This window comes from Mirounga angustirostris, unplaced genomic scaffold (assembly GCF_029215605.1).
Source record: "Mirounga angustirostris isolate CCGP_5_RB_7025 unplaced genomic scaffold, mMirAng1.0.hap1 SCAF_5, whole genome shotgun sequence".
Lineage (NCBI taxonomy): Eukaryota > Metazoa > Chordata > Mammalia > Carnivora > Phocidae > Mirounga > Mirounga angustirostris.
Window position 1 is genome coordinate 138,759,749 of NW_026991713.1, and position 473,181 is coordinate 139,232,929.

The 473,181-nt window shown below is 47.6% G+C and overlaps 1 protein-coding gene across 11 annotated transcripts; it reads left to right on the forward strand.

Annotated features, from left to right (window-relative positions):
• Positions 1-45,698: 45,698 nt before the first annotated feature.
• On the forward strand, positions 45,699-444,545 carry DIP2C (disco interacting protein 2 homolog C). 11 transcript variants are annotated; one of them, XM_064592166.1, is made up of 40 exons: positions 45,699-45,924; positions 248,035-248,106; positions 249,689-249,856; positions 258,954-259,064; positions 288,367-288,492; positions 299,123-299,332; positions 307,383-307,517; positions 308,921-309,040; positions 310,058-310,255; positions 319,614-319,705; positions 325,669-325,779; positions 339,402-339,525; positions 339,827-339,936; positions 340,034-340,136; positions 341,805-341,869; positions 344,205-344,298; positions 344,399-344,518; positions 345,751-345,865; positions 357,684-357,823; positions 359,451-359,587; positions 360,716-360,924; positions 361,827-361,941; positions 362,436-362,637; positions 367,231-367,340; positions 368,528-368,608; positions 374,163-374,286; positions 374,741-374,862; positions 375,711-375,822; positions 375,910-376,019; positions 385,906-386,036; positions 391,871-392,039; positions 393,866-394,036; positions 416,237-416,266; positions 417,709-417,770; positions 424,595-424,753; positions 433,109-433,166; positions 434,997-435,071; positions 436,981-437,155; positions 438,576-438,699; positions 441,192-444,545. In XM_064592166.1, the coding sequence occupies exons 1-40, from the start codon at positions 45,840-45,842 to the stop codon at positions 441,442-441,444; spliced, it is 5,028 nt and encodes a 1,675-aa protein (XP_064448236.1). In that variant the 5' UTR covers positions 45,699-45,839; the 3' UTR covers positions 441,445-444,545. The 11 variants fall into 11 exon arrangements, 9 of the variants coding, with proteins under 9 accessions (XP_064448236.1, XP_064448237.1, XP_064448238.1 ...); XM_064592167.1 differs by having other exon boundaries at positions 249,692-249,856; XR_010411754.1 differs by lacking the exons at positions 438,576-438,699; positions 441,192-444,545 and adding an exon at positions 434,313-434,722 and having other exon boundaries at positions 436,981-437,025.
• Positions 444,546-473,181: the final 28,636 nt, after the last annotated feature.

Below are 473,181 nucleotides of genomic sequence, written 5' to 3' on the forward strand. Positions count from 1 at the left end.
ATGGCAAGGAGAATTCGCCTACAGATTTAAGCTAAGGGACAGAGAGAGCCAAAGAAAGAGCACTTGTAGGGTCAGGCCAGGCCTGCTCCCCAGACCAGCACCCAGAGTGGAAAGAAGGTGGGTTTGGGGCCGCTGCAGTCGGCTGGCCCACTGTCCAGGTCTCCAGCCGCATGCTGAGCCCCCAGAAAATGCCCCCAGACAGGGCAGGTGGCTTCACCTGGAAATGCAACTGCAAGTGGCAGCGTGCAAGCCCCCCCACGCCCCCCAGGGCCAGAGAGCCCACTGCCACGTGGCCATGCATCCAGCAGTACCCGGCTGGCCGCTGGTCGAGCTGAGAATCATGGTGCACAGCATATCAAACTTGCACTGTCTGTTTCTTTAAGTAGAATCCCGACTTAAAGCACCAGCAAGGGCAGCCGAGGGCAGAGTCCCTGACCTCTGCATGTTATCTGGGCCAGGAATCGGCAGATTTTTCTGGAAGGGCCCAGAGAATAAATACGGTCTCTGTCACACCTCTGCTGTGGTGTTGTCCTGCAAAAACAGGCGTAGATGGCACAGGAATTCATGAGGTGGCCCCGTGCCAATGAGGCTTTATTTGCAGAAACAGGTGGTGCCCGGTTGGCCGGCGTCTGGTCCCCTGCGTAGTGAGTGAGTGACGCTTGCTTCCAGCCACCGCCTGCAGCCAGGCCTTCCAAAACACGGGACTAACTTTGAAGGAAACCATTTCATCCTCCCGGTAAATGACAGTTCTGTTTTTTAGCTGTTTAGGTCAAAAAGGCTCAATTTCTCTTTCCGTCATAGCCCATATGCAATCTGCCGGCAGGTGATGTGAGCACAGAATCTGCCGCTTCCCCCGCCTGCCTGCCCGCCTGCCCGCTGGCACCGCCCTGACCCCCCCACCCTCCCCGACCACCGTGGTCCTCTGAGGCCCGGGACACTCAGGGCACGGGGGGAGCTGCCCCCCTCACCTCCTGCAGCCCTGTGCTCCCACGCCTCTCGGCCACACCTGTCTTCTTCCTCCCAAAGCACCTGCCGCCGCCTCTGTGCGGGCTGCTTGTTCAGTCCGGGGTCACTTCCCACACCTCATTCCCTCCCTCCCTGTGGAGGCTACCCCCCACCCCCCGCGCCTTCATTCTGTGTTGCGTTGTCTGGTGTATTGGTTTGCTCCGCTGTGTAACAAAGTACCACCAATGCGAGGCTTAAACAACAAAACCTCATCCTCCGTCAGACCCAGAGGCTGGAAGTTGGGGACTAAGGCGCGGGCGGGGCTGGTTTGTCCTACGGCTGGAGGGACAACCTGTCCGGAGCCTGGGGGGCCTCAGTCCCAGCAGCTGGTGCTGCTGGAGGTCCTGCGGTCCCTCTACTCTGTCTTCATACCGTGCTCTCCCTCTGCTGAGTCTGTGTTCAGATTCCCACTCTTCGTTAGGATGTCGCTGGGTTCGGGCCTAACGCCCTCCTTCGCACTTGTTTGCCTCTGTTGGACGACATGGGTCCAGCAACATGTAAAGTGACCCGAGGGAGCCGGTTAGCGTGACTCCGGGTGCGCGTCTGCGGGTCGGAGTTCTGTGCCACGGGGTCAGCCAGTGGAGCTTAGAGGGGAGCGCGGAGCTAGGTCCGCTGACACGGGGCCAGGAAAGACCGGGTAGCTCAAACTGCATGACTGCAGGGAGGCTTCCTCAAGGGTTTTTCACAAGGGGTGGTACAGGAGCCCCAGAGTCATCAGGCCCCTCAGCAGAAAGAGCTGCATGACAAGGACTGTCACCTCTGGGGGACACCTGGCAGGACTGCCCAGCCTCCCACTCCTGCCTTCCAATCTGCTGCCCTTGAAGCCAGGCCATGAGCCAGAGGGGCTGGCTGGTCCAACCCACTCCGGCTAGTGTCCTGGGGTGCAGATCAGGAAGCAGGAGAGTGGAGAGAGTATTTGGGGTTGGGGACAGGGAGAAAATGTCATACAGAAAGGAGGTTGTGGGCATTGAGTTTGGGGAGCCCATGAGACAGCCAGGCGGAGACCCAGTGGGTGGCTGGACGGGGAAGTGTGCGTCCTCTGTCAGAGTTCTGAGTGAGAAGTGTAGACATAAATCCAGGATGTTGCCAGGGTCGGTGGAGACGGTGAGAAGTCAAGAACTTCGAGGAAAGCCCCTGGGGACCACACACACGTAAGGGTCAGGGCAGTAGGATTTCAAGGGAAAAGCCAAGGCAGTGGGTCACAGTCTGGAGAGGCTGTGGAAGGAAAGCCAACTGGGGAGGAAGCTTGGCAAAGTGGGAGTGGTCAGTGGTAGTAAATCGAGCTCAGCGGTAAAGACAGTCGCAGCTCAGTACATGTCCTGTTGGGCGCGTTCCCCCCCCCCCCCCCCCCGCAGAGCTCCTTTTCTTGCAAAACCAAACCTCTGTGGTCCCGAACGTCTAGGTCCCTGTCCTCTCTACTTGCTGCCTCATGTAAGGGGAATCCTGTAGTATTCGTCCTGTTGTGACTGCCCGGTCACTCAGCAACATGGCTAAAGCCTCATCCCTGTGCAGGCAGGAGCCAGAATTTCCTTCCTCTTCAAGCCTGAACACATGCCAGTGTGTATACATGCCACACTGTGTGTATCTGTCCGTCTGCCAGTGGACACTTGGGCTGTTTCCACTTTGGGGCTTCATTTATTTTGAGGAGGTGGGTCGGAGAGGATTCTTCCTCTCTGCTGCTACAAAGCTCAACTGAGCTCAGTAACGAGAGGCAAGTGTCCTTTAATAACTGTGGCCTGCCTGGTTTGCATTTCCAAGGAACCTTGTTTTTCTTCTCTTACGTCTTCAATGTGAATAAATCATAAGTCAATAAAAGTGTTGGTCAAAACCATCTTCTGGACAAAATTGATGTTTATTTCTGTTTTCAGGGTTTTTTTTTTAAGACTTTGTTTTTAGAGCAGTTTTACATTCACAGCAAAATCGAGAGGAAGGTACAGAGATTTTCTACATACCCCCCGTCCCCCCACACGCACCGCCTCCCACATTATCACCATCCCCACCAGATGGTACGTTTGTTACAACTGATGTGTTGTCAGCATTCAAAACTAATCACCAAAACTAAACATACTCTCACCATATGATCCAGCAATTGTGCTCCTCAGTATTTACCCAAGAGTTGGAAACATGTGTCCACCCAAAAACCTGCCCACAGGTGTTTACAGCAGCTGTATCCAAAGCTGCCAGAACTTGGTAGAAACCAAGATGCCCTGCAGTAGGTGGTGGACATGTCAACTGTGGTCCATCCGGACAAACAGAATGTTATTCCAGTGCTAAAAAGAAAGGAGACTTCAAGCCATGAGGAGACACGGACCAACATAAAATGCATCCCCTAAGTGGAAGGAGCCAATCTAAAAAGGCTTCATACTGTGTGATTCTAACTATGACTTTCTGGAAAAAGCAAAACCACAAAGACAGTAAGATCAGGGGGTTGCCAGGTGTTGGCAGGGGGGGTTGGATGGTGGAGCGTGGAGGGTTTTTAGGGCAGTGAAACCACCCTGTGTGATACCACAATGGTGGACACATGTCATCATATGTTTGTTGAAACCCATACAATGCACAACACCAAGAGGTTGGTCCAATGTAAACCATGGATTCTGGTGATGTTTGGTCTTTAAGAATATCTTTTAAAGAAATCAGTTGTGTTGACTAGTTTAACAGAGGAAATACTTGAAAACTCAGGAGGCCACATGCACAGCAGAGGCTTTTTACTTGTGCTAAAACGAGTTCAGGATTCTAGGCACGTCCCCTCGCTCCGGCTCGAGATGGGGAATATTAATTCATACTGTCCCTCCAGGTCCTCCAGGTCCGCATCCTACACAGATGAGGCATTCTAGAAACTTTAAAGCCAAATGAAAGTATTCCAAGGATTCAGGAGCTTTCCAAGGTGACTGTAACAGCTGCTCACGTTTGGCAGAGGTTGGAGCAGACAGGCCTCGTCAAAATCAGGGGACACAACTGGACACAGACATCATGTGACCATGCAGCAATGAGTCAGCGCCAAAATTAGAAAGACGCCTGCCAGAGGAGAAGCAGTTTCTCTAAAACCATCCGCCAATATTTGCAGAGTGAGGTGCCATGCGCCCATCCCTGTGCTAGAGACCGTGGGGCACAGAAGGTAAGTCAGTTCCAGGCCAGGAGGACGAACCTCTTCCTGCAACACCTAACCGAGGAGCAGAGTAGTAAAATCAGCCTGCCAAAGAGAAAGAAAGTGGACCCACCTGGACCCATAGATGTGAACAACCAGGGCCCAGGACAGAGGGAGACATGTGGCACAGCCTCTGATTCTGCCCTTGTCCCTAGATGCTAAGGAGCTACCCAAGATTTCTCGCTAATGTCCAGCGACTGTGGGGAAGTGGGCTGGCCAGTTGAGCTGACCATGCAGGAGAGGTGAGGAGCGTCCTCCGGAGGAGGAGCCCTGGGTGCCACTACCAGAACTTGTCCACCCAGGATGAGCTCTAAGACTTGCTGGCTTCCAGAGCTTTCTGCTGGGTTAGAGAAACGTCCTGACTCACCAGAGTGGGCCAGCATCTGGCTGGAGGCGGGGGGGCCAGCCCTCACAGAGGCAATTACCTGGGTATCAGAAGAGAACACTGGGCCCGGGCCTCCAGGATGGGCCCCCAGGAAGGTGCCTCAGAGCCCACAATGAACCCACCGAACCCACTTGCTCTGCACATGCTCACACATACCCCTGGGCTGGAACACAGCCATGTCTCATGCTCCGATGCAGAGAAAACTGGTCTCAGAGAAGGTTGGAAGGACGTCAGTAACTCACCGGCATGAATGAGAACAACCACAAAGCCGCCCGAGTTCACGGTGAGCAAGGTGGACAGCAGAGCCCGGCATGGAAACTGGGGAAGGGGGAATTGTAGTGTGCAAAAGACCAACAACCCAGGCTGGGAAAAGCACCACAAAAGCGAAGAAGTAAATTCTTGCTTACTAGGGAAATATATAATTATATGAATTCAGTAAAACAAATGTTTGAAAATGAGATGGTAAAGCAACAGGAAGTGTTACAGAGCTGAGAAACGATGAATCGATGAAGCAAAACTTTGCAGAGGAGTATCTTTTATTCACAAACAAGGGAAAGGACCCATGTGACTGAAAAGCCAAACTTGATGGCATGGGGAAAGAGCTGAGATCATCAGACGCAGAGGGAAAAGTCCAAGAAGTTCGAGCACTAGTGACGATGTTGTAGGGAGAGGTGTGCGTCCCTATACCAGGCTTAACTTGTGTCCCTAAACAGCGATCCCATAAATGGAACAGAGAATGGACTTAGTGACTTAACAGAGGAAAGCTTTTCTAGAGGGCCCTAAAATGATGTTCACCAAATATCAGTTCTGTTTCTTTTTTTTTTTTTTTTAAGATCTTATTTATTTATTTGACAGAGAGAGAGATACAGCGAGAGAGGGAACACAAGCAGGGGGAGGGGCATAGGGAGAAGCAGGCTTCCCGCTGAGCAGGGAGCCCGATGCGGGGCTCGATCTCAGGACCCTGGGACCATGACCTGAGCCGAAGGCAGATGCTTAACGACTGAGCCACCCAGGCGCCCCAGTTCTGTTTGTTTCTTAATGGTGGGATTTGGGATGACATTTTTTTTTTTAATATCACCTTTTGGTAACCGCCACAAGTTGTTGATGTGCATAAATCAATTTTTTAAAAAAAATAAAAGTTTCATTACCTAAAAACATGTGCAGGGTATGGAAATAAAAAGCAGACTTTGGAGGGTGCTTTGGTGGCTCAATCGGTTAAGCGTCTGGGTTTAGCTCAGGTCATGATCCCAGGGTCCTGGGATCGAGTCCCGAGTCGGGCTCCCTGCTCAGTGGGGAGTCTGCTTCTCCCTCTGCCTGCCGTTCCTCCTGCTTGTGCTCTCTCTCTGACAAATAAATAAATAAAATCTCTTTAAAAAGCACACTTGGGTTATGAGAAAAGATTTTTGCTTTTTATTTATCCCAGAAGATTGAACAGAGCACAGACTGAAAATTCTATCTCCGTTAGTGCTGCTCAAAGCACATAAGAAAGCCAGTAAGGAAAGGTTTCCATTTTTCATGGAATCTAAGATGGCTACAGCCACAGGCACACCAGTGTGAGTCACAGAGAAAGGAAAAATTCTGCCAGCCAAACTTATGACAAGTTATCATTTTAAGATACAATGTATTACAGAGGAGTTAAAATGTGAAAAAATGCACTTAGAGAAATAAAGTATCAAATTTGTAGGTCAGAGTAAAATTTGTGTTGCCCATCCTTGTATCTTCCTTCTGCGTAACACAGTACCAGTGTATCAACCACCTTTCTAACATGTTCATCGACATCAAAGAGTTTAGTGACTTGTGGAAGACAAGACACTTAAAAAACAAATAATTGGTAGGTATGTATTGAGTGGTGGTTAGTGATTTTGACGACTGAAAGAACAATTTATGTGAGCAAAAATTTCCATGAATGTTTTTTCTAATTCCTAATGTATAGAGAATATCTATTTATCAAGCATCTATAATGTGGACACTGGAGGAAAATCTTGACAGTGACTCACAGGGGCCAAATAAGGCCCCTTATTGCTCGTACCCCTGTCAGCAGCAACAACTCAACATGCATCATGGACAAGAGTGCCCTGTGGTTGCTGGGGATCCAGCACTGTCTGCAAAGGGACCCTGGGGAGCCTCAGGTCATAGGCTCCCAGACCTTGGTCCCAGCTGTGGACCCTAAAGTGGCCTGTGACCCAGCTCCAGCCCCTCTTGGCCATGGTCCTGGGGCCCCTGGAGAACACTGTCTTAGACAATCACCCATGCATGAAAGAACCTAGTGGACATCCAGGAGTCCAGCGGAGAAGCTCCAGATACCAAAGGAACAAAAGGATCTGAGTCTGGTGTCCTGGGGAAGGACACCAGGAACAGTTTAGCTGCATCATGACTACCCAGCAGCACAGCTCAGGCCAAGATAGCCATTCTGAGCCATGGTTTCTCCTGGGGGGGTGGGGAAGGAGAGTGTATGAGTGAGATCTGGCTCCCCCAGCTGTGTGGATGCTGCCAACGACGCCCATCTCCCTCTCACTCCATCCAGAGTGCTAAGTCGTGAGCTGCATGGCTGGGGGTGGTGAGTGGCTAGGAAAACCACAGCCAGGGCTCAGATGGTATCAAAGAGAAATAGATCCTACCAACCATGTCAGGTTTTCACCAGGAGGCCTGCCTGCAAACTGCTGGGGCACCTCATCCATGGATCCTCCAACTGGCCCATGGGTACTGCCAGCACTCTATCTGCCTCTCCTTCTCACATCCCTTCTCCATGGCCAGTTCCCTGGCCACACTTCTAATGGGGAGACTGACTCTTGCAGATAGCTAGTGAGCATGTACAGAAAGCCATCCTGAATCTGCAGGCTTGGGAGAGACCACAAACCTTAGAATTAGCACCACCTTTGGGAAAGCAAAAGAGAGACTGTCAGCACCTGGCCTGGTGCACAGCAGGATGGAGAGAAGGCATACAAGCCTAAGAATATTGCCATTAGAGGGATCAAGAAATATGGAGCAGGTGTATGCATAGAAGGTCTGAGAAAGCATCAGAATCCCTAGCAGGGCTGACAGAAGGTATTTCTCTCCCAAAGGCAGTTAAAGAAGTGACTACTTCAAATATGAAGACAGCAATGCAAGACCTCAAGGAACATGAAAAATCAAGGAAACATGACACCACCAAAAGATCACAATAATTTTCCAGTAATCAAAAGATGCCACAGACATGGAGATCTGTGATTTACTTGATAAAGAAATAAAAATAGCTGTTTTAAGGAAGTTCAATGAGCTATAAGAAAAAACAAAGACAATTCAATGAAATCAGGAGACTACATGAGCAAATTTAGAAGTTTAAAAAATATAAAAATCATAAAAAAAACCCCAAACAGAAATTCTGGAGTTGAAGAATTCAATGAATGAGATGAAAATACAGCAGAGAACACCAACAGCAGACTTGATAGGTCAGGAGAAAGAGTCTATGAGTTGACGGTGGGAACTTTGAAATTATTCAGTCAGAGGAGAACAAAGAAAAAAGAACCAAAAAGAGTGAAGAAAACTTATGTGAACTATGAGATAACATCAAGAAAAGCAATCTGCAAATTACTGGAGTCCCAAAGAAGAGATGGAGAGGGGGACAGAAGCTTATGTAAAGAAATAGTGGCTGAGAACTTCCCAAATCTGGGGAGAGATAAGGACATCTGAGTTCATGAAGGTCCTAGGTCCCCAAACAAATTCAACTTAAAAATATTTTCTCCAAGACACGTTATAATAAAATCAAAGTCAAAGAGAGAATCTTAAAAGCAGCAAGAGAAAAGAAGCTTACCTCCTACAAGGGGAACTCATGAGGCTCTCTGTGGATTTCTCAGCAGAAACCCTGAGGCCAGGAGACAGCAGGAAAAATGAGGTGCTGCAGGGAAAAGCTGCCACCAAGAATACTCTACCTGGTACAGCTGTCCTTCAGAAATGGAGAGGAAGATGTGCCCAGAAGTAGAAGGAGACCTCCACCAGACTTGCTTTTCAAGAAATGCTGAAAATTCTTCAGGCTGAGATAAAAGGACGTTAGTTAGCAACATGAAAACGTGTGAAAACACAAGATATGCTGGCAAACACAAGTATGGGGTCATATCCAAAACCCTGTTGTACTGTAATATAGTTGTATGTTAACTCTAGCAAGGAGTTCTCACTCCAGTAAAGAAGTGAAAAGATGAAAGTATTAAAAATAACTAAGCTACAATGATTTGTTAATGTATACGCAATATAAAAAGATACAAATTGTGACCTCAAAAACATAGAAGGAGAGGGAATAGAAGGGCAAATGTTGGATAGTATCAAAGTGAAGTTGTTTTCAGAGTATGGCTGATTGTTAGATCTATGATTTTTTTTCTGTAAGCCTCATATTAACCACAAAGCCAAAACCTATAGTAGATAAACAAAATAATTGTCTGTTCACAAAGGAGGGTACCAAGGGAGAAAGAAAGAAACAGGAAACTATGAAGCATCAGAAAACAATGAATAAGATGACATTTGTAAATCCTTACTTATTAATAATTACCCTAAATGTAAATAGATTGAATTTTTCAGCCAAAAGTCACAGAGTGCCTGAATGTATTTAGAAGGAGACCCAGCTATAGGCTGCCTACAAGAGACTCACTTGAGCTTCGAGGACACACACAGGCTCAAAGTTGAGGGAAACAAAAAGACTCATGCAGGTGAAAACCAAAGGAGAGCAGCGGGTAGCCCTACTTACATCAGACCAGATAGACTTTAACACAAAAGCAATGATAAGACAGAGGTCCTTGTACAACGATAAAGGGGCCAGTTCATCAAGAAGATAAAGTAATTGTAAATATCTTTGCACCTGATATTGGAGAGCCTGAATATATTAACCAAACACAAACAGATCTGAAGGGAGAAATAGACAATACGATAACAGTAGGAGACTTCAGTACCCCACTATCATCAGCAGACAGACAGAAAATCAGGGAAACATTGGACTTAAACCCTACTTTAGAACAAATGTACTTAACAGATGCATACAGAACATTCCATCCAACAGCAGAATCCACATTCTTGTCAAGTACACATGGAAAACTCTCCAGGATAGACCATATGTTAGGTCACAAAAAACAGTCTCAGCAGATTTAAGAAGATTAAAATCATACCAAGTGTCCTTTCTGACCACAATAATTAAAATTGGAAATCATTTAAGAGGGGGTGGCTGGGTGGCTAAGTCAGTTGGGGGTCTGCCTTCAGCTCTGGTCATAATCCCGAAGTCCTGAGAGTCTGCTTCTCCCTCTGCCCTTCACCCTGCTCATGCTCTCTCTCTCTCTTGCTCTCTCAAATAAATAAATAAAATCTTTAAAAACAAAAAAAGAAATCATTAAGAGGAGGAAAACTGGAATATGTACAAATGAGTGGGAATTAAACAACACACTCTTAAACAACCAATGACTCAAAGAAGAAATCAAAAGGGAAATCAAAATATCTTGGAGCAAAACCAGAAACACAACATATTAAAACACATGAAATGCAACAAATACAGTTCTAAAAGGGAAGTTTATAGTGTTAAATGCTTATATTAAGAAAAAAGAAAGATCTTGGGGTGCCTGGGTGGCTCAGTTGGCGAAGTGTCTGACTCTTGATTTCGGCTCAGGTCATGAACTCAGGATCATGGGAAGGAGCCTCAAGTCAGGCTCCTTGCTCAGCGGGGAGTCTACTTGAGATTCTCTCTCCCTCTGCCCCTCCCCCCGCTCACACACTCTCTTTCAAATAAATAAACAAATCTTTTTAAAAAAGAAAAAAAAATATCTCAAACAACCTAACCTGGGACCTCAAGGAACTAGAAAAATAAACTAAGCTCAAAGTTAGCAGGAGGAAGGAAATAACAAAGACTAGAGCAGAAATAAGTGAAATGGAGATCAGGGAAATGATAGAAAAGAGCCACAGAACTAAGAGCTGGTTTTTTGAAAAGACGAATAAAATTGACAAACACTTAGCTAGACTAAGAAAAAAAGAGAAAATTCAAATAAATAAAATCAAAAATGAAAGAGGAGATCTCACAACTGATACCACAGAAATACAAAGGAATGAGTCTACTGAAAACAATTATATACCCCAAATTGGACAACCTAGAAGAGAAGGATCATATCCTAGAAATACACAACCTATGAAGACTGACTCATGAAAAAATAGAACATCTAAACATACTGAAAATAAGTAAGAAGATTGAATCAATAATCAAAAACCTCCCAACAAAGAAAAGCCCAAGCTCAGACAGTTTCCCTGGTGAATTCTACCAAATATTTAAAGAAATCATGCTAATCCTCAAATTTGAAAAATTAAAGAGGAGGGAACACTTCCAAGCTCATTATACAAAACCAGCATTACAATGATACCAAAGCCAGATAAGGATACTACAAGATAAGAAAGCCCTTTAAGATAAGACCAGTATCCCTGAAAAATACAGGTGCAAAAAAACTCAACAAAATATTAGCAAACCGAATTCAGCAGCACTTTAGAAGGATCATACACCATAATCAAGTGGTCTTGGCAACATTTTTTGGATATGACACTGAAAGCACAGGCAACAGAAGCAAAAATCAACAAGTAGGACTTTATCATACTAAAAGCTTCTGCACAGCAAAGGAAATAACAAAATGAAAAGGCAACCTATGGAACGGGAGAAAATATTTGCAAACCATGTATCCGATAAGTGGTTAATACCCAAAATATAAAAGGAACTCCTAACAACTCAATAGAAAATCAAATGGTCCAATAAAAATTGGGCAAAGGACCTGAATGGACATTTTTTCAAAGAAGACATACAAATGGCCACCAGGTAATGCTCCACATCATTAATCATGGGGAAATACAAGTCAAAACCACAGTGGGCAACCCTGTTTGTTCTCTATAGTTAATAAGCTCTTACAGTTTGCCTGCCTCTATCCCTTTTTTTTTCTTCCTTCCCCTATGCTCATCTGTTCCTAAATTCCACATATGAGTGAGATCATATGATATTTGTCTTTCTCTGATTTATTTCACTTAACATAATACCCTCTAGTTCCATCCACGTCATTGCAAATGGCAAGATTTCATTTTTTATGGTTAATACTTGATTGTATATATACACCGCATCTTCTTTAACCATTCATTAGCTGATGGACATTTGGGCTCTTTCCATAATTTGGCTATTGTTAATAATGCTGCTGTAAACATCGGGGTGCATGTGCCCCTTTGAATCAGTATTTTCGTATCCTTTGGGTGGAGGTGAGGTGGACGGGGGATGGGATAGATGAGTGATGGATAATAAGGAGGGCACTCGTTATGATGAGCACTGGGTGTGGTATATAAGTGATGAATCACTAAATTCTACTCCTGAAACCAGTATCACACTGTATGTTCACTAACTAAAATTTAAATAAAAACTTGAAACAAACAAAAAACCCACAATGGGCTATCTACCTCACACCTGTTAGAAAGGCTATTATCAAAAAGACAAGAGATGACAATGTTGGCGAGGATGTGAAGTAAGGGAATCCGGTGCACTATTGGTGGGAATGCAAACCGGTATAGCCATCATGGAAAACGGTATGGAGGTCCATCAAAAAAAATTAAAAATAGGGGCTCCTGGCTGGCTCAGTTGATAGAGCATGCGACTATTGATCTCAGGGTCATGAATTCAAGCTCCACATCGGGCATAGAGATTACTTTTTAAAAAATTAAAAGTAGAACTACCATATTATCCAGCAATCCTACTTCTGGGTGTGTATCTGAAGGAACAAAATCATGACCTTGAAGAGATACCTGTATACCTGTGTTCATTGCACCATTATTCACAATAGCCAAGATACAGAAACAACCTGAGTGTGTGTCTGTGGATGAATAAAGAAGTTGTTGTTGTTGTTGGTGGTGGTGGTGGTGGTGGTGGTGGTGTGTGTGTATGGAATGGAATGGAATATTATTCAGCTAATGAAGAGAAAGGGAATCCTACCATTTGTGACAACATGGATGAACCATCAAGGCATTATGCTATGTGAAGTAAGTCAGAGAAAGACAAATACAGTATGATCTCATATGTGGAATCTGAAAAATACTGAACTTTAAAAATTAAAAAGGTGGACTTGTAGAAACAGAGTAGAATGGTGATTGCCATGGGCTTGGGGTGGGGAATTGGGGGGATGTTGGTCAAATGGTACAAATTTCCAGTTTTTAAGATGGATAAGTTCTGGGGATCTAATGTATAGCATGGTGAATCTAATTAACAATGCTGTATTACATACTCGAAAGCTGTTGATAGTGTAGATCTTAAATGTTCTCACCATATACACACACACAAATTGTAATTATGTGAGGTAATAGAGGTGTTAACCATTTCACAATACAAATGTGCATCAAATCATCCCCTTGTATACCTTAAACTTACACCATGTTATACATCAGTTATATCTCAATAGCGCTGAAAAAAAAGGAAATCCTCCACAATATTTCTTTCCAATTTCTATTTATTTATTACAATTTTTTAAATATATGACTATGTATTGTAAGATTATATAGTTGAACTTATACATGGAATTTTATATATTTTGAGCACTTCCCGTGTTAATAAAAATTCTTCATAAATATAATTTGGTTGCCATTACACTTTACACTGTATGAATATATCATAACTCATTTAACAACTACTCTACTATTGAGAATACATGTAGTCTCCAATTTTCCTCTCAAAATAGGCACAGATAGACACATACATAATTTCCCTTGAGGGAAGCCCTCGGATACAGACCTAGACCTTGTATAGAATGTCATTCTGGAACCTCAGTTTTAGTAGATAACCAGTTTATAACATACATATGATGGAGCAATGAAATTTAGTGTCCTAACAAAATAGCAAAATACTGATCTGTATAAATTTTGTTATTTCCTTTAAAAATAGTATAGAGCATACACAACAGATAAAGAAGTTGAATCACTATGTTGTCCACCGGAAACTGATGTAACATTGTGTGTTGGTTAGACTCAAATAAAAAGGTTAAATAAAGAGAACAATAGTTTGAGTAGGGGCTTTTCTTAAGTTGGAGGTCAACTCCTTCCTATTTCTATGGGTCAGTCATGCATGCCACCTGTTTCATGGTCAAAATGGAGGGAGATGTGGATTCAATATTTATTGCACTTGTACAGGGAAGCTAAAGATCAATTGTGTGACTACATTCTTCCCCATCTTCATGGCTTTGAGGGAGGGGGTCGGTGGTTGGAATAGAATGTGCCCACGTGCAGGCGCACATAATGATTGTCTGTCCACTCTCCCATGTGACATGCGATCTAGTTTCTTTTCTTCTAAGATTAAAGAGAGGTCAAGGGATGGGAATTACAAGAACGTTGTCAGGGTGTGAAGGTTGACACAGAAGATACTTGTCTGAGTGTTTTGGGTATGTGTGAAAAACTATAGGTATTGTGGTGAGAAATTAGTTGATACACTTTAAATTTTTATTAATGGACAAATCAATATTAAAGAGCTGATTATTACTAGTTAAACATTCAACATTAAATTTCAAATGAATTTCATTTCTATCCACAAGTCTAGTATTAGTGAAAAGAGCAGTGAGAAGGAGGAAGGGTGTCACAAATTCAGTTCTTTTATGCACTAATATTGCTGTTGACATATCTGACCCTTCCCAACACGGCCATTGCCCCTCCCTACTGAGGACATTATCTGTTCAGTCTTTGTTTGAGGTTCTGTCTACACTGGAATGGCAGAAGTGACAGCACATGTCTAAAAAGGAAAGGTGGTTCCTCCAATGACTTTGTCCTTAAGTGTCCAAGTAAGTTTTAGAAATTCTGCTTTTGATGTGCCCCTCTCAGAGTTTTCATTTTAGTTTAGTTTAGTTTAGTTTAGTTTAGTTTTAAAGATTTTATTTATTTGCGAGAGAGAGAATGAGAGACAGAGAGCATGAGAGGGAGGAGGGTCAGAGGGAGAAGCAGACTCCCTGCCGAGCAGGGAGCCCGATGTGGGACTCGATCCCGGAACTCCAGGATTATGACCTGAGCTGAAGGCAGACGTTTAACCATCTGAGCCACCCAGGCGCCCAACATTTCACTTTCCATGAGCTTTTATTGTTCCAATATCCCCAGAAAGTAAGATATTACTTTCTTTAAGGGAAAAAATGTTGTTTTTTGAGAAGTGTATAGACGATGTGAAACACAGGGTTGTGGAAAGTGCGCTTGAGCTCACGCTGGTCCTCAGCTGGGGGAGACCAGATGTCCCCCACGGCCCATGTGGTCCAGTCGTGGCTCATCAGCCCTGCATTTTATTATTGCTCCCCAGTCTGTGCTTCTTCGAACCCCACGGTTTTTACATGGACCCAGGAGAAAAGGGCAGCTTGGGTAGATGTGTCCTGTTCCTTCCATCAGTGGGCTTTTCTTCCTTTTAATATTACCTTTCAATCTGTCTGAAATGTAATAAGGTAAAAACAAATTTTTTTCTTCCAAATTGATACTGAAAAAATAGCACAAGGGCAGGAAAGTGCCAGAGGATTTCACATATCAAATAAAGAAATATGGTTGTCTAAAAACCCCCATAAATCTCTTCCTTCTTTCCGATGGAAAATTATTTTAAGAACAAGGCATAATAATCCTTGTAAACTGTCTCAGTTAACTGCTTCTCGTCAAGCTTGTGAGGCGTTCCACCAGGAGTAATTTTAGTCCTAACAGCACGTTAACACGAATATTTGACAAATCAGAGCCAAATGCACTTCTTGCTCATGCTGAAATGGGAGAGAGGAACACTGATGTGAGGGCTACCACTCCCACCTGCATCACAAGAAGAGAACTCTTTATCCAGGAGCTTTATTTGTCTCGGCTTCAGAGCAGGAGAGGACTGAACGTCGGCTCTGGGTGCAGTTCGTTGGTCAGCCACGGAAAGGACCGGCCGGCGGGTTCTGGGGAGTGTGTCCCCGGGTCAGCGCTCTGCGGCTGTAAGCACAGGGAGATGGTCAGGAGGTTCCAGGATAGAGAGGCAGGGAGAGACCAGCTGTCTCGTGGACAACGGCCTCCTCTGGAGAAGCCACCTCTCAGGTTCTACTCTTGTGGGTGCAAGGAGCTTCAGGAGCTTGGATCAATGAATTATTTGGGGTGTGAGCGGCCGGCATCTCCTGGCAAGGCCCCTGCTACGGTCTGACAGGCATTCCTGTGTCCTTTGCTGCTCACACACCCGGGAAGCTTCTTGCTTCGTGGACCCTGGGTCCTCCGTGGCGCCTGCACACTCCTGGGCAGATGGTGGGCGTCGGGAGAATTCATCATTTGCCATCACTTGATCGCTGTTCCAAGCAGCCAGGAATGATCCCGAGTCGTCTTGTACCTGGTTTAGAAGGTTCTAGTTCTGTGGTTTTCGAACTATGTTCTGCAGAGACTTATGGAATCTTTGCTCAGTTTGGGGGCTGGTGAGTAGAATGAGGCTGCAAAACAGGGTGCTCAATCGCAGCAGGTGGCAGCCCTGCACATCGAGTTGTGCAGGTGTGCACCCAAAATCCCACAGGTGACATTCACCTTACAGATGTCACAGGCCAGGCCACGTTTTGTGACAGTTTCCCAGAAAATTTCAGTGAAGGCTTGTTGTAATCAAAGCAGTTCATTGCAACCCTTTAATGCACAATGCAGGTGTTGTCTGCAGGAAGAGACCCATGCACTGAGCCACCTCCCTCCCTGTGTCCATGCCCTGGTGGAAGTCCCTCCTTCCCACGCTGGGACGTGGCCATGGAACAGGAAGGGGCTCGCCCTGTCTTGGGGCTTCTAGGGTCCAGAGCCCAAGCTAGCCCTCTGGACACATGTGGCCCCTCCAGCAGCCAGAGCCCATGCAGCCACGTCCGTGCCTGGATGCCCGAATCACGGGCCGCAGCATCGAGAGTAGATACGCCGCTCGGCTTTGGGGCTGCCGTGCAGCAGGGGTCAGGTGTCTTCTCTGACTTGCGCCGAGGCGCTAAGTGGACTAGAAATGGACATCTGTACAGGCTGGCCGCCTCTGAGCCCTTTAAACACATGCTCTGCAGCTGAACTTCCGCCTGGAAAACTGCTCGGGTCACACGTCGTGCCTACGTGGAATTTCTAGTGTAGATAAAAATGATCAGCATTTTGGAGAAGCTGAGAATTTGTAATACTCAGATCCAGTGAAGTACATGATCCTGATACCGTAGTAACGGGCGCTCTGGTTCTGTTCGATGCATCAGAACTGGAATTGTCACTGGCTTGATTTCTTATTCATTTAGGTAAACTTTCTCTCATTTTAAACCTTTTTCAACTTCAACTTTGTGTTTATTTGTTTGCTTTGACCATTTAGTTCACTAACGGCTTTTTGGATTCTTTGGCTCTAACTGAACGCATTTTCCCCACATCGGTGAGGATGTCCCCCCGGACACTTGAATAGCTTAACTCCACCTGTTTTTGTCTCCCGGCTGACCCCACTGTGGCCCCTCTGAAGGTATTCCTCGTATTTCAAAAACTTCCTGCACCAATTCTTGCTTTAGCTCTGATGTCTCGGGTGCAAGTTGTCTGCACCGAGCTTGTGGTTCGCTGCTTCTGCATCTGCGTGGGACTCGCTACCCCAAGAGAGGCATCCGCCCGCCAGGAGCCACACGGGGGAGCGTGCGTGTCTATGGTGCCTCATGGGGTCTCGCTGGCTTGCAGGGCCCCCAGGCCCCACCGAGTGGTCTGCGTCTTCCAGGTGCCTCCCCGAAGCTGCAGGGCTGTTCCATGCTTGTCCCTGGCATGCCCGGGGTTACGTGTGCCCACTGACAGCCGTGTTACTGGGCACCCATCACTTTTCTTTCAAGTTAAGTTAAAATGTGCCATTCTGACTAGAAGAGCATACAGAGTCGGTGTTTCCATTGCTGTAGCAGGAGGAGAAGTGACATGAAGGGTGAATGGTCACAGGAAAGGCAGCGTGTGGCAAAATGGGTCCAGGAGGGGCCCGCGAGGAGGAGGGCAGTGCCCACGGGCAAGGACGAAGCCGGGGCCACTGTCCCTCATGCTCAAATCTCTTAACTCGCATTTTTCCTTTGGAGCAGTACTCTATCATCAGTATTCTGTTAACATGCAACATCCCCAGGAGAGGACTACCTTCCCAGGGATCTGAACGCAGAACACTCGCGTCCCCAGGGGGCAGGTGCTTGAGAGGGGGCTCGGGACACAGACTCCGGCGGGCTCGGAGGGCCTGAGCGTTTGGACAGTTTTGCTGGGTGGCCCCAAGAATGTCTGGGGGCCCCTGGGGCCAACTCCAGGACCAGGACCGAGAGGAGAAAGAGCTGCGGAGGATGCAGACTGTGCTCGGCGACCAGGGCTGGCACCTGCCATAGAAAGTGGACGGGGCGTGCGTCAGGAAGGCCTCGTGTCACCGACACACACCCAGTGAAGGCTCTGATGTGGCTTCCATCCACAGCATGTCCACTATGTGGCTTCCATCCACAGCGTGTCCACGATGTGGCTTCCATCCACAGCGTGTCCACTATGTGGCTTCCATCCACAGCGTGTCCACTATGACATGCCCACCTTCCCCCAAACCAAAACTGGTCCTATACTCTAGGACTTTCCACAGGAGAACCAGAGATAACTTCTCTTCTGCCCAAGGGTACCGTAGATTTCTAAATATAGGGGCAATGGGCCCACATGTTTCCCTTTGGGCTTCTGGAACCTGCATTTTATTTATTTATTTTTTTAATTTTTTTATTTTTTAAAGATTTTATTTATTTGAGAGAGAGAATGAGAGAGAGAGAGCACATGAGAGGGGGGAGGGTCAGAGGGAGAAGCAGACTCCCTGCTGAGCAGGGAGCCCGATGCGGGACTCGATCCCGGGACTCCAGGATCATGACCTGAGCCGAAGGCAGTCACTTAACCAACTGAGCCACCCAGGCGCCCCTGGAACCTGCATTTTAAAAACAAGTCAGTTAAATGGTAATGATTTTCTTTACTTAGCCCAAGGATTTACAAGGAAAGCTTTCATTAAGATAGACTCTCATCTACAAAATTTTGATTAGCATAGAAATTTAAAATAACATAAACACACATCCCAAATTGGACCAAATCCTCTGGTTTGATGAGAGATGGCTGTTGCATGGGGTTGAGCATGGCCTGCCGTTTGAGCTTTGTCCAGCTTTGCCAGGCCTGGGATTGGTTGAACTGAGTTTCACGGTCACTGGCACAGTTGGTCTGAGAGCAAAGCCTTTGACACATTCGCCCTGGAGAAGAGTCTGAGCTCAGAGGCCTCATGGAGCAGGGAGATCCGTGGACGTCGGGGGCTCAGTCATTTTCATGTCCACGTTCCCGGGCTCGTAACAAATAGTCAGTGCTCCATAAGCTCACACCTCTCCCAGGCTTTCCTGTTTCATGAAGCAACACTTTCTCATTTCAGGAAACAATCAGAAATATGCATAAAGTATAACATATAAGGATGGATGTCCGTTGTGGATTTATTGATAAGAGCAAAAACACTGAAGGAAAGAGACGTGAATTGGCAGTGCAGCTGATAATGATGTGTAGCAACATTACTCAGCACCAGGGGAATTTAAATCAAAATCACGATGCGATATCACCTCTCCCCTGTCAGGATGGCTAGTATCAGGAAGAGAGAGAGAAACAAAAGTTGTCGAGGATGTGGAGGAAAGGGGACCCCGCCACACTGTTGGTGGGAATGGAACTGCTGTGTCCACTCTGGAAAACGGTAATGAGGTTCCTCACAAAATTAGAAATGGAACCACCATCCATCCCAGCAATTCCCCCTTCTGGGCATACGTCCAAAGGAAATGAAAACAGGATCTCAAAAGGATGTCTATATTCCCATGTGCATTGAAACATGATTCGCAATCGCCAAGAAATAGAAGCAATTTAAATGTCTGTTGATGGATGAATGGATAAAGATGTGCCGTATACATACAACTACTCAACACTAAGAAATAAGGAGATCCTGCCATTTGCAACAACAGGGGTGGACTTCAGGGCATTACACTAGGTGAAATAAGCCAGAGAAAGACAATACTGAGTGGTATCACCTATTTGTAGAATCTTAAAAAGTCAGATTATAGTAACAGTAGAAAAGTGGTTGCCTGGGGGCTCAAGGTTGGGGAGGCTGGTCAAACGGTGCAAACTTTCAGCTGTAAGATGAGTAAGGACTGAGGATCCAGTGTAAACCATGGTGACTATAGTCGATAACACTGTGCTGTGGAATTGAAATTTGCTAAGAGAGTAACACTTGAATGTTCTCACCAAAGGGGAAGGTAAGCAGGTGAGGTCATGGATGTGTTCGTTAACTCAGTGGGGGACCCTTTCACAATGTGTATGTAACAAATCATCAGGATATACACTAGATAGCTAACATTTTTCTATGTCAGTCATACCTCAATAAAGCTAAACTTCTTAGAAAGTCATGTATTGTACAAAACTATGTAATGAGCTCAACAGATATTCACAGTATAAATTTAGGCTTTATTTGGTCTTTGGTATGTTTAAATAAATGTCAGTCTGTGCTCAGAAGAGCAAGCTCGCTTTTCCCCCCACATATAAAAATCTTTATTTTTTAATAGGCAAGTAGTGCATTGTTATAAAACTTTAAGCAATGTGTACAGTTATATAAATTTATAAATTATATAAATAAATATATAAATCCTGTGGCTCCCACTCCCACCCAGATAGAACTAGCTGCAGGTCAGTCCCTACCCAGCTGCCACATGGAAGCTCTTGCTCATCATGGGGCAGGGGTTCCTGACGGGATGGTAATCTTTAAAAAGCTTTCTTGATAAGATTCTTTCTTAAATTTTACGTTGGAAAATATAAGGTAGCAATCAGAAGTAGGAACATTGCATTTGTGTATTCCATTGATTATATGTTTGACTATTTAATGAAATTTACTAAACTCAGGCCCCATTAGAAAGGATTCAGCAGAGGGCGCCTAGGTGGCTCAGTTGGTTAAGCGACTGCCTTCGGCTCAGGTCATGATCCCGGAGTCCCTGGATCGAGTCCCTGGATCGAGTCCCTGGATCGAGTCCCTGGATCGAGTCCCTGGATCGAGTCCCGCATCGGGCTCCCTGCTCGGCAGGGAGTCTGCTTCTCCCTCTGACCCTCCCCCCTCTCATGTGCTCTCTCTCATTCTCTCTCTCACAAATAAATAAATAAAATCTTTAAAAAAAAAAAAAAAGAAAGAAAGGATTCAGCAGAAAGGTTCAGCACTTTAAAAACCATTTGGGGAAACATGAGTTTCTTCTATCTGTTACACCCTATTGTGGTCCAGCCTGGAGTGCCATGTTTGCTGATAAAAATATTTCTGTTCCTTTTCTTTCATCACGATTTCTTGAACACATGCTGCATTTGGGCACTGTCATAGGCCACACTGTAATGACCTTTCTCTGGATTCCTTATCTTTTAGTCCTAAAAATTGTCAGTGTAAACAAACCAGAAAACTTAACAGACTTACTATTTTTTTGTATCTATCCCTCCCTCCCTCCCTCCCTCCCTCCCTCCCTCTCTTCCTTCCTTCCTTCCTTCCTTCCTTCCATTTTTAAGTAATCCCTACACCCGACCTGGGGCTCGAACCCACAGCCCTGACATCAAGAGTCCCGCGCTTCACCAGCTGAGCCAGCCAGGCTCCCCTTTATCTCTTTTTATTTACCCAAAATGCCATCTCATTATTTAACGGTACTGGGAATAAAATACTTAAATTTGTCACTAACCACACGTTTTCCTTTTTTGGTAATAAGATGATTATGATCCTTTAGTGGAAGATCAGGGAATTAGTTCAAGACTTAGTAACATGTATCGACACAGACAGATGCGGTCAGTGCTCAGCAGGACCGGGTCAGCCCGCCAGCTCTACTCAGCACACAGTCTGAAAGCCTCTCCCTGTAGACGGGCAGGTCTCCTCAAGCTGTCAGGGAGGAAGAACCACATAGAATCAGTTAGAAAAAGGTCAATTCGAATTTCACTCAGACTTCCTGATCCTTTTGTTCTTTGCTTCTGAAGAAGCTAACAGGAACGCCCTAAGACGGGGGTGTGAGCTGGATCTTTGGGGCAGCAACTGGGTATTCGGATATGTGATAACAGTTACGTGATGTTAAAGCTGAGGAGACATGCCCGGGGAAGGGAACGTGCCCTAGAATGTGGAGCGTGGGCTTCCCAGGACGTTTGGAGTCCGACGTGGACTGACCTGGCAGGACTGTTGGCTAATGGAAGGCCAAGTCTCCTGGGTACGGGTGTCTGTCTGTGGGAGCACGTGGTTTTGAACACTCCTCTCTGCTGTTGCCCCTTTGATTACGTGGCTCAGTTGGTGTCTCCCGTGTGATTGGTACCACAGGTGACACACTCTCCTGCCCAAGATCGAGAGAGACAACGTGCTCTCACAGTCATCGTCCCGGTCTCTGTTTAAAAGAGTATTGCCAGCCAACAACTCACCTTCTGAAAGGTTCTTCTCCATAACGCTCAAGTCCTTACTGTTTATAAGTTGCCTTTTTCCTGGACAACTCTTCTTAAATTTACTTATAAGAAGCATCCACCAAATGATGTAATGCTTTCTGTAGATACCACCTGGTGACATCACCTCCGGTAGAATAATTCCTGAGTGAGCAGCTTACACACTCAGAGAATGTGTGTCCGTCTACTCTGCAGCAACACGTAATAGGGGTGGGATTGTGATTTATAAAATCCACATTATTTAGAGAATTCCCTTCCTCATTCTTTTTTTTTCTTTTAAGTAATAATGACTTTGGATTCACACTGAAGAAAGTCCATGTTCTTTTGTCATGGAAAAAGGAATAATACCTTAGTGTTGCTAAATATGCACAGGGTTCTCACAGCGAAGTAGAACAAAGATTCAGAATCATCATCATGTTGTTTTTCTTTATTCAAGGAACATGGAAAATTTTGAGTATTACAGACACTAAACCCCAGAAATGAAAAGAGATAAAATTGACTGGTGTTTTGATGAAAGTCAGGCATAGCTGAACATTTTCTTTCTCCTTATAAGCACATCAGCGTATATGCAATCATGGATTTCGCCAGTGCTTCTGACTCCTATTACTCTCAGATGTGCATCTTGAAGACATTTATTATGACTTCCTCGGATCAGACAGATGAAACTAAGCTTTCCATTTTTACTTATTTAAGCAAGGACACGAAGATATTTGCTAACTCACAAAATATTTAAATTTGAGCTTGTGTTTGCTTGACAGCCATGGCCCATGTGGTTGGAATTTGTGATTGAGTATGAAGATGGACCTTCCTCTGAGCTCCTGCTGATGTTATTCCACAGAGAAGAAGACAGAGTGACCATCCCACTGCCTGTCATATCACCGGGATAAAGGGAGCTGGCTTGCTTGGAAGATGTAGCATCTGACGTGAAAAGCGAGGAAGGAGAGTTGACGCTTCCAGTGTCTGGCTAACCCTTCCTGCTGAAGAGAAATGAAATGGAAGAGACTGCATTTGGGGAAAGAGATACCAGGGAAGCACTAAAGGTCTGACGCGGTCCAGCAGGGCACTCCGAGGTCAGTTATCGGATAAAAACAGAAAGCCAGAGCAACTCAGCCATGTCTGCCCCAAGGTGCTGCCCCCTGCACCCCCACCTAGAGTGGGAAGTCTTGTCGGGGACCCATCCACATCCAGACGGGCCCCGGCTCCCGCTCAACCCCTGTGGCTCCCGAGAGAGATGCCCTAACGCTGAGCCGAGCAGAGGGAGGACAGGTGCCCTGAGAGCTGGCCGACCAGGCTTTGCTCCACTCAGCAGCCTTGACCTTGGTGAGCTCTCAGAAGGCTTTCAGGAACACCAACACTGATCTTACACAAAGAACTTCAGAAAACAGAAAGAGAAGAAACATACCCAGCCTGTTGTTCCAGACTGGCACAACATTGGTATGGAAACCAGAGGAAGGCTTCCCTGGAAAGAAGAAGGACATGCCCGTCTCTCTCCAGAGCAACAATGCAGACATCCTGGACAAAACATTAGGGAATGCAAATCAGTAAAACAAGAAGGAAAAACACTTCACCACCAAGATGGATGTATTCTAGGAAGAGAGTAGCATTATAAAATCAATCAATATAATTCATCATATTGACACATTAAATGAGAAAAATAATGTGATCACCTCGGTAGACTTATAAAAAGCATTTCATAAAGTTGAATATGCATTCATAATTTATGAAAATACAACTCTTAGCAAACTAAGAGTAGACAGGAACTTATTTAATCTGATAAAGGATAGCAAGAGGACCTCTAGCAAACACCAGACCTGATGGTGAAAGGTAGGAGACTGGCCTGAGAGCGGAGGACCACACAAGGATGTCGGCTGACACCACCTCTCTCCAGCTTTGTATCCGAGGCTCAGCCAGTGCAGCAAGTACTGAAAAGAAATGAAGGTTATAAGAACCATAAAGCAGGGGCGCCTGGGTGGCTCAGTCGTTAAGCGCCTGCCTTCGGCTCAGGTCATGATCCCAGCGTCGTGGGATCGGGCCCTGCATCGGGCTCCCTGCTCCTCGGGAAGCCTGCTTCTCCCTTTCCCACTCCTCCTGCTTGTGTTCCTGCTCTCTCTCTCTCTGTCAAATAAATAAATAAAATCTTTAAAAAAAAAAAAAGAACCATAAAGCAATAAATAAAGCTATCATTTTTGTAGATGACTGTGTACATGGAAAAACCAAAGCAATCTATACGTAAGTTACTAGAATTAATAAGTGAGCTTTGCATTGCTGAATATGCCAAAAATTGCATTCTGTATTGCATTGTATTTCTGTTTTCACGAAAGAAAGAAAAAAATAAACATTTGTAATATATACCATTAAGGTAGCATCAAAAATGTCAAAGACTCAGAAATAAATCTAACAAAAGACCTCTCCAGGGAAAATGGCAGAACCTCATCATGACAAGTTTCCAGAACCCAAGGAGAGGGAGTTCAGGAATGTCTGTGACTGACCAGACTCTGCACCATAATGTAAATCCCTCCCAAACTGACTTGGTGATCCCATGTAACCTCATTCACACTTCCAACAGATTTTTCCTTCATTTTGTTTTCCAGCATGCCTCGATGAGCCACCCCTGGGATGCACAGGAATTGCAGCAACCAGTCTATCCTTGAGCAAGGTGGGGAGACTTAGCATGTCACGAGGGTCAGGTCGTGCCGAGAAGCTGCACAGCCATGCAAGGTGGTACGTGTGGCCATGCGAGCCAATCGGATGGGATAGAAAATCTAGAGACATGATTTACGGGCATGGGATGTGTGGCAGATCAGTGGGGCAAGGATGGTGGTTTTCAGTAGACTGACTAGCCAAACGGGGGTGGGGAGGAAAGAGGGACCCCTCCTAGCCACACACACAAAAGTTAACAGAGAGACCAAAGACTGAAATGTTAAATTCCAACACCTGGAAGCAAGCTTGGGCTCAAACTCAACTGAGTTTCTTTTCTCTTGAGAATGTGTTCTATTTTCTGGGTTCCTCAGGCGTTGGGTAGTTTTGGACCGAATCCGTGTCATTGTGAAAATTGAACTGTGGCGTTCAGAACTCTGTTACTTCCACCATTGGTACTGCTTCTTTTCCTCAGTGGGTAGTTTTCTCACCTGGCCTGGAACAGGAACAGCTTCCTGAGCGGCTGTTTCAGTCTGTTTGGGTGTTTTGTCTTCAGTGGGGGGACTTTGCATCTGCTGCGTGCATGTGTGGTTCGGGCTCAGCAGCCCTGTGGGAAGCAGGGTGTGGGGACCCCGTCCTGCCTTCTCATTTATGGGGTTCCTCCAAACTCTTCGGGATTCATTCTGTAATTCTGGCTGCACTTTTCTGGTTCCCCATGCCAAAAAGACTATGCTTGCTGTGTAGACCACACTCAGTCCCAGATTGAGAGACCTGGAAACAGGAGCTTATTACATAACTCCCCATCCCCTTCCTCCAAAGAGCATGAACCCCCACCAGTCTGTGTGGGGTCCCCCCATCATTCCACCCTCTAGTTCCCTCAGGTGGTTGCTTCTTGCTTTTGGTAATGCATCCAGCTTTTATGATTGTTTTCTCCAGGGGAGGGGAGACCATCTGGTGGGTCTTAGTCCATAATTACCAGAAGTAGAAAACATACAGACACAAATGGGGAAGTAAAAGCTTCTAGAATGGGCTACTGGAGAATATCTCCATGACTTTAGGGTAGGGAAGGATTTCCTAGTAAGCCCGAGTCACGAAAAGAAAAGATTGCTAAATGTAACACATTAAAATTAAGAACTCTATTCATCAAAGCATGCCATAAAAATAATGAAAAGATAAGCTGGCCTGTGGGAAAAAATATTTGACAAAGGACTAGTATCTAGAATATATAAAGGACTTCTGCAAGTCAGCAAGGAAAGCCAAAGTGACCAATAGGAAAATGAACAAAAAGCTTCAATGAGCATATCACAGAAAGGTGATCCAAAGACCAATAAACATATGACAGTGTGCTCAATCTCATCAGCCATCAGGGAAATAAAAAATAAAACCTCAAAGACAACACAGAGATACTACTGCTTTGCTATCATAATGTTGGGCACCATCAAATGTTGGCAAGGACATGACGCGTCAGGATCTCTCATCCAGGGCTGAAGGGAGGCTGAGTGGGTGTAACCACATGGGAACAGTTTAGTATTATCTAGTAGAGTTGAAGAGAATCATACCCTGTTACTGAACACACCACCCCTCAGATATGCCTCTAAGATATGAGCGTAAAGATATATACACAAGCACATTCAAATCAGCATTATTCAGAATAGCCCTCAATGGAAAGAACCCACATGCCCACCAACGGTAGAATGGATAAATAAGTTGAAGATTATTTATCCAATAGGATTCTATTCCACAATGAAATTAAACAAACACCAGACACAGATAACCACAGGATGGATCATACAAACATAATATTGAGGGGAAAAAGCAAGTCCCAAAAGAATACATACAGTATGATTCAATTTACATAAAATTCAAAAGCAGACAAAACTAAACTATACATTCTATGGAAATTCTATGTAAAACTATAAAGAAAAGCAAGGCAATGATCTTGCTTTAAAGAGAAAATAAAAATGTCAGCTATGCCTCGGTCGGGGGGAGGGATATGGTGGGGAAGGATAAATGGAACTTGTGATGATCTCTCTCTTGCTCTGGATGGTGGTCAGGAAGATGTTAGATTTGTCCCACCCTCCCCCCCAGTTAAACTGTACATAGTCTTCTGTCTATATTTGTGAATGTCAACATTAAAAATACTAAAAGAGAAAGATAATTATGTCCTAGTGTTAATATCAACAGGAGGAAAATGACTAAGCATGTTATTTGGGAAGTGATAACCCAAGAAGTCATCTTCAAACCCTCTCCCAGCCTCCTCCCTCCGTAGGACTGGAGAGCTCAGAGCTGTTAGTAGACAATGGCCTGGATGCCGAGGACAAACTCCTTTTGAGGCAGTACGTTTCAACATTGCAGATTCAATGTTGGGCAAGTCGCTTAACCTTGATAGTTCTTATGTTCCTTTTTAAAAAATCAGTTGATTGGTTGGTTCTGAACAATCTCTAAGGGTCCTTCCAGCTGATGTCTCTGATTGGATGGCACTGTTCACTTTTCCCCATTCACTGTGAATAGTGCTATCCAGCAGCTTAAGAAATGTAGTTATCTGCAATTCAGTGAATATGCCGTCTGCACTTTTATTATCCTAATTCCAGGAACTATTTAAAAATGGAGCAATAAAAAAAATAGCTGGGATCTGGAGACCTTTAAAACAATATTTTTCACTTTTCTAGCAGCATTTATTCAAAGAGAATGTATTTTAATAGTTATTGAACTGGATTCTTTCAGAGCACAAGCTATCTCGGTAATGAGTTCGACATTTCAGAAACAGATTGCCTCCCCCGTCCATAATCAGAGCGAGCTGAAGTTGTGGCCCAGACTTCTGCGTTGTTGGCCAGCCGTTTTCATTCCTCCTCCTCCGACCACTAGGTGTTGGATATCTCCAGGTTCATTCTGGGCTCATCGATTTTATTCCACATGATCCAGCAAGACTTCCCAAGGTCTCGGTTACCACATGTGTAATAATTACTCTTAAACCTTTTCTCTTATTCTAAGCATCCTTCTGAGTTCTGGGCTTACGGATCTGACAGCCTCCTGAAACTTTCAGATTTGCAAAGTCTGTGTGCTTCAGATTTCACTCATCCCCTTCTCTCACAAAGCTGCTTCTCCTCCTCACTCGGATCCTGGTGACTGGCACTGCCAGTTGTCACAGGAGAGGCCATAGGGATGCAAATCAGTTGGCACCAGAGCTTCCATTCTAGGTTGAAAACCAACTAAGGGGTCAGGACCACAAAGTCAGAGGGTGAGTGAAACATCATTGAGAGCTGTCAGGGCTCAGGAAAACAAGTCCTTCCAATTCTGATGAGCAGAGGCAGGGCAGAAAGGGGGGATAAATCCAAGTAAGGGGAGTGAGGAGACAGTGACCATGACAGGACCAAGGCAGAAGGCATCCATGCCCGCGTGCCTGCAGTTTTCCCTGTGAGCTCTGGGCTGCAGGGGCAGCCGCACCACGTCTCCTCCTGGACTGCGCCCTGCTCTCATACCTCTTACTTTTGTGTTTGCTGCTGACTCTTCTTGATGTGCCCACTTTTTTGTCTTTGTCTGGATTTTTGTCCTCATTGCTGAAGACTCGGCTGAAATATCTTCTCTGTGAAAGCTTACATCCATTCCAGACTGTCTCCTTCTCTACTCCGTATCTGTCTCGTACATAGCTCCTTCTCTGCAGTACCCACAGTCTTTATGTCTGTTTATGTGTCTCTTTTCCTTTAGTTTTTTTTTTTTAAAGATTTTATTTATTTATTTGAGAGAGAGAGAATGAGAGACAGCATCACAGGGAGGAGGGTCAGAGGGAGAAGCAGACTCCCCACCAAGCAGGGAGCCCGATGCGGGACTCGATCCCGGGACTCCAGGATCATGACCTGAGCCGAAGGCAGTCGCTTAACCAACTGAGCCACCCAGGCGCCCCTTTTCCTTTAGTTTTATTTCAGTAAAAGAAACATACAAAAATCCTTTGAAGTTAAATAGTGGCTTCTGGTTTCCAGAAACAGCAGCCTGGATTAGTCAAATTAACTCTCCAGTGAAAAACAATAGAAAATATTATATTTACACAGTTTTACATTTTTTTCAAAAATTACTTATTTGTGTCAAAAATCTGAAGACAGTAGGAACAAACTATTTTATGGAAGTCTATAATGAGAGCTATAAGCATGTGTATACACTGTATATATATCAGAGCATATATGGTCAGATAAAAGGTGCTCATGCCCTGAGAGCATTTGCTATACCCCTCAATGAGTTTGTTTTTGGTGAGTTTTTTGTTCATTCAAGACAAGATGAATAGAAGTCAAGGCCAATATCCAAGGCCTTAAAGGAGACATCCTGACCATAAACTGGGACCCCAAAAAGGGCAATCACACTTAAAGTAGGAGTGAACCATATCTAAACCCACTCTCTACCCCAATCACAGGGGATTTTAAGGAAACTGCCTTAGAAGGAAACAGAGCAGGAGAAGAAAAAGGAAGAAAAAATTAGGGGGAATTTGCAGCCATGGATCAGCTCTTTGCATGTGGGTGCACATGATCTGGAACACAGAGGCCAAGAAAAGTGGGGCTATGAAATTGGTTTGAGATGGTTGCAACTGTTAGTATCCCCAATATTCTTAGACAGGAACATAAATGCTCTCTGAGGGAAGGCATATCCATCCTAGACCTTGTGTAGCCAACAAACGAAAGTACTTTTCAAGGGCAATGACAAACAGGATGTCAGAGATAACAAGACATCAAAGTGAGTGTTCTTGAGTCATTCTTGGTAGACTCCCCCCAAATTGTCCACTTCATCTATATCTTCCTTTTTTGGGTTAATCTTGCATTTGTGAAGGAAGAATTAAGTAAATAACGAAGAGGAATAATTAAGTAAAATAAAACCAAACATTAAATAGCTAAAAGTTTGTTCTTTGATAACACTAACAAAATTGACAAAACCACTTGTGAAACTGATGAAAAATAGAGAGAAGTTGCAAATAACTAATACTAAAAACTATAAAACACCAATGAAAGAAATTGAAGACAACACAAACAAATAGACAGATATTCCATGCTCATGAATTGGAAGAATTAATATTGTTAAAATGTCCATACTACCCAAAGCAATCTACAGATTTAATGCAGTCCCTACCAAAATATCAACAGCATTTTTTCACAGAACTGGAACAAATAATGCTAAAATTTGTGTAGTACCACAGAAGACCCCAACTAGCCAAAGCAATCATGAGAAAAGGATTAAATGTGAGACCTGAAACTAAAAATTCCTAGAAGAAAACATAGGCTTTAATCTCTTTGGCACTGGCCTTAGCAACATTTTTTCTAGATATGTTTTCTCAGACAAGGGAAACAAAAGCAAAAATAAACTATTGGGATACGCCAAAATAAAAAGCTTTGCACAGCAAAGGAAACAATCAACAAAACAAAAGGCAACCTACTAAATGGGATAGATATTTGCAAATGATATATCCAATAAGGGGTTAATATCTAAATATACAAAGAACTTATATAGCTCAACACCTAAAAAGCAAATAATGTGATTGAAAAATGGGCAGAGGACCTGAATAAACATTTTTCCAAAGATGACATCCAGATGGCCAACAGACATGTGAAAAGATGCTCGACATCACTCATCATCAGGGAACTCCAAATCAAAACCACACTGAGATATCACTCACACCTGTCAGAATGGCTAGAATAAAAAACACAAGAAACAAATGTTGGCGAGGATGTGGAGAAAGGGGAAATCTCGTGCACTGTTGGTGGGAATGCAAACTGGTGCAGCCACTGTGGAAAACAGTATGGAGGTTCCTCAAAAAAATTAAAAATAGAAAACCCTATGATCCAGTAATCCCACCACTGGGTATTTGCCCAAAGAAAACAAAAACATTAATTTGAAAAGATATATGCACCCCTATGTTTATTGCAGCATTATTTATAATAGCCAATATGTGAAAGCAACCCAAACATCCATCAGTAGGTTAATGGATAAAGAAGATGTGATGTATATATAGTGGAATATTACTCAGCTATAAAGAAGAATGAAATCTTGCCATTTGCAACAATATAGATGGATCTTGAGGATATTACACTAAGTGAAGTCAGAAAGAGAGAGAGAAATACCATATGATTTCACTTATATGTGGAATTTAAAAAACAAAGCAAACAATAAAACAGAAACAGACTCATAAATACAGAAAACAAACTGGTGGTTACCAGAAGGAAAGGAGGTGGGAGGTGAGCAAAATAGGTGAAGGAGATTAAAAGGTACAAACTTGCAGTTATAAAATAAATAAGTCATGGGAATGAAAAGTGCAGCACAGAGAATATAGTTAATAATACTGTAATAACTTTGTATGGTGACAGATGGTAACCACACTTCCCCGGTGAGCATTAAGTAATATATAGAAGTGTTGAATCACTGTATTGTACACCTGAAACTAATACGTTGTATGCCAACTATATTTCAATTGGAAAAAAAATCACTACAGATGCCAAACACACAGACATCTTAGAAAAAAGATATTATTAACAACTTTATGCCAATAAATTTGAATATAGAGAGGACGTGGACAAATTTGGGAGGGAATATACCAAGACTGACTCAGGAATAAACAGAAAAATGCAATAGTCTAAAACCTTTAAAGAATTAAATCAGCAGGGGTGCCTGGCGGCTCAGTTGGTTAAGCATCTGTCTTCAGCTCAGGTCATGATCTCAGGGCCCTGGGATTGAGCCCCATGTCGGGCTCCCTGCTTGGCAGAGAGCCTGCTTCTCCCTCTGCAGCCCCCACCTGCCCCAGCTCGTGCTCTCTCTCTCTCTCAAATAAATAAATAAAATCTTTTTTAAAAAAGGAATTAAATCAGCACTAAGTGTGTTCCCTTAAAAGAAAACTCCAGATCAGCTGGTTTCACTAGTTATTTGATACCTTCAAGGAAGAAGCAATCCCATCCTATTCACACTCTTCTAGACAACAGAAGAAGAAATGCTTTACAACTTATTTAAATGATCTAGTAAAACTTGATCCCAAGGACGAATGTATAAAGAATATTTGTAGGCTAATTTCACTCATGGACACAGATGTAAAATTTTTCAAAATAGGGTAAAGCCCCACCACAATATGATAATGAGATCCAAATAAATCCTTTGTATAAACACACATCCAATTACTGTGAGGCTCATGAGTAGGCATGTCAGTTTGCACAGCTCACCGGCTTACACTTCCTGGGGACTGCAAATATGCTTCAGCCCCTGCTGTTGTTTTATGCATGGTGTATTTTTTTAAATCTTTTTTTGTTTCTTGTCTTTTCTCCCCCCTCTCCTTTTTGTTTGTCACCTTTTGGCTTAAAATCATGGGGAAGATTCTGATTGCCGTGGTGCCTGGACTTTCAAAGGTTCCCACAGATTAGGCTGGGAGAAGCTGGGGATTCAGGGACCTGTCCTCCACTTCCCCACTTCTTAGGAATTAATTGAGTACCTACAGCTACCCTAGCCCCCTCCAATCCCTGAAAAGGTTAAGAACTTTAATCAGCCTTGTTTGAGAAAGGAAAGGAAAAAATGGCCAATGCATTGTTCTCAGTTTCAGGTTATTTTGGGGGGAGTTATTGATGAGTTTTACTGTAATAGTAAACCAAATTCAACAGTATGTTAAAAGGATAATAGATTTTGACTAAGTCAGATTTATCCAAGGAATACAAGGTCGGTTTAACATTTAAAACAATCAGTTAATTTTTTTCCATATTAGCAGGCCAATACAGGAAAAATTACATAATCATCCCAATAATGCAAGAAAAGCACTTGATAAATTTCAGTATCAGCCTAAAAAGTGAGTAAACTAGGGCTTTCTTAATCAGATAAAGAGAAGCTACAAAAATCCACAATCAACACTGTATTTAACAAATGTTTGAAAACTTGCCCTTTTCCCTTTTCAGTGGTGGACAAGAAAAGGATGCCTCCTACCACTGTGATCACACTGAAATTGTCATTGTTTTCAGAAGAAACGATTGTATAGGTATTGAATAAAAAATTTGTAAATAAAATATTAAAATTAATTATTTCATAAAATATAAATTATGAAGACTATAAATAAAATAATTTAATAAAAATAAAATTAGTATAACAATCCCATTGTATTTCTAAATAAGAGCAACAAATAAAAAATGTAATTCTAAAATATGCCATTTACAAATAGCATCCAAAAATAGCAAATAGGATAAATATAAAAGAATGATGTGAAAGACCTTTATGAGGAAAATTATATAACTTTACTGAAAGACATTATTGAAAAATGGAGAGATACCCTGTGTTTATAGAGTGGAAGTTTCAAAATGCAAGCAGGCCATTGATCCCTAAATTGACTTCTAGGTTCAGGGCCATTCCACTTAAAATCCCAAGAGTATTTTGCAGAAGTGACATCTGACAGGAGAATTCAAAATATAAACAAAAATGCAGGGAGAAGAACAGCCAAAGTTTGAAGAAGGAGGAGGAGGGAGGGGAGGAAGGAAGAGATGAGCCTCGGTCTGTCAAACAGTTAGGTGTTGTAAAGCTATATTAGTCAGTACTAGGCTGTATTAGAGCAGGAATCAACAAATAGATGAATGGAACAGAAAAGAGAGCCTGTATGTGCACAGCAACATATGGGAGCAATAGAGAGCATGGGGAGAAAGTTGCATCTCTATTCACCAGGATATCATATATGAGAAATATATATCATATATATATGTAATACAATAAACATCTGATATATATTTCATATATCATATCTCAAATAATAATATAATATTGAATAATATGAAAAAGTGTAACTATTAAATAAAATTAATATTGATCATTATTTAATAAGCATTAAGCAACACATTTATTAAAATATAAATAAATATAAGTATTAAATAAATGATTAATAATAATAAGGTATATTATATTGCTATATTTTCCTCATTGTAGCCCAAATTTGGAAGCAGCCCAAGTGCCCATCAACAGTGGAATGATAGAATGGATTGATAAACTCAGATACATTCAGTCAAAGAATACTTACTTAGAGGAAAAGAAAAAGTAGGCTACAAACAACAATATGGAGAAATCTATAAACCTAGAGTTGAATGAATAAAAAACAAAACATACAAATTATACTTATCATGTAATTCTATTATACAAAGTTCAAAATAAGAAAAATTAAACTGTATTTTATAGGGATTCATGCAGTGCTGATTAAGAAAACCAAAGAAGTAATTACAAGTCAGGAGAATGGTCTGTTTTGGTGAGAATGAGGGCACTGTAGTTAGGAGGGACTTCTGGAAAGTAAATCATGTTCAATTTCTTCAGTTGGTTCACTTGTTACTTGGTTTTCTAACGATTTGAATGTTACCAATAACATTTATGCACATTTCTACATGTTATATCTTGCAATAGAAATGTTTAAAAATGGTATAATTAGACTTTCAATGAAAACCAATTTTCTAACATGTTTGAGAATCAATTGGCTTTCTACTTATTTAAGTGCCAAAACATTTATGCACATTTCGCTATATGTTATCTTTCATAGTAAAAGTATGTATTTGAACAATTAGACTTCTAATAAAACCAGTAGTCCCCAGAGCTATCCCATCTTACTTCCTAGAGGCAAGCACAGTCACATTTATGGTGTTTCTTTTTGTGTTTACCTCTGTATTTCTAAATAATAAGCTTACAGTGCTGTGTCTTCATTTTTCACTTTTAGATCTACTTATTGACTGTCTACGTCCATAAGATGAAGACATAGCTTTCTTATCTACCTCTTTTTCTTTAAGCTTACACACATTCATTTCCTATTCTCTCCCTCCCCAACTATATTGTTTTTATGTTAATTTTCAGAATTTACATTATTATGTAACTATGTAAATCAAAATAAATCATCAACATAAATCAATCTCAAACTCCTATAATGTGTTTATTCTATTAATTTCTTTTTTTTTTCTTGGAACTATCCTTTTAGAATTCCTCATGCTTTTTCTCCAATTTGGACTGATATTTACATTATTACGCTTATGAAATATTTTTCAGAGACCTCTACTACAAGCCATGACACAGACTTTCTCTCCACTGAAACCAACCACAAAATATAGGCTACAATTCTTTTCAGGCATTTAAAAATGAGTATCACAGGAGAAGAGAAACTTAGACGTGATCCCAGTGTTGCCACATGATTGTTCTGGTTTTCAGCCTGGAGATGGTCTCTCTGAGTGGAGGAAGAAGAGGCTGGAGCTCAGGTCTTTGAAGTAGCTGGAACTAGTTTGGCAGGGTTTCTGAGAAGGGGTGCTGTATAGAGAGGAGGTTCAAGAAGTCTGCATGGGGGTTCAGTGTGATTCTTGCATGGGGGCTGCACAGGCAAAGGGAGAAACTCCATGGCTTTGTTAGATCACCTGCTACAGCCTGAGAGCCAAATGCTGGCACCAGAAGGCACACAGTTCTGTGTCATAGTGGGGTACTAGCCTAGGCACTGGGAGACCTCATTGAAGATTTTGGAACGGAGTTAAAATTTCAGAAAGTCTAAACCTTAAGAATAAAGTCCACACTCTATGGTAAGAGACATGTCCTAAACATATGTTCTAAAATAAAACAGTTCTGCTCCAAGAAAGGATAAAACCAAGGCTAACAGGACCAAAAGTAAGAACCACTAATTTCACTGTTTGCCTGAACAATGTGAACATCCGTGGAGGAAGAAAACATGATTTTCTCTCACTACAATATATTGTCCACAATGTCCAGCATACAACAAAAAAATTACTAGATATGCAAAGAAATGGAATAATATGAGTCATAGTCAAGAGAAAATGCAGTTTTTGGAAACTCAACCATGGTTACCCAGATATTGGAATTAGCAAGCAAGGACTTTCAAGCAACTGTTATAAGTATACATTGTCTATAATAGCCATTTGAGTAAACGGTTATAATAAATGGACAAATGGGGGAATATTAACACAGAAATGTAAATTGTAAAAACAGACCAAAGGGAAATTAGGAAATGGAAAAGTGCAGTATACAAAGTGAAAAATTAATAGGATGAGCTTAAGAGTGGATTCCAGATGTTAGAGGGAAGGGTCAAATGAATCACTATCTCTGAAAAATAGAAAAAAATAATATTGGAAAATAAGACATGGAAGAGTCACATTTTGTCCCGTAGGACAACATCAATCAGCATAGCATAAGTGCAGGAGGAATCCCAAAGGAGAGGAGAGCAAGAATGAGCAGAAAAAAAAAATATTGGGAGAATAGCTGAAAATTACCTGAGTTTTGTGAAAAGCAAAATCTTCCATATTAAAAAAGCTCCGCAAACTTTAAGCAGGATAAATACAAAGAAAGTGACACTCAGGCACATCACTCAGGTACATCAAATTGTTGAGACCATAGATAAAGAGAATATCTTGAAGGCAGCAGAGAAAAATCACAGTTACATGCAAGTGGGCAATGATAGGAGTGAACGTTGGTGTCTTGTCAGAAACAATGGAGGCCAGAAGACAATGATACAGGAACGTGGTTATTCTGAAAGAATAAAACTGCCAACCTGGAATTCTAAATCCAGTAACATTTCAAATATTCAAAATTGAAGATGCTCTGAAGATACTTCATTGCCAGCAAAATTGCAATAGCAGTTCTAAGGAAATTTTTTCATGACCCCAGATAGAAATTTAGATCCACAGGAATTAATAAAGAACATAAAAAATGGTAAATAGAAAAGACTGTATACCTTAAATTTTCTTCTCCTAATTTTTCTAAGATCTACGACTGGGAGAGCAAATATTACCTCACTGGTTTGTGGCATTTATAATGTATGTGTATATGTTGTATATGACAATGATGCACACAACAGTGCAGAGATGTGTAGGAAAATGTCAGCATGGAGTTAGAAGAATGCATTAATTCCAAAGAAGTCAGGAAAGGAGGAACAGAGGAACAAAAAATAGAAAACAAATGACAAAATGATAGACCTAAATCCAACCATATCAACATTACATTCATTACAAGGAAATTTATTCAGAATTTAACAGTATATTTATAATATGCTATGATTATGGATCTTTTCTTTTAGTTTTCCTAAAACTAACTGCCTTATTTTTCCTACTACCTTCGTTTTTTTGGTCATCATTCATAATTTTTCCCTTATCTTACAACAATCTCTTGCTAAGATTTTATGGAAGGTCAATCACATTAATTAATCTATTGATTCCATTTTCTATTTTTCATTTTTTTATTATTTTTTAAAGATTTTATTTATTTATTTGACAGAGGGAGAGAGAATGAGCAGTGGGAGTGGCAGGCAGAGGGAGAAGCAGACTCCCCGCTGAGCAGGGAGCCCGATGCAGGACTCGATCCTGGGATGCCAGGATCATGACCTGAGCCAAAGACAGTTGCTTAACCAACTGAGCCACCCAGGCACCCCATTTTCTATTTTTTAAAACGTCATTGCAGGGGAGATAGCTCCCCATTCCTCATGTTCTTTTTCTTCCATGTGGAGGAAACTCTATTACTGTAATGTTTCTAGCCTTTCTGTATTTACACACACACACACACACACATACACACACACACACACTCTGCCCCAGGAAAAGTGAAGTATCTTATCTGATTGGTGAGGGTGAATCAGAAACAGCTCAGATTCTGGCTTCTTTTATTCCTCTTGGCGGGTCAACTGTGTGCAGAGAACACACATGCATACTGTCCAACAGACATGGGCCCTGCTTGCAAGAGGAGGCCTGCCTCCCAGTGCTGCCTTCCACTGTAGTAAGTTTTTGTGGTCAGTGCCAGGAAGCCCACTTGTCCGCAGATAAAAGACACATTCACCAATAACAGTGTTAGTGTAATAAAAGTTAATGTTTTGTTCTCCTAAAAAATTGCAGAACCAGAGGCCTTATTCAAGCAGGCATCTATCTACTCATGTGACTTAAAACCTGGTGACATTAAAGTGAAAATATCTTAGGTGACAAAGAAGAGTAGCTTATCCGTTAGTCAACTGATGATAATTACCAAGCACTCTGCATTTCTCACTGGCTAGAAATAAAACGACAGGGGCGCCTGGGTGGCTCAGTCAGTTAAGCGTCTGCCTTCGGCTCAGGTCATGACCCCAGAGTCCTGGGATAGAGTCCCTCATCGGGGCTCCCTGCTCAGCGGGGAGCCTGCTTTCCCCCTCTGCCTGCCACTCCCCCTGCTTGTGCTCGCTTTCTCTCATAAATAAATAAATAAATAAAATCTAAAAAATCTAAAAAAATCTAAAAAAAAGGAAATAAAACTACAGATCTCCCTTGACTTACAACGGGGGTACATTCTGATAAAGCTATTGTAAGTTGAAGACATTGTTAAATCAAAAATGCATTTAACAAACCTAACATCAAACATCAGCTTAGACTAGCTTACCTTAATGTGCACAGAACACTTCCATCAGCCTACAGCTGGGCAAAATCACCTAACACAAAGCCTATGTCACAATGAGGTGCTGAATATCTCATGTGATTCATTGAATACTGTACTGAGCATGACAGAATGACAGTCTGGGTGCAGGAGGTTGTCTGTGTATCAGCTGTTACTCCCGTGATCGCGGGGCTGACTGTGAGCCACTGTCCCGCATCATCACGAAGGATTGTCCAGCATGCCTCTAGCTCAGGACAACATCCAAATTTCAAAGTTTGAGGTATGTTTTTCTACTGAATGCATATTGCTTTTGTGCCATCGTAAAGCGTAGAGATTGAAAACTCGTAAGTGGAACCACTGTAAGTTGGGGCCTGTTCATAATCTCTTTCCCAGTTGTCCTTCATTGCTTTTGTTTTAGTTGATCATTTTTTGCTATTCGAAAATGTTTAAAGTTGTGCATAATATGTTACTGAAAATTTCTCCTACTGCTTCAATTCCCCAATTTTGGCTTGTTGGTTTTGTAATTTGCTCCTAAGCAGCTAGCCCTTTGTAATTTCTTGGGGTTTGGGATGTAAAGGTTTTCATCTAGATTTGTTTTTTCCCATATTAACATCTGTTATGGTTGGATTATGTGACCCAAAAGATTTCTTGAAGTCCAAACCCTCAGGACCTCAGACTGTGACTTTATTTGGAAATAGTCTTTGCAGACTCGACCAAGTTCAGAGGAGTTCACTAGGGTGAGCTCGAATCTGAGAGGACTGGTGTCCCTATAAAAAGGGGAATCTTGGAGCCAGCCACAGACAGAGGGATGCTAATGTGACAACGGAGTCAGACATTGCAGGGAAGCAGGGGATTGCCAGGGGCCACCAGGAGCTGGAAGTGGTGGCGGGGGAGGGATCCCCCCAGCAGCATCGGAGGGAGCCCAGCTCTCCCCGACACCTAGTTTCCAGACTTCCAGCCTCTAGATGGTGAGGCCAACAGTGTCTCTTGTTTAAAGCCACTCAGTTTGTGCCCCGTTGTTACAGCAGCCCTCAGACCCTAACACAGTAGCTAACTTCCACAGCAACATTTCAAAGGAGCATTTTGTTTGCCTGTTTTTAAAATTTTTATTGGATTTGTCATGTCTTTAAAATCACTGGTTTGGAGCTCTGTGCGCCTGCATTTCTGTTTCCTTCTCTCAGTCCGCCTTTCTGTTCTAGCATGGTCCTGTTTCCCGGCATGCACGTGCCTCTCCCTGACCTCTCTGCGGCACCCTCAGTTTCTTTCTCTTACCCTTCCTCTGCCCATTATCTTTCTCTTTCCACCTTTCTACCTTTCTTGTGTGTAATGGTACTGTTGATCCTTGAACAATGTGGGGTTAGGGGTGCCGACCCCTGCACAGTCGAAAACCCAGGAATAACTCTGACCCCCCTGAAATTTAATGGCTAGCAGCCTACTGCTGACTGGAAGCCTTACTGATCACATACACAGTTGGATAACTAATACTTTGTATGTTATGTATATAATATACTGTCTTCTTACAATAAAGTGAGCTAGAGAAAAGAAAATGGTGTCAGGAAAATCAAAAGGAAGAGAAGATACATTTACAATACTGTCCAAAAAAAATCCACGTATACGTGGACCCGTGCAGCTCATGTGGCACAGCCAACTGCCCCATCAGTCTATGGACTGGGCCACTGTGGTCTGCTCTTTCTCTTCTGCCCTGATGTGTTCACTCCCTACAGGTTCTTGTGAAAGCATGCCTTTAGTCAAGCAAGTACCTCAGAACCCTTGCCTCAGGCTCTGCTTCTTGGAAACCCACCCGACCTCACTCCAGTTCATTTATGTGACTGTGAGCATGGCAAGAAGATGAAGTACCAGCACCAACTAAGGTAAAACTTCCACTATAACTGGGATTTGGCTCTGCCTGGATTGCCGGTCCCCTCCTGCTCCCACCCAGTCGCATTTTCAAAGGAACAACTTTATCTTCTCATTCAGAGAAGGGTGATGGTGAGGAAGCCAAGTCCCCAGAGTCCTTGGGACCTTCTCAACTAGTGTAGAGTCTGCCATGGAGAGTATAGCATCATGTTCTTTTTTTTTTTTTTTTTTTTAAGCTTTTACTTATTTATTTATGAGAGAAAGAGAGAGAAAGCGTGAGAGAGCACAAGCTGGGGGAGGGAGAGGGACAAGCAGACTCTGTGCTGAGTGCAGAGCCCAACACGGGGCTCCATCTCACAACCCCGAGATCATGACCTGAGCAGAAATCAAGAGTCGGACGCTCAACCGACTGAGCCACCCAGGCATTCCAAGCGTCATGTTCTTTATTTTTATTTACTTTCATTGAGTGTATATGTGAGCTAGTACAGACTCACTGAAAACACTGCTTTTATTTATCTTCATAATAACAAGATTCTGGATTTTATACAACTAAATTGTTTAGACGCCACTGCAGACATTGTGGTGGAGTGTTACCTGGCGTAGTAGAGGCTGTTCAGGATTGTGCTAAACTTGATATATAGAGGTATTTTCCATTTTGAAGGGATGAGCCCAATTTAAAATTTTTCTTTTATGATTCTGTTTCACATTGTGGATTTTTGATGGCAAGATTTTAGTCTTCAACCACTCTCCTCTCTTCTACTTCAAAAGCTTATGTTTTAAACACTCAAAAAAGCCTTATATCTGAGAACACTTTATAAAATCTTGAATAAAAAAGCCTATGTGTCACTTGTCTCAGCGATTAATTGATATGAGTTCTGGGAATGACAATTAATCTTGACATTAGCTTAATTAAGCTAGACATTAGTCAATCATAATTGGCAAAGGAAATATGCTATAAAAATATGATGCAATCTAAGACCAAACAGGACTAATTTTTGGATAATTTGTGTTTTGTGCTACTGTAGCACCATTAGTACAAGTGATTAACACGTCAGTAAAACGATCAGAAATAATTACCTTATTGATAATGGCATATTGATTTGTAATGATGGATATAAGGAAACATTTAGGCTGTTTGTCCAAGATAAATTTCAACACTTCTTTTTCCATCAAGACATCTTTGACTCACAGTTGAATCCTCAGCACTTCCGGCAATGGCCTGGAAAATCTAATTAATTGTGCTGTGGGATTCTTTGGGATTACTTCGTTCTTCTTCTCTTTCGCCTGTATGCCTGTTCTTAGTTAGGTAAATAGGTGGGATAATTCTCCACTTCCTGAGGAAGACAGCATAAACAAAATGCAAATACCCATATGGTTCACCAAACTTAGTCACATGCATATTATTTAGTTAATTCTATAATGATGTAAAAAAAAGTCACAAATGTTAATGATTTCTTGCATGCATAGAATAGTCTCATGCAGGGGTTCAAGCTGCTTTCTAAGTACTGATTAATTAAACCCAAATTTCTGTGTCAGATCATTCACTTTTTTTCCTTTCTTTAAATCCAACTCACTCCACCCAAGCTGAATTGCTGATAATACAGTAAGACCCAAATGAAACGTAACCCCACACACAAATTGCCAGGCATAGTCCTGTAGGTAAATTTTAGCCTAGGAAAACTGGGACACAGCAGTTTTATGATATAAGTACTTACAGAAAAACCACCATAGTATCTTACAACCAGTTCTTCCTAATGACTTTGAAAAAGGGAAAAAAATCACAAGGTTGGGCTCCCCAGGAGAAAGCACAGCGTGAACAAATCCCACATGAATCTGATAAGGAATGAAATAATCAATCCTTATCAGCAGTCAGTCTTCAGAAGTAAAGGTACAACTCTGAGATACGCTTCTGTACGGGAAGCCGACACCTGTCGAGCCCACGCTTCCCACGGTCAGCTACCACATTAATGACACACTGATACTGGGTTAGCAGAGTCCTTTACTGCTCTCATCTGTCCCAACCAGACTGTCTAAAATCTGGAGCCCAGTTCCATGTGAGTATTTAAGTTCTTTCTCCAAATTGGCTGGGAATTCCGTGAAACAGAAACAGAAACACAACCGGGGTGAGCTGTCACAGGTGGGCAAAGAGTGGTGACAAAGGACCCATAGCAGACAGTAAGCAAGATTCAGAGAGAGGCACCCAAATCCTCGGGGATATGATGATTAATTAATGAATTAGGTTTATGTAGCTGCCCCTCCATGCAACTCAAAACGTTGTGTCCAGGACTTGTCTAGCTGGGACGGTAGAGGAGCAGAGAGAGCTTACCCTGCCGTGTTTCCATGTTTCTCCAATCTGCTAGCCTCTGGCAGGCTGCCTCCTGGTCGGCCAGGATCATCACACATCCTCATACCTGAATGTTTTGTGCTGTGTCTCAGACCCTCTGGGGTTTGTTATGTAAAGCCTGGCTTATTTGGAGAAATTAAACCATGCCAGTGTGTTAATAAATGCTATTGATGTTTTACCACTCTCAGGTAGCGGTCTTGAGATTTTCCAGTGGCTTTCTGAGAATAACTCCAATGACAGAATTTTCAGGGCTTTGGGCAGACCTGGGAAGCAAACAGCCCTTAGCATTTACTCAATTCATTCTAATAATCCTCTATTGGGTATTGTTATGTCCACCTCGACATTCATTTGAACCAGGTTTTTATACGTAGACACACACGCGCGTATCACAAGGTTTTTACAAGCTCCCCAATCCTCGAGGCTGGCTGGGACTGAAGCAGAACGAGATGGGGGGAATGGTCCTTTACCTTGTTGCAGAGCCAGACTGCACTCTGAGACACAGTATGTTGTTTCTATGTCATTCAACACAGCAGGCAAATTATGGATAAACTAGCTGCCAGATAAGATGCACACATAGATGACGCATTGCAGGTGGAACAGGCAGAAAAAGAGGAGGTGGCAAGAATCTTCCCAACAAGGAGGTCAGGAAGGAGGCTTCACGGAAGAAGTGGCATTTGAGGTGGGCATGACTGGGTGTGATTTCCTCTATGGCTGTGACACAGGTGGGGCAGGGGACGACAGGAAGAGGGAACAGGAGGGTGGAGGCACTCTGCAGGGGAATGCAGCATGATGGGGAGCCGTGGAGCAGAAGGTAGGGAAGGAAACTGTGCCAAGCCTGGGAAGCTCCAATGTCAAATCAAGGAGTTCTTTGCTCTGCAGCCAGAGAACCAGTGTCCATGGTAGAGCAAGGGGACTATGACCTGTTCAAAGTGTCACTTGGGAAGAGCAATCTGGCAGCCACGGTAGGAAAGATTAGAAGGAAAAGACGGGGTAGGTTTGGGTGCTCTGAAGGTCTGGATTAGGCAGTGACCATGAGCAGAGGGGAGGGAGAAATGTGTGAGATTGGTAACAGCATGGCTCAAAGGACAGATCACGAGGAGGAGCAAGGCCACTATCAGAGATGATGAACAGAGATCCAGGATTGGCAGTAGGAGAAGTTTGATTTTGGACATACCGTGTTTTGAGGACATGGCAGGATTTCCAGATAAAAGTGTCTGTCGGGGTGTTGGAAATGCCAAGTGCACACCATCTCCTGTTTTTTGTGTAGTTACACAAAGACCTGCTGAAATGAAGAACCATCAGCTCAGAATCTAAGTATACTATCAATGTGTTTAATGCAAAATCACAGTCCTCTTTGGAGACAAACTCAGTGACAGCATCATATGTAAATGACCCAGACCCATCTCTGCATTAAAAAGTGATGTCATCCTGCCTGAGGTGGACTCGACATCACTTATTGTTTGGAATGTGCAGTCCCACTTTGCTATAAGGGACCCCAGGATTTGCTCCAAAGGCTGGGCTGTGAATCCTGGTTCTGCTGCATGTTATTTCTGTAAAGTCTTCCACCTGCAGCATGGACGGGCTGGACTCCAGGGCTCTCTACAACACGGTGGCCTGTTTATCATGAAGAGGGGACAGAAATGTGGCATACGGCTTGGTTCGCAGTGTCCACTGGACTCATGCCTACAGAATATGAAGCAGAGGAACTTGGGATGCACTCCTCTCAAGTTCATCAGTGCAGATATCCACTTCTCCCCTCACCATTCCCCACGGAGAAGACAGATGTGCATGAGAAATGCCAACAACTCTCTCAGTTGTCACTACGGTCACTTCAAGGGGAACTAGAAAGATGAGGGAGGCTCAGTCTTGAGGAGCTGACACTAATGAGGAAGATAAACAAAAGGTCAAATATGATAAGGGCAGCAAGTAGCGAGAGCACAGCTAGGGAGGAAGAAAGGTATTCTGGAGTTGATGTTAGGGATGGGTGGGGGAGGGTGTGGGCAGCGCAGGGGAGCAGGCACTCCAGGATGAAGGCACACCATGAAGGAAGGCGCTAAAGAGAACAAAGAGCAAGAGTGCTGATGAGGAGCACACCAGGCCTTGAGGAACCAGGGCATGTGAGAGATGTGGTGCGGTCTGCAGGTTGGGGTCAGCTGGGGGAGGATCTTGAGTCTCCCGCCAAGTTAGACTTGTATTCAGTAGACAGTGCGGTAAGTGCTATGGCCTGTGTTTGAGTTGGGAATGAATGCCTCCCCTTCGGGAGCCAACTGCAGCCACAGGTCAAGTATATGGTTGTAGGAGAACTGAGTGGGAATGCTCCGAGGAGCGATAGGAGGGGTTACAGGAATGACCATGAAGTCAGATGATCCAGTCTTCCTGCCAGAGCCTTGAGAGGACTGAGAAGCAGAGGGTGTGTGAAGGCCGAGAAAGAGGGAGGTCTCCAGGACTCCATCCAGCCTGAATAATTAAGGAAATGGTAGAAGTAGTTAGAAGTCAGGAGCTGGCTTACTTTGGGTTTGTGGAGTTCCGGGTATGGGCGGCACCCCAGCAAGACTATTCAGATGGACAGAGGGTGTGAGACCACCTCTCTGAACGATCAGGACAGAGGCCCTGATTTGGTAATCAGCGTGCAGAGGTGACCCCGATGCGGTGGGAGCTGGGAAGGCATACAGGGCGTGGAAGAGAAAAGGGCCCAGGGCTGTGTCCCAAGGCCGTCGTGGTCAGGGCGTGGGGAATTCGGGGAGCCCCCCAGTCTGAGGACGGCTGGGTCCCCGTGACTGTGTGCCCTCGGGCCACAGTCTGGGAGTGCTGACGTGGGAAGTGGGGATTAGGTGATTCGATCTCTTCTCCTTTTCTCAGAGTGGGACCCAGTCTGGGGTACTGATTAGCCCAAGGGCACAGGCTGCCGGTTCTAGATCCAGAATTAGGAACTTCCCATCGAGTACCTTGTGCCACGGCCACACTGCCATTTTACAGCCCTCACCCCCAAGTATTCATAAAAATCATTCAGCCCTCAAAGACCCAGAACACTTTAGTTTTAACCTGCACGTTAGGCCGGGGCTCTAGCAGGTATTTTCGCCTTAAGCCGGGAGGAGGCGGAGGCTGGGCTGGGCCGGTGCGCGCGCCCCGCGCCCCCGAGCGCGCCCCTGGGAGCGCGCGCTGCGCCGGCCCGCCCGTCCCGACCCCACCTCCGGAGCGCGTCCTCGCGCTCATCCCCGCGCCCCCGCCTCACCCCCGGTGCGCGCCTCCGGCCGAGCACGAACCCCCCCCCCCGTAAACCTCCCCCACTCCCCCCGCGAACGCGTCCCCGCCAGCCCCCGTCCCCATCCCCCCGCGCGCGTCCTCGTCCGCAGTCCCCCGGTTCCCCGTCCCCACCCCCCTCCCGGGCCCCGAGCGCGCCCCCGTTCCCGGGCGCCCCTCTCCTCCGCCCGTTCCCCATCCCCACCCCCGCGCGCGCCCCCGCCGTCAGCGCGCACGGGCGGAGCGGCGGGCTGGCGCCCGGGCCGGGGGCGCGCTCGGGGGGCCGGGCGGGGGCGCGGGCGCGAGGCCGCGTGGCGGGGCCGCGCTGAGGAGGCGCCGGGGGAGGAGCGCTCGCTGCGCCGCGCCCGGCCTGCCGCGCTCGGTGCGGGTCCGCTGGGCGCGAGGAGCGGCCAGACCGCGGCCTGCGAACAAAGGGAGGCGGCTGGGGCGGGGGCGCCGCGAGCATGGCGGACCGCGGCCTGGAGGGCATGGCTCTGCCCCTGGAGGTGCGGGCCCGGCTGGCCGAGCTGGAGCTGGAGCTGTCGGAAGGTAACAGGCCCCGCGCCCGGCCGGGCCGCGCTGGCGCGGGGAGGGCCGGGGCCGGGGCCGGGGGCCGGGCGGGGGTCCCGGGCCGGGGTCCCGGGCGGAAGGGGGGGTCCCGGGCGGGGGTGCGGGCGGCCCTGTTCCCGCCCCGGCTGCCGCGGGCTCGGCCCGGGCCCCCCGCGCTGCGGGCTGCCGGCGGGTCCCCGCGCTGCGGCGGGGCCTGGGGCGGGGACGGGCGCCTGGGCCGGGGGCGCCTGGGCCGGGGGCTCCTGGGCCGCGCTGCGCCGGCCTGGCGGGGAGCCGTGTCCTTGGTGCGCGTCCGTGCGCTCGCCCCGCGGCCGGCGCTGGGGACACGTCCGCGTCGCACGGCCCGAGGTGCCGGCTGGCCTTATTCGAATGCGAAACTTGGCGTTGTACTTGGGGGTTTGAGCTCGGCGGCCCGGGCATCCTGGCTTCCAAACAGGCTGTCCTCGCTGGGGGAAGATAGCGCTACTATTGTTCTGTGTGTTGTGATGGGAAGGTTGGGTGAAATCGTAAAACCTCCCCCCCTCAGGCCAGGTTTGGTGTCTCGCTCTCATCTCTCATATTTAGAATTTGTGACAGATTTGCTACAGGGATTTCATGGAGTGTTATATGCGGTTTCTTAGTTGCTCCTAATGGTGGGGTCATGTGCTCAACTGTCATAAGTTTTAGATCGGGTTTTGCTGTCTCTTAAAAAAGGAAGCACTGAAGTTCCAAAATGTGCGATGTTTAATATATATTTGGTATTCACCCAGCTCACCCTGCAAAGGCCACTGCCATAATGTGCAGTGGGGATAGGCTGGCTGGTTTTGAATTTACATTTGGAGCAGTTCAGCCTGGTGAACTTTTGTGTGTGTGTGTGTGTGTGTGCGCGTGTGTGTAACGGTTTTGTGAGGGCGGGGAGCCAGAAAGTACATTCATTCGTGCCAATTTTCATCAGCAGGGAGGAGCTGATGTTGACTTTATGTTTTCCTTTTTAACACATTCAGGGCAAGGAAGGGATAACCGTGGGGGCTGTGGCATGGTGTTAACTGCCTTTTCAGTCCTACATAGACTGGGCATTTTTCGATTTTTCTGTTTCAAATTTGGGGTTCTGCAGGGTATTGTGATGTTCTGTAATGTGAAGCAGTCCCGTGGGAGGAGAGGAGGTTGTTTCCTGGACTCTGTGTGCTTAGCAGACACTATTCCGGCTGGTGGAAGGCGAGGAGGACTTTGCGAGTACCTCAGAGGACCTGAAGGCAGGGGATCCAGGGCAGTATCCAGCTGGGGACAATATTTAGATTTAAACTGCTGGATGAAGTGTGCGGTGTGGGCAGATGGCTCAGAGGGATGGACTCTCCATTGGAAAATGTTTGCCCAAGTTCTGTGATTTTTGTCAGTGTTCAGATGGGGTTCCTCCTCACTTTGCAGCCGTCTTGGCCCTCACTGCACGTTGTATTCTTGTGTTCCTTATGGCACCCCAACATTCATGCTTCACCCCCAAACGCTTTTGTTGTGTCCACATTACACGGACCATAAGTGTCCATACCCCATCTGTGTTACCGAAGCGGGAAGCTGTCCCAACTCAACAGGACGGCAGCCCTTCCCCCGTCAGCCTGGACGTCAGCTCGACAGTTGCTCCTCGAGTCTGGGACAGTGCTGAGGACGTGTGTCCTGGCCCCGGGGTGCACGGGGAGTGGTTGCTTACGGGTGTGAACTTGGGGCACACTTATCTGTTCAATGACACTGGCCTGTCACCAGCCATCCGTCTTGGAGGGTGAGTAATATGTTTCACTGCCCAGAAGATGGCAAAACCACGTTAGACCAAGGTATGCTCAGTCTAGTTCTCCATGTACGCCTTCCATCTGTACAGATTTTTAAAAAGGGCTTAATGAGTTTCTTATCAAGTGTTTGGGCAGAGAAAGAGGTATGTGTTTGCATGTGGGAAGTACATTGTTGTTTTCCTCTCTGTGCAAACCTTGCTAGACCTGGGCTGAACGCTGAAGAATGAAACAATCACAGGGTTGGCGCATTGGCCTGTCCAGCCCCCTGCCCCCATACGTTAGCTGTGTCATCTTTGACTTGCTTTGTCCATGCTGAGTTGATGGAACGTTCTTTAAGGTTATTTGGAATTTCAGGTCTTCTAACCACATAGAACAGTTTTACTGACTTAAATTAGATGAATCAACTTGTTTTTCAATGTTGCTTCAGAGAAGAAGCCCAAGATTGGAAGGATCAGAAATCTCAGTCTTTTTTACATTGTGGAACTTAAAAATCCCCCAGCATATCCACTTGCAAAGTGAAAAGTTAAAACAGCTTTTATCACGTTTTATCCTCAGTCATGATTCACGTGGAGAGAATTCTTTAAATCAGCCTTCATCATTTTATGACAATATCAGAAACTATTGTGGAAACACGTGGAATTTCCAGGGCTTCGTTCCTTCAGAGGAGGATGGAAAAACAGTTGCATTTGAAGCATATAATATAGGTTGAAAAAGCAGAGCAAACTATCCTCTTGGAGTTCCTGTATGGCCTGCCCACCGTTGGTTGTCTGTGGTGCACATCTCATACGCAGGTGCAGTTTGGGTTTGTACTTTCTGTTGTTACAGATCCTGGTGTTGTATTATGTTAGTGGGTCATCGTTTGGTAAAGGGTTGCAGGTTGACTTCTTGGCTGCAGAACTCCAATTTTTGCTTCCTGCTCCGCTGGTTGCCTCCTTTTTTCTTTCCACCCTGTGCTTCCCTCACTGGGGAAAGCCTCTCACTGCAGAACAGCATTGTCAGCAAAGTGCAGGGGCTCTCTGCGGGGAGATGTGGCAGGCAGCCCCTCCTATGGGCACTGACAGCCTCCAGTCCACATGTCTGGATCCAGTCGGCGGTGTGGGGCTAGGATTGTTGGTCTGGGGCTCAAAGACTTGGGGCTGGATGCAGGGTGCCATGGGGAGCGGCCATGGCTCCTTTCCCACATTCTTTCCCCTAAAGCATTTCTTCTTTCCTTCCTGACACTTCTGCCTTTTGGAATTGTGCATTTTCCTTTTTGGCTTTAAGAAGACCCCCAAGTAATTTCATTAATGGGTAAGCATTTTTTTTTGACTTAAGGAAAAACTTTAAATAGAAACATCAGGCAGAGTAGAGAAGAAACAGAAAACTTAAAAAAGACGTGTCTTCAAAAAATTTCAGTTGTTGATTGAAATTTAGCAGTAAGTTTCTGTGTGAACTGGTGGGTTGTTTCGTGGGCTGTGCATACACACTGCCCTTCTCTCATCCAGGAGTAGCTGAAGTCTTATTTTGGTAGAACTTAGGGAAACCACCTAGTGTTACAGCCCGTGAAAATTGTTTGGTGTTTGTAGAAGAGAAGTCTTTTTACGAAATAGATGCTATGTTTTACATTTCGTGGTTTTTGTTAGTATGTCTGTTAGCTTCCTAACTTTTGCTTGTGGGGGTTATTCAGTTCATGCTCTGCTTTGCTAATTAGTCTACCAAATTATTCAACGAATGTTATGATCCATCGCAGAGTCTGGCTGAACACTGTCTTGGTGAGTGAGCGACTGCTTAAGGAGGGAAGTGGGAAGCTAACCTAATGCTGGTTCTTTGCATTGGTCAAGGGGCCAATGCCTTTTTTTTTTTTTTTTTTAATTGCAGAGGAGTGGTTCACAGGCACATTCCTGACACCAAAGAGTAAAATCTGAAAGAGATGGCCAGGTGGAATGTTTGTAGATTTTCAGGGCTGTTGGACATGAGGTAGCAGAAACACGTAGCTCTAGAACTCAAGTCCCACCCCTGTGTTCTCAGAGGGCCCCGTTACTGCAGACTTGAGGGTTCTGCTGGAGCTGACGCTTTAGGACCACTTCCAAAGTCAGTAAGACCCAGCTGTGTCTTAACGCAGACCAAACTGTGCGGACGTCATCCTCACCGAAAGGACATAGTTGACTCTGGAAAACAAATGTGTGAAAAAAATGTTTTCTTGCGGAGGCTCATTGATAATTTGTCATAATTGGAGAGGAGGAAGGGAAGGGGTCAGCAGGTTCAGGGAGAGAGCTGTGGGGCCTCAGGGACCCTGTCCACCTGGATCAGACCTCAGGATTGGGGATGGAATTTGTTATATCCATGTCAGAGTTGTCAAATAGCAGAGCATTGTGGTGAATGAGATGGAATACTTGGCATGGTGGCCCTAAAATACCGTCACCTGCATTTTAAAAGAATATTTACAAAATGGCAGCATCGATACGTGTGGGATTTGAAATGTGTGGACGTGAATTATAAGAGTTCTTCAGAGTCAGGAAAATAGTTAAATTTGAATGTTCTTTTCTCGATGAATAAATATAGATGTCAAATTTAGCCAGGGAGCTAGGAGAGTAAACACACCATTAAAGGCACAGATCTGTAAAATTGTTCCAAGTGCTTGCAAGATATTTGCAACGCGGTAGTTATGCTTAGATCTGAGCTTTACGGGGGTCAAAGCGGTAACAATGACTCTATTTTGTTTTATACTGGGCCCACTGGTTTTATACTCTTGTTATGGTTTGGACTACAAGCTGTTGGATGTTATGAGTCACTTTCTGCCTTCCTCATCCCAGCCTTTTTCAAAGGGGTTGTCTCTTTTTTTAGAGCTAGTTTATTTTTTTTTAAAGCAGTGATTTATGGGATGAGTTGTAGCTTATTCTGACTCGTAAAGAGAATGTATTGGATAATCTTCATTTGATGTCATATATATGTGTATATATATATATACTGATTTACCAGTTCAAATCCTAGTCATATTATTAAAGATCATTTCCAGTTCTTGTCATAATTGCTCGAGCACCCTGAAAAAAAAATCAAGTTCTTGGCTGCAGTTACTTGACTTAGTTTGCGTATCACTGTTTATCCTGGGAACAGGGGACATTTTATCTGTTGTAACATGCAAGGCACCGAGGGTGATGTGATAGGTTTCTGGCCACTTTTTATCAGGCTGGCTCTCTTCTCACAATCCAGCTTCTCCTTTTCTACACCTCTACTCTCAAGGTTGCCCACTTTAGTTCTTTTTTTGGTGTTGTGTGTGTGTGTGTGTGTGCGTGTGCGCCCACATGCACACCATTCAGAAGTGACCCATTGTTACCAGTGCTCTGTTCTTTTCTGCTAAGAGGGTCAAAAACTTGTCACGTCTCAAAAGAAGTAATTGCATCCATTTGTTCGTGATGATAATAAATAGCGCTCTCAAAGAGGGGACGCTAATTGGGAATCCCAGCTGGTGTGGGGTAAGAATATCGGAGTCAACATGCCAAAGGAAAGAGTGTTCATCCTCTCCAACCATGCATATACTGTGCTGCTTTCTTTGGGACCCAATTGGGGTTATTAATTTTTTTTTAAAGATTTTATCTATTTATTTGAGACAGAGAGAATGAGATAGAGAGAGAGCATGAGAGGGGGGAGGGTCAGAGGGAGAAGCAGGCTCCCCGCCGAGCAGGGAGCCCTATGCGGGACTCGATTCTGGGACTCCAGGATCATGACCTGAGCCGAAGGCAGTCGCTTAACCAACTGAGCCACCCAGGCGCCCCCGGGGTTATTAATTTTAATAATTCCTTGAGACAAAGTGGGAAAATGCTAAGATATTGAGTTGTAAAAATTAAGATTACAGCAAGCAGTCCCTTTCCGGGGAGGAGGGTTGCTGTTTAGTTTTGTTGCTATTGAATATCTTGGATAGTAAAATGGGCTCTCTGTGCTGTGTGCATTACAAATCGAGACAGTTCCTTACTAAAGGGCTTTGTACAGTGGGTATTAAAAATCCGGAAAAAAAATACTAAACTATCCAAGTTCATGAGAAATGAAGGTATTCTGTGACTGATACTAGGTTAGGAATGTATCTTTTTCTTCTGGGTTGCTGGTTTTAAAATCATGTATTTGCTGATTGGGTTGGAAATCTGTGTCCCAGTGAGAAGATTGAAGCCCGTGGGCCAGATCCAAACTAGTCTATCAGCTCCAGAGAGAGGATTCATTACATTTTTATTCACAACTATGAACAACTAATTTTTTTTTTCTTTACTGAATTATCTGGTTAGTCCGGTCATTTAATACTTTTATAATAATAATTTAAAAATTATTTAAAAATCATATGTACACATATCAGCTCTTCCATCTGGGCTACTTCGGATACACCCGGCTCAGGGCTGAGCCTCTGGCTGAGGACGAAGGCATGCACAGGTCTGGCTTCTCTTCTTCTCTCTTCGTTCCTGTGCAGAGAGAAACTTGATTCCTGAATCACAGGAATGATTCTCCTTGTGTTCTGACTGAGTGTCTTACAAAGGTAGCTTGCCCTCTGTGAGAAGTTCAAATAAAAGCTGGGGGAGGGGTGAGGCCCACACGCCCCAGAGTTTCCTTAGCTAGCGCACTCTTGTCACCTTGTTTTGACACAGAGCCACACTCCTTGACGTTGTCACTCAGGAAAAACATGAGCCTCTATTTTGAATCCTTGTGTTATTCCCTGTTCCCCTTTCTCGCCAAGCTGAAAATCCCTTCCGTAAAAGATGAAGTTGGCATGGATTCACCCTGACGATCTTTCTAGGGAAGTATCAAGAGATGCTTCTTGGGGGAAAAATAGATTTTGTAGGCCATTTTACCTGAAATGAAAATGGAAATGTAAACTGTGTTATTAATTAACCTCCCTGGGAGATTCTGAGTCTTCTTTATGAATAAACTAATACAAATAGGGATTATTTCTTATACTGCAAATAGAGCATGGCCAGTTAGTGTTACATTTCCCCAAATGCTGACAAAATATAGCTTACAAATCCTCATGGAAGGATGTCAGGTTTATTTAAGAGCAGTTGCAAAGACTGCTATTGTCAGAGGAAAGGAAGAGATGAAATATTTTAGTTGGCCAAATGCTTTAGAACAGGTTCACTTAGCAGCCATCAGTTTGAGGGAGATGGATTTTAGTACGGTGGGAACTGAAAGCACAAAATTCCATTTTTAACTTGTGGATGACCTTCTTCTGTGCTTCCTGAATCTCTTTGGATGCTTTTCCACATCCTATTTGCAGGGATTTGTGGGAGGATCTTGAGGTTTCTCTGGACTAAACCTATGAGTGTGTCCATTGAGAAGACCTCTTCCTGATCTCTGTGCGTCTGGAGAGTATGTGGGGGCCCTGCTGGCTCCACCACTCACAGCATCATCTTGGGTGAGCTAGCTAGTCTCCCCAGCCTCCATTTCCTGAGCTGTTAGGTGCAGCTACTAACCCTACCTCCAGGGTAGTATTGAGGATCAGTGAGGTGATGTCCTGACGTCTGCTTGGTAAATACCCAGGTCCACTCTTTCTCTCCCAGGTGTGTCCACTGGGACAGAGCTCCTGGTGCTTCCTATCCCTGGCCTTCCCTGCTACTGAGTTTATTCAGGTAGGAGAAACATGTCCTGTTTAGCTTCTGGCCCAGGTGTACCTGGAAAGAACGTCCTGTGTAGGCTCTGGCCCAGGTGTACCTGGGAAGCACAACTTATTTAGCTTCTGGCCCAGGTATACCTGGAAGTATGTCCTGTTTAGGCTCTGGCCCAGGTGTACCTGGGAAGCACATCCTGTTTAGGCTCTAGCCCAGGTGTACCTGGAAAGAATGTCCTGTTTAGCTTCTGGCCCAGGTGTACCTGGGAAGCACATCCTGTTTAGGCTCTGGTCCAGGTGTACCTGGGAAGCACGTCCTGTTTAGACTCTGGCCCAGGTGTACCTGGGAAGCACGCCCTGTTTAGGCTCTGGCCCAGGTGTACCTGGGAAGCACATCGTATATAAGTTGTAGTCCTGCTGCTTCTCTGGACCTCGTTGGACTTGCAGTTGGAGTTATTCCCAAAGCTTCCTGGAGGAGAGTCCGGGACCTGCCCACTGAGGCTCAGAATTCCCATCGCTGGGACTCTGGGATATCTTTCTTCTGGCCATGCGTGATCCTCAGCCTTCAGCGTGTGGGGAGATGCTGGGCTGGACATAGCTTCTCATCATGCCCCGCGTCGGGTGATACGTAAACATGGATGTCGAACAGGTGGAATCCTGGGAGTCTGGGACAGGTCTGAGAGGCCAGGCCACTCTCAACATTCGGAGCTTGGTGTTGGGTATGGGCAGGGGCTTGCTGTGGTGATGGCCCTGTGACCTGCTTGCTGAACACCCTAGGGCTTTATCCTTTATGATGACATCCATGACCTTCTGGGGCTTTATCCTTCACGCTCACCCTGCCAGTCACCTGGGGTGAGCACCGTTTCAGTTCGTGATTGTGAGTAGGATCTTTTTCTTGTTGACTTTCGTAAGCGTCTTTTATTTTTTATTATTTTCTGAAGATTTATTTATTTTAGAGAGGGAGCAAGTGAGAACAGGTGAGCAGGGATGGGAGGGGCAGAGGGAGAGAGTATCTCAAGCAGACTCTGCACTGAGTGCAGGCGGACACAGGGCTCGACCTCACAACCCTGAGATCATGACCTGAGCCAAAACCAAGAGTCGGATGCTGCGCTGTCTGCACCAGCCAGGCGCCCCTCATAAGCTCTTTTAAAACAAAGACCAGCGGTAGGGTTTTGAGGCCCCCCTCCCCACAAACACGTACCCTGTGGACTTAATAGTTTTGCAGACGTTATGGCTTCAGTTATGTACCATAACTATTTCAGTTTCGTATAAAGTAACATGAAACAATAAGGTGGAGATGGACTTCATGCTAGATTCTTAAGTGAGCATTAACAGGCTTCAAAATCTCTTTTGTTCTTATTTTGGCAAATATAATGGATGCTTAAAAGCTGTTGAGATTTAGCATTATAAAGCAGTCTTTAAGGAGCTATTTAAGCAAGGGCACAATTGGATTAAATTTAAGTCATTAAAATATACACATTTAAAACTCAGGAAGTAGCCTATCCACTTGCCAGGGTTGAAACTTTGTTACTCATGCACACTGTAATGTACCTCCACGGCCACATGCTGCTGTCCGAGAGCTGTCTTATGTCAGGAAATTCTGTAAAAATAAGACTTGCTGTGTGGGTGGATTGGTGTTTCATTTAGATTTTAGCACAAGTGAATCTAGGCTTGCTATGATGGCTAGACTTTCCTGTGGACCACAACAGGACATGGGCTGAGAACTAACGATTGGGGTTATTTTGCTGTTGATAGCATCCAGACTTTGAGAGGTTTCTCACTTATTGGTACACAAATTAATATGAAAAGGAAGTACAATTTGCTTTTCTCTCTTCCCCTGTAGATGGGATGACTTGTTTAGATCCGCTACTACTAAGGGATTTATAGTGACTGTTGGTAATTTAGAATTTCTTCCCTTTTATTAGGAAGATCTGGCCCTGGACACAGGCAGGAAGTCACCTTAATTTTGTTTCCTTGATGACTTGTTTAGTGTTTGGCACAAATAGGATTCTGGATGAAATCTGCCCTTGATGGAAAGTGTGTAAGTCAGAGGGGCTCTCTGGAAATGTTGTAGTCCATTCTGCCTCCTGTGAATGGCTAAGAGCAAGGCCTTGGGGAGGGAATATGCACAGAGGACGCCGTGGGTGCCCCCCTTGGCCGCTTGGCCGGTGACCGGACTGCTGGTTGGGAATGCTCACCAGAGCTGGGAAGCCCACAAGGCTGGCTGCATCCGTGGGATTGGTATTGATGACTGTGAAGTGTTCTTGAAGGGTACTGTGGGATGGGGAGCTGTATTTGGAACACTGGCATTCCTGGAAACTAAGATACCAAGTAAACCTTCTAATTGCATGCTCCCTTGTTGCTTTCATGCTGATCTTTTTTAGTCTCTTTAAAATATTTTCTAAGGAACTGACATCTTTGAACCGATGAGAAGATTGGATTTCAAATGGTTAGAAACTCGTTATGATCATTAGAACTTGGTTTCCTGACAGTGATCGATATCCTAGACCATGTGGCTGGCTTTTTTTGAACCACGCCTGGGGGTGCAGCCTTTCCTTTGGGCTCCTTTTGAGACCGGCACTGGGAGCTCTGGGGCGGGCATGGGTGCTCCCGGGAGGGCGAGCAGCAGGTCCCAGGAAGATGCTCCCAATTCCCTTCCTCGTGGTTGTGATGGGCCTGAAGCTTATGCCGTGCATTCTCTTAGCTGGCTGCCGCGGGAACTTTACATTTAAAATTGAATCTGTCATCTGGGGGCGGATACATGGGTGTCCATTATACAGCTCTTCCCATTTTCTCTATGTTCGAAACTCGTTGCTCATGGAAGATAAACCAAAAATGTGGCCCCTTTGGCTACCTTTTCTGTACAGCATCCTTTAGAATCCGGAGGCTGGGTAGTATGGTTTTATCAGAAATCTTAATCGTTTTGGTCAAGAAACAATGCTGTTAATTCTTGGTTGTGTTTCTGGGGAAAATATTCTAAATGAGGTTCCAGGAATAGCTTCTTCAGTGTCTCTACAAGGAAAGAGTGACCTCTCAGAGCGTCCCTATTACTTACCAGGATGTTGGTGGTTGTGTTTAAGCAGCCACCCGTCACTTAGGAGGCAATCAATTCTTAGTTTTATGTAGAGTGCTTTTATTCCAAGTGAAGTGCCCGTTCTGATCTTCAGTTCTTGCAGGGATGAGGGCCACATCTAATGCACCATGCTTCTCTCAGTCCCCAGAGAGCTGGAGTCTTGTCAGTAGGAATGGACGGTGCAACATTTGGATTTTTAAATCAGATGTTGCAAATCGACCTCTTTTTTTCTTAATGTGGACAGTCTCTCCATCCATGGTGGAGGATGCTTATGTGTATTTCTAGCCACCACTCCCCGCCGGCTCACTGTGTGCTAAGCATTGCATTAGTGTCTCCCATATATTACTTTTTCAGGACTTATAACCCAAGTTAAGTTACATGTGTCTTCTAAAAAGGGAAACCTGCTCCGAGAGCTTGCCCAAGGCCACGCGCCTGAGTGAGGTCCACACAGCCTGCCTTGCCCTGGAAGCAAGACCGGCACTGCTCTGACATCTGCTTCTCACGTTACAGCTTCCCCCAGCTTGAGGCCTGCCCTCATGCAGTGCGTTAATCCAACCGAAGTAGGAAGGAGAAGTTTTAAAAAGATGCCAGGTTTCATGGTGAATGCGATTTTTTTTTTTTTTAAAACCTACTTACTTCCATATACCCTAAATATTTTTTCCACCTGATGTAACAGTTACGAGCTATTACTGATACAGAGTTCTTCGAAGGGTATTTTAGGAATCTAGTCCCTAACATCCTTTATTTTCATAAATATAATCTGCTTAATAAAGTCGTCAGGATGTGGCTTTCTTTTGTTACTCTATTTTTAGTTTTAGATCCTTGAGAGGAAGCTATTTAGTGGTTACTCATAATCGTGAAGAGAATCTAGTGATTAGAGAAGCTTGTTAGGGCAAATCTTTTTTTTTTAATTGAAGTATGGTCGACATATATTAGTTTTAGGTGTACAACATAGTGATAATTGTATACATTATGAAATGCTCACCATGATAAGTGTAGTCCCCATCTGTCCCCGTGCATCTGTCACCAAAGTTATTACAATATTATTGCCTTCTCTGCTGCTCTTCTCATCCCTGTGACTTGTTCTATAACTAGAAGTGTGTACATCTTAACCTCCTTCACTTGTTTTGCCCGCCCTCCCCCTCCCCTCTGACAACAACCAGTTTGTTCTCTGTTTCTGTTTTGTTCATTTGTTTCTGTAGATTCCACATACAAGTGAAATAAGGACAACTCTTACAGCTTCCTCTGCAGTATGTAAATAAAGTCTTAATCCAGGTAAATGTTGGCAGGAATAACTGTTTAAAACAGGTAAGATTTTCGTGGGACTCTTGGCTATCCTGGGATATTGTCTCAAGTTTTGTAGAACCTCCACCTTCGTTCTCCCTCCTTATACCCTCCGCCATCCCCTGGTTATTCCTGTTTGCATCAGAACTTGAATCCTTGTATCTAAGATGGTCCTGCTATGGTATGCATCTACAGGTGTGTAGGCCTTTTCTTAGAATATTGTTTTTGGAGAGTACGACTTCCCATTTCCTCATTTAGAAAGCATAGAGCCCTTCATTAATGAAGATAAATGTTCCAGTATCAGGGATCCTTGAAGACTTTTCTTGTTAAGTAAATCCCAGAACAAAGACCGTTTTATGTATTTACCATGGACTTCTCTTGTGAATGCTCTACTATTGGAAGTCCCATGACTAGTTTAAACAGAAAACATGGAGTGTTCATTCTGTCTTCGGATCTTTGTGCATAATTATGATTGCATCTGTTCCATAAGAAAGGAAAGCCACTCCATCTCTCTAGGGCCCTGGTTATCAGAATTAAGGGAAACACGATCATTTTCCAGTTTAAGTATCTTAAATCTGAAGCTGCCCCTGAGCTGCAGAATAACCCAATCTTAAAGAACAATATGATTTGACTTTGAGTAGATTATATTAATTTGGTTATTCTGGCTGAGTCATTATACTGCATTGTGAATTGATTTTTCTCTTTCGATTTATCTTCATAATAGAGTGGTTCCAGGAGATCACCTATAGGCTCAGATGAAAGTGTGAATGTTGTTACTTGTAATTTAGACTAACTAGGTCTCTGCAAGATGACCAGAGGCCTATATTTAATTTCCATTTACAACTTTGTTCTAAAGCCTGAGTTCTTCTAAGATTCTCTCTTCCTCCCATGCTCATGCCTTCCTCTTCTACCATCCTTCTTGTTTTTGACCCATAGCCCTCATATATGGTGTGTGTTGGGGGTGTGGCGGTGCGGGGGAGGATCCTGACTGCCTGAATCCTTGATAACCTTTGGAAAGAGTTTCTTTGGAGCAAGATGCCTGTGAACAGACTTCCAATTCGTTTAAGCATCACCGGTTTTGTTGGTTGTCTGGAAAATTGTAATCCTTTTTCCATGGGCCATTGGCTGATCTCTCTCTGCCCCACCAATGACTCCCCATGCCAGCCATGTGTCCTTCTGCTCCAGGAGCATCTTGCAGCACTGGCTATATGCAGAAAAATTAAGTAGTTTTATAAAAACTCACATGTTGCTATTGCTGGGGCAGAGGGGTGCAAGGATACCTGGCTCTAGGAATCCCAAGCGCTCCAGGTTCGGCCCCTCGCTGCTGACAAAATCCAAAGGCAGACAAATGAGTGGTGGTGAAATGAGAAATGATTTTGTTTCCTTGAGGTCACCACCAGGAAGACTGGGGACTAGTGTCTCAAAGACTGTCTTCAAAGTGCCAAAAATACTTCCACGCTTATATAAAGAAAATGTGGAACAAAGGTGGCTGAGTACGTGTAGATGGGCATTGAAGATTAAATAGATCACGGTCTTGGGGTCAGTCATGGGCGGGGTCTTGCTGGCTCAGGACCGTCCTTACTGTTGGGGGCAGGGGCGGTCTTGGTTTCCATCGGGGATGCTTTGTCCTCAGGGTCTTCCGCCTGAGCCTAGAAACAAGCTGCAAAGAAGAACCCAAATGGCAAGTCTGAGGTCAGAATGGAGGCAGCCGCAGTCCTCTCTCCTTGTCCCATAAATACCCTTCCCTGGCATTGGAGCGTGGTTGTATTTTGTTCCCATGAGTGACCCTGAGGATCCTGGCCTTTGTTGGGAGTGCCTTGGGCTGAAGTGGGCCTAAGGTGTAAGTAAAATTGATCACTACGGCTCATGGGGCGGATGCCAAAGCTGCTTTAATCTGATGTTGGCTTGGATGTTGGATGACCTTTTTTGAAAAACGCAGCAGGCTTTTGTCCTACCTTGTAGAATTTCTGTGGTTCCTAAGGGAGGTGTGTGCTTGTTTTAAGGGCCAAATATGGTCCTAATAAAAGTGTTTTCTGAAGAAGATAGGAGTTTGCCGTGTTATGTGTTTACTGTTTAACACCAAATAGAGTGGACCTTTCCATGGTTGAGGAAGCCCCGCCCCGTGCTGGTGTGTACTTGGGAAGAGCGTGTGTGCACCTGCAGATACACGTCCAGTTAGAACGATCGGATTCCAGAGTTCGGGTGGAGATTGCTTCTGCCATCCTAGTGCTTTTGAATTGTCCTTCTTTTCTCGAGCGTTCGTTTAGTCCGTTGCATGAGCGGATACATTAGACGCTGGGTGGGGGTGATAGCCATTTCTGTCATGCAGAAGATGGAACGTAAGCCTATCGCCAGAGCGGACAACGCACGGGGACCCTCCACAGTCCGTGCAGAATTCCTTGACAAGAGCGTGATCTTGGGAGCTCAGAGGAAGGAGGGGCTGGGGCCCCGCGGTGCTGGGAGTCCTGGGTGGGGCTCTTGTGGGGCTCTCAGCTGAGTGCCCGGGGGCTCCCGTGTTCTGCTCAGGCAGCCTCGTCCTGCTCCCCGGCCCTTCAGACTGAGCCATGCGGCTTCTCAGGCCAGAGGTCCTGGGCACCGAGCCTAACGGGATGGTGGCATCTGGGTCTCTCCGTTTTCAAGGGCCCGTGTGAGTGATTGGGGGAACTCCTTTGTTCTTATCAGCACATGAGTCTAGCCAGCGGACTGACTGTTAAGGGTGGATGTGTACTTTCAACAGTATGACTTTTGAACAGGAGGCTGCATCCCCAGAGATGACCTCCTCTGACCTTCCTACTTTCTATGCAAGTTTACGGAAGTGGAGGTGCAGGTGCTCGGGATGCCCTGCTTGCAGTCCAGCCCAGGTTGCTTCCTTCCGAGTGCTGGGCTCGGGCAGGGGTGAATCATTAACGGCAGAGCCGCCAGCACCTGCGGTTTTCAGCACGCGTCGGGCCTGGATTATGTGTCCTGTGTTGTGTGTGTGGAATGTGTGCCGAGGGGAGTCCTGCTCCCTCGGGCCCCTGCAGGCGCTGGGCCCTCCCCACCCGGGAGGCCACAGGGTGGGGGTGACCCCTGCACCGGGGAGGCTCCCGCCCTCCGGGAGCTGGAGGCCGGGCTTCCCTTCAGCTTCCCTTTCCGTCGGCCAGCACCAGGCTCCCGGCTGATCCCTGCTAACCAGGGAGCTGCCTAGCACGTTCAGTGCAGGGAGGCGGTGTGTCTAACCTCAGGGACTGTCCGTGTGGCCAGCCTGCACGCTCCTGCTTCCTTCCTTGGCCGTGGCTTGGAGTGGAAGCGGGGGCTCTGGTACTGCGCGGAAGGCCGAGCCCTCCGTCATCTGGGCTGTGAATGAGAGCCTTTCTATTGTTTGCGATCAGAGGAAATCTCTCCGTTGTCTCCCTGTTAGGCTGTGCATGTTTACCTTTTAGGTTTCACTCTTTGTAGGTCAGGAGGAGAGTCTCCCCTGCGTTGCTGTTGATGTCCACTATTAAGTGCGGATGGAGAGTGCAGCCCTGTAGCTCAGAGCTGCGTGTCAGGTGAGGTGGCCGCAGTGTCCCTTGGGAGTGACGACCCAGCTGTGGGTGGTGATTTGCAGGGTCCGAGCTGGCCCTGACAGGTGAGGCATCAGGCTTAGTATTTCTAAGGCTGTAGAACAGAAAAGGGCAGTAAGTGGCATCGAGCTCTCTCATTTCCAGGTCTGAGAGGATGGTTGAGGAGTCCCGTTAGCCCTGACCCGCCCTCCCCTGCCTCCACCCACCCGCCCCTCCTCTCCAACCCCTTGCCTGGCCTCTCTACCTGGAGGGCCGTGTTCTGCATCTGCCGTGGTCCGGCTCGCCTGCTTGAGGACTCTGCTGCACCTTGCTGGGGTCTCTGTCTGTCTAAATGCCAGTGTATTTATTGGCTGACACTAGTAAGAGTGGATCGCGGTGCAAATACTAGTTATCTACTTCATGGCACCACACCTGTAACTCTGTTAATCAGACACCATTCCTGGTAAGAAATTTCCTTATTGCAGAACACTACGTACGTTATAATCCCAGTTTCGTAAACAGCCTGTAAGCTGTTCCTGGTGGTCCTGTTGGAGAGAATATGAGTGGTGAGAGCATTTTCCCTTTCCTCTTGGCACAGTTCCATACGTATTCTTGAGCAGAGTACTTCTGTATTCCAGTAGAATGAAAATTATGATTTATGGCATCTAATCCTTTGAAACCGTACTGGAAATGTTGGTAGTATAAAGCACAGCAATAGTTGGTCATTACAAGCAAATTAGAGTTTTTATTCAAATGGAGACCGATTTCCTTGTAGCCTTCCCCTCCTGCGGGTGGAAGGTGCCTCCCGTGCCAGTGGACCTCCTGGAGGGTCTGTGCTCGCTTTGTTGGCCTCTGGAAGCGAGATGGCTCTGGCCAGGCACCTTAACAAAGGCACGTTCACCTGGCCCTGAGCACTGTCCAGACCAAGCCAGCGGTCTGCATGGCCCGCGGTCCAGGGGATATTCCCTTGGCCACCTGAAGAAAGCTCCCGTCATTGCGCCTGAAACTTTGAACAGGTGTGGGCAAACACTTGGGCCGCCACGTTGACCTCCTAAGCTCTGCTTTATTACCTGTTTGTTCCCGTCTGCCGTGCAGAAGCCTGGCCATTTGGTGTAATCACCTGGGAAACGGATTCCCCGTCCTTAACCCTGGCCGTTAGAACCCCAGGGGTGGGGCTAGGCTGTGGGTTCCCAAGTGCCTCCAGTGCAGCTGGTCAGCCTTTGGGAGCCAGGGCTTCCTCTCATTTGAAGATCATCATCTAGGTCTTCATGTAAGTGTATCCGTGCAAAGAAGTGGAAGGCAGGCGTCCTGGCTTCGTCCTGTCGGCCCTGTGGGCTTGGGTGCTGTCAGCACGTGGGGGACGGTAATGGTGTCCTATGCTGCCTTTTCACGTTTCCCAGTGGGTACTAAGCGAAAGACTGTTGGTAGAAGGCCAGTTTGAAGAATACTGAAATTCAGACTTCTGTGAGGTGAAATTTTCTTATTTCCAATAAATGCCTTCCCCCTCCCCCCACCCCCAGCAGAAGGGAAAGGACACCTGCTCTGTCCTAGCTGTGTTGTGTGCTCAGCGGTGAAACCTTCCCTGCGTGTCCTGCGAGCCACGGTTACCGACTGGGGTCGAGCACTGGGCCAACACTAACGCGAAGACTTGGGTCCTCAGCAGAGTGTCTGTGGTCTGTTAAGGGGTGCGTGGGTCCAAGGCAAGATGGATGGGGTGTCCTGGCTTTAGATCCTATAGGGGATTTTCATTTTAATCTCCTACATTTCACCTTGATCCTGTGATTGATTGTTTTTGTGGGAAGCAGTGTGAGGCCTTTGCTCGGGGAGGGTTTCCCCGTTGGGAGAACCCAGCTCTGTGGTTTCCATGAGGCAGCAATTCATGTGAACCGGTGGGCAGGAGCAAGGCCCAGTCAACTCACGCCTTCTCACAGGTGGTTAAAAAAGGAGATTCTACAAGACTTTTGTTAAAGAAAACTCCCAATCTTCTGAACACCTCTGTATGTTCTTGTTTTGAAAAGCTAACTTATATCCTACTGTACTTAGAGTTTATTTAGTGTTTAGGTGAATATTTCCCACTTCCCCAACTAGACGATATCATTACTGGACTTGTAGGATTAAAAATCTTTAAAGTGTGTATTATTTACTTTTTTTTTCTTTTTAAAGATTTTATTTATCTATTCATAAGAGAGAGGGAGAGAGGCAAATGGAGAAACAGGCTCCCCGCTGAGCAGGGAGCCCGATGTGGGGCTCTATCCCAGGACTCTGGGATCATGACCTGAGCCGAAGGCAGATGCTTAACCACCTGAGCCACCCAGACGCCAGGCGCCCTACCCCTTATTTCTTTTGGTGAAAAAAAGTACCCTTTAGTTGTAGAATGAAGCTAATGAAATGTCACAAGTCTATAACCTTAAAACACTGTTGAAATACACTTGTATACTTTGTCAGACAAAGAAAAAAGGAACAATAAAGATTGAGAGGACCCACTGGTGCAAAGTGTTAGGTTTCCTCATTTCTAGAAGATAATCCTAAATGTTCAAAGCTCTGTTTTCGTTTTGAAGGTCTGCTTCCAACAAGGTCTGTCTTTACCAGCCCAGGGTGGGGAGTAGGTGCTAGATTGATGATCTTGGGACTTGCCAGTCCTCATTCAACAGACATTTTCTTATTAGTTGATAATAAAACATTTCAGTTAAAAACATTTTTAAGGGGCGCCTGGGTGGCTCAGTTGGTTGAGCGACTGCCTTCGGCTCAGGTCATGATCCTGGAGTCCCGGGATCGAGTTCCGCATCGGGCTCCCTGCTCAGCAGGGAGTCTGCTTCTCCCTCTGACCCTCATGATCTCTATCTCATTCTCTCTCTCAAATAAATAAAATCTTTAAAAAAAAAACATTTTTAATATACTTTGAGTTTTATTACTATATATGCCTTCAGGAGTCTGAGAATTATCTTCTTTGCTACTATGAATTGTGTGTTGAATTAGGACCTGTAATTCCTTCTGCCCTGATGTTTATTAAAAATAAAAAGTTCCCTATATATTTTCAGATATATATTTAGTGTACTTGATTTTTTTTTTTTTTTTGAGAGAGCATGAGAGAGAGAGAACACAAGTGGGGGGGGCAAGGGTGTTGGTCAGAGGGAGAGGGAGAAGTAGATTCCCCACTGAGCAGGGAGCCCGACGCAGGACTTGATCCCAGGACACTGAGATCATGACCGGAGCCATGCTTAACCCACTGAGCCCCCCAGGTGCCCCTCTTTGGTGTATTTAAAATGCTTGATACATTAAAATTTTAAAACCTCACAAATATTTTAGAATGTAAATGTTTAATTTTAAAAGTAATATAAAGAATGGGACATAGATTAATAACTCATTTGTAATCTTAAAATTCTAACCTTGTGTTTTTAAATACATTTTATTTCTCTATGGTGTTTCAAAGTTGATTAATCTAGAGGTATAACAATGATATAAACTAGTCAGTATCAGCATTGTTTTAACATAGTTTCATGTGTATCATTTTATTGGATGATCCATTAATCACAGGAAACAAGTAGGGTTAGAAATTAAAAATAAAACCAGGATTCAAGGTTAAATGTCTTATCTGGGTCTCGTGAGTGTAAAGGTGGCCCAGGACCCACATCTAGGACTGCCAGCTGGATAATTTCTAGTCAGGAGCTCACAGAATTTCGATGGATTTCCCCAAACCATTATTTTCTCCCACCTGGAGCAAAATAAAATTGCTAGGTCATTATATTGTATCTTACAAAGGCTTGTCTACTGCAAGGCATCATACTTTGCAAAAAAGACCGGAGTTTACATGTTATGATCATCTGATTGAACTGTGTTGAAAACAAAAACTGGATCCTTTCTGTTTTGGATAGAAATCCTTATCTAAGGATTGAAAATACTTTCTCCTACTCTGTAGGTTGCCTTTTCGATTCCTTGATGGTTTCCTTTGCTGTGCAGAAGCTCTTTAGTTTGATGTAGTCCCAATTGTTTAGTTTTGCTTTTGTTGCCTTTGGTATTGGTGTCTTATCCAAGAAATCATTGCCAAAGCCAGTGTCAAGGATCTTTTCCCCTGGTTTCTTCTAGGAGTTTTACTGTTTCAGGTCTTAATGATTTTTGTGAGTGGTACAAGGTAAGGGTCCAGTCTCCTTCTGCGTGTGGTTATCCGGTTTTCCTGATGGTACTTATTGAAGAGACCCTTCCTTCCCCACTGTGCTTGTACAACTCCAGAGCAAAAAGCAAATAAGCCAGTTAAAAAATGGGCAAAGGACCTGAATAGACATTTTTTTTTTTTTCTTCAAAGAAGACCTACAGAAGGCCAACAGGTACATGAAAAGATGCTCTGCATCACTTGTCATCAGGGAAATGCAAATCCACACCACGGGGAGATCTCACCTCACACCTGTCAGAATGGCTCTTCTCACCAAGTGTTGGCAAGGATGTGAAGGGAAAGGAACCTTGTGCTCTGTTGGTGGGAATGTAAATGGGTTCAGTACCCTGCACGGGGAGGGTAACCAGGCCTCCTGCTAGTGTATACCTCCCCGTGTGTCCAGGCCTGCATTTGTGCACATGCTTGTCTTACACACACGACAGCCCTTCTGATGCACGGATCCCGAAGTGTTTGCATAGCTCTGCTGGTACCCGGGCTGAATGCTTCTCCCTCTGGGGATCAGCGGGCACTCTGACCCTCCTGCTGCCCAGGATCAGGGGTTCTGGGCGTTTCTGCTATGTTCCGTGAAGAAAATTCTAGGGAGGGAGATTCTGCGATCCTTTTATACACTCTTCTGACCCACCCCAAACACCTTTTACTTAGGGAGCTGTTTTTCCTGTTCCTTTGTTGTCTGTTGCTTGGAGTGGAGGGTGTGGGACCCCACCCCCTGCATGATGCCTGTTGGTCTTTGTGCTTCCAAACCAGTTCTAGTCTGTTCTGTTCGTTCATTCAACAATGCCTGCCTTTAACCACCTGCAGACATGCCGCCTTTTATTGAAGCTGCGATTCAGAAGCTGGATTTGGAATTACAGCAAAAACTCCAGCCCTGCTTCGGGCAGTGGGGAGGCTCCCCCAAAGTCCCTCTCCACCCAGACCATGCTTGCGTCTTGGAGAGGGCTGGTCATTTCATGTCTGCCCTCATGGGGCCAGGATACCGTGAAGGCTTTCCTGGACAGGGGAACCCACCAGTCTGACGTTCGGTTAATCGAAGAGGTCTGAACTAGGAATACTAAAGATGGTTCCTAGAACCCCTACCTAAAAGCATGAGCACAGCTTTCTTGCTTAAACCATGCCCATGGCCATGACCTGCCATGTCACTGACCGTTTAGAATCTTAGGTTTAAATAATTTCCCCTCATGTTTTACCCATACCTAATATGAAGACATTATTTTATGTTTTTAATTTTTAAAAATTTTTCCTATATCTAGTCTTTGCCAAGCATTCTGCTTTTCCATGGAATTGGTGTCTCTTTATGGAGTTGTATTTTATCAAATAATCTGTAACCGGTACACAGTTGTACAAACAAACCTGTTTCATGATCAGTGTGCAGCTCAGCTGGGGAGCCCAGGAGAGTTGAGGTGAGTTGAGCCTGCTGCAGAGGAGGAGTGGCACCTGACTCCTGGGGGAGGCAGCTCCCCGACAGGGGGCTCCTCGTGCTGGTCCTGAGCTCGGCAGCAGCTCACTGTGGCAAGGTCCTGAAGTCATCAGGACAGTCTTTTGCTGTTTTAAGAATGAATATTCACTTACATTTAAAGGTATCAAGCTTCCCACATGGTACTTATAGGAGGAGTGGGGGGACCTATCTCCCCAGTCACGTGTACCCTGTCACCTGCTGCTTATCAGCCCTGTGGAGTGATAAACTATGCATTAACATAAGTGATGTCAGAACACAGAAGTCCTCAACTCTCAGGTTATTGTGTGCCACGAAGGGCTTGGGAGGTGTTCCTGAGCTGATCCAGGCTCTGCTTTGGGTGGATGGCAGGCTGTGGGGCTGGGTCGGGCAGGGGACAAGCTCAGGGGCCGTCTGCCTGTGCAGCATCCGCAGGGGTGCTGATGAAGGCCTGAGCTGGCTGGGGAAGCAAATGAACTGAAGAGCCTTCACAATGAATTAGGGGGAAAGAGAAGATGTAGGCAGAGCAGTGTTGGTTTCCAAGATGTTGCTAGTGTTTTTGGGAAGTGAGTCTGGGAGGGAGATGATGAGCTCATTTTGGACACGACCTTGAGATGCTTCTGGATGCCATGTGAGCTGAGAGTTTGAAAACCGGGAGCGGTGCTTGGAGAAACCACAGGGACTGGAGTGGGCTTGGGGGTAGCCTTTGCGGAAGTGCAGTTGAGCTCCAGAGTGGATGAGGGCCTCCAGGTGGAGTCCAGGAGGCCAGAGAAATGAGCCAGTCTCGAAGCTGAGGGAGAAAAGGCCCCCTGTGAGGGTCAAGGGAAGACCTGGATTTGCAGTTCATCAAAGCCCAGAGGAAAGAGGTTTTCTTTTTTTTATTGTTCTGTTAATCACCATACATTACATCATTAGTTTTTGATCTAGTGTTCCATGATTCATTGTTTGTGCATAACACCCAGTGCTCCATGCAGAACGTGCCCTCTTTAATACCCATCACCAGGCTAACCCATCCCCCCACCCCCTTCCCTCTAGAACCCTCAGTTTGTTTTTCAGAGTCCATCGTCTCTCATGGTTCGTCTCCCCCTCCGATTTCCACCCCCTTCATTCTTCCCCTCCTGCTATCTTCTTCTTTTTTTTTTCTTAACATATATTGCATTATTTGTTTCAGAGGTACAGATCTGTGATTCAACAGTCTTGCACAATTCACAGTGCTCACCATAGCACATACCCTCCCCAGTGTCCATCACCCAGCCACCACATCCCTTCCACCCCACCCCCAACTCCAGCAACCCTCAGTTTGTTTCCTGAGATTAAGAATTCCTCATATCAGTGAGGTCATATGATACATCTTTCTCTGTTTGACTTATTTCGCTCAGCATAACACCCTCCAGTTCCATCCACATCGTTGCAAATGGCAAGATCTCATTTGTTTTGATGGCTGCATAATATTCCATTGTATATATATACCACATCTGGAAAGAGGTTTTCTAGAAGAAGAGAATTCGAAATGTGGTGTCCTGAGAACTAGGAGGGCAAGGACTTGGAGCCTGGGACGCTGCTCATGTCTAAGCAGAGCGGTTGGGTCAGGCTGGGGGTGACCACCTTCCAAAGGGTGTCTGTTCTCTCAGGGAGGTGCCATGGGGGACGATGCTCCTAGGGGACAAGGCTGAGCAGATGAGCCGGTAGAGGAGAAGCCTAAGTGCGTGGAGAGGGGAACGAGTGGACTTGGGTCCCACAGATGGACGTGGTCTTCCTGCTCTTCCAAGTTCACAACGTGAACCGTGCAGAAGGAAGGGCGTGTCGAAGCGCCCCCAAAGCCGGGGTGTGCCCTGTGCTCTGATTGTGGCTTGTCAGTGATGCCTCGCTGTGAGCGCGTCTCGTCGGGGTCTGTGGGACAGCCTCCGCCGTCGTGACCCCCACCGCGTCTCTCGGGAGGGAGTGCAGCTGGCTGCCCCCGCCCTTATGTCTGCAAGGGCGGCAGCAGCTGAGAAACGTGGATTTTAGTTGAAATGTGTAATTCCTACATTTCAGCCCCGCTTCTACCTGCGGTGAATGGATGGTGAGTTACACCTGTGATCCTGAGCCCACAGCATCCAGCGGGGAACAAAGCTCCCCTTGATCCCGTGTCCCGTCGGCCATTAGTGTCTACCTCTCTTCGTCCCTGCGTGTGTCTGCTCCTCTCCCATAATAACAAGCCTAAGTCAGCAGTCGGGCGACGGCGCCAGCCTCCCTCACACCCTCAGGGCTCCGAATGGAGAACGGAGAGCAGGAGATGGGGGAGTGGACACTTGAGCCCCTGGAGGGCGAGGGGCAGCCCCAGGCGGGATGGCTGCGGAAGGGGAGAATTTTCACAGTGCAGGTGGGAGGTCCTCATGGAAAAGAGAGTCTTGGAATTTTTGCCAAATTATTTCATTATTGTGACTATGATCATCATTTATTGTGACTATGATCATCATTGTTATATGGGGGTGAGTGTGGTTGGAAAAAAAAAAAAGATTCTGAAGAGCTTCAGGATAGAACTGTGTTCTAATCCGGGGTTTTGCCTGAAATGCCACTTTTATTTTTGGTTAGGTGTGGGTTTTTTTTTTTTTTTTTTTTTTTTTTTTTAGCACTTACGCTACAGTGTTCCAAATGCTGTATTTTTGGGATATGTTAGCTGTGGAGAGGTTTAAAATTAGATTCCTAGAAATCAGGTTATGGGAACTCTTGGCCACGCTACACAGGTCATGTTTTGAGCACCTGGTACTGAGGTCTGTCTGCGCTGGCTGCCCCTGGCATCCGTAGCACATCTGAGTCAGGAGGCAGGAGGAACGCGACTTTCTTCGTGTCCTTGTGGCGCTCTCTCCTAGGAGCTTCCTCGGAAAGCAGATGCACGTCTTAAAGTTTACCCTCCTCTGTTTGGTGTGTCTCTTCAGTGCTGCTCCATGAGCTCATGGTGTCGGACACAGTCTTCGTCTTTGACGGGAACGCCGAGCCAGGCTGTGAACTGCTCCCGGGCGCATCTGCACCCCTCTGACTGCAGAGAGACCCGGGGCTCCTGCCATCCCGTCACCTGCCTTTCCAGAGAGAACATTCCCTGTCTCTGGTTCCTTGGGCCGTGCTCTCCTTTCCAAAGGCAAATCCTTAGCCTTCGATGTTGACAAGTCTGATTTATTTTCTGGGATGATGAAAGGGTAGGGCGAGGATGCGGAAGCAAAGAGCAGGAGGGGAAGGAATTATCTCATGATTTTAGTCAGGAGGAAATCACTCAGACAGAAAAAACATTGTAAGTGGGTCAGATCCCAGGAAGTTATATTGAATAAGTGACACCATATTGCACAGCCCCGCTTCGCAGAACTGTTGTTACCCTGGTGACGGGGAGAATGAGTGCATTCAGTCTGAGTTCAGAACATACATCTTTGCTGACTCGGGCTAATCAGCAGAGTCGGCTCAGTTCACATTCGGGAGACGCTAGAGAAGAGGTCTTGGTGCAGCCTCGCTACCTGAGAGTGAGCTGTGCAGGGAAGGGGGCTCCTTAATTTCCAGAAGGTATGTTCAGGAGGATGTGCCACTTTCTGTAGAGTTAAATGATTGAACCTCTGTGTGTGTGTGTGCGTGCGTGTGCATGGGTGTGAATGTGTGCTCTGTGAGTGTATGAGCATGTATGTCTGTGTGTTTGAATTTTTCATCTCTGTGACTTACTTTATAACTGAAAGTTTGTACCTATTTAATTCCCTTTATCTGTTTCACCCATCCCCCACCTTCTTCCCCTCAGGCAACCACCCGTTGGTTTTTTTGTAGGAATTTTTTTTTTTTTTTTTTAGATCACATATACAAGTGGAATAATATGGTATTTGTCTTCCTCTGACTTAATTCATTTAGCGTAGTACCCTCTAGGTCCATCCATGTCATCACAAATGGCCAGATCTCCTTGTTTATGGCTGAGTAATATTCCATTGTATATTTATATATACCACATCATCATTATCCATTCATCTATTGATGGGCACTTGGACTGCTTCCATTCTCTTCACTATTGTAAATAATGCTGCTATAAACATAGGGGAGCTAATTTTCAAATTAGTGCTTTTGTTTTCTTTGGGTAAATACTCAGTAGTGGAAATCACTGGATCATTTGATCTTTCTATTTCTAACTTTTTAAGGAACCTCCATACTGTTTTCCAGAGGTGCTGCACCAGTTTGCATTCCCACCAACAGTGCACGAGGGTTCCCCTTTCTCCACATGCCTTCAACACTTGTTGTTTCTTGTGTTGTTGGTTTTAGCCATTCTGACAGGGGTGAGTGATATCTCATTGGGTTTTAATTTGCATTTCCATGATGATCAGTGATGTTGAGCATCTTTTCATGTGTCTCTTGGCTATCTGAATATTGTCTTTGGAAAAATATTCAGGTCCTCTGCCCATCTTTTAATCAGATTTGTGTGTGTGTGTGTGTGTTGGTTGTACGAGTTCTTTATATGTTTTGGATATTAACCCCTTATCAGATTGTCATTTGCAAATATCTTCTCCCATTCCCTAGGTTGCCTTTTGTTTTGTTGGTTCTTTCCTTGGCTGTGCAAAGCTTTTTATTTTGATGTATCCCCAATAGTTTATTTTTGCTTTTGTTTCTCTAATCTGAGAAAACATATCCAGAAAAATGTTGCTAAGGCAAGTGTCAAAGAGATTATGGCCTATGTTCTCTTTAAGGAGTTTTAGGCTTTCAAGTCTCACATTTAGGTCTTTAACCCATTTTGAATTTATTTTTGTTATTGGTGTAAGAAAGTGGTCCAGTTTCATTCTTTTGCATGTGACTGTCCAGTTTCCTAGCACCATTTGTTGAAGAGACTGTCTTTTCCCCATTGTATATTGTTGCCTCCTTTGTCATAGATTAATTGACCATATAAACCTGGGTTTATTTCTGGGATCTCTGTTCTGTTCCATTGATCTATGTGTCTATTTTTGTGCCAGTACCATATTCTGATTACTATAGATTTGTGGTATAGCTTGAAATCTGGGATTGTATACCTCCAGCTTTGTTCTTTCTCATGATTGCTTTTGTGGTTCCATCTAAATTTTAGGATTGTTTGTTCCAGTTCTGTGAAAGATGCTATTGGTATTTTGACAGGGACTGCATTAAGTGTGTAGATTGCTTTGGGCAGTATGGACATTTTAACAGTATTTGTTCTTCCAATCCATGAGCATGGAATGTCTTTCCAGTTGTTTGTGTCCTCTTCAGTTTCTTTCATCAGTGTTCTGTAGTTTTCAGAATACAGGTCTTTCATCTCTTTGGTTTGATTTATTCCTAGGTATCTTATTGTTTTTGGTGCAGTTGTAAATGGGATTGTTGTAATTTCTCTGTTACTTTATTTGTGCGACAAATGCAACAGACTTCTGTATGTTAATTTTGTTATCCTGCAACTTTAGTGAATTTATCAGTTCTGGTTGTTTTTTTTGGTGGGGTTTATACATTTCTACGTGTAGTATCATGTCATCTGCAGATAGTGAAAGTTTGACTTCTTCCTTGCAGATTTGGATGCATTTTATTTCTTTTGTCTGAATGGTGTGGCTAGGACTTCCAGTACTATGCTGAATATAATAGCGGTGAGAGTGGACATCCTTATCTTTTTCCTGACCATACAGGAAAAGCTCTATTTTCTCCGTTGAGGATGATATTAACTGTGGGTTTTAATGTATTCATTTTATGTTGAGAGGTATGTTCCCTCTATCCCTACTTTGAGAGTTTTTTATGAATGGATGTTGTACTTTGCCAAATGCCTTTTCTGCATCTATTGAAATGATCATATGGCTTTCATCCTTGTTAATGTGATATAACACATTGATTGTGAATACTGAAACACCCTTGCATCCCTGGCATAAATCCTACTTGATCATGGTGAATGATTTTTTAAATTTTTGGTTGAATTTGGTTTACTCCTATTTTGTTGAGGATTTGTGCATCTGTGTTCAACAAGGATATGGGCCTATAGTTCTCTTTTTTTGTATTGTCTTTATTTGGTTTTAGTATTAGGGTAATGTTGGCCTCATATAATAAATTGGAAAGTTTTCCTTTCTATTTTTTTGGAATAGCTTCTGAAGAGTAGGCATTAACTCTTCATTGTTTGGTAGACATCTGTGAAGCATCTGGTTCTTGACTTTTGTTTGTTGGGAGTTTTTTGATTATTGATTCAATTTCTGTGCTGATAATCAGTCTGTTCAAATTTTTTACTCCTTCCTGATTCTGTTTGGGAAGATTATGCTTCTAGGAATTTATCTATTTCTTCTAGGTTGTCCAGTTTGTTGGCTTTAACTTTTTACAATATTCTCTTATAATCCTTTTATTTCTGTAGTGTCTGTTATTTCTCCTCCTTTATTTTTTTAAATTTTTTATTCTTTTTAGAGGGAAATGGGGGGAGGGGCAAAGGGAGAGGGAGACTCTTAAGCAGGCTCCATGCCCATGCTCTTAAAACGGCATTTGCTGTGTCCCAAAGATTTTAGACCATTTTTTTGATTTTCATTTGTCTCCATGTGTTTTTTCATTTCTTCTTTGAATTCTTGATGGACTCATTCATCATTTAGTAGCATGCTGTTGGGCCTCCATGTATTTGTTCTTTCTAGATTTTTTTCTTACAAGTGACTTTTAATTTCATACTGCTGTGGTCCGAAAAGATGCTTGACATGATTTCAATCTTCCTGACTATTGAAACTTGTTTTGTGGCTGAACATGTGATCTGTCTTGGAAAATGTTCCATGTGAACTTGAAAAGACTATGTATTCTGTTCTTGTTTATTTATCATTTTAGAGAGAGACGGGGAGAGCGTGAGTGGAGGGAGAGGTGGGCAGAGGGAGAGGGAGAGAGAGAATCCCAAGCAGACTCTGTGCTGAGTGAGGATCCTGATGTGGGTCTCAATCTCACAACCCTTGGATCATGACCTGAGCTGAAATCAAGTTGGACACTTAACGGACTGAACCACTCAGGTGCTCCTGTATTCGGTTTTTGGATGGAATGTTCTGTATGTATCCATTAGGTCCATCTGGCCTAATTTGTCATTCAAAGCTACTTGTTTCTTTACTGGTTTTCTGTCTGGATGATCTGTCTATTGATGTAAGTGGGGTGTTAAAGTCTACTATTATCGTATTACTGTCAACTTCTCCCATTATGTCTGTTAATATTTGCTTTATTTAGGTGCTCCCATGTTGGTTGCATAGATATTTAAAATTGTCATAGCCTCTTCTTGGGATTGATCCCATTATCGTTATGTAATGTCCTTCTTTGTCTCTTGTTATAGTGTTTAACGTGTGTTTTGTCTGATATAAGTCGTGATATCCTGCCCCCCACCCCTTCCATTTGCTTGGTATGTTTTTCCAGCCCTTCATTTTCAGTCTGTATGTGTCTTTAGGTCTGAGATGAGTCTCTTGTAGGCAGCATACAGATGGATCTTACTTTTTTATCCCTTCAGTCACCTTGTTCTTTTTGATTTGAGCATTTAGTCCATTTACATTTAAAGTATTAATCATTGGCATGTAAATGTATTTAATTGCCTTTTGTTACTTGTTTTCCAGTTGTGTTTTGTAGTTCTTCTCTTTGAGCCTTTCTTCTCCCTGTGTGCGTTTGATTTGTGAAGCCCTCTCTGGCAGGGACACATCACTGGGAAGTCCTTGCCCACAACCCCTTGGCTCTCTGCTCAGGGAAGGATAGCACTTTTAAGCAGCCCAGCCATTAGGGAGAGGTGCCTGAAGGTATATGAAATCTATATTGATGTAAGTTGTGAGAGTTGATGTTTTAATGGTGCAGAAGTGTCACAGACATCAAGTTAAAAATAACATCAGTGCTGCCTTATGAGCTTTGTGTGCGATTTCCTGGATACATGATAGAATATGCTGCACAAAATACAGGTGGGTTAATAGTGGTGTTTGCCAGGGAGAAATGGTTAGTGATTAGTATTCTTGGTAACAAACATGCTGTGTAAACTTCCAGCACTCAAAGGGTCCCCAACACTACACCGATTTAACTACAGCAGGGTTTCTGTTTCTTCCTCCTTCCTCCTCCCGCCTGCATTCTGCTGTTCTGGAGTCTACTGTGTGCCTCATGCCCGTTGTCCACTGACCCCCTCAACACGGGGCCACATGCTGGCTTGCTGGCATCCTACTGCATGCTGTACTCCCTTCTTCACAAGGAAACCAGCCTGCAAAAGACTTAGGAAGAAGCCCATAGAAGCCCAGCTGTAAGAAATGGTTAATTATACGAGTTAGGTAATGTCACTGGTTATAGTGAATGTGCATCTGCATACTAATAAACATTATTTAAAAATATAATGAAAAAGTTGCACTTGGATATTGTCTTTGAGAAGAGCTTAGAAAAGAGATAAAAGTGTAACTTTCATAAAGTGTAACTTCAGTGTACTCTAGTAGAGTTGGTGGAGCATGGTATTACGTAGAATATAACAGACCAAATAGCATGGCATTGTATTGTATAGGACAGACTGCTGTAGCATTGTGTAGTCTAGAACATATCCCACAGCACAGTGTTGAAGAGTCTAGAACGGACCTCACAGCACAGTGTTGAAGAGTCTAGAACGGACCCCACAGCACAGTGTTGAAGAGTCTAGAATGGACCCCACAGCACAGTGTTGGATAGAACTGTACAGAACAGACCACACTGTACCACGTAACACAGCATTATGTAGAATAGAAGAGACCACCTAGCACAGCATTGTATGATGTAGTCTAGAACAGCACAGACCACACAGCCCTGCATAAGAACACTATGTAGTACAACAGACCAGCACAGCCTGACTTAGCATTTCTGGTCGTGATGCTTCTGTGGTGGACTCCGAGACTCAGGACTGAGAGGGAAGAGTCAGTCTGATAAGGCTGTTTTCTCTGACTTCCAGGGCCATTTATTTACTCTCTGGGGGTCATTTGATGGTCCCATTTATGTGCTTTCCGTGTGGCAGGGCTTCCAAATGGAGTATTTGTAAGTAGACGCATCTGCCTGGCACGTGTCCAGTGCTCCGTGGAGTTTAGCCATTGTTAATACTCTAATTATTTCTAAAGTACTTTCCCTCACTGAGAAGGGGTGCACTGTCCGTACCACAGGGGTGTGGAATATCAGCCTTTTCATGACTGGGGTTTATTTTTAACAAAAGCAGACTTTATTGGTTGGGGGGTGGAAGCCGCTGGTGCTGAGTGCTGGGGCCCTTCAGCTCTGTGTGCTGGGAGTAGTTTCACCTGTAACGGAATCCCACTGTTCTGACTTTCATCTGGTGGTGGTCTCAGACCCTCAGGTGTCCGCAGAGCACCCATCAGCAGCTGTCGGCCGTGAAGTGTGAAAGCGGGGGGGGGGGGGTGAGCAGTGCACTGCCACTGTCCCCGGCTTGTCCCCTACCACCCCCCACCCCCGGCTCGTCCCAAGCTGTGGGGTCCTTTGTGGCCCTTGGCTGGAGCCCTCCTTGGCAGGGGTTGGGGGGGGGGGGATGGAACAGCCAGCATCAGGTGACCCTGAGAAGTGCACATGACATTGTGGTTGGTGGTCATTTCCTGTCCGAGATGCCCCATCTCGGGAGTCTGGAGCCTGACAACTCAGATGTGAGTGCATAGGGTCTCTTCCAGGTGGGACATTAGCAGGTCACCTCTGAGCCAGCCCTGGTTTCATCCTTTCTAGGTCTCTGTGAAGGGCATGGGGTCTCTGAGGCTTGAGCACTGTTGAGGTCCTTTAGTGCCCATCTCGGTGGGAGACTTCCTCTTATCCAAAGATGTACCTTATCTTAACCTTTCTGAATCAGGAAATCCTAGTGATAGGGTTAGGACTTGAGTTTGTGATGGATGCTTCCTCCAGCAAGCTCACGGGTCAGAATTGTGACTGTTGACGGCACTGTTGTCCTGTGAGTGGCTCCAGAGGACCAGCTGACATATTTGCCTTAAGCCCCACCTGTTGCCGGAGGTTTTGCTGAGCTTCTCATTGCCCTTGTGCAGTTTGGACCTTGATGGATGGATGGGGGACTGAGGTGGGGCAGGATTTCTCCCAGGTCTGTGGCTTTGGGGATGTGTCCTAAATTGAGCCCCCACCCCAGCAAATGTTGAATGTCCCTGTCCCCTGGATTTGATGACACTGGCACATTTTACAGGTTACCTTGTTTTTCTGTTGGCCCGAGTTAGTAGGGAGCTTCCTGCGTAAGGCTTGAGATGGTCTGATAACGTATTTCTCAAAGCCCATTCTTCAAAAACTGTCTCTGACCAAAACTGTTTGCGAAAGCACGTGATCCCAGGAGCAGCTCCCGGTGCTGTGGAAACAGGCCTTTGTGCAAAGGGAGGCGTGGGCTGGGAGAGCCAAGGGCTCCCTGGGCGTTGAGGTTTACTGATGAGCCTCTAAAGGGATTCTTTGTTTGCCTAGTAGGTTGTGGGGTCTCTTAGCCATGAGACTTTTTAAGGTGTGACTGGTGTGGAATGAGGGTGCCCCATCCTTGTGCTTACTCTGGCTGATGGCAGGGGTCCTGTCCTATGGCCTGTCATTGCTGCGTGCCCTCTACAGACCCCACGCCCTACCCCAAATGTCCGACCTCTCCAGCACCCTCCCTGGGAGTCCTCCGCCAGGACTGCTGTGATGATGTTCCCTATGTAGGGAGGTGCACCCCTGTTCCACCGGCTGCTGCACATGGCCGGAGGGTGTCCAGCCTGCGTCCACGTCTGAGGGGAGGGTCTCCTGGTGGGAAGTGGGAGCAGGTCACAGGCAGGGGCCTTTGCCTCTTCTTTCTTTAGCTGAGGCCAGAGGGCCGGCGGGGGCTCGGGTCTCTGACCGGCATCAGCAAGGGGCACTCCTCCCTGCCGGCGCCCCCCTCCCCTCCGCCCCGCCCCGCCCCGCCCCACAGGCACGCCCCGCCCCGCCCCGCCCCACAGGTCTCCGTGCGCTCAGGGAAGCGCAGGCCTGGGGGAGCTGCGAGGAGGTGTTGTGGGTCGCACGGGTGGTGTCCCGCAGCTGCTGCTTCAGGAAGTGACCAGGGCCGCTCGCAGGAGCCTGTGTGCTGTGGGCATTTCGCATCCTCACAGCATTTTTCTTGGAAAACTGGTCTCCAGACAACCAGATGTTGTCTTCTAACCAGAAGTGAGTGGTTCTGGATAGGAGGGAACAGGATTGCTGGTTCTCGGTGACCTGCAACCAAGGCCTTACCCCCCGAATCTGGAAGTACTTAGGATTGACCGGAGATGCCACACCGCGTTCCCAGCCTGCCCCTGGGAGCCGTCCGCCCGGGGAAGGGACGTTTGATGCAGGAGTTTTGGGGCATCCACTTCCCCCTGAGCGGGAGGGCGGGATTAATCACAGGTGGTAGAAGAAAATTCAACATGGTCACAGACAGGAAGACCAGCTGGTGAGCACAGCGGAAGGAGCCCCTACCCCACAGGTCGGTCTTCCGTCAGTGTGACTGTCTGACGCGAGGCAAGGCGTGGCCGCGGCTGGCGTGGCAGGGACGCTGGCTTTCCCCTTGGGGGCCATGCGGTGCACAAGACCCCGGTGAGGACCACACCTCTGAGCGCAGAGGGTACTCGGGAGCGGGGGCCGGCTCTGCGGGGGGACAGCCCGTGCGGCCCGTCCAGCTCGGTCCTGGGCGTTGCTGGTCTCTGAGGGCGCTGGGCTGTCTTGCGAGGCTTGGGGGCTCCGCCTGGATGGGGAGATGCTTGATTTGTTAGCAAAGGTGACCGATGACCAACAAAGGACTTTCTGGTTTCCTGGAGGCTTTGATGAAAGTTTGTGAAAATAACATCAAATCTCTGCATTTTTCTTTACTTTTAAAGGAAATGCCCCGGAATGCCCAGCACCACTGCTCACCGTTCCCACCATGCAGGCCGCGGGTGCATGTGGGGCTGCTGGCCTGGCCAAGAGTCCGCGCTGCGCAGCTGCCATGAGGGGCGTCCAGGGGCTCCCCGCTGGAGCACCCAGCGCCCTTGTTTCGGGGCGCAAAGGCCGTTGAGGGCTTGAGGCACCTGGGGAGACAGTGCTAGAAACGTCAGCGCAGCTCCTAGCAGACCGCGGCGGAGCTGGCGAGAAAGAACAAGTGGGATCTGTATCTGCCGGCCAGCAGAAGCGCCCAGGGACAGCAGGGACCTTTGCCGTGATCCCATTTCTGCATGAGAGAGGTGGTGACCCCCCAGGTGGGTTCTGTGCCAGTCCGTGCAGAAGATAAGCAGAAAGCGCGGTTTGCGCCGGGAAGGGGAGGTGGAGAGGGGCGCTTCTGTGTAACGGGATTTTATTTCTCCCAGCAGAAGATGGGCGTTCAGTGTGGGTGCTGGGTCGGCCTGGCCTGTGCTGACCAGTAGGTGCAGATGGGTAATAGCTTCGAGTGACAACAGCTGGTTCTTGGATCCCCAAACAAGTCAGGGGGGGTCCCAGGTCTCAGGCTGGGGCTGCGAGGCTCCCGTGTCCGCGTCCTGCACAGGCCCGGGTGTTGGCCGGCTGTGCTCCGCAGCGGGCTTCTCGAGGGTCCATGGCCCACGCCGCCCTGCCCAGGGCTCCATCCTGCCCGAGGGGCTGGGCAGTGTGGTCTGGGGCAGAGATGATCCCAGTTTCCTCTGCAGCCAGCAGAACGTCTGTCTTCACCAGGGGTGGTGCGCGGTGCACGATTCTTAACTGAAATACACCCTGTTCCGGTTTCTGAATTTTGTTCATTTTATTTACTATGTCAGCGCGTCGATGAAGGTATCACCAGTTGGAATTACTGTTAGCTGTGTATGTCAGTAGTATTAATAGAATCTTCCCCAGGATGTGCGAGCATTGGGTATGTTTCATACCCGAGAGTTCTGCGCTTTCTTCCTTCATGTGCTGCGCTTTCCCTTTCACTGTGCTGACGAGTCACCTGGGCGGGGGGCACCACCTCCCATGTCTGGCAGCTCTGTTCTGTGCCGAGTGCTGCTTTCGATGGAGAGACTTTTTCTGTGCCAAGGACGGTATTTGGGGAATTTGAAGATGTGACTTTTTTTTTAAATGTTCAGAGCTGCTATCAGGGGCCTATGTTCTTACATTATAAAAGCTATACACTCTGGGGAAATACTTTTTAAAAATGTATTATTGGGAAGGCATTGAAACAAGTTAAAGAAAAATTCCAAGTTTTTTGCACAATTCTTTCTGTAGAATACTTAGGCAGTAGCTGTCTCACGCACTTTCTTTTTTATCTTGAGTGTTTAGTTCGGTCATCCCCTCATTCATTCTGCCCTGTTCTGTGGTGCATTCTCCCAGGTTGAGGGTAGACGTGGGGGGCTGATGTGGCCCCAGGTCTGGTGGTGGGGCATGCTGACTGGTGCTCAGTGATCTGGTGCAGCTGGTGGAGGGTCTGGTGGTTGTGGGAGGCAGCACTGGGGTGCAGAGGTGAAGGCCCTGGACTCTGGCAGGCACCGGGGTGGGAGTTGGCTGGGAGGAGGCTCGGGGAGACGGAGCTGGAGGGGCCGCGGGGCAGGGCTGGGAAGGGCCTTCGGAGGGGTGCTGACATGGGGCGTGGGGGCATGTGTACCCGCCCGAGGTGGGGCAGGAGAGCAGCAGAGCACAGCCTGGTGTCCACCCTCTATAGATGGATGTGGGAACTCTGGGATTTCAGGTTTGGTCCCGAGCGCACCTGCAACGTGCCCAGAAGTGTTGGGGAGGGGGTTTGCATTGTCTTTCATGAGCAGGTGGGAGTGCAGGTAGAAAGCCTGAGTCCTACCTGTAGGTTGGCAGCCTTGGGGATTCTGGTGGCAAGAAGCAGAAAACCACTCTGTTCACTTATACAAAGAGCAGGAGTGAGCGGGAGGCCCTGCACATGGGCCTCGGTTGGTGGTGGCGGGGGCTGCCTGAGCCTTCCCTGCTCACCCGAAGAAACCATAGGCTGGTGGCCCCAAGCCGCTGTTTCCAGGGAAGGGATTCTAAGGAGCCTGTTGGGTCAGGGTCCCACCCCAGGGAGGGCACATCCAGACATGGCTGCAGGTAACTGCTCTGCCCACTGTGTGCAGACATTGTAAATCCTGCCTTCTCTGCGGACCACGGCCCTGACCCTGAGGCTCCTGCTGTTGTCCCCACAGGACTGAGGTTCCGGCCACCGCCTTGAAGCAGGGGCACCTGCTGCCTGGGGTTCTGATCACTCTCTGGAGGCAGACGCAGCGCCCCACAAGAGCGTCTCTGGGTGGAACCTGGAGGTGGTGGGCTCCTCTCTCTCCCTTGGCTTGCATCCTTCCCAACGCAGAATGAAAATGCTCTTCCCGATAAGGAAATCATGCACCTTGTAGACAGCTTGAGTTGACGTGAACTTTGGACAGCAAATGTGGTCTAAAGTTTCTCTCCAATTTCAATGTGTTAATGGTGTGTTACAAAGCACGGAACACTTGAATGTTGGTGCCAGATGGTCACCTAAACCATGAGTGTGTTTGTCAGAAGGACGGCATTGCTTCTCTTAACTCAGATACAGACTTTGATTTTCTGCCAGGAAGAACCTATACTTTATTTAAAATAGGGTATCATTTGGCAAGTGACTTGAGATTGTGGTTTAAACTATAAATTTCATCTTATAGCACTCAACATATTTGAATTAGTTAAGAACTCAGATAACACTTACATGCTGTGTTCTGACTCCTAATTTCCCTCTAATTCACGACATTTGCTAGAACATGACAAAACCCCAAATCTGAAAATTATGGGGTGATGTGAGAAAAGGGAAGTCAGTTCTGGTGTTTTGCTTTAAGGGAGTTATAGTATTTTACGCTTCCTGAATTCTCTCCTTTTCCAATAAGAAAAATCATTTCCTTATGATCAGATATGAACTTGATTCAGTTAATAAAAGTAACACTCAGAGCATATATAATTATGATAAATTAAATAAATATAATACTTAAAAAGTATTCAGTTGCCATAGAATATTTGTGATATTTGCTGAGCTTTTTCCCCTCTGTCCTCCCCCTCCCCCACACTATGGTTCATGTTCAAATATGCTTGTGAAAAAGCAAATGTTATCATTCATGCATGTTAACGCAGTGGTTTTCAATCCCAGGAATAGGATGTAATTCCAGCAATGGAAATTCTCAATTGAGTGGGTCTGCGTGAAGTTTGGAAGAAAAAAACATTTCTATTTTTTTAATTTTTTAAAAAGATTTTATTTATTTGAGAGATCGAGTAAGCACAGCAGTGGGGAGGGGCAGAGGGAGAAGGACAAGCAGACTTCTCCCTACTGATCAAGGAGCCAGACTTGGGGCTCGATCTCAGGACCCCGAGATCATGACCTGAGCTGAAGGCAGATGCTTCACCTGTTGAGCCACCCAGGCGCCCTGAGAAAAAAACCTGTTTAAACTGCCCCCTCCACATGTGCCCCCATCTCGAGAATCAGATTTAGTTAGCTTAATTTCCAATTTAAAGTAATTTGACAGTCTAAAAACTGTGTTTCTATAAAATTTTGCCTGTGTGTTTTGTATTTTTCAGTTGCTTAAGATGATAAATGCAAAATGAATTGTTTTAATACTTGCTGTAAAAATTTGTGCTATAGCCAAGTGTTATAAAGTCAACAAAGTAGGGATAAAGTTGTGCCTGTTGCTCTTGTCACGAGGGCCACCTTTTTTCAGGTCCGTGTGTACACAATGGGTCTGGCACCCTTTCCATCGGTCTGCTGGTGGCGTGTTTTCTGGGTTGTGGTGGAGTTGTGGGGGTCTGCGCTCTGTGCTCGGGCACAGAGGTAGGAATGGGTGGACACTGGACATTGTCGCAATTGAGCAAGGAGGTGAGGAGCAGTGAGGGGCTGGCCACACTGATTTGTGGGTCTTGGCCCTCGGTGCCGTTGCAAGGTTCCCGTTGGGGCTGGAGGGAGTTCTGGAAGCCAGTGGGAGCCCGGGGTTTGCTGGAGAACAGAATGAATGTCCTGTAACTTCTGCATATCCCCTTTCCAAAATGTATCTGATTCAGCACCAATGTTAATTTACCTTAGTCTGGAAAATAATTACACTGTGTGCAGTTTTCTAGGGGAAAAAAAATCCACTTGATTTAAAAACCAAAATCAGAACGATGGGTGGGAAAACAACATTCTGAGGGAGCCTATGTGCTCGTGATTGACAGTGTTTCCTCAACTATGGAGTTTGTTTTATTTTTGCATTTTAAAAGAACACGTTTGTTAAACACAGGAAAACGGAGGGGGAAGTGCATGTGGAGAGAGAAACAGTAGTGGTCAGCTGGTGTGCAGCCTGGTCCCATTGTACTGTGAGATGATCGCGTGGCAGGTAAGTGGCGATTTAAAAGGCACATTCACGGTTTTCACTGCGGAAAATTGAGACTTGTTTAAAAACTACTTATAACCTCCCCCCATCAAGTCACTAAGGTTTTATAGATTTTCCTGGTCTCTTCATATACTTAACATGTAAACTGATGTGAATAGTAAATGTGTAGTTTTTGGTTCTGGGAGTGAAGCAGCAGGAGGGCGGCAGAGGTCCCAGGGCGCGGCCGGGGCTGAGCTGGATCCGCATCCGGGAGTGATTCCCGAGCGTGGGGACCACACTGGGGACAGGAAGACTTACATCGCACTGTGTGCCGTGCCTCCCACATGCAGTTCTTGGCTTTGGTTTCCAATTTGAGGAGAGTCCGTGCTCGGGCCGACTTTCCCAGGAGGGAACTCGGATGATGCAGCTCTGAGCCCCCGCGTCTGTGAGTCTTTCCGCTGCCTTCGGTCCACGGAGACTGCTCCACGAACCACAAGTGCCAAATATTTCTCCAAAACACCCATGCTTGCTGCTTCGCCGTCTTTTGGAATTCAGTTTGTGGAGGAGAAATCCGAGGCCATCCAAGATTTTTGTTTTCATGTTAGGAAATTTGTATTTTCCTTCTGAATGTTTTTGGGCTTTTCTCCCCTTTATCTTCATAGTAAAATGGATGTTCAGCTTCATCTTGATGCAGTCTTTGTCGTTTTGTCTGGAATGTTCTGTCCCATCACAGATGCCTGCTTGGGTCGTGAGCCCATGTTTTGGGCTTTCCTCCACAATCTCCGTTTTGATTTTACTCTTTACAGTTTTTTTTTTTTTTAAGATTTTATTTATTTATTTGACAGAGAGAGACACAGCGAGAGAGGGAACCCAAGCAGGGGGAGTGGGAGAGGGAGAAGCAGGCTCCCCGCAGAGCAGGGAGCCCGATGCGGGGCTTGATCCCAGGACCCTGGGATCATGACCCGAGCCGAAGGCAGACGCTTAACGACTGAGCCACCCAGGCGCCCCTCTTTACAGTTTTGATGCTAAGCTTCCCATAGGAGTTTTGGTTCTCGTTCCCTCAATGCCGTGGCTGTGACGTGTCCGCAGGTTCTTTCACTGCCATCCGTGGCTGTGACGTGTCCGTGGACTCCATCGCTGCCGTCCATGGCTGTGACGTGTCCGTGGACTCCATCGCTGCCATCCGTGGCTGTGACGTGTCCGTGGACTCCATCGCTGCCGTCCGTGGCTGTGACGTGTCCGTGGACTCCATTGTGCCATGGCTGTGACATTTCTGTGGGCTCTGATGCTGTCCGTGGCTGTGACGTGTCCGTGGCTTGACTACGTGTCTGAAGTTTTGGTGGCCGTGCCTTCTTTCCTCTGTTTCTGCAGGAATGACTGGGAGGTGGGGAGGTTACATCAGCATTGCCGGTGAGATGCTGCTTTGTGGCCCCTGCCCGGGCTCTCTGGAGGGAGGGCCGGCATGCGGCAGGAACCCAGCACCCCAGGCAGGTTGTGCTGTCGACTGAGGAAGGAGCTGGTCCCATCCCGCACAGGAGGCGAATGTACAGAGTGTGGCAGGCATGGGATTGTCACGGTTGTGAAGGGCTCTCTACTTCTCTAAAATACATCTCAATACTACCCAAAGGGTTTGTAGGGTCTTCACCGGCAAGTTTCTCCTGCTGTGGAGACCATGGCTTGATTAACTGTGATTACAGTGAACAGCGGTGTCCGCGTGTTGGCGGGGAGCTGACAGGCTGACCCCCATGGAGAACCTCCTCCAGCGCTGCCCCTGCTGGACCCCCCGCCCTGGACTGCTGCCCTTGCCCGAATGGAGCGTATGCTCTGCTGCCCCTGGGGTGCACGAGGCCTTCTCAAGACCGCGCCTTTTCTCTTTTTAAGCAAGGGGTGCACTTGGAGAATCCCGATCTTTTACATCATTTTGTCTTTTAAAACCTCGTTTCCCCAGGATGTCTTGTGCCTCTATGCTAACTGTGAGCCTCTTGTCCTTTTTGCTGTGAGTACAGGTGCGTCCGAGGCTTCAGGTGCTGGTGAGGAGAGGTATGACTACTTCTCACGTCTTCATGCGACACCTGTGCTCTCCCCTGTGCTTTCCAGTTCCGCAGCCTCCTCCCCCTCAAGCGTGGAACATTCTATTTCCCCCTAATTTAAAACTATGCAGTAAGATTTAATAGAGCAAAGCCATCAAATGAGAGTCCTTTTAAAAACTGGGAAAAAACCCAGAAATATGGATATGTGTAACATTACAAGCCAGCCAGAATTCAATAAAAATGTTTTCTTGGATGTTCTGAGTGGATAGCCCCAGACAGCTGCAGGGAAGAGATTCCCTGTGCATCATCAGAGACTAATGCATGTTTATTGAGTAAAATAGGCTGAGTGGAAGGGTAGGGATAGAGGCCAAACCCCTGCCCATCCTGATGTTCCGCGAGTAGTTCTGGCAAGCTAGGTTAAAGATGCTTTCCCTCAGCACGTCGCCGTGTGACCTCACGAATGTGGGATTGAAATGGCTTGTTCCATGCACTTCTTCCCTGGATTGTTGAATCTTTCTTCCCCTGGAGAGCCCGGCGGTAGGAGCACAGAAGTGGGCCTCACGTGGTTATGTATTACATTCCTTTCTTAAATTAGCCTCCACGGGCACCAGCTGCCGTTGACAGAAGAGTAGGGGCCAAAGGGCTTGTCCCGTCCCGATGTGAGAGCATGGGAGGCCCTCTGCACCTCAGGTGCAGACGTCTGTACCTCATGGTGTGGTGCATGTGGGCTCCGTCTGGGGGGCCTTGGACCTTGACACTTAACAGCCATTCTTCTGAACAAAGTCGGGGTGGGGCGGAGGTCTAGAGTGAGAATGATAGTAGATGCTTGAGTTGGCCCGCATGTCCTTAGGGACATAAATCTATGCAAAAAAACCCACTCCACCATTTTTGTATTTAAATGGGGAACCGATAGTCCTGGTGTCTGGGCATTTGTCCTATAGATGTGCCCTGCCTAGTATAGCCAGGTATGTCCTAGTAGATCCAGAAATGCAGACTCTCCAGCCACCCTCCCCCTGCAGACAAGCAGAATCAAAAGTTCTAGGGAGGGAGTGCCCAGCAAGCCTTTAGGGTGCCCTGTGGGCGATTCTGCTGGAGTTAGGTTTCAGAACCTCTGCTCTGCTGGCTGCCAGTGAACCATGCGTTTGCTGACTTTCCAGCATAAAAAGGCCAGGTTCTGAAATAGCTGATTGTAGTATTGTGTGGTGCAGAAATAGAAGCGCTTTCTTAAAACAGGCATGGTCAGGAAAATGATGTCCATCACATTTAGGAAAGATTTCGAAGTAGTGGGCACTGTTTCTTGCCTTTGCTTCTTGGAGCAGGGATATAAAACCTTTCCCTCAAGTTAAATCCACGTTGCCTTTTTTCTTAGGGAATCTAACAGGACTGTACACCAGGGATGTTGGCTACGGGCTGTAATCGACTAGTAGATCAAGTTAGAACTGGGTCCGTTTCTCCCTGAGTGTTGCCCAACCGGAATGCTCGCTGGTGCTCAGCAGCAAGAGAAAAGGGTGCTACTTGGATTTTCTTTCCAGTGTGAGCTGGTAGGAGGGGTTCCATCCATGAGGTACCTGGGATCTAATTATGAACAGAAGCCCAGAAATATAATGATTATGATGAGCAAGGACCGATCAAGGTGCAGGGTTGATCTTCCCAGCTGGAGGACGTCCTGTGTCTTGTTGAAGGCTTTGCCACGTGGCCGCCCTGCCCGTGGGTCTGAGTGCAGGAAGGGTCAGAATGATCCAGCCCAGGGCAGAGCAGCTCTGTTAGAACCTGGAGCCCAAACCAGCCTCAGGTCCCTTGTCTTGTAAACTCCTTGAAAGTGGATTTTCAGCAGTTACGTGGAGCAGGTGAAGTAGGTGAATAGAGTGTGTCACTTGTCACCCAGAAGACTGAGGGGTTACCTAGAGGTCCTTCGGGATTAGGATGGATTTTTTTGAGTGACGGTAATTTTTTGTGAATGATCTTGGACCTGTTTCCCCCCCCTTGTGATAGGGCGTTCTTGTCCATTGCTATCTTTAGAAAGTCCCAGTATGCCAACAGGTATCCTAAGGAGAGTCACAGAAGAGAAACATGGTTGTATGATTGTGCAGTGTTGTGTATGTGTTGGACGTTGTTCTCACACGCCTGCCTGTGTGCGCACGCGCAGCTCCGTGACACATGGAGTCAGGTGCTTGGAGTCCACGTGCTCTCTGGGGCGTGGACGCGAAGCCCCGAGGGTTTGAGAAGCGTCTGTGGTGCAGACGTGTTGGAGGCAGGCCTTCCGGCGTGTTCCTCCATGTGAGCACTTCCCCGCCTCCCGTCACCCGGGGCGTAACGTGTGCCGCTGAGCTGCATGCCACGTGTAGAGCTGGTCTTGCCGTGTCAGTGAGTCTGCGAGGGCGAGAGCATGAGCACCATCATACTCATGGATGTCCTCCCTCCGACGCGAGGGACTCCTGCGCTGGGGAGTGCTGTCCCTGGCGAGTCCAGAGTTCCGCACCAGGCGAGGGCAGGCCTGGCCACGCACCCATGCTCTCCAGTGGCGCCACCTCCCCATCCAGGGGCAGTCAAGGGCCCGTGGCAGGAGGAGGCAGCCTGTCCTACGGCACGTCCACAGATATGCTTCCTGGGTGCTCCCCGCCCCCGTCTCCAGGGCAGTCAGGGAGGGGGCTGGCCTGCGGGGATGGTGACCCTCTGGCTGGGCGTCTGTGCGGTTCGTGGGGGAGCAGGACCCCTCACACGGGAAGGGTTTTGTGTGCAGGTTGGGAAGTCGGCCTGGGATAGCTTCCACGCAGAGTCCGAGAAGAATTCTAGCCGTACCGCTTGTGTGTGCGACCTTGGACAGGTGTCTGGATTTACAGGGCTTTGTCTTGTCTGCAAATGGGCACGACGTGCTGAGAGAACGGCCGGCGGCCGTGGGCTTGCACAGGGGACGGCATGAGCTTCCTGAGCCCCTCGCCACGGTGGTTTCTGTGGAGGCCACCTGTGTGCCGTGGCGCTCGAGAGCAGGGGAGACGTTGTTGCTCTGGGCACGCATCCTGTGGTGTCTGCTGTAGTCCTGGGAGCCCGCTGGACGTCGCATAATTACTACCACCTTGAGGAAACGGCGCGCGTGGGCTGGGCTCCCTTATTTTGCTGCGATAAACAGCATCGGGAGCCAGAGCCTAGCCGCGCTCTCTGCTGGGGGGTCCCCTTCGCTGCTTGGGGCAGCCTCAGGGACAAGAGCGCTTTTGAGGCAGGAAGCAAAATCCATGTAGACTCCCCTGTCACTTGAGCGGCAGGAGAAGAGTTGTTTGATGACAAAAGTGCGGTGGGTGACTGTGTCTTTCAGTCCTTATTTTGAGGGACGGGGGGCCTTTCTCACCGAGGCATGGGGTGACGTTACCTGGAACTCGGGAGAGGTCAGAGTATGGCACGTGGGCTTTACAGTTTGTTTTCCTGAGATGTTCCGAGAGGCCGGGAGAGCTTCGGTTGTCCCCTCCTGGTGGCCGTGCATCTGTATGGAGACATTTTGCAGCCTGACCCCAGATGAAATCGGCATCTGCACAGCAGAGGAGGGTGCCTTGGTCGGCAGTGCTTTGCACCAGGCAGGTGCTTGTGTGATTCTGAACCCGCACACCCCGGAGACCTGCAGCCTTCTGGCTTCCTGGGTGAATCCGTGCCAGAAGCATCCAAAGCCTGTGCACCTGAACCGGCAGTCTCCTGGCATGAATTTCCTTACCAAAACGGGCCGTAAGGGGAAGAGAGGACGCACGCTCTCTACCCGGATGGCCCATTCTTGTGACTCACAGTCTAACTCTGTTGCCTGCCGGAGAACGCTGTCTGTTCTTGTCTTGTTTAAGGTGATTATTTATTTGTGTTTTGCGAGAACGGTGCTTCGGGGATTTAAATATTCAGGCTTAATTGTCGTGCATGATCGGATGGGTGCTATAATTTTACTCTTTGTCAAGACTTCTGGTTTGCCATTGGAGTTACTTGCATTTTCTTGCGTTAGCGGATACAAAATCTGTTAGTATGAAGAGCAGCTACACAGGATGTCACATCAGGCGCAGTTTCCTAAATTGTGCGTGCTCTTCAGTAAAGCATGGATGGGTTCACTGCTTCGTCCCGGCTCCCCAGTCGTGCTGCTGTGTTTCCCGAGTCCCTTCTCTCTGGCTCTGAGATAAGGTCACATTTTGAACTGGGCCAGAGTTAAGGATGCTGCTTTCACCCTGCAGCTTGCTCTCAATTTTACAGAAGCCGCTGCTGAGACATGGCGAGCAGGTGGTGCGGGCCCTTCCTCCTGGCGTGCCCCGCGTTCTGCGTGACTCTGGGCTGTGACTCCTCCAGGGGGAGGGAGGGTGAGCAGGTCAGTAGGTCAGCAGGTGCCTGGCCCCTCCCGAGTCTGTGGAGGGATTAGTCCTTGGACAGGAGGTCTGGTTATCTTCTACTGGGCTGGTTGTTAACTGAGTCCAGCCTCTCTTGTTGAGCTTTGGAAAAGAGCATGAACTGGAACAGTGAGTCTGGTCTTCTGAGTACTGACCACATGAGGACCCGAGGGTTTATAATCAGCTGTGGGAACACGGAGTACTCCGCCGGTCTGGGTACAAGTGGCGGGCGTGGATCGCTTGTCCTTCTGGGAAGACAGCCTGGTTTACTGCCCTGAGGCTCGCGCTGTCCATGGAGTCCTGGGACAGCACCGTGTCTGTGGTGACACGGTGGCCTTTCCTATCAGGAGCCACCTTTCCCCCTGGAGGGGCGTGTGGGAGTCCTTCTGGAATCCAGTGCTGTGGTGTGATTTGCCCCGGCTCTCACCCCTTTGAAACGTGACACTTTATTGGATGAACATCGGATAACCTGTCACGGAGCAAAATCAAGGTAAATTTGTATTAGGTGTTGGTGTAGGTGTGTAGACATATTTTGAGGAATAACATGTGGATGGAAGCTGACAGCAGCCGTTGGGGAAGATGGAAACCCCCTGCAGAGGGTGGAAAGGAAATCTCACACATGCGTGCGGAGAATGAAGACCTGTTTCTGTTGCCTCAACGTCGGCACTTTCAGGGTCCCACAGACATGGGGGGGTGGGACACGGCCTCGGCACCATGGTCTCTCCAGGCCGGTTTCATGGAAGAAGGAACGTTAACCAAACACTCAGATGTTTGGAATTTAGGAAATGGATCCAGAAGGAAACAGCCCTAAGTCCTGGAGAAATGTGGGTTAGGATAATGTACACCATCGTGTGATTTTGTAAGATCTTGTAAAAATAATGTAAATCATCACCTTATTACATAAGAGGTCTTCACGGCAATATTTACACAAGGCAGAAGTTAACGCCAAATTCTGTGTCAAAACAATTCATTGCATCACACTGAAAAAATAAAAGTCAAAATGAGAACTAGAAATCCATATTTTTAAAATAGTGGGGAGGAGCCGGTGCGGGGATAAGCTGGTCAAGGGAGGAGGAGGGGAAAGGAGACCAGCTCCATTTTTGAGCCCAGCAGGGCTGTGACTGGTCTGGGAAGAGTCTTCTTTGGACAGCAGAATGTTGGGGAGCTGGTTGGCAAGTAGGGTGTGTGCCTCGCTCAGAAGGGAAGACCTTGCCCGAGTCAGCGGACAGGTTGCTGACCAGAGCGAGGGCTGCGAGGGCAGCGGCTGGCTCTGGGATCAAGGTGCACCTGCACTGCTCAGACGCTGGAGATGCCGTTCTGGAGCCTTTGAGCCCACACTTGCAGCAAAGGGCATGGCCTCACGCAGCAAGGTCACTGAGCCACTCTCTGGCCGTACCGTGTTTGGGATCGGGCAGAGTGTGGAGCTTCCCGCCCATGGGAAATGGGGTGCATGGAGGAGCAACATTTGACACCCGAGGAAACCCACCTAGAACAGGGCACACTCCACAGGAGTGAAGACCGTGAAAAATTAGTGGGGTGGGTAGAGGGAGGGGACTGTTACAGATCACAGAGAAGAGCGAGTCACCAAAGGCAGGGCGTGATCTTGGATGGATTGGTTTGGTGGAAGAAAAAAGGCTGTAAGAGACGTTTTAGGGGACAGTTGAGCTAACATGAATATCAACTGGACAGTGATAATATGGAATTGTTAATGGTGTGTGATGATGGGTTGTGGTTGTAGGCTCCCTATTCCTAGAAAGTGTCCAGCTAAGTAGTTCGGGGTGACCATCCCGAGTGAGGAGAGATGCTGGCTTCGGGCGGAGCCCAGAGTGTGTGTGGTGTCCGTAGCTGCTGATCCTCACGGAGAAAGTTGGGTATTTTCACTCTCTCAACTTTCTAGTACGTTTGAAGCTTTTCATGATAAAAAGTGGGAGAAAATCTGGAAATTAAAAGGGAAGTCCAGGGGCGCCTGGGTGGCTCAGTTGGTTAAGCAACTGCCTTCGGATCAGGTCATGATCCTGGAGTCCCTGGATCGAGTCCCGCATCGGGCTCCCTGCTTGGCAGGGAATCTGCTTCTCCCTCTGACCCTATCCCCTCTCATGCTCTCTCTCATTCTCTCTCTCTCAAATAAATAAATAAAATCTTAAAAAAAAAAAAAAAGGGAAGTCCAGATCAAAGTGTACTTGTTTTTAGATTCAGACGTGGAGAGCTTCAGTGTTCATGATGTTCTCCTTCAATGCACGGTTTCATCCCTTGTGTTTGTCACCTAGTTTTTTTTGGTGAGAAATTCGGTATCTCTGGAAGAAAGGGAGGGGAAACCCCTCCAACTGAAGCCTTGTTGCCCCGCAGTGTCACTTTGGACTCTCATGAGCTGATATCTCCACGAATGGGGCTGCCTGACCCCGTGGCTAAGAGCAGCTACTCAATGCCGGCAGGTTAAAAATAACAAGTCACCGTGACATTCAGACCAATGAAATGTCAGGAGAGTTTAGGAGAGGCATTTCCCTTGACTTGCTATTCCTGGGAAGTCTGAATATCTAAAAGACAGCATTTCTGTAGATGCTAATATTTTTATTAGCGTTCCTTCTCGTGAAATGCTACTGGCTGTGGCTGGTAAGCTGAGGTTGCCCAGCCGGCAGGCTTTGTCGCTGTCCTGATGACCGGGGTTTGCAAATGTAGGTGCTTGCCTGAAGTAGGACTCCGGCCCGGCTACCCCGAGGGAATGCGCAAAGGTGCAGACGGTCTGGGGAGGTTTCTGGAAGGAACTCTGTCTCCTGGGGCTGGAGGACAGCCCTTTGAATAGGCAAAGCTGGGAGAGTGGTTAGAAACAAGGTTCAAGGAAAAGATGGGGATCTGCCTCCATCTGGGGAGCCGAGTGCCTTTTCCCACGTTGATTCAGAGCTAGTCTTCGGCCGTGTGCCGGCTGCAGGGCACGGCTACCCGAGGACCAAGTCACAGTAGAACTACTCTTCCGTAGTGTCACTGAGACGTTCTCTGTGTTTGATGCCTCGGTGGCTTTTTCTTCATGGTGGTTTTGGTTCTGTTTTCCGAATCTATCCTATGACCATTGGAAGTCCCAAAGTTCAGGATTTTACTTTATTTTTTTACTTTCGAGAGCAAGAGCATGGGGAGGGGAGGGCAGAGGGAGAGAGAATCTTAAGCAGACTTCCCACAGAGCACGGAGCCCAACGCAGGGCTTGATCTCACGACCTGAGATCAAATCAAGAGTCCGACGCTGAACTGGCTGAGCTCCCCAGATGCCCCATCAAAGTTCAGGAGTTTTTGAACACGTCTTTGTTTTTTGTGAGGGGAGTGGTCCACGGGTGGTGGGGGGGCCACTTTGCAGGTGGGCCGCAAATGCTAGGGGTCCAGCTCCTGGCACCTGTGCGGCGGCTTTGGGTGCCTGGCCTGAGGCTCAGTGGCCTGGAGCAGCCTTGTGCCCTTTTATCCGCTGCCAGCTACATGAATGCCTGGGAGTTTAGTCTAGTTATGGGAAGATGTGGTTCCACTCTAGCAGGAGACACCTGGCCCTTTGTTGTGATGGTTTCGCGAAGGAGAGGCTGGTTCGGACAGGTGGGTTTGGAGTGCGTCTCTGCCAGACGTTATACGCTTGTCTGGGGCCAGAGTCCAGCTTTATCAGCGTGGTAGAACCGGGATGGTTTAGGCCGGGGAGCACGGAACTAGGCAGGCAAGGTCTGACTGAATGCACTCGCTGGTGTCTGCCATCTGTCAGTTCCTAGTAGAAAGGCTCAGCTGGTGTGAATCAATGGGGAAAGCGTGTTTTTACCGAGGCCAGGTGGAGAGCTGAGCGCAGGGCGGGCCCAGGAGCCTCAGCCCGAGCTGCATGTTGGAGCTGCCCCAGGGTCTGCAGAGGTCTGTTCTGGAGCTGGGCTCTGGGTGGGTGGTTGTAACAGCTCAAAACGGGGCATTCTGTGTGGCTAGTGTTGAGAAGTATTCCATTTGGGCGCGGCTTTTCCATCCTGCTGCCGGCACCTGCATGTGCCCGACCCCGGCTCACGGACAGGCTGGCACACTTTAATTTGAACATTTCGGTGCTTTGGGAGTAACGGGGTTGGGGACCAGCTGCAGGGGGTGCAGAAGCAGTGGCTGTGTGACGTGACAGAATGACCTCTGACCCTCTGCAGGCTGCTGTGTTCAGAGCTCTTGGTCAGATTCTCGAATACGTGAGTGCTCCCCCTTTCCAAGGCAGTCAGGGAGCTGCTGAGCTGCTTCCAGCCAGAGTGTGTGCTCAGGGAGGAGGACTGTGGGAAGCACATCCCGAGCCTCTGTGGGATGGGTCATGGTGCTCAGGCAGACCTCCGCCCCGAGGTTTCTCGGGGTGGAGGTGTGCTTGGCATGTAGCTGCACACCATGCTCTCTCCCAGAAGAGACTCCTCGCATATGATGAGCCGGTGCGCCCCGGGGAGTGGGAGATGAATGCAGAACATGAGCAGTGGTTGTCTTTCAGGTTCACAGTGGGCACAGGTTGGCAGTTGGTACTTTCTCTAACTTTACCGCCCATCCAGAGACATGGGCTTTGAGGTTTCTTGCTCCATGACTACACCCCAGAGGACATAGGTGGACCACATCTTACTCGTCCTGAGCCCTGAAGCCGTACGAAGGAAAGCAGAGGCCACTGAAATCCAAGACATTTTAGAATCAAGTATTAAGTGTCCTAAAAACAAGTCATTGGTAAACTAGATGTCCCTTGAAAGAGAAGGGCTGCGTGCTTGTCCCCTTGAAGATGCTCTGTAGACGCAGGTGTGGCGGGATCCCAGGTGTGGCGTGCGCAGCTCCTGGCGGAAGCTGAGGGAGGGAGACAGGTGAACGCGCCTCCAGACGTGAATTCCGGTCCTGCCGCACCTGCTTGCTGTCATCACTCCCTCCCTGAGGTTACGGCTGTCACTGTGCATTCTGCATGTGCGCAGTGTATTTTCTCAGACCTGGTGGCAGAGGAAGCCAGCTTGGCCTCTCTGGAGAGCTGTTCAGGTGGCTCTACAGAACGACACAGTCTCCTCTGTTAATCCTAGTCTTCAATTGAGTCGTGGGCTTTATATGCTTCACTTCATTCTGTTCCCTGAAATAGGTCCTGCCCCACTTACAATCTTAAATCATACTTAGTAGTTTCTAAAGGTTTCAAAAGTCCACTGGAATATTGGTTATTGAATATTGGTGGTTTGCTTCCTGGAAAGTTACATCTTAGAGTCTAAAGTGGGAGTGAGGTTTGGATTCTCTTGTGGATCCTCTGTGTTCAGATAGGAAAGCCTTCACCGCACTTCTATGTACAAAAGCTCCAGACGTGTAGACGCTCCCCGGGACACATTTGTGATTCATTCCTGAATTTTAGCGATCTCTGGAGGGGTCGCTGGAGAAGGCGGGATGATCAGCCTTGAGTGAACATTGGATCAAGACGTGTCCAAATCTAAAATTAGTTTTAAAAAATCTTAGCATTCCCTCTAAAGGTCCACTCGTGGGAGGACGTTCCTGTAAAAACGTTTTAAGAGCATGGACTCCTCCAGGTGCTAAGTACTGAGCGTCCCGCCCATCGTCCATTATGGTCTCTAAGTGACACGTTTAGGCAGCGTTGATGTTGATGACTAACCATGTATCAGACGTGATCACAAGAGTCCCTCTTCTTGAAGCAAAATCAGGTCCCTGCAGATGACATCGTCTTATGCAGATTTAATTAAAATGGAGATTGCTACAAAGTGCTAATAAACCCCTGAGGGACAGATAAAAGCCTGGGAACCTAAGACTCCAGAATCCTCCGTCTTCTTTCCCTAAAATATGGGAAATGGAGTAAATGCAAGGTACCAAGGCAACTGGTATTTTAAAACAGTTATTTTACTACCTTAATTAAAATAATTATTGGAGTAGTTTATTGGCCTTAACTTCAGTGCTCTTAAATCCATAAATGAGATGATTTCAATTGTTTGAATTCTTTCAGATAATTTTAGTTATTTTAACTAAACAACATATGATAACTTTGTTGATTGGAATTAGTTGGTGGTTTGGCGTTCTTGGGAGACTTGGTGTTCTTTGAGGGCACACGCTCCGCTTGCTGAGCTCCCGTGTTGTCACGTGATGAGTGGCCCCACAGAATGGAAACCGAGTCCCAGAGCGTTTGTCAGAAATACGTTGTCTGTGTTCTGTACACGAGGTTCAGGAGCCAGCATGCCTCCCTGTTTGTGTCTCTGAGTATGAAACTAATCGAAAATGCTCAACGATGTTTTCCAGGCGGGGTTAAGGGCTTATCACGAACTCCTACTTTTGGTACCAGATATCTGATTTATTCCATAGGATTATCCCCGAACCAAAGAGACAGAGCCTGTTAGCACTGCGTCCCTGGTCTCAACCAGATGAAAGAGGCCTTATTAATTATTCATTATGACATTTTATACTATTTTACTTTTTATAATTATAAGAGTCTGTGTAATTAACCTCTCATTTCATTGAAGTGCTTAACATTAAGTAGGGTTATAATTACAAGTATTAAAAAAAGTATGGAAGAATTTAAAAATCTTTAATTAGAAAGAAAACTGTTTGTTGTTGTTGTTGTACTGTGTAGTTGTGCATTTTTTCCTTGTTGACAAGTATCTTTATTTAAACAAAGCGAAAAACCAGAGAAGTCGGGCAGTTGCCGTGTCCTGGCTGGTGCGGGCTGTGTAGGTTCTCCGATTCCCCCCCGTTCTGTCTCTTGGATGGAGATGCGGTCAGTCTGTGAGCGCCTGTCCTTTCATAACCCTGTGTTCTTCGAGTGCAGAGGTGGGTCCGGCCAACATTGCCGTTTCCTGGGGAGAAAGCGAGCTCTCAGCAGATGGGCTTCGCACAGCCCTGCGGGGGTCCCGGGAGCGGCGTGCCGAGGGTCAGCCGGGCGGGGGTTCGGCTGGCATGAGACACCAGGGCGGCCCCTCTGCCCAGGGCTGTCTGTTCTGTACCATACACTGGGAAGAGTTTAGTTCAAATCTGGTTAGAAGGGACTTAACAGGAACAGGACGGAATTGATGGCAGGTGGGGAGGTTTCCGCAAAGCATCGTTGTGCCTTAGCTCTCCATGTGAAGTCCGTCACCCCTCCTTGAGGACACCTGTCCGTCTTGAACTCCAGCCACGGTGGCTGACGCTTGGTGACCTTCACGCTGAGTCCCAGTAATGAGATTAAGCCTGAAGGGCAGTGCGGCCGCCGAGCAGAGCTGATATCACGGGAATGGTGGGGCTGTTGGCTGTGCTGTCTGGTCTGAGTAACGTGTCTGATTCTGGAGGTTTCTGTGTAGGGCAGCCGCCCTCGATCTGACCTTTGGGGCATGGAGAGAGGGTGCTTGCCAACGCCCAGATCTTGGGCTCCACGCTCGTTCTCGTGGCGCCGTGGCAGGCCGGTGGCCCCGGTGGCCCTGATTGCCCGCAGGGCGATCTCCTATCGTGCTCCTGAGGAATGTGGATCAGCTCCTTCCTCAGGAGGAGGGAGCAGTTACAGCTGCCTGTCCTGGTCATCGTAAGGGTTTGTGCGTGAGCAAGCCGAGAGCTCCTGGCTTGATGGTCGGTGCCCGTCCCCATGGCGTGCTGTTTCCCACGGCCCGTTTCTCCTCTCGCTGCCACTACATGGCAAGCACATGCCTGGTTTTCCGTGGAGCCAGGCGGTGAGAATCCAGGGGTCTCGCCAGCCTCTGTGTAACTATCCTACACATCCCATTCCTGGGATGGAAACCCACAGAAACAAAACCAGACTTCTCGTTGAGGCGTCCAGAGCCCTCCCAGCCAACGTTCCCCAAATCCGCCTCCGCCTGCCAGGCTCTATGGGTCCCAGCTCCGTGACCCCAGGGCAGGGTGCTGGTGCTGATGTCTGGAGACAGCTGTGGTCATCGGGACTGGGGTTGGGTGGCACGGCCGTCCCGGGGAGAGGGACGCTGCCATGAACCCTACGCTGCCGAGGACAGCGCCACGCGGAGGCCCAGAACCCCTGCGGGTTTGGTGGAAGACCGTGGTGGTTCTCCTGCCCACTCGCCCCCCACGTTCTTCGTTCCCTCTGACACAGGGTCCCTTGCCAGTTATCAGCTTGCCCGTCCGCAGGGCGCCTGTGAGGTGGCTGTGCCCCGGTCTGGGTCTGCCCCTCTGGTGAGGACCACCTGGCCTGCATGGAGCCCGTCGCCCTCAGAGTGCGCAGGAGGCCACGGCAAAGCTGCAGGCTGTCGGGCTGAAAGTGGGCTTGTTTGCCCTGTTTAAAATTCTTGGGTGTGTGGGGGCCCCTGGGGGGCTCAGTCGGTGGAGCGTCCGACGCTCGATTTCGGCTCAGGCCATGATCTGGGGGTCATGAGATCGAGCCCCGCATCGGTCTCCTTGCTCAGTGGGGAGTCTGCTTCTCCCTCTGTCTCCGCCCCCCCCACCCCGCCCCGCCCCGTCCTTGTGTGTGCTCTCTCTCTCTTTCTCTAAAATAAATAAAATCTTAAAAAAAAAAAATTCTTGGGTATGTTCAAATTTGAGCTTGGTGCTGGCAGGCTTTTGAACAAACGGGTCTCGGCCCTCAGTGAAGAAACGCGTGACCCGGGGCCATACAGAGCGGCCACCTTCCATGGGTGTATAGCGATGTTGTACCTCGTTAACTCTGGATGTTATTTCAGCCTAGAGGTCAGTGCGAGGTTAGCCTCCTCGTCTTGACCCCCGTTCTGCTGCTTAGTGGGTGAATGATTTCCTGCAGCTACTAAAACTTTCTGGGCCCTGGCTTTCCTCACCGATGATGCAGGAATGATAATATGACCGCCTTGTAGGGGCCGTGGGTGCTCAGGAGTGTGGGTGCAGACTGCTTGGCGATGATGCTAACGACCTTTTGGATTTCTGGTTCTACGTGTCGGGTGAGTCCCCAGTCAGGAACAAAAAACCAAACTGCATATGCAACGCACCTTTTTAGGTGGATGGCGGGTGAGCCAGGCGGGCTTCAGCTGTGCTCGGCCCGTCCATGGCGGCCTTGCTGGGGCCCAAGCCGGCAGTGCCCTCGATTCTGCTGGGCCTGCAGGTAGCCTCAGGATTTCCCTCCACCCGGCTAAAGCCCTATCCGCTTGGCAAACCCACTGTTTCCCGGGTGGTGTCAAGGTGGAGAGAGTCTGTGCCTCCCAGTGAAAGCAGAAAGTGACCACAGTCCACAGGGGAGATAGTTCTGTATGAAAATGAGACTCCTTGCACTCCTGGGTTTGCTGAGATCCAGGACCCCTGGCGCTGCTGGTCGCCGGGAAGATAGCCATACTTTCCCAGCATCCTTACTAAGAATGCTCTGGCTTTGGGGAAGCAGTGGCCCCAGCTAAAACTCCCTTCTACAGCTAGGTGTGGCTCGGTGACCAGTGTAGAGAACGGGATGTTGATCAGAATTCCTGGGGCGGGGGTGGGCGTCCCTTTCTGGATTAAAACAACAACATGCAACCCTTGGCTTCTATCCTTGCCTGGGCCACGGCTGTGATACCTGGTGACAAAGCAGCCTTTTGGTGCAAGGAGGAGAGCTGTCTGGAAGGGTGGTGGGGAGCAGCAACCGGGGTCCTGGAGAGGTGTCCTGGGCTGCTACCCCATCCCTGCCCCCCTCTGGACCTTCCTCGTCCCTTAGGCAAACGGGCCCTTGCTCACTTCAGCCATTCAGCTTTTCTCTTACAGCTGGGAGGGCTCCTGGCACAGTGAGAGATGTAATTAGGTCTAACTTCAATGATGGGGGATGGAGCCAGAAGGAAGGAGAGGAGTTTTTCTATAACAGATAGGTCGTCGATCTTGTTCCTTACGAGTAGGAAGATGGTATCTGTGACCAGAGAGTAAATATGAATGGTTATTGGAGTAAAATCAACAGATTTGTTTGTGAATGGGCCAAAACGGGTTCCAGTGAAGAACAGAAACGGGGTTTACCCCTGACTCACTGTCTGTGGGACCTCAGGTGGCTCTGTCCTTGGTGGGCTCACTTGGATGGTCTCCACTCTTGTTCTGCTCCGGCACTTTCCCAGCTCTGGCATCCTGACCTGCAGAGTCCAGAGTATCTTCGGGGGCCGTGCAGACCCTCTCTAAACCAGTGGAGCCATTTGATGGGCTCAGTGAAGGGAAGGAGAAGAAGCCAGACGGGGAGTGGAGAGCGGGAAGAGGACCCTGTAACCATTCCCAGGTGCTGCTGGGTGGGGTGGCTGCCGTCCCCTGCCCCAACCCCCTCCCGTACATGGTCGCTGACCGCAGGTGCACGAAGGGAACCCGGGCGGGAGGGGCAGCTTGAGGTGACGCCCGCACCCTGGAGCCACTGGCCCGGCCAGAGGTGTGACCATGGCAGGTGTGCCTTGACCATTCTTTGCCTCTGTTTTGTCATCTGTGAAATGGGGATCGTAACTGTATCTCAGTCATAAGGTGGTTATGAAGACCAGTGTTGTGTGCTGAAAACAATACCTGGTAACTAAGTTCTCAACGAATATGACCCGAGTGAGGGTTAATATGGTTGAACTTTGGGAAGAGTATCCTGTGGAAATGATGACTCCTTCTTTGTGGTGCTTCTCATCTGTCCAGAGCTGATCGGCTTGCTTTTCCTGGTGAACATAATTTTTAAGTAGTTCCTGATTTTGGAATGAAGGAAGTTTTCATGTATTTCATCTAGATGCAGTTACTCTAGTTTTCCGGGTTATGAAAATGTCTTTTGACATGTCCTCTAAGAAAAATCTCCATTGGCCCCTTTTCAGGGAAATTCAGTGGTGATCTTTGTTGTTTCATTCCATTACCACCTAATGCAATATCCTCCAGTATTTAATGACCTTTAATTGATGGGTTGTGATTTAAAAATAAATTATATTATATACAATTACATGTTAATTTTCTTTTTCTTTTTCTTTTTTTGGTATTTTAGGCGATTATTCCCCATCTGTAAGTAATCGGCGATTCAGTACAATTTTAAAAGGTGGTGTTTGTATTTATTTGGATAAAGTAAGAGCTGCTAACTGCCATCACCCTCAGGAAAGACTGCGCGTGCATGTGTGTGTGAGGCCTCTCATGGCTTAGGGCCTTTTGCAAACTTAGCGGTGTTTGTTTTCCTTTCTCTTCTTCCCCAACCTTGTCATCCTGTCCGTCCCTCCTCTGTCCTCACCCGCATTCTGGAGCTGTGGCTGGGGTGTCATCTGGAGAGGACAGCTGAGGCCGCGGGCCTGGGCAGAGCCACATCCTGACAGCCTTCCCCACAGAGCGGGGAGCGCAAGCCTGTCCGCAGAGCCACGTGGGCGAGGAAGGAGGGCCCCTGAGCCACCGTTCATCCAGGAACTGGCTCCGAGCGGCTGCCCACTTTGAGAATGTATTTAAGTGTTTACGTGATCTTCCCTCCGAGCGGCAGCTAGTGTGTGGCTACCTCTTACTCATCGTCATGGGACTGCACGTCAGTCTGACTGAAGCCGGCAGATGTGGGCACGCCGCCCGGCGTCCGCCAGGGAATTCCAGCAGGCGGGCTGGCCGGGTGATAATAGAGGGTCTGTCTGTTGGTTCAGGCCGTGCAAGTTGTTTTGTAATTGTTAGCGGACATCGTGACCGGCCGGAGACACGGCTGTAACTCAGGCTGGCAGATTTCGGTTTTCCTAGTGGACCTCCGGGGTCCGGATGGAAAGTGCAGGGGGCTGTCTGACATGAGGGTCGGCTGTGGCGATCTTCCCCGGCGACCTCGGTGGTTCTGGTCTTGGAAACTGGGTGGGCACAGGTGGGGGCTGCCGGCCAGGCCTGCGGGGAGGCCAGGCCTGCGGGGAGGCCATGCCGCCTGGGGCCCCTGGAGCATGGGTAGGAGCTAGGGGGCCTTTCGGGTTTTGTCTGCTACTTGGGACCCAGCCTTCCCTCCTGCCCCCAGGCTGTTGTTGTCATGGCGATGTGCGTGTGCGGCCCCCCCCCTCCCCCGCCCCAGCTCAGTGAGCTCATGTTGCCACTTTCTTCTTGCTGCCCGTGGCTCAGGGGTGAGTGCTGCTCAGGTTCGCCCCTTTGTCCGCTCTCTGCAGCTGTACCCAGCACACAGTTCAGCAAATCCTTGTGGAATGAGTAAGTGACTTGATTGTGTATCTTGTGTATTGAAATGTTTATATGTGGACTTTCCCAGGGCTCTGTGGCCAGCTTGAGGCTGTTCTGGAACATGCTCGGGTGCGGGGCAGGCGCAGCATGCCTGGTGCGTTGGCGTGGAGTCCAGGTCGCTCAAGGGCATGCTCCTTTGGCACTCATACTCCATAAAAATGCAGTTATGTTAAAATTTAATACAGTAGATCTTTGAGCCTTTGGAGTGTGGTGTGCACTAAGTGGAAAAAAAAAAAAAAAAAGCCAGGTTTCCAAATGGAGCTGAGTGACCAAATCAATCTCTGTGCTCACGTCCTGTGGGTACTTTGGAGCTTTCAGGAGCAAGTTCGCACATTTTCAGTTCCGTGTGCTCTTTGTGGCCCGTTGGAGTGGACAGGCAGGATGCAGCCTCCAGCTATTGGTGAAGGCCTGGCTGACCTTGTGGACTGAAGGCTGTGCTGTCTTGTATCAGTTGGACTCTGGGATGGATGACAACGAACACAACCAATAAAATCAGCGTTACGAAGAAGCTTTATGAAACCATATGCTTCCCAAAGCATCTTCAAAGAAATTAAAAGCTATTACCAAGTACTGTTAATTGAGAATTATTCAGCCAAAACCACAAGTGATCCCACCACCAGAAATAACCTCTATCAGTATTATCATGCATATTCTTGCAAGGTTTTTAAGGATCTATCCGTGCATCCATCCACTTACCCCATCCACCTGTCTGTCCTGGAAACCAGTACTTCTGTTCTGAAATATAGCCTTGTCAGTCATTTATCAGCTGTGTTTTCCTAGCCAGTAATAGATCATGTGAAAGTTCTGTGTTGATAGGTGAGGTTATGAAAGGTCATTTTTATTTATTTATTTATTATTTTTGGTGCAAAATGGTGGTTTTATTAAACCATGGGGCAGGACCCATGGGCAGAAAGAGCTGCTGCCAAGGTCATTTTTATTTTAATTTTATTTTTTAAAGTAAGCTCCACACCCAGCATGGTGTCCAGTGTGGGGCTTGAACTCACAACTGAGATCAGGACCTGAGCTGAGATCAACAGTTGGACCCTTAACCGACTGAGCCACCCAGGTGCCCCTGGCAGTTTCATCTTTTTAATTTTAATTTTTAAAAGATTTTATTTATTTGAGAGAGAGTGAGAGAACAAGCCGGGAGGGAGGAGCAAAGGGAGAAGCAGACTCCCCGCTGAGCAGGGAGCCCGATGCGGGGCTCGATCCCAGGACCTCAAGATCATGACCTGAGCTGAAGGCAGATGCCCAACTGACTGAGCCCCCCAGGCGCCCCTGGAAGGTCATTTTTCATGGCTGCATAGTATGCAGCACTTCTGAGTCATGGGAGTGCCTGTTTTAGAAGTAGGTGGAGCTACTGTGTTGGGAATTTGGGGGTGAGGGCATTATCACAGTTGGTACAAGCTGTGCAGAGTTAGAGGTTGGGGACGTGTAAGGAGTGAGCTGATAGAAACCTCGGTTTCCCTTCCTTGAGGGTGTGTGTGTGGGGGGGATGTCAGAGCATCACCGTCACTTGGGAGCTTGTCAGAAGCTCAGAGGATTGTCCCCAGCCCAGCCCTGCTGGACTGGAGCGGGAGGGAAGCCTAGCGGTCAACCTGTGTGGCCTCAGGGCTTCTCTGGGCTTCTGAGGTGCCTCAGGTTTGAGGATGGCTGCTTGGAGATGGGGCCAGCCAGGTTCAGATCTCCTGAGAACAGAGGTCGCCAGGCCTGGCTCTGTCTGCACGGCATGGTGTGAGGTGCTCTGACCATGTCCGAGAGCGAGGAGGGGCACAGACCCGGGCAGGTGCAGAGCTCTGAGTGGCCAGATGTGCAGGAAGAGGGCTGGTGGATTTTGGGTCCAGATCCATCCAGCCAAGTGAACAAGCCTTCTGCGCAGTGGGCATTGTGCTCAAGATTTTTGAATTCAAATAATTGAGTGGATTTTAAGGGTTTAATAATTAAAGAAGAATGTGTTAGCTTTGAGCCATTTCCTTATCTGGGTACTTCACCAACTGTTCTGGGGTAAATACTGTGATGTCAGCAAGTAACGGGAGAGATTTGCCCTTTTATGGAGTGGTTGCATCCTTGTACTTGGCACAGGCAGCCAAATACCCCAGCTTCAGACTTGGAGCCAGTCCTGGGTCTTATTTGATCAGCAAAGGATTGAAGAACTTTTGAATATATAAGGAGCTCATATAACTACTAGCAAAAAAACCCCGAACAATCCAACTAAATGTGTGCAGAAGACATGAACAGACATTTCTCCAAAAACCTGCAGATGGCCAACAGGCACATGAAAAAGTGCTCAGCATCCCTCATAAGGAAGTAAAAGTCACCATGAGGTAGATATCCTCCTCACCTGTTAGCTCTGGTCTTTTTGATAATAGCCATTCTAACAGGTGTTGGCGAGGATATCAATTGAAGGGGACCCTCAGGCACTGTTGGTGGGAATACAAGCTGGTGAAGCCGCTCTGGAGAGCAGTGTGGAGGTTCCTTGAAAAATTAAAAATAGAGCTGCCCTGTGCCCCAACAATCCTACTTCTGAGTGTATCTGCAGAGGAAATCAGTATCTTGAAGAGAAAGCTGCCCTGCTGTGCTCATTGTAGCATTTACAGTAGCCAGACATAAACAGTCTGTGTCCATCAGTGGATGAATGGATAGAGAAGGTGTTACACATACACGCACACATGCACACACTCATGGGAATATTACCCAGCCGTAAAAAGAAGGAAGTCCTGCCATTTGTGACGACACGGATGACCCTGAAGGACATATGCTGAGTGAGATCAGCCATACGTTCTTGTATGGCCCCACGTGCCTGGGGACTCTAAAACTGAACTCCTAGATACAGAGTACAGTGGCGGTTGCCTGGGGCTGGGGGAAAAGGGGTGATGTTGGTCAAGGGTCTAAACTTACAGTGTAAGAGGAGTGAGTTCTGGGATCTAGCGTACAACACGGTGGCGTAATCACACTGCATTCTTCACTGGAAAGTTGCTGAGAGAGTAGATCTTAACTGCTGAGGCCATGCACACACCAGGCAGCCGTATACGGTCCTGCAGGTGTTGACGAGGCCTCCCCTGGTGATCATTTTGCTCCATATACACGCATCAAGTCATCACATTGTCCACCCTCCATTTTCAGTGTTCTGTCAATTAGATCTCAAAGCTGGAAAGAACCCTTCTGAATTTGTGTGTCTTCGGGAGGGCGCCCACATTCCAGTTGCCCATTTATCCACCTGCCGCCTCCTGAAGGTGTTGGAGTCTGACATGTTGGTTTAAGCCATTTGGCACTGGTTCCTGAGGCCGAGTTCTGTGCAAGTGGCCGAGATGGTCCAGGAGGAGGCAGGCCTGTTCCTGTCTTTGGTCTAAACATCCTACGTAGTTCACAGCATTTCCTTTGTGATTTGGTGACAGGCGTGAAGTGAAAGGTTCAGATGTGAGTGTCTAAGGCCTTTTTCAATCTTAGGATTCACAATACTACAGATATTTCCGCTGATTTGCTGACCCTGTGGTGACAGGCGGCTGAGTTCTCTTTTGCTCACTTCTGGGATGGGATGCCTGCAGCAGCCTCACCTGGGGGCTGGTTAAAGGTGTGTGTGCAGAAGAGGCAGAGAAGTCCCCAGAGGAGCAGGCGAGTGGCCTTGCTCATACTCAAGGAACTCATGTGCTAATTCACATGAGTGGTGCTTCCAGTAGCAGAGGGAGGCTTTGAGCACAAACGTTTGGCTTGGTCTTCTCGATTTCTTTCTTGGAGTATCATCTTGCCATGGTAAGCACAATGAAAACTCAGGAAGTATTTTTAGAGATTATATAATCTATTAATTTAAAGTACATTTACCATAGAACTGCAGTCTGGGGTGGGGGTCCACTCTATTTACTTGTGCTTTCTTCCCTTGGAGTGGATTTTGGTTGTATGGAGAGGCTTGTGACTAGGGGCTCTTGTGTTCCTGGCGTCCTGCTTCTGTGGCCTGTTTCTCCTCTCCCTGGCTTTGGCCTGACTGCCCCTCAGCCTCCCAGCCAGCTGAAGCCACGACATCCCCTCCTCTTAGCTGACTGCATCCAATGTCTACACAACACCCCCCTCTTCTGAGCTGACCGCATCTGATGTCTACACAACACGCCCCTCCTCTGAGCTGACCACATCTCATGCCTACACAACACCCCCCTCCGCTGAGCTGACTGCGTCCCATGTCTACACAGCACCCCCCTCCTCCGAGCCGACTGCGTCCCATGTCTACACAGCACCTCCCTCCTCTGAGCCAACTGCGTCCCATGTCTACACAACATCCCCCTCCTCCGAGCTGACTGCGTCCAATGTCTACACAACACCCCCCTCCTCCGAGCCGACTGCATCCGATGTCTACATGGTCTTGGTCTCTTGATGTCTAACGTTTCTCTTGCGTTGTTTTGGCTCTTTACAAACTTGGGCTTTGTTCTGATGCTCTGGGGGCCCCTTGGGTAGTCGTACGCCCCCTTCTTGCTGAAACCTTTCCTCTCAGTCTGCTCGGTGTCCCGAGTGGAAAATTACTTGGTGAATATCGATGCTTTGCAATTTAGAATTAGAACACAGAATCTCAATGGCGCAATCCTTGGGTTGGTGTTGGGTAATGATCTTAAGCACTTTTAGAAAATTTGCAATCTGGAATTTAAGTTGAGAACATTTAAGCTGCTTGAGGTCTAACTCACTGTCTTTGTGTCTTGCATCAAATATAGCTCCTGGTCTAGCGGTTTCTCAATAAATGCTTGAGTAATTGAACTGAGCTTAATATTCCCAGCCTGAATTAGAAGGTCCATCACTGAGCAAACTGCAGTGAGAACATGAGTTTTATCCTAATAGAGTAAGAGGTATTTCAAACATCATCATCCAAGTCAGTATTGGGTATCTAATCAAATGACCTCACATAGAGAGCTTTGTTGGACCAGTGATTGCAGCATTGCATTTTTTGGCTGGTGGAAAGTACTACCTTTTCCTTCTTTATGTTTCTGGTGGGGTGTGGGGGGAGGAGCGGGGGAGGGGAGGCACTGCAGGAATCTGCGTGCGTGGTCTGGGCAGATCCCCAGGGCCAGACAGAAGCAGCTGCTTCTCCAGTCCCTGGCAGGTGCTCAGGAAGGCATTAGTAATAGAAATCCTAAAATAATGTCTCAAGTGCAATGAAGCAGGTTGAAGGACACGAAGAACCGAAGTAAGATTTCTGCACTTACGTTGTTCTTTGATTTTGTGGATTTATTGGACTTTTTTTGATCAAAAGAAAAAATACATACTGAACTATGCTAAAGAAGGTAGATCTTTATAAAAACCCCCAGAATAGGGCATTTAAAAAAACACCTTTTTGTTTGTTCTTAGACGTGGACTTTCAGAGAAGAACCCTAAGTTGTGGGTTTTAGATTGTAAACGCACAGTTTTCTTTCTGGGAGTTCCGTCTGCTTATTACGGTTCTGCACCAACAAGAGGACGTCCACAGGGCTGTCTGCTCCGCACGTGGCTCTGAGCTTCACGCATGCAATCTTATTTGTGCCCCCTGACGACACGGTGAAGCAGGTTCCATCATAAGCCACGTTTTCCCTGCACAGATGAAGCTGAGGGAGGGCAGACCGCATGCCAGGATTGCCTTGGGGGGCTGGCTTGCCCGATGGCGATGCTGGAGCTGGGTGTGAGCGGGGTCTTCCTTACTCATCCTGTTCCTTCTCCCCCTCCTCCCACGAACGACTGAGTATCCACATGAGCCGTGTTGTCTCATAAACCGTTGCCGAGGGACCTGTTTGTCAGGACGGTGGTGCTCTGGGTTTGAATCCATCCGTGGCCCTCAGGCCTGTGCGTCTCCCAGTCTCCCCAAAACTGAACATACGGGCCTTGAAGTGTTTGATTCTTCCTCTCCAGGGACTTGGGTCTCCTCAGGACCAGCTTACTGCAAATACAAGAATGTTCACCCGCGTCTTTAACGGGAAAAGCAAAACCAAAATCTAGTACAGTTTGCTGCAATGACCAGGCCGTTAGACCAACCACTGGTAAACCAGTGAGTAAACTAAGGGGCCAGGGAAGACACATTTATTGAAGAATTCAAACAATTTAGAATGCTTTCAGGATTTTATTGTTTGACATGATTGATCCTTCACACTCTGCTTAAAAACAATCAAAGTGGGCGCCTGGGTGGCTCAGTTGGTTAAGCGACTGTCTCGGCTCAGGTCATGATCCTGGAGTCCCGGGATCAAGTCCTGCATCGGGCTCCCTGCTCAGCGGGGGGTCTGCTTCTCCCTCTGACCCTCTTCCCTCTCGTGCTCTCTGTCTCTCATTCTCTCTCTCTCAAATAAATAAATAATCTTAAAAAAAAAAAAATTCTCTCCTGCTTTAAAAAAAAAAACATCAAAGTAGTAAAATGTCTACATTCAGTTTTGTCACATGAGACCCATCCTAACAAAGAGATGTTCACTGTTTTCATCCCTTTCTTGCCCTCCTCCTCACGTCCAGGCATCTGTTGTAACCTAAGCGATGTTAGTCTTGCTTTGGAGAAACTGTCTTGGGTGGTTTTTATTCATGCTCTGGTTAATCTCAGCCTGGAGCCCGAATTTACCCGAATGGTCTTTTCTTTAGGCGTGGTGGTCCGCCCAAGAGGACCCCTACACGGAGGCTTTGGAAATTACGCCCTTCCCACATGTTGCTGGAAGTTCAGTGTGGCTCTGGGGTGGGCGAGCAGAAAACGGGCCGCCTCTAAGTGCCTTTTGCCGCTTACTTGTGAAGTATGAGTGATAAAGCACATGCACACACTACTTCTGTAAATGTCTAGTTGAAGGATCACGGCAGTTGAAAGAGCAAGAAATAGTCCTGTGAAGTAGGCGGGAGGAAAAAGCCACAGACACGTAATGAAACACAAATAAAACATTTGGTGCTCTAAACAGGAGGTCCATTCGTCCGGTAGACAGGCTTCGGAGCCCTTACGTGAGTGTGTCTTCACTGGGCGGGACCTTGAGAGTAAAGGGCGCTGGTACATCATTTTGATTCGGAGTATTTTTCGTGGAGCTGCACCCAGGTTGTACAAGTGTATATGTGGGGCGTAGTGAAGACGACTTACGCAAAGCGGCCTGAGCCGGCAGGGGTCTGAGGCCCGCACAGCCTGCATGAGGGCTCAGTGTTATTTTTAGTCCTGGTAGTGGGGCCACTCATTGACCTGGTCTGTTTAAAACACTGCAAGCACCTTTGCGAGTCAGTGCTGCGGACATGGCTGTTTCCAGCCCCAAGTCGTCCTCTGCGGCGGAGCCCGGACTGGGGTGAGCCTGCCGTCCACCGCTGTCTGCTCATGAGCCACCACGCTGGATCTGGGGGTCGGGGGTGCGAATGTGCACGTCCCAGGCTTCCTGTTAGGCGTGCAGTCTGCTCTCACTGTCCCTCAGTGTCCCGGAGTAGCTCCTGGGTCTAGTGGAGTCGGGGCTCCGGCACCTGTCTCCTGGGGAGGGGGCTGGGGGTATTGTCCAGGAACGTGGGCTAATGTCAGGGTCCAGGGGCTGCAGGCTGCCTGTGACCAACCAGCTGTCCTTCCAGGCCCTGTGCCACACGCACCGTGGCGTCCTCCTTCTCGAAAGCCCCCCGTGGTGTGTCATCTCTCTGCTCCGTGCTGGGGTTTTCTTGCCAGTGGAGACTGAAGTTGTCCTGAATGCGGCTCTCAGAGGTGTCCTTGGTGAGCGCCCTGGATGTGGTGACGGATCGCTATTTCACACACACCTGCTCTGACCCCTTGCCAGGTGACTGGGGCACCCCACCCAGTTGTCCAGCCCCTTGTCACTGTGCATCCCGGCCCTTTAGCAGCTGCTGTGAGAGGTTTTAGCTGTGATGGTAAGATGAGCCCTAGGTCTGAGGACAGTAACTGACTCATCTGTGCTGTGAGTGTGTCTTCGCTCACACAAGAATCCTTATAAGTGATTATTATTCATTTGTTAAAAAGAATGTGCTGGAAGTTTGTTACGGAGTATGGCAGACCGGATGGATAATGGCCCCTGATGTGCACGTCTGCCCTGGGGAGCCGGTGGGTATGGTGGGGCCATGACAAAGGTGGATGGAGGTTGCTGGTCGGGTGACCCACATAGCCCGGCCCCGATTGCTAGGACGAGGGTCCGTGAAGCTGGAGAGGGAGGCTGGGGGGCAGACAGAGGGAGGTGGGACTTGGGGGGGCTCACGGGATGATCCCAGGGGGTCTGGCCATTCATTGCTGGCTGTGAAGCCCAGTGGACGGTGGGCACCTGCAGAAGCAGGAAGAGGTGTGAAGATGGGTTCTCCATGGAGCCCCAGAGGGAGCCAGCCCTGTGGCACCTGGACGTTGGCCCCGTGGGACCCATTTGGACCGTGTCTGACCTTCAGAGTTGTAAGATAAATTTGTATCTTTTTTTTTAAATTATTTATTTATTTATTTGACAGAGAGAGAGAGAGCGAGAGCAGGAACACAAGCAGGAGGAGTGGGAGAGGGAGAAGCAGGCTTCCCGCTGAGCAGGGAGCCCGATGTGGGACTTGATCCCGGGACCCTGGGATCATGACCTGAGCCGAAGGCAGATGCTTAACGACTGAGCCACCCAGGCGCCCGATAAATTTGTATCTTAAACTTGAGGCTCAGCACTGAGTCCACAGTAATTTCTTACAGCCACTAAAGCTCCTACACCAGGGTTGCCAGATGGCTCACAGTGAAGTTCGGGAAATAGCAGAAGGAGCCGCTCTGATAAGTAAGTGGCTTCCTGGTTTGGTGAAGGGAGTTGGCCGTGCTGTCTTTCTTCTGAGGTGAAGGTCTTCACGCTCACAGAAAGTGTGTCTGCCCCAGCCCTGGAGGCAGTCACCGGCTTCTGATCTTGCTCCGTTTCGTGGAGAAAGGGCCAGAGTGAGAAATGCTGAAGGTAGTTACGACCTTACTGAATTCCGAATTGGGAAAAAACATTGGAAGGACTTGTGATGTTGTGTGTGTGTTTACATACAGCATCCTTTCAGATTTCAAGTTCTGGAAAAAGCAATAAGTCAGCTCAAACTTTGAAGGGAAGTGCTTCTGGGCAGTGCTGTGGCCGGTACTCAGCCGTGTGCACATCTGGAGACTCTGTGTCCAGCAAAGCCCTCTGGAGTATTTCTCCTCACGGGCCTAGAGGTAGCGTTGTTTTGTAGCCAGGGAACCTGCTGGGTGAGGTGCTCCAAGTGCTGCCAAGTATCCAGAGGGGCTTTGTTCCCCAAATCATGAGTTATTCCATGGTTTTGGAGTCGATAACAGATGGTAGTCTTTTAACTCAGTTGCAAAAAAGCAGACAGAACCTGTGATGATTTAAAGATTATTATTCAGTAGTCATGGCTATAAATACATATAGTTTATGGGAATGGCTCTGGGATCAGCTGTAGTATCTTAAACCCATGTGACCCATGAGCAGACCACTCGTTGACAGTATTTTTAACATGGGCGGGAGACTGCACAGCCCCGGGCTCTGTTGGAAATGTGAGCAGCAGCTTGGTGCAGGGCATCTGAGAAATGTGGGCAGGCCAGATAATCCAGCCAGGGCCACGTGTGCCTGGGTGAGGGACCGGGACGAGGCTGCACCACCGGTGAGGAGTTCCGTTTTTGTATCAGCAAACGTACCATCTGCTTTGACGAGCCCCCAAGTCCGCCAGGACTCAGCTCAAAGCTTACCTGTCCTTACCTCATGCCAGAAAAACTTATTTCTCAAAGAGGTATTTATAATTTATATAAATGAAGCACTTGAATACCCAGAATATGCATAAGAAAATGTTATCAATTTAAAAAATGCAAAAAAATCTTACTATTTGGCAAATTTTTAACTTCGACATTATTACTATTGCATCAACAGTTGGAAGCATTTGTTTTGTCAGTTTTTAGCATTTTATGTACGAAGTACATTTCAGCAACATCTTAAAGTATTTAGGATTTAGGACAACTTAGGATCTTAGGTGAGACATGGCTCTGGTTCTGAGTGCACGCTGGTGAGCTCCACACTGTCCTGGAGCTGACCAGCCAGGACACTGCCATTTTTATATTAAATGCATGCTGTGCTTGAAAGCAAAGTGAATTTTTTCAAGAGAGGGATTGATGCCACTGCACACCTGTTAGGATGGCCAAAATCCAGGACTGACAACGGCAAATGCTGTTGAGGATGTGGAGCAACAGGAACTCTGGTGGCTGGTGGAAGGCAGAATGGTACAGCCACTCTGGAAGACAGTGTGGCCGATTCTTAGAAAACTAAACCTACCCTTAGCACACGATCAAGCAGTCACACTCCTTGGTGTTCACTCAAAAGAGCTGAAGACTTATGTTCACACAAAGACTTGCATGCAGCTGTTCCCAGCAGCTTTTTAAAAAATCTTTTTTTTTCTTTTTAAAGGTTTTATTTATTTATTTGAGAGAGAGAGAGAGAGAGCACAAGTAGGCAGAGCAGCAGGCAGAGGGAGAGGAGAAGCAGACTCCCCACTGAGCAGGGAGCCCGAAGCGGGACTCAGTCCCACAACCCTGAGATCATGACCTGAGCCGAAGGCAGATGCTTAACCAACCAAGCCACCCAGGTGCCCCAAGAATCTTTCTTTTAAAGATTTTATTAGAGAGAGAGAGAGCACACATGTGCACATGAGTAAGCGGGGGTGGGGGGGAAGAGGGAGAGAGAGAATCCCAAGCAGACTCCACACTGAGCGTGGAGCCCTACTTGGGGCTCGATCTCACGATCCTGAGATCATGACCTGAGCTTAAAGCAAGAGTGAGTTGCTTAACCGCCTGAGCCACCCAGGCGCCCCTGTTTCCAGCAGCTTTAATCATAATTGCCAAAACTTGGAAGCAACCAAGATGTCCTCTAGTAGGTGATGGATGAATAAACTGTTATATCCAGACAATGGAACATTATTCAGCTAAATGTGCCATCAGCCTTGAAGAGACCTGGAGAAACCGTAAGTACATGTTACTAAGTGAAAGATGCTGATCTGATAAAGGATGTACACTAGGATCCAACTGTATGACATTCTTGCTAAGGTAAAGCTGTGGAGACAGTAAGAGATCAGTGGTTGTCAGGAGTTGGGGGGTAGGGAGGGATGAATAAATAGAGCACGGGGGATTTTTAGGGTAGTAAAACTACTGTGTCATACTATAATGATAGATACGTGTCATATGCATCTGTCCATACTCCTAGAATGCACAGCACCAAGAGTGACCCTAGTGTAGACTGTGGAGTCAGGGTGATGATCAAGAGTCAGTGTAGGTTCATCCTTGGTAACAAATGTACCATCTGGTGGGGATGTTGATAAATGGGGAGGTTATGGAGGGGGGCAGGGGGTATATGGGAAATCTCTGTACCTTTCTCTCAATTTTGCTGTGAGCCCAAAACTGCTCTAAAAGACTCTTTAAAAAGAGGGGGGGTGGTTGGTGCATGCAGGATGAACAGACAAGCCTCACGGGAAGGGAGGGCTTCCTGGAAAGGGCGTTCTTGCAGAGAAAGGGGCTGCTTGAGACACCAGAGCATGGGGAGGGAGTGAGCTCATGGGAGCTGGGTCTGCCTTGCTCTGTGTAAGTGGCAGTAGGTGAGAGTGTGGGTATTCAGGGGTGGGATCGGGGAGAGAGATGGTGGGTGGGTTATAGTAAGCATTGCCCTATGTCCCCAGTGGTTCAGACTGTATTTTGATGGTGGTGGGGAATCCTCAGAGGGTTTCCATCAGAGACGTGACCGACTTGCACGTCACTTGTTAGCGTGTGTTGAGGGCTGCAGTGATGTCATCTGGCCTTTACACAACTCTCTGAGGTAGGCTCGTTTATTGCCCCGATTTACATTTGAGAAACCTTGAGGGTCTAATGTGTGTCTTTAAGGTCCCACTGCTTGTTACTGGTGGAACTGGTATCAGAGCAGGTCCTGACTCCACACCTGAGCCCCCAGCCTGTTGCTAGTCACCACAGCCTGGGGGTGGGGAGGAGCTGCTGGGGGGGGGGGCATGAACAAGGAGCGAGGAGGGTCCTTACGCACTTTAGGGGAGCAGTGGGGAGCTGAAGCAGCTAGCGGTGCGAGGAGAGATAGAACAGAATGTTCATGGGGCGTCAAGAAGGCAGACACACCACACTTGGTGGCTGTGTGGAGCGAGGGATGCGGAGAACCAGGAGTCCAGGATGAATCAGATTTTCGGTTTGGACCAGAAGAAGAAGAGTGGGGTGATATCTGTGGTTGTCCCTGGGCGTGTTGAGCTTGGGGAGCAAGGGCTACCTGAGCAAAGGTAGCTCCCTGGTGGTTAGTGTGCCACAGGAGGGTCCCTCAGGAAGGAAGTGCGTTAGAGAGGATGTTCCCAAGGCACGTGTGTCCACAGCTGACATCCTGAGAATGTGAGAGCACAGGAAACAGGCACTTGGATGGACCCGACAGACTGCCACCAAAGGAGATGGAGAGCTACCAGTGAGAGGGATGGGAAACGGTTAAGGTTGGGAATGTGGACTGATTCAGCCGCCAAGTTGGCATTAGCGGTCTCCATGAGGCATGTGTGTTACAACGTTTATTTGGGGGTAAATTCATCTGGTTACCAGAGGTCAGTCAGGTCTGCCAAAATCTGGGAAGCTATTTAGCACTAAAGATGATTATAATGATGGCTTCTCGGGTATGATAACCAGATTAAACCCCAGCATTTGTGAACTGGAATTATATTTTTCTTTCCTTGGTTGGCTTTATTGAAGTGAGGCTCTTAAAACCAGACATATAACCAAACAGATAACTAATATATATACTTTTTCGTTTATTATAGGAAGAGAGTGTCCTCTCAGATTTTTAAAAAATGCTTAGAAGGTCCCCAATGGAGGCGCTAAATGTTTCCGTTGATGTTACTTGCTTCTGCTGGTAGTGAGTCATACATATGTATTTTTTTCTCAACTGTTGCTTTAAAAATGCTTGGATTTGAATGGATCAAAATAAGTGCTTTTAAATCAGTTTTCCCCTGAGCCAACATATCTGAAGGACACAGATTTGCTAAGGCAGGGATTTTTTTGCAGAGGGAATCTAGGATGTGTATAGTTGGACAGAGCTCTCTGGATAATTCCAACATGTTTTCCTGGAGGAGGATCTCTTATTATTGAGAGTCACCACACGATAATATGCAGGGTTTTCCAGCTCAGGATTCTCGGAGCTTCTGCAATCTGTGGATTTATGTCTTTCATTAATTTTGGAGATCCTTGGTGGTTGTCTCTTCAAATATTTCTTTTCTCCATTTTCCCCTGTTCTGTGGGACCATCCCAGCCTTGGATGCTGTGTTCTGGTTCCTCCACCCACTTTCCTTTCTCTTTGTGCTTCTGTTTGGGTGATTATTAATCTGCGTTCAGGTCCCCCCCTCCCCCAACTTGGGTTGAGTCTGCTAATAAGCCAGTTGAAGTCATTCTCCATTTGTTACGATGTTTTTATTTTCTTTCCTTTCCATTTTTTTCTTCGAGTTTCCTTCTCCTTGAAGTTCCTCATCTCTTTATGTGTGTTGGCCACACTTCGCATTAGAACCTTTAACATATTAATCATCATTTTGAAAACTTCCCATTCTGTTTGTTGTTACTTCTGGGTCCTCTCTGTGTCTGGTTCTGTGGGTGGCTTTGTCTTTATGTTGTGGGTTTATTTTTTTAATTTTTTATTGCTTTCTTCATGTGTCTTTTTTTTTTTTTTTTAAGTTTTTAAACTCCAGTATAGTTAACATCATCTGTATGTTTTTGATTGAATACCTGACACCAGCATAGGAGGGCAGAGACTAAAGTGAAGAGTTTTTATGCTGGAAATGGCCCCACTCTCCTGCAAAGTCACTGGTGTGGGAGTGGGGTTTGGGGTTTCTTGTTGTTATAGCCCCTTCAGATTCCTACAACCCCATCTTATTCCTGGGCTGGGGTGTCCTGAAGTTTTCTTAGGATTCCTGACCCACCCTCAGGTCAGAAAGCTGTGGGTCTCTCCACGCCCTCATCTCTTGTAGGCTGCTGCTGGGCATGGGGGAGGGGGAGCCCCACTGGGCCCATCCACAGCCCCTGATCTGGGGTACCTTGGGGCTTTTTGGGTGATGTTAGCTCTCTTCCTCATGGCAGCCAGTCTCCTGTTACCATTGGCCGTAGACATTTCCTGCCCCTTCTCCAGGAATGGAGCTCTTTTTCTGCCCCTTCCTCTTGGCACTGGGTCTTGCCCTGTGCCTTGGGGGCCCACGGCGCAGACACCCTCCCACCCACGGCTGAAGGCGTGCCACGCTGTAGGGGAGAGGGTCCTGCTTCCCCTCTTCATGTTCTCCTGTGGGAGCGGCCCCGGTCCTGAGTGCCCAGGGAGGTGCCGGCTGTGTGCAGGCCGTGGCTTCCGCAGTTTGTTACTAAATTAGGTGAGATCTTCTACCTCCCTGGGCTGGCACCGGCACCTTGGCCCTTGGGCCCCGCCTCTCCTTGGAGCCTCAGTGATCGCCCTGTCTCCCCCTCCCAACCCTGCCCATTTGGAGTCTGATATGTGAATCACTGACCTTTTAGGGTGTGAGGATGATTGAGTCCAGCCTGGCTGGACTGAGGCCATGGCTGCCTTTTATCAACCACGTGGTGCTCCCAACTTTGTAGCTAGAGGATCCCAGTAAAATGCAGATTGCTAGGCAGCCCCGTAACCTCTCTGTGCCTGCACCTGAGTATTTTGAGGAAGCTAAGGACGAGATTCTGACCTGTCCTTGCCGTGGGCCGCTGCATCATGGAGGGAATTCCGTTAGCTGATACTCACTCTGGGGCAGACACGGTGCTGTACCTGAAATGGGCAGGGTTGCATCAATCCAACAGTGACCCCGAGAGGCCCCTGCCTAGGCCAGGGAGACTCAGGTCAGCGTGGTTTTCTTTGTCTCAGGCCCAGTCCAGCGTGGGGCTGGCCCTGCTGCTTTTTGTTCTCGCCGACGGGACCCATAGGAGGGTTTCCCCATCTGAGAAGGTGGACACAGGCCTACTCAGGAGAAACATAAGTTTATGAGATTTTCCTTAACACTATAGATTTTAAAATTCATACTGGGGAGAAAAAGAAACTTTTATGAAGGAAGCAGATTAATTTGCATTTGACTGAAGATGCTCTCATTGATTCAATAGTTGGTTTGTTTAGGAAACTGGTCCCATGAGCAATTTCTATAGATTGATCGGAGTTTTCATCTGGGTTCGTCTGTAATGTAAATAGGAGCTTATTGTGGCCCAGTGGCTTGTGAATTTTGCATCAGATTGTAGTCCATATTACAAACTGCTGCTTGAAAATTTAATTGATGAAACTGTTAGAAATTCTGCGTTTGTTTTGGAGCCCAAAGTAAGAAGAATGGAATTTTTTCCCCCCAAAAGGCGTACAATTCAGGGTTAGACTGGGTGGTGGGGAGCCGTGAGCCTCCCCTTTTGCATGGAAGCAGGAGCATGGCCCGCCGGTTTCCCCGCAGTCCTCCGGATGGCACCGGGAGGAAAGGGAGCTGGAGGTCCAGATCCCCACCATGGGTTTCTTTCCCTAAGCCCTGAGCCTCTCACGTGGTCCTGAAACTGGGCTACCTGGAATCTGTGCAGCCTTCCTGCAGACACAAAGTAATTAACTGAGACACAAACTAGTTCGTAACTGAGACACAAACTAGCTCGTGGCATCTGGTCTCTGGGTAGCATTTCCTGGTAGGAGCCCTTTGGATGATGTGAGGGGAGTCCAATCCCTGTTGCTTTGAGGACTAGTGTAATCTGATGCCGGAGATACAGGTTTTCAGTCAACTAAGCTTCAGTGAAGGTAACAAAAAGGGGATTTTCCACGACAGAGCCCAGCATCTCTTCCCAGTGGGTTGCGCGCTGTGCGTGGGTGTTTCCTCCTTGGGTGAAATCTGTTGGTGACGTTGTTCCAGACGCATCTAAAGTTCTACTGAGGGAATAGGTGAGGAAACTGTGCTCTGGGCTGCATGTCTCCGCGAGCCAAGTACATCAGTGTTTCTCTGTCCGAGAGGGGCCCTTGGTAATGCCGTTTCTGCATGTCTCTTGCGCCTCGGGCAGTGACCGTAAACGACCTTGAGGTCGCGCTCATGAAGGTTGGGTCTGTTGGACGTGTCTGAGGAGGCAAACCCTCAGCAAGTAACTGGTGCCTCCGTGGTGTGCACCCGCCCACAGAGCGTCTGCACGTTTCCAGGCCTGTGGACACAGCCGTGGTCGTCCTCAGTGATGAGGCTGAAGACAAGCCGTTTGCTCTCTTCTTAACAGCTGAGCAGATGATTTCTTCTGAAAGGAAAAAGCAAGTGACGCACACAAGATTTCTATTTCTGTCACTTGGATTTTGGCAGAAACAGCCACTCAGAGGAGCCCCCCGGGGGCTGCTCAGGTCCTGCACCACATCACAGTGAAATTTCCGGGTAGATCTCATTGAGGAGCATAGGCTGTGTTGTGGAAACGCTCTTCCCGTCCTCCTGTCATGAGAGCCTGGGGCAGAAGCTGCCTGTTCTGCAGAGGGCGTGGGTGGTAGTGTGGGCGGGCAGGCTCTGTCTTCCCTGTCCTGGACCCGCCCGGGTGGCAGGGTCACCACTTTTTGCCGGGGAAGTGGGGACGGAGGTCACACCCAAGGTAGGGCTGGAACTCAAAGCCAGGCCGTCTGACTCCGGAGGCCGGGTTCTTCTCACCACACATGTTGTCTCCTTTTACCTGACGACTTGCTTTGTGATGATGTGTTGAACTCCTCGGGGAATCCGGAAGAGCTTCTAGACATCTACAGGCTCCCCCGAGCTGTGATGTCCACTGTGGTGGCCGGTCGCCAGGGGCTAGCGTAAATTTAATTACGGGGAGTAAATAGATTTGCCAGAGAAGTTAATTAATTGAAGGTTCGGTCCCTGAGTCACACTAGCTAGTTTTCAGGTGTTCGGCAACCCCATGTAACTGTTGGCTTCTGTTTGGACAGAGCAGATGTGGGGCCTCCCAGAGTAGGGGCACCTGCACAGAAGGGCTGTGGGTGCGCTTCAGTCTTCGTGGCTGGGGTGTGGGCGGACACTGCTGTGCTGTGCACGTCCGGATGGCCTCTCATCTCCGCTGAGTCACTCTTTGCCTTTTTGTTTGTTGGTCTCAGGTGGGGGATGGGGCAGCTCCTTGCTTCCCTGGCCAGGCCCCATCCCAGTGAGTCTCCAGTAGTATTTTGGCAGAGAAACCCTCGCTCCCACTGTCTATACCATGTTGTGTTGACCTCAGATTGTGAGCACAGGTGGAACTCTGCTTTGATTCCTGGCCACACACAGAACCTAAACAGTTGTCCGTATTTCTTGTATGGGGAAAAAAAAAAGTTGTGTGCTTGCTAGTTTGAGTTCAGAGTATCTGCATTTGAAAGGAGAGATCCTGGCAACCATCTCTGAGCTGGGTCTCCTGGACGTCTGCACCGAGAAACAGAGTTCCTGAATCAGGCTGGAGGCAGGCAGGGCAGGGCCCGGTGTGGGTGATGTGTTGGGTTTGGGCAGATGCACATGCGCCCCGGGGCTGCTGTCTGGGGCCTCTGCTCGGGAGGCTCTGGGCCGGAGGAGCTGCTGCCGTGGCCACATTTCCGGCGAGGAGGGAGAAGCCTGGTGGACCCCATCTCCAGGCGACAGTTCCTGGTATAAAGTCCACTTGAGATTTGGTCGCAGACTGTGCATGTGCTCTAATGACCTGCTGCGAGGGTCCCATGGCATCGATCATGGATGAGAAGCAGTGATAGTTATCAAGAGGCAAGGCATCCACGCCATCCGGGTGGAAAGTGGGGCGGTGTGTGCCCACCCCAGCCTTGCCAGGAATGCCGAGCCAGGGCCACCAGTGCTCCGTGCCTTGACTGGCCTCCAAGTCGGATTCCTGCCTGGCTGGGCTCCTCCCAGCTGCGCCACCCCTCCCAGGCCTGGCGGGCACATTCCAGGCGGTCACTCTCCACTCCCATGGCAGGACCAGCTGCTTATTTATAGAAGCAGCTCCCCATTCGTCTACCTGTCACACTGACCTCCTCACGGAGGCAGAGAGGGGTTCCTGTGTCGTCCTGACATCCAGGACGCCCTGGCTGGCCTGGGGGCCTTGCCAGGAGCAGAGTGAGCAGGCAGAATACGTCTTCCCTCCCATGGGCGTGCACCTGACGTGGCTTCTTTAATTCATGGCGGAATGTGCCAGTGTCGGCCTGGAGTGTGGGGCTGTCTGGGGCCCTGGCAACGCCATTTCTGTGAATCATTGTCTAATTTTACTTGTTAGGTAAGCTAAAATTTCCCGTTGGTTTTCCGGCGGGTCTCCTGTTGAGATACGCTGTGTCCGGGGATAGGGTAGTCTGTGGTCGAACATCCATTCCTGGCTTGGCTTAAGCAGAACTGTGACATGAAGTGTTGAAAGGTCGGGTTTCTCTTCATCAGCTTCTGGGAATCCACAGACCCTGGTGCTTGTCCGTCACCACCTGTGAGCTTGAGAACCCCCATGGGCCCACACCCACAGGTTCAGAGTCCCTGGGTTTGGGAGGGGCGCAGAGCATGTGCTGATTTAACAGGCTCTGGAGATTCGGATGCCATGCCCGTCCAGAGCATCCTCTCATTGACTTGCAGGGAGCAGGCGCCCTTAGATTTCTGCACACCTGTTCTTTAAAGTTCTTATGGAATGGAATTAGAAATCTTAAAATCCATTTCTTACAAATTGACGGTCCTTTCCTGTATAAAACAAGAACTAATGTTCTTCTGTAGATGAGACCGCCCGCAACTCTGCTGTTGACCACCCTAAACCAGACACATCTATCTTGTACCACCAGTTTCACAGGCACGGAATGTTCTGTCATAAGCAAGACCAGGGGAAGCGTGCGGCTAAAACACGCCACTATCGCAGCCAGTTCAAAGTGTACACCCATCTGCTGAGAATGGTCAGTAGTCATTTATTTTTTTAGGTTTTATTTATTTATTTTTCGAGAGAGCAAGCACGAGCAGGAGGAGAGGCAGAGGCAGAGGGAGGAGCAGACTCCTCTCTGAGCAGGGAGCCCGACAGGGGCTCCATCCCAGGACCCTGAGATCAAGACCTGAGCCAAAATCAAGAGTCAGACCTAAACTGATTGAACCACCCAGGAACCCTGGTCATTAGTCATTTGAAATAACTAAGTTTACTTAAGGAATAAATAAGGAAGGATAAGCAAGTGCTTTCAGTAACAAACCAGTGTGTCTCATGTGAACCCTGACCCTTTCTGACCTTGAAGAAAGGACACTTGGCTCTGTGGGACTTGACCGTTCCTTTTCTTTCTCGAAGTTCTGCCTCTGTTCAAAGCAATGAGCAACTACATGTGGATTCTGATCCTTTCTGTGAGGACATGTGGCAGTCACTCAGCCAGATCATGAGCAAATATGCCCCTGATGTGCACCCGCCCATTGTGCTCCCCTGTGCAGTCCCCTCGGGGGACGTGGAGAAGTACCAAGTACAGAACATGCTCCAGGTGCCTCTGCTCTTTTGAAATAAAAATTCAAAGAAACCGTTTTTCCTCGATGTCCTGCCCCATGTTTGACTTCCTCCTGGAGGCTTTAGGTTCTCCTGATCCTTGGGGGACTTCTTCCCAACGTCACATTCTCATTTGAAGATCGAGCTAAGCTCAACGTACTGGATTTAAAAATACCTTTACGTATTGAACGTTTTATTTGTGAAAAATAGGTGAGTGGGTTTATTCTTGGTGGTCACTGATACGATAGATTCTTAAAACAAAACAAAATAACAACAAAAGCAGCTGTGTCTGGAAAGCCCTGAAATTAAAAGACCCATTTGGACAGGATTTGGACACCAGTTGTGAATGGCCCCAGGGCACACTCCACTGGTGGATCCAAGGGTCTGAAGTCACAGAGATGTTTTTCAACCTCTAGACAAAATACTGATACTAACTCAGCTAATAATTGCTGTGTGGCAGGCCCTGTTCGGGGAGACAGGGTTCAGTCACAGATAAGCAGCAGTTGACCCTGTCCCCACTGGGCTGCTTTTTCTCTTTTTTCTTTTTTTCCTTTTCGTTGAGTAGAAAGCGTAGAATGTTTCATTGCCCAGAGTAAGAGAATGGAAAGGAAGTGTTCAGATTTTCAATTGCTAAATCCAGAAAAGCTTCATGAGGGAAAGTTTTAGGAAGTGTTGGTGAGACGGCTCTTGTATTTTAGGTACGCAGTGCTTCTTTGAGAAAGGCTGTGTGGGACGCAGGCCTGGTTTGCCTGGGTTGGGGAGAGTAGAATGCCTGGAACAGCCTGAGGAATTCTGGCAAAGGGCTTCCAGAAATAGGTGAAACTTAGGGACTTGACATTTGTTGCAGAGAAGAAAAAAAATTGCCAGTCTTGGGGTCTTTTGTCCCCTATATATGGCTGTCAATCAGTTCTGCCCTTAGTTTTATTTAGTTATATTCTTTTTTATTAGGGTATTTTTTTGTTTGTTTTTTGTTTTTTGTTGTTTTTCTTTTTGATCCTTGTTTCTCTGTTTGGGAAATGTTAGCCACTCTAACAGCTAGGTACCCACAACTCAACACTAAAAAAAAAAAAGTCTTAAAAATGGCCAGAAGACCTGAACAGACATTTCTCCAAAGACAAACAGATGGCCAACATCACTTGTCATCAGGGAAATGCAAATCAAAACCACATTGAGATACCACCTCACACCTGTCAGAATGGCTAAAATCAACAACACAAGAAACCACAGGTGTTGGCAGGGATGCAGAGAAAGGGGAACCCTCATGCACTGTTGGTGGGAATGCAAACTGGTGCAGCCCCTCTGGAGAACAGTATGGAGGTCCCTCAAGAAGTTAGAAATAGAACTACCCTGTGACCCAGCAATGCACTGCTGGGTATTTACCCAAAGAAAACAAAACACGAATTGGGAAGATATATGCACCCTATGCTTCTAGCAGCATTATCTGCAATAGCCAAGATATGGAAGCAGCCCACGTGCTGACCTATTGACTGATGAATGGATAGAGATGCAGTATATATATACACAATAGAATATTAGCCATAAAAAAGAATGAGATCTTGTCATTTACAACAAGTGGGTGGATCTAGGGAGTACAATGCTGGTGAAGTCAGTCAGAGAAAGACAAATACTGTAGGATTTCACTCATGTGGAATATAAGAAACAAAACAAAGACAAACCAAGAAACAGACTCTCGGCTCTAGAGAACACAGTGCTGTCCAGCAGAGGGGAGGTGGTGGGGGTGCGGGGAGACAGGTGATGGGGATGAAGGAGTGCATCTGTGATAAGTACAGGGTGATGGACGGAAGTGTTGAATCGCTACATTGTATAACGGAAACTAACACTGTATCTTTACTTCAACTAGAAAAGCCAAGGAACATGAGACTATCCTGTTAAATAGTCTTAACTTTAGATTAAACAGAATCATTTGAAAGAAAGGGAAACTGTTTTGGGGAAAAAATTACTCTTTTTTTCCCAAAGATAAAAGGATGACTTATATTGTTTTCTGAGTTAATTATTAGATCGTATGAACTGGTTTTGAAAAGACACCATGGGAGCTGTTGTTAATTCAGGAAATTACTCTTGTTCTTAAAGTATCAGCTTTCATACAATGGACTGCCAGTATTTCCAGTCGGCTTCAACATTGCTTCCTGGACTGTTAGTGAATAAAGGACATCAGCTCCTTCCCTTCTCTGATACTTTGCAAGAGAAAAGTTCCTGACAGCTGAGGGAACAACATTCTGCCAATTTCCTCTTGATTCCAGAACCAGAAAACGTTGTCACCTTGTTAATTCTAGCGTTTACTTTTGGAAAGTTTGTACCATGAGGGAAAAGGTCACAGTGCTTAACAGGGACTTGAATTTAGGTGGAGATAGTTAAATATATTCTAATCATATTTGTCTCTTGATATTTTTAGCAATTTTACATTGTATTTAGAACAGTGAGTCATAGCAGCTAAATGTGTTCCTACCTTTTCCTTTTCTGGTGCAATATTACTTCTGTTTATATGACGACTGTGATAGGAACCATGAGGATTATGCTTGCAATTCAGGGGTTTTCTGCTTTGAACATGTGAGGAATTTCAGGGGAACCAGTTAGTCATACTTTTAATAAATACTGCTGGGCATCAGGGTGAGTAGTGCTTAACTGTATCATGGGAATGATAATCCCATGAAACGGTTATATTTTTATACAAGACTTCTGTGTAGTGAACTCCCTCGTGTCATAGGATAATATGCAGCAGGTTTGCAGGAGGTTTACCCCCAGAAAGTCTGTTCTGAATGTAAGTGTCAACGTATTTTTGAGATGATCTTTGTGCGTGGCTATGGGAGGGAGAAGGAGGGTCCTATCAGACTTGCTGATGAGCGTTTGTGCATGTTTCGGGGAGAACCGGCAGCAGCGTCTGCCCGCTGTGAGCCCTGCGTCCTCCTCTGGGGTGCTCACCCTGTGGGATTGTAGTGCGAGCCGAAGCCCTCACTGCAGGTTCGTGCAGCTTAGTGACAGGGCGCAGGTGGCTTTGGAAACCTGTTTTGGCTTTGTCTGAACTGGTAAAATGCTACAATCTTATTGTAGATTCCCACCTTATCCACCCTGAAGATTATAAATTGTGGTTCCCTGAGTGTCTGTTGATGAGGATGGCAGCTGTAATTTATTCGTGGAAATGGACACCGTCTGATGTGGGCTCATGGACATATATGGTTGTGAGCAGTCCTCTCCAAGTCCGCCTGAAAAGCTGGAAGGGGATTGATGCGTCAGCTACTGTTCAAGGCTTGTGAACTCCCGGATGTGTCCTTGCCATCCTCCCAGCTGTGTTTTCGTCATAGCTCAGCAAGTGGTTAAGTGCCTTCTGAGGGCACAATGGTCACCCAGGTTCGAGGTGCAGTCTTCTCCCGTCTCAGGGTCCCATGCACGCTCGAATTGTCCTCTGGGTCCAGATCGTGTCTGTGTCTTCAAGGCCTTCTGGAATGACGAGGAGGAGGGAAGGCTTTAGAAGCCTTAAGAGCAGACCGAACACCCTCTTCCCTTGTGCTGAAGAACCCCGTTAGAGTAAATAGGACATTGTGGGGTCTGCTCTGCGCTCGGTCCCCATACGGGGCACCATGAAGGGCTCATAAGATGCAAGTCTGTCCTAGAGGGTTACCCATTGGCGCAGAGCTCATGCACACGTGTGTGTGTATGTACGGCAGAGGATCCGGCATGTTGTGACTACTGGAACATATGGTTTTGGGGGTTGTTTTTTTGGTGTATTCTGGTTACCTGTCAAATAATTGCTAGAAACCCCTCTTTAGGCTCTAGTCAGGTTTTACTGCAACATAGTTCTTCCAGGTTGCCGCACCAAGATGGAAGAATAGCATGGTGATCAGATACAGTTGACGAATCAGCAGTCCCACAAACTTGTGTGCCGGTGTTTTCTCTGATTTGGGGATGGGTCTGGTTTCTGAAATGGAAGAAACATGACTCTTTCAGAGGGGTTTTGGCTCTTGTTAATCTTGTGTGGGAGATAGCAAGGAGTCCTTGAGAAGTGGGACGCTTTTGTTGATTCAAGAGAACTCCCAAGTCCCAGCAGAGAAACTGGGTGGGCGGTGGCTGCATGGGGCCCCTGCAGAGCCTTCTGGAGGCATGGGGGAGCCCGCGGGCATGGGCACGGCAGCGGGAGTGCGGGCCGGGCGAGCTGTAGCCATCTTTGATGTGTGATGTGCTCCCGCTGGGGGCTGTGAGGGGCAGGTCTCCCGTGGCAGGCCCTTCCTTCCTTACAGAACTCACCTGGAAGACACCGCTTAGGATTTGCAGAGCAGAATGAAGAAAACAGACTTGGTGGTTCACTTGTATCCTCACTTTCTGAAACTTCCCAGTGGCAGGCATTGCGGCTGGTTCTGGGGACCCATTTTGAAAGACCATGGCATCCAGGTGATACCGTGGCGTGGTGCCAGGCGTGGACCTGGCCACTGTGGGCCCGGGATGGAGGGATTGATTTTTCATCTTGGGGTGGGGGTGCTTCACAAGCAGGGACCCCTGAGATGGGCTCACAACATTACATGTGCCCAGAAATGGTGTATTCTCAGAGAGTTGTCGTAGCCTGGGCTTGAGACCTGAGGGCCATTCTGCTCTGGTCCCGTCCAGTGAGATGAGTCTTGTTTTGGTTGTTGGGGGAATCCCTTCTGTCCTGGCCGTAGGGAGCATTCACACTTCTGTGTTTATTTACGAGTGTGAGAGAAATTCCCAGGAAGGCAGTTTTATGGTATTTTTATGTGATCTTTGTGTCTAGGTGAATGACCTGCAAGTATTGGTGGACCATGGTTCACAGTTTGAGGAGGATCGATACCCCAAACAGAAGGGGCTGTGGTTCAATCACATCCTCCTTTAGAAATGACTCTTCTGTGTCAGAGACCTGGTTCAGCAGCAACCTTCACATTCAGATCCAAAACGGGGATGATGAAATATCACGGTTTCTGGTTTCCACCGAGAATTTGCCTCAATAACCGTCTTTTACAAATAAGTTTATATATTTAGACCAGGGCTCAGGGCAGGGCATCCATGCATCTTGTGATCTGTGGTGACGTTATGTTTTTGGTCAGGGATTGAGACGTCACTGGATTTGGCGAGACAATGCTGAGTGGCAAATGGAAAAGAACATTTCAGGAAACTCTGGAATCTGGTGTGAAGCTAATAGGTTTGGATTCTCATAATATCCGAAGACCCCCTGAATGCCAGTAGTCAGGATGGTGGTAGGCGTCTGACTGTGCCACCCTGATTTCCCATTTTAGGAAGAAAACCTCACTTAGATCTGAAATGTTGTGTATGTAAGTCCTGGCGTCCAACCATCTCAGAGCCCCCAACACTCTGCACTGGGGGGAGGAGGTTGTGATTCTCAGGTCACATACGGGGAGCAGAGGACCGACCCTCCACCACACACACACACACACACGCACGCACGCACGCACGCACGCTGGCCGTGTGCGTTCCATGTACTCTCCGAGCCTCCACAAACAGCCGTCTGCCCCCGATACTTCGATGTTCTGTATTGTCATAAAGCATCGCATTGTCCATGTCTCTTGATTGGCTTGCGCTTAGACTGTTCAGATAGCAAGGGCCCTGTCAGTGTCCTTGAACTATAATTTCTGTGATGGACTAGTATTGAGAATGTGCAGGAAAAGCATCAGCCAACAATTTGATAGGGCGAACCCTGAACATATGGCCTGGGCCTAAGTGAGAATTCATGTTTTCCTTCCCCCCAGATAATGGTTTTACAGCCCCCTAACTGGCCAGGGGTAGGTCATGTGTGGCCAAGTCCTAGGCAAACCCCCAAATTAACTAAATAGTTCTTGTCTCTATTCTTTAATATACTTTCTTAGTGTATGCGGGACCATAGAATTGAGAATTGTGTTTGTAGAGGAAATTCATTTCTGTAATTATGGAGAAATTTGTTTTGGGGGGAGGATAGTTCCTTTAAAAATTCCAAACATAAAGGTTTATATAATCAGGAAGCTGTTTATTGTAGTGAGATAAGATTTAGCTGCAGTCCTAGGGGTGGGTTGGGGAGGGGCCTGAGGTATGTGATGCCGGCTGTCGGCCAAGGAAGCTGGAGAGGAGGAGGGACCAGCCCTGCCCACACCTTGAATTTAGCCTGGTGAGATTCCTGATCTCGAGATCAGGAAACGAATCCAGCATTTCTGTTCTTTACCTCTGAGCGTTTTAGAAATAGCGACATCGTATGAGCCTTTCCTGTCCCTTAAATGATCATGAGAGGTGGTTTCTAGGAAATAATCGGTAACTAAACTTCAGTGGAAAAAGAAAAATTGGACAGAAGTAGTATCTACTTGGGTCTATTATTTGGGCCTTAAAAAACCCTATATTTTAGTCACATAGTCCCTTCCTGTTGTTGATGCGTTGGAAATGCTTGTTCAGGTCTCCTGGGAGACTAGGCTTTCCTGCACTGTGCGTTTACAATACAAAATTAAAGCTAATTAGAGATCTGCAGAAGTCCCGAGTCTGCACTAATCGAGGTTTGGGGACTGGGATGCAGAACTCACCCAAAGAACTGTTGGGAACAGTAAAATGGCAAAACTGGCTGGAAGTTGTCATTTTCCTATTTCATGTACTTTGTAATAACTAATGTTCACATAGGTTTCACATATGAATTGACATGTTGGACCTTAACTGGGAGCATCCAACATCTTTCCAAGCAGATCGGTGGTGACCGGGCATTCCTGGGGCGGGCTTTAGTTTGTGTTAGAGGGTGTAGGGCAAGTTGTTGGCTAATTGCTCCTGAGAGAACTGTCCTTAAAAATCAGCACTGGGAACTCTCCCGGATGTCGTGTGTTTATCAGCTCCCAGTCACTGTAGGGTGGGATGTGAGTCACGTTCAGCGCCCCCCCCCCCCCCCCGACCTCTGCAGCAGAGGCTCTGGTTCTGGGCGCACCTGTCTCTGCCGAGCCACGTGCCCTGCTCCAGAGGAGTCCATCTGCATGTGTAGGGTTTCCCTGGGACTCTGGCCCATTGAGGAGCCATGACTGGGGACAAGACGTTGCCTTGTGTCCCTACGGCAGAACCCTGCCCTTTTGCCTTTGCTTCTGGGGGGGAACAGGAGCGGCATGTATGGGTCCGAGGGTCAGTGCCAGATGCTCCAACAGGAATGCAACATGAAGACTTTGCTCAGATGGCCTATGGGAGGGCTCTCGGTCGGCATGTGTTCCAGACCCTACAAACCTTGATGTCTGACAGCAAGGAGGTCAACTGAGCCCCGTGTGCTGCAGGACAGGTTGGCAAGGATGTGCCCACACCTGCTGTGCTTCCTGGAAAGATCCCCAAAGACCGAAAGACCTGATGCCCCTGTGCACCCTCCACGCTCCAAAGCTTTGCGTCCTGGGTGATGAGACCAGCTGCTTGTGCCGCTGATCAGTGGGAGCAAAGTGCTTGTTCCCCAGATGCTGCAGGCTTCTCTCCATCCCGAGGACGCCGCAGCCTCACACCTTCTCTCCCTAGTGTGGACTTGCCGTTGCCTGCCCCCTGAACCCCTCTCAACAGAGCGGAGAGTGTGCCCACGTTCCAGACCACATCGGAGTGCATGGGAAACCTGCGTGTCTGGGAAGCGTAGTTTTAGCTTTTAGCTTCATCTGGAATTGAGATCAAGTGAGCCAATCCACAGCATCCGTCGGGATCCATAAACTTATTATAGTCCTAAAAGTAGTCATTTCTTAAAATAAGGTTTTAAAAAGTGGTCATTTCAGTTTTAAGAAAAATCAAGAGCATTTCAACTTTTCTCATGCCTCTTGACATCTAAAATGAGAATGGTGATTTTTGAAGCATGGGTGTATTTTTTATTGTTGGGTGTTGTAAACCTTTATGTAGCTTTATTTTCGGTTTTGCCTGATGATCTAGAAATCTACTGAATACGTGGTGTGGTAATAATGCTAGTTATGTTTGTATGACTTTGTTTTTAGAAGCAATGAGAGTGTTATAATTTAAAACCTCTACAGTTGACCATTGAACAGCATGGGTTTGAAGTGTGCAGGTCTCCTTATATGCAGATTTTTTCCGATAAATACAGAACAGTACTGTAAATGTGTTTTCTCCTAAGATTTTCCTTACATTTTGTTTAGCTTTCTTTATTGTGAGAATACAGTATATAACAGATATCACATAGAAAATATCGGTTAATGACTGTTCTCAGTAAGGCTTCCCGTCCACAGTAGGCTATCAGTGAAGTGTTTGGGGGACTCAGTTACCCGTGGATTTTTCAGGGTGCAAAGGTGGACGCCAGCGCCCGTGGCATTGGAGGATCAGCCGCAGCACAAAGTAGGATGATTGGCTGGAGAAAAAAGTCAGCTGTTTGGTTTTCTTTTTAAGGACACAGGACGTAAGTGTAGACGAGTGAGTGTGGGCGGAGCGGTCCCCCTTTCCGGGCTCGGCGGAACCCGAAGGGGAGCACGGCCTTCCCGCAGCTCCGTCCGTCACGTTCACGTGTAACATGTCACCTGTGGATCGTGGCTGCACTGCAGCCTGATGCGCGCCGTCGTTCAGCAGGTGAACTCACGCTTGGGAGGGGTTTTCATGAGTGTGGAAAACATCGGTTCACGTCATCACCCAGCGCTGCTGTAGGGATGCTTTGAGGAGGCACTCTGGGTGCCAGCCAGTGTCCGCGTGCCCGTGCTGGACCCACCTGAGCCGCCGTCAGACCCGAGGGATGCGTGTGTGGGGGCGCGGGCCCACGGGAGCACCAGGGGCGCTGAGAACCTCCTCCCTGCGTCGCTTCCCCTCGTGCTCTGCGTCCCCCGCAGGCTTCGCGCCGTTTCCCTCACGGGCAGCTCTTGGCCGGGGCTGGAAGGGAATGGGAAGGGCTCAGATGGTTTCAAAACTCACCGGGGAAGTCCTCTTGATTTCTGTTCTGATGAAAGTGTCTGTCGTCTGGGAAGGTGGGAGGAGGACCAGGAGAAGTCCGTGCTCTGTGGCGGCTGTTGGTGGGGGTGATGTGGCCAGCAGGTGAGGTGGGGTCTCGGCTTGGGACCCTGGAGTAGCAAAATACCCCCGACTAGGGCTTTACCAGCCAGCATTGTGACTGCTCCCAGCTCTGGAGGCTGGAGGTCCACGTGTGGTCGGTTCTGGGGAGGGGGGTCCTCCTCCTGGTTCTCGCTGTGGCCTCCCACGGCGGGGTGGGATAGAGGGGAGCCCGAGGGTGACCTATGGCAGCCAGCTCCCTGCTGCTTCTTGCAAGGGCACTAACCCCATCACGGGGCCCCCTCACGACGTCCTCACCTCCCAGAGGCCCCGCCTCCTAATAGTGTCCCGCTGGACGCTGGGCTTGAACACCTGAGTTCTGGGGGGATGGACATGGAGTCCATAGCACAGGGCACCTGCCCGCCTGCTCTGCTCCCTCTGGCCCCTCACGTCACCCAGCGACAAGGTAGACTTTCTGAAACCTGGAGCTTCAGGGGCTCCGAATCTCAGCCTTGTCCCGGGCGGTGCCGCAGGACGAGACGCGCAGTCTCCTGACTCCGGCCCAGAGTTCTTCCGTTTGTTCGGGTGCCCATGGGTGTGTCCACCACGTGCTCTGGAAACTGTGGCCTGGGCTTCTCCTCACGCCTCCCGACACCTCTGGGGAGCTGCAGGTCCCCCCATCACTTACTAGAAACCTGGGGCCAGCCTCCATTGCTGCCTTGCCGGATCCCACACATCCCGAGAGGTGGGCCAGGTGCTGTCCGTGCATCACCGCACTGGACCCTCACGACACCTGGCAGAAATGAAGTCCCTGAAAAGCCATCTCATGCAATCTCCACCTAAAATTCCTGTGCATGTTATCAATCTGGAGGGTCCCGGCCGTGATCGTTAGGTGTGCAGCCCACCTCGAGCTTTGGGGGTGTGCAGCACCTCTGCTTTTTGTGAGCTGTGTTTTACTAGGGAACCCGGAATACCAGAATAAAAGTTTTGTGGCCAAAGCCCTGCAGTGGGTGTCCGTTACCCGGACCCTCAGCAACACGTCACCCACCCACAGTCCCAGTCCCAGGCTCCCTCCTGGACTTGCTCTGCACAGAGCCCTGTTGGCCCAGTTCAGCCCTTCCTCCTGGACTGGGGTCAGTGTAAGTCTGAGACAAGCAGATATAGGCAAGGCTTCGTACTGACCTCAAGAGTGCGCAGCCCAGCCGCTGGCAGACGGTCAGCCGAGGCCACAGGCCTCTGTGTGAACGGCACTCTGCCGCTCCCTACACGGCGTGGGTTCAGGTCATCCTGCAGCCTTCCCACCTGGGTCCTGGTGTTCCTGCCGTTGCCGGGGCAAGGAGCGCCAGGCCGCGGAGGTGAGGTGCCTTGAGTGAGGACAGGAGCCCACCAGCCGAGGGTCGGATCCAGGCTGTGCGTGTCTGAGATTCGTGCAGCGGAGGGTGGGTGTGTAGGGTTTGTGTCGATGAATGCCATGACCTGGACCCTTCCCCTTCTCTCGAAGCCCCATCCAGACTGTACCGGCTATCCGTCATTTCAACCAGGCTCAGGTTCTGCACTAAGGTTGGGCCCTGTACCTGCCCCTGTGAGCAGGGTACCAGCGCCCCTTGGCAGCCCCTGCGTGGGGACTCAGGGCCTGATAGGGAGGCCCCAGCGGAGACCAGCAGAAATGCGTATGGTGGACCCTTGTTGCATCACCAGCAGGTCTAACGACGGGTCCCCTCCTCCTCAGTGTCTGAGCTGATGCACGTGAGCAACGGCAGGGTTGGGAGTGGGGGCAGGCCTGGGAAGGCAAGTCGCCGTATACAGGGTGTTGTTTCTGCGTGTAATCCTTCGCTAAGAAAGCCTGTCCCTTCCCAGACAACTGTACTCCCTCCCGAGTCCTTAAGGAGAGGGCCCATCCCTAGGAGTGGAGGGATTGGGAGTGTGCGTAGTTTGTGGGTATGCACACGTGCGTCTCTGCCCCACCTCTGCATCCCACAGCAGTTAGTGGAAAACTTACAGAAGTTTTATGGATGTATCTCTTCAAGAACATTCTAGAAAAGTTGAGGGTACTCATAATAAAAGGAGTTAACTTCTGTTAGAGTCCCACATTTGGATTCTAAAGATACACAAATCAGTTGTAAGCTCTTCAGTCTAATTTCAGTGGAATTAAAGCGAAATATGTTGAAATTGTCTTGCAGATTTTGTTGGGTGGTGGTGATAAGAGGGAGGTGGTTAGAAATAATGCCTTGTGTGAGGAATACTGTTCCTTGTTTTTTGAGGGACATGGGGCATTTACTTGGCTTTTTTTCCCCTCCAGGTGAAAGCAAAGACAGAATATTTAGGTGACCCACGCTATGGTATTTTTTTCCTTTGTTGTTAAAACATGTGTTCTGTGGGTTCTGAAACCTCAGACTGAGCATTTTTTGACATTCCCATGTCTATTCACATAAATGCTGTTGAACAGAAACAGTACTGTAGACGCTTGAAGCTGAATAGGCCTCTTATTCTAAAACACAGAGAGATGACAAGAATGTGGGGTTTTGTTGAGGGACTTTAAAAATGGTTTTAGCCTTTTTCCTGAGAGGAAAGAACTAATTACTGGTTGGATTATTCTTATATTAGGAGGGATTCTGTATACAAGTGAAACTTGAAATGGCAGAGACAGAGTTCTTCTCCTGTCCTTTGGGAAGGTTGGTATTTGAGTTTGGGGATTTAGTAAACCACATTTAGGTGAATTTGCAAAGCTTCTCGCCACTTAATCTCCTTTTAGTTTGTGTTTCTTGCTCGCAATCTAAATGTGTTGTTTTGGAACTCATGATCTTTAGATTTCTTTATTATTCATAAACTCTATGAGCTACAAAGACAGATGGGAGGTGGGTGGTGAGGAGTCAGGGCACCTGGTTTGCCTTGTATTTCCCCCGAAGGGTAGGCGAGTGACCTCCTGTGTGGCATCTGGATTAGGTGGCCTGGACGCTCGTCCGCCCCTCTCCAGTTTCCATCCCTGACCTACTGTCCAGCAGGCGGGCTCCGTCCCAGCAGATTTGTTCCTCAGTATCTTTCTGGCAACAGGAGGAGGAACCCTCCCAGGAGCTGATGTTTCTGTGAATCCTCGTAACGCCTGTTTTCATGGGTGTTGTGTTCCAGTGGGACGGCTCCGTCCTTAGCCTGCTCTGTGTGCACGGTCAACTGGTTCTAACCATTTCAGTGAAGTGTCGCTTCTCTTGACATCCGTCCCCCCACAGCTAGGGGGAAACGGCATTTCTTCTGTCCTTCTGGGGCGAGGGGTCAGGGATTCTGGCTCTGAACTGAGTTCATGACTGGGAAAGGTGTGGTTTGTGGGCTGACTTGTTCCTTCTTATTTCTAGGGTGCTGGTTCCCTCTGTGTTTGCAGCAGAGGTGGGGGCCACGTGGGTCCCTGATGCAGACGTCTCCAGGAGTGAGGTTGTACCCACTGTAGACACAAGGCTGACATCCTTGGGCTTCCGTTTTGCCGGTGGTGGCAGACGTTACCTGTAACCGTTACCTCTTACCTGGCTTCAGGTGTTTTGCTCCGCCTCGTCTGCTGTCATGTTCATGCAGCAAGTGAGGGTTCTTACTTTATTCTCACACTTACAAACATCAAAACAGAAGCTAGGCATGGTGTGGGTTTTCTTTTAAGCCCTCAGGCCCTACTTGGCTTTGGATTTGGGGAATGAGTGTGTCCACGGAGATGTGCAGCCATGGTGGCCCCTGGGGGTTTCCAGGGCACTGCGGAGGTTGGTGGGTGGGGACAAGGGTGTCCCTGTGGTGTCTGCATGGGATTTCAATGGTTTCTTTCCCCAGGTAATGCGTATCATAGTTGTATGTATGTTTTTGGGGGGTGGGCATTTGGATTTAGGGAGAGAAAATCCATATTGAGATTCTTCATTGATTTAAAGGCTTGAACCCCAGAGGGTTTGGGCTGAATTTCGGGATCTCTTGGAAAGGCAGGAAAGCGCTACCTTCAGTGGCCCTGGAGCAAGAGGGAGGGAAGACACCCGTGTGGCAGCGGCCAGCGCCAATGTGCACCTGCTGAACGATGCTGATGATGTCTCACATCTGTTCCTTTTTTATGTGTGAGCTAAGTACTCTCTTAAGTTGATTGACTGTGGCACCTTTGGCTCCTTGTCTAGGAGGACATACGGGTCTTCCCCATGGATGAGTGGTTACCAGATCAACTCCTTCAGCCTTGACCTGCCCGCGGGCTCCTGGTGTCTGGAGGGGGACGCCTACTGTGGTCCTCAGCGGTGCCGTGTGCAGAGCGTGACTTGAGCTCCTTGCGTTAGTGAGCTCTCTGGAACACGAGGAGGGCAGAGGGAGAGCATCCCGGCTGCAGGGCTGTTTGTGGGGCCGTGGCGAGTCCCCCAGGATGACTCCCAAGTCAGGGGCAGGTCCACACTCCGTCCTCACTCCTGCATTCTTGGTGTTTGCGTGTGTGGGAAGGAAAGGAATTGGGGTCAGTCTGTCCCTTATGGGGGCAAGTTCTGCCCTCATGTCATCTCCGCTGCAATCGGTGATATTATTTATGTTCTTCTAACCTTAGGCTTATTTTATATAAAAATAAGAAGGGACAGAAACAGTTCAAGGACATTTAAAGACTTACATAATACAAGCCTAGTTTTATCATGTCTCGTTAGGAGCAAGTCAATGAAACAAATTCATTTAGATAGTTAAAAATATCTTCACTATTTTCATTTTTGTGGCAAGCATTGATTATTAATTGATAGTAAAACGTTTGTCATCTTTGTAACTAATGCTGTTGTGCATCCTGTTTGCTCGGGGTCTCCGAGCATGGCCCAGAAGGGGTAGGGGTGCTGGGTGTCAGGGTGAGGAGCAGACCACGGGCCGCCTCTGGGCAGCCTGCCTTCAGGGAGATAAGCTGGGGTGGATGCTGGGGTAGACTTGAAGTGCGGTTTGTGCGTGTCTGTCCTGTGCAGGCGGTGGACCTCGGGACGCCAGGCTCTGGGCGGGCAGCAGGCACAGCTGGAGGGGGAGGACGGATAGGCAGTAAGTTGCTGAGACAGGTTCTCCGGACGCCGCTCACCCCTCCAACCAGCTCCCTCCCGCGGCTCAGACCTTTCAGGGAAACTGTCCTGTTGTGGCTCCTAAAGTATGGTTTTCTTGAGAGTTGAGTAAAGATCTGTAGAATAAACAGGTAGATAATGAGCTTTCCCGCCGTGCATGTGGGAAGGAGCTCCACACGCCGTACAGAATGGAGCTTCTGCGGGCCCAGGGGCCGGACGAGGACATTACCAGCAGGATGGATTGTCTGTGGCAAGGCCGCCTTCCTTTGAGGACAGCAGGGGCCTGTCAGGCAGCTCCCTGCACCCTTGCTGACCCGGTGATAACACATTGCCTGGTTTAAGATTCCACTCCCGGGAGAGGTTGAACCTGTAATTCGTTTAGGTATGAAGTCTCCGTTTCGTGATGTGGGCTTAGCACGAGGGACTCTATTTGGGGCCTATGTTTAGCATCCTTGATGAAAACACAAAGCAGGAAGTTGTCTGTGTGGGTTCCAAGCATCGAGACCTGCAATTGTCATTTGTGGGCTCCTGGGTTAAGTCACTGCTTTGGGTCTAAAAACAGTTATTTTATGTAGGGGACTTCTTTTTCTTATTAAACTTTGTTTTGCTTTTTTGAGCAATAGTGTATCAACTCAGTTATTACCCAATCGCCTTGCCTGTTCACTGTGATACATTGTAATAATTTAAAAGAAGAATTCTGGGCTTTGTTCCAGCCGACTAGGGGCAGGGTGATGAAACCGTGAGCGGTTCTGTTCTAGAATAGTGCTGTGTGGGGGGAGCTGTGACCCCAGCTGCGAGATGTGTCCTCGGCCAGTGGCTCGCCAGGTCAGTCCAGAGTCTGTGAAATGCCACACCATGAGCATGGTGGCAGGATGGCGCTCCGCACGGGTCTCATCCCCTCCATGGATGCAGGGCCAGGAACTGCTCTACCAGCATCACGGTCCTGTTCCCACCAACGGCCCGAGGGATGCTCCGGAAGGAGGTGACCTCCAGTCTCCTGGTGAGCTCCTTTCCACTGTAGGAACAGGCGCTGAGTGTTGTGTCCCTGTTAACCCTCATCTTATGGATGTGTCTCTGTGTCCCCAAGAGTCCCAGATGCTTGCCGTGAACTCCCCGATGGCCGGGTGTCTGCAGTCTGGGTCTTCAGCTGGTTTCCCCGCGGTCACGTGCCTGGCTGCTTCTTGTAACCTCCTGTAGAGGGCATAGTCCAGCCTCATCCCATTGGCCAGTTACGGCTGCTCTCTCAGAAGCCCTTGCAGGGAGCTGCGGCCCGCCGGGCCTGGAGCTGGAAGGGGCCCCTGTGGGCTCCTTTCCCGGAAGCTCCTGCACAGGGGCTGGGAGCTGGGGGACTGTACCGTGGCTACCCCCAGTCCCACTCATGAAGAAGGCACCCTCCACTGGGTCCTGGACGCCTCTCCACGGCACCCCCAAAGTAGCTGATTCTCTGCACGTACGGTGTGAGATTTAGGGCTGTTTTTCAGGGCGGATAGCCCAGCATCTTCCGGGCCACCAGTATTGAAGCCCAGATGATCCGGGACAGACATCTGTCGTAGCATAAATACAGCTCGAGCCCAGAAAGCTGGGCTTCAGGCCCCTGCCTGGGGGTTCAGTCCTGGCTTGATCTTGAGAAAATACCTAATCTTTCTGCACTCGTTTTCTTCACTCCGTATTGGTCCTTTCCCAGCGGCGGGGATGTCCAGTTAGGAGGCCCTGTCACTCAGGAATGGCACCTCATGCCTCCCTTGTGTGTTACATAGAGAGCCATGTGGGTCAGGGTGGGGTCTAAAATGGGAAGTTTCACGTCGGGGTGTACAATACCTGTTAGAGGCTTTTCCTCCTGTGAATGCGGGTGCAGGGATTTTGGGAACTTGTGCAGTTAAAAAAGGGCTTTTGTAGGGAAGAGTGTTGCACATAAACAGCTGATGTGACCTTAGGCCTTCACCCTGTCCATGCCTGGCTACTTCCGCACAAAACGCAGCAGGAGTTTTGAAGTTCTGTCACTATACTGTATGCTCTTTTAAGTATGGGAACAGATCCTACATGTGTGCATTTAAGGGTTCCTGTGCGGCTACATTGTTACAGTGAGCTGTGAGGATGAGCTGAGCCAGGAGAACTGGGAGTGGCCGCCATGTGGGCGTGGATCCCCAAGCTGGTGGCTCGGCTGGGTTGTACGTAATAAGTGGGGTATTTTCACTGCTGTGGAAAGTGGGCTTGCTGCGCCCTGTCCCCCAGGCAGTCACTCTCCGCAGACCCTTGGTCATCCCTGGAGGTTCAAGGTGAACAACAGGACCTTCTCCAGGGAGTGGACCTCCAGCAGGGAAACCGAGGTAGACCCCAAAGTGCAGCACAGAGGTGTGGGATTTATGTGTTCAGCACTTGCTGTCCCTAGGGGCTCCATCTCACGATTTGTGAAGAGCCTCAGGTGTGTGCAGAGGCTCGGGGAGGAATGGCAGGAGCAGCTCCCGGGCTTGCCCAGGCACTCAGCCCACGAGCCGGCCCGGCAGGGACTCCCGCCCCACGTGCGGGCCTCCCAGACTCGGCTCTGGAGGCTTGGTTGTGGGCAGAGGGTCAGCTCTGGTTTATTTGGCTTTCGTGCTGTGGAATATTCTGTTGTGGGAACATCCTGCACTCATCCCTTCTCCCACTGACAGATGTTTGGACTGTTTGGTGTGTGTGTCTGTTCAAGGCAGGACTTCTTTGTACAAGATAAGAATGTCATTATGTGATAACGTTATCTGCGAGGGAACCAACAGGAGCTCTGATTATACAGATGCTGTATTAATACCCAGAACCACTTTCTCATATTCAAACACGTATAAAAGTCATCCTGACGTCCAAATGGCTGCTCAGATCTTAAATTTGTTAGTTTTATTATTACTTTGGCTACTTGAGCAAATGTATTACTTATACAGAAGTCTGAGAATGTTGAAGTTACACATATAGAACAGAAAGAAACTGCATTTTAATTAATGCTCCCAAATGGACAGCCTGCATGTTTTTTCTTCTTATGTGACCATGGTGTTTTTCACTTGAGATGTAAAATTGTATTTGAATATACTTTTCTAGCTCTTCTGCAGGACTCCTCGTAGTTCTTCAGTGAATTGTAAAAACTGTACAGGAATATTCAGTATTTGCGGCACATCATTTCCCAGGACTCTGTGTGCCCTGTTCCCGTCTGCATTGGATGACTTCGTGGTCTTCTACTCAAATGGCCTTGAACCTCTAGGGATTATGAAGCCCTGAGTGGGTCTCTGAAAATGTCTGCATTTCACTGTCTTGCAGCCCTTAAATATGGGGGAGTCACAGAAGATGCAAGTTACTGCAGCTTCTTTTCTGTTGATCCCTAGAGTTTGACCTGAAAGTTCTCTTGCCTTGATGTTCCTCAAATTTGTTTCATCGACTTGTGCTTTATCCAACTAGGAGGGAAAGAAACGTAAAGGGATGCTGTATTCAGTCACCAGTCGGGCTCCCTGCTCAGGGGAGAGCCTGCTTCTCCCTCTGCCTCCCCCCTGCTTGTGTGCATGCACACACTCTCTCTCTCTGTGTCTGAAATAAATAAATCTTAAAAAGAAAAGATGCAAGTGTGGGTGTGTGGTTGGCTTACCAATTACACTAATAATGCAAAGTGCCTACATTATCTGGGATAAATGGAGATAATTATTTTGATTTTAGTGACAAAACGTATGGAATCCATGTTGCAGTGTTGTTGACAAGTGAAAGGTAAGAACACGTAATTGGTTGACATTCCTGCGTGATTTCCGTGGGCTCTTTGAGCACAGCGTAGGGATCTGTGACTACGGTGCATTGACAAGCACAGTGAAGGAAGAAGAGCAGCTGAAGGTCCAGGCAGATACAGCTGGTCCAGACGCCGCTTCCTGCCAGCCCATCAGGCTCACCATGTACACCATGATTGTACAGTCTGAGCCTCCTCAGGTTGTGCAGATGACCATGGGTGGAGGTGGCCTGATGGATGGAGAGCAGGGAGCTCTTTGTGGTCACTGAGCTCCCAGAATAGGAAGGGCAGGGCTGGGGCACCAATGGCAGTGAGCATTCGCTTCCAGGAACGGGGGAGGTTCTAGAAGATCCTCCCGTCCAGAGGAGCTTGAACAGGATGAGGAGAAGGATGGCACTGGTTTTCCACCACCTCTGTCCTCCTCCAGGATGCGGGGAGGCAGGGAGGACCCTGCCCGCTCAGAGGTTGTCCCTTTGGGCACCAGGTCTGTACCTCCAGATCCAAGGAACAGGAGAGCCTTGACCGGGTCTCCTGCCGTTTCCACGACACTGAACGCTTGTTCCGTCTCTAAGTCCGGTTTCCTGAGGGGGTCAGGTTTCAAGATGGTTTCTTTCCTTCCATCATCCGCTTTGCCCAGCTTATCCACCACACGTGAACAGCCAGGGACACTAGTTTGCTTTCAACCTGGTGTTTAACTCACCAAAAATAGTTCTCTGTCGCTCTTGACTCCTTATAAAACTCTAATCCTTCACGGAACGAGGATGTGCTGTTATTGGACACAAGATACAACATGCCAAACGGCCACTGGTTTGAGAATCCCATTATTTTACCTCAGACCCGAAGAGTGAAGATTTATGGTTAAGGAGATCCCTGACGTCTTTCCCACCTCAAAGAGTTTTATGAATTTTGTTTTAGGCTGTTTGGGACGGAATGAAAAGGTTGCGTCAAGAACAGTTCCAGAAACATTTGGTGCTGTGCCCTCCATTCATTGGAGCGATTGTGCCTTTTTCCTCTGGTGGCCTTTTCGTGACACCGCCCCCCTCCACCCCCCCCCCCCCCGGCCGGGTGGCTTTTGTGGAGTGTGCAGGGCATCACCGCTGTGTTGTGTGATGGTGGGGTAGAGGGTTTGGCGGAGGAACTTTCTGGTAGCGGTTGGTTGGTGCGCATCAGTGTGTGCGTGTGACTCTCTTACGGGGGGATGTGTCCCCTCTACATGCTTCATCAAAATGGTGACGACTGCCAGAGCTTTTATTCTTATTGCTTTAGCAGAGTTTCCAGGTTTCTTCTCCTTCTACGTTTAATTTCTAGCACTCTGAAGGCAGAGGAATGGACAAGCACTCCTCTGACTCATAGGGACCGAACACTCTGGTAGCAACAGTCAGGAGCCTCTTCCTGGCTCCGTGTTTCGTTAAAGAGGAGCAAACCCCTCTCTGGATCAGTCGGGGCGGGAGGTGCCTGTTTAATCTCCACGTGAATGAATCAGAGCGGTGTTTATGGCAGGCCGGGAGAGGGTGGGCATCCGAGTTCTTTGTTGAACTTCCAGGGTTAGAAGGAGATGTGGAGCCTTGCGTTTGGGGTCATCATTGAGGGAAGACGATCAGTGTGTGGGTACCGGTAATCCCAGCCTTCCCAGGGCTGAGGAGCAGAGCTGTGTGTCCTAAGAGTCCGTGCCTTCCCCCCGAGGCCATGTCCCATGCTGCGCTCTTACTTGGCACCACGTGCTAGTATTATGCTTTTCCCGATAATTACTTACCTTTGCTGCTCTTGTCCCAACAATCCAGCCCCTCGTTAGGGGACCGGAGAGGCCATCTGCTCTGAGGCCTTCGGGGGCAGGCCCTCAGCCTCCGCCCCGGTCCCCAGTTTGGTTTATGAAGTTAGTCTCAGGATCCACCGTTTGGAGGGAGAGAGTGTCTGCTTTCCTGCTCCATCAGGCTCCTTCTGCTGGCAAGGAAACCGCCCCAGTATCTTTCCTGCTTCCCCTGCACCTTGCAGGTATTTATTACCTGGTCTGCGTTGGTCCACCAATCTTAATCTGCAAATATGTTCATATCATAATTTTAATTAAAGGATTTTGAGTAGTTGTTGATGAATTTTGGTCTGTTGCTGAGTTGATGGTGTGTCTACATCGAGAAATTGGTTCTACACTGATAGAGCCTTTGGAAACTATTTTGAGATGAATTGCTTTCACCCTGAACGTTGCTGAGTTTTACGTGTGTATTTGCCTGAGAGCTTTTAAGGCATTTTTGTCTTTCAGGGCTTCATCCCTTCCTTACAAGAAGAGGAGTGGCATGTAGAGCGTTATTAGTTTGTTTTTGCTTCCAGAAAGTAATGTCATTTTTTTTTCCCACACAGAGACTCTTGCTAAAGTAAGTAGTAAATTATAATATGCTCAGGATGGAACATGGATCAATAGAATATGGCGTTTATAAACAGACCCGCATAAATATGACCACTGATTTTTGACAAGGTGCAAAAGCAACTTGGTGGTCAATGGATCATCTTTTCAACAAATGGTGCAGGAAGCATTGGGCATCTATATACAACAAATTGGAAAACCCCATATCCAGAAGTTAACTCTGATGGGATCACAGCTGCAGATGAAAACTCTGAAGCTTCTAGAACGCAACATTAGAGAAACTCTTTTTAACCTGAAGTTAGAGTTTTTAGAATACGATGGTTCACAGAGGAAGAACATAAGTGGAGTTCACCAAAATGAAAAACTTCTGCTCTTCAAAGACGTTGTTAAGGAAAACACAGAGGCCACCTACACGCCGGGGGGAAAATACTCACCATCACATCCCCTGCGGAGGACTTGTATCCGGAATTTATAAAGGACCCCCACAATTCAACGCTGAGGACACAAACCAGATCATTTCAGTGGCCAGAAGACTTGAACGGATGCTTTATTGACAAGGATGTGAGGACAGCAGACAAGCACAGGAGACCTTCGACAGGACTAGTCCCACGGCGTGCACGTTGCCGCCACGGTGAGGTGTGCGTGCACACCTGTGGACTGGCCAGCATGTAGGCACGGACAGTACCACGTGCTAGCGAGGATCAGCAGCTGGAACTCTCGATGCTGCTGGTGGGGAGTCAAGACGCCACAGACGCTCGGGAAACAGTTTGGTAGTTTCTTACACAAGTGAACGTGCACTTAACACGTGACCCAGCGGTCCCACTCCCAGACGTTTACCCTAGAGAAGCAAAAGCTGATGATGTTCAACAAAAACCTGTGCTCCAATCTTTGTAGAAGCTCCATTCATAGTTGCCCAGAAGAGATGAGCAGATAAACTGGTTCCTCCTTTGATATAGTGGAATACTACGCAGCAGTAAAATCAAACATTATCAATAACAGCAGCTTGGAAGATTCTCAGAGGCAACATGTTGAGTAAAAGAAGACAGTCTCAAACATTTCATTCTATGAAATTCCATTTATATGACATTCTGGAAAAGGCAAAACCATAGAAATAGAGGAAACATCTATATTTCTATGAGTTTTGCTTTTTTAGATTGTGCATATAAATGAGAAGATACAGGATTTGCCTTCCTCTGTCTGACTTAGATCACTTAGCGTGATCTCCAAGTTTATATGTTATCGCAAAAGACAGGGTTCCTTTTATGGCTGAATGATATTCTGCCACGTACATACACTGCGTCTTTTTTATCCATTCACCGTTTGTGGACACTTCAGTTGCTTCTGTGTCTTGGCTGCTGTGTGACAAATCCTGCCGTGGACATGGGGGCACAGACGGCTCTTAGACTTCGTGCTTTCATTTCCTTCAGATAATACCCAGCAGTGCGATTCCTGGGGCACAGGGTAGCTCTATTTTTAACGTCTTGAGGAACCTCCATACTGGTTTCCAGAGTGGCTGTACCAGCTTGCATTCCCACCAGCAGTGCACGATGTTCCCGTTTCTCCACATCCCCGCCAACATCTGTTGTTTCCTGACTTGTTAATTTTAGCCATCCTGACAGGTGTGAGGTGGTATCTCGTTGTGCTTTTGATTTTCATTTCCCTGATGACAAGTGATGTTGAGCACTTTTTCATGTACTTATTGAAGTCTTTTGACCAATTTTTAATTGAATTGTTTTTTGTGGGTTTTTTTTTTGTTGTTGTTGGGTCGTAAGAGTTCCTTATATATTTTGGATGTTAACCCCTTATTAGATGCATGACTTGCAAATATTTTTCTCCCATTCCGTGGGTTGTCTTTTCAATTTGCTGATTGTTTCTTTTGCTGCACAGAAACTTATCCGTTTGACATCATCCCATTTGTTTTTGCTTTTGTTGCTGTGCTTTGGTGTCAGATCCAAAAAAAACCATTGTCAAGACGGATGTCAAGGAGTTTTTTTCCCCTTATGTTTTCTTCTGGGAGTTCTATAGTTTCAGGTCTTACGCTTCAGTCTTTGATCCATTTTTGAGTTAATTGCTGTGAGTTGTGTGAGGTAGGGACCCAACTTCATCTTTCTTCATGTGGGTATCCAGTTTTCCCAGCGCCATTGGTTGAAGAGATTGTCCTTCCCCCAACTGCATGTTCTTGGAGCTGTGTCGGATGGTTGACTGCCGTACATGCGTGGATTTATTGCTGGGCTCCTGATTGCATTTCATTGTTCTAGGTGTCTGTTTTTGTGACCATAACATACTGTTCTGACTACTCTAGCTTTGTAACGTATAGCTTCAAATCAGGAAGTGGGATGCATCCAGCTTTGTTTTTCTTTCTCAGTATTGCTTTGGCTGTTTGGAGTCTTTTGTGGTTCCATACACATTTGAGGTTTTCCTATTTCTGTGAAAAATGCATTGGAATTCCACTATCGTACTGAATGTATAGATGCCTTTGTGTAGCATGAATGTTTTAACAATATTAATTCTTCTGATCCATGAACGCAAGATAGCTAGTTTGTCTTCAGTTGCTTTCATCACTGTTTTATAGTTTTTAGGAAACACCTGTATTTCTAATTTGACACAAAATGGAATTGGAATTCATGGTGATTGCATTTTTTTCTTTTTTCTGGAGTCTTAGTTGATAAGGGAAGACAGCATAAGAAAACTTGATTTTAAAACACATATTTAAAAAATCACTTTTAACAACAATGGCAACAATAGGGAAAGTTACCCTTACGTTATTTTTGAAAAAACTCGGTTTCCATAATAAAACTTTGTGTTGTCTTATTTTTATGTTTTGATGTGGTGAATTGGTGAATTGAAAGAAAAGTCACAAATGGTGGTGGTGGGGCTGTAGATGGGGGCAGTTCAAGGGGACACGGATAGCCTGGTGGTCTGGAGTATTAGGTAAACCTAACTTTGCAGCTGGGAGGGGCTCTTGCCGTGCATGCGGGCTGGGAGTGCTAGCCTCTGATGGGGGTGATTGTGTGGTTTTGGAGGGAGCTGCTCGGCGCTGGTCTCTTCATGAGGAGGCTGTCTGTCTCTATCCTCAGCACCTTGGTGTCTTCCCTGAAAGTGGTCAGCAAACATGTGTCGGATCCCTTCCTGTCTGGAAATGTCAAGCCTTTGCTGAGAGGGGTGTTGGCATCGAGTGCTCAGACTATAGGGTCTGCAGGCAGCCCTTACCCCCAGCACGGATTTAGCCGACACCGTGTGTTTTAACCCCGTGACCCTGGGAGGGAACTACTGTTGTCATCCTCGTCTTCCTGAAAAGGAAATTAAAGTTTGGGGGGTTCAGATAGTTTGTCTAACCTTCACAGTCTGGCTTTAGAATTCATGCTCTCGACCGTCTCCAAACCCCCGGGTTTCCCCTGCTTCCAGGCAGCACTGGAGGGTTTGTGAGATGGAACCAGGACCTCCTGGGGACGGATATAAGACATTATCATTTTGAGACCCATAGATTCGCTGGGCCCGGCACGGGCTGGAATGTGAACAAAGGTAATGCATATGCTCTGCTGGACATGTGTGCATTTTGTAAGTCATCAGCGCTCCTGAAAATCTGTGTTTCACAGTAGAAATTCTGCTTACTCAATATTACGTAAACAGGAACAGGTTTTTCTGGCTTCTAGGTGGAAAGTTTTTTGAGCAACGGGGGTAGGTGAGCTGCACCATGTCACAGCCTAGCGGGTTCTACTCTCGGTGACCGGTGACCCCTGGTGCTGGAAGTTTGCTCAGACACCAGGCACCCTCGAGTGTTGATTCTCTGCAGAGCTGGCCTGTCTCGAGCCTCGTTCCCTTGGGAGCCGAGGGATGGTGACTGGGAGTGTCTGGTCCAGAGGCAGGCCTGCATCGAGGGCTCTCGGCAGGGATGCAGGACAGTCAACCACCACGGACATGACTCATGTGTTCCAGTCTTGGCTTCCTGGGTCTAACACACGCATGCACTGTAATCTTCTGCCAGTTTTTATCAACTTGGAAGGAAATTTGGGGTTTTAACAACACAGTACGGTACCAGACCCCTAGGCTCAGCCTCTGTGGAAACTTCCCTGTGTGTTCATTTTCTTTACCTGTTCAGAGAGGCTCACGTGATTGAATTCTCATTCTCTCCTGGAGATGTTTGGAGAGTTAATTGGGTAGAAACTTAGAGTTAAGGAAGTGAGAGAAGAAAGACCCCAGTGAGGAGAGAGCGTGGTGCCACCTTGGATAGCTTTGCTCTTGGAGGGGTGAGCCCTGAGCCCTTGCTCAGGTGCAGGGCTGTTCCTGTCGCATCCATGCTTGTGGTCCCCCTGCCCTCTTGGTTTGGAGGGCATAGTCTCTTAGGGGCCTTTTGGGGTCTCTAAAAGAGACTTTGTGTTCTGGCTGAGCAAATTGCTTTCCCCCTCTATATGGCAGTTAGGAATGTTTGATGCAAAGTGAACAAACAAGGTCCCCTTTTCCCCCAATATTTTCATATGATAATTATGTGGATTTAGGTGTGGGTCAGGTTCATTCTTTAAGGGTCATGGGCTTATCATCCTTGGGTCTCGTAGTTGCTGTTATTGTCATGAAAATCCCCCGACGAATGCATTATACCACACTCCTCAGTTGTGGATGGTGCTCACAGATGTACCTGGGAGGGGCATTGGCAAGCCTGGGGACGATGGGCGTGGACACCGAGAAGCACCTGCTTCAGGCAGTCTTCATGCTCCCTGTGAACTGACCCGGCCCAGCTCTCTGGCTCCACTGTCCTGAATGGTCTAGGCTTTAGGACGTGTGCCCTCCAAACCAGAGCCATAGTTTGTGGAGCTAATAAGGCTGTGGATTGTTGGTTTTATGGAATTATGTGCTGTAGGGTTTTTTAAAAGTAAAAGTGCCAGAGAGGTATTCGGACACTATTTGCTCAACATAATTCATGTCCAGTTCTTTGGGAACATTTCGACTAGAATGATATGTACCCCACCTTGTTCACATACGTGCTGTTTGGTTCCCTTCACATTAGGTTGGGAGTTTCTTTAAGTGAGGGTTTTCTTGTCTGTCTTCTCCTTAATTCTGTTATTGTCCGAATCCTCTCTCTGCTCAGGTTGTCTGTTGTCTCGGCTCAGGCTGCTAGGACCCAGCACCACAGACGGGGCTCAGAAAGAAGCACAGAGTCCCCCCAGCTCTGGGGGCTGGAAGGCTCGCGTCTGGGCGCCAGCAGATTCTGTGTTCTGTGAGGACCCTTCCGGGTTCACAGACAGTGTCTTCTCCTGTGTCCCCCTGTGGGGAAGGGGCGAGGGGGCTCTTGCGGTGTCCCATCATGGGGGCTCCACTCTCATGGCCTCATCACCCCCCAAAGACCCCCACCTCCTCCTATCATCACCTCGGGGTTCAGTTTCAACATAGGAATTTGGGGGGAACACAGAGACACGTCTACAACATTGATACCCTGAGCCTTTCCTTATCTTACGGACATGATGGGCCTGAAAGTCTGTGGAGCATCCTGTTGGAGCCCCTGCCTCTCGTTGGTCCTGTTTCTGGACTCACCTGGCATGTGCTAGCTGGTAGGGATCGTATCACCTGTGTTTCATCACATGATGCTTCCGGAGGAGAGAGTAGGTCCTTTTTTTTTTTTTTAAGATTTTATTTATTTTGAGAGAGAGAGAGCACGAGCAGGGGGGAGGGGCGGTGGGAGAAGCAGGCTTCCCGCTGAGCAAGGAGTGGGATGTGGGGCTCGATCCCAGGACCCTGGGATCATGACGTGAGCCGAAGGCAGACACGTACCCGATTGAGCCCCCCAGGCGCCCAAGAGAGTAGGTCCTTAACACACACCGTGAATCGTCGTGGCTGCCGTTGGACGCCGGACGCCAGAGGTAAGAGGTGGAGGCCGGAGCCTTACGTAAAGATAACGACGGGAGAGCCCCACCTGGCCCTGGTCTAGATCCTGTGAAGACCGGCTCTCCGGCTCTCCGGCTCTCTGCAGGGCGGGTTTTGACGTCCATGTCTAGTCTCCCGTAAGCCCGCGTCTGCATGAGCTTCTGGTTCTCCTGGGGGGCAGTCTGCTGCGTGGACACCAACAGGCTCACCTCATCAGCCTCCTGGGAACGGCGTCACCGGCCACCTGAGCAGCGGCCCTTGCCGGCCAGTGTCTGCGGCCTCCATGGTCACTGTCCTCCTGGTGGCTGCTCGCGGGAGCTGTGACAAGGCCAGTGTCTGACCACGTCCTCCTCCCACCCCTCCCTGATGCACTGCAGCCCACGCCACGTGGCCGGTGAGGAGCCCGTGTCCTCATCGGGGTGTCGGCCCTGACCCCACAACTTCTGTCCAAGGAGATGCGTGCGTCCTTGCGAGTGGACTGCGTTTGGGACCCTGCTTCGGCAGGGTCACAGGGAGCGGGATGGAACGGAGCCTCGAACAGAGGGCGCGAAGACTCTTGAGCAAGAGCGAATGGGGTTTCGTGGCTTCTCTCGCGGAGCCGCAGGCGGTGCTCACCACCTTCTTCCTTTCTGGTGAGAGCCGGGCTGTGTCCCGTTTCCTCGTGGTGTGGCTGGGGCGCGTGGGGCCGGGGGGGTCTCACCGCTGCTGCCCGCGGCCTGCACCTGCCTCTGGCACACGGACAGGTGGCCCAGCCGCACTGGGGCCGGTGGGGTGCCCGGGAGGCCAGGCTCTGTGCAGGCCACCTCCACCCTCGTGGGTGTTCCGCAGCAGTGGGCCCCTGAGTGCTGCCCCTGCCCAGCTCAGGTTGTGCTGCTCTGAGGGGCTTGGAAACGTGACTTAACTCCTCTGCAGTTCAGAGAGGATCATTAAATTTTAATGTGTGAATTGGTGGCTGTATTTTATGGCCTTTATTTGATTTCTCTCTTGGTTGATTTTCTTTCCCCGTAAGAGAGGAGGCATTTCAAGGGAGAGAGCTCGATGTGGCCCCCATTCTGAGGGTCTGGAGCAAATTCTGAGGGCTCGTCATAGAGGCAGGAAGGTAATAAGGAGCCGTGGCCGTGGTTGTGCTGTCCACACTCGGGTGTGCGACTCCTGAGCAGGAGACCCCGGCCACGTGGGAATCAGAGGCTCCAGAGCTGTTCCAGCTTCCTCTTCCTGGAGGAGCCGAACGATGGCCAGGGCTGTTCTCACTGACCTCGGGGTGCGGGGAGCATCCTATGCCGCCTTCCAAACGGGGGTCAGTCCTGCACTGACTCCGGGAAAAATAAACCAGGAGGTGGTTCTTGTCCGATGCTGGAGCTCCCAGAGCCTGTGGCCTGGGCTCTAGGACCCCAAGGGCCATCCCAATAGACCCCAAAGCTGTCAGGATCACAACCCCGACCCTTCTGGCCAGTCCCACTTTCACCTTCCCGTGACTCCGAATGTATTTAGACACTGCTTGGTGGAGCCAGTTTCTGGTTGAGGTTCTGGGATCCTGAGCCCAGGGGGCGGGGGGAGGGGCAGGCCCGAGCGGAGGTCGTGGTGAAGTCGCCCTTCCATGAGGGAGTTGGAGGGCCTGCCCCTACAACCCAGGAGCTGACACCTGTTGATGCTGCCTACTATCCTCCACGTTTCTCTTCCTCTGCCTCCTCATGAGCCAGCCCGAAGCCTCGTGGCCTCAAACAACCATTTTCTTCTCACAGATTCTGCAGGTCAAGAATTCACACGGGGCAGGGGGAGCATGTGTTACTGGCCCATGATGTCTGGGGCCGCAGCTGGGTACGGCTTGAGCTTGGGGTCCTGGAGCGATCCTGCAGCTGGGCTGAGCCACGCCCACGCTGGGAGTCCCTTACACGGCGTCCCTGCGATGCTCTGGCTTCTTGCAGCTTGGTGTCTCAGCCTGGGGCATTCCCCATGGGCCGTCCCAGGGCTCCCAGGCCCAGTGTCCTGGGCAGCAAGGACTTCGTGGTCTAGCCACGGGGGGCACGTTGGGTCCCATCCATCGTTCACAAGCCCAGCATGAATCACGAGGTCACAAACGCACCGTCCGAGAATTTGTGGCTGTGTTGAAGCAGTCTTGCTAGGCTTCTTTTATTTATTTTAATAAAGTATATTTTTCTCATTTCAGAATTAAATAGGAGGACCCCCAGCCACGCATGGCTAGTTTAGGTATTGAGTGGAGCATAGAGTGCTGAGAAAAACTGGCCGGACCTTGAGATCACAGCAGAGGGAAGGCCACATGCCTCTCGGCGTGGGGCTGGACACTGTCTGACAGGCCCACTTGTGGCATTTAGTGATCTGAGGGACGTGCATTGTTGGGCTCAGTTTTATTCACTGTTGACTGAGGGCCAAGAGTGATGTTTCTTTGAAGTTACAAGTTCGCCTGCCGGTTTTGTCTGGTAGCGATGCCCCTGGTTTCCGTGGGACATGCGCCTCTTTCCTATCAGGCTAGCGTGCAGGCTGCTGTCATTGTCCCAAATGACTATAAATCCTCAAACATTCTTGGAACCGATTTTACCACCTGCTGGCTCCTCATTAATGATTGAATCCATTTTTGAAGGGCGTTCATCCTAATTTTTTCCTGCGTGGGAGTTTTTAGCTTTTTAAAAAATCTTTTATACATAGAGCACGTAAGTATCTGGAAACCAGCTTTTCTAGTCCTGCTTCTCTTGGGCTGGGCTTTGCTCTTGCTGCTATTCAGTAGATGGGAGGGGGGCGTTCACGCATCTGCTGTCCAGTCGAGCCTGGAGGAGGCAGATGAACGTCTCTTCTCATGTCTGTGTTTGGTATTTTTTAGGAAGAGCTGTTTCTCCCTTATCTGGTGGCTTCTGGGTTTACAGCCCTCTTGGTTGATTTAATGGTCTAGTTGCAGGTGAGCAGCTGTGAGCATGGGAAGCCAAGCCTAGCACACAGGTGGGATGCTCTGGGAACCTAGGGTGATGGTCAGACAGAGCTTTAGAAGCAGCAGAATTTTCATAAAAGCATAGCTTAGTGTCGAGTAAACCACACTGTGGTACTATCCATACTAGAAAAAAAAAATCCATTGTGCCTGGTAATAGGTTGTGTTTTAAATAAGCAGCCTTTCAGAGAACGATGTGTTCTAGCTATTTAAACCAGTCACAAACTGTAATGAAGAATTACTGTTTGTCAAGCACAGTTTAGGTGCTCAGGAGACCAGATAAGCAGGAGGTCCTCAGCAAGCAGGCCTGGCTTGGGGGGCGTGTGCCTAGCATGTGCACAGACCTGTATGAAATGCACGTGGAGCCACGGGTGGGCGGGGCTGGCACAGTGGAGGGGCTTGGGATGCCGGAGACAGGGGTGGGGAGGAGGCCCCCTACGAGGCCAGCTGGACCCTGAAGGAAGTGACGTGCCTGTCCCCGTCGACACTGTAAAGCAGTCTATCCTGCAGACGAGAAACTGCATTGTCTAGAGGGGTAACCTGGTCTTCACGCAGTTGCCCAAACACGCAGTTCCACATGCGTGCACGTGCTCTCAGTGGGATTGAAAGAATAGTATGAAGCATAGAGAACACTAGGAGGTGAGACTTTATTCTTACTTTGTAGTAAGTGTTGATGCTTTCCCCTGTCAGTCATCACTGAGGGCGTCTGGTCTCCCTGCTCTGATTGATGGGGGGTGGTCTTGCTGGAGGAGGGAGAGCGGATTTGCACAGAGCTGGAGAACCACAAACCACACAGGATCTCCTTCTCTGGAATCTTGGGGGACTCACATCTGCAACATGCTGCAACCTTGTCCCTGCTGTGTGGACGTGTGAGGCTTCACCCCTGTGTTGGAGGAGAGAGCACAAGACCGTCCGTGATGCCCGAGGTGCTGCCCTCCCTGGAGGCATGGGCCTGGTGTGCAGGCCGTCTTGTCGGTGCCTGGCATCACCTGGGTCACGGTGAGAGTCGTCGGCTTCTTAGGTTCATGTATTTTGTTCAGGAAACTGGCGACTAGTGCTCTTTGGTTTAGAATTGCAACGTCTCTAAGACCCACATGAAAGTGGCCGCAGGAATTCCAGCAGATAATCCTTTGCCTGTGGAGACGCTGATTATGCTGGACGGGAAGTGGAGAACACCCATCTCAGGTTTTCCAGAGGTGCTCCCTTCTGGAGAAGGGCAACCTTCTCCTTGTTTTTGGACCTATTATAACTCAGCTGTTGTCAAGCAAGGCAGTGGCAGGAAGACCTTCCGGTTAAAAAAATTCCCTTTATAGCCCTTTAGAATCAGGACAAGACACATCCAAGTTTGTGTTATATTAATTCTGTTTGGAATTTGTTAGACTCTTAGAAAATGGAAGAAAACAGTGTTCTCTGCCACTTTTGAATTGGGCCAGTAATGGAGGCCATACCCCTAACCCTAACTTTTAACTTCCTTTTTTTTTTAAACGCTGTAATAAAACATAAAAGGCAGAGCAGAGTATCCTTTAAGGTCTAAGATCTGTTGCTCACAATTTATGGGGATGAAGCAGGAGAATAGGGTCTAGAGACCCATTCTGCCCCTAACGTGGAGGGAGCTCAGACGAGGGGGTTTCTCTGAGCCTCTGTGTCCTCCTCGGGAATGGAGTGAGGGTGATGGTTATGTATGTTGTGGGACTGACTGAGATCATGCACCTGCAGCGTGTAGCCCAGTATGGTCGGACGGTGAATACCCAGCACTTTAGCACCACCCCCCCCTCCCCCATAGCCCTGGTAGACTTAGGACTAGAAAAAGTACAGCTCCCAGCTTAAAAATACTTAAGGGCTCCTGTGTGTATCTCTATGGAAAACAAAAATAATGTTTTTCTAAATTCTTATAAATTCTTTCATTCAAAATAGTTCTTACATATATTAATTTCCAGAAGGACTGGGGAAAGATCTCAAGCCCTCCTTAATCTCAGAATTTCGTGTGCATGGTTTAACAATAAATGTTTCTTTGTATTTTCTCCCTTATCAGAAGAAGGAAATGATGAATTCAGCAAGTTGCTTTTATTGACAGGAAAGGAAAAATAACATGAAACTTAATGTTGTTTTCCTTACATGGTTTGTGTGTTTGTGTTTAGCCCAAAATGTTACTCACTAAAACAGCCACGTTTCTGAGAAATGACTTACTGTTTAAAGTACCAGGTAAAAACTTGCAGTTTAAACTTGATCCAGTCCATGCCGGCCCTGTGGAATTCCCTTGTCTGTTGCTGAGCCTTTGTGACGTGGGGTTATTCCTGAGCAGGGAATCCAGAAGTCTGTGTGTCTCTTGGTGTGGCTCTGCAGGAAGAGCTCGACCCCTGCTCTTCTAGCCAGATCCCCGTTGTTCTCCCCTGGAAGAAGGGTCAGAACAGGTCTTCTTTGCATTTTATCACTATTGGCTGCAGCGTCCCTTCCCTGACGCAGCCTGGTGCACTTAAGCCACACAAACCCCAGGGACATGTGTCCTCGTGGTTCCTGTGCCCTGCAGAGCAGGTGCATATGCCAGTGCAAATTTGGGAGGATTTCCTCCTAAATCGTGCTGGGGAATCAGTAGTCATGGGCATCCTTGCCAGGCCAGCGACTCGCTCAGGCACTGGGAGCTCAGGCACTGGGAAGTCAGCAGCCCCGGCTAGGTCAGGCGCTGGGAGGTCAGCAGCCCCGGCTAGCTCAGGTTCTGGGAAGTCAGCAGTCCGGCTAGCTCAGGCACTGGGAGCTCAGGCACTGGGAGGTCAGCAGCCCCGGCTAGCTCAGGTGCTGGGAGGTCAGCAGCCCGGCTAGCTCAGGTGCTGGGAGGTCAGTAGTCCGGCTAGCTCAGGCACTGGGAGGTCAGGCACTGGGAGGTCAGCAGCCCCGGCTAGCTCAGGTGCTGGGAGGTCAGGCACTGGGAGGTCAGCAGCCCCCGCTAGCTCAGGTGCTGGGAGGTCAGGCGCTGGGGGCTCAGGCACTGGGAGGTCAGCAGCCCAGCTAGCTCAGGTGCTGGGAGGTCAGCAGCCCCCGCTAGCTCAGGTGCTGGGAGGTCAGGTGCTGGGGGCTCAGGTGCTGGGAGGTCAGGTGCTGGGGGCTCAGGTGCTGGGAGGTCAGCAGCCCCGGGCTCGGGCTCCAGGGCGTACATGTGTCTGTTAGTGGCGTTCTGACCAGCTTTGTGCTTTGCTCTTTCCTATGTGTGTTTCTTCGTAGAAGACAAGGATGGTTCTCTGTGGGGATGGAAAAGTCTAACTAGAAACTCTCCATTACACAGTTAAAAACAAACCTTGGTGAACAATTTCTTCCTAAACACCCTCCGTGCACAGGGCTCCTGCCCTCATCCCCGGTCATTGCCGTGTGCTGGTTCTCGTCATGCTGGGTCTGTGCCCGCAGAGCCGCAGGACTGCACTCTGTGTGACTGTTATTGGTTACATCGCTCATAAATACGATGGACCTTTAACTGTGGGACCACTTTGTGAAACCCCACTTGAGCTAGATCAGCTTCTTTTCACGCTAGGGTAATAATTTTATTTAAAGTGGTATAAAGCTAATGGAATAAACATTTTTTTATTTGAATTCCTAGGAAATTTAAAAAATATCTAATCTAATTATCTAATTGTTTTCACATCAACATACTGCCTCATCAGCTTGATTCTTACCAATTATTCTTTCAATTTTTCTGAGTCCTGGCGTAATTGTTAGAGAATTCAGAAGAAAAAACTCCCTTTCTCTTTTTCAGCAGTCCCCAAAGAGAAAGGAGTGTTTTCCAGTAATTAAAGAAGGTGTAACTGATGGATTCTTTTACTCTGCTGCATCTTCCCTTTGCGTGCTGACAGAGCTCTGTGTGTCCTTGCTGCAAAGCAGTGTGAGCTTGGGAACCCTGGAGAACACCCCCCCGGAAGCTTCTGGCCACCGTCCTGCCGTGCTTAAGTCCCAGTCCTTCAAGTGGTCTCCAGAGACACATTTGTTTTGTCCTTATTACGGCAGAACTCTCACATTGTGCTGAGATGCCTCTTGGCTCGTGGTCTTAACTGTGTGGGGGATTATTCTTTATCACTTGCGCTGCAGGACGCGGGAGCCGTCGTTTGGGATGATGGCTCTGCTGGCTGACATCCTTTAGAGGATATTAGTTTTCCACTTCTATTCTTCACATCAAAGCTTTGCGATAAATAGGCATTTTGCAGTTCATTTCAGGATGAACCTGACTTGATCTCATAGTTCAGGTTTTCATTAAGCCTTTCATAATTTAACATAGGATTAATTCTGAAAGCAGATTGGGCAAAATCTTTTCTGATAAAGTTTATTATTACTTTGAGTACCTGGTATAAAATCCAAGGGAGCGGTTGGTATTCAAGACGATTGCTGATGAATGCGATGTTCTGAAGCCGGTGACCGCAGCAGTACTGAGTTACCTGTTTACTGAAGGGCTCTGTCGTGGGGTGGACCGAAGCACCCTCTCTAACCTCGGTGGGTCCCCAGTGTCTCCGCTCTAGGACTTAGCTACCAGCCTCCACTCACCTCGTGGCGCCTTCCTAGTTGGGTGCCTTCCTGATTCTGGAAAGAGCCTGAATCAGGGCTCCACAGTGGTGATGAGCAACCTCCAGACCTGGAGTTGGCCTTGTCTGTGGTCTGTGGAGAGACAGGCGAAGGACCGGGGCTGTTGGGGGGGGCGGCAGGTGTCAGATGAGCAGGCTGTGGTGCCGGCTGCCCCCAGGATGGCCACTGGCATGGGTTCTCCGGAGGCGACCCTCGCCACCTGCAACAGTGCATGTCCAGCGGCCCGCCAGTGCATGCTGAGCTCCAGCGGGCTCGCCTCCGGGGCTGCTTTCTGTCCCCTTTCCCTTGTTTGGGAAGGCTGCAAGCAGCAGAGCCTGGGACAAGACTGTCCCCACTTCCTCCTGGCTCAGCCCCAGGTGCAGTGACTGGGTGGCCTAGCCCAGCCTTGTCAGCAGCTCCTGAGGAGCAGGGGGTCTGGCCGGCCCGGCGGGTGCTGGCAGGGGGTGGCTTTGGGAAGCGCCCGAGTCTGAACCAGGCACAGAATGCATTCTCCCCAGACCTGCTGCTTTTCTAAAAGTACTTCTATAATTAGAAACTGAGTTTCTCTTCAGGGAAACGTCTTGTACGACTTGTTTGCTGAGTATCCTCCAGACGTTCCTGATGCACAGTTGGGGTCTTTGAGGAGTGGCCCTTGTCTAAAAGGAATTTGAAGAAGATTAGGAGGCATCTCTGAGCTCCCATGCTCAGCTAGCTGGCTCCTCACAGGAGGGATGATAATGTGTTAGTAGCATTTGTTTGTTTAACAAGGGCAGTGGGAGACTTTAAAAACATGAACTTGGGGGGTGCCTGGCTGGCTCAGTCGGTTAAGCATTCGACTCTTGGTTTCAGCTCCAGTCGTGATCTCAAGAGTCGTGGGATCGAGCCCTGTGGTGAGCTCCACGCTCAGCATCGAGTCTGCTTGAGATTCTCTCTCCCTCTGCCCCTCCCCCTGCTCGCCTGCTCGTTCTCTCTCTTTTTTTTTAAGATGCTCTTTTAAAAAACAAAAAACCAAAACATGAACTTAGTTATTCTTTGAGCTTGGAAGGGTCACATTTTTTGTATTGTGAAGAGGGAAATCCTCACTTGTCCTCCATCCCTGAATAGATTCCAGGGATTTTCCACCAACAAAAGGTGATCTGTCTGAGCGAGGGTCAGTGTGCAGGCTCTGAAATCATGGGACCTGTCAACTGACTTCCTAAAAAAACATGCTCGGTGAAGATGTTCCCGTCTAGCTAAAACATTTCAAAAGCACAGGTTAAGTGGTTGTTGCTGTTGTTTTAGTGATTATTGTAGCTTTCCTGTTGCTTTAGGAGCAAAATGCCCCTTGAACAGGGCAGGGCTCATGCCTGTTCTTCCTTTCCTGTCTGAATATTTGATTTTGTCCTTGTTGATAGTTAATGGGTGTGTAGTTAAGAGGATTTGGCCCCAGGGGAATCTAGTGTATGGAGTAGTTCTGTGTGGAAAAGGCAGCATCGGTGCTGGGGTAACGGAGGGCTGTCTGCATGGCCTGCTCGTCAGGATGGGCACAAAGGCCAGAGGTCACCGATTTTGCACAAGGTCACGAATAAAGGTGGCCGCAAGCCCAGGGCCAGTGTCCCAGTGATCACACACAGCTTGCATCCATGCTCTTCCGGAAGAGTCTCTGTGGTCATTGATGATGGCCCTCTGGATTTTCCATGTTTTGGTTCACAACAAGTTTTTCAGTGAACTTTTTATTTGGGTGATGAATAGGTTGGAATTTGGCTCTTGTAACATTTGGTTGTACATTTAATATGTTTCTGTATCAGGTGCTTTTCTCTTCAATATGATCTTAATGATAACAGTCATAGAGATTACTTGCATTTAGGGCTTAATATGACCTAAGCATTTGCACATTTAAACTCAATCTTAGGAGAAACCAGTGAATTAGGCAATGTTATCTTCATCTTACTTACATAGAAAATGAGACTTAGAGATGAATAAATGTGCCCAAGAGCACGTGACTAAGCAGTGGCGGCGCGGGGCGGGGCTGGTTTCCAGCCTGCGTCTCTGCTCCATAGCAGGTGCCTTACCTCCCAGCCGTTTTCTTTCTGGACTTCTTACAACGCTGTCTTTACAGATTTTCCTCAACTTCCTGTGGGGTTACGTCCCCCCAAAACCCTTCTTAAGTTGAAAATATTGCAAGCGGTGCATTTAATACCCCTAACCTTGACCGTCCCAACGTAGGCTCGCCGACCTGAAACGTGCTCAGAACACTTACATCAGCCCACGGTTGGGACAAATCCTCTCCCACGAAGCCTCCTTGATAACCCGGTGTTGACGGTCTCATGCAGTGTATCGAATACGGCGCTCACCGTGAAGAGCAGACGGTGGGTATGGGTGTGGGACTGTTGTCCGTGGATCCGCTGTTACTCCCGTGATCGCGGGGCTGACGGGGAGCCGCTCACGAGGCAGGATCATCCCACTGGCCGCTAGCCCGGGACAAGACCCAAACTCAAAAGTCGAAGAATGGCTTCTACTGAATGAGTATCGCTTTTGCACCATTGTAAAGCTTGGACATTGGAAAATTCCTAAGTGGAACCATCCTAAGTCGTCATCGGAGTACTTAAAATCCACAAGGGGAAGTAGCTACTTGTAAGAGCTCTTACCGTAAGACACAGGTAAAGGGTACTTCTGTAGAATAATGCATTGCCTTTTATCTTCCATGCGGGCCCTAAATAACGTCTTTCATGGCAGCATTTCCTCAGTCTTATTCCCAAGCTGATAGCCTGTGAGGACGACCAGTCGCAGCCTCCCCATGTGCGCTCAGAGCCCTACGGCGGGAGCGACTGTGCAGTTTCGGAGTTTGTTCGAAGCCAAGCAGTGCTACTTGGTACTGAAGTTTGTGCAGGTGATTACACTTCAGAGGAGTGATTTGATCGCTTGTAATAAAAATATGAAATCATTCATACTTAATATAAAGGTAACACTTCCTCTGAAGTTCTTTTCCTTCCTCTGAAGTTAAAAAAGATTACATAGTTCTTTGTCCTAAGGTCTTAGATGTTCAGGCACAACTTTATTGCGCTTTGCAGATTGTACATTTTTCACAAATGAAAGGTCTGTGGTGACCACAAGTCTGCTGGCCCCACTTTTCCAATAGTATTGGCTCACTTCCTCTGCCACATTTTAGGAATTATTGCAATATTTCAAACTTTATCATTATCATAGTTGTTACAGTGATCTGTGATCCGTGGTTATGATGAACAGCTCAAGTGATAGCTGATTAGTGTTTTTTAAGCAAACTATTTTTGTTTTTTGTTTTTTTTTAAAGATTATTTATTTGAGAGAGAGAAAGAGAGAGAGAGAGCATGAGAGGGGGAGGGTCAGAGGGAGAAGCAGACTCCCCGCCGAGCAGGGAGCCCGATGCGGGACTCGATCCCGGGACTCCAGGATCATGACCTGAGCCGAAGGCAGTCGCTTAACCAACTGAGCCACCCAGGCGCCCCTAAGCAAACTATTTTTGAATTAAGTATATTTTTAAGACATAATGCTATTCTGCACTTGATAGACTATAGCATAGTGTAAAGGTAACTTTCATATGGACTGGGAAACCAGAAACTGCATTTGACTTGTGTTATTGTGGTCTGGGAGCTGTGCCTGTAGGTTCTTGGTCCATCGCTAAGGGATACCTATGGGTTCTCCCCCCACCCCCCATCTGCTATTGGAAAAGTAACAACATTTCTTAATACTGCAGTGAGCATTTTGCTTATATTAACATGTAATAAAATAGGCTTTTCCCCCCCTACATTATAAAAGATTTCTTGATGATAAAAATGAGAATAGAATTATTGGCCTGGAAAGTGTGCAGATTTTCAAGGGTCTTGGTACAAATACTGAATTCCTCCCCAGAGGAATGTGTGCTCTTTATTCACTGCTTTGTGTTCCACGGGTTCCTAAGAAATCCCGTGGTGTTCCTTGCATCATCCGAGGAAGCTGGATGTGTAGAGCTGCCTCTAGAAAAGTGGGAAAGGTTTCTGGAGAGAGTGTTTGTTTTGCATGTACCACCTGGCTTTTCAGAAGGAAATGAATAGAGTGCTTCCCAATTAATACAACTGTGCTGTTTTCTCATTAGTGCGCTTAAATGGTGGAATGTTCCTTTGGAGGTGTTGTCATCATACATTTCTGTGTATGTTACATTTTGTGGGGGATAAAAGTGGTCACTCACACAATTTTGAAGATCTATAAGATTTTATAAACCTCCAAGATGCCCAAATGTCTGTGATGTCTGTGAAAATATCAGTGACTCACAAAATGTCCTAAATGCCTTTTATTATATGTGGTGAATGGTTTAATGGACATACTTTTTGTTTACAAAGCAAAATCACACTTTCCCCCAAAGATACGATAGTTGTCATGGACATGAGAAGTTTTCTTACCTGAGAGTGGAAACACCATGTTGCTTTGCAACTAAATCATAGAAACATACATGCCCTTACTTCTCCTTGATCAGCAGGCATTCTGAGAGCCTGGAAGAGTTCCCTTTCTTCATAGCCGATGTTGGGGCAGCGCGTGGCCCCGTTCTATAAAAAACAAGAACAGGTAGAAACACGCAGCCTCGTCAGTGATTCCTAAGGACAGGACAGGGTCTCATGGCCAGGTGGGTGTGCATACTCAGTAGGAAGCCTATTGTTCTTGATATTCCCTCCACCCCAAAGTCACTAGGTTTCCTTAGGTTTTTGTCATGAACGCACTGTGGGTTTTCCAAAGGAGAATTTTCTGTATCTCTTTGAATTGGATCAGGTCCAAAGAGAATTCCCATGACAGGGAGCTCTCCCCCGATTTCCCTCCGACCAGCGAGGGTAGCAGGAAGTATCTTGTGTGGGTCATGGTGTTCACAGGCCAGGGTCTGTCTTATCAGAGTCAGGTCTAGACTCTTCCCTTGAGGTTCTCAGATAACTGTGGACACTTTAATAAGTGAACGTGTGCTCAGATGTTAGTAGATGTTTGCACTCAGGCTGCTCTCGGAGAAGCTAAATTGGAGAGAGTTGGGAGCTTGGGAGATTGACAACGTCTAAATATGGGTTCTTCTCTCTAGCAGCATGGCAGCACCTGGGAATAGTAACGACCACAGGTTCAGCTGCTGGCTTACTGCTCACATCCTGCAGACATGACCTTACTGTATATTCACTTACTCCCTCTTGGTTATTAATCCTATTCATAGCTTCCAATAAGGAATAATCAAGTCCTTTACTTAAAGGGTACAGTTTTATTTGTATCAAAAAGACATAAAGACAATATTGTATGAATTTTCCAGATACTGGTATGTTCATTTCTGATTTCCCCTCTAGGTGTCTAAATATTGCAGTTAAAAAATCTTCAAAAAAATCTCTAAGTGCATATTGGATTAGCAGCTTTGATGAATAATTTGATGGACAGTTTTCCTTGGGTAAATTTCCTTGGTTTTTGTTTTGCCAGAAACTCATTTATGGCAAAACAATATATCATTTATGTTTGGAAAAGATTTTGTGCCCTTATTTCTTCTATAGGGGCCACATTTGTAGTGAAAATTAATGATATACTGGTAATAGATACCAGTCTCTCATGTAGAAAGTTTTAATTTTTTAAAAATATGAACACATGGGCTCTGCTTTTTTTTTTTTCTAGCTTAATTCAAGAAGCAAGGACTTGTAAAAAGAATAACACAAATAGGTCAGAAAGGTTATACATGCTGAATGGCTGGCAGCAGGTGCCCTTGGGGTGCAGAGCCCTGCCTGGCTCGGGGCTGTGCTCTGGGCGTGGCAAGTGGCTTTGTTCTGGGACAGTGGTCTGTTTCTCCAGAAATTAAGAATAATCTGACACACAGAATCTGCAGCTCAAGAAGCAGAGTCGGACCTCTGTCAAGGATGAAGATTTGTCTCAAAGGCCAAAACATGAGGACATTTCTTTGCTAATTTTATAGAAAACTTGCTGGACAGCTATCTGGCCTCACGTGTCTACTGTGTCAGGAAACATCTGAACTTCGTCGTCAAGCCAGACCTCCAAAGGAAGTGTTTTTACATTTTTCACGGTTTTGGTCACTAGTTATAGTCATTAAAATTATTGTTTAAAACACTGAATTCTGGTTTAAAAAAAATTGCTTCCATAGAACTGGCAGCACTTCTATGGAGTGTAAAAGGGTAACATTAAGCAAGGGCCTTGCAGGGGCTTGGTGTGTCTGCTGTGCATGAACACGTGTGTGTATGTATGCCACATGTGCATGATACCTGTGTGCACACTATATATACGCGTGTGCGTTGTATTCCCACACTGGGCATGTGTACCATGTGTACATTGTGCACATGTATGCATATAAAAACACATGTTATATGCATACATGGATACTCTATGTATATGCACCACATGGATCTAAGCTCTATATGTATACGCATATACCCTACATATATATGTACATTGTACATAGACTGTGTATACTGGAGGTATATATGCATACACACTGGGTCAGTGCCTGTAATACACTACGCATATACATTTTCCACTGTGTCAATACTGTATACTGTATGTACATATACTGTGCACTCTGTATGCACCACATGGATATATGCATATGCACTGTATAGACACATGTATATACTCTATGTGGATATTTGTATGGACACTGTATAAACTGTTATGCACTGTATGGATATATGTGTGTAATATATACACATACACTGTGTCTATATGCATAGGGTATACACTGTGCATATATTTTACATACATAGTATATATATCATGTATTGTTATATACTATATACATATATCCTCTATGTGCATACACTATGTGCATAGGGCATATATGTGCATGCACTGTATACCCACCATGTGTGTATATATTTGTGGACACTGTATATGCACTACATGTGTATATATACTGTATATGGTCCTACGTTGTATGTATATACACTGTATATGGTTATACACTGTATGTACATGCACTGTGTGGGTGCGTATGTCTGCATACTGCATATTACCAGGAACACGGCTCCTGGAGGCTCCAGTGAAGCACCATCTGGCTAGTGCGGGCATAGTGTAGGGTGAAAACAGTTGTTCTTTGCTACACAGGATATGAAATTTGGCGAGATATTGGACCTTTGCCGTAATGCGGGAGCCAGTCATATTGCAAAATTGATGTGTGTGTGTGTGTGTTCACGTAATCATCGTAATGGCTCTACAAAGTGGGTTTTATTCCCAGAAGGGAAGACTGAGATTTCCCAGGGACCAGGTGACCTGTGGAACCAAAGAACTATCAATTCTTGCGTGTCCCTTTATTGTCTTACCACAGCCTTTGTTGGTGCCGCTTAACCAAGTTGCCACCCACTCTGAAATGTGTTTGTCTTCCTCCTGCTGAGCTTTGTTCCCAGAGAAGCCAGGATAGTGTGTTCTTCGTCTTTGTCGCTAAGTAGCAGAGTCTCTCTTATGCTGCTCCTATAAGCAGTTAAAAGTCAACACAGTATCTCTTTGTTAAAATTGAACACAGTGCATAAGCTTATTTTTAGGAATTGTTTGGAAAGATAAGTAAGAAGACCTTCAGGGTGAGAGAAGGCTGCAGAGTATTTAAGTAAACAGGGAAAATAAATTTGTGCAAAAAAACATGTCCAAGATTGGGATTTGAAAGTAGGATGTCTCAAATGTTACATTATTTGTCTGCCGTTTTGGATTTTTAAAGAAGTTATTTCAGTTTGCCATTTCTTGGGGGATTTTACTTTTGACGGACTATCGCTAGGATATTCTGCTTTCTCGGAACAAAAGAACAGGCAGTCTCAAAGGTAAACTTCAGGTTCTACTTCTGGAGAAACAGAAGTTGCAACTTTTTAAAAAGACACCGTCTCAGCTCTTTTCTCCAACAGTTAAAAAATAATGTTTCGTCACAGCCAAGTTTACCTTACTGAACTACCACAGATTTCTCAAAAGTGTTCCCAGCCTCTTTATTTTGTCATTCATAATTATTTAATGTTTCACAGAAAGAAAATCTTACACAGGTTAAATTTAAGTACCTTTGAGGCAGGAGTTCCATAAACCACAGGGCCAATGATAGCATGGCAAACCCTTCATCTGACCTTTTATTCCTTTGACGAACGTTCACGAGTTCCTACTTTGTGCCACGCATGGTGTTAGCTGCTGGGGCACAATGCTGAGCCCGAGGTTCTGTATGTGGGGAGGGTCTCATCCCACTCAGTACATCAACAGCTGTATGATAAAGTGTAAGAAACCAGTATACAGATATTTTATGGGCACATTGAACATGGCATTGACCTGAATGTGACAGATTTTTCAGGTTTACATTTGCCTTTTTTAATTTCTACTTATAATTCTGACGATTTTCTTTTTCTACCTTTAAAAACAAATCATTGCTAATCACCAACAGATTTGTGATAAAGTATATTTATGTGTTCTAAATCTAGTGATTTATTTAATTGGAGGCTATTCTCCTTGATAGGTACCAGTAATATGTCAAAAGACGGTTCAGTTTTGCACTGTCAAAGGATCATTAAATACTACAGGGTGTATCCCTACTGGAATTTGCTCATTCATTAAATGTAAGCATTTTAGCTTTTGCTGATAGGCACACTGGAGGTGCAGGCGTGATTAGTTCAAAGTTAGACATTTTGATCCATGTCAGGAGAATGCACAACATCACAACAAATGAAAATATTTAAAGATCAAGTACTTGTTAAGGAATTTGAGTAAATGGCATGTGGGCATTCCCTGGAGGTCTGTCTCTATTTGTGACATTCCATTGTGACATTTTTTATTATTTAGTCTCAATGAGAATATCTGGTTTTATTCAACTGGGGAGAAAGAAAGTAAACTGAGGTGAGCATTTACCCAGCCTCATACCACAGGCAGGTGCTGTGTGACAGACACGGGGCTCACCTGCATCCCAGCAGCTTACGAGGTGGGTTTGTTATTGGAGAACCTACAGGTAAGGCTTAGGGTGGGGGCTTGTGGGCAGGCCTGGAGCTGCTTCCTTCCTGCTGCCTCTTAGCACCCAGATAAGAACAGTTGTCAGAAGTCAGCGATGGTTAAATGCAGTGAAAACCACAATGTGCCGGTAGCCTGCAGTGTACCAGCGTTTACCACACTGCCCTAGCTCATGGTCATGCCTGAGTAGAAGCTACTCTCCCTGCTTAGCATATGGGAGTGCCAGGAAGGGAGCCCAGTTCGTAAACAGCTGCTGGTTTTAACAGGCATGGAACTTGCTCCATGTTCGCATATTTGGAGTAGAATAGTGTAGTTAGATAGAATACTGACCAACGAATGTGTATGGCAACTTTAAATCTCCACTCCTTTTGTACTAGATGTGAATTCTTGCTTCATGGCTGATGGCTGTGCCCATCCTGCTTCTGGAAACAGCCTCTCTGTTGGGGAGGGTGATGCTCCATACAATGAAAATTCAAAATCATTGAAGGTCTAACGTGTGGCTGATAAAGCTAATCAAGTCTTGCTGCAGTGTGGGGATGGGTACAAGATTGGATTTCACAGACATTTTTCCAAAGAAGACATCCAAATGGCCAACAGACACATGAAAAAGTGCTCAATATCGCTCGGCATCAGGGAAACCCAAATCAAAACCTCAATGAGATACCACCTCACACCAGTCAGAATGGCTAAAATTAACAAGTCAGTAAACGACAGATGTTGGCGGGGATGCGGAGAAAGGGGAACCCTCCTACACTCTTGGTGGGAATGCAAGCTGGTGCAGCCACTCTGGAAACAGTATGGAGGTTCCTCAAAAAGTTGAAAATAGAGCTACCCTACAACCCAGCAATTGCACTACTGGGTATTTACCCCAAAGATACAAAAGTAGGGATCCGAAAGGGTACGTGCACCCCGATGTTTATAGCAGCAATGTCCACAATAGCCAAACTATGGAAAGAGCCAAGATGTCCATCGACAGATGAATGGATAAAGAAGATGTGGTGTGGTATATATATATATACATACACATACACACACACACACACACACACACAATGGAATATTATGCAGCCATCAAAAGGAATGAGATCTTACCATTTGCAATGACGTGGATGGAACTGGAGGGTATTATGCTGAGTGAAATAAGTCAAACAGAGAAAGACATGTATCATATGACCTCACTGATATGAGGAATTCTTAATCTCAGGAAACAAACTGAGGGTTGCTGGAGTGGGGGGTGGGGTGGGAGGGATGGGGTGACTGGGTGATAGACACTGGAGAGGGTATGTGCTCTGGTAAGTGCTGTGAATTGTGCAAGACTGTTGAATCTCAGATCTGTACCGCTGAAACAAATAATGCAATATATGTTAAGGAAAAAAAAAAAGCAGGAGGGGAAGAATGAAGGGGGGGAAATCGGAGGGGTAGACGAACCATGAGAGACGATGGACTCTGAAAAACAAACTGAGGGTTCTAGAGGGGAGGGGGGTGGGAGGATGGGTTAGCCTGGTGATGCGTATTGAGGAGGGCACGTTCGGCATGGAGCACTGGGTGTTATGCACAATGAATCATGGAACACTACATCTAAAACTAATGATGTAATGTATGGTGATTAACATAACAATAAAAAAATTAAAAAAAAAAGATTGGATTTCACTGTTGTGTGATTCTGGAAGTGGTGTGTTTGTGCCCCTGGATTGAGTTCTCCCTACATGGAGAGCCCGTGGGGTACCGCTCTCTGCATTTCGTCTGGAGGGGTGAAATGCGCCGCGCAGGGTCTTCCTTCCCTGAGCCCGGAGAAGGGGTGGCCTCCCTGTGGCAGTGCCCACGCGCACAAAATGACAGGCGCACCCTTTTCTCTGTGCTGAGGCAGCTGCTCCTTCTTGCCCACCCCATGGATTGTCCTCCCTGCGTCATTTGTCCAGGACGGTTTGCTGTTCAAGCTCAGACCCTCCTCTCAGATGTCAGGGCTGTAAGGAGTGCTGTTTGTTTTCTCTTTTCTGATAATGCAGAATTACATTGTTACGAGGATCACATGCGCATTGACCTACTGTAGAATCTGGATCTCTCTTAAGGAGGGCTCTCTGTTTAAATTTCCACAGTCCTCTTTTTTCCCCCCCACCAATGAAAGTGACCTGGAGTCTTAGAAGACCCCGAAGACGATCAGTTGCTGGCTCTAGTCCCCTCCCTTACGTCCCCCTTCCATTTTAAAAACAAGGCTGCCTTGACCAGCCAAAGGAAGTTTGTGCAGGTATAGTTAGTGCTAATGATTACTGGTATTTGAAAACATGACCCTCAAATGAGAATTTATTTTTTATAAAAGCAATCTCAAAGGGTCTTACTAATTGTTTTATGTATAGTTAGTGAATTGTACTCATAATAAACTTTGTCATCTAAGTAATTCTCTGGTTTCAAATTAGTGTTTGCAGCTCATGCTCTAGAGTTTTTTTACAAGGTAGAGTTGAAAACACGACCATATTAGATGGAGTGGGTCCCTTTAGTTCCACCCCTGTGTCTGTTTGTCTGTAAGCTGGAGCCTGCGCGCTGATGGGTCCCCTCAGTTTCTCAGCACCCAGCACCAAACCAGCTCCCCCGGATCTTCCCAGCTGTGCTCAGGGTATGGAAGCCATTCCCGCCGGGATGGTGAGAACAAAGAATCAGCATGTCGAATTTACTCTCTTCTCTGGTAAATGGAATCCTATTAAACCAAATATGCTTTCACAGCAGACTTTGTACATATAAAGCACTAAATGCTGAGAGGGGTCGTTGAGCAGTGAGGCTTCTCTCTGCAGCCGGCATGAAACCTTTGGTATTGTAGCAAAGTCACAACAGCTGGCTTTGAGCATTCGAAAAAATGGTGTACGTACCACACTCTGATTTTCGAGAGCCTGCCTAAAAATCTCTGTGGTTATGCCACATTTTGTGTTTGTTAGCAAGAGCTTAATAATGTTGGCATTGGGGCAGATAATTTTTTTTTCCAATCAGCATCTCTTAAAAAGAATGTGTTGCTTTTCCCACAAGAAGATGAAACGAACGTTAGCCCCACTTTCCTGGATTTCAGCCCACTACGATGACCCACCTGGGACTGATGCTTTCTTTCTGTTGCTCAGGTACCAGGCTTGGGTTTGGGACAGGGTCCTTTGCCTTGTCACATGCCCCACGAGGACGTCACCTGAAGGATTGTCTCCTATTTCACTGTTATCATTACTGGAAATGCTGTTTTCCAAAGAAGAGCCTACTGAATTTTTTCATCTGAATTTATATGTAATACAAGAGAATAGTTGGCTTTAATAAACAATATGCAGTTCCCTCATCTTAATTATTTGGTTGTGGAAAAAGAGTCATGGAGATTTTCTTGCTATAATCTATGCTAGGAATTGTGCAAAATCTTTATGGAAAATGACTAGTCTGTTAGGCTATAGGGATTTATGTATAAAAAAGAGACTTTTATTGCTAAAAGGAATGATTATTGATGTGGGTAAGGGTTTAAACTTACTATTGACATCTAGTCAGTAAGATACATTATATAATGTGACTTTAATGTAAGAAAAGCATCAGTTTTTAAACGGTCCCTGTGACATTTTTTTAGACTCTTCTGCAGGATAAGCAGAGCGGAGTGAACAGAATAGAATGTCGCCAGGAAGGCCATTCAAAATGAATTCAAACATCCAGAGCATGAACTAGTTTTCTAGAAATGCCATCCTGTTGTTTTTGAGTTTGTAGTCAGTGTCGGTAGGGTCCATGGTATGACTTCTGTAGGAACTTCAGAAAGCTGCTTTCATGAATAAAATACAGTATGTTTTTTCTAGCATTTCAGTTGTGAGTTTTGAGATGTGTGAAAACTGTTAACCGTTTCTTTTCCTTCTAGAATTACTTTGCTTAGTTTGGAAAAAGTATGTGAATGCCAACAACCATCTGAAGCAGTTAATCATAAAAAAATTAATATTCAGGTGTGGATGGACTGCCCACTTTCTCTGTATATCATTCTAGAGTCATGTAAATTTAACGTTTAGTCTTTTACGAATATTGAAATTTTCCTCATTATTCCAATTTTTTCAGTGTATTGTTGCTTACAGTCTGGAACAGTTGGACCTCCTGATTGGGGTTCTGATTTGATTGCTGATAGCTGGGACTGTTTTCCATTTCCTTGGATGTGAGTTCTATGACTTTGACTTTTGAAATGATATGCTACATTTGATAATAGAAGCAATAAAACTGAAAGCGTTCACATCTATTAACATTTATGTGCTTTAAAGTGTCTCCTTCAGAGAACAAAAATGGTACCTTTTATTCATGGGTTGATTGCATTGTTTTCTGCAAATATCTTTGTATTTCCACCTTACTCATTATTTGGGCATAATGTCCTGTTGTTTGTAGAAAATCCACAGTGGGACGTCTGGGTTCAAGTGTTTTTTCTGCTCTGAGAGACGCCAGTCTCTGGGCTACATAGTCTAATGTGATTGGCTACTATCTAGTTGGGTGCTGGAAAGAGTGGACTCCTGAGCATGCTCGTCTCAGGGTGGTGGCTCTCCAGATGTGTACCTGTGGGGCCTGGGGGAGCCGGTTCCTCACCTGGGCTCACAGTTAAACCCCGCCTACTGATCTTGGCTTTACGAAAGAAAACGTACATCTATACCTATTGGATTTGTATAAGTTATGCTGAAAAGAGTGCTCCTTGATTATTTTGTCTTGGGGATTACGGGGGAGTTTTATCCTTGGTAATCTTAAATCCAGCTACTGTAGGGTTGATCCACAAAGTGTTCACTGTTTTGAGTGTGTGCAGGCACACCTTGGAGATGCCTTGGGTTCCATTCCAGGCCACCTCTGTGAAACAGTATGCAAGTTAAATAGCAGAACTGTACAATCTAGGATAAATCAATCAGTGTTAATCTAGATAATGTTTTGCAGAAATAGCCGCTTGCATCTTGAGTGTGGTTGATACATCCCGTGTGTCACCACCTGTCTTAGCAGCTGAACATGCTACATGGGCACCTGCACACGTGACGTGGAAATCCTAGGGCAGAAGTTGGTTACGAGGCAGCCATCTGGTGGCCTAGAACATATGTACTTAACTTTAAGAATAATCCTTGCGATGAAAACACGGGATGAAAAAGATTTCCCAGTGAACCTAGTGGGTCCTGCAAATGCGTTGGCTCACTTGGACTGAGACAAGTGGAAACAGAGAGGGGGGAGGACGGAACAGAGAAGGGAAAGGGACCCGAAGGACAGAGGCAGTGAACGTTACTTCCTTTGGGACGTGGTACGCACGGTTGGGGCAGGGCAGCCAGCAGAGGCAGCGGGGGTGGAGGCCGCTCTTCAGCCGGGGCCAGCTTGAGGAGTCGGGCTTCTGGGGGGCATGCCGGAGGCCCTCTGATTATGGCTTCTCCTTCCTCAGTGGGTGACTGTCCACCAAAGAGATCATTGCCGTGACATTGGTCATTCGTGATGGCCACTTGCAGAGATGCCTCTCCTCCGTCTGGACCGTGTTTATGCTGTGATGTTCATCGCGGTCCGCTGCGTGGCTTCTCCTTGGGAACGGGAGGGTTTAGTGGCATCTCCATATCGCCTACGGACTGGTTGGCCAGTTCAGATTCTTGAGTTCTTGAAGAAAACCCGATGTGAATTTTGCTGGGCTCAGGTAGGTCCACTGTGGCAACACTGAGGTGATGTGCACTGCCTTCGTCATACAGGAATCTTGGTAAATGTTTTCTACTGAAAAAAATAGCCTCTTACCAAATAAAGCTGAATAAGGAATAGTAGGTTTTCATTACAGTGCAGTGATCCTAATTTTCAGTGACCGTAATGGAACTTTTTGTTATTACTAAAGTCCTTCGCGATCTTCCCATTCTTTGAAAGGAGGTATTTTGCTCATGTTAATTCAAGAATTAACTGGGGTGGGATAGGAATTTTTTAAGACAGGCCCCTCTCAGACTCTAACCAGTCAGACGGTGCCGCACAGGAGTGTCTGAGGATCCCTTGTAAGGTAGGGATAGCTGTGAACTCGGGCTGACGAGTGAGGGGGAGTCACTCCCGGGGTCTAGACGGCCTCCCGCATGAGGGGTGCTGGATCTGCGTGGAAACATGGTGAGGTGTGCGCGTGTGGCTTGTGTGAAACCGCAAGGGGGGCATGGGAGCTGCAGGTGTGTTTTGGCACCCGGCCTGGCTGGGGGATGGGCTCACGTGAGGGCAGTGGATGTGGAGACTGGGGGGCTTGGGCAGAGGTCACCGTCCTGGCCCCAGAGTCGGGAGGGCCTGTGCTGGGCTCACGTGTGTGTCATCCTGGACCGTGCACTCAGGTGGCCTCTGCAAGGCGATTTCCTTCTCTACAAAGTGGACGTGGTAGAACACACCGAGGGAGCTGAGCTGCTGATTTTCCCTCGCGGGCACATGCCCGCTCACCGATGGTGCCGGCAACAGGCTGGGCTGAGAGTGTGCTGCACAGAGCAGGGGAAGCGGCGCGGACTCAGGGGTACAGAGCTGGGTCTTTGCTCATGGGAGGACGGCCTCAGGGTGGCACCGAGTTCACTCTGGTCCGTGGTGTGCACGGAAATGCTCAGCTGCGTAAATAGTCCAGGGATGAGCTGTTCGGGGCCGTGACGTAGGTCCAGGCAGAGGAAATGCGGCGAAGGTCTGGAGGCCGGGAAGAGCGGGGCTTGTGACTGCCAGGGTTTGTCGGCTTACAGAGCCGGGACGTGCAGGAGTTAGAGACTCGGTACGGGTGGCCGGGGGTGGCCAGGGGGGCAGGTGCCCGCACGTTGGAGGTGCGCCATCACACGGATGGGTGCCTCTTAGAGCCTTCCATTACAAGTCTCGTCACCTGTTTCACTGTAGCCCCCGAGTCCGCTTGAGCAGGGTGCACACTCGTGTGCACCGTCTAGCTGCTTGGTGTGGTCCAGCCGGGCTTCGGGTCGTGCTGTGCTCGACTTTGAGCTGGTTCATCCACACAGACGAGCACCTGTTGGCTATTCTGCCAGTACCTGTCGTTCCATATCTCAAACTCTACCTCTTCTCAGCTGAATCGCCTTTCTTCTGAAAGCTCCGACAAAAATCTGTGTTAAGGACAGGACCTTACGTCTCCACTTAACGTGTTCAGGAGTGTCTGCCACAGCCCTGAATGTTCCAGCGTGTTGGTTTCAGAGAATCTGCGGCATTATTTTGTAGAAACACTGTGGCTGGAGCCGGGCGGGCAAACTTTCTGTCAGGAGCCAGGGGGCACACGTCTTATGGTGTGCTGGCCACATCCGTCTCTGCCATATTCTTCTTTGTTTGCTTTTAAAAAATCTGTTAAAAATGTAAAATTCACCTTGAGCTTATTGGATTTCTTTCATCCTTTGAAGACCTTGAATCGCAGTTTACTCAAGTTTGATGTTTGCATTTGTTACTTTGTTGCTTGGCTACTCAGTCACGTGGCAGCTTGGCAACTTCCCCTAAGAACCATGCCCGTTGATTCTAGAAATGGACCTTGCAGCCAGCTTCCCTTTCTCGAGGCCAGTGTAGCTCCGGAGCCCAGGCTGCGGCTGACTGCCGTGCTGTGTCAGGCCCAGGAACGTGCGCGGGGGGCCTGGGTCTCCCAGCTTGATTGTCACTTCCCTAGGGAGTAGCTCTTGGGAACGTTTGCAGAAACACTCTGGTAGATCCACAGCCATTCTCTAGATGGGAAAGGAAGTTCATTTCTCCCTAAACACATGTTGTTGCCACATAATTTCTAGTGCTTCCCATCTACCAATCCTGTTTTATCTCCAGGTTTAGTTTCCTGCTCCCATTTGGAGCTGTGATACTTGTTGAAAAAAATAACGCTTTTTCTTCCTAAGTTAGAACTTGAGCTCTGATTTCACAAGTGGATTATTATCTTTTTGAAGATTATATTTATTTATTTGACAGAGAGCGCGCGTGCACACGAGTGGGACGGGTAGCAGAGGGAGAGGGAGAAGCAGGAAGACATGGGGCTCGATCCCAGGACCCCGAGATCACTACCCGAGCCAAAGGCAGATGCTTAACTAACTGAGCCACCCAGGCGCCCCTCAAGTGGATTATTATTTACTTGTTTTTAGAGCCATAAAAACAAAGACCATTCCAGCAGGCACTCTGTTTTCCTTCCTCCATGCCTGAATGTGGGAGAGTGACTGTGTTTCTTGTTGACTGTTTCCACGCTGAGATTGGGTCTCCCTCCTGGGACCAGGCGGCATTGCTTTGCTTCCTCTTCCCTCACCTGAAAGGGCACATGGTAGGTCTGGGGTGCGACCACTCACCCTATTATAACAGGCATAATGTCAGCTTATAGAGCACCATCCTCATCCTCATGTCTCCAGTAACCCAGAAGCTCAGGATGGTGACTGATGGCCCCAGGGCACCCTTTCGGTGCCGTGAAGCTGGCCCCGGAACCCTGCTCTGAGCCTTGATCAGAAACTCTTCATCATGCTGATGCTCAAGGCGTGTAAGCCAAACTGAGAACAGTTTCCCCAGAAACATTCAGATAATATAGGAAGCACTTTTGACTAAGAGAAACCTCAACCAGGTTAATTTTCTGCTGTGTTTCTCCCCTTTGTGTGAGTGTTAGCCACAGCATCGCAGTGAGCCAAAACCAAGAATCAGGCGCTTAACAGACTGCGCCACCCAGGTGCCCCCAAATATGTGCATTTCTAACAAGTTCCCAGGTTGTGCCGAGAACCACTGGTCTAGGCTCTGGGCAGCCCCCTTTATGTTGGAGTTTCGCATCTTAATTCCATTTATTTGAATTACTTTTCCTGAATAGGTCAGTTATCACAAATAGATTTAAACCCTGGAACATCAGGGGAGGTTGTATGCTCATTTCCTGGTTTAGGGAGGAGTGTTTCTCTGAACCGGGTCTTGATTCAGAGAAAGGGCATTTGAGGGAGAAGGGGGATGGGGAAGCCTGTGGTATGCAGAGCTCCGTGCCTTCTCTGGCCCGGCACTCGGGTGGGCAATAGTCCTGGATTGTCCGGTGATGGGCATTTCCTCGGTTGAGGATGAAAAGTTAGAGGGCGCGACTGTGCCCCCATTTGAGCTGCTCCGTGGAGCTGGTGGTGTCCCTGTGGTGTCCTGCCTCTGTGGGTGAGGTACTCATGGACTCTGGGCTGCTAGATAGACGGGCTCATGTTTTCCACCTGCCCTGGCCTTCGAACCTCTGCTCTGGGCACCGGCAGCTAGAGATGGGCAGGAGTGGCGGCCATCCTGTCCCCTCCACACTGGCTGTCACTCCTGCCTCCTAAAGGTGTGAGCACTGAAATCGAAACGAACTGCAAAGGTAGCAATTGTACCAGACTGTGAGCACTATTTTTTTTTGGAATGCTTTTTAACAGAAAAGAAGAAAGGCAAGTGTAGAAGTAAAGGGTTCGGTCGTGTCTCCTGCTGGCTAATGTTCGTGTCACGTGAACAAATAAATAGGAGTACCATCTTCTAAAGAAAAGCACACGTTTACACTACAGATAAATTAAAGGAAAAAGCATAGGATTCCTTTTTATTTATTTATAAAGATTTATTTGAGACTGAGAGTGAGTGAGTGCAAGCAGGGGGAGGGGCAGAGGGAGGGAGAGAATCTTAAGCAGGCTCCCCGCTGAGCAGGGAGCCTGACACGGTGCTCGGTGCTCGGTGCTCGATCCCAAGGCCCTGAGACCATGACCTGAGCGGAAATCAAGCGTCAGACACTTAACTGACTGAGCCACCGAGGCGCCCTGTAGGATTCATTTTTTAAAAGCCCATTAAAAGTAGGCTTTTAATAAATGGCAAAAATTACACGATAGCTCTTTAGAAAGTGAAAATGTAAGGTATTGCATTTTTTTGGACAGAAGATTTTAATATAAAATGCTCTAAAAGAAGCATTGATTTTTAAAACTTTATATATCTTTTAAAAAACTTCTTATTCCTTAAAATGTGTTCAAATTTTGAAATAGACCTCTTTTTTTTTTTCCTGATGTGGTTTACAAATCTTGTTTTCCATCATAAAGTGGCAAAGGCGCCAGGACGCAGGTCTTTATATGTGGTCGTGAGACGCCTTCCAGCAAAGTAAGAGACCAGATGAAAATGCAGTGATGTGGATTTAATATATAACATCAGCAACAATGATTTAAGGACGTGGCTTTTGTACGAAGAGTTCCATTTTCCCAGATATATTCTAAGTACTAATCATTAATTTTTAGTTTATTTGGATTCAGCAATATTTCTGTTATGTTATTAAACTATCAGATACTTGGTAACAGAACATTGCATTGGAGAGTGTCTAATTCATGTGTTTCTCTTTGCAATTGTCAGTTTATATAACTTTGCTTCTCCCTTAGATTTTGAATGACTCCATGAGTTTGAAATTTAAGTGCATTTGGTGATAGGGTGTTAGAAACTAAATGTGCACGTGGCAAGTGGAAAAAGCATCGTTCTGTATCTTACTCCTTGAATACATGTGAATTCTAGGAGAAACTGGCACAGGAGGCTGTGGAAAATGCCTTCTTTTAAAATTGGAAAAACTGATTACTCCTCCTATACGTTGTTTAAAAAGCAGAACCAAAATGGAAAAGAAAGTTTCTGCCCTGATGCTGGTTGAAGACCGTTTCACTCATGTGGAAGGAGTATTTTTCAAAGTGTGAGTGGTGACTTTGCATTAGCATATGTGTGTTCTTGTTTGAGTTTGTTACCCTCTTTTGGAACTCAGGTACCGTTTTGTATTTTTAGGAGTGGCACGTTTCCTTAAGTGAATTAAACATTTTGGAGGACGATACTTGTTTTATACTTAACGATGTATGTGTACTGTAGTGTAATTCTTGGCACAGAGGAGACGTACGTGACTGTCTACGCTTGGTCTATGGACAGAAGGATGTGCTCTTCCCCCGACTTGCAGGCAGCTGGGGCCGTGATGCCGAGCCGGGTGGCCCACAGAGGGGGTGTCCTTCCGGCTCCCCCCACTGCTGCTCCTGTCGGCAGTGATGATGCGGTCCCATGCCTGCAGCCACACAGCAGCTCACTGCTTTTCCCCTTCAACAGAAGTAGGGACATTTGTGGCCGGTAAGGGGACCAAAAAAGTTTTTTCTGCTTCTGTTAATCTTTGAGAGGGCTTTGTGTGGCCTTGCCAGGTTTTGTAGTAGAAAACTGAACTCGCTCAGTTGTAATGCAGTTTTGTTTGAATATGATAAAAGGAGGTCAAAAAAAGAGACGAGAATGACTTTTATTGTCTGGTTGTTTGAGTTTTCCAGCAAGTCAGGTTGGAAAAATGTTTGTTTTCTTGTTTCTATCCATATGTTTGTGAAATAGCAAAAGCAAATGGGTGTTTGTAGCCAAAGTGGCCCAAATAATAGCTGTTTTTTATGTAATACCTGCTCTCTGTGAGGCACTGCTTGGAGTGCTTTAGGAGTCCTTGATTCGTTTAATCCTTCTAAAAACCTTGATGTCAAATACTATTACTTGTATTTGCACATGTGAATTCTAGGTGTAAGTGGGATAGTAGGCTGCAGAAAAGGCCTTCTTTTAAAATTGGAACTCACTTTACAGGGAGAGACGGTGATGTTAAAAGGGTACAAGCATGCTTTGGAGATATTGTGGGATTGGTTCCAGACCCTGCAACAAAGGGCATATTGCAGTAAGTTGAATATTACAACAAAGTGAGTCAAATGAATTTTTTGGTTTCCCAGGGGGTGTAAAAGTAACATTTACACTGTATCATAGTCAAGTTAGTGTGCAGTAGCATTATGTCTAAAAAAAATGTAAATTCCTAAGTTAAAAAATACTTGATTGCTAAAAAGTGCTTTCAGTGGGTCATCATCACTGATCACAGATCATCATAACAAATATAATGATAATGAAGTATGAAATACTATGAAATTACCAAGATAGGACACAGAGACATGAAGTGAGCAAATGCTGCTGGAAAAATGGTGCCGATGGACTTGCTCTACGCAGGGTTGCCGCAAACCTTGAGTTTGTAAAAAAAAAAAAAAAAAGGAAAGGAAAGAAAAGGAAAAAGAACGTCTATGCAGCTTAGTAAAAGGAGGTATGCCTGTACTTGCAAAGGATGACTAGAGCTTCTGTCCAAGATGGAGTGACCACTAGCAGAGTCCCCTTGGTGCCTCAAACAAAGCCCTGGGCAAAGTATGTGGACAGTCAGTTTCCCAAGAACTGTAACCTAACAGATGGGAAGCGAGGGATGAGTCCTGAGGGGACCTCTTACTGCCTTGAGGAGGTCCCTGGGCCTCAGGGCTGGGAGGGGACCCCAGCAGAGCCCCACAGAATTTCAGTGACAGGCTGATCAGTCCTAGAGACGAAGGAGCTGAGGTTGGCTCAGTGCATGAGAGCCAGTGAGGTTCCCATGACCCCCCTCCATTAATGAAACAGGAGGGATTGAAATTCTTCCCACTGAAGACCTGCTAGTAAGCCGTATGGAGAATACCACGTCCCTCGAACTCCTTGTACCTCCTTGTACCCAACGTCTTGTCTGCCTTTTCCCCGGGATCACTCACAGCACATTTCAGCGGATTCTACATCGGTTTGTACTGAATTAGTGTTTTCCCAGCTTTGGAAATACTCTCCTTTATAGTTGGTGCATCCACACTCTTAACTGTTCCTGAGTTATTGCAGACTCCACCTAGACTCCTTGAGTCAACAGCTGAGCAGTGTTGGAATGATTGACTCATCAAGAGCCAAGGAAAACTTGAAATAATTTGCCTCCTTCGTTAATAGTTGATGTTGCTCAGTGTTCTCCAGCGCTACGCAGCCGCTCCTGCTGCAAGGTTGCTGCTCATTAGGAAGTTTATTTTCCTCTGGACACACTGGGTTCTCGAGTTCCTGCAATCAGATACAATCTAATTATCTCACCATCACCCAGTGCCTTTCCCTGCTTGGCTAACAAATGCACCTCAGAGACTTGGCCGGCAGGTTTAATTTTTTTTTTTTTTTTTTTGGTCAGGTTCTGCTGTGATGTAGTGTTAGATTTTGAATTTCCTAATTTTTCTGTCTTTCCTGTGAGTTGGAAGTAGCGTGATGCGTGCTGACTTTGATTATGTTGGCCCCTATTGTATTCCTTGTCGCTGGGCTGTCCAGGCGTTAGAGAGCCCCCTGCTTTGCTCTTCGTTTCCGTAACTAAGTACTTCACACTCTTCTGTGCTTAAAGGGGGTGCATTTGAAATCCACTCTTTTTCTGTTTAGCTTTGATGTGATAGAGTAAAATATTGCACCTAGGGGTTTACCTGGCACTCAAAACGCTCCTGAGAGCCAGAGAGAGAGAGAACGAGAACCGCCTGCCTGGCTTCCTGGTGAACTGGCAGCCCGGGGCCGCGAGGTGCACCCAGCCATGGCAGAGAGACGCACACGGTCACACGCCAGACACAAGTGGCGAGGCTGCGTCCCCGTGAGACTGCACTTATGGACACTTAAATTTGAATTTTGTAAAATTTTAAGATGTCACAAAATATTATTCTTGTGATTTCACCATTTAGCGGTGTAGGCACTGTGTTTAGCTCGTGAGCTGTAGGAAAGCAGGGTGTTGACTGGGCCCCCAGGCTGTGGTTTCCTGACCCCCCTGGCTTAAATTAGTTTTGAGAAGGTCACTTTTAACCTGCTTGTATTCTCCTTTTCTCCTGAAGATGGATCTGACCCAGTTTGGTAAATTCTGTTATTAATTTTAGTTTTTTTGGGGGGAGGGGTGCTTTTTGGGACCCCCTCCTGGGGTCTGGAATGAGGCGTCTTGCTTTCCCAGCAGACAAGTTGTCCACGGGACCAAAAGGGAGGGTCCGTGGTCGCGTGACTGAAGAGCTTCCCTGGCTGGGAAGGGCAGGTGAGTGCACGGACATTCTTGGGAACTGGGTCCCAGCTCCCGAAGCGAGAGCCAGTGTAACCGCAGGGCTGACCACGCGTGTGGTTGTCAAAGGGGTGAGCTCCAGGGGAAGCAAAAGGAAAAATACAAAATAGGGCACTCCAAGTATTCTGTGATGTGGTCAAGTTTGGGAGCTTTTGACCTGAGAAGCCCTAGCAGGTGCCGCTCGGCCAGTCCACCACCGAGTGTGTGTGAGTGAGTGTGTGTGTACACGCGTGTGTGAGATCACACGTGTGTGAGATCATCTCCTTCAGGCCGTTTGGAAGCCCCTCGCTGATCATCAGTCCTGCTTTGTGGGGCTTTTGTCCATCAGGGTACCTGCCGCCGTCTGTTAATCGTGAGCTTTCTTCACCTCCAAGAAAAAGAAAACACGCATGTGAGAAAGTCCCAGAAAGTGATTCATTGTGGAAGATACCGTGTGCTCATTGATACTTTCTGAAATTAGCTGATAATTTTGGCAGTCGGTGGGTTGTCCAGCACGTTCCCGAGTTACAGCGAAAGGAGAAGGTTTCCTTTGAATCCAGCGGCCTAGCAAAGAAAACGATAGGCCCTCTTCCCTGAGATTGATTCAAGGGCTGCTTGCCAGTAGCAGGAGGACACTTGAGAAGCCTGCATGCCGACATGCTGGCAGGTCGAGGACGTAAATCCTGATTGACTCTTAATTAACAGCCGGGTGTCCTCTGCAGGTGAGCGTTCGAAGGACTCCTGTGTCGCTGGGTTTCATCTCTCTTTGTTCCTCGTGCCAGCCGCTGAACGCAGGCTAGCCCCATCCACTGGCGTCTCCCATCTGCCCTGAATCCTTGGCCGTCCTGCAGCCTTCCCGCCAAGGCTTGCCTGCATCTACGCACGCATGTCCTTCTCTCCATGGGTTTCCGTCTCAAGCCCGACGCCATAGCCACGTGTGCGGTGGGTGCTCAAGACCCACTCGCGTGGTGTGCCTCCTGCCGTGGGTACCTGCTGGTCCCTGCCACTGAATGGTCTTGGCTTCCCAGCGGCAGCCTCCCTCAGGCCTTCGTCAGGCACAGCGGCAGAGGGGGTGCCAGACGAGGCACAGACGGGGTGCCGGTGGGACCGAGCCAGAGAACGGGAAGGGGATCTGGTCAAGGGCAGCAATCAGTCTTGATGTCTGTGTATCTCAGGCTAACAGGCTAATCGGCGAATTGAGCAGCTCTCTCTCCTGATGTGACCCTGACCCCCAGCGGGTTGGGAGGGAAGCCCACAGGTATGAGCTGAGCACAGCACCCAGGCATGGTCAGGAAGGCCAGCAGGAGTCTCTGCAGGTGGGGTGTGCAGCCACTCTTGGTTGGAGGTTCTCCCCAGACTGCAGAAGGAAGTGGGGTCTTGGCTTGCACCTGTGGCGGGAAGACCATCAGGAACTATCGTGAAGAATGCTAGCTAACCTGCAGGTCACACAGGCTTCGGGGACGTGGCGCCCTGAGGCAGGAATACTTGTCTGGGGCTAATAGGGTTCCTTCCTGAATAGAAAACAAAATCCTGGGGCTGATGCTGTAGGGGAGAAAAAGCCATTTTCCCCTCTACCCTTTGAGTTCTTAGCTGAGACCACCGTAACAAAAAAGACTAACAAGAGGAAAAGTTGAACGTGTGTTATGTCACGTACACACAGGAGACGTCCAGGGAAGATGGGGAGGTGGCTGAGACCCAGGCTCCCATCCTGTCCTGAGACGGCAAGAGAGGGGGCCAAGGCCTCGGAGGAGAGCGGAAGGGTTAGGGAAGAGGGCTGGGTCCTTCAAAGAACAGGTGTGGGTGTGACCCCAACAGTCCATCTGGGTGTGGGGTTGACCTCTTGTCTCTCTGGGACAAGAGTCAGTCTTCCTGGCTGGTGAAGCTCCCGGGGAGGGGGCTGAGTAAACTGAGGTCCTTTTGGAGGATCTGTCTTCAGGCAGATGAGGGGAGTTCAGAGAAAGCCTCTCCCTGCACCTGCTGTGTTTCTAGTGCCTTCCGCTCAAATAACCAGTATGCCACAGCCATGCATTTTGGGGTGGCACATCCTGGACCTCTGTTATACTCTGGGGTGATGAGCCCTGAGCTCCTGCGGTCCTACTGTGGGGTGATGTGCCCTGAGCTCTTGCAGTCCTACTGTGGGGTGATATGCCCTGAGCTCCTGCGGTCCTACTGTGGGGTGATGTGCCCTGAGCTCCTGCGGTCCTACTGTGGGGTGATGTGCCCTGAGCTCTTGCGGTCCTACTGTGGGGTGATGTGCCCTGAGCTCCTGCGGTCCTACTGTGGGGTGATGTGCCCTGAGCTCCTGCAGTCTTACTATGGGGTGATGAGCCCTGAGCTCCTGCGGTCCTACTCTGGGATGCTGTGTCCTGCCCTTCCTGGTTCTTTGTTCCGAGGCTCCCCCACAAAGACCAGACATCCAGGCCCGGCTATGTGCCTAATTATTGATCATCTCTAGGGTCTTGTGGTTCATTTCGCATTATTAAAATTATTCATTTCAGACACACAACTGCCTTCTGGACTTTTGGCCACCACGTAATAGAGCTAGTGCTCCTACAACAAGTTGATTATAATTCTAGAGAAACAGAGAAATGTCACTTTTTATTAGCTTATGTGATCTCATAGATGCAAATAGACAACTCCCATACATGTTTAAAATTTTGAAAGTCTCCTTCAGACTCCTGGTTGGCAGCCACTGGTCTGATCCCAGCACCTCCCTCTCCTGCTGAGGAGGACAGGCAGAAAGAGTCAGGGACTCCCTCAGGGTCTCAGTGAGGGCTCCTGGGCTTCTGTCTCCTTCCCCGGGTTCTTCCCACTACATCCTTCACGGGACAGCTGTGGGGGAGCATTGTTACATGGCCTGAACTATTAGCTGGCCAAGTGGATTAACTGACATTTTTCATTATTTTGTTCCAATGTTGCCTGAATTAACTTAGAAAAATACCAGAAACAAATGCCTTTGCATCCGAATGGGACTTTTTGTTCTGAATGCTTTCTAGAGAGAGCACCCTTTGTTTGCAGAGAAATATCACAGTCTCAGAGCTGAAAATGCCTAAACAGGATTCTTGTCATACGGAGAAGTATCTGACAGAACATCTGACATTTGAGACAGGAATTCATATGCACATTATCAGGAGTGTGCTTTCCTTAACCAGGGATGGAAGAGTCCCATGGTGGTCCTTTGACAGTTGGTGGCCCCGTGCCCTGGTGTGCTCGTCCCAGCATCACACCTTGGCCCCTGCCATCTCCTCTGCCCCATGTCTGAGTCTGGGAGCATTTGTCTTTATGTTTTGACACCTCAAACCTTTCTTGACCACTTACTTGAGAGGAGTTACTCCCAGGCACCACCTACCCTAACTCCTGGCTGTTACCACTATTGATCTTCTACTGTTTGCTCGTTGTTTTCTGGAAGTTCCGGCTCCTTCCACCAGAACGGCTCCCTGAGAGCCATGTAAACAGTGGCGGATTCATAGTGGGTGTCTGATAAATTTTTACAAATGAATTAATGAATGACATGGGTGAAGAAAAGAATTGTGTTGATTCTCCAGAATTTGGTGAGCTCATAGTGTATTTGTATTAAAGCTGTCCTATTTCTGCTGGCTTGTGATCATCATCAAATTATGCATTGATGGTTTTTAAATGTGTGTGTGCCTGTATGTGAGAGGAACTGTCATTTTTGGAATAACATGATTAATGGAAAGATGGGAAAAAACTATGTTTCATAGGGAAAAAAACTGCCGTATGAACTCTCTGTGAAGGGTTTCTAGAGGAAACACTCAAAGCAAGTGTTTCCATAAAAACCCAATCCAAACACTGACAGCTGGTGGGATTTAAGTATAAATACAAAGCAGCACCAAGAATCTTTACATAAGGGTCATTTCACAAAACCTTAATGGTTTACCCCAATTTTCTAAGTAGCTGAAGAATAAGATTCTCTTGAAAACCACACTGAACAACTGATTTATTTCATGAGATTAGCACTGGTCACTTCCCATTGTCCTCTATTCAGCAGTGACAGATGGCTAAATTTCCATGCCAACCTTGATAGTTTTAGATCTTCCTTTAGGTTGGTTAGAATATGCCAATAGACCCCAACTTTCAGACCCGCCTGGGTCACTACACTTGACTGAGCATCTTTCCTGTTTGGGTGGAAAATGTGCTTGTTGGTCAGGCCCTAATGAGTGGACGCGGACAGAAGGAATGGTGTATCTCGTTGAGTGGAGATCCGTCATGAAGGTGTCCTGTTTTCGGAGAGAGCAAAAACCATTTCCTTCTTGTCATTTACAGCTTCCCTTTGCCACCATCTGATGCTGATCTTCCATGTAAGTGTTGACAGGTTTTAGGGGACCCGAGCGACCTGTGTCCCCCATCTCCTACTGTCCGTTGGCTCCGTGGACCTGTCTAGCGGGCTGGCCTCCCCCCCCCCCCCCCCCACAGTATGCCGTTGGCAGGGTGCTTTGTAGAGAGGCCAAAATCTCTTTGGACAAAGTTTGAATTTTCTACTGCAGTTCTTTGAAATTAAGTATCACCACAAATAGGGCAAACTCATGCACATCAGTACTGTGTTTAATGTGGCAGTTATGGTCCTATAATCCTATTTTTATGTATTTTTGAGTAATGAGAGAATTTTAGGTTTGGGGGTTGAATAAGTTCTGAGAGGCGTAACGGGTTTAGTTACTTCTGCGGACAGTTTAGGGCTTCTCCTTGCAAGTCAGGAATAAGGAAAGGATCCAGGCTTTTTGAGTTGGCTGTGTGACGTTGGGAACTTACTTCCTTGGAACGTGTTTCTTTACGGGGAAGCAAGGGAAAGGAATTCCTGCCTCAAGGGCTGTGTGGGGACAGCCCAGTGCCAGCCACAGCTCTGGCCCCAAGCCCTCCAGCGCAATCTCGTTTTTATTATATGTAATTCTTTGGTAACAGTGTGTCTGGCAGCCAAATGCATTATCTTTACAATTTGTAGAAAATTATATAAGGGAAGAAGTAAACAGGGACACTAATCTAAAAAATGCTAGGCACTTGGGCATTGTTCTTGAAGCGCTTTTATTCCTTCAGTTCTGGCTGTGATGCCAAGTCTCAGTCATCATGGAGCCAAGACACCAGTGTCCCCGGGGAGCCTCCCCTTTCCCCGTGCCCCCGCCTTTCTCCCCCTCTCTGTCTCTGTGTCTCCCTCACACTCTAACAGAGGCCCAGACATCGATACTCTCCAGCTGCCCCTTTTTAGCAGTTGGCTGGGAAACTGGAGGGAAGGGGGTCCCGGTTACTACAGAAATACAGGGAATTGAAATAGAATGCGAACTACTTCTGCATCTTGTTTTTTTATTTTAATCTAAGTACAAAAGACAAGTGTCAAAACACAATCACTGTTAATTACTCCACACAGACTCTGGGTTTGGGGTCTGCTGTCAGAGCTCCAGGAGTTTTGAGGATCTTGGCCTGAGCCCATGGGTATTTTTGGCGACTCTACTACCAACCGTTTAGAAGTACCATAGGAAGAATAAAGGAAACATTTAATTACGAGCTCTCTGATAAAAATTCCAGAATCACGTCTAATAACAATTTTTCAGATTTATCCATAGACAGGTCTTGGTTTAATAAATATTTATGGCCCGTCTCTGCTGGATGCTGGAAACGTGATAGGAAAGGCAGAGCTCTGTTCTGGAGCCGCCAGGGTCCCTAGAGGCAGGTGGAGAAGGGCCGGCATGGGTAATGGCGTGTGTGGTGCAGAGGGGATCCGGCCTAGTGTCGGTGGAGTGGATGCCCACATGTAACTCTTCCCATTTTGATGCATTCATTCACCTACATGCACCTGTGCAGACCTGCTCTTATGAGATCATATTTTTTCACCTAACATTATATTGTGAATATTTTCTCCTGTCTTCAAATGCTCTGTGAAAAACAAGGGACTCTGGCAACCTTTGAGTCACTGAGAGGAACGAAGTGTTGCTGGGGCTTGGAGCTCCTTGCGTGGTTCTGGCCGAGAACAGAGAGGGAGGTCGAGGCAGGTAGTGGCCTGTGTGTACTAGTTATCTATTCTTTAACCAGTTAACCCCAAGCACGGTGGCCTAAAACCATGAACATTTGTTATTGAACGGCTTCTGCGGTCCTGGGTCCAGGGGTAGCTTTGCCGGGCAGTTCTGGCTCGAGACGCCTGCCAGGCCTGCGTGCTCCTCGTGACTCGGTGGGGCTAGAGGTTCTGCTTCCAAGAGGCGTCCTCACCACCTGGGCCTCTGCAGAGTTGCTGGGCTTTCCCCAGAGCTAGAGATGAGAGAGCGAGAGAGAAAGAGAGAGCACAAGCAGGGGGAGCAGCGGAGGGAGAGGGAGAAGCAGGCTCCCCACTGAGCAGGGAGCCCGATGTGGGGCTTGATCCCAGGACTCTGAGATCATGACCTGAGCCGAAGGCAGACACTTAACTGACTGAGCCACCCAGGCACCCTACAGTCTACTCTTGACACCCCATGCCATGTGCCACGTTTTACTGGTCACACCACCCAGCCCTGACACTGGAGGGAGGGGAACACCAGGACATGGGATCATCGGGGCCATCTGGATCTGGCTCCCAGGCCACACAGGATTTTGGACATTATCTTAAAGTTAAGCCTGAAAGAGTTTTAACTGGGGTTTGATCTAATCTGGCTGGAATATGGAGAATGAACAGAGAGGCTGCAGGGGACATGCATGGGGTTAGCTATAAACATCAGGGTCCTTACGGGGGCAGGTGGATGGCTTCTGGAGGGGGACCCGCAGAGTTCTGTGGTTTGATGTGGAAGTGCTTAGGAGGGTGTTCCTCATAATCATTAAGGTATGCGTTTGCTTTGGGTGGTCAATTGTTTGGCTTGATGTTCCAACTGAAGATCATCTGTAAGGAAGGAGGCGTGGAGGGTTCATGGGGGGCTCTTCCAGTGATGGAGGCCAGCAGCATCCTGAGGGTGGAGTCGTGGCTTTGCAGTGGCTGGAGGTGCAGATCTGAGAGAGCTGAGGGACAGGGGTTGGGCGGGAGAGCGGGGAGCCAGAGGAGAGTCTAGGCTTGCTTTGAGCACCAGGCGGATGGCGGTGTCATTTCCCGAGGTGGTTTGTGGGGGATGAGTTTGAGGGCGGCCTGGACAAACTGAGTTTGTTGAAGTTCATTAGAAATTTCCTGCTGGAGAGAGCCGGTGGCTGGTGGGTTGTAGGGTCCTTCTTCTCAGGGAAGATCTGGGCTGGACACAAGGACAGCTGTGGGTGCTCAGGATGGAGGAGAGGGGGGTGGAAGGCCCCAGATGGAGCCGAAGCCACAGTCCTGTTTCCCCTCCGACTCCACTATTCTCCCTGGAGCTCCATGTCCTGAGTGCGCTACGGGTCGCATGGCATGAGAATCTCTGGGAGCAGGTGGGCAGGACACCAACATGTCTGCGTGGACCCACTGTGCGCTTATCAGCATTTTCTGTTTGTGTTTGTTTCCTTGTCTTGCATATCAGATAAAATGGTTACATTTTGAAAATACACATAACAGTAAGAATAAGACTGGGAAAGAATGTAGAGTGGGTGCATACAGGGATGAAAAGCTGGTGTTCAGGACGGGAGTCAGATGCTGAGTGGGTCTGTCGGCAGCAAGCACGGGCGTCGATCGGGTCCCGGAGGTGCCCACCAGCTGCCGGAGGTGCAGGCGGCGGTGAGAGACTGTGCTGGGAGCTGCCGTGGGGAATGCAGCTTTGCAGTGAGTGTGCTTGGTACCGACACCGTGCGTGGATATTCTGAATACTGACCAGAGGTTCAAGAAAGAGGGGACTGTGTTGTGATGTGTCGGAGCGGTGGTGATGGATGGACGTCATCCAGCGCTCCAGATGTACCAGAGACTTGGTGGGGTTAGGACCCCGCCAGGCTCCACCCCAGACCCCTGCAGAGCCCGTCCTGCCCACCTCCCTTGGCCCAGACCAGCATCACTCCAGTTCCTTTATCCGAAAAGTGATGGAATTAACACCTGCCTTTTGGTTTTTTTGTGAATTAACTGACACAAGGAAATACTGTACTTTTGTTCCAAGGAAGGGTTGATGGCACTGCGGGGTAGGGACAGCGCTGATGAGAGGCAGGTCCTCAGGGCTCAGCCTGTCCCGGTCCTGGGCTGCCTCCGTGAGACAGGGTGTCCCTTCTGGAGAAAAGACCAAGGGTCTGTAGACTGGTCCCCGGCTGCATCTACCTGCGCTGAATGCCCCTCTTGAGCCTGGGGTCACTTGCAGGGTTTCGTGGCCACGTAAAGAACACAAAGGACCAAGGCTTTTAAAACCCCAATCTGTGCATATTAGTTTAAAGACGTAGGTTCTGACTCTGGGTCTGGGCTGGGCCTGGCCTCCTGCATTCTTGAGCGCTCCCCAGAGACCCCAGAGTTTCTGTCCCTGCACCAATTCTCTGGTGGGGTGTAGGGGGAGGAGGGCGGGCAGGAAGGCGTTCAGCAGAGAGGTGGTGGGCCAACCACTGAGCCTCGCGGCCCAGTCAGCAGGTCTGTGAAAGGAGCACAAACACGCCCGTCCCACAAGCTGGTTCAAGTGAGAAAGTGTCCAAGGGACCGTCCATGTTGCATGGACGTGGGGCTGAGGGCGTGTGCCTTCCTGGCCAGCCCCCTTCGTGGATAACCCTTCCCACTGTTGCCGGGGCTCAGAGAGGAGTGATGTCCAGGCTTCTCGTGGACCCAGAATCTCCGTCTCTGAGGCTGAAGCTGCACGCGGGATCTTTTTCAAGCTCTGAGGGGATTCGCGCACGACATGTTCCTGCTTCACTTCCTTGTTAGCTTTTCTTCGTCTTCATCACATGTGGGCAGCTCACGCCGTGAGGCTTATCGCATTCTGGCCCCTGACGGCCAGCCGTGGGCCCTGCAGCCGTCACCATGAGTGTCCCCTCAAGGTCTGGCTGCTTCTAGCGGCCAAGCAATCGCTGTCTGGCTGAGCGGGGCCTGGAAGGGGCAGCGGTTCTGCTTCCTCTCCCACGTGAGGCTCGCCTCCGGGACACAGGGACACGCAGCTCCATCCTGGGGCTGGTGCCGGCGGGGTCTGGGATGCCTTACTTAGAGCCCTGCAAGGCTACACTATAAATACACGTGATGTAAGGCGAGAACGTTTTTGAAGTGGAAGGCGCCCGCAGTGGTACTCTCTCCCTGCAGCCATGGGCTGGGGGAGGTCCCTGGTGCTGCTCAGAGCTGGCTGGGATCATGGGCTTGGCGTGATGAGGCCACCTTGGGGCCCGGGGCCTTGCTGGTCCACTCCACTAGGAGCTCGAGGTTCATGTGGACGTCGGAGCCGACGAGGGCCCTCCGCCCCGGGGCTGGGCAGGGACGAGCTCGCCGACCGTGCTCCTTGGCTTCCTGTAGGATGACGGGGTCCCTGCATGTTACTGCTTTGCCTCTGGAAACAGCTCACGGCAGATCTGTGCTCTCTCCCCCGATGGCCCTTCAGCTTTGGGACAGCTGTGACCTGCCTGCCCGCCTCCCTGCTCCCGCCATGGGCCACAGGACATGACTCCATGCTCTGTGCTGTCTCAGTCCTTCAGGCAAATGTCCTGCAAAGCAGTTCACTGGAAACTAACCTGTAAGGCACTTCATGTTCCAAATCCAGCTTCCTTTTTGTTAGAAGGCCATTGAATCGCGCTGATGAGAGCACATGGACCTTTAGGGCCAGCTGCCCGGTGCAGACCTCGGCTCTGAGCCTCCTGACATTCGTCCTCCTGGGCCCGAGACCCGCATCTGCATGTCGGAACGCTTGTGCCACTGGTCTCATGGGGTTGGGTGAGGATGGAACCATGGCAAAGCTGGGCATCCCTGTGACTCAACTGCAGTCATAGATCAGACTTAACACAGAGGTGTCCCGAGAGAACTCGGGATTAGTGACCTCAAGCCCTGGCCTGGAAGGAGGCGAAGTCATGTCTGACTGGACCGAGGGAAGGGCCCGAGGGGTTTCTGTGAAAACGGGCTGATGACAGGTGCAGCGTCAGGTGGGGTCCGTGTGGTCCTGCACTCCATGGACGGAGTTGGTGGGATGGGGTGGGGGTGTTCTCTGAAGACTGTAGCCCCGGCTCCTCTCTCCTCCAACAGCGGGGTGAGGACTGTCAGTATGGATGGCGTGTTCATGGCCACGTGCATTTGGTTCAAAGCAGATGGGTCTTTTGAACTTGGAGTACAAAGCGATTACCCTGGGAGCTTGCTAAGGCCCCACATTAGAGCTCAGATGTAGCAGGTCTGAGGTGGGTCCCGAGGGGTCTGTGACCTTGCAAGGTGCTTGCGTGCAGGTGGCCAGTCCCCCAGAACACCTGTGGTCACCTGAATGTTCTGCATCTCCAAGGTACGAATCCTCCACCTTCCCATTCTTGTTTTTGTCCCTGCCCCGTGACAGGGTCGTGCCGCCAGCCCACAGCACTTCTCAGGAGCGGGAGTGCACAGCCGACCGCGGGATGTGTCTCATTGCTTAGCACCTGGTGGCCCAGGATGTTTCTGTCCTGAGGATCCAACATTTCTTTATGCCTCTCACTTACGACAGACTTGGGTTATTTGAGTTTTGATGCACAGCAGTGTCCTTATCCTTGTTCTTAGTTGGTGGTAGAGGAACTGGAAAGCTGATGGGGGAGCTCACGCTGCCGTGAACGCTCGCGGGTGGTCAGACCACAGGGGAGCAGGACCGGAGAGGAGCAGGTCGACTCCCCGTGGGCAGGAAAGGGAGAGCCGCCTAGGACGTGGATCGTGGAGACAGTGTGCGCAGTAGTGAAGTGTTGACAAAAACAAGCCAGAATCCTCCAGAATCCTGCGTTGCGGGTGAAGAGGTTTGCGTTTTGCGGGCTTGTTTGCATTTGTAGGTATTTGTGGGCTGGTATGATCCTGGAGGTGTTAATGCACAATCCCCTGGTGATATTTCTCCATCTTGAGGCACCATGTTGAATCCGTTGGGGGTAGCGGGGGGGGGGAATTCGCAGTGGGGGGAACCCGCGGCGGGGGGAGGTGAGGCTGCATCCAGCTTGCTGCCCGCCCCCCAGATGCCTGGAGGAGTGTCTTCCTCCCAAGACTGACACGGTGGTCCCCCTGCCTGGTTAGGAAGGGATGAGGCCATTACCTGCGCTGCTGTCCCCTGGGAGGCCGTTGTCCTCTGCTCCCGCCTCAGCTGTCATGCACCCTTCCAGGCGCCAGGAACCACCTAGGACGGGTTTCCGCTCTGCCGCGCCTCCCAGAGGCACAGGTTCCTAGTGCAAGCCAGTGAGGATTCCTCCCCCAAAGGCTGTTATTTTTATTACAGATCGGAAAGCGTCTGGCCTGGGCACGGGGACCCTGGTTCTAGCATGATTCCTGCCCCGAACATGGGAAGCCCTGCTTCCCAGACTGTTCCTGCACCGAGCCTCCCGTGGACTGACCGTGGGTCCAGCGGCTCAGCTTCTGCTGGGAACCAGGAGCAGGACAGGAGGTAGAGACACCTAGTTGCAGGTCATGGCTCCCGGTGCCACGTTCCTCAGAGGGGCCCTGACCATGTGGGCATTGCTGTGGAGGGAGCCCAGGCTCAGGGGGTCGGGGCCAAGGGGAAGGTGGGGAGAGGGCTTCCAGCAGCCCTGAGCCTCTGCTTGAGAAGTGGTTCTAGCTTCGCACTGAGACGTCCTCTGATAATGTCCTCTGATTACGTGGGCTTTCTCTGTGACAGTGGTGTGTGTGGCCTTGCGAGTGGCCGTGCGTGTGGTGGCTTAGCCACGCGTCCGGGGAGCAAAGGACAGAGCTGCAGAGGGTTCTGTGTGACACTTCCCAAGACCTTTGTCAGCTTTCCGCAGGCCAACTGCCTTCAGACCTGGCTGATCCAGGATGCTTTGTCACCTCCAAAGTTGCATCGAAGGAATGAAGGAAACCAAATACTGTGATATATTTTGAATATTTCATGTATTTAATATATCCGAATACTTAAATACTTAATACATGAGAATAATGATGAAGGACTTTTCCCCTCCATTTCCAAAGCAAAGGAATAAACAACCCTTTTACTTGGCAGGGACTTTACTACGTTTCTAAAAAGGCAGCAAGCACTGTTCCTAAAATAGTACCATCTGTTCCTTTGCATAGATCCTATTAAAATCCCAGCTATATTTCTACTATCTCAATGTCACAGATTGCAGAAAAAATTTTTTTCTACGAGAACTTCATGATGCTTTCCTTTTAAATAGCGAATAGAAAGTGTGGAGAGTCAATCTCAGAAATGAGCTATAATTCCTGGTCTCTCGAGAGCTGTCGTTGACAGCCTCCATCAGCTACAGCAGAGTCTGCGTCACCACGGCCCTAGGCTGCGGCGTGCATAGCGGTGCCGGAATCACCAAGACAATGTGCAGAGATGCAACGGTCTTCCCTCTAGTTCCCAGGTGCGGCTTGTCTCATGTAGGAGCAGCTGTGGCAGGCTCGATGGGGCATCCAGAGGGACGCGCTTCCTGGGGGCGCCTGCTGGGGGCTGCTGCAGGAAGTCCTCATTGCATCTGGGGGAAGGGACAGCGATTTGGGAGGCCTGGAAGGCTCCAGCCTGCACCCCGGTCATGGGCTCTATTGCATGCACCCCACATCTGTGCCTGAAGAAATCAGAGCCGACCTGTCATGACTCTCCGAGCCAGCTTCATGCTTAATTCTGCTCCTGCTTAGTTAAATGGTGCTTATGTGTCTGTACGTCCATAGGATGGAGGGAGGACCGATGTCTGGATGGCTATCAGGGTCTTGAATCTGTTGTTGTTTGTTGCTGAGTACTGTGCTGATGATGAATATACACTAACTTTTCTCTGTGGTCCATGGAAAATGGGCAGGTGTACATTTTCCCAGAAGGTGGTCCTGGTCAGTTGAGACTGAACTTTAGTCAGTTAACACTGGGAATGTTCTAGAGCAGTTTGAAAGTCGTGCACTAGTGCTATGTAGGGGTCTGGCTCTCTTTGCAACATGCTCTGAGCTCAGCACATGCTGGGGGGTGGATGTTGGGGCAGATCACTCCGTGTGCTTTGGAGTTGCTCCCATGGGTTTTCTCCTTGGAAGGCAGCGGGGTCTCCTTAAAGGCAACGTGCATTCATGCTGGACCCGACTGAACCCAGCAGGAGGTGGGAGCTCCAGGCATGGGTCTGAAACCAAGACCTCTGTCCCTTTAAGAAGTCCACGAAGGAACTCGGGATCCTGCCAGCACGCCAAGTTTGCTCAAGAACAGAGCCCAGGCCAGCTGAGTGTAGACGTGGAGGCCGGACCCCTGACTGCCATTCTCTCTGTTGTGCAGGACATTGTGACAGTGGGGCTTGTCCAATCTGTCCTTCATCTGTTTCTGGGGCAGCTGCTGGGCACCAGGCTCTGTGGGCAGGACAGGCAGCAGGCCCTGCGATGGGGGTGCTCAGCGTTGGGAACGGGCAGGGAAGCTCTTGGAGAGGTGAAGGAGGGAGGAAAGTGCCCGCACCTGAGCCCCGGGTGTTGCCGAGCTGAGGGGTGGAAGCCGCTGGTGGAGTCTGAGTGGAGCACCCGAGCCGTCTGGGTTCCCCATTGCTGCGTGTCCTGGGGCTCATCCTAAATTTTAAGGGGATTTAAAAAAAATTGTAGGGGAGGAGACTGGGAATTGGATTTTGTTTCTGATTTTCTACGACTTCAGTTTCCATATCCCTTTTCCTGGGCTTGGAATAGGCGCTGCGGATATTTGTGATACAGAAAGAGGAAAGACTTTCGAGAGACAGAGTCCATACGAATCTGTTTGTTGTAACTGCTTGGGTTATTTTAAATGGGAAGAATGCTGACGTCTCCAGTAAACAGAACACTAGTAGCTCCATCTGCAGATTGAGAGGGCCCCGAACGGCGCCATCCCGTGGAATGTTCCACAGTGATGGAGACGCAGCCCTGGGCACGGAGATTGCTGCAGATACAAAACCAAACCTTACATCTTAATTCACTCTAGCCGCCGGTCACTGGTGGTTACTGCTTGGAACGACCCAGTCTGGAAGATGGTTTTGTGGCGGTCACAGCATTCCGTGTGATGATGTGGGCCCCTTTTTAAGCAGCAGGTGCCCGTGTTGGTGATGGCCCATGGCCCACGCAGCAGGCGTTGGTGATCGGTACTCCCAGATACTCGGTTCTGTGGGGGAAACCTGCGCTTGCCGCAAGCCTCAGGGCGGGACGGGGAGCCAGGTGAGGGGTCCCCCAGCTGCTTCCCCGGGGGGGCCCCTGGCGTCTGAATGCAGGCTGCACACACCACCCCCTCTTTGATGCTTTTGGGTGTCAGGTAAGCGTGTTAGCTTCCTTTGCCTGTTGGTATGTCTCCTAGCACAGGGAGTCCTCTGTCCATACGTGTGTGTGAGACACGCATTCTCCACGGGGTGATTTCTCCTTGGGGAGGTCTGACCGGTGGCTTAGTAATGGCTGTGTCCCCCACAGGCCTCCATGCGTGACTGGAAAGGGCATGTTTCCTGGAGGCAGGGGAGGTTATGAAAACACACGTCTAAGAAGGCTTGTGAGGGGTGCAAACAGCACCTTCATACACATGTACATAATGACTCCGTTTCACAGAGATGGACATTTAATTTGGGGATAGCTAAAGCCATGGCTTGTGTTCTGATTTTCCATCGAGTGGAAAGTAAAAGTGAACAGCAAAATCTACACCATCTTCCCACTCACATCTATGTGGGGTGGGACAATTGAGCCGTGAAGCCTCTCACTCTCATCTTGACTGACTCTCTCTCCCCCGTCTTCCTGGGGGTGAGTCGAGCTGCTCCGTGTTTTCTCCTGCCAGCCTACTGTTCCTTGGTCTCAGAAGTGTGCTATATTTGTACCCTGCTTTAAACGTGCACAATGGCCTAAATTGCTAGTTTCCGTTAGAGTTAGGTATAACGTTTTAATTACAGTGTCACCAGTAACTCAGCTCAGACAGCCCCTGCCTCTGCAAGAGCAGTGCTTCCATCGGCGGGGGGTTGGAGGATGGCCACTGCCTCCCTCCCTCCCATCACTGCCCGCTTCCGGAAGCGCAGAGTGTCCCGGGCCTGAGCTGCTGAGTGGGGCTTAGAGCCGGCCGAGCCCGGCTTCCTGCTTGCCGTGGCGCGGGGGCCCCCCCCCGTCGGGAGTGCGGACTTGCCCATGCCGGTGGGTTGGAACCTGCCTCCGGGGACCCCGAGACCCACGGAGGTGGCCGGGGAGGAGGGGCCGGCTCACCGCCGTCCACCCTGAGCAGGCATCCAGGGCATGCGCGCAGGAGGCCACACACTGTGGGTCCCTAGTGACAGAGCGTTCGGCAGACTCAGCCACTCAGTCCCCGTTCTGAGCGGGCAACAGGCTTCACACAGGACCAGCTTTGGGGCTGCGTGGGGAGGGTGAGCATGCACGGAAGCGAGAGGAGGTGTTCCAGGCCCAGGGAGGAGCGGGGTGTGGAGGGGAGGACCGAGCAGGGCACTGCAGACCCACTAAAGAGGGGGCCTGTGCAAACCCAGTCCTGTTTATGTGCTCAGTGTTCACGTAGTTGTAACTGAGATATACGTGCGTGCATCTTCCTTGTCAGAAGGGCATGGTCACCTTCGATCTGGATCTTAGGCTTCATATTTATAACACGGCGGAAGTAATGACACCTCTGTTCATCCCCCGAGTTAATGTGTGTAGAGAGCCTGGTCACCGCTCACGGGCCATGTGACGTCAGTCGTGGGCCCAGAGCATCAGTGCCTCCCGTCCTCGTTCACAAGAACCCCGAGTGCGTGTTGGGCACCCGTCATGCCACCACGAAGTAGCATTTTCCCTGTGCCACCCTGCTGTGGCCATGGGATTGGGCTAAGGAGGAAATGTTTGCCGGCTCTGGGGGGCTTTTAAGGCGTGGGCACCTGCTTTCCCAGGTGGCTGGAGCGCGAGTGGCCACCATGGCCTGGAGGATTAGGGGACACTCCTGGGGCTCTGGGCTGGGAGGGCCCCCAGTTTTGTCCAGGTGAGCAAGAATGTACCTGAGTGTTGTTGAAGTCACTGGAACTTTGAGGTTTTTGTTCTGATCAGTTGAACCCAGTCCTGATGGATCCAGGTCCCATGACATAGAAGAATGAATTTGAAGTCATTACTGGTCTGATTTAATGAAAGCTTGTTTATATGATTAAACACGATCTGGAGAATGGAATTTGAGTCAGGCGAGTGTGTTGGCAGGAGAGGGGGTCTCCAACGTGCTCCAGTAGGGAGCACAGTGATGGACAGGTTTTGTATGTTTGTAACGAGTTCGGTGTACGTGAAATTAGAAGGAATTATAAAAATCTAAGCTGCTGGTTGTCTTCCTCACGGTACGGACATTCACGCTGATGATACGTAAAAGCAGGGTGGGCAGGCCGCAGACGTCGGGCCTGAATCAAGCTGGTGGCGCCGACGGTGCTGGCTGACTGCGTTCTTCCCCAGCACATACTCGCAGGAAGGAAGGAGGAGGAAGGCCAGTTTCACCCGGAAAGACACTTGATGAAACCGTCAAAGTTTGCTTTCATTAACTCTGAACGCCCACGTTTCCTATTCCGAGCAATAAGATGGGGCGTCTGCAGGAGCTCAGTCTGCCACATCCTGAGTGTGCGGTCGTCTCAAGGACGAGGACTTGGGGTGAGCCGAACTGGCCATTCTTCCACGGAGCAGCCTTTTTCTGCTTAAAAGGTTGACTTAATCTATTCAGACTTAGGTATTTGCAGGTGTTTTCTCAAAAATGAATAGATTGAATCTTTCAGTTCAAGGAGAAATAACCTATCATTTGTCCCCAATGATAAAATTCGACCTTTCAAGTGAATATTAAAATTTTGGAGATCTTGTATTCACCACCATTTACTATGGGATCAATGGTGATTTTCCTACGTGTGATTTTTTTTTTTTTTTTAAGATTTTACTTATTTATTTGAGAGAGAGAGAGATCATGAGAGCCGAGAGGGTCAGAGGGAGAAGCAGACTCCCTGCTGAGCGGGTAGCCCAATGTGGGACTCCATCCAGGGACTCCAGGATCATGACCTGAGCCGAAGGCAGTCGCTTAACCAACTGAGCCACCCAGGCGCCCTGATTTTTTTGATGTTACAGGATGAACAGTGTCAACGTTTGGGAACTATGCATAATTTAGCAAATCTGGGTTTTGTAAATGACCGGTGTGTGGTATGTTAGTATGAGAGCCATGCGAAGTGCAAGGTGATCAATGAATTTGAAAGAAATTGAAGATTCCCCGTGAGATTTCAGATTGCACATTCCAAACAACCGTTAAGCAAAGTACCAGTTATTAAATTTGATGTAGCATCACGGATGAATACCAAAATAGTCTGGGGAAAAAAAATGAAGTGTCTCTATGTTTTCCAACTCTATACTAGCGTGAGGCCTGATTTTCTTCATATACTTCAAAATGACTTACTGCGACGGACACAGGAGTACAGACGAGGGTCCTCCTGTCCGGTATCAGGTCAGACGTTAGAAATCTGCAACAAAGTAGCTCTTAACCCTTAACCTTTTTCATTTTGGAAATTTTTTTTCCTTGAGAGTGTTTATTAGCATGCAGTGAGTTTATTTTAAAATGAGTTAATAGGGGCGCCTGGGTGGCTCAGTCGTTAAGCATCTGCCTTCGGCTCAGGTCATGATCCCAGAATCCTGGGATCGAGCCCCGCATCACATGGGGCTCCCTGCTCAGTGGGGAGTCTGCTTCTCCCTCTCCCACTCCCCCTGCTTGTGTTCTCTTTCTCGCTGTGTGTCTCTCTCTCTGTCAAATAAATAAAATCTTAAAAAAAAAATCAAAATAAAATGAGTTAATATAAACGTAAAATTTTTCTGTTATTTCTAATTTGGTGAATATTGATATACCCACATGAAAGCTTTTCGTGATATTCAGTAATTTTAAGAGTGCAGTTTGAAAACCACTGGCCTAGACTGAGAGCAAGTTGCCCGCTGTTAACTAACTTCTAATCTGTTGCTGAGGAATGGTTGAAGGCATGACTCTCTTTCATAACCCAGAATATTGCCTATTCTGGGCACACTGTGGGAAATAGTGCTAGTCACGTAAAGGTCCTTGGCGGAAGAAGTTTTCTGCAGACTGTGTTTGGAAAACACCGGATGATGCCAAACCGTTGAAAGGCGCACGTTTGCGGAGATGACGTTGTAGAGCATGGCTCACCGACAGCCTCGCGGCTCGCCAGAATGGGGCTTTTCAGGGTGAAGGATAGAACTTTGGAATAAAAGTTTATCAGTGCCCCGAGAGCTTTCTTTGCTTTTAAATTTGTGCAAGCCAGGGGGTCCCTAAGACCACCCTCAGGTTCAGCGATTTGCGAGGACCCACAGAACTCTTTGTTTATGATGGGTCCCAATGAAAGGAAACGGGACGAAATCATCACCAGGAAGCCCACAGGGGGCAGGTTGAGGGGAGGTCCAGGCGTGGGGCTCCCAGCCCACTGCTCCCACTGGAGTGTGCAGATGGCATGAACCTCTTCTGACAACATGCATGAGTGTGACCAGCGGGAGCTCACCTGGCCTCGTGTCCAGACCGCCCGCATGCCAGACCTCTGCCTCCAGCCCTTCCAGGTGTCAAGACCAGCCAAGGCCCTGCGGTAACCCATACTGTGGGTGTTGATAGCTGGCACAGCCCGAGCCCACAGGCCAAGCAGGACCCTTGATCAGTGAGGACATTCTAAGGGCCCAGAAGTTAGCTCCCAGGAGCCTGGGACAACGGCCGAACCTTTCACTGGGCGAGGTCAGTCCTTACTGCAGTCTTTTAAATTCTCTGAAGGTTAAAAATGAAGTAAAAAGCCCACACAGTCCTGACAGAGAATAAAATTGGAAGACCAGCACTTTGCAATTTTAAAACTTGCTACAAAGCCCCAGTAATATAGACAGTGTGGTCCTGGCATAAGGACAGACAGACTGACCAATGGAAGAGAACTGAGACTCCAAAAGTAAATCCAGTATCTCTGGTCAGCTGGTTTTTGATGAGGGTCAAGGCCATAGGCCAAGTGGTGGGGACAGAATGGTCTTCTCAGCAGATGGTTCTGGCACGTCCGATACTCACATGGAGAGGAAGGGAGTTGGACCCTAATAAAAAATTACTCAATGGACACCTGGGTGGCTCAGTCAGTTAAGCGTCTGCCTTCGGCTCAGGTTATCATCCCAGGGTCCTGGGATCGAGTCCCACATTGGGCTCCCTGCTCAGCGGGGAGTTTGCTTCTCCCTCTCCCTCTGCCCCTGCTTGTGCTTGTTCGCTCGCTCTCAAATAAAATCTTTTAAAAATTTACTCAAAAATGGATCAAATGTAAGAGCAAAATCTATAAAAAACCTTTTGTATTGGTTTACTAGGGTTGCTGTCACAGACCACTCTAGACCCAGGGCTCACACACCAGAGTTCACTGCCTCGAGTCCTGGGGGCTGGAAGCCCGAGGTGCAGGCGTGTGCAGGGCTGGGGTCTCCCGAGGCCTCTCACCTGGGCGTGCAGACGCCGTCCCCTCCCCGGGTCCTCACGTGGTCGTCCCTCCGTGCATGTCTGTGTCCTGCTCTCCTCTTATAAGGACTCCAGTCAGATTGGATTAGGGCCCACCTAGTGACCTCATTTTACCTTCTTTACTTTTTTTTTTTAAAGATTTTATTTATTTGACAGAGAGTGACACAGTGAGAGAGGGAACACAAGCAGGGGGAGTGGGAGAGGGAGAAGCAGGCTTCCCGCTGAGTGGAGAGCCCAATGTGGAGCTTGATCCCGGGACCCTGGGACCGTGAACTGAGCTGAAGGCAGATGCTTAACGACTGAGCCACCCAGGCGCCCCACCTTCTTTACTTTTTTAAGGACTCATTCTCTCTCCAAATAGCCTCATAACTAGGTCCTGGACATCTAGGACTTCCACATATGAATTTTTAGGGAACACATTTCAGCCCAAAACAACTTTAGAAGGGGACATAGGTGAAAATTGCTGTGACCATGATTCCTCAGGGATATGACCTCTAAAGCACAAGCCACCAAAGATAAAAAATAAACTGGACTTTATAAAAATTAAAAGCTTTTGTGTTTCAAATGACATCAGGAAAGAAAAAACAACCTACAGAATGGGAAAATCATTTGCAAATTAAATTTAGTGAGAGTCTAATATCCAGAATACATGAAGAAGTCTTCCCACTTAACAGTAAGAAGAAAACTAACCCAATTTAAGAACAGGCAAAGGATTTGAATAGACATTCTTCTAAGATATACAAGGGTCTTAAAAAGCACATGAAAAGATGTGCAGCATAATTTGTCTTTGTAGAAATGCAAATCAAAACCACCATGAGATAATACTTCACACCCACTAGGATATCTATAATCAAAGTACGGGTCCGTGACAGCTGCTGGGAAGGACATGGAGGAGTTGGAGACCCCGTGCACTGCTGGAGGCAGGGGGGACGGTGAAGCTGCTTTGCAAAGTTCTGCATTTCCTCAGTATGTTAGCAAACTACCATGTCACCCAGAAATTCCATTCCTGGGCATATGCCCAAAAAACTTTAAAACGTATGTCCACACACACAACGTAATGTGCATAGCACCATCATTCATAATAGCCAAAAAGTAGAAACAACCCAGACGTCCACCGGCGGCTGAATGCATAAACAGGAGGTGGTCCGTGTGTACAATGAGATGCTCCCACGATGTGGATGGGCCTTGAAAACGTTCTGCTAAGTGAGACAAGCCAGGCAGAAGAGGTCACATGTTGTGTGATCCCATTTATAGGAAATGTTTAGAACAGGTAACTCCGTGGAGACAAGGCAGTGAGTGGTGGCCAGGGCTGAGGGTGGCTGGGAGTGGAGGTGGGCTTTCTTATGCAGGGGTGAAAAGATTCTGGAGTCCCTGGGGATGGTTGCATGACCTTGAGAATATACTAAAAATCACTGAACTGCATGCCTTTAAAGAAGGGATTTTGTGGTTTATACATGGTGTTTCAATTAAAGAAATTAAGATCTTCTTTGCTGGTGTTGATATTTTAGAATATGGAAGGTACTGCGTGTAGAGCTTGTTACCATGGAAACCCTGTCCTAAAAATCATTAAACGTGCTCCATCTTCACGGATTTTAAACTGTGTATCTGGCATAATCGATGCAGTGAGCCATACCTAGGCTATTTCCATCTGACACAAAAACTCACTGCTGTTCTCCGTATGCAGGGAGAATGGGCGTGGGAATGCGAGCTGAATTCTACGCAGAAGGAAATTTCTCTTACCCGAGTGGCCGTCAGTGCTGCGGCAAGCCGCGCGGTCACCGTGCATTCCTTTTATCTCCATGGCAACAAGAGTTGGCACAAGTAATCACGGACATCTTTCCCACAAGGTTCCCAACAGGGCTGCCCACCCCGTGTGCTCCGCGTGTCCCCTTCGCGCTGAAATAAGTAACGGGATTGCGCAGGTACCCGCAGACGGGGGCAGGGGTCTGGCTGAGGCCACGGGGGTGGGGGTGCGGGACGGCTCGCGGGAAACCTGACTGCAGGGAGGCTTCAGGGTGGGACGGTGCAAGGGCCCCGGGCTGCTCGTGACCCTGGCCAGGTGTCCTTGCACCTGCAGTTGTCACCACCGCTGTCCGAGCCGCGTGGTCACGGTGCTGCCACAGGGGTGCGCGGCATTGATGGGCTCCGAGGAAGGCAGCCCAGATCGTTGGCCTGTGTTTGACGGACAAGCGTGGAGGCCGCCGTCGGGGCTCGGGGGTGAGGACGGTGCCCTGCGGCTGCGCCCCCGGTCCACTGCTCGGACCTTTCTCATGTGGGTGGGGGAGACAGCGACGGGAGCGGCTCCCTCGGTGTCCCGAGTGCTCTGCTGGCCAGAGCACCACTGGGCAGGCAGATCCCGTGGAGATACCCACCGACCATCCCTGACACCGCCCCGGCCGCCGCAGCCTGGGGATGCTCGGAGGAGGGTGGCGTGTTGGGCATCACAGAGCTGAAGCTCCCTGCCAGTCCTTTCCCAATCTGGCTGCAATCAGGGCCACTTGGAGGCTTTTGGGGAAGTCATCTTCGTGGCCTGAGCCTCCAGGGACGCCTGTGCTTTTGACAGGACGTGTCCGCCGGCTGGCGCGCCATCCTGCTCTGACCAGCAGAGGCCGGGCAGCTAACGGGCTGATTTTCTCAGGCACCAGGCAGACGTGCTGGCTGAGGAGACCTGGGCTGAGGGGCGCCCCGCACTGGAGGAGGAAGACTTCCCGGAGAACAGGGTTCGGTTGGTTTCCTTCACCTGGAAGATCGCCCCTTCTGCTGCTCGTGATCATTCAGGAGCTGGTGTGAGCTCCCCCCGCCTCCTCCTCCTTGTCCCTGTCAGTCCCGTCACCCAGACGCCTTGTCCACGTTAGGCTACCTGGGAGCTGTCGGTTCTTGGTGGAGCTGTTCTTGAAAGCAACCTCTTCCCATAAACTGTTTTAACATCAGCCTGGGGTTTCTTTCTGGTGGTTTTGTGAGACTGAGAAGTGTGTTTTCTCTTTCAGGAATAAGACATATCCTAGCGATTGTAATCTATTTAACCATGAAACTCACAGTGGTTTTTAAAGGGTGTGCAGGAAAACGCTCATTTAAAAAACAAGTATTTGATTATTTGAGCTATCGATAGGGACAGAATCAGGGCACCCCACACCCTCAGTCAGATTGTTTTCAGGTGTTACTTATTTGGTTTGGAGTGTCTTTCTTTTAACTAAAACGCTACAACTCGCGTTTCCTGGGCTTGGTTGTCAGCAGTAGGGGTCTGGGAATGGCAGCTGTGAGATCCCCGAGGTCGATTCCGTGAGGAGCCTGATGATGGCGTCCGTGTTTCCCAGGGTTGGAGGTAGAAGCTCTGAAGGATGAGTCCGCTTTCCACCTGTGCAGCTCCAGGAGGAGACAGGCAGAAGGTCTGACTGTCGAGGAATGCGCTGTTCTCGGCGCTGCGCTGTGTTACAGTTCTGAGTCTGTGCCCAGCGGTGCTGTCCGTGCAGTCTGGTAACGGGAGGGTTGGGAAGGTGCCTGCCGTCCCGGAGGTGAGACTTGCACAGTGGACTTTGTCGCCAGTGTCCAGTTGTGGCTGTAGCCTGTAGGCAAGGCCTCGGGTGGGCGAGCCCTCGGAGACGGGGTTGGGCGAGGCGGCGTGTGTCGAGGGCAGCATGGGGCCTCGGCTGAGCTTGGACGTGCTTTTGTGGAGATGCCAGGGGACAAGGAGTCATCAGGAACAGGGGGCCGGGCAAGGGGCCGGCAGGTGTGCTAAAGGCTGCAGACGGAGGAATGCTTGCGTCGTTTGGGAAGGCAGCCTCCCAGGCCAGCTGTGTCCGGGGTGAGGGGGCCAGAGGGCTCACAGGCCAGTCTCCCTGTGCCAGTCGCGCAGCTTATTAAATCAGCAGAGAACAGGCAGCGGAACGCGGGGGCGGAGGTGGGCTGTGATCACGCACTCAGGGAAGGGAGCAGTCGGGTGGGGGACCTCTGTGCTCGCGCCCTGGGGGGGTGTTGATTTTTGTCCTGTGCCTCCGAGCACTTGGGGTAACAGTCCGCTTGGAAGAGCCACGGTGGTCTTGTGCCCATCAGCCCAACGCTGCTTCTTGAGCAGAGAACATCTGGGGCCACGTAGAGGGTCGTCCATGATGGCAGGCCAGGTAAGGCCTCGTGAGCACCCCGTGAGCGTGTGTCTGATCCAGGGGCCTTGTGAGCATTTTCATGTCACTTCATATTTACTTTCTGGCTTCACCTAAAACACCTTTAAAGATTTTGCCTGGGTTTGGGACCCCTGGGTGGCTCAGTCGGTTAAGCGTCTGCCTTCGGCTCAGGTCATGATCCCAGGGTCCTGGGTTAGAGCCCCGCATCGGGCTCCCTGCTCCGCGGGGAGTCTGCTTCTCCCTCTCCTTCTGCTGCTCCCCCTGTTGTGTTCCCTCTCTCTCTCCCTCAAACAAATAAATCTATAAAAAATTTAAAAAGATTTGCCTGAGTTTGACAAACCTCAGGTCCATTCATCTTTCATAATAGAACCAACAGTTTTCAGGGCTTCGTGCATCTTAAGATGCAAGAAATGGAGACTATGTTATAGATTACATTTTATTTGAGAAAATTTTAATTTTTTTTATTGTAAAACTTACATGGCTGGAAAGCTACCCTTTCCACCGTTTCTAAGTGTCCCGTTCAGCGGCACTCAGCACATTCACATCGTGGGGCTGCCGCCTCCGGAACTTCCTCCTCTTCCCAGGCTGAAGCTGCCGCATTAATCACCCTGGCCGCCACCTCCAACCACAGACTGCTGACGAGGCTCTTCAGAAGGAGGCGGTGGACGGGGTTCCTGGAGGGCTGGCTGTAGGTTTGAGAAGTATTTTAGGTTTTTGTCTGTTTGCATAGAAGGTGGTCACGTGGTGGTAAGTCCCTGGGGGCTTTGGGGCTGGTTTTCCTGGTGTGAACTTGGCTTCCGACCCGTGTCTTCCGACCCATGTCCGAGATCCTCACGTGGGGATGACACTGCTGTTGTGGGAATCCTGAGCCTGCTCTCTTTGCAAGTTTCTCCTCCAGGTGCGCGAGGTTTGTGATGAACTTCTAGCCTCGAAAGGAGACTCCGAATCGGAATGTTGAAAACCTGCACATCACTTCAGCGACTCCCCACCTGTCCGCTTAGTATGAAACATGGGGCTTGCTCCCCAGGTTGCTCCGTGCTGTGCTCGGTGTTGCGGTGGCTGTCAGTCTGCCCCACAGTTGTTCCCGAAACCCCCAGAATGGAGGAGAAACAGGCCGGGAGCTCTTCTGAGTATCTGGTTTCTCAGTATCTGTTGTGGTGTCGAGCGTTTGGTATGCATGGTTTTTGTGATAGGTTTCACAGTCTGGTGAGCTTTAAAATAACATATTTCTGCATTTTGAAAGTCTGCTTTATCCTCTTAACCTGTAATATTGCTGGTTCTCAAAACTATTGGTTATTTTTTAAAAACCAAACAGCTCTCTTATAGTGTGAATGTGATTTCTGTAAGAATTTTAGTTTTAAAAAAATTGAGGTGTAGGGCGCCTGGGTGGCTCAGTCGGTTGAGCGACTGCCTTCGGCTCAGGTCATGATCCCAGGGTCCTGGGATCGAGTCCCACATCAGGCTCCCTGCTCTGTGGGAAGCCTGCTTCTCCCTCTCCCACTCCCCCTGCTTGTGTTCCCTCTCTCGCTGTGTCTCTCTGTCAAATAAATAAATAAAATCTTTAAAAAAAAATTGAGGTGTAAACTTATGTGATGATTAGTTCAGTAATTGGACAAAATTACGTTCTCTGGATATTTTGCATGAAAGTAAACACAGAGCACTTCTGGGAAAGAAGCACGTATCAAGTCTCTGGACCAGGACAGACTTACAGATGAAGAGATAGAAAGTAATTTGTTAATAAAAGATTAGTGATATTCTCTGCCTTCAGCTCAGGTCATGATCCCAGGGTCCTGGGATCAAGCCCCATGTTGCACTCCCTGCTCAGCGGGGACCCTGCTTCTCCCTCTGCCTGCTCCCCCTGCTTGTGCTTGTTCTGTCTCTGTCTCTGACAAATAAATAAAATCTTAAAAAAAAATTAGTGAGATTTGTTACATAGAACCTTTTAAAAATCTTTATATTTCCAAATCCAACCCAAACAAAAACCCGTGCATCTTTTCTACACTGTGACCTGTACATAACTTTAGGTGCAACGTTTGAATTGGTATCACGTTTCCCTTTTTACAAGCTCCTTGTCTTCCCTGGATTTTGTTAGGGGAGTAAAACTGTATAAAATCAGAAAAAAAATCCAATACAGTGAATGAGCGGTTAATACTACATGAATGGTTTGTTCCAGCTGGTGAGAAATGCTGGAGGACTCTGACGGTGTCATGAACAAACACTTCACAGCCGAGGTCGTACGGAACATCAGAAAACACAGGAAAGTTTTGTCATAATTTACATCTGTGTGCTTGCTAATAACAGCAGTATTTTTTGCCCCTCTAATTGGCGTATTTTTCAAAATCACATTACTCTGGGCTTATATTGATACCGTTGGTAGAATTATTAATAGGCACAATTCTTTTTTTTGTAAAAACTTTTTTTAAAAAAGATTTTATTTATTTATTTGAGAGAGAGAGAATGAGAGACAGAGAGCATGAGAAGGAGGAAGGTCAGAGGGAGAAGCAGACTCCCTGCCGAGCAGGGAGCCTGATGCGGGACTCGATCCCGGGACTCCAGGATCATGACCTGAGCCGAAGGCAGTCGCTTAACCAACTGAGCCACCCAGGTGCCCTGTAAAAACATTTTTTTTTAACTCTAAATCAGAACTATACAACTTTTGTGCCCCTTCCTGGGTGTTCTGAGGTTCTTGGACGGAGCTTCTTAGATGAGGTCGAGGAATAAAAGCAAACCAGGTGAGTGTCTCCAGCCTGGATCTGAGTATGGCCGGCAGTCCCAAACTCTTATGTTTCCTGGCTTTAAAACTCCGTAACAATCACCCCCCTCTCCTCACCGCGGAGGGACTGAGCTGCCAAAGACTCAGAATCCTGGTGTTTGTGGAGACCCCAAGGGCCATCGTCACGGGAGGCTTGCCCTGGTCCCGGGAGCCTTGGGCGGCAGGACCGAGCCCACTGGGCCTGTGTCCGGGGCTCCTGGCTCCCTGGCTCGCTTTGTCCTGGTCCAGGGAGAAACAAGGATATGGTTGAGTGGGGATGGTGCCTGCGCTGTCGGGCGCCCTGAGTCGGGGGGCACTGCCAACACAGGCTGCGGGGGAGAGAAGGTGCCTGGGGTCCATGCCTGCACCACAAGGCGTGTTTCTGACGGGAGTTCAGATGCGGCTTTACACGGTGCTTTGGGGGGCGGGGAGTGCACACCTCTGAGAATTTGTACGGAAGGAGTCCAGAGCAGACCCCACAGCAGGCCCGGCATGGCCCGTGTCTTCTCCCTTTCCGTCTTGTGCGGCCTTACGTGACTGTGATTGGGGTGTTTGGTCTCCTCACTGGCCCCCACCCTGTGGAAGGCCCTCTTCTTCATCAGTGGGTTCCTGGTGGGCGTTTAATGAGACATGGCGTTGAGACCTAGGGACCGAAATGTTTGGTTCCTCTCCCATTATTGCAAACGAGTGGCCTCCTAATGGAATGTGTAACTCATTCTGGGAAAAACAAAGACTGAAAAATTGCCGTGTTAACATGATTTTTAGGTGGGGACTTTGAAATACTTAAAAATTGAAACTAAGACCACAGCAACTCAAGGGAAAGAGTGGTTTCAGGCCTTTACCTGCCATCCCCAAATCGCACACCTTCTCTTCCCTGTTCACGTGGACGCTACATGCCGGCAGGAGGGCTCACAGATGAGACACCCCAAAACAAACGCACGGCTGTCCCTGCCTCCGGAGCTCAGCAGATAACAAAGAATTCACGGTCCCTTCAGCCGTTTCAGGTCCTATCCCACATCCTGTGCTCTGTGAATGGGAACTCTTGTGGAACGAGGCTCCTTGCGGGGGGCGGGGGTCCCATGTGAGATTATCCTAGATCCAGTAACTGGTGTCCTTAGAAAGGGTGGAGGTTTGAGACCCCGTGACGCATGAGCCACACAGAGATGGAGATGCAGCAGTGCTGGGAGCTGGGAGCGGTGGACTGGTGCTCTCCCAGCGCCCATGGCCAGAACGCAGCCCTGCCCGCCGGGATCGTAGCCTCCTGGCCCCAGAGCTGAGGGTCTCGTGGCCACCCTCGGAAGCTATCATGTCCGTCGGAAAACATTGTTTGCTCTAGGATGAAGGTTCGCGTGAGGAATGGGAGATAAATGTTGAGAACATGGTGCCGGTGAGCATGTCCCGTGTGTACAGACAGGTACGTGCAGAACACGTGCATTGTGATGGAAGCTTTCATTCTAAGAATGTAGCACCACGGTCGGTGTGACGCGTGAGGCCATGCTTCCCGAGTGAAGACTGGTCATTCTTTGAGCAAGACCGTGTGCGCTCAGATATGACGTGGACAGTGTGGCCAGAGCCCACGTGGGCCACCGGCGTGTCTGGTACCAGACTGATCCGTTTTATCCAAGTGGTTAGAGTGGTAACAGTGAGTGAACAGGAATCAGCGGGTTAGTGGAAGCCGTGGTCCCCTGTGCTGGTCATCCTGGCTGTCCCCGCATGTGTGTGGACGTCCCCCATCTCTGCAGGACACGACGCACTGACGGTCTTTAGCTCAAGGTAAACTGGGCGAGAGAAACCGCGTCTGTCATGAGAGTTACCATCCGGGGTTGACCTCCTTATGAGGGGTGTTCTGGGAGGAATCGTGGACTCCCAGGGCTCAGGCAGCTTCAGATTGTCCTTGGAGGTGGGCAGGGATGGCCGCCAGGTTCCCCACAACCAGAAAAAGACTCTTGCCTGTTTTGTAAGAAGGACTATAATTTAAACTCACAGGCCATCCAGCAGATGAGAAAGGCCATGCGGTGGAATAATTCTGAGGCCACAGGGCACATCAGCGGTAAATCTAGGCTGGAAGGGTGCAGTTTCCTTGTTAGGTCGTGATCCAAAACCCCTGAAGGAGTGAGACGCTGTCTATCAGCAAAATACTCCTGTTCTATTTCTCAGGTTTTCAAAATAAAGGAAATAAACCTTTCTTTATGTAATAGTAGGGATAGGGGGTCTGTGTCTGTAAGGTGCTGGTCTGCCCCAGACCAGACTCCTCTGTCTCATTGATCTCTTACCTGCCAGGGCCCGACCAGCAGGAAGGAGGGGAGGAGACGTGCCTGTCCCTTAGGGGGAGAGTGTCCGAGCTGTGCCCGCCCATCTCAGGCCCCTGAGCACCAGGGCCACCTGATTGTACAAGAGGGAGCAATGTGTCCAGGTGGAGTTTGAGGTCTGGGGGTAACCAGTGGGGTCTTCTGCAATATGTCAGTATGACGGGTCCACACTTCCCTTATTTTTAAGCACCAAAGAAGTGATTTGGGGCTTCATGATAGATTAACTATTAGAAAGGATTTTCATTTTTTTTAAAAGTAAATTGTACCCCCAGTGTGAGGCTGGAACTCACAACCCCAACCAAGAGTCACAAGTTCTACCTACTGAGCCAGCCAGGCACCCTAGAAAGGATTTTGAAAACGTTCTTAGTGCTTTGAATCCTCAGCTTCTTTGGACTTCACTGAAAATGACATTTTGTAATTCCAATGCTCTGTCTTTGTGTCTGTGTTGAACGCATCAGTCCTATGCACAGTATTTGATAAGGCTGTCCAATGTTGAGAAGAACAAACTACTTTGAAGGACTTGAGCACTTTGTTTTAGCCCTGGGGCCCCGTTTGGTGGCTGTGTGTATATCGACTCCTCCCGACCCTGTGGAAATCGGTGCCCCTCTGAGAAGGTGCTCAAAGGGGACAGGCTTGGCGTAGGGAAGCTGGTAGCCTGGCTTCCAGTAAATATTAGCTGCCAAGGAGTGTAAACTGCTTCTTAACTTTTGTTGGTGAGGATTTGAACATCAGAACCTCACTACCTTTCTTCCTTCACCGCCTTTCTTCGGCTGTCATGGGGTCTTACTGCATTTCCCACTGGAAGTTCTGGAGAGAGAAGGTCAGTTCTGGTCCTTTGGTATCGACCTTAAGCCAACATGGCCAAGAATCAGGGAAGTCTCAGTCCGCTGTAAGAGCCGTCTGAGGCCCACATGGCCAAGCTCTCACGGTCAAACTCAGGGATCTGGAGTCTAAGAAGTATCGCTTTTAAGTGGACCAAGACAGATCTCATAAGTGGAAAAACACCCCTGTTCTGACTTGTTTGCCAGTAAGAAGCACGGGGGCAGGTCACCCCCATAACAAACATTACGGACAAAGCCGCCTTTCTGCTCTGACTCCGGGGGGGCGACTTATTTGGGCTTTCCTGCGCTGAGAGGCAGGGGGCGGGCAAAGGCTCTGCCGGGGAGGCCTGGGATCAGTGGATCGCGGATCTGGGAGCAGCTGCTGGGACTTCCCTGGATCGGCATCAGTGGGGATGTAAGGCTCTGGATTCGGACTTCCTGTCAGGGTTCGTGGACTGACCGTGGACAGCTGTGTTTCGGAGTCCCTTGGTGGAGGAAGATGCATGACAACGTAGCTTCAAGCTTCCTCTGGTTTAGAAAGTGCATTCAGTCGTTTAGATCAAGAACGATTAGTCACACTCAGGTAGCTGCCTCGGCTGTAGGCTCCAGGCTCCGGGCTGTTCTCTTGGAGTCTCGGGGAGCCCTGTATCCGCCCAACGTGTCCGAAATATACGTTACAGAATTACAAGTACTTACGGCCTGGTGGTTAATTTCTGTCACAGAATTTGGCACCGTGGAGCATGGCCAGGAGCCCACACACGGGCGTGACCCTTCATCGTCACCAGGAACTGCTGCGTGATGGGGCACGCGGCTCTGCTGTCCAGACCTTTGGAGCCTTCCATGCCTCCAGGCCTGGTGGTGCTCACAGAGGATGCGGTACCTGGGTGCATCCTGCAGTCCACCCCCCGAAGAATTCACACACGACGGTGGCTTTCCTTCGGTCTACACCTGCCCGGTGGAAACAGCCTCCCAGGCTCACCTGCCAGATTCACCAGCAGAGCGAGCTCCGGGCAAGCTTGGGAAGCACTGAGCTGTCACGTGGTGTCCAGCACGTGGGACACCCTGTTTTTGTGCAGCTAGAGTAATAGCCATTCATTCCTTGTCTTACCTGTTACAGTTTAGTAAATAGCATGGTTTTGGACTCCCCCATGAGGCTGTGCCTCTTCCAGCCCCGCAAGCACGCTGGTCAGCCTCATACATGCACTTGCCCCACGATCTTTCCCTTTGGCCTCAGGTTCTGATTAGAAGAGCAATTAGGAAACGGGGGATTCTTCTGTACATTAAAACCAGAAGCTGGGGCGCCTGGGTGGCTCAGATGGTTAAGCGTCTGCCTTCGGCTCAGGTCATGATCTCAGGGTCCTGGGATCGAGTCCCGCATCGGGTTCCCTGCTCAGTGCAGAGCCTGCTTCTCCCTCTCCCTCTGCCACTCCCTCTGCTTGTGCTCTTCTCTCTATCTCTCTGTCAAATAAATAAATAAAATCTTTAAAAAAAGAAAAAAAAAAAAAAACAGAAGCTAACCCATTGGGAGGTTTGTCCCGAGTCCAGAAAGCTATTTTCAGTCAAGCACCTATCCAATAACCAAGGCACCTGATCAGTCCTTCTCACTCTCCACTTGATAGCTGAGAAAGCATTGATTTCGAACATGTTCTAATCCGTTGTGGCATGTGATACCGAATCCCAGGAAGCAGAGATACACTGGGTTGGAATACCATCCACCGTAGCGAGGTGGGAAGCTTCTGGGCTGACCTTATGATTCGCTGTCCCCTGGCCTGGCACCTAGGCTAGCCTCAGCCACAGGGGGCTCTCTCAAGGTAGCACCCAGAGGGCACAGCCCTGTTGGCAAAGCTTCGGCAACACTACAGTGTGAGTCGGGTCCCGGAGACTGACCAGTCGGGGGAGTGGCAGGATAACTGGGGGCCCAGCCTGCCGGTGTGCAGTGGTGGAGAAGGGTTTGTTAGCAAGGAAAGGGAGCAAACCCGTTGTCTCCCCAGTGAGTAGACCTTAGCTGTATAAAATGACAGCACAAGACTCTTACAGGTGTAGCACGAGGTTGGGGGGGTGCCTGAGGGCACACCACTGATTACTGGAAGAAGGAAGAGAAATGCCCATCATTCCCTCTGACACGCTTACTGACCTGTGGGCGTTCTGGCTCTAATCTGGGTTTCTGGTCGTCCCCTTACCTGTTTCCTCCTTTCTGGAGTACGTAGTCAGCTGTTTTGTTCCCAAGCAGGAGTAAAATACGGTAAAACAGGCTGTCGGTTGAGAAGTAACTTGTGTCTTTTAAGAACAGAAACCCAAAATGAAGCAAACGGGCAGCCACGTAAGCAGCGAATAGATTTGGGATGTACGTGGAGTCACGGTAGGACTTTCTCTGTGTCCCTGATTAGGGACCACCTCCCCCTATGAGGAGGACTTGCTCGGGCTCTGTAAGTTGGAACTGAAATAGGGAAGTTTCAGTGAAGCAGCATGATGGGTATTGTCCCGATCCAGGAGTGCTGGTGGGACCACGGGTGCCCCGTTGAGAGGAGGGGTGAGAGCACTGGGGCGTGGCCTCGCCCTGCCACTGGGAGCTGGGGGTGCCACACAGGGGGTAAACGCAGGAGAGTCCCTGCCTGCGGAGCTGTTCGTAGGGACGTTTGTAGGGTTGAACTGGCTCACCCGGCTCCTGGGGAGTTCAACTGGGCTCTGACTTTGACAGATTCTCAGCGGCCCTCACAGCTGATGAATTAACACACACACTTTGGGAGCTGCTGACAGTGCTTTTGTCTCCTGGTCATTTGGGAGCCCTGGGAGATGGGCACAGCCAGGGTGCCTCCGTGCTGGACACAGCGGGCACAGCCCATGTGCGATGGGGTCCCGTGGAGGTGTATCTCATCTCAGACTAGCAGCCAAGCACGTCCCCAGCGAGAGGTGTCCGGCCAGTGCTTTCTGAGCTCCTGGGGAGTACACGTGGCCTCATTTGTGCGTCCATGAGCAGGGAGTGCGGTCCAGCGTGTGTGCCTGTCACCAGGGGGCTGGACGGGGCTGAGACTGCGTGTCCACGGGCGAGAGGAGCGGCGAGTGTAACAGAGCTCCATCCTGCACGCAGAGGGCACCCTTGCTGTGATGGGTTGCGGATAGCCAGTCCCATCTGTGCACTTTCCAACCCAGATGACGTGCAGCAAAAGCGATGTGTCTCCACTGAAAGGCCATGTGCTCCGAACTATCACCGTAACTGGAGGGGATTGTGTTGGGAACAGAATTAAGTGAACAATGGAATTGTTTTTTTCTTTAATTGTAAAATATACATAAAGTTGCCGCCATAACTGTTTGTGGGCATAGGGTTCACACCGTATATAACTCCTGTAACTCCCTCTCCCCCATCCCCCTCCCCCCTCAACCCCCTGGCGACTGCCGCACTTCCCGGCTCTGGGACGGGCTCTGGGATCGCAAGGGCTCTGCCTCGGGTGAGCTCAGCGGTACAGTCAAATATGTTTTCTGTGTCTGGCTCGTTTCGTTCACCATAATGTCCTCAAGATTCATCTGCATTGTAGCATATTGCAGAATTCCCTTCGTTTCTAAGCCGAATAATATCCGTTGTATGGAGCGACTGCAGTTTTTGGATCCGTTCATCCATCAGGGGACACTTGGGCTGCTCCGACCTCTTGGGGGTTGTGAGTAATGCCGCTATGAACACACGTGTGCAGATCTCCCTGCAGGACCCTGCTTTCTCTTCTTCTGGGTGTGGACCCAGCTGTGCTGGTGCCGAGCGACGCACGGTGGGTCTCCGTGTGGGTGACTTCGTGGGGTGCTTGAGGGCTGACGTGTCACTCTGGCTCCATGAAGCAGCCTCTGACTGGGGTAAAGGCAGGCTGCTATAACCGACATGCAGTCACACGAGAGCTAAGAAACCAAGCAGTTTTCTCTCACGTGAGGCTGGTGATCCAGGTTCCTTCCAAATCGCCGCTCTGCGTGCCCGAGGGACCCGCCGTCCTTCCTGAGCTGGGCTGCCCTAACGCTCGGGGCCAGAAGGGCACCATGTCCCCTTTTGCTTCCGTCCCGTAAGTGGCACGAGGCATGAAATGCAGCCCCATGCGCTGGGAGAACAGCCGCAGCTGGTGTCCTGAGCAGGAATGAGAGGAAACAGACCCATATGCTGTGAAGTTTCACCGTTTTCCTTGCAGGCCGACTCGATTTCCTTAAGCACTTCCCACTGCCCAGTTGAGAGAGCCTTGTTTCCAGGCTGACCGCTTACTGATCTCCTGATAGCCCACGTGTCTGCCGATCTTGGAGATGGCCTGGACGGGCATGAGCCACTCAGTCTGTCGAGCCCTCGCACGGTGTTTCCATCCACGTGGCTCTCTGCTCTTATGTGGGAGGCGGGTCCCAGCATCTCTTCCGTGGAAGTTACTTCCAGCAAACCTTTCTGAGAGTGGAAAGAAGGGAGTCAAACCCAGATCTTCTTATTTTTAAATTTATTGCCCCCAAAAGTCACCCTAGAAGTACCAAGATCATTAGTTTTAAAAAAAAGGTGGTGGCAAGAGTGAAGGTGGGAGATTTCTGGATGATTCTAGCCAATCAGCACTGCGTGCTGACGAATGAGCTGGGAACCTGGGTCAGGAAGGTCGCAAGGACGGGCCCATCTCTTCAGGAGCCATCAGTCAGGAGAAACACTGCACATGCAAAAGATAAATGGTCATAGGTGGTCTGTCATCCTTGCCTGGACACCGAGGTCATTAGGACCTGAGTTATGAATCGGGTGAAGTTCATGAAGGCGTCAGAATTCAGGCCAAAGGGGGATCGCTGAAGGCTACCCAAGACCCACAGGCCTGGGACTAGGGTGAGGGAGACCCAGGGGAGCGGCACAGGGGGCACGAGGTTGCTGAGCACCTGCTCCGTCACAGCTGCTGAGGTATGTGGCTACCCTGGGTGCACAGTTTAAATACGGTTCCGATTAAGTTAGGGCTCCAGACTGCACAGCTGGGGAAGGTTGGGGCGGGGACTGAGGCCGCCTCTCCCTCGTCAAGATGACACTGCATGACGAGGGGACTGGTGTGGGATGAGTCCCCACACTCGCGCCAGGGACTCACCTCGAGAAAACGGGGCTCCAGGTACTGCAAACACGAAGAGTAACTATCAGTTTGGTTTTTGGGTGTGGAGTCTGATGTTTTGATGTAAAGCACAAGTGAAATGCCTTTTGGAAGTTCTCTGGGTCAAAATAGTTAAAGCCACGAGTGTCGACGGGTTCTCAAAAGTAGAGAACTCAGAGAGAACGTACTTTTGTTGTGAAATCCATTACATTAGGCAGTCTTTGGGGGGCATTTTTATCTCTAAAAATGTTATAAAGCTAGTTTTGTTAAAATGTGAAGAAACTCTCCGACTGTGGCTTCTTAGTGGAGTGGGCCCCGGCACACGGTGGGGGGACCAGGGACCACACTCCGGGCCCCAGGTGGGCGGGAATGGGATACGTGTCAGCACCTGTCAGAACTTTCCAGATGGGAGCAAGGCTGCTTTGAGCTGCTGGGGCTGCTGGCTCACCTCGTCTTATGAAGGTGCGTTGTGCGTGTCTTGCGTTTTCTGCATTTGACCGGAAGCCCGGGTCACTGCTCTTTCAGGCCGACTCCCTCGCAGACTTACCTGAGCTCTGCGTCCACCCTGCCGTTCTGAGCACAAGACGCCCAAGACGCCCGGGCCAGGGGACGAAAGAGAGTCTGGTGCCTGCTGTTCATGGGGAGGGGGTGTGGGGCAGGACATGCTCCTCCCCGCTACCCCACCCGGGCGACCAGACTGCATAAGCTTCCGGAAATGCAGATTCCTGGGCCCCCCTGCTGGATCAGAATCAGTTCATCCAGCCCCAGTGTGAGAACCACCCTGGAGTCTGGATTCCTAGTCTGAAGCCTGACACCAGGTCCCAGGAGATTAAACGTGCCAGCAACAGCCCAGCTGATAATAGGTGCTCAGTGTTGGCTCCGTTTCCCTGGCTTTTTACCAGCTGCTGTCCTGCCATCCTCGACCTTTCAGGGGTCTCCCTTTCCAGGCTCCAGAATCTTCCAGAATCTCCTGAGCCTTGTGCAGACTCCCCTTCTTTAAGTTGGAGACGTTTCTTCTGGCGTCCGCACTTGCTATGGGAAGCGATGTGTTGCTTTTCCTATTCTGTCGAGTCCCTGGTTTCTCGACGGTACTGCTTTCCACTGTTGTCCGTCAGAATGTACTTATCTGTGTTCTGTTATAGGTTAATCTGCCTTTGTAGTCCTGGGGGCTTCTGTCTCCACTTATAAAAATTTCCCTCAAAAACGGCGTTCTGAATCGCTGGTGGCACACAGCTGTTTGTGACTGGGACGCTGCCTACCCCAGTCAAAGTCTATTCCGGTTTGAGGATCTAAGAGCTTCAGGAATTCTGAAAATACAAAATGAAAATGACCGCTCAGTTAAACAGGTGTTTTAAATTTGATATAAAGCAATTAGTCACCGAGTTCTTACCCTGGGTTTTAAGGACGGGCCTCGTTAGGAATGCTTTCCTGGCGTCTGGTGCGTTCTGCCCAAGTCGAAGTACGTGGGATATTTTAGTGTCATGCGGAATGATCTCATTCGGCAAATTCTGGATTCAGTCTCGATCTTCTGACCTTGGAGATGTGGTCGTGTCTTAAGCTTTATGTGCTCTTTGTCTGGATTGTAGGCACGCCTCCTCCTTCTGAGCGGAAGGACGTGGACAATATTATCCTGGAAAACACTGAGGGTCCTTCAAGCAGGTTTTCCTAATCACTGTTTCTGTTTCAAAAAATAAATTCAGTAGTGTTTGAACCAATTACCTGTTATTAATGTTGGCTGTCGAGTTAGTTGCTTAGTTGTTATCGAGTTTCTGAGTAAATGTGATTATTTAAGATGGCAATTCAGAGGGGGAGAGCACAACACGTCCCTAGTTTTCAGAATAAAATGCTGACACTTGGGGGAACTGTGTTTTGTTGCTACCCCTTCACATTTTCATCTCCATATGGAGCGGGAGGGCCGGAGCCTCCCTCAGAGACGTTTGATCAGTGAGATGAGTTTGGCTGCCAAATCTGAAGATGTTTCTGTTTGGGGCTTATTTTCTGTTACGTGTTTTTTTAGGTTTTCTTCTAGTCAGATACATGTCTAAGCTGCTGTGATTACCTCCGTGGCCACGCGGACAACTGAGATTTTCCTGTGGTCTTGGGCTGTGCAGCGCCTCCCAAACCTGAGAGCAGCATCTTGCATTGCTTGCTGCCCCATTCTCCATCTCACACAGCACATTTCAGGTTTCGGACACAAGTTGGTCCGGTCACTTCTGGAAGCAGTTGGTTGCTCAGAATAGCCCGAGATCGTCCCAGGCCGTCTGTGGTCTGTCGGTCCAGCATCTGTGGGTAGAAGCTGCTCCTTCAAGAGCCCAAGCATGGAAACCCAGGCCTGGGGCCAGGGGCTCCCTGCAGGGCGCTGTCTATAATACCCTGGAGTCCCAGCTCGTGAGAACCAGGAGATGCAGGACCAGCCCTGGCCACATGGTCAGTGTCTGTCCTTGAGCTGCTGTGGGATCCCGTGGCCCCACTCCTCAGTGTCTGACGGTGTTAGGCTTCCCTGAGCTGGGGAGTCTGAGATCTAGGCTAAGAAGTCCCGGTGTGTGCTCCCAGGCCTTACACAAGGTAAAAACAAACCCTACAACCATACAAATAATTCAGAGCAGTGTGGATTCCTCATTCAAGGCACTGTCCTTTTGTTTCCCAGTTAAAAACCTCTGATGATGACAGGCGTTTGCTACTAGTCAGGGGAGCATGTGAGGCTCTCCTGTGGGTCCTTTTGTGGCGCAGAGGGAGCTCCCAGCCGGGACCCAGGCCAGCCTTGCTCCTCTCGGCCAGGGAGCCCCCTTGGTGTGTGTGACTGTGCCATCAGCCTCCACAGCCTCCCGCCTGCCTCATCAGCCCTCCCAGACCACAGGCCCTGTCTGCCTCGAGGGGTCTCCTCAGGAAGTTGTAAGGGCCTAGAGATGCAGTGGAACATCCAGGACTCTGACACCAGCCGAGCTGGGGAGGATGTGGAGCCATAGGGACGCTCGCCCACTGCTGGTGGGCACGCAGACCAGGGCAGCCACCCTGGAGGATGGTTTGCTGGCTTCCTACAAAACGAAACATCCCCGTACCACACAATCCAGCAATCGCGCTCCCTGGTGCTCACCCAAAGGAGCTGAGAGCTTATGTCTACACGGTGACCTGCACACAGATATTTCCAGCAGCTTTACCCATAATTGTCCAAACTTGGAAGCAACCAAGATGTTCTTCAAGGTCGATGGATAAGGAAAACTGTTAGTACAGACAAAGGGATAATATTCAGTGTTAAAAAGAAATGAGCTTCAAGCCTTGAAGAGGCACAGAACGAACTTGAAATGCATGTTACTAAGCAAAGGGCATCTGTCTGAAGAGACTCCATCCTGTGGGATCCCAACTCCGTGACGTCCTGGGAGAGGCTGTGGAGACTGTGAAAGATCAGGGGTTGCGGGGGGCTGGGGGGCTGGATGGCGGAGCGTGGAGGGTTTTTAGGGCAGTGAAGCTACTCTGTATGATCCCACAGTGCTGCACTCATGTCATCATACGTTTGTGCAAACCCACAGAATGACCCTAATGTAAACTACGGATCTGGGTGGGGGTGACGTGTCTGTGTGGGTTCACCGATCATGACGAATGCACTGTCTGGTGAGGGTGCTGATGGTGGGCAGGATGGGCATACTGGGGAGAAGGGTGTCCTTCCACTCAGTTTTTCTGTGAATCTCAAACTTTTTTTAAAAAGATTTATTTATTTGAGAGAGAAACAGAATGCATATGTGAGTGAGGGGGAGGGACAGAGAGAGAGAGTCTCAAGCAGGCTCCCTGCTGAGCACGGAGTCCAAAATGGGGCTCGATCCCAGGACCCTGAGGTCATGACCTGAGCTGAAACCAAGAGCTGGATGCTTAACCGACTGAGCCACCAAGGTGCCCTGTGAATTTCAAACCGTTTTAAAAATAAGGTCTATAGGGGTGGGGAGGAGCCCCTCAGTACTGGTGGGGTAAAGTCTGTGTGGGGCTGTGTCCAGGATTTCCCTGTTAATATACACATACCCAATTATCCACAACACAACCTTTTCAGCATTAGCTGCTTCACTGAGCAGTTACTCACAAAGTTGGCGAGCTCTCCGGAGCTGGTGGGATGCAGAGATAATCTTGCCCTGACGTCTCATCCTCCAGGTAAAGTGACTTCCAGGGTCACAGCTGGAGTGTGGCCAGCAATGGGTCCGGGTGGCGGAGATGCCGTTAGACCTGGAACGCTTTTGCTCAGGGTCGGCAAGGTTTTTTAACTCTTTTAGTTTAATGAGCTGGTCTGTTTTTAGGTGCCAGGGGCTACACAAGCTGCTTCGTCTTTGACGTAGGGACTCAGAAAGCAAAGGCTGTTATGGGTGGTATTCCCCCAAAACCAGAACCACAGCAAAGGATCCTCATGTGCAGGGCTCCTGGGTGGTGCATTCGGTTAAGCGTCTGAGTCTTACTTACGACTCAGGCCGTGATCTCAGAGTCGTGGGATTGAGCCCCACCTCGGGCTCCACGCTCAGTGCAGAGTCTGCTTCTCCCTCTCCCTTGGTCCCTCCCCACCGTGCTCTCTCTCTCTCTCTCTGGCAGATAAATAATAAATCTTAAAGAAGAAGAATCCTCATGTTCCACGCAGCTTTGCCCAAATGTAGGTGGTGGGACTCTGCACGGCCTGGAATCACACTCACTGGTTTTCAAGAGCTGATGTTCTGTTCACCTTAAATCCCGTGTGGATATTTATTTACCCGTGGTTGGGTATTTGGGCTCAAAGATTTGTGAAGAGGCTGACGTTGCCGACGTGTGTATGTCCACCGCTGCCCCTCATTCTGCAACGGTCCCGTGGAGTAGTCTCGATCAGCGGTTGCCTGGGGGCTTAATGCTCAAGTGATGTCTAACCTGCTGAGCTTCTTCCCGTAAGACGTGACCACACGGTGACCACGTAGTCAGCGGGGCATGCTCTACAGATGTGGATTAAAGGTCCTGTGTGTTAGGCAAATGCAGGCAACACGCCTAAAAACCACGGAAGGAGACTCGGAGCTTGTAGTCTGTTACCCTTCAGATCACGTACCTTATCTGGGAAGGCAAATTTTTAAGAAGCCCAAGATTCTGTGATTTTGCTCCAAAGCAAAAGTTCCGTGGTGTATAGAGGCGGCAGAACAGAAGCGTCACGGGCTTTGGGGTGTGGAGCACCCTGTCTCAGAGCACTGAGAGGGGACGCACGGGGCCCAGCAGCGGAGCGGACAGGGCCGCGTTTGGCTGTGGGCTCCCGTTAGACTGTAGTGTCCCCACAGTCTCTGGGGAGAAGTGGTCTCTTCCCACAGAGGACACAAACTGTTTCAAGTGGGATACACAGTCTGTGTGAGTCCTTAGAAAGCTGTAGATGTGGAGACACTATTTTTGTAATACATTTAAGCTTCGTTTCTAATTTCTCTTCCCTGTGTTAAATCCCTGATAATTGCCAGCATGTAGGTGCGGGTCTTAAATACGATGCATACGACGGTTTTCTGAAGCTCTCAGTATTGCTTAAAAATCATTCGGTGCTCAGTTTTACTTCTGATGATTTTGGTCAAGGTCTCTCTGTTGTGCATTTCACGGCGGAGTTTCCAGTGTGATCACTTGAACAGCGCGGCTCCTTGTCTTGGAGCTTGGTCCAGCGAAGGTCCTGTGTAAAACCCGCCCAGCATCTTCGCTTGCCCAGGTTAGCAGTCCTTGCTCAAAATCTCTGCATCTTCTGAAATTTCATAGCCTTCTCAATCCTGTTGCATGACCTTTCCATTTTAGTACTATTCAGATTTTTTCAGAGTGTAAAGTTGGTGGGTGTGGTGATCGTGCCCTCGGTTGTTCATGACTGTGTTTGGGGAGAAGCATCATTTTTCTGAGGTGAGCTTCACACTTTCTCTGTGACCCTCCAAGACTGGCGCAAGGCCCTTTTGGGGGGAAGCAACCATTGAGGGTACCTGGTCCGCCTCAGCATGTGGGGGTTCAGGTCCCTTCCCTTGGTGGCAGAGTCCACCCGCCTCTGACACGGCGAGGGGTTGCAGGGAGGGGTTTGAGTGTTTGCGACTGCACCCGGAGAAACAGCATTGAAGGCAGCAAGGGCCGCGCCTGTCCCTGACGTGCTCACGCGCCCTCGGCTACTAGGGAGGGTTCGGGTTCTGTTGGGCAACAAGCCCGACTCCCATGGCCCTGGTGGCGAAGGCGGTTTATCGGGCCCCAGGAGGGCCGTGACGCCGCACCGTCTAAACGGAACCTCGTCGGGCACCTGTGGTGTGGCCAGTGCCCCGCGTGGCTTGGCCCCCCGTGCGTCTCGCCACGGGAACGGGTTGCACGGTGCTATGCCCGTGGCCCCGTGGCAGCCTCCGTGGGCTCGCCAGCCCGGGAAGTCCCAAAGTCGTTCAGGTTTCGGGTGTGACCTTGTGTAGCGGCTCTGTGCGGCCGCCGCCCGTCTGTGGCGCCTCCCCATGGCTGCGCACCACTGGTGGAGGTCCAGACGGGCCCTGAGTGTGCCCCCAGGACCCTGGGGCAGGCTGGGGGGCTGGGCAAGAATGGCAGGTGCCTGGGCACAGGACTCAACAGGAGCTGGAGCAGAAGCACCGGGCTGGAGGCTGGAGGCATAATGAAGAAGAGTCTGCATCCTGTTAGCAAAGTGGCGAAGAGGTGTGGACTGGATGTGACCTGGAAAGTCCACATGAGCCCCGTGGGCAGAGCCTGGGCTCCGGGTCACCGTGGGTGGTCCCATAAAGTGATGGCTGCCGAGGCCGGCAGTCTTTGGACAAATGGAGTCCATTGATCCAGAGCGACATCCTTTCTTTTAACAGTAACACGTGCTTGTTTAAAGGCTGACGGGGGTGAGCAGCGGGTTGCTCAGAAATCTTGTTGTCGGCGGAGTTTTAATCAGACCAGCTCTGGAGCCTCGCCCAGGAGAGGCGCAGTCGTCCCTGTCGGGGGCACTGTGAAATCTGTTCTGTGTGTAGGTTCCTGACTTAGGTGTGGTTTTCCGTCAAACTCAGCCCTCGGGGGGACGGAGCCTGAGTCTGGACAGAAGCAGGAAGCGCCGTGCTGGGTGCTGGTGTGCCCCTGAGTCAGAGTGCTGGGCTTCAGGTCCCACGGAAGGCCCCGTCTGGGTACACACCACTGTTGGGTCTTGTGACAGCCCTCACCGACGGTGAGATCTTGTCTGGTGGGGAGGGGAGCTCGGAGCTGAGGGGTGACAGGGGACTGCTGTTGGCCCTTCAGGAGGGCCCCGAGCTGCGCGGGGACTGCAGCCTGAAATAGGGTCCCACCTGGTTACCAGGGGGCCCTCATTGGGAGCCGGGGTGTCTCCGGAGCTAGAGGAGGGGAGGGCAGATGTTAGTGTTTTCCTCTGTGCGTAGAATTCCCTCAACGTCCCCACCCCAGCCCTGCTTCTGGAAGGTGTGGGGGCTGTGAATTTCCCGAGCAGAGAGCACCATGTCACGATGTTTGTTTTCAGTATAGCTGCACTGAGGGGCTGCCAGGTCTCCTTTGGCACCTGGGTGTAGGCAGGGCTCGCTCTCTCTGTGTCTCTCTCATTGTTGAAAGCATCCGTCGGTGGCTACTGATCGAGAGTAAAGTGACCTTTTATGTGAGCACAAACAGGGTGCCTTTAGAAAAACTCAGTGTAACTTAGGCGTCCGTGAAAAGAGAGGGCTGTCTCTGCTAGGGACACACCTGTTTGCAGTATTGATTTTTGTTCCGACTCTGATGGAAAATGATGAATGGCTTTCAGTATAATCTTTTAAAAATGTATTTAAAAGTTGTCCCCATTTTGCTTTGTCTCATGATTTTTTTTCCTCCTCGTGGTCTGGCTATAATGAGAAATTGTCCTCATCACCAAGAAAGCTTGTATTGAGCACCTGTTACTTTTAGCTGCTGAGGTGTAAGCAGGAGAGGTGACCCTTGGCCTCAGGAACTCTTGAGCAGGGGGCACGTGGAGGCAGGGTGTGTGTGTGTGGGGGGGGGCACGTGGAGGTGGGGTGGGGGTGCGTGTGGGGCACATGGAGGCGGGGTGGGGGTGCATGTGGGGCACGTGGAGGCGGGGTGGGGGTGTGGGGGGGCACGTGGAGGTGGGGTGGGGGTGCGTGGGAGGGCACGTGGAGGTGGGAGGGGGTGCATGGGGGCACGTGGAGGCGGGGTGGGGGTGCATGGGGGCACGTGGAGGCAGGCTGGGGGTGCGTGGGGGGGACACGTGAAGGAGGGGCATACAGGGCTGTGGCGGAAAGGGAATTTCATGGAGAAAACATTTCATGGATCCTAAGGCTCTTCTCCATCCTCCTTTTGTGTTTCCATTTAATATCCCGAAGTGATGATGCGTCTTATAACTGGTGTCGTAGCTTGATTAGCACGTTTCGCCCTTGGCGGTAGGTGGGCAGGTTAACGGTGAGATTACTCCGTGGAGACAGTGGACCCCACATGGGGAGGGAGGGGAGTATGCCGGGCCAACTGCGGGCTTGCACAAGGAGTGGGGGTCGCAGAGTCCAGCGTGGGGGTGCTCCCGGAATCCATCATCCACAGGCACTGCCCTGCGGGACCTGAACTTGTGTCTTCTCCTTTTAAAATCCCCGAAGCAAAGAAAAAGCCTCTGGAAGGGGCGAATTGTCGCATGTGATGGCCGTCTCTGGGGAGCCTTCTGGACAACTCTGTCAGGTTGCTGACTGCCTGGGAAGTGGGGTCCACCCTGTGGAGGGGGACTGGGACTGGACATCGGACTGGTTTGCACGGGGACTGCGGGAGCTCAGTGCAGGATCACAGAGATTCAGGCCGTGGCGGGGACACACTTGATACCGTGTCACCTGTGGTACCCTCGGGAGTCCCTGTGCGAGTCTGTGGCTGTCACGTTGTCCTCCCAGCTGCTGAAACGCAGGGCTTAGGATATGGTCCCAGATCCTGCACAGGCTGAAGACACCGTTTGCCTGCTGATTTGATGCTTGCCGCTTGGTGTTATTTCTAGGTCAAGGTGGTGTCTGTGGGCAGGTGGGTATACCCGCTCTTGGCAGAACATGATTGGGTTGGCCCATGTTCCCTGTGTTGTCTTAGTTCCCAGGAATCCCCCTGCTTCTGCTGCTTGTGATTGTCTTGTGTTGAGATCCTGAGTTAATGTGACTTGTATTAACCTGAAATCTGAATTTGCTGCCTCTTTTTTAGAGTAAGTACGTTGATACAAACGTTGTGTTGCTGTTGAACCAGAAAACAGGGAGTTTGCTGATGAATTGATCAGGAAATAACATGCCGGGTGGCAGCATGACCAACACCCAGTTCTTGGTGGGGATAGCTGGGCTCCCCTCCACGGGCGCGGGCAGAGCTCCCCCGCCGCTCCGCGGGCGCAGGCGGAGCTCGCCCCCATCTCCACGGGCGTGGGTGGGGCTGGCAGCCTCCCCCCACCACACACTGTGCTCCTCGAGGGGGATGCACTTTACACCTGAGCATGATTGGCAGTTAGCTTGGAGTGTAAGATGATGTCAAGTGAGGACAAAGGACAGCTACAGAGTGACCTCAGCTAGCTCGCACTTCACACAGTCTGATGTTGAAATTCACCCATGTGCTGAGTTGTTGCTAAAACACACAATAAATGATGTATCCTCACTGATTTCCAAGGCAAGTGGGTCTCTAAGTGGGTTATTGAAACGGGAAGACTTTCTTTAGCCTGGTTGTGCTTGTGGGCAAGTCCTGAACTGCTGGGGACAACAGAAACCCACCTTCACCTCTACCCTCTCCGCCTCCTGCTGCCCTGTGGCAGCCAGGCCCCAAATAGCCGGCGGGCAGATTGGATTCCAGCGGGCTTTACGATGACCACCCAGGGTCCAGTCCACCTTAGGAGCAGAAGCTATTCTGCCCAAAGGTTCTCCCTGCCCCCACATCAGCGGGATCCAGTTTTGAGCATAAAAAAGGTCTAAGGTCATAGCCGTACAGCTGAACGCTACATATGAGCCCGTTTTCTGTTCGTCCCTGTGAGCCTGGACGGAGTCCTGCACTGCTGGGGAGTGTTTACCACTGTGTGCACAGAGGGGAGCAGACCTTTATCTGTGGGCCCTGCAATCAGATGCAAAACTCTTACGTGTGACCGCTGGGGAGGTGCTTACAGATTTTTTTGAGAGCTAGGTTCTTATTTTTAGATATCCCAACCTCTTTTAAAACTGCCCTCACTTACCAAAAACAAGCGTACATATGAAAATCAGTTTTGGAGTGGAGAGGCATGTACTTTAGCTGAGTAAATACTAACTGCATGTTAAAAATAACAGCCCCAAATTACCGTAGCACCAGCTCTTCTCCAGCCTGCATTTTTATATCCATTTATGGTTATTCTTTCAGTATCAACATTTTAAAAGATTTTTGTGATACTTTTAGTTATGGACAAATTACTGTTGAAATTCTGCATTTATAACATTTTAAAGAACTAAATTATATTATTTCTTAACTTTTCTGGAGGCATTTTACAAAATTTTACATAATTAATATTTATCTCTTTGCCAGCAATCAGTTTTTTTTTCCAGATCAGAAACCTGAAAGGAAGCATTCCTTATCCATTCAGTGATATTTAACTATGCGACTCTTAGTTTGTGAACGTGAGAACGAGATTATTGTGCATCTTTTGGGATAATTCTTGCTTCAGAGTGATAATGGTAAATGTGAAAATTATGGAACAGCTTGTTTCTCCAGGAATTAGCATTTGCATGCTCACCAGGTGGGAACTCTTGAAAATGTGGACATGAAAAGATTAAATTATATTCAGTTTATGTAGAAAGGAAATGTTAAAATCCTTTGTGGCACCACCGTGGTTGCTTAGCTACAGACGTGGGGTCATCGCAAGCTTAGAACCTGATCGGTCCATTCTCGGAGGAAATACTCCCAAGTAAGCACAAGCATCCTAAGTTCTGATATCCAGACTCCAGAATGTCAGGTGCAGTGGGAATGGTGGTAATTAGCACAGGTGTGTTGGCATTGTTGTGCGGGAGTCCTAACTCTGTCTCCAACCTGGAACGGGCATCATGGGGGTGGGGGAGCGGTGAAGGCAGAAAGGGACAGAGAGGTGGGGAAGGAGGCAGCCGAGCTCACGAGGGTTGGCTTCCAGGAGCCCTGAGAAAAAGGGGGAGGCAGATGTCCTCAAGCTGGAAGGTCAGGGACGGTGAACAATGTGGTCTGCAGTGGCCTGAGCTGGCCCTCCAAGTGTGAGCATGCCTGGTACATGACCTTTGCCCATGGGGAGGTGGTGAAGGTCAGTGCATGGGGACAGGAGAGGCCCCAGAGCTGTCCTCATTCGCTGACCTTCTCACAACTGTTGAGCACCAGCAGGTGGGGAGCATGGGACCCCCTCAGCTTCCTGCGCTGTGCAGGGTCTATTGGCCATGCGTCAAACACACTGGACATAGGGAATAGAAACTCTGGTTTAACAGCATCCGGGAGAGGCAGCTCTTAGTGAGGGAACACGTTCCTGGTGGAAGCATCCAAACAGGAGGAAACCTAGAGACTCGGTGTGTGTCTGTGGTAGGAGGGAAGACGGTGTGTGTCCGTGGTGGGATGGAGGGTGGTGTGTCTGGTGGGACAGAGGGTGGTGTGTGTCCGTGGCGGGAGGGAAGGCGGTGTGTGTCCGTGGTGGGACGGAGGGTGGTGTGTCTGGCGGGACAGAGGGCGGTGTGTGTCCGTGGCAGGAGGGAAGGTGGTGTGTGTCCGTGACGGGAGGGAAGGCGGTGTGTGTCCGTGGTGGGACGGAGGGCGGTGTGTCTGGTGGGACGGAAGGCAGTGTGTCTGGCGGGACAGAGGGCAGTGTGTGTCCATGGCAGGAGGGAAGGCGGTGTGTGTCCATGGCAGGAGGGAAGGCGGTGTGTGTCCGTGGTGGGACGGAGGACAGTGTGTCTGGTGGGACGGAAGGCAGTGTGTCTGGCGGGACAGAGGGCAGTGTGTGTCCATGGCAGGAGGGAAGGCGGTGTGTGTCCGTGGTGGGACGGAGGGCGGTGTGTCTGGTGGGACAGAGGGCAGTGTGTGTCCGTGGCGGGAGGGAAGGCGGTGTGTGTCTGTGGCGGGAGGAAAGGCGGTGTGTGTCCGTGGGGGGATGTAATACACATCGCTCAGTGGATGACATGGGCAACCCTTGTTCACCCTGGCGTGGCCCATGCTCCCATTATTCGTGCCCATATGTGGAAAAGACGGTGTTACTGGGGACTGGCCCATTTTCCTGTTTTCTGAGTGTTTGGGCATTTACAGTTTACGTACACCCTGTGTCTGAATTTTTACACGACTGAGCTTCTCAACCCTAAGACACCTTTGTAGCCCGCACACCATGCTGCACGGGGAGCGAAGTCCTCACCCTCAGTGTCTGCAAATGCCTGTCTTTTTGTATAAATTTTTCTTTTTTGGAACTTCCAGTTAGTGCCTTTTCGTTAACTAGCTCACTGTTGTGAGAGCGCCCCTACCAGCTATCCCCGCAAGTGCACACAGTTTCGTGTTCGTTTTCCTCTGATGAGTATTTTATCAGTGTGGATATTTTTGTGGATGCTGAATCCCGGGGTGCTGGTGTCATGTGTCCTTCATTCTCTCTTCGTCGTATTTAATGACTTCTGTCGAGGTGTGAGAGGCCAAGTGCCAGGTACGGGCCACAGGGAAGCTTGACCTTGGATGTAAAGCCCTGCTCAGCTGTGTGTTGCTTTTGAGCAAAGTTAAGTGGAATCTCCATTCCCAGGGGAAACAGATACAGACACACGACCAGAACCACTCAGAACATGAATCTTTCAGCTTACGTGAGGTCCAGGAAAGTTAGTTTGCAAAGTTTAACCTTTTCTCTTGTAAGTCTTCAGTAACTATTTTCTAGAGGTCGTTGGGTGTCAATATATTTCTTGTGCATAAAACTAATCATAAATTCACTAAAATTGATGACTAAAAATGGAATATTAATTTAGCTGTATTGCTTCTGAAGGAAAAAATACCCAATGTAAAATACTGGTTATGTGTGCTTACAAAGTATAGTGTAGGATTCTCTTATAATGCACGTGGTTTTAACATCTACCTTGGTTAGTAGTTTCGACCTGTAGGAACAATCATTTTACGTAGTTTAGGGTAAAACTGCAGATGTGTTTGTGGTGTTTTTCTTCCTTAAACAAAGAAGATACCACTCTTCTATGCCAATGTTAATAGTAGGAAGCTGGGTTTTTTTCCCCCCATGATTAAAAGTAAATTTTCAGAAAACCCTTTTAGCCTTTATAAATTTAATTTACCTTAATATCCCTCTAGGATAAAACTCAGAAACCAAAATATAAAAGTATTTGTGGACTGCCTTTAAAAACTTAAATTATATCACAAAGCTATAGTAATCAGAATGGTGTGGTACTGGCATGAAAGCAGACATGTAATTCGATGGAATGGGATAGAGTTCAGAAATAAGCCCACACATATATGGTCAGTTAATTCATGACAAATGAGGCAAGAATACACAATGGGGAAAGGGTAGTCTTTTCAATAAATGGTGTTGGGAAAACTGGACTCCTTTCTTGCACCATGCACAGAAACTCAAAATAGATTAAAGACATAAATCTAAGGCCTGAAAACAAAAATCTTAGAAGAAAATAGGCAGTAAGCTCCTAGACATCAGTCTTGGTGATGATTTTTTGGATTTGACACCAAAAGCAGAGGGAACCAAAGCAAAAATGAACAAGGAGAACTACATGAAACTTAAAAGCTTCTGCACAGCAAGGGAAACCATCCACAAAATGCAAAGGCAACCTATGGAATGAGAGGAAATATTGCAGGCCATCTATGTGATAATGGTCAGATATTATGGTCAGATATGGTTGATAATGGTCAGGTATTATTGATATCTTGATAATATCAATATGCAAAATATAAAAAGAACTGATGCAAGTCAATAGCAGTGAAAATAATTGCAATAATGCAATATTGCAATAATGCAATAACAATGATGTAACAAATGGACAGAGAAACTGAATAGATATTTGTGCAAAGAAGACATACGGATGGCTGAGAGACATGTGAAAGGATGCTCAGCATCACTCATCAGGGAAATGCAAAAGGAACCACAGTGAGATACCACCTCACACCTGTCAGAATGGCTAAAATCAATAACACAGGAAACAACAGGTGTTGGTGAGGACATGGAGAAATTGGAAACTTGTGCACTGTTGGTGGGAATGCAAGCTTGCGCAGTCCCTCTGGAAAACTGTGGAGGTTCAGGTATTATATAGTCTAGCAATTTCACTTTTGGGTATTTTTCTGAAGAAAATGAAAACACTAACTCAAAAAGATATCTGTACCCCGAGTTCACTGCAGCATTATTTACAACAGTGAAGATATGGAGGCAGCGCAAGTGTCCAGTGATGGATAGATGGATAGAGAAGATGCAGTATAAAAATGCAATGGGGTAATACTCAGCCGTAAAAAAGGATAAAATGTTGCCATTTGTGGGAACGTGGATGGACCTCGAGGGCATTATGCTGAGTGAAATAAGTCAGAGGAAGTCTCTTTCATGTGATATGCCTGTGTGTGGAATCTAAAGGAAGCTCATGGATCCAGAGAGCAGATAGATGCTGCCATAGGCAGGGGGTCGGGGCTAAATGGGTGAAAGGGGGTCAAGGTACAGACTTAAGTTATAAAATAAGTTGTTGGGAGGTAATACACAGCGTGGGGACTGTAGTTCATATTTGGTTGCATATTTGATAGCTGCTAAAAGAGTAGATCTTGGAAGTTCTCATCATTAGAAAAAAAATTAAAAAGTAAAATAAGTTTTGATGCCACGTGCATTTAGAAGATAAACATTCATAAGTGGAAAATGTTTAAGAGCCCATTAAGGGCAGTTGGTGAGCAAGCATTGGGAGAAAAGCGGTTTGTCACCCGCCCCGTGTCTGTCCCTGTGATGGGTGCTGTCCGTGGTGGGTGCGGTCTGCCTGCAGGGTCTGAGGGAGCCTGGGCATAAGGAGCAGGACGAGCTGCTCCAGGGTCCCCGAGCACATGCAGACGTGAAGATGTTGGCCCTGCATCTCCGGGGAGAGGTTAAACACTGGTGTAACTGGTCCTTGTAGTGGACGCTGTAGAAATCCTTGAATGTGTTACATCTGACCATCTGCTCAGCAATCCTGTGTCCTTCGAGCTTGTTGGCTGCCTGAGTAACCCTCGGGGAGACGTCTGACGCCTCGCGGAAGGGAACCTCCCTGCTGGAGGCTGCATGGACCTGAGAATCCGTCCTCCACACTTCCCTAAAGATTATACACAGCTCTGAGTCTCTATGGAACAGGGAAAACTAGAAACTCAGAGGGGTTTTCTGTTTTGTTTTCTTAAGTAAATGCCGAGCTTTTCTGTTTTTACTTTTCTGTATAGGATCTGCAGTAAAGTAGCACATTGGCTTGGAAACAAAATCGTTACTTACTTTATGGTGAATCTTAAGATTATGGTTGTTTGGTAACATTTTTTCCATTAAAGAGGGCACAGAATTTTTCTCACATGTAACTCTGATCAGTCCGCCAGCCCCGCCACCCATCATCTGAGTCACTGACAATCAGCCCTTCAGCAGCTGGGGAGGAGGTGACTCCCAGGTTTCCCTGGGGAGAGCGCTTCCTGGGCAGCCCTGCACCTGTGAGGTCTGGCCTCCTGGGGATTTCCTGATGGGGGAGTCTGCTGTCCCCTGGTGGCAGGCTGGGGTCAGCCCCTGGAGGCTGCACGCCGGGGATGCTCCTGGGGGGTGGGGTCCTGGGTCAGGAGGTGCTGCATTCCAGAAGCAGCTGCACAGTGTGTGTGTGCACATGCGTGTGCACATGTGTGTGCACGTGTGTGTGTTGCGAGTAGCAGCAGAGATTTACGTGCCCCTGAGACGGCGTGCACAGGGCACACTGATGTTGAAAACGTGCAGGAGGACGTGGATTTGGCCATGCTGTGCCTCATGTCCAGGAGAAAGCCCTGGGTTTTTTAAGGAGGTGGGTGTGACAAACATGGGATGGGAGGAGTGGTGTGTGTGGTGCCCCAGTGTGACTGAGTCCTTCCATGCCGCCATATAGGATGGTCCGAGTATCGACGTTGGGTCGGGTCAGATACCCTTGATCTTTACAACATTTGGTTGGCAGCCGAAGAGCAGACAGGGAGTGATGCTGACTTCAACCCACGGGCACGTGGGGCATGTGAAGCCGTCCACTGTCGTTCGCACCATCATGAGACACGGTTGCCAGCTTTTCCAGCCCTGTCTCCTCCTGTCCTTCTGGACTTGGGTCCGCATCTCAGTGGAAGAGTTTTTGTTCAGTTTCTCTTTACTGCTGAACTGGTCCTCCTGTCCAAAATACCAGCCACTGCATGGGTGGGGTGGTTTCACTGCAGCTGTGTCTTGAAGCCTGGCTGACAGGGTCACAGAGCAGACCAGAATGTTCCGGAAAGCAGAAAACTCTGGAAGGGGGAAATGTTACTATTTGCTGGCACTCGGCAGCTCCTGTACGTCAGTAGTATGTGTATATTCAGGGTAAATAGGAAGCTCAGCAGAGAAGTTTGAGTAAAATAATTTCTGAAAGCAAAACAGACAAGGTGGGAGCAAGGGTCTTGGAGGTGACAGATGGGGTACGCCCCTCAAACCCTCCTTGTCTCCAGGTTGGGGGCGATCACATGCAGCTTCCCTCCCAGATCTGCTGCCTACTGAGGATTTGCAGGTAAAGTCATGGCTTAGCGCTTGGAACCTAGTTAAGAATTCAGGAAATATTAGTTATCCTTGATGTCTTAAAGATCCTCCAAGACAAGGATTGGTACAGATAAATCTAAATGTTAGATGGTCGTGCTGCTGAGCACTACGGCGGTAACCTGGCTTTTGATTTGTCTGATCCGTTGCAAACTCACGCTCACCCCGGTTCCTTCCTGCCGGGCTGAGATGTGCCACGCTGCTGGTCCCCTTCTCCTGTTGCTGTGAAAGCAAGAACCCTTGACCTGGAAGCAGGTCACCACGGTGGAGGACAGTGAAATGACACCGTAGGACCTGCCTGAGGCACCGTTGGAGCACCTCTGTTCTGAGCTGGTCTTTACGTGTGGACCACAGGTGCGGGGTTTGCTGGAGTCCAGGGTCCCATCTGTCTGCCGTTCTTCAGACGCTCCTCCCCTAAGAAATACTCTTGCTTCCTGATCTCTGGTGCACTCCAGCGTCCTCCTGGTACGTCTGCCCTCAGAACCCAGGACCTCAAGTCACTGATCACTCGTTAACCTCGTGGTCTGTTATGATGCGCTAACGGCCACCAAGAGGCCAGTCGGACTCCTTAGCAGAGAACTGTCCCGGTCTTACTGCTTCTGGGAACCATGTTCACTGCCAAAGGGATCTGCAGGAAGGCCTTCTGGCTCAGTCACCTCAGGATTTCCCGTGGCTCCTACCACAGTGATGGCATCCCGTTGGTGCCTAATCCACGGCATTTGCATGGACTAGCCATCCATCTTGGCAAGCCCTGTCTTGGCTGGTTGTGTGTGCTTGGGGGAATGTCCGTGACTTTACAGACAAGTGTGTGAATGGGGTTGTGTGTGCAGGGGTGGAGCATGGTGTGGGACGGGTGGCAGGAAGGGCAGGCTGGGGAGCAGTACCCCGTCCCTGGAGCTCGTGCTTCTGCAGAGCCAGCTGCAGATGAGGGTCTGGTACCTCACCCCCTGCAGGCCCCAGCAGGAAATCTACAGAGGGTTAAGTGGGGCACTGGCCAAGTGTGGGTCTGAATGAGGGTGCTCAACTGCGTCTGCCTGTTGCCCAGATTCTGAGCACAGGGAAGGTCCCATCTGCGGAGTTCACTGCATGTGGTCCCTGTCTCGTCCAAGTTTGGCTGAGCTCCCACCATGAGGAACAGACTCTGGTGAGTTATTAGTGTTGATGGGTGGAGGCACCGTCCTGCAGCCCCATGTCAGGAGCCATCATGGTGTGGGCCGGTGTTTGACAGAGTGGGGGTGTGGACTTTGAGTTCTGGGTGAGTCCCTGCTGCACTGCTTACCTGTGGACCTTGGAGTAATGCCTTAGTTTTTCTGAACGTAGGTTTTCTTGTCTGTGGGACAAGGTTGTCAGCAGCTGAGCCTGAGACATTAGCGTGTGTGAAGGTGATGCCTGGCTCTTGGAGAGAGCTCCGTGGTCCCTGGTCTTCCTCCTCCATCATCTTTCCACCCTCTTGGTTAATCAGTGTCTCTGGGAGTCACCAGTGAGTGGACAGTCGGCAGGAAGCTAGCGGGGATGAGATCAACGAATCACGGTGCTGCAGAGAAGAGTAACAGAGCTCCACATGGAGGGCTAGGGGCTGGCCAGCTGGGCCCACACCAAAGGCCGTCTGCCCTCTTGGGAAATGACTCCTACGTTTTTGATCACACATCATGATCATCCTTGGCAAGAAATACTTCAAGGTGCCTTCTGCCTGTTCATCAGCTGTGGATTTTCAGGGGGATCCCTTGCATGAGCTGGTTCAGAGTATGGGGGACAGGATGTCGGCCTTCCAGCCGGGAGGGACTGCAGTGAGTGTAGGGGGACACCCAGGCCAGCAGAGGGGAGATGTGGTGGGGGGATCTCCTCCTCTGTGTCCCACCACTGCTAGCTAGGCTCAGGGCCTGGGAGGTTGACCCCACCTGTGTGACAGTGGCTGTGAGTGGCTCGGCGGCGTGACGTCTGGGGGAGCTTGGAGCAGACAGTCTGGGCCCCTGTCTCTGGCCCACCATGCAATGTCTCTGCTTTTCCCGGTGGCTCATGCTGCATAAGCTGTGGTCCTGGACTGAATTCTGCAGAATCAGGAACTGTGAAAATCCACAGCTCTGGGGATGTTGGGTGTCTTGGTCTTGTAAGTCTCAGAGCTTCCAGAGCAGTTTAAGTTGGGGGCATGTGCATGTCTCTTCTGGACGCTGTTAGACATCAGGATGCCACAGAACACCAGCATTTCTTCCTGTTCTTGGCCAAACAGAAGGTGCTTTAAGAGAATCTCACGATGTGCAGCGTGTCTCCATTCGCTCCCCGAGGACCTAGGGATGGTGGCCTGGGCCTCTGCTGGACCCTGTCCCCACAGGGTCCTTCTGTGAAGGCTCTTGGGGAGCAGGCAGAGCAGGCCGCATGTAGGCATGTCCATTCTGCAGCAGATGGTGCTCTGAGCAGCTCTATGTATGGTCCCTCCCCCGACCCCGCAGGGCCCCATGAGGGAAACACGGCTGGATCTTCCCCCTTTATTTCTCGGAAGATTGCCACTGAGGCGCATTGGCTCTGGGCAAGGACTGGGCAGGCGGGGAGCTGGGCACACACATGCAGCGGCCCGAACCCCAACGCCTGGCCCAGCCTGCCGAAGCGAGGGACAGGTGCCATCAGCAGGCACGGATGGGCTTGGGGAGAAGGTGGGACCCCTGCAGGTATTCCTGGAAAGGGAAAAAGAGCTTTCCATGTTAGAAAAACAGCGTGGCATGGCTGAGTCAGGGCAGCGAGCCAGCCAGGAGGGGGACGGCCAGAGGTGGTGGCTGGCAGAGGCGACAGGCTCGCAGATGCCCCGGCTGAGGTGTGTGGCAGCCCTCGTGGGCTTGGCAGGGGGACGTGGAAGGAACATTGTTGGCGGAAAAATGCTCTTTTGGTTACTTTTCATTGTTTCTTTTAAAATGTGGGCAGGGGGCGCCTGGGTGGCTCAGTTGGTTAAGTGACTGCCTTCAGCTCAGGTCATGATCCTGGAGTCCCGGGATCGAGTCCCGCATCGGGCTCCCTGCTCAGTGGGGAGTCTCCTTCTCCCTCTGACCCTCTCCCCTCTCATGCTCTCTCTCTCTCTATCTCATTCTCTCTCTCAAATAAAAAAATAAAATCTTTAAAAAATAAAAAAATAAAATAAAATAAAATGTGGGCAGCCTCAGGCGAGTGGTGGAGGAACAGCTTGCTGGTGGGGAAACTGAGGCGGGAGGTCACGCAGGCCTCCCAGCGCCACGTGCCCGAGCTCTTGGGGCCAGTTTTGACATGGACTCCTGGGCATGTGGGCTGTTGCTTCTCTCCTGTGACTTCTGGTTGGCTCCACCTTCTCGGAACCTTCGCGTCCGTCCGAGAGGCTGGCCTTGCGCTGTGTGCCGTGACCGATTGGCCCGGATGCTGCCATCTCTGACTTCCTCCTTAAAACACCGTTGGGGAACTGTTCCTCACATTGTTCTTGGGGGCACGGCATCTGGCTTGCAGACGTCGTCCGCGGAGGTCTGGGGTCCCAGGGACCGGCCTGCGCTGACCCCACGGTGGCCCCAGGTGCCTGGACCCGCCGGCTCCGAGCTCCATTTCTGGATCGGCTCAGACATGGGAGGGGCTGGGAGTGGACGCTTTGTGCTGAGTGGACACACGTGCGGTCTTTCCAAGGGGCGGAGCTTCTGGGAAGTACCTGGCAGTGGTAAGGTTCTGAAGGACGGCCAGGTGATCCTGAGAGCATTAGTGGTTAGTCCTGGCATGCTGGCCACGGCCTGGCCACGACCACATGGCCACGCTCCTTCACCATCGTGTGTAACCAGGTAGATGTCAGGGAATCTGGGGCCAGAAGCTCGTTTTCTGGTGTGAAGTGAGAACTTGGAGCAGCTCATGAATGAACATGGACCCCGTAGGCTCGCGGCTGCGCTGGGGGGCAGGGGGCGATACGTGGCTGGGGGTGATGCGTGGCCAGGGGCGATGCGTGGCCAGGGGCGATGGCACGGCCAGGAAGCATGCAGCTGGCTGAGGGTGTGCTCAGGTAGGAGCGAGCCCCCCAGGAGCCCCTGCCACGTGGCCTGCATTTGTGCCCACGCAGAGTGGCTCGTCCTTCCCCAGGAAGAGCAGAGAACCAGCCACTGGCGTTCTAGGCCATGGCTTCTTCCGCTTTGTGGTCAGTATGTCACTCAGTGCCCTCCATGCAATTTAAAGTGAACTTTGTGAGCATGTTGCCACGAGCCTGGTGGTCGGGGGAGCCAGCAGGCCACAGCAGACCCCGCATGGGCCACGACCAGGCTGCACTTTGGCCACGGGAGCTGCGTGGACAGTGGGGGCCCAGGGACAGCACGAACCAAGGAGGGCATGTCTGCGGGGCCCCTGTCCTGCTCGGGAGGAGGAAGCAGCATCCCCACCGTGGGTGAGCAGATGTGGGTGCTGCTGGAACAGCCCCACAGGACAGTCCACACGTCTATCCATGGCGCTTGTGATTGTGGTGAGGTGGCTCTGTGTGCCATGGGGGGGTGGGGGTGGCAGCAGACCCGGATCGTAGCCCTGACGCCCCACTGTCTGTGCCCCTCCCATGGCCCTGGGTTCCCCGACCTGCCTGCGCTGTCCAGCAAGCCGTGTGTGATGGCCGGCCAGCGATTCTGGGCCTCACTGAGCAGGCGCCGCAGAGGGCGTTTTGCTTGTGGTCACCTTGCCGGCTGGATCTACGCTCAGACTTGTTTGATCAGAAGCATAAAGTATTTGTGGGAATAGGTTCGTTTTCAGATGAAGTGGATTTCCATATTAAAACAATTTTGAGCAGTTTAGAACAGTGGAGACTGCGGGCTTCCCCCCACACCCGGCACCTCTGGCTGACGCCCCACGTTAGCGTGGCACATTTGTCACAACCCATACGTGAGATTTCAGGGATTTCCTCGTTTTCCTGCCACAGACGGTGTCTGGGGCAGCACGTGATGTTTCGGTGTCCTGCCTCCTCCCTCCTCTGGCCACCACGGGGTTTTCTAGGACATCCTGTGATAGAGACTTGACTGGGGTCGTGGGTCTGGGGAGGGAAACCCCAGGGGCGAATGCCGTTCCGGCGACGTCCTGTCAGGGATGGGGCTTCAGGGATACGGGACGGTCATCGATCTTGACCCCTGCAAGGCTAAGGTCACACGTGACTGATTTCCCCAGCAGGCGGGCTGCAAAATGTCTACCCGGCCAACGGTTTGTGCGTGGGAAGCCACGTGCAGGTGTCTGTGGCCGCGCTGGCTAGCGTGCCCTCAGTAAGTGGGCGCACACAGCACCGCTGCCCCACTGGGGCCGCCCAGAGCCTGGCCAGCTTGCCTGCACGCTGCCTCCTGGGGGAGGCCAGCGTGGAAGGGATGCGCACAATGTGGCCGCAGTCATGTGACGGCGCGGGAAGGGCACGCCCGTGCCACCGCACACAGATGAACGTGCTCCATGGCATGAAGAGTGCGTGGTCCCCGGGAGTGTGTGGCTGCGTGGACGGCCGCGCTAGCCCTCCGTCATGTCATGGCGCACAGCCTTTACCGCTGACAGCTGACGTCACCCTGAAACAGCAGTGACCCAGACCTCACCCCTCTCCTAGACGGCACTCCCTGCCAGTTCCGTCCGACCCGCTGGTGTCCCTTTGGCGGGGGTGGTTAGAGCACCGTGCACAGGGCCTAACCTCTCTCCACCTGGCCTCTGGAGGAGGGGTCTGCACTGGGACGCGGTCCCCGCTCCACCTCGCCCGGCGCCCCCACACGTAAGGTCCTAGACTGTGCCTGCAGGGCCGGCGCGGGCGGAAATCTGTTCTTTGTAAACTGAGGAATGCAGGACCCACGAAGGTAACACTCGGAATCACGGTTTTCCTGATGAGGTCGGAAAGGCAGAATGTGAGGGAGTCTGTCAGTGGCTGTATGAATACTCAGAGCGTCGGGACGGGTCTGGGATGGGACAGTGACGTAATTGAGGCGCGGAAGCTGGGACACAGGCACGGGCCAGGGCTGTGGCTGTGTGGTCACGTTGCAGGGCCCCTGGGGGTGCAGGCGTGGACCCCTTGCTTCTCCATCACCATCGATCCAGGGGCTATGGGCACCGTTCACAACACATTGTGAGGAGTCCCAGGTTAAGCAGGAATTCAGAGGAGAGGCTGAGAATACTCTCAGTGGGAGAATGTGTGGGACCTTCTGGGTGGGAGATGGTCAGAAGCGAGGGTGAAGGCTCACCAAGGTCGTGGCTGGGAATGGGGGTCAGGGAGAGCGTGGCGGGGTACGTTGCCCACATTGGAGGTCTATGCTCACCCTTGAGGATTGCTTCCATCCGGAAAGTTGATTTATTTCTAACTGCTGCCTGGTTGTTCAATGGACCGTCTCATGTCCGGTGCCGCTCAGAGCTGATGTGTGAATAGCCATGTAGGTGTCCCTGCGGCATCCACTCGGAGCCGAGCTCTGGGCAAGAGAGCCGCCCGCGGAACCCAGGCCAGAGGCTCTGTGTTGTGTGAGGACAGGCAGGTCAGGTTCAGAGCCTCAGGTCCCTGTGAGGTGTGTTAGCGTTGGATGACTTTTCCTAACTCCAGCTGCTGTAACAAATCCCAGGATTTTAATGGCTGACCTCAAACTCCTGTGGAATTCTTGGCCAGCAGGTGGCCTTAGGCATGCCTGTGGGACCAGGTGCTGGTGGCCCAGGGTCCACCTTCCACCTTCGTGGTGGGCTCTGCACTCAGGCAGCGTGGGGAGGGACGGGCTGGAGCCAGCACCTCACCCATCACGGCATCACCACTTGACTGATGAAACCAACCAGTCTCACAGCCACGCCCGGCACACACCGGCACATGCCTGATTTTGTGGAAGAAGCTGGGACCGCAGTCCAGCTGTGCAGGAAGGAGCGAGACCAGGCTTGGGACTGGCCCATCACCAGGTCGCGGGAGGATCTGAGGGCTCTGTGGATGGTTCCACAGAATCCGAAGACCACGAAGGCTCTGCGTGTTTCTCTGTGGCGGTCCATGGGGCTGGGTGAGGAGACAAGGTTCGTTTCCTTTCTGAGGAGTCCATGTTTGTGTGCCAGAGATCACCCGGCTGCGTCCTGTGCCAGCGCCGTGGACCTCCTCTTGGTCCTGTGAGGCCGCCGTCCCTTTCTCAGGAAGGGGAGAACCGAGCTCTTGGTGACGAATCAGAAGTAGGACCGTGAGTTTTCATGGCTACCACTCGTGGTCCACAATTGCTTTTCCTTTCCTGTGTCTCTCTCCTGTTTCTCGCCTTCTGCTTCTCTCATTTGTGGACATTTTAAACACGCTTACATGTAGCTCCTGTTGATAGGCACGTTCCTCTTCGCCACTTGTGTTCTTTCCCTGGTTCTCACCACTGAGAATTTTATAATGATCCGTTCGTGTTTGTGTCACTTTCCCTTCAAAAACACAGGTAATTAGAATTGGACACTGGAGATAAGAAAGGTCCCGCTATGGAGAGATGTGGACGGTGGTGTTCATGTCACAACAAGTTGTCCGGGCTTGAGTACAACTGTGTTCTTGAGGTTTTTTGAATTTACTTCTTCACATAATGCCTTCAGAAGCATGTTTTTCAATATTTTATTTATTTTAGAGAGAGTGAACAGGGGGAGGGGCAGAGGGAGAGGAGAGAGAATCCGCTGAGCAGTGGGGAGACTGACGCAGGGCTTGATCCTAGGACCCTCAGATCATGACCTGAGCTGAAATCAAGAGGCAGAGGCTCAACCGACTGAGCCACCCAGGTGCCCCAGAAGTGTATATTTAAATGTGCGTGTGTGGTTCTGCCACGGGCTTGGTGAGCTGGGTCCTAACCCGGCTGGCCTCCCACTCTCGCTGTTGGGGTGTAGAGCGCATGTGGAAAGTGCATGGGGCACGTGCATGGAGCGTGCGTGGGGCGCGTGCGTGGGGCGCGCATGGAGCGTGCATGGGGCACGTGCATGGAGCTTGTGTGGGGAATGCGTGGAGCGTACGTGGGGAGTGTGTGGAGCGCAAGTGGGGCGCCTGCATGGAGCGTGCGTGGGGTGCGCATTGTGCGTGCATGGGGCACGTGCATGGAGCGTGCGTGGGGCGCGTGTGCAGCAGCCAATCAGGTTTCGAGAGTGTTTCTCTTCCGTGTCTCAGTGCACCACGTTCCCCCAGGGCTCTGTGGTTTATACAGTAATTATTAGAGGACTGGGTTAATGAGCTATTCCAAAGTGTAAATTAAAATTCTCAGTTTTCTCCCCTTTCCTCCTGAAGTTACTGGCTTCTACTGCAGCCAAAGTGTCAGCCCTCCTGGTTTTTCTATGACACTGAGTTTGTAATTTGTTTCATTAGAGGGTTTTTAAAAATGGTGACTGCACTTCATTAGCTGTCTTTGCCTATAGAGTGCCAAGAAGTTGATAAATAGGCATGATCCAAAGAGAACCACTTTTTAAAAGGCTTCAGTTTAGCTGCATAAACACAGACGTGCACATACATGCACACAGAGATGTACGTGCACATACATGCACACGTAGACACAGACACATACAAACACATGCAGACATACATGTGTATACACACGTGTGAACAGAGATGCACAGAGGCATACCCAGACACATGCCTACATACATACATGCAGAGACATGCACACAGACCTCCACACAGGCACAGATGCATGCATACAGAGGTAGACACATGCACATATAGACATGCACACACTCACACATACACACAGACATGCACAGATGCATACATATATGCACACACAGACACACATGCCCCCACATGTATACAGTCACGCACACGCAGATACAGACAGAATTGCGTGCATACACACATACTGTTTTTTCTTCCCAGGATTTTAAATGTTTAATTTGAGTAGCAAACTTTATACGAGAGACAGGGGCAGGAAAACAGTTCTGCCGTGGTTTCTTCGAGCCTCACTGAGCCTGTCTACTTTTCGTAAATCTTACACACTCAGTTACGCTCGTTTAGACTAAAATCCTGCATTTGGGGGATACAGAGGGTTAGAGTACTGGCTGGTATTCATCCACGATCGTGTTCCGGCGAGTTGGGACTGAGTGTTTCACGAGTTTGTCCAGATGTGTCTCCTGAGGGGCTGCGTGTGGGAGTGAGCTGGACTGCGCACCGTGGTGGCACCATATTAATGACAGTCCTCACCCAGCTGTGCCCCCCGCACACGAGCGGGCTTAGCTGCCACGCACCCCTGCCCCGTTAACCTCCGTTCCATCTCCTCGGGCCGACACTCGATGCTGTAGATGCCTGTGGTGCTCTGCTGTAGCTCCCTCCCTTTTCTTTGAAAAAGAGAACCGCTCGCCAATCCTTCTTACTCCTTACAGTGGTATTTTGTTGAGGTATAATGGACATACAATATCCTATTAGTTTTGGGTGTATTTGATATTTTTGTACATTATGGAATGATCCTCATGATAGAGTGCATATTTAGTATACTTACGGTTGTCACGATACACAGCAAGAAGGGAAAGCTTGATGCATTTTTTCTGGGCTGGGGCTGTGCTGCGAGAGGTGAGGTTAATAGATCGAGAAGCTGGCGGCCTTACCCCGATTGTGGCCGGCTCGCGTGTGGCCGCGCAGGACAGAGGCAGCCCCATCTCCTCTGCGGCGTGTCCCCAGCTCGTGTGTTTGTGGCTACAGAGTGTTCAAAGGGGTTGGAGCTATTGAGGAGTGTTACTAATCCCTTTTTTGTTTATTGGGTGTTGCCTTTAACAGTTTGGAATTGTAATCGCTCCTCAGAGCCCCCAGTAGCCACGACAGACAAGGGTGCTCTCCGTGTAGCTGGATCCCTTCCTCCTCCGGGGCGGGCCCGCTCCCGAGCGGCGAGCAGGTGCTGCAACAGAGGCTCGGATGCATGTCCTGTGAGTGCCTGGCCTCCTGCGGCAGGAGTAGGACCCCGTTCACCTGCAGGGTCTGCTAAGTCACATCCTCAGATGTTTGAATGAATGAAGGCATTAAACCCAGCACCACTCATTCACACGAGCTCTGAAAGGGGCTCTGAGTGTCAAGAAACAGAAATGTAAAGAGCTTCCCTTGGGGTGCTGTTTGGGATGCTGAGGGTTCGCCATCTAAGGAAAAGGACAATGCAAGCCTAAGGTGTGATGTCTCAGGAATTTTGGTTTGTTTCCTCTTTTTAATATGAAGCTGAAAAGAACCAGGTTAGCTGTCACGTCTTATTACTCAGTCTTTATGTTATGCTTCCTTTAAAAAAAAAAGGGAAGATACACTGAGTTATTTAGTTGCCGAGTAAGATAACACAAAATACCAGGAAAAAGTCTCATTATTCATAATTTAGGTCACTGAGTTTTCAGGGTATTTTCCTCCGAATTGGCATCCTGTGGCTTTAGGATCCTGTTTTTATTCATCTTTTACTGACTTGATTCTCACGTGGATGCTGGCAATGAAATCCTCACAGTTTGGTGCTGAACCACACACTGTATTTTCACCCCAAAACTTCAAAACTTCACCCCATAACAGCAGGTCACAGTGTGTTTGGGAGGGCTCGCCCTCGCCCTTCTGAGTGAAGGGATCAGGAAGCAGCTCTGACCTGGGGTGTGGGAGCAAACACCCTCCTCCTTGTGGTGGCTGTCCTCCTGTGTCTGTTGGAGTGTGGTCTGTATCTTCTGCAGAGCTTTTGAAGAGATTTCTGCCCAGCAGTGATTTGATAATGACTTACATGCATCATGGAGCCTGGGGGATAAATATTCTCTGTTGTTCGCTCTTACTCTGGTCAGGCAGGCACTGGGGGTGGAGGCTGAGGTGTGGGGTCTGCATGCTTCCAGAAGACAAAGGGGGAGGTCTTCCTATGCAATGGTCTCTTCGTTCACAAAGATAAACCGGTTTTATCTGTTACCCAAAAATAGAAAGGAGTTGACTTTCTCAGTTAAGCGTGATCAGGAAACCAGAGTGTAATTCTCAGGTGAAAGAATCACTGTGGGAATGTGCCTTTTGACTTGGCTTTGAAGTCAGAGACGCAGAAGTTTAGGCTGAGTCCCTGGGTCCAGATGGAAAGCCATTATGGGCTGCAGAGTTTATCAGGTGTGTAGAGAGTCTTTATGAAAACCTTAGGGGGAGAACAAGGCAGGAATATTCTTCTTGAAAGGAATTAAAAAGTGTTAGCAGTGCAACCTAATTTTCTGTGAAAGGTCCATCAAAATGTAGGTCCCTTTCCAGTTGAACAGGAAGTTAAGAGCTGGAGAAATACTTGTGAATGTTGTTGAAATTGTTTTCTCTTTCCTTGTGCACAAACCATGGGCTCTGCAGGTGCCCAGCTGGGTGCTGTCTGGGGTAGGCAGGTGGTGCTCTGAGTGGGGGACCCCTCCTGGTTTTCTGCCGGCTTGGAAACCCCATGCCTTATAGCACAGGATGCCACATCTACTCTTCTTGATAGGATTTTGTCTTGTTTTTAAAATTAACATCTAGGGAAGGGAAAACTGACTCTCTTTTTGGTGTCCAGATCTGTGAGTTTTCTTTTGCTTACTGGCAAGCTGCTTATCCACACCATGGAAGGGTCTGTTCAAGCCTTTGCCAGGTTCTTCATGGGGATGCTGTCTGTCCTTTGTTAGAGGTATGGTTTGAAAACACTTTCTCCTAGCTTAGTTTTTATTCTGTTAGGAGTGCCTTTTTCAGAACAAATTTCTAAATTTTAAAAAAGTCCACTCTTTTTTAATGCTTCTATTCTTTGCTAACCCAAACTCATGACGATTTTCCCGTGTTCTCTTGTAAAATTTTAGTTTTGTTTTACATTTAGATCTAATACCCATTTTGAGTTAATTTTTATAGAAGCTGTGAGGGTTAGCTTGAGATTCTTTTTTTTTTTTGCATATAGATGTCCATTTATTCTAGCACCATGATGAAAAGACTCTCCTTTCTCTATTTAATTCATTTTGCACCTTTGTCAAAAAGCAATCAGTCATATTTGTGTCTATTTGTAGGTTTGTTTGCCAATACCACGTTGTTTCGATTATTGTTAACTTTGTGATAAATCTTAAATCAGGTAGTATGAATTCTCCAACTTTATTCTCTATCAATTTTTTGCTATTGTAGTTCTTATGACTTTTCATATAACTTGTAGAATTAGCTTGTGTATATCTAAAAAAAATTCTGCTAGGATTTTAATTTGATCATGTTCAATCGATCCATTAATTTGGAGAGTATTGACATCTTTATTATGCTGAGTTTTCCATTCCGTGGACACGGTGTGTGTCTCAATCTGTATGGATCTTTTTTTATTTCTTTCTTCCCCATTTTGTACTTCTCAGCATACAGATTCTCCATGATCCCACAGATCCCATACACATTTTGCATGTTTTGTTATATTTATAGCTAAATACTTCTTGTTTATGTAGCTACTGTGAATGATATGTAAATGTAAAACGTTTTTAAAATTTTAGTCCCAAATATTTGTTGCTAGTATATAGTAATATGATCTGATTTTGTATGTTGTGACCTTGCTAAAGTCAGTTAATAAATCTAGGAGTTAATTTTGTAGATTCCTTGGGATTTTCTATGTAGGCTTTTGATTTGACTGATTTTTCTTTTTTTCTGTTTTTAATTTCTTTGATTTCTGGCTTTCCTTATTTCTTTGCTTTCACTTGTTTGGGGTTTATTTATATATTTTTTTTTCTATTTTCTTAAGGTCGAAGCTTAGATTAGTGACTTGAGGCCTTTCTTTTCAGATAGAAACCTTTAATGCGGAAAGTGTGCAACTAATCACTATTTTGGCTATATTCCACACATTTTGGTTTTCATTTTTGTTCAGTTGGAAATACTTTTTACTGTCTCTTGAAAGTTCATGGTAGGTTTGTTCAGTTCATCCAAATCTCATTTTAGCTCATTTAGCAATCAAGATTCATGCAGGCTTCGTTCCAAATTTTCCCTCCTAATAATCTCACTTTCTGTGCGGTGACCAGTCGTTAGCAGTGGTGGAGCTTGACATACAGGTGGCTGATGCATGGCATGTGGATGATGGAGAAGTTGTTACCATGGGAGAATTTGGATTCAAGTGCCATGAGGACAAGGGTTTTATGTTTTGTATTCTGCTGTTGCCAGGCCCGGAGAACACTGCCTGGCATGTAGCAGGTGTGGAAGGGAAGTATAATTTCACTTTTGTACTTTTCCACCCTGGCCCTTGGCTTCTCTGAGCTGCTTTGCTTTGCAAGCTAACCTGCAACATGACCCCGTGTGCAAGCCAGCTTTGTAGTTTGATTTAGACTTTGGTTACTGCTTATTTTTTCTTATTTTATATGAAGTGGGTTTTTTTTCTTTCTTTGTGCTCCTCTTTCCTCTAGGATTGGGATATACGGTGCCAACATATGTTACTTTGTAAAGATTAAAAAATTAACTTTAAACACCTGTGTACTCAAATACCCAGCAGAGGTTTCTTGATTCCAACAGCCTCAGTGAATAACATGTATTTTTAATAATTGCCACATATTATGTGCCGGGACTATCCAGATGTATCCAGATGTTTTATTCCCAACAGCTCAGTATTTTTGGCTTTGCTTGCAAATGAGTTTGCACACAGGAAGCCTCAGCATGTTTGCTGCAGGAACTCCTGCAGCTCATTGGTCTCACAAAGAGAAATAATGACTGTATAAAATTACCTGAAATAACTAGCCTATCACACGTCTACACGTCTTCCAGTATATCTGCCCTCCTTTCTCCTCCCCATCCCCCAGATCCTTCAAATTAACAGCAGTTGTTTTTAGAACTGAGCCATTATTTTAGAAAGTAGGATTAAAATAAATAAATGTTTGTATGTATGTATGTGTGTATATGTATATATGTATGTGTATACATGTATGTATATGTATTTATAATTTGAAAATAAAATGATTTAAAAATCTTTGCACATTCTGTATCTTGACACCAACAAGAGGGAGGTCATATTCAGCCATTCTCACTCTTTCTAACACAAACTCCATCTCTAGTTTTGTTTCCCATTACTTGGCCAGATGGGGCAATTTAAGAATGTCATTGAAATCATTAACTTAGTCACTACTTTGTTTTCACTTTTTGTTTGTTGTTTAAAGATTTATTTATTTTGGGGAGAGAGAGAGAGCACATGCACACGCACAGCGGGGAGGGGCAGAGGGAGAGGATCTCAGGCCGACTCCAAGCTGAGCAGGGAGCCCAACACAGGGCTTGATCTTACGACCTGAGATCATGACCTGAGCTGAAACCAAGAGTTGGATGCTTAACCAGCCAAGCCACCCAGATGCCCCTATTTTGACCTTTAAAAAAGTTTCAAAGTGAAAATAGAACTGTTATTTACCTAATCTTTCATTGAGCAAACATTTAGTGGTGGGGCTGTTTTCTTTACTACCCTCTACCGATTGCCTGGCCCATCGTAGGTGTTAATAAATATTTGCTGGATGAAGGAATGAATGGGAATAAAACTCCGGACCCTTTACATGGTGTTCCGAAGTTCTGAGGTCGAGACTGGGTGCAGGTGAGAGCCACAGGTGGGGCGGGTGGGGGATCCTTGCTGAGTAGTAGCATGGCTCCGGTCAGATTCTGGGTCTCCTGAAGGTCAAGGTGACTCTGTGCTGTGTTGTACCTCATCCAAATGTGGAGGGCAGTGTGGCTCCTCGCTTCAAGGAGGAGGAGCAGCGGGCTTGCATCACCATGCCTGACCATCTGGAGAAGTGGCCGGGCACGTGGCCGGTTTGCTTTGCTCAGAGTTGCCTGCAGAGATGCACTTTGCCATCTCCTGAGGCTCAGAGGCACCAAGCATTTCCCTCCAGCTGATGTATCTCATGTTACGACCAAGAACCATTTCTTGGATGCAACAGTTTGTATGTCTTCCCTCATTCCCTGACCTTAGTGAGACAAGACGTGGCCACGGGCCCAAAAGAGTGGTAGCAACGAGACCACGTTGCCACAGACAGAAGGGTCCCAGGTCCACCTGCTTCCACTCCCTGAGCAGGTGGGTGCGTGCACGGACGTCACAGTCTCTTTCTGCATGAAGAAGAGCTCAGCACAGAGCCGGCTAACACGCCTTCAGCAGCCGGGCCAGAGGGAGAGTGCCTTCCAGGGTGCTCCCTATACCTTATAAAGCCATCAGCTTAGAGGGATGTTAGGAAGGTTCCTGACAGCCGTGAAATTCCAAACATGGGAATGATTGCTTTGTTATACAAAGCATTCGTTCCAGCTTCAAAAGAAGAAATAGTCCTGACACCAGGAATGGAAAGCATCCTGCTAGGCTGGTCGGTTTACCCTGAATGATCCCAGCGTGGAGGTAGCTCGTGGCATGCGGTCCACTCTGGGGCACGTCCGGTCACCTGGAGATCCCATGGCTGTCCGCGCTTTCCCATCTCGGTCAGGCATCACAGGGCGGGTGGCTCTGCACAGATCCCTGGGGGGCCCGAGTTTCTGGAGTGAGGCCAGGTTGGACAGATGGGGGCCCTGCAGTGTCCACTTCAGTCTGGCATTTGCTTGACCTTCCCTTTTCTAGGACTTGGGGTTTGCTTGGAAGTCTGGGCTATGGTATGAGTAAGAGGATGCTTCCTTTGGGGAAGAGGAGAAGAGTGATCTCCGTGTTACTCAGCTGTGTATTGGTGGTTTTGCTTTACTTGGGTTTTCACTTTAAATTTAAGACTTGTCTGCAAATCTTTTCTCTTTGTAACAGAACACATGACTTTAATTTCTCCTGCTGAATTTTAAGTCTTAAAGTGCTTCTTTAAGGATAATAATTTAAATACTCTTGATAAAATGGAAAGTATTTCAAAAGATCACTTTTATTTTCTCCTCACTGAGGAGAGATGATTTCTGCACTTTTCTGTCCTGTGTCCTTACTCCTGAAATGAAAGGGTGTTAGGTGGACAGGTGTCTCGAGCTAAGAAGCATGGAAATACACCATTTGGGTTGTACATGGTGAATACTCAAGCACGGGGTCCTGTGGTTGGTGTCCCTGGACTAACATGGTCTTTCGCTTCTACAGTGAGCGAGCATTCACCAACCTGCTGTCAGCTGTGGGACAGTCCTTGGGGCACCACAGATGTTAAATAAACTCTTGCTCAGACACGTGGCAGGGAGGATGGCTCCTCTCACAGACAGCCTTGTGCCTCAGATTTATAGTTTTACCCTGAAGGCTGTGTGCTCGTTGCAGATCCAGGGTGAGGAGGAGAAGGGGGCGCCCATCAATCCTTCAGCCTGAACTGATGGAAGATGATGGAGAAGCTGTGTTGTCATGGTGACATCGTGGCGTTGAATGTAGGTCAGCCTGGGGTGGAGCCCCGGGAGTGGTCCAGGAGGGCAAGTTGTGTGTAAAGCCAGCCCCTTGGATCCATCCTGTGTGTCCCTTCACCCTTTTTCCTTTTGCCCATCCGTCTTTCTTCCATGTATCAATCATCGATCTACTCTTTCTCAACCTACCTGCACAGAAATCATCACTGGATGCTTCAGAACCAGGGCCAAATGGAAGAGCCCCCAGCTAGAAAGTCTGCTTATATAAATTTGCAGAGAGAGGTCGTTACCGCTAATCCATGGGACTGCTGTCTACCAGATGCTCAAGTAGTTGCAGAGTTACAGATAACGGACTTTCTCCACAGAGGAGAAAAGTAGCAAGGGCATTTTCAGCCCTGATGCTTGGGATGCCCAAATGACCCTGGCCCCTTGCCACAGGCACTGGATCCTCTTGGGGAGCACGCGCACCAGCTGTGTCCCAGACACGTTAATAATGGGGTCATGGAGGGTCCTCTCCAGTGACCCTCTGTTTGTCCTGCGGATGCACACAGACTGCGTCCAGCTGGTTACTGGAGTTGCTGTGACATCCATGCACAGTGCAGCTTGTGAACCAGCGGGACTGGGGCTCGGCTCTGCAGGACGCTGGCCCGTGAAGGCTTCATGCCCTGGGTTTGAGGATAAGCCGCTCGAATATGTGACAGAGACCGTAAGCAGCCATCCAGGCCACGTGAGGAAAGCCCAGCCACGGCTGGAGCCAAGGCTGGGAGGGCTCTGACGCGGGGGGCGTGTCCTGGGCAGGTGGCGGGGTCACCGACCACATCCACACCTGCGGGGTGCAAGGTTCCAGGTGTGGCTTCGATGGGAAGTCGTTTGAGATTTGGTCAGAGTGTGTTTTCTTCGTAGATCTGGGGCCCTGGGCGAGAAACATGAGCACGATAGGTGTCTGTTTCTTACCTGTGAAACCTGTTGTTACAAGGACTAAAGGTATTCAGGGTCGTGGGACAGTGGCTGGGAAGCTTGTGTGGGCACTGCGGTCCGGGTTGTGGTGCACACGAAGGAGCACAGCTACGTGCCCGGCAAGCCTCCTTTGCAAAAACAGTCCGCAAGCTGCATTTGTAGTTGGCAACCCCTGATTTAGACGAAGTTACCGAATAAAAAGTGTCTGTCTTTCCACACTTAAGGGTTTTAAGAGCTGTTAGCAACCTGGGGTCTCTGAGAGTGGTATCTGGAAATCCCCTGTGAGCCGGTTGCTTCTGAGCATGGTTTCATAGTGGGGCCAACATGACTCGCCCGCTCGGAAGCAGGGACTCCTCCCGCTGCCAAGCCCTTTCTGTGCAGGGCTGGGGACTTGCGCAGGGCCGGGAACTGTGTGGATGTGCCTTTGCGGGACTGACACTGACCTCTTCCAATTCCATGGACAGTCCTGGTTTCACCAGGAAAAGGCTTGTTTTCCTGAGGCCTAAGGTCTTAATAATTGGAGCTTCCCGAAGTAAGACAGTAAAAACTGATATTCCTTTGAAGTTGTCCTATGCCGAAAATTAAGTGAGGACCTCCTCCCCCTATACTTACATGTTCTTCTGGGACTTTTTAAAAGATTTTATTTGAGAGGAGAGAGCAAGAGAGCGCATAGAGGGACAGTGAGAGGAAGAAGCAGGCTCCCCCCTGATAGGGGAGCCCGACTCGAGGCTCGATCCCAGGACCCCGGGATCATGACCTGAACTGAAGGCAGATGCGTCACCAACTGAGCCACCCAGGTGCTCCTGCAAATGTATTTCTATTCCTTATTTATTCATTCATTCAAAGTAATCTCTACGCCCAACGTGGGGCTCGAACTCTAAGAGTCGCATAATCTATTGACTGAGCCAGCCAGGTGCCCCATCTGAGACATTTTTAAAACATGAGCTGAATTTTGGGTGCAGCGCAAACCGTGAAAGGTGCTGGTTTACTCAGGCTGGGATTGGGCCTGGAATTGTGCAGAGCCACTGGGAGGCCGGGGGATGGCCAGGGAAGGGGGCCGCTCAGGACCACTGTGGCCCCATGGTCCGCCCTCACCTGTGTGCCCCTCTGCCCGTCCCTGATGTCCTGGCCTCTCCCTTGCAGGGAGCAGACGGGCTCTGAATTGGGGAAATACGCTGTGGAGGATGAAGAAGCAGGAAATGAACTGATTCCTCACCGGCACTGTGCTCAGAGAGCTGTGGGGGGAGCATGGGGAGTGAGGGACAGGGAGCCCACAGGGAACTGCTTCTCAGGGTCCGCGGGGCTGGGAGAAGCCTCTGGTGTCTACTGCCGTGTCCTCTAAGGGCAGAACGTTCCTCTCTGACTGTGAGCAGGACTGGGAGCTTCGCTGTCCCCTGTGCTCAGGCAGGCTGATGTGAAGCAGCCTGGGGGACCTGTCCGCCTCTGACCCCCGTGTGGTCCCCGCTAGCCACAGCACTTCCCTATCCCGGTGGTGGTTCTTCTGCAGATTGGTTTTATGCTGTTTCCTCGAAGATGTTTTCTTGTCTTTAACGTGACAAGAGGTGTACTGGTCGTGGCCAGGAATCAGAAGGTGTGACCCGTGACCAACACTTCTCAGCCAGTGACCTAAGTCAAAAACTTAGTCCTTTTTCCTGAAATTGCAAACACGCTCCAGAGTGTGTGTGCACATGGGGTTTTTGGTTATTGAGATTTTAGGCATCCTTTTAAAATGGGGAGTTTGAGAGGCGCCTGGGTGGCTCAGTCGGTTAAGCATCTGCCTTCGGCTCAGGTCATGATCCCAGGGTCCTGGGATCGAGCCCCATGTCAGGCTCTGTGCTCAGCGGGGAATCTGCTTCTCTCTCTGACCCTCCCTCTTGTTCGTGCTCTCTCTCTCTCTTGCTCTATCTCAAATAAATAAATAAAATCTTTAAAAATAAATAAATAAAATGGGGGATTGGATGGAGCACGTCCCAAAGCAGCCGAGCAGCCTCGATGCTGAGGGTGGGTGTGGGCCCAGCCGTAGTGCGTGTTCACCGGAGGGCCATGCGGTGAGTGTTGCTCATCCACGGTGGCCCGCGGACATGCTGATAGCGTCAGGCTGCTTGCCGGTTGATAGCAGACAACGTTTTCCACAGACTTCTGTTGTTTAAAACAAGGTGTGCGTTTCATGGGGTGCACACGACTCACAGTGGGAGCTGTGAGTTTGTCGGGTCAGTCAGCATACACTCAGGGTGCTTTATGGTTTGCTCAAATTTAGTGAGCATATGTCATCAGAAAAAGCAAATTCACCAATCTGTATTTTTATTAAAACTTGACTGTTTAGCTCTTCTGGGAATGATGATTTGATCAGAATATTGGGGGAAAAAATGCTACAAAATACAAAATTTAAGTGTATTAGCACTTAAAATTAGAAAAGGCTGTTGTGTGTTCCACGGGTTGCTTTGTCCTAGGTACTGAGCACTTGGGGAAAACGTCAGCGTGTATACCCCTTGCTTTTCTGCATGTGAACCTCTGGCTTTAACATTTCAATTTTTGCTTTAAGGATGAGCACCTTGCTCACATACTTTAGATTTCTGTAGTTCCCACATTCTCCTGCTTTATTTCATGTTTCATTTGGTCTGAGTCACTTATTTTCATAAACACCCGAGCAGTTTGGTGTCCTTGGGACTGCCCAGCCGGGTTGGTCCGTGGAGGAAGATGCTGATCAGCACGATTTGGGTGGCTGTCCCCAGCATCGATGCCTGCAGTGTCTCTTTGGCTAAGCTAGTGAGAGCCATGCAGACTGGAAGGCTTTCTGCTTGGCTGGTGTGAACAAGATCACAGACTAATTCTGGGTCCTGTGGGAGCCGAGACCTCGCAGGGAGGGGCTGGGACAAGCAGGAGACTACCAAGGATTTTTATGTAACTTAAATGACTATTTGAGGGCAGGGGAGGGCCAAGGTGAATGACAAGGTCCTTTATTCTTTAAATTATAATTAAAAGGCAAACAGAAGACACAAAAGATGTAACTTGCGGTGTCTTAGAATCTGAAGAGCGACCCACTCGTCACTGAGGCCATTCTGAATGTCTCTTTCCTTCTCTTCCAGGTGACATCACCCAAAAAGGGTATGAAAAGAAGAGGTCAAAACTCATCGGAGCCTACCTGCCCCAGCCTCCGAGTACGTACCCTCCATGAGTACATAAAGCATCTGATTTTAAGAGTTCAGTGTAACATGCAAGAGAAACCGCTGAGTGCAAACCCTTTCTCATGCCCAATCTGCACAAAGGTCACACTTCTGATGTGGCACTGGCCACACAGGACTCCTCTGTGATTGCACATGTTTTGTGGACGCAGGAGGCACATGGGCTCTTCTGTAAATGTGCCTAATTTAATAGGTCTTTCATCTACAGAAGGCAAGAATACATCGATTACTCTAAAATGCTTATTATAAACAAATATGAAAGCACTTACGATGTAAACATGACTTTTGGTTTAGTGAATTAAAAATTATTGCCATTGACTCTAGTTTAAATTAACCCAAGGTTTTTGTTGCTGTCATGAGGGGGCAGATCTAGAATCTAGAGTACCCCGCATGGGGCTATGACTTGGTAAAGGTTGGTTGTGTTCTGAAATGTGATCATAAAATGCGGTGGATTCTTCCCTGAAGTACAAAGTCTGTTTCATTCAAGTGTTTCCTGGGTGCAGGTTTGTAGAATCTCTGTGCACTTGACCTGCGTTCTGCACATTTCAGGAGAAAACATGCTCCCAGGCTGGAGTTGTGGCCCTTTAGTTCTGATTGAAGCATAGTTCAATTGGAGGTGACCCTGAGAATCTGCTAGGTTTTAGGAATGGCTTAAATCTGACCCAAGTCCTCAACGAAAAAGGAAAGCAACCTGAATTTTGCAGGTGCTTCCTGAACTCTATAGTTTTCACTGTTGAAACGATTTGTTTCAAGCCCAGCTCAGGAGCTTCTGGTAGAGAGGTTTACGTCTGCAGGTGCGCATGGCACACAGATCCACTCTGTCCCTCTGCCCTCCTGTGACACCCCCAGCTAGTGTTCCATTAGCACGGTGAGGGGTGGTTCGCACGGCTCACAATCCAGGGAACTGAATTTGTGTGTGGAGTTTCTGTTGTGCTTGTAGTTTTGTTTTGATTTTGTGTATTTTTCTTTCTTTGCTTGATATTTGAGAAAGTTAACGTGAAGGTGGACCTGTTGTGTTGGCCTGACTTAGCCGATGAGCTGGATTTCCCTGTTGTCTGGCTTCTGGAAGGAAGAAGCTCTGTTCTATTCAGTGAATTGAAAGTGAGTCCGATTTTTGGCTGGCGGACACCCACGTGTGGAAGGCTTTTAGAGCAGATGTGGGCAGATGACCAGACGGTCTTCCAGCAGGACTGCCAGGCTGACGGCCGACTCCGTGGCGGGTCCGTGTGATTCCTTCCTGCAGGGACTGCCCCCATGTCTTGGAGGAGGGCTGCCGGGGCGGACTGTAGGCTCCTGACATTGTGGGCTTTTAGTTTCTGGGACAGACCAAACAGAAGTGAAACGGAAGCAGGTCTGTGCGTTCCCAGGAGATGCTGTTGAGCCGCGGAGGATGCGGCTGGCCGTGCTGGCTGGGCGTTGAGGGTGGCCCCGTGTCGCGTGGTCCTTTGGTGTTCTTTGTGCTGTTCTGCATGGGGGCGGCAGCTCTGCTCAGTGCTGTAACAAATTTTTTTAAAAAACCAAAAGTTTGCATTAATTAGTTTTTCTCAACTTGTTACAGCAGCGAACGGAGCTGCCGTGGTCCGGTGTAGACTGCAGCACAGTGAAGGAGCCCCGGGAAGAGCGCTGCACTCCGGCAACATCGGGGTGTGTGACATCCGAGAAGCCGCGGTCAGAGAGCGGGCGGCCAGCACCGCGGGGAACCGGCCGCTGTTTTACTTTCGCTTCGGTGAGCGCACTCCACTGAGAGAGACCCCCCGCAGGGCCGGAGGCCGACCTCCCACCTGCCGTGCCGTGAACTCCCCGTGTGGGCGACGCTGGCGGGTTTTCTCACACAGCCGCGTGCGGGTGCAGGCGGGGTTCCAGGCAAGCCCCATCCTCCTGACGGGCTCCCGCCACTCACCGGGGGCCACGTGTCCCAGTCCCCACACCCCGACTGTCCCGCGGCCTCGGGCCCAGTTCGCAGTCTTTTCTCTGAAGATGTAATACTGTGTTGTACAACCCTATTTTCACAGTTGGGGCACCAGTTAGGAACACTTGAGAAAGAAGATTGCATGACAAACCCTAAAATTCTTGTTGCAATGGTTGGTCTTCCGCTACTGTGGGGGTCTGGTCTCCTCGAGGGAGTATCGGGCCGCCGTGGCCCTGAGCTCTGCTAGAGAGCGAGGTCCACACGGCAGCATGATCCTGTTTCCAAAGGGAAGTAGAAAAATCGAGCCAGTGATTGTACAGTGTATTCCCATTCGGAGACCACGGTTGCTTTCGTGGGCAATCTTTTGAATATAAGAAGCTCAAAGAATGAGTTCAATTCATCTTTTAGTACAAGAAAATGAGCATTGGTACGCTTTAGGTCTATCTTTAGGGATTTATCCCAAATAAAGGCCATTATTTGAAAATCATGAAGAAATGAAAAGAGATGTTTAATGTTGCCTTGGCCTTAGGGTCTCAGACGAGGCCTCTGCTGGGGCTCCAGTCCCTCTTCTCTGGGCCCCTGACGGGGAGGGGCAGGTGGGTGAGGGGCCAGTGGAGTCAGACGTGAGCCGCGGGGTCCGCTTCACAGTTCACAGGAGCCTCCCGCACCTGACTGAGACGTGAGGAGGAGGCAGCCTGCTTGGAGATACAGCTCTGGGGGCCTTGTGTCCCGTTCCCCACCCCCCGGGCCCCCCAGGAAGGGAAGGCGGGTTCCCCATGGTTCTAGACTAAGGAGAGCAGATTCCAGCCAGTTTTGCAGTTTTCACTGCTAGTCATTATTTCTGAGAAATCGTGTGAACGGTCGTTCATTCTGTAGAACTCTGGGGAAGTAGCACGAGAGCAGAGGGTTCTGAGTCCGAGCTTGCTTTCTTGACGTGCCCAGTCTGAGAAGTGACGCTTTGGGGCTAGGATCTCAGGAGAAGCGTCTGGTGTGTAGTCAGTCACCTTATCCTGCTGAGCACGTTCCTCTAAGGGCGTTTGTGTTTTGTGAACCTTTTTTTTTTTTTTAACATTATTTTTATTTGTCAGAGAAAATATTAACACTTCTAGAAAGTATTCTAAAAACATTTCTAAGATGTCGTTTGGGACACACAGTTCTGAATTAGAGTGGCTTGTATGGGCATTTGTGAGCACTCGGGTCGGAGTCCCGGGCGTTAGTCCATCCCAGGGAACGTGCTGCGGAAGCAATCTGTCTCCTGGTTTTCCTCTTTGGACACCTGGTGGTACCAGGTGCCCCAGAAGATACGTTGTCTTTGGGGAGCGCAATGTTGAGTGCTTCCCTAAATCTAGAGGAGAAAAACTGTGCCAGGAGCTAGAAAGGAAAGAAGGAGTCAGGAAAATACACTAAAAATCATTTTCAAGGAGAAAATATTACTTAAGACTGACCCATTGGGTCCTGGTCCTAGTGTCACTTTCATTAATCCCCAAACCTGATAAAACTTTAAAAACAGAACACAAACCCACTTGCTGCCAGTCTCTGTGGGCACATCTGAGCACCAGAGCTGGCTTCGACAACCAAGTCCCTGCTGCTTCTGGGACAAGGTCATGCCGTCAAATTCCACTGTTACTGAAATAGAGTTCCCAGGACCAGAGTCCCTGTTTCTCACAGCATGTATGTCAGGAGATTGACTTTCCCCGTGACTCTGTGCATGTTTCTCCGTGGAGGGTGGTTTCTGTAGTGCCGGTCCCATGTGTGCCCATCTTGCTTTTCTGTCAACGGCCAGGTGGCATTGTGTTCAAGGATTTCCCATGACTGTATAGTTACAGTAATCTTGGTGGATTCCACTCATGAGACCAGAGGGCAAGTCTGTCTGCTCTCTTCCTGCTCCCCGGGAATTGGCCATGGGATGTGCGTGAACAGCCTCCTCGGTGGAGGGACCTCTTGGTGAGGGTGAATTGACCGCGTTTGCTCCTGCTGAAGGACACCGAGGGCCCTGCGCAGAGCGTAGCCGAGTCTGCATCAGAAGGTTTTGCACACAGAAGCCCTGGCCCCTCTTCAGCTCCGTGGGCCTTCCTGCTGCTGGACGGTCCCGTGCTCTGTTTCCAAGGGTGGCCTCCTGCACCTGCTTGCCCTCTCTGCACCAGCGCATTGTTCGAGGCCCAGCTCCCATGTCACCTCTGCAAGGATCCCTGGGGTTAGGACAGGCCCTCTGGCCCCGCTCCTCACAACATCCCACTTCTCCCTGAGGAGGTAGGCGCTTTCAGATATTTGCGGAAGGATGAACCAGTAACCGTCTGCACGTTACAGACCGGCTGCTGGGCTGTGGATGCCCTGTCAAATACCTGCTGGTGGCAGGTAGGGCCCTGCCCTGCGTCCTCCTGGCCACAGCGCCCACGTGGACACCAGGCCAGTGTGTCCAGCAGGTGCTGGTGCTCACAGGCTCTGGTGGAGCAGGGAGCACTCAGAGCCGGCCCCGCCGAGGGCTGAGCCAGCGTGTCTGCGTGGTGCTCAGCTCTGTGTGATGCCCCAAGCATCCAGGCAGACGGACCTCTTGGTGCTGGAGGCATCTCCGCTGTGAGCACAGCTTTGTTTTGATTTCCGATCTGGATACTTGTAGATGGTGACACATCGTGCTCCTCACTGTTTCCATATCTGAGAGGTTAAAGGAGAACACGATTTGGGGCCTCTGCACATTCTAGTCAACTGAATTGTATTTTATGATCATTAATCCTGGATTTCAGCTCAGCATCCCCGGTGTTTGGTGCTCTAAGTGCAGACACACTGTCCTGACATCGTTTTTCCTGGGACAGGCCCATACGGAGGCGGCAGCATCTGAAGCCCAGCCACCGAGGCTCCTGCTGGGTCCCCAGGTTTGTGAAGGAGTCTCCTTCAAGGGGCAGAGTTCAGAGCTTGTGAATTGTGCCCTTTCTGGTCTCCCGGATGATGAGGCATGTTCTTGTCTTGTGTTTAAGGATGCAGACTGCAGTCAGGTGCTGTTTGAGACTCAGAGAAGAAAGTGTGTGGGTGCCGTGGCCTCCTGAGCTGCCCCTGGCCAGGTCTCTGCTCCTCCGGTGCCCGTTGCACACCAGCTCCGTGTCTTCATTCTGCAGCAGGAGTTAGGGTCTCCCAGAGTGCAGTCCTGGGCCCGGAAGCAACGTTAGCCCATCCCCGCCAGGGCTTGAGGGACAGGCTCCTTGGGGACCACCCCCACTGAGGGGTCATGCCATGCTGTCTGTTCATGACGGACGGTGTGTCAGGTGCAAGCTTAAACCCGGGAAGAGAAAACAGGTCTTTAAATCAGGTTGCCAGTCTGTGACTTGGCGTGAATCTTTTCCAGATGGACTTGCTGTAGGAGCTGAGCCTTCCTCAGCGAGAGGTGAACTGCCCATGTCCTAGGTGAGCTACCCACAGTCGTGATCTCGGTGCACAGTTTGCTTCTCTCCTTGGCCGAGCTCTTGTTCTATCACACGCAGCTGTGGGTTTGGTCAGATGGATTTCCCGTTATTCTTAGTGGTGTCCTACCTGCCAAGTTCCTGCTTCCCCATACCAGGGGTCACGGGAGCCGAGAAGCCTCCTCCCGTGCAAGCTTCTGCAGCCTGAGCAGAGCCGGGAGTGGGGTCTGAGTGTCCACCTGGGCAGCGAGAAAGATGTCTGCTGTGGAACTGGCTCGTGTGGGCATCTGAAAAACGCAGACATTTGCAGCCCCGCTCCTGACCTCGTGCACTCATTCCCTTCTGAGCTTCTGTTGTTACTCGGTGAGCAAAGAGCGTGCGTTGGGTGCACATCAAGCTCTCTAAAGTTCCAGATCTTCTGCACTTTTCCACAAAATGAGTCTCTAATCAAACTACAGTATATCGACAGGAATATGGTTAGCAAATTCATACTGATTTTCAGCAAGAACTTCGGTTATGAGAGGCAGAAACGAGAATCAGGCTGACGGTTGGGGCAGCTGTGGAGGTGATGGAATTTCTTTCTGTGCTGTGTTCTTGTCTGAGTCCATACAAAGCAAACGTAGTAAGTTTCTCATCTTACGTAACAACGGTACTGCGTATCTTCTGCAAAGGCTTGATTGAACTTATTTTAGAAGTAAGTGCCGCTATGTGAGTTAATTAGGTACTAGAAGAGAAGGGGACAATTCAGAAATCATTTTTGTGCAGACTTGGAAAAGCCCTCCGCAATTTCACCAGGTTCCTGAAGCTGGATCCACGTGTGTAGGAGCCCCGGGGTGGCTGTGAGTTCCTGCTGGGCCCTGGGATCCACGGGCACTGAACGCGAGGGGACAGGACCAGAGAGGCTTGGGTTCCAGCGAGGGCCTGAGGGAACGTCATTCACACGTGACCGTGTCCATGTCTACTCCCCAACGTACACGGAAGCTGAGGTAGCAGCTGAGACATTTGCCCAGTTCCACGCAGACTAAGAATAAGACCAGAATTTGGATCAAGGTCTTCTAGTTTTGAATCCCATATGCATTTTTACTGAAGTCCTCTTCCACAAATCCTTCATGATTTCTTTTGAAACTATGTGGAGAACCACGGTGTTCTCATGTATTTCCCTTGCTATCTGAATTTAGAAGTCTTGATGTTTTCTAGAACATTTGACACCCGGATGAGCCAGGTGGTCTACACGGCAGGTGTCCTGGCCCAAAGCAGACAGCATGTCAGAGCCGCAGAGCCCCTGTGGCCACATTCCTGAGTGAATGTGAGGACTCAATGTGGTTTCCAGTGTCTGGCACTGGAATTGGTGGGTTGCTCAGGGGACAGCACGGTGTTGTTAGGGATTTCCTTTGCGGAGTCCTTTCTTCCTCATGTGTTGGAAGCATTTGGGACGGACTCGCGTGTGGCTGTCTGAGGACAGCCTCACTGGCAGAGGGCTGGGGTCCTGGGCTTGGTTACTGTCTCCCTGCCTGGCCACCTTCCTCTTTCCTCTTGGGCTCCACGGGTTCCTTCCTCTTGAGCCCCTTTGCGGTTCTTGAGGGAAAGAGAAATCTCACTGAAGGCCATGGTTGAACTGACGCCTGGCGGGAGCCTCGCAAGGCCCTGCTCATGCCGTGAAGACCAGCCGTGTTGGTTCAGGAGCCCTCCCCAAGGTCCTCCCGTGGGCCGGGGCAGCGTTGCCCAGGGAGGGGATGAGCAGACAGACGTCCTGGCTCCCGGGTGAGAATCCGAGGAGCACTCGTCCGCCGACCTCGCAGCTGTTAGCTGCCCCGATTTCGTTCCTGGGCAGCAGTCTTGTCCTGGGAAGGTCACCGGGGGACGAGTCGTTTGGCAGCGAGATCACGAGGCCGCTTCTCTTCCAGGGACCAGGTAGACTTGCCCTTGTGACAGTGTTACTGCCCAGCATGCAGAGCCCAGCAGCCCGTGACTTCTGCCCCAAGGACCCAGCCCCCAGCGCACCTGGGAGCACCGGGAGGGGGCGCCCGTCTCAAGGGAAGGGGCAGCTACCGTGAACATTCAGATGCTACTTAGAATGGCAGAGCTGTGTACAGATGGGAAACTGAGGCTCAGGGTAGCTAGGTTCCAGAGCCCGACGTGTCCCTGGTGCCCTGTCCCTCCATTTACGTGGGACCCGAAGCTGAGTCTCTGCCACGTGGTGCTTTGTAAGCATGGGACGGAGAGCCACTCTCCGTCCCCGCCACACATTTGCCTGAGAAGGATTAATCTTTGCGTGCTGGCTTCGTGTGGTTTTGGAGGGCTCCCCCACCTCCCTCGAGACCCCTGGCCTTCCAGTGTCCTCGCTCAGACCTGGTCCCCACATTCTGTTGCCCATATTCCAGTGGTCCCGAGAGCTGGTTTTCAGTCGTGGTGGGCGCCTGGGCCCTTGGTGCCCTGCATCCTGAGTTCTGTGTGTTCTAGTAAAGATGCGTGTGTGCATGCCACCTCACACCCAGCGGGAAGGACGCCTCACTCATTACCTCAGGGTCCCCCTGTGCGGACAGGTGGAAATTCTAATCTGGAGTTGCTGCATATTTGACGGAGGGCTTTTCCTTGTCAGAACATACTTTAAGCTACTTCAGATTTCATTCACAGTGAGGGCAGATAAAAATTAATGACAGAAATGTGCACACCAATATTTTAGCTTTTTAAAATGCCCTGTTGCCAGTGAGCTGTTGAAGATATTCTCCTTTTGTTAGTTAACTCATTTCTCTTAAAACTTGTGTTGTAAGCTGTGTACTTCAGCCTATGAAGGTAAATGTCCAGTGTTTGTGTGCAAAATTAGCTGAGGACAGGCGTGCAGGTCCCTGGTCTGTGTGCTGCGCCTGCGTTTCCCAGAGGTGCACGGCCACAGGGGACCCAGGCGGGGTTAAGGTTAATGGAATTCCGGGAAGTGTACTTGAATTCCCGAGGTCTGTAGCAGGACTGAGAGGGAAAGCTGGACTTAACTGTGTGTATAAATCTGTTAGACCTTGGCAGCTTGAATGTGCACATTTAGCTCCTCTTCTTCCCAGAACCGCACCAAGATGTGTCTGTAAGTGGATGAAGTGTCAATCCACAGGACAGACGGATGGGAGAAACAGTGGCAAGTTTTTGTGGTATCGGGGTCGATGATGGGGATGCAACGTGTAGCAGATGGTACTGCTTTCATGGGCACCAGAGGGAGAGGATGAGGCTTGGCATCTAGGAAGCAGGTGACCCACGTCTTCCCCACTCCCCCAGAGATGTTTGTTCTCTGGAGAAATGGACCTGAGAACCTTGGGATTTGGGGTTCTCTGAATCCGAGCATGTGCCCTGGAGAATAAGAACAGCTCCAGCCCCGAATGATTCACAAGACAGGAGAGCGGAGGTCTCTTCTTCGGGTAAATGCAATAGCTCAGGTAAAACATCTGCTTGCTGGCAGTAGGTCTGGTGATAACCCCACCACAGGAGGAAGACAGACTCGCAGCTCCTTTGGTGGGAGTAAAGAAAAAATTGTGCAAGTTGACAGAGGAGAAAAGAAAACAATAAACAGATTTTTCATGAACAGTATACCATCAGAATGACATTTGACTTCTCACCAATAATTGGCATGAGAAGCCATGAATGCACATAACTTTCAAATAAATCTTTTTACACATTTTCCAAATTTCAAATTTATCTGTAATTTTGCTTAGATGTCTAGGCAAAAGCAAGTTCCAGGAGGAAGGGATGCTCTGTGGTGGTTGTAAAGCAGGTCTGGACCAGCCAGCCTGGATTAGAGCAGGAGGGGATCCACGAGGAGGGTCTTCAGGGAGAAAGAATACCAAACTAAAAGACTGTCCCCAAGTTGTTGGTGATTGCCCATGGGGGAGAAAGTGTTGGAAAGGGTTTCAGTTCTGTTGGGATATTTTCAAGGAATTAGCAAGAGGTCCATTGAAAACCAAGATGATGGAACCAAAAGATGCAAATATTAACCCAGGAATAATAAAAAAGTCTAAGGTAGAAGGGTGTTCATGGCACACTACTGACTCATGATCTAACCGTGGTACAGTGAGGGCCATACTTATGTAAAGAAGTCATGTGTTGTCTAAAACGAGCAATTAAGAGGGATCATAAGCTCATGTTTACAAACACGAATGTAAACACCAATGACCACCACTTGTCATTATGACTTAATAGTACTTGATTTTATAAATTCTGTGCATCTGTTTGATGAAATAGAGTAGTTTTTTTTTAAAGATCATTTGCAGACTATAACTGGACAGGGTTTGGCAGCAGTGAGCTGCTGTGTCATCAAGAAGTTTAACGATGTATGTTGGTGTGCCTACTGGATGAAGCACTTGCAGGAGCTCGCCACGTGACTGTGGCGTGGCTGTCTCCTGCACAATTCTAATGCAGTTAACCGAATGCAGTTAATCTGCAGTTAGTTAACCTATCGTGTCATTAACCACAAACATGCCAGCAGGAGCTGAGGTGCAGCAGGATGCCTGGCTGGCTCAATCAGTGGAGTGTGCAACTGTTGATCTCAGGGTCGTGAGTTTGAGCCTCACGTTGAGCATGGAGCCTACTTAAAAAAAAAAAAAAAAAAAAAAAAAGAATTGAGGTGTAGAAATCACCAGCACAAGAGAAAAATTACACCCCTGATATAAATAACCCTCATGGGGCCATCACAGAAAACCTAAACAGTTTCTGTTAAAATAGCCGTCACTGGTTTACTTTCTCTACCAAGTATTGCTGGTCCTTTTCTGAAGACTCAGCAGTTAATGTTTGATGCCCAGTGCTCCGAATTTCTTTACTTCTGCACCGTAATGATGAAACCTTTCCTGCTGTACTTACTTAGTTTTATGGAGATGGTGCTTCCTGCTGCCCAAGTTCCCAAGGGTAATTGGTATCGTGATCGCCAGATCTAGGTCAGCTTTTGACAAATAGCCGTCAAATTAGTTTTATCTGACCGTTTTATCCTTTCAGGTAATTCGTCATGGCCATATGGAAATAGAAATTTTTCAGTTATTTCGCATCAAGGGGAGTAAGATTCAGAGTTAGAAATTTTGAATGAACAAAGATGAACATTCATGCACAGTCCTGGTTACCTGAATTGTAGCGTTAAGATATCCTATAAGATTTATTGTAAAAGTAACCTTAATGGTAAATGTAATTTTAAATTTCCTCGAGAATGAACATAGCCCTTTCTATATGTTTGTTATATAAAGAAGATCATAACTTGATTCTTTGGGCTCCATTTTTCTTATGACTGTTCTAGATGTGTGTGATATAAGGGAGCCTGTGTGGGGGTCTCTGAAGGGTAGTGTCGGGCGTGAGTCTTCCCCTGCCTGGGACACTTCTCCCTTTCCTGTTCAGTGTCCATGACGTCCCCTGGCCCCCGTCCACACCTTTGCATGCTCTAGCTTGGCTGTGGGCATGCAGTGAGTCAGGGCTTCATTCTACCAAATGATTTTACCAAATGAATGAACTCTGGCTGCCAAGTAAAGCCTTACCTTACTTTGCTGTTTCCCTTAACCCAGGGGTGGATCAAGCATTGCCTCCCGAGCGCCGGGCTCCCGTCACTCCTGCTTCTTCCACTCGCTATCACCGCCGAAGGTCCTCAGGGTCACGAGATGAGCGCTATAGGTCAGGTAAGGCACCAAGTGGTCGTGAGGTCACTGATCCCCCGGTCTGTGATGGTGATGGTGATGGTGAAGTGGACAGGCAGGTGCATGTCTGCAGCAGCTGCGTGGGTGTGAGGCAGGAGTGTGGTACGTTTGAATGTCCTTTGGCTGGTTGTGTGATCATAGGTAATGACATCCTGCCTCCTAAACAAATATGCCCTCAGTGGCACACATTAAAACTCAGTAAATAGTAACTCTTTTCACATTTTTAAAGATAGTGTCTGATATTTAGAATTTCATAACAATTGAACAGTAATCTCTCATGAGCCAAATTTTGCTTTTTTTTTAGGTGTTACTATTCAGCAGTTTGGTTTTACTTTGTATTTTCTTGGTCGCTAGTATAATTTTTTTCCTTCTCTTTTAACCCCAGGATTTCTGTTTTCAAGTAGTTTTTAAAAAAGAAAATCCTTAAACTTTCCCATGTTTTTTCTTTCCTTTGTGTTTTATGGTGCTGTGTACAAGAATGCTGTCTTGGTAACTTTGTTCTATTGTAGCCATCACCCAGGTTTGGTTGGCTTACATTTCTATCATTAATTTCATTCTATTAATTTCTCTCATCAGAAAACTTGTATGGTGATTAATATTTTAATTACATTTTGAGAGATTTTTTTCCAACATCTACATTAAAGTTGCTTTTTCCTGCTTCCCTAACTACAGTTTTTAAGGAAAATCATCAGTAAGTGTTGTTGCTGGGACTTCAGTTCAGGGTGGATGTGGATTGCTAATGATGACAAAAGATTAACACTTCACTTTATATTTTGCAGAGCACTTTCACAAGTACTATCCCACTTGGTTTTTACAACAAACAGGTGAAGCACTTACTGCTCCTTCATGTTGCAGAAGAGGAAGCAGAGGCTGTGGGATGAGGCAGCTCAGGCAGTTGACACCAGGGCTGGGTGGATCGACCATACTCTTGGTTCTGTTTCATGGCTCCTTCCATTAGCAGGGTGACAAGACAAAACCCGCACCCTTTCCAGTAAGGAGCCATCTGCCTGACTTCCTGGCTGGGCTCCTTCCTAGGAGGGAGGGAGGGGTAGGGCAAACCTTACAGCATCAGGGTCATCATCTGGGGAATGAGAGTGAAGGCTGAGTGCTGCCCCTTGGCCCCCCCAGCCCCCCAGATGCTTTGATGTGGGGACAGTGTGGGGATGGAATGAAGCAGGAGCTTGTTCTCAACTCCACCTTCTGTTTTCCAGAGATATTGGAACACCCAGCATGTCTCAGGAGCCCATCCTCATTCAGGTGTCTCAGAGGCCTCTTTCAAATAGTTAGGCGGGTAGAGGCATGCACACAGGTGCTGTCAACTTACTGTGAAATGCTTCAATTACCTCACTTGTCCGGATACTACCATGTTAGTGTTTTATGTATGTACACACATAGTCACGCATACAGCAGATGCAAGTACAGACACATGTAGACATACAGAAGCACACATACAGTAGACACACAGGTAGTGACACATGCAGACAGATACAAAGTCACGTGTACAGTAGACACACATGTAAACACATGTCCATGCACACACAGCCCCCTGTATGGTAGACACATATGTGGATACACATGTGGAAACAGACACATGCCTGTAGATATATACATAGGTATGCAGAGCACACACACAGACACACGTGTAGACACATATAGATACATATGTGGACCTAGATACACGGACATGCAGACACAGGTAGACATGCACATGTAGACACACGTGTGGACACCAACACACAGATATATGTAGATGTACAAACATGTAGATACATTCAGACATGCAGGCACACACACGTAGACACACATGTACGATCATCAGTATCTTCAGTTCTCACAGAAACCAGTCAGGTGATGTTTTTTCCATTTTATAGATAAGAAACAAAGTTCAGGGAGGTGTGTGGTTGTTAACGGTAACACAGTGAGTACCTCATCAAAACAGGATGCAAATCTAGCTTTGTCTGGCTCTATTATCTGACTTCTTCCCACATAGAAGTTTGTAATTGTGTCTTGTTCTAAGCTCTTTCTGTGTTAAATTTTTTTTTTTAAGATTTTATTTATTTATTTGACAGAGACACAGCGAGAGAGGGAACACTGGGGGAGTGGGAGAGGGAGAAGCAGGCTCCCCGCAGAGCAGGGAGCCCGATGTGGGGCTCGATCCCAGGACCTGAGCCAAGGCAGTCACTTAACCGACTGAGCCACCCAGGCGCCCTCTGTGTTAAATTTTTTTAAAATTTAGATGGAAATTAAGACCTAGCACAGTCTGTTTCCTCCATTACCTGTCTTTCCTAATGATGAGGGTTGGGGCTGATAAACCCTGATGTTTTCCTGGCCTTTGCTAAGGCATATTCTCCAAATCCTCCTGGCTGTTTTAGGAGATAGACCAGGTGCTAGTTGCCTCACCATTTTTCTTTCAAGTAAAAGTCTGAGAGCTGTTAACAAAGTAGGAAACGGTGCTGTCTTGGCCTCAGATGCATCTCCATTCACCCAGGCTGCCTCCCATCTTGGAGAGTGGAGTAGATGTGGGAGAGAAATGTGGGTGGAGGGTGGTGAAAGAGAGTACGAGAACCTGCAGCAATGCCCTCTTAGAAGAAAACCGCAACTGTCTCAGTCCAGCCCACCTGGAGCCTACTTCAGAATCTCTGTTCACATCAGGTAGCATCCCCATGGGGCAGCAGACACGGGAACACCTGCTGCACTTGGGGTCTGTCTTTCCAGTTAGAACCCCAGACCCGGGGATGAGCTTGGAGCTCTGCCTGCTTTGGGCTAAGGAGCTCACAGTCCAAAGGAAGAGCCAGACCAGTGACCCAAACATGGGTTAGCTGGTGACACTCCTCGTATTCCAGCAGTTTCTGCTGCTCTCGGAGTAAGATTCGCATCTACCATGTTCATGGTCTGGCTTCCCATTATTCCAACCATGCTGGTTTTCTGGATGTTTCTCAAGCATGTAATTGCTATGGGGCCTTTATGCTCTCAGCTGCTGCTGCCTAGAATGTTCTTCCCTCAGATACATACATTGCTTGTTACCTTTCCATCAGGTCTCTGCTCAGGGGTTACTGTTTTCGTGAGCCTTCTCTGACCACCCAGTTAAAATGGTACGACACAGTGTCACCTCGCACAATCCCTATGCTTCCCCTCCTGATTCATGTATGTCCATTGCAGTTATCACCTCCAACACTGTCAGTCATCCATCTTCCTACCTACCTACTCATCATCTGTCCATCTACCTGTCTGTCATTTCGCTACCTACATCATCTGTACGCCTCTCTATCGATCTGCCTGTCTACCACGAGAACATGAAGCTCACAAAGACAAGGATCTTTCTGTTCATTCATGTATGCTAAGGATCTAAAATAGTGTGTCATTAATATTTTTGGAAGGAAGGAAGGAAGGGAGGGAGGGAAGGAAGAGAAAAAGCATAGTTTGGGGGTAAGCAAGAAATTAGGTAGGATGGGCCAGATTTTAAGGTCTGTTGTGTACTATGCTTAGAAGCTTAGACCTTATCCTGAAGAAGTCAGGGTACCACTTGAAGATTTTAGGCAAAGGCACAAGAGGAGCACATTTAGGGTTTAGGGAGGAATTTGGTAGCATTGTGGCATGTGATTTACAGGCAGAGGAGTCAGACCCTGAGATTGATGCACATTTAGATGAGTCAGGGTCAGTGAGATCTGACCTCCGTTTAGAAGGTAATAGCAGTGGGGCACCTGGGTGGCTCAGTCAGTTAAGTGTCTGCCTTCGGCTCAGGTCATGATCCCAGGGTCCTGGGATTGAGCCCCACATCGGCTCCCTGCTCGGCGGGAAGCCTGCTTCTCCCTCTCCCGCTCCTCCTGCTTGTGTTCCCTCTCTCGCTGTCTCTCTCTCTGTGTCAAATAAATAAATAAAATCTTTAAAAAAAAAAAAAAAGGGTACTAGCAGTAGGACCTTGAGGCCGAGTCAGCGTGGGGGTATGTGAGGGTGGGAACGCGTGGTGATTCCTGCATGTGTAGACCACGCGGCTGCATGGGTTATGGTCTCCAGCTCTGCTTTAGAGGATTAAGGTTTCCATTTGTAGGTTAAAGATGGTGGAATTGGCCCTGCTGTTCACTTACCATGTAGGGAATACTATGAAAATGGTGTTCCATATAGACTATTTTCATTTCTAAAAATTCATACTCCTCTCAACTTTGAATAGGTAATGACTACTTAATTTACATATCGGAGAAACCTCTCCAGAGGCTCTTTGCATGTGCTTGTGAACCTCGAAGGGGCTCTCATTTTCGAGGACCAACACCGCGCCTCCCCTGTGTCTTGTGGCAGCCACCCTGAAGGGGAGCTAGTGAGGACCTGGGGGTCATTATCAGCCTCCTTTGATGGTCTCGCCACCTTATTCTCTGCTATTACTTGTGGTTAAAATAGGCTAGTCCTGAGTTTTCTTTTCTTTTTTTTTTTTTTTCCTAAAGATTTTATTTATTTGACAGAGAGAGATACAGCGAGAGAGGGAACACAAGCAGGGGGAGGGGGAGAGGGAGAAGCAGGCTTCCCCAGGAGGAGGGAGCCCGATGTGGGGCTCGATCCCAGGACCCTGGGACCATGACCTGAGCCGAAGGCAGACGCTTAATGACTGAGCCACCCAGGCGCCCCCCTGAGTTTTCTTAATTTAGGCATTTCACTAATATACTGTGAGTGACTTTCCCTTTCGGGGTATGTCCCCAAATCCTTCTTTAAAATGTGGTATGAACTCTGAAGAGCTTAGTGTGGCCTATTACCAGTGTACAGGTGTCAGGATTTTCTGGTTTGTGTTTTCCTGAGCCAGCGTGAAAGATTTCAGACACTCAAAAGAAAGTTTTGTGGCCCTCTGGAGATTTTGCTTTCTAAAATCCTTAGACCACTCAGCTTGCAGTAGAAGTACTTGGGATGCTTCAGTGACCAAATTATATCAACCAAGAAGTAATTCTATTATCTCTTAGATAATTACCCTAATTAACAATCAATCCAGTCAGCCATATAGCCTCAAATTTAATCTCTCTTGGCTATACTTTTCCATTTCATTTCCAAACCCGTGGCCTTCTGTTGTAATGAACTCCTACTGGAATTCTTTATAATAGTGTGTACTTCTCCTTTCTTAAATAACTTTATTTGGAAACTTAAATTTGATTTGGAGAGTGAATTAATGAAGAGGCATATCCTGAGTACCTAGAAAATGTCAAACTCTGTATTAGGCACTTTATTACTTTTACTTGATAAATCTAAATTAGAACTTAAAGGCATTCTGGCTGTTTTTTATACCCTTTCTCCCCAACCAGAAGCCCTAGAAAAGAACACTGAGATTTGTGTTGTTTCTATTCCTACCAGGACCAACAATGATAAGGAAGAATGTTCAAAAAAACCTGCAGCATACAATTTCCTAATATGTTTAAAATGGTTGTTTTGTCTCTTGGTGAGCTGACATATAGCTTCAGAAAGCACATCTCTGGGTCCGTATGTGTGCATGGACCAGAGCCACTGCCTTCCCCGGGGTCCGGCCCTCCCTCCAGGTGGGATGTCTGTGAGGTCAAACTCTTTCTGGACTAACACTGACATGATTTGCTGTGTCCACACTCATCCTCTCGTGAAGGTACATGGATTTTTCCAAGGCTGTGAGATGTGGTGATACTGCGCTCTGACAGTTGGTGCAGACAGTGATTGTGAAGTCTTGCATTTTAAAAAGTTTGTCAGTTTACTTTCTATTTTTTTTAAGATTTTATTTATTTATTAGAGAGAGAGAGAGAGAGAGCACATGAGAGGGGGGAGGGTCAGAGGGAGAAACAGACTCCCCGCTGAGCAGGGAGCCCGATGCGGGGCTCGATCCCGGGACTCCAGGATCATGACCTGAGCTGAAGGCAGTCGCTTAACCAACTGAGCCACCCAGGCACCCTGTCAGTTTACTTTCTAATACAGTAAATATCAAAGCATTAGTCCTAGAAACTAAAGCTTTTTAACATTTCACCAATTTTTAACAGCTTAAAGTGTTCTTTAGGTCCAAGAGTTTGAGAACCACTGCTTGTGACTTGTAAAAATGAAATTCTTCTTTAAACCTAGAGACACTGTGAACTACAAACTTGTCCATGTGAACCATCCCTGAGGCTGGTTTTGTGCTGGTGACGGTTTAGAATCTGAGCTGTGGCAGTGCTCAGCTGCTAGCCGTAAGGGCCTGCGTCCTGGTAGCCAACCAACACGTGTGCGGTTTTGTGTCCCGAGCATTTGCTGAGCAATGTAGGTGAGACACGAATACAGAAGACATTGTGTTTGCTTCCAAAGAGTGTATTTACCCTGTAGTCAGTTCTTACTCGACATTAAAGTTTAATTTCCTACATTGAGAAGGTTTATCTTTCTCTAGTCAATTTGAATTCACTGATTTTAATATGCTTACCGACTCTGCAATCTGATTCTCTCTGAACTAAATGTTTTCATGATTTAGTATAAATCTGAAATAACATATTTTGTTACAGTAGAGTAAGAGAAGAATGCACTAAATCAAACTGCATACTCAGCGAGATATTCCCAGCGAAGGACAGGTTTATCTGTATCGAGCTGCACTGCCCGGTGTGGTGGACCTTTTAAATTTAAATTAATTTAAATTAAATTTAAAATTCTGTTCTTTTGCTTCACTAGCCACATTTAAGACAAGCGGCTACTACACTGGGTAGTGCCGGTGTGGAAATTTGGCACGGCAGAAAGTTTTATCCCACAAGGCCACTCTAAAACCAAGGCTGTGGGAGACTTGGAAGGAAGACGGAAGATGCATTTGAAGACAGACTGTAAAGGCCTATTTGTTCAAAACTAATGAAAATGAACTCAATCTTGATACCCGTGCCTAGTCATTTAAACAGAAAATGGCATGGTTAGGTTTGCATGTTGAAAATGTCAGTGTGGGATAGATTGGTTGGATTGGGGTGGGTTCCTGGCTGAAAGCAGGGACACACTAAGAGGCTGTTGTATTTTGGGTGAAAACAGTCAAAATTTGCATGGTGCACTAAAGTAGCACTTAGAAATTGATAGCCCAAAATACTTACATTAGGTAATAAGAGATCCTGGAAACTGAAGAAATAAGGATTTAATTTAAGACGCTGGAAAAGGAAAATTGAATTAAGTCCATAGGAGGGGGAAATGAGAAACAACAGAGTAAGATGGAGTAGAGGAGATAGTCTTGGCTTCATGCCAGGATGCCGAGGAAGCATGGACTTTGTCACATGGATCCTTAAAACAAGAAAGAAGTTTAGAAATGGAAACCAGCCAGTTGAGTTCAGCTGGATCCCAACTTTGATCCATCAGCGAACTGAAGTCATTGGGAAAACCACTGCTCCAAAATTGGAGATGGGTAATGTCAGTGGATAAATGGATGCCCTACAGAGAATGTAAAGGCATTGCTGGAAATCAGAGACACTGTAACAGAAATGACGAATGGGCTCATCAGTGGACTGAAGGTGGTGAGGTCAGAAATTCACATCTACATAAAGGGGAGATGTTAGAGAAGGATTACACAAAGACTAAAGAGAATCCGTTGTTTTTATAATTCTTAATTGCTCTTACAGATTAAAGTTTGTTCAGAGTATGGGACGCTTGGGTGGCTCAGTCGGTTAAGCATCTGCCTTCAACTCAGGTCATGATCCCAGGGTCCTGGGACTGAGCCCTGCCTCGGGCTCCCTGCTCAGTGGGGAGCCTGCTTCTCCCTCTGCCTGCCGCTCCCCCTGCTTGTGCTCTCCCACTCGCTCGCTCTCTCTGGCAAATAAATAAATCTTAAAAAAAAAAAAAGTTTATTCAGAGTAACGATAGGAACAATGTATTGGGTGATTATAGCATATGCATTAGTGAAGTGAATGGCAACGATGTTATGGGGGCGGGAGGGCGGAACTGAGAATATTCTGTTATGAAGCATCAACTTAAGGACAACCACTTGAAAAAGTAAAAAAAATATAATTGATATGCCAAGAAAGGAGTAAAAGTCAGATCATATACAATACTCAGTTAAAACTAGAAAATGCAGAAAAAGAGTGGAAGACAAAAAACAAGTACAATAGATAATAGTAACAAACATGTTAAATAATAATCCAAACAGACGAATCACTTTAAATGTCACTGACCTAATGCACCAATTACACCATCAGAGTAGACTAAAAACACAACCCACTACATGTGGACTATAAGACATGTACTTTAAATATAAAGACACAGATTAAAATTAAAGAGATGGAGAAAAATATACCAGCTAACCCTAATTTAAAAAGCTGGAGTACTTACATTAATTTCTTATGGAGCAGACTCGAGAGCAAGAAAAGTTATCAGGGATTACATATGATAAAGGGGATGATTCTTTAAGAAGACGTAATTCTTAATGTGTACGTGCCTAACAAAATATCACAATCCATGAGACAAGAGCCATAAATCTACAGACATAAATAGACAAATCCACAGTTACAGTGGAGCTTCAGCATCTCTGTATCAGTGATGGACAGATCCAGTAGGTAGCAAATCAGTTGAGGACATGGTTGAACTGAAGAGTTCACCTGGATCAACTGGATTTAACTGACGTTTATAGGGCATTCCATGTAACAACAGCAAAACACACATCCCCAAGCTCACACATAACGGTCACCAAAATAGACCACATCCTGGGCCATAAAACACACCTTAAATTGAAAGGAATAGGAATAAAAATATGCTGTCAGGGCACAGTGGGATTAACCTAAGAATGCATGACCAGTGACTGGAGAATTCCCACACACTTGGAGAGCAGACAGCATGCTTCTGACGAGCACGTGGATCAAGGAAGCCTAAGAAACTTGTAAAATATTTTGAACTAAAAGGAGAAAATACAAGTGATCAAAATTTGTGGGATGCAGCAAAAATAGTGCTTACAGCCAAATGTGCAGTAGCCAGTGTTTATGTTAGAAGATCTTAAATCTATAAGCTTCAGCCTTAGGAAAAGAGCAAAGTAAATCTGAAGAAGAAAAATAATAAAACTTAAAGGAGAAATAATGAAATTGAAAAGAAGAAATCAGAAAATAAAAAAGCCAAAAACTGTTCTTTGAAAAGATCAATAAATGATAAACTTCTGACCAGGTTAACTAAAAAAAAAAAAAAAAAAAAAAATTAAAAATCACTAATACTAGAAATGAAAAACTGACCATCACTACTTATTCTATAGACCATAAAAGGACAAAGGAATATTACAAACAACCCTGTATCCACAGATTTGATTATGGAGATAAAATGGACCCCATTCCTTGAAACACACAGTCTGTCAACAGTCACACAAGAAGAAGTAGACAATCTGAGTAAGGCTATGTCTATTTAAAAAATGAATCAATAATTAATAACTTTCCAAAACAAAGCACCAGGGTTACTCATGAATTCTACCAAACATTTAAGAAAGAGATTACACCTCTCTCTATATTCTGTTCCTGCAGATGAGAGGGAGTGCTTCCTAAGCATTCTATGAGACCAGCATTAACCTGATACCAAAACTAGACAAAAGCATTACGAGAAAGAAAACCTATAAACTACTGGGGCGCCTGGGTGGCTCGGTTGGTTGAGCGACTGCCTTCGGCTCAGGTCATGATCCTGGAGTCCCTGGATTGAGTCCCACATCGGGCTCCCTGCTCAGCAGAGAGTCTGCTTCTCCCTCTGACCCTAACCCCTCTCATGTGCTCTCATTCTCTCTCTCTCAAATAAATAAAATCTTAAAAAAAAAAAAAACTATAAACTACTATCTCTCATGAACATAGATTTAAAAAACTCAACAAAATAGCAAATCAAATGCAATAGTGTATAAAAATTATACACCATGACTAAGTGAAATTGAATTTATTCCAGGTATGCAAGCTGGTTTAACATTCAAGAATCAATTAATGTAATTCATCTCATCAACAAACTAAAGGAGACAACTCTTTGACCCTACCAATAGATACAGAAAAAGCATTTGACAACATCTAACGCCCATTCATGATTAAAAACTCTCAGCAAACTGGGAATGAAGGGGAACTTCCTCAATTTGATAAAGAACATCTAAAAAAATTTCTACTTAACATCATACTTAGTGGTGAGAAACTAAACGGTTTACCACCAAGATCAGGAGCAAGGCAAGGATGTCCCCTCTTACCACTCCTTTGCCACATTGTACTGGAAATCCTAGCTAATACAATAGGACAGTAAAAGGAAATCAAAAGCATACAGATTGGGAAGGAAGAATTAAAAGTTTATTCACAGATGATATGATCGTCTATGTAGAAAATCCCAAGCATCAAAAAATCGAAGTAATAAGTGATTATAACAAGGTTGCAGGATAGAAGGTTAGCATACAAAAACCAATCACTTTCTTAAATACCAGCAACAAACAATTGGAACTTGAAATTGTCATTTACAATGTCATTTACATCAGCACCCCCAAATGAAATATTTAGAACTCTAAAAAAATGTATAAGCCTATATGAGGAAAATGATAAAAGTGATAAATCATAAGAACTAAATAAACTGAGAGAGATTCCATGTTCATGGATAGGAAGACTCAATATCGTCAAGGTGTCCGTTCTTCCCAGTTTGATCTATAGATGAAACAATCCCAGCCAAAATCCCAGAGGTTATTTTATGAATATCAACAAGTCAATTCTAAAGTTTATACGGAAAGGTGGAAGACCCCAAATAGCCAACACAATAAAGAACAAAGTTGAGGACTGATGCTATTCAACTACAAGACTTAATATAAAATGAGGGATAGTACAGACAGATATTGGTGAACCAATAGACATATAGATCAATGTACCACAGTAGACAGCTCAGAAATAGACCCACAAATATGGTCAATATTGACAAGCAAAGGCAATTCAGTGGAGAAATGATAGTCTTTTCAACACATAGCACTTAATGTAGACACAGATCTTAAACATCTTAAACCTTTCACAAAATTAACTCAGAATGCATCATAGACCCAGGGTGCCTGGGTGGCTCAGTTAGGTAAGTATCTGACTCTTGATTTTGGCTCAGGTCATGATCTCAGGGTTGTGGTATCGAACCCCATGTTGGAAGTCTGTCCCACTCTCTTGCTTTATCAAATAAAATTTTTAAAGAAATGCATCATAGACCCAAAAATAAACCAAAAACTATAAAATTTCCAGAAGATAACATAGGAGAAAATACAGGTGACCTTGGGTTTGGTGATGATGGTACAATGCCAAAAGCATAACCCATGAAAGAAAAAAGTTGATAAGTTTGGCTTCATTAAAATGAGAAATGTCTGCTCTGCAAAAGACAGAATAAAAAAGGTAAACCACAGACTAGAAGAAGAATCTTTGCAAAACACATTTCTGATTAAAAAAACAAACAACAAAAAAACCCTAGTATCCAGGATATACAAAAAATTCTTCACACCACGAGTAAGAAAACCCATTAAGAAGTGAGTGGAAGATCTGAACTGACCCCTTCCCAAAGAAGGTATACAGATGGCAAATACACAGAGGAAAAGATGCTAAATATCATATGTCATTAGAGAAATGCAGTGAGATACCACTATTAGAACGACAAAAATTCAGGACTTTGACATCAAATGCAAGCGAGGATGTGGAGCCACAGGAACTCTCACTCACTGCTGGTGGGAATGCAGAGTGGGGCAGCTACTTAGGAAGACAGTCTGGCAGTTTCTTACAAAACATACTGGAACCATATGATCCAGCAATTGTGTTCCTCAGTATCTACCCAAATGAGTTGGAAGTATATCCATACAAAAATTTGCAGCTTTATTCATATTGCCAAAACTTAGAAGCACCAAGATGTCCTTTAACAAATGAATGGATAAACATATTGTGATGATATTATTTAGTGCTAAAAAGAAATTATCAAGCCTTGAAAAGACATGAAGGAACTTTAAATCCATATTACAAACTATAAGAAGCTGATTTGGAAAGGCTCTATACTGTGTGATCCCAAATACATGACATTTTGGAAAAGACAGAAATATGGAGTCAATAAAAAAAACAGCAGTTGCCAAGTGCTCAGGGGAAAGAAGGGATGAATAGGTGAGCACAGAGAATTTTTAGGGCAGTGAATCTATTTAATATCACACTGTGATCATATACACATGTCATTATGCATTTGTTTAAACCCATAGAATGTACAGCACCAAGATTGAACCCTAATGATAACTGTGGACTTTAGTTAATAGTGTACCAACATTGCCTCATCAATTGTACTGCACTAACGTATTATGTCAGTTTAGGGCAAAAGTGTGTGTGTGTGTGTGTGTGTGTGTGTAGGTGAGGGGGTAATGAGCACACTGCACTTCCCCCTCAATTTTTCCATAAACTAAAATTGCCCTAAAAATAGAAATCCATTAATTAAAGTTTAGAGGAGTGAGAAAGACAAAAATTATTTTTGGAAACTACTAATAATATTGAAAAACCTGCAGTCAGAATGGTGACAGAAAGACAGAAGTAAATGATACAAGGAATTAAAAATGGGACAAGTTACTACAGATACATCAGAGGGGGAAAAAGATAGAATAGTGTAAATAACCATATGACAGTAAATTTGAAAACAATTAAATGGACAAATTCCTAATATAAAAGCTTGAAGAAATGGAAACTTTGAGTAGTCCTATGGCCACTAACTAAAAGGAAGCAGTTGCTAAAAACCTTTCCACAAAAAACACAGCAGGCTCAGAAAGCTATATTTAAGTTACACCCAACTTTCAAGCAATTAATGTCAGATTCTATACGAACAGTTTTAGAGAGCGGAAAGAGAAGAGACCGGACCCTTTCCAGTTGGTTCTAGGACAGACGCATGTGTCATTGTGGACACAGTGATGGGAAGGGAAAATTGCAGGTTGACATCTACATGGAAACTCCAAAGTAATCTCTAGATTTTTAGAAAAATGAGGGTTTAGTCTGATGGCTCAATGTAACCTAAACAAAAATCCGATGTCTGTATATTAACAAACATGAAGATGTGACTTAAAAAGTTGTATGTACAGATTTTAAAATGTTAAAATTAAATGACATTTTCAATTGCATTGAATATTTCTGTTGTTTCCTGGGGATCTTACTATTCTTAAAAAATTTTTCCCAATAAATAATATGAAAAGTCCATAAATGAAAACAAAACAGAAAAACCCCAGCGACGTATAAAGAACCTAATGAAAATGGAAACAGAAGATGTGCAAGACTTTTATGGTGAAAATTATAAAACTGTAGATGGAAGTGGTTGAAGAAGGCCAAATGAACAGGTGCACTGTGATAATGGACGGGGACTCTTGATCGTGTAGAGACGTCAGTTCTGCCGTATTCAGTTCTGATAAAAATCCCCCTGGGGTCCTCCGGAATGTGAATGGACTGGAATTTAGGTGGAAAAGCAGGGGCCAGGGACAGGCACAAGGTAATGAGAGAGGAGACACGGTGGACGTGCCTGAGCAGATCCCAGCATTTTGCTCCTAGCAAGAAGCCAGACAGACAGACCATGTCCCCTGAGGTTGTGGCAGGGACCTGAGCTCGGGCAGGCGAGGAGCAGACGTGCCTGGGGACAGCCCTTCCTGCTGTCGAGGTGGGCGCGCTTGCTGGAGGCGCACTTTGCCCACCATCCCTGCGTTCTTGCCTTCACTCTTCATTTTTACCCAGTGCCCCAGGCCTCTGCCTCCAGGTGCATGTTCTACCCAAAGAACAAATAGCTCAACCATGAAAGAGACGCATATGGACGGCCGCTGGATGGGAGGACAGGGTTGTGGCAGCGATGGTCCGAGCAAAGCTTGCCCCAGTTGGCTCCCTGGCGTGGGCCTGGTGTCTCTCGTGCTTGACGTTCATCCTGAGCAGTAGCGGATTGTGAGATGAAGGTGTGGGGCAGGTGTGTGCGTTACTGTGGGCCAGGTTCCGCCCCAGGTCCTTCAGGGTCCTGACTCCTCCTTCCTCCCCAGAGCCGCCCCTGTGCATGAGGACTCTCCTTTTTCCTTCTTTCTACATAGGGAAACCAAGGCACAGACGGGTTCAGTAGCGTGCCAGAGCTCATGTAGAGGAGCTGGGATCTAGACCTGGCCTTACCTGCCCCGCTGTTGTGACACAGGCGAGCATCCTCACAGACACTTCTCTTGAGTTAATTCACTTTTGGTTTAAAGTCAAACAGCTGTCCCCTCCGCGCCTGCATCCGTGTTACTGATGGTGGGATGCCGAGGACTCCATGACCAGTGGGAGGTTTTTGACATCAGGATGAAGTGAAGGGGGCACCCATCAATTTTTCTTGGGATTTAAACCCACAGATGTGCATAGACACACCCTTCCTCTGAGGGATGAATGTGTCCTGATCATTTGTACGTTGATTCTCCAAATGCCCCAGTGCTTGCTGTATTGCAAGATACGAGTTTCTTCCAGGGTGAACAAATGTACAGTCTACTGAAGGAAACCAAGGGGAAAGCGGAGTTTTCTGTTCAGGAAATTATCGGGATCTTCCTGTTCCGGGGCCTCACTGAGTCTTTGGAAGGGACTTTTCTCTCGTGGCAGAGAACGGACCTATGACCTTCAAGGTGCAGACAGGGGGCGGCTGGGGGAGTGGGTCCTGGGTCCCCAGGCCACATGCAGGTGGGCGTGGGGAGTCTGTGTTAGGGCCTGCCTCCCTGCTGTCTGTTCCAGGCCCCGCTCCCTGGTTTGCCCCGTGGCCTGCGATGTGTGCCTTGCGGAAACACCAGCATCGTGACCGTGTTGCTTTGAGAATTCGGGCTACCCATGCGCCAGGATGAGGTGGAAACTGCCAACAGTCAGGCTCCTTTGGGCCTTTTCAGTTTATTGCACACCTGTTGGACCAAACCCACTGTTTGACGGTATCGGTGACAGCGACCGTTGTTAACGAGCAGACGTTGTTAACGTCTGCCATGGGACGGACAGCTCAGGCTTGCTTCGTGTGTCATGTCGTACATAATTCTCTCATTAACTATAATCTCTTCCCATTTTACACAGGATCAGAGTGGGGCTCAGAGGGGTTACAAAACTTGCTGCGTATTTTATAGCCAGTGAGTAGCAAAGCCTGGATTCTGATCGCAAAGCCTGGCTCCCATGTCGGTGTTCAGTCATGTCCCCAGAACTATGGGGACAGCTTCTGTTTCTCCATTTCTTATAGCCTCCTGCCCGGAAGGCAGGATCTCAGCTCGTGGAACTAACTGGAAAGAAAAACTCTGAACGTTTCTTTGAGGAAACAGCAGGTGGAGAGATTGTGAGAAGTCAAAGAGTAGGGTCAGGCCCGCCTTTCCATCCAGTTGGGTGGAGGGGGAGCTATGCGCATTGACCAAGTCACCATCCACAGGGATGACTTTAGGAAGAGGCATTAGCAGGGAGTGGAGCTGTGTGAGGAATTTTGTCAATTCTTCTACAAGGAGACAGCATTTCTGTTTCTCCAGTGCTGACCTAGTCCCTGGTTTGTTAGCACCTCAGTGCGTTAGGAAGTTCTGCTGAAGAGCCGTCCCTTACCAGCGCAGGACTAACACCAGATGTACCACATTCTGCACTAGCACGAGTGATCTGTGCATTCACAGCTACGCTGCCCTCACATGTCTCCTTCCCCTGGACAGAGGAATGCTCTGTGGATGTTAGCAGGAAACCTGTGAAGGGAATAAACCCTGAGCCAGTAAGGCAGAGAAATGAAGGAGAAAAACAGAGGTTTGCTTCGTTTTGCTTCCTATTTCCGAATGTGCCACATGGCGCTGTCCCTCCGGCTCTGAGTTCACCCTTCCTTGCCTTCTCGGGCAAGGGCAGATCTGGGCCCTTGCATGCCCTTCCTTTAGCTGCGTTAGTAGCTGTGGGGGTGTTTCCTGGAGGTGGTTTTCCTGCTGGTTCCCGTGCAGTTGCCGGGCCAGCGTCTCCAGCAATCCACCCCCCTGGACAGTTTTGCAGGAATCCCTCCTGTGAGGCACCCCTGCAGCTTTGGGTCACTGGCAGCATCTACGTCTCTGCCCTTCCTGCAGCACCCCTGCCAAGTCCACCCTCAGACAGCCCTTGACCCTGCATGTTTGGTGTTTCCCAGCTGTGTGTGCTTCCTTCCTCTTTGCTTCAGTAAGCTACTGATGCCACCGTGGAATCCCAAACTGAAATCATGTTCGCTGTCCATGAAATCACTTCCTGGCCCCTTGGCGAGCAGCCTGGAGTGTCTTGGACCTGTTTTTGGTCCTCGTCTCCATCGATACGTAAAAATTCCGGTAGATAATGGGGAACGTGCAGCTCCAGAGCCAGATTGTCGCGTGCATCTCCGGGTGCATGTGTCCATCTCCTTAAGTGTGCCTGTTGCTCGGCCCCTCACAGGAGTCCCCCCACCGTCCCCCCGCCCAGTGCAGCCGGCAGTTCTCGCCACCTGTGTGCTCTGCACACTCGCTGAAGAGATGGTGTTGCTCACCTGTACTCGGCATGCTCCATCACCCCGGCCAGCCTCTCATTCCTAATTCGTGTGGCTAGCTGAAAACTGCCTCCAGGACCTTTGTGGTGAAGGTTCCATGACCCTTGATCGAGGCCGTAATGGATTTCCCATGCATCCAGCTGCTGGACTCATTCATAGCCTCATTTTAGGAAATGCGGAGCTTTCAAGGGAAGGCTGGTTGTGTAGCCGCCTATCTACCCATATTTTCCTCAAAGTTTTTAGTTTTGTGAGCTCTTGTAGGATTGGTCTGGCTTTTAGGCTAAGAACTATGGACTTATTCTCAGCTAGTAACCCCTCTCCCATCTCCTGTGCACCCAGTTCTGCCTGTCCCTGTGTCCAGGGCCCTCAGCACTGCCCAGGCCTTCCAGGGGGTGCCCATTGGCGTTGGCCTGCGAAGAAGAGGGATTTGTCCCTTGCCCTCTGGCCAGTGTCATCCCCACCTCCCCTTGCCTGCAGGCTGTTAGATGTGCAGAAGCTGTGACCGGGATCACTGTGGGTGGTTCTTGTCCCGGCCCCGAGCACGGCATGCTCCCAGCCCTGTGGAGGGGAAACGGGAGAAGCCAGGTCAGAAGCCCCGGGAGATGCATGGTGACGCAGGTCTGTCTGTCCCCCACAGCTCACTGTATTTCAAGAACTTTTTCCAAACAGGTCTGGTCACTCTGGGGTGTGCGGGGGGTTAGTTGTTCAGTATTCTAGGTAGTAGTCTAGGATACTAGGGGTTACAGGGGCGGAGGGGGGCATTCAACACTGCAACGTCTTAACACAGGGGAATAATGTGTTATTCAAAAGGGCAGGGAACTGTTTGGGGTGATTACACCACGTGCTGCAGGAGCACATCTGAAGCTCCAGGGGAGTTCATCTCTTTCCACAGCTTGGCCTTGTTTTGTTTGGACTGGATCAGCAAGCTCTCCACGGGGTCTGGGGGACAACACTATAGTGCCGTTTGGGGCAGGGTCGCCCTGTTATTTTACTTAACATTACGATTCAGTATGCAGTCTGATGGAATCTTCTGGGCACTACTGATACATATTTTTAAATGTTTGTTATGCCGTTGTTTTGTCATTAAGATAGAACACAGGGTTGCTTTTTTGAAAATTTCATATGTATCATTCAGTTTTGCTGTAAATAAATAACATCTTCCTGCCTTACAGCAAATGTCTATTTCTGACTCATGTCAACTGTAGGTAAGCTCTTGCTTTCATTCTGGGGCCTAGGCCTGGCTGGGCATGCCAGTCTCTGTGTGATTGAAATATTTGACGACTTCTATTCTCTCTCAGTTTTGTGACAAAATTTAGCAGACCTGTGTGTAGTACCTTTACTATCCATCTTTACTAAAATGATCATTTCTTGTTAAAAATATAATTTTTTATTGGATTGCCAAAGTAACTTATCCTCAAAGCAAAAACCTTAGCAGATGTCAAGAAGAATGAACAAAAATCAATACATTATAGTTTCATTATTCTGAAATGACTATTTTTTTAAAGATTTATTTTTTTATTTGAGAGAGAGAGAGAGAGCACGCAAGTGGGGTTGGGAGAACAGAGAGAAAATCTTCAAGCAGGCTTCCTCATGACCTGAGCCGAAATCAAGAGTCAGAGACACTCGGATGCCCCTGACTACTCTTAGTATTTCGGTGTGGTTCATTCAATTACAAAAAAATTTTTTTTTAAAAAAATGACTTTAAATACAAGAATTTTAATTATGTAAAGAGAAAATCTTGAAATTGGAACAAACAGATTATATTAAAGGAAACAACAATGTGATTTACAGCTGACTTCTCTTTAGGAGCAGCATCTTTACAATGATGAATTAAAAAAAAAAGTGCCAACATGAAATTCTATGACGACCAGAGCATACGTTTTAATGAAGGAGAGTCTTCAGCTCTGGTGATGGTGCGATAGGTTGATCAGATACCCGTGACAAGACCCAGAGCACTCCTTCTTCCCGTGTGTGTGTTGGTGGTGGTGGTGTGCTTTGGAAGACACTGGAGAGTGTAAGCAGGCAGAAGGGAAGAGGAGTCTGTCCCTGACATTTAGGAACTGAACCTGGGAAGATCAGCAGTGCTAAGGGCAGAGTCTCCAATGCACAGGTGAGCTGTGGCTGCTGAAATTCAGGCTCTCTGGCTTAGGCTGTCAGAACCGACAGGTGTGGCCAGCAGACCTGAACTATGATACATGGTAAAGGATACAGCTCAGGCTAAAAGGAAAGAACAACAGGTGGAATTCATATAAGAGAATGAAGATATCAATTTTTTTCTTAATTTCATTAAAGTAACTATTTGCAAAGTCTTTTCAGTTGGATGTAGTCTTGCTTGTTTCTCTCTTGTTGCCTTTGCCTAAGACAGATCCAAAACATGTTGCTTAGGGAGCTTACTGCCTATGTTTTCCATTAGGATTTTAATGGTTTCAGGTCTTACATTCAAGTCTTTAATCCATTTTGAGTTGATTTTTGTGTATGGTGTGAGATAGTGGTCCAGTTTCATTCTTCCGCATGCTGCTGTCCAGTTTTCCCAATACCATTTCTTGACAAGACTGTCTTTTACCTATTGCTTTTTCTTGCCTTTGTCGCTGTAGACTAATTGACCATGGATATGTAGGTTTATTTCTGGGCTCTCTGTTCTGTTCCATTGATCTGTGTGTCTGTTCTCATGGCAGCGACATACTGCTTTGATGACTGTAGCTTTGTGGTGTAGTTTGAAATCTGGGAGCATGAAATCTCCAGGTTTATTCTTTCTCAAGATTGCTTTGACTATTCACCATCTTTTTCAGTTCCATACACGTTTTAGGATTTAATGTCTAGCTCTGTGAAAAATGCTAGGTAAAGCAAAAATTACATTCTATGGTGGTAGTTATAAATGCCATTGTAAAAATACATGACAAAAATAGCACAAAAGATGGAGATAAGTGGAATTCTACTGCAAGTTTTTTGTTTGTATTGTTTTGTTTCACCAGATGACACAATATTAACTCTAAGTAGACTGTGTTCAAGAAACATGTTGCAATTCATGGGCGCCTGGGTGGTTTAGTTGGTTAAGCATCTGCCTTTGGCTCAGGTGGTGATCCCAGGGTGCTGGGACCGAGTCCTGCATCTGGCTCCCCGTGAGTGGGGAGCCTGCTTCTCCCTCTCTCTGTCTCCCTCTCTCTCTGTCTCTCATGAATAAATAAATAAAATCTTTAAAAAAAAAAAAAAAAGAAACATGTTGCAATGCCTATACCAGCCATTAAATACAATATGTGAAGATATGGCTAACAATACAATAAGGGAACTAAGATGGAATACTAAAGAAAAAACTTGGTTAAGCCAAAGGTAGAAAGGAAAGGGGAAACAAGAATAAAAACCCAGGGTACCTGGGTGGCTCAGTCGGTTAAGTGTCTGCCTTCGGCTCAGGTCATGGTCCTGGGATAGAGTCCTACATCGGGCTCCCTGCTCTGCAGGAAGTCTGCTTCTCACTCTCACTCTCCCTCTGTGCTCCACCCACTCTCTCTCGCAAATAAAATCTTAAAAAAAAAAAACAAAAAACCCAGTGGGACAAATAGAAAATACCAAAAATCAGATTTAAGCGTGTTAAGTGTAAATGGACAAAAGGCAGGGATTATCAAAGTAGATTTTAGAAAATCCAAACTCAACTATATATTGTGTATAAAAGGTTTACTTTAAAGGAAATGGTTTGAAATTAAAATGATCTTAAGGGGCACCTGGGTGTTTTAGTTGGTTAAGCATCTGCCTTCAGCTCAGGTCATGATCCCGGAGTCCTGGGATTGAGCCCTGAATCGGGCTCCCCGCTTGGCAGGGAGCCTGCCTCTCCCTCTCCTGCTCCCCCTGCTTGTGTGTGCGCGCGCTCTCTCTCTCTCTCTCTCTCTGTCATATAAATAAATAAAATAAACAATCTTAAGATACCAAATAACAAAATCTGTGGAAAGGAACTAAAGCAATGTATAGAGGGAAATATACCCCTGTAAATGCTTATGTCAGAAGAGAACAAAGGTTAAAATCAGTGATCCAGGTTTCCACCTTAAGGGGCTAGAAATTGAAAGTTAAGCCAAAATAAGTAGAAGAAAAGAAATAATAAATTAATAGCAAAAAGCAATGAAGTAGAAGAAAAAGACAACATTGTTTCTAGCAAGGTCAAGGAAAAAGAAAAAAAATATAAGCAGCATCACAAATGAATAAGTTGATGTTACACTACATATAGATATTAAAAGGAAGATAAGAATATCATGAAAAATCTATGCCAGGAAATTTCACAATGATAAAATGGCAAAATGGATAAATTTCTTGAAAAACACAACCAAACCAACGAAAGACATAGAAATTTTGAATAGTATTTCATCTATCAAAGAAATAGAATTAATTATCAAGTATCTTCCCATAAAGAGAATTCAGGCCCAGTTGGTTGCACTAGTGAATTCTATTCTGTATAAGGAAAGAATTTATAACATTGTTACACATTTTGTCAGGAAACAGAGGGAGAGACAACATAAGGAGTGGAGTACAGACAGACTCACACCTGTTTGGAACACAGTGCTGAGAGAGATTTGTTCTCTAGTCCATGAGGATGGACTATCTTTCCATTTCTTTGTGTCATCTTCAATTTCTTTCATCATGGTCTCATAGTTTTCAGTGTACAGGTCTTTCACCCCCTAGTTAAGTTTGTTTTTGGGTATTGTATTATTTTTGGTGCATTTATAAATGGAATTGTTCTCTTAATTTCTTTGTGCTACTTCATTATTAGTGTATGGATATGCAACAGATTTTTTTTTTTTAAAGATTTTATTTATTTATTTGAGACAGAGAGAATGAGAGACAGAGAGCATGAGAGGGAGGAGGGTCAGAGGGAGAAGCAGACTCCCTGCCGAGCAGGGAGCCCGATGCGGGACTCGATCCCGGGACTCCAGGATCATGACCTGAGCCGAAGGCAGTCGCTCAACCGACTGAGCCACCCAGGCGCCTGCAACAGATTTCTGTATATTGATTTGTATCCTCTGACCTTGCTAAATTCATTTATAAGTTCTTGTAGGTTTTTGGTGGAGTCTACAGTTTTCTATATATATTATCATGCCATCTGTATACACTGAAAGTTTTACTTCTTCCTTACCAATTTTGATGCCTTTTATTTTTTTGTCTTGTCTGATTGCTATGGCCGGACTTCCAGTACTATGTTGAATAAAAGTTGTGAGAGTGGACAGCCCTATCATGTTCCTGACCTTAGGGGAAAAGCTCTCAGTTTTTCACCATTGAGTATGATGTTAGCTGTGGGATTTTTTATACATGACCTTTATTTGTTGAGGCATGTTCCCTCTAAACCTACTTTGTTGAGGGTTTTTATCATGAGTGGATGTTGTACTTTATCAAATGCTTTTTCTGCATCTATTGAAATAACCATATGGTCTTTATCCTTTCTCTTGTTGATGTGATGTATCACATCGATTGGTGAATATTGAACCACCCTTGCATCCTGGGAATAAATCCCACTTGATCATGGTGAATGATTTTTTTAATGTGTTGTTGGATTCAGTTTGCTAATATTTTGTTAAGGATTTTTTGCATCTGTGTTCATCAGAGATATTGGCCTATAGTTTTCTTTTTTTTTGTAGTGTATTTTGTTTTGGTATCAGGGTAATGCTGGCTTTACAGAATGAGTTTGGAAGTTTTCTTTTGTCTTCCATTTTCGGTAATACTTTGAGAAGAATAAGCATTATTTAAATCTTTGTTAGCATTCACCTCTGAAGCCATTTGTCCCTGGATTTTTGTTTGTTGGGAGATTTTTGATTACTGATTCAATATCATTGTTAGTAATTGGTCTGTTCAAACTTTCTATTTCTCCCTTATTCAGTTTTGGGAGATTATTTGTTTCTAACAATTTATCCATTCTAGGTTATCCAATTTGTTGGTGTATAATTTTTATAATATTCTCTCCTAATCCTTTGTATTTCTTTGGTGTTGGTTGTTATTTCTCCTCTTTCATTTCTGATTTTATTTATTTTAGTCCTCTCTCTTTTTGATAAGTCTGGCTAGAGGTTTATCAATTTTTTGATCTTTTCAAAGAACCAGCTCCTGGTTTCATTGATCTGTTCTATTGTTGTCTAAGTCTCTGTTTCATTTATTTCTTCTCTAAACTTTATTATTTCCTTCCTTCTGCTGGCTTTTTTAGGCTTTGTTCGTTCTTCATTTTCTAGCTCCTTTAGGTGTAAGGTTAGGTTGTTTATTTGAGATATTTCTTGCTTCTTTATGTAGTCCTGTATTGTTATCTTCCCTCTTAGAGCAGCTCCTGTGGCATCCCAAAGAATTTGGACCATTGTGTTTTCATTTTCATTTGTCTCCATGTATTTTTTTTTATTTCCTCTTCAATTTCTTAGTTGATGTATTCATTGTTTGGTAGCATGTTTTTAAATATCCATTTGGGGGCACCTGGGTGGCTCATTCGGTTAAGTGTCTGCCTTTGGCTCATGTCATGATCTCAGGGTCCTGGGATCCCATGGACACTGAGATCCCATGTTGGGCTCCCTGCTCAGCAGGGAGCCTGCTTCTCCCTCTCCCTCTGCTGCTCCCCCTGCTTGTGCTCTCTCTCTCGAATAAATAAATAAAACCTTAACAAAAAATATCCATTTGTTTGTGTCCTTTCCAGATTTTCTCTTGTGACCGATTTCTAGTTTCATAACATTGTGGTCAGAAAAGATGTGTGAAAGGACTTCAATTTTTGAATATTTTGAGACCTTGTTTTTTGGCCTAACATGTGATCTCATATGGAGAATGTTCCATGTGCACTTGAAAAGACTGTATTCTGCTGTTTTTGGATGGAATATTCTGAATCTCTCTGTTAATTCCAGCTGGTCCAGTGTGTCATTCAAAGCCACTGTTTCCTTGTCGATTTTCTGTTTGGTGATCTGTCCATTGAGGTAAGTGGGGGTGTTAAAGTCCCCTACTAATATTGTATTACTATCATTTTTTTTCATTTATGTTTGTTAATAGCTGCTTTATGTATTTAGATGCTCCCATGTTGGGTGCATAGATATTCACAATTGTTATGTCTTTTTGTTGACTGTTGCCTTTGTAGTGTTCTTTTTTTTTCTCTTGTTATAGCCTTTGTTTTAATGTCTATTTTGTTGAAGTATTGCTACCTCAGCTTTCTTTTCACTTCCATTTGCATAAATGTTTCTCCAGTCTTCACTTTCAATCTGTAGTCTTTAGGTCTGAAGTGAATTTCTTGTAGGCAGCATAATATGGGTCTTGTTTTCTTATCCATTCCATCACCCTCTGTTTTGATTGATAATCATTTAGTCCATTGACATTCAAAGCAATTACTAATAAGTATGTACTCATTGCCATTTTGTTATTTGTTTTACAGTTGGGTTTGTAGTTCTTCTCTGATCCTTTTTCTTTTCCTTTCCTGTCTTGTTGTTTGATGTTTTTTTGTGTTTTGTTTTAGTGATATGCTTGGATTCCTTTCTCGTTATTTTTTGCATATCAGTTTTTGATTTGTAGTTACCATTAGGTTTATATATAATATCCTGCGCATATAGCAGTCTATATTAAGTTGATGGTTGCTTAAGGTTGAACCCATTTAAAAGCACTAAATTTTTACTGCCCCCCCCCATGTTTTATGTACATGATGTCGTACTTTACATCCTTTTGTGAATCCCTTGACCAACATATTTTATAGACATATTTGATTTTCTTGCTTTTGTGCTTTAACCTCCATACTGGTTTTATAAGTGAGGAATCTACTACTTTTATTGTGTTTGTATGTATCTGTGAAATTTTTTCCTTTGCTAATTTTCTTACTCCTGGTTATGGTCTTTACATTCCAAAGAATTCCCTTTAACATTTCTTATATGGTTGGTTTAGTGGTGATAAGCTTCTTCACCTTTTATTTGTCTGGGAAAATTTTTATCTTCTTCTTTTTATCTCTTCTAAATGATAACCTTGATGGATAGAATATTCTTGGTTGCAGGTTTTTTCCTTTCAGCACTTTGAATATATCATGCCTGCAAAGTTTCTGCTGAAAAATCAGCTGATACCCTTACAGGGTTTCTCTTGTATGTAGCTGTTTTCTCTTGTTGCTTTTAAAATTCTCTAATACCATTTTTTTGCCTTTTTAATTATGCTGTGTCTTGGTGTGGATCTCTTTGGGTTGATTTTGTTGGGGACTTTTTGTGCCTTCTAGATCTGGATTTCTGTTTCCTTCCCCACATTAGGAAAGTTTTCAACTATTATTTCTTCAAGTAAATTTTCAGCCCACTTTTCTCTCTCTTTTCCTTCTGGGAATCCTGTAATGCAAATGTTATTATGCTTGATGGTGTTGCTGAGTTCCCATAATCTATTCTCCTTTTTATTATTCATTTTTCTTTTGCTTTTCAGTGTGGTTGCTTCCATTACTCTGTCTTCTAGCTTACTGATACGTTCTTCTGCTTCCTCTAGTGTGCTCTTTATTCCATCTAGTGTGTTTCTAATTTCAGTTAATTGAGTTCTTCATGTCTGATTGGTTCATTTTTCTATTTTCTATTTCTTTTTTGAGGGTCTCTGAGTCCTCCACTCCTTTCTCAGGTCTAGTGAACATCTTTATGATCATTACTTTGAATTCCATTGCAAGCATATTGCTTATCTCCATTGAGTTCTTTTGCTCTGAATTTATCCTTTTTTTTTTTTTTTAATTTTTTTTTTTTCCATTTGGGACATACTCCTCTGTCTCATTTGTCTCAGTCTCTGTGTCTGTTTTCATTTGTTAGGAAAGCCAGGTATGTCTCCTCATCTTGACAGTAGTGGCCTTACGAAGAGGCCCTGCTGCCCTCGAGGTGTTGGACGGTGTCCCCCGGTCACCAGAACCTGGCACTTCAGGTGTCTCCTGTGTGTGTTATGTGCATCCTGCTGTTGTGCTGGAGCCACGTTTGCCTTCCAGTCGTCTTCAGTGACCCTCTTTGCTTATCATGGGCAGAGTTTGGTCCCTCTGCTGTAAGGGGCCAGTCTTGGCTGCCTTGAGTCAGACCAGATGCCTCCTCTTAGCCTGTTTGCTGGGCTGAAGTCACACCGTACTGCACGGTGCTCTCCTTGCACTGGCCCCTAAGAGGCTTTCACTGGAGATGGGCCTGCAATCGGGCCAGATCTCTGCCCCCACTTTGAATGTTGAGGTTGCAGTAACCAAACTCCAGGGCTCTCTCTTGCTGCCCCCTATGAGGTTTTTGTTGGCGGGTGGGGCTGGTAGACCAGATGTGTGCCCGCAGCCCACTGTTTGGGCTGCAGTTGAACTGGTGTGTGTGGTTATCTTCCCCTCTCTCCATGGCAGGTGTCCCTTTGGTGTGGTGCTGGTCACTGCAGGGATGCTTGCAGAATGAGATGAGGAAGGTACTGCTCTGGATGAACTCCTGTCCCGTGGGCAAGTTGGATGGGGCGGATCCACAGGATAACGCGGTGGTGGGGCCTTGGGTGTCAGACCGGATAGGAACTGCAGCCACTTCAGAGGGATGCCTACAGAGTGGGGCAGGTTGGGTGGAACGAGTCTGAAGGAGAATGTGGGATAGGGTGTGGTGTACTGTCAGCAAAGCTAGGTGGCCATTGTAGCTGCTGGTTCCTGTAGGTGTCCGGGTATCTAGATGGTGGGCAAGGAGAGAAATGGTGCCTGCCAGTTCTTGTGTTCTTGGAGAAGTCTCCTAAAGGTCTCTGTCCCTCCTGGACATCATCTGTGATTAGTAAATATACCCTTCCTGTGAACCTCAGGAGTTTTTCATACTGCTATTTCTATGTTATATCTCAGTGGGTTGTTTGTTCTGCTGGCCCTTCAAGGGCAGGGACTGTTTCATATTGCCCTCAGGCTCTCCCAGACATACACCTGCTGGTCTTTAAAGTGCCCTGAGTTAAGCCCCACTGATTGTAAAAACTCACGAAGCCCAGCCCCACCGGTTTTCAAAGCCCAGTGTTATGGGGCCTCATCTTCCCAGTGCAGGGTCCCCCATGTCAGGGGTGGCTGATGTGGGGTCTGTTCCTCTCCAGTCTCCACACTCGTGGTCTCCCTCCTGTTTGTAGCTAGTTTGGTTCTGGAGTGGGTCTCTGTCCCTTCTCCTGCTCCAGTGTGGCCTACTGTCTACCATCAACTGTGGAGAGCCTGTCCTGCTGGTCTTAGGGTTTTTTTCTGGTTTAGTAGTTACACTGATGTGGCTGTCATCTATGTTTATTCACGGGACAAGATGAGGTTGGAACTCTTCTACTCCACCATCTTCCGTGGAAGTCTGAGAAATCCCAATTCTCGGTATTTATTTGAAAGAATGGAAAGCAGGAACTCAAGCAGATATTTATACATAAGTGTGTATGACTTATATTCACAATATAATTATGACTTATATTCACAATAGCCAGGAGGTAGACCCAACTTAAGTATTTATGGATAGTTGAATCAATAAAGAAAATATGTTATATCCATATAGTAGAACATTATTCAACCTTAGTGAAATTCTGACACATGCCACAACATAGATGGACCTTGAGTACATTATGCTAAAAACTCTAATGCTTCCAGAAGAAAGTAGAGTATCTTTTGGACCTTGAGGTAGGCAAAGATTTCATAGACAGCAGTCAAAAAGCACTGGATAGGAAAAAAAAATAAAGCAAATCTCATGAAAATTAAAAATTTCTCATGTGTTACACTGGTAGGGTATGAAGGTGAGCCACAGATTCAGGGTAAATATTTTCAAAACATATACCTAAAAGTAACTTGTAGCTATAGTATGTGAAGAACTACTATAAGTCAGCAATGAAAAGGCAGCTCAAAGGATGGACAAAAACTTGAACAGGTACTTTACAACAGATGGGTGTACTCAAGTCCAGTAAGCCCAAGGGCAGTGCTCAGCTTAAACCATCAGGTGAATGCAAACCTAAACCCCCAATGAGATTCCCCTTCCCAACCACGATGGTGTCTGCTGTGGAAAAGATCGAGTGTACCAAGTGTTCTAAAGATGTGTCAGGACTGGAGTCTCATACACGGCTGACGGAGATGTGAACTACCATAACCACTTGTGAGTGGTTTGGCGACTTTTTTATAATTGAAACCTGCACTTACTATATGGCCCAGCAATTACATATTTAGACATTTAGAGAAGAGGAATGAAAATGCCCACGTAAACACATGTATGTGAATCTTTGCTGCAGGTGTTTTGTAATAACCCAGAACTGGACATAATGCAAATATCCAACAGCCGGAGAAGTATGAATGAATTACAGTATATTCCTATGTTGTATTATGTCTCATCGGTAAAACCCTGTGAAGTATTGAAACATGCAGCCACGTGAATGAATATATCAAGCAGGTCACGCTATAGCATAGTATCTATATGGTCATATAAAGTCTGTGCGATTCTGTTTGTATGAAGGTCAAGAGCCAAGGCAAGCTTGTCAAAATATTGAACGGTAGCTGTTTATTTAGGGTGGGGGTTGATTGGAAGGACACACACAGGAACTTTGGGTTGATAGATATGTCCTGTCTCAACTGGGGTAATGGTTCTGTAGATAGATTTCCATCTATTAAAATTTATCAGTTATACTTAAGATCTGAACATTTCACCACATGTACATTTTACGCTCTCTCCCCACACCTGTAAATTAATACCTCTGTTTAATAGCTTTCCTTTTCATAGTGTCTCTTCACACTTTCTATAGAAGAGATGCAGGCTGCAGGTGGCGCATGGGGGTGGTTGGGTGCCCTCTGTTCTAAACTGCTAACCTGCTGGAGTTTTCCTAGGAACAGCATGAGCATGGTGTTGGTGGTGAAGGGTGTGGATCCTGGAGGTGTTCACACCTGGGCTCACATCTAGCAATGCTACTCGCCACGCTAATAACTGCGAGAGCTTCGTACCTCTGCTTCCTCGTTTGGGAAATCGTGGGAGTGCCTCCTCGGTGGGGTTGTGTGGAAGACTGCGTGGAGCCGTATCGCCCCTGACTGCTGCCTTCTTGCTGGCTCCCGGCTTCCACTTGTCCTGCGGCCTTCTTCACAGCACCCAGAACCCCCACACACTCAGATCATGGCATCCCTGCTTAAAATCCCCAGTGCCTCCCTGTCAGACGTACCTGTCCCACCTCAGAAGCCCTCGTGCTGGTGCGTCCCTCCGCAGGGTGGTGTCCTCTCTGCCCACCACCTGCTCATTCACCTTCCACACCTGGGAGCTGCATTTTCTTGTGTCCTGGGAATTCTCATCTTTACAGAATGGCTGTTTATTCTTACTCTTCAAATTTCACATCGACAGAACTCTTCCCTGGCCTCACAATGAAGTAGGCAGTCTGTTTATCCTGTTTTCATTCCTGCCCTAGATGACTGCCTTTTGGGTGTCCCTTACCCATTAGCAAGTCAGCTGCGTGAGACACAGCTCCTTGTCCACCTGATTCTCCACTGTACCCCCCGCCCTAAGGACACTTACGAAGTAGGCGTTCAGTGACTCTTTGTGGGCTGAATCCAGGGGGTTAATATACTCAAAAGGCCAAACACAGCGACTGGCCCCTGAGAGTCTGCTGTTAGTGGAAATCATTGCTGCAGCCGGCGAGGTGTGACCTGCCCCCTTAACAGAACGTAGACATGAATCCCGAGCTTTGAGGAGTGTGAGAAGAAATACCCACAGATCACCTAAGAAACAAAAGTCACGCAGCACTTTGCAGCCAGTATGTGATTATTTATACAGGTTCTAGGGTAGAAAAATGAGTAATTAGAAGTCTGAATGAGTTTGAATGTCATTTCCCTGCAGCTTTTAATCCAGTGATTTTATACTTCTTTTCCCTCCTTCCCCACCCGTCTGTTTGTGACAGTGTCTGTAGGAGGATCAGCTATTTCACAGGACCAGGCCGAAGGGGAAAAAAAAAGGCCCGGGGCCTTCGGGATGTCCCTGAACAATGGGGTGATTGAGCTCTCCTTTTGTTTTAGACGTCCACACAGAAGCTGTGCAGGCGGCGCTGGCTAAACACAAAGAAAGGAAGATGGCGGTGCCCATGCCTTCCAAACGCAGGTCCTTGGTTGTGCAGACCTCGATGGACGCCTACACACCTCCAGGTGAGCAGTGGGCCCACTGTCCGCTTCCTAAAGTGACGAGCGAGCCTTGGAATTAATTCACCACTAGCTCAAGCAGTCCCGGGCTTTGTAGCTTTCAAACTAATGGTACTATAATTCAGATTTTGTGAACCGGAAGTCCAGTATGTGCACTCCAAATTAAACTTGGAAGGAAAATGAACATTAAGTATGTGTCTATACAAATACGTATTTTAATCTTTTCATTGAGATTCATAAATGATACAGCCTTTAAAGTCTCATAAAGTTTTACTTGATCCTTCATGTAGCAAAAGGGAAGAGTTTGTGCCTCCACAGTTATAACTGAAGTTGGACTTCTCTTCTGCCTAGATTGGTCTGTACATATTCTCAAGTCCTTCAAAAATAAATATGCCATGAGGTTGTATTGAGAAACCAAATGAATTGAAAAATTTATGCAGTTACCTCAACTTGGGGTCCTCATCATTTTCCTGTAACGTGCAGGTAGTATTTTGGTCTCTGGACAATGCAGTGTCTGTCACTGTGCTTATTCTGTGGTGATGTGAAAGCAGCCACAGGCAACAGATCAGTGAGTGGCTGTGGCTGTGTGCCAATAAAACTTTATTTACAAAGACACGCAGAGGGCCAGTTTGGTCCACAGGCCTGCTGACGACCCCAGTCTAAATGATTGATAACTACCTAAGTTCTCTGCTTCATTTTACCTAAATCATTATAATCTTTGTTTTATGATCTTCAAAACCAAAGTAAAGCACAAAGTTAAATTATCCAGGTACCTTTAGAAAACATGAAGGATCGAGCCTAATTTATTTGGTGTTTTTTCTGTGAATCAGGTTCCAACATTATTCATGTTGTTGCCACTGTGCCTTTCTGCAGACCTAAGTTACCTTGCACAATAGGAACAGAGGAACGTATACAACACTTTTTCGAGTATTTTGATGTTTAGTCCTGAGTGTTTGCAAGCAGTGAGAGTAGCAGAAGCACGCACTTAAACTCCAAGATGCACACAACATAGTGATTCAGCATTTTTGCTCCCGTGATACATGTAGTCACCCTGTCAGCATTCGAAGTTAGTGCAGACTGTCGACTGTGTTCCCACGCTGCACTTTGCATCCCCCGGACTCACCTGTTTTATAACCGGAAGTTTGTACCGCTCAGTCCTCTTCACTTGTCCTGTCCATCCTCCTACCCACCTCCCCTCTGGTAACCACCAGTTTGTTCTCCATATTTGAGTCTCTGGTTTTTGTATGTTCATTTGTTTTGTTTTTTTGTTAGATTCCATGTGTGAGTAAAAACATACACTATTTGTCTTTCTCTGACTGACTTATTTCACTCTGCATAATGCCCTCAAGTTCCCTCCACATCGTAGCAAATGGCAAGATTTCATTCTTTTTATGGCTGAGTAGTATTCCATCGTATATATACACCACCTCTTTATCCATTCATCTGTCTGTGGACATTTGGGCTGTTTCCATATCTTGCTTATTGTAAATAATGCTACAAAAGACATGGGGGGGGCATATATCTTTTTGAATTAGGATTTTCATTTTCTTCTGATAAATACCCAGAAGCAGAATTGCTGGGTCATAGGGTAGCTCTATTTTTAACTTTTGAGGAACCTCCATACTGTTTTCGAGAAGGGCTGCACCAGTTTGCATCCCACCAACAGTGTAAGAGGGTTCCCCTTTCTCCACATCCTCGCCAACACTTGTTATTTATTGTCTTTTTGATATTAGTCATTCTTACAGATGTGAAATGATACATGATTCTGATTTGTATTTGCCTGATGATGAGTGATGTTGAGTATCTTCTCATGTGTCTGTTGGCTATCTGCATATCTTCTCTGGAAAATGTCTGTTGAGGTCCTCTGCCCATTTTTTTACTCAGATAGTTTGGAATTTTTTTTTTTTTTTTTTTTTTTTGGTCTTGAGTTGTATGAGTTCTTTATATATTTTGGATCTTAACCCCTTATCAGATACGTGATGTGCAAACATCTTCTTCCATTCAATAGGTTGCCTTTTTGTTTTGTTTATGGTTTCTTCCACCGTGCAAAGCTTTTCAGTTTGAGAGTCTTAATTACTTACTTGTGCGTTTGTCTCCCTTGTGTGAGGAGACCGGTCCAAAAAACATTGCTAATATGTCCAAGAGTCTACTGGCTATTTTTTTTAGGACTCTTATGGTTTTCAGTGTCACATTTAGATCTGTAATCCATTTTGAGTTTGTTTTTGTGTATGGTGTAAGAAAGTGGTCAGTTTCATTCTTTTGCATGTAGCTCTCCAGTTTTCCCAACACCATTTGTTTAAGAGACTGTCTTTTTTTCCATTGCATAATCTTGCCTCACTTGTCATAGATTAATTGGGATTAATTGGGATAATCAACAGGGATTTATGTCTGGACTCTCTATTCTATTAATGTGGTGAAAAGTTTTATTTTGTACATATTTTTGTAACAAACAGGATGGATTTACAAGGATAACAAACCCACTTAAACCAAGTGTTTAGAACTAGACAGTATTCAAGGAGATAGATATTCAAGGAGATTCAATTTTTCTGAGCTACTTTTTTATGAAAAATGATGAGTTTAAAATGCAAGAAGCAGGGCGCCTGGGTGGCTCAGTCATTGAGCGTCTGCTTTCAGCTCGGGTCATGATCCCAGGGTCCTGGGATTGAGTCCCACGTCGGGCTCCCTCCTCAGTGGGAGGCCTGCTCTCCCTCTCCCACTCCCGCTGCTTGTGTTCCTGCTCTTGCTATCTCTGTCTCTGTCAAACAAATAAATGAAATCTTAAAAAAAAAAAATGCAAGAAGCAATGTGATTTTTTATGTATATGCTTTTTCACATGTTGAATCCATCCTCAGAAATGTTATTTTGTCATACATGATGAAAGACAAAACTTTAGAAAATCAAACATTGTACAGATATCTTTGCAAAATATAAAAGAACATTATTGGAAATGTTATTTTTGATGAAATTTTTGCATTTAATTATTTGACTAGCCCTTTCTTGTACACCATATAATACCTTTTGTAAATTGTCATTTAAGAGTCCTAGCGATAATATCACATATGGAATAGTTTTGTACAATCAAATGCCAGTACCCTTATCATAACAATTTTTATTCACAACCTATTTTGTGCGTAGCAGTTGTCTACATATTTATAACCATACTTGTACAAGACCTTAGGGCTAAGCTTCATTTTCTCTCATTCTGCTTTCCTTGGTTGCTGATAACATTTGTTAGAATTCATCTCATGTCCACTGCTCTTCAGAGCATATTCCTGAAATATATGTTTTCTGTGTGAAAGGACTAGTCACTGACCAGTATCATAGTCTCTGGAAAAGATCTAATTAGGATGGTTACACTGCCAGTCTTTTATAGGAGAAGCTTTCCTTTGGTTTTTACATACAAAACTATAACAAGAATTTGCCAGCACTTCTGCTTCTCACCATAAAGAAATAACTGGTACTAGACTAACCCAAGCACTATAAGCAACTATAAAATTGCCCCAGATGAATGGGGCAGCTGTTCTGGCTGTGCACCTCCAGCAGTGAAAGAGCACCCTGAGAGCAGGACAACTTGTGAGGTGAGCCCCACGGCCCAGGGATTGAGATCTGAATGAGATTGGCCACTCTGCTCCCTTGAAGAGGCAGAGATCTGAGTTCAGCAGATGAAAGGACTAGAGCTTTCCACTGATCCACACTAGCAAAGAATAACTCCAAGTCTGCTCAGGGTCAAGATGACCAACCAGTAATTGACATGCTTGCTAAAATAAGAATTATGAGGCTTTAGAGGAAGATTATAGAATCCAGAGTCTCAACATGCCACCCACAATGTCTACTACTCTGTAAACAATCACCAGGTATGAAGAGATATAGGAAATGTAATCTGTGGCCACAGGAAAAGGAATCAATATAAAATGAACATAAGATGGCCTCCATTGTGCTCTTGGTAACCACTAACCACGTGTGGCTGGCCTCAATTGTATTTGCTATAAATGTGAAATTCACACCATATTTTGTAGAGTTAATATGAAAAAAATCACTGGAAGGTATTTAATTAATTTTCATATTTATTATTTATTGAGATAATATTTTGAGTTAAGTAATACATTCTTAAAATTATATCTATTCATGTACTTTTTAATGTGGTTACTATAAGGTTTAAAACTATGTAATGAGACTCATATTTCTGTGGAGAGCTCTGGTTAGGTGTTTGAAATAACAGGAGACGGAGTTTTTAAATCTGTGATTATAAATATTTATTCAGCCAAATGAAAATAGGTTAAAGAACAAAAGGAAAATATTGTCTTAATATGTAAGCTGAGCAGAGAAAGGAAATTTCAGGGGAAGTTTCACTGGATTAGTATAACATCAGATTGGAGAAGGAAGATGAGTCTGTACACCTGAAAAGAGATGAAGAGAAATTAACCAAACTGAAGAACAGGGAGACACAATTAAAGAAGTTAACAGAAGAACCTTAAGTATCTACGGTACAGTGTTAACCTACTTTTAACTGGACTCCAAGAAGGAAGAGAGTGAGAAGAGGACAGAAAAACTATTGGAAGAAATAAGAGTTAAGAACTCTGATTGATGTAAAATGCCACCTTACAGATCCCAGAAGTTCAGTGAATCCAAAGTAGGATAAGTATAAAAAAATCATACCTAAGTTCACAATAGTCAAAGTGCTGAAACCCAAAGATTAAGAAGAAATCTTGAAAGTAATCAGAGGAAAACATATTACATACAAGAGAACATCATATGAATGATGAATGACTTACATGAAGACACCATAGAGACCAGAAGGCAATAGAAGGACATATTTAAAGTCCTAAAGGGAAAAAACAAAACTGTCAACTCATATCCAGAGAAAATATCCTTAACAAACAAGGATGAAATGAAGACATAATGAAATACACGAAAACTGAGAGAATATGGTGCCAGCAGAGATGCACGGCAAACATGTTAATGGATGTCATTTAGGCTGATGGGAAATGATACTAGACAAAAAATGTAATCTATAAAAATGAAAAAGAGCACTGGATACAGTAAGTAGTTGGGTAAACATGGAATACTATGCTTTCTTATTGTAATTTGCTTTAAAACACCTGTACTTAAGACAAAGGTGGGTGAATGGAATTATACTGTTGTATGATTATTACTTTTGTGAATTGGAAAGCAGAATGTGAACAGTAGAAAATGAGTAGTGTCAGGTGTGTTATGAGTAGAGGTGAAAGTTTATAGTGTCAGATTTGAAGAGCAAATAGAATATTGACCCCATATTGGGTCTGTTAAGGATGCATACTGTTAGCCCTACATCAACCACTAAAAAATAAGAAGTAGAGGTAAGAATTTAATAGAAGACATAAAATGAAATGTAAAAAAATATGGTTAGTAGAAGACAGGAACTAATGAATCATTGAACACTACATCAAAAACTGATGTATTATATGTTGGCTAATTGAACATAATAAAAAAAAGAAGATAGGAAAAATCAACAGATGGAAAAAATAGGAGAAATGAATGGAAATCAAATAGCAAAATACTAGATTTAAGCCCACTTATGTCAGTGATTACAATAATTCTGAATGGACCAAATACTGAATTAAAAGATTGAAATTGTCAGACTGGTTAAAAAAAAAAAGAAGATACATCTCTATGTTGTCTATAAGAGACACAGCCATATTTTTTTTTAAGTAAACTCTTCCTCCAGTGTGGGGCTCAAACTTCACAACCCCAAGATGAAGAGTCACATGCTGCACCAACTGAGCGAACCAGGACACATTTAAATAAAAAATTAGGATAATTAAGAATACAAGATTGAAGAAATACACAATGCAAACATTAAATGTAAAGCAAACAAGTCTTTCTTAGTATCAAATAGCAAGACAAAGGTAGTACAAGATATAAAGAGGGACCTTGCATAATGGAAAGTGAATAATTCATCAGGAAGACATAATAATGAATATATAATCAAAACAGCATTATAATTTATAAAGGATAACCCCAAAGACACAGATGTAGTGAAAAGAAGGGCCATATGCACCCCAATGTTCATAGCAGCAATGTCCACAATAGCCAAACTGTGGAAAGAGCCGAGATGCCCTTCAACAGATGAATGGATAAAGAAGATGTGGTCCGTATATACAATGGAATATTACTCAGCCATCAGAAAGGATGAATACCCAACTTTTATATCAACATGGATGGGACTGGAGATTATGCTAAGTGAAATAAGTCAAGCAGAGAAAGTCAATTATATGGTTTCACTTATTTGTGGAACATAAGGAGTAGCATGGAGGACATTAGGAGAAGGAAGGAAAAAATGAAGGGGGGGAAATCGGAGGGGGAGATGAACCATAAGAGACTATGGACTCTGAGAAACAAACTGAGGGTTTTAGAGGGGAGGGGGGTGAGGGGATGGGTTAGCCCGGTGATGGGTATTTAGGAGGGCATGTACTGCATGGAGCACTGGGTGTTATACGAAAACAATGAATCATGGATCACTACATCAAAAACTAATGATGTATTGTATGGTGACTAACATAATAAAATTAAATTAAATTAAAAAATAATTTATAAAGGAGAAACTGGCATAATGAGGGAAAATAAAAAAATCAAGAATAATAATTGGAGATTTAAACAATACCTTTCTTAAATAATAAGTAGCCAAAAGAACACTATCCTCCAACTTGATGCAGTTTATATTCACAGAATATTATACTCAACTACTATAGAACACACATTCATCTTTAATACCTTCCTTGAGGTATAATTTACATTCCATAAAACTAATCTGCAAGTGTGTAACTCAATGATTTTTAATAAATATATAGATTTTGCAGCCATTGCCACAGTCTAGTTTTAGAACATTTCCATCACCCCAAAAGTTTCCTTGTGCCCATTTGCAGTTAATTCCCATTCTCACATTGAGCCATAGGGAGCCACTGATCTAATTTATATGCCTCTATAAATATTATAGACATTTTATAAATAAAATTATAAAATACATTCTTTTGCATCTTGCTTCTTTAGGATAATATTTTTGAGCATCCTCCATGTTGTCGCATGCATCGATTCATTCCTTCTTGTTGCTGAATTGTATCCTATTAGATACACCACATTTTGGTTATCCACTCACTAGTTGGTCGATATTTAGCTTCTTTCCAGTTTTTGGCTATTATGAATAAGATTGCTATCCACATTTACGTACATATGTTTGTGTATACATATATTATTTATCTTGAGTAGATTCCTAGGGGTTGAGTTAATGAATCTTACGGTTAGTTTATGCTGAACTTTCAGGAAACTGCCAAATTGTTTCCATATGGCTGCCACCATTTTATATTCCCACTAGCAATATATGAGGATTTCAGTTTCTCAGCATCCTTACCAACACTTAGTATTGTCGGTATTTTTTATTGTAGCTATTCTAGTGGATATGAAATATAATCTCATCGTGGTTTTAATTTGCGTTTTTGAATGGGCCTATTTGCTATTTGTATATATTCATTGGTTAAGTGTCCACACTTTTTCCCATTTTTAAAATGAATTGTCTGTCTTCTCACTAGTTAAGAGTTCTTTATATAATCTGATTTCAAGTCCTTTGCCAGATACACAATTTCCAAACTATGTTTGCCTTCCCTTAATTGTGTTTAGATCTGTATAAAGATATTTTGTAACTTTATCTTATATCCTGTGACCTTGCTAAACATTCATTAATTCAGGAATTGTTTAGTGTATTCCTTGGGATTTTCTACATACAAGATCATATTATCTGTGACTAAAGAATGTTTTAATGTTTCCGTTCCAATCTGGATGCCTTTAAGTTACTCTTTTTGCTGTATTTCACTGGCTGGAGCTTTAGCAGATAATGTTGAATAAAAGTGGTAAGAGGGGATATCCTTACCTGAGTCTTGATCTTAGGGGAAACATGTTCAGTCTGAACATTAAATGCAGTGTTAGGTATGGGTTTTCACAGATGCCCTATGTTAGGTTGAGGAAGTTCCTTTCTATTCCTGCATTGTGGAGAGGTTTTATCATGAGTTAATGTTAGATTTTGTGAAATACTTTTTCTGTGACTTTCAAGGTTAATTTAGGGTTTTTCTCCCTTTATTTATATGAGGTATAACATTAATTCACTTTTGAATGTCACCACTTGGTCCTGGTATGTACTAACCATTTTATATGTTGCTTGGTTGTTTGCTAATACTTTTTGAGGATTTTTGTGTCTGTGTCACAAGGGATATTTTTCTGTGGTTTTCTTGTGAAAAGGTTTGGGGTAGGAATGAAAGGTTGACAGTAAAGAGGCATGAGAACACTTGGGAGGGAGATGGTAATATTTGGATGGATATATGGGTGTATGCATTTCTCAAAAACTGTAAATCTGAGGACTTGAACATTTTTCCCAACAAGATACAGATGGCCAATAATGCAAGAAAAAATGTACCACATCAGAGATCATTAGGGAAACACAAGTCAAAACCACAATGAGATACCACCTCTACCACCTCACACCCACTAGGATGGCTACTGTAAAAAAAAAAAAAAGGCAGAAAATTACAAGTGTTGGTGAGGACATGGAGAAATTTGAACCTTTGTGCACTGTTGGTGGCAATGGAAAAAGGTGCCACCTCTGTGGTAAACAGTATGGCAGTTTCTTACAAAATTAAAAATAAAAATATTACATGACCCAGCAATTCCACTTCTGGGTCTATAGCCAAAAGGATTGAATGCAGGGTCTCAAAGAGATAATTGTACGGCCATATTCAGAAGAGCGCTATGATAGCTAGGACATGGAAGCAGCCCATGTCCGTCCACAGATGAATGTGTAAGTAAAATGCAGTATACACATGAGACAGAATATAATTCACCCTTAAAAAGGAAGGACATTCTGCAATACACCACAACATGGATGAATCTTGAGGATGTTATGCTGAGTGAAATAGCCATGCACACAAAGACAAATACTGTACGATTTCACTTGTATGAGGTACTGAAAGTGGCCCACATCATGTATAGAGAAAGCAAAATGGTGGTCCAGGGCCTGTGGGGAGGGGAGGATGGAGGGTTATTGTTTAATGGGGACAGAGTTTCAGATCTGCAAGATGAAGAGAACCTATTGAGGAAAATGGTGGGGACGGCTGCACAGATTGAGTGTATTTGATACCACCGAACTTCTTTAAAATGGTCAAGGTGGTAAATTTTAGGTTGTATTTTATCACAATCAAAAAAATTGAAAGAAGTCTTAGGTCTGAATACAAAAAAAAAAGTATCAATTTTACTTTTCTGTAAATTATAATCCTGCTATTTTATGAGGCAGGACAGAGGGAGAGAATTTGTCAGGCTCTTACTTTTACTGCTGTTTTTCTAACAAATTCCTAACAGACTTTCAAAAATATTCCAGATAGCACAGGTCATGTCACAATTTTAACAAAATGTGAGTATAAATATTCTTCACAAATATTGTTGTGTTGGAAAAAAAAAAAGAATCCCGTGTCTCGACTTAAGAAAATTGTCATTTCTCTCATTGTCATTAGATGTTCTTGAGCTACTCACAGTCTTTTATTCCTCCTGGCATCTCCCATAACTCACAGTGGTAGGACCCAGAATTCACTCTTACATGGGTGTTTAAATAACAAGTACACCAATATTTAATTCTTGAAAACTTCTCTGCTTGGGGAAATCTTATTAAATGAAAATAGTTCCATTAATTTTAATGTACAGAGTGACATGTTTTATCTCAATCTAAGATGCACAATTTTCACAGAGGAAAAAAATTAGTAAATAGTGAAAAAATTTTATTAGAAATGAATTTTTTTAAGATTTTATTTATTTATTTGATAGAGACACAGCGAGAGAGGGAACACAAGCAGGGGGAGTGGGAGAGGGAGAAGGAGGCTCCCCGCGGAGCAGGGAGCCCGATGCGGGGCTCGATCCCAGGACTCTGGGATCATGACCTGAGCCGAAGGCAGACTCTTAGCCCACTGAGCCACCCAGGCGCCCCTAGAAATGAATGTTAAATACATTTAGCTTGCTCTTAATATGTAATGTGATGACGTATTGTCCTCACCAAAGGAGGAAGCAAAGTCTTGAGCATGTAGGTTGGTGGGAAAGAGATGGCAGTTCTTCTAACTTCTACACCATTGTCTCCACTGACATCTTACTCTTCGAGGACGCACATGGTTATCTTCACTCGCACAGAATTTAAAAATAAATTATAGCTCAGAGAAACACCTCTGGTCTCTAAAGGGCTACAAACACACTTTGAAACACATGAAAGTTCAACACCTCTTAGAGAATGCTGCCCCCATCCCTCTCGCTTGCTGTATGTATGCGTGCCTGGAAATACTTGGTTTCTTCCCAAACGGTTGAGTGGAGCAAGTCGGCCAAGTGCCTTTGCCTGAAATTGTAGTATCCAAACAAGCAAACACACACATTTTTGTAGCATATTTATTTAAGGTGTTCTGGATGAAAAGTTCATTATACTAAAAAAATAATGCATTATCTGAGATGTGTAACTGGTTTTTAAGAGTTCAAAGCAAAAGGTGTTGGACAGGTAGTGCGTGTGGTGGGTCTTTGCTGGCGACGTTGGGTCTGGGTGTGTTTCTGGTCTGATGCACAGCGCATCTCCTCTCTTTCACAGATACATCTTCTGGCTCGGAAGACGAAGGCTCGGTGCAGGGTGACTCCCAGGGGACCCCCACCTCCAGCCAGGGCAGCATCAACATGGAGCACTGGATCAGCCAGGCCATCCACGGCTCCACCACCTCCACGACCTCTTCCTCTTCTACCCAAAGTGGGGGGAGCGGCGCCGCCCACCGGCTGGCCGACGTCATGGCCCAGACGCACATAGGTGAGTACCTCGCTCTCCTCGGTGAGCAGGGGGCTTTAGTGGCCGTGCCCTTGACGTTTACGAATCCCATCTGTGCATCTCGGCCGCGGGATCCATTCGAAGGATAGCACGGAGCCCAGCTCCAACTCTGGCTGCTTTGCTGCTTTGCTGCTTTGGTGAAACCCTTGGTTTTGCTGGTTTTCAGCATTCCGATGTCTCTGACGGCTAGATTGTCAGGGGCTTTCTGCGCATAAAGGAAAGCACGCTCGTTCGTTAGGGCGCCGTGGAACCCTGTGTCTGCACGTTTTCTCCTCACACTAAAACACGCTTCTACGTGGAGTTTTAATAGTGCTGATAAACAAGGCAGGGGATTTTAAAGTGAAGTTTCTATTACTTTGGGTATCGTTTGAGGAGGTGGGGGCCTTAATCGCTTCTGCTGTAGCCTGCTCTCCACCCTTGGTATTCAGAGTTCTTGGCTGGTGCGTGTTCTGTCCTCTGTGGGTTCTGTGATGAGTAAGATCCTCTCTATCGGAACAAGCACACAGTTAGGAAGCATTGCCTGAGGTGTTTGAAACTAGCGTGAAAAGGAGATTAAGTAAGAATTACTGGAGCAGAAGAGGGCGTGTTGGATGAGCTGTGGTGCTGTCGGAATTGTGGGCAAAGAAGGGGCATGTCTTTCTGTCGCCACCCTGCCTGATGCTCCTTATGACCGGGAAATGAGTCCTTGTCTGGTATGCAAGGGGCAGTGGGGCAAGTACGGCGTCCAGATCTCTGCTCGCCCATTTCAGCGATGGATTAAGACTCTTGAACTTCCCAGTAAAGATCATTCACAGACTGAATTGCTTGCTTTGAATGTGGTGCCAGGATAGTTCAGGCTGTCCCCATTCAAACCACGACATGGACACAGGTCACCTCCCCACAGGACACGCACCCCTCACTGGGCCGCATGTACCCCTCGCCACACCAGACCTCATGTCTGCAGAAATCCCAAACTTAGGGAACAGGTAGAGATCGTACAAACATCTCAGACTCACAGGCTTTTGTTTCTAGATTATTAGCTACTTGAGAGAGTTCACAGAAACGCAAACCACTTTTTTAGGACTTTGCCCCTGGAGCACTCACTCAAATGAAGTTGAAGTTAAATGCTTCAGCTTTGAACTTTGCTGATAAAAGAATCAGAGGTGAGCTCTTTCTTCTCCGGCAGAAACTAGTCTGGTCTCCGTTCCCACACGAACGGCTGCTGACATCTTCAGAAAACACTCCTTCCTGTTTCGTTTTTTTTGTTTGTTTGTTTGTTTTTTAAGATTTTATTTATTTATTTGAGAGAGAGAGAATGAGAGACAGAGAGCATGAGAGGGGGGAGGGTCAGAGGGAGAAACAGACTCCCTGCCTAGCAGGGAGCCCGATGCGGGACTCGATCCAGGGACTCCAGGATCATGACCTGAGCTGAAGGCAGTCGCTTAACCGACTGAGCCACCCAGGCGCCCCTTGTTTTGTTTTTTAGTGGGGAAAAAAAGGAACAATGATTCTTTGCTTTGTACGTCTCAGAGCTGTGGTGAGTAAAAAGGAGGAAATGGGAAAATTCTCATCTTTTGGACAGTGATGGTCCAGTGCCAGGTGGCATTATCAGAGCTCAGTTTTACACCCATGAGTGACAGCATCACCGAGAGTCAGTTAAAAACTAAAGAGAGCTGTGTGGCCGTGACGTAGGTCAGCTTCATCTCGCGTGCGTTCCAGAGCCTGAGGTGGCATCCGGGCGGGTCATCCGGCACCTGTGTGGATGGTTAGATGTGGGGTGTGGGGTCCATCCTCGTCTGCCGCTCACTCCAGCCTGGGGAGCCTGTGTGCTCTGATTCTGTTCACTTTTAAGGAAGAATCAGAATCTTGCCAAGAGAAACCTATAATTCCAAACAAATTAATCACTGCCTTCGGTTCTCCCTTTGTGACGTTTCGTGTGAAATCCTGGAGGAAATTATAGCGTGGAGGATTAAATTTATCGAGACTATAAAAGGTGGCGTGACTCACGTGCCTCACGCCTCAAGGCAACCCGAACAGAGCCTACAGCATCTGATGCTACAGTCATTCCTAATCGGGCACAAAGAGAAGTTCCTAGAATATCTGGAAATTTTCTGTAAATAGGAAAAATCTTGGAAGAAAGCAGTGGCAAAATACAATAAAACAGGGAATAAAGGAGAACAACGATTCCTCTGGCAGAGCAGAAGAGGTGAAGCTCGCACACCTGAGGCTGGGGTCTCCCTGCACAGCCTCTCACCCCCGAGAGCTCCCTGACCACTGCACGGTCAGCATGCTTTCCCGTCAAAGGGCCGGAGAGTAAGTGACTTGGGCTTCGTGGGCCCAGTGGTGTCTCTGCAGCTGTTCCACCCTGCTCTCTAGAACCAAGGCATCTGTAAGCAGGTGGGCGTGTCCGTGTGGCAAAAAACTTTATTTATAAGAACAGGTGGCAGGCTGCCCCTGATCCACCACTGGCCACCTCCTGCTAGAGAGCTCTACACCAGGCTCCTGGGACAGCAGGGAAAGGCGGACGGTGAGTTAGCTCACCCCAGGCAATGCGGACACTCCACCATGGGTTACAGATTTCTTGGGGTTCCTTTGGTGATCCAGGACTGGCTTGAGAGCAGGACCCGCGGCAGCTACCCCGACTGGGGGGTTTTTAGTTAGGTCCTCATGCAGGCTTCTCACCCTGTGTCATCATGTTTAGTTGAGCGGGAAGCTGATCCCTGCAGAAACGCTCGGGAACGGGGAGCGAACGTCACTGCCCATCTGTGTCCATCTGCTTGAGGAACGTTCTCTAACCACTGACGCCTCTCCAGCTCAGACGTCATCCTGTCTCTCGCTGCGTCTTCCTGTTTCCTTTTCTGGAGAGGGGTGCTCGCTCTTCTGAGGCCCATCCTTTCCTCTGATGCTGGCTCCCGGGAGGTCAGCTCTTCCCTCCCAGCTTGGGGTGTCACCGGCTGCTCACGGCCTCTGCTCACAGCCTACACCACACGCCAGCGCCCCCCCGGCACCGGGGCTCTCCTGTCCCGCCCTCTCTCTCCACGTTCTTGCTGACTTCGTGCACTCATGCGGTTTTCGAGGCTGCCTGCTCTTCACCGACACGCAGATCTGCATTTCCCACCATGAAATCCCTCACAGCCCCCATTTCAGAGCGCCTCCCAACACTGCACATGGGTCCCCCGTACCCCGAGACCAGCCTGTCGAAGAGGCTGTCCTCCCAGGAGCAGGCTTGAGACCCAAGCGCCATGGCTCCTTGTCCCCATCACCCTCGTGCATCCACGTCTGGGTGTTCGGCTGCCACACATGTTGCAAGCCTTGTTCCTCTCCGAGACTGTCCCCAGACCCCCACCTCCCTTCTGGACTGTCTCAGGCCCTTATGCCCTCATGTCCTTGCCTTTCTGGTTGTTCTGAGCCCTGCTGCTCCTTCAGCACTGTTAGGACACAGGTCCACTCCTGTTTCTTCCCAGAAATGCTCCTGCGATTTTCACCTCTCAGCACTCGCTTCTTTGGATTTTATATGTAGACTCAAAGTAATGACTTTTGCATCCAGAAGTGTCTCAACCCCTCCTCCCCCATGCATCCCATACCACAGGGGCACCTCACTGGCCTGCACACTCACACCCTGGTGCACACTGGAGACACGCATCTGTTTAGTTCTGCCGTTTGTGACATTTAAATGCATTTAACTCGGAAAGTAGTAACAGAGTCATTTACACCTTTATGCACATGAGTTTCACAGATTCTCTCTTGGAGCTTCTAAGAGGGTCCTCACATACAGGGAGAAAAGGCGGAGGGAAGCCTGCAGGCCTGGGCGCCGGCCCGAGGGTAAGCACACCCTAGCCAGGGCGTCAGGGCGCCCTGTCATGTAGTTCCTTCAGCCCGGTGAGGGCTCACCACCCCTTGTTCTGCAGGGGGGAGACTGAGGCCCAGGAATGTTGGCGTGAGGCCACAGGTGCCCAGCGGGTCGGTGGTCAGCAGGACCTGACAAACCTGTGGGATGCAGGAGCACCAGCTCGTCACAACGGAAGGGAGCTCCTTTCCAGACAAAAGCTCAGTTACACCTTGCATTAACAGCAAAGACTTCATTGTCCCCAGGACCCACCCCCCCACAGGGTCTGTGGTCTGTGGAGGTGCTGGGACAGTTGGAGCCTGTCATCAGGAATTTGAACTTGAGGATATAAAAATCAAGAGGTTCTTGTTCGAAGTCGAAGGTTCCTGTTCTGATATTGGCACATACTTCCTAAGACCTGTCTGACCGTTGCTGTTCTATCTTCATGGGATCACGTGGCATCAGCGTGGGAGGGCAGAGAACCTGGCGATCCTCCTAAAGTCACCCCTGACTCAGAACTTGGGCCGGAGGAAGGTTGGGGCATAGAAGCACCTAGCCCTCGTGCAACCACCTCTAGCGGTGGTCTGTGGATGGTCCGCCTGAAATGTGAAAGGCCAGTGTGGATCACCACAAGCAGTAACGGGTTAGGCCGACGGCTGGGGAGACTCGGGGCAGGTCCTCTCTCCGGATCGGCTGTGCTGAGAATGGACCCGAGCAGGGAGCCGTCAGGCACAGGCCCCCGCAGAGTGGATGTTCTGACCCCTCTGAGGCCAGCTCCTTCCAAGAAGGTCACGTCTGGCTCACCTCCATGACTCCATCAAGGAGCCTGCTTTTCCACCCCCACGGGGAAGGTGTGCGAGCCAGAGCAGCTGGGCACGCAGGGTGGTCTGGGGTGTAACAGGGAGCCCATTTCCCGCTTCCTCGTCAGTGCTAACGGAGGTCCAGGTGACTACAGGGACTCGGGGTGTGGGGCATTCTGCATGAGCGAAGCTCGGGTTCCCCTGAATGCATTGCTTGTGACCCATGTCCATCAGTCGGCCACGAGCACATGTACATTTACATTTACATTTCTACATGTAAAAGCCGGATTTCCTACTGTTCCCTCAGAAGTTATTTGGGGACTGAGAAGTAACTAACATGGCTTTAAAGTGGAATCTGTCACCACTTACCCTAGGTATCGCCACCATACAGTCAGAATTAAAGCTGCTTTTCAGCCGGTGTTGGAATATCTGTGGTTGTCGAAGTGTTGCTTTATTTATTCTGTGTTCATTCATTCTTCAGACCGTTTCTCCAACATGGGCTGAGCACTGATGCCGTGGGCTGGTTGGAGTCACTTCAGTGTCTGAGTAGGACCTGGGGAGCCACACGGAGCTGGAGACTTAGGTCAGGAAGCAGGGGGTTTCCAGGTTCAGCCAGGAGACCAGCCTGCACCCTGAGACAGTCTTGGCCAGAAACCGCTGTCCAGGTGGGGTGGAGACCAGGGCATTGCTGGCAAGAACACCCAGGGGGTGTCCGAGGGTGAGCTGGACCCCTGCTACCAGATCATAAGGGCGGCTGAACTGCGCCTCCTTCTGCCTCCTTCCCTCCCTCCCCACACCTGTGCCATCTTGAGTTGCAGATTCTGGAGGAACCATCAGCTGCTGGGAGCAAAGTCATATAGCATCAATGACATAAGACCCACCTGTGGGGGCAGCTCTGGGGGGTTCTCAGTGGAGGAGGTGACTCTTAACAGGTGGCTGGAGGGTAGCCACCATTTTTTTCTTGATTTTAAAAGGACCGGGAACTGATACAAGAACCAGTGTGCTCACTTGCTCAGAAGATACAGACTGGCCCTGAGGATGTCAAGGTGGTCCTGGCACACGTGACCATCCGTGGCTTACACCGGGAGCTGATGAGCAGGTGCTCCTGCCACATGTGGCCATCGGTGGCTCACGCCGGGAGCTGATGAGCTGGTGCTCCTGGCACACATGGCTGTCCATGGCTCACGTGGGGAGCTGATGAGCAGGTGCTCCTGGCACACGTGGCCGTCTGTGGCTCACGCCAGGAGCTGATGAGCATTACAGCCCTTTGAGCCGTGCCTCCAGCCTGAGTCCACTGTTCTTGCCCATCAACAAGTGTTTCTTGAGCATCTGTTACACGTGAGCTTCCTTCAGAGTTGAATACGTGGAGTCCCGATCTTCATCAGAATAGGGCATGGCGTGTCTCACAACGGCACTGGCCTCTGGCACCCCAACAGAAGCCAGCGGTGAGGGGAGCAACCCCCAGTGGAGGAGAGGGGACACACACACATCAGTAAATTTGGAAGGCACTTTGAGGTCCCCCAGCTGTCACTGTTACCATTTTTCCACCACCAGATGTATCAGAATCATTCTTCCCCCAGCATCAGAGCGGAGCATTCCCAGCACAAACCCCAATGGGCAGCCACCGGTGACGGGACCACGGCGTAACCGAAACACAAGTGAATCTGAATAAATCCGCAGCGCCGTGAGCTCCCATTTCAGCTGCCTTGTTACGGTGGCGGGCTGATGTCTTGCTCACGATGCATCTCCGTCTGCTGTGTCTTCGCGTGAAGTAGGAGACCCCAGCAGGTGCACCACTTAGCCACAGAGAAGCAGGTCACGTTTCTCTGTGGAGTGAAGCACGTGTGGCAGAAGCATGCGTAGGGCTAATGAAGAGGGTGGAAACCGAGTCTCAGACATGGAAGAGAGACCCTGGCTGCGTGTCCCTTGGTGACCGGACAGAGCGGCCTCCCTTGCCTTTCTGAGAGGGGTTCCTTCCTGAGCTGAGGTCGAGGAAATTGCCCTCGTGGGGTGTGAGTCCGCTCAAGCCACTCTCACTGAGCACCCGGTCTGGGGCTTAAAAAACAGAGATTCTCATTCCACGTCCTGGGGGCTGGGAGCCTGAGGTGCAGGTGTGCGCAGGACTGGGGTCTCCCGAGGCTTCTGTCCTGGGCGTGCAGACACCGTCCCTCCCTGGGTCCTCACATGGCCGTCCCTCTGCACATGTCTGTGTCCTGATCTCCTTATGAGGACCCCAGTTACATGGGGTTAGGGTGGCCCTAGTGACCTCTGCACAGACCCGTCTGAGGTCCTGGGGGTGAGGACTTGCACGGGTGACCTGTGAGGGGACACAGCGTGGCTCACACCAGGGCAGATACACAGGGAACCCAGCCATCTGCTGAGGGCCTACGGCTAGGACTCTGGTGCTCCCATGTGCTGCATGGAGACCCCAGGGGAGACCCCGCAGCTGCTGCTGCAGGGGTTCTGCTCCCGCCTCGCTCACACCGTGCTGCGGCCAGTGTCTCTCCTGCAGCGGATGTCTCTGCGCCCAACAGTAACATTGCTCAGGTGCTTACGTATATCGACCGCCTTAAGGTCGGTGCCGTCGTTATGATCTGCGTCTTACAGAAAAAGAAGCCGAAGCACAGACAGGTGAGTAACAGGTCGCAGGGGAGCAACTATGAGCAGGGGACCAGGCACCAAACCGGGGGACGCTGGCAGCCCCAGTCCCCGTGTGTGTCCATGTGCCCGCTGGGTCTGGTGCCTGGGACCATGCAGGCATGGCTCGCTACATGGGATACGGCACTGATACACATATAGACACGTGTTTGGAATGGTCACTTAGTATCATGTGTGCTAAAGCAAATAGAACAGCTCACAGCTCTTGGATCCTTACCCTCCGTCACAAAATGTGCTAAGAGCCTTACGTATGTTTCATTCATTTACTGCACCCTGCAGGGGACCAGCCATGTTAGTCCCGTTTGGGGAGGAGGACACTGAGGCACGAGAGGCTAAGACGCTCCCCACAAGTTGGGGGGACACACAGAGCCAGGATGCAGACCCCAGAATCTACCTGCAGAGCTTGAGCTCTTCTCTGCCTCTGTTACGACAAACGAGAAAATTACTCTTTTATGAACAAATGCATAACTTAAAATGTCTCTGTTTCCACGGGCAGTTTGAGAACATTATTTTAGTTAACGCACTGCAGTGCTTCATCGATGTGACTCCCGCTGTAATTTTATGTCAGGAGGGGTACCAACCTTGGTTCCGTTTTGAGCAGCGTACGTTACCTTAAAGATAATCCTTATGCTGAGACTTGCAGTGGACATGGACTCAGACTCTTGGTCTTCTCTTGGGACGTGGCAGTTTGTGAAACCCCGTGGCTCACTTACCCTTCAGAATAACTTGGTCGTGATGATCAGAAAACTTGTGATTTGCTTCTTTCTAGAAAATCACTCTGCACCTCCTGACGTGACCACTTACACCTCAGAACACCCAATACAAGTAGAAAGGCCGCAGGGCTCGACGACATCGCGGACGGCACCCAAGTACGGCAACGCGGAGCTCATGGAGACGGGCGATGGTAGGTCTCCTGGGGTCGCGGCAACTCCTTTGTAATCCCCGTCCCTGCAACCCGCCCTTCCGTGCGCAGGGGCGGAGGTTTCCTGTGGGTACACAGTGGACTGTGATCTGTCACCTAGCTGCCACGGAAGGTGGCGTGGACACAAGAAATGCAAAGTATCTCACGTGTTTCCATGTCGGAAAAAACATCAGTGTGGTGGGAATTTAGTCTTGAGAAGAAGCAGATGTTTTATAAGATTTTGATGTGCTTGCTACTTGTCAACAAATGTTGGTTCAGCAATTAAGAAATTAGCGTGGAAGTGTTAAGACCGTGAGTGGTTGGCAGAAGGGCAGCGTGAAGTTAAATGTAAAACAAAACAATCGGCAGGTATGAGCTAGTGTGGTGCTTTAGACTGCAGAAGATGTGACTTTCGTGAAAATGGTCAGCATGGCCGTGTTGTGCCGTCCGTCCCACTGGGCACATGTCCCTCATCACGGTCCGCGAGCCGCCCCTGTTTGCAGCATGACTGCTCTGCCTGGAAGACGTGGTTGTCCGCGTGTCTGAGCACCTTTCCGCGGAATGAGACGTGTCTGCAGAGGACACACTTCTTCCCCTTGAGGATGTCAGCACCCTGGCGCTCCTTGTAGTCATTAACTTGGGTTGTTCATGCCTTTTTCAACAATCATGTCATTTATTCTTAAAATGATGTCATTCGTTGTTATAAATAAGAGCTATATTGTTATAAAATGGAATTTGTACACAGGAATAGATGCTACGGGCTAGTGTTCTGTGTTATGCAAAAAACTGAATTTAGAGTGCATTTAAATTGTGCTCCGGGATGCATTGCCTAAACGTGCACTCGTGGGTGGGACTGAAAGACACGTAGGAGGGCGCTGGGTACCCGTGAGGAGAGAGGACGGGCCCTCCACAGACCTTGAGTGCCCGCACTTTTGTCAGGAGGTGCAGGGACAGTGCCTGACAGGGGCCTGCCGTCCCCCTGAATTTGACGTGTCTGGCAGACTGCTCTGGCCCCACAGGGGAGCACCGGTGGTCTCAGGCCTCGGGGCCTTGGGGAGGGTCTCCCTGCTGCGTGGGGTCTCTGACCCCCGTTGGAGCAGGGACCTGAGTCTGTGAATGAAGAGGGACAGATCTGTTTCAGGAACGGGAGGTGGGACGGGGCCAGCCTGAGTCTGATACCCCTCCCACCACCATGACGGATGACGGATAGAGTGGTCACGGAGTGTCGTTCCTGGGGCCCCTGCAGCCCCCGGGGCCTGCTGTCCTCCCAGGGGCAAGCTCTCGCAGTGTGGGGTGTCCTGGGCGGCACTCGAGGTGGGGCCACGGCACCAGCGTCACGGTCGCTTGGTCTGCGGGTGAGGTGCTGACCGTCCCTTCATCAGGCCATCCGTGGTTCTGTCTTCCAGGGGTGCCTGTAAGTAGCCGGGTGTCGGCGAAAATCCAACAGCTTGTCAACACCCTCAAGCGACCAAAGCGGCCGCCGTTACGGGAGTTCTTTGTCGATGACTTTGAAGAACTGCTGGAAGGTGACGGGCCCTTTGCCACCCCGTTCTCCCCGTGTCCGCGTGACCCCACAGACCATCGTGGCGGGCCCCGTTAAGATCAGCAGTCTCGGCATTCCCCGGAAGACAGGACTCTTATCTGGAGACTGTGGGCCCTGTTCCCCGCCCGCAGACGGGCCGAGTGCAGGCGGGCCGGGTAGACACCCAGGGCACGCGTGTGCGGGGCTCTCGCACACTGGGATGTCGCCCCATGAGCCGGGCCTCCGTCAGGCAGCACAGCCAGATGTGGCTCCCGGCCACGCTCTCTCTCTGAGGAACGCGGACTGGGTGTGTGGGCGTGTGGCTGGCTCCTTCTCCTGCCCTCTGTACACGTTCACGAGCCTTTGAACATAAAGTCAAGACAAAGCCATGCTTGCCACGTCCAACCCAGACCCTTTGTACCACAAGTAAGACACAGCTGACTGTCTAGCCAGCAGGTGGAGAGTGTCAGTCACGAACGGGGAGGGGAGAAGCCTTCTGCAGTTGCTCACGTCAGCAGAAGAGTCGTAATGCAATTTATCATTGCTTTACGGGGCACTTACTTTTGTTTTACTCTAGAAAACGTGATCTGTGCTAGTTATTCAGAGTATGCGTTGCAAATTCACATTTACATGTCAGTGTTTAAGGCAATACGGTTTAGCAGGATTTGAGCTCCGGAGTCCAGAATCACGAGTGTTGATCAATAATTAATATTTTAAACAGAGCCTTTGCTATTCCCGACTCCAAGCATGTTAAAATACCCAGTGCCCGCGTCCGTTTACAGATGCACTCAGGTCTCCCTCTGTTCACCATCCCAGTATTGTCTTGGACAGCGTAAGAATTCAGTGCTTCCCCTCTATCCCTGAGGCCAGTATGTGCGTCCTGGCTCTGATTCTAGAAAAGCGTGCATGCATGCTTTCTGTCCGCTAGTAAACTGGTGTCAGTTTAAAAAGAAGAAAAAAGGTGACTGCACTGATAGGGATGTTCTTTTCTTGAAAACTCTTTGTGTTTGAATGCACGTAGTTCAACAACCAGATCCGAACCAGCCCAAGCCAGAGGGAGCACAGATGTTGGCCATGCGCGGGGAGCAGCTGGGAGTGGTCACCAACTGGCCCCCGTCCCTGGAAGCCGCGTTGCAGCGATGGGGGACCATCTCCCCGAAGGCCCCGTGCTTGACCACGATGGACACGAACGGGAAGCCCCTGTACATCCTCACTTACGGTAATTCTCTGCGCTTCCTTCACTGTCCTCTGGGCCCAGCGGCCACTTTCAGGCTGGCTTACCCCTTGCACCCCCTTCCACGTCCGGCACACACACAAATGGGACTCTGGAAGGAAATGTTTTAGGAAAGTATTTAGTTTGAATACGGAAAGTTATTACTTGCTAAATGTTCCCTGAGTAAAAGCCAGAGATGGGTACAAGAAATTAGTGGGTCACAACCCTAACGAGATGTTGGATTTTACGTCTGGGAATGTGTCTGATATTCTCAAAAGTCGTGCCTTCAGGAATGATGGGCAGTTAAAGAATTCGTGTCTAAACCCTGTGACATGGACCCCTCGGAAAAGACCATGTCTTTCCAAAGTGATTATGCAAAAAAGCAAGAGAAACGGGCTTTTCTCTACTTCTTCATTCAGCACAATTACTGGAATCTCTACACTTCTGGAAATAGTCGACTGTCCCTGGGCAAGGGGCCGTGGAGAAAGCACACTGTCAGGTTGGTTTGCAAAGAAACCAGCTGGTAACTAAAAGACCAAAACGGCTCGTGTTGCATCTGCCTGTGTGAGATGAGATGACCTTTGTCTAGATCTCAGTTTTGTTTTTGTAACCGGAGCATGCTCTTGCCAGCAGTAGGAATGACACGGATTTCTGCCTTGGCAGAGTCCACCTCAAGAAGCAGATGTTACATTAAATGATGCAGAGCCAGCCTTTCGGGTGCTGGGCCCCAGGTGGTACCAGCCCAGACTGAGTCATTACCCCGCGCCTCCCCGGCAGAGATGGGTTGTGAGGTTCAGGAGCATGCGTCTCACAGCTTCATCATTTTAGGGCACGTTTGGGTAGTTCTTTTAAGATTTTATTTATTTGAGGGAAAGGGAGAGAGCACAAGCAGGGGGAGCGGCAGAGGGAGAGGGAGAAGCAGGCCCCCTGTTGAGCAAGGAGCCCGATGCGGGGCTCGATCCTAGGACCCTGGGATCATGACCTGAGCCGAAGTCAGATGCCAACCGACTGAGCCACCCAGGTGCCCCACTTTGGGGTAATTCTAAATGGATAAAGAGCATTTCACCCAGGATGAGGCATAAGCTTGATTTTTTCATTATACTCTTTGGAGATAGGTTTTCTTCAGTGAAGTAGATGAAGACTTTCCTTCGTGACCCTCATCCCTTGCCAGATGCAGCCTGGGAGCTGGTGTGTAGTTGGGATAGCTGCTTCTTAGCTGAATCCTCCGCAGGCTCGCCTGCCACATATGGGGACTCTCGGACCCGCCTGTACGCACACACAGCAGCACTCACCTGTCAGCCCATGAGCATTCAGTGGGGTGTGGCTCGGTGCCACAGCAGGTCATCAGAGATGAGACATGATTCCCCAGGCTGAGATCTAGATCAGAAGGACAGCCCTTGACTGAGGGAGTGCTGACTTTCCCTTCTTGCAAGGTTACGAGGAACCGAAGTGTAAGATGCAGACCGGAAGTTATCTGTGAAAATTTGGGACATGTTGTCTACACCCAGGCATCACAACTCCTGCATTTAAATCATCTATATTTTATTGCATTTTAGTCTTCTAGATTAGGCATATGCTCTGGGTCAACCTTGGTTTTTACTTGTTAAAGGAATGTAAGAAAGCAATGCATTTCCAAAAAGCAGATAATAGTTTATCAGGCTGTAAAAGGGAAGTGTTGGCTAATACAAGAAAAAGTGTGGAAAAGTGCTTTATATATATTTCAGTGCTTTATAGAAACACTGAAATAGATGAGCCTATAATCATTGGGTGTGGCTTCAAAGACACAGAGAGAAGTTCACTGAATAAGATTATTCTAATACCACATAGCTCCAGACGATTTTCAGTATTGCAGTTAACCGTCAGCTCTCAAGTTCAGCTTCCTGCAAAGCCCCGGGTAGCAGAACTCCCAGATGAGAAACTTGGGATCTTTGACAGGAAATACACATGGTGGGTGAAGGTTGTCAACAACCCTGTAGAAACATCTTCTGTTCTCCATTTACCAATATAAATAATATGCACACTGAGGAGAACCAGGGCATTTCATCATCTTCAATTAATAAAAATAAATCATGCTAAGGAACTCCTTTCCTTCCATCATGATTCTCTGCCTCGTCCCGTTCTCGACGAGATACCTGCAAGTTCATTCTGCTTTGCTGCAGTATGCTTTTACTACCAGGCAGCCTCCCCCCTCCCCATCCCTCCCTCCCTCTTTTTTCTTCCTTCTTCCTTCCTTTTATGATCTATGACTTGGCTTTTGCTCCAGATCTTTTGGAACATTTAGATGCTTGAGCTCCAACAGCACTGGGGAGCCTTTCTCTGTCTTTTTGTGTTTTGCGTTGTTGGTGATGAGTTTCCCGGACTGTCTCTGCAGTGCGTAGGTGTCCTAGCTGCGGGGCGGCGTGTGAGGTCTGACAACCCTTCCTCACCCACCTGCCACCGTCCTCAGAGCTACACTCTTCTTACAGGTGGATGCTCCTCACAGAAATCCAACTGAAATTAAATATGTAATAAGACAGTGCATACGTCCTGTCCACATCTCTCTTCTTTTCTGTATGCACATGACTATCTTAGAGTCTCAGTATCTTTTTTCCCAGTTCAACTTGCCAAAATCTGTTGGAACTTCATGTCCAATTCCCATGTTTCAAATAGACAACAGAGTATTATTGTTAACTAGTGTTTACCACAGTCACCATCCTATACGTTACACCTCATGACTTACTTTATAACTGGAGGTTTGTACCTTTGCCCCCCTTCACCCATTTCTCCCTCCCATTCCCCACCTCTGGAAGAGCCCATCTGTTCTCTGTGTCTATGAGCTTGGTTTCTAGAGTCTACAAATAAGTGAGATCATAAGGTATTTGTTTTTCTCTGTCTTACCTCTTTCACTTAGCATAATGCCTTCAAGTCCATCCATGGTCTCACACATGGAGAGATTTCATTCCTTATTATGGCTGAGTAGTATTCCATTGTATACATATACCACATGCCCTTTATCCACCCACCCCTTGATGGACACTTGGGTTGCTTCCATATCTTGGCTACTGTAAATAATGCTGCAGTGAACAGGGGGTGCAGATATCTTTTTAAGTTAGTGTTTTTATTTGCTTTGGATATACCTAGAAATGGGATTGCTGGATCACAGGGTACTTCTATTTTTAAGTTCTTGAGGAAACTCCATACTGTTTTCCAGAGTGGCTGCACCAGTTTGTATTCCCACTGACAGTGCACGAGGTTCCCCTTTCCCCACATCTTCACCTGCATTTGTTATCTCTTGTCTTTTTGATACCAGCTGTTCTGACAGGTGTGAGGTGGTCTCTCAATGATTTTGATTTAATCTGTCTGATGATAAGTGATGTTGAGCATCTCTTCATATGCCTCTTGGCCATCTGGATGCCTTCTTTGGAAAAATGTCTATTCAGTCCCTCTGCCCATTTTTAAATCAGATTGTTTTTTTGCTATTGAGTTGTAGGAGTTCTTTATATATTTTAGATATTAAACCATAATTGGATAAATAATTTGCAAATATCTGTAATTTGCTTTTTCATTGTCCTGATTGTTTCCTTTGCTGTGCAAAAGGTTTTTAGTTTAATGTGGTCCCACTTGCTTATTTTTGCTTTTGGTGTCAGATCCAAAAAAAATCACTAAGACTGATACTGAGTAGCTTAGCATCTATATTTTCTTCTAGGAGTTTTATGGTTTCAAGTCTTCAAGTTTTTCATTCATTTTGAGTTAATTTTTATGTATGGTGTAAGATAGTGGTTTAGTTTCCTTCTGGTACATGTGGCGTCCAGTTTTCCCACTGCCATTTATTTTTATTGAAGGGACTCCTTTTCCCCCATTGTGTATTCTTCCCTCCTTAATTGACCATATAAGAATGGGTTTATTTCTGGGCTCTCTGTTCCACTCATCTGTCTGTTTAATGCCAATACCACACTGTTTTAATTACCTTAGCTTTGTAATATAGTCTAAAATCAAGGAGCTGGGTGCCCCGAGCTTTGCTTTTCTTACTCAAGATTGTTTTGGCTTTTTGGGGTCTTTTGTGGTTCTGTACAAATGTTAAAATTCTTTGTTCTAGTTCTGTGAAAAAATTTTTATATTGATGGCACTGAATCTGTAGATTGCTTTGGGTAATATGGACATTTAACAATATTATTTCTCCCAGTCCATGAGCATGGGATATCTTCACATTTATTCCTGTCTTCCTCAACTTCTTTCATCAGTGTCATATCATTTTCAGTGTATACGTCTTTCCCCTCCTTGGTTAAAATTATTCCTAGCTATTTTATTCTTTTTGATGCAACTATAAATGTTTTCTTAATTTCTCTGATAGTTCACTGTATACAATTTTTGTATATTGATTTTGCACTCTGCAGCTTTATTCAATTCATTGATTAGGTCTAACAGTTTGGTTGTGGGTTTTTTGGTTTTGTTTTGTTTGGTTTTGGATTTGGTGGCATCTTTAGGATTTTCTATATATAAAATTATGTAATCCTGGGGCACCTAGGTGGCTCAGTTATTAAGCGTCTGCCTTCAGCTCAAGTCATGATCCCAGGATCCTGGGATTGAGCCCCGGGTCAGGCTCCCTGCTTGGCAGGAAGCCTGCTTCTCCCTCTCCCACTCCCCCTGCTTGTGTTCCCTCTCTCGCTGTGTCTCTCTCTGTCAAATAAATAAATAAAATCTTAAAAAAAAATAAAATAAAATTACATAATCCTCAAAGAGAGACAGTTTTACTTTTTCCTTTCCAATATAGATACCTTTTATGTCTTTTTCTTGCCTAATTACTCTGGCTAGGACTTCCAATACTATGTTGAATAAAAGTGGTGAGATTGGGCATCCTTGTCTTGTTCCTGGTTTCAGAGTATATTAGCTGTGGGCTTGTAATATACGGGCTTTATTATACTGAGGTACGTTCCCTCTATATTCACTTTGTTGAGAGTTTCTCATCAAAAAAGATGTTGAATTTTGTTAAATGCTTTTTCTGCATGTATGGACATAGGATTTTTATTCATTTTGTTAACGTGATGTATCATGTTGATTGATTTGTCAATGTTGGACCATGCATGTGTCCCTGGAATAAATCCCACTTGATCATGATATGTGATCCTTTTAATGTATTGTTGAATTCGGTTTGCTAGTATTTTGTTGAAGAATTTTGCATCTATATGTATCAAGAATATGGGCCTGGGTTTTTGTTTATTTGTTTTTTGGGTTTTTTTTTTTCTTTTGTGGTGTCCTTGTCTGGTTTTGGTATCAGGGTAATGCTGGCTTCATAAAATGAGTTTGGAATCGTTCCCTTCTCTCACTTTTTTTTTTTTTTTTGAAGAGTTTGAGGAGGATAGGTATTAAATCTTTGACTGTTAGAATTCACCAGGAAAGCCATCTGTTTGTGGACTTCTATTTGTAGGGAGGTTTTTAATTACTGATTAAATCTCCTTACTAGTAATCGTTCTATTCAGGTTTTATGTTTCCTCATGGTTCCTCATGTCTGTTCCTCATGTTTGTCTTTCTATTGTCTTTCTAGTCTCTATTTCATGTGGCTCTGCTCTGATCTTTGTTATTTCCTTCTTTTAACTAACTTGGATTTCATTTGTTTTTTTCCTACTTCCTACCAACCTTGAGGTGTAAGGTTAGGTGTAAGGTTGTTTATTGGAGATTTTTCTTGTTTCTTGAGGCAGGTCTGTATTGCCAAGTACTTCCATCTTAAATCTACTTTTGCTGCAAATTGTAGGTTTTGGTATGTTGTATTTTCATTTGTCTAAAGGTGTTTTTTTTATTTCTTCTTTGATTTCTTTGTTGACCCACTGGTTGCTTAGTAGCATGTTGTTTAATCTCTACATATTTGTGAATTTTCCAGCCTTCTTCTTATAATTGATTTCTAGTTTGTTACCACTATGGGTCAGAAACGATACTTGATATGGTATCAGTCTTCTTGAATTTATTGAGACTTGTTTTGTGGCCTAATGTGTGATCTGGAGAATGTTCCAGGTGCACTTGAGAATAATGTGCATTCTGTTGCTTATGGATGGAATGTTCTATATAAATTAAGTCCATCTGGTCTAATGTATTGTTCAAGGCTACTGTTTCCTTACTGATTTTCTGTCTGGATGATCTATCCATTGATATAAGTGGGGTATTAAAGTTCCCTACTATTATTGTATTGCTGTTAATTTCTCCCTTTAGGGCTATTAATATTTGATTTGTGTATTTAGGTGCTCCTATGTTGGGTATATAAATATTTACAAATGTTATGTCGTCTTAGTGGACTGATCCCTTTATCGTTATGTAATTCCCTTCTTTCTCTCTTATTACAGTCTTTGTTATAAATTGTGTTTTGTCTGATATAAGTATTGCTACCCCAGCTTTTTTTTTTCCCATTTGCATGGAATATATTTCTACATCCTTTCACTTTCATCTCTGTGTGTCCTTATATCTGAAATCAGTCTCTTGTAGGCAGCATATTGATTGTTCTTGTTTTTTTCCCCTTTGATCCACTCTATGTCTTTTGTTTAGAGAATTTAGTCCTTCTACATTTGAAGTAATTACTGATAAGTAGGTACTTATTGCCATTTTGGCAATTGTTTTCTGGTTGTTTTTCAGCAGGGTCTCTCTGTTTCTTTTTTTCTTTTCCTTTGTGATTTGATGACTTTTTTAGTGTTACCCTTAGATTTCTTTCTCTTTATATTTTGTGGATCTGCCAGAGGTGTTTCCTTGGTGGTTTCCATGACACTTACATATAACAACTTATTTTTATAACAGTCTATTTTAAGTTCATAACAACTTATGTTCAAGCACAGTCTAAACCTGTACATTTTTACTCCCCCTGCCCACATTTATGTTCTCACATTTTACATCTTTTTTATCTTGTATATCCCTATTTACTACTTTTGTTCTTTAACCTTTATGCTAACTTTATAGAGTCCACTACCATTCCTATATATTTACCTTCACTGGTGGGATTTATATGTTTATGTGTTTTCTTGTTACTAATTTAGTGCCCTTTCTTTTCAGCTTGAAGAAGTCCCTTTAATGTTTCTTTTAAGTGTGATTTAGTGGTGATGAAGTCTGTCAGCGTTTGCTCGTAGGAAAACACTTTATCTGTCATTCTGCTCTGAATGATCACTTTCCCAGGAACTTTTCTCGGTGGGAGTTTTTTTCTTCCTCCTTTATAAATCAGTGAAGAACCGTTGTTATCTCCTTTCACTTAAATCAACAACTTTATATTTTTATCCTTGAAAAATACCAAGTATATTTCCAGTATTTTGCCAAAAGTGTGTTGCCCATTTCAAGCTCTTAGTTGTAAACTGGCTTTTGTATGAATGTACGATGGCATCAAAGTTAATATTCCAAACTGAGAATGAAGTTGGAACTTTAACAGAACATAATGGTGCTAATCGTTTGAGTGTAACTGATTTGTTCATGTACAGCGCATTGAGTTTTACAATTACAGTAAATTGACTGTAATTGTTTATTTAACCATCATTCCCTGATATTGTTTATATTAAAGAAATTTGAAGGCAAAAATACTTGTGTTTTCTTTAGAAGAAAGAGTCATTTAAGTTCCTTTCATTTCTGGAACTGAGTCATTTCTAATAGCGAGTGACTTTTTTTTTAAAAGATTTATTTATTTATCTTAGAGAGCGCGAGTGCACCCGTGAGGGTGAGTCGGGGAGGGGCAAAGGGAGAGGGAGAGAGATAATCCCAGCTGACTCCCTGCTGAGTGCGGCACCCAACCCAGGGCCCGATCCCATGACCCATGAGATCATGATCTGAGCCAAAATCAAGAGTTGGACGCTTAACCAACTGAGCCATCCAGGTGCCCCTAGCTAGTAACTGTTTTTATGGAAAATATGATCACCCAACGAAGTACCAAATACTAGTAAGATAGCCAGTCTTGAGGACTGCAGTGTTGAGGAGGAGCTAGAGAAGAGGGCAGACGAAACCTTCATATCTGGTAATTATTCCAAGTGCTCAAGAAGAATGCCAAAGCACATAGTGTAATTTTGTGCTTTTTATAGATTCCCTAGGACATAAATGAAACAAACATGTGTTGAACACATGCTATAAACCAGGAATACCCTAGGACTTAGAGAAATCAAGATAAATCATTCTGTGTGTCCCCTAATCGCTAAGGGGGAGACAAGTTGATAAATCTTGTGGTAGATAAATAGTAATAACCCTAATTTGGATTGCTGCAAAATCCAGTGTGAAATAAAACAAATTCAACTTTTTTTTTATTCAAAACAAATGTTATCAACAAAAATCTTCTTAATTTAGCTTTTATATTTAAAATAGGAAAAAGATTAAAACACTGATTTTATTTATGGGAAAGTTAAAGTTGCTCCTAACTGTCGTTATGACACATTAACATAACGTCTCACGCCTTGCTGGCTTCTGAACGTGCCTGGAAGCTCACATTATGAAGGACCTTTATGTGGCTAAGAGCTCACGTTAGATTTCAGAGTCATTTTATTTCGTCTCAGGCTGTGTTCCCGCCTGGGTCGCATTGAGGGAGTATCCAGCGCTGGGATGGGGGCAGGGACGGGAAAGTTGTGGGTTCTTCAAAGCTGGCCATTCTTTCTTCCGTGTTTTTTTAAACTTTTTTTTTTTTTTTTTTTAAGATTTTATTTTTTTGACAGAGAGAGCACAAGTAGGGGAAGTAGGCAGAGGGAGAAATAGGCTCCCCACGGAGCAGGGAGCCCGACTTGGGGTTCAATCCCAGGACCCCAGGATCATGACCTGAGCGGAAGGCAGACGCTTAACCAACTGAGCCACCCAGGTGTCCCTGGTGGTTTTTTTAAACCCTGTTTTTAATCCTGCTTTGTGGTCCTTTTTTTCCTGGAGTTCAAAACTTCAACTCAGAATACTTAGTACCATCTGTAATTTCCAGCATTCCTCTTCAAAAATTTTGAATCTTGGGGAGGGAGGGGGCAGGCTCTACAAAGTGTGTCCTAAGTGTCCTTTGCATTCGTTACAGTCACGTGAGGCAGGACCTACTAACGGAGGAGATGTGTCATTTTGCATAACTCGAAATCAGCAGTAGGCACTCTTGTTGTGATCCCTGCCCTACTTTACTCCCTAGAAACCTTCCCCTACAGTTCCTGTGATGGTAAATTTTCGGTGGCTTTGCTGGGGCTACTTGCATATGGAGAGTGTTTGTATTAGTACCTTATTAGTACCTTATTAGGCTTCTCGGATTTTATGAATCAGAGTTGCTGGCTCGTATTTTCCTTCCTGATTCCAGGGACTCAGGAAAACTTGAAGACTTAAAATGAACCAGTACTCTCTCTAGTTTAATGTGCACATTGATACATAACTGAAAATGCACGTGTCCACTTACTTGTGTCTTTGTCATTTATGTTAATAGGCAAACTGTGGACAAGAAGTATGAAGGTTGCTTACAACATTCTGCATAAATTAGGTACAAAGCAAGAGCCGATGGTACGACCTGGAGACCGGGTAAGTGCTCTTTACATTAATACACCTGCAAATACTCGGTCCTGCACAGCAAAGACACCTGCTGTCGGAAGTCCCAGAGTTCATTGTCTCCTAATGCTAATACTACTAAATCAGGCTTTGTTACATTAACTGTGGATTAGGATTAATTACACAAGATGTCATTGACCTTCACAACAACTCCTTGAGCTCAGCTGGAGTCCTTCTCATGTGTTACCAATGAAGACACTCAGACTGGCGAGGTAACCAGTAAGTGGCTCAGCCAGCGCTCACGTCCATTCCTGTCAGAGCCCAGGGCCTGTGCTCCCAGCCACTGTCCTGTTGTCACTAAGTTTAAACATACTCATGTCCTCTACCTGGGCAGGCAGGACAGTGATTGTAAAACTTTGCTTATGTTCATCAGTGAGCCGGACCATCTCGGCAGCACGCCGCTCGTCCCATTCCTTTCCCCGTGTTAGATTTCTGGACAGAGGCTACTGTCTTTTATTGATAAGCAAATTTTTATTCTTACTTGATAAATTACACAGAGTGGATATTAGTATTTCAATTGCAGTGTTATACCCAGAGCAGTTAATAACCTTGTCCAGCTTTATACCCCAATTTAGGTGTGGGGCTGGGCTTAGAACCGCGTTTTCTTGCTTGCAAATGTTGCACCTTCTCCCCATTGGCTGTTTTGTACCTTAGACCCCAACACTGATTTATCCTACCTGTGCCCAAAGAACTCTAATTGAATTTCATAAAAATACCAGTGCTGAGCACCAAACCAACAAGAACATAAGCTGCAATGGACTTAAGATACTATAAAGAGATGGGCCCATTATGAGGAATCTTTTGAGAGATTGTCACAGTCCTTGTGTGGTGGACTGCGATTCTTGACACTTGTTTATTGAACAGGCTTGACCTCTGGCTTTTAAATGTCAGTTATAGGTCTTGCCACTTCCTGATCGTAAAGCTTACTACAAAGCAAGTCACTAACACGGTGCGGTACTGACGTAAAGACAGACATGCAGATGGTGGAGAAGAGCGCCCAGAGAGAAACCCTCTCGTGTGTGGGGGAATGGTTCTCATTAAGGGCGCTAGGACATGAAACAGGGAAAGGACAGTCTCTTCAACGAATGGTGCTGGGAAACTGGGCACCCACAAGCAGAAGGAGAAAGTGGAACCATCGAGTAAAAAATTAACTCACAATGGATCAAAACCTAAGAGCAAAAACTATAAAACTCTTAGAATAAATCATGGGGGAAAGCTTAATCACACAATTTGGCAGTCATTTCTTAGATGACACTGAAAACACAGGCAACAAAAATGAAAACATAAATTGGATATTATCAGAATAACTCCTGTGTGCCACAGGATGGGAGAAAACGTTTCTACAAATCCTGTATCTGGTAAGAGATTAGCATCCAGAATATGTAAACAAAACTCCTACAATTCAGCAACAACCAAAAAAAAAAAAGAGGTGAAGCAATGGGCAGAGAACTTGAATAGACATTTCCCCAGAGAAGCGTTGCAGGTGGCCAGCAAGCACCTGAAAAGAAGCTCCACGTGCCTGCTCATTCGGGGACAAGTACGTTAAAACCCCAGTGATTCAGCACGTCCCTTACAGTGGCAAGAATGAAGAAATTGGAACCTCAGCGCTGCCGGTAGGAAGGTCCCCTGGTGCAGCCACTGGGAAACAGTATGGTGGTGCCCTTGGAAATTAACCACGGAATCACCCCTTGATCCAACGATTTCCCTTCCCTTCCAGAAGAATTGAAAGCAGGGGCTTGAACAGATGTTTTACACTAGTATTCAGAGCAGCGTTATTCACAAAACCAGAAGGGGGAAGTAACTCAAGTGTCCGCGGACAGATGAACAGAGAAACAGAATGTGTGTACACACACAGGAATATCAAGCAGTCTTAAAAAGAAAATAAATTCTGGCACACATTAACCCGTGGGTGGGCCTTGAGGGTTTTATGCTACGTGAAATGAGGCAGCCACAAAGAACAGATATAGGAGGTGCTTAGGGCAGTTAACATCCTGGAGATAGAGCGAGGTGGCTGTCAGGGGAGGAGGAGGGGCTGGGGGATGGGGGGCCTGGGGGTTGAGGGGAGGGGCCGGGGGAGCTGAAGGAGGGGGTGGGGGGCTGGAGGCTTCAGTTGAGGAAGATGAGAATTCTGGGGCTGGTTCTGGATGGTGAGGGCTGCACAGCAGGACGGATATCCTTAATGCCCCCGTGCACTTGGAAATAGTCGAGACGCTCAGCTTTATGTAGATTCACCACAATAAAAAGTCCTGTGTAATGTGATATCTCCCTTAGCTCTGATTTGGTGGATAGTCTTAGTCTCTTAGTGCAGTGACTTTGTTAAAAGTTCTTGTGTAGCGTGGCTCCAGACTCTTGAAGTTCCTTGACAATAACAAGGACAAAGTAAAGCACCTCTGTTCAGCTAAGATGTTAGGAGGAATTTGAGGGGACAGTTTTGATAGAATAAACTGTGTAAGGAGGTTTTTTGGCAAAGGCTGATTTGAACTGTGTGAGGGGAACTACTTTTCTAAATTATCTTAAACAGTATTCATGTGCTTAGCATCTGGCACGTGCATATAGGTACTTTTATTAAATATACGTGACGATAGTAGTCAATTGATCGTAACCTTCTATTGCAATAAACAGAATTTTTTACTCTCTTTCAAAATGAGTTTTGAATAAAACATGATTTTCCCCAGAATAATGAGCATATTCAGTCTTGGACATAAAACTTTACAGACATTTTTCACATGGGTGACCTTATTAACGTAGTTTGGGGAATTACCTTGGGCTTTTAAAAGGCATTTATAGGGGCGCCTGGGTGGCTCAGTCGTTAAGCGTCTGCCTTCGGCTCAGGTCATGGGTCTTGGGATGGAATCCCTGTATCGGGGTCCCTGTTCGGCGAGAAGCCTGCTTCTCCCTCTCCCACTCCCCCTGTTTGTGTTCCTTCTCTTGCTGTGTCTCTCTCTGTCAAATAAATAAAATCTTAAAAATAAAAAAATAAAATAAATAAAAGGCATTTATATTCCTAAGCTGAATAGGGTTTTGAGAGGTGTAGTGAAAGCTTTGGAAGATACAAAGATGCATCCCGTATGAGGCCTGCCCTCAGGGAGCTTGCAGTATTAAAAAGTACATAGACACATTATCGATAATTAGCTTTTCTATAAATTGCAAAGTGATAAAGGTCCCCAAAAGAGGTGGTAAGAGTTGGAGACGGACTGTCTGGGAAGGGGAGAGAGCGAGCTTTTTCATTCGGGAGGAGCATCTGCGACCTGAGAAGTCTTCCCAGAGAGGAGAAGCAAGTCAGGGGCTGCCGGCCAGGCGGCAGGCGAGTGTGGGAAGGAGCCGGGGCGGGAGAGCGTGTGGTGCGCAAACACAGGACAAGCCGGCTGTCTGCGCAGCTGCCCCGGATGCAGGGAGAGCCGAGCGCAGGCCGAGCAAGAGGAATCGCTTTAAGGAGATGAGACCTCAGCAGACGCTGGGATGTGCTTCTGCCTCTTGATCCGTGGCTGCTGCCATGCCCTGTGGGTGATTAGGTCCAGTGAAATCGCAGAGGAATACGTGGAGCAGTAAGCGAAGGGGAGCTGTGTGGGTTTATCAGAACAAGTCCGTTACTTTGATATTGTTGAGAGAGAATAATGAACAATGTTATATTCTGCTTTTATGTACTTTACACTGGCAGTAACATTTCCTCCTATTTAGCACAACCCTGCAAGGTTTATGTAGCATCGTGGGCATGAGCCGCAGTGACACAGCTGTGGGGATTTGAAATCCCAGGTCAGGTTGATCTTCGTCTGCGCAGAGCTGGGCTGGTAGCTAGCCCTGGGTCCCGGAAACAGGACTGGTCTGGCCTGGCAATGTCACCATGTTGCTCTCGGTTCTCTGCTCCTGGTGAGGACGCTGCCTCCCGGACAGGTGCTCCTGGAAGACCAGGAGCCCATATTTATCTGGTCCTCTATGCATAGGTGCAACCGTCAGTTTTGCATGGAAGCTCAGAGTCTTCTGCGGAAGCCTTGCAAACACTTTCTTGATGAATGTTGTTGCTGTGCCGGATCCAGATCTAAAAGCATTGCTGTCGCCTCAGCCTGCCAGCTGAAGGCAGAACACCTGAGGCTATGATGGACCTCAGAGACATACAAAGAAACCGTCTTTTTCCTTCTGGAAGGTCCTGCTAATGGTTGCCTGCCCTCTGGCTGGGACAGAGTAAGTCGCTTCTCAGGGTTTCTCAAACACAGTTCATCAGTAGTGCAGAATGGCTTTTACTGGCCTTACAGGGTTATTGATCTTTGATTTCGCCAATTTTAATCAACTGCAGGAATGCCATATAGAAAGGAAAACTTCATTCAATCCCAAACTTAATTTTTTTTCTGTCAGCTGTGCTGTGTGGCTAAATTTCTAACATGGCCAAATTTAAGATATGGCCGGTTCTGTTCCCAGCTGCCGTCTGAATCCCTTTGTGCCAATTTGCTTATTTAAATATCGAAATAGAACATCTTATCCCCAGCTGTTCATGGCAAAAATAATGACTTCTAGTTAGGACCTTATTCAAGAAAAAACTGGTTAAGTCCCTGAGTGAGGTGATGCAGAAGTGACCTGTGCACGTTAAATCATGGGGCCTGTGTGCTTATGAACACGCAGCAAGCAGTTGTCTGCAGGGAGGGACAGCAACACAGATGCGGGACCGGCGTGCGGGAGTGACGTGCGTTGGCCCAGGAGCAGGGTTCTGCAGAGCAGAGCGGGGAGTGCAGACAAGACGGCTACGCTTTGTCGCAAGGAGTCTTTCCGAACGAGGCGACAGGAAAGGCTGCTCCCTGAGGAGCTGCAGCGGCAGAACAGCAAGTTGGGTCCACGGTAGATGAGCTGCATGGCAGGCACTAGAATGAGCTCCATGCACACTTACGCTGGACAGCGTATTCGTGAATACTAGGTGCCAACGTAAAGGGAAGTTTTGACAAGTGTGCATAAAACATTAATGGTGGCGATAAAAATAAAACAGATACTATGTCATGTCTTTGCATCAAGTGTGAGAGAGAATGCTATCAGCTATATTTAAAATTCATCCCGATTTTAGGGCACATGTGGAAACACAGGTAAATAGGCAAGGGGAATGAAGTGCTTGATGCGAGGAAGAGTCATTATAAGCCATCCTGTAGAAAAGTCGTTCATCATTAAGACATGCTCAGGGCTATCAGCAGCATATTTTAAAAATCACACTACCCATGGGGATTAAAGTGACCCGGCTTTGATAACGCCGTGCTCACTGCGCCCTCCACTCGTGAGGCCGCGTGGGAAGTCAATGGGTGGAACAAGGGGAGCAGGTGTTCACGGGAGCCTCCTCTGTGAGAGCAGCGCAGGGGGCTGACAGCCAGGCGGGCTAACGTTCACGCCTGCGTGCCGTGCACCGGGCCTCACGCTGAGCTCTTACACCTTCTCAGGTGACCTTCCTCACAACACTAGGACGCAGGTAGGAAAACTAAGGCCCAGAGGGGTTAATCCTGGCCAGGGACCAGAACAGAGTCCTGTGTGGTCCGCGCACCCCCACCCCCGCTGTCAGCCTGCCCTTGTGGGGGGCACACTGGTGAAGGCCACGTGGACGCATGGGGAAGCCCCTGCTGAGCCCGTGAAAATGGTGAGAAATGAGGCAGTGTGTGCACGGTGATGGTTCACAGTGTGTAAAGGTGCATAGTAGGGAAGGCGATGCGCGAACCATCGGTATGGTTGTATTCTGGGGCAGTGAATGTTCTAGATGACCGTCAGTAATGTGTTTGGCTTCCACATACATTAAAGGAAAAGTACATGGTATTTACTAAAATGTATTTTCCAGCACGCACCTAATTTTTGTTGCAATCTCTGTTCTTACTTAGAGCATGAGCCCTGTGGTTTGCGTCCCTCTTCAGTATTTCTGAGAGCCCGTGGCATCAATTGGATGGTTAATCCCCCTCTGCTCTATGTCCGTGCAGGTGGCGCTGGTGTTCCCCAACAATGACCCTGCTGCCTCGATGGTGGCCTTCTACGGCTGCCTGCTGGCCGAAGTTGTCCCCGTGCCCATTGAAGTCCCGCTCACGAGAAAGGTAAAGAGCGTGTTGTTACGTTCAAGCCTGTCACCCCGGGGGAGTGTCAGGCTCGGCTGCAGTGGAACGTTCTGTTTTGAGGTCAGCATGCATGGGTGGCTGTTTTTTAAATGGCTTTTCATCTCAGCAGGATGTGGATCGAGAAGCACAGAGAGGTTTTTGTTATTTCTGAGGCTCTGTGCGGGTTTTCGTCAGCTGTGTCAGTAGAGGGAACAGACCCTGGCAAGCCCAGCTCGGCGGCAGGATTTAGCATGGGCAGCTTCTCGGAGGTGGAGCTTCTGGGCGATGGTGACAGAGCGCTGATGCGGGCTGTGCAAGACGGTGGTGCAGGAAGATGCCGAGCTCACCTCTTCCCCCGGTCACTCCACATCTACAGCTCCATATGAAAAACCCCCTCTAAAAAAAGACCCAAAAACTAGCTGATCAGCTCCTTCACGTAAAGTGAGGGAGGTAGGAGAGGCAGAGATGCTGTCTCCCCGAACGCCCCACCCCTGCACTGTGACCCACACGTGGGAGGGATCTCACAAACTTGGAGCCCTCTCCCGAAGTGAGGGGTTCATGCTGAAGTCAGGCGTTCCAATCCCTGGAGCCTGCACCAGGGAGATGAGCCCCCAAAACACCTGCCTTTGTGTCCGGCACACACATGGAGCTCACGCTCAACTCACTTGTCCCAGGGCCCTGTGCAGAAGGAGCGGTTTGGGAAGTGATCACACTATGTGTGAAGAAGATCCATTGGCTAATCTTAGAGCATATGCCCGAGGCACAGGGTTGGGACTGTGTCTGGGGACGGCACAGACCTGCTCCGTTGTTGCCTCTGCTTCTCCCTTGATACTGCCCTAAAGCCAGTGGGTGAGCTGCAGCCCCACACCGTCCCACAGCCTTGCCAAAGCTGGCAGGTGCACGCCCAGCTCTGGGGGCTTGCATACCTGGGCCCCACAGGACTGTATCACCTGGACAGAGAGTTCCTGACAGATGGCCACCCCGGGGCACTGCACAGACAGCACACTGATGCACGTGCCCAGTCTGTCTGTGATAAAGGGCTATTTACTTGTCCTGGGGCTGCAGCCTGAGGTGCCATTTTCAGGTTTGCCACAGATTTGGAGACTATGGAGGGACTCTCAGGGAACACAGATGGGGGACAACTTCGCACTCTCCCTTGACCTTGCTACAGCTCATTCCATCTCCCAGAAAGGAGCTACACATGCATCTGGAGCCCTGATGTTTGCAACTATAGCCCGGGAGACCCCTCCAGACGTCCTGGTCCAGAGGCAAGCAGGGTTTATGAGTGTGGTCCCACAGGACTGTATATATTTGCATACATTAAAAGCTGCTGCCTGAGAGCCTGGCTTCCAGTCAGCCTGAAACTGGGTGCTCAATAGGATTCCTCCCTTTGGAACATGGATGGGTCTTGGCACAGCCTCAGCAATGGGAACATATCAGGAATAAATCTGGCTGCTGAGACAATCAGAAAAGTTCAAGAGACATCCAAGGGCAAGGGTGCATGAGAAGATTCATCGCTTGCACGGGCCACTCCTTCCAGACTGGGAGAGTTGGCTGCTGCACTTAATACAGAGAGTCAAACAAAACAAAGACACAGAGGACTTTGTTCCAGAAAAAAGAACAAGATAAAACCTTAATGAAATGGAGCTAAATAATTTACCTGATAAGTAGTTCAAAGTCATGGTCATAAAGACACTCACTGAACTCCGGAGAAGAACGGATGAACACAGTGAGAACTTCAACAAGGAGATGGCAAACAGAAGGAAATACCAGACAGAAGTCACAGAACTTAAGAATAACATAACTGGGGCGCCTGGGTGGCTCAGTTGGTTAAGCAACTGCCTTCGGCTCAGGTCATGATCCCAGGGTCCTGGGATCGAGTCCCGCATCGGGCTTCCGGCTCAGCAGGAAGCCTGCTTCTCCCTCTCCCACTCCCCCTGCTTGTGTTCCTGCTCTCACTGTCTCTGTCTCTGTCAAATAAATAAATAAAATCTCTAAAAAAAAAAAAAATAAGAATAACATAACTGAACTGAAGAATGCCCTGGAAATTTCCCATAGATGAAGCAGAAGAAAGCATCAGCTCTCAAGAAGACAGGATAGTAGACCTCAACAGAGCAGCAAAAAGAAACAAAAACAATTTATTTTAAGTTAAGATAGCTTGAGGAACAATATCAAGTGCAACAGCATTCACATTAGGGAGTCTCAGAAGGAGGGGAAAGAGAGAAAGGGGCAGAAAATGTAATTGAAGAAATAATAGCAGAAACATCCCTAACCTAGGAAAAGAAACAGATATCCAGGTCCAGGGAGCCTGGAGAGCTGACAGTAAGATGAATCCAAAAAATTCACAGCAAGACACATTATAATTAAAGTGTCAAACGTTAATGAGAGAATCATAAAAGCAGCAGGAGAAAAACAGCTTGTTACATACAAGGAAACTACTAAGACTCTCAACAGATTTTTCAGCAGAAACCTTGAGGGCCAGAAGAGAGCAGCAGGATATATTCAAAGTCCTGAAAAGAAAACCTACAACCAAGGCTACTCTGCCCAGCAAGGCTGTCAGTCAGAATTGAAGGAGGGATAGTTTTCCAGACAAGCAAAACCTGAAGGGGTTCGTCACCACTAAACAGGCCCTATGAGAAATGTTAAGGGACTTCTTTAAGCTGAAGAGAGAGGGCATTGATTAGTAACAAGGAAATAAATGAGAGTATAAATCTTACTGGTAAAGGTCAATGTAGAGTAAAGGTAATGGATTAATTACTTAATAAAACTAAAACTAGAATGAAGGTTAAAAAGACAAAAGTAGTAAAAATCATGAAAACCACAATACTTAGTTAAGGGATACACAAAGTAAAAAGATGTAAGTGTAATATCAAAACATTAAATATGGGGAGGGCAGGTAAACTCAGTTTTAGAGTATGTTCAAACTTAAGTTGCTATCAGATTAAAATAGACTAAGATACACACACACACACAATTAAATATATGTGTGCGTGTGTATATAGGCTGTTATATGTGAACCTTATGGTGACCAAAAACCGAATACCTCCAGTAGAGACACAAAATATAAAGGGAAAGGAATCGAAGTGTAACACTAAAGGAAGTCATCAAATCACAAAGGACAAAGAGAGGAAGAAAGGAACAGAGAGGCCCTACTGAAAAAAAGCCAGAAAATAATTAACAAAATGGCAATAAGTATCTGCTTATCAATACTTCAAATGTAGAAGGACTAAATTCTCTAACCAAGAGACCAAGAGTGAGTCAATGGGAAAAAAACAAGAGCAATCCAAGAGGCTCACTTCAGATGTAAGGACACACAGAGGCTGAAAGTGAAGGGATGCAGAGAGATATTCCATGGAAGTGGAAATGAAAAGAAAGAGGAAGAGCTGTGTCTGGGGACTGTTAGTTACATCAGACAAAATAGACTTTACAACAAAGACTGTTAATAAGAGACAAAGAAGGGGATTACATAATGATAAAGGGATCAGTCCACAAAGAAGACATAACGTTTGTAAAAACATTTATGTACCCAGCATAGGAGCACCTAAATATATAAAGCAAATATTAATAGACCTAAAGAGAGAAATGCAATACAGCAGTAGTAGGGGACTTTGATACCCCACTTACACCAATGGACTTAATTTATGTAGAACATTCCATTCGTAAGCAACAGAATATGCATTCTTCTCAAGGGCGTTTGGAATGTCCTCCAGGATAGATCACATGTTAAGCCACAAAGCAAGTCTCAGTAAATTTAAGAAGAGTGAAATCATATCAAGCATCTTTTCTGACCCACAGCAGTATGAAACTAGAAATCCATTACATGAAGAAAGCTGGAAAATTCACAAATATGTGGAGATTAAACAACATGCTACTGAACAAACAGTGAGTCAACGAGGAAATCAAAGGAAAAGGAAAAAACAGCTTGAGATCAATTTAAACAAAAACAGAACATATAAAATCTAAATTTAGCAGAAGTGGTTCTAAGAAGGAAGGTCATAGTGATACAGGCCTACATTAGTCCATGATAAAAATCTCTAATAATCTAATTTTAAACCTCAAGGAAAAAGAGCAAATAAAGCCCAGAGATAGTAGAAGGAAGGAACAAAGATCATTGTGGGAATAAATGAAATAGGTACTATAAAGATATAGGGGGGAAAAATTAATGACACTAAGAAGTTGGTTCTTTCAAAAGATAAACAATATTGATCCCCCTGTAGGTGGACTCAGCCAGAAAACAAGAGAACAGGACTCAAATATAATCAGAAATGAAACAGAAGTTACAGCCAACACCACAGAAAGACAAAGGGTTATAAGAGACTACTGTGAACAACTATATGCCAAAAATTGAACCCCAATCCCTATATACATTCACTTTCCAAGGCTGAATCATGAAGAAGTAGAATACCTGAATACTGGTTAGTAGTAAGGAGCTTGACTCTGATCAGAAACCTCCAGCAAACAGAAGTCCAGGACCAGATGGCTTCCCTGGTGAATTCCACCAAACATGCAAACAGATTTAATACCTCCCCTTCTCCATCTCTTCCAAAACATTGAGAGGAAGGGAAGCTTCCAAACTCATCTTACAGGGCAGCATTACCCTGATACCAGTACGAGACAAGGATGCCGTAAGTAAATAAAATTACAGGCCAATATCCCTGATGAGCATAGATGCAAAAACCCTCAACAAAATATTAGCAAACAGAGTTCAATAATACATTAAAAGGATCATATTCCATTATATAGTGGAATATATTCAGGAATGCATGGATGGGCCAACACTCACAAATCAGTCAATGTGATACACTACATTGACAAAATGAAAGTTAGTCATATAATCATAGATGCAGAAAAAGCATTGGCAACTTTCAAATTTTTTTTTTTATGTTTTTATTTAAATTCCTGCTAGTTAACATGCAGAGTTATATTACTTTCAGGTATACAGTGTAGTGATTCAACAGTTCCATACAACACCTGGTGCTCATCAAAGCAAGTGCACTCCTTCATCCCCATCACCTGTCTCACCTGTACCCCCAGCCCCCTCCCCTCTGGTGACCATCAGTCTGTTCTCTATAGTTAAAAGAGTCCATTTCTTGGTTTGCCTCTCTCCCCCCATTTGGTCATTTGTTTCTTAAATTCCATGTGTGATTGAAATCAGATGGTATTTGTCTTTCTTTGACTTATTTCACTTAGCATAATACTCTCTAGTTCCATCCACGTCATTGACAGCATATGACAAGATTTCATTCTTTTTGATGGCTGAGTAATATTCCATTGTATATATACACAACATCTTATTTATCCATTCATCATTCGATGGACACCTGGGCTGTTTCCATAATTTGGCTTTTGCAGATGATGCTGCTTTAAACATCACGATGCATGTATCCCTTTGAATTAGTATTTTTGTATTCTTTGGGTAAATATCTACCAGTGCAATTGCTGGATGGTAGGGTAGCTCTATTTTTAATTTTTGGAGGAACCTCCACACTGTTTTCCAGTGTGGCTGCACCAGTTTGCATTCCTACCCATAGTACAAGAGGGTTTCCCTTTCTCCACATCCTTGCCAACACTTGTTGTTTCTTGTGTATTTTATTTTAGCCATTCTGACAAGTGTGAGGTGATATCTCATTATAGTTTTGATTTGCATTTCCCTGATGATAAGTGATGTTGAGCATCTTTTCATGTGTCTATTGGCCATATGTGTGTCTTCTTCAGAGAAATGTCTATTTGTCAACATTCATTTTTTATTTAAAAAAAAAAAACTCAGCAAAGTGAGCCTAGAGGGAATATACTTCAAAATAATAAAGGCCATATAGGACAAGCCCACAGCTAACCTTTTACTCATTTGTGAAAAGCTGAAAACTTTTCTTCTTGTCACTTCTATTCAACATAGTATTGGAAGTGCTAGCCAGAGCATTTAGGCAAGAAAAAACGTAGGGACGCCTGGATGGCTCAGTTGTTAAGCGTCTGCCTTCGGCCCAGGTCATGGTCCCAGAGTCCTGGGATCGAGCCTCGCATCAGGCGCTCTGCTTGGCGGGAAGCCTGCTTCTCCCTCTCCCATTCCTCCTGCTTGTGTTTCCTCTCTCGCTGTGTCTCTCTATGTCAAATAAATAAATAAAATCTTTAAAAAAAAAAAAAGATGTAAATGGCATCCAAATTGTTAAGGAAGAGGTAAAACTATCTCTATTTGAGGATGACATTTGATATTTAGAAAACCCTAAAGCCTCTACAAAAAACTATTCAAATTATTCAGTGAATTGAGTAAAGTTGTAGGGCAAAAAATAAACATATAAAATTGATTGCATTTCTATACAATAACGATGAACAATCAGAGAAATTAAGAAAACAATCCCATTAATACTTATATCCAAAAATAAAATAAAATAAAATACCTAGGAATAAATTTAACTAAAGAGATGAAAGACCTATACTCTGAAAATCATAAGACATTGATGAAAGAAATTGACAAAGACACAAATAAATGGAAAGATAGTCCATGCTTATGGATTGGGAGAAATAATATTGTTAAAATGTCCATATTACCCAAAGCAATTTGCAGATTCAGTGCAATCCCTATTAAAATTCCAATGGCACTGTTCACAGAAATAGAACAAACATTCCAAAAATTTATACGGAACCACAGAAGACCCCAAATAGCCAAAGCAATGTTGAGTAAGAAGAACAAAGCTAGGGACACCTGGCTCCCTGGTTTCAAACTACATTACATATAGTAATTAAAACAGTGCGGTATTGTCATAAAACAGACACACAGATCAGTAGAATATAATAGCCCAGAAATAAACCTACACATATATCACCAATTAATTTAGGACAAAAGATCCAAGAATACACAACGGGAAAAGAACAGTCTCTTTAATAAATGACACTGGGGAAATTGGACAGCCACATGCAAAAGAATGAAACTAGACCCCTATCTTACCCAGAACACAAAAATTAACTCAAAATGGATTAAGACTTGAATGTAAGACCTGAAACCATAAACTCCTAGCAGAAAACATAGGCTCCAAGTAAGCTCCTTGACGTCAGTCTTGGTGAGATCTTTTGGATCTGACGCCAAAGGCAAAGGCAACAGAAGCAAAAACAAACACGTGGAACGACATCAAACTAAAAAGCTTCTGCACAGCAAAGGAAACCGTCACTGCAATGAAAAGGCAAGAGTCCATTCCTACTGAATGGGAGAAAATGCTTGCAAACTGTGTATCTGATAAGGGATAATATCCAAAATATATGTAAAATTCATACCACTCAATAGCAAAAGACATAATCCAATTAAAAAATAGGGAAAATATCTGAATATTTTTCCAAAGGAGACACACAGATGACCAATAGGCACAAAGATGCTCAACATCACTAATCATCATGGAAATATAAATTAAAATCACAATGAGGGGGCGCCTGGGTGGCTCACTCAGTTAAGCATCTGCCTTGGGCTCAGGTCATGATCCCAGGGTTCTAGGATTAAGCCCCACATCGGGCTCCCTGCTCTGCAGGGAGCCTGCTTCTCCCTCTGCCTCTGCCTGCTGCTCCCTCTGCCTACCACTCCCCCTGCTTGTGCTCACTCTCTCTATCAAATAAATAAATAAAACCTTTATAAAAAAACCACAATGAGATATCACTTCATACCTTTTAAAATGGCTAATATTAAAAAGACAAGAAATAGCAAGTATTAGCAAGGATGCAGAGAAGAGGGAACCCTTGTGCACCGTTGGTGGGAACGCAAACTGGTGCAGCCACTGTGGAAAATAGTATGAAGGTTCCTCAAAAAATTAAAAATAGAACTACCGTACAATCCAGCGATTGATTACACTAGGTATTTTTCTAAACAAAAATGAAAACACTAATTCAAACAAATATATACACCTCTATGTTCATTGCAGCATTATTTACAATAGTCAAGATATGGAAACAACCTAAATGCCCATCAATGGATGAATGGAAAAAGAAAAGGTAGTATATACATACATTACTCAGCCATAAAAAAAGAATGAAACCTTGCCATTTGCAATGACATGGAGGGACCTTGATATGCTAAGTGAAGTAAGTCAGAGAAAGACAAACATCCTACGATTTCTCTTAAATATGGGATCTAAAAAACAAAACAAATGAACAAACAAAACTCACAGATACAGAGAAGAGATTGGTGGTTGCCAGTGGCGGTGGTTGTGGGGTGGGTGAAATGGCTGAAGAAGACGGACATGTACAGACTACCAGTTATAAATAGAATAAAAAGTCAGGGGGATGTAATGTATAGCATGGTGACCATATACAGTGGTAGTGTAGTGCACATTTGAAAGTTGCCAAGAGAGTAAATCTTTAAAGTTCTTAACTTTTCTTGTGTAGTGATAATTTTGCAGTATGTACAAATATTGAATCATTGTTTTACATTTGAAATTAATAGAATATGTCAATTATACCTTAATTTTAAAAAAAAAAGAACACTGAGCTTAGTAATCTGTCAAGTGTTTGAATATCTCATTCTTCAGTGTTGTTATGCTAGAAATTTGGATAAATGATAGATTTTCTTAATTTTTATTTCAGAGGGTGTTGGTTGTTGCTTATGTTTTGGTGTTTGGACATAATGGAGTCCCTTGTTCACCTATGATTTGCCAGATGTAATTCTAAATCTTGCTGTTATAGTGTAGTCAAGTGTAAGAAACATTGTACATATTCCACATATCAGTGTTTTTTCGTCCACATGAATGACGTTCCATAGTAAAGCAAAGCTACAGAAACTTCAGGAAGAGACAAGGGGAGGAGACTTTACTAGGGTAGACATTGATGGTTCCTGAAGACAGATGGTCTGATGTCATTGAAGGAGGTGGAGCTGACGGCCATGAGGTGTGGTACCCGCCGTCACTGGTTATGTTCTATATTATGCCCTTGAACTCTGCACTGGATTGATCTAGGCTTCATTTGGCACATTGTCATGCACAAAATATCATGGTTTACATGTGCCCAGGCTCAGAGTTTCTGGAGAATTTTCCAGCTGTCTTTGTGGCTACTCTGATACTCAATGGGGTCATTCACCTTACAGTGCCTCGGGGATGCCTCCGGGTCTGTTGAGGGTGCGTGTGTACATTTGAAACTCCGCTCCTTGGAATGGAAGGAGAGAATGTGGGGTTCCCTTAGAAAAATGAAGGGGGATGGTTGCTGTTTTGGTTTCCTGGTTCCAAAACTCGGGAGTTGCATACTTGACCTCTCGGGCATGCGTCAGTGTCAGGCGGGGCAGCTGGTGACCCTGGAAGTCGGGGGCATCCTGCCACCCCTCACCTCAGAGCCTCCTCCAGTGGCCCGATTCCTGCAAGTGTTTGCTGCCAGCACTCCAGGTGTGCGGTAGACACCCCACAAAGTCTTCATCAAGACCTGAGTCCTGTGATCTTCGCGATTGAGAAATGCGGAAGGGTTTGGGGATTGAATGGATAGCCACGTTCTTCTAGGTGACTCCTTGGTGCCAAGGTTAATTCTATGACAGTTAACCTGAAAACCACCTCGGGGGACATACAAGGCTCCTCTTCTCTTGATGTTAAATTCAGTGGGTTGAGGCCCATGGAAATGCAAAGGGCTAGTGACCTTAATTCAAGGCTCAACGCCCTCTGAGGTCTGTATCGGTAGCATCAAAGTGATAATCTGGAAGTCTTTAGCCAGGAGACCACTTGAGCAGGGAGGCACGTGCCTCTGCTCTTTCTGCCACTGGACAACCTAGGCACATCGTTTCAAATACTACTGATACAAACATGCATCATCCTCTGCTCTTTCTGCTTCTCGATGCTTTGAAATAACAAGGCTGAGTATCCTTTGACTGTTTGACAGATGTGTAGTCTGTTCATTTTAATTGTAGTAGAAGCCTTTTTAATTGTGTTAGTAGGAAGTTCCTGCAGTAATAATCCCTGGGAAGGGAGGTATTTTGTCATGAGTTGTGCTGACCATAGCTCAGCCCCCTTTGCTGAGGAGAACCTTTAGCAGCAACTCTGGTGGTTCAGTGAGGGTCCATGCAGGTGCGTGCACCCGAGAAGGAGCTCTGCTGGCCCAGGTGTGAGCAGTGGAGTGGAGTCTCACCTGTGCCTTATTGGTCCTGTGGGGACTTGTCTCAGGCAGCTAGGCTGTGACCTTCCAGGTGGCGTGCTCTCCAACCCACGATAGACCCTCGGATTATCAGCCTGCACCACGGAACCTGAAGATCCTTCTCAGAAGAAAATGCTGAGGTCCTTCTCTCTCCATCAGACCATTTCCTTGTGGAAAACAACCAGGAGATGATTTTGTCTTACTGAAGCCAGAAACTGAGCATCATTCCTCAGGCTCTGTGACTTCAGAACATGACATTCGTGTCTCAGAAAACTTATTTTTAGGGGCACCTGGGTGGCTCAGTTGGTGAAGCATCTTCCTGTGGCTCAGGTCATGATCTCGGGGTCCTGGGATCGAGCCCCGCATCAGGCTCCCTGCTCAGCGGAGAGCCTGCTTCTCCCTCTCCTTCTGCCCCTCCTCCTGCTGGTGTTCTCTCTCTCTCAAATAAATAAATGAAATCTTTAAAAAAAAAAAAAGTTTTTTTAAAAAGAAAGAAAACTTATTTTTAAACAAAAGAATCCTTTGGCGCCGCACAGTTCAGAATGGGATAAAATGATGGAGTATGTGAACATTTCCTCTATCAACCGGTTCTGTGCCCACCAGATTTGCCACAAAGGGCCGCATGAGAGCCAGTTTTCCAAATCCTGAATGTCATTCACTGAACTGAACCATTTAGTCTTGTGCATGTATTTATTCTCCACCCTAGTTCTTGGGGTGGGCGGAGAAAGCTCATCTTTCCATGAGGAGTTTGCAGCAGGAGGGACTGGAGTTCCTGGGTGGTTTGGCCAGGGCGTGTGGAGCATCCAGGGGAATTTGCACGATGGGCCCTGCCGGGTCACAGCAGAGCTGGGACAGCCTGTTGCTGTCGCCTTGCTGAGGCGGCCGAGCTTGAGTAAGGCCAGCTGTCTGCAGGGCACATCGGCCGGCCAGCCAAGAGGCTCCCCCAGGATCTCCCCTCAGCTGACACGGGCTCTGCCACGGGAACGTGAATCTGATGGGAAAATAGCAAGGCCGTTAGGAAGGGGTCAGAGTGGGCATGTTCCAAGGACCAGGGACCAGGGACAGAATGGTCTGTAGGCCCCAGGCCTGTGCAGAGCCAGAACATCTGAAGCCCATGCCCCCTAGACACCTTTGCCCCATTTCTGCCCTGCTCCACCTCCTGAGAGCCGGTGAACTGCCCCTTTGGCAAAGGACAAAATTGGCCCAACACCACCTAGTCATCGTGGGGCCACACATCCGAAGTGTGTTCACAAGAGGGACTTTCTGTGAGCTGTCCTCACGTTTGTGAGAATCCTTCTTGGGAGCGTGATTGCTGCTTCCTGACTGGGAGCCTGGGACAGAACAGACCGCGTGGAGGGACGTGTCCACGCCGGCCTATCGGAGGCTCCGGGGTCATCGGAGAGACCAAGGAGAGACTTCTTATGGGGTGACGTAACTTGGCACCTGTCTGTGTTGCAGGAGGGTTGGAGGTGACGGGCTGAAGTCAGGTGTGGTCTGGCTTTTCTTGAAGAGTCAAAAAGAATCATTCGCAAGACCTTGTGACCGGGGAGGTGGTCACCATCCTGACAGCCCAGCCCTTCAGAGGAGCGGCCCTCAACTGAGGAGGGGACATGGGCATCCCAAGGAAAAGGCACACAGGGAGCCCCGTGAGGGCCAGAGTCTACGTGGTTTATTCAGAGTCCTCTGGAGGCAAGATGCAGCTTCCCAAAGCCGGGGCAGCTGGAGGCAGCCGTTCCCAAAGGATGGGTAGGAGGCTCCATGAGGAGACGGGCCCATGGAGGACCACAGCCCCAACACCGTGTGGAGGGGGCATCCGCCCGCAGGGTCCAGGCTCCGGGGTCAAGTGTGCGCTGGGTTTCGGGCGTCTCAGTGCTTGAAGGAGCAACAGGGGCGACTTGGAGAGCAGGCACCAGTCTTGCCTCCAGCGATGGGCCGGGGTGGGCAGAGCTGTTCTGCAGAGTGGGCTCGAGCTCTGAGGAAGAATTTAACAGATGGACGGGACAAGAACCCCCTTCCAGCTGAGGGCGGAGCAGGTGTGAGGTCTGAATTTCTGAACTGTGGACTTCTGTCCGTCACTCTCCTCACCTGCAATCCCACCTCTTCCTCTGGGCTCCTGTCTTGTGTGCATGATTACATCACATTAGAAATCAGTCAGGAACAGGTTCTAGAAAGTCAGGGTGCGGGAGAGCCCAGATGGGAGGTGAGCCCTCAGCACGGCCACCGGCCCCGGCAGGTCGCGGCTGACAGCCCTGCACTCACTCTTCTGCACCATTGCTCACATGGCCGGGAGGGAGGTGGTCTCAGCAAGTTCTCGCTCACAAAGAAATGCCTTCCTGCTGCCGAATGGGGTCTCAGAACCTGTCTCAATGTTTGGCAGCGTGATACGCAAATTCACATTTGAGTGATTGTTAAAAACTCTAAAGAAGCAGTGCATGACAGAAAGGTACCTGAAACGGGTCCATCTGTCTGTCGGGTGCCAGCCCTCTGCATCCCGCTCAGCGCCGCACGCAACGTCAGGAGGCTGGTGGTGCACAATTCGACATAAGGATCGTGGCTTTACCTGTGGGGTGGAACTGTGAACCACTTGAAAGACTACTTTTAAGATGTCAGTGCTGCAGACTTTACCTGCTGGAAACACCCCAGGTCATCCCATGCTTTCGCAGCGGGGCGCATGCCGGCAGAGTGACAGGAAGCCGTGGCTGGTCGGCCAACGGTTCAGGCTGCGTGCTAGGGGACCGAATGAGGGTGGCCTGCTCACCACGTTGTGATGTCTGGTTGTAGGAATGCCCGCTCCTTCCCAGCTCTTGTTTTCTGAATCAGAGCTGGTGTGACCGGTGGGCATAAAGAAAGCCAGCTGAACAGACGTGGCCCAGGCAGCTGGACGTGGTCAGCGACCAGACCACGGGGTGGACGGTCCCAGGAGAGCCCTGTCCCACAGGGTCTGCCACATCAGTGCTGGTCATTCAGGGCTTCTGGACTCCATGTCCCGTAAGGGGGGTGGTCCATCCAGCCCTGTGTCCCCGCTCACAGACGAGGCCTGCTCAGGGTGCAGGAGGGTGGCAGGTCTTCACTGTGTCAGTCGGGACTGGGTGTCCAGCTCGCGCAATCACGTGACATCAGACAGGGCAGGGCCCTGTGCTCTGAGCATCTTTAAAATCAGGCTCCATGTAAGTAGGAAGATGTTTCCTGGGTGCTTTCTGTTCTCCACACTAATCACGTCCCACAGTCATAGTCTGAATCCTCTCAGGAGACCCGCTGCATGCCAGCCACACCTGAGCACTGTCTACGCTCCTCGGTTCCTCCCTCGCAGCAGACCAGGAGACGGAGGCTGAGCTAGCCAGCTATTCTGTTCAGGGTCCCACAGCAATGAGTGCCACCTGGGTGCAACCCGGGCTCTGTGGACTCCTGTTCGCACCCCACGTTGCTGGTCATTCAGGGAGGTTCCCTCCGACCCAGAACCCAAGGGCGAGGCCGCGTGTTGCCAGGAACACAGCCGTCCTTCCTGGCTTTGTGACTTGTCTCCCTGTCGCCTCCCCCAGGACGCCGGAAGCCAGCAGATCGGGTTCTTGCTCGGAAGCTGCGGAGTCACCGTGGCCTTGACAAGCGACGCTTGCCACAAAGGGCTGCCAAAAAGCCCAACGGGGGAGATCCCGCAGTTCAAAGGTACGCCGCCACCCGGAGCCTTGCTGGGGACTCCACGCAGGAAGGTCCTGCGTCTCCTCAGGTCCCAGACACGCTCTTGTACACACAGCCGCCTCCCGTAACACGTCCCCTGTCGCCTGCCGTGTGGCCCGGTGTAGCTGGCGGTGTCCATGCTGCTGATGTGGTCTGAGGCTTGACGGCAGCACTGCAGGTCCCGCCTGGCTCGTGGTGCTGCCACATGGGCCACGGGAAGGGGATGGGATGCTGCGGACCTGCGTTCTGGGTCACGGTCCCCTGAGTGGGATTGTCCTTTATTTCCAAGGTTGGCCAAAGCTGCTGTGGTTTGTCACCGAGTCAAAGCATCTCTCCAAGCCCCCTCGAGATTGGTTCCCACACATCAAAGATGCGAACAATGACACCGCGTACATCGAGGTGGGTCGCAGGGCTACACGCGGGCTCCTGACGGGTGGGCAGACTGGACTGGCTGTCCCCTCGGAACCCCCGCCTGCACGGCGTCCTCTTGTTTCAGTATAAGACATGCAAGGACGGGAGCGTGCTCGGGGTGACCGTGACCAGGATCGCACTGCTGACCCACTGCCAGGCCCTCACCCAGGCGTGTGGCTACACAGAAGGTACAGCCGGGCCCCGACAGGAGACTGCGTCCCTGGGCAGAGGGTGTGGGCCGGCAGAGGGATTGTGTCACGTCCCCACCCCCACAGTAGGAGTAGTATCCCGTTTATGTGCGGCTCGGCAGCCGGCGCCTTCTCGTCCTCGCCAGGCCTCCCCTGCGCAGGGAGGGACAGCTCTTGTGGCTCTTCTGCTCAGGACGCCGGTCCTGGTGGGTCAGGCCCACCCCGGTGGCCTCACTTAACTGCATTTACCTTCACAGAGGCCCCATCTCCAAGTTGCACCATGCCAGGTGAGGGTTCCACCCATGAAGTCAGGGTACACCACTCAGGCTGTCACAGTTGATTCCATGAGAATTCATCCCTGGGTGCATGTTAGGGTCTTTTGGGGATCTTAAAAATAAAAGCCCATGTTCAGCCCTCCCTAGCACCTCAGAATCTCTGATGGGGTTTGTGCGAGCTCCCAGAGGTGGGCGACCGCAGTCCCGAGCGTGGTTTTCATGATGCGTGTTCTTTCCCCTGAGCGGACGGAGGTGGGGTCACCAGAAGTAGCCAGGGCTCATAAATGGCAGGGTCGACGCAGATACCCTGCTCCCCCCAGCTGGGGCTTCTGTGACCAGCTCCCTGCCCTGGGGACTGAGCGGCAGCCCCGCGGCTGGTGGATCGGGTGCTCTTCTCCTCATACTGTTCTCATTCTCTTGCTCTCTCCCCCCATCCTCCTGGTGATCTCCTTTGTAAAAAACAATCTGTTGGTGCCATAGGAACGTTCTGGCTAATGCTCAGTCCCTGGACTAGTTTCCAAGATGTTTTCCCATCGAGACACATGCCGCTGATCACTACCCCCCTGCTTGCCAGGGCTTTCCGTCTTAATTACGATGCTTCCTGCAACCTCCTGACCATACTCCTTGCCCTACTTCTCGGAGGTCCAGGGCTGTGGCTTTGACAGGTGTCACAGAGGAAATGTGCACACGCACACGCTCCATACTTCTGAGTGTAACATGCTTGTAGAAAATGGGACAGAGGACATTTCCTTTGAGCGTGGCCTCCTGTCCCCTCTGTGAAGTGAGGCACACGATACCAAAACCGTGGCAAGCCTCGCAAGAAGGAGCACGTAGGATGTAAGCGGAGGGGTTGGTAAATGCCCGGCGCGTGGCCAAGGTGGTATTGGGCCGATGCCCACACGGGTGGGCAAGCGTGACTCCAGAGGCCTAGCTCATGGTGTCACTGGCCCTCAGCGTGGCCCCTGTATTTTTAGCGCCCATTTCTTACCCCGTAACACTGGAGCACTCTTCTGTTGCTGCCCTTCCAAATCCTTGGTCTCCTTTGTGACCCCAACCCCGGCCTGAGGCTTCTAGTGACGTTCACCCTGCGTTTGCTGGGAAGAGTTTCCCATTCCTGGGAGAACCCATGATGGAAATGAAAAGAATCTTAAAAGAGAAAAGGACAAGGCAGGGAGGGGGAGTAAGTCCACGAAAAGGAGGAATGAAGTGCTTTAAGTGACATGTGAAGGGCTCTCACTGTGGACACGCGTGTCAGGAGATTATCCAGACGCTTCAGCAGGCAGGTGGCACAGCGTCTGCCCTACCAAGGCCTCTCCTGCCCCCAAGGTGACGTTGGATTCCCTTGGTCTGTGCGTCTGGTGGGAATACATGTCTTCTGTTTCTGTCTGTGCAGCGGAAACCATAGTGAATGTGCTGGATTTCAAGAAGGACGTCGGGCTCTGGCATGGAATCCTGACCGTAAGTGCGACCCCGTGTGTGCTGGCTGGGCTGCATGCCACGGCGGGAATTAGGGTCTGTGTGCAGGGCAGCTGGGGTTAGCCCCCTCCTCCCACATGGGGAGAAGGGCCGTCACTGTTAGCAGCCCTCAGCTATCCAAGAACGTGACTCCCAGTGCCCGGTCCCCTCTGCGGGAGTGAGCACGCGGACCCCTCCCCAGGCCCCGTCCCTTCCACCCCCGCGGGAGTGAGCACACGGACCCCTCCCGTCCCCCCACCTCCACGAGAGTGAGCACGCGGACCCCTCCCATCCCCCCCACCCCCGTGAGAGTGAGCATACAGACCCCCCCCAGGCTCCGTCCCTCCCACCCGCACGGGAGTAAGCACGTGGACCCCCCCAAGGCCCTGTCCCCACCACGCCCGCAGGAGTGAGAATACGGACCCCTCCCGTCCCCCACCACGGGAATGAACACACGGACCCCCCCAAGGCCCTGTCCCCCCCACCCCTGCGCGAGTGAGCTCATGGACCCCTCCCATCCCCCCCACGGGAATGACCACGCGGACCCCCCCAAGGTCCCGTCCCCCCCACCCCCATGGAAGTGAGTACACGGACTCCTCCCATCCCCCCCATGGGAATGAGCACGCGGACCCCTCCCGTCTCCCCCACCCCCGCAGGAGTGAGCACGCAGACCCCTCCCCAGGCCCCGTCCCTTCCACCCCCACGGGAGTGAGCACGCAGACCCCTCCCGTCCCCCCCACCTCCGCGAGAGTGAGCACGCGGACCCCTCCCATCCCCCCCACCCCCACGAGAGTGAGCATGCAGACCCCCCCAAGGCTGGGGTCTGGGGATGGGGTCCCTCCCACCCCCGCGGGAGTGAGCACGTGGACCCCCCCAAGTCCCTGTCCCCCCCCACCCCCACGGGAGTGAGAACACGGACCCCTCCTGTCCCCCACCACGGAATGAGCACCCGGGCCCCCCCAAGGCCCCGTCCCCCCCACCCCTGCGGGAGTGAGCACGCGGACCCCCCCGAGGCCCCGTCCCCCCCACCCTCGTGGGAGTGAGCACGTGGACCACCCCCAAGGCCTCGTCCCCCCCACCCCCGTGGGAGTGAGCACGCGGACCCCCCCACCCCCGCGGGAGTGAGCACGCGGACCCCTCCCCAGGGGCTCGCGGGAAACAGTATCTTTCCTCCCCGCTCCTGGCGTTCAGACTGCGGTGATGTTACTCACGTCTTGGGTCCGGGGCACTTCTCCCTTGCGTGTGATTTGGCTGTGATGTTCTTGCTCTTTTTCCTTTCTGTGAGTCTATGTTTGTGAATATTGTGGAAGCCGGCTCCGTTATGCTACAGGGGGAGACCTTACGGGTCTCCGCATGGTGACAGTTCGGCTCCCATGCCCCGTCGTTGTTAGTGCCATCTGATGAGGGAGGACAGTTCGAAGCTGCAGCGGGTTTGTGGACACACAGCCTTGTTATTTAAGATGTGCTCAGCCCTTAGCACATGCACAGTGTGACTGCTCACGGGCTGGCCGTGCGTGTCCTGGATGATGTCCACTCCCTGCTTCTCTAAGCTTGTGCTGGAACTGTCTTTGCAGAGGTAGAGAATTCTAGCGGCTTTTGCCTGAGCGATGGGACATAAATACAGAAGGCAGGATTTGTGGTTTCTCAGGCAGAATTTGTTAGGAGGAGAGCACACGAGCATCATCCAGACTGAGGGTTGGGGGTCCAGACTAGCCCTTCCTGCTGTGGTTCACCTCTGCCCCTGGATGCCGGGCCGTGGTAGGATGCGGAAACACAGCTCCATGTGGATGCTCCCGTGGTGACCGCAGGGGCGGGGACACCGGCTGGCCTCAGCCCTGCCTTCTGCAGCTCTGTGCCTCCGGGCCCGTCGCCCGCCCCTGGTCCCCCTGGACCACGGCGTTCCTACCTGTCGGACGCGGTGACGGTCCCGCGTGAGGACCGCACAGCCCGATGTGCGGCAAGCACGTAACCCACCTCCCTGCCCAGTGGTTGTGGCAGCCGCCTTCTCTGCTGCCATTCGTGTTTCTCCTTGACGTCACTGGGTGGGGACTGCTGTGACGGGCCTTGTTGGTGTTGTCACCCATGGCTCACCCTTCCCTTGGACCTGCAGGTTCTGAGTCTCTTGCAGCCACTTCCCAGAGCCAGTCCTGTCTCCTGCCAGACGCACACGCTCCTCTCTGGCGTCTTCTGGATGGCAAGTGGTGCTCTTGGTTCCCAGGGTGGAGCAGGCAGCAAGCTCGTGACGGGCCCAGGCCTGTTGTGTCCCCACGTCCAGCGTGGCGGGGTGCGGGTTCCTCTCCTGCTGGCATTTGGCAGTCACCCCATGTGTTGCTTGCAGAGTGTCATGAACATGATGCACGTGATCAGCATCCCATACTCGCTGATGAAGGTGAACCCCCTCTCCTGGATTCAGAAGGTCTGCCAGTACAAAGGTACGTCTCCAGGGCCCTCAGGTGTGTGGCTCCCTCTTTTTTAATAGCTCACGGTCTGATGGTGTGCTTATTAACGCCCTGCTCTCCACTGTTCCCGCAGCAAAAGTGGCTTGTGTGAAATCCAGGGACATGCACTGGGCGCTAGTTGCACATAGAGATCAGAGAGACATCAACCTCTCTTCCCTCCGGATGCTGATCGTGGCCGACGGCGCAAATCCCTGTAAGTGACCCACCTGTTCCACCTGGAGGTGCAGCCGGCAGCCAGAGAGCCTCGTTCTCCACATCCTGTTTCTGCACTTTGCTTTTGCTTTTCTAGTCGTTGCCTTGGTTAGGAAGCTGCCTTAAGTTAATGACCTCCCAGTGTGACTCACCGAAACCTCGAGGCACCACAGTCGGTGGCGGGGAGCCAGGAGCCCGCAGGCCCACCGCCCTGGGCTCGAGGCCCGGTGTTTCCACATCCTGATTCCATAGAGAAAAATCCTAACTTTCTGGTTTTAATCCTTCTCTTTCTTTAGCTGCAAAATGGTACCTAAATCATAAGATATTATGAGGATTAAATGAAGTGGTTTCTCTATCTTGGGATGTTTTGTGCTCAGGAAATAGTAATTTATTACTTTATGATCTATAGTAATTTTATTGATCAGGGAAGTAATATGTCATTTTAATGGAATTTCGTTATCAAATCCTATAGGAAACACCACCCAGGTAAAGCAAATTAGCAGTCCCATAGAATGCCATTAACCTACCTTAAGAAATACCGCTCTGGGTTGAAACAAAACGCAGCTAGCTTGTTTTTGATGAGAGTGAGTGAGCCAGAAGCAGAGTGAGTGAAGGAGAGCGTGTGTTTCTGTCCATCTGTAAATGGTGCCACATGTACATTCGTAAATTAAAGCAGCACATACTTTCTCAAAGAAAATCTGATACGCAAACAGGGGCTTGCAGTCAGAGGATTTAGTATTACTTGTATACATGATTCTTGCATTTCCCAGAGAACTCCATGAATTGCAAGCTGCTTTAAGGCATCTGGTTTGAGCCATCCGTCTGCTGAAGCCAGGCTGACCTGTGTTAGGAAGTGGTCTCACGGGTGGGCGCCTGGTGGTGACTCCCCCGATCTCACCAGGTGCGCTGATACAGGAGAGAGTTTTCTTCGCTTAGTTTAGACCTACTCATCTCAGAGACATGCATATGGAACATGGTGGAGCAGGCCTGGGGAAAGGCTCACAAGCTCATCGGCCACAGAAACGTTTAAATACAGAGGTTACACTTGTAATCCTTGAGTTCTGTTGGCCTGAAAGAATCACCTCTCATGGTAACGTGAGCAGTTAGCGGTACTGAATGGAGCGTGTTTCCGCGCGGCCGGCCTCAGCCCCACCTGAGAGGCGTGGGAGTGGTGGGGTGGCTGCGGTCGACCCTGCACTTCTGCAGGCTGACTGTCACCCCTTCCTCCTGCAGGGTCCATCTCGTCCTGTGACGCATTTCTCAACGTCTTCCAGAGTAAAGGCCTGCGTCAGGAGGTCATCTGTCCATGCGCCAGCTCCCCAGAGGCTCTCACCGTGGCCATACGGAGGTACAGCCGGGCCCTGCAGGGCCGGCCTGGGTGGGGGGCTGCCTGCCGCAGCTCATGTCTGCGGGGCGGGGAGGGCAGGACCCAGCCTGTTCGGGACCAGCTTCGTTTCCTTGCATGCACAGGAATGGGCCCTTCAGCATGGTCCTCATTCGCTAGTCAGAAACCCTCTCTCCCTCTGGGCAGTGACCCTGTCTCCCAAGTAAGTGGACGCCCATATGCTCGTCACCCACATGTCCACGTGCTACCGTCTGGGTCAGGCGTTATTCTGGGGCGGGTTGGGTGAATGCTGTCTGGTTTGAGTGCAGTGTTTGCAGCCGGGCCTATGGACGTGCCCAGTGCGCCACGACACCCTGAATTTTTAAAAACCCTGGTTTTCTGAGCTGTTGAGCTATGGATGGCCCATTGCAGGGCTCCAGTGTGCACGTGGGTGTGGGCCTGCATCGCTCATGCCCTCGGTCGTGGTTCAGTCCGCCTTCACCACCTGCCCCAGCGCCACGCGCACTGTTCCAGGTGCCGTGGCTACGGCCGCGTGAACCTGATCCCACCCAGGCTGAGAGGTGCAGGGAAAGCCTCTCTGATCGTCACCCGCCGTCCGCCATCCTCACAACGTGGGAAGGGAGCGTTGGCATCATCTGGGTACTTCCAGCTCGGGATCTGACTTGTTTTTCGGTATCTGGGCGTCCGTCCGCTCATGAGGTTTTGCTCTGCGTCACATGAGCGTGCTCCACTGTAAGGGGCGCAGAGCACGTGGAGTTCCGCCCTCTTACTGACAGGCTGGGCTTCCCAGAAGTACTCACTGGGAGACTGTTTGTAAATGAGATGCTTTCTCACAGTTTTAGCTGGTAGTTAGTGTAAAATTAGCCAGACTGTCTAACGGGCTGGGAAATCAAAAACCTTTAGCATATCAGGAGCAAGTTTAATTTTGATTGAACCAGAAATCAGAAGTCCGTAACAATGTAAACTGATGAGGAAAAACAGCACCATGAACCACCTTTGTTAGAAGGTGTCACAGCTGTCCTAGCAGGAGGCGCCCCCCAAACAGTCCCCCAAGTGGAAGTCTGGCCTCGGACAGAGCGCTGGAAGCCGCGCTGGTGGACGGGCCAGCACCGCGTTCTTCCAAGATCAGGATTCAGCCGTCCCGGTGCAGCCCGGCCACGGGGTCCCGGGCGGGTCCTCTCTCCGTGGCCTCCGCGGCCTCCCACCTGAAAGCGTTAGGGTTGTGCCGCGGTGTGACGTAGCGCCGTTGCCACAGGTAAGTCACAAGGTGAGGGACTGAGACACGTGGACACTCCAGCTGTTAGCGTCCGATGGTGTGATTGTGTGCTCTTTCTAGAAATCTGTTTTCTGTGCGTTAGGATTATGGACTATGCCAGAGTTGCTTGGCACAGGGAGGAGTCAGTGAAGGACTTGTAGTTGTTTCTCTAAAAATGTAAAATCGTTAAAATCTTCAAGAAGATTAAGAAACAGGCAAATTAAGTGCTGCTATTTCCTGGGCTCATGTTCAGTGGCCTCCAGTGCACTTCCCCTGGGGTCAGAGGCCGCACACGTCCCCGCGCGTCACCATGCTTCCCATGCATCCCTGCGTGTCCCCATGTGTCCCCATGCTCCTCACGCATCCCTGTGCATCCTCATGCTCCCCACACGTCCCCATGTGTCCTCATGCATTCCCGCGCGTCCCCATGCTTCCCACGCATCCCTGCCTGTCCCCCCCCATGCTCCTCACACATTCCTGCACATCCTCATGCTCCCTGCGTGTCCCCATGCGTCCTCATGCTCCCCGCGCATCCCCATGTGTCCCCATGCTTGCTGCACATCCCGTGTTCCTGCGTGTACCCATGCTATGCACATCCCTGTATATCCCTACATGTCCCCATGTATCCTTATGCTCCCTACTGTCTCCATGGTCCTCACACTCCCTGCGTGTCCCCGCACGTCCCCACACAACCCCTACACAGACCTGCCTTGGCTGAGTGCACCATTATCGGGCTGGAAGGGGTGGATTCAGAGTCCCTCGACCTTCACTGCCAGAGCCTGTGGACATTGCTGCTCCTGCGTGTGAGGCTGAGGACTGGCCGGCTCCTGCTCTGAGCAGGGGAGAGAGCAGCCATACTTGCAGAGACACGAGTCCACCAGCCAGCCTTGCTTTGAACCGAGTTGGCTTCTCTCACAGCCGACCACGGTCTGGCGGCCACTCTCACATCCTCAAGGTCTCGTCTGCTATTTCCCAATTAGGCGGTAGAAGAGCAAGGAGCCAGGACAGGGCAGTGGATACCAGTGAGCTCAGAGAGAGGCTCACTCTTTCCTCAAACACCGTTGATTGACAGGCAGAGTGATTTCGTGTCTGTCACCCCTACAGTGAAAAATACCATACAACCGAAAGGTGCATCAGTAACACGAAGAAACTCTCAGTTTCCCTAACATGTAGTCTGTAATCCTTGCTTATATTCTGGTTTACAGACTTTGATATAAAGTGGTCTTTGCCTGGTGGCTCACCCTGAGCTTTTTTCTAAATGAAGACACCGTCTTCTCCCAGAGAATCCTAGGCTCATCAGCCACCTTCCGGGTCTCTCCGCAGACCCACCACTCCTTCAGTGCTCAAGAATCACAGGAATGCGCGTTAACTGCTCATGGCTGCGTGTCTGGAAGGGGAAGTGAGAGACTCATGTTGCTGGGACCCACTTACCACGGGCAGAGCCCCGTTCCCGCCTCACACGGGTCAGTGGTGGGTCGAGTGTTGGCCTCTGGTGGGTGCAGCAGAGTTGCTCCGGAGGAACAGCTGAGCCTGACATTGTCTGCGCCGTCCTGTCCTTGCCGAAGCCGTGAGGGTTTAAATGTGTCTGTTCGTTTTGCCATGAACTTTCCGGGCTGCCTATTTCAGAATAAAGACACGAGCCCTATGCTGGGGAATGGCCCCATGGGGATGGCCCAGTGCGTCCTGAGGACTCTCGACAACGGTCCGCTGGCCCCGGGCCTCACGGTCACTCCTGGTGACAGTGAAGCGTGACCCCTTCCACTTTGCTCCTACGTAAAGCAAGGGGCCATAAGATCCACAGGGGGAAAGGTCTAGTTTTAATGCTAAGATATTTGTGTTTCCCTATTGACGTATTGGTTCTGGCCAAAAAAAGATAATTTTGGAAAAGATCCTTGTAAGAAATCGAGGGTCTTTATACATTATGGTTTCATCCCTTCGAAGCGCTCACAAGCACGTGTCTCTGCACTGTTCGCACTGTCCTTGGTTTCACATCCCTCTGTGCCTGTGGCCAAAATCGAAGTAGAAGGATATTCTAGAAATCTAGACTAAAATCCCCACGGAGACACCTGAAGTGAAGAAGCAGAAGAAGCAGGCTGCAGGTAGCATTAAAAGTCATGCTGCAGTTCTTAAAACCAGTGCTTTTGGACAGTGCCTCGTGTGTCTTGGCTGAGTGACTTCATGTCCTGGAGACGTCCTGGGTCCTGGGGAAATGCGGCCTCTGATTGCACGCTCCCGCCCAGAGCAGATCTGGGGAACAGCGCCCTGCCCAGTACTGTGCACGCGGGCGAGCAATCGTGCTGTGTGGGCCGAAGCCGCCGGCAGACCCCTTGTGCTGAGAAGCTGCATGGTAGTGCTCCGGTGAGACTTGGCATCACAGGCTGCGTCCTCATCCCTCGGAGAGAATCTGTGGGTCCCGTGGACACAGTTCAGGCTGCGCTGCAAGACCGGGCCGCTGGTGGGTGTCCACCAGATCCGTGCTGGGGCGTCACACCCCTTGCGTTGTCTGCCCAGAGTGGTATAGATTCAGGAGATTTCTTTTAAAAAGTGTCATCGTGATTTCAAGGCCACCTTATGCAGCAAAGAGGCAGGTCTCTACAGTGACTGATTCTCTGCTGTGTCCCCATGGACCAGTTATCCTCTGAGACCCTCAATTTCTCCACCCACAGAGGAAGAAAATATGAACTGGTGTGTGTGCTAACACGTGTGCACACACCCCCAGTCCCCGATGAGAACACATGTGTCTGCTAACATGTATGCACACACACACACACACACCCGGTCCCCCTGCCCTGGTCGTCAGCCCTTGGCCCAGCAGCTTGCAGTCTGGGCCCTCACCCCCCGCCCACCCCCCCCACCGCAGGCTGCATAGCTTCTCCCTGTCCACAAAAACTTAGGTTAGATCCAGAACTGTGCAGAGACTGGACACTGGTTTCCATCTCTTAGATTTTGGCCATTGTCTTGGCAATTCAGTTCTCCTTTCACGTGGGAAGGAGGGTGGCAGGTGGAATGCACACAGATTTCAGTGCAAGCATCCTCCTCCAGCAATGTCTGCTCCCACTTTCCTTCAGAGAAGCTGTGTAAGCAGTCTGAACCTCCGGCTCCCCCACCTCCCTGCCACCCGGCCCCCTCGGTGGCAGCTCGGCTGCAGGAGTGCATGCTGCTCCCAGGTCTGGCCGCGCTCCATCCCTCCCTCCGCGCCACCCGGCCCCGGCCTCCTCGCTGTTCCCCTACCGGCAGGCCCAGGAGCTTGTGCTGGAGCCGTGTGGCCTGCCCGCCGAGCCCGCCTTTGCTGGCGTCCCGACCGTGGTCCTCCGGGCTTGTCGCCCTCCCCTCCTCTTCCCTTCACATTCTCCACCTCCCCACGTGCCATGGGACTTACGGGTGTCTTCATTGTTCAGTCTGTCCCGGCCTCGTAGATACTTTTTGAATAAACGAGTGAAAGAAGGATTTTCAGTATGTGAAGGACCTGCGCACGCGCTTGCCTCTGAGCACCTTGCAGACTCTCCAGAAGCAGTGCTGAGAAGCGCCAGAGCTTTTCACAGGCGTCCCGGTGAGACCAGCTCATGCACATGTGCAGGCGGGTCTCTAGCTCGTGTTTGGCCGAGTGGAGTCGTGTGTTCTCCTCTGTCTGCGTGTTTGCCTTTCTCACGACGATCCAGGTGCAGCTCTGAGCCTAGAGTTTGGTGTCATATTCTGGTCTCCTGATTCAGCAGCAGCAGGAGGGCCGTGTCCTTACCGCCACCTGTGGGCGGCCCCCCGAGGTTGGTCCCGAGACAGACGGACTTGGGGGCGGGGGGAAGGAGGGGGAAGTCTTGGGTAGCAGCCCGCATGCGTCCGCGGTGATGCGCTAACATAGGGGCAGAAGGGCAGCTCAGGGCCCCAGAGTAGGGCCGGGATGCTTCCCACCAGAACTTTGGGAGCAACCCCCAGGATTTAAGTCACTACGTAGGAACTGTGGAAGCTAAGGGGTTCACGAGAACAGAGAAGTGAGCAAATGTAGCACCCTCGGCCCCACCAGGCTCCGAGCAAGATCCGCCCGCAGCCCCTCCCGGGCCCCCACCCCGTTGGCTGGGACATCTCCTCAGAGCCCACCCGTCCTGCGACGGGTATCCTCCCAGGCCCACAGGTAAATCGGGACAGGAAGGGATAGGAACACGAGGTACAACCATAGCATTCTCAGTAGAATTAGGGATAACGGCATAATCCAAATCAAGACGGGCCTCTGGGTGCAGCGGCTGTCCCACGTCTGTTCCCTTGCTGGATGCCGTCCCTCGGTCTGGTGGCTGTGCTCTTCCACGTGACTGTGAGGCCCACGGCACACGTGGACACTGCTGCACACCGGCGGCCACACAGATGAAGCCACTGCCATGAGCCTCGTGCGGAGGCGAGCGTGGGTGTCGAGGACTGGTGGTCAGACTCATCAGGAGAGGAGGGAGTGTTCACGTTTAGAACCTGTTTCTTTCACTGACCTGTCATATTTAAGTCATTTTCAAACAAATAGGACAGAAACAGCACTCACTTGCGTTTTATGAACATGTCCCTCTCTGAATAGGAGGGCAACTCCCCATTCCCGGTGTTGTACGTACACGACCGTCCACAGAGACATTGGGACAAATTCTTGCTTTTGTAGAACGAGCCCGTGCACTTAACTTCATGTTGGGTTATTTCTTCCCCAAGCACAGTGGGGACTCGGGAGGTTCCACATGGAAACGGTAGAAGCTGGGTTACTGAGTAGAGACCGCCTTACTCATTCCTTTCAAGCTGCTCTGAGTGGGGGTCCAGGATGGCTGGTCCATACTCTGGTGGTCCCAGGGTGAGGACAAAATGGGCACTTTCTCGGACGTCTGTATTAAGACCAAAGTGGGAAGGGTTGCATCCTCATGTTTTGTTTCTATTCGTAGGATATTTTATAAAGAAAAAAGTGTTTGGCTGCTAGGTTGCCTGATTTTGTTGGAAAGAAAGCCCTGCCCCCTTCGAGGGGGACTGACCACCCCTCGTTCAGATGGGTTTGAGGACTGACATTCTCCTTTCTTCTCTTGTCCTGTGCTTAATAACCTTCCCAGGACAGCTTGCGAGCCAGGTAACGAAGAAGAGGCTGGACTTCCAGTAAGCAGCTCAGAGCCGCTGAGTGCTCGCTTGGCTCTCACTGCATTTAGTTAGGAAACAGTACCTGGTTAATGTGTGTGGTCAGCACTGACGATGAAATTGGAGGTGTGTTCCATTACTCACGACTGTGGGACTTTTGGTCTTTCCTGGAACATGCGTCTGTCTGGTTTTCTTCTGTGAAACACGTACGTGGGTCGGCCAGCCGAGTAGCTACGGCAGGGCTGCCAGGTGCCCGGGGTTTGCGCGCGTGGGGACAGCCATGCACGCCTGTCAGCTTCTCAGACTGCTCCAAGCTGGCCTGTGCAGAGCAAAGAGCTGGGCCTCACAGGCTGGTGCCCATGGCTGTTCGTTATCCTGATGTCCCTCCTCTGGTAAGCAGAACACCTGTCACCAACACCAAAGTGAGTGTATTGGAAGGTTCTGGGGCCCAGAGTTTTCAACGGGAGCCTCGGACATCCCACCTGAAACAGGCGGGGTGCAGAGCTGGTCCCGAGAGCCAGCCGTAGGACTCTGGCCGTGGTCTGGGGACAGTAGCCAGTGCCCTGGCTTCCTGTCCAACCACATGTTTGCCACAGTATTTAATGTCTTTCTTTTTAAAACTGTCATCATGCAGGTATATGTTTGTGTTTCCTTCTTTGAGGATTAGTTGTAAAATTCAAAATATTGGAGAAATATGACTTTATGATGTGTAAACTCATCTGTAGAATTATTTTAAAAGGGCAAATTGTGAAATGAAAACCAGCAAATTATTTTCTGGTCCTGTGTATCTCTGGGATGGCTGTCTGGTTCTGCTTCTGTGTCTGGAATACAGAGGATAGAACCCACTTTTTTTTTTTTTTTTATTCTTATGTTAATCCCCTTACATTACAACATTAGTTTTAGATGAAGTGTTCCATGATTCATTGTTTGTGCACAACACCCAGTGCTCCATGCAGAATGTGCCCTCCTAAATACCCACCACCAGGCTAACCCATCCTCCCACCCCCCTCCCCTCTAGAACCCTGTTTGTTTTTCAGAGTCCATCGTCTCTCATGGTTCGTCTGCTCCTCCGATTTCCCCCGCTTCATTCTTCCCCTCCCGCTACCTTCTTCTTCTTCTTCTTCTTTTTTTTTTTTTCTTAACATATATTGCATTATTTGTTTCAGAGGTACAGATCTGAGATTCAACAGTCTTGCACAATTCACAGCGTTCACCAGAGCACATACACTCCCCAGTGTCCATCACCCAGTCCCCCCATCCCTCCCACCCCACCCCCCACTCCAACAACACTCAGTTTGTTTCCTGCGATTAAGAATTCCTCATATCAGTGAGATCATATGATACATGTCTTTCTCTGTTTGACTTATTTCACTCAACATAATACCCTCCAGTTCCATCCACGTCGTTGCAAATGGCAAGATCTCATTCCTTTTGATGGCTGCATAATATTCCATTGTATATATATATACCACATCTTCTTTATCCATTCATCTGTCGATGGACATCTTGGCTCTTTCCACAGTTTGGCTATTGTGGACATTGCTGCTATAAACATCGGGGTGCACGTACCCCTTCGGATCCCTACTTTTGTATCTTTGGGGTAAATACCCAGTAGTGCAATTGCTGGATCATATGGTAGCTCTATTTTCAACTTTTTGAGGAACCTCCATACAGTTTTCCAGAGTGGCTGCACCAGTTTGCATTCCCACCAACAGTGTAGGAGGGTAGAACCCACTTTTTAAAGCTATGTTTTGGTAATGTTGATTCAACTAAAAAAATATTCTGTGGGCTCTTTAACCACAAGGTATTATTTCAAAGGATAGTAATGATGTAAAGCAGTATTTAAAGCAGCAATTCCAGAGGAGGATAAAGATGCCCCTTTGCCACCAGAATCATTTTGCATGTTGAAAATGTCCCCCCTGGAAATTAGAGAGCTGGGAAGACCGGAGGGAGGGGCCCATGCGGCCAGATGCCCGTCCAGGGCCGGAGTCAGACTCAGACCGTTCTGCCCAAGGTTCCCCAGCCAGTGACCCAGAGTAAAAATAGCTAACAAGCCTGTGAATTGAAGTGGGGTTTTCAGGAATGATTTTGACTGCCCAAAAAAAGTCAGCCGTGGAGATCCATAATCTTATGTTTTAACACAAGATAAAATGCATTGTCGGTGATTTTAATCTGGAATTTTTAAATTCAGATAAAATTTTAAAAGTCCTCTGAGAGTGAAAGAGTTGGCAGATGAGCCTCACCATCCCTAAATGGAAATATGGCTTAATTCAGTAGCGTCAAAGAGCCAAGTGACTTGAGTTACCTTGTGCAAGTTGTCCGGACCGCTCACGTGCAGGAGTGCATTCTGCTCTGTTTTGTGTTTGGTGGTGCTCTGGTGGAGGTGTGCGTACCACACGCAGACAGCAGGTGATGCTTCCCCGCCCATGCACCGCTGAGCGCCTGCCCGAAGACGCGGCAAAGTAGCTAGGGCAGGTGGGAAACAAAGCTTGTAGACGGTTTGTGTGGTATGATCCGTTTTCCTGGCTGAAAAAGATTAAGTATCTCTAGACAGTCTCTTTAACAAGAAAAAAACCTGGAAACTACATAGTGCAGCGGGTAGGTGAGATAGCGTCGGGGACAATGTCCCCTTTTTACATTATAGAGCTCTTAAAGCAGGTATGTTTTTTAATAAGCAGATATTGCTCTTACCAGAGAAAGGGGAAGGAATCACACTAAAATAACTGATCACTTAAAGGTGTGCTGTGTCGATCTTGTATCTTTCCCTGTCACTGAGCCTTCAGTGTGGGCATCCATTGTGTTTTTGAGAGGCTCTATCACACTGAGCAATGAAGGGGGATGCACGTAATCACAATTTGACCAGATTTCTCCTGAAATCCTCATTGCCGGAGTGTTCCCCTGAAAATGTTATTTCTGTTAAAATAAGCACGCAGCGGCCGCAGCTCTGCACCCTTCAAAGGACATTTTTGTGCACGTACCCCTACGGGGCGGTGGCTGCAGTAACCGAGCTCACGTTCATCTATAGAAAGACTTAAGTCATGGATGGCAGTGCAGCAGGGCTGCTCCCCTTTCAGGGGACGCCCTTCATCCACAAAGGAGGACCTCACTGGTCAAAGGCAGAAAGGCGGCCCCTTGCTCAGACACACTGATGGCCCCACAGCTTAGAAGTGTCTTTCCCAGGGAGGCAGAGTTCCGGGAGGCACTTTGATGCCCATGCATGCACCCCATGCGTGCAGCCCATGCATACACCCCGTGTGTGCACTCCGTGTGTACAGCCCGTGCATTCAGCCCATGTGTGCACCCCATGTGTGCACTCCAGGCATGCGCCCCGTGCGTGCGCCCCGTGCATACAACCTGTGTGTTCAGCCCACATGTGCACCCCGTGTGTGCACCCCATGCGTGCACCCCATGCGTACAGCCTGTGCGTTCAGCCCATGTGTGCACCCCGTGTGTGCACCCCGTGCGTACAGCCCATGTGTTCAGCCCATGTGTGCACCTTTCCACAAAAAATGACGTGCACCTTTGAACCCTGTTGCTTGGTGTGTCTGTGTCCCGGGGCTGTCATAAGTGCCTCGGGCTGGGGGGCATGGAAGTGGGGAAGCTGTTGTCTCGGGTCTCGGGGTGTCTGCAGAGCAGGTGCTCCCAGAGGCTCTGGCCGAGCGTCTGCTCCAGGCCCTCCCACTGCTGGTGCCCCGTCCGTGGCTCCGTGGCTGGAGACGCAGCGCCACATGACCACTGTGTCACACACCATCTGTGTCTCCTCCTCTCATAAGGACACCGGTCATTGGATTGGGGTCTGTCCCACTCCAACCAGTAGGACCTCATCTCAACCAACAATCTCTGCAAAGACTCTCTTTCACACTAATAAGGTCACAGTTGAGGTCATAGGTTTTGGAGACACAACCCACAGCGGGGACCAATCCTTCTGACTCCTGATTGTCACGTTGCGTTTTGCCGAGGACAGAAGCACAGGGTCGAGAGTCCCAGTGGCACAGGGTTCCCGTGGGCCTCCTCCTTTTGCTTTAGAGAGCAACTTAGGTTCCGGTGTTCGGGGCTCTTTCCAGGTAGCTCCACATGGACCTTCTAACTTGGGCAGAGTTTTCTTGTGTCTGGTTAGTTCTACCTTTTTGTTTTTTAGCAGATGGAACAATTCAATTTCCAGACTCTCTTATGCTTCCTTTTTATTATTATTTATTTTTAGTTTTTATTTGAGATATAATTGACATATAGCATAGGCTTCTTTTTTAAACACACCAGTTACTTGATTCAAATGAGACCTCCTTCTGCACATTTTAACTTTTATGTTTCCCTATTTATGCTTTTAGGTTTTTAAATCTTGATACTATTTTAAAACCAAGCAGCAAAGTTCTGTTTATCCTCCAACTTTTAGATCCTAAAGCAACACTACACATGTGTGTATAGAAAATTACAGGAACAAGTGTGGTATTCACCTAAATCGTGCTCTCACTTAGCTCCTAGCTCACATGCAAGGGTCTTTAGCTACAGGGATAGAATCCATGATCTTGGAAAGATTTCATCTGTTCAGTAGTCGACAGACTACCTCTCCAGGGGAAAGGATGCAGCAGTGAACAGAGGGAAACCCACTTGCCCTCAGGAAGCTGAGACTGATGGACGAGGCACCTGCTGTGCAGACAGGAGTTGGGGGTGTGCTGTTTTATGGGGTGATGAGTCCTTGCACATGTGAGCTGCCCCAGAGGGCAGTGAGGGAGGAAGCCAAGGGGGATGGCTGCTACAAGAACATTGCAGGTAGAGAGGCAGGAGCAGGTGCAGAAAGCCCCAGGAGGGAGAGGGCTGGGTCCTGGAGAGACGGCAGGGGGCAGCGCGGAGTGAGCGGGAGGCGTGGGGCTCACGGGCCATGGAGGAGACAGAGGCAGTGAAATTGTACTTCTTCCCTGGACCCTACAGCATCCTACAGAACACCTCTCAGCCAAAACCTTCCCTAAGAGCTTGTCATCCAGCACAGCGTCACATGACTCTCCTTTCAGATTCTTAACCCACGGTGTGCGTCCGCACAGGGCACATCCGACTCAAGGCGGGACCAGCAGAATCTTCACCGATTCTGCTCCCTGCAGAATCTCTTCTTGGAGACCTTGTTCTCTTATCTTTTCGTGGAGACCTTGTTCTCCCCATTATCCACTCGCCACACTGGAAAATGTGACCCAGAGAGAGATGGGCAGAAAAGGAATCAGTCAGTCTACTGACTGGAGGTCTTCACACTCCTAAGGTGTTTTTAAACTATTCTGGAAGCCTGGAGGTAGAGTTAGTGACACGGACATCTTGTGGACAGAGCAGAAGCATTCCCCGGCGAGCTAGAGCACAGGGCCATGTGGCATGCAGGTCTGCGTTTGGGGGTCCGTGGGACCCCAACATGGCTGGCTGCCTTGGGTGTGTGCCCTTGGGTGGCTCTCTGGCCAGGCAGCCTGTTTGCTTCTGCGTGTTCAGACAAAACTGCTCTTTCAGGCCTACGGATGACAGCAACCAGCCCCCGGGCCGGGGCGTCCTATCCATGCACGGGCTGACCTACGGCGTCATCCGGGTGGACTCGGAGGAAAAGCTGTCTGTGCTCACCGTGCAGGACGTCGGCCTCGTGATGCCTGGCGGTGAGTGTGGGCCCCAGGCTGCAGGCGGCATGGGGCATCGAGGTGGAAACCCCAGCTGTGGCCAGTGGGCTGGTCCGTTAGCGCATGCCTTCCCGCCCGGCACCCCCGTGCCCCTCTGGCATGAACACAGACAGGGCGCTTAAATTCCGCTGTGCATCTTTAAAGCTTTGTGGTAATGCTACCCCTCCTGGTGACAACATTCAGGAAGCCTCCATGGGCGTCTCTGCCCCCTCTCATGCTGGGACTCCAGAGTCCCCCTCCCCAGGGGCGTTGTGGGCCCCGCTGCACCCCTGCAGCCCCTGAGATGGTCCTCCCCCTGCAAGGGTCTGCTACCCACCGGCCATCCTGGCACGCTGGAGAAGGCTGGGCACCCAGTCTGGCTGCAGACAGCATAAAAACCCATCCATGGGGCTCTGGATGACCAGCAGTGCTCACTTGCAGCAGAAGAGTCTGTTCTTAAAAGTCATGGACCTTCTCCACAAATGTGCACATGTGCTGTGGTCAGGGCACGGCCAGCCATCGCTGGCTGCACACCCCACCTCCCGAAACCCTGGCTCCGGCTCTTGCACGGACTTGAGGTCTGTGGCGGGAGCATGGGGTTGTGCAGTACCAAAGCACTCAGGCGGCCGGGACCCTGGGCTTCCTCCATGTGTCCTCCTCAGTCTGGATGGCAGAGGTCACTCCCCTTAAATACGATCCACACATGGGCGCCTGGGTGGCTCAGTTGGTTAAGCGACTGCCTTCGGCTCAGGTCATGATCCCGGAGTCCCGGGATCGAGTCCCTCATCGGGCTCCCTGCTCGGCGGAGAGTCTGCTTCTCCCTCTAACCCTACCCCCTTTGCGCTCTCTCTCTCACTCACTCTCTCTCTCAAATAAATAAATAAATAAATAAATAAATAAATAAATAAATAAATAAAAATCTTTAAAAAAAAAAAATACGATCCACACGTCAGTTATTCACTGACGTCACAACAATGGAACTGGACATTTTCCTATAACATGAAAATCCGTGACTCACTTCAGGGAAAATGAGTACCCGGCCCACTTGTATATTCGCAGTTGTGTTCCAGATGCTGTTTCCTGTTCACCTGCTCTCACTCCTACTTGGTCGTTTATTCCTTGTCCCCCTGTCCATCCCTGTCTCTCTGTGTCTCTGTCCCCCCGTCCCTCTGTCTGTCTCCCTCACCGTCCATCCCTCTGTCTGTCTGCCTCCCCCTCCCTCCGTCCCTCTGTCTGTCTGCCTCCCCCTCCCTCCGTCCCTCTGTCTGTCTGTCTCCCTCTCCCTCCGTCCCTCTGTCTGTCGCCCTCACCGTCCACCCCTCTGTCTGCCTCCCCCTCCCTCCGTCCCTCTTTCTGTCTGCCTCCCCCTCCCTCCGTCCCTCTGTCTGTCTGTCTCCCTCTCCCTCCGTCCCTCTGTCTGTCGCCCTCACCGTCCACCCCTCTGTCTGTCTGCCTCCCCCTCCCTCCGTCCCTCTGTCTGTCTGCCTCCCCCTCCCTCCGTCCCTCTGTCTGTCTGTCTCCCTCTCCCTCCGTCCCTCTGTTTGTCGCCCTCACCCCCCATCCCTCTGTCGCCCTCACCGTCTGTCCCTCTCTCTAACATGACCCGTGTGTCCTGTTTTGCTTCCAGCCATCATGTGTTCGGTGAAGCCGGATGGCATCCCTCAACTTTGTCGAACAGATGAAATCGGGGAGCTCTGTGTGTGTGCCATTGCAACGGGCACGTCCTATTACGGCCTCTCGGGCATGACCAAGAACACCTTCGAGGTAGGTTTGAGAGGCGCGCTCCCTCCAGGTGTGCTCTGCAGGTGGCCCTCACAGGTGTGCAGACGTAAAGAGAAGGTGGCAGTATCTCGATAACACATATTCATTGTAACTGAAGTGGTAGCACTTTTTGCTGCCAGTTGTATAATTTTCAGTAAATTCGGCTTGTCGGAGCTGTGTGGGAAAAGGGCAAGAATCGTTTCTTTAAAAGGGGCCGTGTTTTATACGTTGCTGTTCTCAGTCGAGAGGCCGAGGGACGGAGGCCGAGCACACCTGTCTTGGCCTCACTGGGGCCCCCTGTGGCCTGCCCACTGAGGCCGGACTTGGCAGGTGTGAACAGATGCACAGAGCAGGAGCTGGTGTGTGTGCGAAGTGCCCACATGCGTGTGTGGCCTGCGCTTAGTGCCCGCAGCGGCCTCGCACACGCGCGGTTCCGCAGGGAGCTCCGCGCCGCACCGCCATGCTCCTGGAGTTGACACCTCACCTGCCCACATGGTGCCTTACCTTAGGAGGAGCACACGTGGATTACATCACGCATGAGAAATGAAGGTCGTTTGGGGATTCGTCTCTTACAGTTTAGAACATGATGTAATGGGGTGTCTTGTGCAGGCGCCTTTGCTGAGTGTGGATTCAAGTTTCTAAAATGTCCCTGAAGCCCAGTTAGACAGAGTCTGCATGAAGCCCATCTCCCCTTCTGTGTGACTTACCTGCAGGGTCTGAGGACCGGGTACAGGCTCGGGGCGCCGAGATTTGCTTCCTTTGTGTGTTTCCTTCCTGGTGTCATCCTGATAGGGAAACATTGATGAACAGGGATCATTTTCAACTGATACACGTGTTCGGTTTTCCATTTATCACTTTGATGCTGTGGATCTAAAACAGGAGAATTAATTAGTGTTCATTAGGCTATCATAATGATCTCTGGTATCACTTCTTAGGTTCAGAAGCCCTGGAAGGAAACCGGCGGGCAGCCCTGCATGTGGGCAGTGGGGGACAGAAGTTGGGGGGCGGGGGACAGGGGCAGTGCCTTCCGCGAGGAGACGCTGCTAGACTAACGTGGTCCGGTCGGCTCCAGGGGAGGGTGAAGGTGGGCTGAGCACCACCCCCCGGCACTCACAGCTCGTGTGTCTGCAGGTATTTCCCGTGACGAGCTCGGGGGCCCCTGTCAGTGAGTACCCCTTCGTAAGGACAGGCCTGCTGGGCTTCGTCGGCCCTGGGGGGCTCGTCTTCGTGGTGGGCAAGATGGACGGGCTCATGGTGGTCAGTGGACGCAGACACAACGCGGATGATATCGTTGCCACGGCACTGGCCGTGGAGCCCATGAAATTCGTCTACAGAGGAAGGTGGGTGTGCCGTCTGTGAATTCAGCACTCGGTGGTTTGCACACCGCGCTTTTTATATACAATTGCACAAATTCCTTAAGCTGGTGGGACTCCGTGACCTCTGATATTCTAACTAGTTCTGAATGTCCAGTTCTATAGAAATTTCCTGAGCTCCATACGTATGTTTTGTTTTCATGACTTCCCCTCTATGTTAAGTAAAAATATTTATTTAAAAAGCTTATTTTTAAAGTAAATACACAAAGGAAAGAGCCAAATATTCATCTTGGTGCAGATCATCTCAAAAGACAGAAAGATAACAGTCGAGCAACAGATTGTGCGGGAAAACGGAGTCCTGCGGCATCCCCTCCCTGACGCACCCCTCCCTTGCCCGCTTGCACAGTACATATTAAATCAGTGATGCTAGCTCCTGAGTTTTTGGCTTAGTTTGAAGGAAGTCATGAACTGTTTAGAGTCTTATTTCAGCTTGTCAGACTGATGCGCGGAGAAGCAGTAGACACTTGGGTGTTACAGACAGAACTCACGTTGAGATGCAGCCTCTGTGTGAGGAGGGGCATGGGGGTCCAAACCCCACGATGCCGCCTTTACCGAGAGAGACAGGCTCGTCCGGCAGAAACCCACTTGTCCCAAACAGAACGTCCCTACCGATGTGGAGAATACGACCTCGCAGGTGCAAACTCAAGATGGGGGTTGTAGGGCTTCCTGGATCTCAGCAGGCCTGGTTTCCCTGCCCACCCTGCGGCGTGGGCACCATCAGCTGCAGGCAGCCCCGGCGGGAGATGCTGGGCTGCTTCTCGCCCGGTTCCCATTCCGGAGCAGTGGCTATAAGCTCCTGATTGCAGAACGATACTTCCCGGCAATCTGCAGCGTGTGCCCACTGCGCTGTACCCTTCCTGTCCCCACAGGATAGCCGTGTTCTCGGTGACCGTCCTGCATGACGAGAGGATCGTGATTGTGGCCGAGCAGAGGCCGGACTCCACGGAGGAGGACAGCTTCCAGTGGATGAGCAGGGTGCTCCAGGTAGCTCTTCACCTGCCCGGGAGTCCCACTCCTCCTTTCGTGCCAGCTTCCCTTAACCATCCGTTAGGATGTGGCCGGCCCTCAACAACTGTGCTTTCCTGCTCCCTGACCGTCACCCCACTGGATCAGAAATTGTATCAACTGGGAAACTTATCATTGCATGCTTGGACAGTAACTAAGCAGACCAAGGTTAGGGATCGGGGTCTGCGAAACTGGCTCCCCCTATTTACTTGGAGATGTCACAAGTAATGGTTTTTCTTCTGATCTTGAGAGTGTATTTTCTTGCTCCAAATTTCCTTTCCTAGTGTGTGTGTGGTATTCCACAAATCCCACATAAGATTATTCAGTTTGGCTGGGTTTGGAGAGAGAGCCTTCTCTTGGCATCTGCACCCCACTCGCGTGTTATAGACTGTACTCTACTCAGTCGGGACATTTGCTTCGTGTCCATCTGTAACACCTGTCCTGACGTGGTTCCCTCTCCCGTGACTTTCCAGGCGATTGACAGCATACATCAAGTCGGGGTTTATTGCCTAGCCTTGGTTCCAGCAAACACCCTCCCCAAAACCCCACTCGGTGGGATCCACTTGTCAGAAACGAAGCAGCTCTTCCTGGAGGGCTCACTTCACCCCTGCAACGTCCTGATGTGCCCCCATACCTGTGTCACAAACTTGCCTAAACCTCGACAGAAGCAACCAGGTAGGACTCGTGGGCCGGAGGCTGAGTGGCTCTCGGGAACTGGGTGCTGTGGGCGCCATGCGAGCAGGCGCTATGCCTGTCCGGGGTGTTCAGCCCTCTTCCTTTCCTGGTCTGCACGCTCCCAGGGCGTGACCCTGCCCCGCCAGAGGGTGCAGTGCAAGGCTCTGCTGGGACTGCGCTGTGTGCGGGGAGCCAGGCAGGTGGGGAACATCGGGAAGGAGCCCCCGCCTCCCCGGTGGGAGCACCAACCCTTGGTCTGGCCGGGGGGCCTTCTTCCAGGCACAGAACCTCGCAGCCTCGGTTTACTTGCGCAAACATTAGAATGACACCTGTTTCACGTGGCTGATTTAGGAGTCGGAGCAGCTAAGGTGTGGGAAAGCTGCTTGGAGCATGTGAGGAATTCTACAAATGTATGTGTGACATTGTTCTAAGAGCGAATGTGTGTCTAGCACCTTGTGGTTTGGGGATATGTCATTATCCATTATCTGATTTTTCTTCCTAGCAACTAATCGATCGTGCTTCTCAGGGTTGCACACACTTAACAGTGAAAAGGAATTGATCACAAGACTGTGGAAGGTGAAGACGCAGCTCTTCTGGCAGCGCGCTGATGGGGAATCCCAGGGTGTCCCGGGGGGGGGAGTGCGTGGGGGTGGTGGGGGTGCGCAGGGGTGGCTGGGTGCGGGCAGCAGGGGCGCACACTCAGGCTGTGTTCTAGAACAGTAGCGGGAGCTCCTGGCACAACCACGGTTTGCCTGTGTTGTACATATGAACTCCTCTCTTCTCACGGAGGCTGTGTGGTGGGCACTCTTCTGTCCCCATTTCACATGCGACAGGTTCAGGGATTGACCCAGCAGCCGTGTGTCCCACCCAGCTCAGCGTGGCTGCGGGGCAGAGTTTATGGAGTCAGCTAGAGGAGGTTGGGTCACCACGGGCTCAGCCCACTTGGTGGTAAATGCAGGGACTGAGGCCCACGCCCCGTAAGTGAGATTGGAGGAGAGGGTGGCTGGTCCTGTGTGGTTGAGGTGAGGATGCTGATGCTACGGGAGGAAAGTCACCCCTCGCGTTGAGCAGGTGTCGGCCTACATCCCTTGCTGTGACTCCCTGTGATGCAGACAGTCACGTGGTAACTAGATGGGGCAGCATTTTGTTCTCTCCTCCCGTGAGGAGTGGATTCTCCGGGACACACTACAGTCACTGTCTGCTTTCTGGGCACATTAGCACTGTGGTTTTAATCCGATTTCTGTGCTGTCCCTGGTTTCCTTACATTCCAGATTCCCGTAACTAATACCTTCCCTTTTTCTCTTTCTTCTCAGTCGTTGGTTTATATGCTTGCAGGACACTGTAAAGTTACAGCTGACCAAGTGTCCATTTCTTTAAATTCAGTGGCGAGCCCCCCACAAAACACAAAGCATTGTCCTTCTGCAGGCATATCGAAAGGATGAAGAGTCACGTCTTCGGTCTCCCGTTATTTTGGGGCATAAACAGCCATGGGAAGGGGAGAGCAGTCGCTCCATCTGGGTGTGTGTGCGTCCGCATGGAATGGATCATGGTGGCTCCTCAGGGTGTCCTTATGCACAATCAGAGGTGACTGCCCTCTCCCCATCCCCTGATCACCTCCACTCACCATCATACACTGCGGCCCTGGGGCCTGACCACCAGTGGTCCCAGGAGCAGAGAAGCTCACGTGAATCCTGTGGGTCACAGTTTGTGAATTCAGGACACATATTTACGGTGGGGGCTCATTGGCAAACGCATGATACGATTCCAGGGCTGCCAGGCTCAGTGTACCTGCCAGATGTCAGGAATCCTCAACAAGAAGAACCGGGCTGAGTGAAAAGGCCCAGGCACTCTGCTCGGAGGGCAGCATCAGGGCGCCCGAGGACAGCCTTGTTCCTTTGAGCAAGCACAGACGGATGCGCCGGGAGGGCGGGCCTGCTTGCATATTGCAGCGGCAACAGGGTGAATGAAGCTTTGTGCGATTGATTTAAGGAAACAGTTTTTTAAGAATGATATTAGGTGTCCTGTTTTTGTTAAATATTGAAAAGTTATATAACTCTCTGTCTGAAAAAAGCTGTTTTTAACAAATACTCATGGCAGCTGTGAGGTGCTGGTCCATTTTCCTCCCTCAGCTGATGACCCGTAATGGACCTCAGACAGGTGGTATTTCCCCAAAGCCTTAGGTTTCCCTAAGTGCAATGAGGGAGTTGGACCAGGTGATTTCGAAGGCTCCCTTGGACTAGACACGACTGGGAACAAGTACTCCTTGGAGCCAAAGCAGACATTTAGTAAGGCCATTTTTCCATGAGGGTGTTGCTGGAGGTTTCAAACAGAGCCCCTAAAATGTAGATAATTTGTAGACACCCTAACTGACTCTTTTACTGGATGGATTCATATTTGCTCAACTAACGACTGTGTATGTGAGTTTCTTAACTAAGCACAAATGTTAAAAGACCTTTAAGACCTTTAACCCATCAGTCAGGCCTGCAACAATATTACAAACATTGAGAAAACCACGGGGGGTTAAGAGCCCCTGGGATACATCCTATGGGAGCCACAGGAGGGGAACAGGGAGGGGCAGCCACTGAGTTCTGCATCCACCAGGAGGAGCCCTGCTCCAGGGTTCAAAATCAGGATGCAGTGAGTGTAAGGGTGTCTTGCACGTCCATCCACCTCATTCGGCAAGGCAGGGAGACCCTCGGTTCTTGGTAGGGGGGAGCAGATTTTGTAAATAATACCACAGGAAAGCACCTGTCTCCCAGCAATGTTTGGAAAAAGATCATTCTTAAGTCCACGTGGGGGAGAGACATGTAAGGTCCGAGCTTCACATCCAGACAACTCTAGCAGAGACAAACATCGAGGAAGGAGGGACCACCTGCTAGCACCTTAGAAGAGTGCTTCTACCCTCACGTGAATTCTTAAAAAATTACCGAGAATACTTCAAGTCAGTTTGGGTCAGAGTGGCTTCCCAGAACTGTCCTGTCCACCTCGGTCACCAAAGAGAACCTCAGGACGCTTCACCCACAGACCCCAAGCCAGGAAATGAAGGGCTCGTTGGCGGGGTCCCAGGCGAGCCCTGGCTCCGTCCACACGGGCAGCCACGTTCACTGCACATGAACCACGCTGCCGCGTTTTCTTCTCGCTTTGTTAAATATGAAAACACTATCCCTCCTTCAGAATTTATTATGAGCTAAGAGAAGAAAGTTCACACGGCAATTCAGACATAATGGAGCAGAGTATATAAGGCACGTTCTGTGATGACACGGAAGCCAGTATCAGGGCTCCTAGAGACTGCCTAACGTGAAGAAGCCCGTGGGCAGGGGTCCGGAAATCTGCGTCCTGGGCTGGTCTCCAGATTTCAGCCCTGCCTGGAAGCCCCCGGCCTTCGCCTGCATCGCTGTGATGTTGCATAGTTTATGGCCGCCCAGGTCCGGCTGGCCACGTGTGTGCAGAGAAGAACGGGGCCTGCTCCCCCTGGACAGTCCCCTGGGGGTGTCAGCCCTGCCCCTGCTCATCTTGCCAGGGTGTGCTGGAGCCCGGGGGGGCCTGGCGGCCGCTGGCCCCACCCCTCAGCCCGCGTCTAAAGCTTTCTGAGCTGCTGAGAGACAGCTCTTTGTGTGCAATAACACAGTGCACCAAATGCCCCGATTTGAAACCTGTGAGTCAACCTTTGGTAAAGGTTTAATAAGAATTTTACTCAGCAGTTCCTGGCATCTTGGTTATTTCTACTGCCTTCTTTACGCTCCCTCCCTGCCTCCCCTCCTTGCCCCAGTCTCACGCCCACTCCCCCAACGGCACGGTCTCCCAGAACAGCGAACCCTGTCCTCTTCAATCCGTGTATATGTGTGTGTGGTGACAACAGAGTGAAGCCTAGAGGGCCCCTAGGGTTCCTTGTAGTCAGAAATTTTGAAAGAGTCTCTGCAGTTCTTTAAGAAACTTGTTTCTTTCATTGAAAAAGAAAAGGAAGCTATCAGGGTAGATTCTATCTGCCTTTCTCCTGTGAAAAGAGCGCTGGTAACCGAGTCCGTAATGGTGTACAAGGAACTTGGAATGGGAGCCTCTTGGCTCCGTCGTCTGCCTCTCCGTGGGCCCGGCTGAGAGCCCAGAGCGTGCCGTCGGTGAGATGCACAGTGGCTGTGTCTGGGCCTTCCGCGGTGCTCCTCCTAATGTTACGGGACGTATTTATAAAACCCAAGCGGTACTTTGTGTCCATGGCCACTCGGACGGCCGCCTCTGCGACCCCGGCCAGCGGCACACGTGGTCCGGAGCCCTGACGGCTCGGCAGTGAGGCGCGTCTGTCTGTGTTAATCCTTGTCGGTCTTCCGAGTTACTTCCCACAGACACGAGCGTGGATAGAGCCCAGCATCCCTCCAACCGGAGAACAGCGGCAGCGGGATTTGGCGAAAGCCTTGTTTCTGACCTGTAATCGAGACCTGGTCGAGTTTGCCATTGTTCTCATGTTGGGACACCTTGGAAACCCTGTTCTGATAAGACTTTCTCAGAGCCTGGCCTTTGGAAGGGTTTCTCCAGGGCGAGCGCTGCACCACGGTGGGAGGTCCTGTTGTCAGTTCACCTGTTTCCTCGTGTTCTTTCCAGAAATCGGCCCTGCCTCTGTGATGGTGGGGAACCTGGTGTCTGGGAAGAGGATCGCACAGGCCAGTGGCAGAGACCTGGGCCAGATCGAAGACAACGACCAAGCCCGCAAGGTGAGCGTGAGGCCGGGCTGCTCTCTAAGCCCCATGCCCACAGGCTACTGCGTCACTGGCTGCCGGTCCCCTGTGTGTCATTGGCCTCTTGGTCCAGCAGACGTACCGTGTCATCTCATAAGGAAGATGTGTCTGTTGGGGGTGCACAGACGCCCAAGCGGAGGCCTGGGGCCAGCGTCTGGGGATGCCTATCTCGTCCTGGCGTTCTGTGGTTCTTGTTTCTCCTCTTCCTACCAGCCCTGATTTCATGCCCAGACGGCCTCACGGCAACCTGGGTGCAAGGCTTTAGTCTTGTAATTGTTGGGACACAAGAAAACATAAATTCAAAACCCAGGTTGGGGAACCAGGCATCTTCAACACATCCTTAGGGGCTGGAGGAGAAATCTGGGGCCACACCCACCGTACACATCACTCAGGCTTGTCTCCCCGTTACAACCACTCAGACTTGAGGACTCTGATGAGTCTCCAAGTGATGACCCCAGTCTGTGTGAGCTACCAGGAAATGTCACAAAATCAACCATTTAAAATATTGCTACTTTGGTAACAAGTAGAATCGCATACATTGAAAACACTGGATCACCATGGGCCCACCTCAGAGTACATTTCTATTAATAAAATAGATTGAGGGATATACCTGGGTGTTTCCTATGACCAGACATGAGATGGCGCTGACCTCTTTTTTGCTATAGACCGAGTCCGTGTGATGCACACGATCTGTGTGCTTGGCAATGCTGTCGAATGACCTCAGGCAATGACCCTTCTGAAAACAGCAAATAGAAGAGAGCCTGTTTTAAGAACAGGGTTGATCTGATTCTGCTGTTCCAGCCCCAGAAAGCACCCTCTTCTGGGAGCCCAGGAGAAGGGCTTTTCTGTGTTGGCTGCTCTGTCTGTAAGGGGAATGCCATTCTCCCAGCCTGGGCAGATGGCGGGAGACGTCCCTGACCAGGCACTGCGTCACCTCCCTGCAACTGGTGCGTCCAAGTCAGGCGCAGGGACTTCCAGGCCCTCCAGGAAAAACCCCATAAGCACTGGCTTAGTCTCCCAATTTTGTTTGACAGGGATGTGCTTATTCCTCTGTGGGAAAGCACACTGTTCTGAGCTGCCCTAATAGCACTGAGAGGGTAGGATGTCCGTGTGAACGCAGTCTGTTCGGACGGCCTGAAGCTAATGGCTGTGCTTTGTTCCAGTTCCTGTTCCTCTCGGAGGTCCTGCAGTGGAGGGCACAGACCACCCCCGACCACGTCCTGTACACGCTGCTCAACTGTAGGGTGAGGCCCGCTGCACGCGAATCTCATGGTCGCCCTCGGGTGGCTTTCTCTTCTTCCCTCTCCGTTCCTTTCACTTCAGTGTTATGTGACATCCTCCTCATTTATTTGTTGCCTTTTCACATGATTTTAGCAATTCTTTTGGTACTATTTCCCCCAAAAAATGGGGGACAGGTCAGACCTATGAGATATTTTTGTCTTTACTTTTATCAGAAAACTACTTTTTTGTAAACAGGAAGTGAGGCTTTCGTTACAGACTTTCTTACGAATGAAAGTCATCTCTGTTTTACAAGCGTGCTGAAGGTTTGTGTTGACATTTCACGCTGGAAAAGCAAGTTCATCCAGTATCATTCCACAGTGGAGTTTAAGGATAAGACCTTAAATGTGCACGCAAATAGTATTAACAATAAAAATCAAATGCAGAAGTCTTAATATGCTTAACTTTTCTTTTGCTGTGGAAATAAAGCCTGACAAGTAGATTTTAACCTTAGGTTTTCCTGGCAAGTGTGGGTATGTGCGATTGTAGGAAGTTACGGCTATTTAGAGTTGCAAAATATCAAAATCTTACTGTGCAAAGCCACCTCTCACCATTTACAGTAATCGATTAGAGACGAGTGAAAGGCAGTGGCAAGCACATAACTGGCAGTATGGAGGGAACCTGTTCCCTGCATTCACTCTCCTGTGCTCCCAGGTGCATGGTGCTAAGGAGGCATTGCATCTGGGCTCCTGAGGATCTGTGCAGTTGCCCGAGCCCCTGAAGCATGCCTACCCTGCTTTTCTCCTCTTCCCTCCATTAGCTCCTTCCTCAGCCCCTAAATACAGAAATGACTCCACTTTCCCCTGCCTTCCCAACACCGCTGCCTTGCTGGTGGTCCTCAGCTCTGCAGTGCCATCCTAATTTCCCTTTAATCTCTTCTTCTGACTTTCCCTGCCCTCGGGGTATTTGTCCTGGAGACTTTACTTCCTCCGTGGTCTCTCAGTGGCCCTGCAGAGATTTCCAGTGTCCCCTCCAGAGTGATGACCCAGAGAGACGCTGGTCTTCTGCCCCCCGGGAGGGACATCACTCAAGCACTCAGGCCCTTTGCTTAGCCTCCCAGGTGCTGCCGTGGTGCGGTGTGGTAGGTATGATGTGGTGTTGTCTGTAGACTCAAGCCACCAGAGAGCAAGAGGCAGGTCCACATCACCCCAACCCTCCCCAGCGCAGTCCCCACATTCTGTTCTCCTTGCAGTAGGGTTGAGAAGGGAGGGCGAGGATCTGTGCCTGGACGCCCTGGATCCATAAGCAGGCAGCCGGAGGAGTAGGAGACCAGCTCTGCCACACACACAGACTCGGAGGTCATGTGGGTGTGTTCACAGAGGACTTGTCCCAACAGGGGAGGAAGACAGAGCTGTTCTAACCACATCCAACTACGGGAGTGCCCGCGTGAGAGCACAGCCCTCAGATGGTCCCCTGGCGTGATGCCCGGACCCCGGGTCCTCCTGAGCAGCTCTGGCCTGGGTGATGTGTATTCCCATCCCTGACCCTGTGGCCACGGCCATCTGCTGTAGCTAGACGCTGGATTGTTGGGGGAAAACGAGTCACCGGAAATGACTCCCGCTTCGTTAGAGATGACAGGAAATTGGATGGGGTGAGGAGGAGGTCAGAGCCGTGAGTGGATCCACTTTGGGTCAGCATGGAGAAAGGTGCTTTGCGCAGCTGGCTTTCCTTTGCACACAGCTCTGGATGTGCAGGTGGCTGCGTCCTGAGCCAGTTGATGGGTGGGGCCCGCCCCAGAACGTACAAGGGCTCGGCCGGGACTGAGGGTCAGAATCGCCATCTCCTTGGTTGTTATTCACAGTTTCTGCTTCAAGCACCCTCTGAGGTCAGCACTACCCCGTACAAGGGGAGCACAAGCCACACACATAATTCTGTGTTTTCTAAAAGCAGTATTTTTAAAAGACAGAAACTGGTGAAATTCATGCTAGTAATGTTTAGCTGACCTCCGTAGATCCAAAATATTGTCACTCCAAAATGTGGCCCCCCGCATTTTCCTGCTGGCCTCCGGCCTGCAAGGGGCATGCTGTTGGTTGTGTCTTTGGCGACTTGATAAGGCTTGAGTGAGAGCAGTTTCCTGTTTGGTGCAGACGGGGTTCATTCGTATGCCAGTGCGCTCGGTGGAGTAAGAGTTCTGTCAGATGCATAGTAGGAAGTGGGGCTCTAATTCATTGCAGGTCATGGAAAGCTACGAGTTGGAACTTGTTTCCATACAAAAGACCATCTGTTATTTTTTTTTAAAAGAAACATCAGCCAAGTCTTTTTAACCTTTTTTTTTTTTACTTGTAGCAACTTCTTTAGAATTTTTTTTTTTCATTTCTTTAAAGATTTTATTTATTAGACAGAGAGAGACACAGCGAGAGAGGGAACACAAGCAGGGGGAGTGGGAGAGGGAGAAGCAGGCTTCCCGCAGAGCAGGGAGCCCGTTGTGGGACTCGATCCCAGGACCCCAGGATCATGACCTGAGCCGAAGGCAGATGCTTAACGACTGAGCCACCCAGGCGCCCCTAGAATTTTAAAATATAAATCCTATTTGGCTTTTTCTTAATTCCTAGTGTTTTTTCATTTATTATTTAATTTCATGTCAAACTTCAAAGTGGTGCCTAAATTCACAGTCCTTGACACTGAAATTTGTTGACTCAGGACAGGGGTTGGTCCTGTCATGATTCCACCCAAAACTTCCTCTAGAAGTCAGCCCTGATTTCTGGTGAGGTGGTTTATACTAGACTCTCCTCTCTTTATGAAAACCTCACCGTTTCCCATGGATGTTGATGGGGGGCCAAGAAGCCATTGGCCAACATCATGGGCTGCCATTTCGTGGGACGCGCATCTGTGGCCCCTCGTTCAGAGCCCCCACCAGCAGCATTTCTCTAGAGCGGGAGGTCGTGTGGGAGCTCCCACAGGGGAGTCTGGGGCCAGGCATGGCTGCCGGTGGACCAGCGCTCCCCGTCCCAGCACAGCCTCTCCGGGCGGCTCAGGGACAGCTTTGGTGTCCTGGCGCCCGGTCGCTGACTCCAGAACCAGATGAGCCCTCAGGGCCTGCTGTGTGGCGGGGGCTTTCCTGCTAAAAAGCCTCGAGTGGCATTGTGAACCATTTCAGAGGTCACTAAAGATAAAGGGCAGCGTACCAATTACATTTCACCTTTTCTAAAGTGTATCAGTGGGAATTTCACACCCCAGGGCTGACACATCTTTTCAGACACACTCGTGCCTGCTGGTTCTGAGCTGATGGAGCAGCTGGTCTTTGATGGGGGATGGGCATAGGATCTCCCGAAACTGGTGGGAAGGTCAGATCCGGAAGTAGAACCGCCCAGAGCAGGAGTGCTTGCTGCCTGAGATAAGACAGGTGCACCAGCGGCCAGAGGGCCGTGACAGAACAGCAGGGTCTAGCTCCTCGGGGACATAAGGATGAGCCCCTTCTACCAGCGCTGTCCACTGGCACAACCACCACCCACCTGTCCCCATCTGACAGTCAGGAGGGGGGTGCTGGCTGTCCCCCAGGATGGGAGGGGTGGGATGGTCCCCACCAGCACAGGGAGGGAGCTGGTCCTGGGCCCCCCCATCAGCTGTGCCCATCTTCACTTTGAACTGCTCCAAGGACATTTGGGTCAAGGAGTGCGTTAATTTTGGTTCCGGCGAACAGGTGTGGTCCCCAGGAGTAGACGCTCAGGGAGTGTCCAGTGTTGGAGGCCCTGGGCTCCGGCCTCCTGGGTCTCTGTGTACCCAGCTTTGCCACACTCTGCCGTGGCTCTTCCACCGCCTCCTATTTTAACCGTCCTCAGAAGAGAGACAAGGAAGGGAAATGTGTGCGACAAGAGGATTCACTTCAGAGAAGCGTAAGCGGACCCTGTGCCCCGTAGGAGAGGCCAGTCCCGGCCGGTGGGAAAGGGTCAGAGCCTGCGGGCGGCCCCCTGCGGCCCCGGGCACTGCTTGGACATTGGTGAGGGGAGTGTGTTGCTTCCTGGAGCTCGACACAACAGTCCGTTGGCTCGTGGATGATTTTGGCAAACACGGAGCACTGGTGATTGTGTCCTGATGGTACCAGATCCCACCCCCCACCCAGAGCAGGTGTTTCTAACACACGGGCCATGTTAACAGGAATTCTAACGTGTCCCCAGCATCTTCCATCACTAGAGCTCCACTGCCCATCTGTAAGGGACCCCAGGGTCTGGTTGCTTCTGTCCGCTCAGCGTTACCTTCCTTCCACACGAGTGTGCCCACCACTCTTCCCTTGAGACTTGACTCTCCACACGTGACGTTTGCATCCAGTCCCCAAAAATCGCGGTGTCTCGCTGTTCTTCCTGCTGCCGCTGGACCGCTGGCTCGCTCCGCCGGAGCCAACGGCGTGGTCGCGATGCCCGGGCCGTGTTCAGTATGTGGGCGCTGCGGGCCGCCGTGCCCGTGACTGCAGGAAGGCCCTTCACCCTGAGAATCACTTTAAAATAGGGTTTGATTGTGAAGAGCAGTGTTTCTATTTTTTCATTTTCTTCAACTCTTGATTTTGAAATAACTGTAGGTCCTCAGGAAGTTGCAATAGTGCCTTTACGGTATTTTCTTGATCTTAATGTGTGTTCCATTTGTTTCTCCACGTTTAAAAAGTCTACATAAAATGAATATGACAGTTCATTTCTCCCTTTACTGTTCGTTTTTTGTTTTTTGGTTTTTTTTTTACTGTAGCTTTGTTTTGTTTGTTTTTAGACCTCTTTGATTTCTGATGTGGTGTTTCTTAAAAATATTTTCAATTTGTATAATTTTCCTGTTCGTTCCCCACTGAGTCTTACTGCCCTCGGCGATTACACTGAATTCCCAGAATTACCAGGTTGACTTTTTTTTTTTGTAAGTTGAGCTATTTTTTAGGTCAAGTAATTATTTTTTAAAAAAGATTTTATTTGAGAGAGGGAGCATGTGAGTGGGGGGAGGGGCGGAAGGAGAGAGAATCTCAGGCAGACTCCATGCCTGACGCAGGGCTCAACCCCACAACCCTGAAATCGTGACCTGAGCCAAAATCAAGAGTCAGACACTTCACCAACTGAGTCACCCGGGTGCCCCAAGTAATTATTTTTTAGAATATCTCTTGTGAGAGTGCCCAGAATGCTCAGTCGGTGAAGCATCTGCCTTCAGCTCAGGTCATGATCTCAGGGTCCTGAGATCAAGTCCAACATGGGGCTCCCTGCTCAGCAAAGAGTCGGCTTCTCCCTCTGCCGCTCCCCCTGCTTGTGCTCTCTCTCTCTCTGACAAATAAATAAAGTCTTTTAAAAAAATAAAATATTTCTTGTTAACACAGTATCTAGATGCTTCTTCGGTGCTGCGCTTCTTGGCCAGTGGGGGGAGAGGGAAGTGACCCCTAATGGCACAGGGTCTTCTGGGGGGTGGCCAGTGTGCTAAAACTGACAGGTGTGCAGACACACTAATATCCACGTAAGTGTGCATTTCAAATAAGGGAACTGGCTGGTACCTGCAGTCCGTCTCGATAAAGCTGTTCTGTTCAAAAACACCTCACCCACTTGTCCTTGCAATCCCCAGGGTACGATAGCAAGCTCGCTAACGTGTGTGCAGCTGCATAAACGTGCCGAGAAGATCGCCGTGATGCTCATGGAGAGAGGACACCTGCAGGATGGGGACCACGTGGCTCTCGTCTACCCGCCAGGTGAAGGACGGGGCCGGCTCCAGAGCTGGCGGGACGGGCGCCGGCTGACTGCTGGCCCTGCCTTCTGTGTTGCTTGCCACAGCTGCTTGCAGCCTCTTGTGGGGACGGTGGTGCGTGCTGTGCAACTCGAGGGCATAAATAAGACGAAATTTCGCAGACATCTGTATCTGTCTCCTTACGTATTGAGGTAGCTCATTGAATCGATAGTCGTTAAACCCTTCACTAAACTGATCATCGTAGAGTTGAGTAATTGCTTAGAGAAATGACAGAAATTAAACTTGTGGGCTGCTTTGGCACCTCGTACCTAAAGGAACAGGCCAACAGGAAGTTACGGCCAAAGCCTAGCAAAGCTTGCGGGCGGAGGACAATCGGCAGTGGTCTCGTGCCCGGGCTAGAACCTCTGCTGATGGCGATTGACTGTGTCGACTGAGAACTTTGCTCCTCTCCCATCTAGGAATAGACCTCATCGCTGCGTTTTACGGCTGCCTGTACGCAGGCTGTGTGCCAATAACCGTCCGCCCCCCACACCCACAGAACATCGCAACAACGCTGCCGACCGTGAAGATGATCGTGGAGGTAACCCTGCCTGGGAGTGCCGGGGCTCCTAGATCCCAGGGCCCAGGGTGGGGCTGGCTCCAGGCCGGTGGGGCAGGTGTGGCCTCTAGCCTCCAGTTCTGGAAGTAGGGTTTCCGCTCCGGTGTGGGCTGGGGATGGCGTTGTGGGTGCACGGGGATTAGGGAGCCCTGGAGAAAGTAGCTCCTCGCCCACGGCACCTGGACAGACAGTGGGAGCTTCTGCGCCAGACTGATGAGAAAGTCATGTAATGTTTTTAATGTTTATTTATTTAAATAACCAATGTGGGGCTCAAGCTCATGGCCCCGAGATCAAGAGTCACACACTCCTCTCACTGAGCTGGCCAGGTGCCCCAAAAGTCATATATTCTTTTTAATTTCTTTGCTCAAGGTTTAGAAATGTCCCATTCCTTTTTTAAAGCATGGATTTATTTTAATTGTTCTTATGCTTGGGGAAGTTTAGAAGGATTAGGAGAAGTTTTTCCCCTTGGCGGAGGGACAGCTTAGTCTGGGGACAGCACATGCAAATTCTTTCAGTGGTGATGTTGGAAGATGGCCGAGGCCGTTACTCCCTTTAGGAGGTAGCGATCATGTAAGTGGGTACCCGGGGCAGCTTTTATAGGACAGAGCTAACCGTGAGCACGGTGGTTGGGGTGCTCCTTTCTGAGCATGTGCGTCATGGGTGTCCCTCAGCTCCAGAAATGCCAGGGACCACAGTGTCCGTGAGCTCTGTGTGCTGTGGTCAGTTCCTGGCTCTGTCCTGCCTCTGGTGGCTGACACCGGCTCCGCGGGCTGTGAGGGCCAATGGCCTCGGGGTGCTGCGTAGTGAGCGGCGTGTTCTCTGACCGGCAGGTGAGTCGTTCTGCCTGTTTGATGACAACACAGCTCATCTGTAAGTTGTTACGGTCCAGGGAGGCAGCTGCGGCCGTAGACGTCAGGGCGTGGCCCCCCATCCTGGACACAGGTCAGTCCTCGAACCTGCCAGAGACGTTCTTTTGTGCCTCTGCTTTCCCACTGGGTCAGATACGCTAACGGCTTTGTTTTGCTCCAGATGATTTGCCAAAGAAGCGGCCCGCCCAGATCTACAAACCTTCCAACCCAGACACGCTAGCTTATCTCGACTTCAGCGTGTCCACGACCGGGATGCTTGCTGGAGTGAAGGTGAGAAACATGGTCTGCACGGTGTGCGGTTACGAGCCACACGGGGCTGTCCCTTGACGTTCTTCTGTAGAGTGGGACTCTAGCAGGCACTTGAAGGGGCACGTGGGAGGGGTGCGTCCCTGCCCTTCCTGAGACTGTAAGATGCGTGACCATTTCCATGGTGACCTAGGCTGGCCGATTCTTTCCACACAGTCCAGCTGTTTTTTTTGTATGTAAACACAGCCTCATTAGCCCCTAGTAAAGAGTTGCATGTCTTTCTTCTTGCATGTCTTGCTGGTTCTCAAATCCCAGTGGTCTGTTATAAAACTCGGTGCACTGGGGTTTCTTCCCTTTTTAGCTTGGGTTCCATCCTGGCTGGCTGACCACTGACCCTTGTTCATGGGTGGTTAGCACCCCCACCCCTGTGCAGTCGAAAATCTGCGTATGACTTTTGAGTCCCCCAAAACTTAGCTACTTACAGCCTCCTGGAAATCTTACCAGTGACATAAACAATCCATTAACACCTATTTTGTGTGTTCTATGTATTACATACTGCATTCTCACAGTAAAGTAAGCTGGAGAAAAGAAAATCCTGTTGAGAAAGTCACGAGGGAGAGAAGAAATGTTTACAGTCCTGCCCTATAAAAAACCAGTGTGCAAGGGGACCGGCACTCACAATCCCGTGTCATTCAGGGGTGCGCCATGCTGTGTGCTTCACCTCGTGAGGACCCTCAGGGCTCGGGCAATGTCCCTGTCAAGGGACTGGTACGTCCTCTGTAGCCTCAGGAAGCCCTTGGCCCGCCCTCGGGGTCTGACCCCTCTGTTTGTGTCATTTACCTCAGTTCTCTTTCTCTACTTTTTTTTTTTTTTCAATTTTTTTAATTGTTAAATACACTTAACATAAATTCACCTTAATAACCGACCTAAGTATACGGTTCAGGAGCATTAAAAACACTCACACTGTTGTGGAGCTGTCCCTACCATCCGCCCCCATAACTCACCGTGTCATGTGAAACTGAAACTTACTACCTGTTAATCAAGAGCCCCCATCCCCTCCACCAGCACCCACCATCTCCCTTCTGTCTCTGGGATTTTGACAACTCTGGGGACCCCATAGAGGTGGAGTCCTGCAGCGCTGTCCTTTTGTGACTGGCTCGTTAAACGTACTGTAATGTCCCGGGGTTCATCCATGTTGTCAAGGGGCTCAGAATTCCTTTTTAAGGCTAAGTTAACATTTCATTGACGTTTGGCCTTTGTGTTCATCTGTCAGCAAACAGTAGGGCTGCTTCCAAGGGTTAGCTCTTGTAAGCGATGCTGCTGTGAACAAAGATGTGCAAGCCTCTCTTAACACACTGCTTTCACGTCTTCTGGGTATATGCCAAGAAGTGGAATTTGGGGTCATATGGCCATTCCATTTTTAATCCCGGGAGGGAATTGCCATGCTGTTTTCCATGGTGGCCATACCATTTCACCTTCCCTCATCCTTGTCAGCTCTTAGAGTTTTCTGGTTTTTTGTTGTTGTTGTTTCAATAGTAGCCATTCTAATGAGTGTGCCAGTGGTATCTCATTGTGGTTTTTTGATTTGTACTTTCCTAATGATTAGTGATGTTAAGCATCTTTTCATGCAATTAATGGCCATTTGTACATCTTCTTTGGAGAAATATCTATCCAAATCCTTTGAATCAAGTTTCTTGTTTTTTGTTGTTGTTGTTGAGTCTTACAAATTCTCTGTATATTCTGGATATTAAACCCTGAATTTTCTCCTATTCTGTGGATTGCCTTCTTATTCTGTAGATAGTGTCTTTTGATGCACAAAATTTTTAAATTTTCATACAGTCCAATTTTGTCCTTTTTTTTTTTTGGCCTATGCCTTTGGTCATATCTAAGAAATCATTGCCTAATTACGGTGTCATAAAGCTTTGTATTATGTTTTCTTCCAAGAATTGTATTATCTTAGGTCTTACATTTCTGTCTTTGACCCAATTGTTAATTTTTCTCTGTGGTTTTAGGTAAAGGTCCAACCTCATTCTTTTGCATGCAGAGACCCAATTTTCTCAGCACCATTTGTTGAGAAGACTGTCTCTTCCCTCTTGGCACCCTTGTCAAAAATCAGTTGGCCATAAATGCAAGGATTATTTTTTTGTTCTGGGCTCTGTATTTTCTTCTATTAATCTATGCATCTGTTTTTATGCCAGTACTGCACTGTTTTGACTACTGTATATTTGTAGTAAATCAGGAAGTGTGAGTCCTCTATTTCTTTTCAAGATTGTCTTGGCTTTTCAGATTTCCTTGAGATTCTGTTTGAAGTTTTTGATGCATTTTCTACTTCTACAAAAAATACCATTGAAATTTTTTTATTTAAATTCAATTAGCCAATGTATAGTACATCATTAGTTTTTAGTATAATGTTCAATGATTCATTAGTTGCAAATAACACCCAGAGACTGCATTGAGTCTGTATTGTTTAGGGTAGTATTGATGTCTATGAATATGGTATATGTTTTTTTTATTTATGTCTTCAATTTCTTTGGCAAATTTTATAGTTTTCATTGTACAAGTCTTTCACCTCCTTGGTTGAGTTAATTCCTAAGCATTTTATGCTTTGATGCTATTGTAAATAGACTTGTTTTAATTTCCTCTTCAGATTTTTCATTTAATGTATAGAAATGCAAGTGATTTTTGCTTGCTGACTTCTTATCCTGCTACTGTGAATTTATGATTTTTAATAATTTTTGTGTGAAATATTTGTGTTTTCGATATATATAAGTTCATTTTATCTATGAACAGAGATTATTTTACTTCTATCTTTCCAATCTGTGTGCCTTGTATTTATTTTTCTTACCTAATTGCTTGGGCTAGAACTTCTAGTACAGTGTTGACTAGAAAGGGTGCCTTGTTCCTGATTGTAGAGGTAAAGCTTTGAGTTTTTCATGGCTGAGTATGATGTTCTCTGTGTTCTTCATATATGGCTTTTATTATGTTGAGGCCCTTTTTTTCTATTCCTAGTCTATTCAGTGTTTTTATCATAAAAGGTTGTTGAATTTTATCAGATGCTTTTTTTTTTTTACATCAATTGAGATGTCATATGGGTTTTTTCCCCCTCATTCTTTTAATGTGATATATTGATTGATTTTTTTAATTTAAGTTATCTTTACACCCAATATGGGGCTCAAACTCACAACCCTGAGTTCAGGAGTCACATGCTTCTCCAACTGAGCCAGCCAGGTTCCCCTATTGATTGATTTTTCATATGTAGAGCCAACATTGCCTTCCAGGAATAAATCCCACTGACATATAAGCCTTTTAATATGCTACCAAATTGGGTTAGTACTTTGTTGAGGATTTTTGCATCAATGTTCAGCAGGGATATTGATCTATAGTCTTCTGTTTTTATAGTGTCTTTGACTTTGGTATCAGGGTTATGCTGACCTCACAGAATAAATTAAGAAGTGTTCCTTTCTCTTCAGTTTTTTGGAAAAGTTTGAGAAGGACTGGTATTAGTTCATCTTTAAAAAAAAATTTTATTTATTTTAGAGAGAGAGTATGTGTGCATATTGGGGGGAAGGGCAGAGGAAGAGGGAGAAAGAGAATCCCAAGCAGACTCCCCACTGAGGATGGAGCCTGACTTGGGGCTTGATCTCACAACCCTGAGATCATGACCTGAGCTGAAATCAAGAGTCAGATGCTCAACCGTCTGAGCCACCCAGGTGCTCTGGTATTAGTTTATCTTTAAATGTTTCATTCATTTTAGCAGTGAAGTCATCGGGTGTAGGGCTTTTCTTTGTTGGGAAATCTTCTTTACTGATTTGATCTTACTGTTTGTAAGTTTATTCAGACTTTTTATTCTTCATGATTTAGTCTTTTTAAGTTTTGTGTTCCTTCTTGATAATTTGTGTTTCAGTTTCCATGAACTGCAATTTCTCCATTTCATATTGGTTGTACAGTGTGTTGGTGTACAGTTGTTCATAGTACTCTCTTATAATTAATTTCATTTCTGTAGAATCTATAGTAAATGTCCCAACTTTCATTTCAGATTTTAGTAATTTGAGTGTTTCTTCCTTTTTTCTTAGTCCATCTAGCTAAAGGTTTGTCTGTTTTGTTGATTATTTCAAAGAACCAACTTTTGCTTTTATTGATTATCTCTACTACTTCTCCACTCTCTATTTTCTTACCTCCGTTCTAATCTTTATTATTTCCTTCCTTTTGCTAGCTTTGGGTTTAGTCTGTTCTTCTGTCTCTCATTCCTTAAGTTGTGAAGTTAGGTTGTTGATGTGAGATCTGTCTTGTTTTTAACCTGTTTATATAAATTTCTGCATTAACATTGCTTTTGCTGTGTCCTGTAAGCTTTGGTATATTGTATTTTCATTTGCATTTGTGTCTAAGTATTTTATAATTTTCCTTGTGGTTATTTAAGAGTGCATTTTTTTAATTGTGGGTTTTCCAGTTTTCCTTCTGTTACCAATTCCTAACTTCATCCTGTTGTGGTTGGAGAAGATACTTCATATGGTATCTATCTTTTTAAATCTATTGAGACTTAATTTGTGGCCTAAAATATGGTCTATCCTGGAATATGACCCAAGTGTTCTTGAGAAGAGTGTGTATTCCACTGTGGTTGAGTGTTCTCTGTGTCCCTCAGATCTCTTTGGTTTATTGTGTTCAGTCTCCTATTTTCTTTTTTTTTTTTAAGATTTTTATTTATTTATTTGACAGAGAGAGACACAGCGAGAGAGGGAACACAAGCAGGGGGAGTGGAGAGGGAGAAGCAGACTCCCCACGGAGCAGGGAGCCTGATGCAGGGCTCAGTCCCAGGACCCTGGGATCATGACCTGAGCCAAAGGCAGACACTTAACGACTGCGCCACCCAGGCGCCCCTCTTTTTTTTTTTTTTTTAATGTGTCTTCTTTTTGGTTGTTCTGACTATTATCGAGAGTAGGGTATTGAAGCCTCTGTCACTGAAGAAACGTCAATTTCTCCTTTTAGTTTTGTCCATTTTTGATTCATCTGTTTTGATAGTCTGTTGTCTGGTGTGTAGTTGTTTATAATTGTTAAATCTTCTTGCTGTACCGAACCCTTTATTAATATGTAATGCCCCTCTCTGTCTCTTACAACCTTTTTGGAAGTCTATATGTCTGATACTAGTTTAGCTATCTCTGCTCTCTTTTGGTTACTGTTTGCATGGAATGTCTTTATCCATTCTTTCACTTTCAAATTACTTGTGTCTTTTGATCTAAAATGAATCTCTTGGGGGCGCCTGGGTGGCACAGTTGGCTGGGAATCCAACTCTTGGTTTTAGCTGGGGTCGTGGTCTCAGGGTCATGAGATCAAGCCCCGTGTCGGGCTCCACACAGAACACAAAGTCTGCTTGGAGTTTCTGTCTCCCTCTCCCTCTGCCCCCCACCCCTGCATGCTTGCTCTCTCTTTCTCTCTCTTGCTCTCTCTCTCACTCTCTCAAATAAATAAATCTTTCTAAAAAATAAATAAAAAATAAATAAAATGAGTCTCTTATAGGCACCATATGGTATTTTATGTATTTTATTCACTCTGCCAATTTCTGTCTTTGGAGAATTAATCTGTTTACATTACACTAATTACTGGTAAGAAGGGACTTCTGTGGGGTACCTGGGTGGTGCAGTCGATTAAGTGTCTGACTCTTTATTTTGGCTCAGGTCATGATCTCAGAGTCGTGAAATCTAGCCCTGTGTTGAGCTCCCCACTCAGCTCAGCACTCTCCCTCTGCCCCTCCCCTTACTCGCACTCTCGCTCTCTCTCAAATTTTTTTTTTTTTTAAAAGAAGGGACTTCTGTCATCTTGCTCATTATTTTCCATATGTCTTACAACCTTCCTGTTACTCATTTCCTGCATTACTATCTTGTTTTGTGCTTAGTTGATTTTTTGTAGTGAAACATTCAAATTCCTTTCTCATTTCCTTTCATATATATTCTACAGGTTTTGTTTTTGAGGTGACCATGGGGATTGGGTTGGGCAGCCTACAGTTGTAATTCTCCAGTTTGGATTATCCCTACTTAATTTCAGGGACACAAAAAAACTGCTCCATCTCTACCTCTCTCAGTTGCTGATTCACAAAGTTATATCTTTATACACTGTGTGGCCCAAAATATGTAGTAATAATTCTTTTAAATGCATTGGTCTCTTAAGTTATGTAGGGGAAAAAAGTGGAATTTAAACCCAAAGTTACAGTAACAGTTTGACTGATAATTGTTTTGTTTTACCATATTATTCTCTTAAATCACGTAGAAAAGGAAGGGTAGAGTTATAAAGTATTGCTATGATTATACTAGCTTTTTTAAGACTTGTTCATTTATTTTAGAGGTGGGAGGAGAGAGAGCAAGTGAGGGGAAGGGCAGAGGGAGAGAATCTCAGGCTGACTCCCTGCTGAGCGTGGAGCCCAGCACGGGGCTCAGTCTCACGACCCTGAGATCATGACCTGAGCTGAAATCAGGAGTCAGACACTTACCCAGCTGAGCTACCCAAGTGCCCCAGGATTACACTAGCTTTTATAATTGCCTTGTATTTACCTTTACTGAGATCTTAATTTATTCAGTGACTTCAGGTTGCATCTAGTGTCTTTCTGTTTCAACCTGTAGGACTCCCTTGAGCCTTTCATGGCAGATCTAAATGTCATGAGTGCCCACAACTTTTTCTTTAATGGGAATGTCTTAATTTTTCCAAAATTAATTGCCATTGCCCAAGCCTTCCTCTGGAAGTTAAAAACCTTAACAGACTCCAGAGCTCCAAATAGTTGCATCATTTTTCTGCCCACACAATTGTTGTCTGGTTGCTATGGAGACCATCTTCCCAGAATCCTCTCCTCTGCTTTCCAGTAGAATCTGATCCACCAAATAAAGTGGAATATAAAATAAAATAATTCTTCAAAAGCCTTTTGAAGACTTACTTGTTTGAGAGAGAGAGAGAGCATGCACCAGCAGGGAGGGGGGAGAGACAATCTCAAGGAGGCTCCACACTGAGCAGAGCTCAACCTGGGGCTTGATCTCACGACCCTGAGATCATGACCTGAGCCGAAATCAAGAGTCTGTCACTTAACTGACTGTGCCACCCAGGTGCCCCTTCAAAAGCCTTTTGGAGTACAGATTTCTTTTCAGACCAGGATAAGTGATTTACCACAGTGCTGAAGGTGGCCTGGAGCCCCCTCCAGTTGTAGCCAAAGGGAAACACACACTTGGATCTTACCGTTTTCATGGTCTACAGAGGTGGAGGCTATAATGTTACATCTTGATTCGATAAAGATACTTCTGCTTGAAACAGAGATAAAGCGATCTATGCTATTACTTCGTGGTGATTCCACTTAATATAAGTATAAACCCTAGGAATCCCAGAGAGAGGAGTAACTAGACTTTCTCTCAAACTTATGAAATATTTCTTTTTTAAAGATTTATTTATTTTAGAGAGCGAGAGAGTGCGTGCAAGGGGGGTGGGGAGGGGCAGAGGGAGAGAAAGAGAATCTCAAGCAGACTCCGGGCTGAGCATGGATCCCTATGTGGGGCTCGATCTCATGACCCTGAGATCATGACTTGACCTGAAACCAAGAGTCGGCCGTTTAACCGACTGAGCCACCCACGTGCCCCTCGAATTTATGGAAGTTTTTATTAAACTTCTGACATTTAATTTGATGAGTACCTGAGATGAAACCTATTGTGATGTCATTTAATGAAAACCCATATGCCTTAAGTACTGAGAGGCACAAACAGAGCTGAAATCATCTGGTTTATAGTCTGTCCTGATGGAAATTCCTTCTACCTCTTTGGTTGCACTTGTCACCATGTTTCTTGGAAATGTTAATACACTTTCAGCCTTTGGACAGAAATGTCATTAAGCCTTCTGTGAAATACCAAAAGTTGAGAGAAAGAAGTTTACCCAGTAAACTGTTTTCTCCATAATGGGCACTGTGTAATGTCTGATTTAGTGTAAGACCCATGAGTATGTGTTTTATGTTCAATTTAAGTTTTATAATACTAACTCTTCAAAAGTGTAATTTGAACTCTGACAGTTCCTGGTAGCTCCTGGATACAATTTGCTCGATGTCCACGAGGACGTCATGTGGGGGACCCATATAGCATCTGCTGTTTCCTTCAGATCAATTGCCCTCTGGGCCTCCACACAGGATGTTTTAGAACTGTGGTGGCTCTCCCTTCCACCGAGGGTGCTCACTCTCAGGTGGGGTGTGCCACTGATGTTCGCCCAGACCGTGGACACTTAGTTCATCATCAACCAAAGTCATACTGCACTCGAAAGTAACCCTTCCCAAGAAAAGTCCTAAGGTGCATCCTAAAAATAAATGCAGGTGCCCTCATCCCTGAGTCCTCTAACTGACTACATCTGCTCTCAGTGTCTCTTCCAGAGTAGAGCATGAGAGCTTGTTGTTTGGGGCTTATGGAAAACTAATTCCTTATCCAGGTACAAGTCTGTCTTCATAAGAATTGGGCATTTTTCTTCCAACTTGGGCTATGGGTCTGTGATGTTGATAGGGTCCAAGATTGCTGTGAGCTTGGACATGAGATGTTCAGCTTTCCTGGTTGCTTTTTTCTTAATCTGTCTGTGTTCTTGTCACTTTGATGAGATTTGTTCATGCTTACTCACCCTCAAGACCCAGAGCCCTCTATGAGCCCCAGGGCGATGGGAGAACCCATTCTCTGCTCTCCACATATGTTGTTAAAATGCTCATGGGCCCCGCAGTTAACAGAGTTCTCTCTCAATTTCCCACTGGCTCACACGCTCCTGGGGTTGGAGGCTGTGTTTTATTTTTTTTTATATTCAGAGCACCTAATACAAAGCCTGATACATAGCATGTCCTCAGTTAATATAATGAATATTTGCTGAGCTGAGCTGAAGAACTCTGTTCCTGCTAAAAACAGTACCTGCACAGAACTAGGGGTTCAGGAAAGGTTCATTTTAGTGAGAATCTTGGTAATTTTGATAGTTAGGATTTTACTAACTCCCCATCCAGCAGGCAGGAGGTTGAAGGAATGTTTCATAAATCCAGCGTTGTTTCTTCTTTAAGCAAATATTGTGGCTTTGCAGCAAATTAAAAGGAACCGCTTGTGTGTTCGATTCTGGGGTAATTCTGTATTACCTTTTGTGAATTCCGTGAAGTACCCACAGTGAAACCTGCCACCAGAGCGTCTAACGGTGCTCCCACGTTCACGACACAAGCGTCCCCCACTCCCGGCTTCTCTCCTCCGTTGCTGGGGTGGCTAACGGTGCTTTCCCCAGACATTTGGCGGGGTCTGCCTGCATGTGAGGGTGCTCGCTCCCGCCCCTCCCACAGCTCAGCTCCAGGGCCATCGGCTTCAGATGCACGGAAGACATGTTTAAAACCACAAACTCGGAAAATTTTCCTTTCCCTCTCAGGTTGGCTTGGCTAGAGAGCTTCTGTGAGAAAACTGATTTGTATTAGATACGTTTTACAGTATTTTACAGTCACTCACGTTAGATTCTGGCTGTGGGTGCCCCCCTTCTGTCACCTCTGTCGTGCGGGGAGCGGGGTTCCTGGGGCATGTGACCGTCAGCAAACCGCCTCCTCTGAGCCTGGTTTCCTGATCACTGACACGGGATGGGATGTCCGTCCACCGTGCCCCACTGGCCCTATCGCATGACAGGCACGTGTAAGTCAGACGCAGTCCCGACCTGGAGAGGGGCCCCGAGCCCTAGGGTGTCCCCACCTTCTTCACAGCATGGTGGCATTGCAGGACACGGTTACTTCAGCTGCAGGATTCCTAGGTCTGGAGGCCCAGGAAGTGCTGCATGTGGTTTAGTCGTTGAAAATGGGAGCACTGACAGGAACCGTAGCCCAGTAGCCCCCTTCCTGCAGTCCCCTTGGGGCGCTGGAGGCCAGGCTGCATGGACTAAGGGTGGCCTTGCTGTCTTACAGATGTCCCATGCAGCCACCAGTGCCTTCTGCCGTTCCATTAAGCTGCAGTGTGAGCTCTACCCTTCTCGAGAAGTGGCCATCTGCTTGGACCCTTACTGTGGACTTGGGTTTGTCCTGTGGTGCCTCTGTAGGTAAGTATCCTCTTGAACATCTTTGCAATGATGACCAAATCAGTCATGCACCCCCTTTCTAGACCATTTGCAGAGGAGATGCCAGTGTCGGGGGGGGGGCACTGCCACCTCCCAAGGGGCCAGCCGCGGTGGAGTCACAGATGGGTCGCTGTCCCATCCCTCCTCAGCCCCGCGATCCAGGAAGAGCAGGCACATCGCGGTGCTATCCACGCTCTTCAGCATTTGCTGAGCCCCGCAGAGACCAGAGACTCTGGTCTCATTCTGGGAGGCTGCCCGGTGGGGACCCCTGTTTCCAAGTGAGGACGCCAGGCTGAGCCTTTGGTTCTTTGCCTTTAAATCCTAACCATTATCCACCCTGGAATGTGTATTAAATCGGTGGGCACTTCAGGCTCCCTCCTGCTTCAGGCCTCTCCCTCGTGGGTGGGAGGAACGTCAGCTGCAGGAAGGCGGGGAGCTCCCCGTGAGAACCCCACCCACCCCACCACAGTCCAGCCCCGCAGCCCTAGCGCCCCCAGTGCCGGCCGGTAGCAGGCTCGGCAAGGGTCTGCAGAGACGGTGAACACATGGAGATGTATTAGCATTTCTTCGGACTATACATACGTGTTCACTGTAAAAACTTTAGGGAGTACGAAATAGCATGAAGAACGTGAAGACCTCAGTGACCATACCACCTCATGACACCAGGAAATACTCACCATTAGCATTTTGCATATAGTCTTCCAGAGTTTGGTTTGGAAGGTAGCATACTATTTGTTGTTAACACTTCAAGCTTCTGTAAGTGTATGGAGAATGACATAGTGCACACCGTGCCCACCATCCAGCACCCCACAGACCGCGTTTGGATGGTTGTTTCATCTCTCCTTCTAGTTTTTTCTGCCCCTGTGTTCCATTCGGCATTTTAGGAATCACCAAACAACGTGATTTAACCATAAACCATTAAGTATGCATACGGTTTTGTGACTGTGCCTTAATATAGGTATAAAACTGCGATGCTACCATTTGAAAGTTATGATTTCCTTTCTTCTGAATAGTCTGTAATGTCTTCTCTCGCGTCTTTAAATACACTTCGGAAAACAATTCTTCTAAGGCATTCCTAATATTTAATAGTGGAATTAAAATCCATCCAGTCCTGTATTTTTGAAAAAAAATTTCTTTTGGAAAAAAAGGAGTTTTTGCAATTCATTCTAATTAGAACAATTAAAGTTTTTGAGAGAGCAAATTCAATTAAAATATTTAATGATTTTTACCTCACTGTAAAATGCAGTAGTATCGCGGGTAAATTTTTTTCTCGGGAAATAGTTTAGAATATGGCATTCCAGCAGAGGGACCAAGTGACCCTTGGCCAACTGAGAAGGAAGCCTGTCCTGAACCACCAGCTGTGTGTGGAGGAGACTGTGTGTCCCTTGGCAAGGACACCAGTCGAGCCAAAGCCAGTGGATGGGATGCTTTCCCGTCCTGGGGCTCGCCGGGCCTAACCCTCGTGACATCACCAGAGAGGCTGCCTGTCGGCGGGAAAGTCAGTGTTTGATGTGCACCAGTAGCAGCAGGAACACGGTGGGGCTCTTGAAAGGGGCTCTAAGGAAACTCTAATGAGCATCCTTCCTGCAAATTCGTTCCGAAGTCCTGAAATTACAGTGTTTTGTAGATTGCCTCTGCAATGCTGAAATAAACACATAAGAACTATAAACTTCTTCCTTCTGAAGCCCTCTGTAGAAACAGATCCAGACAAACTTGCTTAAAAACTGGACCTGGGAGCATCTACCCAGGAGTGCTGAGAACGCCCAGCACCTGTCAGTACTGTGGATACCAGTAGTCTCTCAGATGAGCTAGTGTTCACTCAAGAAATGGCCGATTTCAGGGCTGGTACAGGAAATGCACAAGGTGAACCTGAATGTCTTTTCGTGCGAGAAAGCGCGCATGGTAGGAGGGTGACATGTCCTTTGGAGGGGCTCCCACTGGTCAAATTGGGGGGACTTCAGCATCAAAATAAAGATTATGATAGGTAAGACTGGATAAAATAGAAAAAAATCTCACTATTCAGACAGACGGACAAATTGAAAGCTTGATTGATAGAGTAGACAGCTAGAAAATAGTTGTTCGTTATAAAGGGGAGGAGAGAACCTTCACGGCAGGGACACGGGGCTGTTGTGCGTCACCCAGAGAGTTGCAACAAAGGAAGCAGCATCACGTCCAGGGTCTTCCTGACAAAGACCCTTCCCTGAACCACTGAGTCCAGGGAGCATCAGACCCAGACTGAGGGATGCCCGTAGCTGCTGTCTATGGCCACGAACACCAGGATCACAGAGTCACACAAGCCCTGAGGACCCAGCGGGCAGGCTGATGGCATCTGTGCATGTGTCTCCCAATGGTCTCCTTTCTCTGTAAAAGTCACCGTCAGGACCACAGGCAAACGTGAAGAGGGTCCGAGGCTTCAGTGGAAGAAATGTATGTTTCCTGATTTTGATGTCTTAGCTGGCCATATGGAGAAAAATAAACTTGCTTCCTGGAAATATCTGCTGATATATTTTGGGTTAGTGGGGCATCATCAGGTCAGTGACCCATCCTCAAGTGATTCAAGAGGGGAAAAAGTTATTTCTACTTAAAACTTTTCTGTAACTTTACAATGGTTTCAACATTTCGAAAAACTTTAATACAACTTCTGTGTCTTCATCCTAAAGTTCCCTTCAGTCATAAAATAGAGTATTATTTCTCTGAGAATCATGGTATTAACAGAATTGTTTCAAAATAGTCTTAAGATCAAATATGTCGGGGCGCCTGGGTGGCTCAGTCGTTAAGCGTCTGCCTTCAGCTCAGGTCATGATCCCAGGGTCCTGGGATCGAGCCCCACATCGGGCTCCCTGCTCTGCAGGAGGCCTGCTTCTCCCTCTCCCACTCCCCCTGCTTGTGTTCCCTCTCTCGCTGTATCTCTCTCTGTCAAGTAAATAAAATCTTTAAAAAAAAAAAAAAAGATCAAATATGTCTTAAAATGCATTTCCAATCATTGATGTTCATGGGTTAGAAGTTTCAATATTATTAAAATGGAAATTCTCTGCAAATAGATCTAGAGATTTGACGTAGTTCCTGTCAAAATCTCAGCAGGGTTTTGTTGTTTTTTTTTTTAAGCAGAAATGGACAACTTTATCCTAAAATTAAAAAAAACACACACAATATCCAAAACAATTTTGGAGTAATATGACAAAGTTGGAAAACTCAGACTTCCCAATTTCAACATTTATGCAATAACCAGGCCAGGGCTGGGCTGACGTAAAGGTAGTAGGAAGGTAGATGCAGAAAAAAGAGCCAGTGAAACAGAATTGGGAGTCCGGAAACTGGTGACCTCTTACATGTGGTCACTTCATTTCTCAACAAAGGAACCACGGCAGCTCAATGATGAAAGGGTAGTATTTTCAATGAATGATGCTTGGGAATGTTGGCTGTTCATCTGCAAAAAGATTAAACTTTTACGTTACATCGTGTAAATAAATTCACATTAGGTTGCAGACATTAATGTAGGAAATAAGACTTGTAGAAGGAGACAGAGGAATCAGTCTTTATAATCTTGAGCTAGGCAGAGTTCTTAGATATGGTACCAGAGGTACAATACATAAAAGAAATATTGACAGATGTGGCCTCAATAAAACTAAAAATGTGGGCACATCAAGCAACACTATTAAGAAAGTTGGAAATAAAAGCCACAGACTGGGGGAAAATATGTGCAAATCGTAACCTGATAGAGTCCCTCCAACCAAATATAAAACGAATTCTCAAAACTCAAGAAGAAGACACACAACATGATTTAAAAATAGGCAACAGGTTTGAATAGACATTTCACCAAAAATACACAAATGACTTATAAGCACATGAAAAGATGCTTAACATTGTTTAGGGAAATGCAAATTAAAACCAGTGAGATAACACTTCATACCCACTGGACCACATATAGCCACAAACCCCAGAAAGTAACAAGGTTGGGGGACTTGTATTTTCTGGTTTCAAAACTGTACCGCAAAGCAACAGCAACCAAGGATGTGCAGAAACTGGAATTCTCCGACATTGTTGACGGGAATGTGAAATGGTGAAACCACGGTTGGGCGCGTTCTTAAAAATTAAACATAAATTCACAGTCTGACCCAGCAGTTCTGCTCATAGGCATCAGCCAAAGCATCTGCCAAAGCAAAGGGAAATCACTGGAAGCCTTGATGTGTGAAATGTCCCTAGCAGCCTTCGTAAAAGCAAGCAAGCAAGAAAAAGACAAATCCACAGGTCGACCAGGATGAACAGTGTTTGTTCATATCCATACAACGCAATACAGCTGCAGTGCGGATAAACTTCAGAAACAGCTCACGGAGAGAAAGGAGCCAGATGCAAAAGACCACATATTCCGTGATTGTATCGTATGACGCCATTTATATGAAATGTCTGGGAAAGGCAACTCTGCAGAGACAGAAAGTAGAGTAGTGGTTGATTGGGGCTGGGGTCGAAGCACGATGGACCACAGATGGGTTGGAAATGTTCTAGAACTGCACTGGGGTGATAATGATACAACTCTGCAAATTTAGTAAAAATCCTTTCATGGGGTGATTTTATGGTATGCACGTTATACCTAAATAAAACTTTTAAAAAATCAAACAGTCTGTCATCGGGGTAACTGAGGCACACAGGGCAGACAGTAACCCGCCCACCACAGGGTACGTGTGTTATAGGGAGCCATGCGTCTGCCTTGCTCCGAGTGCCCAAGTTCTGAGGGTTTGTATGTTTTCTCAGGTTAGTAAGCTGAAATCACCAAACGACAGTTGTGAAATTTTATGTTACCAAAATGTCTTCTTTTTCCTCCTAGTCAGCCATGTTTTTCTTTTTTTAAGTAGACTATTTTCCAGAACAGTTTAAGGTGTGCTTTGAGATGCTTGAGTGTATTTCATACAGCGTGTGCATAAATAGCAACTGGCATACAACATTTTCTTCTACTACTTCTGCTATTCCTTCAAAGGTGATCAGATTGATTAACCTTCCTGGCTTATACATTAAGCAATTAAGCAAAAGAAAAAGCAGTGCAGCATTACGATGTGCCATCACAACACGTATGTGCGGCGCTAACAGCAAATTACTCACAACTGGATGACTTTCACTCTTTCTGAATTTTAGTTTTTAACCTATAGGGGTTTAAGGGGCGCCTGGGTGGCTCAGATGGTTGAGCGTCTGTCTTCGGCTCAGGTCATGATCCCAGGGTCCTGAGATCGAGTCCCGCATCGGGCTCTCTGCTCCTTGGGAGCCTGCTTCTCCCTCTGCCTCTCTGTCTCTCATGAATAAATAAATAAAATCTTTAAAAAAAAAAAAAAAAACCTATAGGGGTTTAAGATTCCTCCATCATTAATGCAATAAAAAACAATGAAAAAAAAATGGATCGGTTGAGCAAGCAACATCTCAGGGTCCTGAGGTCAAGCCCCATGTTGGGCAGAGAGATCACATCAAAAAAATGGACAAAGGACTTGATTAGACATTCCTCCAAAGAAAACATACATTTTTATAAAAGCACCCTGCGTTTCCTACATTTTGTGAATGTAGCAGCTTTGAGAGAACCCTATATATTGCCTCATAGCATCTAGAGGTTTCAGGTGAGCCCTCAAAAAGGCAGTCACTGAATCAAGAGTCCTATAGTTCTCTCGTGCTTTGCAGGATGTTTTCGTGAACGCACTTTCATTTTGTATTTGCACACCTGGAGGGGCAGTGGCGTGAGTGCCCCCTTCGTGCAAATGGGCAGCAGGTGTTTCTGGGCACGGGTGGCAGATGGGTCCTGCGGCCCTACCCTCACGAGCCCTTCCCGTCTCTCTCTGCAGTGTCTACTCAGGGCACCAGTCCATTCTCATCCCGCCTTCTGAGCTGGAAACCAACCCTGCCTTGTGGCTTCTTGCCGTGAGTCAGTACAAAGTCCGGGATACGTTTTGCTCCTATTCAGTGATGGAACTTTGTACCAAGGGGCTGGGCTCGCAGACAGACTCCCTCAAGGTAAGCAGCCTGTCATAGGCCTCAGAGGGCTTTAGGGAGCACGCCCAAGCGTCCTAGGGAAGCACCATGTCACAGGGCATGGGAAGGGTTACTGAAGCTAAAATTATCATTCACAAAAGCCACGGTATAATCCGCTGTCCCCTGAAGTTCCCAAAACTGATTTCAAGTGAAAACTTGATTTTATAAGGTGAATAATTTCCCACTGCCCCAAAGAATTATAGGTCAGGGTGCACACACACCCCCTCCCATGTCTTTGATTCCATTAGGTCTGCCTGAAAGGCCCTAAATTGCTTTTTCTTCTGCTGGTTTTCAAGCCATAGGTTTGAATTTAGCTACTCATTTTCATTTTCCTTGAAGACCCTGATTTGTAGGTCTGTATCCTAACGAGAATATTAGCATTTCCCTCCATTTGAGTCAATAACATTTTGATAGACATAGTTTCATGGTGAAGTAGTCATTATCCAAGTAAGGAAGGGGGAATAATCATACGACCTATTTCAATTTATATCCCGACTACTATCCATTGTTTATATGCCCAGATGTGTGTCTTTGTGTATATACAGATTATATTTGCGTATGTGTGTATAGACATATGCACATAAATTACTTAAACACAAATAGTAAAGCATTACATTTTTCTCCTGAATTTTGTTTTCCTATTTAGACCTAATGCATTAAGCTTGAACAAGAAACAAAATGCAAGATAATGTTGATATTAAGCTACATACACAAGTGTATAATTGCTTGAAATTATAAATATATATAGGAAAAGAAATTTATAAGGCATAATTATTACTTATTTCCACCTATATTATTTTAGAAAGTGACTGAGTACATTTCACAAATCGTAACATAATTGTTTTCTATGCACTTGACGTATTAATTTAATCTTTACGATAGGCATCTGAGATAGAAAGCACTGTTGTTAAAGATGAGGAATCTTAAGTTACAGAGAAATTGAGCACCCTTTCCAAGTCCTTACATTTAATAAATTTTGGAGACAAATTTTGAATCTCCGGCTCCAGGTACACCATCTCGAGCCCCGGGCCGCACTGCCTCCCCGAAGACACACATATGTAAATCGAGCGTTGGGATCACGCAGTTGGAGTGTTTTCTGTGTGACTCCGCATATGTGAGATCATATCCGGGCAGGAACCTCCAGGGCCAGAGTGCCCCCAAGCTGTGTCCCCTGCACCGTGCAGGAGCCTGTGTCCGTGCCCTGAGCCCAGGCTGCGGTGCAGGGCCGGGAGGGCTGCGTGGGCCAGCCTTTGGTGGTCGTCCTCCCACCACTCTTGCTCCGCTGGAGACCACCGCTCGCCACCCGCCTCCTGCCCCCAGCCCTGTGCAGAGGCCCAAGCTGAGCTCCGTCGAGCACAGTCGTACGAATGGGATCTTTTCAGTCTCGTGGGACTTAAGAGGAATGCTATCTTTATGAAACTGTCCAAACACTTTACTTTTCCATTCCATATTAAAAATAGGTCTTCTCTTTTCCGTCCAGGGTGTGCTCTTGTGTATCCATGTTTATAGGTGTACCTTGCTTCCCCAAACCCTGTCCTGTTAAGTATTTTATCCAGGACCTTGCTTCTCCTCGTGCTCCTTGCGGCTACATCTTGCTGTTATTTAAGATAGGTTTGTGATGGCATCCTCGGTCCTCTGATGTAGGATTTTCCCCCCACACAGACGTCCCAGGACAGTCGAATGATGTGGACAGACAGAGCCCAGGAAGTGAATGCCCGTGTGGAGTTTGTGTTGCTTGTGTCCGTCTGGTTAAGGTCACACACCCCGGACCTGGAAGGCTGACCTCTTACCGCTGTTGTTCCTTCTAGGCACGAGGACTGGACTTGTCCCGCGTGCGGACATGTGTGGTCGTGGCAGAGGAACGGCCTCGGATAGCACTCACCCAGTCGTTCTCAAAGCTCTTTAAAGACCTGGGTCTCCACCCGCGGGCCGTGAGCACCTCCTTCGGCTGCAGAGTGAACCTGGCTATTTGCTTGCAGGTGGGTTTCGTCGGGATCAGTAAGTGCTCCCATCAGAGAGTGACATTTAAGTGACAGGCACTCAGCACAGGGTCATTTTCATGGCTGATGTGTAGCTATGTTTAGAAGACGCCTTGTAATCAAATGCATGTGGTTGGTGCACACTTGTTTGGTTGGGATTTTTCTTTTCTTTCTCTTTCTTTTTTACTTTAGTCTGCATTTGTCAGTAACCATTCTTCATAGCTAGCATTCAGAGCTCTTACTCTGTCCTGAAACATTTTCACTTTGGTAACATGAGTAGCAGTTGGCCCAGACCCCTGAAGTCAGGCTTTTTAAAGATTGCATAGGACACAAATGTTTCCTTGTGGCAAGAAATGCTGCATCTTGACGTGCTCAGCCTCCTGGACACAGACAGTAGGATCTGTAGGAGGAATGCCAAGTGCCGTCAGCAGGTCCGGGAATCTGCTGCGGTGATGGCATCTAGAAGCAGACATTGCAGTTCCAGGCTGCATTTCCAGGGTGTGAGGCAGCCCCCTGAAGATACCCGCATAGCAACTGTGGCTGAAGGACACTTGCTCGCTTGCGTTTTCATTAGCCGCTTGCCACCATCTTCAGTGCTCCTTTCTTTCTTCGAACCCTTAACACAAGCATGTTGATCTGCAGCGATCGCTGGCCAGGGCAGGGCCGCCTGAAAGGAAGGACAGGGGCGTCCCCATGTGCCCTCCCCACAGCCTCACCCACAGCAAGCAGCCCAGGGCACAGCTGCAGACTTCGGTCCTCAAACAAATTGGCAGGATAAAAACTCCACTCACCCAGGTGCTGCAGTGGAGCACGACTCAGGTCATCTCCCGGTCTCCCATGCTACCCACCCACTGTCCCCCAATTTCTGACCCCAGGGGTGGTTGCTCATGATTAGCCCGGGGGTGACCTTGGGAAGCTCCCAGGCGGCCACGTCCTCACCAGCGCTCCGGGTGCTGGGACTCCTCCACGGACGGTGGCCGAGAACAGACTCTGAACATGTGTCCCATCGGATGAGATTGCTCCAGAAACATTAGCTACAGAAGGCGTTTTGTTGCTTTCTTATTTTTATTGTTTTGATTTTCTACTACATCCAAAGTGACATTGCTGTCATGGGCCATGGTGCTATTTTGGAATCTTGGCAGCATCTTTAATCATTTTTGTACATTTACCATTTTCCACTTGTTTGCTTTATTCTCAACTCACTTTCAGCCAGTTTTCCTTTTTCTGAACGGTTAGTGTTGGAAACTGGCTAGAAATGTCGATGTGTCAGAGAGTAGAGATAAAGTACATCATGATATGGCCACAGGGGCTCAGAGCCACAGGCCATGATGCTCGGGGCAAGGGGTGCTCTAGGGGGAGGGGCTTCGTGGCTTTGAGCAGCCTGTATCCTGTACTTGATACAACACCCCACGGTCACAACTGCAGTGTCCCTGCAGGGCCTGGGGACACCCCACGGTCACACACAGTAGTGTCCCTGCAGGGCCTGGGGACACCCCACGGTCACACACAGTAGTGTCCCCGTAGCTCCTGGGGACACCCCACAGTCACACAGAGCAGTGTCCCCACAGCTCCTGGGGACACCCCACAGTCACACACAGCAGTGTCCCCGCAGCTCCAGGGGACACCCCACAGTCACAGCAGTGTCTCTGCAGGGCCTGGGGACACCCCACAGTCTCACACAGCAGTGTCCCTGCAGCTCCTGGGGACACCCCAGAATCACAGCAGTGTCCCTGCAGCTCCTGGGGACACCCCAGAATCACACACAGCAGTGTCCCTGCAGGGCCTGGGGACACCCCACAGTCACACAGCAGTGTCCCTGCAGGGCCTGGGAACACCCCACAGTCACACACAGCAGTGTCCCTGCAGCTCCTGGGGACACCCCACAGTCACACACTGCAGTGTCCCTGCAGGGCCTGGGGACACCCCACAGTCACACAGCAGTGTCCCTGCAGGGCCTGGGAACACCCCACAGTCACACACAGCAGTGTCCCTGCAGCTCCTGGGGACACCCCACAGTCACACACTGCAGTGTCCCTGCAGGGCCTGGGGACACCCTACAGTCACACAGCAGTGTCCCTGCAGGGCCTGGGAACACCCCACAGTCACACACAGCAGTGTCCCTGCAGGGCCTGGGGACACCCCACAGTCACACACAGCAAAGTCCCTGCAGGGCCTGGGGACACCCCACAGTCACACACAGCAAAGTCCCTGCAGGGCCCAGGACACCCCACAGTCACACACAGCAATGTCCCTGCATCTCCTGGGGACACCCCACAGTCACACAGCAATGTCCCTGCAGGGCCTGGGGTCTCCCAAGGCATAAAGTAGCCTTATGTCAACCTGAGTCAGATTTTACTCTTACTGAACTCATCTTTATAGTCAGTGAGGTAGACACTGAGCGTACAGAGGAGTTTTCAGTGAGTGAGTAAAATATTCCTAGTAAAAACCAGCAAAGTAGGACAGTAAAGGGTGACTTGGACACAGGAGGTCCAAGTGGGCCTCCCCAGCGGGCAGCAGGTCAGCTAGGCCCCAGGAAGCCAGAGGCCTTGAAGCAGGGCTGGCCAGTGAATACCTTAGTTTTCTCTTAAACACTGCAAAAGTTACAACGTGTCATAATGGTACGGAAAGAGCAGGCAGAGCCTGCATTCTGAGCAGAAACCCACCTGTCGTGCTCCCTGTTGTGTTTCTAGGGGGCCTGACCCACAGTAAATGCCTAACAAGATTTGGTAAGTATTCTAAAACTGAATTTTTATGATTGTTTAGACAAATACGGGAAATAACCTGAATGGTTCTAAATTTCTTACAGATTGAATTTTTTTATAAAGGAGTATTTTAGAAAAATCAGAAAATACAGATCAGCCAGTAAATACATGATTAAACCCATAATTCCATCCACCCAGGAATAATCGCCATTAATCCCTTGATGTAAAAGTATCTAAAACACAAAAAGCTATAATGCTCAATCCCAAATACTGTACCTAAATGTTTAAAGGCATTGGAAATTTGAATTTTCCCTTTGTTGCAGAATTACCAACATATGTGAAATCGGGTAGTGGGCATCCTTGTTTTCAGTTGATGTGTTGTTTTCCCCAAGGATTGTTTGTCCCAGTCACTGAGTGGGCCTGCAGTTTGAGCCACTATTCTCTAGAGCAGCCCTGTTAGGAAAAGGGAAGAGTCTCTGCATGTGCGTGATGCATCCTAGCCTAAGGGAGGGACGCTGTCTAGACAAGGAGCGGAGCCTTGCCCGCGCAGTCACGGCCGTGTTCCTGGGCTCAGTGTGGCAGGGCCACTGGTCTTTGGGGGAAGGCTGAGTTACACAGCGGACAGGTTTTGTGACTGCAGAATACAATGTATCCACTACACGAGATTTTAACGCTACATGGAGATAAATTAGGGGTTTGTCTTTACTTGGCAAGAATGTTTTCCATTGATGGCACTCTGAATGTGTCCTCATCCCGCCCCAAGCATCCCTCCCAACTTGTACAGTTTGATACTATGGGTCATTCTCCACTGTGGAGTCTTGGACGCCTTTACGCCCTTGTACAACGACTCCCGCTGTTCTCAGCCTGAAGTGGACCTCCACCATCCTCACGTGCCACAATCCTGCTCCTCCTTCCAGGTCCCTGTGAGTCCTGGGGCTGGAGGTATTTTCCTTGCTCTGAATTCCCGTGGCACTTCATCCCTCACTTCACACTTTCTACCACTGCTTGCCATTGTTTCTGTAGACATTCATGACCCCCACTCGGGGAAGGACTGACAGAGAACCCAGGACAGCACCTCCCACAGCTGCATCAACCTCATGAATGTACCATAGTTCGATTCCTTTAGCTGCAGGTACAGCTCACTTTGGAGAAAGCAGGCACACTTTTTTGTTGAGTTGAGCCTCCCGTGGGAAGTAAGTCACGGCAGCAATGAATTTCCTCCCAAATGAGCCCACGGTGTGAATTTCCATCACTTGTAGCTCTTTCTGGCCAGTGAGAATCAAGGTTTTGCTGCCCATTGTTAGCTCAGGTGGCCGGTCCAGGGTCTGCACTTGAGAAAAAAGACATTTACCCTCAAAACAGAAGTATTCTCTGACAGGAGGATTGGGCCATGTGGTTCCAGGTAGCGTCTGGTAGGATCTTCACACAGCTCACTGAGGGTAAGTTGGTTGTTCTGAGATGGAAGAGACTTAGCCTCAGAGCAGTTCAGAGGACTTCCCGGTTGACCAAGCAGGGAAGTAGACAGAATCTTCCCCGCTCGTGGACCACATAATGTAAGCAGAGATGACCGTGTGTGCAGAGGAACCTGTCTGGTTTTTAGCTGTTTCCTTTTCTCTAGCATTTTAGATCAGACCTGCTGTTTTGTACGTCCTACACCAAGCAACCCAAGACCTGTGTCTCTGTGGGTGGGAGGTTGGAAGCATTCTCCATTCTGTGGCTGTGGGTGGGAGGAGTTTAAGGTGTTCTCTGCTCTGTGGCTGTGGGTGGAAGGAGGTTGGAGGCGTTCTCTGCTCCGTGGCTGTGGGTGGGAGGAGGTTGGGGCATTATCCGCTCTGTGGCCGTGGGTGGGAGGAGGTTGGGGGCATTCTCTGCTCCATGGCTGTGGGTGGGAGGTTGGGGGCGTTCTCCACTCTGTGGCCATGGGTGGAAGGTTGGTAGGTGGGAGGTTGGGGGCGTTCTCCGCTCTATGGCCATGGGTGGGAGGTTAGTGTGTGGGAGGTTGGGAGCATTCTCCACTCTGTGGCCATGGGTGAGAGGTTAGTGTGTGGGAGGTTGGGGGCATTATCAGCTCTGTGGCCGTGGGTGGGAGGTTGGGGGCGTTCTCTGCTCTGTGGCCGTGGGTAGGAGGTTGGGGGTATTCTCCGCTCTGTGGCCATGGGTGGGAGGTTGGGGGCGTTCTCTGCTCCATAGCCATGGGTGGGGGGAGGTTGGGGGTGTTCTCCACTCCGTGGCCATGGGTGGGAGGTTGGGAACATTCTCCACTCTGTGGCCGTGAGTGAGAGGTTGGTGGGTGGGAGGTTGGGGGCGTTCTCTGCTCTGTGGCAGTGGGTGGGAGGTTGGGGGCGTTCTCCACTCCGTGTTTGTGGGTGGGGGGAGGTTGGGGGCATTGTCCGTTCCGTGGCCATGGGTGGGAGGAGGTTGGGGCATTCTCCGTTCCGTGGCCATGGGTGGGGGGAGGCTGGGGGCATTGTCCACTCCGTAGCCGTGGGTGGGAGGAGGTTGGGGGCATTCTCCACTCCGTGGCCATGGGTGGGAGGTTGGTGGGTGGGAGGTTGGGGCGTTCTCCGCTCCGTGGCCGTGCGTGGGAGGTTGGTGGGGGGAGTTTGGGGCGTTCTCCGCTCCGTGGCCGTGGGTGGGAGGTTGGTGGGTGGGAGGTTAGGGCGTTCTCCACTCCGTGGCCGTGGGTGGGAGGTTGGTGGGGGGAGGTTGGGGCGTTCTCCGCTCCATGGCCATGGTGGGCAGCATGCTGGAAGGCATCCTGACAGCTCAGAGCTGTGGTGGCTGCTTGCTTGTGCTGTTGCATGAAACCCGGGTTTAAGAGAAAATCCTGAAAATTGACAAATGTGTCATTGTCCAATATACAACTGGGCAAGTATAAAAAATCTAAATATGAGACGATCATAAAAATAGAAGATTGGGACAGTCATAATTTCTGTGCTGCTGTTGACTCAGCTCTTCTATCTCAGAAACGGTTTATTTACCCACTTATCATTCTGAAGCAGGAATTGCCACATTAATTATTTCAACACAGCCCCCTTGAGTTCAGTGTCATAGCTCTGTGGCAAAAGAATGGACTCATAAAATTAACTGTGGCTGATTTGAATTTTACATGAAATATTGGCATATTATAGAGAACATGCAAGAATGAAATGTAGAAGTATGTGCCATTTTTTATGTTTAGAAATGACATTTCCCAGAACCTTTAGCCATAAAAACGACTTTAAAACAATTTGGATTTGTTGAATCTATGACAGAAGTGGACATTAGATCAAGTTATGACTTCTGAGTTTAAATAACTTTAACATAAATTTCCGTTAGTGCTGTTAAGAAGTGTCATGTGTTTATTAACCTCTGTTGAAAAAGACATTGCCTACAACCGCAATTACTCTTTTCAGAAATGTAAGCTGAAAGGTCTTCGGTTGTACTCGATTAAGAAATTTAGCTCATTGTAACAGAAAAATGAGTATCCTCCTCACCAGCAGAAGGAAGGAGGGAATATGAGGTCTTCTCTTTCCTAAAACTTTTAAGTCACCTTAGCAGAAACTTTGATCTTTATGATAAAAAATACCGATTAATTTATCTGGGAGGAAAGCTTATCATAAATAGCTGTGTGGAATTAAATCAATAGTAACAGTTATAACCAACCTTAAATCTTAAAACTCACACAATGAAAGAGAAATACAGCCACCCTGATAATGAGAAGTGAAGTCATTGTTGGAAAGAAAAAAACCAGGAAGCTCAGAGGCTGATATAAATCTTAAGTAATTCTCAAAAGAAAATTGATAGAATACTTTCATGAATTTGCCTGTGCTGTTGTCATGAAACCCGTTTCCCCCCTCCACTGCTTTTGGATGGGGGAAAGTGACAGTAAATGAGGTGTTGTGGGAGGGTTATATGCTCCCAGGAATGAGTCACATTCAGCTGAAACCCGCACACCCTTTCTGCTGATTCGTGTTGTCCCAGAGAATGAAAATTAACATTGGCGATCATGGGACCTGCATCTCAGTCACCCAGTATCCTAGTCCACATTCTGATTTGTAAGCGGCAGAAACCTTCCTTGGCAATCTGAATGAAAAGGAATTTGTTAAGACGCCATGGGTGGCTCTCAGAGGCATCTGGGGCGCTGGAACCCAGTTTAGGGTGGCGCACCCAGGAATAGCTCATGCCGTTCGTGAGAGGACGCTGGAGTTTGGGAGTCGTAAGGCGACCAGCTGGTGCTTGTGCTGCAGATTCGCCACCGCCACAGGCGGGAGCGTGCACACTGTCCGGTGCCACGGATGGATGCGGGTACCTGGCAGGCTTGGTTACCTGCCCACAGGCTGGCATCCGGGAGAGCGGGAGGAGGGTGGCAGTTAGCTTTAGTCACCACACATGGGCTTTGTATCCAGCACAGCTCCAAAAGTAGAGTTCCCCAAATACAGAAAAGGGGTTCAGATGCTTGGTGACCAAAAAGGGGTGACAGATGGCGACTTCAGCCCATCTCTTTGGCTGCCTTAATCAACACACACTCTGTCCCATTCTTACACATCGCCCCCCAAAAAAACTATCATAACACAGCTTTCACACTTAGAACCGATAACACACCCGCCCTCTGTCCAAAAAAGAAACGAGTTCAAGCCTCTGCTGTTACTGTGGTTGCTGCTGGGTGGTGGACATTCCCTCATGCTGGCTTGTCGGCTGTGGACTAGGCTATAAAGTTCACTGCCATGGACGGATGGGCTCCGTAAACTGTGAGACAAAGGCAGAGAAGAGAAGACGCGTTCTTGCACCCCTCTGTATGGCATGACTGGGTGTGCACTAGGCGCGGGGGGGGCAGGGTACCACAGTGAACAGACTTGGTGTTGGATCTGCTGGTTCCTGGGCGTGTCTTCCCATCTGGACATTCCGGAGCTTTGGGAATAACAGGAAGAGCCTAGGGTCCTAGCAGACCATGATGAGCTGGGCACCTGAGGCTGAACACCGCAGGCTTCACAGGCAAGGGGTCACTTTGGTGTGGGTTGATCCTTTATCAGCTGCAGGAATTTCCTGGGTTTGAGTTGGTGTCTTGAACGAAGAACATGGGCATCTGAGCTTCTCATTGGTCCTTCGACTTGAGCAGCGCTCGCAGACACAGCTGCCCTGCCTCAGTCTGCATGCGTTCACACTGCTCCCTGACCCGAAGCCCTTGGTGGCACTTTGTCTTGAAGGGCTGAGTGAGCAGCCTGGGCCTGCGGTCAGTATGGCCTCTCTCTGCACGACCCAGCTCTGCTGGTGCAGCTCAGCAGAAGCGGGTGACACGGGAGTGAGCGGTCATGGCTGTGTTTCTAGGGAACTGTGAAGAGGCAGGCTCCTTTTCTGCACATGGGTTTGCTGACCTTTGTGAAAGTCAGTTAATTAACCAATTTGTCAGGACATGGCATGGACTGCCATGGTCCGCTCCAGCATAGAAGCCGATTTTCACTGCCTTTGACTCCTACCAAACCCACTAATTAATTTCAGACCCTCTTACTTCCCTGACAATCTGTTACTGCAACCACTCCTGATACTAATTTCTAAATCAAGTTGAGATGCTTCAGACAAACCACAGAGACCAGCTCTGTTTGATGTTAGCAAAAGGTATATTTATATATAACGAATTCTGGACTTCCATTTTTTATTAGGCTGCATAAGTCACAAGAGACTGTTGTTCCAACCCTAGCCATTAAAACAACCTGGTTAATATACAAGTTACAGTTTTTAAGATCTGTCAGAGAGCTGAAGATTAACGGAAGTCTCAGTGAACTGAAGTCACCTGTGGAGAGAAGACACCCTTATTTTCATCCCTGGCAGAGAAGCAGCAGGGGGAACTTACCGTAGAGACCAACCAAACCCTGAGCGCACTAACGTGGCACATAGTGCGGGAGAGTGGGTCAAAATCCCAAGGAGCCCAGCTCAGTCACTCTGCATCCCTGCACCAGCCTGTCTGCAGGTCTCCTGTCCAGAGGGGAGAGTGCAGAAGCCGGCAGCAGGGCAGGAGAGCCGAGAGAATCATCTGAGGTTCTTTAGGCCTCTAGTAAATGCACAGTAACCAGCATCTGAAACCTTGTTTGGGAGGGGGGGTGGCCTGAGAAACCATTTCCCCTGAGGGACGGTGGGCCTTCAGTGGGTGGAAGGCAGAGGTACTGAGGTATGAGCAGAGAGCAGGAATGCTGAGCGGCCCCCTCTGGGCAGCTGCAGACTACTGGATACACTCCCCTTGCACTCCAAAGACAGAGGTGGGACAAGAGGGCTGAGCATGTGTGTCACAGCCCCCTGGACCTTCACCAAGTGCAGCATGTTTGCCTCCAAAGGCTGGGCATTGGCTGCAGGATGGAGAAGGCTGGGGTGAGGCTGGAGAGACGGAGAACCACCTTGTCAGGCAAAAAGCTGGTGTCCGGAGTCTCGTCCTGCCCACAGCCATGAAGCCAGCATGGACTGGCATCTCAGTGGAGCTGTTAGAGATCCCAGGCCACCTACAAAGGGCACAGATCGCTGAGACACCCGAACGAGGCCAGAGAAGGAGGTGCCCTTTCTGGGAGTGCATGCTTTTTACTTCAGTCTCCACTGGTCTCTTAAACACAGTGTTTACTTTACAGTAAAAAACTAAAAGACATGCACAGAGGAAATACATGGGCACAAGAAGAATGTGGAAATAGTCCGTAGAGTAGACATGCTGGAATTACCAGAAACTCTGAGAGAACTAGGATACATACGTTAAAGGGTGCAGTTGAAGAGGTATGCGCCTTGCACAAAGAGGTGGGGATGTCACGGAAAGATAAAAAGTACAAAAAAAAACCCAAATGGAAATGCTGGAAATGAAAGCTGCAGACATAGAAAGAAGATTCTTCGTGGTTCCCGTAGCAGACTGGATGCAGACGGAGAGGCCCCGTGAGCAAACTTCAGGTCCCATCAGTAGAAGCTTTGCAAACGGAAACATCAGGAGAGAAGGAAAGAATGTAAAGTGGAACAGTATGTGGGATCTCTGAGGTGATACCAAGTTGTCTGCTGTACATGTAGTAGGATCCCAGAAGGGGAGGGTGAGGGGACTGGGACAGAGAACCGTTTGAAGACATAATGGCGAGGACCGATGAGAGGTGTCGACCTACAGACTCAGCATCTCTGTGAGCTCCAGGCAGAGTAAATAAAAACAAACCTAGTTGAATCGTTCTCAAAACGCTGAAAGCCAAGTTAGAGATGGTCTTCAAGCAGCTACAAAAATAAAGATACAGTGCACAGAGGAGAACAATAAAAATGACAGAAACAACAGAAGTCAGAACACAGTGGAGTGATCCATGCAAAGTGCTAAAAGAGTTGCTTATCCAGCAAAAATACCCTTTGGGAAGACAATAGCAGGTATTTGTAGACAGGGCAAAACTGAGAGACTCCATCAGCAGCAGACGTGCACTACAAGAAAGGCTGAACTGCTCAGGTGGAGAGAAGAAAGCACACAAGGCAGATCAGATCTGTAGGAAAAGCAAATGCTAGAAAAGCTAAATACAAGGAAACATTTGAAAATTTTTCTAGCAATGTATAGATATGTAAATATTTTAAATTTCTTTAAAGACCATTAACTATTCAAAGCAAAAAAAAAAAGACAATTGAGGTATTTGTAGCATGCGTAGAAGTGGCACATGAGGTGACAAACCTCAGGGCAGACAAGGAGGTGAATGGAAATATGCTGCTCTTTATGCTCATAAAGCACATTATGTGAAGGTGGATTGTGATAAATTATGCCAATTTTAATCTCTACATCAACCACTAAAAAGAAAAGATCAATTGAGATAAAATACTATACCCAAAATATTCTGTTTGCGGGGAGGGGGGCAGGAAAAAGAAAGGAAGAACAAAAACAAAAGGGACAAATAAACAGCCAATCATATCAACAATTACATTAAAAGTAAATTAACTAAACAGGCAATTAAAAGGCAGAGATTGTCAAGTTAAAAAGAGTCAACTGTGTGTAAAGGTTACAAGAAACCTTAACTATGAGGGTATTGACAAGTTAAAAGTAGACACAAAGTCAGCAGAAGATGACTGGTGTGCCATATTAATAACAGATATGTTAGATGTAAAGGTTACTGAAAGTGAAGGTATCCATTGAATGATGATTAAAGGGTCAGTTCACCAGTAAACATAAAAATCCTAAGTGCATATGCACCTAAAAACGAGTTTCAAAATACGTGAAGCAAAACTGACAGAATTCAAAAGGAAAAAAGACAAATTCATAGTCATAGTTGGAGACTTTAACATCTCTCTCCCAGTAATTGATAAAATAAGTAAGAAAAAAAATCAGCATATAGAAGATTTTAACAACAATGTCGCCTAACTTGATGTAATTGACATTTTTTTTTTTAAGATTTTATTTATTTATTTGACAGAGAGAGATAGAGAGGGAACACAAGCAGGGGGAGTGGGAGAGGGAAAAGCAGGCTCCTGGCCGAGCAGAGAGCCTGATGTGGGTCTCGATCCCAGGACCCTGGGACCATGACCTGAGCCGAAGGCAGACGCTTAACGACTGAGCCACCCAGGTGCCCCGATGTAATTAACATTTAAGAACACTATACTTGGGGTGCTTGTGCTCTCTTGCTCTCTCTGTCAAATAAATAAATAAAATCTTAAAAAAAAAAAAAAAAGAGAGACCTAATCTGATAAGATTTATGTCCTTACAAGGAGGGAAATCAGGGTTGCACTCTCCATGCACACACAGTGAGGAAAAGCCATGTGAACACACAGCAAGAAAGCAGCTATCAGCAAGCCCAGAAGAGAGCGCTCACCAGAACCCAGCTGTGCTGGTTCCTTGGTCTCAGACTTCTAGCTTCTGGAACCATGAGGAAATAAATTTTTGTTAAGGCACACAGTCTATGGCATTTTGTGATGGCAGCCCAAGCAGACTCAGACACCAACATATGTAGAGTTGACATTTTTGTCAAACATGAAAAATTCCCAGGAAAGACTATAAAACAATTTTCAATGAATATTAAATGACTACAATCACACAATATATTCTCTGTGATGTAATTAAACTAGTAATAACAGGAAGATGGCCAGAAAATCCCTAAATATTTGGAAATTAAACAACACACTTCTGAATAACCCATATATAAAAGAAGAAATCATGAGGAAGATGAGAAAGTACTTTATCTTTTTTTTTTTAAGATTTTATTTATTTATTTGACAGAGAATGAGAGAGAGAGCACATGAGAGTGGAGAGGATCAGAGGGAGAAGCAGACTCCCTACCGAGCAGGGAGCCCGATGCGGGACTCGATCCAGGGACTCCAGGATCATGACCTGAGCTGAAGGCAGTCACTTAACCAACTGAGCCACCCAGGCGCCCCGAGAAAGTACTTTAAAAGGATTGTTAATGAAAACACAACATATCAAGTTTTGTTGGTTGCACCTAAAGTAGTGCTCAGCAGTAAATGTTTGTATTAGGAAAGAGAAGAGTGTAAAATCTATTTTAACTTCCACCTCAAAAAAATCTAGGAAAAAGCAAAAAACTCAAGCCCAAAGTTGGAGAAAATAAAAATAAATGTGGAAATGAGTTAAATAGAAAACAGACAATGGAAGACTCAATATAGTGAAAAGTTGATTCCTTACAAAAATTAATAAATTTGGTAAACTAGCAATACTGATCACTAATAAGAGAGAGGCAGACTAATGATACCATGTGCTAGCAGGGAATGGGACAATTTGTGAAGCCTCATACATCACTGTTGGGGATGTGGGGCAGCGCAGCAACTTTGGAGAACAGTTTGTGAGTTTCCTATACTATTGAACATGACTTGCCATATGACCCAGCATTTCTCTCCTGGGTGTTCACCCAAGAGAAGTGAAAGTGTACATCCTCCCAGGGGCCGACACACAAATGTGTCCAGCAGCTTCATTCATAATCACCAAGAACTGGAAATAGCTACATATCCATTACCTGAGAATGGAAGGGCAGGTTGTACTCCATTCATGCAGCAATGTGCTATTCAGTAGTGGGAGGGATAGACTGCTCCTGCAGGGAACAGCATGACTGGACGTCAGGAATAATCTTCTGGATGAGGGAAGCCAGACACAGAGGTCTGCATACTATATGAGGTTATTTATATGATATCCTGGATAAGGCAAAACTGTAGGTACAACAATCAGATCAGTGTTGCCAGGTGCTGAGGACCAGGGGAGGGGATTGACTGCAAAGAGGCAGGAGGGGACTTTTGGGATGATAAAGATTTTCTATGTCCTGATTGTGATGGTAGTTACATGACTATACATTTGTCAAAGTCAATCAACCTGTAAACTTAAGGATGAATTTTATTGCATGCAAATTACACCTAAATACATCTGAGAGATAAGGAGTGATGGAGAGAGGGAAAAAATTTACATGTAATAGGGCTAGGGTCTTCTTCTGTTGGCCAAGATAGAGTAGCAGGGACCAGATATATAAAGAAACAAATAAAGAATGGTCAAATACATGAAGCATGACCCTAGATGTCAAGTGACAAAGAAGGAAGAGCCCTGAGAGAAGCAAGGTTAGCCCTGTGATTTCTCTAGGTTACTGCAGCCTGGTGAGCTCTTTGAGTGGAGGAGTTGGAGCTGAGTCTGAGGAGACAAAAGGTGGCTAGAGTTCACAGAACAGGGTGCTACAGAGGAAAGAGACACATAGAACTCTGGGGATCCCCGGAGGACCCTCCTCAAGTGTTTGTAGAGCATCCTCCTCAAGTAATCTTCTGAACACCAGTCAGCTCAATTCATGTTAGAAAACTACTCAGAGTCACACAAAGAACCAGCCAAAAGGGCTGGAGTGAATACTGCTTGTTCCCAGCAGCCAGACTGAAAATCTCATAATTCATGAGGCACTGCCTAGGTCCCACCTAACAGATATTAAAAGCAAGAACCAGGAAAATCAAGATCTTTCCAAGTGATTTGATGTAGAACAAAGCTCAAGAATATTTACAGGAATACAAAAATATCCAGCACCCAGCAAGGTCAAATTTACAATGTCTGACATACTATCAAAAATTACCAGGCATACCAAGAAACAAGTAAATATCCACAATGAGGAGAAATAACAGTCAATCAAAACTGAACTAAACTAATGCAGATATTAAATTTATAGTCAAGAATACTAAAAGAGTTATTTTAACTGTATTCCAGATATTCAAAATGTTAAGAAACATGGAATGTTAGAGGGGAAAAAAACAAATTGAACTTCTAAAAATGAAAACTACAGTATTTGTGATGAAAAATACAGTGATGGAATTGTATTTTAGCATACAACAGAAGAAAATATTGGTGAACTTGAAGACATAGCAATAGAAACTTTGCAAAATAAAACATAGAAAAAATTTTAATGGTAAGAGCATCACTGAATTGTGGGGAACTTCAGATGACTTAATATACAGGTGCTTGGAGTCCCCAAAACAGAGGAAGAACGGATAGAGGTCCAGAAAAAATACATGAAGAACTATTTTAAATTTGATGAAACTATAAACCCACAAATCTCAAAGCTCAGCTACCTCCAACATAACCTGAAGGAAACTGCTTAAGTTGCTCAAAACAGTGATACAGGGAATATCTTAAAAGCAGCCAGATGAAAAAGAAGTCAAATTATATACAGAGGAACAAAGATAGGGATCATTTCATGTTCCTTATCAGAACTGACGTGAGAAATAAGACAGTAGAGGACATCTTTAAGTACTGAAAGAAAAGAGTTGTCAGCCTAGAATTTTACACTCAGTGGAAATATCTTTCAAGGAGCACAGGCTATATAAAGACTTTTTTAGCCATAACAAAAAAAAAAAAGCTGAGAATTTACTATCAGCATACCCACACAGGAAGAAATATCAATGGAAATCCTTTAGGCAGAAGAGAAATGATACCAGATTGAAATCTGGATCTATGCAATGAATGAGAACTGGAAATGGCAGCTGCCTAGGTAAACATGTAAGACCTTTAGCACTTTTTAAATCTCTTTACAAGATTATTGATGGCTTAGACAAAAATGGTATTGTAGTGTGGGGTTAATAATGTGTAGAAGTCAACTGTATGACAAGTGCCCAGAGGTTGGGAGGGGAGAGATGGAAATAGACTATCACAAGGTGTATATGTCATACAAAAAGTGGTATAATACCACTTGCAGGTAGGCTGTGAAAAAGATGTATGCTAAAAACCTGAACATAACCACAGATTTGTTTTCTTTAAGTAGCTGATAAACTAATAAGCCAGCAAGGGAGATAAAATGGACCTATGAAACAATACTAAATACAGAAGTCTGAAAAGAGGGGTGAAAATACAGGTAGGATGAATTTTTAAAAAGATATTTAAACATAACCACATCAATAATTCAATACATATAAATGGTCTAAACACCCCAAGTAAGATGCAGAGATCATGAGATTGGATTTTTCAAAAGCAAACCTAACTATACATTCCCTATGACAAACTCATTTTAAACATAAAGACACAAATAGATTGAGTATAAGGACAGAAAAATTGTACCATACTAACCTTAACGGAGAGCTGAAGTAGCTATATGAATATCAAGCAACATTAATTTCAGAACAAAGAATACTACCAGAGATGAAGAAGGTCATTTCAGAAGAAGGTAATTTCATATATATATATATGAAAGAAATTGAATCCATAATCCAAAACCTTCACAGGAGAGAAAAAGAAAACCTCTAGGCCCAGATGATTTCACTGGGAAAATACCAATCCTGCAAAAACTTGTTCAGAAAACAGAGGAAAAAGGAACATGATCCAACATGTGTTATGAAGTGAATGTAACCTGGATACCAGTATCTGACAAAAATTCCCAGAAATTAAAAATCCAGGCCAATATCCCATGTGAAAAAGATTCCAAACAAAATACTAGCATATTGAGTGCAGCAACACATAAAAAAGAGTAGTGAATCACAACCAAGCATGATTTAGCTAGGAATGCAGAGTTGCTTCACCATTTAAAAACTATCAGTCTAATTTACTATATTATAACAGAATGAAGGAGAAAATAATATGATTGTATGATGTATCAATAGATGTAAGAAACCCGTCGTTCATGGGATAACTAGGAAGACATGGGAGCTTCTTCAGTCTGAGAAAAAACATATACAAAAAGCTGGAATCTCATTCTCAGGGGTCCACTTTGAGAGCTTTCCCCCTAAAATCAGGAACATCAGCATTGTATTGAAGTCCTAGCCAATGTGATAAGACGTAAAAGGTGCAAATACTGGAAATAGAAGTAAAACTTGTTATTTGCAGACTTCCCAATAGTGCACATAAAAACTCCCATGGAACTAAAACCACAATTACTAATATGTAAAGTTAGGAATAGCACAAAATAAAAAGTTTATACATAGAGTCCCTGGCTGGCTCAGTCGGTTAAGCATCTGCCTTCAGCTCAGGTCATGATCTCAGGGTCCTGGGATTGAGCCCTGCGTCGGGAGTCTGCTTCTCCCTCTGCCTCTGTATTCTCTCTCTCTCTCTCTCTCAAATGAATAAATAAAATCTTTAAAAAAAAGTTTATACATAAAAAATTGTATTCCTATGCACCCCTGTATTTATGGCAGCATTATTTACAATAGCTGGAATATGGAAACAGCCCAAGTGTCTATCAATAGATGAATAAAGAAGATGTGGTATATATATATATATGTATGTTTATATCCATCAATAAATAGATGAAGTGTCCATCAATAGATGAATAAAGAAGATGTGTGTGTATGGTGGTGGTGTGTATATATACATATGTGTGTGTGTATATAACGGAATATTGCTCCACTCTAAAAAAGCATGAAATCTTGCCATTTGCAACAATGTGGACAGAGTTAGAGTGTACTATGCTAAGTGAAATAAGTCAGAGAAAGACCAATTCCATATGATTTCACTCATGTGTGGAATTTAAGAAACGAAACAAACAAAAAAGAGACAAACCAAAACACAGACTCCTAAATATAAAGAACAGACTGATGATTACCATAGGGAAGGTGGGGGGGAGTGTGAGGATGAGTGAAGGGGATTGAGAGCACGCTTCTCTTGATGTGCATTGAGTAGTACACAGAATTGTTGAATCACCATATTGTACACCTGAAACTAATATAACACTATATGTTAGCTATATGGGATTTAAAATATAAGTACTGTATGGTGACTAACATAACATAATAAAAAATAAAAATTAAAAAGAGTAAATAAGGGGCGCCTGGGTGGCTCAGTTGGTTAAGCGACTGCCTTCGGCTCAGGTCATGATCCTGGAGTCCCTGGATCGAGTCCCGCATCAGGCTCCCTGCTTGGCAGGGAGTCTGCTTCGTCCTCTGACCCTATCCCCTCTCATGTGTTCTCTCTCTCTCATTCTCTCTCTCTCAAATAAATAAATAAAATCTTTTAAAAAAAAAAAGAGTAAATAATATTTCTTTAGAGTAGTAATGAACAACCAGAAAATGAAATTTTTTAAATGCCATTTACTATAATATCCAAAAACTTCAAGTACTTAAGAATGAAAGGTGCACTTAAAGGAGTACACCAAAATCACAAAATATTGCTGAAAGAAATGAAATCCTAATAAATGAACGGATGTGTCATAAGTCATGGAGTGGATGAGCCAGCATTTTTTTTTTTAAGATTTATTTATTTATTTATTTATTTATTTATTTGAGAGACCATGAGCGCATGGGGTAGGGGGGACAGAGGAAGAAGGAGAAGCTGAATCCCCACTGAGCAGGGAGCCCAACACGGGGCTCGATCCCAGGACCCTGAGATCATGACCTGAGCTCAAGGCAGACGCTCAACCAATGAGTCCGTATTTTTAAGATGACTTTTTTTCCCCCAAAACTGATCAGTCCCAACTAAATCTAAGAAGGCTTGTCCTGAGGAAATTGACAAAATGGTTCTAAAGTTGTTATGGAATTGCAAAAAAGAAAAAACAGTGTTGAAAGACTTAGGTACCTGATTTTGAAACTCCCTGTAAAGCTCTGGTAATCAAGACAATGTGACATTGGCATCCAGAGAGACCAACAGAGAGGAAAGCAAAACCACAAAAACAGAGCAAACCTGGGGAAAAAAATGAATCCAGAAATAGACCCCATGTCACCAACTCCATTGAGTAGGGAAAGAAAAGGTTTTTTGACAAATGTTTTAGAATGACTGAAGATTTAGATGGGTATAAGTAGCCTCAATCCCTTCCTCGTAGAATACACGAAAATCACGAAAATCTGTTCTAGGTGGATCATGGCCCTGAATGTCTGTGATGAGAGTTTTAGAATAAAGCTTCCAGGAAATACTGCAAAGACAGTCTTCATTACTTGGGATATGCAAAGATTTCTTAGGGCACAAAAAAGCACTAAGCATAAAAGGAAGACGTGATAACTGGACTTCATCAAAATTAAAGTTAATATGGTTAAGAAAATTGATAGAAAAAATACAGACTGGGAAGATGTATTTATAATAACATATCTGACAAATCCGCAGAAGACTTGAATATACATTTCACAGAAGGAGACCTACAAAGGGCCAATAAGTGCATAAAATGTGCTCAGCATCTGTAGTTATCAGGAAAATGCTGACGAATCACATGGCATACTTGCGTAGGCAGCACATAGCCCACAGTGAGGACAATACAGAACAGGTAAGCACAGCTACTGCAGGGTGACCTGCAGATTTGAGAAGCATTCCATGTTCTGTGCGGTTCCTGAAGTTCCTCCCTTTGCTGATTAGCTCCCCAAAAATGAGTCAAAGCACAACATGTGGTACTCCATTGAAACTGTGATTTTCACTTAAAAAAAAAAATACAGTACTTCCATGTCTCACCTCCTAGAATAATTAAGATCAACAAGGCTGACAGTACTAAATGGTGATGAAGACACGGAGCAGCTAGAACCCTTAATCATTGCGAGTTTGGGGACAGATTTAACAGTTTCTTATAAAGTTCAATGCATGTCAGCCCTGTGAGCCAGCATGTCAAGAGTATGTACCGGAAAGGAAACCTGCCTACAAACTTATTTGTACAAGCTTTGTCAGGATAGCCCCTAACTGGAGATAACCCAAATGTCCCACAGCAACAGGTTGGAAGAGTACATGATGACGTGTTCATACAGCAGAACACTTCCCAGAACGCAGAGGGGCAAGCTGCTGCCGCAAACATCATGTGTGGATTCCAGAATCATCGTGTTCAGTGAAAGCCAACACAGGAGAATACATGCTGTGTTATTTTATATGAAGTCTGATAATGGGTTAATCTGTGGTGTTAGAAATCACAAAGTGGTAGCCTTTTGGGGTCAGAGGTGAAGGAGTTTTTATATGCTATTTGGGGTGGTAGTCACGTGGGTGTATACGATTGTCCAAATTCATGTAACCAAATGTGAAAAATCTGTGCATTTTGTTGTCTGTAAATTACACCTCAATTAAAATGGTGAAAAGATCATGGTTGAGACACAGATCTGCTAGGAGCACCAAAGAACCTGGCTTGAGTCCTGCGGGCAGGACCACTGCTAGCATTCAACTGCCAGCGTGGCCAGCCATGAGCCTGTGCTGTGCCCAGAGTCTGCTTCGTGCTCCCCATAATCTGCCCCAGGGGACACCGCCTCCCCTGACCCCTGTCTATGGATAACTCCCTCGACTCCTCCAACACCCAGCACAGTAGATGTGCCCAACATCAGCACTTTGGCACTGTGGCTTCATTATGCACATTTCCACTCGGGAATTTGTTACGTAAGCTTATGGTGCTGTGTGCTGAGGTGTTGGATTTTCTGTGCTGTGTTTAGGATGTGAGTCTGTATATTTTCAGCTGAGATTTAAATATAGCTTATGTGTTCAAGAAGTGTTTAATGCCTAACTGACAGTACTTTTATACCAAAGAAAAAATGATTTTTAGTATGAATATGTCCATATGCAACATACTTTTTGTACAGCTGAACTTTAGGGTGAATCCTTTTTTTTATTATTATTAATATAACCTGAAATTTCAAACATGCTCTGTCATTTCTGAATAAGCTCCAGTTGGAATGTGGATTTTCTTTCCTGCTGGTCCTTTTTGCAAATATTTGATGATCTTTAAATACTCGGGGGCACTTTTATTATGCATTAGGGATCTCCTTATTTAAAGAAACTCCAGCTTACATTCTTTGTCAAAGTAAATTTTGTTCAAGCAAGGAAATTTTGTTAAATACACAGTCCCTCATATGTATCTTGAAATCTCGATTTTTTTGTACCTTAAGATTTTTAAAGTTTGGAAACAACTATATATTAACTCTTTACCTCCTCCTTCGTGTATCCCTTATTAATGAATGCACAGAAGGATTTTGCTCCAGATGCTGAGTTGTCCCTTCCCTGCGCCTACAAGTTGAGAAATTTATTCCTGGTCATACATATTTTTCTCTGACATAATGCCTTGAGCCATCACAACAAAATCTGTGAATTAAATTAATTTACAGAAAACATGGGCTTATTTTGCTCCATTAATATTTGAAATGTTTGGGATTCAAGGAATTATGAAGGGAATTATTGAAAACCTTGCATTCGGCTTGAATAGGTCCAGTAAAAGTCCCGTGTACCTTCAAGTGCAGACGCCTTTCCCGAGCCTGTTCCTTCTTGTCCTGCCGCAGCTCCACGCCAAGAAAGCCACTGCCTGGCTGCCACTGTGAAGGCAGCGACAGGGGGATGGAAGCCTCATTCTAGATCTGGAGCATCGCTGTTCTTTTTTTTTTTTTTTTTTTTTAAGATTTCATTTATTTATTTGAGAGAGAGAGAATGAGAGACAGAAAGCAGGAGAGGGGGTGCCTGGGTGGCTCAGTCGGTTAAGCGACTGCCTTCGGCTCAGGTCATGATCCTGGAGTCCCGGGATCGAGTCCCGCATCGGGCTCCCTGCTCGGCGGGGAGCCTGCTTCTCCCTCTGACCCTCCCCCCTCTCATGTGCTCTCTCATTCTCCCTCTCAAATAAATAAATAAAATCTTTAAAAAAAAAAAAAAAGAAGAAGAAAGCAGGAGAGGGAGGAGGGTCAGAGGGAGAAGCAGACTCCCCGCCGAGCAGGGAGCCGAAGGCAGTCGCTTAACCGACTGAGCCACCCAGGCGCCCCTGGAACATTGCTGTTCTTAAAGGCTCCACTCCCCGTTGAGCAGTGGTAGCGTCTCCCTCTGGCGTTGGGTGTCACCACCTGGAAATCCAGCTGATGACTTGATATTGCAGCGGTCCTCGCTGGACCGCGACTGTCCCTCATCCAGGACCCTGGAGAGCACTTCTGGAAGGACTGGAATCTGTCCCTCGCTCTTCCCCACGCGCTCCAGGGACCTGACTCCAGGTGCTTTCTGGAGTGTTTCTGCTGCGCCGACGTCGGTAATTTAAGAGGGGTGGCCGTGGACCCCAAAACCACGGAAGGTGAGAACAAACCAGGAGGAAGTGTCTTTGTGAGACTGACATGAGGCTCAAGCTCACGAGGGGCAGGTCCCTGCTGGTGTGTGGGGCTGACAGGGGTGTGTGCTCGGGACGGGGAGCTCTCTGTTCACATGTGGGGCTGACACAGGGGCGGGGTGCGTGCTCGGGAGGGGCAGGTCCCTGCTCACACAGCTGACCTGGACTGAGTGCAAGCCCAGGGCTCCGTTCCTTCATGCTTCACATGTACTTGGGCATCTTCTCTTGTAGGTTCTCTTGTGGAGGAGCAGGGCTAGGCATCCTGATTTTAGATATGAACGCATCCAGGCTCTCCTTCATGATTGTCATCGGAGCCTTGGAACTACAGTTTACCTCGAGCAATGAGGGGCTTAGGGGCGCTGACCCCCACCCAGTGGAAAACCCACATAGAAGGAATTTCTGACTCCCCGGAAACTTTACTAATAGCCCACTGTTGACCAGGAGCCTTAGTGATGACATAAATAGCTGCTTCACACCTATTTTGTGTGTTTATGTATTATGTACTGCATTCTTGCAGTAATGTGAACTAGACAAACAAAAACATTACTAAGAAAATCAAAGGGAAAAGAAAATCTACTTATATTACAGCCCTGGTTTCTCAGAAGCAGTCCGCATGTAAGCGGACCCGCCTGGTTTAAAGTCACTGAAGGAGCAATTGAATTTCAGTGAGGGAACGTTCAACAGTTTGGCCATAAAATGCATACTCCCTACTTCCCTCAGAAAAGAGAAGAAACTGCAAGCATCATACCCTTAAACTGCCGGGCGATACCACTGACCTTGTATATTAAGGAGGTGACTCGAGTCTGTATGTCCAAGGTGGTCATCTGTTGCTCTCTTCCGTTGCTCTGTGGGTTTGTTGACATCTAGGATTTTTGTTTGTTTGTAGTCTTTAATGGTACAGTGATTGATTTTAACAATTTCCATATTTGACATTGTTTTTGATCTTCTTTTTACTTTGTTCCCTGCTTTTTGCATTCTCCTCCCTACCCCTCCCTCTTCCTCATCCCATTTTAATTGTTGGGTTGTTTTGTTTGCGTGTCTGTGTGTTGCTTATTTGTGGTTCTGTTGGTCTGGTGTTCTCTCCTTTCTTCTTGCCCCCGCTCCTGCTGCTGTAGCCCCACAGGCTGTGGAAGCTCGCTGAGCAGGTAGGGGATCTTCCTCTTCATCCACACCAGTGCCCCCCACTCACCACCGTCTCGTCAGCTTCCGGCACTGGGCCACACTAGAAGTTGAGTGCGGAGCCTGGCTGGGGGTGCGGGCCACGGTCGGAGGACTGGCGCCCAGCACGACGCGCGCTCTCAGACGTCTTCAAACGTCGCACGCTCGCGACAAACACTTCCATTACGCACAGTCAGTGGTTTCTCTGCCAGTTTGGGGTCCTGTCCATTTGACTTCACTTCCCACATTTGGTGACCTGTTTTCTGATTTGTTTACTTTTTAATTGGCCTTCTGTGGTTATGTGTTTTGCATTACTCAGAACATCATACTAGTTCTCCACTCAGCACTAGTCGGTAACATGGCTCCTTGAGTAGCCACAGGTTGGAGAGAATGTTCTTTGCGTAATATAGGGTGGGGTGTAAGCTTCCACACAGAGGCTGACGGCACGTGCTGTTCTCTGTCCTCGTGGTAAGAGACCGGTGACCAGGAGTGTTGAGTAGTGCAGCCTGCTTTAAGGAAGGTGTCTTTATCTTATTCTTTTATGATACAAGGTTAAGATTCTCTCCTGAAGAATGTTAGCATAGTTCTTCAAATAAATTATGAGGCGCTCCCTCCATTTTTGGAAATTTGTTTTGGGCTCCATCTTTTTCTACCCAAGGTATCACATGGCCTTCCCAAGAAATAGAGCTAGAATTTTTGGTTTATAACGTAGCTTTAATTGCATTGCTCTTACATGGAGGGAAATCATTGGTCAAAAGTCAACCCAGCATGTTTTGAAGGGATTTGTGGTGCCAAGACCAGATCTCTGCACCCCTGTGTTCGGTAGCTGGGTCACGGGCTGACTCCCGGGCTGACTGCACTCTTGATAAACATACCACCTCCCTGACCTGTGTCAAGACAAAAATAACCTCCCTCAGCTGGAGGAAAGCGAAGACAGAGGCAGCGCTAAAAGGAACAAGATAATTATCTCTTATCTCTTCCTTTTCGAGCTGTCAGTCCGAGTCCCATGTTCTGCTTCAGTATCTTGACCTCTAAAAACACACCTTTTAGAATGCATATAGCAGGAACTTCTCAGCAAACGATGCCTCCTACCCTTGACAACCTGCTAGCCAGACATCTTCACAGTTTCAGCCTTTGTTTATTTGGCAAGACGTGTGGCACACCTCTTTTCTTTCTTATCTTTGTAAATATGATTGACAGTCAAGCCATGTGAGAATCCGGCATAATCCTACTAAGATGCTCCTTTCAGAACTGAGGTTATCAAACTAGACACTAACAGGTATCTTGGAGAGAGGTGTGGGTTTAGTGCTTTTTAGTTTTTGTTCAGTTTGAGATTTTACCACAGAAATTCTCGCTAACTGGTAGGAAGCGCAGACCCAGATGCCTCCCACACAAACTTGAGTTAACCGCGCTGTGTCCTTGCTTGCAGGGGACCTCGGGACCTGACCCAACCACCGTCTATGTTGATATGCGAGCTCTGAGACACGACAGGTACGGTGCGCTTGTGGGTTTGTTTCTTGGTTGCCCAGCGTGCAGGGGCTGTCTAGCGAGGGAAGGAGCATAGTGTCTGCCGGCTGGGAGCGCTGTTGCCGGGGAATCAAGCACCAGTTGGCTTGAACCGCGACCTCTCTCCACCTGTTTGGTTCCCAGTGGGGCAGTCCACTTTGCGCTTTGACGTAAGCAAAGACTGTTGCAGAGTGGGCAGGGGTGACCGGAGTTGCTTCTATAACAGTCTGGCCAGAAGCCTGTGGTTCTTTCCATCACCATTTTAACTGGGCACCGTGTTACACCTCTGTAAGCTACCAGCACTCTGCCCACATTGCTTTTGGGGGTTTTTTTTTTGGTTTTTTTCTTTTTGTTTTTTTTAAGATTTTGTTTATTCATTTGATAGACAGCTAGAGAGGGAACACAAGCAGGGGGAGTGGGAGAGGGAAAGACAAGCAGGCTTCCCACTGAGCAGGGAGCCCGATGCAGGTCTGCCCACATTTCTTTACGGGAATTGAAATTTTGTGTAAAGGTGTTTCCGTGAAAAATTAAAACATCAGTGAAGTTACCTTCTCTGCAGCTTCCCAAGCAGCCTTGAGCAAGAATGAAAGGTGAGCATTTGTCAGTTTCCCTCAAGCGGGGGAAGAACATGGAGGTGTAAGCAAGATGAGAACCTTTCGAGGAATTTCTGCCCCAGCCAGGAGGGCCTACCAAAAAGCCTGCGGTTCCCCACTGAGTAGACTGTTTCTGTCTGGTCACTACGGAGATGCCCACTCGTTGTTGTTTATGTGATGGGACACAGGAACACAGACCCTGATACAGGTGTGTCCGGAAATGACTAGCAGGTGCTTGACGAAGGCATTTCAACGGCCAGACACTGTGGGTCTCCTCCTCTGCTTGCCTGCTGACGTGGGTCATCATGCTGTTCAGCGAGGGGAGAACAGAGTTCGTGGTCACAGTTAGTGGATGGGGGAAACTCACCCAGCTGAGCGGGTGGCCTAGTATGTTCCTGGGTGACACCGAATCCTGCATGCACTGGGGAGCGGGGCTGTGGAGGCCGGGGAGGGGCCCAGGTGGGCCGTGCATGCCCCAGCCAGGCCGGGGAGTACCACCCCTGACTCACACAGGGCATTCCCAGCAGGGCTCTCAGGCCCCGTGGACGTCGGGCCATGTCTGATGAGCGCAGTTTGGGGAGTAGTATGGCTGGAGTCCCAGTGATGAAGGCCAGGGGTGCAGCTAAAAATGTCCTATAGCGCATGGGACAGCCCCACACAGATGATCAAAATGCAGTGTGCTCAGCCTGATAGGCTCACCTGCATCCCCCTAACCGTGTCCCACTGGAGCCGCCTGGTCTCTGGGGGCCTCGTTTTAGACTCTGCTGTGGAAGGGGAATCAAGGTTAGAGCCCTGGGCTGGACGCCCGTGCGGGAGGCCAAGGACAGACATGACCACGCGCCCCCCTGCACCTTGCCAGCTCCCCGCCGCACAATCCCTGTAGATCATGTTCACGACTCAGAAATTTGGCTTTGAAGAGTTCAAGTAACTTGTTCCAGGGGCATCGACACTTCCAAATGGTGACTTCTAGGCTTTAGAACAAATCTGCTTTACCCTCTACAGAAGCTACTTGGAAATGATATTATATTATACCTTTTATACCTTCAAAAGATGAGCAGGAGCTCCCCCAGGAATCCCTGTTTGGGTAGCATTTATGCAGTTCCGCCTGTGGCCTGGCCCCAAACGCGGGACGAGTAAGCGCCATGAGAGCACGTGGACGAACACGGACCGTTTGACCGGGACGGGCAGCTGACTACACGACCGGCCGCCCAAGCAGCCTGTACCACGCGTGACGGTGTCAGGAGCGTCCTGGAGCGTCAGGGATCGTCGCACGGAGGGGACGGAGGGGCTGAACAGAAACCGTAGGCAGTCCTTTCTACGGTGTCTGTGAGCGACCCTGCGGAGGTGTTAGTTGGCAGATGTTCCTGCAGAGAGCATGCGACGTGGGAAAGGGAAGTATGCGGCAGAGTGGTCCGAGCTCGGGGAGGAGTCGGGGCCTGAGATGCAGTGCGTGCTCCTGGTGACTTGCTCGTTCTCCCGTCTTCAAAGTCCGTAAACCTTTTAAGTGACGCTTTTGTCCCTGCCGTGTGCTCTCTGACAAGGCCATCTGGGGTGGAAGTAGAAGTACCTGGGGAGCTAGAGGTTGCTGTCGGTCACACATCTTCACAGTTTCAGCTGTGTCATGACCGACGCTGGTGGCCACATCGCTGGCCACATCGGCGAGTGTCAAAGGGACCCAGCGAGCTGCCCCCACGCAGGACACGCAGAACCCCGCGTCCGCCCTGGCCGGGCCTCTCGGAAGAAAGCCTTCCGCGTGGTGCCTGCGCCCTCCTGCTCTGGTCTGGCGGTCCACCTGCAGTCCAGGCATGCCGCTGCATTCTCACCTCCCGCGGGCGGGGGCGGATGAGGCCCGGAGCTGAGGGGAGTGCCTCCTCTGTCTGTCAGTGTTCAACCAAAACCAAAGCAAACCTGGACATGGCATAACCACTCCTTCAGTGTGGTCTGTCCCCAGAGCTTCAGCAGCCGGGAGCCCGAGCTCCCATGTCCTCCGTGTCCTCCATTGCCTTCACCACCTGTAACAGACCTTCCCGGCCAGGTCGGGCTGAGTCGCGGGCGGACGTGCTGCTCACGCCTGCTTTTCTGCAGCAGAAAACCTCCCTGGGGCCTCCCCCTCGCCTGGGAGGCCCCTGCCTCTGCAAGCTGGAGCTCCCACCCCCTCCTCAAGCTGGGAGTCGTGCCCCCGGGGCCTCGCCACTGTCCACAGCACCCCCAGTCTGCGAAATCCTCCTGCTTTCAAGCCCATTCCGTTCAATACCATCCACCCTGCACGTTCCCCAGAGAAAATAGCACCCAGCTTGAAATCTCCAGCCTCACTTCTGACCTTTATCAACACATAACCAGAAGTGTCTTAGCTGATATGACGGAGAGGCTGTGGGGTCCAGCTGATCAGAGTTCAAATCTGGGCCGGCTCTGTGACCTCAGCCTCCCTGTGCTCAGGACGGGCGTGGTACAGCCACCCTCCGAGGGCCCTGGAGGTGCTGCGGGGGCCTCGGGGTTGAAGCTGTCCCTCCCACGGCACCAGGATGACCTGGGGGCAAGAGGGAGCTCACCTGGCTCCAGGTCCCAGCAGGGGTGCAGGTGAAACAGGAGAGCCTTTGTAAATACTGACCCTCTCTCTTGTCACCATTGTGGGAAAAAAAAAATGGGGCCGTTGTGCTAATCTCAGACGTATGGAGAGTCAGTGATGATTAATCATTTGTTGCTTTGGTACCTTCACTAGGAGCCCCAGGGCACCTGCTTAATTATGATCTAATTAACTTGGAGAGGGTTAACTTGTCCGTGTGTATGTGCAGTTTCCCTAGAGAGAGATTGTGCGAGCTCACGTGCATATGTGGGACAGAGACAGGTGACAGAGGAGAGCCACATTGTGGAAGCCTGTGATCAAATAGGTTACCCAAATTGATTTGATTTCTACTTGACTTTCTGCCTCTTTTTCTAACACCCCCTTGTCTTCTGTGACCCATGGTGTTTGGGATTTCATCCTCTGCGTTTATAGCAAGTCACTGTGGAGAACATTTCTGCCTCACATAGCAAGGGACTGACTCCTGTTGCTGGAGTAGACTTAGACCCACTGTGCACAAGGGGGAAATGATGAAATGGTTTGGGGACTACTTGAAAGTGTTACTTTTTAAAATACTCTTTCTAATATGTTCATTTAAGATGAATTCATGGTCTCTCCATCTCTTCCAATTGGATCTTTCCTTAAGCGCTTGGATTTTGCAGACTTGAGATAGGAAAGAAAAAAAAATTTCAGCATTTAAAGAAATAGTTTTAGGAGTTAAATCTTATGGACACAATGTTAGCATAAAGCTTTCCCTAACTTCCTTACTCCTCCTAACTTGAGGTGCTAAATCTCCAGAAAGCAGGGATAGTCCACTAAGTCCTGGTCAGTGGTTAACCAAGTATCGAGACCCAGAGAGAAGTGAGCGCAGAGTAGACGTGCGTTGGTAGACTTGTGATTTAGTCCACGGCAGGAGCGGGGGCCAGATGAACATAGAACAGCTGAAAAGGGACCCTGCTCTTGGTTGGCTCCCGGTTGTGCGTGATTGGCATGAGGGTCTTAGCAGAACCTGACATGGAGCTCGCATTTATTACTGAATCTCTGATTTCCGGTCACACGGTCCTCCACAGCCACCCGGGAGGTGTGTTGGGCACCTAAGTTGCGCAGGCCCTTTGTGGACCGAGCTGACCCCAGGAGTTCTGGATGATGCTGTGAGCATCGGAGTTTCCCTGACGTTCCATGAGGCACAGGACCCACTGCTCCTGGGTTCCGTTCAGCTGAGCCCGAGCACTCCCTGCCTGTCCGGCGGGGATCGGAGGACCTACCTTGTGGAAGCATCGTGATGGTTCACTAATGTAATACATCTAAACAATGTATTGCTTCTATAGATACATACATTATATATATAGTTATAGATTTGCTTTTCCATCTGTTATATTTGCTGTCCTCCCTTATGTCTGTGTCTGGCTGTTCACAGGTGTGCACACATGCTTCTAGTTCATTGTTTGGCCACCTTAATCGCAGCTACGTAATCGAAGTTGAAGAGATCAGGGTTGTAGTGTGGGTTTTGTGCATTCCTTAAATGGTTCTTAAGAAGTGTACTTGAAAATCAGATGACTTTATCAATGGAGAAAACTGAGTAAAAAGAAAGAGTTCATATTTTGCAACGTGGTAATTTTGGGGTGAATTTCCAGCCTCCATCTTCCGTGCAAGGCCAAAATCTTCCCTGGAATTGGTAGCTTCCATAAAAAGACATGATTCCCTTTACTCTGGTTCTCCCCTCTTTAGAATGCAGCCCAGCATATCAGCCTGTCGAAATCTCCTGAGCTGGCTCTGTGGGTGGGGAGCCCCGAAGCCGTGTCTGAGAGGCCCTGGTCGGGTGCAGGAGGCAGGCCCAGGCTCCCAGCCCCATTCCAAGGACATTTCGGGAGCTGGGAGAGGCAAGCTCTTCCCCTGATTTCTTCTTTGCTTTTCCCCCATCCAGCATCAGCATCCCTTAGAGACCATATACCTTTCAAACCCATCACCTGTTTCTGATCTTTGCACCTCATTCTCACACCTGTTGTCCTGTCAGGAGATCCCTAGAGAAGAAGTAAGAGCCACAGAGGTGCTGATCTGGGCACCAGTCACAGCTCTGCCACCAGCTGGCCGTGTGACCTCAGACCACGTCACTGGGCCTCTCAGCCCAGCCCTCGCTCGTTTTGGGTCCCCCCCCTTCCCCACCCGGCTCTGAATGCTTGGGTGATGTATTTGAGTCCCCTTCCCAATTCAAACATTTGTGGAGTTTTGACTAAGTGTTCCTTCCTTTTCTAGAACATTTTAGGCTCTACTGAGAGATTGTTCTGTGGTCTTTTCTCAGTAAAGATCAAATTTAAATAATTAAATAAGAATAAAAAATAACATATTGACTGGATAGTTTTTGCCCCACTGGTTTATTCATTAAATCTTATCCCGAAGACCTCTACCAAATCCTCTAAATTGGAGCTGCAGATAAACTACAGGACAGCCGGTTAAATTTGAGTTTCAGATACAAGAGGCATCATTTTCCTAGTGCAAGTATGTCCCAAATATGCGTGGGTAAATGTACGCTTTAAAAAGTGCTATTGTTGATCTGAAATTCACATTCAACCCAGCATCCTGTATTTTCATTTGCGACATCTGGGCCCCCTTGCCCAAAATCAGACGCTCACTGTGTTCTCACAGCCACCATGTATGAGTGAGGCATGTTCTCTGACAGTACAGCGATTTAGTTCACGCCCCACATGTTCCCTGGGGGAAGTCTCCCTCTGCAGATTGCTGCCTCCTACATTGATCATGCATTGATCTTTCCAGAGGAAGGCAGACACGGCCCCTGATTTCTCGTCATGACGTGTGCACACGTGGCCAGAGCGACGTGAGCCCTTCCCGGCACGCTGTGCAGGGAGTCCAATCCTGCTGGCTTTGGGGGGTTCTGCAGTGTCTCATGTGGGGTCAGAACTCAGGCCCTGAGAAGGAGGAGGGGTTCAGCAGCTCCCCCGCCGTGGGCTGGTGGCATCAGCCGGACGGAGCACCTGTTCTGCCCGTGCTCCTGCTCCCTCCGACCAGCCGCGCAGTGAGAAAGGCTGTCCCATCATCTCCTGTTCTCTCTTCCCTCCTCATTCTGGTGTTGTGCATACACACATTGCGGTTTTGAATGAAATGGCCCAGAGTGTGACTGGGTGGGTACAGAGAGAAAACGACAGAAACTACAAGTCTGTGAAAACCCTCTTCCAGCTGGTCTGCACCTTCAGCTTCTCTTTCTGTATCCTGGTGACTTATTCTGCTCCCGCCGTTCACAGAATCACCACCACAAAACCCTACAAATGCCATTTGATTATAGGGTCTTAGCAAAGCCAAGGGCAGCCAGCTAATTCTTGCCCGTGTGGCTGTCATACCCAGCCATCATTAGAAAGTGAACGTCATAGATACTTTTCCCTCGAAGGGAAGCATCTCTTTGCTTAAAAAAACTTACTCTTGGAGAGTCCTTTTGTGGAGAAGAGCTGGCCGCCTGCTCGGGTGTGGGCCCGACCGTGGCCTGGGGCTGGCACGGGACCATAGGGGCGGAGCTCAGGGCTGCGTGTGTGACAGGCACCACAAAAGGACAGCGTGGCTTCTGCCTCATGGGATTTAGTCATGGTCTGCGTATTGAAGCAACGTGTGACCTCCTCCTGCACTGCGTGTCCCCTGCCATGTAACAGGACGCTGCAAACGGGCATGCCGGTATCGTGTGCTGGAATGTTCTGCAGAACGGACAAAGAATCGACAAGCTCAGAAACAAACCTGAAGGGAACGGATGGACTAATGGGCCTCCAGACGGGATCCCACGAGAAGGACATGACATTCCCTCAGCCCATCGGGTCAGTCATGAGGAAATGTTAGAGAACCCCAAAGTAATAATGTCTAAACGATTAAATTTTAGCTGAGTAAACACACACAACACAGAGTTTACCATCTTACCATCATTAGGCGCACAGTTCCGTGGCGTTCAGTACACTCATAGGTGGGCAGCCATCTCTGCCACCATCCACAGAACTTCCACATCTTCCCAAACCAAAACGCTATCCCCATCAAACACTAACTCCCCCTCCCCAGCCCCCGGCACCCCCCATTCTACTTTCTGTCTTCATGAACTTGACTATTCCGCGGACCTCATAAGTGGAATCATACAGGGTTTGTCCTTCTGCGACCGGCTTATTCTCCTGAGCGTGCTGTTCTGCAGGTGTGCAGCCCAGAAGTGGCCTGAAGAATGGGGCTGCCCCTCCATGAGGGCAGGTGGCAGCTTTAATAAGCAAAGGGAACTTACACACGCTGCTCGTCTTGGGTGGCAGCAAGACAGGTGGATCCCCCGCACCCACCCACCAGATCTTACAAGTTACAAGGGGCCCTAACTGGGCTCTGTCACATGGACTGTGCGGGTGTGTTCTTGACACCATGTCACCAGGTCAGGGCTGTGTCCCTGGAGTAGCCTCTGGGAGCAGAAAGGCACTTGGAACCCACATTCCAAAGACAGGGGAGAGGTGAGAAGCCTCCGAATGCCCAGGTCCAGCTCACGGGTCAACCAGTGGTCCCATCTTTTTTATCACATTCCCCCACATGTCCTCAGGGCCCATCCATGTTGGAGCATGTGTGAGAATTCCTTCTTTTTAGGGCTGAGTAATATTCCATTGTATGGATGGACCACATTCTGCTTACCCATTCATCCATTGATGGACACCTGGATTGCTTCAACCTTCCTGATGCTGTGAACATGGGCATAGAACTCTCTCTTCTAGCCTCTGCTTTCGCATTTTTCAGGTATATACCCAGAAGTGCAACTGGATCACAGGGTAGCTCTATTTTTAACTTCTTGAGGAACCTCCATACTGGTTTCCATGGTGGCTGCACCAGTTTGCATTCCCACCGACAGTGCACGAGGTTCCCCTTTCTTGGCATCCTCGCCCACACCTGTTGTTTTGGGTTTTTTGATAGTAGCCATCCTAACGGGGGTGAGGTGGTATCTCATTGTGGTTCTGATTTGCATTTCTCTGATGACGAGTGATATCGAGCATCTTCTTATGTGCTTATTGGCCATTCATATATCTCTTTTAAATAAATGTCTATTCAAGTCCTTTGCCCATTTTTAATCAAATTGTTTTATTTTTGAGTGTTAAGAGTTCTTTATAAGTTCTGGATACAAGTCCTTTCTCCAATATAGGACTTGCAAATATTTTCTCCCATCCCGTGAATTGCCTTTTGTTCTGTTGACATCATCCATGGCACAGTTTCTCATTTGGATGTGATCCAGTTTATCCGTCTTTTGCTGCCTGTGCTCTGGTGTCCTAGCTGAGGTTTTTGGGGTTTTTTTGTTTGTTTGTTTGTTTTTTAACAAATCTGATATTGTGAAGTTTTTGCCCTATGTTTTCTCATAACATTTTTATACTTTTAACTTTTGCATTTAGGTCTTTGATTCATTTTGAGTAAAATTATTTCAAATGATGTTTTTATTTTTTATTTATTTTTTTAAGTAGGCACCATGCTGGGCATGGAGCCCAATGTGGGGCTTGAGCTCACGGCCCTGAGATCAAGACCTGGACTGAGGTCAAGAGTCGGATGCTTAACTGACTGAGCCACCCAGGCACCCCGAAGTGATATTTTTAAAAGGCAGGGACTATATTCTTTTTAAACGTCGATTTCATAAAGACAGAAAAGCTTTGGAAATGGTCTTCAGTAATAGAAGCTAAAGAGACGTGACAACCAAATGCAAAACCTGGTGCTCAGCAGGTCCTCGACATGAGGGGGCAATGCTCTTGCAGCCATCACTGGGCTGATGGACAGAACTGCAGTCGGGGCTCAGATCGGCGTTACGTCACTGACGCTAATTGCCGTGCTTTGATTATGCATGAGAATATCCCTCCTCCTAGGAAATGCTTGATGAAATACTGAGCAGTAAAGGGTCGTGATGGATGCAGCGTCCCACCCATCTTCAGAAGGACGTGTGTGTGTGAGAGAGAGAGAGAGAGAGAGAGAGAGAGAGCAGGACAGAGAGCACACACGTGATTAAGCAAGTGGAATAAAATGTTAACAATGGGTGAACCTGACTAAGGGATATTGGAGGTGTTCTTTGTACTCTTTTCATTTTTTAAATTTTCTACAATTTTGAAATTACTTTCAGAGAAATGATACTTATAATGTATCAAGTCCAGAAATTATTTTTCAGGTCTTTCTGTTCTCACTCAAGAAGGGAAAGGAGGTGGGCGCCTGGGTGGCTCAGTTGGTTAAGCGACTGCCTTCGGCTCAGGTCATGATCCTGGAGTCCTGGGATCGAGTCCCGCATCGGGCTCCCTGCTCGGCAGGGAGTCTGCTTCTCCCTCTGACCCTCCCCCCTCTCATGTGCTCTCTGTCTCTCATTCTCTCTCTCAAATAAATAAATAAAATCTAAAAAAAAAAAAAAAAAGAAGGGAAAGGAGGTGTGCATTCATAAAGACCTTCTGGTGGGAGGTAGCAGACACAACTCCAACTATTTTTGGCAGACACGGATCCATGTAGAAGGGAACAGGGTGTCCGACGGAACCCAGGGTAGAAGCAAACTCCAGAACACCTTGAGGGGTGCTCCATGTTGCCCTGTGCTCTCGGCACGGAGCTCTGCCAGACATCTCTGTAGATGGATCGGCTGTTTGTCATCCTGGGGGGACACTGCCGATCCCAGCCCTGAGGTGTGGAAAGGGGTGGGGGTCACGCTAATGGAGACACCGGACAAACAGCCTCCTGGGATGGAGGTCAGGGTCAGCACAGAGGGATGCCTCGTTTGAGTATGTGCCCTTGGCTGGACGTGCTGAGAAGGGCTTCTCCTCTGTGGTCTTCCTCCCCAAACTCACAACCGCTGTCCTACCCTGGGAGGAGTATCAGATGGTCCCCCAGAGCAGCTTGCCCGTCTCCTCACAGCTATCATGGTCATTAAAATGGAAGGTGTGAACAACTGCAGCAGCCTAGAGGGCCTACGGAGACGTGAGAGCTGAATACTCTGTGGGATGCAGAGGAAGGTCATTAGCCAAATATGATGAAGTTTGGACTCGAGTTGACAGAAACGTATTGATGCGGCCCCTTAGCTGCAGCGGACGTCCCTCACATTCTAACACTCGTGCTTGTGTGTCCAGGACCGTGGTTATTGCCAGGAGCCTGGTGGGTCCGCACTCTGCGTTCAGGTTTTCTGTGAATCTTAAACTGTCCTGGGGCTCCTGGGGTGCTGTCGGTGAAGCGTCTGCCTTCGGCTCAGATCATGGTCTTGGGGTCCTGGGATCAAGTCCCGCATCGGGCTCCCTGCTCATGCACACTTGCGCGCTCTCTCCCTCCCCCTCTCTAGTTCACTCTCTCAAATAAAATCTTTAAAAAAAATAAAAATAAAAAATAAAACTCCTAAAAATAAATGCTACGAGTTAAAAGGAAAAGCCTGGATGTCTGAAAAACACGTTTTTCCTAAATTTAATTTGAATGAATTTGCATCAGAATCTTATGAATGGACACAGGGCTTGGCCCACACCCTCAGTTGGGTGTCCACAAACAGACGCCAACAGGAAGAAAAGGGTGCAGGGCTCCATTCAACCTGAGGGAAAGACGAGGAGAAACACAAAAGTCAGGATTTGGAAGGAGGGATGTTGGGGGCAAGAGCGTGTTAGGTTTGTAATTTTATAAGAGAAAAGGCACCAGATGCACATAGGCATTCTCTTTGCACAGTGGTTATATTAGGTAAGCATGCTCTCCTGTTCTGCCTGTTATCACTGGTTTTGGGGTGATTTCCCCCGGTTTGGGGCTCCCACGACACCACGGGGCTGCTGGCCCGCATGTAACCCATCGCTGTTATCAAGGGCTGACTCCAGGGACGAGCTTCCCTTAGAGGCCACGCTGCTTTTGGTGCGTTCTGCTGTTTTGCGCCTGCTTCGGGGCTGTGACCGTGATGTCCCTCGTACGTCCTCGGATACGCTTCCCCAGCAGCAGCATGCCGTTAGTGCCAAACTTGGATGGTAAACTCTGTCTCATTTTCCTCCCTGTGCCTCAGCCACCAGCAGGCTGAGGGCAAGATTCAGCCACAGCACCTACAGTGGAGACCCACGTCCGGGAAGCCGTCACACACACCCCGTCGTTAGGGATGTCCCCTCCGTCTTCTGGGACTTTAAACAGCTTTTCATGCCAGTGGTCTCACTGTGTTACATTCAGCATGTGAGATGCTTCAGATTTTTTGGAAGAACGTTTAAGTGAAAGCCCAGCCTGGTTTCTAGCAGCACGTCCGGGGCATGGGCCAGGAGGGAGGCTGCACAGAAGCTCGTTTCACACGGGCGGACGACTCTGGGTCCTGTACCCTCCTCTGCGTCTGGTGTAGCAGAGCGGGCTGTGGCGATTGAAGGTCAGATGGTGCTCACCCCCAGGTCACGAGCGACTGCCAGGAGGGCAGGGCTGGGCAGCAGCGTGACCAGCAGGGACAGGTCCCCCATCAGAATGCTCCTGACAGCGGCCGTGACGCCCGCCCTCGCTCGAACTGGGGCAGATGGTGTGATGTCTGGGTGGTTTCGTGTCTCCTGAGCCAGTGGGTGACAGTGGGTGTAGGGCAGCATCAGCGGGTCTGGCCCCGGGAGGGCAAGGTGCTCCTGTCCGCGGGGCGAGACTCGTGGTCCACAGCCCCGTGTCAGGTGGAGGAAGGGGGCGAGCGTGTTGGAGAGCTCGTGAGCCTGTGGCATGCTCCCAGCCTGTCCCGCGCAGCGGGAGGAAGTCCTGACGAGGAAGGAAGCCTTTGCAAACAGACCTCTCGCTGCAACGACCCTGCGTCGGCAGCCCCTTGGCATCAGCCCGATGGCGTGTTGCCTTTCCGGGTGAAGCTCGGGTCGGGGTAAGAACAGCCCGAGGACAGAGCACGAGGTAGGGATTTTATCAGGAATCATAAATCTCCCCCATATTACCTGTGTTCCTTGCTGTCTCTTCTTTTCTAGCAAAAGCCTAAACTTCAAGTCATTAAGACAGCCTAGGCGGAAAAACATGTTTTCAGAAGCCCAGGGTTTGCACTTGAGTTTAGGAATGTCAGAGATGAGGCAGGGCTCTTCCCCACAGGAGCATAGCCAGGTCAGAGGGGGATGGGACAGCCAGCGCCCCGAGCGCGCTCGTGTGCTGGTGAGCATCGCGTCGGCTGGGGAGGGGTCTTACTCGGGACCTGGGGAGCCAGCTCGGTCTTCAGGAATGGACATGAGGGCAGCCAGAGCAGTGGTGGAACGTCCCCGTCCCAGGGCTGGCGGGTTTCATCAGCTCCTGCATTGTGTCAGATGGATTCTGCCGCGTCCGTCTGTCCTCCCGAGAGGGTCTCTGCTGTAGGCTCTGTCCTCTCTTGGAAGACAGGATTGCGTTCTCCGCTCCGCGTCCCTGTGGGACAGATCCAGGCCCACTCGCTGGCCGAGAGCCTGTCCCTGCAACCCCTCCCGTGTGCTGTCGTGTGGCCACAACCTTGCAAACTGTAGGGAGAGAGCAGTGCCCACAGCAGCACACGGCCGCGGGCCGCAGGGCAGGTGCCCACTGGATGTCCTCTGACCTGACGCTGGCCAGCTTTGCCTTTTTGTTTAAGCAGGGTTTGGTTTGGTTTGGTTCTTTTTCATTTCACTCTCGGGATATTTTTCTTTTCATGTGGATGAAGGGCAATCTTCTGTGGCATTTGTAGCCTTTTCATGTGGGACCCACTGTGAGCGATGCCAGCACCCTGTTCCTGCTCCCTATGGAGACACAGTACACCGTTTCCATACTGACCACAGAAGACCTTCCTCATGGTAGAGCCTCCTTGCTTCCACATGTGAGATGAGATCCCTCCTTTCTCTGAGTGTCGGACAGGGAAGGACAGGGCACAAGTAATCTCTTCGAGCAGGAAGAGGGCAAAGGAGGCCGCTGTTCGGGGAGGCAGACGCCAGCCAGTGTGCATGCGGCCAGGAGCCCCGCTCGCTGAGGCAGCGTGCCTTTGTGCTCTCCCCTCGTATTGGCCAGGCATGGGCCTGGGGAGAAGGCTGCGGGGAGGGAGAACAGGTCCTGGCCCCAGACGCCAGCGTCCAGGGACGTTGCCCCTTGTTTTCTGGTTCCACCCTTGACACCAGGATGCCCTTTCTGACATCCTCACAGTCCTAATGCAGTGGTCAGAGCTGCTTGATATGTCCAAAATGCCCGGCCGGGCTTTCTAACATCCTAAAATAGTGGTCACTGTGCGTGGACAGCCAGCAGAGCGGAAGTGTGTCTGAAACAGCCCTCATTTTTGGCTCAGAGTTTTGCTCCCCAGCCTGACTTCCTGGCCTGTGGGGGTGCCTGTCCTGGTTGCTGGCCCGCTGGGTACCCCCAGACACAGCAGCCCTGCTCACGCAGGGACCAGCCACACAGTGGGCCTGCTTGGCCCTTTCTCCGTCAGCCCACCCACTCCTCTAACTGTCCGCCCAGTTTGGCCTCACATCCCCATGGCTTTCTCCATCTGTAGCAAATTGCCGATATCCAGACGCCCCAGATGGGCAGCCAGCCGCTGGACACAGGCCTGTCCACTTCACCTGGCTGTTCAGATGAGCCTGGCGCTAGCTCAGTGTCACGGTCCTGGCCTCCCGACCCAGCATGAGCACCACGTCTGTCTACAAGCGCGACAAGGCGAAGCCCGCAGGTTCTCAGTGCTGTTGTGATGGGGGCCATTAGCCCTAACGCAGCCTCCCTGGGTCCTGAGCGGGTGTGTCTCTTACAATTCTGGAGTAATGCACCGGGTGCATTATCTTTGAAGGTTAATGTCATTAAGCCCAGTGGCATATTCTAGAACTGTTCCCGTAGGGCATGAGATCTAGGCTGTTTTTCTTGGATGACCCCTCGTTTGCTGCCGTCGGCATCAAGTCTTCCTTGAGACAAACACCGGGGATCCTAGTGGTTACCATATGATCCAAAATTGGACTAGTGAGTTCTTCCACATCATCAGATGACCGCTGCCACCGCTCAGGTGCTCTCCCTCCCTCCCCAGGGCTGCTGAAGAGAAGGTGTCAGTCCTCCTGTTCCTGCCCCCACCCCCAAGATTCAGCTGCAGCAACAGGAGGCACCACACCAAAGGCTGGCTGCGGAGCCCCACATGCCCAGCAGCACCCCTCCGGCCCCCTTCCATCTTTGGAGCACTTACTAGCTAGGAGGAGGATCGCTGTGATCATGCAGAGGGTGGCTGGGGCGTGCTGAGCTTCACTTCCCCACGGGCGTGGAGACACAGCGTCCCACCTCTCCATGCCCCCAACTCCCGCTCCACAGGGTTCAAGCACTTTCTCCTGCGCTTCACTCTCTTCCAGTAAAAACTGCCTTTTGGATGAATGAACTGCATCACAGTCCTGTAGTCCGGTGGCCAAGATGCAAAACCAGGCGTTTAAAAAAAACAGCTGGGAAGGATTTAGCCAGCTCAGGTTGTGATCACACCAGTGTCGTCTGCAGTTGTTTGTTTTGTTTTTTTAAGATTTTATTTATTTGAGAGAGCGAGAGCATGAGCGGGGGAGGGGCAGAGGGAGAGGGAGAAGCAGGCTTCCCGCCGAGCAGGGAGCCCCACACGGGGCTCAATCCCAGGACCCTGAGATCATGACCTGAGCCGAAGGCAGATGCTTAACAACTGAGCCACCCAGGCGTCCCCGCCCACAGTTCTTAAGATTTAGTCACCATTAAGTATTTTTTTAATGGAAAAGAGTTTCTTTTCTGAAAGGAGGTTTTGCTGTCCAAATTGGCCAGTCCTGTCCCCCAGGGCTCAGACACACCTGGGTCAGAAGGTAGACTCTCTGCAGCCACAGATCTGGGCCCTGCTGAGGCCTCACAAGCACCTCAGCCCCGGGCAGTGCGGTCCCCACGGCCTGCAGTGGGTTCAGAGCTATGGTGCAATGCTTACTCCTTTCCTTTTCTGCAAGTGCTGAGTTGAGTCCTGGTTCCTCTCGATGCAGAATCATTTTCCCAGCTGTTGTGTAGGCTTGGTGACTGGGATGTGGCCTCTGTGGCCTGTCCCGTATCTCTCTCCATCTCCCCGCCAGAGCTCAGCCGCCGTCTGCTGCCAGACCACTTATTCTTTGATTTCTGAACTGTCTTTGTGTTGAACGGTGCTCACGAGCAGACTGAACATCCCCCAGCAACCCACCCGGCATTGACCAGGTGCTGAATATGGAGGAAGGGAACCGTAGGCTCAAAAACACCCAAGTCATCGTACTTTCTTTTTCTGTTTGCAGAGTCCGCTTGGTGGAAAGAGGCTCTCCTCATAGCTTGCCCCTCATGGAATCAGGAAAAGTAAGTATTGAAGGAAGAAAGATACATTTCTGTGTAAGTTTGAGTCTCGGCGTATGGGCTTTGACATTTTAAGAAATGTATTTTATATAGTATCTTCTCCAAAAAGTTTTCTTAAATGTAGTATTTCAGGACTAGGTTTGGCCATGAGTACAGAAACTCCACAAACAACAGTGTTTTAAACAAGTTAGATTTTTTTCTTTTTTTAAATTTTTTTAAACAATTTCTTTTTAAAGAATTTATTTATTTGACAGAGAGAGATGCAGCCAAGAGAGGGAACACAAGCAGGGGGAGTGGGAGAGGGAGAAGCAGGCTTCTCGCGGAGCAGGGAGCCCGATGTGGGGCTGGATCCCAGGACCCTGGGATCATGACCTGAGCTGAAGGCAGACGCTTAACGACTGAGCCACCCAGGTGCCCCTAGATTTTTCTTTTCTCTTACATAAAAGACATCATGAAAACTCCAGGGGCCCTGCCACCTTCTGTCTTGTTCTGCTTTGCATGGATCCCATTCCCAGGGTGCCTCAGGGTCAGAAGTGGCTGCTCCCACCCTAGCCATCGTTTCCACATTCCAGCAGCAGCAAAAGCAGCAAAGGGAAACTAAAGGTGCAGACCTCAGCAAAGGCTCCTAAGCCACCTTATACACACTTCAGTGCCGCTGTCCAGAATCTGGTCATGCAGTCACACTGGCTGAAAGAAAGGTTGGAAACGTTGTATCGGTTCTGAATATCCGTGGGCCTAGCTAAAAACCCAGGTCCAATTGCTGTGAAAGTAGATGAAGAAGGGTGGTCAGGGGACAAAGTAGTTTCTGCCACTGTGGGTATGTTTTTCACTTACACCTAAGTGAAGACTTCTTTTTCCTGTTTTTGGCCCCACTTGACGTAATTCCAGAAGTGCCTCGTGTCACTTCTGGACCTTTTATAATCTCCGTCTACATGAGCGCCAGTTAGAGTTCTAGTACTAAGTTGGTTCTAATGGTAGGACTCTGTGCTTGCCTGCCCTAAGCCAGCCGTTAGCAGGACGAGGGACCAGAGCTGCCATATTACACGTCAGACTCAAGGGACGGGACAGGACTTCTCACCACCGATGTTTTGCCGAATCTCAACCCTTCCCAGTAGCTGAACCAACACAGGCTGTTTTCTAAATTTGCAGAACCAGCTTTTGCTGCCATATGCATGTGGTGTTAGTGAAATTCAGAATGTTTCCAAGCCAAACTTCCATTAAGAGGGAGATGCTTGATATGAGCATTCTGATACAAGACAGTGACGTGCAGGAGGTTGTTGAAGCATAACCAAGATGGAGAGCTGGACGGGCATTCAAGTCAGAACACGCTGGGATGCGCCGGCTCTTCCTCCCACCACCGCACTGTGCCGTGCCCACCTGCGCTTCCAGTCCACACTCATCTTGGAAAACTTGATCCGTGACCTCCTTAATTCAATGCCTACTGCAAACCTCACCCCTTCCTCCACATCAGCGTCCCATGATGTCACGCACAATGTTAAACATAACTGGAAAACTAATTGAAATACCTGAAGATTCCTGTTTTGCAAGCATCAGGCTGAGTTACATCATTTATCCTGTTTTTATTCAGATTCTTAATTTTAAGATCACATTAACACAGGCTTTATCACTGTAGTAATAATTGCAATAAGATGCAATTGTCACATAGTAATTATGTCATGCTGTGGTATGTAATTTTAATTTAAAGCCATACTACTTTCTAAACAGTTTTAGAAAGGAAAACAGGCATGTGACATGAAGGCAAGGTCAAGGCTGATTGGAGTGTAGCATCTACCTCTCTGTCCACTGACCAGAATGTTCTCCTTTCCCACATAGATACTTCCAGGGGTTCGGATCATAATTGCCAATCCAGAAACAAAAGGACCGTTGGGCGACTCCCACCTGGGTGAGGTGAGTTACGGGGTGTCCACCCAGGAGAGGTGACTTATGGGTTGCTCACCTGAGTGAGGCAAGGTATGGGGTGCCCACTCAGGAGAAGTGAGATATGGGGTGCCCACCTGGGTGAGGCGAGTTACGAGGTACCCACCTGGGAGAGATGGCTTATGGGGTACTCACTCGAGTGAGCCGAGTTATGGGATCCCCACCCAGGAGAGGTGAGTTATAGGGTACTCACCTGGGAGAGGTGACTTATGGGGTGCTCACTTGAGTGAGGCAAGTTATGGGGTGCCCCCCTGGGTGAGGCAAGTTACAGGTGCCCCCCAGCAGAGGTGACTTATGGGGTACTCGTTCTGGTGAGGTGAATTACGGGATGCCCACCTGGGTGAGGCAAGAGGCAGGAGGCAACACCTCCTGATCAGATTGGGTAAGTCTCAACTGACTGGCTGGAAAGTGACTCAAAATGAGCTGTGAAAGTTCAGGCTACAAAGTGGATTTCTGTAAGGAAGCCGTCATTGCTGAGTTCATGGGGATGAGGACGGAGCAGTGTGCACAGAGCGTACGGCCACAGCCTAGACTCATAGAATATCAGTAAACGGTAGCAAGCAGGTTAGGAAATGACAGGTATTTCCTTCGGTCGGAAAGTCCGTACTGCCTTTGACCCTTCAGCCCATATTTACGGTGAAACCCAGCTGACCACCCCTCCTGCCGCGTGCGGCTGGAGAACACACATCCTCAGCCCGCCGTCCCCGATCCTTCCCCTGCCCCACTCAGCCAGGCCACAGAGGACGCAGAGGACATCAGGGAAGGGTGCCAACACACTTACCTTCCCTCCCGTTCTCTCCAAGGCCGAGCCTGCCCTGTGCACTGGGTGGAAGGAAGCCCATCCTGCCCGGGGAGAGCCTCCTGGCTGTCAGGGTCACTGGCCCTGTGTGGTCAGCTTTCCCTCCTTACAGACCTGCCTGTAGCTGACACCCCGTTAAAAACACCACCGCACAACACACAGAGAACAAACCAGTGGTTGGCGGAGGGGAAGGTGGGTGAGCGGATTAAGAAGTACAGACTTGCAGTTGTGAAGTGAGTGAGTCTCGGGAATAGAGTGCAGCCTGGGGAGTGTAATAATGTTGCACGGTGACTACAGTTACTGTTCCACATACAAGTGTCAGATCACTCTGCTGTGCACGGGACGCTAACCTCCTGTGTCAGCCCGCCTTCAGCTGAAACAACAAAGCTGGGCCACCGCTTCTTCCGGAGGCCTCAAGCTGTAAAGAGTGACTAAAGGACAGACTGACCGCTCCCCAGACTCCATTTCTGTGTGGGCTGCGGCTTGGCCCTTCATTTGAATTTCTCAGTTATGTGTAAAGATCAGAGCTGAGGTGATAAAATTCCGTACAGATCTTATTTAGGAATTTCCTTTAAGTACATTGCTAGATGAAATTGGGGAGGACAGCGTGCTGTCTTGGGCACCTGGGGGGGCCGGCCGGGTGTCAGAATCCACCTCACTCTCGTTTTCTGACCGGGAATGTGTCTTAATGAGGAAATTGTGTGTTGGAGAGCAGGGGACAGGTTTCATTCCCCCTGAATGATGGTGTCACTTCTGTGTCTGCTCTAGGCTTTGGTTTGTTCAGCACAGAGGACTAGGTGGCCGCAGGTGCCCAGCGGTGAACACATTTGATATGTTCACTTTAAAACCCTCAGTCTGTTTTAATGGGCTTCTCGAGAGGTGGACAGCCTCGTTGTTCACTTAGTGGCTCTATTCCAGTAAATACTGTGGCGTCTGAGTCTCCCCTGAAGCCCGCGTGAGATTAACACGGCCGGGTTCCCCGCCGGGCATGGGCACTCTGATGTCACTGACTGCCCAGGTAGTTTCCTCCCTGCAGATCCTCCCCAGCGAACTCACCCAGTTCTGTTGCCTCCTTCACAGATCTGGGTTCACAGTGCCCACAATGCCAGTGGTTATTTCACCATTTATGGAGATGAGTCCCTGCAGTCAGACCACTTCAACTCAAGGTTAAGTTTTGGAGACACCCAGACGGTCTGGGCACGGACAGGCTACTTGGGGTTCCTGCGGAGGACGGAGCTCACAGATGCAAATGGAGGTAAGAGCCCGGGCAGGTGGGTGGAGAGGCCCCCAGGCCCTGAGAACATTTGTGGGACTGGGACACCAGCCCCACGAGCACATTGTGCATGCTTGCTGCAAACCAGCTGAGCGTGAAGGAGAGGAGGATCGGTGTGAGTCCAGCACGCCAGAGCCACGTGAGAGACTTTGTGCTCCGTGAGCGCAGTCTCTCACGGAGCCAAGGACAGATTTAAACCCTGCACAGGAGCAAGGACACCATGCCCCTCCAAGCAGTGGACGGACCCCTCGCCCACCCGCAGCAGCCCCATGCCCCCAAGGCCCACCTGGACAGCAGCTGCAGGAGCGCACCCACTGCCCTCTGCCTGACCGGACCAGGCCTGGCCTGTCGGGAAAGGGAGGTAGCGAGGCGCTCAGTCTTGGGCAGGGGGAGGCACTGCTCCCTCCTCTGGTGGGGGCTGGCGCCAGGCAGGAGAGTTATAAAAAATGAAAAGGTACAGGTCTACTTGTTATGAGAGTCTCAGCTCCTAGTTCCACTCAAAGTAGAGGCAGGACTCAGTTATTTCAGAGGATGGGAGCTGAGATTTCCTAGGGAGATCCTGCCGGACCCAAACCCCAGGAGGTGAGTGTCTGGGAGGCTTGCTGACACACCTGCCTGGGGGGAGCTTTGTGAACCTGGTTGAATTGGCGTATATTTAGTGGAAAAGCGCAAAAACATTTTGGCATCGCGTTTGCAATTTGGGAAAATCAAAGACTGTTTTATTTGAGGGTGCCCTCTGGGATTCCTGTGAGGAACGAAGCAAGGCAGGGCCATGGTGATCCAGACCCCCCAGGAGGAGGGACAGGTCCCATCCCGCGGAATTCTGGGGTGCTGGGGACAGCACTATTGCTGTTTCCTCACCTCTGTGACCCCCCAAAAGATGGGAGTCCTGCTGCAGTCATAGAAGCCAGCAAATAAACATCCCCATCTCATCCGACTTGAACTGGAAAAGATTTTCCCACTCGGAGGTGGAATTCTAGCAGTTACGGCCTCATGGGATGCCATCAGAGGGGGCGGGGTTTGGTTTTGGCTGTGCTGCGCCCTGACCTGTGGCTGCGGGAGAGCACGGCATCTGCCGGCCGCCGAGGGGCGGAGGTGCTCCCGAGGAGTAGGAGATAGTGTATTGAAGGTGTGCAGGAGCTGGTCCAGGACGTGCGCTCTCCCCCGGGGTGCTGAGGTGTGCAGCTGGCTCTCCGTGAGACCATGATCCCGGCCAGGCTGGTGTCCTGGGGGCCCCGGGCTGCACAGCGTCCCAGTAGAAAGGAACTAGCTACCCGCACTCAGTGACCCCATTCCTTGGCATGTGTCTCTCACTCAGGGGTAGTTTTAATCTCAGTATCTTACAAAGCAGCTTGAGCACCATTGTGGTGAGGTTCACACACATTTTCCACTCCCTGCACAGAGCGCCACGATGCCCTGTATGTGGTGGGGGCGCTGGACGAAGCGATGGAGCTGCGGGGGATGAGATATCACCCGATAGACATTGAGACCTCGGTCATCAGAGCCCATAAAAGCGTCACAGAATGGTGAGTAGTGGGTGGGCATTTGCACCCAGCTGCCAGTGACCAGGCCGGCTAGGGCCCTTGGGTTCATCCTCCCTCCCTGGTCCATGTGGTTGGCTGTGCTGCTGGTGGGGCTGGCCTGGGGGCCCCGAGCTCACTTGGTGCCTTTACATGGTGATAAAGGGTGCAAAGAGGCTCCACACCGTTAACTGTAGGTTTGTTCGTTCATTTGGCCCCAGAGCTGGCAGGGACCTGATGTGATCTCGAAGCTCAGGAACCCCAAGGGAGGCACATTCTGAAATCGCTCATGAGTAGTCCTTCCTGGTGGGTAGATGGGCCTGAGTTGTTCATTGCCCCTTGTGAGCTGATTACAGGCTAGTTATTTGTTGCCATTTATGGGACCTGGACACGGGCGGCTCGGCAGCCTGGAAGAGAGAAGAGAGAGTTTGCGAACCCACGCGTGGCCCTGTGCTTCCGACGTGGTGACGTCCCTCCTCACCCCGAGGCTGCTGGAGCTGCAAGTGGACAGGAGCTGGGATCCCTGGAGAGACTGCAGCCCAGAGACGGCACAGGGCTACCTCAGTTTCCATGCCACTAGCTGTACATACCGATTACAGCCTCCCAGTCTGTAGTTTTAAGAAAATAACTTAGACTGGTTTGTCTTGCCTACTGCAAACATTTTCCATCTGGTTGCAAAGGGCTGTTTCCACCTTAAAGACCTGTGACGGGGACTCCCTGCCGCCGCCTGTGGGTTTCTGTTCCAGGATTCGAGTTTTTGTTCTAAGCCCTGCTGTGGCCTCACCTGATGTGCGTGGGGCCTCGCACTCACCTCGCCTCACGTGTGCACCCATAGTTCCATCCTGCGGGGCTGTGGTCCTTCAGAAACCGCCCAGCACAAACTGCTCTGTTCTTCCTGCTTCTTCTCACCTTCCCTGCCCGACCTGGGCGCCTCCTCCAGCGCACACCCTCGGTTACTTCGCACCAAGGCCAAAGGCAGACACTCACGTCCCTCCATGTGGCTGTTTCAGGGTGGCACGGTCCAGCTAACCAAATCTTGCCCTTCTCATCCATTGTCTCCAGGGTTGGACATCTGTGGCCCTAGGAAAACAATGCTCATCCAGCCCATCACTCCCTGGCAAACCCCCTCCTCCATCAAATACAGAAACCCCGGTTCCTGATACTGTATCATAAGCGTCAGGTGCTATAATAAAATTATACCGCAAGTGGCTAATATACATGTAAGATCTGTGATATCACAAATTCAGTATGGGCTCACTTGGGCCACACAGAGCAATGTTTTAGTGTCATAAAGTGTCCTTTTATGGGAATTTGGCACCAGCGCATCTTGCGAACAGACCTTGGCAGGACTGTTCCCTTAGGTACACACTGATCACAGCAAACTCGAGAAGCAGTAGTCTGTTGAACACATTCTCCAATATTTCCCTTCCACAGTAACGTATATATTGGTCATACTAAACAAAACGTGCAGGTTTTTTTCTGAATAGACATACCCATACAGTTTTAGAAAACTGTAGTGAGTTTCCCAAATACTTGCTGCCTCCTAGGCCCTTCTGTGCGTCTGGCTGGAGGACACAGATGCCAGCAACCCACTGCAGGCCCCTGGAGCCTGGCCCCCGCCTCCCCCGCCTCTTCTGCCCTGGACGCTTCTGACCGCCTCAGCCAGCAGACCACGGGCACCAGGAGCAGAGCCTGTTAAGGCCCTATAACCACCCCCATTTAAAGACCAACCTTATAAACTGCAGGTGGCTTAAAGTGTAAAGTACTGAGTTTAGGCTCCCACAGATTGTCCCGACCAAGTCTTCTGGGTGACCCTCCACTGAAAGATCCCAAATAAAATGCTTCCAGATGAATCTCTGATGTTCTGGAGGATCTTTCCCCCACACAGGTCACCTCTTGCTGCCTGACACTCCTTCCAGACTCAGTGCTTCAGACAGCAGCGTGTTGTTGGGCCCCCATGTCTGCAGTTGACCGCTGGGTTGTCTGGCCCCAGTGTGACTGGGGCCCACGGTCAGCCAGGCACCAAGCTGGTGGCTCTCCACGTTTCTCACCCTCCCTCGACGTCCCCCATCCTGCTGTGGCAGAGGGAGGTCAGGACCGGCCCCAGAGCCCCAGGGGCTGTCCGGCCTCTGCTAACTTACCGCTCACCAAGCCCAAGGCCAGGACTCCACCTTAGGGGCCTGGTGTGCACATGGTGGGGCTTCCGTGGCACCGCGTGCCCCTTGGCCGCAGCTGGGGGCAGAGGGCAGGGCCGTGTCAGGGTGCTGCGTGGCACGGAGATCCCCTGCGTGCGTGGCGGCCCCCGTGAGAGCCGGCCGGTAGAAAACCCTAAGCACAGGAGTGTGTGCAGCCACCCACTGAGCGAAAAGCCATGGGCTCAGAGAGACCGTCAATGTGCAGGCAGATCAGAAAAGAACCAGATGGCACTTCTTGAAAAGAAAACGAAATTGTTACATAAACACCTCACGGCATAGTGATGATTTTTTACTCTCTTGCAGCGCTGTGTTCACCTGGACCAATTTGTTGGTGGTGGTGGTTGAGCTTGATGGGTCGGAGCAAGAAGCCTTGGACCTGGTCCCCTTAGTGACCAACGTGGTTCTGGAGGAGCACTACCTGGTGGTGGGGGTCGTGGTCGTGGTGGACATCGGTGTCATCCCCATCAACTCCCGGGGAGAGAAGCAGCGTATGCACCTGCGGGATGGGTTTTTGGCAGACCAGCTAGATCCCATCTATGTGGCCTACAACATGTAGTCTCGTCTCTGGTCCCGTAGACTTTTCTAGGAAAGTAAACGTTTTTCTCAGTGTCACTCAAGTTTGCAGACATGAGGGCCACATTCGCCAGAATGGAGCCTTTGTTCACGCGGTGGTGAGACTTTCCACTGCAGTCCTGATTGGCATGGGGGTGAAATGTGAAATGTGAATTTACCACTGAAGTTTGCTCAGAAGGACTTTGGATTACTGCCTTCAGTTTGTTGGAAAAACCCATTTCAAAACTTTCTTTTCTTTTTTTTTTTTAATTATTGGATAATAAGTGCTTTCTTCGTAAATGTGGTATTTTGTTAAGCCAAAATAGCAATTAAAAAAATATTCTGCCCTCCAGATGGGTTCTTTTAAACAATTTATGTAGTGTGACAAAGAATTGTTTTCTCTGTTTAATGTGTCATGAAATCTTAATGACATGGACCTTGTTACTAATTTAAGCCATTGCTAGATTTCATCCTTTTAGGAAAGTTTGTTGAGGTACGAGAAAACCTTCCAAATAGCACCTTCCGATTAGATTTTAGCAGCTTTCTTTGTCAGAAATGTGCTGGATAAACAAAGGCTAACATATGGCCTTTGAAGTTAGCATAGAATGAGAAGAAATTATAAATAAGGTGTATTTCGGCAACTCTCTTGCAGATATCTTTGTACTAAACTAAAAAGATAAAATAAGTTAACTTCTTCATATGTAATTATGTACAAAACGTTTAATTTATTTTGATCTCTTTAGAAGTATAAAAGAGAAAAACATTCAAGAACATTAAAGTCTTGTAATGTTTGCTAATATAAAAAAGTGTTGTATTATCTTGCGTGGATAGTATCACAACAAATATATATATATGAAATATAAATTCACTAATGAACAAAGGAGATTTTAAAGTTTAAAATGCAGAACCTGTCACTTGCATGGTGTCCCCTCCACTGTACTGTAGATAAAGCGAGATTCTCTCACACCCACTTGGCTGATGCGAGCAATCCCAGATTGCCGGTAGCCCGGTCTAAATGTTTCTTCTAGAACCAGAGACCAGCAAGTGAAATTATTGCCATCTCGAAGTTGGGGAAGGAATTTGAGGCGAAATGTGCACTATCTTCCCTTCGCTGCGGGGGCAACGGTGAGCGGTCTGTGCCAGTGTGAGCTTACGACGCTGAGCGGACATTAGGGAAGGCAGGCGCTGAGTAGCACTGCTCTCTTAGCTGCAAGAAATCCTTGTTGTTCATCCTTTTTGTTAATGTCACCCTTTTTGGTCCTTGGTATGAAAAGGAGTGCTCTTTTATGGTCATTTGCACCGGGTTGTGTTGATTCCCCTCAGATGGCCATTGTATGGAGTGGACAGACTGTCCAGAACAGCTTTAAGGGAAAAGACTCACATAGGAGACCGTCACCTCAGCCAGCTCTCTGGGGTTCCCCCGCCCAGAGCTCTGGGGCTCCCCCCTCATGAACCGCCCCGGGACTCCTCCCAGAGCCACTGGCTGGAGCGAGAAAGCCTCCCAGCTGCCTTCATTTCACCACCTGTGGATGACACGTTTCTGATTTCCGTCTCTCGCTGCTGCCGCCGCCACGTCTCATCTGTACACTCCTCGATCGACATGGCCCATCTGTGTCCAGCCAAGAAGAGGTATCCGCTGTCCGAGCGTGATCTATCTTATAACTGCCCCAATATGACCCTGCAGTGGCTCTCGTTGCTAGAAGTGCATGGCCAAGATTGTTGCTGGGCAAACCTTAGAGTCTCTTTTCACCATTCTGTAGGCAATGTCTTCATCTGCCTTTGCTGTGTGCGCCAGCAGTAAGCCCTTTGCTAAAAGAGTTTTGTTTGACTTCCGAGATCCAAGGCTAATTGTTTTTTAAAAATTTTCAGTGGCATTTTTTTAAATTTGTCTGCATGTGGGGTGCGTCCTTCCATCTCCACAAATTATTTGATCTTTAAGATATTGTTTGACTTCATTGCTGTGTGTGAATCTTCTCTACATGCTTCAGATACACATTCCTACAGTCTTCTGCTTCCTAAGGGGGAAAAAACCCACCACACACAGAAAAAAAGATGTTTTCTTACACACACCCACCTTGTTTAAGGGGAAGGAGGTTTCAGGTTTCCAGTAAGATACTGACTAGGAAACACAGCTACGGGATAACTTGTGAGGTCTAGCTGATGTCGGAAGCAAACAACAAATCAGGTATCACTTCCAATATGACCTTCACCTTCACCTTCACCATGTCAGTTTCACGTGCAAGGCGGGGCGGTTGTGAAAGTGGTTAGTGACGTCCTTGTCATCTCTCATGGTAGAGTTGAGGTCCAAAGGGTTGGGGGCTGGGATCGAAGGTCATTTGTGCAAGAAAAAGGAAAGGAAACCCGTTTCAGCAATAAAGAAGGATTGTTCTGTATTAGAAATTGTGCTGTAGATAAATCATTCATGAGAATGTAACAATGTTTGTCTTGTGACCTTGTGCTTTTGAAGTCAGACAAAACCGTGTAATCAACTTGCACAAAGAAGGGTACACAATGAACATTGAAACACAGACCTAACCCAACAGGGCGGCTTCCTCATGGTGCTTGTTTATTATATATATTTAATCCTGCTTGACACTTTACCCAAGGGAAACTGCCCCTTTTATCAGTTGAATGTTAGCAGCGTTATTTCATAGAGTGTGGTGACTGGTTAGAGAAATTCATGTACTCAACCAATCACGGTTTCAAACAAAATTTTTATGTGCAAAGGACGGCAACCTTCTCGTATGTTAAACCACCAGTAAGCTTTGTACATCTGTGATAACGCCTGTTTTATATTCAAATGAACAAATAAAAGCTTTTATTTTTGTTGCTCTGAAAATAGCAGTTTCTTAATTGGTCCCCTGGAAAACTGTCTGGGACAGCTTCAATCCCAGGAAGGAAGTGACTCCTGCAGGGAAATAGGAAATGTATCTGACTCTGTTTACATAATTTGTTGCATTACTTATTAGTACAGATAAATCATACTTTGAACAATGTTTAAATTTTGATGTGGGCATTTATTGCTTAAAAAATTCCTATGGCAACAAATGTTTTGTGAAATGTTTTTTTAATTCTTTTAAATATATCTAAATATATTTGTTCACATTTGCTGCAAGTGTACAGATTCTTGGTAAATTTGGGGGACAAAGAGGAAGCCTGAGTCCTGTGTGCCAATACTTTGTCAGCCGTGTGACAGGAAACCTCTGCATATCAGGAAGTAGGCCTAGCTGGCTATTCCAACCCAAATTATCTTTGCTCGTTTGACAACCTTAAAAGCTCTGTCTTTTGCCCAAGATCTGAGAATTCTTACAGGTTTGCCTCGTGGAAAGCAGTACAACCTTCAGCCTAAGGGTTATCAGAAAATGAATTGTGTACACATGAAAATGATTAGCACCCAGATCTGCACCCCCAGGTTACCAGGCTTAGCCGAATACCTGCGGGTGAGAAGCCCCGGAGCACCCCGGCCGGCTGAGGACGGCGCCCCGGGAGCCCGGGATCGGGCGGTGCCGGGGACCCGCAGACACGCCCACGGCCCCAAGGCGGCCCTGCTTCCCAGAGCGCATGCGCGCGTGCGGGACTTGCAACCTCGGGCGCCTCGCTGCGCTCGCCCCTGCACCACGCTGGCTTCCCGGACGCGGCTGGCATCGGCTTGGTGGCAGCTCGGTCGTCTCCCTGTGTGGTTATCTGCCCCGCAAGGTCCTGGGCGCGCTGGCGGGCGGTCCATGCACCTGAGGAGAGGCGAGGGGCGCGCCCTGGCCCCCCTCTTGCGCGCCCAGTGCCCCCTGGGAACCCGAGGCCCGCCGTCGCGCCGCCTCTCCGGCTTCCAGGCTGAGTCTGGGACCCGAGTGGCGCGCAGGGCCGAGCTCGGCGCCCGACTCCGGCCGGCAGGGGTACGCGCGGTGCTGCACACGCGGCGTTCAGCAGGGGTGGTGAGTGGGGATGGCAGGGACAGCAGGCTTCCGCCGCTGCGTCTGAGGCTTCGTGGTGCTTCGGGTTTGGTTTGGATTTACTGCCCCAGCTGCAAAGACCTCTGGGCGAACGAGTAACCCGTGCAGACCGGCCGACAGGCCTTCCCGCGCCAGGGTTCCATTCTTGCTTCGTGTCTGCACGAGGCCTGCCCAGCAGAGGCGGAAGGGTAGAACGCCCTAGGAGTTGGGTGGAGGACGACTTCCTCGTCGTCCGCCCTGTTCTCAGGAGCGCGAGCAAGACAGCACCTGTGTTCCCCTGGGTGTGGCAGCGAGCCCAGGTGCAGGTGCAGGTGCCGCTACTCCAGAAGGCAGAGGCTGGCCCGTGAGAAGGAACAGCACTTTTTCTGAGTGTCCCGCAGTGCCTGGCAGCAGGCGTTCGGTGAGCACTGGCTGAAGGAAGGACCTCGTCGCGGCTAAGCGGTATCAGGGTCGCTGGGAGCAGAGGGCTTGAAGCCCTTTGGGACATGGATGCTAGACAGACAGTAGGAGCTACTGGAAACAGGAGGAACGTTGCTTGTTTTCATAACAGGGAAGATGCCAGTGAATCCTGATAGCCACTCAGGCTTTGTAGCCGAACTTAGGAATTCTAATGACCCATTGTTGGGGCCCAAGTGTCCCCGCCGCTTGACAAATGACCGGAAACATCAGAAAGAGGATAAAGGAAGACGATGGGAAAGGGGGAAGGAGTTAGAAAAAAGCGATGCGGTTAGCGAGGGGATCGTTTACTCGGCAGACAGCGGCACGTTAGGAAGACCTCTGACATGGTAGCGCAGTAGAAATGGGAAGTGGGAAGACCCGGCGAGAGCGTGAGGGACACGGGAAGGAGCCGGGTCTGCGTGGACCTCGGTGATCAGAGCCTGGGCAGAGTCTCCCAGCCCTTGCATGCCTAGGACAGAACACGGTGGCGGGAGATGTTCGCCGCTGTCACGGCCTTGTGAAGGGAATGTTGGGGCCACGGGGGGCAGGGAGCGACCTAGATGATGCATCCTGCCTGCCTTTACTGCAGCGAAACCTCAAGAGGACCGTGTCCGGATTTGCCCGTGAACAGACCTCCGGGGCCTGCCCAGGGGTGTCTGTGCCTCGGAAGCCTGAGATGGGGCAGTGTGGGTCCGGAGTTGCCCCGCCCCCACCGGCTTCCCCTGGGGACGTTTCTGCAAGGGGCCAGAGACACCCGCTTGTCTTGTTGAGTGACACTTGGTGAGTTGCTGGCCCATGGCTATGCTTCCTTGATCCACTATCAGAGGAGACATTTCCCCAGTGTCTCCCTCCTCAGACCCACCTGGCAACGGCAGATTGCCCCTGACCATGACCAGACAGGCTTTCCATTGAGGATGGGTAGTACCAAAAGTTTACAAGACTGAGAACCTGAGGTCCCTGGCTTGTGTGGTCTGTGCCTAGTGCCAAACAAGCAGGGAATTCTCAAAAACATGCTGTTTTCACCATCAAGAGGAGCTACTAGCTACTGAGCGTGCATCACAGGCTTTCGAGAGTTGGTTATCTCTGGTCATTGTAACTAACCCAGATGGTCACTCCAACAGCTTCCCAGACTGACAACAAGTGAAGCTCTTCCACCAGCACTGTGGTTCCTGCAGACGACCGTGGGCTCTGAGGGTGGAGTTGGCTATTGTCCATAGGTTTGAGGGATGCTTTTGGTCAGAACTAAGTCGTGAATCTTAGAGGGCAGTGATGCCTGAAAGATAACAAGACGCACCAGGTATGGGTGCATCTTGGCAACACCCCAGCTGGGGTTCAAGCAGATCTTTGCCAGCCTTCCTGGGCAGGCAGTCAATATTTCTGTGACGGGCCGGATGTCTTCTGTCTCAGCCACCGTTTCTGATGGTGTGACACAAACGCAGCTCTCAGGTAAGTGGGCAAAACTCCAGTCCAATAGAACTGTATTTATGGACACAGAAATTTGCATTTTGTGTAACTTCCTTTTCACAAAATACTATTCTGTTGACTTTTTCAATTATTTAGAAGTATAAGTGCTATATTTAGCTTTTGGGTTCTACAAATAGACAGCAACCCAATTTGGCCCCGAGGTCATAGTTTGCTGATTCTTTTTTTTTTTTTTTTTAAAGATTTTATTTATTTATTTGAGACAGAGAGAATAAGATACAGAGAGCATGAGAGGGAGGAGGGTCAGAGGGAAGAACAGACTCCCTGCCAAGCAGGGAGCCCAATGCGGGACTCGATCCCAGGACTCCAGGATCATGACCTGAGCCGAAGGCAGTCGCTTAACCAACTGAGCCACCCAGGCGCCCTAGTTTGCTGATTCTTGTTCTAAGGTACAAAGTAGTAAGACAAACTTTTGAGAATTAACTTTGATTCTGATTTTTCCTTCAAGAGGAATTAGTTTCTGAGTCTGATTATTTGGTCTTCGAAAAATTTAATGTTCCAAATTCTGTATCATTCCCTTATCAACAAATATTTGAGCACCAGCCATTTGTGGTTGCTGTGATAAAGTAAAGGAGCCCCACGACTTTGAATTTTGGGTCTAGCAGAGACTGAGGCATGAGCTGGTCCCCAGTTCCACGCTACTCAGAGACTCAGGTTTCGTCTTGGTTGCACACAGAGGAGGTCACATAAGCTTTGCTGTCTCTAAAAAGAAGGGGTAAGACTAGATTGTCTCAAAGGTCTCATTTCCCCTACACACACAATTCTTTTAACTCATCTTCTGACTAAAATATGATGGGGAAGTCGAGGACTCATTTATCTCTGTTTCCCTATTACTCCTTGTAACAAGCCTGCCTCCAGACACCAGAGCTCTCCTGGGGCGCTGGGACTGCTCCGACAGAAATTGATTTTTAATTCTCAAAGTAAACCCAGAGGGTCACTGAAGACATGCTTTGGGTTGTTTGGGACATTTTTTTGCTCGTACAGTGGTTACACAAGGGTGACCATGTCAGGTTGGTGGCGTCATGGCTAGTAAGAGACAAGCCCAACAAGTGGCTCTCTCTCTCCCAGTCAACTCTCCTCTTTTCTTAACTCAGGAGTAGGGGTGTTGGGGGTCCCGTACTGAACAGAATCCTCCAGTGCTCTAATTTCCTAAAACAGCAACAAAATCCCCCAACTGTCAAGATGCTTTGTAAACAGCAAAGCTCAGAAGTGCTCATAGTACCTAATTGATAATCTCTTAGCAGAGGCGACCCTGTTTGCTGGTAGTTCCTAACTCTGTCGAATGTTTAAGGACATGTGGAGAAGCACTTGAGAAGAAGCTCTTTTAAGAGCCCCCACGCTCTTGTGTAATGTGAACAGTTAAACCCTCCATTTGGTTTGTTTAAAGTCAGATATTCAGGTATTAATATGGTCAGTATTTTGTGTAAAGGGAGCATGTAAAAGGATGACCTGTGAAGGATGATATTCTACAGAAAGCTCCTCTTCCCCCCTCGCCACCTCTTTGTTTTTTCCAGTCCGTCTTTTCAGACATCTCTATGAACTAGGTCCTCAGTGCAACTCAGCCATGGGCTTCAAGGACGCCTTGCTGCTCAGAGAATGAGGTCAGTAAGTCCCACGCACTTACGGAGTTCCTACTGTGTTTTAGAGCACTTGGGTGGGTATAGATATGGGGATCCAGGAGTCACAGAATTGCCAATGACAGCAATCTAGTTAGGGAAATAAAGCTAGGAAACGAGAAATGGACTGGCACATTATGTGTGTGGGTGTGCAGACCTCCCCTGGAAATGATACAGTTAGGCAAGGGAAAGAAGAGAAAAAGATCACTGCTGGGGCACCTGGGTGGCTCAGTCGTTAAGCGTCTGCCTTCGGCTCAGGTCATGATCCCAGGGTCCTGGGATCGAGCCCCACATCGGGCTCCCTGCTCCACAGGAAGCCTGCTTCTCTCTCTCTCCCACTCCCCCTGCTTGTGTTCCCTCTCTCGCTGTGTCTCTCTCTGCCAAATAAATAAATAAAATCTTTAAAAAAAAAAAAAGATCACTGCTGTCTGCCATCAGTATCCCACAATTTACCACATGGGCATTTAGGAAAACCTATTTTTTTTCATTTTGGAAAAAACGTAACTTTTAGAAGTGTTTGATTTTTATAATATAGTTGACATACAATGCTCTATTAGTTTCAGGTGCACAGCAGAGTGATTTGACCACAGTGAGTGTAGTTACTGTGACCATACAAAATTACTGTAATATTATTGACTATATTCCCTATGCTGTACTTTTCATTCCCCTGATTTATTTGTTTTATAACTGGATTTTTGTACCTCTTAATCCCCTTCACCTATTTCACCCATCCCCCCACCACCCCCCTGTGAACCACAAGTTGTCTGTATTTATGACTATGTTTCTGTTTGGTTTGTTCATTTATTTAGTTTATTAGATTCCACATAGAAGTGAAATTATATAGTATTTGTCTTTAACTTATTTCACTTAGCTGAATACCCTGTAGGTCCATCCATGTTGTTACAAATGGCAAGATCTCATTTTTTATGGCTGAGTAATATTCCTGTGTGTGTAGTGTGTGTGTGTGTGTGTGTGTGATCTTCTTTATCTATTCATCTGCTGGTGGACACTTAGGCTGCTTCCACACCCAATACTGTAGTAAACATAGGGTGCATATATCTTCTTGTACTAGCATTATTGTTTAACCAGTAGTGGAAATACTAGATCTGGTGGTAGTTCTATTTTTAATTTTTTGAGGAACCTCTGTACTGTTTTCCACATTCCTGCCAACAGTGCATGAGGGTTCCCTTTTCTCCAAATCCTCGCCAATGCTTGTTATTTCTTGCCTTTTTTATACTATCCATTCTGATAGATATGAGGTGATATCTCATTGTGGTTTTGATTTGCATTTCCCCGATAAGTGGTGATGAGCATCATTTCATGTGTCTCTTGGCCACCTGTACATCTTCTTTTGAAACTAACACTCAGGTCCTCTGTCCGTTTTTAATTGGATTATTTTTTGTTGACTTGTATGAGTTCTTTATATATTTTAGATGTTAACTTTTATTGGATCTATCGTTTGCAGATATTGTCTCCCATTCAATAGGTTTACTTTTTGTTTTGTTGATGGTTTCCTTTGCTGTGTAAAAGCTTTTTATTTTACTGTAGTCTCATTCATTTATTTTTGCTTCTGTTTTCCTTCCCTGAGGAGATAGATCCATAAATATGTTGCTAAGGCTGCTTTCCAAAAGATAACTTCCTGTGTTTTCTTTTAGGAGTTTTATGGTTTCAGGTCTCACATTTTGGTCTTTAATCCATTTTGAGTTTATTTTTGTGTATGTTGTAAGAAAGTGGCCCCATTTTATCCTTTTGCATATGGCAATCCAATTTTCCCAACACTATTTATTGAAGAAACTGCCTTTTGCTCCAGTGTATTCTTGCCGGCTTTGTTGTATATTAATTGACCATATAAGCATGGGCTTATTTTGGGGGGATCTCTATCCTGTTCCACTGATGTGTGTCTATTTTTGTGCCAGCGGCATACTGTTTGATTACTGTAACTTTGCAGTGTATCTTGAAATCTGGAATTGTGATACCTCCAGCTTTATTCTTCTTTCTCAAGGTGCTTTGGTTAAAAAGGGTCTTTTGTGTCCATACAATTTTAGGATTATCTGTTCTGGTTCTGTGAAACATAGTATTGTATTTTGAAAGGGATTGCATTAAATCTGTAGATTGCTTTGAGTAGTATGGACATTTTAACAATATTAATTCCTCTAATCTATGAGCATGATATATCTTTCCATTTGTGTTGTCTTCAATTTCTTTCATTAATGTCAGAGTTGTCAGAGTATAGGTCTTTCATTCCCTTGGTTAACTTTATTCCTAGATATTTAATTCCTTTTGGTACAACTGTGAATAGGATTGTTTTCTTAATTTCTCTTTGAGTTATTTTGTTACTAGTGTATAGAAACACAACAGATTTCTGTATGTTAATTTCGTATCCTGCAACCTCATTGAATTCATTTATTCTAATATAGTTTTTTGGTGGAGACTTTAGTAAGGATTTCTACATATATATCATCTGCAAATAGAGACAGTTTTCCTTTTGCCTTTCCAATTGGATGCCTTTTATTTCTTTTTTCTCTTTTAAAAACAGTTGATTTTTTGAGATCCTCCCTGAAGAGCTGGACCTCCCTGAAGAGGACACTACGTGACCTCTTCTTCATAAAGCCATTACTTTCATGAGCCAGAAACATAACTGGCTTTTCTTTTTTTTTAATTTTTTTATTGTTATGTTAATCACCATACATTATGTCATTAGTTTTTGATGTAGTGTTCCATGATTCATTGTTTGTGCATAACACCCAGTGCTCCATGTAGAACGTGCCCTCTTTAATACCCATCACCAGGCTAACCCATCCTCCCACCCCCCTCCCCTCTAGAACCCTCAGTTTGTTTTTCAGAGTCCATCATCTCTCATGGTCCATCTCCCCCTCCAATTTCCCCCCCTTCATTCTTCCCCTCCTGCTATCTTCTTCTTCTTTTTTTTTCTTAACATACATTGCATTATTTGTTTCAGAGATACAGATCTGTGATTCAACAGTCTTGCACAATTCACAGTGCTCATCATAGCACATACCCTCCCCAGTGTCTATCACCCAGCCACCCATCCCTCCCACCCCACCCCCCACTCCAGCAACCCTCAGTTTGTTTCCTGAGATTAAGAATTCCTCATATCAGTGAGGTCATATGATACATGTCTTTCTCTGATTGACTTATTTCGCTCAGCATAACACCCTCCAGTTCCATCCATGTCATTACAAATGGCAAGATCTCATTCCTTTTGATGGCTGCATAATATTCCATTGTATATATATACCACATCTTCTTTATCCATTCATCTGTCGATGGACATCTTGGCTCTTTCCACAGTTTGGCTATTGTGGACATTGCTGCTATAAACATCGGAGAACATGTACCCCTTCGGATCCCTACATTTGTATCTTTGGGATAAATACCCAGTAGTGCGATTCCTGGGTCATAGGGTAGCTCTATTTTCAACTTTTTGAGGAACCTCCATACTCTTTTCCAGAGTGGCTGCACCAGCTTGCATTCCCACCAACAGTGTAGGAGGGTTCCCCTTTCTCCGGGATGCAAAAATTCTTAATAAAATATTAGCAAACCAAATCCAAAAATACATTTTAAAAAATCACTCACCACAATGAAGTGAGATTGATTTCTGGTTTGCAAGAGTGGTTCAATATTCGCAAATCAACATGATACATCACATCACATCGATCAACAATATAATCATTTCAATAGATTCAAAAAAAAGCATTTGACAAAGTACAATATCCATTCATGAAAAACATCAACAAAGTAGGTTTAGAGGGAACATGTCTCAACATAATAAAGGCCATATATGAAAAGCCCACAGCTACTATCATCCTCAATGGGGAAAAACTGAGAGCTTTTCCCCTAAGGTCAGGAACAAGACAGGGCTGTCCACTCTCATCACTTTTATTCAGCATAGTACTGGAAGTCCTAGCCACAGCAGTCAACTGAAAAGAAATAAAATGCATCCAGATCAGCAAGGAAGAAGTCGAACTTAACACTATTTGCAGATGACCTAATACTCAATATAGAAAACTCAAAAGGCTCCACCAAAGTCTATCATACCAGTCAAATGCTAGAACTGATAGGCAAATTCAGTAAAGTCACAGGAGTCAAACTCAACATACAGAAATCTGTTGCATTTCTATATACTAATAATGAAGCAGTAGAGAGCGAAACTAAGGAATCGATCCCATTTACAACTGCACCAAAACCAAGATACTTAGGAATAAATGTAACCAAACAGGCAAAACACCTGTACTCTGAAAATTATAAAACACTGATGAAAGAAATTGAAGTTGACAGAAATGGAAAGACATTCCATGCTGATGAACTGGAAGAACAAATATTGTTAAAATGTTTATACTACCCAAAGCAATCTACACATTTTATGCAGTCCCTACCAAAATAACATCATTTCTCACAGATCTAGAACAAATAATCCTAAAATTTGTATGGAACCACAAAAGAACCCAAATAGCCAAAAATGATCTTGAAAAGAAAAGTAAAGCTGGAGACATCACAATTCCAGATGTCATGTTATAATACCAAGCTTTAGTGATTAAAACAGTATGGTACTGGCACAAAAATAAACACATAGATTAGTAGAACAGAATGGAAAACGCAGAAATGAACCTACAACTATATGGTCAATTAATCTTCAACAAAGCAGGAAAGAATATCCAATGGGAAAAAGACGGTCTCTTCAAAAAATGGTGTTGGGAAAGCTGGACAGCCAGTTTTCAAATGACAAGATTTCATTTTTTTTTTGATGGCTGCATAATATTCCATTGTATATATATACCACATCTTCTTTATCCATTCATCTGTTGATGGACATCTAGGCTCTTTCCATAGTTTGGCTATTGTAGACATTGCTGCTATAAACATTGAGGTTCAGGAGCCCCTTCGAATTACTACATTTGTATCTTTGGGGTAAATACTCAGCAGTGCAATTGCTGGGTCATAGAGTAGCTCTATTTTCAACTTTTTGAGGAACCTCCATACTGTTTTCCAGAGTGGCTGCACCAGCTTGCATTCCCACCAACAGTGTAGGAGGGTTCCCCTTTCTCTGCATTCTCGCCAACATCTGTCGTTTCCTGACTTGTAAATTTTAGTCATTCTGACTGGTGTGAGGTGGTATCTCATTGTGGTTTTGATTTGTATTTCCCTGATGCTGAGTGATGCTGAGCACTTTTTCATGTGTCTGTTGGCCATTTGGATGTCTTCTTTGGAAAAATGTCCATTCATGTCTTCTGCCCATTTCTTGATTGGATTTGTGGGTGTTGCATTTGATAAGTTCTTTATAGATTTTGGATATTAGCCCTTTATCTGATATGTTGTTTGCAAATATCTTCTCCCATTTGGCTGGTTGTCTTTTGGTTTTGTTGACTGTTTCCTTTGCTGTGCAAGAGCTTTTAATCTTGATGAAGTCCCAATAGTTCATTTTTGCCCTTGCTTTCCTTGTCTTTGGTGATGTTTCTAGAAAGAAGATGCTGCAGCTGAGGTCGAAGAGGTTGCTGCCTGTGTTCTCTTCAAGGATTTTGATGGATTCCTGTCTCACATTGAGGTCTTTCATCCATTTTGAGTCTATCTTTGTGTGTGGTGTAAGGAAATGGTCCAGTTTCATTCTTCTGCATGTGGCTGTCCAATTTTCCGAACACCATTTGTTGAAGAGACTGTCTTTTTTCCATTGGACATTCTTTCCTGCTTTGTCGAAGATTAGTTGACCATAGAGTTGAGGGTCCATTTCTGGGCTCTCTATTCTGTTCCATTGATCTACGTGTCTGTTTTTGTGTCAGTACCATACTGTCTTGATGATTACAGCTTTGTAATAGACCTTGAAGTCTGGAATTGTGATGCCACCAGCTTTGCTTTCCTTTTTCAATATTCCTCTGGCTTTTCTGGTTCCATACAAATTTTAGGATTATTTGTTCAATTTCTTTGAAAAAAAGTTGATGGTATTTTGATAGGGATTGCTTAAAATGTGTAGATTGCAGTAGGTAGCATAGACATTTTCACAATATTTGTTCTTCCAATCCATGAGCATGGAACATTTTTCCATTCTTTGTGTCTTCCTCAATTTTTTTCATGGGTCACAAATCAGGTCTCAACCAGTACCAAAAGACTGGGATCATTCCCTGCATACTTTCAGACCACAATGCTTTGAAACTAGAACTCAATCATGAGAGTAAAGTTGGAAAGAACTCAAATACATGGAGGTTAAAGAGCATCCTACTAAAGTATGAATGGGTCAACCAGGAAATTAAAGAAGAATTTAAAAAATTCATGGAAACAAATGAAAATGAAAACACAACTGTTCAAAGTCTTTGGGATGCAGCAAAGGCGGTTCTAAGAGAAAAGTATATAGCAATACAAGCCTTCCTCAAGAAACAAGAAAGGTCTCAAATATGCAACCTAACCCTATACCTAAAGGAGCTGGAGAAAGAACATCAAATAAAGCCTAAACCCAGCAGGAGAAGAGAAATAATAAAGATCAGAGCAGAAATCAATGAAACAGAAATGAAAAGAACAGTAGAACAGGATCAACAAAACTAAGAGCTGGTTCTTTGAAAGAATTAATAAGATTGATAAACCCCTGGCCAGACTTACCAAAAAGAAAAGAGAAATGACCCAAATAAATAAAATCATGAGTGAAAGAGGAGAGATCACAACCAACACCAAAGAAATACAAACAATTATAAGAACATATTATGAGCAACTATATGCCAGCAAATTAGATAATCTGGCTGAAATGGATGCATTCCTAGAGACATATAAACTACCAAAACTGAATCAAGAAGAAATAGAAAACCTGAACAGACCCATAACCAGTAAGGAAATTGAAGCAGTAAGCAAAAATCTCCCAACAAACAAGAGCCCAGGGCCAGATGGCTTCCCAGGGAAATTCTTCCAAACATTTAAAGAAGGATTAATACCTATTCTTCTGAAACTGTTCCAAAAAATAGAAATGGAAGGAAAACTTCCAAACTCATTTTATGAGGCCAGCATTACCTTGATCCCAAAACCAAAGACCCCATCAAAAAGGAGAACTACAGACCAATATCCCTGATGAACTTGGATGCAAAAATTCTCACCAAAATACTAGCCAATAGGATCCAACAGTACATTAAAAGGATTATTCACCATGACCAAGTGGGATTTATTCCTGGGCTACAAGGTTGGTTCAACATCCACAAATCAATCAATGTGATACATTAATAAAAGAAAGAACAAGAACCATATGATACTCTCAATAGATGCAGAAAAAGCATTTGACAATGTACAGCATCCTTTCTTGATTAAAACTCTTCAGAGTGTACGGATAGAGAGTACATACCTCAATATCATAAAAAGCCATCTATGAAAAACCCACAGCAAGTATCATTCTCAATGGGGAAAAACTGAGAGCTTTCCCCCTAAGGTCAGGGACACGGCAGGGATGTCCACTATCACCACTGCTATTCAACATAGTAGTCCTAGCCTCAGCAATCAGACAACAAAAAGAAATAAAATGCATCCGAATTGGCAAAGAAGAAGTCAAACTCTCACTCTTTGCAGATGATATGATATTTTATGTGGAAAACCCAAAAGACTCCACCCCAAAACTGCTAGAACTCATACAGGAATTCAGTAAAGTGGCAGGATAGAAAATCAATGCACAGAAATCAGTGACATTCCTATACACCAACAACAAGATAGAAGAAAGAGAAATTAAGGAGTCAATCCCATTTACAATTGCACCCAAAACCATAAGATACTTAGGAATAAATCTAACCAAAGAGGCAAAGAATCTGTACTCGGATAGTATGGATATCTTAACAATATTTGTTCTTCCAGTCCATAAGCATGAAATGTCTTTCCAGTTGTGTTGTCTTCAACTTCTTTCATCAGTGTTTTATAGTTTTCAGAATACAGATCTTTTACCTCCTTAGTTAAGTTTATTCCTAGGTATTTATTATATTTGCTGCGATTGTAAGTGTGATTGTTTTGTTACTTTCTCTTTCTGCTACTTCATTATTAGTGTATAGAACTACAACAAACTTTTGTATATTGATTTTTTTTTATCCTGCAACTTTACTGAATTCCTTTATCACTAGTCTTTAGACTTTAGTCTTTGGTAGAGCCTTTAGAGTTTTGTATACATAGTATCATGTCATCTGCAAATAATGAAAAATTTACTTCTTCCTTACCAATTTGGATGTCTTTTACTTCTTTTTGTAGTGTGATTGCCATGGCTACGACTTCTAGTACTTTGTTGAATAAAAGAGATGAGAGTGGGGGTGCCTGGGTCGCACAGTTGGTTAAGAGACCCATTCTTGGTTTCAGCTCAGGTCATGATCTCGGGTTTGTGAAATCAAGCCCCGAGTCAGGATTCACGCTCAGTGGTGGGTTTGCTTGAGATTCTCTCTCTCCCTCTCCCCCCCGACCCCACCAAACCCTTTCTGTTCATCAGAGATGTTGGCCTGTAGTTCTCTTTTTGGTAATGTCTTTATCTGGTTTTGGTATCAGGGTAATGTTGGCCTCATAGAATGAATTTGGAAGTTTTCCTTTTTACCATTTTTTGGAATAGTTTGAGAAGAATAGGTATTAAGTCTTCTTTAGATGTTTGGTAGAATTCACCTGTGAAGTCATCTGGTCCTGGACTTTTGTTAGGAGGTTTTGTTGTTGTTTTGTGGTTTTTGGGTTGTTTTGCTTTTTTACTGATTCTGTTTCATTCCTGGTAATTACTCTATTCATGTTTTTTTCTTTCTTCCTGATTGAGTTTGGGGAGGTTATATGTTTCTAGGAATTTTTTTTATTTCTTCTAGGCTGTCCAATTTGTTGGCATATAATCTTTTATAATATTCTCTAATGATCCTTTATATTTCTATGGTGTTGGTTGATATTTCTCCTCTCTCATTAGTGATTTTGTTTATTTGAGTCCTCTCTCACTTTGTTTTTTTGATGAGTCTGGCTAAAGTTTTATCAATTTTATTGGTCATTTCAGAAAACCAGCTCCTGGTTTCATTGATCTGTTGTTGTTTCTATTTCACTTATTTCTGCTCTAATATTTTTGTTTGTTATTTTTCTAGCTCCTTTAGGTATAGGGTTAGGTTATTTGAGATTTTTCTTGCCTCCTGAGGTAGGCCTGTATTGCTATAATCTTCCCTCTTGGAATAGTTTTTGCTTTATCCCAAAGGTTTTAGACCATCTTGTTTTCAGTTTATTTGTCTCTGTGTACTTTTTGAGTTCCTTTTTGATTTCTTGGTTGACCCCTTCATTGTTTAGTAGCATGTTATTTAACCTCCATGTATTTATGTTCTTTCCAGATTTTTTTCTTGTGGTTGATTTCTAGTTTCATACCATTGTGGTCAGAAAAATTTTGTGATAGGACTTCAGTCTCATTGGATTTGTTGTGACTTGTTTTATGGCCTAACATGATCTATTCTGGAGAATGTTCCATATGAACTTGCAAAGAATGTGTATTTTGCTGTTCTGGGATGGAATGTGCTGAATATATCTGTTAGAGACATCTGGTCCAATGTGTCATTTAAAGCCACTGTTTCCTTGTTGATTTTCTGTTTGGATTATCTATCCATTGATGTAAGTGAGGTGTTAAAGTCCCCTCCTATTTTTGTATTCCTATTGATTACTTTATGTTTGTTAATAGTGGCTTTATGTATTTGGGTGTTCCATATAAGTATTGCTACTGTAGCTTTCTTTTCACTTCCATTTGCATGATAAATATTTTTCCATCCCTTCACTTTGGATGTACATGTGTCTTTGGGTCTGAAATTAGCCTCTTGTAGGCAGTATATAGATGGGTCTTGCTTTTTTTTTTTTTATCATTCAGTCACCGTATGTCTTTTAATTGGAGTATTTAGTCCATTTACATATGAAGTAATTATTGATAGGTATGTACTTACTGCCATTTTGTTACTTGTTTTAGGGTTGTTTTTGTAGTTCTTCTCTGTTTCTTTCTTCTCTTTCTGTCTTGTTGTTTGATGGCTTTCTTTAATGATATGTTTGCATTCCCTTCTCTTTATTTTTTGCATATCTATTATAGGTTTTTGATTTGTGGTTACCATTAGGGTTTTTTTTTTAAGATTTTATTTATTGTTATATGCAAACAATGAATCATGGAACACTACATCAAAAACTAATGTAATGTATGGGGATTAACATAACATAATAAAAAAAAAAGGGCAAAAAAATAAAAAGATTTTATTTATTTATTTATTTGACAGAGAGATAGAGAGCATAAGTAGGCAGAGAGGCGGGCAGAGGGAGAGGGAGAAGCAGGCTCCCCACTGAGCAGGGAGCCCGATGTGGGACTCGATCCCAGGACCCTGGGATCATGACCTGAACCAAAGGCAGCCACTTAACCGACTGAGCCACCCAGGTTCCCCATCCATTAGGTTTATATGTAACACCTTATGCATATAACAGTCTCTGTTAAGTTGATAGTCACTCAAGTTTGACCCCATTCTAAAAGCACTAAAATTTTACCGCCTCTCTGCCATGTTTTGTGTATATGCTATTATACTTTACATCCTTTTATTTTGTGACTCCCTTGACTGATTTTTATAGATATACTTGATTTTACTTTTTTGTGTTTTAACCTCCACATGTTTTGTAAGTGATTAATCTACTACTTTTATTATGTTTATATGTACCTGTGAAATTTTTTTCCTTTCTGGGGCTGCCATGGGCTTGAGTTGGGTGAGACCAGTTATTTGGCAGAGAGGTAGTGGCACTGAACTGCAGGGTGCCCTCCCTGTATTGTCCCCTGAGAGGCTTTCATTTGTGGGTGGAGCCTGCCGTCAGACCAGATGTCTGCCCCTAGCCTACTGGTAGGGCTGCAGTTGAAGTGGTACATGTGTTTATCTTCTTGTCTCTATAGAGAAGGAGTCACTTTGGAATGGTCCTTTCCACTTTCAGGGCTGCTTGCTTTGAATGGACTCCTACAGAGTGAGGTGCATTGGATGGGGTGGATCCACAGAAGAATGCTGGCTCAGGGCCCACTCTTAGCAAACCTAGGTGGGGAGTATTGGTGCTGGTTCCTGCAGGTGTCCATGTATCTAGGTTGTAGTGGGGAGAGAAATGGCACCCAACAGCTCTTTTGTTCTTGGAGAAATCTAGAAATCCCTGCCCCTCCTGTGCACAATCTGAGATTAGTAAATAAATCTTCCTATGTGCCTCACGGTTTTTCACACTGCTGCTTCTGTGCTACAGCTCAGTGGGGTTGTTTGTTATGCTGTCTTTTTAAGGGCAGGGACTCAGTTTCCTATTGTGCTCTATGTCTCCCAGAGCCAAGCCCACTGAATTTTAAAGTTCCAAACGTTAAGCCCTATTGATGGTAAAAACTCATGAAGTTAAGCCTCTCTGGTTTTCAAAGCCAACTCTGATGAGGATTCATCTTCCTAGTGTGGGTCCCCTGTGCCTGTGGTGCCTGGTGTGGGGTCTACTCTACCCTCTCCATGCCTGCAGTGTCCCTCCCTCCTGTGGACATTCCTGCAGGTCATTTTGGTCCCAACCACATCCTTGCCCTTTTTACCCTCTTTGATGTGGCCTCTTCTCTACAGTTAGCTGTGGAGAGTCTGTTCTGACAGTCTCCAGGTTTTTTTTTTTTTTTGGGTGATTTACACTGATGTGGATGTTATCTAGATTTATCTGTGGGATGAGGTGAGCTTAGGATCCTCCTGCTCTGCCATCGTCCCTGGAAGGTTTGCATTTTATTTCTTTTTCTTGTCTGATTGCTGTGGCTAGGACTTCCAGTACTGTGTTATATAAAAGTGGTAAGAATGGACATCTTTGTCTTGTTCCTGATCTTATAGGAAAAGCTAAGTTTTTCACCATTGAGTATGATTGTTAGCTGTGGGTTTGTCCTATATGATGTTGATTATGTTTTTGTATGTTTCCACTAAGCCCACTTTGTTGACAAGTTATACCATGAATGGATGTTGAATTTTGTCAAATGCTTTTTCTGCATCTATTGAGATGATCATTTCATTTTTATCCTTCATTTTGTTAACGTGATGTATCATACTGGTTGATTTTTGGGTGTTTGACTGTCTTTGCATCCCTGGAATAAGTCCCATTTGATTGTGGTGAGTGATTTTTTTAATGTATTGCTGAATTCATTTTGGTAATATTTTCTTGAGGATTTTTGCATCTTTGTTCAGGATATTGGTCTATAGTTTTACTTTTTTGTATTGTCTTTGGTTTTGCAACGGTATACTGGCCTCATAGAATGAATATGAAAGGTTTCCTTCCTCTTCTGTGTTGGAATAGTTTGAGAAGAATGGGTATTAACTTTTTAAAAATTTTTGGTAGAGTTCAGCTATGAAGCCATCTAATCCTGCGCTTTTGTTTGTTGGCAGTTTTTTGATTACTGATTCAGTTTTATTACTTGTAATCAGTCTGTTTGGATCTTCTATTTCTTTCTAATTCAGTTTTGGAAGATTGTATGTTTCTGGGAATTAATTCATTTCTTCTAGGTTGTCCAATTTGTTGGCATATAACGTTTTGTAATAGTTTCATATAATCCTTTGTATTTCTTTGGTGTCATTTGTTACTTCTATTTCATTTCTGAGTTAATTTATTTGAGTCTGCTCTCTTTCTTTCTTGATGAGTCTGTCTAAAAGTTTATCAAGTTTGCTTATCTTTTAAAAGAACCAGCTCTTGGTTTCATTAGTCTTTTCTATTGATTATTGGTTTTGTTTAGTGTGGAGACATAGTTTAAAGGAGAAACAAACTGTGGGTCCTGGGTAGGGGGGAGGGAGCCATGCTCATGGAGAAGGGTGAGAGAAAAAAGAGAAGAAAGGGAGAGAGAGAAGTACACAGGGGGGAAGGCACAAGAATGCTTCCCCAAAGCCATTGGCTTAGAAAACAAGAGAGGCTGAATTTCATGAGTTCTTGGAACCAGTGGGACTTTAAAGATCAGCAGGCTTGGCTTGGATAGAGTTTTAAAGATCAGCAGGCTTGACTGGGATAGAGCCCAGAGAGTACTGACCTACTCCTGGAGAGAAGGCAGGCAAACAACCTGGGGGCAGACAGTGTGGAAACAGTGATGTGAAGAATACTTGGAGTACATGGGGGGTGGGGGGTAGTATTCACTCCTGGCTGTTTTGTTTTGAAGTATTCCATTTATTTCTGCTCCAATTTTCATTGGTTTTTGTTTTGTTTTGTTTTGTTTTAATTCTAGTAACTTTGGGCTTTGTTCCTTTTCTCATAGGTGTATGGTTAGATTGTTTATTTGAGGTTTTGCATTTAAGGTAAACCTATATTGCTATGAACAGCTTTTGCTATGTCCCAAGGATTTTAGACCACAGTGTTTTCATTTTCAGTTGTCTCTTTTTACTTTTTATTTCTTCCTTGATTCCTTTTATGTTTTTCAGTATTATGTTGTTTAGCCTCTACATGTTTGTGTTTTTTTCCAGTTTACTTCTTGTAATCGATTTCTAGTTTCATATTGTTGTGATCAGAAAAGATGCTTGATGTAATTTCAGTCTTCTTAAATTTATTGAAGCCTAACATGTTTTGTGGCCTAACATGTGATCTATCCTGGAGGATATTCCATGTGCATTGGGAATAATGTCTATTCTGCTGTTTTTGGATGGAATGTTCTGTATATATTTGTTAGGTCCATCTGGTCTAATGTGTTGTTCAAAGCCACTGTTTCCTTATTGGTTCTCTGTCTGGATGATCTATCTGTTGAAATAAGTTGGGTCTTTATGTCCCCTACTTTATGTCCCCTATTAATGTATTACTGTCATTTTCTTTTTGCCTGTTAATATTTGCATTACGTATGTAGGAGCTCCTATGTTGGGTCATTAGATATTTACAATTATTACATTCTTTTCTTAGATCAATATCATTATGTAATGCCCTTCTTTGTCTCTTGTTACAACCTTTGTTTTAAAGTCTATTTTGTCTGATAGAAGTATTGCTACCCAGGCTTCTTTTCACTTTTATTTGCAAGCAATGTCTTTTTCCATCCCTTCATTTTCAGTCTGTACCTGTCTTCAGGTTTGAAATTAATCTCTTGTAGGCAGCATGTAGATGGATCTTGTTTTTTCTTATCCATTCAGTCACCCTATGTCTTTTCATTGGAGCATTTAGACCATTTAAATATATGTGAAGTTTTGAATAGTTAGTCCAGTCACATTGCCCAAATATGGCGACTATATGAAGAGGTATTCATTGTGACATCATGTTCCCATCTGGTGTCTGTCCTCCATTCCCCATAGCCTATGACAGATAACTATTTATATTAGTATCTGATTTTTCTTCTCCATATTTCTTTATGGGAATATATATTCTTGCTGTCCATTCTAACTCAAAAGGTAGTGTGCCATATATTCTGCACTGTGTTTTCTTTAAAGTTTCCCTGAGAGATCTACTTTTAGGTAGTAGTGTTCCATCCTGTACGTGCACCATAGTTCCATTCCTGTCAATGGACACATAGTCTTGTACGTCTTTTGGAGTTTGAGTCATGTTGAAGCACATGATATTTTTAGTCCACATTATTTCTTCTACTTTAATTTTATTTTTCCTTTTTTTTTTTTTTTTCCATTTCTTAACTGAAACTTTCTGAAGTCAGCCAAGTGAAGGCCTGGAGATAGTCATTCTGCTACGTAGTCTGTTGCCACTAAACAGATACTTTCCCTAGGCATGTTGTACTACTAAAATTACAGGACTAGGAAAGGTTGCTTTGATTTCTAATTGTGCTTAAACTCATTTACTAAAAAAAAACAAAACAAAAAACAAGCAAACAAAACTACACAACTTATCTCTCATAGTACACTCTCATCTTCATTGTACTCTCTTGTCCTTATCATACAGTACACTCTCAAGTCCCATAGTACTCTCATTCTCATAGTACCCTCTTGTCCTCATTGTACACTCTCGTCCTCATAGTACACTCTTGTGTAGGATGGATTTTTTAATGCAAAAAAAAAAAAAAGAAGTCTTTGGAATTTGGATGGGGATTATACCGGATTTGTAGATCACTTTGGGTAATATTGACATCTTAATAATATTGTTTTCCAATCCATGAATATGGGATGCATTTCCATTTATATGTCTTCTTTACGTTAATGTCATAGTTTTCATTGTAAAAGCCTTTCACCTCCTTGTTTAAGCTAATCCCCTAAATATTTTTTTCTTTTTGATTGTAAATGGAGTTGTTTTCAAAATTTCCTTTTCTTGTTCATTGTTCATGTATAGAAATGTAACTGATTTTAGTGTACTTTGTATTCTACTTTGCTGAATTCATTTGAGTTCCATCAGTTTTTTTGTGGAGTCTTTAGGGTTTTCTAAATACAAGATCATATCATCTATAAAGAGAGATAATTTTGCTTCTTCCCTTCAATTTGGTTGCCTTTTATTTCTTCTAATTGTTCTGGCTATAAGTTTGAGTACTGTGTTGAACACAAGTAGTCATGAGGGCATCCTTGTGTTCCTGATGTAAGAGGAAGGCTTTAGTCTTTCACCATTGTGTATAATGTTCACGGGGGGGTTTTATGTATGGTTTTCATTATATTAGTTTCCTTCTACTCCTAATTTGTTGAATGTTTTTATCATGAAAGGGTGTTAAGTTTTGTCAAATGCCTTTTCTGAATCAGTTGATATAATCATGTGGGGTTTTTTTCTTTATTCTGATAATGTAGTGTATTACATTAATGGATACTTGTATGTTGAACCATCTTTGTATTCCAGGAATAAATCCTACTTAGTCATGGTGTATCATCCTTTTAATATACTGCTATAGTTAGTTTGCTTGTATTTTGTTCAGAACTTTTGCATCCAGGTTCATGAAGAATATTGATTGTAGTTTTATTTTCTTGTAGTGTCTTTATCAGACTTTCCTAACCAAAAACTATAAAAGAAAACCGTAGACCAATATATCTCACGAACATAGATGTAAAAATCCACAAGAAAATATTAGCAAATCAAATCTAAAATAGTAAGAAAAGAATTATAAAATGACCAAGGGGGATTTATGCTAGGTGTGCATGGCTGCTTCACCATTCAAAATTCGATGAATGTAATTGATCACACCAACAGAATAAAAAATAAAAATCACACAATAAAACATTTGATAATATCCAATACCCATTCATGATAAAAATACTCAGTAAACTAAAAACAGAGGGAAACTTCTTCAACTTGGTCAAGAACATCTGCAAAAAGCCTACAGCTAATATCATACTTCATGGTGAGAAACTCAAAGAGTTACTGCTAAGATCAGGTACAAGGCAGGGATGTCCCCCCTCACCACTCCTTTTCAACAGTGTACTGGAAGTTCTTGCTAATTCAGTAAGTCAAGAAAAGGAAATAAATGGTATTTACAGATTGGAAAGGAAGACATAAAACTGCTTTGTTTATAGAAGACATAATGGTCTGTGTAGAAAATCCAAAAGAATTGACAAGTCCTGGAACTAATAAGCAATTATAGCACGGTTGCAGGAGATGAGGTTAATATACAAATTCAGTTGCTTTTAGACATAGGAGCAATGAACAAGTAGAATTTGAAATTAAAAAACACAATGCCATTTACTTTAGCACCCCCATAATGAAATACTTAGATGTAAGTCTAAACTATAAGATCTGTATGAGGAAAACTACAAAAGTCTGGTGCCCCGTTTTTCCATTTCTTTGTGTCCTCCTCAATTTCTTTCATAAGTGTTCTATAGTTTTCAGACTACAGATCCTTTACGTCTTTGGTTAAGTTTATTCCTAAGTATCTTATGGTTATTTGTGCAATTGTAAATGGGATAAATTCCTTGATTTCTCTTCCTTCTGCCTCATTGTTAGTGTATAGAAATGCAACTGACCTCTGTGCATTGATTTTATATCTTTCAACTTTGCTGAATTTGTTTATCAGTTTATCAGTTCTAACAATTTTTGGTTGGAGTCTTTTGTGTTTTCTACATAGACTATCATGTTTCTGTGAAGAGTGAAAATTTGACTTCTTTGCCAATTTGGATGCCTTTTATTTCTTATTGTTGTCTGATTACTGAGGCTAGGGCTTCCTGTACTATGTTGAATAGCAGTGATGAGAGTGGGCATCCCTGTCATGTTCCTCACCTCAGGGGAGAAGCTCTCAGTTGTACCCTATTGAGAATGATACTCGCTATGGGTTTTTCATAGATGACTTTTATGATATTGAGGCATTTTTTTTTAGAAGTAGTGCATCCTTTATTTACAAGATTTATGAAAATGTGCTTATGGCAATAACTTCTAGGTATTTTTTTTATTATGTTAGTCACCATACAGTACATCATTAGTTTTTGATGTAGTGTTCCATGATTCATTATTTGTGTATAATACCCAGTGCTCCATGCAATACATGCGCTCCTTAATACCCATCACCGGGCTAACCCATCCCCCCACCCCCTCCCCTCTAAAATCCTCAGTTTGTTTCCCAGAGTCCATAGTCTCTCATGGTTCATCTTCCCCTCTGATTCCCCCCCTTCAGTTTTCCCTTCCTTCCCCCTAATGTCCTCCATGATATTCTTTATGTTCCACATATGAGTGAAACTATATGATAATTGTCTTTCTCTGCTTGACTTATTTCACTTAGCATAATCTCCTCCAGTTCCATCCATGTTGATGCAAATGGTGGGTATTCATCTTTTCTGGTGGCTAAGTAATCTTGCATTGTACATATGGACCACATCTTCTTTATCCATTCAGCTGTTGAAGGGCATCTCAGTTCCTTCCACAGTTTGGCTATTGTGGACATTGCTGCTATGAAGGGGCAGGTGCCCCTTCTTTTCACTACATCTGTATCCTTGGGGTAAATACCTAGTAGTGCAATTGCTGGGTAGTAGGGTAGCTCTATTCTTAACATCTTGAGGAACCTCCATACTGTTTTCCAGAGTGGCTGTACCAGCTTGCATTCCCACCAACAGTGTAAGAGGGTTCCCCTTTCTCCACATCCTCGCTAACATTTGTTGTTTTCTGCCTTGTCAATTTTTGCCATTCTAACTGGTGTAAGGTGGTATCTCATTGTGATTTTGATTTGAATGTCCCTGATGGCTAATGATGTTGAACATTTTTTCATGTGTCTGTTAGCCATTTGTATGTCTTCTTTGGAGAAGTGTCTGTTCATATCTTCTGCCCATTTTTTGACTTGATTATTTGTTTTTTGGGTGTTGAGTTTGAGAAGTTCTTTATAGATCTTAGATACCAGCCCTTTATCTGTAATGTCATTTGCAAATATTTTCTCCCATTCCGTGGGTTGCCTCTTAGTTTTGTTGACTGTCTCCTTTGCTGTGCAGAAGCTTTTTATCTTGTTGAAGTCCCAAAAGTTCATTTTTGCTTTTGTTTCCCTTGCCTTTAGAGACGTGTTCTGAAAGAATTTGCTGTGGCCGATGTCGAAGAGGTTATTGCCTATGTTCTTCTCTAGGATTTTGATGGATTCCTGTCTCACATTGAGGTCTTTCATCCATTTAGAGTTTATCTTTGTGTATGGTGTAAAAGAATGATCAAGTTTCATTCTTCTGCATGTAGCTGTCCAGTTTTCCCAGCAGCATTTGTTGAAGAGACTGTCTTTTTTCCATTGGATATTTTTTTCCTGCTCTGTTGAAAATTAGTTGACCATAGAGTTGAAGGTCCATTTCTGGGCTCTCTATTCTGTTCCATTGATCTATGTGTCTGTTTTTGTGCCAATACCATGCTGTCTTGATGATCACAGCTTTGTAATATAGCATGAAATCAGGCAACGTGATGCCCCCAGCTTTGTTTTCCTTTTTCAATATTTCCTTGGCAATTAGGTGTCTTTTGATTCCATGCAAATTTTAGGATTGTTTGTTCCAGCTCTGTGAAAAATGTCGATGGTATTTTAATAGGGATTGCGTTGAAAGTAATGATTGCTCTGGGCAGCATAGACATTTTCACAATGTTTATTCTTCTAATCCATGAGCATGGAATGTTTTTCCATCTCTTTGTGTCTTCCTCAATTTCTTTCATAAGTGTTTTGTAGTTTCTAGAGTAGAGATCCTTTATCTCTTTGGTTTATTCCTAGGTCTTTTATGTTTTTTGGTGCTATTGTAAATGAACTGAATGCTCCCATGAAAAGACACAGGATTTCAGATTGGATAAAAAAGCAGGACCCATGGGGCACCTAGGTGGCTCAGTTGGTTAAGTGACTGCCTTCGGCTCAAGTCATGATCCCAGGGTCCTGGGATCAAGCCCCCCATCGGGCTCCCTGCTCAGTCGGAAGCCTGCTTCTCCCTCTCCCACTCCCTCTGCCTGTGTTCCCTCTCACGCTCTCTCTCTCTCTGTCAATTAAATAAACAAAATCTTAAAAAAAAAAAAAAAAAAAAAAAGCGGGACTCATCCCTATGCTGTCTACAAGAGACTCATTTTGAACCTAAAGACAGCTCCAGATTGAAAGTGAAGGGATGGAGAACAATTTACCACACCAATGGACCTCAAAAGAAAGCTGGGGTAGCAATCTTCATATCAGACAAATTAGGTTTTAAACCAAAGACTGTAGTAAGAGATGTAGAGGGACATTATATCATATGTAAAGGGTCTATCCAACAAGAAAATCTAACAATTGTATCTATGCCCCCAACATGTGAGCAGCCAAATTACATAAACCAACTTATAACCAAAATAAAGAAACATATTGATAATAATGCATTAATAGTAGGAGACTTCAACACTCCATTCACAGCAATGGACAAATCATCTAAGCAGAAGATCAACAGAGAAACAAGAGATTTGAAGTACACATTGGATGAGATGGACTTCATAGATATATACAGAACATTCCATCCTAAAACAACAGAATACCCATTCTTCTGGAGTGCACATGGAACTTTCTCCAAAATAGACCACATACTGCATCACAAATCAGGTCTCAACCGGTACCAAAAGATGGAGATTATTCCCTGCATATTTTCAGATCACAATGCTTTGAAACTGGAACTCAACCACAAGAAAAAATTTGGAAGGAACTCAAACACTTGGAGGTTACAGAGCGTCCTGCTCAAGAATGATTGGGCCAACCAGGAAATTAAAGAAGAACTTAAACAATTCATGAAAACCAATGAAATGAAAACACTTCAGTCCAAAACCTATGGGATACTGCAAAGGCAGTCCTTAGAGGGAAGTATATAGCCATCCAAGCCTCTCTCAAAAAATTAGTCTTCTCTCTTCTTGTAACCTCACTAAAGGTGTGTCAATTTTGTTTATCTTAAAAAAAAAAAAGAAAAGAAAAAAAAAAAGCTCTTAGTTTTGTTGGATTTTTTCTGTTGTTTTTCTTACCTTTATTTATTTCCAATTCAGCTCTTTAATATTTCCTTCCTCTTAAATTTGAGTTTCATTTGATCTTTTTTAGTTCTTTGAGGTGTATTTATTTGAGCTCTTTGTTTTCTTCATATGTGCATTTATTGGTATAAGCTTCCCTCCAGAACTGCTTTTTGCAGAATACCATCAGTTTTGGTGTGTGTTGCTTCCATTTTCATGTTTCTGGATATTCTGTAATTTTCTTTTGATTTCTTCTTTGACCCATCGGTTGTTCCAGAGTGTGTTATTTAATTTGCAGGTATATAGATTTTCTTGCTTTATTCTTATCATTGATTTTTAGTTTCATGCCATTGTGGTTGGAAAAGATACTTGTTATGATTACAGGCTTCTTAAATTTGCTAATACTTGTTCATACCATCTATCCTGAGGATATTCCATGTGCACTTGAGAAGAATATGTATTTTGCTTCTGTTGGATGGAATGTCTATAAATGTCTTTTAGGTCCATTTGGTCCAATGTGTATGGTTCAAGTGTAATGTTTACTGGTTAATTTTCCATCTGCATTATCTGTCAGTTGCTGAAAGTGAAGCATTAAGTCCCCCTACTTTTACTGTATTGTCTATTTTTCCCTTCATATCTGTTACTAATATATTTAGGTGCTGCAATGTTGAGTGCATATATATTTACAGTTGTTTTACCTTCTTGATGATTTTCCCCTTTTATATATTGACCTTCATTGTCTCTTGTTACCATTTTTTGCCTAAAGTCTCTTTTGTGTGATAGAAGTATACCTATCCCTGCTTTCTTTTGGTTTCCACTTGTATGGAATATCATTTTCTGTCCCTTTACTTTGAGCCTATGTGTGTCTTCAAACCTGAAGTTGGTTTTTCTAGGAAGCATATGGTTGAGTCCTATGTTTTTATCCATCCAGCTACTTTGTACCTTTTGATTGGTCAACTCAATCTGTTTACATGTAGAGTTGCTGTTGATATGTAAGAATTTACCAATGCCATCTTATTGTCTTCTGGTTGTTTTGTATTTCCATTGTTTTTTTTTCACTGTTTTTGCCTACCTTTGCAAATTTTTTATTTTCTCTGGTGGTTTTCCATGTTTCCTTTTCTTTACCTATGAGCATCTACTCTAGGTTCTTGCTTTATGGTAACCAGGAAGCTCACATAAGACATCTCATAGATAAAACAGTCCACTTTTAGCTGATGCTACTTTGATCAGATACAAAAGCTTCACATTTTACTCTCCCCTTTATTTTGTCATTACCTCTTTTTATATTATGTATTCAGTAACAAATTATAGTAAATATTCTTTGCCTTTATATTATAGTTAAATGGCTAGCACATCATCCTATTACAGAATTAGAGTTTTCCTAAGTCTGATTGTATGTTTTCATATGTTTTTATGTCATAAGTAGTGTCTTTTCACTCCAGTTCGAAGAAATCCTTTCAGCATTTCTTGTAAGGCAGATCTAGTGGTGATGAACTCCCTCTGCTTTTGTTTGGGAAGATCTTTATTTCTCCTTCATATCTGAAGGGTAACTTTGCCAGATAGAGCATTCTTGGCTGGCAGGTTTTTTCTTTCAACACTTTGTATATGTCATTACACTCTCTCCTTTCTGGTGTATAGGGTTTCTGCTGAGATATCCACTGAGAGCCTACTAAAGGTTCCTTTGTGGGTTATAATCTTTTTTTCCCCTGGCTGCTTTTAGAATTCTTTATGTTACTTTTTTTTTTTTTTACAGTTTCATTATAATATGTCTTAAAAAACATTCTTTTTGCATGGAAATATTAGAGTGATCTATTAGCTTCACGAACTTGGATGTCCAGTTCTCTCCTTGGGTTTGGGAAGTTCTCAGCTATGATTTCTTCAAATAAATTTCCTGTCCCTTCCTCCCTTTCTTCTTCTTCTGGAACCCGAATTCTAATATTGTTCTGATTGAATCCCAGAGTTCACAAAGGCTTTCTTCAGTCTTTTTCACTGTTTTCTTTGTTCTCCACTAATTGGGTTATTTCAGAATCCCTGATCCTCTGACTCATTCTATCTTCCATTTGCTCTACTGAGGATGTGCCCTATTGCATTTTTTTCATTTCATGTGTGGAGTTCTCCAATGCCACAATTTCTACTTGGTTCTTTTTTGTGATTTCTGTCTCATTGAATTGTTTTCCTGAGTTTTCTTATAGCTCTTTGAGTTTCTTCAAAACCGCATTTTTAATTATTTTTTTTAAAGATTTTATTTATTTATTTGAGAGAGAGAATGAGAGAGAGCACATGAGGGGGGGAGGGTCAGAGGGAGAAGCAGACCCCCTGCCGAGCAGGGAGCCCGATGCGGGACTCGATCCAGGGACTCCAGGATCATGACCTGAGCCGAAGGCAATCGCTTAACCAACTGAGCCACCCAGGCGCCCACTATTTTTAATTATTAACTAGGTTGGAAAATTCCATGCTTTTAAGCTTGGTTATTGGAGAATTATCTTTTGATGGTGATGTTTTCTTGATTTTTTTTTCATGCTCCTTGTATTTTTTGCATTGTTGTTCTTGCATTTTTTGAAGAAGCAGACACCTCCTTAAATCTTTGTTAGTTGCCTTCAGTGTTCTAGTTGTTGCTGTTATTAACTGGGTCATCTTTGTCTTTGGATGGGAACACCTCTTCCAGTCTTCTTGTTCTCCGTGGCAGAATTCTTAAGCTTTATGTCTTCTTTGGTTCTTACAATTCGGCTGACTGGCTCAGAAACTAGAAACCTCTCTCCTCTTTTCCAGAAGGCAGTGCAATGTTTGCGGTTTCTCCCTTATCCCAGATCCTGGCTCCTTTCTGATCTCAGAGCTCGCTCTGCCTGCTCTACCAAGGAGCACAGGGAGCAGCTGCAGAGCCCAGGGTTGTGTGGGTTTTGCTCTGGGGAATTGGGGATGCCCTGTAGCTGGTGCGGAGGCCCCCATGTGTTGTGCTCCCAGAGGCTGCCGGTGGACTTCTTGCTGAGTGCAGTCATCAGGAACTGCATCTGCTCACCACCCTTCAATATTCTTCTCTGCGCCTGTCCTCCTCTCCTCCTCCTGCCAGCCATGGAGGTCCCACTTGGGGACTGTAGGTTCTGCAGCTGCATCCTACACCACTGGGGTGGCCGGGGTCTCCTGACCGCTCTCCTCCTCTGCAGCACAGAGGTCACTGCAGCTGCCAGTCAGCCCTGTGTGGTCTTTCCTTGGGGGTGCAAAGCAGAGAACCAAAATGCTTCCAGGGTTCCTGGATTTCTGCAGTCTCTGTTTTCTGGAGGTATCTGGCCAGGTCAACACTCTCCAGGTGTTTTTGCGAATGTGGCAAGAAGGCTTAGGGCAGGCTCTTTGCTCCATTGGTTCCACAGCCCATAGGGAAGTGTGTCTGCCTGTTACCAAATGCACAGGTGGATGAGACTCTTCTGGGCACATGCTGCTGGATCCCACAGCAACCATAAAGGCACTTTGGTTGGTGCATAGATATCTGATTCTATGTTGAACATCTCACTCACCATGATGCTGATGCCAGTCTTGTGTTCCTCTTCTTCTCCTGAACATAATTTCCCTCGTGTTTTTCTTTTCCCCTTCATTAACAAACTTCTCAAGAGCAGGTTCTCTAATCTTCTCATACCACCCCCTCTTCTGTAGTCACCGTGCAGTTAACCCTTCATTATTCTCCAGCGCCATGACAGCATCCCCTTTTCCTGTCCTTCAGCTTCCTTAACCACATCAAATCTCTCTCGTTACTCTCCATGACCCTTAACGACATAGACCTCTTCAGCAAAGAATTTTTTTCAAACTCTTCCTGATTTTAAAAATAATATGCATAGTAAAAGTAGAAAGGAGAAAAATGAGTCATCCCCAAATCAATATTGGGTCTTCTGTGATGCCTTTCTTCTCTAGCCAACTCCTGCCCACCCTTACAGATAAAATTTGTAAGCCTTCCCCAATTCTTCTGCCTTCTAAGTTTTATGGTTTCTCTATATCCTATAGTCTTGTATTTTTTCCTCATTGCAC

Bases quoted from the DNA above. Each gene is read 5' to 3' on its own strand.
- DIP2C (XM_064592166.1), top strand. From the start codon at position 45,840: ATGGCGGACCGCGGCCTGGAGGGCATGGCTCTGCCCCTGGAGGTGCGG. The intron at 288,493-299,122 runs GTGAGCAGTGGG...TCTCTTTCACAG, and splicing joins GGACGCCTACACACCTCCAG to ATACATCTTCTGGCTCGGAA. The intron at 307,518-308,920 runs GTAGGTCTCCTG...TCTGTCTTCCAG, and splicing joins GCTCATGGAGACGGGCGATG to GGGTGCCTGTAAGTAGCCGG.